Here is a 576,716-nt window from a genome sequence, read left to right as displayed (position 1 = left end):
CGGGGTGGTTCTTCTTCTGCAGGAGGTGGGGTTCTGGTGGCCTGTCGTTGTGTGGGGGCCTCCTGTCCACTAGCGCCAGCGGAGGTGGTAGGCTGTTCCTGGTCCATGCTAGTGACAGGGGCCCTTTGTGGTGCCACATGGTCCCGCAATGTGGTGACTATCTGGTTAAGGGCCACGACGATGGTCCCCATTGCGGAACTAATGTTTCTCAGTTCCTCTCTGAACCCCATGTACTGTTCCTCCTGCAGTACCTGGATCTCCTGGAACCTGGCCAGTACCGTAGCCATCGTCTCCTGGGAGTCGTGGTATGCTCCCATGATGGAGGAGAGGGCCTCTTGGAGAGTCGGTTCCCTGGGCCTGTCCCCCCCCTGTCGCACAGCAGCCCTCCCAGTTCCTCTGTTTCCCTGGGCCTCTGTCCCCTGGACCGTGTGCCCACTACCACTGCCCCCAGGTCCCTGTTGTTGATGGGGTGGTGGGTCAACCTGGGTGGCCTGTAGTGGTGGACACACCGCTGATTGACGTGTCCTGGAGACAGAGGCATGGGCCCGCTGGGTGGGAGCTGTGCTGGTGTTCCCAGAGGGGGTTAGGTCTGCTGCAGCCTGTGGCTGTCTGTGGGGAACCGACTGTCCCGAGGTCCCCGATGGGCCGGGCTGGTCACCTGGGTCCAGGGAGACAGAGCTGCTGTCATCACTGGGGGCCTCTTCTGGGGGTGGGATGGACATCTCTGGACCCTCCTGGGCGGTGTGGTGGCGTTCGGGTCCTGCAGGGGTATTAGAGTATGGTTATTGCTTCTGTGTGTGCCATTTCGTGTAATGGGTGGGTGGCCGTGTACCCCAGTGCTGGCATTCCCTTGTGGGGGCTTTTGTGACGGTGGCTTGTGGGGGAGATGGGTATGTGCAGTGGGTGTGCTTTGGTGATGGGTGTCCATGCTTTGGGGAGGCATGCAGGGCTAGGTTTTGGGATGGGTGGGTTGTGATGGTGAGCCATTTGCAAGGAGTTGGTGTGATGGGGGTGGGGGTGAGGGTGGGGGTATGATTTGGCATGCAGGTGGGGTGGGGGGAATGAAGTAGTGAAGATTTGACTTACCAGAGTCCATTCCTCCGCCTACTCCTGCGAGGCCCTCAGGATGCAGGATGTGCAAGACTTCCTCCTCCCATGCTGTGAATTCTGGGGGAGTAGGTGGGGGTCCGCCGCCAGTCCGCTGTACCGCGATGTTGTGCCTTGATACCATGGAACGCACCTTCCCCCGTAGGTCGTTCCACCGCTTCCTGATGTCGTCCCGATTTTGTGGATGCTGTCCCACAGCGTTGACCCTGTCCACTATTCTGCTCCATAGCTCCATCTTCCTGGCAATGGTGGTGTGCTGCACCTGTGCCCCGAAGAGCTGGGGCTCTACCCGAACTATTTCCTCCACCATGACCCTGAGTTCGGCGTCAGAGAACCTGGGGTGTCTTTGGGGTGCCATGGGGTGGTGTGGATGAGGTGAGGGGTGGTGTATGTGTTGTAGAGTGTGGTGAGTGTGGTGGTGTATGGTGTTTTGTGCGTGGAAATTGTGTGGGTGATGTTGTGATTTGCCTCTGTGTGATGGTCTACTCTATGCTGTGCTGTCTCTCTCTGTCCTTCAGTCGCAATTGTGGTCGTAAGGGTTTGTGGGTGATGTGGGTGTGTGTTTTATATTTAATTGGGTGTGTGGGAGTGGTGTGTGTATGTGTCTCAGGTGTGTGTATTTTGAATTGTCCAATGTGGTAGTGTTTTGTAAAGGTGTGTGTATTTTGACCGCGGCGGTGTGTACCGCCAATGGAATACCGCGGTTGAAAGACCGCTGCGGGAATTTGTGGGTCGGAATGGCGTGGGCGTATTTCTGTTGGCGTGACGGTGGAGGTTTGGTCATCGCCAGTTTTTCGCTGGCCGTTGCTGTGGCGGACTTTTGTTGATGTCGGGTTTTTGGCGGTTTGCCAGTTGCGGGTCAGAATGACCGTGGCGGTTTACCGCGGCGGTGTGATGGCGGTCTTCTGACCGGCGGTAAGCGCCTTTTACCGCTGAGGTCAGAATGACCACCTGAGTCTGCTTTGACTCCAAAGAGATGGGTGCTGTAGGAAAGTACCCTCTTTCTTGGCATGGTTACCCCAATTTTCTGCCTGTTGCCAGTATGTTTGACTATCCACTGGGTTCCTGCTCACCAGGACCCCAGTAGTTTTGCTCTCTCCTCTAAACTGTACCTTTTTCTTTCCACAATTGGCATACTGGTCCCCCCCATGTAAGTCCCTAGTATATGGTACTTAGGCACCCAGGGTATTGAGGTTCCAAGGGATCCCTTAGGGCTGCTGCAGTTATTCTGCCACCTATAGGGAGCCCATGCAAAGGGTTCTGCAAGCCTTCCATTGCAGCTTGCATGAAACACGTGCATGCACCCGTTTTCTTTACAGGACACTACATCAGGTCACTATAAGTCACCCCTAAGGTAGGCCTTCAGCCCAGAGGGCAGGGTGCAGGAAACTGTGTGTGTGGGCGCCCCTGCACTAGGAGAGATACCCCCACAAACTCCAGATCCATTTTCCTGGACTTTGTGAGTGTGGGGACACCATTTTAGGTGTGTACTGGACATAGGCCACTATCCTTGTCCAGCTACATAATGTTAACTCTGAACCTGGGCATGTTTTGTATCAAACATGTCGGAATCATACCCCAATACTGTTGCAAGTATGATTCCATGCACTCTGGGGGCTCCTTAGAGGACCCCCAGCACTGCTACTACCATTCTTTCAGGGTTTTCCGGGCAGCCCTGGTGCTGCGACCCCTCATACAGGTTTCTGCCCTCCTGCGGCTTGATCTGATCAAGCCCAGGAAGGCAGAACAAAGGATTTCCTTTTGGGGGAAGTAGGTAACACCCTCTCCCTTTGGAAAAAGGTGTGACTGGCTTGGGAAGGGTAGCCTTCCCAAGTCACTGGTTTGCTTTGAAGGGCACATTTGGTGCCCTGCATAAATCAGTCCACACTGGTTCAGGGACCCCCAGTCCATGCCCTCTCTCGAACCTGGACAATAGAAAGGGGAGTCACCACTCTCCTGTTGATCACCACCCACAGGGGTGGTGCCAAGAGCTTCTCCAGAGGGTCCCTCTGTTCTGCCATCTTGTTTCCAAGGTTGGCAGGGAACTCTGGGAGCATCTGAGTAGCCAGGCAGGCAGGTGACATCAGCGCCCCCTCCTGATATGTTCTTACCTATTTAGGTGACCAATCTCCCTTTCAGGGCTATTTATGGTCTCTCTCTTGGGTGGGTCCTCAGAGTCAGCTTGCAAGATTCATGCAGGGCTCCTCTGCAACCTTTGCTTTGACTTCTGGCTTCCGGAACTACGACTGGAACCTCCAAGACCCGGCAAGCTGCTTCCAAGAAGAAAGGACTCTTTAGCAATGTTTCCAGGGCTCCTGCCAGCTTTGCAACATTTCCCTTACCATGCATCCTCAGAAGACTGCAACTCTTTTGCCTGCACAAGAAGAAGACAGAACCTACCTTGGAGTGAAGGAGTCACTTCCCTGGAACCGCAGGCACTTACAACAAGTGATGACCGGCTGTGTGGATCCCCTCTCCTGTTGAGCTGTGTGGATCCTGCATCACGGGTGGTGATCCGGAGTAGTCCTCTTGGTCCTCTCTGCCAGCTATCCAACTTTGGTGGAAGTAAGCCTTTGTCTTTCCAAGCAGGACAGTACTACCCGTGCACCGCATCTCTAGCAGCTGCCAGGGCTTGTTTGCATCTCCTCCAAGGAATCTTCAGGCAACGGGTAGCTCCAGCACCCAGCACTCCATCCTACAGAGCACAGCCTCCTGCATGGATCACCTGCAGTGTGGGATCCTCTTTTGTAGTGCTGCATGGGCTTCTACTGCAACTCCTGTGTCCCTGTCCTGTGGGACTCCTGGGGTTGCTGCCACTAAGCTGCTTTGAAGGGCACATTTGGTGCCCTCCTTGCACAATCTGGTTTGCACCAGTTCAGGAATCCCCAGTTCCCGCTCTGGTGCAAAACTGCACAAAGGATAGGGGAGTGACCACCCCACTGTCCACTCCTTCCCTAGGGAGATGCACAGAGATCTGCCAGGAGGCCACATGATTCTGCCATCTTGGAAATAAGATGTGCTGAGGCCCCTGGGAGCATCTAACTGGTTAGGCCAGGTAGATGACATGCCTGACCCCCTCAGATAGGTGGATCACTGCAGAGAGTGGCCAACCCCCTTTTAGGGTTACTTACGTGCTCCCTCGGGGTGGGTCCTCAGAATCGTCAAGAAAGACTCTACATGGAACTCTCTGCAAGACATCTTCTGCTCCTGGCCTCTGGAACCGCTGCTGGTCTGCGTTGGAACCGAACCAGTCTGCTTCTGGTGGAAAGGCTCCCATTACAACATTGTTACTCCGGATCCTGCAACACCCACGGCTGTGTATCCTCCAGAGTCACAAGGGCTCTGTTTGCACCAGGAAGCACAAAGGAATCTCCCTTAGAGTGAAGAAGTCACTCCCCTGCAACCGCAGGCACGTCATGACAACGTCGACCGGCTGGTAGGGGCTGCTGTCCCACAGACATCTAACATCTCTGCAACATAGATGGTGAGTCTGCGCCCTCCTCTGGGTCCCGTTTGTCTTCTAACCAACTTGGGAGACTGTGGGCCTCTGCTCCTGCCACTGGACTGGAATCCCTGTGCACTGCGACTGTTGCACTTGCCAAGGATTGTTGACTCCTCCTCCGGGAGATGTTCAGGCTCCAAGAAGCCCCGGCCTCCAGCACCCTGCAATCCGCAAATCAGCCCCTGTTCTGCAACGCCTGTGACGTGGGACTTCTGTTTTGTTGTGCTGGTGAGGCCTCCTTGTGACACCCTGTGTCCATCACCTGTGAGCCACTCGCGGAGGCTCTATAGAATTCTGTTGGCCTGCCTGTGTGCTGAGGGCCAGCCTTGACTTCCCCTCTTTGGTGAGTCTCCTGGACCTTGCTGGTCCCTAAAACTTTGCAAACTCTTCTTCAGATCCTGTTTGCATTTGCCAGTGCTTGTTGGTAACCTGGCTGGTCACTAACCCTCCTGCAATCCAGCGACCATTGAGGGACAGCTCACAGGCGACTCCTGGGATCTTCTGCAACTTCTGGACCACACAGCTGGAGTTCTTCCACGAATTGCAGGAACTTCACCTTCAGGAGGGTGGGCATTGCCACCTGGGCACCTCCAAGGGTGCTGGACTCTATGTCCCCTTCCTTTTCAAGTTCTTCATGTTTGAATCTGTCCCTGGGTTCCACAGGCCGGATCCACGGTTCGTGACTGCAGCTGGACAATCCAATGCATCCAGGGACTTCATAGAGAGTCCCTTCTCCCCTCTGCATCCGGGTCCCTGGTGTAGGTACTCCTGCCTTGTGGGTATCCTGAGGTGGGGGCACTCTCCATCCATCCTCTGGTCTGTTGCTTTCCTCGGCGTCCACTGGGAAGGGTGCTGAATTCCACAAACTCAAACCACTTCTCTCAGCGTTAGCCTATGGGACAACTGGGTGGGTAACTACCTTGCACCAGAGGACACTGTGCCAATGGGAACAGTCCAGCCAGACCCAGAAGGGCAGTGCACGCTATATAAATGCTGCTGTTTTTGTGCATCTCTTCTTCATAAGGCTCTTCCGCTTGGGACACATGGTCTTAATGTATACTGGTGGGCTCCTCAAAGGACAGGTGATGATCTCAGATTGGCACATACTGTTGAAGTTTGTTTTTTTCTCAACATGCACAGTATTTCCATCCTTTCAATGTTCGGTTACATTCACCATTCATCATACATCTTGGCAACAAGCTGCTAACCTGCCTCCTCTTTCTGTGGAGGCCTGGTTCCATGTGTGCAGTCCAGAGCAGACTAGTTCCAGCTGAATATAGAGCTGAATCCTAGAGTGTAGGAGGACGCTCATGTAGACCATAATCACAAAAGTACTTCACACACTGAGGGGCCGCCCCCATTATACCGCTCCGCGGTCAGAAGACCGCGGAGGGTATTATGAGTTTTTCCCTGGGCTGGCGGGCGGTCTCCAAAAGACCGCCCGCCAGCCCAGGGAAAAACTTCCTTCCCACGAGGATGCCGGCTCGTAATCGAGCCGGCGGAGTGGGAAGGTGCGACGGGTGCAGTGGCACCCGTCGCGTATTTCAGTGTCTGCAAGGCAGACACTGAAATACTTTGCGGGGCCCTCTTACGGGGGCCCCTGCCGTGCCCATGCCATTGGCATGGGCACGGCAGGGGCCCCCAGGGGCCCCGCGACCCCCCCTACCGCCATCCTGTTCATGGTGGCTTTCCCGCCATGAACAGGATGGCGGTAGGGGGGGTCAGAATCCTCATGGATGAAGGATTCCCCCGAGCAGCGGTAAGTCTGCGGGAGCCCGCCGACTTGCCGCTTCTGACCGCGGCTGAACCGCCGCGGTCAGAATGCTCGTGGGAGCACCGCCAGCCTGTTGGCGGTGCTCCCGTGGTCGGTGGCCCTGGCGGCCACCGGCCGCCAGGGTCAGAATGACGCCCTGAATCTTGTTGCACTGTTATTGGTATAGAGATTCAAATATCTCAAAGGTATGCAGGAAACAAACAAGTATTTGCAATGCAATAGGTCTTGCATTTGCTAGAGTTAGAGCTATTGGTGTAGTAAATGACAATATTTTTTACCTATGTGTTTTGGTTTGGGGTGTGGTGGATGTATGAGGTGTGGAGAGGAATTATTTGGGTTGAACTAGAATTGTTAGTTGTGGAATTGTGTAGGGTGGAATTGTGTGGTGTGTAGTGTATTTGTGTAGTGGAATAATGTGGCATGGTGAATAGATAGGGGTGAGAGCTGTACAGAATGTATAAAAATTAAGAAAAAGAGGGATAGGTAGTTTGTACATGAAGTGGTGAATGAACTCCAGACAAAGGAGCAGAAAAAGTGTGTGTATGTGAGAGAGAGAGAATGAAGGGGAGAGCAGACCATAGATGCATAAAGAGGGAGCTTCTGCGTCCAAAATTTTAAAAGTAGTTCCTTTCTAGATCTAGCAATAGTATCAAATGTGTGGAAAGTTGGCAAACTGTTTATTCTAAACTTTTCCAAAAGCAGTCCAAGTCTCAATAAACAAGCTTCCCTCACAGAGACGGTACAATGCAAGCTTCCCTCACATGGAAGGTACAATGTAAGCTTCCTCCACAGAAAAGGTACAATGTAAGCTTCCCTCACATGGAAGGTACAATGCAAGCTTCCCTCTCAGAGAAGGTACAGTGCAAGCTTCCCTCCCACGGAATGAGCAATGCAAGCTTCTCTCACAGAGAAGATACAATGCAAGCTTCTCTCATACAGAGAAGGTACAATTTAAGCTTCTCTCACAGAGAAGGTACAATGCAAGCTTCTATCACAGAGAAGGTACAATGCAAGAGTCCCTCGCAGAGAAGGTACAATCCAAGCTTCCCTCACAGAGAATGTACCATGCAAGCTTCCCTCACACACAGCAGATACAGTACAGGCAGCAGTGCAAGTTTCCCTCGCACACAGCAGATACAGCACAGCAGCAGTGCAACATCCCCTCACACACAAGAGCAGATACAGCACAGCAGCAGTGCATCCTCCCCTCACACACAAGAGCAGATACAGCAGAGGCAACAGCAATGCAAGCTTCCCTCACACACAGAGCAGATACAGAAAAGGCAGCAGCAATGCAAGCTTCCCTCACACACAGAGCAGATACAGCAAAGGCAACAGCAGTGCAAGCTTCCCTCACACACAGCAGAGACAGGACAGGAATTGTGTGGAGTCGTGTAGTGGAAACGTGGCATGGTGTGCTGTGGAATTATATGGTTAGTAATTAAATGGTATTAGCAGTTGTGGAATCATGCAGAGTGATATTGTGTGTCGAGTGGCACATTGTGGAGTTAATTATGGTGTGTGCTGTAAAATTTTGTGGCATGATGTTGAACATTGTGGTGTGTTTTGGAGGTATGTGGTGCGTTGTGTTATTGTGTTGTGTAGTTGATATATGTAGGTTGTTGTGGAATTATGTGGTGTGTTTTAGAAATGCATGGAACTGTGTGACGTTGAGTGTAATTATGTTTGTTGGAATTATGTGTTATGGTGTGTAGTGCATTTAGGTGGATTGCTGGTATGTTGCACATAATGCATTTATATGGGGTGTTTCTATGCTGTGTTATTAGAGTGTAATTATGTGGAATGTAATTATGTGGCCGATTGGTATTATGTGGAGTGTAATTATGTTGTGTGGTGCAGAATTGTGTGGCATTCAATTGTGTGGTGTTGTGTGGAATTATGTGGGATGGTTTGGGTGGTATGATGTGGAGCAGTATTATTAGGTGTGGAATTATGTCGCATGTTATGAATTTGCATTTATTTTGTGGCGTGTAATGATGTGTTTTGGAATTGACTGGACTGAGGGATTGAAAGACTGCCCGAGCCATAAACCTGATGTGTCTAGGTCCAATAATTCTGCTGCAGCGCCACGGGAGGGGCATGCAAGGCTGCTCCGGCCTAGACCTACCAGGCCTTGGATTGGCCTCACCCACTTTCAAAGGCCGAGTACACAGCAGTTCAGTGTACAATGATTTCTTTTGAAAACGGCGCGTCTTACTATATTATGTAATGTGACATATGTTGTGGTTGCACAGCCACGTAAAATTTCACAAGGGAGTAAGTGATTACAGAAGTAAACACTTCTTAATAGGAGCTATATTTCTAGATCCTAAACATAATTTAATATAACGTAGAAACCACTTAATGTCCACGTTTTTGTTGCAAAGAAATGTTCAAAATGTAAATAAAATATTGTGATACATTTCCACAAACATTTTAAAGGAGGATTGAACATTGGTAAAAAAATAAATAAGCATTATTCCCCTACAGTTTTGCAAATTAATAAGTCAGGTGTAAAATGAAACCAAACTATGTAATAAAACAGGGCGTTTTTAACAGAAAGGTTAGTAAAGGAAAGATGCACTTTAAGAAATGATAAACATACGCAGCTCTTTGCGGATCCATAAATAGTTATTCCAATCCCAGCGAGCCGCTTGTACATATTTACAGCAGGGCATAAAGCGGGCGGAAGTGCCCGCGGCCTTGTGCTATTGGAGAGCCGGGGAAGCGGGCACACACCATGTAAATGGTTCCAGAGCTGTGAAGCTGGCTGGAGATGGGTCACTGCGCGAGCCACGCGTCAGCAGAAGGGCCGGACTCTTTGTACAATCTCCGCAAAACAGCTGTTAGCGTTGGAAAAGTTACATTCCAGTCACATAAATACGGCGCAGTCCACGCAGACTCTATGAACACAGTTAATTCCTGCCAGATAACAAGAGCACCTCTGAGGGCATCCATGAAAACAAATGGCAGAAAGGATGGGGAGATAGAGGGAGAGGAAGGAGAAACCAGTGAAGAATGATTATGGGGCGGGTACATCGGCACTAGAAAGAAGGGGTGGTGAGGGGGAAAAGGGTACGAGACGGGATAGGAGTGGAAGAAGCGAGAGGGGCCGGGTGAGAGGTGTTAGAGAGACGGAAAAGGGACACAAATGAGAAGAAGGAGCGAGGTGGGGAGAAGAGAGGGCGATAAGCTGGAAGGAGAGCATGAGGGGAAGGGAAATGTTTGGGGGAAGAAAAACAAGGGATGGAGGGGTGGGGAGGAAGAGAGTATGGGAGGCTTAGATAAAGAGATGGAGGAGAGGAGGTCAAGGGGAGGGGAAACAGAGGTAAGGATAAGCCATTGGAGGAGAGAGAACCATTGGAGGATAGAAGAAGGAAGACAGGTGAGAGACTGAAGGGGAAAGAGAGGGATGAAAGTGAGACAAGGCAGCCGGGGAGCAGCGCCACCAGGCTGGAGGGATTAGGGGAGATGCGCTCCAGTGATGGGAGACCAGACAGCTGTGAATGTCACAGCAGCAGATATCTCTGCTGCCATCAGGAGCGCCATCCAAGGCCCAGCGGGCAGAGACGTGAGGGCCGCGCCACCTCAGAGCTTACAGACCCGTCACCGAGACAGGGGGGTACAAGACCATACATTTCTGGGGGGAGGGGGGGACACGGACAGCCTTGGGGACTTCTCAATTGACCCTTTACAAATTGCCCATTGTTTGCGAAATGCAGACTCCGATAAATGTACACAATCATATAGTTTGAACGTGAAATAAGGAGACAGGAAGGCATGTTGTCACAGTTTTAAAGTATGTTTTATTGTTACTTACATTCACAAAGTATTTAAACCAAATGTGGAAAAAAAAAACATGTTGATTAACCTTGCATCTTCATGCACCAAGCAAATAAAGGTAGGAGGGAGAAAAGGAAGAACATACCGTTTGTGCCCGCACCGATCATGCCTATCACCTCATGCAAATCGAAACCGCACTAGAAATATCAAAAGCGATCAGGTACAATAATCGTAAACTGTGCTCTGAAACAGTAGTTCTTATAACACTTCTGCTCCTCTGTGCGATCTTGGGCAGGACCGCTCCACATCAGTCAAAACTGGGAGAATTTACACTGAAGAAGCTCTTGGTGTTACAGACTATTTAGTACATGGGATTCTGTGATCCCTTTATGAACAACAGTCATTAATTTCTATATAATCGGCTACTTCTGATGCATCAAGTCACCAGTTATAAAGAAAAGAGGTCAGAACTCCACTCAACTATTATAAGGTTATTTGAGTCCAGTTCTGACTCACAATGCATTCTGCCAGAGCCAGCAGCCAAGTTGAAAGGCAGGTCAGGTAATGGAACATAATGAAAGCAGCTGTTTAAAGCAACAAATGGAATGTTGCTTTTCTTTCTTCTGCTCTATTTCAATAGCTCACAGTCACAGAAGCATCGCACTAAGGGAGGGATTCCCAACCTTTTGAGGACCTCCACTGAATCACTACTGGAAGCCGGGGACCCTCAAGCAATTTGTGTGATTTAAATTTCAAACATAAAAACAGTAATTCACAAAAAACACACAAACAACTTCACACCAAATAAATACTCAAATTACTAAAGATCAAATTCTTTTATATGGGGAAAAAATATCCAAGAATCAAAAAAATGTAATGGGAAGGTTGGCACTGCATCTCAGGTGACTAACTTTTCAATGTTTGGTCTTATTTAGGAAAGCTGAATCTTCAGGTCAGATTCTACATTTCCCAAGCAATTTCTGTTTTTATTTTTTAGGTACGTAAGGTCTGAGAAGGCTTTTTCACTTAAATATGTGGTGGAGAAAGTAAATAAACCGTAAGGGCCTCTCATCTCTCCATAGCCTCTCTGTCACGTGTAATTCATTTGTTTAATAGCACCTCTCATACCAGTGTAGGGTGTCGGAGCCCTTTATAGGGGACTACAAGATGTAGAATTCACTTCACCCACAATGATAGGCATATTCTAAGAGAGTTTGTTGTGGAGAAGCACAAACTCGGGATTCAGAACATAACACAATGGTTATCTTTGACTTTAATAATAAGAATATATTTCTACACAAGCAAACCTTTATTAGCAGCATAACGAAAATGAGACTAGGGAAACAAAACATAACTTTCTGATTTGTGCCATGCAGTTTGCATGCAGCTCTTTGATGGTAGTTCATAACTCACTGTGCTAGATTACAATTGTAATTTATGACCTGCACACTAGGCACACAAAATACTGTTCCTTGCATGATACATGTTCTTTGCAGCAGGAATATTAACCACTGGGCTACCTTAGATGAGTCAAAACTGCCACTAGACAAAATCCCTACCTCTCTCCAGCAGGTACATTAATCACCAGAGTTATCCTGATGCTTTTATTTTTGCCCAAAAGCAGTGGCTGCTATGTAACTGTGGTGGTGGGGGGATGAAAACACTTCATCTGTGTATGGCGGCCGTCTCACCTGCGTCCTCTTCTCTTCCTGACTCCCGGACTTCCCTAAGTCAATCACAACACTGCTATCACCAGCATGACAGCGTCGTGATTGGCCTGAGCAGCCTGGTTCAGCGCTCGGACAGGGAGTGGAAGCCTGTGCATGTTCTCGACCCCGCTGTACAATACAGCCGGGTGGGGAAATGCTAAGGTCACATCTGTTTGGCCGGCCCAAAGATGGCCGGCTAAACCATCATGCGCACTTATGGTGCACATACCACTCTTCCTCCCTGTGACACAGCCCAGTCCACCCCACCCGAACCTGGCTCTGCACTGAAAAATAAAATGATAAAAAACTGCATTATTATCATTTTATTTTTCCTTTAATGCACTGCTCAGAGCAATGGGGTGACGCTCCTCCACCTAGGAGGAGGAGCTGCTGCTGCTGAAAGCGGCTGGATGCACAAGGAACTTTGCAGTGCTTTTAAAACTGCTGTACAAAGGAAGTAATAAATATAATAACATATGTGTTTTTAGAGGCCTCAGCTGGAGAAGTGCCTTTCTTCTGGCCCAGGCCTGCGGATTCCCGGGGAATGCGTCACAGACCCCTGGAGGCTTCAGACCACAGGTTGGGAACTGCTGCACCAAGGTTTTAAGTGGCTTGAGGGTAAGTTGATGGTGTGACCATGTATTATATGATCTATTGTACCCCTCGGTGTGGATGATAAGAATACTGCAAGTCATCTTGGAGTTCCATACTTTATAAACAAGCATTGGCAAAGCCAGCAGGTTTCACCTATGCAGAGCTATTGGCTTTGCCAGTGTGTTTTAACCATGTTGTAAACTAGCATGGCTGCTGTTCAGCTTGGCTGTAAATTGATGGCAAAGGAGAATGACGTGTCAGAGTGTTGCAATTGGTGTGGCACAGTGTGTCGAGGAGTGAGGAGAGTGGAGGAGTGGAGGAGTGGAGTAGAGTGGAGAGGCATAAAGAAGAGTGGAGTGGAGTGGTGTAGAGTGGAGTAACGTAATGTGGAGTGCCCTAGAGAGAGTTGAATAGGATATCACTGAGCATCGCACATTGTCGTATAGTGCTTCGGCCTGGAGTGTCGTGGAGTAGAGTGAAGTGGAATAAAATGTCATGGAGTGGCATAGAGTGGAGCAGTGTGTCATAGAAGGACGTGGAGTAAAGTGCCATGGAGTGGTGTAGAGGCAGTTATGTAGAGAGTCGCAGAGTGGAGTAAAGCGTTTGTATAGTGGCACAGAGTGGAGTAAAGCTTAATGGAGTAGAGTGTTGGAGTGGAGTACTGTGGAGTGTAATGTCTTATAGTGAAGTATCGTAGAATGGTCTAGAGTGAAGTGGTGCAGGGTAGATTGGTATAGAGTGCATTGGTTTTTAGTTACGTGGTGTAGAGTGCCATGTTTTAGAGTAGGGTGCACTACTTTAGTGGTGAAGAGTAGAGGGGCGCAGGGCGGAGTGGCACAGCATAGACTTCGGTGGTGCAGAGTGCTGTGACGGAGGGGGATGTGGTGCATGGTAGAGTGCAGTGGTGCAAGATACAGTGGCGTAGAGTGCAGTGATGCAGCTTAGAGTGGTGTAGTGTAGAGTGGTGTAGAGTGTAGTGGCATAGAGTGCATTGGTGCAGAGTGCAGTAGATTGGCACAGAGTTGAGCAGTGGCTAGTAGAGTGCAGTCGTGAAGAGTTCAGTGGCAAAGTGTGCAGTGTTGCAGAGTAGTGTTATAAAGTGCAGTGGTGTTGATTATAGTGGCACAGAGTGCATTTGCATGGAGTGCAGTCACAGAGAGGCAATACAGTACAGTGGAGCAGAGTAGAATAGAGTGGCGTAGTGTGCAGTGTTGCAGAGCAGAGGGTCACAGAGTGCAGTGGTGTAGAGTGATGTAGAGCAGTGGTGTAGAGTGCAGCAGTGCAGAGTAGAATTGAGTAGCATACAGTCCAGTGGCGTAGAGTAGAGTGCTGCAGTAAAGTACAGTGGTGTGTAGAAGAGTGGTGTAGAGTGCATTGACGTAGACTACAGTGGTGCAGAGTACAGTGGAGTGGCCTAGACTGGATTGGGGAGAGTGCATTGGCATAGAGTAGAGTGGTACACAGTAGAGAGGTGCAGAATGCAGTTGTGCAGAGTTGATTGCAGTGGCACGGAGCAGTGCAGAGTAGAATGGAGTGGAGTGGAGTGACATAAAGAGGAGTATTCATGGTGTGGTAGCACGCTGCCATTACAGGCAACACATCTTCAATTGAAATGACCATTATATATGCACAGACATACAGTTTTACTGAGAAAAGTATACAGCACACAAAGGTTAATGTGTGGAAATGTAATTACCTTGTGTATTGATTTGTTTCACTCATTTGGAAATACTTGTTTATCCCACACTTATATTGTTATGTACCTGCACATTTCATTTACAGACATTTAAAGTTTGTTATGCGGTGGAAAAAATAGCATCCTAAAGTCTTCCTCGACCACACCCCCAGTAGCCAGCATGATTGTCATATAAGTCCTCTCACTTTGAAGCCAGAGAAAGAAAGATAAACACCGAGCTCCACTGGAAGATAGCCTGTCATTTGACCTTAGTCTTTGAATGTACAGCAAGTGGTGTAAGGCTACAGTAAACAAGCCATGCTCTACGGGAGGGACGAACTCAAGCTGGACAGCTTAAATCAAATACAGCTAGCAAATAGAAACCAAGCAAATGTGAGTTACAAAGCCAAAGGTAAGCAGTGGGTGGAATACATTCACAGGGAACCTATCTAAATGTCCTATACATGTCCTTAGTAAACCAGACACCTTCGGCCTAATAAACTCAGCCTTCAGCCTTGTTCCAATATATTTTTATGGAACTCCTCTGTGACTTGCAATATCCCTATACAGCATGCAGGGGGTACTTTACGCCGCATATTAAGAACTGTGTACTGAAAGTTATAGCCTCATGCAAAGCTTGGTGAACCTGCACACTGAACCTCCATAGCCCCCTCTCCCAGACCTGTGCACTTTCCGACACCTTCTACATCACTTAGAGGGGCGCTGTGTGAAATGGAACATTCATGATGAGCCAATTATGATACATGTCAGAAGACTGACTAGGAGATCTTGCCCTCTGTAACACAGATTAAAATATATGCAGAATTACCACTTCCTTCAGTGAGACCCAGCAACATCTGAGGTCTGCTATGTATCTTTTTATTTCACATTACTGAAGTTGAGGATGTTGCACCATCGACCTCCTCTTGCCTAACCCACTCATCAAAGTAAGGATTCTATGCCCATGAAATACATGCTGCCACTACTCAGAGATCCGACAGACTAGATTACAATATATAATCTAACCACTGCAACAATCAAACTGTATCTTGGTATTTAGGGCCTTTTACACACGCTCTTATGGGCCACAACTGCACTCACTGTATTGTCCTGTAACACTATGAAATGTGTGCAGATTTATGCAAATGCATTGATACGAACACTGTATTTCTGATGCCTGGGTTGGTTATCACCAGAGCCACTGGAATTATGCCAATGTGCACTGCAGTGTTTTTTGCATAATTATGGATTTGCTGCATTTGCCACAAAATCCATCATCTGCTGCATAATCTGCAGATTTAAACAAAAACAGTTCAAAAGTTACTAAGAGTGCAGCAACACTTGTTGGTGCACAGTGCAGGGCCCCTTTGCAAAAGATAACTGGTAACCTTTCTTTTGCTTGTTGCTATATTTAGGTGTTAATCTGGTAACAATGAGGTGAAACCTAAGCCCAGAGAGTGTTAGCAAGTGTAAAAATGACAAAATAATGAAATACTATCACAAAATGTGTCATATTATGTTGCATACTTTGCCTCTTCTTGCTGCATGACTTAGTCAACCTGCCACATAATTTGGCCCTCCCCTGCTGAATAATTCTAGTGGCCCTGAATATCACCAATGTGCCCTCATGTAACGGTTATTCTTTATTTGCCATTTTTTTCTGTCTCTACTCATAAATCTAAAAATTAATTAAAAAGAATTATAATACACGAACAAGAAAGTTAAATACAGAAAAGATAATATACTTCAATATGCTTAAGTATGTAACAATAACAACAACATAACTAATGATGCTAGACAAACTGCCCAAAATGAAACGTGGCTTCTCCCTGTTAGGTACGCTGTAATCCAACCCTTCATTACTTAGATAAAAAACATTGGGCCCAATTCACAAAGGTAAACTTAAATGTTTGGTATAAGTTTAGACCAAACGTCTAAGTTTACGGTTTGTGGGAATTCACAAAGGGCATTTACAAGTAGTATCTTTATGTCTGCACTTGAAGAGGATCTCCATTCCGTGTAAATGTTAGAAAGATATACCCTTCTAGTAGCTAAATACTAAAAAAAAAAAAAAAAAAAGGTAAAATCTCACCTTCCCTGTTTCACTAAATGGTGTGCTCCTAGGCAGCTAACCAAGTTAGGCAGTATGCAAGTGACAAACAAGTTACTTACCTTCAGTAACACTTTTTCTGGTAGATACTATAGCTACCTGTGGATTCCTCACCTTATGACTTCTCCTAATGTGCCAGCATTCGATGGAAACATTCTTACCAGCTGTTCACGTCGATGAGGACGTCACAATTGCACGGCTCCGCACGCAACTCCGTCTGACGTCATTGCGGCAATAAGAAGTCCTCACCGGCGTGCTGATGTCAGTTTCACCATTTTTTATGTACCTTCGAGGCAAACAGGTGAATACTGACTTCACAAAAACAAAATATATATATATATATATATATATATATATATATATATATATATATATACACACATATATATATATATATATATATATATATATACCAATCCAAATACAAATATAAACCACAAGATCTTTTCATACAAAAAAAACACCAAAAACATATATACATATATAATAAAGAAGTCTTGATATGATCAGACAGGCAACGGGGAGGCGGGTGGGACTGTGAGGAATCCACAGGTAGCTACTGTATCCACCAGAAAAAGCGTTACCGAAGGTAAGTAATTTGTTCTCCTGATGGATACAACTACCTGTGGATTCCTCACCTTATGAATAGAGTCCCAAAGCAGTACTGCACTCGGAGGCGGGTGCCTGACTGGTCAAACCAAGAAATCCTGCAACACAGAACGTGCAAAATGGACGTCCCTCCTAACTTCCAAATCCAAGCAATAATGCTTCGCAAAAGTGTGGAGGGAAGCCCAAGTTGCTGCCTTACAAATATCCACAACTGGCACACCTCTAGCCGAGGCCAAATTGGCAGACGTAGCCCTGGTTGAATGGGCCCTAATACACTCAGGACGAACCTTCTTTGCCAGTGAATAACAAATTTGTATGCAAAGAATGACCCACCTGTAAAGGGTTCTCTTGTGTAAGGCTTTGCCCTTCATCTTGCCCATATATCCAACGAAGAGTTGATCATCAATACGAAAGAGTCTTTTGTCCTTTCAATGTAAAAACTCAAAGCCCTTCTTGGATCTAGGCAATGAAGTCTTTCCTCCTCCGTTGAAGGACAGGGAGGAGGGTAAAAGGAAGGCAGCGTTATAGATTGCCCCATATGAAAGGGAGTAACAACTGTAGGAAGTTGGCTCTGTATGTACTATTTCAAAGTAAGGAACAGTGTGCACAGAGTCCAAGGGTTCCCCTTAGAGGTAAGATAGTGGCAAAAAGAGATAATTCTAATGCTCTATTTTGTGGTAGTGTGGTCGAGCAGTAGGCTTATCAGAGGGTAGTGCTAAGCATTCGTTGTACACACACAGGCAATAAATGAGGAACACACACTCAGAGACAATTCCAGGCCAATAGGATTTTGTATAGAAAAATATATTTTCTTAGTTTATTTTAAGAACCACAGGTTCAAGATTTACAAACAATACTTTAAATGAAAGGTACTTCACTTAGGAACTTTAGGAACTTTGAATTAGCAAAATTGCATATACAGTTTTCACACAAATGGCATATAGATAGTTTAAAACTAGACACACTCCTTGACCCTCAGGTAGGTCGCTTCCCCGCCGCTGCAGCTCCACCTGCCCATGTCCCTGCCACCTCTGGTAAGTCGTAGGTGCTCCTTTGCGCTTTCTCCTGTCCTTCCCTTCTCTCTCTCCTCTCCACTTGGCTCCCCTCCTGTGATTTTTTCCCCTCTACACTCTGCCTCGCTGTAGGAAGTTGGCTCTGTATGTGCTATTTCAAAGTAAGGAATAGCATGCACAGAGTCCAAGGGTTCCCCTTATAGGTAAAATAGTGGTAAAAATAGATAATACTAATGCTCTATTTTGTGGTAGTGTGGTCGAGCAGTAGGCTTATCCAAGGAGTAGTGTTAAGCATTTGTTGTACATACACATAGACAATAAATGAGGTACACACACTCAGAGACAAATCCAGCCAATAGGTTTTTATATAGAAAAATATATTTTCTTAGTTTATTTTAAGAACCACAGGTTCAAATTCTACATGTAATATCTCATTCGAAAGGTATTGCAGGTAAGTACTTTAGGAACTTCAAATCATCAAAATTGCATGTATACTTTTCAAGTTATTCACAAATAGCTGTTTTAAAAGTGGACACAGTGCAATTTTCACAGTTCCTAGGGGAGGTAAGTATTTGTTAGGTTAACCAGGTAAGTAAGACACTTACAGGGCTTAGTTCTTGGTCCAAGGTAGCCCACCGTTGGGGGTTCAGAGCAACCCCAAAGTCACCACACCAGCAGCTCAGGGCCGGTCAGGTGCAGAGTTCAAAGTGGTGCCCAAAACACATAGGCTAGAATGGAGAGAAGGGGGTGCCCCGGTTCCGGTCTGCTTGCAGGTAAGTACCCGCGTCTTCGGAGGGCAGACCAGGGGGGTTTTGTAGGGCACCGGGGGGGACACCAGTCCACACAGAAATTTCACCCTCAGCAGCGCGGGGGCGGCCGGGTGCAGTGTAGGAACAGGCGTCGGGTTCGCAATGTTAGTCTATGAGAGATCTCGGGATCTCTTCAGCGCTGCAGGCAGGCAAGGGGGGGATTCCTCGGGGAAACCTCCACTTGGGCAAGGGCGAGGGACTCCTGGGGGTCACTTCTCCAGTGAAAGTCCGGTCCTTCAGGTCCTGGGGGCTGCGGGTGCAGGGTCTCTCCCAGGCGTCGGGACTTTAGGTTCAAAGAGTCGCGGTCAGGGGAAGCCTCGGGATTCCCTCTGCAGGCGGCGCTGTGGGGGCTCAGGGGGGACAGGTTTTGGTACTCACAGTATCAGAGTAGTCCTGGGGTCCCTCCTGAGGTGTTGGATCGCCACCAGCCGAGTCGGGGTCGCCGGGTGCAGTGTTGTAAGTCTCACGCTTCTTGCGGGGAGCTTGCAGGGTTCTTTAAAGCTGCTGGAAACAAAGTTGCAGCTTTTCTTGGAGCAGGTCCGCTGTCCTCGGGAGTTTCTTGTCTTTTCGAAGCAGGGGCAGTCCTCAGAGGATGTCGAGGTCGCTGGTCCCTTTGGAAGGCGTCGCTGGAGCAGGATCTTTGGAAGGCAGGAGACAGGCCGGTGAGTTTCTGGAGCCAAGGCAGTTGTCGTCTTCTGGTCTTCCTCTGCAGGGGTTTTCAGCTAGGCAGTCCTTCTTCTTGTAGTTGCAGGAATCTAATTTTCTAGGGTTCAGGGTAGCCCTTAAATACTAAATTTAAGGGCGTGTTTAGGTCTGGGGGGTTAGTAGCCAATGGCTACTAGCCCTGAGGGTGGGTACACCCTCTTTGTGCCTCCTCCCAAGGGGAGGGGGTCACAATCCTAACCCTATTGGGGGAATCCTCCATCTGCAAGATGGAGGATTTCTAAAAGTTAGAGTCACCTCAGCTCAGGACACCTTAGGGGCTGTCCTGACTGGCCAGTGACTCCTCCTTGTTTTTCTCATTATTTTCTCCGGCCTTGCCGCCAAAAGTGGGGCCTGGCCGGAGGGGGCGGGCAACTCCACTAGCTGGAGTGTCCTGCTGGGTTGGCACAAAGGAGGTGAGCCTTTGAGGCTCACCGCCAGGTGTGACAATTCCTGCCTGGGGGAGGTGTTAGCATCTCCACCCAGTGCAGGCTTTGTTACTGGCCTCAGAGTGACAAAGGCACTCTCCCCATGGGGCCAGCAACATGTCTCGGTTTGTGGCAGGCTGCTAAAACTAGTCAGCCTACACAGATAGTCGGTTAAGTTTCAGGGGGCACCTCTAAGGTGCCCTCTGGGGTGTATTTTACAATAAAATGTACACTGGCATCAGTGTGCATTTATTGTGCTGAGAAGTTTGATACCAAACTTCCCAGTTTTCAGTGTAGCCATTATGGTGCTGTGGAGTTCGTGTTTGACAAACTCCCAGACCATATACTCTTATGGCTACCCTGCACTTACAATGTCTAAGGTTTTGTTTAGACACTGTAGGGGTACCATGCTCATGCACTGGTACCCTCACCTATGGTATAGTGCACCCTGCCTTAGGGCTGTAAGGCCTGCTAGAGGGGTGTCTTACCTATACTGCATAGGCAGTGAGAGGCTGGCATGGCACCCTGAGGGGAGTGCCATGTCGACTTACTCGTTTTGTCCTCACTAGCACACACAAGCTGGCAAGCAGTGTGTCTGTGCTGAGTGAGAGGTCTCCAGGGTGGCATAAGACATGCTGCAGCCCTTAGAGACCTTCCTTGGCATCAGGGCCCTTGGTACTAGAAGTACCAGTTACAAGGGACTTATCTGGATGCCAGGGTCTACCAATTGTGGATACAAAAGTACAGGTTAGGGAAAGAACACTGGTGCTGGGGCCTGGTTAGCAGGCCTCAGCACACTTTCAATTGTAAACATAGCATCAGCAAAGGCAAAAAGTCAGGGGGCAACCATGCCAAGGAGGCATTTCCTTACACAACCCCCCCCCAAACGAAAGAGGATGAGACTAACCTTTCCCAAGAGAGTCTTCATTTTCTAAGTGGAAGAACCTGGAAAGGCCATCTGCATTGGCATGGGCAGTCCCAGGTCTGTGTTCCACTATAAAGTCCATTCCCTGTAGGGAGATGGACCACCTCAACAGTTTAGGATTTTCACCTTTCATTTGCATCAGCCATTTGAGAGGTCTGTGGTCAGTTTGAACTAGGAAGTGAGTCCCAAAGAGGTATGGTCTCAGCTTCTTCAGGGACCAAACCACAGCAAAGGCCTCCCTCTCAATGGCACTCCAACGCTGCTCCCTGGGGAGTAACCTCCTGCTAATGAAAGCAACAGGCTGGTCAAGGCCATCATCATTTGTTTGGGACAAAACTGCCCCTATCCCATGTTCAGAGGCATCAGTCTGCACAATGAACTGCTTAGAATAATCTGGAGCTTTTAGAACTGGTGCTGAGCACATTGCTTGTTTCAGGGTGTCAAAGGCCTGTTGGCATTCCACAGTCCAGTTCACTTTCTTGGGCATTTTCTTGGAGGTGAGTTCAGTGAGAGCTGTCACAATGGATCCATATCCCTTCACAAACCTCCTGTAATACCCAGTCAAGCCAAGGAATGCCCTGACTTGAGTCTGGGTTTTTGGAGCTACCCAGTCCAGAATAGTCTGGATCTTGGGTTGGAGTGGCTGAACTTGGCCTCCACCTACAAGGTGTCCCAAGTAAACCACAGTTCCCTGCCCTATCTGGCATTTGGATGCCTTGATAGAGAGGCCTGCAGATTGCAGAGCCTTCAAAACCTTCCTCAGGTGGACCAGGTGATCCTGCCAGGTGGAGCTGAAGACAGCAATATCATCAAGATAAGCTGTGCTAAAGGACTCCAAGCCAGCAAGGACTTGATTCACCAACCTTTGGAAGGTGGCAGGGGCATTCTTTAAACCAAAGGGCATCACAGTAAACTGATAATGCCCATCAGGTGTGGAGAATGCTGTCTTTTCTTTTGCTCCAGGTGCCATTTTTATTTGCCAGTACCCTGCTGTCAAGTCAAAGGTACTTAGAAATTTGGCAGCACCTAATTTGTCTATGAGCTCATCAGCTCTTGGAATTGGATGAGCATCTGTCTTGGTGACAGAATTGAGCCCTCTGTAGTCCACACAAAACCTCATCTCTTTCTTTCCATCTTTGGTGTGAGGTTTGGGGACTAAGACCACTGGGCTAGCCCAGGGGCTGTCAGAGCGCTCAATTACTCCCAATTCCAGCATCTTGTGGACTTCCACCTTGATGCTTTCCTTAACATGGTCAGACTGCCTAAAGATTTTGTTCTTGACAGGCATGCTGTCTCCTGTGTCCACATCATGGGTACACAGGTGGGTCTGACCAGGGGTTAAGGAGAAGAGTTCAGGAAACTGTTGTAGGACTCTCCTACAATCAGCTTGCTGTTGGCCAGAGAGGGTGTCTGAGTAGATCACTCCATCTACTGTGCCATCTTTTGGGTCTGATGACAGAAGATCAGGGAGAGGTTCACTCTCTGCCTCCTGATCCTCATCTGTTACCATCAACAGATTGACATCAGCCCTGTCATGGAAGAGCTTAAGGCGGTTCACATGGATCACCCTCTTGGGGCTCCTGCTTGTGCCCAGGTCCACCAGGTAGGTGACCTGACTCTTCCTTTCTAGTACTGGGTAAGGGCCACTCCATTTGTCCTGGAGTGCCCTGGGAGCCACAGGCTCCAGAACCCAGACTTTCTGCCCTGGTTGGAACTCAACCAGTGCAGCCTTTTGGTCATACCAAAACTTCTGGAGCTGTTGGCTGGCCTCAAGGTTTTTGGTTGCCTTTTCCATGTACTCTGCCATTCTAGAGCGAAGGCCAAGTACATAGTCCACTATGTCCTGTTTAGGCTCATGGAGAGGTCTCTCCCAGCCTTCTTTAACAAGGGCAAGTGGTCCCCTTACAGGATGACCAAACAGAAGTTCAAAGGGTGAGAATCCTACTCCCTTCTGTGGCACCTCCCTGTAAGCGAAAAGCAGACATGGCAGGAGGACATCCCATCTCCTTTTGAGTTTTTCTGGGAGCCCCATGATCATGCCCTTTAATGTCTTGTTGAATCTCTCAACTAAGCCATTAGTTTGTGGATGGTAAGGTGTAGTGAATTTATAAGTCACTCCACACTCATTCCACATGTGCTTTAGGTATGCTGACATGAAGTTGGTACCTCTGTCAGACACCACCTCCTTAGGGAAACCCACTCTGGTAAAGATACCAATGAGGGCCTTGGCTACTGCAGGGGCAGTAGTCGACCTAAGGGGAATAGCTTCAGGATACCTGGTAGCATGATCCACTACTACCAGGATATACATATTTCCTGAGGCTGTGGGAGGTTCTAGTGGACCAACTATGTCCACACCCACTCTTTCAAAGGGCACCCCCACCACTGGAAGTGGAATGAGGGGGGCCTTTGGATGCCCACCTGTCTTACCACTGGTGTAGGAAGTTGGCTCTGTATGTGCTATTTCAAAGTAAGGAATAGCATGCACAGAGTCCAAGGGTTCCCCTTAGAGGTAAAATAGTGGTAAAAAAGAGATAATACTAATGCTCTATTTTGTGGTAGTGTGGTCGAGCAGTAGGCTTATCCAAGGAGTAGTGTTAAGCATTTGTTGTACATACACATAGACAATAAATGAGGTACACACACTCAGAGACAAATCCAGCCAATAGGTTTTGTTATAGAAAAATATCTTTTCTTAGTTTATTTTAAGAACCACAGGTTCAAATTCTACATGTAATATCTCATTCGAAAGGTATTGCAGGTAAGTACTTTAGGAACTTCAAATCATAAAAATTGCATGTATACTTTACAAGTTATTGACAAATAGCTGTTTTAAAAGTGGACACAGTGCAATTTTCACAGTTCCTGGGGGAGGTAAGTTTTTGTTAGTTTTACCAGGTAAGTAAGACACTTACAGGGTTCAGTTCTTGGTCCAAGGTAGCCCACCGTTGGGGGTTCAGAGCAACCCCAAAGTCACCACACCAGCAGCTCAGGGCCGGTCAGGTGCAGAGTTCAAGGTGGTGCCCAAAACACATAGGCTAGAATGGAGAGAAGGGGGTGCCCCGGTTCCGGTCTGCTTGCAGGTAAGTACCCGCGTCTTCGGAGGGCAGACCAGGGGGGTTTTGTAGGGCACCGGGGGGGACACAAGCCCACACAGAAATTTCACCCTCAGCAGCGCGGGGGCGGCCGGGTGCAGTGTAGAAACAAGCGTCGGGTTCGCAATGTTAGTCTATGAGAGATCTCGGGATCTCTTCAGCGCTGCAGGCAGGCAAGGGGGGGGTTCCTCGGGGAAACCTCCACTTGGGTAAGGGAGAGGGACTCCTGGGGGTCACTTCTCCAGTGAAAGTCCGGTCCTTCAGGTCCTGGGGGCTGCGGGTGCAGGGTCTCTCCCAGGCGTCGGGACTTTAGGTTCAAAGAGTCGCGGTCAGGGGAAGCCTCGGGATTCCCTCTGCAGGCGGCGCTGTGGGGGTTCAGGGGGGACAGGTTTTGGTACTCACAGTATCAGAGTAGTCCTGGGGTCCCTCCTGAGGTGTTGGATCGCCACCAGCCGAGTCGGGGTCGCCGGGTGCAGTATTGCAAGTCTCACGCTTCTTGCGGGGAGCTTGCAGGGTTCTTTAAAGCTGCTGGAAACAAAGTTGCAGCTTTTCTTGGAGCAGGTCCGCTGTCCTCGGGAGTTTCTTGTCTTTTCGAAGCAGGGGCAGTCCTCAGAGGATGTCGAGGTCGCTGGTCCCTTTGGAAGGCGTCGCTGGAGCAGGATCTTTGGAAGGCAGGAGACAGGCCGGTGAGTTTCTGGAGCCAAGGCAGTTGTCGTCTTCTGGTCTTCCGCTGCAGGGGTTTTTCAGCTGGGCAGTCCTTCTTCTTGTAGTTGCAGGAATCTAATTTTCTAGGGTTCAGGGTAGCCCTTAAATACTAAATTTAAGGGCGTGTTTAGGTCTGGGGGGTTAGTAGCCAATGGCTACTAGCCCTGAGGGTGGGTACACCCTCTTTGTGCCTCCTCCCAAGGGGAGGGGGTCACAATCCTAACCCTATTGGGGGAATCCTCCATCTGCAAGATGGAGGATTTCTAAAAGTTAGAGTCACTTCAGCTCAGGACACCTTAGGGGCTGTCCTGACTGGTCAGTGACTCCTCCTTGTTTTTCTCATTATCTTCTCCGGCCTTGCCGCCAAAAGTGGGGCCTGGCCGGAGGGGGCGGGCAACTCCACTAGCTGGAGTGTCCTGCTGGGTTGGCACAAAGGAGGTGAGCCTTTGAGGCTCACCGCCAGGTGTGACAATTCCTGCCTGGGGGAGGTGTTAGCATCTCCACCCAGTGCAGGCTTTGTTACTGGCCTCAGAGTGACAAAGGCACTCTCCCCATGGGGCCAGCAACATGTCTCGGTTTGTGGCAGGCTGCTAAAACTAGTCAGCCTACACAGATAGTCGGTTAAGTTTCAGGGGGCACCTCTAAGGTGCCCTCTGTGGTGTATTTTACAATAAAATGTACACTGGCATCAGTGTGCATTTATTGTGCTGAGAAGTTTGATACCAAACTTCCCAGTTTTCAGTGTAGCCATTATGGTGCTGTGGAGTTCGTGCTTGACAAACTCCCAGACCATATACTCTTATGGCTACCCTGCACTTACAATGTCTAAGGTTTTGTTTAGACACTGTAGGGGTACCATGCTCATGCACTGGTACCCTCACCTATGGTATAGTGCACCCTGCCTTAGGGCTGTAAGGCCTGCTAGAGGGGTGTCTTACCTATACTGCATAGGCAGTGAGAGGCTGGCATGGCACCCTGAGGGGAGTGCCATGTCGACTTACTCGTTTTGTCCTCACTAGCACACACAAGCTGGCAAGCAGGGTGTCTGTGCTGAGTGAGAGGTCTCCAGGGTGGCATAAGACATGCTGCAGCCCTTAGAGACCTTCCTTGGCATCAGGGCCCTTGGTACTAGAAGTACCAGTTACAAGGGACTTATCTGAATGCCAGGGTGTGCCAATTGTGGATACAATGGTACATTTTAGGTGAAGGAACACTGGTGCTGGGGCCTGGTTAGCAGGGTCCCAGCACACTTCTCAGTCAAGTCAGCATCAGTATCAGGCAAAAAGTGGGGGGTAACTGCAACAGGGAGCCATTTCTTTACACAAGCCCCCCCCAGCCCACAGGCCAGGAGACTCAGCCAACGCTGGAAGAGTCTTCCTAGTCTGTCAGGCGAGGAAGAGTAGAGGAAATGGCTGGTTTGTTGCAGGGCCTACTCTGCCTTACATCCTCCTGTTCAGGTCATTCCCTCTGGGGAACTGACCCACTTCCACAGTGATAGGACCTAGTCTGAACTGCCTCTTGTCTGTGCTTTTTATGTCTTCACCCATTCTCTCTATTTTGAGGTCAGAGGTATCCACCTCTGCTAATCTTATCTTAGCCAGGGTCACCCCTAGCTTACCCAAAGAGGTTACCCAGAGCTGGAGTAACCCCACCATGACCAACAGGGTCAGGGGGCCTAACTTGTTATTTGGCATGGGGTCAGACCACCATGCCAAGGATAGTGCAGCCATAAAGGCTAACACCCAGCAGAGGCCACTGACAGCTGTCAGTGCCCAGAACCACACCTTTAGCTCTTCACCTAAAAGGGAAGGGGCTAAGTTACAGGCTTCTTTGGGTTCAGGTTGCCTGTCTGCTGTATTAGAGTGGGGGGTTACCACATCTTGTAGTAAACACCCTTCTTCCACTCTTTCTTCTGTTAGCTGAGGAGCCACCCACTCAGGTTTAACAGTTGCCTGACTAGCCAGGACTTCTTGTGGGTCAGGTTGGACTTTATCAGGGCCATTTTTGGAGTTCTCCCCTACTGGAGCAGAATCTCCTTGGCTTGCTGTAACCTTGGCTAAAGGTTGTCCACCCTTCCTACTCTGTTTTCTTTTCTTCTTCTTCTGGGGTCTGCTTGCATTTACTGCAGAGGCAGGACTTCCAGAATCCTTGGGAGAGGACTGGCCCTGGACCAGTTCTTCTCTTAGGCTCTGACTAACCTCTGGGTAGTCATTTCCAAGGAGACAATCAAGGGGGAGGTCTGTACTGACTACCACCCTTCTCCAGCTAAAAGTTCCACCCACTTCTATGGGCACAAGAGCCACAGGCCTATTAGTGACCCTGTCTGGGCTAACTCTTACTCTGGCCATCTCACCTGGGATGTACTGGTTTGAGAGTACCAGCCTGTCATGCACAATAGTGTGACTGGCACAAGTGTCTCTCAGGGCAGTGGTTGGGATTCCATTCACCAGTAGGTGGTGGAAGTGTCTACTTCCCTCTGGAATCTCCAACTCACCTGTTGGGCCCTGTTTCCAGTTGAAGGCTATGAAGACCTCCTCATCTGAGGAGTCATCTCCCATGGCTACACTGGTTACCCCTGGAATTTTGTTCTGGGGTTTGTTTTTGGGACAAGAAGTGTCCTTGGTGTGGTGCCCAGACTGTTTACAGTTGTGGCACCATGCCTTAGTGGCATCCCAGTTCTTACCCTGGTACCCACCTTTGTTTTGGGTTGTGTCTTGGGGCCCACCCACCTGTTCTGGTTTTTGGGGGCCTACAGAGGACTCTTTTTCTTTGTTTCTAGTGTCACCCACTTTCTCCTGGGGAGTTTTTGTAACCCCTTTCTTTTGGTCACCCCCAGTGGAAGTTTTGGTTACCCTAGTCTTGACCCAGTGGTCTGCCTTCTTTCCCAATTCTTGGGGAGAAATTGGACCTAGGTCTACCAGATACTGATGCAACTTTTCATTGAAGCAGTTACTTAAAATGTGTTCTTTCATAAACAAATTATAAAGCCCAACATAGTCACACACTTCATTTCCAGTTAACCAACCATCTAGTGTTTTTACTGAGTAGTCTACAAAATCAACCCAGGTCTGGCTCGAGGATTTTTGAGCCCCCCTGAATCTAATTCTATACTCCTCAGTGGAGAATCCAAAGCCCTCAATCAGGGTACCCTTCATGAGGTCATAAGATTCTGCATCTTTTCCAGAGAGTGTGAGGAGTCTATCCCTACACTTTCCAGTGAACATTTCCCAAAGGAGAGCACCCCAGTGAGATCTGTTCACTTTTCTGGTTACACAAGCCCTCTCAAAAGCTGTGAACCATTTGGTGATGTCATCACCATCTTCATATTTTGTTACAATCCCTTTGGGGATTTTTAGGATGTCAGGAGAATCTCTGACCCTATTTAAGTTGCTGCCACCATTGATGGGACCTAGGCCCATCTCTTTTCTTTCCCTTTCTATGGCTAGGAGCTGCTTTTCCAAAGCCAATCTTTTGGCCATCCTGGCTAACTGGATGTCCTCTTCACTGGGGTTATCCTCAGTGATTTCAGAGGTGTTGGTCTCTCCTGTGAGGGAACCAGCATCTCTGACTATTATTTTTGGAGTCAGGGTTTGAGGGACCCTGTTCTCCCTAGATAGGACTGGTAGGGGGGAATTTTCCTCCAAGTCACTATCTTCATCCTCTGTGTTGCCATCCTCAGAGGGGTTGGCCTTTGCAAACTCTGCCAACAGCTCCTGGAGCTGTAGTTTGGAAGGTCTGGGGCCCATTGTTATTTTCTTTATTTTACAGAGTGACCTTAGCTCCCTCATCTTAAGATGGAGGTACGGTGTGGTGTCGAGTTCCACCACAGTCACATCTGTGCTAGACATTTTGCTTCTAAAAGTTGGAATACTTTTTAAGAATCTAAAACTGGTTCTAGAATCTAATTCAAACTTTTACCAAACTTTTAAACTCTAAAAGAAATGCTAAACAGGATCTAACACAAGGCCCTAGCAGGTCTTTTTAAGAATTTAGAAAACTTTTCAAATTGCAAAAATCAATTTCTAATGACAATTTTGGAATTTGTCGTGTGATCAGGTATTGGCTGAGTAGTCCAGCAAATGCAAAGTCTTGTACCCCACCGCTGATCCACCAATGTAGGAAGTTGTCTCTGTATGTGCTATTTCAAAGTAAGGAATAGCATGCACAGAGTCCAAGGGTTCCCCTTAGAGGTAAAATAGTGGTAAAAAAGAGATAATACTAATGCTCTATTTTGTGGTAGTGTGGTCGAGCAGTAGGCTTATCCAAGGAGTAGTGTTAAGCATTTGTTGTACATACACATAGACAATAAATGAGGTACACACACTCAGAGACAAATCCAGCCAATAGGTTTTGTTATAGAAAAATATATTTTCTTAGTTTATTTTAAGAACCACAGGTTCAAATTCTACATGTAATATCTCATTCGAAAGGTATTGCAGGTAAGTACTTTAGGAACTTCAAATCATAAAAATTGCATGTATACTTTACAAGTTATTGACAAATAGCTGTTTTAAAAGTGGACACAGTGCAATTTTCACAGTTCCTGGGGGAGGTAAGTTTTTGTTAGTTTTACCAGGTAAGTAAGACACTTACAGGGTTCAGTTCTTGGTCCAAGGTAGCCCACCGTTGGGGGTTCAGAGCAACCCCAAAGTCACCACACCAGCAGCTCAGGGCCGGTCAGGTGCAGAGTTCAAGGTGGTGCCCAAAACACATAGGCTAGAATGGAGAGAAGGGGGTGCCCCGGTTCCGGTCTGCTTGCAGGTAAGTACCCGCGTCTTCGGAGGGCAGACCAGGGGGGTTTTGTAGGGCACCGGGGGGGACACAAGCCCACACAGAAATTTCACCCTCAGCAGCGCGGGGGCGGCCGGGTGCAGTGTAGAAACAAGCGTCGGGTTCGCAATGTTAGTCTATGAGAGATCTCGGGATCTCTTCAGCGCTGCAGGCAGGCAAGGGGGGGGTTCCTCGGGGAAACCTCCACTTGGGTAAGGGAGAGGGACTCCTGGGGGTCACTTCTCCAGTGAAAGTCCGGTCCTTCAGGTCCTGGGGGCTGCGGGTGCAGGGTCTCTCCCAGGCGTCGGGACTTTAGGTTCAAAGAGTCGCGGTCAGGGGAAGCCTCGGGATTCCCTCTGCAGGCGGCGCTGTGGGGGTTCAGGGGGGACAGGTTTTGGTACTCACAGTATCAGAGTAGTCCTGGGGTCCCTCCTGAGGTGTTGGATCGCCACCAGCCGAGTCGGGGTCGCCGGGTGCAGTATTGCAAGTCTCACGCTTCTTGCGGGGAGCTTGCAGGGTTCTTTAAAGCTGCTGGAAACAAAGTTGCAGCTTTTCTTGGAGCAGGTCCGCTGTCCTCGGGAGTTTCTTGTCTTTTCGAAGCAGGGGCAGTCCTCAGAGGATGTCGAGGTCGCTGGTCCCTTTGGAAGGCGTCGCTGGAGCAGGATCTTTGGAAGGCAGGAGACAGGCCGGTGAGTTTCTGGAGCCAAGGCAGTTGTCGTCTTCTGGTCTTCCGCTGCAGGGGTTTTTCAGCTGGGCAGTCCTTCTTCTTGTAGTTGCAGGAATCTAATTTTCTAGGGTTCAGGGTAGCCCTTAAATACTAAATTTAAGGGCTTGTTTAGGTCTGGGGGGTTAGTAGCCAATGGCTACTAGCCCTGAGGGTGGGTACACCCTCTTTGTGCCTCCTCCCAAGGGGAGGGGGTCACAATCCTAACCCTATTGGGGGAATCCTCCATCTGCAAGATGGAGGATTTCTAAAAGTTAGAGTCACTTCAGCTCAGGACACCTTAGGGGCTGTCCTGACTGGTCAGTGACTCCTCCTTGTTTTTCTCATTATCTTCTCCGGCCTTGCCGCCAAAAGTGGGGCCTGGCCGGAGGGGGCGGGCAACTCCACTAGCTGGAGTGTCCTGCTGGGTTGGCACAAAGGAGGTGAGCCTTTGAGGCTCACCGCCAGGTGTGACAATTCCTGCCTGGGGGAGGTGTTAGCATCTCCACCCAGTGCAGGCTTTGTTACTGGCCTCAGAGTGACAAAGGCACTCTCCCCATGGGGCCAGCAACATGTCTCGGTTTGTGGCAGGCTGCTAAAACTAGTCAGCCTACACAGATAGTCGGTTAAGTTTCAGGGGGCACCTCTAAGGTGCCCTCTGTGGTGTATTTTACAATAAAATGTACACTGGCATCAGTGTGCATTTATTGTGCTGAGAAGTTTGATACCAAACTTCCCAGTTTTCAGTGTAGCCATTATGGTGCTGTGGAGTTCGTGCTTGACAAACTCCCAGACCATATACTCTTATGGCTACCCTGCACTTACAATGTCTAAGGTTTTGTTTAGACACTGTAGGGGTACCATGCTCATGCACTGGTACCCTCACCTATGGTATAGTGCACCCTGCCTTAGGGCTGTAAGGCCTGCTAGAGGGGTGTCTTACCTATACTGCATAGGCAGTGAGAGGCTGGCATGGCACCCTGAGGGGAGTGCCATGTCGACTTACTCGTTTTGTCCTCACTAGCACACACAAGCTGGCAAGCAGGGTGTCTGTGCTGAGTGAGAGGTCTCCAGGGTGGCATAAGACATGCTGCAGCCCTTAGAGACCTTCCTTGGCATCAGGGCCCTTGGTACTAGAAGTACCAGTTACAAGGGACTTATCTGAATGCCAGGGTGTGCCAATTGTGGATACAATGGTACATTTTAGGTGAAGGAACACTGGTGCTGGGGCCTGGTTAGCAGGGTCCCAGCACACTTCTCAGTCAAGTCAGCATCAGTATCAGGCAAAAAGTGGGGGGTAACTGCAACAGGGAGCCATTTCTTTACAACTGGCTTGACAGGTGGGGCAGGAGAGGCAAAACTCCTTAACCATGTTGGACATATTGGGCCAGTAGAAGTGGTTGACTAACCTCTCCCACGTCTTGGTTTGTCCCAAATGTCCAGCAAGGGGAATGTCATGGGCCAATGTTAGGATGAACTCTCTGAACAGCTGAGGCACTACCACTCTCCTAGTGGCACCAGGTTTGGGGTCTCTGGCCTCAGTGTACAGGAGTCCATCTTCCCAATAGACCCTATGCGTTCCATTTTTCTTGCCTTTGGACTCTTCAGCAGCTTGCCGCCTAAGGCCTTCAAGAGAGGGACAGGTTTCTTGTCCCTTACACAGCTCCTCCCTTGAGGGTCCCCCTGGGCCTAAGAGCTCAACCTGATAAGGTTCAAGCTCCAAAGGCTCAGTTCCCTCAGAGGGCAGAACTTCTTCCTGAGAAGAGAGGTTCCCTTTCTTTTGCTGTGTTGCAGTTGGTTTCCCAACTGACTTTCCTGTTCTCTTGGTAGGCTGGGCCATTCTTCCAGACTCCAGCTCTACTTGTTCACCCTGTGCCTTGCACTGTGCTCTTGTTTTCACACACACCAGTTCAGGGATACCCAGCATTGCTGCATGGGTTTTTAGTTCTACCTCAGCCCATGCTGAGGACTCCAGGTCATTTCCAAGCAGACAGTCCACTGGGATATTTGAGGAGACCACCACCTGTTTCAGGCCATTGACCCCTCCCCATTCTAAAGTAACCATTGCCATGGGATGTACTTTTCTCTGATTGTCAGCGTTGGTGACTGTGTAAGTTTTTCCAGTCAGGTATTGGCCAGGGGAAACCAGTTTCTCTGTCACCATGGTGACACTGGCACCTGTATCCCTCAGGCCCTCTATTCTAGTCCCATTAATTAAGAGTTGCTGTCTGTATTTTTGCATGTTAGGCGGCCAGACAGCTAGTGTGGCTAAATCCACCCCACCCTCAGAAACTAGAGTAGCTTCAGTGTGGACCCTGATTTGCTCTGGGCACACTGTTGATCCCACTTGGAGACTAGCCATACCAGTGTTACCTGGATGGGAGTTTGGAGTGGAACCTTTCTTGGGACAGGCCTTGTCTCCAGTTTGGTGTCCATGCTGTTTACAGCTATGACACCAGGCCTTTTTGGGATCAAAGTTTTTACCCTTGTACCCATTGTTTTGTGAAGAGGCTCTGGGCCCACCCTCCTGTGCAGGTTTTTGGGGGCCTGTAGAAGACTCTTTACTATTTTTAGTTTTGGTTGTCTCATCACCCTTCCCCTGGGGAGTCTTTGTGACCCCTTTCTTTTGGTCACCCCCTGTTGAAGTCTTGGACACCCTTGTCTTGACCCAATGGTCCGCCTTCTTTCCCAATTCTTGGGGAGAAATTGGTCCTAGGTCTACCAGATGCTGATGCAGTTTATCATTGAAACAATTACTTAACAGGTGTTCTTTCACAAATAAATTGTACAACCCATCATAATTACTTACACCACTGCCTTGAATCCAACCATCTAGTGTTTTCACTGAGTAGTCTACAAAGTCAACCCAGGTCTGGCTCGAGGATTTTTGAGCCCCCCTGAATCTAATCCTATACTCCTCAGTGGAGAATCCAAAGCCCTCAATCAGGGTACCCTTCATGAGGTCATAAGATTCTGCATCTTGTCCAGAGAGTGTGAGGAGTCTATCCCTACACTTTCCTGTGAACATTTCCCAAAGGAGAGCACCCCAGTGAGATCTGTTCACTTTTCTGGTTACACAAGCCCTCTCAAAAGCTGTGAACCATTTGGTGATGTCATCACCATCTTCATATTTAGTTACAATCCCTTTAGGGATTTTCAACATGTCAGGAGAATCTCTGACCCTATTTATGTTGCTGCCACCATTGATGGGTCCTAGGCCCATCTCTTGTCTTTCCCTCTCTATGGCTAGGATCTGTCTTTCCAAAGCCAATCTTTTGGCCATCCTGGCTAACTGGATGTCCTCTTCACTGGGGCTATCCTCAGTGATTTCAGAGGTGTTGGTCTCTCCTGTGAGGGAACCAGCATCTCTGACTATTATTTTTGGAGTCGGGGTTTGAGGGACCCTGTTCTCCCTAGATAGGACTGGTAGGGGGGAATTTTCCTCCAAGTCACTATCCTCTTCCTCTGAGTTGCCACCCTCAGAGGGGTTGGCCTTTTCAAACTCTGCCAAAAGCTCCTGGAGCTGTATTTTGGTAGGTTTGGGGCCCATTGTTATTTTCTTTATTTTACAGAGTGACCTTAGCTCCCTCATCTTAAGATGGAGGTAAGGTGTGGTGTCGAGTTCCACCACAGTCACATCTGTGCTAGACATTTTGCTTCTAAAAGTTGGAATACTTTTTAAGAATCTACAACTGGTTCTAGAATCTAATTCAAACTTTTACAAACTTTTAAACTCTAAAAGAAATGCTAAACAGGATCTAACACAAGGCCCTAGCAGGTCTTTTAAGAATTTAGAAAACTTTTCAAATTGCAAAAATCAATTTCTAATGACAATTTTGGAATTTGTCGTGTGATCAGGTATTGGCTGAGTAGTCCAGCAAATGCAAAGTCTTGTACCCCACCGCTGATCCACCAATGTAGGAAGTTGGCTCTGTATGTGCTATTTCAAAGTAAGGAATAGCATGCACAGAGTCCAAGGGTTCCCCTTAGAGGTAAAATAGTGGTAAAAATAGATAATACTAATGCTCTATTTTGTGGTAGTGTGGTCGAGCAGTAGGCTTATCCAAGGAGTAGTGTTAAGCATTTGTTGTACATACACATAGACAATAAATGAGGTACACACACTCAGAGACAAATCCAGCCAATAGGTTTTTATATAGAAAAATATCTTTTCTTAGTTTATTTTAAGAACCACAGGTTCAAATTCTACATGTAATATCTCATTCGAAAGGTATTGCAGGTAAGTACTTTAGGAACTTCAAATCATCAAAATTGCATGTATACTTTTCAAGTTATTCACAAATAGCTGTTTTAAAAGTGGACACTTAGTGCAATTTTCACAGTTCCTAGGGGAGGTAAGTATTTGTTAGGTTAACCAGGTAAGTAAGACACTTACAGGGCTTAGTTCTTGGTCCAAGGTAGCCCACCGTTGGGGGTTCAGAGCAACCCCAAAGTCACCACACCAGCAGCTCAGGGCCGGTCAGGTGCAGAGTTCAAAGTGGTGCCCAAAACACATAGGCTAGAATGGAGAGAAGGGGGTGCCCCGGTTCCGGTCTGCTTGCAGGTAAGTACCCGCGTCTTCGGAGGGCAGACCAGGGGGGTTTTGTAGGGCACCGGGGGGGACACCAGTCCACACAGAAATTTCACCCTCAGCAGCGCGGGGGCGGCCGGGTGCAGTGTAGGAACAGGCGTCGGGTTCGCAATGTTAGTCTATGAGAGATCTCGGGATCTCTTCAGCGCTGCAGGCAGGCAAGGGGGGGATTCCTCAGGGAAACCTCCACTTGGGCAAGGGCGAGGGACTCCTGGGGGTCACTTCTCCAGTGAAAGTCCGGTCCTTCAGGTCCTGGGGGCTGCGGGTGCAGGGTCTCTCCCAGGCGTCGGGACTTTAGGTTCAAAGAGTCGCGGTCAGGGGAAGCCTCGGGATTCCCTCTGCAGGCGGCGCTGTGGGGGCTCAGGGGGGACAGGTTTTGGTACTCACAGTATCAGAGTAGTCCTGGGGTCCCTCCTGAGGTGTTGGATCGCCACCAGCCGAGTCGGGGTCGCCGGGTGCAGTGTTGTAAGTCTCACGCTTCTTGCGGGGAGCTTGCAGGGTTCTTTAAAGCTGCTGGAAACAAAGTTGCAGCTTTTCTTGGAGCAGGTCCGCTGTCCTCGGGAGTTTCTTGTCTTTTCGAAGCAGGGGCAGTCCTCAGAGGATGTCGAGGTCGCTGGTCCCTTTGGAAGGCGTCGCTGGAGCAGGATCTTTGGAAGGCAGGAGACAGGCCGGTGAGTTTCTGGAGCCAAGGCAGTTGTCGTCTTCTGGTCTTCCTCTGCAGGGGTTTTCAGCTAGGCAGTCCTTCTTCTTGTAGTTGCAGGAATCTAATTTTCTAGGGTTCAGGGTAGCCCTTAAATACTAAATTTAAGGGCGTGTTTAGGTCTGGGGGGTTAGTAGCCAATGGCTACTAGCCCTGAGGGTGGGTACACCCTCTTTGTGCCTCCTCCCAAGGGGAGGGGGTCACAATCCTAACCCTATTGGGGGAATCCTCCATCTGCAAGATGGAGGATTTCTAAAAGTTAGAGTCACCTCAGCTCAGGACACCTTAGGGGCTGTCCTGACTGGCCAGTGACTCCTCCTTGTTTTTCTCATTATTTTCTCCGGCCTTGCCGCCAAAAGTGGGGCCTGGCCGGAGGGGGCGGGCAACTCCACTAGCTGGAGTGTCCTGCTGGGTTGGCACAAAGGAGGTGAGCCTTTGAGGCTCACCGCCAGGTGTGACAATTCCTGCCTGGGGGAGGTGTTAGCATCTCCACCCAGTGCAGGCTTTGTTACTGGCCTCAGAGTGACAAAGGCACTCTCCCCATGGGGCCAGCAACATGTCTCGGTTTGTGGCAGGCTGCTAAAACTAGTCAGCCTACACAGATAGTCGGTTAAGTTTCAGGGGGCACCTCTAAGGTGCCCTCTGGGGTGTATTTTACAATAAAATGTACACTGGCATCAGTGTGCATTTATTGTGCTGAGAAGTTTGATACCAAACTTCCCAGTTTTCAGTGTAGCCATTATGGTGCTGTGGAGTTCGTGTTTGACAAACTCCCAGACCATATACTCTTATGGCTACCCTGCACTTACAATGTCTAAGGTTTTGTTTAGACACTGTAGGGGTACCATGCTCATGCACTGGTACCCTCACCTATGGTATAGTGCACCCTGCCTTAGGGCTGTAAGGCCTGCTAGAGGGGTGTCTTACCTATACTGCATAGGCAGTGAGAGGCTGGCATGGCACCCTGAGGGGAGTGCCATGTCGACTTACTCGTTTTGTCCTCACTAGCACACACAAGCTGGCAAGCAGTGTGTCTGTGCTGAGTGAGAGGTCTCCAGGGTGGCATAAGACATGCTGCAGCCCTTAGAGACCTTCCTTGGCATCAGGGCCCTTGGTACTAGAAGTACCAGTTACAAGGGACTTATCTGGATGCCAGGGTCTACCAATTGTGGATACAAAAGTACAGGTTAGGGAAAGAACACTGGTGCTGGGGCCTGGTTAGCAGGCCTCAGCACACTTTCAATTGTAAACATAGCATCAGCAAAGGCAAAAAGTCAGGGGGCAACCATGCCAAGGAGGCATTTCCTTACACTCGCGTATCTCGTCCTTTTCTCTCTCCCATTGAGCCTTCTCCTCCTGTTTATCTCGTCCTCTTCTCTCCTCCACCGCGCTTTCTCCTCCTGTGTATCTCGTCCTCTTCTCTCTTCCATTGAGCTTTCTCCTCCTGTGTATCTCGTCCTTTTCTCTCCTCCACCGCGCTTTCTCCTCCTGTGTATCTCGTCCCTTTCTCTCTTCCATTAAGCTTTCTCCTCCTCTGACTTTTCTATCTGTCTTGCCATCCTCGCCTTTTCTCCAGTGATTTTGTTCTGTTTCTCCCTTTTTCACTTTTCACTTCTGCACTTTTCACTGTTTCACTTTTCCTGCCTCCCCGCTTCCCGTTTTCCCGCCGCTGCCACCCGTGCGGCCCCACCCCCCTGCTCCCATTCGTCATCCTCCCTCCCGCCTTCCGCCCCCCAGCTGACCCCTCCTCCCCCCCCTCTTATGGCGGCTGCTGCACGGCTGCGCTCAGCGGGCGCGCCGCTGGCGCCAAAGGCAAGCCCGTCTGCGCCTGGACCGCACCCAGCACCAGAACCCCTGGCCCCCAGCGGTCCCAAAACCCCCAGCTCAGCTACGACGCCGCCTCCCTCCACGCACTCAACCCCGGACAAACTACCACCTGCTACCAAGCCAGCCCGAAACGCACCCATGGACCCTTCGCCTGTCACACATGCAAGCTTTCCTTCCACCGCGACTGCAATCTGTCCACCAGCCCACGCTCCAACAACCACCTCAAGTGCATCCTCATCAACGCACGCTCCGTCCACAAGCACGCCATTGAACTATGGGACCTCCTGGACTCCACCGCACCAGACGTCGCCTTCATCACTGAGACCTGGATGAACACCTCATCGGCCCCCGACATCGCCCTAGCCATCCCGGACAGATACAAGATCACCAGGAAAGACCGCACCAACCAAATTGGAGGAGGAATCGCCATCATCCACAAGAGCTCCACCAACGTCACTACTTCCACCGAAGACACCCTCCTCGCCGCAGAACATATGCACTTCCAGATCCACACCAACCCCAGGACCACCATCAGAGGAACCCTCGTCTACAGGCCCCCCGGCCCACGCGCCCCATTCAGCGAATCCATCACAGATTTCATCTCCCGCACGCCCTAGCCTCACCAGACTACATCCTCCTCGGAGACCTGAACTTCCACCTGGAGAAGAACAACGACCCCAACACCACCACCCTACTCGACAACCTCGGACTCAAGCAACTGGTGAACACCCCCACCCACATCGCCGGACACACGCTCGACCCCATCTTCTCCGCCAGCAACCACGTATCCTTCAGCCACTCCTCCGAGATACACTGGACTGACCACAGATGTGTCCACTTCACCTTCAGACGCAAGACCCACCACCTTCGCACACAACCTATCCCCCGCAGACCCTGGAACAAAATCTCCACAGAACAGCTACTCTCCACTCCCAACCATAACCGACCTGCCACCACCTCCGACGCCAACAACGCAGCCCTCAAACTCACACAGTGGATCACCAACTGCGCTGACAACCTCGCCCCCCCCAGACGTCTCCCAAGACAGACCAACATCAGGAAACCTCCTTGGTTCACAGACGCCCTCAAAGAATCCAAGAAAACCTGCCGTACCCTCGAAAAAACCTGGCGCAAAGAACACATCGCAGAAAATATGTCAGCCCTCAAAACCGCCACCCGCGAACACCACCAGCTGATCCGCTCCACCAAAAGAGCATCCTCCAAAGAAAGACTGGACAAGAACACTCACAACAGCAAAGAACTCTTCAACATCGTCAAAGAGCTCTCCAATCCCAAAGCCAGCTCCAACTCCATCACGCCCTCTCAAGAACTCTGCAACTCCCTCGCTACCTTCTTCCATCGAAAGATCACCGACCTGCACGACAGCTTCGGACCCACCGACCACCACGGAACTCGTAGCCCCAACCACCACCCTCAAAACCTGGACACCCATCAGCGCCGAAGAGACTCGAACAACCATGAACACCATCCACTCCGGCGCCCCCTCGGACCCGTGCCCACATTACATCTTCAACAAAGCCGACACCAGCATCGCCCCCTATCTCCAGAGCATCATCAACAGCTCGTTTGCATCTGCCACCTTCCCTGAGAGCTGGAAACACGCAGAAGTCAACGCTCTCCTAAAGAAACCTACGGCGGACCCCAACGACCTGAAGAACTTCCGCCCCATCTCGCTCCTCCCCTTCCCGGCCAAGGTCATCAAGAAGGCCGTCAACAAGCAACTGACCAACTTCCTCGAAGACAACAACCTGCTCGACCCCTCCCAGTCCGGCTTCAGGGCCAACCACAGCACAGAAACCGCCCTCATCGCAGTCACCGACGACATCCGAACACTACTAGACAACGGAGAAACAACCGCCCTCATCCTCCTCGACCTCTCGGCTGCCTTCGACACCGTCTGCCACCGCACCCTAATAACCCGCCTCCGCTCCACCGGTATCCAAGGACAGGCCCTGGACTGGATCATCTCTTTCCTCTCGGACCGATCCCAAAGAGTCTACCTCCCGCCCTACCGCTCGGAACCCACCGAAATCATCTGCGGCGTCCCACAAGGCTCCTCGCTCAGCCCTACTCTCTTCAATGTCTACATGAGCCCCCTCGCCGACATCGCTCGCAAACACAACATCAACATCATCTCCTACGCCGACGACACCCAGCTGATACTCTTCCTCACTAAAGACCCAGCCACCGCCAAAGCCAACCTGCAGGATGGAAGAAAGAAGTCGCAGAATGGATGAAACTCAGCCGCCTGAAACTGAACTCAGACAAGACGGAAGTCCTCATCCTCGGAAACGGCCTGGGACGACTCCTGGTGGCCCACGGCCCTGGGCACCGCACCAACCCCTTCAGACCACGCACGCAACCTCGGATTCATCATGGACCCCCTTCTCACCATGACCAAGCAAGTCAATGCTGTCTCGTCCTCTTGCTTCCACACACTTCGCATGCTCCGTAAGATCTTCCGCTGGATCCCCGCCGACACCAGAAAAACTGTAACCCACGCCCTCGTCACAAGTCGCCTGGACTACGGAAACACCCTATACTCAGGAACCACCGCAAAACTTCAGAAACGTCTTCAGCGCATACAAAACGTCTCTGAACGCCTCATCCTCAATGTACCCCGCCGCAGCCACATCTCCGCCCACCTGAAGCACCTGCACTGGCTACCCGTCAACAAAAGGATCACCTTCAGGCTCCTCACCCACGCACACAAAGCCCTACACAAGAAGGGCCCGAATACCTCAACAGTCGCCTCACCTTCTACACGCCCACCCGTCATCTTCGCTCTACCAGCCTCGCTCTTGCCACCGTCCCTCGCATCCGCCGAACCAACGCTGGAGGGAAATCCTTCTCCTACCTGGCAGCCAAGACGTGGAATTCCCTCCCTACCCACCTCAGGACTACCCAGGATCACTTCGCCTTCCGGAAGCATCTCAAGACCTGGCTCTTCGAGCAGCAGTGACCCCCCCCCAGCGCCTTGAGACCCTCACGGGTGAGTAGCGCGCTCTATAAATACCATGATTGATTGATTGATTGACACTGCAATTTTCAACAGTTCTGGGGGAGGTAAGTGTTTGTTAGATTTGCAGGTAAGTAAACCACCTACGGGTTCAAAATTGGGTCCAAGGTAGCCCACCGTTGGGGGTTCAGGGCAACCCCAAAGTTACCACACCAGCAGCTCAGGGCCGGTCAGGTGCAGAGGTCAAAGTGGTGCCCAAAACGCATAGGCTTCAATGGAGAAGGGGGTGCCCCGGTTCCAGTCTGCCAGCAGGTAAGTACCTGCGTCTTCGGAGGGCAGACCAGGGGGTTTTGTAGGGCACCGGGGGGGACACAAGTCAGCACAAAAAGTACACCCTCAGCGGCACAGGGGCAGCCGGGTGCAGTGTGCAAACAGGCGTCGGGTTTGCAATAGGTTTCAATGGGAGACCAAGGGGTCTCTTCAGCGATGCAAGCAGGCAAGGGGGCGCTCCTCAGGGTAGCCACCACCTGGGCAAGGGAGAGGGCCACCTGGGGGTCGCTCCTGCACTGGAGGTCGGATCCATCAGGTCCTGGGGGCTGCGGGTGCAGTGTCTTTACCAGGCGTCGGGTCTTTGAAGCAGGCAGTCGCGGTCCGGGGAGCCTTGGGATTCCCTCTGCAGGCGTCGCTGTGGGGGCTCAGGGGGTGCAACTCTGGCTACTCACGGTCTCGTAGTCGCCGGGGAGTTCTCCCTGTGGTGCTTGTTCTCCACAAGTTGAGCCGGGGGCGTCGGGTGCAGAGAGCAAAGTCTCACGCTTCCGGCGGGAAACGTGTGTTGTTTCAAAGTTGCTTCTTTGTTGCAAAGTTGCAGTCTTTGTGGAGCAGAGCCGCTGTCCTCAGGAGTTCTTGGTCCTTCTAGATGCAGGGTTTTCCTCTGAGGCTTTCGAGGTTGCTGGACCCTGTGGAACGCGTCGCTGGAGCAGTGTCTTTAGAAGTGGGGAGACAGGCCGGTAGAGCTGGGGCCAAAGCAGTTGGTGTCTCCGTCTTCTCTGCAGGTTTTTCAGCACAGCAGTCCTTCTTCGTCTTAGGTTGCAGGAATCTCTCTTGCTGTGTTCTGGGAGCCCCTAAATACTCGATTTAGGGGTGTGTTTAGGTCTGGGGGGTTAGTAGCCAATGGCTACTAGCCCTGAGGGTGGCTACACCCTCTTTGTGCCTCCTCCCTGAGGGGAGGGGGGCACATCCCTATCCCTATTGGGGGAATCCTCCATCTGCAAGATGGAGGATTTCTAAAAGTCAGAGTCACCTCAGCTCAGGACACCTTAGGGGCTGTCCTGACTGGCCAGTGACTCCTCCTTGTTTTTCTCATTATCTCCTCCGGCCTTGCCGCCAAAAGTGGGGCCGTGGCCGGAGGGGGCGGGCAACTCCACTAGCTGGAATGCCCTGGGGTGCTGTAACAAAGGGGGTGAGCCTTTGAGGCTCGCCGCCAGGTGTTACAGTTCCTGCAGGGGGAGGTGAGAAGCACCTCCACCCACTACAGGCTTTGTACTAGCCACAGAGTGACAAAGGCACTCTCCCCATATGGCCAGCAACATGTCTGGTGTGTGGCAGGCTGCTAAACTAGTCAGCCCACACTGGTAGTAGTCGGTTAAGGTTTCAGAGGGCACGTCTAAGGTGCCCTCTGGGGTGTATGTTACAATAAAATGTACACTGGCATCAGTGTGCATTTATTGTGCTGAGAAGTTTAATACCAAACTTCACAGTTTTCAGTGTAGCCATTATGGTGCTGTGGAGTTCGTGCATGACAGACTCCCAGACCATATACTCTTATGGCTACCCTGCACTTACAATGTCTAAGGTTTTGCTTAGACACTGTAGGGGCATAGTGCTCATGCAGTTATGCCCTCACCTATGGTATAGTGTACTCTGCCTTAGGGCTGTAAGGCCTGCTAGAGGGGTGGCTTATCTATACCTATAGGCAGTGTGAGATTGGCATGGCACCCTGAGGGGAGTGCCATGTCGACTTAGTCGTTTTATCCCCACTAGCACACACAAGCTGGCAAGCAGTGTGTCTGTGCTGAGTGAGGGGTCCCCAGGGTGGCATACGACATGCTGCAGCCCTTAGAGACCTTCCCTGGCATCAGGGCCCTTGGTACCAGAGGTACCAGTTACAAGGGACTTACCTGGATGCCAGGGTGTGCCAATTGTGGAAACAAAGGTACAGGTTAGGGAAAGAACACTGGTGCTGGGGCCTGGTTAGCAGGCCTCAGTACACTTTCAAATCATAACTTGGCATCAGCAAAGGCAAAAAGTCAGGGGGTAACCATGCCAAGGAGGCATTTCCTTACAACAACCTTAGGAAGGAAAGCCGCCCTGGTTCACAGCACCACCTTGTCAGGATGAAAGGAGGTAAAAGGGGGTTTCACACTAAGAGCCTGGAGCTCACTCACACGCCTAGCAGACGTGATGGCTGTAAGAAAAAACGTTTTCAAAACTAAAAATCTCAACAGGCAAGAATGCACAGGCTCAAATGGTGAACCCATTAAAAAAGTAAGAACTAAATTCAAATCCCACTGAGGCATGAGAAAATGGAGTAGGAGGAAAATTGTTAGTCAGGCCTCTCAAAAACCTAACAACTATAGGAGACTTAAATAAGGAAGGTTGATCGGGAAGGCACAGAAAGGCCGACAGCGCCGATTAATAACCCTTTACAGTCGCAACAGCACACCCCTTCTGTGCCAAGGAAAGGGCAAAAAGCTAAACATCAGACAAATGGGCCTTGAAGGGATCAATTTGCCTCTCTCCACACCAAGCTACAAATTTTGCCCATCTGTTGGCATACACAGATTTGGTGGAGTGTCACCTGGCCGATCAGACAACATCCACCACTTCTGGAGGGAGAGAAAAAAACTCAGATTGCCCCGTTCAATCCCCAAGCACGTAGGTGCAGGCTCTGGTGGTGGGAGTGTAGAACCTGCCCCTGCAACTGCAAGAGGAGGTCTGCCTTGTAAGGGAGACAGCGAGCAGGGCACAGTGGGAGTTGAAGAAGGTCTGAGTACCACACCCTTCTTGGCCAATGCGGAGCTATTAAAATAACTTGGGCTCGATCTTGATGAATCTTCCTCAGAACCCGAGGAATCAAGGGCTTGGGGGGAAACGCGTAAAGTAACTGGTGCACCAAGACATCTGAAAAGCGTCCCCTAATGCTTCTTGCACCGGTTACTGGAGGCCGCAGAACGACAGGCAGTGCGCGTTCCCCGAGTGGCAAACAGATCTATCTATGGAAACCCCCACATCCGGAAGATGTGAAGAACCAGGTCTGGATGGAGACGCCACTTGTGGTCAACTGAGAAATGCAGACTGAGACTGTCTGCACGTACGTTGAGAACTCCGGCCAGATGGTTTGCTGCTATGCAAATCCGATGGTGCTGTGCCCAGGAGCAGAGCCTCTCTGCAGAGAAGGTACAACCCTACTCCTCCCTGCTTGTTGATGTACCACATTGCGGTAGTGTTATCTGTCAAGACTTGAACTGACAGACCGCAAAGGGACGGGAGGAAGGGCTTGAGAGCCAGAAGTATTGCCCGTAATTCCAACAGATTGATGTGAAACATCTGTTCTACTGGAGACCAACGACGTTTGATCTCCAGGTCCCCAGATGAGCTCCCCACCCTAGAGTGGAAGCATCCATTTTGACCGTGGCCACCGGAGGTGGTAGACAAAACAGCCTTCCTTGGGAAAGGTTGCCGTCCACAGCCCACCATCGTAGATCCATTGCAGCGTCTCTGGAGATCGTTATCGACTCTTCGAGAACCCCTTTGTGTTGAAACAGATGCTTGCAGAGGCACCATTGGAGAGCCCGCATGTGCCAACGTGCATGAGTGACCAACAGAATGCAAGAAGCGAACAGACCGAGCAGATGTAGGATCTTGAGGACTGGGACAACCGCTCCATTTTGAAACATTGGAATCAACGCCTGAATGTCCTGATTCCGCTGAGGCCAAGGATAGGCCAAATTCAATGTGGTATCCAGTACTGCTCCTATGAACAGGAGGCGCTGAGAGGGCTCCAGGTGAGACTTGCGCACATTTACCGTAAAGCCCAGGTTATACAACAACCTCGTCGTCACTTGCAAGTGATGCAGAACAAGCTCTGGGGACTTGGCTTTTATCAGCCAATTGTCCAGGTAAGGGAATATAGATATTCCCTTCCTCCTGAGGTCCGCTGCAACCATGGTGATCACCTTCGTGAAGACCCAAGGTGCGGAAGTAAGACCAAAAGGAAGGACCACAAACTGGTAGTGTTGTGACCCTACCACGAACCGGAGATACTTCCTGTGCGACTTCAGAATGGGGATATGAAAATAAGCATCCTGCAAGTCGACAGACACAATCCAGTCTTCCTTTTTTTTTTTTTTTGGCCTCATATTTCTTGTAGTACTTCTATTACGGCCAGACCCGATATATGCTCTAATCCCCTATGGATCAGGCAAAAGGTCAGCCTCATCCAGAAGACTCATAACAAGGGCGGGCGGGTGGGAATGATTGTATGCCACCCTCTCCTTGAAAACAAATAATCATAGCACAATTTGCTCAAGAACTAGTGCTTGAAGAAAACCAATTCACTCAAGATTGCCATAATTCTTTAACATCCTTAGATCCAGTTCTGCAAAGATCTAATTGACAGATTTTCATTACAGCATCCACCCATTCCCACCAACTTGGGGGAGTATAAGAAATCCAATGCCTACAAACCTCCCGCCTTGCCAAAAGTATTAAGTAAAATAACAGATTCCTATGAGCACTTGAAAGATTTATCAGTTCTAAGGTGTCACCAAATAAAACTAAGGCTGGGGAGGCGACCAATGCAACCTGGATCACAGAAGATAAAGGGGGTGATTCTAACATTGGCGGGCGGCGGAGGGCGCCCGCCAATGTTCCCCCGACAAAATACCGCTCCGCGGTCACAAGACCGCTGAGGGTATTTTGAGATTTGCCCTGGGCTGGCGGGCGGCCGCCAAAAGGCCGCCCGCCAGCCCAGGGCAAATCTACCTTCCCACGGGGACGCCGGCTCCGAATGGAGCCGGCGTAGTGGGAAGGTGCGACGGGTGCAGTTGAACCCGTCGCGTATTTCAGTGTCTGCTTTGCAGACACTGAAATACTTTGCGGGGCCCTCTTAAGGGGGCCCCTGCAGTGCCCATGCCATTGGCATGGTCACTGCAGGGGCCCCGCGGCACCTCCTACCGCCATCCTGTTCCTGGCGGGAGACCCGCCAGGAACAGGATGGCAGTAGGGGGTGTCAGAATCCCCATGGAGGATTCCCCCGAGCAGCGGAAAGTCGGCGGGAGACCGCCGACTTTCCGTTTCTGACCGCGGCTGAACCACCGCGGTCAGAATGCTCGAGGGAGCACCGCCAGCCTGTTGGCGGTGCTCCCGTGGTCGGTGACCCTGGCGGTCACCGGCCGCCAGGGTCAGAATGACCCCCAAAGTCTCAAACACATCCCCCCAGAACTCTGAAATCTGAGAGCATAACATCAGCATATGAACATCGTCTGCCCCCACTAACCCACACTTTTTACAAGCTGCCCGGGCATTTTTATTAATTTTATTTCGCTTCTTTGGGGAATAATATGCTCTATGCAAAACAAATAGATGATTCTTTCTAAGAGCAGCAGCCTTGACCACTCTATAAAGACGCTGCCAGGAACCTGCCCATAGTGTATTAGTCTCCTCTTTACTCACCACCTCCTCCCATAGAGAGCCCAGAAAATGCTGCTCTTCACCTGAGCTATCCAAACACTCCAAGAATATTCTATAATAAACAGCAGCTTCTTTCTAACATGGCTGATTCTTATGTAGCAACTCCACTAACTCATTAGTCCCTTTTTCTGTTATTCTTAAAGATCCTACCCGTGCGCGTAGTTGATTGTATTTAAACATAGACAATGAACAGTGACTAGAGACAAAAGTTCCCCAAGGCTTCACCGCCCCATCCTGTAATACTTGTCCCCATTCCATGATACCTGCCTCCTTTAAGGGGCGAGCTAAGGCGTCTTTCAAACATTCCGGGGGAGTCCCAAATGGGAGCATGGGTGCTATAATACGATAGATCAGTGATTTTCCTTATTCTAGACCACAAAGAAGCCGCCGCTTTTATTAGTTTCAGCCTTACTTTTTTATAGAACCTTGGGTGGTCAAATTTATACAAGAAATTCCACTCCCCTATCCCTTCGCTCCGCAACATAGCCTTCTTCTGAGGGGGGACCTCCTCTGCTAATAATAGATCTTTGCATTCTTTAACTAGAATGCCCATACATATAACTGAATATCCGGGAGGGCAATCCCTCCCTTATTATACCCTCTACAAAGCTTCTTCCTGGCAATCCTGATTCCCTTATAAGCCCAAATAAAACTATCAATCTTCGATTGTGTATCCTGTATTCTTTTCTCCGCAAATTCCAGTGGGATCATATTAAAAAGAAAGGTGAGCTTCGGTAGAATAAATATTTTTACTAAGTTCGCTCTCCCGTATAGATTCAAAGGAAGATGTAACCAACTTAATTACAGTTTATCTATCTGATGGGTCAAAAATTTCAAATTTACCAACAACGTTTTCTCCAAATCCTGTGATATCTTAACTTCAAGATACTTTATCTCCTCTTTTATTAACTTATGACAAATATTCATGTTCCATGTCATGATCCCCATCTTTGACATATTAATTTGATACCCCGATACCTGGCCAAATTTTTGTGTTACCGCTTCCACTCTATCTAATGCTGCAGGAAGATCCGTAGTGTAGATTAGAATATCATCGGCATACATAGATATCTTCTTCTCCCATTCCATATAAGCAAAAGGTTTTATTAGAACATCCTTTCTAATCATGCAAGCAATCCAATCTATGTACACATCAAAGAGCAAAGGGGATAAAGGACAGCCCTGTCTAGTCCCACTGGTAATAGAGAACGGGGAGGTTAAACTCCCATTTATCAAAACTCTAGCCGATGGATTGGCGTAAATACTTTTTACAACTCCTAAGAACCTAGGCCCGAAATTCAGCTGTCCTAAAATATAATTTAAATAGCCCCAGTTCACCCGGTCAAACGCCTTAGTAGCATCAAGAGTAACAACCGCCAAAGGAAGACCTGATACTGATGCCATATCAATTGCCCCAATTAATTCATGAGATAATTGGACACATATACCTGTTTTTTAGGAACCCCTTTTGATCTTTGTGGATCAGGGGCGCGATCCCCTCCCCTAATCTGCTGGCGAGTATACTTGTAAATATTTTATAATCATTATTCAATAGGGAAATTGGTCTGTATGATTCACAGAGCGAAGCGTCTTTCCAAAGTTTTAATATGACAGTTATTATTGCTTCATTCCAAGACCCTGGCAATTGGGATTCTCCCCTCCAAATTCCATTAAAAAGATCTTCGAGCAGAGGAGATAAGATACTACTGAGTTTTACATAAAACTCTGCAGGTAAGCCATCGGGACCCGCTGCCTTCCTTTTTTTGCTTTTTGAAATAGCCGGTAGTAATTCTCCCTCCGAAAACTCCTCCTCCAGAAGAGATACCCCAACCTCATCCAGTTTCCCTGATATGAATTCTTCTACCTTTGGCATTGCCTCATCCACCACCTCTGGTAAATCTTCTTTATAAAACGCTTCAAAAAAACCCTAGAATGCTCTTTGGATAGCTAAAGAATCTGTTACAACCACCCCTGTGCCAGGGTCTCTTATCTCTGAAATCTGATTTCTAATAAGGTCGGATTTGGTTTTCCATGCCAATAATTTCCCCGCACATTCCCCGTACTCCAAATTAGAAAATGTACTTGCTTCCCATTTCTCCCTTACCCGCGTCTCTATCAACGCCAAAAGGGCTGCTCGCTTAGTAACCAATTCTAACATAATTGAATCTTCACTTCTCCCATCCAAATGAGCCTCAACCAATTTTTCCTCTAAACTCTCTAATTCTCTCTCAATATTCAAAATGCCTAATCTGTACTCCTTATTTCTTCGGGCAGAAATAGAGATCAAGACCCCCCTAATAAAAGCTTTGTATGAGTCCCACACCACCTGCGGTGCTGCAGAATTCAGATTTTCTTTAAAAAAACATCTGGTTCCCCTAGACAGGCATTGTACCACCTCTGTGTTACTTAATAGGGAGCGATCTAACGTCCACCTCTTTACCGACCGGGGTCCATCACCCTTCAAAGTTACCATAACTGCAGCATGGTCCGATAAATGGGCTGGGATATGTTGCGCCTCCACTACACATGACTTCAGAGTTTTAGCAAGTAAAATAAAATCTATCCTAGAGTGATGCCTAAACTTCTTATTATGAAAAGTAAAGCGGCACAAACGGCCATGTAGGTCTCTCCAAATATCTACCAGAGCATTCTGATCCATCATCACCTTAATATAGGCCAAAGATTTTTGGCAACCACAAGCCCTACTACCAGAGGACTTATCTAGCATATAATTTAACACCACATTAAAATTGCCTGCTATTATGATTGGATGCTAAGTTTCCAATAGTGCATTACATATTTCCTGTAAAGCAGTCGTATCATCTACATTGGGGCCATAATAGGATACTAAAGTATAAATAGCCCGGCTAATCTTACCGTCCACCATGACCCATCTACCTTTTGCATCTGACTTGATGGACATAATCAAAGCATTAGCAACTCTCTTGTATGCAATGTATTATTGGAACAGGCCACTTGACTAACCCAGGCCAAGGGTTTAAAGATCTCCTGTACTTCTGCAAATGTCAAATGAGACTCCTGAATCATTATAATTTGTGCCGGGGAGTCCTTAATATACTGCAAGATATAACTTCTCCATGGCTTTACTCTCAGCCTATTCACATTCCAAGAGAGAATCTGGAAATTACCTGCAGCCATCCCACTTATATGTTTTCCCAAATGTAGCAAGCATTCCATTAAACAGTGTTACGGATTGAGTTGTTTTACTAAGAGGACATTTTTCCCTATATCCCATCCACCCCACCCCTGGCAAACCCCCTCCCCCCACCCTCTCAATCCATTCCCTAGTGCCCTCCCTTACACTACCCTGGGGAACACCCCCCATTTCCTTGGCTTTCCAGCCATTTGGCGCTGCTAGACCCTCCACCGTATAAAATAAAAAAAAATTAAAAAAAGAGGGAGAGAGGAGAAAAACAAATATCCCAGCATATTTTAACTGTTCTTAAATTTCTCCAGTAGAGAGTCCGCTTCGTGGACGTCCCGTAAGTTATACATGCGATTTTCTCTCATCACTCTCAGAGTTGCTGGAAATTTTAACTGAACCGTCGCCACCAACTTCCTAAACTCCTCCAGCCTCTTGCCTAGCTCCCATTGTCGGTTGGAGGTCGTCCGCGATACATCAGATCTAATTTCAAAAGAGAAACCATTCGCATTCAATGTTCCGATTTTCAGCGCTCTAGAGAGGACTTTCTCCTTTATACTGTAGGTAAGAAAATTCACCAGAATCCTTCTTGGCTTTGCTGCATTTGGTAGTTTCCAAAACGGGTCCCTGTGGATCCTCTGTATATCTTGGGAGAGCAGATCTTCAGACCCATCCCACACTCAGCATTGACACAGGAGACCCACCACAAACACTTTAATATTATCTCCCTCAACCCGCTCCGGGACATTAATTATTTTGATGTTATTCCTCCTGGCGTTGTTTTCCCATACTTCCAGACGCTCAGCATTCTGATTTCCCGTAACCCTTAATGCTACAATATCATTAGTATGTTTCTCCACCGTGTCATTAAGTTGAACCACTTGATTTTCCAGAATCGGAGTTCGCTGTGCTAAAATATCCATCTTTGTCGCCGGAGCTTCACAAACCCCCTGAATCCCTTTCTGATTATTCTGTGATACCAGGAATCCCTGCCTAACTTCCTTAGATAAGGAGTGCAGCAAAGATTCTAGAGATGACTGATCATGCGTTGAATTCGACTCCAGTAGTGGGTCCTGCCGAGAGTCCAAAGGATCTCCTGTCATTCCCTCCATAGTACCGTTACTTTGTTGCAGGGCGGTGTCTTCTCCTATAGCCGGGGGGATCTGCCTGTGTTAGCATACCTGTGCCTAATATCCAACCCTCACTTAGAGAGGGTGCGGATAGGGAAGAAAGATTGACCCCGGGTGAATCTACTTGCTCCCCCTCCTCACATTCAGACCATAAGATTTTATTTGGTATTACACTTGGAGGAGTGGGGAGGGGAGATATATTAGCAGTGGCCATGATATTATCCAAGCTCTTGGTTTTAAAGTATGCCCTCAGTGAGGGGGTTATTTTCTGTTGAGGGAGAGGGGTGGGCTGTTTCCCCCCCCCTCAGTTCTCTTCCCTTGCATTGGGAGTGCTAACCCCCTTTCCACAGGCAAAACATCTATAGTGCTTTCAGGAGCGCTAACAATATCTTTACTAACCTGTCCTGGCAGTGTATAAGAAGAGCCCCCCTTCCTAAAACTGTTAGAAAATCCTCAGTCTCCACATGCCCTCCCCCCTCTCCCGGCACCTGGTCCATATGATCGTCCACATTACCTTCATGCAGATTCATGAGTCCAGATATTGAAGTGAGAGAGGGAGAGCCCCTTCTTCCTAAATGAGGCAATGGTGCCTTCCATGCAGCCAGATCTTCTTGTGCTGGCCCTGCCTGCCTTGCCTCCGGTCGCTCCCCTCAGAGCGACCCTGGATGTGAGAGCACGCACTCTCTGAACCTCGAGAGCTGCACGCTCCCAGTTACAGCTGTTTGCCTTTTCTGCTGTGCCTCCTGCTGCCCCTGTTGCTGGCGTTCTAACTCGTGCCGGGATCCGATCTCTCAGCCTGCAGGGGGCGGGGATACCGCTTTAGGTAAGAATGCGGGACTCCCGTCCCGTATTTCCTCTCTCGTCTCCTTCTCCTCTCTCCTGTCTTTCTCACACCGGCACCGGTGGGGGGTCAAGCAGCGCCGCGGCTGTTCGCTGACCTTCAGCCACCATGTTCCCCCGCCCGTCTTCCTTGTTCAACACCAGAAGCACCTGTGCTAGAGTCAGAATTTTGAATTTCTCCTGCTTGAGGAACCAATTCAAAATCCTCAGATCCAGGATAGGCCTCAATCGACCATCCTTCTTGGGAATCAGGAAATATCTCGAATAGCATCCCTGATCCCTTTCCTGCTCCGGAACCAACTCCACTCCACCCTTTAACAAAAGGGCTTGCATCTCCTGAACAAAACGAATGACGAGGAGGGATGGGAAGGGGAAACTCCCAAAAAGGAAGGGTATAACCTTTCTCCACAATATTTAGTACCCAAGAGTCCGATGTCACTAACTCCCATGCATGGAGAAAATGAAATACCCTCCCCCCTATGGGACAAGCATGATCCAAGATGGATAGAAAACTAGGGCTGCTTTCCTTGTTGGGTTCCCACAAAGGAAGAGGATGAGGCAGGATGCTTCTGGGCTGCTTTTCGTGTCTTAACCCTCCCCCGCCCTCTATAAGATCTATAGAGAGGGTTGGCAGGCTGTTGAGTGCTAGACTGTGGCCTTCCACAATAAGAGGACCACAACCAAACCCTCTAAACCTCCGAAAGGACCTAAAGGGTGTAGATGCTGACGACTGTAGTCTCAAGGATCTTGCAGTAGCCCTGCTGTGTTTAAAACGTTCCAAAGCAGAGTCGGCCTTGGAACCAATCAACTTTTCGCGAGCAAATTGAAGGACTAACAAAATTGTTTGAACATCCGTGGAAAAGCCAGAAGACCCAAGCCATGCATGCTTCCTGGTCACCACTGGTGTCCATTGCCCTGGCCACTGAATCCGCTTTATCCAGACCTGACTGGATAATCTGTTTGACCGCCGCTTGAGTGTCCAGAAGGAGCTTATGAAACTGTCCCTGCACATCCTGAGGCAAGCTCGGCACCACACCTCTTGCCCTGTCCATCAGGGCATGCACATACCTCCCCAGCACACAGGTAGCATTGACCGATTTCAGGGCCATACTCCATGAGGAGAAACTCTTCTTGGCTGCTAGCTCTATTCTCTTTGACTCCCTGTCCGATGGAGTAGCAGAAAACGAGCCAGGTGCAGATCGGGCAGAACAAGAAGCTTGGAACACCAAGCTCTCAGGAGTCTGATGTTGAGATAAAAATTGAGGATGTCCAGGAGCAACCCTGTACCTCCTAGCCACAGTCCTGGAAACCGCTGGAGTCATGACAGGCTTTCTCCAAATGTCTAAAATAGGCTCAGTAAGAGCATCATGAAAGGGAGTAGGGACTCCGCAGAAGTAGAGGAAGGATGCAACACCTTCATCAAGATGTTTGTCTTCACTTCCAAACCTGGTAACTGAAGTTCCAAAAATTCAGAAGTCTTCCTTACGACAGTGTGATAGGATGGTGCCTCCTCTGTAAATTCACCCGGGGATGAAAGATCCCACTCAGGGGAGGTATCCAGTCCACTTGCAGAGTCCAGACCCTGAAACTTCCCCATAGGCTCAGGAATCTCTCCTTCCTCTAACAACCGTTGCTGGTATTCCTGCTCCTCCAAGAGCCTCAAGGCTCTCCTCCTTGATCTCAATCTGGCCTCCAATCTCAGCATCAACGGAGTTAGCCGACGTCGATGACGCCAGCTTCAAGGCAGATGGACGTGGTGGAGGAGATGGTGGAGATACACTGAGGCCCGACCGGTATTGACTCCATCGGCACCATCATCTGAGGTGATGTCATTGGCGCTGAACCAGCACTCTCAGCCAGATAGAAGGACACAAACAGAGCCGGCTTGTACGGCGCCAGCGAACCCAAAGAGAACGCTAATGGACCCGTGGGACCAGCTGGTGCACCAGCAGGGGCCACAGCCTTGCTGAAAATGCTAAACATAGCATTAAAAAAAATCCACCGGATCCGCTCCCAGAGTCGGGAAGGCAGGAAACCTCTGCTCCTCTTGAGGCGCTTGGTTCGGATCCAAAACTTGTGCCACCGGCTGAGCCAACACGGGTGAAAAGTGAGTCAGAGGACTCACCGGGGACTCAACAACCTGAATCAGTGATGGTGCCAGAAAAGCCAGTGGACTCTGAGGCTGGGGAGCAATAGTTGGACTGACTTCCCACGCTTTACGATGTCGTCTTGGAGGGGACCGAGACCGATCTCTGGAAGAACGGTGTCAAGAATCGTGCCAGAGCCGCTTCTTGGCCTTAGATTATCGATGACCCTTGTGTCCCCTCTTAGCTTTTGCTAAGAAGAGCTTAGCTTCTCTTTCTTTTAAGGCCTTCGGGTTCATCCTCTGGCAAGACACGCACCCCTCCACGTCGTGGTCCGAACTTAGACACCACAAGCAGTCTTCAGGAGGGTCTATGACTGACATACGACTCCCGCACTCACGACAAGGCTTAAAACCTGATTTTTTTGGCAGAGACATTGTAACGAGTACAACAAGACACCTTCGAAACAGTAGCTGTTCGAAACCCAGGAAAAAAACGTTAGCATCGAAGGCGAGGAAAAAAGGGAACTGACGTCAGCGAGGACTTCTTATTGCCACAATGATGTCAGACGGAGTCGCGTGCGGAGCTGTGCAATTGTGACGTCCTCGTCGACGTGAAGAGCTGGGAAGAAAGTTTCCGTTGAATGCTGGCACACTGGGAGAATTCATAAACTGATTAATCCACAGGTAGTTGTATCCATCAGAAATCACAATGCACGACATCATGGAGTGTGACATTGCACTTGGTATCATAACCCATGACCTCACAGAAAGTGGCATCAGATCTTAACACCTCAAGACATATGTACAGCAGGTCTATCATGGGTACATTTGAGCGCATTACTATATTTAACAAATTAAATTTTGCTTTGGGGTTGTGCCAAAATGTTAGGCAACCTTGACACAAAATCTGGGCCTCAATTTATACATTTATTGTTCAGAGGCTGTGCCACAAAGAAAGTGGCATAAAGGAGAAATGTGGCAATAAATCAGTTCTGCTTGATTGGTGCAAAGTCTGCATTTTAAAATATCTTGTGGCGGTTAAGGCATCTGCTGAAGAGATCTTTGTGTGCTCAGTATATCTCAGGGAATAATAATAATTTGTATAATGTAAAGCGCTTGGACACCCTGCATAGGGTTAAGGAGTGCTATCAAAGACATAAAACAAAATAGAGGTATTTAAATTGTTATTTTGTGTAAATACTGGGGCAGACCAATATATCTGGCATTCTTCCAGTGCATCCCTATTTCTTATATGCAGGGACTGAACAAAGTGAAAACCATGTCTCTCTTGGATACCTGTGAAGTAATAGCAAGCTGTGTAATTTTGTTTCCTAAATAGCAGGTAGGTGTGAGGCTCCAGACAGCCTCCAGTTAGAATAATCAAACAAAAGGAAGCCTGATGGCCCCTTAATTTCAACCTTTGCCCTGGGCCAGCAGAAATTTAAAATCAGAAAGCCCTCTCCCATGCTGGCCAGAAAGAATGAAAGCACTTCTGAAAGTCTGTGCAGACGCTTCTGAAAATGTCAAAATACATCGGGTCGAATTCGCCCTATTTTACTGGGGCCCAAGCACTTAGGAGGGTAGACTCCTTTCTAGCCTGGAGTTTTCCTGGCTAGAAAGCCATCAGCAAACAGGGCCATTTTAAGTAGCGCTAAGTGAGAGGGGAAATTATTTTGTCCCCTTGTCCCCCCAACACTTCCTACGCCCATGGACCGAGACGCACAGAGGGGGTAAGTGACGGAGATAAAGAGGCAGAGGCCGACAGAGGCAAAGATACCCAGGCAGAGCCCAAATGTGAAAGTTTCAAAAGAGACAGGCAGAGACAGCAAGACTGTGAAAGAGGCAAAGCTAAGCAGATAGAGTCAGAAAGTGACAATATATGCAGAGATGGAGGCAAAGAGAAACAGAGGCAGGAAATGATTCACAGAGAAACGGAAGCGGAGACAGTCAAAGGCAGACAGGAACTGACAGACATGCATAGAAGACCCCACACAGCAACAGACAGTTGCAGAGGTGGAGGCCGAAAGAGATTGGCAGAGAGCGCCAGGCAGTGGTCGGAGAGGGTTTACAGATGCATAGACAGAGACAGGAAGTTACAGACTTGCAGGTACAGAGGTGGCAGACACCTAAAGAGTCATACAAAGAAAGAGACAGAGGCATGGAGACAGAGTTAGAAAGAGACAGACAACGACAGGAACTGACGTAGATGCAAAGACAGACAAAGACAGGCTTAGGCAAGGAGGGACAGAGACATCAGAAAAAGCCGGATATATAGAGAGCGCAAAATGGCCAGAAAAAGGAACAAGTAATTAAATAAATAAAAAATGGAGGTGGGCAAGCCATGCAGAACGAAAGAAAGGTGCGGCTGCCATATGTAAACATAAAGCCTGGCTTGCCGCGCAGCACTTATTAAAGAAACTGAAATGCCTCATGCACTCCATGAAAACATGGTACAACAGGTAGAAGGTGTGGCGCAACAACCAGAGCTGCCGACTTTGGAACCGAGGACCCAGGTTTGAGTCACAGTGTCAGCTCAACATCACTTAGAGGGTCATTATGAACACAGCGGTAAACACCGATGTGTCCATGCTGGCGGTCTTTCTATAGACCGACAGCCCCCTTGAGACCCCGCCGGCTGCATAAAGAACATTCTGCTGGGCCGGTGGGCGGAAACAGTGTCTCCGTTGCCGTGACCTGCGCGACAGGGCACTGCACGGGAGCCCCTGCACTGCCCATCCGAAGTGCGGGGGCGGTGCAAGGGCCCCCAGAGCACCCCTTCCGCCAGCCTTTCTCTGGCAGGGGAACCAACCAGGGAAAGGCTGGGAGAAACAGGGTAGATTATCCAGAGGACAGCGCTGCTTGCAGCGCTGCCCTATCGGATAATGTAATCCGCCATCGTCAGGCTGCCTGTGTTCATAATATGGCGGTTCAGACCACCATGCCGGTGGCGGTCCTTTCCACCGCCGGCATTGCGGTCTGAACCGCCAAGTACGTAATGACCCACTTAGGGGGTTATTACAACTTTGGAGGAGGTGTTAATCCGTCCCAAAAGTGACGGTAAAGTGACGGATATACCACCAGCCGTATTACGAGTTCCATAGGATATAATGGACTCGTAATACGGCTGGTGGTATATCCGTCACTTTACCGTCACTTTTGGGACGGATTAACACCTCCTCCAAAGTTGTAATAACCCCCTTAATCTCTCCATGGGTCCCAAAAAAATGAATGTCCTTCTGTAATGTAGCTGGTACTCATATGAAGCCTCCAAGACCTTCGCAAAAAAGTTAAAAGATGTAATTAACTAAACAAGTGACTAAATAAACAAACGATCCTCCGCCCTTGCTCTGCAGGCAGGCACACTCAGTAAAGAAAATCCAAGCCAAGCAGCTGAGAGAGGGCACAAAGAGCCCACAAAGACCAAATGTGACCAGACAAAAGCCCGATTTATGGCTTTCTTTACAGGTAAGTTAAACTGAGAGCAAGAATGCTCTGAGAAGCTCCCCTTAGCACGAGCAGGATACAAAGAAAAAATAAGTCCCCTAAATACCAGATAAACAGGAAAAAACGTAATCATACAGTAGTTGGTCCCTGCTCCCAAACAGAAAAAGGAGGGACTAACAGGCATGACTAACCACTATCAAGGAAGAATTTTTACATGACACTGAAACAAGTAAATTAAATCGCTTTAAGCCCATATACTTAAAATTATACCGGAGTCCGTATGCTTCGCTGGACCAAATAAGGGAATTGAACCCAGCTTCTCAGAGACCCATAAAGTAAGTGTAAGGAAAAGCCTCCTTGGCATGGTTACCCCCTGACTTTTTGCTTTTGCTGATGCTAAGTTATGTCTTGAAAGTGTGCTGGGACCCTGCTAACCAGGCCCCAGCACCAGTGTTCTTTCCCTAAACCGTAACTGTAACTGGTACCCCTGGTACCAAGGGCCCTGACGCCATGGAAGGTCTCTAAGGGCTGCAACATGTCTTATGCCACCCTGGGGACCCCTCACTCAGCACACGCACACTGACTCACAGCTTGTGTGTGCTGGTGGGGAGAAAATGACTAAGTCGACATGGCACTCCCCTCAGAGTGCCATGCCAACCTCACACTGCCTGTGGCATAGGTAAGTCACCCCTCTAGCAGGCCTTACAGACCTAAGGCAGGGTGCACTATACCACAGGTGAGGGCATAGGTGCATGAGCACTATGCCCCTACAGTGTCTAAGCAAAACCTTAGACATTGTAAGTGCAGGGTAGCCATAAAAGTATATGGTCTAGGAGTTTGTCAAACACGAACTCCACAGTTCCATAATGGCTACACTGAAAACTGGGAAGTTTGGTATCAAACTTCTCAGCACAATAAATGCACACTGATGCCAGTGTGCAATCTATTGTAAAATACACCCAGAGGGCATCTTAGAGATGCCCCCTGAAAACATACCCGACTTCCAGTGTAGGCTGACTAGTTTCTGCCAGCCTGCCACAACCAGACGAGTTGCTGGCCACATGGGGAGAGTGCCTTTGTCACTCTGTGGCCAGGAACAAAGCCTGTACTGGGTGGAGGTGCTTCTAACCTCCCCCTGCAGGAACTGTAACACCTGGCAGTGAGCCTCAAAGGCTCACCCCCTTTGTTACAGCGCCACAGGGCATCCCAGCTAGTGGAGATGCCCGCCCCTCCGGCCACTGCCCCCACTTTTGGCGGTAAGGCTGGAGGAGATAATTAGGAAAACAAGGAGGAGTCACCCACCAGTCAAGACAGCACCTAAGGTGTCCAGAGCTGAGGTGACCCTTACTTTTAGAAATCCTCCATATTGTGGATGGAGGATTCCCCCAATAGGATTAGGGATGTGCCCCCCTCCCCACAGGGAAGAGGCTCAAAGAGGGTGTAGCCACCCTCAAGGACAGTAGCCATTGGCTACTGCCCTCCCAGACCTAAACACACCCCTAAATTCAGTATTTAGGGGCTCTCCAGAACCTAGGAAAGTAGATTCCTGCAACCTTAACAAGAAGAAGGACTGCTGACCTGAAGCCCTACAGTGAAGACGGAGACGACAACTGCTTTGGCCCCAGCCCTACCGGCCTGTCTCTCAACTTCGAAGAAAACTGCAACAGTGACGCATCCAACAGGGACCAGCAACCTCTGAAGTCTCAGAGGACTGCCCTGCAACCAAGGACCAAGAAACTCCAGTGAACAGCGGCCCTGTTCAACAATCTGCAACTTTCTTGCAACAAAGAAACGACTTTGAAGACTTCACGTTTCCCGCCGGAAGCATGAGACTTTCCACTCTGCACCCGACGCCCCCGGCTCGACCTGCGGAAAACCAACACTACAGGGAGGACTCCCCGGTAAGTGCAAGCCCGTGAGTAGCCAGAGACAACCCCCCTGAACCCCCACAGCAACGCCTGCAGAGGAAATCCAGAGGCTCCCCTGACCGCGACTGCCTGTAACAAGGGACCCGACGCCTGGAACACTGCACCCGCAGCCCCCAGGACCTGAAGGAACCGAACTCCAGTGTAGGAGCGACCCCCAGGCGACCCTCTGCCTAGCCCAGGTGGTGGCTACCCCGAGGAGCCCCCCCCGAGCCTGCCTGCATCGTTGAAGAGACCCCCGGGTCTCCCCATTACTTCCTATCTGAAACCCGACGCCTGTTTGCACTCTGCACCCGGCTGTCCCTGTGCCTCTGAGGGTGTACTTTCTGTGCCTGCTTGTGTCGCCCCCGGTGCCCTACAAAAACCCCCCTGGTCTGCCCCCCGAGGACGCGGGTACTTACCTGCTGGCAGACTGGAACCGGGGCACCCCTATTTCCATTGAAGCCTTTTTGTTTTGGGCACCACTTTGACCTCTGCACCTGACCGGCCCTGAGCTGCTGGTGTGGTAACTTTGGGGTTGCCCTGAACCCCCAACGGTGGGCTACCTTGGACCCAACTTTGAACCCGGTAAGTGTTTTACTTACCTGTGAACTTAACCTTTACTTACCTCCCCCAGGAACTGTTGATTTTTGCAGTGTACACTTTTAAAATAGCTTATTGCCAGTTGTGAGGTTGGCATGGCACTCTGAGGAGAGTGCCATGTCGACTTAGTCATTTTCTGCTCACCAGCACACACAAGCTGGCACGCAGTGTGTCTGTTCTGAGTAAGGGGTCCCTAGGGTGGCATAAGACATGCTGCAGCCCTTAAAGACCTTCCTTGGCATCAGGGCCCTTGGTACCAGGGGTACTAGTTACAAGGGACTTACCTGGGTGCCATGGTTGTGCCAATTGTGGAGACAAAGGTACAGTTTATGGAAAGAACACTGGTGCTGGGGCCTGGTTAGCAGGCCTCAGCACACTATCAAATCATAACTTGGCATCAGCAAAGGCAAAAAGTCAGGGGGTAACCATGCCAAGGAGGCATTTCCTTACACAAGCCCCCCCCCCCAAACGAAAGAGGATGAGACTAATCTTTCCCAAGAGAGTCTTCAGTTTCTAAGTGGAAGAACCTGAAAAGGCCATCTGCATTGGCATGGGCAGTCCCAGGTCTGTGTTCTACTATAAAGTCCATTCCCTGTAGGGAGATGGACCACCTCAACAGTTTTGGATTTTCACCTTTAATTTGCATTAGCCATCTGAGAGGTCTGTGGTCAGTTTGAACTACAAAGTGAGTACCAAAGAGGTATGGTCCCAGCTTCTTCAGGGACCAAACCACAGCAAAGGCCTCCCTCTCTATGGCACTCCAACGCTGCTCCCTGGGGAGTAACCTCCTGCTAATGAAAGCAACAGGCTGGTCAAGGCCATCATCATTTGTTTGGGACAAAACTGCCCCTACCCCATGGTCAGAGGCATCAGTCTGCACAATGAACTGCTTGGAGTAATCTGGAGCTTTTAGAACTGGTGCTGTGCACATAGCTTGTTTCAGGGTGTCAAAGGCCTGTTGGCATTCTATAGTCCAGTTTACCTTCTTAGGCATTGTAAGGAAATGCCTCCTTGGCATGGTTGCCCCCTGACTTTTTGCCTTTGCTGATGCTATGTTTACAATTGAAAGTGTGCTGAGGCCTGCTAACCAGGCCCCACCACCAGTGTTCTTTCCCTAACCTGTACTTTTGTATCCACAATTGGCAGACCCTGGCATCCAGATAAGTCCCTTGTAACTGGTACTTCTAGTACCAAGGGCCCTGATGCCAAGGAAGGTCTCTAAGGGCTGCAGCATGTCTTATGCCACCCTGGAGACCTCTCACTCAGCACAGACACCCTGCTTGCCAGCTTGTGTGTGCTAGTGAGGACAAAACGAGTAAGTCGACATGGCACTCCCCTCAGGGTGCCATGCCAGCCTCTCACTGCCTATGCAGTATAGGTAAGACACCCCTCTAGCAGGCCTTACAGCCCTAAGGCAGGGTGCACTATACCATAGGTGAGGGTACCAGTGCATGAGCACTGTGCCCCTACAGTGTCTAAGCAAAACCTTAGACATTGTAAGTGCAGGGTAGCCATAAGAGTATATGGTCTGGGAGTCTGATTTACACGAACTCCACAGCACCATAATGGCTACACTGAAAACTGGGAAGTTTGGTATCAAACTTCTCAGCACAATAAATGCACACTGATGCCAGTGTACATTTTATTGCAAAATACACCCCAGAGGGCACCTTAGAGGTGCCCCTGAAACTTAACCGACTATCTGTGTAGGCTGACTAGTTCCAGCAGCCTGCCACACTAGAGACATGTTGCTGGCCCCATGGGGAGAGTGCCTTTGTCACTCTGAGGCCAGTAACAAAGCCTGCACTGGGTGGAGATGCTAACACCTCCCCCAAGGCAGGAGCTGTAACACCTGGCGGTGAGCCTCAAAGGCTCACCCCTTTGTCACAGCACCGCAGGACACTCCAGCTAGTGGAGTTGCCCGCCCCCTCCGGCCCCGGCCCCCACTTTTGGCGGCAAGGCCGGAGAAAATAATGAGAATAACAAGGAGGAGTCACTGGCCAGTCAGGACAGCCCCTAAGGTGTCCTGAGCTGAGGTGACTCTAACTTTTAGAAATCCTCCATCTTGCAGATGGAGGATTCCCCCAATAGGGTTAGGATTGTGACCCCCTCCCCTTGGGAGGAGACACAAAGAGGGTGTACCCACCCTCAGGGCTAGTAGCCATTGGCTACTAACCCCCCAGACCTAAACACGCCCTTAAATTTAGTATTTAAGGGCTACCCTGAACCCTAGAAAATTAGATTCCTGCAACAACAAGAAGAAGGACTGCCTAGCTGAAAACCCTTGCAGAGGAAGACCAGAAGACAACAACTGCCTTGGCTCCAGAAACTCACCGGCCTGTCTCCTGCCTTCCAAAGAACTCTGCTCCAGCGATGCCTTCCAAAGGGACCAGCGACCTCTGAATCCTCTGAGGACTGCCCTGCTTCGACGACGACAAGAAACTCCCGAGGACAGCGGACCTGCTCCAAAAAGACTGCAACTTTATCCAAAGGAGCAGCTTTAAAGAACCCTGCAATCTCCCCGCAAGAAGCGTGAGACTTGCAACACTGCACCCGGCGACCCCGACTCGGCTGGTGGAGAACCAACACCTCAGGGAGGACCCCCGGACTACTCTACGACTGTGAGTACCAAAACCTGTCCCCCCTGAGCCCCCACAGCGCCGCCTGCAGAGGGAATCCTGAGGCTTCCCCTGACCGCGACTCTCTGAAACCTAAGTCCCGACGCCTGGAAAAGACCCTGCACCCGCAGCCCCCAGGACCTGAAGGACCGGACTTTCACTGCAGAAGTGACCCCCAGGAGTCCCTCTCCCTTGCCCAAGTGGAGGTTTCCCCGAGGAAGCCCCCCCTTGCCTGCCTGCAAAGCTGAAGAGATCCCTTGATCTCTCATTGACTTCCATTGCGAACCCGACGCTTGTTCTAACACTGCACCCGGCCGCCCCCGCGCCGCTGAGGGTGAAATTTCTGTGTGGGCTTGTGTCCCCCCCGGTGCCCTACAAAACCCCCCTGGTCTGCCGTCCGAAGACGCGGGTACTTACCTGCAAGCAGACCGGAACCGGGGCACCCCCTTCTCTCCATTGAAGCCTATGCGTTTTGGGCACCACTTTGAACTCTGCACCTGACCGGCCCTGAGCTGCTGGTGTGGTAACTTTGGGGTTGCTCTGAACCCCCAACGGTGGGCTACCTTGGACCAAGAACTGAACCCTGTAAGTGTCTTACTTACCTGGTAAAACTAACAAAAACTTACCTCCCCCAGGAACTGTGAAAATTGCACTGTGTCCACTTTTAAAATAGCTATTTGTGAATAACTTGAAAAGTATACATGCAATTGAAATGATTCAAAGTTCCTAATGTACTTACCTGCAATACCTTTCAAACAAGATATTACATGTTAAATTTGAACCTGTGGTTCTTAAAATAAACTAAGAAAATATATTTTTCTATACAAAACCTATTGGCTGGATTTGTCTCTGAGTGTGTGTACCTCATTTATTGTCTATGTGTATGTACAACAAATGCTTAACACTACTCCTTGGATAAGCCTACTGCTCGACCACACTACCACAAAATAGAGCATTAGTATTATCTCTTTTTACCACTATTTTACCTCTAAGGGGAACCCTTGGACTCTGTGCATGCTATTCCTTACTTTGAAATAGCACATACAGAGCCAACTTCCTACATTGGTGGATCAGCGGTGGGGTACAAGACTTTGCATTTGCTGGACTACTCAGCCAATACCTGATCACACGACAAATTCCAAAATTGTCATTAGAAATTGATTTTTGCAATTTGAAAAGTTTTCTAAATTCTTTAAAGTCCCGCTAGGGCCTTGTGTTAGTCCCTGTTAGCATTTCTTTTAGAGTTTAAAAGTTTGTTAAAAGTTTGAATTAGATTCTAGAACCAGTTTTAGTTTCTTAAAAAGTATTCCAACTTTTAGAAGCATAATGTCTAGCACAGATGTGAATGTGGTGGAACTCGACACCACACCTTACCTCCATCTACAGATGAGAGAGCTAAGGTCACTCTGTAAACTAAAGAAAATAACAATGGGCTCCAAACCTACCAAAGTACAGCTCCAGGAGCTTTTGGCAGAGTTTGAAAAAGCCAACCCCTCTGAGGATGGCAACTCAGAGGATGAAGATAGTGACTTGGAGGGAAATTCCCCCCCTCCAGTCCTACTTAGGGAGAGCAGGGCTTCTCAAGCCCTGACTCCACAAATAATAGTCAGAGATGCAGGTTCCCTCACAGGAGGGACCAACAACTCTGAAATCACTGAGGATAACTCCAGTGAAGAGGACATCCAGTTAGCCAGGATGGCCAAAAGATTGGCTTTGGAAAGACAGATCCTAGCCATAGAAAGGGAAAGACAAGAGATGGGCCTAGGACCCATCAATGGTGGCAGCAACATAAATAGGGTCAGAGATTCTCCTGACATGTTGAAAATCCCTAAAGGGATTGTAACTAAATATGAAGATGGTGATGACATCACCAAATGGTTCACAGCTTTTGAGAGGGCTTGTGTAACCAGAAAAGTGAACAGATCTCACTGGGGTGCTCTCCTTTGGGAAATGTTCACAGGAAAGTGTAGGGATAGACTCCTCACACTCTCTGGAAAAGATGCAGAATCTTATGACCTCATGAAGGGTACCCTGATTGAGGGCTTTGGATTCTCCACTGAGGAGTATAGGATTAGATTCAGGGGGGCTCAAAAATCCTCGAGCCAGACCTGGGTTGACTTTGTAGACTACTCAGTAAAAACACTAGATGGTTGGATTCAAGGCAGTGGTGTAAGTAATTATGATGGGCTGTACAATTTATTTGTGAAGGAACACCTGTTAAGTAATTGTTTCAATGATAAACTGCATCAGCATCTGGTAGACCTAGGACCAATTTCTCCCCAAGAATTGGGAAAGAAGGCGGACCATTGGGTCAAGACAAGGGTGTCCAAAACTTCCACAGGGGGTGACCAAAAGAAAGGGGTCACAAAACCTCCCCAGGGGAAAGGTGGTGAGACAGCCAAAAATAAAAATAGTAAAGAGTCTTCTACAGGCCCCCAAAAACCTGCACAGGAGGGTGGGCCCAGAGCCTCTTCACAAAACAATCCTGGGTACAAGGGTAGAAACTTTGATCCCAAAAAGGCCTGGTGTCGAAACTGTAGTCAGTCTGGACACCAAACTGGAGACAAGGCCTGTCCCAAGAAAGGTTCCACTCCAAACTCCAATCCAGGTAAAACTGGAATGGCTAGTCTCCAAGTGGGATCAACAGTGTGCCCAGAGCAAATCATCAGGGTCCACACTGAAGCTACTCTAGTCTCTGAGGGTGGGGTGGATTTAGCCACACTAGCTGCCTGGCCGCCTAACATGCAAAAATACAGGCAGCAGCTCTTTAATAATGGGGCAAGTGTAGAGGGCCTGAGGGATACAGGTGCCAGTGTCACCATGGTGACAGAGAAACTGGTTTCCCCTGGCCAATACCTGACTGGAAAAACCTATACAGTCACCAATGCTGACAATCAGACTAAAGCACATCCCATGGCAATGGTAACTTTAGAATGGGGAGGGGTCAATGGCCTGAAACAGGTGGTGGTCTCCTCAAACATCCCAGTAGACTGTCTGCTTGGAAATGACCTGGAGTCCTCAGCATGGGCTGAGGTAGAACTAAAAACCCATGCAGCCATGCTGGGTATCCCTGAACTGGTGTGTGTAAAAACAAGAGCACAGTGCAAGGCACAGGGTGAAAAAGTAGAGCTGGAGTCTGGAAGAAAGGCCCAGCCTACCAAGAGAAAAGGAAAGTCAGTTGGGAAACCAACTGCAACACAGTCAGAAAAAGAGAACCCCTCTTCCCAGGAAGAAGTTCTGCCCTCTGAGGGAACTGAGCCTTTGGAGCTTGAACCTTATCAGGCTGAGCTCTTAGGCCCAGGGGGACCCTCAAGGGAGGAGCTGTGTAAGGGACAAGAAACCTGTCCCTCTCTTGAAGGCCTTAGGCAGCAAGCTGCTGAAGAGTCCAAGGGCAAGAAAAATGGAACACATAGGGTCTATTGGGAAGATGGACTCCTGTACACTGAGGCCAGAGACCCCAAACCTGGTGCCACTAGGAGAGTGGTAGTGCCTCAGTCGTTCAGAGAGTTTATTCTGACCTTAGCCCATGATATTCCCCTTGCTGGGCATTTGGGACAAACCAAGACGTGGGAGAGGTTAGTCAACCACTTCTACTGGCCCAATATGTCCCACAAGGTTGAGGAGTTTTGCCTCTCCTGCCCCACCTGTCAAGCCAGTGGTAAGACAGGTGGGCATCCAAAGGCCCCCCTCATTCCACTTCCAGTGGTGGGGGTCCCCTTTGAAAGAGTGGGTGTGGACATAGTTGGTCCACTAGAACCTCCCACAGCCTCAGGAAATATGTATATCCTAGTAGTAGTGGATCATGCTACTAGGTATCCTGAAGCTATTCTCCTTAGGTCAACTACTGCCCCTGCAGTAGCCAAGGCCCTCATTGGTATCTTTACCAGAGTGGGTTTCCCTAAGGAGGTGGTGTCTGACAGAGGTACCAACTTCATGTCAGCATACCTAAAACACATGTGGAATGAGTGTGGGGTGACTTACAAATTCACTACACCATACCATCCACAAACTAATGGCTTAGTTGAGAGATTCAACAAGACATTAAAAGGCATGATCATGGGGCTCCCAGAAAAGCTCAAAAGGAGATGGGATGTCCTCTTGCCATGTCTGCTTTTCGCTTACAGAGAGGTGCCACAGAAGGGAGTAGGATTCTCACCCTTTGAACTTCTGTTTGGTCACCCTGTAAGGGGACCACTTGCTCTTGTTAAAGAAGGCTGGGAGAGACCTCTTCATGAGCCTAAACAAGACATAGTGGACTATGTACTTGGCCTTCGCTCTAGAATGGCAGAGTACATGGAAAAGGCAAGCAAAAACCTTGAGGCCAGCCAACAGCTCCAGAAGTTTTGGTATGACCAAAAGGCTGCAATGGTTGAGTTCCAACCAGGGCAGAAAGTCTGGGTTCTGGAGCCTGTGGCTCCCAGGGCACTTCAGGACAAATGGAGTGGCCCTTACCCAGTGCTAGAAAGGAAGAGTCAGGTCACCTACCTGGTGGACCTGGGCACAAGCAGGAGCCCCAAGAGGGTGATCCATGTGAACCGCCTTAAGCTCTTCCATGACAGGGCTGATGTAAATCTGTTGATGGTAACAGATGAGGATCAGGAGGCAGAGAGTGAACCTCTCCCTGATCTTCTGTCATCAGACCCAAAAGATGGCCCAGTAGATGGAGTGATCTACTCAGACACCCTCTCTGGCCAACAGCAAGCTGATTGTAGGAGAGTCCTACAACAGTTTCCTGAACTCTTCTCCCTAACCCCTGGTCAGACACACCTGTGTACCCATGATGTGGACACAGGAGACAGCATGCCTGTCAAAAACAAAATTTTTAGACAGTCTGACCATGTTAAGGAAAGCATCAAGGTGGAAGTCCACAAGATGCTGGAATTGGGAGTAATTGAGCGCTCTGACAGCCCCTGGGCTAGCCCAGTGGTCTTAGTCCCCAAACCTCACACCAAAGATGGAAAGAAAGAGATGAGGTTTTGTGTGGACTACAGAGGGCTCAACTCTGTCACCAAGACAGACGCCCATCCAATTCCTAGAGCTGATGAGCTCATAGACAAATTAGGTGCTGCCAAATTCTTAAGTACCTTTGACTTGACAGCAGGGTACTGGCAAATAAAAATGGCACCTGGAGCAAAAGAGAAAACAGCATTCTCCACACCTGATGGGCATTATCAGTTTACTGTTATGCCCTTTGGTTTAAAGAATGCCCCTGCCACCTTCCAAAGGTTGGTGAATCAAGTCCTTGCTGGCTTGGAGTCCTTTAGCACAGCTTATCTTGATGATATTGCTGTCTTTAGCTCCACCTGGCAGGATCACCTGGTCCACCTGAAGAAGGTTTTGAAGGCTCTGCAATCTGCAGGCCTCTCTATCAAGGCATCCAAATGCCAGATAGGGCAGGGAACTGTGGTTTACTTGGGCCACCTTGTAGGTGGAGGCCAAGTTCAGCCACTCCAACCCAAGATCCAGACTATTCTGGACTGGGTAGCTCCAAAAACCCAGACCCAAGTCAGGGCATTCCTTGGCTTGACTGGGTACTACAGGAGGTTTGTGAAGGGATATGGATCCATTGTGACAGCCCTCACTGAACTCACCTCCAAGAAAATGCCCAAGAAAGTGAACTGGACTGTAGAATGCCAACAGGCCTTTGACACCCTGAAACAAGCAATGTGCTCAGCACCAGTTCTAAAAGCTCCAGATTATTCTAAGCAGTTCATTGTGCAGACAGATGCCTCTGAACATGGGATAGGGGCAGTTTTGTCCCAAACAAATGATGATGGCCTTGACCAGCCTGTTGCTTTCATTAGCAGGAGGTTACTCCCCAGGGAGCAGCGTTGGAGTGCCATTGAGAGGGAGGCCTTTGCTGTGGTTTGGTCCCTGAAGAAGCTGAGACCATACCTCTTTGGGACTCACTTCCTAGTTCAAACTGACCACAGACCTCTCAAGTGGCTGATGCAAATGAAAGGTGAAAATCCAAAACTGTTGAGGTGGTCCATCTCCCTACAGGGAATGGACTTTATAGTGGAACACAGACCTGGGACTGCCCATGCCAATGCAGATGGCCTTTCCAGGTTCTTCCACTTAGAAAATGAAGACTCTCTTGGGAAAGGTTAGTCTCATCCTCTTTCGTTTGGGGGGGGTTGTGTAAGGAAATGCCTCCTTGGCATGGTTGCCCCCTGACTTTTTGCCTTTGCTGATGCTATGTTTACAATTGAAAGTGTGCTGAGGCCTGCTAACCAGGCCCCAGCACCAGTGTTCTTTCCCTAACCTGTACTTTTGTATCCACAATTGGCAGACCCTGGCATCCAGATAAGTCCCTGATGCCAAGGAAGGTCTCTAAGGGCTGCAGCATGTCTTATGCCACCCTGGAGACCTCTCACTCAGCACAGACACCCTGCTTGCCAGCTTGTGTGTGCTAGTGAGGACAAACGAGTAAGTCGACATGGCACTCCCCTCAGGGTGCCATGCCAGCCTCTCACTGCCTATGCAGTATAGGTAAGACACCCCTCTAGCAGGCCTTACAGCCCTAAGGCAGGGTGCACTATACCATAGGTGAAGGTACCAGTGCATGAGCACTGTGCCCCTACAGTGTCTAAGCAAAACCTTAGACATTGTAAGTGCAGGGTAGCCATAAGAGTATATGGTCTGGGAGTCTGTTTTACACGAACTCCACAGCACCATAATGGCTACACTGAAAACTGGGAAGTTTGGTATCAAACTTCTCAGCACAATAAATGCACACTGATGCCAGTGTACATTTTATTGCAAAATACACCCCAGAGGGCACCTTAGAGGTGCCCCCTGAAACTTAACCGACTATCTGTGTAGGCTGACTAGTTCCAGCAGCCTGCCACACTAGAGACATGTTGCTGGCCCCATGGGGAGAGTGCCTTTGTCACTCTGAGGCCAGTAACAAAGCCTGCACTGGGTGGAGATGCTAACACCTCCCCCAGGCAGGAGCTGTAACACCTGGCGGTGAGCCTCAAAGGCTCACCCCTTTGTCACAGCACCGCAGGACACTCCAGCTAGTGGAGTTGCCCGCCCCCTCCGGCCCCCACTTTTGGCGGCAAGGCCGGAGAAAATAATGAGAATAACAAGGAGGAGTCACTGGCCAGTCAGGACAGCCCCTAAGGTGTCCTGAGCTGAGGTGACTCTAACTTTTAGAAATCCTCCATCTTGCAGATGGAGGATTCCCCCAATAGGGTTAGGATTGTGACCCCTCCCCTTGGGAGGAGACACAAAGAGGGTGTACCCACCCTCAGGGCTAGTAGCCATTGGCTACTAACCCCCCAGACCTAAACACGCCCTTAAATTTAGTATTTAAGGGCTACCCTGAAACCCTAGAAAATTAGATTCCTGCAACAACAACAAGAAGGACTGCCTAGCTGAAAACCCTTGCAGAGGAAGACCAGAAGACAACAACTGCCTTGGCTCCAGAAACTCACCGGCCTGTCTCCTGCCTTCCAAAGAACTCTGCTCCAGCGATGCCTTCCAAAGGGACCAGCGACCTCTGAATCCTCTGAGGACTGCCCTGCTTCGACGACGACAAGAAACTCCTGAGGACAGCGGACCTGCTCCAAAAAGACTGCAACTTTATCCAAAGGAGCAGCTTTAAAGAACCCTGCAATCTCCCCGCAAGAAGCGTGAGACTTGCAACACTGCACCCGGCGACCCCGACTCGGCTGGTGGAGAACCAACACCTCAGGGAGGACCCCCGGACTACTCTACGACTGTGAGTACCAAAACCTGTCCCCCCTGAGCCCCCACAGCGCCGCCTGCAGAGGGAATCCCGAGGCTTCCCCTGACCGCGACTCTCTGAAACCTAAGTCCCGACGCCAGGAAAAGACCCTGCACCCGCAGCCCCCAGGACCTGAAGGACCGGACTTTCACTGCAGAAGTGACCCCCAGGAGTCCCTCTCCCTTGCCCAAGTGGAGGTTTCCCCGAGGAAGCCCCCCCTTGCCTGCCTGCAGCGCTGAAGAGATCCCTTGATCTCTCATTGACTTCCATTGCGAACCTGACGCTTGTTCTAACACTGCACCCGGCCGCCCCCGCGCCGCTGAGGGTGAAATTTCTGTGTGGGCTTGTGTCCCCCCCGGTGCCCTACAAAACCCCCCTGGTCTGCCCTCTGAAGACGCGGGTACTTACCTGCAAGCAGACCGGAACCGGGGCACCCCCTTCTCTCCATTGAAGCCTATGCGTTTTGGGCACCACTTTGAACTCTGCACCTGACCGGCCCTGAGCTGCTGGTGTGGTAACTTTGGGGTTGCTCTGAACCCCCAACGGTGGGCTACCTTGGACCAAGAACTGAACCCTGTAAGTGTCTTACTTACCTGGTAAAACTAACAAAAACTTACCTCCCCCAGGAACTGTGAAAATTGCACTAAGTGTCCACTTTTAAAATAGCTATTTGTGAATAACTTGAAAAGTATACATGCAATTGAAATGATTCAAAGTTCCTAATGTACTTACCTGCAATACCTTTCAAACAAGATATTACATGTTAAATTTGAACCTGTGGTTCTTAAAATAAACTAAGAAAAGATATTTTTCTATATAAAACCTATAGGCTGGATTTGTCTCTGAGTGTGTGTACCTCATTTATTGTCTATGTGTATGTACAACAAATGCTTAACACTACTCCTTGGATAAGCCTACTGCTCGACCACACTACCACAAAATAGAGCATTAGTATTATCTCTTTTTACCACTATTTTACCTCTAAGGGGAACCCTTGGACTCTGTGCATGCTATTCCTTACTTTGAAATAGCACATACAGAGCCAACTTCCTACAGGCATTTTCTTGGAGTTACGTTCTGTGAGGGGTGTCACTATGGATCCATATCCCTTCACAAACCTCCCGTAATAGCCAGTCAAGCCAAGGAATGCCCTGACTTGAGTCTGGGTTTTTGGAGCTACCCAGTCCAGAATAGTCTGGATCTTGGGTTGGAGTGGCTGAACTTGGCCTCCACCTACAAGGTGTCCCAAGTAAACCACAGTTCCCTGCCCTATCTGACATTTGGATGCCTTGATAGAGAGGCCTGCTGCTTGCAGTGCCTGCAAATCCTTCCTTAGGTGGGCCAGGTGATCCTGCAAGCTGGAGCTAAAGACAGCAATATCATCAAGATAAGCTGCACTAAAGAACTCCAAGCCAGCAAGGACTTGATTCACCAACCTTTGGAAGGTGGCAGGGGCATTCTTTAAGCCAAAGGGCAATATATTGAAGTGATAGTGCCCATCAGGTGTGGAGAATGCTGTCTTTTCTTTTGCTCCTGGTGCCATTCTTATTTGCCAGTACCCTGCTGTTAAGTCAAAGGTACTCAAGTATTTGGCAGCACCTAGTTTGTCAATTAACTCATCTGCCCTTGGAATGGGATGGGCATCTGTCTTGGTGACAGAATTAAGTCCTCTGTAGTCCACACAAAACCTAATCTCTTTCTTACCATCTTTTGTGTGAGGTTTGGGGACTAAGACCACTGGGCTAGCCCAGGGGCTGTGAGAGTGCTCAATGACTCCCAATTCCAGCATCTTGGGGACTTCCACTTTGATGCTTTCCTTAACTTGGTCAGACTGTCTGAAAATGTTGTTTTTGACACGCATGTTCACATCATGGGTACACAGGTGTGTCTGACCAGGGGTTAGGGAAAAGAACTCAGCAAACTGTTGTAAGACTTTCCTACAGTCAGCTTGCTGTTGGCCAGAGAGGGTGTCTGAATAGATCACTCCATCTACTGAGCCATCTTTAGGGTCAGTGGAGAGGAGATCAGGGAGAGGTTCACTCTCAGCTTCCTGGTCTTCATCTGTAACCATTAACAGGTTTACATCTGCCCTGTCATGAAAGAGTTTGAGGCGGTTCACATGGATCACCCTTTTGGGGGTCCTGCTAATGCCTAGGTCTACCAGGTAGGTGACCTGACTTTTTCTCTAGCACTGGGTACGGGCCACTCCATCTGTCCTGAAGTGCACTGGGAGCCACAGGCTCCAGAACCCAGACTTTCTACCTTGGCTGAAACTCAACCATAGCAGCCTTTTGGTCATACCACATCTTCTGCAGTTGTTGGCTGACCTCAAGGTTTTTACTTGCCTTTTCCATGTACATAGTCCACTATATCTTGCTTAGGCTCATGGAGAGGTTTCTCCCAGTCTTCTTTAACAAGAGCTAGTGGTCCCCTTACAGGATGGCCAAACAGAAGTTCAAAGGGGGAAAACCCTACTCCCTTCTGAGGCACCTCTCTGTAGGCGAAAAACAGACATGGCTAGAGGACATCCCATCTCCTTTTGAGCTTTTCAGGGAGCCCCATGATCATGCCCTTCAATGTCTTGTTAAATCTTTCTACAAGACCATTGGTTTGTGGATGGTATGGTGTGGTGAATTTGTAAGTCACCCCACACTCATTCCACATGTGTTTCAGGTATGCTGACATGAAGTTGGTACCCCTGTCAGACACCACCTCCTTAGGAAATCCCACTCTGGTAAAGATACCAATGAGTGCTTTGGCTACTGCAGGGGTAGTAGTGGTCCTAAGGGGAATTGCTTCAGGGTACCTAGTGGCATGATCCACTACCACTAGGATATACTGGTTCCCTGAGGCTGTGGGAGGTTCAAGTGGACCCACTATGTCCACACACACTCTTTCAAAGGGGACCCCCACCACTGGAAGTGGAATTAGAGGGGCCTTTGGATGGCTACCTGTCTTACCAGTGGCTTGACAGGTGGCACAGGAGACACAAAACTCCTTCACTTTCTGGGACATGTTGGGCCAATAGAAATGGTTGACTAACCTCTCCCAAGTCTTGGTTTGTCCCAAATGCCCAGCAAGTGGAATATCATGGGCTAAGGTCAGAATGAACTTCCTAAACTCCCGAGGCACTACCACTCTCCTAGTGGCACCAGGTTTGGGATCTCTTGCCTCAGTGTAGAGGAGTCCATCTTCCCAATAGACCCTATGTCTTCCAGTGATTTTTCCATTGGCCTCTTCAGCAGCTTGCTGCCTAAGGCTTTCAAGAGAGGGACAGGTTTCTTGCCCCTTACACAACTGTTCCCTTGTGGGTCCCCCTGGGCCTAAGAGTTCAACCTGATAGGGTTCCAACTCCATGGGCTCAGTTCCCTCAGAGGGCAGACCTTCTTCCTGGGAAGAGAGGTTCTTTTTCTTTTGTTGTGTTGAAGCTGGTTCCCCAGTCTTCCTTCCTTTTCTCTTGGAGGGTTGGGCCATTATTCCAGGCTCCAACACCACTTTTTCACCCTGAGCCTTGCACTGTGCCCTTGTCTTGACACACACCAGTTCAGGGATACCCAGCATGGCTGTATGGGTTTTTAGTTCTACCTCAGCCCATGCTGAGGACTCCAGGTCGTTTCCAAGCAAACAGTCTACTGAGATATTTGAGGAGACTACCACCTGTTTCAGGCCAGTGACCCCTCCCCATTCTAAAGTTACCATAGCCATGGGATGTACTTTAGTCTGATTGTCCGCGTTGGTGACCGGATAAGTTTGTCCAGTCAGGTATTGTCCTGGGGAAACCAGTTAGTCTGCCACCATTGTGACACTGGCACCTGTATCCCTCAGGCCTTCTACACTAGTCCCATTAATTAAGAGCTGCTGCCTATATTTTTGCATATTAGGGGGCCAGGCAGCCAGTGTGGCTAAGTCCACCCCACCCTCAGAAACTAATGTAGTTTCAGTGTGAACCCTGATTTGCTCTGGGCACACTGTTGATCCCACCTGGAGACTGGCTATTCCAGTGGTAACTGGAATAATAGTTGAAGTGGAACCTTTCTTGAGACAGGCCTGGTCTTCAGTTTGGTGTCCCTGCTGATTACAGCTACGACACCAGGCCTTTTAAGGAACAAAGTTTTTACCCTTGTACCCAAAATTGGATTGTAAAGAGGCTTTGGACCCTCCCTCCTGAGCAGGTTTTTGGGGCCCTGTAGAAGACTCTTTATTGTTACCCTTGGATGTCTTAACACTCTTCCCCTGGGGAGTCTTTGTGATCCCTTTCTTTTGGTCACCCCCTGTGGAAGTCTTTGTCACCCTAGTCTTGACCCAATGGTCTGCTTTCTTTCCCAATTCTTGGGGAGACATTGGACCTAGGTCTACCAGATGCTGATGCAGTTTATCATTGAAACAATTACTTAAAAGGTGTTCTTTCATAAACAGATTGTACAGCCCATCATAACCATTTACACCACTGCCATTAATCCAACCATCCAGTGTTTTGACTGAGAAGTCAACAAAATCAACCCAGGTCTGGCTCTAGGCTTTTTGAGCCCCCCAAACCTAATCCTGTACTCATCAGTTGAGAATCCAAAGCCCTCAATCAGGGTAGCCTTCATGAGGTCATAGGATTCTGCATCTTTTCCAGAGAGTGTGAGGAGTCTATCCCTACACTTCCCAGTGAACATTTCCCAAAGGAGAGCACCCCAATGAGATTTGTTTACTTTTCCCGGTTGCACAAGCCCTCTCAAAAGCTGAGAACCATTTGGTGATGTCATCACCATCTTCATATTTAGTTACAATCCCTTTGGGGATCTTTAGCATGTCAGGTGTATCTCTGACCCTATTTAAATTGCTGCCACCATTGATGGGAGCTAAGTCCATCTCTTGTCTTTCCCTTTCTATGGCTTGGAGCTGTCTCTCCAAAGCCAGTCTTTTGGCCATCCTGGCTAGCAGGAGGTCATCTTCATTGAGACTGCTCTCAATGCTTCCAGAGCTGTTGGACTCTCCTGCGAGAGAAGCAACATCTCTGACTATCACTTCTGGAGTCAGGGTTGGAGAAACCCTGGGCTCCCTAACTAGGACTGGAGGTGGGAATTCCTCCACATCACTAGCTTCCCCCTCTGTGAGGACATAATCAGAGGGGTTGGTTTTAGCAAACTCTGCCAAAAGCTCCTGGAGCTGTACTTTGATAGGGTTTGAACCAGTTTTTATCTTTTTGATTTTGCAGAGAGTCCTTAACTCTGACATCCTAAGATGCAGGTAAGGGGTGAGGTTGAGCTCCACCACCATCTCTTCTGCAGCAGACATTATGGGGGTCATTCTGACCCTGGCGGTCGGTGACCGCCAGGGTCACCGACCACGGGAGCACCGCCAACAGGCTGGCGGTGCTCCGTCGAGCATTCTGACCGCGGCGGTTCAGCCGCGGTCAGAAACGGAAAGTCGGCGGTCTCCCGCCGACTTTACGCTGCTCGGGAGAATCCTCCATGGCGGCGGAGCGCGCTCCGCCGCCATGGGGATTCTGACACCCCCTACCGCCATCCTGTTCCTGGCGGGTCTCCCGCCAGGAACAGGATGGCGGTAGGGGGTGCCGCGGGGCCCCTGGGGGCCCCTGCAGTGCCCATGCCAATGGCATGGGCACTGCAGGGGCCCCCGTAAGAGGGCCCCACTGTGTATTTCAGTGTCTGCAATGCAGACACTGAAATACGCGACGGGTGCAAACTGCACACGTCGCACATACCCACTCCGCCGGCTCCATTCGGAGCCGGCTTCCTCGTGGGGAGGGGTTTCCCGCTGGGCTGGCGGGCGGCCTCCTGGCGGTCGCCCGCCCGCCAGCCCAGCGGGAAAGCCTGAACGTCCTCCGCGGCCAGGCGGGCGGCGACCGCCGCCCGTTGGCCTCGGAATCAGGCCCTATGTCTCTAAAAGTTGGGATACTTTTAATAATCTAAAACTATCTCTAGAACTTAATTAAAACTTTCACAAAAACTTTTAAACTCTAAAAGAAATGCTAACAGGGACTAACACAAGGCCCTAGCAGGACTTTTAAAAATTTAGAAAAATAGCTAAAATTTCAAAAATCAGTTCCTAATGACAATTTTTGGAATTTAGTCATGTGATCAGGTATTGGCTGAGTAGTCCAGCAAATGCAAAGTCTTGTACCCCACCGCTGATCCACCAATGTAGGAAGTTGGCTCTGTATATACTATTTCAAAGTAAGGAATAGTGTGCACAGAGTCCAAGGGTTCCACTTAGAGGTAAGATAGGGGCAAAAAGAGAATTCTAATGCTCTATTTTGTGGTAGTGTGGTCGAGCAGTAGGTTTATCAGAGGGTAGTGTTAAGCATTTGTTGTACACACACAGGCAATAAATGAGGAACACACACTCAAAGACAATTCCAGGCCAATAAGTTTTTATATAGAAACATATATTTTCTTAGTTTATTTTAAGAACCACAGGTTCAAGATTTACAAACTATACTTTAAATGAAAGGTATTTCACTCAGGTATCTTAGGAACTTTGAATAATCACAATAGCATGTACAGTTTTGGTAAAAATGGCAATAAGCTATTTTAAAAATAGACAGTGCAAAAATCAACAGTTCCTGGGGGAGGTAAGTAAATTTTAAGTTCACAGGTATGTAAAACACTTACAGGGTTCAAAGTTGGGTCCAAGGTAGCCCACCGTTGGGGGTTCAGGGCAACCCCAAGGTTACCACACCAGCAGCTCAGTGCCGGTCAGGTGCAGAGGTCAAAGTGGTGCCCAAAACACATAGGCTTCAATGGAAATAGGGTTCCAGTCTGCCAGCAGGTAAGTACCCGCAACTTCGGAGGGCAGACTAGGGGGGTTTTGTAGGGCACCGGAGGGGGACACAAGCAGGCACAGAAAGTACACCCTCAGCAGCACAGGGGCGGCCGGGTGCAGAGTGCCAACAGGCGTCAGGTTTGCAATAGGTTTCAATGGGGCGACCCGGGGGTCTCTTCAGCGATGCAGGCAGGCAAAGGGGGGGCTCCTCGGTGTAGCCACCACCTGGGCTAGGAAGAGGGCCACCTGGGGGTCGCTCCTGCACTGGAGTTCGGTTCCTTCAGGTCCTGGGGGCTGCGGGTGCAGTGTGGTTTCCAGGCGTTGGGTCCCTTGTTGCAGGCAGTCGCGGTCAGGGGGAGCCTCTGGATTCCCTCTGCAGGCGTCACTGTGGGGGCTCAAAGGGGTCAACTCTGGCTACTCACGGGCTCGCAGTCGCCGGGGAGTCCTCCCTGTAGAGTTAGTTTTCCGCAGGTCGAGCCTGGGGCGTCGGGTGCAGAGTGGAAAGTCTCACGCTTCCGGCGGGAAACGTGTGGTCTTTAAAAGTTGCTTCTTTGTTGCAAAGTTGCAATTTTGTTGAACAGGGTCGCTGTCCTCAGGAGCTTCTTGGTCCTTTAAGATGCAGGGTAGTCCTCTGAGGCTTCAGAGGTCGCTGGACCCTGGGGGACGAGTCGCGGTTGCAGTTTTTCTCGAAGTGGGGAGACAGGCCGGTAGGGCTGGGGCCAAAGCAGTTGGTGTCTCCGTCTTCTCTGCAGGGCTTCAGGTCAGCAGTCCTTCTTCGTCTTCAGGTTGCAGGAATCTATCTTCTTTGGTTCTGGGGGACCCTAAATACTCAATTTAGGGATGTGTTTAGGTCTGGGAGGTTAGTAGCCAATGGCTACTAGCCCTGAGGGTGGCTACACCCTCTTTGTGCCTCCTCCCTGTGGGGAGGGGGGGCACATCCCTAATCCTATTGGGGGAATCCTCCATCTGCAAGATGGAGGATTTCTAAAAGTCAGAGTCACCTCAGCTCAGGACACCTTAGGGATTGTCCTAACTGGCCAGTGACGACTCCTTGTTTTTCTCATTATCTCCTCCAGCCTTGCCGCCAAAAGTGGGGGCAGTGGCCGGAGGGGCGGGCATCTCCACTAGCTGGGATGCTCTGTGGCGATGTAACAAAGGGGTTGAGCCTTTGAGGCTCACCGCCAGGTGTTAAAGTTCCTGCAGGGGGAGGTGTGAAGCACCTCCACCCAGTACAGGATTTGTTACTGGCCACAGAGTGACAAAGGCACTCTCCCAATGTGGCCAGCAACATGTCTGGTGTGTGGCAGGCTGGTAAAACTAGTCAGCCCACACTGGAAGTTGGGTATGTTTTCAGGGGGCATCTCTAAGATGCCCTCTGGGTGTATTTTTACAATAAAGTGCACACTGGCATCAGTGTGCATTTATTGCGCTGAGAAGTTTGATACCAAACTTCACAGTTTTCAGTGTAGCCATTATGGCGCTGTGGAGTTCGTGTTGACAGACTCCCAGACCATATACTCTTATGGCTACCCTGCACTTACAATGTCTAAGGTTTTGCTTAGACAGTGTAGGGGCATAGCGCTCATGCACCTATGCCCTCACCTGTAGTATAGTGCACCCTACCTTAGGGCTGTAAGGCCTGCTCGAGGGGTGACTTACCTATGCCATAGGCAGTGTGAGGTTGGCATGGCACTCTGAGGGAGTGCAATGTCGACTTAGTCATTTTCTCCTCACCAGCACACACAAGCTGGCATAAGACATGCTGCAGCACTTAGAGACCTTCCCTGGCATCAGGGCCCTAGGTACCAGGGGTACCAGTTACAAGGGACTTACCTGGGTGCCAGGGTTGTGCCAATTGTGGAGACAAAGGTACAGTTTATGGAAAGAACACTGGTGCTGGGGCCTGGTTAGCAGGCCTCAGCACACTTTCAAATCATAACTTGGCATCAGCAAAGGCAAAAAGTCAGGGGGTAACCATGCCAAGGAGGCATTTCCTTACACATATACAAGAAATTACTACAACGGCTACAGGCTTCAGGGGAAGAGGGAGGGCGCATGTGAATCTGCAGCACTACATGCCACGAACAGATGTACACTGGGTAAGTGACATTTTCTGTTCAATGGCATGTGTAGCTGCAGATACATATGCTTTGCATAGACTGAAAAGCAGTCCCCTCCTAAAATAAGCGGTGACTAGCCTGTAGGAGCTGTTTGAAATGGTGTTTTAAGCACTGCTTGACCAACATTTGCTTGTTGGCGAGATAACACATCCACACAGCAGTGTTTATTAAATGTGTGTGGTGTGGAACACGTGGCTGCTTTACATATGTCTGCAATTGGTATATTTCCTAAGAATGCCATTGAAGCTCCTTTCTTTCTATTAGAATGTGCTTTAGGAGTTACTAATAGCTGCCTTTTGGCTTTAAGATAGCAAGGTTGAATACACTTTACTATCCATCTGGCCAAACCTTGTTTTGAAATAGGATTACCCTTATGAGGCTGTTAAAAAGCCACAAAAAGTTATTTAGATTTTCTGAAATATTTTGTTCTGTCTATGTAATACATGAGAGCTCTTTTGAGATCATGAGTATGGAGAGGTCTTTCAGCAGTTGAATCTGGCTGTGGAAAGAAGACTGGCAATTCCACTGACTGATTGATGTGAAATGGTGAAACAACTTTGGGTAGGAATTTTGGATTTCTCCTAAGTACTATTTTGTGTTTGTGAATTTGGAAGAAAGGTTCTTCTAAAGTGAATGCTTGAATTTCACTAACTTTCCTTAAGGAAGTCATTGCTACCAGGAAAGCAACTTTCCATGAGAGCAACTGAAGAGTGCAAGAATGCCTGGGTTCAAACGGTGGACCTATAAGCCTTGTGAGCACAATGTTGAGATTCCAGGCAGGAGCTGGTGGAGCTCTAGGTGGAATAACTATTTTAAGGCTTTCCATAAAAGCTTTTAGGACAGGAATTCTAAACAGAAAAGTATGCTATCTGTTTTGGAGGCAGGCTGATATTGCTGTTAAATGAATTTTAATAGATGAATAGGCAAGATTTGCTTTTTGTAAGTGAAGCAAATAACATACAATATCCTGTATTGATGCTTTAAATGGATCAATGTTTTTAGGTTGACGGTAATGTACAAAACATTTCCATTTAGCAAGGAATCTGCAAGTAGAAGTCTCTATTAGATTGGTGGTTTACCTGCTTCCTTTAGAATGCCCATACTCTCTGATGGGAGCTGTAGATATCCAAACTCTATGGCCGTAGGAGCCAAATTGCCAGGTTGAGCATACTGAGATTGGGATGCCCGATTTGACCTTTGTTTTGAGTCAATATGTCTGGTCTGTTTGGGAGCTTGTGATGTTGTACTACAGATAGATCCAATAGTGTTGTGTACCAGTGTTGACGTGCCCACATGGGAGCTATGAGTATCGTAGTTAGGGAAGTGTGATGTATCTGGTTTAACAGAAATGGAATTAGTGGGAGAGAGGGAACAGCGTAAGCAAATATCCTGACCAAATGATCCATAGAGCATTGCCCTTGGATCGAGGGTGTGGGTACCTGGAAGCAAAGGTTGGGCATTTTGCATTTTCGCTTGTTACGAAAAGGTCTATGTCTGGTGTTCCCCACATGTGAAAGTACTGTTGAATTACTTGTGAGTGAATCTCCCATTTGTGTATTTGTTGCTGTGTTCTGCTTAAGAGGTCCGCTAGTTGGTTGTGTATCCCTGGGATATACTCTGCTAGTAGGTGAATGTGATTGTGAATTGCCCACTTCCAAATTGTCTGTGCTCGAATGGACAATTGGGATGAGTGTGCCCCCACCTCCGTTTTTGCAGATAATACATTTTTGTCATGTTGTCTGTCCTTATTAGCACCATCTTGTGTGTGATTTGTGGCTGGAATGCTTTGTGTGCTAAGAACACTGATAGCAATTCCAAGTGGTTTATGTGGTAAGTCTGCTGGATTAAGTTCCATTCTCCCTGTGTAGTAAGATGGTTGAGATGGGCTCCCTAACCGGTCACTGATGCATCTGTGGTGATTATAGTCTGTGGCACAGGGTCCTGAAATGGCCGCCCTTTTGATAAGTTGTTGTGATTCCACCATTTCAGAGTTTTGTGAATCTGGCAGTTCAACAACACTAGATCGTGAAGTTGATCCTATGCCTGAGACCATTGTTGTGAAAGACAGTGTTGTAGGGGTCTTATGTTTAGATGTGAATTGGGCACTATTGATATGCACAATGCCATCATTCCCAATATTTTCATAATAAACCTTACTGTGTAAGTTTGATTGTATTGTATCTGAGATATGACACTGTGAAACACTTGAATTCTTTGTGGGCTTGGGTAAGCTAATGCGGAGTGTTCAGAATTGGTGCCAGATATGGGTGTATTTGCGCTGGCTGATGGTGAGATTGCTGGTAATTGATTGTGAACCCTAGACTGTGTAGGGTATCAATTGTGCAATATGTGTGTTGTTGACAGGTTTGAATGGTGCTGGCTTTTATGAGCCAATCATCCAGATAGGGAAAGACAAGTATATATTGTTTTACTGAGGTATGCTGCAACCACTGCTAGGCATTTGGTAAATACCCTTGGTGCTGTTGTTACTCCAAAGGGTAGCACTTTATGCTTGCCTGCTATTACAAACCTTGGGTATTTGCGATGTGCTGGATGTATGGGAATAAGGAAGTAAGCATCTTTTAGATCTAATGCAGTCATGTAGTCTTGTTTTTGTAGTAAAGGAATGACATCCTGAGGAGTGACCATGTGGAAATGCTCTGAGAGAATGTATTGACTGAGGAGTCTGAAATCAAGGATTAGTCTGAGACTGCCATCCTTCTTTGGTATGAGAAGTATAGAGAATATACTCCTGTCCCTTGTTGAGGTATAGGTACTACTTCTATTGCACCTTTGAGTAGAAGTGATTGCACCTCTTATTTTAGCAGACTGAGGTGTTCTAAAGAAAGCCTGTATGTGCGAGGGGTAATAGTTGGTGGAGTGGAGATGAGTTCTAGGCAATACCCATTGTGGATAATTGACAGTACCCATTGATCTGATGTAATGTTGTGCCATTGATGGTAGAAATGTTGCAGTCTTTCTCCCACAGGAGATGTGTGCTGTATGGTGATGCTGAGAAAGTCACTGTTTTGATGAGGTGGAGGCACCTCTTGTGGCAGTGGATTTCCCCCTACCTCTAAAATTGTGTCCTCTGGATTATTTGAAAGACCCTTTAGAGTAATTCTGTTGTCCCTGCTTTTGTTGGGACGTAGAGGCCTTTGATGTTTGGGGTTTAAAAACACTCTTAAGTGGGACCTGCGAAAAGTACCCCAAACAGGTGTTGCATAAAGGGCACCCATGGCCTTAGCTGTGTCCAAGTCCTTTTTTAATTTTTCGATGGTGGTATCCACCTCTGGTCCAAATAACTGCTGTTTGTTAAATGGCATATTAAGGACCGCTTGCTGTATCTCAGGTTTGAATCCTGAGGATTACAACCAAACATGCCTCCTGATTATTTGGCTAGTGTTTATACTCCTAGCTGCGGTGTTTGCTGCATCTAAGGTGGCTCTAATCTGGTTGTTGGAGATAGCCTGTCCTTCTGCCTGCTGTGCTCTTTTTTGGTGTTCCGGTGGTTCATACTGCAGGAACTCCTGCATCTCATCCCAATGGGCCCTATAGTACCTGGCTAAAAGAGCCTGGGAGTTGGCAATTCTCCTTTGATCTGCAACTTGAGTTGCCACTCTTTTGCTTGCTGCATCAAATTTCCGGCTTACCTTGTCGGTGGAGGAGCATCCCCGTTGGACTATTTGCCCTCTTTCTAGCTGCACTCACAACAATAGAATCAGGTGGCAATTGTTGAGTGATAAAGAGTGGATCTGATGGTGCAGCTTTATTTTTTTTGTCCACTCTTGTTGTCAGTACCATAGCCTTTACTGGCTCTTAAAGAACATAATTGCCATGTTTTAGCATGCCTGGAAGCATTGGTAAACATTGGTATTCTTTGTGCGTAGATTATAGCGTGTTAAATAAAAAATCACCCTCTATGGGATCTAAGTGCAGCTGCACATTGTTGTATGTCGCTGCTCTAGCAACAACCTGATTATAGGCTGTGGTGTCTTCAGGTGGAGATGGCCTAGTGGGATATAGATCAGGATCATTGAATGGGATAGGGTCTGGGTCATACAAATCCCATGGCTCCTCACTAGAAGTATTGTCACCCAGTTAATCCTTAAGTGAGGAGGCAGGGGACTGCATAGAAAACTGTAGGTGACAGTGGTGGGTGTGGAGTATCAGGTGGTGGAGAAGTGGGAAGCAAAGGAGAATGCGGTGGTGAAGGCTGATGTACTGCCTTTGGTTTCTCCTTGTGTTTGAAGATTTTGGCAGGTGAAGGCCCAGATTCCAAAGTCTCTTGGAAAGATAGTTTCCTTTTGGTTATAGAGGAGGAGAGGAAATAATCTTTCCAGTATCATTATGGATTTGGATCTTTCGTTGTTTATGGTCCATCACTTCAAGTATGGGCCTAATGTCTTTCTACAGATGGAGAATATTTCTTTCCCACAGTTTTGAGCTTCGAAAGCTTGGTGATCGACTGCTTTAATCGGGCCAAAAATGTAAACTCCGAAGCAGATGGAAGTTTTTCGGCTCTGAAGAGGAGCTTAGGTGCTTCAACTCCGACGTGGAAGACGAATGCTTTGGTTCTGAAGTGAAAGCCTCCGCTTTCCGACTTGATCTCGAAACAGGTGTGGCAGTCTGTTCGGTCGAATACATTTTGGTCTTTTTCTACGCCAAACCTGAGGGCCGATCATCGAGATGTACCTTTCGGGGCCAACCACGGCTGGCAAGCAGTGGTGGACCCAAGACCAATTGTGATTACTTTTTGGATGTTTTTTGTTGATGGGAAGGGGCTGGCGTACTCATGCACTGCATCGCACGAATCACTTGCTTATTGGAGTCACGGTTGGAATCAGAGTCTGCAATGGAAACTACAGTCTGCGCTTGTTCTTCACCGAAAATGTTGGGCGTTTGTTCGGTCGACTTGGATGCCATATCTAGCCTACACACTCTCCGATCCCGCAGAGTCTTCTTGGAGTGGAAGGATCGGCATGCCTCACAGGTTTCTTCCTTGTGATCGGGAGAAAGGAAGAGGTTGCACAACGAGTGTTGGTTGGTGTAGGGGAGCTTGGCGTGACACCAGGGGCAGAATCGAAACGGAGTCCGATCCACGAGCCTGTGACACAGTAGGCCTGAGAAGCACACAGTCGCCCGAAAGGGTGTTTAATAGATCACGACGGTGCAATCGGAACGCGTGTAGTTAGAAAAACACGTTAGAAAACGATGCAGACGTTTAAAGGAAAGATAGATAAGTTCAGATAGTACCAAACCGAGATCTACCAGAGCGAGAGGGAACAAGTCGGAACCCGACGGCGGAACGAAAACAATCTAACAAAGGACTCGATGCCCATGCGCACTATCACCGAGAGGAGGAGTCACTCGATCTCATGACTCGAAAAAAAGCTTCTTCAAAGAAATAAAACTTGCAACAGTCCGAGCCTAACACGAGATGGCGGACCTATGCAAAGCATGTGTATCTACAGCCACACATGCCATCAAACATAATTATACAACAGATGACAAATTAACCGTGTCTGGCTAATAAGAGACAGCCATTGTATTAGTCCAAGTTGTAATCCTGCATTTGATCAACATGGGGAATTATATTGCAGACATTGAAACTCAAAGTCCTGGACAAAAAAGCATAATAGAATGAGACCTTACTAAAAAGGAAGATGGGTTGTGTAGGAAGTTGGCTCTGTATGTGCTATTTCAAAGTAAGGAATAGCATGCACAGAGTCCAAGGGTTCCCCTTAGAGGTAAGATAGTGTCAAAAAGAGATAATACTAATGCTCTATTTTGTGGTAGTGTGGTCGAGCAGTAGGCTTATCAAAGGAGTAGTGTTAAGCATTTGTTGTACATACACACAGGCAATGAATGAGGAACACACACTCAGAGACAAATCCAGCCAATAGGTTTTGTTATAGAAAAATATCTTTTCTTAGTTTATTTTAAGAACCACAGGTTCAAATTTTACATGTAATATCTCATTTGAAAGGTATTGCAGGTAAGTACTCTAGGAACTTTGAATCATTACTTTAGCATGTATACTTTTTACATAAAACCCAATAAGCTGTTTTAAAAGTGGACACAGTGCAATTTTCACAGTTCCTGGGGGAGGTAAGTTTTTGTTAGTTTTGTCAGGTAAGTAAATCACTTACAAGTCTCAGGTTTGGGTCCAAGGTAGCCCACCGTTGGGGGTTCAGAGCAACCCCAAAGTTATCACACCAGCAGCTCAGGGCCGGTCAGGTGCAAAGGTCAAAGAGGTGCCCAAAACACATAGGCTTCAATGGAGAGAAGGGGGTGCCCCGGTTCCAGTCTGCCAGCAGGTAAGTACCCGCGTCTTCGGAGGGCAGACCAGGGGGGTTTTGTAGGGCACCGGGGGGGACACAAAGTAGCACAGAAAGTACACCCTCAGCAGCGCGGGGGCGGCCGGGTGCAGTGTGCAAACACGCGTCGGGTTTCCTTCAGGTTTCAATGGGAGACCAAGGGGTCTCTTCAGCGGTGCAGGCAGGCAAGGGGGGGCTCCTCGGGGTAGCCACCACCTGGGCAAGGGAGAGGGCCTCCTGGGGGTCACTCCTGCACAGAAGTTCCGTTTCTTTAGGGGCTGGGGGCTGCGGGTGCAGGGTCTTTCCCAGCCGTCGGGAAATGGAGTTCAGACAGTCGCGGTCAGGGGGAGCCTGGGGATTCCCTCTGCAGGCGTCGCTGTGGGGGCTCACGGGGGACAACTTTGGTTACTCACAGTCGTAGAGTCGCCGGAGGGTCCTCCCTGAGTTGGTTGTTCTCCACCAGTCGAGTCGGGGGCGCCGGGTGCAGTGTTGCAAGTCTCACGCTTCTTGCGGGGAGTTGCAGGGGTCTTTAAATCTGCTCCTTGTAACAAAGTTGCAGTTCTTTTGGAGCAGTGCCGCTGTCCTCGGGAGTTTCTTGTCTTTTTCGAAGCAGGGCAGTCCTCAGAGGATTCAGACGTCGCTGGTCCCTTGGAAAGCGTCGCTGGAGCAGGTTTCTTTGGAAGGCAGGAGACAGGCCGGTAAGTCTGGGGCCAAGGCAGTTGGTGTCTTCTGTTCTTCCTCTGCAGGGGTTTTTCAGCTCAGCAGTCCTTCTTCTTGTTAGTTGCAGGAATCTAAAGTTTTAGGTTCAGGGGAGCCCTTAAATACTAAATTTAAGGGCGTGTTTAGGTCTGGGGGGTTAGTAGCCAATGGCTACTAGCCCTGAGGGTGGGTACACCCTCTTTGTGCCTCCTCCCAAGGGGAGGGGGTCACATCCGTAATTCTATTGGGGGAATCCTCCATCTGCAAGATGGAGGATTTCTAAAAGTTAGAGTCACCTCAGCTCAGGACACCTTAGGGGCTGTCCTGACTGGCTAGTGACTCCTCCTTGTTGTTTTCTTTGTTTCCTCCAGCCTTGCCGCCAAAAGTGGGGGCCGTGGCCGGAGGGGGCGGGCAACTCCACTAAGCTGGAGTGTCCTGCGGTGCTGTGACAAAGGGGTGAGCCTTTGAGGCTCACCGCCAGGTGTTACAGCTCCTGCCTGGGGGAGGTGTTAGCATCTCCACCCAGTGCAGGCTTTGTTACTGGCCTCAGAGTGACAAAGGCACTCTCCCCATGGGGCCAGCAACATGTCTCTAGTGTGGCAGGCTGCTGGAACCAGTCAGCCTACACAGATAGTCGGTTAAGGTTTCAGGGGGCACCTCTAAGGTGCCCTCTGGGGTGTAGTTTACAATAAAATGTACACTGGCATCAGTGTGCATTTATTGTGCTGAGAAGTTTGATACCAAACTTCCCAGTTTTCAGTGTAGCCATTATGGTGTTGTGGAGTTCGTGTAAAACAGACTCCCAGACCATATACTCTTATGGCTACCCTGCACTTACAATGTCTAAGGTATTGCTTAGACACTGTAGGGGCACAGTGCTCATGCACTGGTGCCCTCACCTATGGTATAGTGCACCCTGCCTTAGGGCTGTAAGGCCTACTAGAGGGGTGACTTATCTATACCTGCATAGGCAGTGAGAGGCTGGCATGGCACCCTGAGGGGAGTGCCATGTCGACTTACTCGTTTTGTTCTCACCAGCACACACAAGCTGGCAAGCAGTGTGTCTGTGCTGAGTGAGGGGTCTCCAGGGTGGCATAAGACATGCTGCAGCCCTTAGAGACCTTCCCTGGCATCAGGGCCCTTGGTACCAGAGGTACCAGTTACAAGGGGCTTATCTGGATGCCAGGGTGTGCCAATTGTGGAATCAAAAGTACAGGTTAGGGAAAGAACACTGGTGCTGGGGCCTGGTTAGCAGGCCTCAGCACACTTTCAATTCAAAACATAGCATCAGCAAAGGCAAAAAGTCAGGGGGGAACCGTGCCAAGGAGGCATTTCCTTACACAACCCCCCCCCCAAACGAAAGAGGATGAGACTAACCTTTCCCAAGAGAGTCTTCATTTTCTAAGTGGAAGAACCTGGAAAGGCCATCTGCATTGGCATGGGCAGTCCCAGGTCTGTGTTCCACTATAAAGTCCATTCCCCGTAGGGAGATGGACCACCTCAACAGTTTAGGATTTTCACCTTTCATTTGCATCAGCCATCTGAGAGGTCTGTGGTCAGTCTGAACTAGGAAGTGAGTACCAAAGAGGTATGGTCTCAACTTCTTCAGGGACCAAACCACAGCAAAGGCCTCCCTCTCAATGGCACTCCAACACTGCTCCCTGGGGAGTAACCTCCTGCTAATGAAAGCAACAGGCTGGTCAAGGCCATCATCATTTGTTTGGGACAAAACTGCCCCTATCCCATGTTCAGAGGCATCTGTTTGCACAATGAATTGCTTGGAGTAATCTGGAGCTTTTAGAACTGGTGCTGTGCACATAGCTTGCTTCAGGGTGTCAAAGGCCTGTTGGCATTCTACAGTCCAGTTTACTTTCTTGGGCATTTTCTTGGAGGTGAGTTCTGTGAGGGCTGTCACAATGGATCCATATCCCTTCACAAACCTCCTATAGTACCCAGTCAAGCCAAGGAATGCCCTGACTTGAGTCTGGGTTTTTGGAGCTGCCCAGTCCAGAATAGTCTGGATCTTAGGCTGGAGTGGCTGAACTTGGCCTCCACCTACAAGGTGTCCCAAGTAAACCACAGTTCCCTGCCCTATCTGGCATTTGGATGCCTTGATAGAGAGGCCTGCAGATTGCAGAGCCTTCAAAACCTTCTTCAGGTGGACCAGGTGATCCTGCCAGGAGGAGCTGAAGACAGCAATATCATCAAGATAAGCTGCACTAAAGGATTCCAACCCAGCAAGGACTTGATTCACCAACCTTTGGAAGGTGGCAGGGGCATTCTTTAAACCAAAGGGCATAACAGTGAACTGATAATGCCCATCAGGTGTGGAGAATGCTGTCTTTTCTTTTGCTCCAGGGGCATTTTGATTTGCCAGTACCCTGCTGTTAAGTCAAAGGTACTTAAGAATTTGGCAGCCCCTAATTTGTCTATTAGCTCATCAGCTCTAGGAATGGGATGAGCATCTGTCTTGGTGACAGAGTTGAGACCTCTGTAGTCCACACAAAACCTCATCTCTCTCTTTCCTTCTTTGGTGTGAGGTTTGGGGACTAAGACCACTGGGCTAGCCCAGGGGCTGTCAGAGTACTCAATTACTCCCAATTCCAGCATCTTGTGGACTTCCACCTTGATGCTTTCCTTAACTTGGTCAGACTGTCTAAATATTTTGTTTTTGACAGGCATGCTGTCTCCTGTGTCCACATCATGGGTACACAGGTGTGTCTGACCAGGGGTTAGGGAAAAGAGTTCAGCAAACTGCTGCAGGACCTTCCTACAGTCAGACTGCTGTTGGCTAGAGAGGGTGTCTGAGTAGATCACTCCATCCACTGAGCCATCTTTAGGGTCTGATGAGAGGAGATCAGGGAGAGGTTCACTCTCAGCTTCCTGGTCCTCATCTGTTACCATCAACAGATTTACATCAGCCCTGTCATGGAAGAGCTTAAGGCGGTTCACATGGATCACCCTCTTGGGGCTCCTGCTTGTGCCCAGGTCCACCAGGTAGGTGACCTGACTCTTCCTCTCTAGTACTGGGTAAGGGCCACTCCATTTGTCCTGGAGTGCCCTGGGAGCCACAGGCTCCAGAACCCAGACTTTCTGCCCTGGTTGAAATTCAACCAGTGCAGCCTTTTGGTCATACCAAAACTTCTGGAGTTGTTGGCTGGCCTCAAGGTTTTTACTTGCCTTTTCCATGTACTCTGCCATCCTTGAGCGAAGGCCAAGTACATAGTCCACTATGTCTTGTTTAGGCTCATGAAGAGGTCTCTCCCAGCCTTCTTTAACAAGAGCAAGTGGTCCCCTTACAGGGTGGCCAAACAGAAGTTCAAAGGGTGAGAATCCTACTCCCTTCTGAGGCACCTCTCTGTAAGCGAAAAGCAGACATGGCAAGAGGACATCCCATCTCCTTTTGAGTTTTTCTGGGAGCCCCATGATCATGCCCTTTAATGTCTTGTTGAATCTCTCAACAAGGCCATTAGTTTGTGGATGATATGGTGTAGTGAATTTATAAGTCACCCCACACTCATTCCACATGTGTTTTAGGTATGCTGACATGAAGTTGGTACCTCTGTCAGACACCACCTCCTTAGGGAAGCCCACTCTGGTAAAGATACCAATGAGGGCCTTGGCTACTGCAGGGGCAGTAGTCGACCTAAGGGGAATAGCTTCAGGATACCTAGTAGCATGATCCACTACTACTAGGATGTACATATTTCCTGAGGCTGTGGGAGGTTCTAGTGGACCAACTATGTCCACACCCACTCTTTCAAAGGGGACCCCCACCACTGGAAGTGGAATGAGGGCGGCCTTTGGATGCCCACCTGTCTTACCACTGGCTTGACAGGTGGGGCAGGAGAGGCAAAACTCCTTATCCTTCTGGGACATATTGGGCCAGTAGAAGTGATTGACTAACCTCTCCCACGTCTTGGTTTGTCCCAAATGCCCAGCAGGGGGAATATCATGGGCTAAGGTCAGAATAAACTCTCTGAAACCCTGAGGCACTACCACTCTCCTAGTGGCACCAGGTTTGGGATCTCTTGCCTCAGTGTACAGGAGTCCATCTTCCCAATAGACCCTATGTGTTCCATTTTTCTTGCCATTGGACTCTTCAGCAGCTTGCTGCCTAAGGCCTTCAAGAGAGGGACAGGTTTCTTGTCCCTTACACAACTCTTCCCTTGAGGGTCCCCCTGGGCCCAAGAGCTCAACCTGATAAGGTTCCAGCTCCATAGGCTCAGTTCCCTCAGAGGGCAGAACTTCTTCCTGAGAAGAGAGGTTCTCTTTTTGGTGTTGTGTTGCAGCTGGTTTCCCAGCGGACTTTCCTTTTCTCTTGGTAGGCTGGGCCTTTCTTCCAGACTCCAGCTCTATTTTTTCACTCTGAGCCTTGCACTGTGCCCTTGTCTTGACACACACCAGTTCAGGGATACCCAGCATGGCTGCATGGGTTTTCAGTTCTACCTCAGCCCATGCTGAGGACTCCAGGTCATTTCCAAGCAAACAGTCTACTGGGATATTTGAGGAGACCACCACCTGTTTCAGGCCATTGACCCCTCCCCACTCTAAAGTTACCATAGCCATGGGATGTACTTTAGTCTGATTGTCAGCGTTGGTGACTGGATAAGTTTGTCCAGCCAGGTATTGGCCAGGGGAAACCCGTTTCTCTGTCACCATGGTGACACTGGCACCTGTATCCCTCAGGCCCTCTACACTTGTCCCATTAATTAAGAGCTGCTGCCTGTATTTTTGCATGTTAGGGGGCCAGGCAGCCAGTGTGGCTAAATCCACCCCACCCTCAGAGACTAATGTAGCTTCAGTGTGACACCTGATTTGCTCTGGGCACACTGTTGATCCCACTTGGAGACTGGCCATTCCAGTTTTAGCTGGATGGGAGTTAGAAGTGGTATCTTTCTTGGGACAGGCCTTGTCTCCAGTTTGGTGTCCAGACTGACTACAGCTACGACACCAGGCCTTTTTGGGATCAAAGTTTTTACCCTTGTACCCAGAATTGTTTTGTGAAGAGGCTCTGGGCCCACCCTCCTGTGCAGGTTTTTGGGGGCCTGTAGAAGACTCTTTACTATTTTTGTTTTTGGCTGTCTCACCACCTTTCCCCGGGGGAGGTTTTGTGACCCCTTTCTTTTGGTCACCCCCTGTGGAAGTTTTGGACACCCTAGTCTTGACCCAATGGTCCGCCTTCTTTCCCAATTCTTGGGGAGAAATTGGTCCTAGGTCTACCAGATGCTGATGCAGTTTATAATTGAAACAATTACTTAATAGGTGTTCTTTCACAAATAAATTGTACAGCCCATCATAATTACTTACACCACTGCCTTGAATCCAACCCTCTAGTGTTTTTACTGAGTAGTCTACAAAGTCAACCCAGGTCTGGCTCGAGGATTTTTGAGCCCCCCTGAATCTAATCCTATACTCCTCAGTGGAGAATCCAAAGCCCTCAATCAGGGTACCCTTCATGAGGTCATAAGATTCTGCATCTTTTCCAGAGAGTGTGAGGAGTCTATCCCTACACTTTCCTGTGAACATTTCCCAAAGGAGAGCACCCCAGTGAGATTTGTTCACTTTTCTGGTTACACAAGCCCTCTCAAAAGCTGTGAACCATTTGGTGATGTCATCACCATCTTCATATTTTGTTACAATCCCTTTGGGGATTTTCAACATGTCAGGAGAATCTCTGACCCTATTTATGTTGCTGCCACCATTGATGGGTCCTAGGCCCATCTCTTGTCTTTCCCTTTCTATGGCCAGGATCTGTCTTTCCAAAGCCAATCTTTTGGCCATCCTGGCTAACTGGATGTCCTCTTCACTGGAGTTATCCTCAGTGATTTCAGAGAAGTTGGTCCCTCCTGTGAGGGAACTAGCATCTCTGACTAGTATTTGTGGAGTCAGGGCTTGAGAGGCCCTGTCCTCCCTAGATAGGACTGGTAGGGGGGAATCTTCCTCCAAGTCACTATCCTCGTCCTCTGTGTTGCCATCCACAGAGGGGTTGGCTCTTTCATACTCTGCCAACAGCTCCTGGAGCTGTTGTTTGGTAGGTCTAGAGCCCATTGTTATTTTCTTGATTTTACAGAGTGACCTTAGCTCCCTCATCTTAAGATGGAGGTAAGGTGTGGTGTCGAGTTCCACCACATTCACATCTGTACTAGACATTATGCTTCTAAAAGTTGGAATACTTTTTAAGAATCTAAAACTAGTTCTAGGTTCTAATTCAAACTTTCACAAACTTTTAAACTCTAAAAGCAATGCTAACAGGGACTAACACAAGGCCCTAGCAGGACTTTAAAGAATTTAGAAAAATTTCAAATTGCAAAAATCAATTTCTAATGACAATTTTTGGAATTTGTCGTGTGATCAGGTATTGGCTGAGTAGTCCAGCAAATGCAAAGTCTTGTACCCCACCGCTGATCCACCAATGTAGGAAGTTGGCTCTGTATGTGCTATTTCAAAGTAAGGAATAGCATGCACAGAGTCCAAGGGCTCCCCTTAGAGGTAAGATAGTGGCAAAAAGAGATAATACTAATGCTCTATTTTGTGGTAGTGTGGTCGAGCAGTAGGCTTATCAAAGGAGTAGTGTTAAGCATTTGTTGTACATACACACAGGCAATAAATGAGGAACACACACTCAGAGTCAAATCCAGCCAATAGGTTTTGTTATAGAAAAATATATTTTCTTAGTTTATTTTAAGAACCACAGGTTCAAATTTTACATATAATATCTCATTTGAAAGGTATTGCAGGTAAGTACTCTAGGAACTTTGAATCATTACTTTAGCATGTATACTTTTTACATAAAACCCAATAAGCTGTTTTAAAAGTGGACACAGTGCAATTTTCACAGTTCCTGGGGGAGGTAAGTTTTTGTTAGTTTTGTCAGGTAAGTAAATCACTTACAAGTCTCAGGTTTGGGTCCAAGGTAGCCCACCGTTGGGGGGTTCAGAGCAACCCCAAAGTTATCACACCAGCAGCTCAGGGCCGGTCAGGTGCAAAGGTCAAAGAGGTGCCCAAAACACATAGGCTTCAATAGAGAGAAGGGGGTGCCCCGGTTCCAGTCTGCCAGCAGGTAAGTACCCGCGTCTTCGGAGGGCAGACCAGGGGGGTTTTGTAGGGCACCGGGGGACACACAAAGTAGCACAGAAAGTACACCCTCAGCAGCGCGGGGGCGGCCGGGTGCAGTGTGCAAACACGCGTCGGGTTTCCTTCAGGTTTCAATGGGAGACCAAGGGGTCTCTTCAGCGGTGCAGGCAGGCAAGGGGGGGGCTCCTCGGGGTAGCCACCACCTGGGCAAGGGAGAGGGCCTCCTGGGGGTCACTCCTGCACAGAAGTTCCGTTTCTTTAGGGGCTGGGGGCTGCGGGTGCAGGGTCTTTCCCAGCCGTCGGGAAATGGAGTTCAGACAGTCGCGGTCAGGGGGAGCCTGGGGATTCCCTCTGCAGGCGTCGCTGTGGGGGCTCAGGTGGGACAACTTTGGTTACTCACAGTCGTAGAGTCGCCGGAGGGACCTCCCTGAGTTGGTTGTTCTCCACCAGTCGAGTCGGGGTCGCCGGGTGCAGTGTTGCAAGTCTCACGCTTCTTGCGGGGAGTTGCAGGGGTCTTTAAATCTGCTCCTTGTAACAAAGTTGCAGTTCTTTTGGAGCAGTGCCGCTGTCCTCGGGAGTTTCTTGTCTTTTTCGAAGCAGGGCAGTCCTCAGAGGATTCAGAGGTCGCTGGTCCCTTGGAAAGCGTCGCTGGAGCAGGTTTCTTTGGAAGGCAGGAGACAGGCCGGTAAGTCTGGGGCCAAGGCAGTTGGTGTCTTCTGTTCTTCCTCTGCAGGGGTTTTTCAGCTCAGCAGTCCTTCTTCTTGTTAGTTGCAGGAATCTAAAGTTTTAGGTTCAGGGGAGCCCTTAAATACTAAATTTAAGGGCGTGTTTAGGTCTGGGGGGTTAGTAGCCAATGGCTACTAGCCCTGAGGGTGGGTACACCCTCTTTGTGCCTCCTCCCAAGGGGAGGGGGTCACATCCGTAATCCTATTGGGGGAATCCTCCATCTGCAAGATGGAGGATTTCTAAAAGTTAGAGTCACCTCAGCTCAGGACACCTTATGGGCTGTCCTGACTGGCTAGTGACTCCTCCTTGTTGTTTTCTTTGTTTCCTCCAGCCTTGCCGCCAAAAGTGGGGGCCGTGGCCGGAGGGGGCGGGCAACTCCACTAAGCTGGAGTGTCCTGCGGTGCTGTGACAAAGGGGTGAGCCTTTGAGGCTCACCGCCAGGTGTTACAGCTCCTGCCTGGGGGAGGTGTTAGCATCTCCACCCAGTGCAGGCTTTGTTACTGGCCTCAGAGTGACAAAGGCACTCTCCCCATGGGGCCAGCAACATGTCTCTAGTGTGGCAGGCTGCTGGAACCAGTCAGCCTACACAGATAGTCGGTTAAGGTTTCAGGGGGCACCTCTAAGGTGCCCTCTGGGGTGTAGTTTACAATAAAATGTACACTGGCATCAGTGTGCATTTATTGTGCTGAGAAGTTTGATACCAAACTTCCCAGTTTTCAGTGTAGCCATTATGGTGTTGTGGAGTTCGTGTAAAACAGACTCCCAGACCATATACTCTTATGGCTACCCTGCACTTACAATGTCTAAGGTATTGCTTAGACACTGTAGGGGCACAGTGCTCATGCACTGGTGCCCTCACCTATGGTATAGTGCACCCTGCCTTAGGGCTGTAAGGCCTACTAGAGGGGTGACTTATCTATACCTGCATAGGCAGTGAGAGGCTGGCATGGCACCCTGAGGGGAGTGCCATGTCGACTTACTCGTTTTGTTCTCACCAGCACACACAAGCTGGCAAGCAGTGTGTCTGTGCTGAGTGAGGGGTCTCCAGGGTGGCATAATACATGCTGCAGCCCTTAGAGACCTTCCCTGGCATCAGGGCCCTTGGTACCAGTTACAAGGGACTTATCTGGATGCCAGGGTGTGCCAATTGTGGAATCAAAAGTACAGGTTAGGGAAAGAACACTGGTGCTGGGGCCTGGTTAGCAGGCCTCAGCACACTTTCAATTCAAAACATAGCATCAGCAAAGGCAAAAAGTCAGGGGGTAGCCATGCCAAGGAGGCATTTCCTTACAGGTTGGTACACAAATTATCCACAATCTGTAAACCTCCTGTTGTGAAATGTATGTACAAGCGACAAACATTCATGTCTAAATTGCCTTTAAGATAAAACTGTGTGCAGTAAGTTGACATAACTTTACATAACAAGCCCAATCTTTGTGTTCCAAGACACTGATTATAATCATGTAAGAGACTCTGATTGTTCTTTTTATCAGGTCGTACAAACAGTCTTAGATATTCCTTATTCTAATCATTCTAAATCCATTGACAGATTATTGGCAACACTTTTTACAGTGAGATAAAATGTAGATTTGTGATGATGTACTGATAATTTATCAAAAATAATACTCCTTAAAGAAATCTAGCCACCTGTTTTTAAATAAGACGACGTACACATAGTTTTACCATATCCCGGATACACAATCCCAACCTTGTCTAGCTCTAAATTTACTGCTTCTACCAACATCTCTATCATCAGATAGTGCTTCCAAAGCAAACCTGGTTTAGGTTATTACAACCTGTTTACAGCAGGTAAAACCATACACAAAAATAACATGATTTTTGTGGTATAAAATTGCATCATTTTTTGTCTGCTCAAGGAGCTAAAGAATTGAAGCAGGCCGTTGTCAAAGAAAAATATTGAGCTTTACTGTCCTGAAATTTGGAAAATTTCTTTGCAGAATAGCCGCTTCAAATGAAAACGCTTAGGTATATGTAGTGTGGTATTGCATGCAGTGGTGGGTTTTTGACAGACCAACTGGAATGACAGCAACATATCTGATGCTACAAATTATGATCTTAGCTTTCATAATCTTCATTAAGAGCTACGAGTTTCCAGTATTTTTCTGAAAGTTATTTAACATGTCTGAAGACCCCCTGGGTTAAGATCCACTAAGGCAATGAGACCTGTATTCATTAGTAAATGTATCTTTCTTCTACTCAATCTCAGGGGAGGGGAGTCCAGAGGAGGTGGGACATTGGATATATATAATGTAAACTGCAGGGGAGTGAAGAAACAACTCTGTTTCAATCCACTGTCCACATATGTCTTTCTTGAGTATTTATTATAGGTGCTCAAAAGAACTATGACCCAAATATGAGTGCATTGGATAAACATAGCTAATAAAACAGGAGAAATATCCCAGTTAGACAATTTATACCATAATGTTACTTGATTTTCCTGATCAAATGTCAGAGAGAGATGGATAAATGCTACATATGATTTTTTTTGTAACCATAGTATTTTTGCTTAATTGTGTTAAATGCTAGAATATGATTAATCATCACTCTACCTAGGCAGAACTCCAATTGTTCAAAGGGAATTAAGTTATTATCTGCTACCCAATCTGCTAAGGCATCTCTGAGGTTGGTTGCAAACCATTACCCTGCCAAAAAAATGGGAAAGGAAAATGTTTGTAGTGCTGTATATTCACATGCTGTGTATAAGCTTGCCATCTAGTGTTGGGTTCGTAGTAGTAAAACTTGTTTTTATTCCAAGAAAGTTTTCGAGTCACGGATAGAGTGGCTCCTCCTCTCGGTAATACTCCGCATGGGCATCGAATCCTTTGTTAAGATTGTTTCTCCGCAGGCGGGAGAGTGAAGTACTGAAAAATAGATAGTAGGATAGAAAAGATGTCCATGCAATTTATATATGTACATTATTTATGTGTGTATATATAAGACTAAATTGCAACATCTACACAAGTCCGGGGAGGGCGCATGTGAATCTACAGCACTACATGCCACAAACAGATGTCTACTAGTAACTAACATTTTCTGTTTGATGGCATGTGCAGCTGTAGATACACATGCTGTAAAGCAGTCCCTCCATAAAGCGGTGGCAAGTGTGCAGGGGTTGCAATTGTTTGAAAAAGTGTTTTAAGAACAGCTTGTCCAACATTTGCTTGTTGTCTTGCATAGATGTCTACACAATAATGTTTAGTAAATGTGTGTGGTGTAGACCATGTTGCTGGTTTTCAAATGTCTGCTATAGGTATGTTACCCAAAAATGCCATAGATGCACCTTTTTCCTAGTGGAATGTGCTCAAGGTGGTACAGGTAATTGTCGCTTTAGTATAGCAAGTTTGAATGCATTTGACTATCCATCTTGCTATAGTTGTTTTAGATATAGGATCTCCTTTGTGTAGTAACGAGAAAGCCACAAAAAGTTGTTTTGTTTTCCTAAAATGTTTTGTTCTATCTCAATAGTACATAATAGCTCTTAACATTTAGAGTAAGTAGAGGTCTTTCAACATTTACAGTATGTAGAGCTCTTTTTGCTACAAAATCTGTTTTTGAGAAGTAAACTTGTAATTCTATTGTTTGACTAATATGAAATTGCAAAATTACTTTTTGAAGGAATTTTATTTGTTTTTAACACAATTTTTTCTTTATGAACTTGTAAGAAAGGTTCTTCTAAAGTCGATGCCTGAAGCTCGCTGACATGTTTAAGGGAGATGATAGCAATTAAAAACTCAACTTTCCATGAAAGGAACTGTAGGGGGCAAGAGTGAAGTGGCTCAAATGGTGGAGCCATGAGCCTTGTGAGTACAACATTAAGATTCCAAAATGGAGCTGGAGGAATCCTTGGTGGAATTATTCTTTTTAGTCCTTCCATAAATGCTTTTGTAACTAGAATTTTAAACAAAGAAATATGTAGTCTATTTTGAAGATATGCAAATGCTAAATGTAAATAAATAGATGTGGAAGCTAAATTTGCTTTTTGTAAGTGTAATAAATACTGTAGAATGTCTTGTACTGTTGGTTTGAGAGGGTAGTTTTTAGTTTGGGAGTAACAAACAAAAGGTTTCCATTTTGCCACATAGCTTTGTCTAGTTGTAGGTTTGCGTGCTTGTTTAAGGATATCTATACATTCCTGTGGTAATTGTAAGTATCCAAATTCTAGTACTTCAGGAACCATATCGCCAGGTTGAGTGATTTGGGATTTGGATGTCTTATCTCCCCCTGTTTTTGTGTCAGAGATCTGGTCTGTTGGGAAGTATTTGATGAGGAACAACTGAGAGTTCCAAAAGTGTTGTGTACCATGAAGTGTCGCGTACCATGGTTGACGTGCCCATGTAGGAGCCACTAAGATCGAGTTGAGGGAAGATTGTTCTATGTTTCGGTCTAGAAATGGTAAGAGTGGGAGAGGGGGAAAAGCATAAGCAAATATCCCTGACCAACTCATCCATAGAGCACTGACTTTGGACTGAGGGTGTGGGTACCTGGAGGCGAAGTTTGGGCATTTTATGTTTTGATATGCTGCAAACAGTTCTATTTGAAGTGCTCCCCACTTTTTGAAGTGCTGTTGAAGGTCTTGTGGGTGGAGTTGCCACTTGTGTGTTTGGTGATGCATCCTGCTTAGTAGGTCTGCTAAGTGGTTGTCTGTCCCCTGGAGATATTGTGCCAATATGTAAATGTGGTGACAAATCACCCATTTCCATATTGTTTGTGTGAGATGAGACAGTTGAGATTGTGTGCCCCCATTTTTGAAGATAGTACATGGCAGTCCCACGGTACATAGAAAGCAGTAGACAATTTTTTGTTTTTTTTACACTGCAGTCAATGGTAAAATACATTCACTTTCATAGCTTATTAGCTTCATTAGAAAAGACCCAAAGTCCAGCCAATCAGGCAAGACCACCCCTTAGAACCCTCAGCACAGAGGCTCAGTCTCTCAGATTTTCCAGCACGAGTGATGTTTAAGATAGAGAAAAAAGAGGTGAGCCTCCATGGGGAGGAGGGTGGGTTGCATGTAAATCTATGAAAGATGCCAATACTGGAGAACCACAGTTACAGGTAAGTAACTTATCTTCTTCTCAAGTATTGTGGTATCTTTCATAGATTGACATGCTTGAATCAGAATAATCAGCAGTACACACAAGATGGTAATATCTATCTTTATAAACAAATATCATATATGTATTTTCATAAATACACACACACACACACATATATAAATATCCAATGGAAATTAATCAGCAAACATCAGAATTCGAGGATGGAGGGTAAAGAAAATTGTTGGCTCTCTTTATGCAAATAAAATATGCAAAACTACTTGTCCTACCGCTGCGTTCATTCTATCAGCAGCATCTAGGCAGTAGTGTTGAGTAAAAGTGTGGCTGCGAGTCCACGTTGCCGCTCTTCAAATCTGTTGTAAAGGCACTCCTGCGAAGAGAGCTGCTGAAGTAGATACCGCTCTAGTGGAGTGCGCCTTGACATTTGCTGTTAGCGGTTTTCCTGCTAGCTAGTGACAAAATTGTATGGTGGTGGCGATCCACCAAGCTATAGATTGCTTGGTAACAGCATTTCCTTTAGTGAGTTGACCATAGCTAATGAACAATTGATCAGCTTTAAGAAAGCTGCTAGTCCTTTGGATGTAGAATTTGAGACACATTTTGATATATAAGGAATGCAGAGCCTGTTCTGCTGGAGGTCGAGGGTTTGGAAAGAAAGTCTTTAATATTACTGGTTCATTCAAATGAAAGTTCGAGGGAACTTTAGGAATACATTTAGGATTGGTCCTCAGAATGACCATATCGGATTTAAATTGAAGAAAAGGTGGTGAAATTGTGAATGCCTGTATGTCACTAACCCTCTTCGCGGAAGTAAACGCTAGAAGTGCAGTCTTCCAAGAGATATATTTCAAGTCAGCTTTGTGGAAAGGCTCAAAGGGATGCCAATTCAACTGCGACAGAACAATACTGAGATGCCAGGGAGGAGGAGGGAGTTGAATCGGAGGAAACATCCTGAATAATCCCTTTAGGAATTGTCTTATTATCCTAGAGGACCATAAAGATGGTAAAGCTGCAGTACGGCGGAATCGAGAGATGGCTGCCAGATGAACTTTGATAGATGAATGGTAGAGACCTGATTTCGCTAAATGCAAAAGATACCGAAGTATCTGCTCTGGAGAAGACTTTAGAGGATGAATACTGAATGTTTTACACCATATGCAAAATCTTTTCCACTTTAGTTTGTATGTCTTATTGGTAGACTGGGCTCTGGTGAGCACCTCTCAACAGTCTGGCAGAATATCTAGGTTGCCAAACTCATAGAATTCAAGAGCCTGGACAATAATCGAAAAGAAGTTGGGTTGGGATGACGGACCTGCCCTCGAGTCATCGTCAGCAAGTCTGTTATTGGTCCAATCGAATGTGAGGTTGTTCCGAGAAGAGCAGGAGCTCCGTGAACCAAAACTGGCGCAGCCATCTGGGTCCTATCAATAGTAATCGGCAAGGTTCTCTCTTCATCTTCTGAAGAAGCCTCAGGCTGAGCGGGGGGAAAGCGTAGGCATAAATCCCTGACCATTAGATTAAAAATGCATTCCCCTTCGACCCTTTCTGCGGTTGCCAGCTTGCGAAGTATTGGCATTTTTTCATTCTCTCTCGTCGCAAACAGGTCCAGTCTGGGCTTGCCCCAGCAAAGAAAGAGACGATCTAGAGTTGCTTGGTTGAGCTCCCATTTGTGGCAGGTCGTCGCTGTTCTGCTCAGTGCTTCTGCCAAAGTGTTGGATATTCCTGGGAGGTGTTCCGCTCTGATAGCTATAAGATGGTGAAGCGCCAAATGCCACAGCTCCTGCACCTGAAGAGACAGCGCCTGCGATCTTGTACCCTTTTGAGGTAATGCATGACTGTGGCGTTGTTGGTTCGGATCAAGACCGATCAGCCTCTGATTTTGGTGAGGAAGGCTTTGAGCGCCAGGAAAACTGCTTTTAATTCCAACATGTTGATGTGAAGTACTGATTCCTGTATGGACCATCTCCCTCTCACTGTTAGGTCCTCTAAGTGCGCGCCCCATCCCTCTAGAGACGCATCCATTGTCAGAATATGCACTGGCTTGTCCTTCAGAAAAGAGACCTTCCGAGATGAGAGGGGTGCTCTTCCACCATTCCAAGGCTTATCTCGTTGGTGTGGTTATTTGGACAATATCGTCGAAAGATCCGCTTATCTGCTTCCACTGATTGTATAATTGTTGTTGAAGTGTTATCATGTGAAGGCGACAGTTTGCTATCAACAGAATGCACGAGGAGAGCATCCCCAGAAAATATTTTTAAGTCCCGACTGTGGACCTTCTTGTGCTGAGACGGTCTGCTAGATTTCAAATTTTCTTCCGTTTGTCCTGAGAGGCAAAAGCTCTTGCTCGCTCTGTGTCCAAAACAACAACTAGAAAGGTGATGATGTTTGACGGTACTAGGTGAGACTTTGGTAGTTGACTGTTAGTCCTAACGTTTTGAAGAGGGACAGGCACTTTTCTGTGGTTCTGGTCACATTGGGTGCCGTTCGTGCCTTTATTAGCAAATCGTCCAAGTACGGAAACACCTGGATTCCCAACTGCCTGACGTGGGCTGCAACCAGAGCTAAGACCTTGGTGAAAACTCACGGGCTGATCTGAGGCCGAATGGTAACACTCTGAACTGCTAATGGGTGCCTGCCACCTTGAAGCATAAAAATTTCCTGTGACTGGGGTGGATACGGTTGTGGAAGTATGCGTCCTGGAGATCTAAGGACATCATGAAATCTCCTTGGTTGAGTATTCGTAGCACATCTTGGAGAGTGATCATACCAAATGACTGTTTTTTCAGAAATTTGTTCAAAGATCGAAGGTCTAAAATAGGTCGCCAGTCTCCTGTCTCTTTCCGTATGAGGAAGAAGCGGGAGTAGAAGCCTGTTCCCTTCTGAGACTGCGGTACGATCTCTATTGCTCCCTTGTCTATCAAGATGGCAATCTGTACTAGGAGCTCTTTTAGATTGGTAGGTGGGGGTCCTCGTGGTGGTAACTGCTGGAGGAGATTGGTGAAACTCCAGGGTATGCCCCTTGTTGACAATATTGAGGACCCATCTGTCTGATGTGATCTTGGGACCATTGGTGGGAGAATTTGGAAATTCGACATCGACATGTTTGCCAAATAGCAGTTCTTCGGCATAAGGCATGTCTAGGATCTTCAGTTGAACCTCTGGGCGAGAGGATGTAGCTTTCAGCAACCCCGACGTCTTAGTACTGCAGCCCTGGCTACCTGGCGGAAACCTGTAGATGACACATTGATAGCACAGTCTGTAATCTCAGCAGACATCTTCTCACCCTCTTGCAACATTTTACGAGCTTCGCCTCTAGTATCTTCAGGAAGGAGGTCGATGAATTGGGAGATGTTCCACCACATTTGACGGTCGTATCTTCCTAAGATTGCCAAGGAGTTAGCTGCTCTGACCATGGTGGCCGCCATAGTTGAAAACTTTTTCCCAATCAAATCCAATTGCCGTCCTTTACAGGACGGATTCCTTGATCTACGCTGGGCTGCTTGAGATATTACTGAGTCCAGCTTAGGGTGACCAACAGGCTGGTGAACTGTCTGGTGCTTTGTATTTCTTCTCCAGCCTTGGAAGCACCGCTGGAACCGAAGATGGGGTCTGCATGACTAAGGCCCTCTTCCCAGATAAAGTTCACAAACGGTATAGCATGAACAGATTTCCTACTGTCCTCCTTAAAATCGTAGAGGAAACAATAAGACTGTATGGACATGATGGGCAGTTGGAACCTCTTTGCTGCTCTTGCCACAACACTATGGAAACCACCAATGTCTTGTGGTGGAGAATCGACTGGTGGTGGTGTAGAAGGGGTTGGTGTCTGTGTTTGATATTTCATCCCATTCACTGAGAAGCGACTCCGTGTCCTGAATCTCGCCCTCCTCTGGTACGTCATCCGACGAGGGCGGATCCTTATCCTGGCCTGACGATGGAACTGGAATAGGTCATCAAAGTGATGGTTGATTGGGAGAGCTCAACAGCATTGGCGAATGCTGCACAGGAGTGATTGATCCCGGTGGAGGGAACCTAGAATAATAATTCTGCATCATATGTACGAGGTTGGAAATCAATGATACTGGCATCTGGATCGCTGGTTCCTGTTGTAACTCTTGAGCCCCTGGGTGTCTCTGTTCCCGCCATAAAGTATACCTGCTCGCTCTCTAACTCATCATCTTCATCTTCGCCTTTTATTCTCAGGTCTGAAGGGCTACGTGCGACCGGAAACAGACCATCATCCGAGTAGTTTTCTCCCTCGTCCTCATCATCAAAAAGATGTTGTGGAGGTGCCGGCGATACCTTACTAGGTTAAATATGAGAGGGCAGAAGAATCTGTTGACTGGATTTACGTCTTATTGCCAAAATTCTCAAGGCAAGAAGGAAGATTCTCCGGAATCTATAGCTGTGGGTGTAGAAGAATGATCAGTCAACGGTGCGGTCGTCGTTAGTGCTGTCGTCGACGCTGATCTTGTCGACAGTGGGGTAGACAACAGTTAAGGAGGTTTTCGTGTAGTCGTCGAAGCTGCTGTCAGTGGAACCGTTGTCTAGGATGTTCTATGTAGCTTACCCGTCGACGCTGTTGTCGACGGTGTGTGTGTCGTCGATAGAGATTTTAATTTCTTCTCTGTCGTTGATTTCTTTGTAATCTTTATCGCTTGGGTAGCTGAAGAGCCACACTTCAGACTCACCGACGTTATAGTTGATGAAGACAACAGTGACGAAGTTATGATCATGGGCGACGATGGAGCGGTGAATGTCGCCGTGGTCGTAGACGATGCAAAACCTACCATTGACAACGCGCTCGTCAACGATGTCAAGATCTTTGCTGTCGACTATAGCAGAGAGCTTGATGATCTCAAGTTTTTTCGATGAGGCAGCTGGCGAGGACGGCTCAGAGCGAACCTTGCCACTATGTTCCCTTTAAGTTGAGGGAAATTCATCAGTTTTTTCCTTGAAAGAATGTAGTTTCTTGGCTGCCTTACTGCTTTTAGGAGAAAAACTCTCCACAGATCTCTTCCTCGAGGACCCTGAGCTATCACTGTCCTCCTCATCAAAGAGAGATTCTCTGGTCTTACGTTTCTGAAGCCAAAGAAGGAGCCTGGCTTCTCCATCTCTGAGAGTCTCTCTGGGAAAGGTTCTACAAATCTTACAGTCCTTCACCTTATGTTCGGAGTGAAGACAGTAGATGCTGTCCTTGTGGGGGGTTCTCACAGTGAAGCTTTAGCTTACCACAGGTGCTGCAAGGTCGAAATAAACCTTTCTTTGCTGTAGACATGTTGAAGAAAGTACAGCTGACGATGTAGGAACAGAATATCTGGAAAAAATTCCTGAGAAATAATATAAACTGAGCAGAGTTCAGGAAGTCTCCCTTACACACGATGTGCGGTATAAAATTTGATAGACTCAGCCTCTGTGCTAAGGGTTCTAAGGGATGGTGTAAGGAAATGCCTCCATGGCATGGTTACCCCTTGACTTTTTGCCTTTGCTGATGCCAAGTTATGACTGAAAGTGTGCTGGGACCCTGATAAACAGGCGCCAGCACCAGTGTTCATTCCCTAAACTGTACCTTTGTCTCCACAATTGGCACAACCCTGGCACTCAGATAAGTCCCTTGTAAATGGTACCCCTCGTACCAAGGGCCCTGATGCCAGGGAAGGTCTCTAAGGGCTGCAGCATGTCTTATGCCACCCTGGGGACCCCTCACTCAGCACATGCACACTGCCTCACAGCTGGTGTGTGCTGGTGGGGAGAAAATGAATCCCCTCAGAGTGCCATGCCAACCTCCCACTGCCTGTGGCATAGGTAAGTCACCCATCTAGCAGGCCTCACAGCCCAAAGGCAGGGTCCACTAGACCACAGGCGAGGGCATATATGCATGAGCACTATGCCCCTACAGTGTCTAAGCAAAACCTTAGACATTGTAAGTGCAGGGTAGCCATAAGAGTATATGGTCTGGGAGTTTGTCAAACATGAACTCCACAGTTCCAAAATGGCTACACTGAAATCTGGGATGTTTGGTATCAAACTTCTCAGCACAATAAATGCACACTGATGCCAGTGTGGAATTTATTGTAAAATACACCCAGAGGGCATCTTAGAGATGCCCCCTGAAAACATACCCAACTTCCAGTGTGGGCTGACTAGTTTTACCAGCCTTACTTCTAGTGTTAGGCTGACCAGCTTCTGCCAGCCTGCCACAACCAGACGAGTTGCTGGCCACATGGGGAGAGTGCCTTTGTCACTCTGTGGCCAGGAACAAAGCATGTACTGGGTGGAGGTGCTACTCACCTCCCCCTGCAGGAAGTGTAACACCTGGCGGTAAGCCTCAAAGGCTCACTCCTTTTGTTACAGTGCCACAGGGCATCCAGCTAGTGGAGATGCCCGCCCCTCCGGCCACTGCCCCCACTTTTGGCAGCAAGGCTGGAGGAGATAATGAGAAAAACAAGGAGGAGTCACCCACCAGTCAGGACAGCCCTTAAGGTGTCCTGAGCTGAGGTGACCCCTGCCTTGAGAAATCCTCCATCTTGAGTTTGAAGGATTCCCCCAATAGGATTAAGGATGTGCCCCCCTCCCCTCAGGGACAAGGCACAAAGAGGGTGTAGCCACCCTCCAGGACAGTAGCCATTGGCTACTGCCCTCCCAGACCTAAACACACCCCTACATTTAGTATTTAGGGGCACCCCAGAACCCAGGAAATCAGATTCCTGCAACCTGAAGAAAGGAGGACTGCTGACCTACAAACCATGCAGAGAAGATGGAAGACAACAACTGCTTTGGCCCCAGCCCTACCGGTCTGTCTCCTGACTCGAAAACCTGCAACTAGCGATGCATCCGACAGGGACCAGCGACCTCTGAAGCCTCAGAGGACTGCCCTGGACCAAAAGAGCAAGAAACTCCTGTGAGCAGCGGCTCTGCTCAATTTCGACAACAACTTTGCAACTTTCTTGCAACTTCAAAGAACTTCACTCTTCCCACCTGAAGCGTGAGACTTCACCTCTGCACCCGATGCCCCCGGCTCGAGATCCAGAGAACAAACACCACAGGGAGGACTCCCAGGCGACTGCGACCTCATGAGTAGCCCGAGACGACCCCCCTGGACCCACACAGCGACGCATGCAGAGAGAATCCAGAGGCTCTCCCTGACCGCGACTGCCTGTAACAATGGACCCGATGCCTGGACCAAGCACTGCACCCACAGCCCCCAGGACCAGAAGGAACCCAACCTCAGTGCAGGAGCGACTACCAGGTGACCCTCTGCCTAGCCCAGTTGGTGGCTGGCCCGAGAGGCCATCCTGTGCCCTGCCTGCACCGGCAGAGTGACCCCCGGGTGCCTCCATTGTTTTCTATCACAAACCCTACGCCTGCTTTGCACACTGCACCCGGCCGCCCCTGTGCCGCTGAGGGTGTGTTTTCTGTGCCTATTTGTGTCCCCCCCAGTGCTCAACAAAACCCCCCTGGTCTGCCCCCCCTGAGGACGTGGGTACTTACCTGCTGGCAGACTGGAACCGGAGCACCCCTGTTCTCCATAGGCACCTATGTGTTTTGGGCTCCTCTGACTTCTGGACCTGACTGGCCCTGAGCTGCTGGTGTGGTAACTTTGGAGTTGCCTTGAACCCCCAACGGTAGGCTGCCTGTGCCCAGGAAATGAGACTTGTAAGTGTCTTACTTACCTCACAATCTAACCAATACTTACCTCCCCCAGGACCGGTTGATTTTGCACTGTCTACTTAGCTTATTGCCTTTTTAACCAAAACTGTGTATGAGTATTGCTCTAATTCAAAGTTCCTAACTTACCTGTGTGGAGTACATTGCATTTTAAGTATTTACTTCAAATCTTGAATCTTGTGGTTCTAAAATAAATTAAGAAAATATATTTTTCTAAATAAAAACTATTGGCCTGGAATTAAGTCTTGAGTGTGTGTTCCTCATTTATTGCCTGTGTGTGTAAACAAATGCTTAACACTACCCTCTGATAAGCCTACTGCTCAACCACACTACCACAAAATAGAGCATTAGAATTATCTAATTTTGCCACTATTTTACCTCTAAGGGGAACCCTTGGACTCTGTGCCCACTATCTCTCACTTTGAGATAGTATATACAGAGCCAACTTCCTACAGGTGGTCTCGCCTGATTGGCTGGACTTTGGGTCTTTTCTAATGAAGCTAATAAGCTATGAAAGAGACTGCAATGTATAAAAAAATAAAATGTCCATTGCTTTCTATGTACTGTGGGACTCCCACTTCGACGACGGGGAACGATTCAAGCATGTGAATCTATGAAAGATACCCCAATACTGGAGAATATTGCTTGCAGTTTCAGGTAATTGATTTGAAGAGACCGATGAGTACTGTCCCATATCCCCTGAATTGTTAGGTTGAGGAGATGAGCGACCCAGCAGTTTGAGGCATCTGTTGTGAGAGTGATGTGAGGCACAGGGTCTACAATGGACCGCCCTTTCATAAGGTTTGTGGTATTCCACCAATGTAGAGATAAGTCTGGCGGTCCAACAACACTAGATCATTCATTTGACCCTGTGCCTGAGACCACTGACGAGACATTGTTGAAGAGGACGCATACGAAGTCTGGCATGAGGCACTATAGCAATGCAAGATGCCATCATTCCCAACAGTTTCATTACAGTTCTTACTGTGTATGTTTGGTTCTGTTTTATTGTTGCAATTAATGTCTGAAAAGCTTGGACCCATTTTGGGTTGGGAAAGGTTATTCCTAATTGTGTATTGAGGATAGCTCCTGGTTAGGGTTGTATTTGGAGAGGTTGCAGGTGAGATTTGATGTAGTTTACGGTGAACCCTAAAGAGTGTGAGGAGACTAATTGTAGTTTGAGTACGTTTTTGACACTGTGCAAATGAATTGGCTTTGATAAGCCAATCGTCCAAATAAAGGAAAACATGGATTTGTTTTCTTCTGAGATGTGCTGCAACCACTGCAAGGCATTTTGTTAATACTCTGGGAGCAGCTGTGACACCGAATGGTAATACTTTGAATTGGTAATATTTTCCTGCCACTACAAATCATATGTATTTGCGGTGTGCAGGATGAATTGGAATGTGAAAGTAAACATCTTTTACAGGGAGTGCAGAATTATTAGACAAGTTGTATTTTTGAGGATTAATTTTATTATTGAACAACAACCATGTTCTCAATGAACCCAAAAAACTCATTAATATCAAAGCTGAATATTTTTGGAAGTAGTTTTTAGTTTGTTTTTAGTTTTAGCTATGTTAGGGGGATATCTGTGTGTGCAGGTGACTATTACTGTGCATAATTATTAGGCAACTTAACAAAAAAAAATATATACCCATTTCAATTATTTATTATTACCAGTGAAACCAATATAACATCTCAACATTCACAAATATACATTTCTGACATTCAAAAACAAAACAAAAACAAATCAGTGACCAATATAGCCACCTTTCTTTGCAAGGACACTCAAAAGCCTGCCATCCATGGATTCTGTCAGTGTTTTGATCTGTTCACCATCAACATTGCGTGCAGCAGCAACCACAGCCTCCCAGACACTGTTCAGAGAGGTGTACTGTTTTCCCTCCTTGTAAATCTCACATTTGATGATGGACCACAGGTTCTCAATGGGGTTCAGATCAGGTGAACAAGGAGGCCATGCCATTAGATTTCCTTCTTTTATACCCTTTCTTGCCAGCCACGCTGTGGAGTACTTGGACGCGTGTGATGGAGCATTGTCCTGCATGAAAACCATGTTTTTCTTGAAGGATGCAGACTTCTTCCTGTACCACTGCTTGAAGAAGGTGTCTTCCAGGAACTGGCAGTAGGACTGGGAGTTGAGCTTGACTCCATCCTCAACCCGAAAAGGCCCCACAAGCTCATCTTTGATGATACCAGCCCAAACCAGTACTCCACCTCCACCTTGCTGGCGTCTGAGTCGGACTGGAGCTCTCTGCCCTTTACCAATCCAGCCACGGGCCCATCCATCTGGCCCATCAAGACTCACTCTCATTTCATCAGTCCATAAAACCTTAGAAAAATCAGTCTTGAGATATTTCTTGGCCCAGTCTTGACGTTTCAGCTTGTGTGTCTTGTTCAGTGGTGGTCGTCTTTCAGCCTTTCTTACCTTGGCCATGTCTCGGAGTATTGCACACCTTGTGCTTTTGGGCACTCCAGTGATGTTGCAGCTCTGAAATATGGCCAAACTGGTGGCAAGTGGCATCGTGGCAGCTGCACGCTTGACTTTTCTCAGTTCATGGGCAGTTATTTTGCGCCTTGGTTTTTCCACACACTTCTTGCGACCCTGTTGACTATTTTGAATGAAACGCTTGATTGTTCGATGATCACGCTTCAGAAGCTTTGCAATTTTAAGAGTGCTGCATCCCTCTGCAAGATATCTCACTATTTTTGACTTTTCTGAGCCTGTCAAGTCCTTCTTTTGACCCATTTTGCCAAAGGAAAGGAAGTTGCCTAATAATTATGCACACCTGATATAGGGTGTTGATGTCATTAGACCACACCCCTTCTCATTACAGAGATGCACATCACCTAATATGCTTAATTGGTAGTAGGCTTTCGAGCCTATACAGCTTGGAGTAAGACAACATGCATAAAGAGGATGATGTGGTCAAAATACTCATTTGCCTAATAATTCTGCACTCCCTGTAGGTCTAACGCTGTCGAGAAGTCGCCTAGTTGTAATACAGAAATAACATCCTGAAGAGTGACCATATGAAAATGCTCTGATAGGATGTAGTGGTCGGAGATCTAATATTGATTTGATGGACCCGTCTTCTTTGGGGATTTGAAAATACAGGGAGTAAACTCTTGTTCCTTGGTATAGACCCTTTAAGGAGAAGGGAATGTACTTCCTCTCTGAGAAGAGTGAGATGATGTTGTGAGAGTCGGTGAATATGGGAGGGTATATTTGGTGGAGAGGAAATGAGCTCCAGACAATACCCATTTTGGATACTTTGAAGTACTTATTGATCTGTGGTAATAATTTGAGTCCATTGGAGATTTTTTAAAAACGTTGTCACCTTCCCCCTACAGGCGTGTGTGTGTTATTTTTGTTTCTGGTAAGTCTTTGTTTAGAGACAGATGAGGAGCCTCTAGATGTAGATGGTTTTCCTCTTCCCTTATTATTGTTTCCTCTATATGATCCTCTAAAGTAATCTCTGGTGTATTGAGAGGTGCGTTTAGTTTGATTTGTGAAACGTTCTTGAAATGATGATCTAAATCCTCTGCTAAACCCTGCGTGATGGAAATTACCCCTATGTGTGCTGGCTTTGAAGGCTCCCATAGCTTTGGCAGTTTAATTATCTTTATTTAACTTTTAAAGTATGGTATCCACTTGTGAACTAAATAAATGCTCTTTATCAAAAGGCATGTTTAAAACTACCTGCTGTACCTCCTGCTAAACCCTGAACATCTGGCACCTTATGATGACACTTGTGTTAATACTGCGTGCTGCTGTATCAGCAGCACCAAGCATACATCGAATGGAGCTGTAGGAAACTGTTTATCCCCCATTTACAATTTTTACCCCTCTTTTACGATGTTCTTCTGGTAGGTATTGTAAAGGTTCCTACATGGTGTGATAGGATTCAGATCATATTCATCCCAGGGGTCCTGTTCATGTAATATATCATCTATATCTTGAGACACACCAGGTGGTGAACTAGGTGGTGTGAACCCTGAATGAGGGGGGAGATGTTGGTGGAAGAATATGTTTTGGAGAAGTAGGTAAAGGTGGAGATGTTTGAGTATGAAAAGAAGTTTTTTCTTTGGTAGTCTTCTTTCACGGTGTAGAGGAATCAAGATTTTCTTGAAAAGTTAATTTCCTTTTTAAAGGTGGTGGAGGAGACGTTATAATCCACCCTGTTCCTTGTTGAATTTGAAGTTGGCGCTGTGATGTAGGCGTTGTTATACACTGCCCAGATTAATTGAAAGTCTTTTGTGAAGTTTTAGGTTCTGAAGGTTTTTGTGGATGGAAAATTTTCAGTGCCGAAACATTAGTTGACTGTTGTCTCTTTTTCGGTGCTGAAGCAGTTGGCACTGAAGCACCATGTAATTTCTGTTTTGTTGGTGCCGAAATGGAGGTATTGGAGGTCGACGCCAAAGATTTATCTTAGGCTTTTTTAGGTGCCAAGCTGGTATGTGGGGCATCCGAATAAGTTTCTTGGCTTTGACCATGGCTGGAAGGCGGTAGCGGACCAGTTACCTCTTTTGTGGTTGTTTTGTCCAATGGGAAAGGAGTCTTTTTACTTGGCAGGTTGTGCTGGTCGCAATGGTTGACTCTTGATGGCCGACTGCACATCAGAGTCCGAACCTTAAACGGAGAAGACCCCCTCCTGTTCCAATTCTTCTTGCACATGCTCGTCGCCGAAGATGTCCGGTGTATCATCCAGATGTCAAGAAGCCATTTCCATTCGACAAGCTCTTCAAGCTCTAAGCGTCTTCTTCGATCGACAAGAACGACATGCTTTGCAGGTCTGGTCGTTGAGGTCTGGTGAAAGACACAAATTACACACCTGATGATGGTTGGTGTGTGGAAACTTTGAATGGCATCGAGGGCAAAACTGGAATGGAGTACGTTCCTTTAGGGCTGCATTCTTTGATACCACGTGGAAGAGGTAGGCCCGAAGAAGGCCAGAGAGGGCCTTTCCGCTCCCCAAAGGATCAAGAAATTCAATTCAGAGTATGAAAAAGGAACCAAAAGTTACATTATTAAAGAACACGTGTTTGGAAACAATACCAACAATGAAAGTGAGAAGGAAAGAATACAGTTTTAGACTGTTTGGAGTCGAGAACTCTGAGCGAGAGGAACACACATCTGAACCCGACAGCGGAAAAAAAAAAAATAACAAAGGACTTGATGCCCATGCGCAGTAGTACCGAGAGGAGTTGTGACTTGATCACGTGACTTGAAAGCTTTCTTCGAACAAAAACAAGTTGTACTACCCCGAACCCAACACTAGATAGCGAGCTTATGCACAGCATGTGTATCTACAGCTACACATGCCATCGAACATAATTTGTTGCAAGTCTCAATTTTCCGTCTTATATATTTAAGCATTAAAAAAACCTCTCCAGGAGGATGAAATAGTTCAAGATTCAATGCAATATTTAAAGAACTAGTAAAGTATCTTAGCTCATTCAAATGGATTAGGTTGAGATGATCTTCCTTTTAGCGTGCTGTAAGTAACGGCATACCGGACCACATTCTCCAAGAAAACCTTGAGTAAATAAGTCTCCCTGTAGATGAGTATGGAGATGTGCTTGACTACTCTACGACCCACCAGGCGAATGACGGCAGGCTTGATGATACCCTGGATCTTGTCCTGCAGAATCTTTCTCTGCCTCTTGGTGCCTCGCTTGCCACAACCTTCCCGTCCTTTGGTGGGTCAGACATGGCCTTCTCTTGTGGAGATCCGAATTAAGACTCTGCAGTTGCAGGAATGAAAAAGCTCAATCTGCGTACAAGAGGTCCTTCACCGTCAGGTCAGAAAATAAATCCTGGTTTGGGAGGGCAAACCAACTTCAGGAAACAGTTGTCAAACAAAGGGCTTTTTAGGTCTCACATGCAAAAAGACCTCTTGCGGACAGGGCAAAAAAAATAAAAATACAGTGGGATTATAGCCAGCCAACCGTTTACCATTGGTTGGCTCTTTCATCACTTTCATTTGCTTGCCTCTTATTCATTGGCTTTCCTTCCTCTTCTTGTTTGTTTCTCCTCTGCCCTGGAGCATAGCTTTGTTTTCCATCCTTTTGATGGTATCCTTCAATTACTCACCTTTATGGAACAATTTTTTCCTTTTTCTTTTAGCACTCTGTGCGAGTGCGTGCATTTTCTTGCTCTCACCCTCGTTTGCTGCTTCACCACTGAAATTCTCATCACCATTGCTGTGTTGTGCCTCCCTTTCAACTTGTCTGTTGCTCATCTCGCCATTTCAGGTCTCGCGCTCTGTGTTGCTCCCTAGTTTACTCTTTGCCCCATTTGAGTTGCTCACTTTTTCCCCTGATTTCTTGATTTGCTTTTCATTGCTTTTTTTTTTGGTTTGTTTTTTTGCTTCCACTCCGCCCCTCACCCCCCCCCCAAAAAACAAGGCCCTTTATTGATCCAGCACCCACAGCTGCTGCCATTCGCTCCACCATTCCCTGTACCTGCCCCTCGTGCTTTTTTTTTTTTTTTTTTCTTTTTTTAAAGGGCTTTTCAGCTGTAATTTGCCTGGGCACACACTTTTGTTGTTAAAAAAAAAACGCATGGTGTACTTTCTATATTTTAATTTACAGTTCTGAGGTGAGCTCCTGCCAGCTTGGAACAATAAATAAAAACAGAAAAGGATATTCGCAGAGTGTCATGGCACATGTACGGACACCAACAGTAGGGCCCAGTGTGATGATACATACTTATGCATCATAGCGCTTTATTAAAATCTTTTTAGGGGGGTTTTGGCTGATGGTGTTCTGCATCTGTAATTCCTATTTGTTTTGCTGATGCCGAATGGCACTGGCAGCAAAAACATTTCCCAAGCCAAAAGGCCAGCAATGGCAAGACATATTGGCTTACCCAGCATTTGTTTATTGGGCTTCTAAGTTTCATGAAGTTAAAATTTTCTTTCAGAATCAATAAGGGAAGAACATAATGTTAAAAATATTTGAGGTCTGGCCAGTCGCCTGCTGGCGAATGTGCAGATATCTGCCCACCGTAAGTGAACCCCTCTAAACGTACAGAATGAATGACTGCTTACCCATGCTTGATATTAATTTCTTACCTCACAAACACCATTCATTTCAGAGGAAGTTACACATTGCCAGCTAACTCTTTGTGGTTGCTCAGCTCTGCAATGGATTCTGGAAAGCTCTGTGTTATATGGCTGCCTATTTGACATTTTCTTAAATACAGTGTGTAAAGAAATGGCTCCCTGTTGCAGTTACCCCCCACTTTTTGCCTGATACTGATGCTGACTTGACTGAGAAGTGTGCTGGGACCCTGCTAACCAGGCCCCAGCACCAGTGTTCTTTCACCTAAAATGTACCATTGTTTCCACAATTGGCACACCCTGGCATCCAGATAAGTCCCTTGTAACTGGTACCTCTGGTACCAAGGGCCCTGATGCCAGGGAAGGTCTCTAAGGGCTGTAGCATGTATTATGCCACCCTAGAGACCCCTCACTCAGCACAGACACACTGCTTACCAGCCTGTGTGTGCTGGTGAGAACAAAATGAGTAAGTCGACATGGCACTCCCCTCAGGGTGCCATGCCAGCCTCTCACTGCCTATGCAGTATAGGTAAGACACCCCTCTAGCAGGCCTTACAGCCCTAAGGCAGGGTGCACTATACCATAGGTGAGGGTACCAGTGCATGAGCACTGTGCCCCTACAGTGTCTAAGCAAAACCTTAGACATTGTAAGTGCAGGGTAGCCATAAGAGTATATGGTCTGGGAGTCTGTTTTACACGAACTCCACAGCACCATAATGGCTACACTGAAAACTGGGAAGTTTGGTATCAAACTTCTCAGCACAATAAATGCACACTGATGCCAGTGTACATTTTATTGTAAAATACACCACAGAGGGCACCTTAGAGGTGCCCCCTGAAACTTAACCGACTGTCTGTGTAGGCTGACTAGTTCCAGCAGCCTGCCACACCAGAGACATGTTGCTGGCCCCATGGGGAGAGTGCCTTTGTCACTCTGAGGCCAGTAACAAAGCCTGCACTGGGTGGAGATGCTAACACCTCCCCCAGGCAGGAGCTGTGACACCTGGCGGTGAGCCTCAAAGGCTCACCCCTTTGTCACAGCCCAGCAGGGCACTCCAGCTTAGTGGAGTTGCCCGCCCCCTCCGGCCACGGCCCCCACTTTTGGCGGCAAGGCTGGAGGGAACAAAGCAAGCAACAAGGAGGAGTCACTGGCCAGTCAGGACAGCCCCTAAGGTGTCCTGAGCTGAGGTGACTCTGACTTTTAGAAATCCTCCATCTTGCAGATGGAGGATTCCCCCAATAGGGTTAGGATTGTGACCCCCTCCCCTTGGGAGGAGGCACAAAGAGGGTGTACCCACCCTCAGGGCTAGTGGCCATTGGCTACTAACCCCCCAGACCTAAACACGCCCTTAAATTTAGTATTTAAGGGCTACCCTGAACCCTAGAAAATTAGATTCCTGCAACTACAAGAAGAAGGACTGCCTAGCTGAAAACCCCTGCAGAGGAAGACCAGAAGACGACAACTGCCTTGGCTCCAGAAACTCACCGGCCTGTCTCCTGCCTTCCAAAGATCCTGCTCCAGCGACGCCTTCCAAAGGGACCAGCGACCTCGACATCCTCTGAGGACTGCCCCTGCTTCGAAAAGACAAGAAACTCCCGAGGACAGCGGACCTGCTCCAAGAAAAGCTGCAACTTTGTTTCCAGCAGCTTTAAAGAACCCTGCAAGCTCCCCGCAAGAAGCGTGAGACTTGCAACACTGCACCCGGCGACCCCGACTCGGCTGGTGGCGATCCAACACCTCAGGGGGGACCCCAGGACTACTCTGATACTGTGAGTACCAAAACCTGTCCCCCCTGAGCCCCCACAGCGCCGCCTGCAGAGGGAATCCCGAGGCTTCCCCTGACCGCGACTCTTTGAACCTAAAGTCCCGACGCCTGGGAGAGACCCTGCACCCGCAGCCCCCAGGACCTGAAGGACCGGACTTTCACTGGAGAAGTGACCCCCAGGAGTCCCTCTCCCTTGCCCAAGTGGAGGTTTCCCCGAGGAATCCCCCCCTTGCCTGCCTGCAGCGCTGAAGAGATCCCGAGATCTCTCATAGACTAACATTGAAAACCCGACGCTTGTTTCTACACTGCACCCGGCCGCCCCCGCGCTGCTGAGGGTGAAATTTCTGTGTGGACTTGTGTCCCCCCCGGTGCCCTACAAAACCCCCCTGGTCTGCCCTCCGAAGACGCGGGTACTTACCTGCAAGCAGACCGGAACCGGGGCACCCCCTTCTCTCCATTCTAGCCTATGTGTTTTGGGCACCACTTTGAACTCTGCACCTGACCGGCCCTGAGCTGCTGGTGTGGTGACTTTGGGGTTGCTCTGAACCCCCAACAGTGGGCTACCTTGGACCAAGAACTGAACCCTGTAAGTGTCTTACTTACCTGGTAAAACTAACAAATACTTACCTCCCCTAGGAACTGTGAAAATTGCACTAAGTGTCCACTTTTAAAACAGCTATTTGTGAATAACTTGAAAAGTATACATGCAATTTTGATGATTTGAAGTTCCTAAAGTACTTACCTGCAATACCTTTCGAATGAGATATTACATGTAGAATTTGAACCTGTGGTTCTTAAAATAAACTAAGAAAAGATATTTTTCTATAACAAAACCTATTGGCTGGATTTGTCTCTGAGTGTGTGTATCTCATTTATTGTCTATGTGTATGTACAACAAATGCTTAACACTACTCCTTGGATAAGCCTACTGCTCGACCACACTACCACAAAATAGAGCATTAGTATTATCTATTTTTACCACTATTTTACCTCTAAGGGGAACCCTTGGACTCTGTGCATGCTATTCCTTACTTTGAAATAGCACATACAGAGCCAACTTCCTACATTGGTGGATCAGCGGTGGGGTACAAGACTTTGCATTTGCTGGACTACTCAGCCAATACCTGATCACACGACAAATTCCAAAATTGTCATTAGAAATTGATTTTTGCAATTTGAAAAGTTTTCTAAATTCTTAAAAGACCTGCTAGGGCCTTGTGTTAGATCCTGTTTAGCATTTCTTTTAGAGTTTAAAAGTTTGTAAAAGTTTGAATTAGATTCTAGAACCAGTTTTTAGTTTCTTAAAAAGTATTCCAACTTTTAGAAGCATAATGTCTAGCACAGATGTGAATGTGGTGGAACTCGACACCACACCTTACCTCCATCTTAAGATGAGGGAGCTAAGGTCACTCTGTAAAATAAAGAAAATAACAATGGGCCCCAAACCTACCAAAATACAGCTCCAGGAGCTTTTGGCAGAGTTTGAAAAGGCCAACCCCTCTGAGGGTGGCAACTCAGAGGAAGAGGATGGTGACTTGGAGGACAATTCCCCCCTACCAGTCCTATCTAGGGAGAACAGGGTCCCTCAAACCCTGACTCCAAAAATAATAGTCAGAGATGCTGGTTCCCTCACAGGAGAGACCAACACCTCTGAAATCACTGAGGATAGCCCCAGTGAAGAGGACATCCAGTTAGCCAGGATGGCCAAAAGATTGGCTTTGGAAAAGCAGCTCCTAGCCATAGAAAGGGAAAGAAAAGAGATGGGCCTAGGTCCCATCAATGGTGGCAGCAACTTAAATAGGGTCAGAGATTCTCCTGACATCCTAAAAATCCCCAAAGGGATTGTAACAAAATATGAAGATGGTGATGACATCACCAAATGGTTCACAGCTTTTGAGAGGGCTTGTGTAACCAGAAAAGTGAACAGATCTCACTGGGGTGCTCTCCTTTGGGAAATGTTCACTGGAAAGTGTAGGGATAGACTCCTCACACTCTCTGGAAAAGATGCAGAATCCTATGACCTCATGAAGGGTACCCTGATTGAGGGCTTTGGATTCTCCACTGAGGAGTATAGAATTAGATTCAGGGGGGCTCAAAAATCCTCGAGCCAGACCTGGGTTGATTTTGTAGACTACTCAGTCAAAACACTGGATGGTTGGTTAACTGGAAATGAAGTGTGTAACTATGTTGGGCTTTATAATTTGTTTATGAAAGAACACATTTTAAGTAACTGCTTCAATGAAAAGTTGCATCAGTATCTGGTAGACCTAGGTCCAATTTCTCCCCAAGAATTGGGAAAGAAGGCAGACCACTGGGTCAAGACTAGGGTAACCAAAACTTCCACTGGGGGTGACCAAAAGAAAGGGGTTACAAAAACTCCCCAGGAGAAAGTGGGTGACACTAGAAACAAAGAAAAAGAGTCCTCTGTAGGCCCCCAAAAACCAGAACAGGTGGGTGGGCCCCAAGACACAACCCAAAACAAAGGTGGGTACCAGGGTAAGAACTGGGATGCCACTAAGGCATGGTGCCACAACTGTAAACAGTCTGGGCACCACACCAAGGACACTTCTTGTCCCAAAAACAAACCCCAGAACAAAATTCCAGGGGTAACCAGTGTAGCCATGGGAGATGACTCCTCAGATGAGGAGGTCTTCATAGCCTTCAACTGGAAACAGGGCCCAACAGGTGAGTTGGAGATTCCAGAGGGAAGTAGACACTTCCACCACCTACTGGTGAATGGAATCCCAACCACTGCCCTGAGAGACACTTGTGCCAGTCACACTATTGTGCATGACAGGCTGGTGCTCTCAAACCAGTACATCCCAGGTGAGACTGCCAGGGTAAGAGTTAGCCTAGACAGGGTCACTAAGAGGCCTGTGGCTTTAGTACCCATAGAAGTGGGTGGCACTCTTAGCTGGAGAAGGGTAGTAGTCAGTACAGACCTCCCCCTTGATTGTCTCCTTGGAAATGACTACCCAGAGGTTAGTCAGAGCCCAAGAGAGGAACTGGTCCAGTGCCAGTCCTCTCCCAAGGATTCTGGAAGTCCTGCCTCTGCAGTAAATGCAAGTAGGCCCCAGAAGAAAAAGAAAAGGAAACAGAGTAGGAAAGGTGGACAACCTTTAGCCAAGGTTCCAGCAAGCCAAGGAGATTCTGCTCCAGTAGGGGAGAACTCCAAAAATGGCTCTGATAAAGTCCAACCTGACCCACAAGAAGTCCTGGCTAGTCAGGCAACTGTTAAGCCTGAGTGGGTGGCTCCTCAGCTAACAGAAGAAAGAGTGGAAGAAAGGTGTTTACTACAAGATGTGGTAACCCCCCACTCTAATACAGCAGACAGGCACCCTGAACCCAAAAAAGCCTGTAACTTAGCCCCTTCCCTTCTAGGTGAAGAGCTAAAGGTGTGGTTCTGGGCACTGACAGCTGTCAGTGGCCTCTGCTGGGTGTTAGCCTTTATGGCTGCACTATCCTTGGCCTGGTGGTCTGACCCCATGCCAAATAACAAGTTAGGCCCCCTGACCCTGTTGGTCATGGTGGGGTTACTCCAGCTCTGGGTAACCTCTTTGGGTAAGCTAGGGGTGACCCTGGCTAAGATAAGATTAGCAGAGGTGGATACCTCTGACCTCAAAATAGAGAGAATGGGTGAAGACATAAAAAGCACAGACAAGAGGCAGTTCAGACTAGGTCCTATCACTGTGGAAGTGGGTCAGTTCCCCAGAGGGAATGACCTGAACAGGAGGATGTAAGGCAGAGTAGGCCCTGCAACAAACCAGCCATTTCCTCTACTCTTCCTCGCCTGACAGACTAGGAAGACTCTTCCAGCGTTGGCTGAGTCTCCTGGCCTGTGGGCTGGGGGGGGCTTGTGTAAAGAAATGGCTCCCTGTTGCAGTTACCCCCCACTTTTTGCCTGATACTGATGCTGACTTGACTGAGAAGTGTGCTGGGACCCTGCTAACCAGGCCCCAGCACCAGTGTTCTTTCACCTAAAATGTACCATTGTTTCCACAATTGGCACACCCTGGCATCCAGATAAGTCCCTTGTAACTGGTACCTCTGGTACCAAGGGCCCTGATGCCAGGGAAGGTCTCTAAGGGCTGTAGCATGTATTATGCCACCCTAGAGACCCCTCACTCAGCACAGACACACTGCTTACCAGCCTGTGTGTGCTGGTGAGAACAAAATGAGTAAGTCGACATGGCACTCCCCTCAGGGTGCCATGCCAGCCTCTCACTGCCTATGCAGTATAGGTAAGACACCCCTCTAGCAGGCCTTACAGCCCTAAGGCAGGGTGCACTATACCATAGGTGAGGGTACCAGTGCATGAGCACTGTGCCCCTACAGTGTCTAAGCAAAACCTTAGACATTGTAAGTGCAGGGTAGCCATAAGAGTATATGGTCTGGGAGTCTGTTTTACACGAACTCCACAGCACCATAATGGCTACACTGAAAACTGGGAAGTTTGGTATCAAACTTCTCAGCACAATAAATGCACACTGATGCCAGTGTACATTTTATTGTAAAATACACCACAGAGGGCACCTTAGAGGTGCCCCCTGAAACTTAACCGACTGTCTGTGTAGGCTGACTAGTTCCAGCAGCCTGCCACACCAGAGACATGTTGCTGGCCCCATGGGGAGAGTGCCTTTGTCACTCTGAGGCCAGTAACAAAGCCTGCACTGGGTGGAGATGCTAACACCTCCCCCAGGCAGGAGCTGTGACACCTGGCGGTGAGCCTCAAAGGCTCACCCCTTTGTCACAGCCCAGCAGGGCACTCCAGCTTAGTGGAGTTGCCCGCCCCCTCCGGCCACGGCCCCCACTTTTGGCGGCAAGGCTGGAGGGAACAAAGCAAGCAACAAGGAGGAGTCACTGGCCAGTCAGGACAGCCCCTAAGGTGTCCTGAGCTGAGGTGACTCTGACTTTTAGAAATCCTCCATCTTGCAGATGGAGGATTCCCCCAATAGGGTTAGGATTGTGACCCCCTCCCCTTGGGAGGAGGCACAAAGAGGGTGTACCCACCCTCAGGGCTAGTGGCCATTGGCTACTAACCCCCCAGACCTAAACACGCCCTTAAATTTAGTATTTAAGGGCTACCCTGAACCCTAGAAAATTAGATTCCTGCAACTACAAGAAGAAGGACTGCCTAGCTGAAAACCCCTGCAGAGGAAGACCAGAAGACGACAACTGCCTTGGCTCCAGAAACTCACCGGCCTGTCTCCTGCCTTCCAAAGATCCTGCTCCAGCGACGCCTTCCAAAGGGACCAGCGACCTCGACATCCTCTGAGGACTGCCCCTGCTTCGAAAAGACAAGAAACTCCCGAGGACAGCGGACCTGCTCCAAGAAAAGCTGCAACTTTGTTTCCAGCAGCTTTAAAGAACCCTGCAAGCTCCCCGCAAGAAGCGTGAGACTTGCAACACTGCACCCGGCGACCCCGACTCGGCTGGTGGCGATCCAACACCTCAGGGGGGACCCCAGGACTACTCTGATACTGTGAGTACCAAAACCTGTCCCCCCTGAGCCCCCACAGCGCCGCCTGCAGAGGGAATCCCGAGGCTTCCCCTGACCGCGACTCTTTGAACCTAAAGTCCCGACGCCTGGGAGAGACCCTGCACCCGCAGCCCCCAGGACCTGAAGGACCGGACTTTCACTGGAGAAGTGACCCCCAGGAGTCCCTCTCCCTTGCCCAAGTGGAGGTTTCCCCGAGGAATCCCCCCCTTGCCTGCCTGCAGCGCTGAAGAGATCCCGAGATCTCTCATAGACTAACATTGAAAACCCGACGCTTGTTTCTACACTGCACCCGGCCGCCCCCGCGCTGCTGAGGGTGAAATTTCTGTGTGGACTTGTGTCCCCCCCGGTGCCCTACAAAACCCCCCTGGTCTGCCCTCCGAAGACGCGGGTACTTACCTGCAAGCAGACCGGAACCGGGGCACCCCCTTCTCTCCATTCTAGCCTATGTGTTTTGGGCACCACTTTGAACTCTGCACCTGACCGGCCCTGAGCTGCTGGTGTGGTGACTTTGGGGTTGCTCTGAACCCCCAACAGTGGGCTACCTTGGACCAAGAACTGAACCCTGTAAGTGTCTTACTTACCTGGTAAAACTAACAAATACTTACCTCCCCTAGGAACTGTGAAAATTGCACTAAGTGTCCACTTTTAAAACAGCTATTTGTGAATAACTTGAAAAGTATACATGCAATTTTGATGATTTGAAGTTCCTAAAGTACTTACCTGCAATACCTTTCGAATGAGATATTACATGTAGAATTTGAACCTGTGGTTCTTAAAATAAACTAAGAAAAGATATTTTTCTATAACAAAACCTATTGGCTGGATTTGTCTCTGAGTGTGTGTATCTCATTTATTGTCTATGTGTATGTACAACAAATGCTTAACACTACTCCTTGGATAAGCCTACTGCTCGACCACACTACCACAAAATAGAGCATTAGTATTATCTATTTTTACCACTATTTTACCTCTAAGGGGAACCCTTGGACTCTGTGCATGCTATTCCTTACTTTGAAATAGCACATACAGAGCCAACTTCCTACACAGTGGCTGCAATTACAGTTTGGTTGGACAAAAAACGTATTTTTTCTTAAACAATTATACCTGATATATGCTGAAACCATAGTGATAGTTTAACAGATGCAGTAGCACTCAATATATATTCTTGCCTGAAAAATTAGAAAAAAACTTAGATTTTGAAGCTTCCTGCACCAAAACGTACATGTCCCATAATTTCCCGGGACATTTTTTTTTTTACTAAAAGAGAAAAACGGGTTCAATGCTTAACGTACAACCAACAATTGTGATGTGCACTAAAAGAAGCTCACATATATACCAGAATTCACCTGCCAGCTGTAATGTGCCTAAGTGTCTTGATTTTCTCAACAGTTAGTAAAGTAATGGATTTGCAAATGCAAATTTGTTTTTCAGTTTTATTAAAACTGCATTGTCATACAACAGAACTGGTATCTTTCACTAGAATCAATAGTGACATGAAACAAACACAACACAAAGATACAAAACAAGTTGCATAAGCCAAAAATTTGTTTGAACCAAACTCTTTAACAGAGCTGAAAGAATATTCATAGTTTTCCATCAACAGTAGTCTTCATGGGGGGAATCTGTAACAGAACCAAAAAGAAAGTAATTGTTTTAAGAAAGGACATATATTATTTCATATTCTGCTTCAGTTTAGCTTGTGGCCTACAGCCATGCTGCTGTTACTAGATATCTCTGCTGACTTTAACAAAACTGAAAACAAAATGCTTTACGAATTTCCCCAAGATCTGCAGGAAAGATGTCCAACTCGTCACTGCGCTGAACAACATCCTGACGTCTAAGAGGTTAAGCATCAGGCCATGGGCAGCTAAGTTATCTCAATCAAACACATTCAGTGATCAAGCCTCTGCTGTTCAATATAAACCCCAAAATTCAACACGTCTTTAGACTTGTGAGGCCTGCTTGTCAAAATACTAAGTTTCTTTTTTGAATTATATTGTGGAAGGAGTTATTGACACCTGCTGACCGGTGCCAGTACCACAGAACAAAAACATTTCTGTGTATATAAAGTTGGGGGTACAGTGTTGATGTTTTTTTGGAGATGCTCTTCTGCTTAATGTCTAGTTCTCTAAAAACTGTACAAAACAGCAGCAAAGCTCTAGGGCTGTACTACACGCGACACTTTGCTCCTATTTAACTAACTGACTCACCTAAAGCTTTTCATTCTCTAGTTTTCGTTTGCACCAATAGTGGTATGCCATAAGGGGACTGTTTTCAAATGCATCAGCTTCACTCATAGATTATTTAAGGCGTGCTGTAGTCCCTATCAAGCTAGACAGAATTTCATCTAGGAAAGGGTGGTTCAAATCCCCGGTGGGCAGTTTACTTGCTCTCTAGAGTCTAAATTTATGGGAGCTTCATGACCCAGGAGATTTGAAATTTAACTCGGTTGTGAAATATTGGAGAGCTATGGTTCATGAGAAATTTGTTTTAGCCTTCTTCTGCTAAGGCTCTTCATTTTATTGCACAGGCTACTGTAGCCAGTGTACCTGGCCAGAGAGGACTTCATTCCACCAGGGGCTGGTAGACATCTCAGAGAGGGCTTTCAGGGTCCCAAGCTGCCATCACAAGGGAATGTGTCTTTCTAACATAAATTAAGGTGCACGGTATGTCCGTTGTGATTGAGAGCTAGAGTCAAGCCCATCTGGATCCAAGAGGCAGGCTCCTGGACAGGACCAATGTCAGACCATTTCCCTAGGACACAGTATCTGTGTACCTAGACACCCTGGAATGGCTAGAAGGCCTCACCCACCATTAGGTGGATTCAGTTGTATGTACCGTCTGAGGTGAGTCTGCCTCAATGACTGGGCATATATTTAAGACAAAATATTCAGTGTCTTCCTTTTCTCTTAGAAGCCAGTTTTATGTTTTTAAGTGGTGGCTCACTATCATCACAAGGAGCAGAAAGCTAAGACCTTATTCTGTTTCAGAACTTCGACTTTCTGATCAGTCGTGAACTGGCTAGAGGGCTGTTCCTGCCACCACACAACACCAGATTTTCCCTGAAAGTACACAGAATCTGGCTTTAGAGCTAGATCACATGAACTATACATAAAATCCTATTAACTGCACTTCCATGTACGCAAGATCACAACAGATGCAAAAGTTGCCAGAGTACAAAACAGTCTTGGATTTCATGAGAAGTATGCACACAATACTGAGATCCTGGCCAATGAAACTCAAGGGGTACACTTCTATTCCATTTGGTTGGTGATGTGACTGGTGTCTAAGCTTCCTGCAACTACACTGTTCTCTCGTGTTTCTGACATTCTCCTGGGTTTCGGGTCCTACAGAGGAAAGGAAAAACTATGTTCTCTATTATTTACAACCCTTTTCTTTCATTTGTTTGACTAAAACATATTAGTTCCGATATTCATTCTCTCAACTACTACTGGAGTAAGGGACGTCAGCTGGGACCTGCAAGCACTGTCATTCTTTGAGCTTTTAGGCTACCAGATGGATCACCACTGATGCCCTGTCACTGAAGCGGCTCCAATTCGATCGCCCCTACCTCACCCAGGGAAGCCATCGCCCATCCCCCAATGCTGGCCTTTCTGCCTTATGTACACCTTCCAAGCCATCACACAAAACCCGCACAGACGTGTGTCGCTGTCCATGTGAACTATCTGTGAGGTTCATCCTCTTTGACCATACATGAAAAAACCTGGCACATGACCTGCTCGGGCAGCTGAGAAAACGAGGAAGCTGGCGGCTATGTAGAGCTAATGGGCAACTATGTACCAAGTAAATGGTTCAATTTGCAAAGAATTTCTGATCGACAAAATATTTCTCAAATACTCCTAATATACAACATCTATTAGCAGGGGACGTACCCAACGAGTGCGATGAGGGGCACTCTGCACATCCTCACTTTCTAAAAGGACGAGCAGGCTGCCTCCGCGTTACGCTGGCTTTACTCTTTCCAGGTGACCCAGTTACACTTGCTTTACCCTTTCCAGGCGACGCAGCACTGCAGAATCAAAGAAACAGTTAGCCTTTTCCAAGTAGTGCAAATGTGCTTTTAGGCAACAAACATTCCAGCATTGACCAGTCAGTGACTACTATCAGACTGGCAGAAGCCTACTTGCCAAGTTGCAAATCATGCATGAGGAGGGCTATGAAACACAAAATATTATACATATGTTGTCACATTAAATTCTTAGTGAAACTTTGGTGACCTGCTAAAATGCAATCTTACTTAAAAGCATGGTCCACTTTATGGCACATCTACTGTACATGTGTTACAAAGAATGCCAAGCAGCATTTACCACTTAGGTGCACCAGAAATGTCTGAAGAGTGTTAACAGCAGAATATGTAGTGTTGATCAGCAACACCGAAAATCAGAGATTTATGCTGCAGTGAAACCCAAACATTTTGCGTGTGTTATTCAGCTATATCTAATACTTATTTAGCTACATAATACGAATGTCCTTAATACAAGGATAAATATTGTTTAAAAAAAACTATAGCTATATGTATGAGAATGTAAACATACCAGTGCTCACTATACCCAGGTATTCAGTATACATATTTAATTCACAACTATATTTATATATTAAAAACTGAATACACACATTATAGACACATAACAGATGTGTGTGTAATTTCTTCCTATATTGTCATTAAGGGGTTCAGGTAACATGAGGCCAGGTGGTTTATAAATGCCCCCTGAACCCAGACCTGGGTATAAAGGACTATGATACATGGGTAACTAGTTATGGATTTTTTACATTACATGATTTATTAATTGGTGTTACTACTCCTTAGAATGATTTGGAGCATCTGAGGATCTTCCACAGTTTCTTTTTAAGTATACGTCGCTTACCTGGGAGAGCAGGTGCATCTGTCTATGTTTTGAGGAATGTTTTTCTTTTGTCTTATGGAATAAAAATGTAGTAAGATTTAAAAGAATGTTTCCGTGAAACAAGGTGTAATTTTAAATGGAAAGCAGCATTGCAAGTAAGTAAGAACATGTATTCTGACACATGCTTTTTTTCAGTACACTGACATCATGGAGCAGGGTGACGAGCCTGAAGAATGGAAAATAAAGTGCAGTGTGGGACAGTGTTTGTACATACTCAGTGAAACGGTTCTTCTTTTGGAAGGTTTACTTAAGTACACTAGGAGGGTTCAGTAGCGAAGTGTGGCTCAATGGTTAGAGCGGCAGACCCTGATGCAGAAATCTGGCCCGGGACCAGGGTTCAATTCCCACCTCGGTGGGTCTTGGGCTCAATTTCCTCAGACCTGATAATTCTCACATCGGTGCCTAATCTAATTCATGGGTCCCACTCTGTAACTCTGGGCAATAGCTTGCTTAATCTCCACAACGGCCCCAACAGCGCTGGGATGCCTGGCATCACCTTGGAGGTTGCCCAGGAGTGGGCACCTCACAGGGAAAAGCCAGGAGGGGTTCCACAGCAGTATGCGTACAGCGCCTTGAGACCCTAACGGGAGAGTAGTGCGTTATACAAGTACGAAGTTTACAGTGGTACAGGCTTCCAACAAGTAAGTGTCTGCAAGAGAGGGTATCTCGAGTGATTAATGTTCTTAGAGAAGCACTGCAGAAGCCTTTTTGCCAGCAAAGAAGAAATGCCATGCTAACCATCTGTGTACCACGCAGAATGACCAGTAAATGAAGAAATATTTGTGCAACAGTTGTACGTGGTGTAAAATGCTATTTATTACCAATGTTGCGTGTGTGTGTGGGGAGGGTGGGGTGGGATGGAGAGGGGGTCCACGACTTACAAGAGACAGTCTTGAGTTGGTCATGATGCCCCTCACTGCCCTCAAAATGGTAATATTGTATTACTCCCTGCCATGGCGTTTATCTGTATATTTATGTATAAAAAACAAAACCAAAACCAGGATACAAGGGTTTAAATGTGTACTGAGGCAAAAACACATTGGAGAGCCCTTGCGTCTATTAGACAAGTTGTTTCCCTGTGTAAACGTGTTGCTACCTGCAATATGGGAGTCAGTAAACTGTTTTTCCCATGTTAATTATGCTACACTGCATTAAATATGCGTGTATTAGCACAGTTGCTCTAAATAACGTTTTACTGGGCTACATTTATTTTCACTAATATCTATGTCCCATTAGCATGTTACCTTTCAAACTTGGACAACTTCCAATTAAATTTAAACATGATATCTTTCAAAAAAGTACTGTTGTTTAACCACAGCAGAAATTTCACAGATTGTCACCTCTACTCACATACATACAATCAAACTATAGCATCTTTAAAAAAAATAAACAGAACCGTTACAAAAACTCTTTTCAATACATATTACCTGAATACACTTTCCTTTCACATTTAAGGTCATGCTTTCTGTATTTATTTTCATTTTGGCAATTCATAATCCATCTTCATCCATGATTTCTCCTATGGGCATGGATGCATAAATAACTCATGCCTATGGAAAGGCGTGTTACGGAGCGAGTTCACTGCACTTCTTCCAATCCAATGTCGCTGCTATCCGCATGGGCTGCCGCAGCAAACTGTGCAGGAGCCAGGAGATTTCACACACAAAACACTCCCACCAAAGACAAAAGCTTATGGTACATCTTAAAGGTAAACAACTTCACTCTCATAGTGTATTTTGGTGCTGATTTACAGCTACACAGCCTCATTGGGATTGCACATGTGCATACCTGTAAGATTGTATGTAGGCTGCAGTTTAGTTACCTTTCTTTAGAGACACAAAAGACGGCCACGAGCAGCATCCACCAGCGGAAAACAGACAACCCATAAATCGGAGCTGTAATTGCTAAAACTTGCCATTAATTTTAATCAAAGATTTCAACATCTACTCGTCCTCTTCAGTGCCAGACAGTACAAGAGGGCTTCAAGGATTTCTGTGGTTTTCTTTTTGCTGATACAGCGAAGATTGGTCTGCTACTAGTTGGAGACAAAAGCAGAAGTTCACATGGGTTTTCTTTGCCGCTGGCACCGCCACCCTGTAAATAAAGCAGAACTGGTCACCATCTGCTGGCACTTGAAGGCCCCCACTCCCTAAGGGTGAGTGGGGTCTTGGTTACCCGACTGCCTGAAAAAAAAAAAATCATACATGAGCACTGGATCTCCCCTAGTAAAATGGAAGTGTTCAGTCCTCTACCCCTCTGTCTTCTTCCGCCATCATGGACACTGGGTCTGCCTGGGGCTGTACTCACGATCCAAAATCTTAGTTATACAGACAGTACCTGTGTTGGAAATCAACCATGGTTTTTACTTCTGCTTCTCTGAAGGTAGACTTGAAGCTTGGAACTTTGCTTACCATTCATAACTGTTTGTAAAATGATTCCTCCCAAATTTTAAAAATGATCACCCCTGACACTCCAGAAGAGGCGCAGCGGTTGTGTCATCTGTTTCCAAGATGCTCACTACAGAATTTATTTTTCAGACTAAAGCAAAGTTTCTGAAGTTGTCTTATGGGAGGAATATTTTTCTAATTTCTGTAGAAGGAAAAAAATGAATAAGGAGAGAAACTTTAAATATCTTCATGTTTATTCTACGGATGCACTTCCGATGCACTGTGTAACGTGAAAAAGCAGGGTAACAAGCTCTTAACTCACGTGGCCCTTCGCTAGAAAAATGTGAACCTGGGCCTCCTTTTCTCCCACCTATCCTTCCCCTAGCAAGTCACAGCACCTAGATACACACCTTGGCTTAGGTTCCTCAGAAGTGGGTCTTCCACAAACTGTTTAGATCTCCTTCTCAAAGCAGAAAACCAAGTTCATGACAGATGAGCCAGGATCTTGCTTCTTTTGGGATGTCTTGCTTCTAGACTGGAAAGGAACTTCTCTAAGCCTTTTCTCGCATACCCGAGCCGATATGCAAATTGCATACTAGGTTAGGTGGCCCTGGCGGCAGCTTTCTGTCACAAGCCAGTATGCTTGATCATTGCAGAAGAATATAAATAAAGGCTCCTTTCTCTGTCAGAGGGACAACATGAGGCCCCTTTTCTCATCTTGGCTCCCAACAAATGCAATTGGTAGCTCATTTTATTGAAGACTTTATGTTTTCCATTATTCATCTCAGTCAATTCAGCCATCCTTCGTTCAACGGGGTGCTCCGTACTACAGAATATAAACACACACGGCACAGAGTCCGTTGCTGGGCTGAAACGATCAACTTCTGTGTTTGCTTTCTAGACAACAATTTACCTTTTGTGACTCACCTAAAGGTCTGCTATTCAGGAACACTCATCCAGTCTCTATGTAACAGCACCATGCAGCTGGAATAGAACATTTTGACTACAGAATGTGGTTGATAAGGAGCGTTTTGAAGACCCCCACCAAAAATTCCTCATTATTTCCAAGTGTTTGGAATTTAAATGTTCCACTTTTTGGCTTAGGCACTTAACCCAACTGTACTCCAGCCACCAAAGGCAAACCTGAAGACAAGGAAGGCCTTGGCAAAAACACTTCCTCCAGGAGAAAGTGTTCCTGCCATCTCATTTTTCTCAAGCCTCCAAAAAGGACACTCCTTACAATTCACCAATACTTTCTACACAAGGTTGACTGGTTTCCATAAAAAAACATTTTCCCCATTCTTCATTTCCAAATCATTACTTGGAAGCAGAGATTTCGGTTTGTGAGAGGTCTTTAAAAAGCCGACAGGCATTTTGTCAGATTTTTTTGCCTTCAACGCAAACAATCTTCAACGTTCTCGACTGCCCGCTGAAGTGTGTTGCATTCTGGAGTGTTAGGCAGTAAGTGTGATGACTTCCGCAGAGGAGCGTAGATGGATACAGTCAGACCATTAATGCGACAACCACATGCCCATAAACATTACCTGTACAGTAGCTGCAGAGGCTGATCACTCATGTTGGATGTCGGCTCCACCTAAACTTAAAAATAAAACCCCTGAAAAATGTGTTTGGTTAAATTTGAGGAAATATCACCTGCTGCTCTCCATCTAACTTTCAGCCGATACCTCACAAGTGAGACAAAAGGACTGAAGTATGGGGAGCAGTAGGGTGTACAGGGAATAAGAGAGTGGGAGTGGCCACACCTAGGCAATGGAATCCATTTTCCAAATTAGTTTTAATTTGTACAAAATATGCTGTGGTACACTGGCCAGCAGGCAGAATGTTTCTGAAGTCTTGGGAATGAGCTCTAAGAAACAGTCTCTGTAGAAAAAAAAACTTGTGCTAAATGAAAGACTCCTAAGGTCTTTACTGCTTGGAGGCCAGTTCACTTACACTTTGACAGGCTCCGCAGCGGTCTCTTCATCTGCATCACAGCTCCCTTCAGGGACGTCTGCTTCCTTGTTGGTCTGTTTCGTGCCAACTGGCACTGCCTGTTTCAACTGTTTCTGCAAAGTGGAAATACAAAAGTTAACATTCTTGTTTAATAGATGCCATCTTTGGGGGCTTCTCACCTTCACGTCCTCCATATGTTTGTACACACAATGATGATTCATAGTCTAGCAAGCAGAACATTATCCTAGCTTTATTTAGATCTAAAGGAATTCTTAATAAACAAACAAACAAAAAAAACAATGGTTTCTCATTTAAGATTTTTCAGGTTTGAAGGGCTAAAACGGTAACCAAGATAGGTAAGCTCGAGTTTCTGATTTTAGAACAACAGCATGCTAGCCCCATGTAAAAAAAAGAACTGACATTAACAGAGTGCTATATATCTACAGTCAACACTAGCAATAACACGCAGAAACCAACATAGACGCTCGAGAAATTATAACTGATTCAGAATCTCAACGAGGACCAAGATTAGCAGTTAAAACAATCCTACATTTCACAAACACCAAAATTAATGGCGATATGCACTAGAAACCTAGCCTCTTTACACAAATCTCAAATGATGCCCAACCCTAACTATGTGTAGAGTTTCCAAGGTGCTGGCATTCCCCTAATCCGAGAATGAGATTACTTGCGTCAAAATTCAAAAGTCCATATTAATCAAACCCTCCAAGGTGAAATAGAAAATAGACGAAGTGCAAATCCACATGGCATTTTACATCTAAATTTCCTCTGGCATGATTTGAATGATCCCTGTGAGTCGAACATGCTAGTCCATGATGATGAAACAAAGTTTTCTTTTATATCCATCAAATCTCTGCGTCTTCATTTAGTTCTAAGTCCACGTTTAGGCCAAGAATTCAGTCCGGCAAATAGTCCAATTAGTAAAGCTACAGCAGAGAGAGCACCATTAAATGCCGACTTACACATGAGTTTAGAAAGCAAGTCTTACATTTCTCTACTTATGTGCTCAGGATTTGTAATGCACAGCAGTCACAGGCATCATTTAGGGCCAGTGGTTAGATCACTGAAATATCAATCACTATTACAGGCAAGTCATTTTTGTTAACTGCCGACACAGTTGCTGCTGCAAATATAAGAGGTTTATCAGACCTGAATATGAAAAATGTGCATCTTTGGTTAAAGACCTTCTGAAGCTCACAAGTCGACAACAATAAATGATAGCACACGAAGCAGTCAATTGTTTTCCCCAAGGATTCACATTAAAGTCTGCCAAAAAGGGTAGCTTTTGTGCCTAGGTCCTACATCAAAAGGCGGAAGAAAAGTACTCTACAGTTTGTTTGCAGCAGCAATCACAGCAATGATTTCATTTTTACAAAAGCCACAGCTGTGGAATAATTAGCCGACGTAATACCTACAAAATATTAAATAAAAAACCAAATGCAAGAATCTCTCCTGGCGCCTAGGTAGGCAATGAAAAGAGCCCTTCGCTAAACATTCAGTGCCTGCTGTGGAGCTCCATGACGCACAATACACTCAGCAAGGTGACCAAGAGAAGGAGAAAAGAACGTCTGGGGCATAATCAGTTGTTTGTGCAATTGGAATATTTTCGAAGACCCGTACATGCCCCTCGCAGGGGAAACTACTGTGTCAATCTCATACAAAAGTAATAAGTGGCAAGAGAATAATCTCTTGTATTGAAGTTTTGAATTCCAAAATCAGGTTAGGCTCATATGAAAGCAGAATCAAGTAGGTTGCATGAGGCACAAAAAGGCAATTTTTTTATGCGATGTAAAACTTTACTTTGACAGGACTCTGAGTGAATTAATATTTATAAATCTGATGATACGATGTGCTGCAGGAATAGCACTGCTTTATGCAGCACAGATGGGTTACTGTACAAAGTGAGTAGATTAAGTCTGTTAACCACAGGAATCTTAAAGAAATGCGAATATGGAGAGAAAAATTCCCAGGCCAGTACCATAAGAAAAACTTACAAAATAATTCTATTGTAGTGATTGAGACTGAAATCATTGCTTGGCTTGAAAAGAAAATATCATACAGAAAATATCTCCAGTTCAATCAAGGCCCAAAACTTGTCAGGAGTGGCAGCAAGTTGCGTCGTCCTCCAGCACTCAATACAGACTCTTCCACAATCAATCCAATTAATCAATTGGAATCTTTCTTATATTCGTTCCTTTGTATTTGGATTTTATTTTTGTTTTTTAAGTTGAGCCTTTCAATTCCAATCTGATATGTTTAGGATGTCCAGGAAGCCTTCTTCACAATATTCACAAGTTGGTTCCGGATAAACCAATCAGTTTCTGCAACACAAGGTATTTAAATTGAAGCCTTGCGTTTGGTAATCATAATCTATTCTTATTAACGATTTACGAAGATCAGCGAGCTTGCAGGCATTACTCACAAATTCAGATAAAGGTGAAAGATCACCAATACTTAAACCAGTCAAGGAAAGTTGTTAAAAAAAAAAAAAAAAGCTAAAGATTGTAAATTTCAAAGTACTGCAAGTTCATCCGAATTCTCAGTCTGTGGCCTTTGCACAAGCCTAACATCAGACACATAGATCGTATGGTATTTGTGGAAAGTAGAAAACAGCAAGAAGAACTGCAGTCCTTACGAAGCTCATATGTTTGAATTCACTGGAGAGCACAGGTTGATCGTCGACTAAACTGGCACCGGGATATCCAGGTCAAAGGCTTGGAATGATGATCTTCTCATATCTCACCCTTGGTCAAACATTCTTCCACAAATATCAAGTAATCTCATCCAAATTCACTCTTCTGATGACAAGGTTGAAGCAAAGTCATCTACATTGTTTTTCGTTCCAATTCCTCACCAGGTAAGAAGACACTGTTTATGAAACCAAGCAGCAATGATGGACCTTCATGCAGGACCTGTACAGGAAGTGGTAGACTGCAGAATGGATCAATCTTTTTGTAGTAGGTGAACATCCATCACTAAATTACAAAATTCAGACAAGTAAATGGTAAGGCTGTGATGAAAACAAAGGTTTCACATATTTTGAGTCAGACAGGCAAGCAAGCAAGACACCAAAATTCCAATGAACATGAAATTTAATCTATTTCAGAATTAACTGTCACTGCCCGATAAGGATCTATGAAGTTTAATGTACATCAGACACGATTTAAAGACGAACTGCAATTGTAACTTGTTCTTTTTTTTCCACTTAACGTTTTAAAGAGTGAGCTCAAAAGCCTAGTTCCCAATGGCCAGAAACTAAAAGAAGGAAATGGGAGAGTGTCTAAGCGTTAGTTTTTTTTTTTAGATTATATTTTATCTGTAGCACAAACCAAACAAGCTTGTCTTAATATTGATTGTGACTTATGTTTCATGACCTTTGAACGCAGTTACGCTGGGCCCTTTTTCTAACTCATCTTGTAAAAGTAGGCATAAAGTTCACTTTGTGTGTCAATGGAGCCAGCAAAACAATTTACAAACTGATTGTACCTGCTTCCTGAGTTGATGTCCAGGAACATGTGGGCAACTTGTCCACAAGAACCAACAATACATTTCTCAACAGCTACACACAAGACCATAGTAGGAGCCAGTCACCGACTTCACAGAACATCAGGCCAGAGTCTCAAGGTTAGGGAGATGGGAGGAATGGATGAGGAAACCAGAACATAGTTCATAGTTACTCCCCCTGGCATTTTCACTATTGCCCCAAGTGCCCTGATGAGTCCTAACATATTTCACTGCATCCAGACTTAATGAGATACACTGTTTTAAGAGCACTTTTATGTATAGTGCAACACAGTGACATACTGAACAGCAGTTGGAAATTCAGACCAGCCACCTGTCATTGCAAGCAGGATCCGAGCAAAATGATAAAATATCCCTTGAACTATGATAACCATGTCTGGCATGTGAAGCGGCTCATCGGTTATACTAAGCACCACCTCTATATTATCAACCTACCCTGGCAAAGCTAGCAGAAAGACACTGGCCTCAAACAGGCACAATTATTATAAAGTAACATTCACTGACACAAAAGCTGAACTGTGACACAAATACATAACCTGGCACTATATCAAAACGTGATGCTGTTTATGCTGGATTGGGATTTACAATTAACTATTTGTTGTCTGGAATACAGTAAATGGGAGATTATTGTAGTGTATTCTGGCACAGATGTTTTGTTCTACTCTGCACCCAGTGTTTGTACTCGGAACACAGTTTTCTGATAAACGGTTCAAAAACAGGGAAATAGTGCTATGGGGACTGTCACACACTATACATCTTTGGGTTAATTTCATAAAATGCTCCTAGGGCATTTTCTAGAAACAATGGCTTTCTACAAAATTTCAATTTGGGAAAATCACTCAAAATTTAGCTGCATTTTGCCTTAACATTCTTGGGGGGGATTTCATCTGAACACCTCTTGGAAATCATTCATTTGAATATATTTGTTCAGTAATTTTCTAATAGCGACCCCAAACAATGAAATAAAAATTAAATCCGTGTTCTTGAGCTATACAATCCTTCATTCAACTTACTTATGAAGAGAGTGAAACGGCATTTACCATATATGTTAAGAGACACTTTTCCACAGTGGCAAAGCTTTCAGAGGGAGGATAGACAAGATATGCTGAAAAACATCCAACTGTTCGCTTAACAAATTATACATGTATTCAGTTTAAACAAGGGACTTGCCAATGCTCAAGAGTGCGGTGTGGAATATCTTAATTCAGCAACATTAGAATTAGAACAATTGTTTTCACACCTCTCACAAACTCCTTTTCTCATTTAACAAGTATGGGAATGTGAAAAGTGAATGTTCTACATAGAAAATAATAACTCCAGGTAAGCAGAGTCTAGATATAAATAAAACATTTCATTAATATATATAATAATAGTGGATTATTATAAGAATACCAACATACCTGTTGCTGCTTTTATGCACATCAACTCACTGAACACTGCAAACAAATGGAGGCAACTGCAGAAAGTTCCTTGTACTGATGTCAATTTAATAGTGTCCGCAGTTCTCCATTTGCAAAATCTCTTATTATTTTTATTCACCACCCACAGAAGGTAAAATCAGAGTAGGTAGTTCCATGCAGCTATAGATTACACGCCCAAGTGACTTTATCTACCATGAACGCTCCTTAGAACATTTGCATGGGCCCTTATGGTAAACTAATTGATCTACTCAATATCCTGCTTCTATTCCGAAGACTGAACTGGAGACTGTGTAGAGGAATCCATCAGGATGGTGACCATCAACTTTAGCTAATTCCCCAAATGGAAATAAAACTACTTTTAGTCAAAGATTAGTGCAACTGTGACATAAAACACACCAGTAACTCTGGACAAGAAAAAAGATTATGATGAAAAGTGGCAAGCATAATGGATAGAAGAAGACAGGGGAGAAGAAGAGAAAACACATTAGATGAAGATGTACTTTAGGCAAGAGGTACTGGGGCAGAGGCAAGGGTAGAGGTACTCAGGAAAGTTAGAGCAATTAGAGACTATGAGGATGTTTTAGGGTGCAGTCAGAAGAGAGAGGTTAGAGTATAAGCCATGATAGGTGTACAACTGGTGTCGAAGTGCAAAAGCAGATAGAAAGAGAACAACGTAAAATGGTATATGTAGACATACTAGGGTAGATAAACTACAGTGTAAATGGAGGTAGACAACTGGGTTACAGACAATCAGTTGCAGAAGCAGGGTGAGGAAGCAATTTGAGTGCAGAAAGACTGAAAAAGAGGGGGAGAAATAGAGAGGGGGTAAGTGAAAGTGTTCCTTCCCCAAAAATAGGATAAAAAGAAGGTGGACAGTGAGAGAAGAAAGGTGTACGGAGGCGATTCGCTTAAAAAAAAAAAGAAACACAGAAAAAGGCTGTTGGTAATTGTTTTTTTTTTATTTTTATTTTTTTAACATGAAAGATATTCAATATGTTGGATTTGCTATCCTAGAAATGCCATGCATTTGACAAAATGAGAGGAACTGAGTCCTGAAGAAAGTTTTCCCTCAACAGGTTCCTTGAAGTAAAATTGTCTTTAGAATCAGATTGAGTGTTACAAGCTGTTCTTCTTCGAAGAAGTCTTTCTTCGAGTCACGGGATCACATCCACACAGTGTTGTTTAGTGAATGTGTGCGGTATGGACCACATGGCTGCCTTGCATATATCTGCCATTGGTATATTTCCTAAGAATGCCATGGAGTCACCCTTTTTTCTAGTGAAATGTGCTTTTGGAGTTACTAATTGCTGCCTTTTTGCCTTGAGGTAGCAGGTTTGAATACATTTTACAATCCATCTAGCTAATCCTTGTTTTGAAAGGGGATTACCTTTATGGGGTTGTTGGAAAGCAACAAAAAGTTGCTAAGTTTTCCTGAACTCCTTTGTTCTGTCTACATAATACATTAGAGATCTTTTGAGATCAAGAGTGTGTAGAGATCTTTCAGCAGTAAAGTGTGGCTGTGGAAAGAAGACTCGCAATTCCACTGACTAATTAATGTGAAAGGGTGAAACCACTTTAGGCAAAAATTTTGGATTTGTTCTAAGTACTACTTTGTGTTTGTGTACCTGGAAGAAAGGATCTTCTAGAGTAAGTGCCTGAACTTCACTTACCCTTCTTACAGAAGTAATTGCTACCAAGAAAGTGACCTTCCATTTTAGAAACTGAAGAGTGCATGGGTTCAAACGGGGACCCATAAGGCTTGTGAGCACAATATTACGATTCCATGCAGGAGCTGGTGGAACTCTAGGTGGAATAATGCGTTTAAGCCCTTCCATAAATGACAGTAGAATACAAAACATTTCCATTTATTTGCGTAGCACTGTCTGGTTATTGGTTTACATGCTTGTTTTAGAACGTCCATACATTCTAATGGAAGCTGTAGGTATCCAATTTCTATGACCTCAGGAGCCAAATCGCCAAGTTGAGCACACTGGGATTGGGATGCCTGATTTGACCCCTGTTCTGAGTTAACAGGTCTGGTCTGTTTGGAAGCTTGTGATGTGGTACTACTGACAGATGTAGCAGTGTTGCGTACCAGTGTTGACGTGCCCATGTGGGAGCTATGAGTATCATGGTGAGGGAAGTGGGATGCATTTTGTTGACCAGAAATTGAATTAACCGGAGAGGGGGGAAAACGTAAGCAAGTATCCCTGACCAGTTGATCCATAGAGCATTGCCCTTGGACTGCGTGTATGGGTTTCTAGATGCAAAGTTTTGGCATTTTGCGTTTTTGCTTGCTGCAAAGAGGTCACATTTGAAAGTAATATTGAATTACTTGTGGGTGAATCTCCCATTCATGTATTTGTTGCTGCGTCCTGCTTAGAAGGGCCGCTAGCTGGTTGTGTATCCCTGGGATGTATTCCGCTAGCAGGTGAATGTGATTGTGAATTGGCCTTTTCCATATTGTTTAAGCTAGAAGGGATGATTGGGATGAGTGTGTCAAACCTCTCCCCCCCCCCCTGTTTTTGGAGATAATTCACTGTGTCATGTTGTCTGTCCATACTAACCTAGTCTTGTGTGTGATCTGTGGCTGGAATGCTTTGAGTGCTAAGAACACTGCCATCAATTCCAAGTGGTTTATGTGGTAAGTCTGCTGGATTGAGCCCCGTTCTCCCTGTATTGTAAGATTGTTGAGATGGGCTCCCCAACCTGTCATTGATACACCTGTGGTGATGATGGTCTGTGGCGCCGCGTCCTGAAATGGGCGCCCCTTTGATAAGTTGGTGTGATTCCACCATTGCAGAGAGTTGTAAGTCTGGCGGTCCAACATCACTAGATTGGGAAGTTGACACAGTACCTAAAACTGTGAAAGACACAGTTGCAGGGGTCTCATGTTTAGACGTGCATTGGACACTATTGATATGCAGGATGAGGTAATTCCCAAGAGTTTCATAATAAACCTTACTGTTTAAGTTTGATTGTATTCTAGCTGAGATACGAGACTGTGGAACGCTTGAATTCTTTGTGGGTTTGGGTAGGCTAATGTAGACCGTGTTCAAAATTGCTCCCAGATATGGTTGTATTTTTGCTGCCTGAAGGGGAGACTTCTGGTAACTGATTGTGAACCCTAGATTGTGTGGGGTATATATTTTGTTTTTGACAGGTTTGAATGTTGCTGGCTTTTATTAGCCAGTTATCCAGATAGGGAAAGACATGTATACACTGCCTCTGAGGTATTCTGGACTACTGCTAGGCATTTGGTACATACCCTTGGTGCTGTTGCTACTCCAAAGGGTAGCACTTTGCATTGGTAGTGCTTGCCTGCTATTACAAATCTTAAGTATTTGCGGTGTGCTGGATGTATGGGAATATGTAAGTAAGCATCTATTAGATCTAATGCTACCATTACAAGGGGATGACATCCTGTAGAGTGACCATATGGAAATGCTCTGAGAGAATGTACTGATTGAGAGGTCTGAAATTGATGACTGGTCAGAGTGCCATCCTTTTTTGTATGAGGAAGTACAGAGAATATACTCCTGTTCTTTGTTGATGGACGGGTACTACCGCTATTGCACCTTTGAGTAGAAGAGATTCTACTTCCTGTGTTTTAATAGAACCATGTGTTCCTAACAGAGCCTGTGTGAACTGGGGGGAATGTTTGGAAGAGTGGAGAGGAGCTCTAGACAATAACCATTGTGGATAATTGACAGTACCCATTGGTCTTATGTAATCTGTTGCCAATGATGGTGGAAATGTTGCAGTCTTCCTCCCACAGGAGGTGTGTGCTGTATGGGGATGCAGAGAAAGTCACTGCTTTGATGAGGTGGAGGCCCCTCTTGTGACAGTGGATTTGCCCCTACATCTGAAATTGTGTCCTCTGTAGGAACAGGAACCCCTGAAGGATCCCCTTGAATAATATTGTCCCTTTTTTAAATTTTTTTATTGGGATGTAGAGGCCTCTGATGTTTGGGGTTTAAAACCCCCTCTCAATTGGGGCTTACAGAAAGTGCCCCGTAAAGGTGTTGTGTAAAGAGCACCAATGCTCTTTGCTGTATCAGAGTCTTTTTTGCATTTTTCAATTGTGGTATCCACCTCAGGTCCAAATAGTTGTTGTTGAGTGGCATATTAAGGGCCACATGCTGTATTCCAGGTTTGAATCCTGGGGACCGTAACCAAGCATGCCTTCTGATCATAACGCTAGTGTTCATTCCTCTAGCTGCGGTGTCAGCTGTGTCTAGGGCAGATCTAATCGGATTGTTGGCAATAGGTTGTCCTTCTGCCACTACCCGTTGCACTCTTTTTGGTGTTCTGTAGGGAGATATTGAAGTAACTCCTGCATTCATCCCAATGGGCCCTGTCCTACCTGGCTAAGAGAGCCTGGAGTTGGCAATTCTCCACTGATTTGCAGCCCGAGTTGCCACTCTTTTGCCTGCTGCATCAAATGTGCAGCTTTCTTTATCAGGGGAGGAGCATCCCCTGTGGACTGACTATTTGCCATTTTCCTAGCTGCACTGACCACAACAGAATAAGGTGGCAATTGTTGTGATATAAAAAATTGGATGTGATGGTGCAGCTTTATATTTTTATCCACCCTAGGTGTTAGTACCCTAGCCAATCTTTAAAAATGTTATCAGCATGTTTAGCATGCTTAATAGTATAGGCAAACATAGATACTATTTATGTGTAGAGGATAGGGTGTTGAATAAGAAATCAGCTGCACATTATGGTATGTGGCTGCTCTAGAAATGACCTGATTATAGGCCAAGGTTCTGCAAAGTCGGTCCTTGAGACCCGGGTCCATGGCAGATTTTTAGCATATCCACATTTAGAAAAATGTAGATTTCTGAAACATCTTGTTTCTAAATGTGGATATGCTAAAAATCTGGCATGGACCCGGCTCTCCAGGGCTGACTTTGCAGAACCCTGTTATAGGCCATGGTGTCTTCAGGGGGAGATGGCCTTGTGGGATACAGGTCAGGGTCATTAGATGGCACTGGGTCAGAATAATACATATCCCATGGGTCTATATTATAAGAATTATCACCCATATAATCCCCGTGTGAAGAGACAGGAGACTGTCCTAAAAACTGTGTGGGTGAGGTTGGTGGAGTGTCAGGTGGTGGTGAAATAGGAAGGTAAGGCAAACGCGTGGGGAAGGATGATGCACTGTCTTTGGCTTCTCCATGTGCTTAAAAATGTTCGCCAGTGAAGGCCCAGATTCCAAACCTTCTTGGAATGACAGTTTCCTTTTACTTAAAGGAGGAGGAGAGGCAATAATTTTCCCTGTATCCTTTTGGATTTGAATGTTCCTCTGTTTATGGTCCATGACCTCAAGAATGGACCTAATGTCTGTTAACTCCTCTGAAGATGGAACATATTTGTTTCCCACCAATGTATGCTCTGAAAGCTTGATGATTGACTGCTTTAAACGGCCCGTAAATGTGGTCTCTGAAGCACATGGAAGTTTTTTCGGCTCCGAAGAGGAGCTTGGATGTTTTGGCTTCGAAATGGTATGTAGACGTTTCGGTTCCAAAGTGGAAGCTGCCAACTTACAACTCGATCCCGAAACAAGCGCAGCAGTCTGTTCGGTCGAATGCAGTTTAGCCTTTTTCAACACCGGACCAGAGGGTTGGTCATCGAGATATAATTTTAGGGTCCTACCATGGCTGGCAAGCAGTGGTGGACCCAAGGCCTTTTGTGCTGACTTTTTAAAATGTTTTTGGTGATGGGAAGGAGCTGGCGTACTCACGGACTTCGCTGCAGGAATAACTTGTCTGTCCCCATCTGAGTCACGGTTGGAACTGGAGTCTGTGATGGAGACTGCAGTCTGCACCTGTTCCTCACTGAAAATGTCAGGCGTTTGTTCTGTCAACTTCAATGCCATCTCTAGTTGTCGCGCTCTTCGATCCCGCAGTCTTCTTGGATAGGAAGGATTGGCAAACCTCACAGGTTTCCTCTGGAAAGAGGCAGAGGTTGCACACAGAGTGTTGGGTGGTGTAAAGGAACTTGGCGTGGCACTGAGGGCAGAATCGAAATGGAGTCCAATCCATGAGTCTGTGGAGGCCCAAGAAGGGTGCGGGCGCCCAAAAGGGCGTTTAATCGATCCCAACGCTAAAATCAGATCAAGTGTAGTTAGGAAAACCGTTTCGAAAACAATACTGATGGTTGAAGGAAAAGATAGAGAAGTTCAGATAGTACAGAACCAAGAGGTGTGTGCTCCCCCCCCCCCCCCCTTTGTGGAATGCATCCGTGGAGATGGTCACAGAAGGAGTTACTATCTTGAAAGGTCTGTTACAACCACTAGATCCTCCCGACTCCCTGTTGTTTGCTACCAATTGTTGGTTAGCCATTCTTGGAATGGCCGCATGTGTAGTGTTGCATGTGGTATTAGAGGGAAGCAAGATGCCATCATGCCCATCAGCTTCATGACTGTCCTCATTGTCAGAGATTGACCCTTCTGGTAAAAGCAAGTTTGCTCTGTGATTGCCTGTATTCTCTTTTGGACAGGGTACGCATGTGCTCTCCTCGCATCGTCTGGCTCCTAGGAAGATTGCTGTGGTGATTATTTTTTATGTTTTATACTTGTAGGAAGTTGGCTCTGTATGTGCTATTTCAAAGTAAGGAATAGCATGCACAGAGTCCAAGGGTTCCCCTTAGAGGTAAAATAGTGGTAAAAAGAGATAATACTAATGCTCTATTTTGTGGTAGTGTGGTCGAGCAGTAGGCTTATCCAAGGAGTAGTGTTAAGCATTTGTTGTACATACACAAAGACAATAAATGAGGTACACACACTCAGAGACAAATCCAGCCAATAGGTTTTGTTATAGAAAAATATCTTTTCTTAGTTTATTTTAAGAACCACAGGTTCAAATTTAACATGTAATATCTTGTTTGAAAGGTATTGCAGGTAAGTACATTAGGAACTTTGAATCATTTCAATTGCATGTATACTTTTCAAGTTATTGACAAATAGCTACTTTAAAAGTGGACACTTAGTGCAATTTTCACAGTTCCTGGGGGAGGTAAGTTTTTGTTAGTTTTACCAGGTAAGTAAGACACTTACAGGGTTCAGTTCTTGGTCCAAGGTAGCCCACCGTTGGGGGTTCAGAGCAACCCCAAAGTCACCACACCAGCAGCTCAGGGCCGGTCAGGTGCAGAGTTCAAAGTGGTGCCCAAAACGCATAGGCTAGAATGGAGAGAAGGGGGTGCCCCGGTTCCGGTCTGCTTGCAGGTAAGTACCCGCGTCTTCGGAGGGCAGGCCAGGGGGGTTTTGTAGGGCACCGGGGGGGACACAAGCCCACACAGAAATTTCACCCTCAGCAGCGCGGGGGCGGCCGGGTGCAGTGTAGAAACAAGCGTCGGGTTTGCAATGTTAGTCTATGAGAGATCAACGGATCTCTTCAGCGCTGCAGGCAGGCAAGGGGGGGCTTCCTCGGGGAAACCTCCACTTGGGCAAGGGAGAGGGACTCCTGGGGGTCACTTCTGCAGTGAAAGTCCGGTCCTTCAGGTCCTGGGGGCTGCGGGTGCAGGGTCTTTTCCAGGTGTCGGGACTTAGGTTTCAGAGAGTCGCGGTCAGGGGAAGCCTCGGGATTCCCTCTGCAGGCGGCGCTGTGGGGGCTCAGGGGGGACAGGTTTTGGTACTCACAGTCGTAGAGTAGTCCGGGGGTCCTCCCTGAGGTGTTGGTTCTCCACCAGCCGAGTCGGGGTCGCCGGGTGCAGTGTTGCAAGTCTCACGCTTCTTGCGGGGAGTTGCAGGGGTCTTTAAAGCTGCTCCTTGAAACAAAGTTGCAGTCTTTTTGGAGCAGGTCCGCTGTCCTCTGGAGTTTCTGGTCGTCGTCGAAGCAGGGCAGTCCTCAGAGGATTCAGAGGTCGCTGGTCCCTTTGGAAGGCGTCGCTGGAGCAGAGTTCTTTGGAAGGCAGGAGACAGGCCGGTGAGTTTCTGGAGCCAAGGCAGTTGTTGTCTTCTGGTCTTCCTCTGCAGGGGTTTTCAGCTGGGCAGTCCTTCTTCTTGTTGTCGCAGGAATCTAATTTTCTAGGGTTCAGGGTAGCCCTTAAATACTAAATTTAAGGGCGTGTTTAGGTCTGGGGGGTTAGTAGCCAATGGCTACTAGCCCTGAGGGTGGGTACACCCTCTTTGTGCCTCCTCCCAAGGGGAGGGGGTCACAATCCTAACCCTATTGGGGGAATCCTCCATCTGCAAGATGGAGGATTTCTAAAAGTTAGAGTCACCTCAGCTCAGGACACCTTAGGGGCTGTCCTGACTGGCCAGTGACTCCTCCTTGTTGCTTTCTTTGTTCCCTCCAGCCTTGCCGCCAAAAGTGGGGGCCGTGGCCGGAGGGGGCGGGCAACTCCAGCAAGCTGGAGTGCCCTGCTGGGCTGTGACAAAGGGGTGAGCCTTTGAGGCTCACCGCCAGGTGTCACAGCTCCTGCCTGGGGGAGGTGTTAGCATCTCCACCCAGTGCAGGCTTTGTTACTGGCCTCAGAGTGACAAAGTGTAGGAAGTTGGCTCTGTATGTGCTATTTCAAAGTAAGGAATAGCATGCACAGAGTCCAAGGGTTCCCCTTAGAGGTAAGATAGTGGCAAAAAGAGATAATACTAATGCTCTATTTTGTGGTAGTGTGGTCGAGCAGTAGGCTTATCCAAGGAGTAGTGTTAAGCATTTGTTGTACATACACATAGACAATAAATGAGGTACACACACTCAGAGACAAATCCAGCCAATAGGTTTTTATATAGAAAAATATATTTTCTTAGTTTATTTTAAGAACCACAGGTTCAAATTCTACATGTAATATCTCATTCGAAAGGTATTGCAGGTAAGTACTTTAGGAACTTCAAATCATAAGAATTGCATGTATACCTTACAAGTTATTGACAAATAGCTGTTTTAAAAGTGGACACAGTGCAATTTTCACAGTTCCTGGGGGAGGTAAGTTTTTGTTAGTTTTACCAGGTAAGTAAGACACTTACAGGGCTTAGTTCTTGGTCCAAGGTAGCCCACCGTTGGGGGTTCAGAGCAACCCCAAAGTCACCACACCAGCAGCTCAGGGCCGGTCAGGTGCAGAGTTCAAAGTGGTGCCCAAAACACATAGGCTAGAATGGAGAGAAGGGGGTGCCCCGGTTCCGGTCTGCTTGCAGGTAAGTACCCGCGTCTTCGGAGGGCAGACCAGGGGGGTTTTGTAGGGCACCGGGGGGGGGACACAAGCCCACACAGAAATTTCACCCTCAGCGGCGCGGGGGCGGCCGGGTGCAGTGTAGAAACAAGCGTCGGGTTCGCAATGTTAGTCTATGAGAGATCTCGGGATCTCCTCAGCGCTGCAGGCAGGCAAGGGGGGGATTCCTCGGGGAAACCTCCACTTGGGCAAGGGAGAGGGACTCCTGGGGGTCACTTCTCCAGTGAAAGTCCGGTCCTTCAGGTCCTGGGGGCTGCGGGTGCAGGGTCTCTCCCAGGCGTCGGGACTTTAGGTTCAAAGAGTCGCGGTCAGGGGAAGCCTCGGGATTCCCTCTGCAGGCGGCGCTGTGGGGGCTCAGGGGGGACAGGTTTTGGTACTCACAGTATCAGAGTAGTCCTGGGGTCCCTCCTGAGGTGTTGGATCGCCACCAGCCGAGTCGGGGTCGCCGGGTGCAGTGTTGCAAGTCTCACGCTTCTTGTGGGGAGCTTGCAGGGTTCTTTAAAGCTGCTGGAAACAAAGTTGCAGCTTTTCTTGGAGCAGGTCCGCTGTCCTCGGGAGTTTCTTGTCTTTTCGAAGCAGGGGCAGTCCTCAGAGGATGTCGAGGTCGCTGGTCCCTTTGGAAGGCGTCGCTGGAGCAGGATCTTTGGAAGGCAGGAGACAGGCCGGTGAGTTTCTGGAGCCAAGGCAGTTGTCGTCTTCTGGTCTTCCGCTGCAGGGGTTTTCAGCTGGGCAGTCCTTCTTCTTGTAGTTGCAGGAATCTAATTTTCTAGGGTTCAGGGTAGCCCTTAAATACTAAATTTAAGGGCGTGTTTAGGTCTGGGGGGTTAGTAGCCAATGGCTACTAGCCCTGAGGGTGGGTACACCCTCTTTGTGCCTCCTCCCAAGGGGAGGGGGTCACAATCCTAACCCTATTGGGGGAATCCTCCATCTGCAAGATGGAGGATTTCTAAAAGTTAGAGTCACTTCAGCTCAGGACACCTTAGGGGCTGTTCTGACTGCCCAGTGACTCCTCCTTGATTTTCTCATTATTTTATCCGGCCTTGCCGCCAAAAGTGGGGCCTGGCCGGAGGGGGCGGGCAACTCCACTAGCTGGAGTGTCCTGCTGGGTTGGCACAAAGGAGGTGAGCCTTTGAGGCTCACCGCCAGGTGTGACAATTCCTGCCTGGGAGAGGTGTTAGCATCTCCACCCAGTGCAGGCTTTGTTACTGGCCTCAGAGTGACAAAGGCACTCTCCCCATGGGGCCAGCAACATGTCTCGGTTTGTGGCAGGCTGCTAAAACTAGTCAGCCTACACAGATAGTCGGTTAAGTTTCAGGGGGCACCTCTAAGGTGCCCTCTGTGGTGTATTTTACAATAAAATGTACACTGGCATCAGTGTGCATTTATTGTGCTGAGAAGTTTGATACCAAACTTCCCAGTTTTCAGTGTAGCCATTATGGTGCTGTGGAGTTCGTGTTTGACAAACTCCCAGACCATATACTCTTATGGCTACCCTGCACTTACAATGTCTAAGGTTTTGTTTAGACACTGTAGGGGTACCATGCTCATGCACTGGTACCCTCACCTATGGTATAGTGCACCCTGCCTTAGGGCTGTAAGGCCTGCTAGAGGGGTGTCTTACCTATACTGCATAGGCAGTGAGAGGCTGGCATGGCACCCTGAGGGGAGTGCCATGTCGACTTACTCGTTTTGTTCTCACTAGCACACACAAGCTGGCAAGCAGTGTGTCTGTGCTGAGTGAGAGGTCTCCAGGGTGGCATAAGACATGCTGCAGCCCTTAGAGACCTTCCTTGGCATCAGGGCCCTTGGTACTAGAAGTACCAGTTACAAGGGACTTATCTGGATGCCAGGGTCTGCCAATTGTGGATACAAAAGTACAGGTTAGGGAAAGAACACTGGTGCTGGGGCCTGGTTAGCAGGCCTCAGCACACTTTCAATTGTAAACATAGCATCAGCAAAGGCAAAAAGTCAGGGGGCAACCATGCCAAGGAGGCATTTCCTTACACAAAGGCACTCTCCCCATGGGGCCAGCAACATGTCTCTAGTGTGGCAGGCTGCTGGAACTAGTCAGCCTACACAGACAGTCGGTTAAGTTTCAGGGGGCACCTCTAAGGTGCCCTCTGGGGTGTATTTTGCAATAAAATGTACACTGGCATCAGTGTGCATTTATTGTGCTGAGAAGTTTGATACCAAACTTCCCAGTTTTCAGTGTAGCCATTATGGTGCTGTGGAGTTCGTGTTTGACAGACTCCCAGACCATATACTCTTATGGCTACCCTGCACTTACAATGACTAAGGTTTTGCTTAGACACTGTAGGGGTACCATGCTCATGCACTGGTACCCTCACCTATGGTATAGTGCACCCTGCCTTAGGGCTGTAAGGCCTGCTAGAGGGGTGACTGACCTATACTTGCATAGGCAGTGAGAGGCTGGCATGGCACCCTGAGGGGAGTGCCATGTCGACTTACTCGTTTTGTTCTCACTAGCACACACAAGCTGGCAAGCAGTGTGTCTGTGCTGAGTGAGAGGTCTCCAGGGTGGCATAAGACATGCTGCAGCCCTTAGAGACCTTCCTTGGCATCAGGGCCCTTGGTACTAGAAGTACCAGTTACAAGGGACTTATCTGGATGCCAGGGTCTGCCAATTGTGGATACAAAAGTACAGGTTAGGGAAAGAACACTGGTGCTGGGGCCTGGTTAGCAGGCCTCAGCACACTTTCAATTGTAAACATAGCATCAGCAAAGGCAAAAAGTCAGGGGGCAACCATGCCAAGGAGGCATTTCCTTACAATACTGAATACAAGTTTTTGTTGAGTTGTGATAACTGTTTCGGTTTTGACAATTCTCCCTTGTATGTGCCCTTATAAGCCAGTCGTCCAGATAGGGATACACATGAACTTCCTTTCTTCTGAGAAATGCCATGACTGTCGCATGACATTTTGTGGAATTCGATATTGCTTTAGTGTGTGAAACTCCTACTTTCTTTGCAGGAGCACTGTCATTTCAGCCTCCAAATGACACCTCTTTTTCTGCACCTCTGTCTTTTTGACATCTTGTTCCGTCGAAGGTGGTCTTTTTTGCATATGTTCCCCCAATGGCTTTGGGGTCTGTTTCCCCAATGATTTCTGGGTCTCTTTCACAGAGTGGGGCCTCACCTGTTTCGGCGGCCGGTCCTCTTCGGTCTGGGATCCGTGGTAATCTTTTGCTTGTGGCTGGCCCTCGACTGTCATTTTCTTGGACGTCAGGCTGTCTTGTGGTATCTCTCGGGGACTTTCTTCTCCTAGCCTTTCGGTGACTTTTTTTTTTACCTTTTCGGGCCTCTTTTCTACACCTTCTTTTGGGACTGTTTTTTCTCTGCATCTCCCTCGGGGAGTTCGACGTCTGACCCTCCTTGAGTCGATTCTGCTCCTCTTGCTTGCTTTTCCTCATTGCTGGAAAGGCCTAACTCCTTAAGAGACCCGTGGTGCTACTCCCTCTGCTTTCACCGTGTTTATAGTGTCTTCAAGACAAATGCTGCACAGGCTTCGCAGCTCTCGTCTCTGATCTCTTGGGAGGCAGAGGTTGCAGACCTTTTGTGGGTCCCGCTGGACAAACTTATGGTGGCAGTTCGGGCAGAATTTAAAAGTTTTTTTTTCCATGACCCCTACCTTGCTTTATTCTCCTGCTCCGTGGATTTCTTCGGCGGCGTACTAAAATATGAGGGGCATGGTTGAACTAATGCTTTGTTATTTAATCATAAGAACAACAATGCTTTTTGTTACAAGTGGTATCAGGGCAACTGCTTTATTCGCTGCTGTTTGCAGCATTCAGCTGGTCCAAAATCCCTTGAAACATCCAAACTCAAGAAAGATGCAGATGCCTTACTTCTACCCAGCCCCGACCACCTGCAGTCTCTATGGATATTACTTACATGCCCTTCAGCAAGATTTTACTATTTTTAGTTCCAGTCTGTGGTTACAGAATTGAGTGGACTTTAACCAAGTGTTTCCAACAAGGATCAGTCTAACACAAAACTGCTAGGAGACCAACAGGGCCACTCACTCCCATGAGGTGCCAACAAAGAACAATTCCAGCACAAGACGCTACTTTTGCGCTTGATTATCACCCTGCGTACTAATAGAAAGGGGACTATCAATGCTAACAGTAGTTGCACCCATTTGCTGGGGCTTACCACCCCTTGAGCAAGGGCAATTACCACCATGCCTCTGCAGACAACACGGGAGGAGTGCAAACATCACTGCACGTTTAATCTGGTTAAGCCCTTAACAGCCAAGCATGCAACGGTTACGTCCTTGGCTGTGGCGCTGAGGCACCAAGGACATAACCGTTACGTCCTGGTACCAGCTCATGGGGGGAGCACTAGCGCTCCCCCCATGAGCCTCGCCTCAGCACCCCACTGCAGGGATTGTTCCCATTCCACCCCCTGTGGCGTCTGATGACATCAGCGCGTGACCTCATCAGAGGCCTGCCCCAGCGCTCAGCTTCCAGCGCGGATCGGAAGAGGAATGCTTTTGCATTTCTCCTTCGATCACTGGAGGGGCCGAGAAAGGCATGAAAGGAGAGGAAAGAAACCACTTAGGCAAAAGGGATCTTGGGGGTGGGGGGGGGGTGGGGGTGGGGAGGTTGGTGTGTGTGTGTGTTTGTTTGTGGGGGGGGCGGGGGGCAGCCCCTTGGGCAACGGTCGCTCCTCATGGGGCACATTACTGTTGGCCATCTGCCTATTTCTGGAAGGCCCACCAGAGATGATTGTTTTTTCCCCAAAATAAGAGGGTGGGGATATGGCCATACCCACACCCCAAAATAAATGGGGCCAAAGTTGTTCTGTCCACCAGTGGGCAGATGGGGCAATTACCCCCGATCCAAACCCAGGGGGGACAGAAAGTCTACTAGATGCCAGGGAATTAAAATATATATATATATATATATATATATATATATATATATATATATATATATATATATATATATATATATATATATATATATATATATATATATATATATATATATATATTGGGGTGGTGGCTACCAACCAGTATGGGCCTAATTATGCCCCCCACCCCAACTGAAGGGGATAACAGTCTTTCAGCTCTCTCCCGCACACTAAAACATCCTAACCCACGGCAAGCAAGAGGACATTTGATTATTTGGGGTTTTGGTTTTACATTTGTGCCATGAGAGCTTGGCTAACTCTCAAAATCGTCCCCCTTGGAATGGTAAGGGCTGCACTTTTTGGACTTTGGGGCGCTGCGATGTAGAAAAATCCACAAGACCTAGACACATCTGAAAAGTAAACATCTGGGTGAGTCCAGGGTGTTGTGCTTCACATGCAACCCGCACCATTTTCTTACCCACACTGCCCTGCAAACCTCCAACTTTGCGGGAAATCACACACTTTCCCCACATTTTTATGATGGAACCTTCTGGAATCTGCAGGAACCCATACAATTCCTACCACCCAGCATTGTCTCATCTATACCAATAAAAATCTGCTGCACTTGTCAGCATAAAAGTGTTCCCCCCCCAAACTGCCCTTTCGGACCCGCTTTGGTTCCCCCTCAATTTCAACATGTTTTTGGCTGTTCCCTGTCACAGGCACTTTGGCCCACCTACACAAGTGAGGTATCATTTTTACCGGGAGACTGAGGGGAACACTGGGTGGTAGGAAATTTGTCCCGGTGTGGTGATCCCACACAGAAATGTGGGAAAAATGTGATTTTTTTTAAAGCTAAATTTGAGGTTTGCTGAGGATTCTGGATAAGAAAACACTGGGGGAGTCACGCAAGTCACACCTCCCTGGACTCCCTCGGGTGTCTAGTTTTCAGAAATTTCTAGGTTTGGATAGTGTTTTGGAGCATTTCCTGTCGCGGGCGCTAGGCCTACCCACACAAGTGAGGTGCAATTTTTATCGGGAGACCAGGGGGAACGCTGGGTGGAAGAAAATTAGTGGCTCCTCTCAGATTCCAGAACTTCCGGTCACTGAAATGTGTGGAAAAGGTGTTTTTTCTGCCAAATTGTGAGGTTTGCAAAGGATTCTGGGTATCAGAGCCTGGCGAGAGCCCCACAAGTCACCCCATCCTGGATTGCCCTAGGTGTTTAGTTTTAAAAAATGTACAGGTATGGTAGGTTTCCATAGGTGCCAGCTGAGCTAGATGCCAAAATCTACATCTAGGCAATTTGCAAATATAGGGCTTTGCACTGTGCAAAAAAACATGTCTGATTTCAATGTAAAAATGTGATATGTCCATGTTGCTTTTCCTGTCGCAAGCATTAGGCCTACCCACGGAAGTGAGGTACCATTTGTATCGGGAGATATGGGGGAACCCAGAATAGCTGAACAAGTGTTATTGCCCCTTATCTTTCTCTCCATTTTTCCCTTCCAAATATAAGACTGTGTGTAAAAAAGAAGTCTATTTTAGAAATGCCCTGTAATTCACATGCTAGTATGGGAACCCTGTAATTAAGAGATGTGCAAATAACCACTGCTTCTCAGCACATTATCTTGTGCCCATCTTGGAAATACAAAGGTTTTCTTGATACCTGTAAAGAAATGGCTCCCTGTTGCAGTTACCCCCCACTTTTTGCCTGATGCTGACTTGACTGAGAAGTGTGCTGGGACCCTACTAACCAGGCCCCAGCACCAGTGTTCTTTCACCTAAAATGTACCATTGTCTCCACAATTGGCACAACCCTGGCACCCAGGTAAGTCCCTTGTAACTGGTACCCCTGGTACCAAGGGCCCTGATGCCAGGGAAGGTCTCTAAGGGCTGCAGCATGTCTTATGCCACCCTAGGGACCCCTCACTCAGCACAGACACACTGCTTGCCAGCTTGTGTGTGCTGGTGGGGAGAAAATGACTAAGTCGACATGGCACTCCCCTCAGGGTGCCATGCCAACCTCACACTGCCTGTGGCATAGGTAAGACACCCCTCTAGCAGGCCTTACAGCCCTAAGGCAGGGTGCACTATACCACAGGTGAGGGCATAGGTGCATGAGGACTATGCCCCTACAGTGTCTAAGCAAAACCTTAGACATTGTAAGTGCAGGGTAGCCATAAGAGAATATGGTCTGGGAGTTTGACAAACACGAACTCCACAGCTCCATAATGGCTACACTGAATATTGGGAAGTTTTGTATCAAACTTCTCAGAATAATAAACCCACACTGATGCCAGTGTTGGATTTATTAAAAAATGCACACAGAGGGCATCTTAGAGATGCCCCCTGTATTTTACCCAATTGTTCAGTGCAGGACTGACTGGTCTCTGCCAGCCTGCTGCTGAGACGAGTTTCTGACCCCATGCGGTGAGAGCCTTTGTGCTCTCTGAGGACAGAAACAAAGCCTGCTCTGGGTGGAGGTGCTTCACACCTCCCCCCTGCAGGAACTGTAACACCTAGCAGTGAGCTTCAAAGGCTCAAGCTTCGTGTTACAATGCCCCAGGGCACTCCAGCTAGTGGAGATGCCCGCCCCCTGGACCCAGCCCCCACTTTTGGCAGCAAGTCCAGGAAAGATAATGAGAAAAACAAGGAGGAGTCACTGGCCAGTTAGGACCGCCCCTAAGGTGTCCTGAGCTGAGGTGACTCTGACTTTTAGAAATCCTCCATCTTGTAGAAGGAGGATTCCCCCAATAGGAATAGGGATGTGCCCCCTCCCCTCAGGGAGGAGGTACAAAGAGGGTGTACCCACCCTCAAGGACAGTAGCCATTGGCTACTGCCCTCCCAGACCTAAACACACCCCTAAATTCAGTATTTAGGGGCTCCCCAGAACCTAGGAAACTAGATTCCTGCAATTTAAAGAAGAAGAGGACTGCTGAGCTGAAAAACCCCTGCAGAAGAAGAAGAAGAAGACACCAACTGCTTTGGCCCCAGTCTTACCGGCCTGTCTCCTGCCTTCAGAAGAAAACTGCTCCAGCGACGCTTTCCCCAGGACCAGCGACCTCTGAATCCTCAGAGGACTGCCCTGCTTCCAAAAGACCAAGAAACTCCAGAGAACAGCGGCCCTGTTCAACAAAGACTGCAACTTTGTTTCCAGAGGGGCAGATTTAAAGACCCCTGCAATCCCCGCAAGAAGCGTGAGACTTGCAACACTGCAAACGGCGACCCCGACTCGACTGGTGGGGAAACAACGCTACAGGGAGGACCCTCCGGCGACTCCAAGACTGTGAGTAACCAAAGTTGTCCCCTCTGAACCCCCACAGCGACGCCTGCAGAGGGAATCCCGAGGCTCCCCCTGACCGCGACTGCCTGACTCTGAAATCCCGACGCCTGGAAAAGACCCTGCACCCGCAGCCCCCAGGACCTGAAGGATCGGAACTCCAGTGCAGGATTGACCCCCAGGAGGCCCTCTCCCTTGCACAGGTGGTGGCTACCCCGAGGAGCCCCCCCCTTGCCTGCCTGCACCGCTGAAGAGACCCCTTGGTCTCTCATTGAAAACTATTGGAAACCTGACGCGTGTTTGCACACTGCACCCGGCCGCCCTCGCGCTGCTGTGGGTGTACTTTTTGTGCCGACTTGTGTCCCCCCCGGTGCCCTACAAAACCCCCCTGGTCTGTCCTCCGAAGGCGCGGGTACTTACCTGCTAGCAGACTGGAACCGGGGCACCCCCTTCTCCATTGAAGCCTATGTTTTTTGGGCACCTCTTTGACCTCTGCACCTGACCGGCCCTGAGCTGCTGGTGTGGTGATTTTGGGGTTGCTCTGAACCCCCAACGGTGGGCTACCTTGGACCCCAATTTGAACCCCGTAGGTGGTTTACTTACCTGCAAGAACAAACATTACTTTACCTCCCCCAGGAACTGTTGAAAATTGCACTAAGTGTCCACTTTTGAAATAGCTATATGTGTTTTATGTAAAAAGTATATATGCTATTGTGATTATTCGAAGTCCCTTAAGTACTTATCTGCAATACCTTTCAAATGAGATATTACATGTAGAATTTGAACCTGTGGTTCTTAAAATTAACTAAGAAAAGAGATTTTTCTATACAAAAACCTATTGGCCCGGAATTGTTTCTGAGTGTGTGTTCCTCATTTATTGCCTGAGTGTATGTACAACAAATGCTTAACACTACTCCTTTGATAAGCCTACTGCTTGACCACACCACCACAAAATAGAGCATTAGTATTATCTCTTTTTGCCACTATCTTACCTCTAAGGGGAACCCTTGGACTCTGTGCATGCTATTCCTTACTTCGAAATAGCACATACGGAGCCAACTTCCTACAATACCTATTTTTCACTTTTTATATTTCAGCAAATGATTTGCTGTATACCCAGTACAGAATGAAAACCCATTGCAAGGTGCAGCTCATTTACTGGTTCTGGGTACCTAGGGTTCTTGATGAACTCACAAGCCCTATATATCCCCGCAACCAGAAGAGTCCAGCAGACGTAACAGTATATTGCTTTCAAAAATCTGACATTGCAGTAGAAAGTTAGAGTAAAACATGGAGAAAAATGGCTGTGTTTTTTACCTCAATTTTAATTTTTTTTTTATTTCAGCTGTTATTTTCTGAAAGAAACCCTTGTAGGATCTACACAAATTACCCCTTGGTGAATTCAGAATTTTGTCTACTTTTCAGAAATGTTTAGCTTTCTGGGATCCAGCATTGGTTTCACACCCATTTCTGTCACTAACTGGAAGGAGGCTGAAAGCACAAAAAATAGTAAAAATTGGGTATGTCCCAGTAAAATGCCAAACTTGTGTTGAAAAATGGGGTTTTCTGATTCAAGTGTGCCTGTTCCTGAAAGCTGGGAAGGTGGTGATTTTAGTACCGCAAACCCTTTGTTGATGACATTTTCAGGGAAAAAACCACAAGCCTTCTTCTGCAGCCCTTTTTTCCCATTTGTTTTAAAAAACGAAATGTGTGCTGTAATTTGGCTAATTTCTTGGTCTCCTTCAGGGGAATCCACAAAGTTTGGGTACCACTAGAATCCCTAGGATGATGGAAAAAAAAGAAAGCAAATTTGGAGTGGGTAGCTTATGTGGACAAAAAGTTATGAGGGCCTAAGTGCGAACTTCACCAAACAGCCAAAAAAAGGCTTGGCATCTGAAGGGGAAAAGGCCTGGCAGCAAAGGGATTAAGTGCTAATCCATGGGTCTAAATCCGCTAAGTAATAAGTAGCTGCTTAAAAAAAAAAAAAAAAAGTCACCCGAGGTAAATTTTTTATCCACTGTCCATGGTCAAGAGGGCATAGCCAGAGTCTGGAGGCACAGCAGACAAACGTTCACTGTTGAAAATACATCTTCATGCACTAAATATTACTCTGATGTGAGGAAATGCACTGATGCCACACTTCTGTATATTTAGATTACTTCTTTTTTACACTAGGAAAATCATCAAATTGGAACAAGCTTTTTATCAACTGGTTAATAACATTGGTTAATAAGGAATGGTTTCTTACCTGTAACTCCAGTTCTCTCGTAGGGGTATTTCCCTGATAGTCATAAGCATTGAATAGTTCCGCGCGCCTGCGGGGACCCCGGAGCACTGATGTGAAGTATATTCTTAAGTGCAAACACCAGCCGTTTAAAGAAAAGGTCTGTCAAAAAACACTTAAGAATAACATTGTGCAGCCTATGTGAACAGCTACACAGGCCAAATTGTTGAAAAGAAAATCAATAGTAGTGTAAATTCATGTTCAAACACCTATTTATTCTAGAAATGTAATAACAAATACATTCTCATACTTTATTTACACCTCTGATGAGAATAAAACAATGCAGGGCAGTGTAGCAAATAGGCTGCCATTATACAGAATGTAAATAGAGCTGTGCCTTTAAGAAAAGTAAAGTCTTCCTGTTTCCCATCATGCACAGCAAAAGGCAGTTGCCTCAGTTCTTTTTTGGAGGCTATTACCGGACATGAAGAAAAAAACAAAACATTTGTTGGAGTACCAACCTCCATAATATTCATGTTCTATGTCAACTCCACCGGGGAGGAGGGAGGGTTGCTTATGACTATCATGGAAATACCCCTACGAGAGAACTGGAGTTACAGGTAAGAAACCATTCCTTCTCTCGTAGGGGATTTCCATGTATAGTCATAAGCATTGAATAGAGTAGCAAGCCCATCCCCATAACCGCGGTGGAGTCGATATAAGAATACTGAGAAAAACATGAATCATGCAAACAAATTCTTGAGCAAAGCCTGTCCAACCTGAGCATCTGCCCTAGCGTCTGTATCAAGGCAGTAATGCTTAGTAAAGGTATGGACCGACCTCCAAGTGGCAGCCTTGCATATTTCTGCCAAAGGGACATTTCTCATCAAGGCTACAGTAGCTGCTTTCCCTCTGGTCGAGTGGGCTTTTGGTCTACCACCAAGGGATTTGTTTGCTAACTGATAACATAACATTATACATGAAACAATCCACCTGGATAAAGATTGTTTAGATGTGCCCAAACCTGTTCTGATTGGGCCATAGTTAATAAAAAGCTGTTGTGATTTTCGTAAGCTTTTTGTCCTGTCCAAGTAAAATTTCAATACTCTCTTTACATCCAGAGAGTGCAGAGTTCTCTCAGCAGGAGTAGCTGGATTCTGAAAGAAAGTCGGTAATGAAATTGTTTGGTTCACATGGAAGTCGGAGACTACCTTAGGTAGAAATTTTGGATGAGTTCTCATTACCACTTTTGCAGAATGAAAAACCGTGTAGGGTTCCTGAGCGCAAAGGGCCTGGATTTTGCTGACCCTACGCGCTGAAGTGATTGCCACCAGAAAAGCAGCTTTCCATGTGAGATGCTGCAGCGATGCCTTGTGTATCGGCTCGAATGGCGGCAGCATCAGACGTGATAAGACAACGTTCAGTTCCCATGGAGGAGAAGGCTTTCTAATGGGAGGAAAAACCTTTTTTAAACCTTCTAGGAAATCCTTAATAATCTGAATCCGAAAAAAGGAAGTTTGTGAAGGACTCTTTCTGTATGCTGTTATCGCCGCCAAGTGAACTTTTATTGACGACAGTTGTAAGCCCGATTTTGCCAAACTTAACAAGTATGGTAAGATAGATTGTTCTCCACAAGAAACCGGGTCAATGTTGTTGTGTAAACACCAAATGCAGAATCTCTTCCACTTGCTTGCATAGGCTGATCGTGTGGAAGGGCGTTTTGCTTCCCTCAGAATTTCCATACAGTCCTGAGGTAAGTTCAAATGTCCATATTGCACTAGCTCAGGAGCCATGCTGCCAAACTCAACGATGAGGGGTTGGGATGAGATATCTGCCCTCTGAACTTCGTGAGAAGGTCCGGGCGATATGGTAGCCTGATGTGTGGTTTGAGTGACCGGTGAAGAAGGTCTGGGAACCACCACTGGCGTGGCCACTCCGGAGCAATTAGGATCATTTTGGTCTGAGCATTGGACAGCTTCTGGAGAACTGCCGGAATCAGGGGAAGCGGTGGAAAGGCGTAAAGAAATGCCCCTGACCAGCTTATCCATAGGGCATTCCCCAGTGTCCCTGGATGGTAATATCTGGAGGCGAAGTTTTGGCATTTTTTGTTTTCTGGGGTTGCGAATAGGTCTGTAGAAGGGGTACCCCAGAGTGCGAAAATGGAATGAACGACGTCGTCGTGTAGTACCCATTCGTGGTTCTCGCTTATTACCCGACTGAGGGCATCCGCTTGAACATTCTGGATGCCGGGCAGGTGAGTTGCCACTAGCGACAGGTTCCTGGCTAGAAGCCAATGCCAGATTGTCTGGGCCTCTCTGGATAAAATTCTGGACCTGGTGCCTCCTTGTTTGTTCACGTAGTACATAGTGGCCACGTTGTCTGTCTGAAGGAGAGTTTCCGTTCTCAGAGAGGGAAGGAAGGCTTTGAGCGCAAGGTGGACTGCGCGAAGTTCCAGCAGGTTGATGTGATAGAGACTCTCTCTCTGTGACCACTCGCCTTGGACTCGAAGATGTTCCATGTGCGCCCCCCATCCGAGCAGTGACGCATCTGTTACGATGGTTTGAGATGGAGGTCGTTGTTGGAACGGAATCCCCACCAAGAGATTGCTGGGCAAACACCACCACTTGAGGGATTGTAGGGTGTGAGGAGACAGCAGGACTTTGTTCTCCCAATCGTCCCTCAGTTGACACCACTGATCCTCTAGATTTTCCTGCAATGGTCTCATATGGAGACGAGCATTGGGAACCAGATGGATACAAGACGCCATCGAGCCCAGTAGAGAAGCTATTATTCTTGCAGTGGCTTGAGGTCTTTCCTGCAGTTGTTTGCACTTTTGGAGAATCGATAACCGTCGTTCCTCCGAAGGAAACACCTTTCCTAGCTTGGTATCTACAATGGCCCCTAAGTAATGCAACCTCTGAACAGGTGTTGCTGTTGATTTCAGAAGATTGACTTGAAGACCAAGTTTTTGTAGCAGTTGTAGAGTCCATTCGAAATGCTGCTGTGCCTCGAGATAGCTGGAGGCCTTTATGAGCCAATCGTCTAGATAGGGATAGACGAATATTCGCTGTTTCCTCAAGTGGGCGGCTACTACCGCCATGCATTTGGAAAAAGTTATTGGCGCTGATTTTAGGCCGAACGGTAGAACTGCAAATTGGTAATGGCGTTTTCCGACAGTGAACCTTAGGAATTTTCGATGTTTCTTGGTTACTGGGATATGGAAGTAAGCGTCGCAAAGATCTATCGCACATAGCCAGTCGCCCTGACGTAAATGTGGGTAAATTTGGTGTAAGGCTAACATCCTGAATTTTTCTTTGCGAATCCATTTGTTTGCTGTCCTCAGATCTAAGATGGGACGAAACTCTTGTTTGTCTTTTTTCTGTACAAGGAAATATCTCGAATAAATCCCCTTCCCATGTTGGCTGATGGGAACGGGTTCTATGGCTCTTTTTCGCAATAGGATATTGACCTCTAACTGCAGAGCTTCGAGATGGTGGTTGGCTGTTTTGGGTGGAACAGATGGTGGAGAACTGGTGAATCTGAGAGCGTAACCATGTCTCACAATATTCAATACCCAGGCGTCTGTTGTGATGCGTAGCCACTCGTCTAGATGATTTGAGATACTTCCCCCTACCGGAGTGGGTAACGGAGGAGGGGGAAGCAAAGATTCAGGGCCTAGACGTGGGAGCTTGTCGAGGTGTCTGGGTCTGAGGTGTTGAACGACCCCTTGTCGACCTTCTGGAGAAGCCCCTCTGATGCTGCTGCTGCTGCTGTTGCTGAGGGCGTGAAGACGACCAATGTGGAGCCGGATACCTGTGGGTGAACAGTCTTCTTTGATATGGGCGGAATCCCTTTCGCTGTTCTTTAGGTCGCTCTATGCCTACCGCTTTTAAGGTATCCAGCTCCGACTTCATTCTGGCCATCTCATCATCGGCATGAGAGCCGAATAAAGTGGAGCCTGAGAAAGGCAGGTTCTGTATCCTCTGCTGTGCTTCGGGTTTAAGCGATGTAAGCCGCAGCCATGCATGTCTCCTGAGCGCTATACCATGAGCATAGTTATGTGCGGATAGAGTTGAAGTATCTGCCGCAGCACTTATGATCTGGTTAGAAACCATTGCTCCCTCGCTCACGACCTCTAGGAAATCTTCCCTTTTGTCCCTAGGGAGATGCTCTGCGAACTGTAGTATAGAGTCCCAGAGGGATCGATCATATCTCCCTAATAAAGCAGTGGCACTGGCTGCTTTCATGGTGATAGATGCCGTCTAGCATACTTTTCTTCCTGCAGCATCGATCTTTCTGCTTTCTTTGTCTGGGGGAGCAGAGGAAGACGGTGACGTCGAATGCGATTTCTTCGCTGCCACTATAACTACCGAGTCTGGTACTGGGTCCGACCTCAAGAATAGAGGATCTTGCTCTGGTGGACGGTACTTTTTAATGAGTCTGGAAGGAGCAGACTTTGTTGTAGCCGGCGTGAGAAAAATGTCCATTGCTGGTTCAATAAGACCCGGAACCAGTGGAAGTAAAGGTCGTGAAGATGTCCTTTGATGCAAGGTCTCAAAGATTACTTTTGTCGATTGGGCTGGAGCTGCTAGCGGGATATTCAGCTTGGTTGCCCCTCTCACTAAGACCTCCTGAAATGTGTTGACATCATCTATGGGAGACACTCTTGGGGATGGTGAGTCTGATAAGGTTGGAGAGTAGTCTCGTGTGGACGATGAAGAATGTCCATGATGTGATTGACGACGGTGCCTTGAGGTAGATGTACGCCTCGAGGAATAACCAGAACGCCCTGCAGATCGCGTTGGAGTCCTCGGAACAGGTTCTGGAGGAGGCGCCGGAAGAGGAGCCGTAGGTGTTACCGGCGTCTGTGGTAAAGGCGACTGCCTTTGTGAGAGCTGTGGTGATGCTGGAAGTAGGATAAGCGAGGCCGAGGATTCTGAGGTTGTATAAACCCTTCTAGGCCTCTTAGATGGTCTTCTCGACGTCGAAGCACTCCTCGACGTCGAACTGCGGTGACGCCGAGTGCCTCTAGACGTCGACTCGTCTCGCCGCTGAGAACCTCTCGACGACGAACCTCGACGTCGGTGCAGTGACGGTGAACGCCTCCGACGGCGAACACTCTCTCTCGACGGCGATCTCCCTCGCCGTGTCGACGGCGAGCCCGACTCGGATCTCCTTGGCGTGGACTGTGTTCGCCGTGTCGACGGCGACCCAGATCCTCTCGACGTCGGGTGTCTTCGCCGCCTCGACGGCGAAATAGCTGTCGACGGCGAACGATGTATTTTTCTCGCCGGCGAAGCACTCCTCGACGGCGAACATGTTGGCGCCGTTCCCTGCTTCGACGTCGACGCTCTCGACGTCGTCGGAGATCTATGTCGTTTTTCAGCAGGTCTGGAAGGAGTCATGGAGGAAACAGGTTGAGCCCTGGTAGAAGTCTGACCTTCTCCTCGCTCTGTAGTGGAATGGCCACTTTTTCTCCTGTCCTCTTTCGCCTGGAGTCGGATCTTCTCTCTGTCACGAAGGGTTCTTCTAGAGAAGTGTAAAGAAATGGCTCCCTGTTGCAGTTACCCCCCACTTTTTGCCTGATACTGATGCTGACTTGACTGAGAAGTGTGCTGGGACCCTGCTAACCAGGCCCCAGCACCAGTGTTCTTTCACCTAAAATGTACCATTGTTTCCACGATTGGCACACCCTGGCATCCAGATAAGTCCCTTGTAACTGGTACCTCTGGTACCAAGGGCCCTGATGCCAGGGAAGGTCTCTAAGGGCTGTAGCATGTATTATGCCACCCTAGAGACCCCTCACTCAGCACAGACACACTGCTTACAAGCCTGTGTGTGCTGGTGAGAACAAAATGAGTAAGTCGACATGGCACTCCCCTCAGGGTGCCATGCCAGCCTCTCACTGCCTATGCAGTATAGGTAAGACACCCCTCTAGCAGGCCTTACAGCCCTAAGGCAGGGTGCACTATACCATAGGTGAGGGTACCAGTGCATGAGCACTGTACCCCTACAGTGTCTAAGCAAAACCTTAGACATTGTAAGTGCAGGGTAGCCATAAGAGTATATGGTCTGGGAGTCTGTTTTACACGAACTCCACAGCACCATAATGGCTACACTGAAAACTGGGAAGTTTGGTATCAAACTTCTCAGCACGATAAATGCACACTGATGCCAGTGTACATTTTATTGTAAAATACACCACAGAGGGCACCTTAGAGGTGCCCCCTGAAACTTAACCGACTGTCTGTGTAGGCTGACTAGTTCCAGCAGCCTGCCACACCAGAGACATGTTGCTGGCTCCATGGGGAGAGTGCCTTTGTCACTCTGAGGCCAGTAACAAAGCCTGCACTGGGTGGAGATGCTAACACCTCCCCCAGGCAGGAGCTGTGACACCTGGCGGTGAGCCTCAAAGGCTCACCCCTTTGTCACAGCCCAGCAGGGCACTCCAGCTTAGTGGAGTTGCCCGCCCCCTCCGGCCACGGCCCCCACTTTTGGCGGCAAGGCTGGAGGGAACAAAGAAAGCCACAAGGAGGAGTCACTGGCCAGTCAGGACAGCCCCTAAGGTGTCCTGAGCTGAGGTGACTCTGACTTTTAGAAATCCTCCATCTTGCAGATGGAGGATTCCCCCAATAGGGTTAGGATTGTGACCCCCTCCCCTTGGGAGGAGGCACAAAGAGGGTGTACCCACCCTCAGGGCTAGTAGCCATTGGCTACTAACCCCCCAGACCTAAACACGCCCTTAAATTTAGTATTTAAGGGCTACCCTGAACCCTAGAAAATCAGATTCCTGCAACTACAAGAAGAAGGACTGCCTAGCTGAAAACCCCTGCAGCGGAAGACCAGAAGACGACAACTGCCTTGGCTCCAGAAACTCACCGGCATGTCTCCTGCCTTCCAAAGATCCTGCTCCAGCGACGCCTTCCAAAGGGACCAGCGACCTCGACATCCTCTGAGGACTGCCCCTGCTTCGAAAAGACAAGAAACTCCCGAGGACAGCGGACCTGCTCCAAGAAAAGCTGCAACTTTGTTTCCAGCAAGCTTTAAAGATCCCTGCAAGCTCCCCGCAAGAAGCGTGAGACTTGCAACACTGCACCCGGCGACCCCGACTCGGCTGGTGGAGATCCAACACCTCAGGAGGGACCCCAGGACTACTCTGATACTGTGAGTACCAAAACCTGTCCCCCTGAGCCCCCACAGCGCCGCCTGCAGAGGGAATCCCGAGGCTTCCCCTGACCGCGACTCTTTGAATCCTAAGTCCCGACGCCTGGGAGAGACCCTGCACCCGCAGCCCCCAGGACCTGAAGGACCGGACTTTCACTGGAGAAGTGACCCCCAGGAGTCCCTCTCCCTTGCCCAAGTGGAGGTTCCCCCAAGGAACCCCCCCCTTGCCTGCCTGCAGCGCTGACGAGATCCCGAGATCTCTCATAGACTAACATTGCGAACCCGACGCTTGTTTCTACACTGCACCCGGCCGCCCCCGCGCCGCTGAGGGTGACATTTCTGTGTGGGCTTGTGTCCCCCCCGGTGCCCTACAAAACCCCCCTGGTCTGCCCTCCGAAGACGCGGGTACTTACCTGCAAGCAGACCGGAACCGGGGCACCCCCTTCTCTCCATTCTAGCCTATGTGTTTTGGGCACCACTTTGAACTCTGCATCTGACCGGCCCTGAGCTGCTGGTGTGGTGACTTTGGGGTTGCTCTGAACCCCCAACGGTGGGCTACCTTGGACCAAGAACTAAGCCCTGTAAGTGTCTTACTTACCTGGTTAACCTAACAAATACTTACCTCCCCTAGAAACTGTGAAAATTGCACTAAGTGTCCACTTTTAAAACAGCTATTTGTGAATAACTCGAAAAGTATACATGCAATTTTGATGATTTGAAGTTCCTAAAGTACTTACCTGCAATACCTTTCGAATGAGATATTACATGTAGAATTTGAACCTGTGGTTCTTAAAATAAACTAAGAAAAGATATTTTTCTACATAAAAACCTATTGGCTGGATTTGTCTCTGAGTGTGTGTACCTCATTTATTGTCTATGTGTATGTACAACAAATGCTTAACACTACTCCTTGGATAAGCCTACTGCTCGACCACACTACCACAAAATAGAGCATTAGTATTATCTATTTTTACCACTATTTTACCTCTAAGGGGAACCCTTGGACTCTGTGCATGCTATTCCTTACTTTGAAATAGCACATACAGAGCCAACTTCCTACAAGAAGGTTTTACAAATGTCACACGACTCCGGTTTGTGGCTGGATGGAAGACAAATTATACAGACCCTATGTGAATCTGTTTTAGCCTTCTTTCTTCCACAAGAAGGACATTTATCAAAAAGTGAAGGCATTTCTAACTAGAAAAACCTCAAAATTCTGTCAGAATTTAACAGAAATCAGTAGAAAATGATCACTCAAAGGTAAAAACGTCGAGTGAAAATGAAATTCAGAAGATATTTCAATGAATTTCTGTCACAAAAGCTTTTGTGAGGTAGAGCTCAATGCTTCAGGGTCCTGTCAGCAGGAGCCGGAAAAAAGAACTGAGGCAACTGCCTTTTGCTGTGCATGATGGGAAACAGGAAGACTTTACTTTTCTTAAAGGCACAGCTCTATTTACATTCTGTATAATGGCAGCCTATGGGCTACACTGCCCTGCATTGTTTTATTCTCATCAGAGGTGTAAATAAAGTATGAGAATGTATTTGTTATTACATTTCTAGAATAAATAGGTGTTTGAACATGAATTTACACTACTATTGATTTTCTTTTCAACAATTTGGCCTGTGTAGCTGTTCACATAGGCTGCACAATGTTATTCTTAAGTGTTTTTTGACAGACCTTTTCTTTAAACGGCTGGTGTTTGCACTTAAGAATATACTTCACATCAGTGCTCCGCGGTCCCCGCAGGCGCGCGGAACTATTCAATGCTTATGACTATCAGGGAAATACCCCTACGAGAGAACAGTAATTTTCTTCAAGTCTTGTGCTAAAATGCTCAACCCAAGTGTAACAGCTAGAGACAAGATGAGACACAAATCTATTTGAGCACCAGTCTTCTGCACCAATATGACTGCCACATTGATCTGGTGTTTGCTAAGGTAAGAACGGGTAAAGGTTTGGCAAACTGGTGCGTAGGTAACATGCCCATACTATCTTTAGTGTGTAGAATATATCTTGGGACAATGTTCACAGTACAGTGGAGAGAGTGGAGGCTGAAACCAGCAGTCTACACGTGGAAAGAACTGTTGAATGCAATAGGTTGCATCATTCTTTGCACACACCAGCAGGAGTATTCAAGTGCTAATGTGGGTAATTTATGTGCGAGGTCTGAGCAGAGTTACTTTTACAGCTATGTCTGGTTGCTAGCATACTGCATTGAAAAGCCAGTCAAATGTAGGGGGCAGATACTTGCCATGGGAGCTAGAGGAACCGTCTCAGTGCTCTGCACGCGATAGAACCTCCCTGGTGACTATTTGTGTTTTACGCTACAGCTCTTAGGAACGAGACTGCGCGTGCGTGTTGGACCATCAGGCAAGCCACATAGCGACTAGTACTTTAATCGCACAGTAACTATAGTAGAGTGAGTATTGATCTTCTCCCGCCAAGGATTAGAATAGACTAGTCTCTGTCAAGATCACAGCGACGTTCAGGTCCCTTGGTACTGATGCAAGCGAGATCATAATTTTACAGGTGCACTGAATTTTACCCCGAAATCTGACAAACCCGGTGACATAACGGGTCTGCCCGACAAGGAGAGCTGAGGGTTAGGTACCCCCATTCCTTTCTGTGCCGTGCCTGAACTCCGGCATCCGACAGAATGCTCACAGAATTGGAATCCCCATTATAATTCCATTCCACAACAAGCATAAATAAGAAACGCAAAAGAAAAGAGACAGCCTCGTCCTGACATCATCAAACATGATGTGTGGCTTGCCATCTTAAATTGGGAAAAAATACATAGTAATTGGAACTGTAGCGATTTTCCTTGCGCATCGGCAGCGCATAAGAAAATCAATGGAAATAGTTGAGTGTCTGCACGGCAGGGAGCAGAAACAGACACAGTCAGAAAACAGCCTCTAACTTTCGACCTTGCTCTTAGAATGCACAGCACATGAAACCAGAAAAAAACAGGATTTACAGCCTTATATACAGAAACAAAGTGGAGCAACTGAAAACATCCAGCGCTCTGAAAAAATGCTCTTAGACTAAGGAAAAAGTAGTCCCTAAGCAGATGCTACAGTGGCACAAGTGGAAGGGTACAAGTACTCGGGCTAGGCTCCAGGGGAGCGTACAACTGATTAAAAGGAGGGAAAAACAGGAAGGATTGATCACTAGCAAGCAAGGTTTTTTTTTAAGGACACTGAAACAAACCAATGAAAAAGCAGAGAGACCACAAAGAGGTATATAGTAAAGTATATACAAGAGGTCTCAAATACTTGATCTAAAGAAAAAGGGACCATTGTGGCAGAGAGGGGAGAAGAACATGAGGGAGAGAGCAACACAGCAATTGGGAGTTTGGCAGTGGGAAAACCACACAGGAGAGAGAGTAAACAGCACATGAGGGAGAGGGATATAGAGCGTGGGGTGAGGCGAGGGGTATTTGGCAGAGTAGAAGCACACCTGGGAAAGAGCTGGAAAACATATGCGCTCCAGTGGAATGCTTAGCCAATAAGAAAAACTTAGTTCCCTAAAAGCGAGCAGGGAAAGTTACAGTTCAGCCATTAAAAGAGATGGCAAGGAGGCTGTGCCCAGGGATATGAAAAATACAAGAAGATGCAGGCAAGCTATCGGACAAGAAACAAGCAATTGGGAGTGACAATAAAGCTAACCAATGGGTAAGCAGTGGAGAGGCTGCAAGATCACTAAGTTTTTGATAAGCACACCAAAGGTTTTTTCCTAATCAGACATGCAGCACTGACTGGTATGGGAGACCTAAAAAAGACTAATAAATTCAAATAAAGAAAATACTTTTTGTCTATCTCACCTTTCTTAGACCTTTTCGCCCACTTGGCTTTTCTTCAACAGCACTGCTTGACATCTCTTCCACATCACTGACCGTGACAGCGGCTAAAATGACACCAAAGTTAAAATCATACAGAACAATTAACAATAGTACAAACAAAAGCAATATGAAACAATATCAACACTCTGAGGTATGGAGGTACTCCACTACAGTGCTATACAATATTATGTCAATAGGATTAGGAAATACATGTTTAACAGAAGGCTGGTGAACGCATGAAACTTGTTTCCCAGATGCGTGGAGCAACATGCATAAAAAGATCGGGAAATACATAAGGGGAAAACAGCAAGCACTGGGAAAAGAAGAACTACCCTTAGTGAGCACGTAGGCAGCTCAGTTTTAGAAAGGGCGAGATCTGGGAAAGGTAAAAGGCAGCAGTGCCTTTAAATATGTAGTTAGGGCTACGCTTTGATCCACACCAAAAACTGAGCCGCCAAAGTGGAGCAGGAGTCCAGTGCAATCCAAAACAAAATTTAACAGATTAAATATAATCTGAGGGTAAAGACGTATCTAGTCAAAAACCTTCTGAAAAAAAATAAAGGTGGCAAAATAGGTAAAGGGTATGAGCCACATGTTCATGGAAAGAACAGAGAGACTGACTAACCGTGGTGCACTCCAACACCTTGGCTGCGTTAAAAGGACAGTGTAGATTTTTTCTTTATGCAAGGCTCTACTACTTTGGAAATAAAAATAGTTTATTCCACAATGCTGCCTAATTTGAATAGTCTATTACATTTTTTATTTTTTTTTAAGTGGCGCTTGTAAGGAAATGCCTTCCTTAGCATGATTACCCTCTGACTTTTTGCCTTTTGCGGATGCCAGTTATGATTGAAAGTGTGCTGGGACCCTGCTAACCAGGCCCCAGCACCAGTGTTCTTACCCTAAACTGTACCTTTGTCTCCACAATTGGCACAACCCTGGCACACAGTTAAGTCCCTTGTAACTGGTACCCCTGGTACCAAGGGCCCTGTTGCCAGGGAAGGTCTCTAAGGGCTGCAGCATCTCTTATGCCACCCTGGGGACCCCTCACTCAGCACATGCACACTGCCTCTCAGCTTGTGTGTGCTGGTGGGGAGAAAATGACTAAGTCGACATGGCACGCCCCTCAGAGTGCCATGCCAGCCTCACACTGCCTGTGGCATAGGTAAGTCACCCCTCTACCAGGCCTTACAGCCCTAAGGCAGGGTGCACTATACCACAGGTGAGGGCATAGGTGCATGAGCACTATGCCCCTACAGTGTCTAACAAAACCTTAGACATTGTAAGTGCAGGGTAGCCATAAAGAGTATATGGTCTTGGAGTTTGTCAAACACCAACTCCACAGTTCCATAATGGCTATACTGAAAACTGGGAAGTTTTATATCAAACTTCTCAGCACAATAAATGCACACTGATGCCAGTGTGGGATTTATTGTAAAATACACCCAGAGGGCATCTTAGAGATGCCCCCTGAATACCAGTCTAACTCCTAGTGTTAGGCTGACCAGTTTCTGCCAGCCTGCCACAACCAGACGAGTTGCTGGCCACATGGGGAGAGTGCCTTTGTCACTCTGTGGCCAGGAACAAAGCCTGTACTGGGTGGCGGTGCTTCACACCTCCCCCTGCAGGATCTGTAACACCTGGCGGTCAGCCTCAAAGGCTCATGCCTTTTGTTACAGCACCGCAGGGCATCCCAGCTAGTGGAGATGCCCGCCCCTCCGGCCACTGCCCCCACTTTTGGCAGCAAGGCTGGAGGAGATAATGAGGAAAACAAGGAGGAGCCATCCACCAGTCAGGACAGCCCCTAAGGGGCCTCATCCTATGTTCATCCCTGGTTAGTGTCTCCTGAAGAAGACAGGCTTTGCTGCTGCTACGCTCTAGGACAGACACGATTGTAGCTCGCTTGGTCAGGTTGTCTAAGCCCCTCACGTTGAAGCAGGTGAGTTGGACTTCCACAGCGTCAACACCTAAAGGAAGCAATGGGAGATAGTCTTGTGTTGAATGCACCTATGCGTAGCATATTAAGGGCTGGAAAGTGGCAGTACCGGAGCCCTGGTTAGTACGTGCTGTGTCATGCAGGTGTCGGACTTGGGAAAAGTAAAACTGATACCCCAAACAGAACAAACAAAATGCTATTAAGGGTCCATTAACATTGGAAAACAGCAGGCTGGACATGAGCCAGACCAGGAGACTAGGAGCAGCATCCTGGAGGTGAAAGAACAGCAACACTCCACTGCCGCATTCCAAGTCATCGGAACAAGGACCCCTTACAATTGCACTCAACAGGTGAACCGAGTGCCAGCAGCAGCACAAAGTTACGTGGAGCCATTACTTGTTTCAGATGCCAGTTTGTCTAGTACAGCTAGGCACTCCTGGGCGCGTTCTGTTAGGCAGGGCGAGAATGCCTCTGCAGTTTAGAAACTCTCTGCCAGTAGGGATGATGTAGAAGGGATCGTGGGGAAGAGATGGGTGCGGGTAGGACTTTTTCTGCAGACTCAGGTGATGGCGAACCTCAAACAGAGTTTCGAGTTGGTAAAGATGGCCCTCCCACCAAAAGATGAGCCTAAAAGTATTCCTCCAGCCATATGAGATCGCCTTGAAGCGCAAGAATTCAGTGATCATTTCACAGTCTCTGCGTCACTGTAGAATGCTTGCCGAAATGTCTTGTAAAAGCGAACGTTTATGTACTTTAAATTTGAGAGGGTGTAAGTCTCGCTTTCATAAGGATTTCTTCTTTGATCTTAAAGTCATGAACATGCACAAGGATATCTGGGAGTCTTGCATTGCCACCCCGGGGATGACCTGCTCGATGGACCCTGACAATCTGCAAGGCAGCCTCCTCTACACAACCAAGGATGGAATGGAACAGTGTGCCTGTAGATGTCTGTTGCGTCCACACCAACCTGCACCCTTCGCAAATGGATGTTACTGCGCCTGTATCTATTTTCCAGGTCCTCTGCATGCAAGCAAAGAGTGCTCTCTCTGCCTTTGGCTGCTGCCATGATAGGATGAGTCAAGAGGAGACCCGCTGGCACCAGCCAGGCCAAAAGGCTATTGCTTCCTCCGGCCCCTTGTTCTGGGTGGTGATAAGTTAGTGGCGGTCTCTGTAGGAACTTGGCTTTATAGATAGCAGATCAAAACGAGGTACACCGTGTAAGGAGTCCAGGCAAACCGCAATTGTCTGACAGAAGTAAAAATGGTAACCTAAATGTTCTTTTATGATAGGGTGGAAACTCAACACCAATTTATGAAAATAACAGACTCTTCATATAAAAAAAAAAAAGATAATAAGACCATCAGAATCGGGTAAGTATTTTTCGAGATATGAATTTGTATAGGTTTAAAAAGTTCACACACAGAGCAATTTCTGGAGGAGTAATGTTATCTACAGGGAAAACACATCCTTCATTCATGCACTTGTTAGCCACTTACATGACCAAAAGGTCACATAGGGAGGCACTGGGGTGTCCAGCCTGGGTTGCGTTGTGAAGACTCCTCACGATTGTTGGTTACTGCACAGAAGAGGCTTCAGGCTGTGACTGGGGGACAGGCTGGCCAAACCCAAGGTGGGGTTCAGTTTTGGAGGGTCTTAGGACCTCATTGGCACCGATGGTCCACTTTGACTCGGGCTGAGGGACTCTGGTGCAGTGGTGCTTTTAGGTGTTGGGTTTTCGCAGTCCGGAGCTCTCTTCTTGGGTGCCTGTAGGGTGAAGGGGAGTAGTTACGAGACTCCATGGGATATGCTGGTTGTTTCCTCGAAGTGCTGAGAGTCCTCCAAAGCTTCTGGAGGCATAGCAGGTGCAGGACGAGACGATTCTGGCTCAATTGTCGAGGACAGCAGGCAGGCCAGCAGGGTTGGGTCCCATTCAGTTGCTGCTCCTCAGATCTTGCTTTTCCCGGCTCTCTGTGTCTTTCTTCTTTTCTGGCATCAGGGTTGCCACCCAAATTCTGTACTTAGGGGTGTTACAAGGAGTCACAGGTAGTAGCCAATGGGCTACCTACCTTAACGGCAACTATCCCCTCTTTATATCCACTTCCTACGGGGAGTAGTCATAACCCTGACCCAGAGGACCTACTTTCATCAATAACCAAGAGTGTGGCATTTTCTTAGTCGAGTGCACTTCAGGTACCCCACCTTAGGGGTGGTACTAGCCTTAGGGTGAACACACCCCCTGACTAGCCAATTCTGGATTTTCCGCTGTCTTTGGGAAGCCAGAGTTGCATATGAAAGGAGGTGGAGGCCATAGAAGCCACCTCCTAGATATGCTGATTAGCAGTCATCCTGCTTGGAGGAGGTAGCCACACCTCCTGCTAGAGCAGGTTTTGTTTCCAGGCTCGGAGAGCGCAGGGTCTCACTTGCAGGGGTCAGAAACTCATCTGTGGTGGTAGGCTGGTCTGGACCAGTCAGCCAACACACTAATAGTTGGTAGGTTTTCTGGGGGTACCTCCAAGGTACCCTCTGTGTTCATGTATTAATAAATCCATCACTGGAATCAGTGTGGTTAATAAAAACCAGGTGTTTGTTACTAAACACCATAGGTTTCAGTGAAGCCATTATGTAGCTGGGGGAACTCGATCTGACCAATACCCAGTACCTTAAATGAATTCCCTGTTCACCTGTAATGTCAGTAATTGAACTGGCCAGCACAGGGGCATAACTGTTCATGCAGATGTCCTCACATGTAATAGAAAGCAGCCTGCCTGAGGGATGTAAGGCCTGCTGTAAGGGGGCATGGCATACACTGTGTGTGCCATGTTGTGTTTTCACTTCTTAGTGCACCTTGTCATGCAGTCTGCAGTGGCAGTCTGCATGAGCTTGGTGCTGCATCCCTTAGAGTGGCACAAGATATGCTGCAGCTCTCAGGGACCCGCGTAGTACCTGTGCCCTAGGTACCGGGTATCACCGACTAAAGACCTAAGAAGGTCCTAAAGGCCTTGCCAATTGGGAATCAATTGAACAGTTAGTTTGTTTTAGGGAAAGAACACTGGCACTAGGGATCTGGTTACCAGGAACCCGGTCTACTCCACCCAAAGTTGGATCAAATACCAGGCAAAAAGCAGGACTACTGCAACAAAAACCCAGGTTCCTACTGTCTCCTGCTCCACAGCGGCGTTGCTTAAGGAATGTGTGCAGAGGCAGTCTCCGAGAGGAAGAGGAATGGGCAGTCACTCTTAGGGCGCTTGGGCCACCAGCAATAAGAGTTGATGCTCGACCCTCCAAGTCCATCCACTGTAGCGCAGCAGCACTCCATGCTCCCAACCTCCACACATGGCCCTCTGCTCACTGTTCCGCAAAGTCCTGCAGAGGGTCCACAGCTCTGTCGCTGGCTTGCATCCCCACAGCGCAGAAGTAGAGAGGAGGGCAGGGCAGGTATCATCAAGTGCTGGCAGGGTCAGAACAGATATGCCCTAGGGCCACGCAGTCCTGCAATGTCCACCTCTGCAGGGTTGGTCTACAGGACACCAAGCACAGGCCAGCCCCGAAGAGGGACAACCACGTGGTGCCAAGTGGCCGCACCAGCCCCGGCATCCTGCTTAAATCAAAAGCACCCCTGCCATAGCAACTGTGTCAGGGAGCAGGCAGGGGGAGGTTGGTGGGTGGCTGGGGGGATATCAATCAAGCCCCCGTCAAGGCACAGAGGGTGGAAGAAGGCCTCCAGGCACTGAGGGAAGGACACTCCATCACAAGGCATCAGTGTGTCCGGGAGCCGCCCGGGAGCCTAGTCGAGCTGGAATTCGCTACTTGCCAAGCCTCCTAGTCCCCTTCAGCAGGAAACTCATCCACCACTGCACGGGCCTCAGCGTAGACGCTCAGGTGCCCGCAGGATATGGGCCAGCGTCAGTTATCCCCTCGTGTTTGCCATTTAGTCAGCTGGGCTAAGATTCATCAGGCCACTCGAAGTCACCCTGTTTGTGTTGATTAGTGAAACAAGGAAACGTAGGTAGAGAGGCATGCAGTACGGCTGCAAGAGATTAGGTGGGGGTGGTGCCTCTGTCCTCCACTTACGGCAGCTGCAAATTTACTGGGCAGAAGAGGTGCCCTTGGTGCTTCCTCCAAAGCAGTCATCTTGACCATGTCCCCTACAGTTTAGTTTAAAGCTGTGAATTTGTTTATAACATGAAAAATATAAATCTTCAATCGGAAGGCATAGACATTAACATTCTAACTTGGAGTAGAAAACATGGCTACTTGCCCGTTGCCTCCTCTTCAGCACACATCTTCGAAGCAGCAGGAGTAACAGCCCCAGGTCGACCTCTTTTCAGACGTGGAGATGGTTGTGTAGGAGGTGCACTTTGAGCTAACTCCTCAGAAGCTGTGCTCTCTGCTGGTTCAATCTCAGTTTCTTCTACAGCTTCCAAGGATACCACATCAGATACAGGTTCAAGACCTAGAACATTGGAACGTTAAAATACAGGATGAAAATGTGGATCCCAGCCATCAGAATAGTAGACATCCTGCATTCCAATGGTGTCAGACATGTAATGAAAATGTCACTTACCCAGTGTACATCTGTTCGTGGCATCAGTCGCTGTAGATTCGCATGTTTTGCATAGCTCGCCATCTGGTGTTGGGCCGGAGTGTTACAAGTTGTTTTTCTTCGAAGAAGTCTTTCGAGTCACGGGACCGAGTGACTCCTCCTTTTGTCTCCATTGCGCATGGGCGTCGACTCCATCTTCGATTGTTTTTCCCCGCAGAGGGTGAGGTAGGAGTTGAATTGTAGTAATAGTGCCCATGCAATGGAGTGACTAAGTATGTACCTATTTAAGGTTGAGATGATACATATACAAATAGTTGAAGGTAACTTCCAAACTGCTACAGGCTCCCGGGGAGGCGGGTGGGCACATGAGAATCTACAGCGACTGATGCCACGAACAGATGTACACTGGGTAAGTGACATTTTCAGTTCGATGGCATCTGTCGCTGTAGATACGCATGTTTTGCATAGACTAGTAAGCAGTTATCTCCCCAAAAGCGGTGGCTCAGCCTGTAGGAGTGGAAGTAGTTTGAAATAATGTTCTTAATACGGCTTGACCTACTGTGGCTTGTTGTGCGGATAACACGTCTACACAGTAGTGCTTGGTGAATGTGTGAGGCGTAGACCATGTGGCTGCCTTACATATTTCTTGCATTGGGATGTTTCCTAGAAAGGCCATGGTAGCACCTTTCTTTCTGGTTGAGTGTGCCCTTGGTGTAATGGGCAGCTGTCGTTTAGCTTTAAGGTAGCAGATTTGGATGCATTTAACTATCCATCTGGCTATACCTTGTTTTGATATTGGGTTTCCTGCATGAGGTTTTTGAAATGCAATAAATAGTTGTTTAGTCTTTCTGATGTTCTTTGTTCTGTCAATGTAATACATTAATGCTCTTTTGACATCTAATGTATGTAGTGCCCTTTCAGCTACGGTATCTGGCTGTGGAAAGAACACTGGAAGTTCCACTGTTTGATTTAGATGGAACGGTGAAATAACCTTTGGCAAAAATTTAGGATTAGTCCTTAGGACGACCTTATTCTTGTGTAGTTGTATAAAAGGTTCTTGTATTGTAAACGCCTGAATCTCGCTTACTCTTCTTAGGGAAGTAATGGCGATGAGAAATGCAACCTTCCAGGTTAGGAACTGTATTTCGCAGGAGTGCATGGGTTCAAAAGGTGGACCCATAAGTCTAGTTAGGACAACATTTAGGTTCCATGAAGGAACAGGTGGTGTTCTTGGTGGTATAATTCTCCTAAGGCCCTCCATGAATGCTTTAATGACTGGTATCTTATATAGGGAAGTTGAATAGGTAGTCTGCAGGTATGCAGATATTGCTGCAAGGTGTATTTTAATGGAAGAGAAAGCCAGGTTAGATTTTTGTAAGTGAAGCAAGTAACCCACTACATGTTCTGGAGTTGTGTGTAATGGTTGTATTTGATTAATATGGCAGTAGCAAACAAACCTCTTCCATTTACTTGCATAGCAGTGCCTGGTGGATGGCCTTCTGGCTTGCTTTATGACTTCCATACATTCTTGGGTAAGTTGTAAGTGCCCGAATTCTAGGATTTCAGGAGCCAGATTGCTAGATTCAGCGATGCTGGATCTGGGTGTCTGATCTTTTGGTTGTGTTGTGTCAACAGATCTGGCCTGTTGGGCAATTTGATGTAGGGTACTACTGATAGGTCTAGCAGCGTTGTGTACCAGGGTTGCCTTGCCCAAGTTGGTGCTATTAATATGAGTTTGAGTTTGTTTTGACTGAGTTTGTTTACCAGGTAAGAAAGGAGAGGGAGAGGAGGAAAAGCGTAAGCAAATATCCCTGACCAGTTCATCCATAGGGCATTGCCTTGGGACTGTTTGTGTGGGTATCTGGATGCGAAGTTTTGGCATTTTGCGTTCTCCTTCGTCGCAAACAAGTCTATTTGAGGTGTTCCCCAGAGTTTGAAATAGGTGTTCAGAATTTGGGGGTGAATTTCCCATTCGTGGACCTGTTGGTGATCTCGAGAGAGATTGTCTGCGAGTTGATTTTGGATCCCTGGTATAAATTGTGCTATTAGGCGAATTTGGTTGTGAATTGCCCAACGCCAAATTTTTTGTGCTAGCAGGCTTAACTGCGTGGAGTGCGTCCCCCCTTGCTTGTTTAGATAATACATTGTTGTCATGTTGTCTGTCTTGACGAGAATGTATTTGTGAACTATTATTGGTTGGAAAGCTTTTAGTGCTTGAAAAACTGCTAGAAGTTCTAGGTGATTTATATGCAGTTTTGTTTGATGAACGTTCCATTGTCCTTGTATGCTGTGTTGATCCAGGTGTGCTCCCCACCCTGTCATGGAAGCATCTGTTGTTATTACGTATTGTGGCACTGGGTCTTGGAAAGGCCGCCCTTTGTTTAAATTTATGTTGTTCCACCACAGAAGCGAGAGGTAAGTTTGGCGGTCTATTAACACCAGATCTAGAAGATGACCCTGTGCTTGAGACCACTGTGATGCTAGGCACTGTTGTAAGGGCCTCATGTGCAGTCTTGCGTTTGGGACAATGGCTATGCATGAAGACATCATGCCTAGGAGTTGTAATATCATCTTTGCTTGTATCTTTTGTGTTGGATACATGCGTTGTATGATGGTGTTGAAATTTTGAATTCTTTGGGGACTTGGAGTGGCTACTCCTTTTGTTGTGTCTATTATGGCTCCTAGGTATTGTTGTACCTTGCACGGCAGAATGTTGGATTTCGTGAAGTTGACGGTGAACCCTAGTTTGAAGAGGGTTTGTATGATCTGATTTGTGTGATTTGAGCACTCTATTAACGAATGGGCCTTGATTAGCCAGTCGTCTAGATATGGGAACACATGTATTTGCTGCCTTCTGATGTGTGCAGTGACTAATGCTAGAAATTTGGTAAAGACTCTTGGTGCGGTTGTTAATCCGAAAGGCAGTACCTTGAATTGGTAATGTATTCCTTTGAATACAAACCTAAGGTATTTCCTGTGCGATGGGTGTATTGGTATATGGAAATACGCGTCCTTGAGGTCTAAAGTTGTCATGTAGTCGTGTAGTTTTAGCAATGGTAATACTTCTTGTAGTGTGACCATGTGAAAGTGGTCTGATTTGATGAATGTGTTCACTATTCTGAGGTCTAGGATTGGTCTCAGCGTTTTGTCCTTCTTTGGTATCAGAAAGTACAGTGAGTAAACTCCTGTGTTTATTTGTGTCTTTGGCACTAATTCGATTGCATTCTTTTGCAATAGTGCCTGCACTTCTATCTCCAGGAGATTGGAATGATGTTTTGTCAAATTTTGTGCTTTTGGTGGTATGTTTGGAGGGAATTGTAGAAATTCTATGCAATAACCATGTTGGATAATTGCTAGAACCCAAGTGTCTGTAGTGATTTTCTCCCATGCTTTGTAATAATGACTTATTCTTCCCCCCACTGGTGTTGTGTGGAGGGGGTGAGTGACATGTGAGTCACTGCTTAGTAGTAGGGGTTTTGGGGCTTTGAAATTTTCCTCTATTCCTAGGGAATTGTCCTCCTCTATATTGTCCCCGAAAACCTCCTCTGTACTGTCCCTGGTAACTGGACGGTGTTGCCTGTGAGGTGCTGGCTTGTGTGCTCTGACCCCGAAACCCCCCTCTAAAGGGTGTTTTACGGAATGTGCTGTAATTCCCTCTGCTCTGCGGGGAGTAGAGTGCGCCCATGGCTTTAGCAGTGTCCGTGTCTTTTTTGAGTTTCTCAATCGCTGTGTCCACTTCTGGACCGAACAGTTCTTTTTCGTTAAAAGGCATATTGAGAACTGCTTGCTGAATCTCTGGTTTAAATCCAGATGTTCGGAGCCATGCATGCCTTCTGATAGTTACAGATGTATTAATTGTCCGTGCAGCTGTATCTGCAGCGTCCATGGAGGAGCGGATTTGTTTGTTGGAAATGGTCTGTCCCTCCTCAACCACTTGTTTTGCCCTATTTTGTAGGTCCTTGGGCAGATGGTCAATGAGATGTTGCATCTCATCCCAATGGGCTCTGTCATAGCGCGCAAGTAGTGCCTGGGAGTTAGCGATGCGCCACTGGTTTGCAGCTTGTGCTGCGACTCTCTTACCAGCTGCATCGAACTTGCGGCTTTCTTTATCTGGGGGTGGTGCATCTCCAGATGTGTGGGAGTTGGCCCTTTTCCTAGCTGCTCCTACAACGACAGAGTCTGGTGGCAGCTGTGTAGTGATAAAAGCCGGGTCTGTAGGAGGCGCCTTATACTTTTTTTCCACTCTTGGTGTGATTGCCCTACTTTTGACCGGCTCCTTAAAGATTTCTTTTGCGTGCCGGAGCATACCAGGGAGCATAGGCAGGCTTTGGTAGGAGCTGTGGGTGGAGGAGAGTGTGTTGAATAAAAAGTCATCCTCGACCTGTTCTGAGTGGAGGCTTACATTGTGAAATTGTGCTGCTCTAGCCACCACTTGAGAATACGCGGTGCTGTCCTCTGGTGGAGATGGCTTCGTAGGGTATGCCTCCGGACTGTTATCTGACACTGGGGCGTCGTATAAGTCCCATGCGTCTTGATCTTGGTCACCCTGGCTCATGGTGGTGTGAGCTGGGGAATGTGATGGAGTTTGTGCTGGTGAGACGTTAATCACAGGTGGAGGAGAGGGTGGTGGGGTAACTTTTTTCACCACTTTTGTTTGTGGTGTTTGTTCAGTTTGGAACTCCAACCTTCTCTTTCTTCTAATGGGGGGAAGGGTGCTTATTTTTCCTGTCCCCTGCTGTATGAAAATACGCTTTTGCGTATGGTCTACATCAGTTGAGTGTAGCTCTTCCTCAAACCTATGCTTTTGCATTTGGGAGGTTAGCGAGTGCTCTTCTGCATAAGAGCCTGAAACTGGGTCGGTTGCAGTTTGTTTTGGCACCGAAACCCTGTCTGCATCTTTTTTCGGCTCCGAGGTGACTTTTTTCTTTTTCGGGGCCGAAACCTCTCGCCGTCGATCTTCTTCGGTGCCGCTGTCTCGGCGTCGAGCCGTGTCTACACCGGTATCTCGGTGTCGATGCTTGTCTCCAGCACTTTCTCGGTCCCGAGAAGGCTGCGTGCCGGTGTCTCGACCGGAGTCGGACGATCTCGGCACTGTTTGGGCCTTTTTCGGTGCCGACGGTCGGTCACCGAATTTATGGGTCGAGCCATGGCCTGGTGGCAGTGGCGTCCCCTGGGCCTTGTTAATCTTCTTCTGAGTGGTTTTCGACGTCTTACTCACGGTTTGTGTATCGTCGAATCCTTCGGAGTCCGATTCTTGGATCGAAAAGGTTCCCTCCTCTTCTTGTTCCTCGAACTCCTGGTGGGCTGTCGGCTCGGACGCCATCTGAAGTCTTCTGGCTCGACGGTCTCGGAGTGTTTTTCGGGACCGGAACGCACGACAGGCCTCGCAGGTGTCTTCACTGTGCTCAGGTGACAGGCACAGGTTGCAGACCAAGTGTTGGTCTGTATAGGGGTATTTATTGTGGCATTTGGGACAGAAACGGAACGGGGTCCGTTCCATCGGCGTTCTTCTGCACGCGGTCGGGCCGACCAGGCCCCGACGGGGGATCGAAAAAATTACCCCGAAGGGCACCGGAGCTCTTCGATCTTAGACGCGGTGTTGAATCTAACTACGCCGATCCCGAACGCAACAATACCGACGAAAATCTTCCGAAATTAGCTATCTTTCCGTTCCGAAACTCGGAGCGACAGGAACACGTCCGAACCCGATGGCGGAAAAAAAACAATCGAAGATGGAGTCGACGCCCATGCGCAATGGAGACAAAAGGAGGAGTCACTCGGTCCCGTGACTCGAAAGACTTCTTCGAAGAAAAACAACTTGTAACACTCCGGCCCAACACCAGATGGCGAGCTATGCAAAACATGCGTATCTACAGCGACAGATGCCATCGAACATATGATTTTGAATGCTAACAACTCTACAGAATCTGTATGTCAGAATTTGAAGGGCTGAATGGTAATGTTTTGACAGGGATAACGTTTAATTAAGTATGTTTTGTAGTAGAAGTTCTTACAGTTGTGAAAAGCTGACAGTGCAATTTTCTGAAGCTGCAATGTTAACCTATGGAGGAAAAACATATATAGCAAGCAGGGACTCAGCAGTGACTTACAGGACCAGTCTTCCAGACTTAATTTGAGTATGGGGAAGGGTTCTAGGTCACACTTACAAGTCACATCAGGGGGCACTGGAACAGCCGGGTGCAACGATGCCCTTCAGCATCAGGTGTCACGTTGCAGTCAATGGAGATCGGTCCGGTCAGAAAGGCACTGTAGGAAGGGACTGGGAGGTCAGTTAGGGTGACCTACCAAGGGGGTTAAAGACTTGCGATACTGGGGGATGTGGGGACAACCTTCGGTCCTCTTGTCCTGGGGTCAGGGCGGCTGAGTCCAGGGGTCCTTAGACCCCCAGATTTGTGATACCAGAGTGTTTGCGGTAGAGGAGCCCTGCAGAAAGAGGCTACAGGTGTGGTCTGGGGGTCCAGTCAGACTGAACCAAGCAGGCTGGGATATGTAGGGGCACCCTTGATCCTCTTCTCCGTGGTCCGGGGCAACCGGGTGCAGAGGTGTCATGAGACACCGGGTCTTTGTCTCCAGGTCACTCACTGTAGAGGGGGGCCTGCACTAAGAGGCTGCAGGCGTTGTCAGGAAGGTCACAGTGGGGAGACCCAAGGTGGACTATGTCTCTGGAGAGTCTGGGAACCACGCTAGCACAGCTAGCCTGCTTTGAGTTGGGCTCTGCGGCAGGGGTGCTTGGTGCTTTCTGGTGTTGGGTTTTGGCAGTCCAGAACCTCTCAGTTCTTAAGTGCATGCAAGATGCAGAGAAGCAGCTCTGCTACGCCACAGGAGTTCCTGGTGCTGGGCCAAAGGCTGCAGTCCTATTGGGCTTTTGGAGGCATAAGCAGCTGCAGGACGAGGCGACTTTGTAGCAATTGTTGGAAGTCAGCAGGCAGGATAGCAGGGTTAGCACCAACCCAGTCACTGGTCTTTAGTACTTGCTTTTGAGTCTCTGGAGGGCCCTTCTTTCTTCAGGTCAGCAGGATCTGATTTTCTGGTGCCAGGGGCTCCCCTAAATACTGAATTTAGGAGCCTTAGGAGAGTCTAGGGTTGTAGTCAATGGGCTATTTATCCCTGGGATCACTAAGACCTCTATAAGGCCCCTTCCTGTGGGGACTGGACATAACTCTGTCCCAGAGTTCCTAGTTCTGCCATCACCAAGATGGTAGAATTTGAAATTTCATGTCCACATCAGGCAGCTCACTTTAGGGGTGGAACTGACCTGAGAGTGGACACATTTCTGACTACTAGTTTTCCCACCTGTCCAAGTGGCAAAAAGGTCCTGGGTCGGCATCTCCCTTCTGAGGTAAGCCAGATCTGTATACCAAGGGCGGCGGGCTCTTTGAAGCCCCCTGCCTTGGAATGCAGATTTGCAGGTCATCCTATTGGGAGAGGGATGTTAATACCACTTCCAGAGCAGCCTTTGTTCCCGACCGCCCGAGAGCAGAGGCTCTCACACTTGGGGGTCACAAACCTGTCTGTTGGAGGTAGGCTATTTAGAACTAGCCAGTCAGCACACAGGTAGATGGTAGGTTTTTCAGGGGCACCTCTAAGGTGCCCTCTAGGTGCATGTAATAATAAATGCATCACTGGAATCAATTGATATCGGATACCAAACATACCTAGGTTCAGTGAAGCCACCATGTAGCAGAGGAACTTCTATTGACCAGTGTCCAGCAAGTTCATTTCAAATGGCTTCCCCAATAACATACTATGGGGTTCATTATGACCCCGGCGGTCGGTGTAAATATGGAGGAAAGTACTGCCAACAGGCTGGCAGTACTTTTCTCCATATTAAAACATTGGCGGTTTGGCTAAAGCCAAACTGCCAATGTACCACACCGACCGCCACGGCGGTAACAACCGCCAGACTGGAGACTTCACTCTTCAGCCCGGCGACCTTCACTTGCCCGCCTGCAGGATTATGACCCTGCCTACCGCCATGGTTTTCTTGGCATCCTTACTGCCACGAAAACCATGGCGGTAGGCACTATCAGTGACTGGGAATTCCTTCCCTGTCACTGATAGGGGTCTTCCCCGCCCCCCTCCCCTGGTTCCCCCCCCACACCCTCCTTCCATTCCAGACCCTCCACCCCCCACATGCCCCTCCCTTCACACACTCACCCATTCCAAAATGCATCCACGCATGCATACATTCATTCACACACACCTGCACGCACTTACATACATACACACACACGCATTCGTAAAACTCAACATACATGCACTCACACATCAATACATGCACACACACACAACACACACCTGCATACACGCACAGATGCATGCACACACACACACACACACAATACCCCTCCCCTGTCATGCAGTAGTAGGGGGCATGGCACACAGGCAGTGTGCCATGCCGTGTTTTAACTTTTAGCTGTCCCAAGACACGCAGTCTACATGAACTAGGTGAGGGGTCCCTGAGGGAGGCACAATACATGTTGCAGCCCTTGGGAGCCCTCTGTGGTACCCACAACCTAGGTGCCAGGGGTACCATTTATTATGGACTTACACAGGTGCCAAAGGTATTGCCAATTAAGGAACAACTGTACAGTGTTAGGGAAAGAGATCTGGCACTGGAGACCTGGATAGCAGGAATCCAGTGCACTTTCAGTCAAAACTGCAGCATACACCAGACACAGGCAAAAAAACTGGGGGTGACCATATTAAAAAAAAAAAAAAAAAAAACGAGCACCCAGCACACCAGAGGACTTGTAGGTTTCAGAGGGCCACTTCTAAGGTCCAATATTGCCATCAGTGTGGATTTATTAAGATGAGGTGATACCAAACACCACTATTTTCCATGCAGCCATCATGTAGCTGGGTAACTCAGTGTCCAGTACATGCTTTAAGATAGCTGCCCGGTGACTTGCAATGTCTAGAAATAGAACTAGACATCACAGGACATATCTGCTCACATGTATTATAATTATGAGAAAGTGCCCTCTTTCTTGGCTGGCTACCCCCATTTTCTGCCTGTTGTCAGTGTCTGACTGTCTACTGGGATCCTGCTAACCAGGACTCTAATAGTTTTGGTATCTCCTCTAAATTGTACCTTTTTCTTACCACAACTGGCGTACTGGTCCCCCATGTAACTCCCTAGTATTTGGTACCTAGGTATCCAGGTCACTGGGGTTCCAGGGATCCTTATGGGCTGCAGCAGTTATCCTTCCACCCATGGGGAGCCCATGCAAAGGGTTCTGCAGACGTGCCAGTGCAGCCTGCATAAAACCAGGTCACTGTTTTTATGCAGGTCACCCCTAAAGTAGGCCCTCTTGCTCAGAGGGCAGGGTGCAGGTACCAGTATGTGCGGTGCCCCCACAAACTCTAGATCCATTTTCCTGGACTTTGAGTGGGACACCATTTTACACGTGTACTGGGACTATGTCCAACTACATATTGGTAACTCCAAACCTGAGCATGTTTGGTATCAAACGTCGGAATCATACCCCAATACTGTTGCAAGTATTGGAAGTATGATTCCATGCACTTTAGGGGTTTTCCAGGCAACTCAGCTGCTGCCACCCTTTACACAGGTTTCTGCCCTCCTGCTGCATGATCTGATCAAGCCCAGAAAGGTAGAACAAAAGTTTTCATTTGGGAGAGGGAGGTAACACCCTCTCCCTTTGGAAAGAAGTGGCTGGCTTGGGATGGGTAGCCTCCCCAAGCCACTGGTTTGCTGTGAAGAACACATTTGTTGCCTTCCGTGCAAAAACCAATCCACACCGGTTCAGGGACCCCTCCAGTCTCTGCTCTGGAGCAAAACTGGACAATGGAAAGGGGAGTGACCACTCCCCTGTCCATCACCACCCCAGGGGTGGTGCCCAGAAAGCCCTGGGATATGCCATCTTGTTTCAAAGGTTGGAAGGGAACTCTGGGAGCATCCGAGTGGCCAGGCCAGACAGATGACGTTGGAGCCCCCTCCTGATAGCTGCTTACCTGGTTAGGTGACCAATCCCCCTTTCAGGGCTATTTAGGGTGTCTCTCTTGGGTGGGTCCTCAGATTCGGTTTGCAAGATTCCAGCAGGACTCCTGTGCAACCCCTGCTTCGACTTCTGGCCTCCGGAACTGTGACTGGAACCTTCAGGACCCGACAAGATGCCTCTAAGAAGAAAGGACTCTTCTGCAACATTGTTTCCCAAGCTCCTGCCAGCTTTGCAACATTTCCCTCGCCGTGCATCCTCAGAAGATTGCTTCTTCTTCTTGTGCAGGTTGAAGAGTTGTAATCTCCCTTGGAGAGAAGGAGTCACTCCCCTGCAAACACAGGCACCTACAGCAAGCAACGACCGGCTACGTGGATCTCTCCTCATCTTGAACTACGGGGATCCTGCATCATGGGTGGTGGTCCAGAGTAGTCCTCTCTGCCAGCTGCAAAACTCTGGTGGAGGTAAGCCTTTGCCTTCCAACGCAGGACAGTATCTCTGTGCACCACATCTCTTGCACCTGCCAAGGGTTGTTTACATCTCCTCCAAGGGCTCTTCAGGAGAAATACAGCTCCAGCCCCCAGCACTCCTTCCCGCAAAGCCCAGCCTCCTGCATGGTTCTCCAGCGGCGTGGGATCTTCTTTTGTACTGCTGCGTGGGCCTTTTCTGCAACTCCTGTGTCCCCATCCTGTGGGTGCTGCCTCTGCTCCTGTGGACTCTCTGCGACGCTGAGTGTCCCATGTAACTCCCCCTCCTGGGTTGAGTCCTCCTGGGCCTTTCTGGGACCGGCAACACCACTTTTCCACTAACCACAAGTTTGCCTTTGCCAAGGCCTGTTGGTGGAATTCCTGCACCGACACCCATCTGCAATCTTCATTCCAGTGTGGGGCATCTTCTGCATCCATGAGGAACACTTCTCCGTCTCCAGGGCTGAAGTGCTGACCTGTTCGTCATCACTGTCGACCAACTCCAGCAAGTACAGCGGGGGTTTGGGGGTACTGTGTTACTTGCCTCTGTGGTTTTCTAGTACTCCCACCTCCCTTCTACACATTCTACTTACCTAGGTGGGGGTACCTTATTTGCATTCCATTTTTTTAGTATATGGTTTGTGCTCCTCCTAGGGTCACTATTGGTTATTGCTATTTGTACTATTGTTTAACCTTGTCAATGCCTATTTCTCCATCTCTGGTTACTAGTGTATATATTTAGTGTACTACTTACCTCCTACTGGTGGGTTATCCTTTTAGTATTTTGTGACGATTTGCTCCAAAAATAAAGTACCTATATTTTTGCATAATTGAGTGTTTTGTTTCATGTGTGTAAGTGCTGTGTGACTACAGTGGTATTGCATGAGCTTTGCATGTCTCCTAGAAAAGCCTTGGCTGCTCATCCACTGCTACCCCTAGAGAGCCTGGCTTCTAGACATCGCCTCCACTTCACTGAGAGGCGATAACTGTACCTTTTATAAGGTCCAAATACCATAGGTACCTGCCAGCTTCCTACCATAAAGTACCCTGCCTTAGAGCTCTTAAGGCCTTCTGCAGGGGTGACACACCAATAATGCATGCAGTGACTGTGGGATGGCACACAATGAGTGTGCCATGTCATGTTTTTGCTCAGGGCCTGCACCCTGACACACATTCTGCAATGGCAGGTTTTGTGCATATTTGCATGTGGGTCCCTTAAGGAGGCATAAGATATCCAGCACCCCTTAGGGACCCAGTTTATCCCCCATGCTCTAGCTGCCCGGGTACCATTTACTAGGGACTTACAGGGGTGGTAAAGTCCTTCGCCAATTGTAAATCAATCAGAAATTGGGGGGCTGAGGCTTGCAATCTATGGGAAGAAAAAGCAGCTGGTTTGTGTCTTGTGGGTATAAGGATGGGTGATATACACTAGGGCTGATGAGGGGAATATACACTTGGGCTGGTGATGTTTTTTTTTTTTTTTAGAAAGCTGGCCCTTTATGTGGTATGCAAATACCGTATAAATGGTCCAGGGGTTCCCCAATGAGTGGACAGGGGTTGCTATGGAATCCCAAAGTGCTCTATTTGGGGATAGTGTGGTCGAGCAGCCTTAAGCTTAACACAGAGGACTACAAGACATCTACAAATACACAAAACAGTCAGGAAATGAGACGCACAATTCAAAAAGGTGATCCACAATAAATTGTATATATACTAAGTATCTTTATATACGTTTAGGCACCAGAGAAAAATAATTCTCGATAGTATGTTTTTAAACAGGAATTCTTTTCACTTTACAAAGTGGACACAATGCAATTTCTGCATTCTGCAATGTTATCCTGAGGAAGGAAAAACAAGTTCTGCAAACATGTAGAGTACAGCGACTTACAAGATCAATCTCCAGAAGTAATTGTGAGTAGTGGGGCAAGGTCCAAGGCAGCACCAGCAGTCCACCACCAGTGCCACAGGGACGGCCGAGTGCAGGGTGCAAGACAGTGTTGGGTGCCCAACGCGTTTCAAAGGATATAAGTCACTGCGAAAAGAGGCTGCAGACTTTGGACAGGAGGGCAATCGAGCTGAACCAACAGGGGGGCTGAGGCCTCACGATGCTAGGGCATAGGTAAGCACCTTTGGTCCTCTTCTAAACAGTTAGAGGTGACCGGTGCAGAAGAATCCTAGGTTTTTTTTTTTTTAACCAGAGCAGTTGCGGTAGAGGATGGGGCTGCCTGCAGAGGCTGCAGGTGTTGGTGGGAAGTCCAGGAGGTGTGAAAAAAAAGGACTCAGACACTGGAGGGCTGGGGAACCTTGTTGGCACAGGTAGTCCACTTCAACTCGGGTCTGAGACAGCGGGTGCAGTGGTGAGTTCAGGTGTCGGGTTTTGGTGGTTCCAGAGGCTATAGAGTCCCTTCTTTTAGAGGTTGCTGGTGAACAGGAACGCTATTCACAGCAGGTTTTCAGTTTTTATTGAAGACAGGCAATCCTCCTGGGTTTCTGGAGTCACAGCTCCAGGACGAGTCGACTTTAGTGCAGATTTAATCGACGGAGGCAGATAGGTGGGCGGCGTTGGTAGTTAAGTCAGCTGCTTCTTTCTCCTCTTCTGCTTTCTCAGCTCCTTAGGGTCCTTGGCCTTCTTACGTCGTCATGATCTACTTCTCTGGTGGCTGGGGGTTCCCTAAATACTGGATTTAGTGGCATTCTGGGTGTGTAAGGTAGGAATCAATGGGCTACTGACCCTTTGGGTAACTAAGCCCCCTATATTACCACTTTCTGTGGGAAGTTGGCATATCCCTGTCCCAGAATTGCTAGGTCTGTCATGACAAAGATGGCTAACTCTGAAAGTTTGTGTCACATCGCAATAGCTCACCTTAGAGGTGGTACTAGCCTGGGAAGGGTCACACTCCTACCAGGACTAGCACATTTTCACACCTGTGCAGGTGCCAAGTGGGATCTGGACAGAGGGGGTGGCTTCCTCTCCTGTGAAGGGAGCCAGATTTGCACTTTAAAGGCAACAGCCCTTTGAGGATTGCTACCTTAAGGAAGCTAATCAGCAGGTCATCCTGTAGGAAAGAGTGTTATACCCTCTTCCCGCACAGGCTTTTGTGCTGGGCCTCCTGAGAGAAGGCTCTCGCCCTAAGGGACCAGACCGTGTCTCAGGTGCGAGGCTGGCAAAAACCAGTGAGCAGGCACACCAGAGGCTTGGAAGGTTTCAGGGGGCACCTCTAAGGTGCCCTATGGGTGCATCTATTGTTAAGTCCAACACTGGAATCGGTGTGGTTTCACTAACACAAGATGTTTGATACCAAACATCCCTATCTTCAGTGAAGCCATCATGTAGCTGTGGAACTTGTAATGACCAGTGTCCACACATTCATTTAAAATGGCTTCCCTCGTCACTTACAATGTCTGAGAAAAGACATAGTAGGGGCATATCTGCTCTTGCAGATATGTGCTCACATGTAAAATAATGCAGCCTGCCTTAGGGCTGTAAGGCCTGCTGCATGGGTGACAGGTATATATTGCATCCAGTGTTAGGGGACATGGCACACAGCCTGTGTGCCATGTCATGTTTTCACCTTTGCCTGCACCAAGACAAGCAGTCTGCAATGGCAGTGACATGTGCTTGGTGAGGGGTCCCTTAGGGTGGCACAATTTGTGCTGCTGCCCTGAGGGATCCTATCTAGCACCCCAAGCCCTATATAGCAGGGGTACCGCTTACAAGGGATTACAGAGGGTGCTATAGATTGGCCGATTGGAGAATCAAGTTACAGTTTAGGGAAAGATCTGGCAGTGGGAACCTGGTTAGTGGGAACCCAGTCCACTTTCGGCTGAAATCATATCAGATACCAGGCAAAAAACTTGGGGGGTGGGTAACCATGGCAAAAAGAGGTACTTTGTTACAGGGGTATACACTAGAGCTGATGATTTGGATCATGTGCTTGAGGCTGATCTTGGGGTAGAGTAACATAGGAAATTAGCATAAGGCAGGTGTACAAGTCTCAATAATGATTTTGTGGCTTCCTCGTCTTAAGGCTTGTTTCAGTGGGCCCGATTCCTGATCTACCTTGACTGCTGAAGCTGCCTAATGGGATGTCCTTGGGGATGAGAGGAGTGCATCGCATAAGTATGTCATGAAAAGAGTGCTCTCACTGGCCACTGGCTGCCACCATGACATGATGAGTCAAGAGGGGACCTGCAGGCGCCAGCCATGCCCAAAGGCTATTGCATCCCCAGGCCACTTATTCCAGGTGGTGATAAGTTAGTGGTGGTCTGTCTCTCCACTGTAGAGTTGCTTAAGGGGTGTTAGCAGAGGCTGTCCCCGAGGGGAAGGGTTGTCACTCTCAAGGTGCCTGGAGCCTCCCTCAATAAGGGTTGATACTGCACCCCATCAAGGCCATCCACCGTAGCACCCCAGCCCCCCACCCCCCATGCTCCCAGCCTTGAAACATGGCCCTCTGCTCACTGTTCGACAGAATCTCAGAGGGATGACAGCTCTGTCGCCGGCTGGTATCCACCACAGCGCAGAGGATTAGTGAGAAGGTAGGGGGCAGGTATCACCAAGCACGGGCAGTGTCAGACCAGCTATGCCCCATGGTCACGCTGTCCAGCCAGCCATATCCACATCTGCAGGGTCTGAGAAGTGGGTTAGAGGGCACCAAGATAAGGCCAACCCCGGAGAGAAGCAGCCATGTGGAGCGGGCCACTCTCGCCCCCACACCAACCCCAGCCATGCTCCAATCAAAAGCACCCACGTATTGGCAATTGTGAAGGTGAAAGTGCAAGGGCTGGCGGGGGGAAACGTTAAGCCAAGAGAGGCCCCCATCTAGGCACGCAGGGTGGAACCAGGCCTTCAGGCCCTGAGAGAAGTATACTCTCACAGAATGAACACATGTGTCTGGGGGCCTCCCAGGTGCCACTCCGAGATTCATTCCGCAAAAGGTAGGCCTCTACTAGTCAGGACTCCTAGTCTCCTTCAGCAGGGAGCTCGCCCACCGCTGTGTGGGCCTCAGCATAGACAGCCAGAGGACTGCAGGATATGGGCAAGCGTCAGTTACCCTCACATGTCTTCCATTTCATCTGCTGGGCTCTGATTTATCAGGCCGCTCTAAGTTATTCAGTATGCATCGATCAGACAGAGAAGGACAGGTAGGTAGAGCGGCATGCGGAACAGCAACAAGACACTCAGTGGGGGTGAGATTCTATACTCTGCTTAAGGAAGCTGTATATTTACCAGACGGCAAAGGTGCTCTTGGTGCGCCCTACAAGGCAGCTATCTTGAGCATGCCTCCTACAGTTTAGTTTACAACTGCATCTTGTGAATTTTCTTTTAACATGGAAAATATATATCTTTAATTGGAATGCAGGGACGTTAACATTCTAACTTGGAACAGAAAACGTGATTACTTGCCTGTTGCCTCTTCTTCAGCACACGTGTCTGATGGAGCTGGAGTAACAACTGCAGGGTGACCCCTTTTGAGACGTGGTGAAGATGATGTAGCAGGTGCACTTTGAGCTGCCTCCTCCAAAGCTGTGCTCTCTGTTGGTTCAATCTCAGTTTCTTTTACAGGTCCCAAGGATACCACATCAGTCGTAGGTTCAAGGCCTAGAACAATGGAAGGTTGAAACAGGATGAAAATATGGACCCAAGCCATCTGAATAGTAGACATCCTGCATGTCAATGGTGTCAGGCATGTAAACATGATTTTGAATGCTATCAACTACAGAATCTGTATTACACAACCTGAAGGCGACGAATCATAATGTTCCTACAGAGGTAACTTTTGATTAGGTACGTTTTGCAATAGAAATTCTTACAGTTTTGAAAAGTCAAAAGTGCAATTTGCTGAAGCTGCAATGTTAGCCTATGGATGAAAAACAAATACAGCAAACAGGGACTCAGCAGTGACTTAAGAGGACCAATCTTCCAGACATAAGGGGAGTATGGGGCAGGGTCCTAGGCCGCACCAAAAGGTCACCCAACGTGGCACTGAGGCGGCTGGGTACAGCGGTCCAGTTCAGCATCGGGTGCCCCGTTGAAGTCAATGGGGATTGGTCAGTTCAAAAAGCCACTGTATGTAGGGACTGGAGTGCTACACTGGGTGAATCACCAAGGAGGTTCAAGACTTGTGATGCTCAGGGACGTGGGGGACACCACTGGTCCTCTTCTCCTGGGGTCGGGTGTCGTTAGGCGTCAGGTTTCGGTCACTGGAGCAGTTGCAGTAGCGGGGGCCTGTAGAAGCAGGCTGCAGGCGTGGAGTGGGAGGTCCAGTCCAACCGAACCAACAAGTGGGCTCTGATCTCATGAGGCTGGGGGAATGAGGACACCCTTGGTCCACTTCTTCGTCCACGGTGGCCAGGTGCAGAGATGTCCAGAGGCGTCAGGCCTTTATCTCTAGGTCACTAGCGGCAGAGGGAGGCATGCACAAAGAGGCTGCATTTGTCATCGGGAAGGTCACAGTTGGAAGACCGAAGGTGGCCATCTCTGGAGAATTTAGAGGTCATGCTGGCACCGTTGACCTGCTTCCACTTTAGCTAGGGGGCAAGGGTGCAGTGGTACTTTCCATTGTCAGGTTTTGGTGGTCCGGAGTCCTCTCAGATTTAATTGGGTGCCTGCAAGATGCAGGGAATCAGCTCCACTGGAGTTCCAGGTGCTGGGGTGAAGGCTGGCAGTCCTCCTGGCTTTTGGAGGCACAAACTGCAGCAGGACAAGGTGAATTGGCACCATGACAGTCACTGGTCTTTAGTCCTTGTGTTTCTGAAGTGTCCTTGTTTTTTCAGATCAGCAGGATCTCATATTCTGGTGCCAGGGGCTCCCCTAAATACTGAATTGTGGGGTTTTAGGTGAGAGCAGGGTAGTAGCCAATGGGTTACTTAACCCTGGGTCACTACATCCCTATATGACCACTTCCTGTGGGAAGTGGGCATGGCCCTGCCCCAGAGTCCCTAGCTCTGCCATCATCAATATGGCAGACTTTGAAATTTCGTGTCCACATCAGGCAGCTCACATTAGGGGTGGAACTGACCTGAGAGTGGACACACTTTTCTTGTAGTAAGCTGGGTTCTGGTTGTAGTACCCCCACATTTTTGCATGGTGTCAGTATGTTTTGGACTGTAGTGCAATGAGATCCTTCTAACGAGGACCCCAGAGGCTGTGTGCTCTCCTCCAAATGTGGTTGCTTGATAATCTTTTACCCTCACAATTGGCATACTGGTGTACTCAAGTCCCAGTAAATGGTACTTAGGTACCCCGGGCATTGGTACACCAGGGGTCCCCCATGGGCTGCAGCCTATTCTGTGCCACCCAAGGGAGCCCATGCAAACAGCCTGCAGTCCTGCCATTGCAGCCTGCATGAAATGCTACATGCACCCTTTCACCACAGATATAAGGATTGCCTTGTATCCTGGTCACTGCACTTAGACATTGTAAGTCACCCCTCTGGTAGGCCCTTGAGCCCAAGGGCAGGGTGCTGGTCCCAAAGTGTGAGGTTACACTTGCATGAGCAGGGTACCCATACAAACCCCAGACTCCATTCCCTGGGCTTTGTAGGTGCAGGGAAGCCACCATAAGGTATGTAGTGGACACTTGTCAACACGAGTGGCCCAACTACATAATGGCTTCTCCAAACCTAGGCATGTTTGGTATCAAACATGTTTGAATCTTGCAACTACACCCATTCCAGTGCTAGCTGCATGATGCCGTGTACTCTGGGGGGTCCTTAGAGGGTCTGCCTGTGCAGCCTTACGCAGTCTAACTGCCAGCCCATGGACCACGCTGCTGCTGCCTCGAGATACTGTTCTGCCCTTCTGCTGGTGAGCCAGACTCAGGCAGAAGGCAGAACAAAGGATTTCCAGCAGGGGAGAGGTGTGACCACCTCCCACTGTGTATTAGGTGTCTAGGGGTGGGGTGGCCTCTGAGCCACCGGACTACGTTGAAGGGCACATTTGGTGCCCTCCTTGCATAATATGGTTTGCACCACTTCAGGAACCCCGGGTTCCCACTCTGGCATGAAACTGCACAAAGCACACCTCCCCTAGGGTGGTGCACAGAGCTCTGCCAGGTGGCCACTTGATTGTGCCATCTTGAAAACAAGACAGGCAGAGGGCCCTGGGACCTTCTGACTGGTTAGGCCAGGTAGATGACGTCCCTGACCCCCCTCTGATAAGTGGGTCACTTTAGCGAGTGACCAACCCCCTTTTAGGGTTACTCAAAGGGCTCCCTCATGAGTGGGTCCTCAGCTTCGTCAAGCAAGACTCTACAAGGAACGCTAAGTAAGACAACTTCTGTTCTTGTCCTCTGGAACCACTGCTGGTCTGCTTTGGAACCAATCATGTCTGCTTCTGGTGGGAAGGCTCCCATTCCAACATTGTTTCTCCAGATCCTGCAAGAATTCTGCAACATCCAAGGCTGTGCATCCTCCAGGGTCACAAGGACTCTGTTTGCGCCAGGATGCTCAAAGGAATCTCCCTTGGAGTGAAGGAGTCACTCCCCTGCATCCGCAAGCACCTCAAGACAATGTCGACCGCATGGTTGGGCCTGCTGTTCCACGGACATCGAAAGGCTCTGCTTCACAGGTGGTGGGTCTGTGGCTTCCTTTGGGTCCTGCTTGTCTTCTGAACAACTTGGGAGCCTGTGGACTCCTGCCACTGGACTGGAACCCCTGTGCACCGCGACAAGAAAACAAGTTACTTACCTGTAACTACGGTTATTCAGTATTGGTATCTTGCATAAATTCATATGCTTGAAACATTCCCGTCGTCGCAGTGGGAGTCCCACGGTATCCTAAAAAAGCAGTAAGTAAAATTTTCCATAGGCTATAGTGCTAGCAAACTCAACGATATAGCCTATCCAGGTCCTTTTGTTAAAAAAAAAAAAAAAAAAAAAAGGTCGACTTATGACCAATCAATCTGGCGCCAGCACCCTCTAGAATATTCCCAAAAGAGGCTCATTCCTTCAGATTTTCTAGCACTAGAGTGAAGAGTATGTACTGAAAAGGAAGGTGAGCCTCACAGGGGAGGAGGGTGGGTCGCACGTGAATTTATGAAAGATACCAATACTGGATAACTGTAGTTACAGGTTGTAGGAAGTTGGCTCTGTATGTGCTATTTCAAAGTAAGGAATAGCATGCACAGAGTCCAAGGGTTCCCCTTAGAGGTAAAATAGTGGTAAAAATAGATAATACTAATGCTCTATTTTGTGGTAGTGTGGTCGAGCAGTAGGCTTATCCAAGGAGTAGTGTTAAGCATTTGTTGTACATACACATAGACAATAAATGAGGTACACACACTCAGAGACAAATCCAGCCAATAGGTTTTGTTATAGAAAAATATATTTTCTTAGTTTATTTTAAGAACCACAGGTTCAAATTTAACATGTAATATCTTGTTTGAAAGGTATTGCAGGTAAGTACATTAGGAACTTTGAATCATTTCAATTGCATGTATACTTTTCAAGTTATTCACAAATAGCTATTTCAAAAGTGGACACTTAGTGCAATTTTCACAGTTCCTGGGGGAGGTAAGTTTTTGTTAGTTTTACCAGGTAAGTAAGACACTTACAGGGTTCAGTTCTTGGTCCAAGGTAGCCCACCGTTGGGGGTTCAGAGCAACCCCAAAGTTACCACACCAGCAGCTCAGGGCCGGTCAGGTGCAGAGTTCAAAGTGGTGCCCAAAACGCATAGGCTAGAATGGAGAGAAGGGGGTGCCCCGGTTCCGGTCTACTTGCAGGTAAGTACCCGCGTCTTCGGAGGGCAGACCAGGGGGGTTTTGTAGGGCACCGGGGGGGACACAAGCCCACACAGAAATTTCACCCTCAGCAGCGCGGGGGCGGCCGGGTGCAGTGCAGAAACAAGCGTCGGGTTCGCAATGTTAGTCTATGAGAGATCAACGGATCTCTTCAGCGCTGCAGGCAGGCAAGGGGGGGCTTCCTCGGGGAAACCTCCACTTGGGCAAGGGAGAGGGACTCCTGGGGGTCACTTCTCCAGTGAAAGTCCGGTCCTTCAGGTCCTGGGGGCTGCGGGTGCAGGGTCCTTTCCAGGCGTCGGGACTTAGGTTTCAGAGAGTCGCGGTCAGGGGAAGCCTCGGGATTCCCTCTGCAGGCGGCGCTGTGGGGGCTCAGGGGGGACAGGTTTTGGTACTCACAGTCGGAGAGTAGTCCGGGGGTCCTCCCTGAGGTGTTGGTTCTCCACCAGCCGAGTCGGGGTCGCCGGGTGCAGTGTTGCAAGTCTCACGCTTCTTGCGGGGAGATTGCAGGGTCTTTAAAGCTGCTCCTCGAAACAAAGTTGCAGTCTTTTTGGAGCAGGTCCGCTGTCCTCGGGAGTTTCTTGTCTTTTTCGAAGCAGGGCAGTCCTCAGAGGATTCAGAGGTCGCTGGTCCCTTGGAAGGCGTCGCTGGAGCAGAGTTCTTTGGAAGGCAGGAGACAGGCCGGTGAGTTTCTGGAGCCAAGGCAGTTGTCGTCTTCTGGTCTTCCTCTGCAGGGGTTTTCAGCTAGGCAGTCCTTCTTCTTGTAGTTTGCAGGAATCTAAATTCTTAGGTTCAGGGGAGCCCTTAAATACTAAATTTAAGGGCGTGTTTAGGTCTGGGGGGTTAGTAGCCAATGGCTACTAGCCCTGAGGGTGGGTACACCCTCTTTGTGCCTCCTCCCAAGGGGAGGGGGTCACATCCCTAATCCTATTGGGGGAATCCTCCATCTGCAAGATGGAGGATTTCTAAAAGTTAGAGTCACCTCAGCTCAGGACACCTTAGGGGCTGTCCTGACTGGCCAGTGACTCCTCCTTGTTGCTTTCTTTGTTCCCTCCAGCCTTGCCGCCAAAAGTGGGGGCCGTGGCCGGAGGGGGCGGGCAACTCCACTAAGCTGGAGTGCCCTGCTGGGCTGTGACAAAGGGGTGAGCCTTTGAGGCTCACCGCCAGGTGTTACAGCTCCTGCCTGGGGGAGGTGTTAGCATCTCCACCCAGTGCAGGCTTTGTTACTGGCCTCAGAGTGACAAAGGCACTCTCCCCATGGGGCCAGCAACATGTCTCTAGTGTGGCAGGCTGCTGGAACCAGTCAGCCTACACAGATAGTCGGTTAAGTTTCAGGGGGCACCTCTAAGGTGCCCTCTGTGGTGTATTTTACAATAAAATGTACACTGGCATCAGTGTTCATTTATTGTGCTGAGAAGTTTGATACCAAACTTCCCAGTTTTCAGTGTAGCCATTATGGTGCTGTGGAGTTCGTGTAAAACAGACTCCCAGACCATATACTCTTATGGCTACCCTGCACTTACAATGTCTAAGGTTTTGCTTAGACACTGTAGGGGTACAGTGCTCATGCACTGGTACCCTCACCTATGGTATAGTGCACCCTGCCTTAGGGCTGTAAGGCCTGCTAGAGGGGTGTCTTACCTATACTGCATAGGCAGTGAGAGGCTGGCATGGCACCCTGAGGGGAGTGCCATGTCGACTTACTCATTTTGTTCTCACTAGCACACACAAGCTGGTAAGCAGTGTGTCTGTGCTGAGTGAGGGGTCTCTAGGGTGGCATAATACATGCTGCAGCCCTTAGAGACCTTCCCTGGCATCAGGGCCCTTGGTACCAGAGGTACCAGTTACAAGGGACTTATCTGGATGCCAGGGTGTGCCAATTGTGGGATCAATGGTACATTTTAGGTGAAAGAACACTGGTGCTGGGGCCTGGTTAGCAGGGTCCCAGCACACTTCTCAGTCAAGTCAGCATCAGTATCAGGCAAAAAGTGGGGGGTAACTGCAACAGGGAGCCATTTCTTTACACAGGTAAAGTAACTTGTTTTTTTCTTATCCAGTATTGGATCTTTCATAAATTCACATGCTTGAATCTGAATAGCCAGCAGTACTCATAATACCTGTTATGCCCGCAGTGTTATATATATATATATATATACATATATACCGGTCGGTGCTTCTCAATGCCATTTCTATCCTTCACGCTCTTCTGTCTCGTAGAGTTTTCTTAGAGCGGAAGGATCTGCAGGCCTCGCAAGTATCCTCTTGATAGACAAAGGTTACAGACGAGATGTTGGTCTGTATAAGGGAACTTGGCGTGGCACCGAGGGTAGAAGTGAAATGGGGTCCGGTCCATGGGGCTTCGACAAGGATTTGGTCGGCCCGACCAGGCCTGAGTTGGGCGCGTGCGCCCCAAAGGGAGAGTAAAGAAGTTGGATCCGCCGGTACCGAAGTGTTGATGATAGATGATACACGATCAAAACAATACCGACGAATTAAAGAGTTTTCAGGATTTTTCTGACTCGAACTACTGGAGTGAAAAGAAACACGTCCGAACCCGATGGTGGAAAGAAAACAATCTAAGATGGAGTCGATGTCCATGCACAATGGAGCCGAAGAGGAGTCACCACTCGATCCTTTGACTCGAAAACACTTCTTCGACCTAAAACAACCTGTAACAATCCGAGCCCAACACTAGATGGCAGGACCTATGCATTTAGCATGTGTATCTGCAGCTAAACATGCCATTCAACATATACATACAGGCATTAGAAGCAATTGTATATCGAATTAAACATATACATTCAAAAAGGCTCTCTTTAATGAAATAGAGGACGCAGGACTGCCTGTCCTACGACTGAATCGGTTCTTTGTGTCGATTGCAAACAGTAATGCTGGAGATCGCGCGCCGGAGCAATTAAGATGGCCACGAGATAGCGACGCTCCTGAACCACTGAGGCCGTTTTTTCCCCCCTTGGGAGTGTTTATTCGATGACTGGCACATTTCTTCTTCTAAATGTGCAATGTGAATATGCAGGGAGCAGTTTGGTGAGTTTTTTAATCTAATAAACTTTGTTTTTTCAGAGAGTTTACTTCTTTAAACCTGCTGCTCCCTTTCTCATAGAAATGGCGCCACCATTTTGTGAGGACCTCTTTTATTCTTAAACATTTTGTTTTTTTCTCCTTGGCCACGCGCTCTATTACCCACTATTATTTTAATTAATGTGGGGATCTCTATTTTTTTTTTTTTTTTTTTTTTTTTAACATTTTGAGATGTGGACTCCGAAATCATTTTAGATTCTTCATTTTGGATTTTCTTCTATAATCTTTGACATTCGTCCTTTGAGGTGACCTAACCGACAGAGAGAGAACATCAATTAAAAATACTGTATTAAGTCTACACTGCATCGCCAAAATGGAGATTCTTCATACTTCAAAAGATATCTGTATCCTCTGTATCTAATTCCAACGGTCGCAAAGACTCCGGGGGTAACAAAAGAGCTAAAAAGTACCCATCCTCTCCAACTAAGTCACCATTGCCTCTTACATTGGAAGACATTATGGATGAACTAAAGTTAATAAAGCCTTTTGTTATGGAAACAAATATTGCATTCCAACGAATTGTGGCGAAATGGTCACGTCTGGATTCTTGACTTTCTCACGTGGAGCAGAGGATCAGCGACATAGAAGACACTACTATTAAAGTTGATAATCTGACTAACGAAGTCACACTACTTAAAAAAAACAGACAGAAGATTTGGAAAATAGTAATTGGCGCAATAATCTTCGCATTTACGGCATTCCGGAAGGCTCAGAAGGCCAGGAGTTGATAACATTTTTGTAAACTCATATTCCGAAGATTGTTGGTCTGAAGAATACCATGATCCTTAACATTCAGAGAGCCCATCTTATTGGTCCTTCTACATCTAAACCAAGAGGAATTATAGCCCTCTTTCTACAATACTCAGATTTAATGACAGTCTTAACCGCCGCCAAACAACGTAAACAAATGTTGTGGTCAGGCCAAAAGATTTTCTTTAGCCAGGATGGGGCCACGGCGACAGCCAAAAGAAGAAAATAAATGATGGATCTCTGACCAGCTTTAAGATCTATGAACGCTAGATCTGGCCTTGCTCATCCTTGTTTTTTTAAAGTTACCTTCAAGGACAGAATAACTACTTTTGAAAATCCCTCTGATTTGAAACAATTTATAAATACTCACAAAGGGGAGGCAATGGGACTCAGCAAGACTTGATTGGTTAATGTTGGATTATTTTTTCTTTACAGGTATTGAAAACACTGAAATGTCAAGCAAAGAAAATCCCCTTTCTGATTGTGTCTATATTCTTGTATAGCTCGTCATTATAGTGTTCTTTTCCTTGTTGGTAAGTCACATTGTCAGTTGTTTATACTGTAATGTATTTATTCTGTTTTAACGTCTCTTTTCCCTTTTGCTATATCATTATTTTAATTCCTCTGGGTGTTGTTGCTGATTGGCCTCTAATTTTCTTGCTCCTCCCTTGCAAAATATATTCTTCTTATCAGGATAATTATGACTGAAACCTTTTGGCTTTTCGTCATCTTGTTTTTCTTCTATCAATGGGGTGCTTTCGCCACATCTTTACTTCTCCATCTCTTTCGTCCTCTCTTCTCCTTTTGTCTTTCTTTCTTCTTTTATATATTTTTTTTACCTTACAATGCAAAGTTGGCATCCACAAGCAACCTCAACTGGATTTGTGTTCAGAATTGTCCCTTCCACCTTACTCTACGATTCACATGTTGTATTATCTTAGATTTTGTTAAGGGTCTGTTGTCTATATGTCTTCCCCTAGTTAAATGACCAGTCTTCGTATTATTTCATGGAATGTTAAGGGTTTACATAATCTGGTTAAGAAACAAAGAGTGCTCCAACATCTCTCTAAATTCAACTGTCAGGTTGCTCTTGTACAAGAAACACATCTTAAGAAGCAGGACTTTAAAAGTTTAAACAGAAATTGGGTTGGTCATGTTTTTGGTTCCTCTGCAGTTCATAACAAAAATGGGGTAATATTTTTGTTTCATAAATCTTTACATATACAAGTTATAGAAGAGTTTAAAGATGTTACAGGTAGATATATATTATTGACAGCTAAAATTCATGGGGTGCTGTACTCCATTTGCAATGTCTATGGTCCAACTGGAGTACAGCCTCAATTTTGGATTAATTTTTCTTCTTTATTATTATCTTGCAATTCTGACAGTCTTGTAGGAGGTGATTGCAATCAGCTTATGGATCCTTTTGTAAATAATCGTTCTCAAACTCGTTATATCCCTAATAAAATGCAAAAAGCATTTAATCAAGCAATCGCCTCTAGAGGTTTACGTGATATATGGGGAATTGGACATCCAGATGTATTAGAATTTATGTTTTATTCTGGAGTACATCACTCATTCTAGAATTGATTATATATTTACTACACAAAATATTTCACATACTGACACTGGGTCTATTCTTAGATCACGCCCCAGTAATTATTGATTTGAACTTTCCAGGCACTTCCTCATCTTCTAATCGCTGGAGATTTAATAAGGTCTTATTGCAAGACCATATATTTATTGAACAATTTACAATGTTTTCTAAAGAATTTCTAAGGTTTCGCTTAGACACTGTAGGGGCATAGTGCTCATGCACATATTCCCTCACCTGTGGTATAGTGCACCCTGCACTGGGGCTGTAAGGCCTGCTAGAGAGGTGACTTACCTATGCCACAAGCAGTGTGAGGTTGGCATGGCACCCTGAGGGGAGTGCCATGTCGACTTAGTTGTTTTCTCCCCACCAGCACACACAAGTTGGCAAGCAGTGTGTCTGTGCTGAGTGAGGGGTCCCTAGGGTGGCATAAGTCATGCTGCAGCCCTTAGAGACCTTACCTGGCATCAGGGCCCTTGGTACCAGGGGTACCAGTTACAAGGGACTCACCTGGGTGCCAGGGTTGTGCCAATTGTGGAAACAACGGTACATTTTAGGTGAAAGAACACTGGTGCTGGGGCCTGGTTAGCAGGGTCCCAGCACACTTCTCAGTCAAGTCAGCATCAGTATCAGGCAAAAAGTGGGGGGTAACTGCAACAGGGAGCCATTTCTTTACATCAGAGAAATCTTGTGAAAAGTGAGCCATTCCCAGAGAGATTGTGCTTCTCTTGAGTGGGGACAGAGATAGTGTTCCTCCCAGTTTGTTGACGTAGTACGGGCTTGTTGTGTTGTCTATACGGACCAACACTGAGGATCCTGAAATCTGTGGGAGGAACACTTTCCAAGTAAGAGATATCGCCTTTAACTCTAACAGATTTGTAAGCATTTTCGTCTTGCAAATGACCTCCCCAACCTTCCAGAGAAGCGGCTGTTGCAATAATGAAATCTGGCATTGGAGTTAGGAAGGTCAATCTCTGATAGATATGTCTGGTTTGGGACCACTACAGCAGGGTCTCCGCCATCCTTGGTGTAATATTGACTAAGTCCTTGAAGGATCCTTAAGACTGGGTCCATTGTAGTTGCAACGCCTCATGCAATGGTCTCATTTTTAGTCTTGCTAGGTGGACCAAGGTGATTGATGAGGAAATCATTCCTAGAAGCAACTTGAATGTTCGTACTGAAACTGACTTTGTTTTTGAGATCGTGGTAGCTATGGTGGCCAGCTTCTGTTGCTGTCCCATTAGAGAGCATTAGGAATGCTTCTTGTTGTAGAAAGTGAAAATGAAGTCAATGCGATTTCCCAGGAGGGTGGTTTCTGTACAGATTCTTGCGTATGGCCATAAGCCACTATATCCAGTACCCATTTGTCTGATGTTATATTTTCCCAATTTTCCTAATTCTGTCAATAATTGGAGATGTTCACCCACACAGGATGGAATTGTGGGAAACATGGAACTGTAGCCGGTGCCCGATGAGGATCATTGTTTACGGGGTTGATCCGGGTTTGTGAGGTCTGTTTTCTTCTTCCACCTTCTTACACCTTGTCTGATGTAGGTGGTTGTGGATGGCTGTCTGTAAGACTGTTGATAAGCTGGCCTGTACTATGACTGCTGGTACTGCCTATGGGATGAACCTCGAAACAACAAGAAACCTCTACTTCAGGCTCCCAGAAAGGGCTGCTTCTTGTACTGCAGGGTACCCAGAGAACAAGCAGTCTCCGTATCGGTCTTGAAGGCTAGTAAGGCGTCATATATGTGTTTGCCGAAAACAGTTCCCCCATCATAGGCCATGTCTAATATTCTAGACTGGACTTTGGGCCTGAAAGAGGTTGCTTTTAACTATCCCTGGCGGTGCAAAACCGCTGCTCCTGCTAGCTGTCGAAAGCCCGTGGAGGTTTTGTCTAGGGCGCAGTCGATTATCTCTGACAAAGTACGCTCTCCCTTCTGCAGTATCTTACGTGCCTCAGGCTGTTTGTCTTCCGGGATGAGCTCAATGAAAGCGTTCATATCAGACCACATTTGACGGTCATAGCAACCTAAAATAGCCAGGCTGTTTGCAGCACGCACAGTAATAGCTGCATGAATAAGAACCTCTTGCCAATGTTGTCCAGACGTCTGCCTTCCTTGTCTGGCGGGGTAGAAATAGGCGTCAATGGATTCTTAGAACGTCTTTGGGCAGCCTGAGATATGACAGAATCTGGTTTTGGATGCTCTGTCAAACAGGCTGGAGAGTCATGTGTAGCCTTGTATTTTCCATCTAGTTTCAGTGGGACTGGTGTAACTGTAACTGGATTCTCCATAATTTTAATAACTTCACTCCAGATAAAGTCTATGATGGGGATTGCCCTCACCGACTTTCTTGCCTGTTCTTTAAAATCATGGAGGAAGCATTCTGAATGAGAGACAGATGTTGGCAAATGAAAACGTGTAGCAGCTCTGTCCATTAAATTATGGAAACCTCTTATATCCTCCGGTGGAGAATCCAATGGATGAGGAGGTGGCACCGATGGTGTAGGAGCTAAATAGTCATCCCATTCATCATTACGATGTTGGGGAGTAAAAATCTCTCCTTCTTCCCTTTCATCCTCTGAGAAGGAAATGTCCTCTTTTGTGGGGGGATGCTATTGCTGATGTAGGTGTGAACCTGGGCGTTGCTGGAGGCAGAGGGACATTCCTTGGTGTAGCCAGAGAGGGTGGTAGTGGCGGGTGTGGCTCAGCTGCAGTTGTAAATCTCCTCTTATGATCTTGTAACATGGATTGCAAGTCCTGAATTAAGGAGGCAGGCATTTGTACAGTGTCTCTTGGCTGATGCAATGGCTCATAGTACCATCTTTGATGCAGATAATAAGACTGGTACTGGTGCTCGTACCCATCATCATCCTCTGGTTATTTGACATGTAACTGGTATGGGCTCTTTGCGTCACCAAACGGCCCTTCATCCTCCGACTCCTCTCAGTCTAGCAGGTGACTAGGCAGCAAGGTTGTTACCTTACTAGGTGATGTATCTGCGGGATATACGGCAGATCTAGATAGTGACGTAATCTTTACCTTGGCTTCATGGTCAGGAAATGTAGAAGGAATGGGGATCATGCGGTCTTGGCTGGTAGGAATTAGTGGTATAGTCGACTATGGTGTTGTTATTGATGGCGTAGACGATGGTCTTGTCAACGGTCTTGTCGCTGCTCTCTTCGATAGTGTCGTCGACGGTCTCTTGGACGATGGTGCATCAACAGTGCCCTCGTCAACGATGGTGTAGTCGATGGTGCCCTCTTCAACGATGGTGTAGTCGATGGTGCCCTCGTCAACGGCGTTCTCGTAGAGTGAAGTGAATCTGTTGCCGATGCCCTCGTCAACAAGTCTTTCACAGACAAAGTCTTTTCTGGAGGAGAACGGCTTCAATTATAAATGTCCCTTCTCACTGACTCGGACTGATGGAATTGGAGCTTTTAAAACAGACGTCGACGTTGTCTTAGTCGATGACTGTCTCGTCGACAAGACGGTGGAGACTGTAACTGTGGTAAGCGTGGTCATTGTCACTATCATCGACAATAGTGTCATCGTCGACTTGAATTTAAGTGGAACCTTTTTTTGAAGTCGATGGTTCGGAGGAAGGAACAGTGGCGGGATTCCTTCCTGCGACGAGGAAAGGATGGCTGGGAGGAAGTTGAACACTGTCTTTATGGTGCGTCTTGGAGGTGTTTTCTGCCTTCCTCAGATCAGCAGATCTAGACCTTTTATGAGGCCTCTCTGGATCACTCTCCTCACCTGAAGTACAGAATTTCGCCTGTAACCATATTAACAGTCTTCCTTCCTTGTCTCTCAGGGTCTTAGCTTTACTTACTGCTTTTTTTAGGATACTGTGGGACTCACACTTCGATGACGGGGATGATTTAAGCATTTGTTGGTGATCTGGCTAGTCACTGACCCTCCTGCAATCCGGCGACCGTTGAGGGACAGCTCGTAGGTGACTCTTGGGATCTTCTGCAGCTCCAGGACCCAGCACTTGGACCTCTTCCTCCACCAGCTTGCAGAGGGTGGGAGCATTGGCATCTGCACCACCTGGGCATCTTCAAGGGTCCTGGACCCTGTCCCCTTCCTTTTCAGGTGCTTCACATCTGGAACCTATCCCTGGGTTGCACTAGTCTGGTCCACAGGTCATGACAGCAGCTGGACAATCGGAGGCTTCCACCAACTTCAGAGAGAGTCCCTTATCCCCTCTGCATCTGGGTCCCTGGTGTAGGTACTTCTCTCTTCTAGTATCCTGGGGTGGGGGTGCTCTTCATCCATCCTCTGGTCTGTTGGTTTCCTTGGCGTTCACTGGGAAGGGTCCTAAACCCAACAAACTCCAACCACTACTCCCTGTGTTAGTCTATGGGATCACTGAGTAGGTAACTACCTTGCACCTCGTCACTAGGGACACTTACTGTACTTACTTCTGGTGTTTTCATCTACCCAACTACCACACTTACTTTGGTTGGGTTCACTATTTCGCGTTCCACCTACTTAGTATATGGTTTGACCCCCCCCCCAAACAGGGCCCTGTATATCTTATGCTATTTCTGTTGGTTATCTTGTGTATTTATTGCATGAAGATATCTCCAAAAGGGAGATAGACCAATTCTAGTTTAGTAGTAGTGCTGTAATGAAGAATCCTTTATTTTTGCAACACTTGTGTGGTTCTTTCTTGTGAGTGAGTTACTGTCTGACTAATGTGGTATTGCAAGTGCTTTACATTCCTCCTCGATACGTTTCAGCTGCCCCTAGAGAGCGTTTGCTATCTGGACACCTATTCACTACCACTAAGGGTTGCCTAGACTCAGTATAGGGTGTGTGGGAAAGTATCCTCTTTCTTGGCATGGTTACCCCCATTTTCTGCCGGTTGTCAGTGTGTTTGACTGTGTTCACTGGGATCCTGCTAACCAGGACCCTAATGATTATGCGCTCTCCTCCAAATGTGGCTGCTACTAACCTTTTCTACCCACAACTGGCATACTGGTGGCCCCATGCAAGTCCCTAGTATATGGTACCTCGATACCCAGGGCATAGAGGTTCCAAGGGATCCCTATGGGCTGCAGCAGGTATTCTGCCACCCATAGGGGTCCGTGCACAGGGTTCTGCAGGCCTGCCATCGCAGTCTGCGTGAACCAGGTGCATGCACCTGGTTTTACTACAGTTCACTGCACCAGGTCACTGTAAGTCACCCCTATGGTAGGCCCTCTCAGTGCAGAGGGCAGGGTGAAGGTACCTGTGTGTTAGGGCACCCCTGCACTAGCAGAGGTGCCCCCACAAACTCCAGCTCCATTTTACCGGAGTTCTGGAGTGCGGGGACACCATTTTATGTGTGTACCGGATATAGATCACTACCTATGTCCACGCCACATAATGGTAACTCCGAACCTGGGCATGTTTGGTATCAAACATGTAGGAGTCATACCCCAACACTGTTGCAAGTATGATACCAGGCACTATGGGGGCTCCTTACAGGACCCTCAGCATTGCTACCACCACTAGAGAGCCTGGCGTCTAGATATTGCCTACACTTCACTGAGAGGCGATACCTGGACCTGGTATAAGGTCCAAATACCATAGGTACCCGCCAGCTTCCTACAATAAAGTACCCTGCCTTAGAGCTCTTAAGGCCTTCTGCAGGGGTGACACACCAATAATGCATGCAGTGACTGTGGGATGGCACACGAGTGTGTGCCATGTCATGTTTTTGCTCAGGACCTGCCCCTGACACACATTCAGCAATGGCACGTTTTGTGCAATTTGCATGTGGGTCCCTTAAGGAGGCATAAGATATCCAGCACCCCTTAGGGACCCTGTTTAGTCCCAATGCCCTAGCTGCCCGGGTACCATTTACTAGGGACTTACAGGGGTGGTAAAGTCGTTCGCCAATTGTAAATCAATCAGAAATATTGTTTTAAGGAAGCAGCACCCGCACTGAGGTCTGACTAGCAGGCCTAGTGCACAGTCCCTGTCGAAAATCAGCATCTATTAATTCTAAAAGTGGACGAAAGGGAGGGGTGCATCTGCAAAGAAGCTCAGTTTCCTACACAAATGGGCTACTATCTCATGGTGGCTCACACAGACTTTTTTTCTCATGTTCTGCTGAACTCTGAATGATGCCCTCAGTAGCTTGAGTGTGGTGAAAGGAGAGAAGAGTTTCACGTCTGATATCAAAAGCTGAGACATCTGCATTTGGGAAAGGACATAATCAAGACTTTTAGTCTTGGGGAAAAGGTGTTGAGGAGGACAAACCTGGGCTCAGGAAATAGATGTTTGTGACATGGGGTGGGGGGTGGGCTGAGGCTTGCAAACTATGGGAAGAAAAAGCAGCTGGTTTATGTCTTGTGGGTATAAGGATGGGTGATATACACTAGGGCTGATGAGGGGGATATATACTTGGGCTGATGATGGGGGTTTTAGAAAGCTGGCCCTTTATGTGGTATGCAAATACCGTGTTCCCCAATGAGTGGACAGGGATTGCTATGGAATCCCAAAGTGCTCCATTTGGGGATAGTGTGGTGAAGCAGCCTTAAGCTTAACCCCGAGGACTGCAAGACACCTACAAATACACACAACAATCAGGAAATGAGACGCACAACTCAAAAAGGAGATCCACAATAAATTATAAATATACTAAGTGTCTTTATATATGTTTAGGCACCAGAGAAAAATCGTTCACAGAAGTATGTTTTTATATAGGAATTATTTTCACTTTACAAAGTGGACACAATGAAATTTCTGTGTTCTGCAATGTTATCCTAAGGAAGGAAAAACAAGTTCTGCAAACAGGTAGAGTACAGCGACTTACAAGACCAATCTCCAGAAGTAAAGGTGAGTAGTGGGAAAGATCCAAGGCAGCACCAGCAGTCCACCACCAGCTGCACGGGGACGGCCGGGTGCAGGGTGCAAAACAGCGTTGGGTACCCAATGTGTTTCAGAGGAGATCGGTCACAGTGAAAAGAGGCTGCAGACTCTAGACAGGAGGCTAGTCAAGCTGAAACAGGAAGACTGAGGCCTAATGATGCTAGGGCATGGGTAGGCACCTTTGGTCCTCTTCTAAACGGTCAGAGGTGACCGGTGCAGAAAGAATAGCTGTTTCCTGCCTTGTGTGTATAAGGATGGGTGATATACACTAGGGCTGATGAGGAGGATATACACCTGGGATGATGAAGGGCGTATAGAAAGCTGGCCCTTTATGTGGTATGTAACTACCATGTAAAGGATCCAGGGGTTCCCCAATGAGTGGGAAGGGCTTGCTATACAATCCCAAAGTGCTATCTTTAGGGTAGTGTAGACGAGCAGCTTAAAGGCTTAACACAGAGGACTGCAAGACATCTACAAATACACACAATAGTCCAGAAATGAGACACATGACTTGAAAAGGAGTTGTACATCAGTTTATAAAAATAGTAAGTATCTTTATATATGTTTAGGCATAAAAAAAAGTTCAGGTAATTAAGTTTTAATTTAGGAATTATTTTTACTTTCAAAAGTGGACACAGTGCAATTTCTGAGTTGTGCAATGTTATCCAATGAGGGGAAAAACAAGTCCTGCAAACAAGTAGAGTACAGCGACTTACAAGACCAACCTCAGGGAGTTTAGGTAAGTAGTGGGCAAATTCCAAGGCAGTACCAGCAATACAACCTCAGCAGCACGGGGCAGCCGAATGCAGAGTCCAAAGCAGCAGCGGGTGCCCAACGCGTTCCTATGGGGATTGGTCACTCTGAAAAGAGGCTGCAGGCTTTGGTCAGAAGGCCAGTCGGTCTGAACCAACAGCAGGGCTAATGCCTCACAATGCTCAGACATAGGTAGGCACCTTTGGTCCCCTTCTCCACAGCTCAGGGGCAACAGGTGCAAAGGTGTCCTAAGATGTCAGGTTTTCTTTACCAGAGCGGTTGCGGTAGAGGAGGGCTGCGTGCAGAGGCTGTAGACGTCGTTGGGAATTCCAGGAGGGGTGAAACAACAATGGACTCAGATTCTGGAGGGCTGGGCAACCATGTTGGCACAGGTGGTACACTTCAACTTGGGTCAGAGATGGGGGGTGCAGTGGTGACTTCAGCTGTTGGGTTTTTGGTGGTTTTGCAGCTCTGAGGGACCCTCTTCCTTTGGAGGTTGCTGGATAATAGGTCAGCTGTTCATGCAAGGTCTTGAGTCTTTATTGAAGGCAGGCAGTCCTCCCGGGTTTCTGCAGGCACAGCTGCAGAACGAGTTGAATTTAGTACAGATTTCAACAAGGGATGCAGATAGGCCAACAGGGTTGGTACCAGGTCAGCTGCTTCTTTTCTTCTCTTCTGCTTTCTCAGCTCTTCAGGGTCCTTGGTCTTCTTACGTCATCAGGATCTGTTTCTCTGGTGCTGGGGGCTCCCCCCTAAATACTGATTTTAGGGGCATAAAGAGTGTGTAGGGCAGGAGACAATAGGCTACTGAAACTTGGGGTCACTACCACCTATACCTGACCACTTCCTGTCCCAAAATCCCTACGTCTGCCATCGCAATGATGGCTAGCTCTGAAATTTCATGTCCAACTCGCAATAGTTCACCTTAGCGGTGATAATAGCCTTGGGGTGGCACACCTACCATGACTAGCTAATTTTCACACCTGTGCAGGTGCCAAGTGGGCTCTGGACAGAGTGGAGTGGCTTCCTCTCCTGTGAGGGGAGCCAGATTTGCATTTCAAAGGCAGCAGCCCTTTGAGGATTGCCACCTTAGGAAGGCTAATCAGCAGGTCATCCTGTAAGGAGAGTGTTATACCCTCACACCAGACAAGCTTTTGTTCTGTGCCTCCTGAGAGTAGAAGTATCTCACCCTAGGGGTCCAGAAAGGTTTCTTGAGTGGCAGAAACCTGTCAGCAAGCAAACCAGAGGCTGGCAAGGTTTCAGGGGGCACCTCTAAGGTGCCCTCTGGGTGCATGCATCAGCAAATTCAACACAGGCATCAGCTTGGGTTCACCAATACGAAATGCTTGAAACCAAACATCCTCGTCTTCAGTGAAGCCATCTTGTAGCTGAGGAACTTTTACTGACCAGCGTCCAAGCACATTTATTTAAAATAGTTTCCGCTTGCCACTTACTATATCTGAGACCTGACAAAGACATAGCAGAGGCATACATGCTCCTGCAGATATGTCCTCACATGCAATATAATGCACCCTGCCTTAGGGCTGTAAGGACTGCTGTAGGGGACTTTATATATACTGCATGCAGTGTTAGGGGACATGGCACACAGGCTGTATGCCATGACGTGTTTTCACCTTTGTCTGCGCCAAGACATGCAGCCTGCAATGGCAGCCTGTCATGTGCTTGATGAGGGGTCCCTTAGGGTGGCACAATTTGTTCTGCAGCCCGAGGGACCCTCTTTAGCACCTCAGCCCTAGGTACCATGTTACCATTTATTTGGAAATTACAGAGGGTGCTAAAGATTTGCCAATTGGGGAAACAAGTGAACATTTTAGAGAAAAAGATCTGGCACTGGTGACCTGGTTAACGGGAACCCAGTGCACCTTCAGTCGAAATCACATCAGCTACCAGGCAAAAACTGGTGGGGTAACCATGTCAAAAAGAGGAACTTTTCTTTACAGGGGTATTGTAGGAAGTTGGCTCTGTATGTGCTATTTCAAAGTAAGGAATAGCATGCACAGAGTCCAAGGGTTCCCCTTAGAGGTAAAATAGTGGTAAAAAGAGATAATACTAATGCTCTATTTTGTGGTAGTGTGGTCGAGCAGTAGGCTTATCCAAGGAGTAGTGTTAAGCATTTGTTGTACATACACATAGACAATAAATGAGGTACACACACTCAGAGACAAATCCAGCCAATAGGTTTTGTATAGAAAAATATCTTTTCTTAGTTTATTTTAAGAACCACAGGTTCAAATTTAACATGTAATATCTTGTTTGAAAGGTATTGCAGGTAAGTACATTAGGAACTTTGAATCATTTCAATTGCATGTATACTTTTCAAGTTATTGACAAATAGCTACTTTAAAAGTGGACACTTAGTGCAATTTTCACAGTTCCTGGGGGAGGTAAGTTTTTGTTAGTTTTACCAGGTAAGTAAGACACTTACAGGGTTCAGTTCTTGGTCCAAGGTAGCCCACCGTTGGGGGTTCAGAGCAACCCCAAAGTCACCACACCAGCAGCTCAGGGCCGGTCAGGTGTAGAGTTCCAAGTGGTGCCCAAAACGCATAGGCTAGAATGGAGAGAAGGGGGTGCCCCGGTTCCGGTCTGCTTGCAGGTAAGTACCCGCGTCTTCGGAGGGCAGACCAGGGGGGTTTTGTAGGGCACCGGGGGGGACACAAGCCCACACAGAAATTTCACCCTCAGCAGCGCGGGGGCGGCCGGGTGCAGTGTAGAACCAAGCGTCGGGTTTGCAATGTTAGTCTATGAGAGATCAAGGGATCTCTTCAGCGCTGCAGGCAGGCAAGGGGGGCTTCCTCGGGGAAACCTCCACTTGGGCAAGGGAGAGGGACTCCTGGGGGTCACTTCTCCAGTGAAAGTCCGGTCCTTCAGGTCCTGGGGGCTGCGGGTGCAGGGTCTTTTCCAGGCGTCGGGACTTAGGTTTCAGAGAGTCGCGGTCAGGGGAAGCCTCGGGATTCCCTCTGCAGGCGGCGCTGTGGGGGCTCAGGGGGGACAGGGTTTGGTACTCACAGTCGGAGAGTAGTCCGGGGGTCCTCCCTGAGGTGTTGGTTCTCCACCAGCCGAGTCGGGGTCGCCGGGTGCAGTGTTGCAAGTCTCACGCTTCTTGCGGGGAGTTGCAGGGGTCTTTAAAGCTGCTCCTTGAAACAAAGTTGCAGTCTTTTTGGAGCAGGTCCGCTGTCCTCGGGAGTTTCTGGTCGTCGTCGAAGCAGGGCAGTCCTCAGAGGATTCAGAGGTCGCTGGTCCCTTTGGAAGGCGTCGCTGGAGCAGAGTTCTTTGGAAGGCAGGAGACAGGCCGGTGAGTTTCTGGAGCCAAGGCAGTTGTTGTCTTCTGGTCTTCCTCTGCAGGGGTTTTCAGCTGGGCAGTCCTTCTTCTTGTTGTCGCAGGAATCTAATTTTCTAGGGTTCAGGGTAGCCCTTAAATACTAAATTTAAGGGCGTGTTTAGGTCTGGGGGGTTAGTAGCCAATGGCTACTAGCCCTGAGGGTGGGTACACCCTCTTTGTGCTTCCTCCCAAGGGGAGGGGGTCACAATCCTAAGCCTATTGGGGGAATCCTCCATCTGCAAGATGGAGGATTTCTAAAAGTTAGTCACCTCAGCTCAGGACACCTTAGGGGCTGTCCTGACTGGCCAGTGACTCCTCCTTGTTGCTTTCTTTGTTCCCTCCAGCCTTGCCGCCAAAAGTGGGGGCCGTGGCCGGAGGGGGCGGGCAACTCCACTAAGCTGGAGTGCCCTGCTGGGCTGTGACAAAGGGGTGAGCCTTTGAGGCTCACCGCCAGGTGTTACAGCTCCTGCCTGGGGGAGGTGTTAGCATCTCCACCCAGTGCAGGCTTTGTTACTGGCCTCAGAGTGACAAAGGCACTCTCCCCATGGGGCCAGCAACATGTCTCTAGTGTGGCAGGCTGCTGGAACTAGTCAGCCTACACAGACAGTCGGTTAAGTTTCAGGGGGCACCTCTAAGATGCCCTCTGGGGTGCATTTTGCAATAAAATGTACACTGGTATCAGTGTGCATTTATTGTGCTGAGAAGTTTGATACCAAACTTCCCAGTTTTCAGTGTAGCCATTATGGTGCTGTGGAGTTCGTGCAAAACAGACTACCAGACCACATACTCTTATGGCTACCCTGCACTTACAATGTCTAAGGTTTTGCTTAGACACTGTAGGGGTACAGTGCTCATGCACTGGTACCCTCACCTATGGTATAGTGCACCCTGCCTTAGGGCTGTAAGGCCTGCTAGAGGAGTGTCTTACCTATACTGCATAGGCAGTGAGAGGCTGGCATGGCACCCTGAGGGGAGTGCCATGTCGACTTACTCATTTTGTTCTCACTAGCACACACAGGCTTGTAAGCAGTGTGTCTGTGCTGAGTGAGGGGTCTCTAGGGTGGCATAATACATGCTGCAGCCCATAGAGACCTTCCCTGGCATCAGGGCCCTTGGTACCAGAGGTACCAGTTACAAGGGACTTATCTGGATACCAGGGTGTGCCAATTGTGGAATCAATGGTACATTTTAGGTGAAAGAACACTGGTGCTGGGGCCTGGTTAGCAGGGTCCCAGCACACTTCTCAGTCAAGTCAGCATCAGTATCAGGCAAAAAGTGGGGGGTAACTGCAACAGGGAGCCATTTCTTTACACAAGCCCCCCCCAGCCCACAGGCCAGGAGACTCAGCCAAAGCTGGGAGAGTCTTCCTAGTCTGTCAGGCGAGGAAGAGTAGAGGAAATAGGCTGGTTTGTTGCAGGGCCTACTCTGCCTTACATCCTCCTGTTCAGGTCATTCCCTCTGGGGAACTGACCCACTTCCACAGTGATAGGACCTAGTCTGAACTGCCTCTTGTCTGTGCTTTTTATGTCTTCACCCATTCTCTCTATTTTGGGTTTAGAGGTATCCACCTCTGCTAATCTTATCTTAGCCAGGGTCACCCCTAGCTTACCCAAAGAGGTTACCCAGAGCTGGAGTAACCCCACCATGACCAACAGGGTCAGGGGGCCTAACTTGTTATTTGGCATGGGGTCAGACCACCATGCCAAGGATAGTGCAGCCATAAAGGCTAACACCCAGCAGAGGCCACTGACAGCTGTCAGTGCCCAGAACCACACCTTTAGCTCTTCACCTACAAGGGAAGGGGCTAAGTTACAGGCTTCTTTGGGTTCAGGGTGCCTGTCTGCTGTATTAGAGTGGGGGGTTACCACATCTTGTAGTAAACACCCTTCTTCCACTCTTTCTTCTGTTAGCTGAGGAGCCACCCACTCAGGCTTAACAGTTGCCTGACTCGCCAGGACTTCTTGTGGGTCAGGTAGGACTTTATCAGAGCCACTTTTGGAGTTCTCCTCTACTGGAGCATTATCTCCTTGGCTTGCTGGAACCTTGGCTAAAGGTTGTCCACCTTTCCTACTCTGTTTCCTTTTCTTTTTCTTCTGGGGCCTACTTGCATTTACTGCAGAGGCAGGCACTCCAGAATCCTTGGGAGAGGACTGGCCCTGGACCAGTTCTTCTCTTAGGCTCTGACTAACCTCTGGGTAGTCATTTCCAAGGAGACAATCAAGGGGGAGGTCTGTACTGACTACCACCCTTCTCCAGCTAAAAGTTCCACCCACTTCTATGGGCACAAGAGCCACAGGCCTATTAGAGACCCTGTCTGGGCTAACTCTTACTCTGGCCATCTCACCTGGGATGTACTGGTTTGAGAGCACCAGCCTGTCATGCACAATAGTGTGACTGGCACAAGTGTCTCTCAGGGCAGTGGCTGGGATTCCATTCACCTGTAGGTGGTGGAAGTGTCTACTTCCCTCTGGAATCTCCAACTCACCTGTTGGGCCCTTTTTCCAGTTGAAGGCTATGAAGACCTCCTCATCTGAGGAGTCATCTCCAATGGCTACACTGGTTACCCCTGGGATTTTGCTAGGGGGTTTGTTTTTGGGACAAGAAGTGTCCTTGGTGTGGTGCCCTGTCTGTTTACAGTTATGGCACCATGCCTTAGTGGCATCCCAGCTCTTACCCTGGTATCCACCTTTGTTTTGGGTTGTGTCTCTGGGCCCACCCACCTGGTCTGGTTTTTGGGGGCCTACAGGGGACTCTTTTTCTTTGTTTCTAGTGTCACCCACTTTCTCCTGGGGAGGCTTTGTAACCCCTTTCTTTTGGTCACCCCCAGTGGAAGTTTTGGTTACCCTAGTCTTGACCCAATGGTCCGCCTTCTTTCCCAATTCTTGGGGAGAAATTGGTCCTAGGTCTACCAGATGCTGATGCAGTTTATCATTGAAACAATTACTTAACAGGTGTTCTTTCACAAATAAATTGTACAGCCCATCATAATTACTTACACCACTGCCTTGAATCCAACCATCTAGTGTTTTTACTGAGTAGTCTACAAAGTCAACCCAGGTCTGGCTCGAGGATTTTTGAGCCCCCCTGAATCTAATCCTATACTCCTCAGTGGAGAATCCAAAGCCCTCAATCAGGGTACCCTTCATGAGGTCATAAGATTCTGCATCTTGTCCAGAGAGTGTGAGGAGTCTATCCCTACACTTTCCTGTGAACATTTCCCAAAGGAGAGCACCCCAGTGAGATCTGTTCACTTTTCTGGTTACACAAGCCCTCTCAAAAGCTGTGAACCATTTGGTGATGTCATCACCATCTTCATATTTAGTTACAATCCCTTTAGGGATTTTCAACATGTCAGGAGAATCTCTGACCCTATTTATGTTGCTGCCACCATTGATGGGTCCTAGGCCCATCTCTTGTCTTTCCCTCTCTATGGCTAGGATCTGTCTTTCCAAAGCCAATCTTTTGGCCATCCTGGCTAACTGGATGTCCTCTTCACTGGAGTTATCCTCAGTGATTTCAGAGGTGTTGGTCTCTCCTGTGAGGGAACCAGCATCTCTGACTATTATTTTTGGAGTCAGGGTTTGAGAGACCCTGTTCTCCCTAGATAGGACTGGTAGGGGGGAATTTTCCTCCAAGTCACTATCCTCTTCCTCTGAGTTGCCACCCTCAGAGGGGTTGGCCTTTTCAAACTCTGCCAAAAGCTCCTGGAGCTGTATTTTGGTAGGTTTGGGGCCCATTGTTATTTTCTTTATTTTACAGAGTGACCTTAGCTCCCTCATCTTAAGATGGAGGTAAGGTGTGGTGTCGAGTTCCACCACAGTCACATCTGTGCTAGACATTTTGCTTCTAAAAGTTGGAATACTTTTTAAGAATCTACAACTGGTTCTAGAATCTAATTCAAACTTTTACAAACTTTTAAACTCTAAAAGAAATGCTAAACAGGATCTAACACAAGGCCCTAGCAGGTCTTTTAAGAATTTAGAAAACTTTTCAAATTGCAAAAATCAATTTCTAATGACAATTTTGGAATTTGTCGTGTGATCAGGTATTGGCTGAGTAGTCCAGCAAATGCAAAGTCTTGTACCCCACGGCTGATCCACCAATGTAGGAAGTTGGCTCTGTATGTGCTATTTCAAAGTAAGGAATAGCATGCACAGAGTCCAAGGGTTCCCCTTAGAGGTAAAATAGTGGTAAAAATAGATAATACTAATGCTCTATTTTGTGGTAGTGTGGTCGAGCAGTAGGCTTATCCAAGGAGTAGTGTTAAGCATTTGTTGTACATACACATAGACAATAAATGAGGTACACACACTCAGAGACAAATCCAGCCAATAGGTTTTGTTATAGAAAAATATATTTTCTTAGTTTATTTTAAGAACCACAGGTTCAAATTTAACATGTAATATCTTGTTTGAAAGGTATTGCAGGTAAGTACATTAGGAACTTTGAATCATTTCAATTGCATGTATACTTTTCAAGTTATTCACAAATAGCTATTTCAAAAGTGGACACTTAGTGCAATTTTCACAGTTCCTGGGGGAGGTAAGTTTTTGTTAGTTTTACCAGGTAAGTAAGACACTTACAGGGTTCAGTTCTTGGTCCAAGGTAGCCCACCGTTGGGGGTTCAGAGCAACCCCAAAGTTACCACACCAGCAGCTCAGGGCCGGTCAGGTGCAGAGTTCAAAGTAGTGCCCAAAACGCATAGGCTAGAATGGAGAGAAGGGGGTGCCCCGGTTCCGGTCTACTTGCAGGTAAGTACCCGCGTCTTCGGAGGGCAGACCAGGGGGGTTTTGTAGGGCACCGGGGGGGACACAAGCCCACACAGAAATTTCACCCTCAGCAGCGCGGGGGCGGCCGGGTGCAGTGCAGAAACAAGCGTCGGGTTCGCAATGTTAGTCTATGAGAGATCAACGGATCTCTTCAGCGCTGCAGGCAGGCAAGGGGGGGCTTCCTCGGGGAAACCTCCACCTGGGCAAGGGAGAGGGACTCCTGGGGGTCACTTCTCCAGTGAAAGTCCGGTCCTTCAGGTCCTGGGGGCTGCGGGTGCAGGGTCCTTTCCAGGCGTCGGGACTTAGGTTTCAGAGAGTCGCGGTCAGGGGAAGCCTCGGGATTCCCTCTGCAGGCGGCGCTGTGGGGGCTCAGGGGGGACAGGTTTTGGTACTCACAGTCGGAGAGTAGTCCGGGGGTCCTCCCTGAGGTGTTGGTTCTCCACCAGCCGAGTCGGGGTCGCCGGGTGCAGTGTTGCAAGTCTCACGCTTCTTGCGGGGAGATTGCAGGGTCTTTAAAGCTGCTCCTCGAAACAAAGTTGCAGTCTTTTTGGAGCAGGTCCGCTGTCCTCTGGAGTTTCTTGTCTTTTTCGAAGCAGGGCAGTCCTCAGAGGATTCAGAGGTCGCTGGTCCCTTGGAAGGCGTCGCTGGAGCAGAGTTCTTTGGAAGGCAGGAGACAGGCCGGTGAGTTTCTGGAGCCAAGGCAGTTGTCGTCTTCTGGTCTTCCTCTGCAGGGGTTTTCAGCTAGGCAGTCCTTCTTCTTGTAGTTTGCAGGAATCTAAATTCTTAGGTTCAGGGGAGCCCTTAAATACTAAATTTAAGGGCGTGTTTAGGTCTGGGGGGTTAGTAGCCAATGGCTACTAGCCCTGAGGGTGGGTACACCCTCTTTGTGCCTCCTCCCAAGGGGAGGGGGTCACATCCCTAATCCTATTGGGGGAATCCTCCATCTGCAAGATGGAGGATTTCTAAAAGTTAGAGTCACCTCAGCTCAGGACACCTTAGGGGCTGTCCTGACTGGCCAGTGACTCCTCCTTGTTGCTTTCTTTGTTCCCTCCAGCCTTGCCGCCAAAAGTGGGGGCCGTGGCCGGAGGGGGCGGGCAACTCCACTAAGCTGGAGTGCCCTGCTGGGCTGTGACAAAGGGGTGAGCCTTTGAGGCTCACCGCCAGGTGTTACAGCTCCTGCCTGGGGGAGGTGTTAGCATCTCCACCCAGTGCAGGCTTTGTTACTGGCCTCAGAGTGACAAAGGCACTCTCCCCATGGGGCCAGCAACATGTCTCTAGTGTGGCAGGCTGCTGGAACCAGTCAGCCTACACAGATAGTCGGTTAAGTTTCAGGGGGCACCTCTAAGGTGCCCTCTGTGGTGTATTTTACAATAAAATGTACACTGGCATCAGTGTGCATTTATTGTGCTGAGAAGTTTGATACCAAACTTCCCAGTTTTCAGTGTAGCCATTATGGTGCTGTGGAGTTCGTGTAAAACAGACTCCCAGACCATATACTCTTATGGCTACCCTGCACTTACAATGTCTAAGGTTTTGCTTAGACACTGTAGGGGTACAGTGCTCATGCACTGGTACCCTCACCTATGGTATAGTGCACCCTGCCTTAGGGCTGTAAGGCCTGCTAGAGGGGTGTCTTACCTATACTGCATAGGCAGTGAGAGGCTGGCATGGCACCCTGAGGGGAGTGCCATGTCGACTTACTCATTTTGTTCTCACTAGCACACACAAGCTGGTAAGCAGTGTGTCTGTGCTGAGTGAGGGGTCTCTAGGGTGGCATAATACATGCTGCAGCCCTTAGAGACCTTCCCTGGCATCAGGGCCCTTGGTACCAGAGGTACCAGTTACAAGGGACTTATCTGGATGCCAGGGTGTGCCAATTGTGGGATCAATGGTACATTTTAGGTGAAAGAACACTGGTGCTGGGGCCTGGTTAGCAGGGTCCCAGCACACTTCTCAGTCAAGTCAGCATCAGTATCAGGCAAAAAGTGGGGGGTAACTGCAACAGGGAGCCATTTCTTTACACAGGTAAAGTAACTTGTTTTTTTCTTATCCAGTATTGGATCTTTCATAAATTCACATGCTTGAATCTGAATAGCCAGCAGTACTCATAATACCTGTTATGCCCGCAGTGTTATATATATATATATACATATATACCGGTCGGTGCTTCTCAATGCCATTTCGATCCTTCACGCTCTTCTGTCTCGTAGAGTTTTCTTAGAGCGGAAGGATCTGCAGGCCTCGCAAGTATCCTCTTGATAGACAAAGGTTACAGACGAGATGTTGGTCTGTATAAGGGAACTTGGCGTGGCACCGAGGGTAGAAGTGAAATGGGGTCCGGTCCATGGGGCTTCGACAAGGATTTGGTCGGCCCGACCAGGCCTGAGTTGGGCGCGTGCGCCCCAAAGGGAGAGTAAAGAAGTTGGATCCGCCGGTACCGAAGTGTTGATGATAGATGATACACGATCAAAACAATACCGACGAATTAAAGAGTTTTCAGGATTTTTCTGACTCGAACTACTGGAGTGAAAAGAAACACGTCCGAACCCGATGGTGGAAAGAAAACAATCTAAGATGGAGTCGATGTCCATGCACAATGGAGCCGAAGAGGAGTCACCACTCGATCCTTTGACTCGAAAACACTTCTTCGACGGAAAACAACCTGTAACAATCCGAGCCCAACACTAGATGGCAGGACCTATGCATTTAGCATGTGTATCTGCAGCTAAACATGCCATTCAACATATACATACAGGCATTAGAAGCAATTGTATATCGAATTAAACATATACATTCAAAAAGGCTCTCTTTAATGAAATAGAGGACGCAGGACTGCCTGTCCTACGACTGAATCGGTTCTTTGTGTCGATTGCAAACAGTAATGCTGGAGATCGCGCGCCGGAGCAATTAAGATGGCCACGAGATAGCGACGCTCCTGAACCACTGAGGCCGTTTTTTCCCCCCTTGGGAGTGTTTATTCGATGACTGGCACATTTCTTCTTCTAAATGTGCAATGTGAATATGCAGGGAGCAGTTTGGTGAGTTTTTTAATCTAATAAACTTTGTTTTTTCAGAGAGTTTACTTCTTTAAACCTGCTGCTCCCTTTCTCATAGAAATGGCGCCACCATTTTGTGAGGACCTCTTTTATTCTTAAACATTTTGTTTTTTTCTCCTTGGCCACGCGCTCTATTACCCACTATTATTTTAATTAATGTGGGGATCTCTCTATTTTTTTTTTTTTTTTAACATTTTGAGATGTGGACTCCGAAATCATTTTAGATTCTTCATTTTGGATTTTCTTCTATAATCTTTGACATTCGTCCTTTGAGGTGACCTAACCGACAGAGAGAGAACATCAATTAAAAATACTGTATTAAGTCTACACTGCATCGCCAAAATGGAGATTCTTCATACTTCAAAAGATATCTGTATCCTCTGTATCTAATTCCAACGGTCGCAAAGACTCCGGGGGTAACAAAAGAGCTAAAAAGTACCCATCCTCTCCAACTAAGTCACCATTGCCTCTTACATTGGAAGACATTATGGATGAACTAAAGTTAATAAAGCCTTTTGTTATGGAAACAAATATTGCATTCCAACGAATTGTGGCGAAATGGTCACGTCTGGATTCTTGACTTTCTCACGTGGAGCAGAGGATCAGCGACATAGAAGACACTACTATTAAAGTTGATAATCTGACTAACGAAGTCACACTACTTAAAAAAACCAGACAGAAGATTTGGAAAATAGTAATTGGCGCAATAATCTTCGCATTTACGGCATTCCGGAAGGCTCAGAAGGCCAGGAGTTGATAACATTTTTGTAATCTCATATTCCGAAGATTGTTGGTCTGAAGAATACCATGATCCTTAACATTCAGAGAGCCCATCTTATTGGTCCTTCTACATCTAAACCAAGAGGAATTATAGCCCTCTTTCTACAATACTCAGATTTAATGACAGTCTTAACCGCCGCCAAACAACGTAAACAAATGTTGTGGTCAGGCCAAAAGATTTTCTTTAGCCAGGATGGGGCCACGGCGACAGCCAAAAGAAGAAAATAAATGATGGATCTCTGACCAGCTTTAAGATCTATGAACGCTAGATCTGGCCTTGCTCATCCTTGTTTTTTTAAAGTTACCTTCAAGGACAGAATAACTACTTTTGAAAATCCCTCTGATTTGAAACAATTTATAAATACTCACAAAGGGGAGGCAATGGGACTCAGCAAGACTTGATTGGTTAATGTTGGATTATTTTTTCTTTACAGGTATTGAAAACACTGAAATGTCAAGCAAAGAAAATCCCCTTTCTGATTGTGTCTATATTCTTGTATAGCTCGTCATTATAGTGTTCTTTTCCTTGTTGGTAAGTCACATTGTCAGTTGTTTATACTGTAATGTATTTATTCTGTTTTAACGTCTCTTTTCCCTTTTGCTATATCATTATTTTAATTCCTCTGGGTGTTGTTGCTGATTGGCCTCTAATTTTCTTGCTCCTCCCTTGCAAAATATATTCTTCTTATCAGGATAATTATGACTGAAACCTTTTGGCTTTTCGTCATCTTGTTTTTCTTCTATCAATGGGGTGCTTTCGCCACATCTTTACTTCTCCATCTCTTTCGTCCTCTCTTCTCCTTTTGTCTTTCTTTCTTCTTTTATATATTTTTTTTACCTTACAATGCAAAGTTGGCATCCACAAGCAACCTCAACTGGATTTGTGTTCAGAATTGTCCCTTCCACCTTACTCTACGATTCACATGTTGTATTATCTTAGATTTTGTTAAGGGTCTGTTGTCTATATGTCTTCCCCTAGTTAAATGACCAGTCTTCGTATTATTTCATGGAATGTTAAGGGTTTACATAATCTGGTTAAGAAACAAAGAGTGCTCCAACATCTCTCTAAATTCAACTGTCAGGTTGCTCTTGTACAAGAAACACATCTTAAGAAGCAGGACTTTAAAAGTTTAAACAGAAATTGGGTTGGTCATGTTTTTGGTTCCTCTGCAGTTCATAACAAAAATGGGGTAATATTTTTGTTTCATAAATCTTTACATATACAAGTTATAGAAGAGTTTAAAGATGTTACAGGTAGATATATATTATTGACAGCTAAAATTCATGGGGTGCTGTACTCCATTTGCAATGTCTATGGTCCAACTGGAGTACAGCCTCAATTTTGGATTAATTTTTCTTCGTTATTATTATCTTGCAATTCTGACAGTCTTGTAGGAGGTGATTGCAATCAGCTTATGGATCCTTTTGTAAATAATCGTTCTCAAACTCGTTATATCCCTAATAAAATGCAAAAAGCATTTAATCAAGCAATCGCCTCTAGAGGTTTACGTGATATATGGGGAATTGGACATCCAGATGTATTAGAATTTATGTTTTATTCTGGAGTACATCACTCATATTCTAGAATTGATTATATATTTACTACACAAAATATTTCACATACTGACACTGGGTCTATTCTTAGATCACGCCCCAGTAATTATTGATTTGAACTTTCCAGGCACTTCCTCATCTTCTAATCGCTGGAGATTTAATAAGGTCTTATTGCAAGACCATATATTTATTGAACAATTTACAATGTTTTCTAAAGAATTTCTAAGGTTTCGCTTAGACACTGTAGGGGCATAGTGCTCATGCACATATTCCCTCACCTGTGGTATAGTGCACCCTGCACTGGGGCTGTAAGGCCTGCTAGAGAGGTGACTTACCTATGCCACAAGCAGTGTGAGGTTGGCATGGCACCCTGAGGGGAGTGCCATGTCGACTTAGTTGTTTTCTCCCCACCAGCACACACAAGTTGGCAAGCAGTGTGTCTGTGCTGAGTGAGGGGTCCCTAGGGTGGCATAAGTCATGCTGCAGCCCTTAGAGACCTTACCTGGCATCAGGGCCCTTGGTACCAGGGGTACCAGTTACAAGGGACTCACCTGGGTGCCAGGGTTGTGCCAATTGTGGAAACAACGGTACATTTTAGGTGAAAGAACACTGGTGCTGGGGCCTGGTTAGCAGGGTCCCAGCACACTTCTCAGTCAAGTCAGCATCAGTATCAGGCAAAAAGTGGGGGGTAACTGCAACAGGGAGCCATTTCTTTACATCAGAGAAATCTTGTGAAAAGTGAGCCATTCCCAGAGAGATTGTGCTTCTCTTGAGTGGGGACAGAGATAGTGTTCCTCCCAGTTTGTTGACGTAGTACGGGCTTGTTGTGTTGTCTATACGGACCAACACTGAGGATCCTGAAATCTGTGGGAGGAACACTTTCCAAGTAAGAGATATCGCCTTTAACTCTAACAGATTTGTAAGCATTTTCGTCTTGCAAATGACCTCCCCAACCTTCCAGAGAAGCGGCTGTTGCAATAATGAAATCTGGCATTGGAGTTAGGAAGGTCAATCTCTGATAGATATGTCTGGTTTGGGACCACTACAGCAGGGTCTCCGCCATCCTTGGTGTAATATTGACTAAGTCCTTGAAGGATCCTTAAGACTGGGTCCATTGTAGTTGCAACGCCTCATGCAATGGTCTCATTTTTAGTCTTGCTAGGTGGACCAAGGTGATTGATGAGGAAATCATTCCTAGAAGCAACTTGAATGTTCGTACTGAAACTGACTTTGTTTTTGAGATCGTGGTAGCTATGGTGGCCAGCTTCTGTTGCTGTCCCATTAGAGAGCATTAGGAATGCTTCTTGTTGTAGAAAGTGAAAATGAAGTCAATGCGATTTCCCAGGAGGGTGGTTTCTGTACAGATTCTTGCGTATGGCCATAAGCCACTATATCCAGTACCCATTTGTCTGATGTTATATTTTCCCAATTTTCCTAATTCTGTCAATAATTGGAGATGTTCACCCACACGGGATGGAATTGTGGGAAACATGGAACTGTAGCCGGTGCCCGATGAGGATCATTGTTTACGGGGTTGATCCGGGTTTGTGAGGTCTGTTTTCTTCTTCCACCTTCTTACACCTTGTCTGATGTAGGTGGTTGTGGATGGCTGTCTGTAAGACTGTTGATAAGCTGGCCTGTACTATGACTGCTGGTACTGCCTATGGGATGAACCTCGAAACAACAAGAAACCTCTACTTCAGGCTCCCAGAAAGGGCTGCTTCTTGTACTGCAGGGTACCCAGAGAACAAGCAGTCTCCGTATCGGTCTTGAAGGCTAGTAAGGCGTCATATATGTGTTTGCCGAAAACAGTTCCCCCATCATAGGCCATGTCTAATATTCTAGACTGGACTTTGGGCCTGAAAGAGGTTGCTTTTAACTATCCCTGGCGGTGCAAAACCGCTGCTCCTGCTAGCTGTCGAAAGCCCGTGGAGGTTTTGTCTAGGGCGCAGTCGATTATCTCTGACAAAGTACGCTCTCCCTCCTGCAGTATCTTACGTGCCTCAGGCTGTTTGTCTTCCGGGATGAGCTCAATGAAAGCGTTCATATCAGACCACATTTGACGGTCATAGCAACCTAAAATAGCCAGGCTGTTTGCAGCACGCACAGTAATAGCTGCATGAATAAGAACCTCTTGCCAATGTTGTCCAGACGTCTGCCTTCCTTGTCTGGCGGGGTAGAAATAGGCGTCAATGGATTCTTAGAACGTCTTTGGGCAGCCTGAGATATGACAGAATCTGGTTTTGGATGCTCTGTCAAACAGGCTGGAGAGTCATGTGTAGCCTTGTATTTTCCATCTAGTTTCAGTGGGACTGGTGTAACTGTAACTGGATTCTCCATAATTTTAATAACTTCACTTCAGATAAAGTCTATGATGGGGATTGCCCTCACCGACTTTCTTGCCTGTTCTTTAAAATCATGGAGGAAGCATTCTGAATGAGAGACAGATGTTGGCAAATGAAAACGTGTAGCAGCTCTGTCCATTAAATTATGGAAACCTCTTATATTCTCCGGTGGAGAATCCAATGGATGAGGAGGTGGCACCGATGGTGTAGGAGCTAAATAGTCATCCCATTCATCATTACGATGTTGGGGAGTAAAAATCTCTCCTTCTTCCCTTTCATCCTCTGAGAAGGAAATGTCCTCTTTTGTGGGGGGATGCTATTGCTGATGTAGGTGTGAACCTGGGCGTTGCTGGAGGCAGAGGGACATTCCTTGGTGTAGCCAGAGAGGGTGGTAGTGGCGGGTGTGGCTCAGCTGCAGTTGTAAATCTCCTCTTATGATCTTGTAACATGGATTGCAAGTCCTGAATTAAGGAGGCAGGCATTTGTACAGTGTCTCTTGGCTGATGCAATGGCTCATAGTACCATCTTTGATGCAGATAATAAGACTGGTACTGGTGCTCGTACCCATCATCATCCTCTGGTTATTTGACATGTAACTGGTATGGGCTCTTTGCGTCACCAAACGGCCCTTCATCCTCCGACTCCTCTCAGTCTAGCAGGTGACTAGGCAGCAAGGTTGTTACCTTACTAGGTGATGTATCTGCGGGATATACGGCAGATCTAGATAGTGACGTAATCTTTACCTTGGCTTCATGGTCAGGAAATGTAGAAGGAATGGGGATCATGCGGTCTTGGCTGGTAGGAATTAGTGGTATAGTCGACTATGGTGTTGTTATTGATGGCGTAGACGATGGTCTTGTCAACGGTCTTGTCGCTGCTCTCTTCGATAGTGTCGTCGACGGTCTCTTGGACGATGGTGCATCAACAGTGCCCTCGTCAACGATGGTGTAGTCGATGGTGCCCTCTTCAACGATGGTGTAGTCGATGGTGCCCTCGTCAACGGCGTTCTCGTAGAGTGAAGTGAATCTGTTGCCGATGCCCTCGTCAACAAGTCTTTCACAGACAAAGTCTTTTCTGGAGGAGAACGGCTTCAATTATAAATGTCCCTTCTCACTGACTCGGACTGATGGAATTGGAGCTTTTAAAACAGACGTCGACGTTGTCTTAGTCGATGACTGTCTCGTCGACAAGACGGTGGAGACTAACTGTGGTAAGCGTGGTCATTGTGAACCTCCAAAAAACTATGATGCTGGCTCCTCATCTTCACTAAACAGTGTATCTACCAACATTAGTGATATAAGTTCTAATTCGAACATCTCTAGACAGGACAGGATAGAACAACAGGGCACTCCCTCTTTTTTAGCGGAGGTCCAACGAATAAGACAGGGACAATGGGAAGGAAGTCGACGCAGAGCAGAACCAGAAAAACCAGACGGGGGGGCAGAGGTAGAGCATACAGACTCAACGAAAGGAATGAGAACAAGGTCTTGGAACAGGGGGAAATAGGAGTACCCAACAGAGACTCCATCAATGTGATTAATCTCTCTAATCTGGTACTCACAACCGACGGTCTGTCACTTCTCAGTAAAGGATTAGGTTTTTGCCCAGGAGATTTTGGTGATTTCCAGAGAACTAAAATTGACTTTTTCAAGTTTATTCGACGTCTCAAACTGAGAAAGTTTTTTGCCAATCACCCTGACCGCACAGACACCAGCACCGTCTTTGTTGGTCATAATGACGACCAACTTTTGTCCATTATGGATGTACAAGATACGGCCACTCTCCTGTCTATTGCGGATAGTGAACAGGACCCTAACACTATAACACGTATTCTATCAGATCTGGATATCCCATCTGACTCACTCCCGAGTGGTTTGAGGAGGAAATCAGATTGGATACCGACATTAACTAAGGACAACTGTGTGGATACTTTCTTTAAATTGGTCTGGCATGATTTAAATAAATTAGAGTTACACAATAAATCTCGCCAACATGTTTGGCATCAAAACCTCACTCAGATAGAAATGCAGTACTTAAAATCTTTACAGAATAATGAGGAGATTACCATCAGAGAGGCAGACAAAGGAGGCAATATTGTGATTATGAACACCGCAGATTATGACCAAGAAATATATAGCCAACTCACAGATGCTTCCTGCTATGAAAAGATAGCATTTGACCCTATCCCTGCTCTCGCCAATAAAATTAATAAGCTTATACACGATGGTTTGGATCGATCACTGCTCAAAGAAGAGGAATACTTATACCTACGGGTACACAGACCCAGAAATCCCTGTATATACATATTACCTAAAATTCATAAAAATCCCACTTCCCCCCCAGGGAGACCTATTGTATCAGGGATTGGTGGACCAACTGAAAAACTGTCAGAATATGTTGACATTTTTTTACAAACTATTGTGGGGAACTTACCATCATATATTAGGGATACGAAACATATTCTTAGCATACTAACAGACGTTACCTGGGAGCCAGGTATGATTCTAGTTACACTTGATGTAACCTCCTTATATACTAGTATTATTCACGAACAAGGCAAAGAAGCGCTACGTCATTTTCTTTACAAGAGATCAGCAGGTCTATATGGCCATACACAAATGTTGATCGATATGGTTGACTTGATCTTAAACAACAATTTTTTCCTTTTTAAAAATGACTGGTACCGCCAAAAACGTGGTGTAGCCATGGGATCTAAATTTGCACCATCCTACGCTAATCTATTTATGGGATTTTTTGAACATAAAAAGATCTGGAGCACAGAAGGGAGTAAATGGGTCTCAGATATACTATATTGGGGTAGATACATCGATGACTGCCTTATGATCTGGACAGGTGACTTGCAAGAACTGGATAACTTCATAAACTATCTTAATAACAATGACTACAATATTCAATTCACTTCAGAACAAAGTGATTCCAGCATTTCGTTTTTGGACGTAGAACTTTTTATTTTTAACAACAAGATTGAGAGTAGACTTTACAGAAAAAGTACCTCTTGCAATTCTATCTTACATGCAAGGAGTGCACATCCAGTCCATCAAATCAACTCTATACCGTTTGGCGAAATGATAAGAGCCAGACGGAATTGTAGTCTAGATGAGGATTTTGACGCATGTATAGAAGACATGGCCATGAGATTTAAAGTACGGGGTTACTCCACCCGAGTGATTGATAGAGCCCGTACTAGAGCCAAGCGTGTAAAGAGGTCTGATACATTGGGTAAAAAATCTAGAACTAGAGACTCTACAATCCGCTGTGTCACCAGTTACACCAAAACTGCCAATCTGTTACGTAAATGTATGAATAGACATTGGTACATCCTAACAGCAGACCCTACTCTCAAAAGAGTGGTTCCGGATACCCCGGTGTTCACTTATAGAAGGGGCAGAACTCTCAAGAATTTTCTATGTTACAATTATCGCAATAAACCCAATCCAATTAATTGGCTTACTAGCCGTGGTAAAGGTTTCTTCAAATGTGGCCATTGTGGAATGTGTAGATGGACCAGGTCTGGGATCACCACATTCACAAGCTCTACTGGGGTACAATACAACATTGACTATAATATCACATGTGACACCAATTTTGTCATCTACATGATCATCTGTAAATGTGGGCTTTATTATATAGGTAGCACCATCAGACCTCTGCGAATTAGGGCGAGTGAACATTTCAGAGCCTTACGACATGAAGACGAGAGATACCCTATAGTAAGCCATATTCGGCATTGCCGCAAACAGAATGATATATGTAGTTTCGAATTTTTTGGCTTTGACCGTATCAATAAAGATCCTAGAGGAGGCAACAGAGAGTTAGCCCTCAGAAAAAGGGAATGCCAATGGATCTTAAAACTCAGAGCGGTAGAAGATGGACTGAATACAAATTTTGAAATGGAGTACTTTCTGGGTGAATAGGATACTGTTTAAAGTTGTACATATGTATTTATTCACTGCTCTGTAAATCATATTCCCCAATTTTGTTCTTTTTATGTTGATTTCCTCACTAACTTTCTTCTATGCTGAACTGTGTCCATATCTATTGGAAAATATGTTGTATCTTGCCCAACGGGGCACACTGTATATATGATGTTTCATCAATTTGTCTATGAACAATATGTAAACTTCTCTTTAGGGTCACACTATGGACTAACTTGGATGTATCATAGTAGATTATCAATAATACTGTTATATACTGACTACTAGTAACGTATTCTCTCAGAATTTGCACTTTTAGGTTATACACCTTGTGATTCTTGATTATTGTGTGTCCCTTACAACCAACGATTTTTGACATTTTATTCACTTGTTGTAATATCTTGTCTCTGATTTTCCCTCATCATTCTCGTGCCATATTAGGTAGTGGTTATTATATCAATACACTTTCTTTTCATTTCTGGGCTAGATATTGGGCTGAAGTCACTATCAGCCGCTCTTAAGGCAAGGCAAACCCGGAGTCTGCTTTAATTGTTTTTAGTGTGCTCCAACGTTAACGATGTCCCAAATAGATTAGTATTTGTTTAAGCAGGTAGTTTCTCTTCTTTTATATTGTTTATAGTTATTTGCTGGTGTTAATGACTAATGGTCGTATCTTTACTATTCTGCAAGTGTTAGATACTAATTTTGGGCTCAGAAATAGGTTTTACTTGTTCGCTTACATATAATTTATATATTTACTTTATATCAACTCCCTTTCAAGATGGCGCCTGTTCTTTTACCAGCGCGCTGACTGTAGTCCCTCTTCTATGTTATCATTATGAACGTGATCACAAACAAAAGCGCCGGTTCTCAGACGCTCGTTCTACGAGGATAGATCTCGGTCACAGGGAACGCCGTGCAATGATCTGACCACGGCTACGATGTTCCCATAAAGATACTAGCATATTTGATTAAGGTGAGCGTTCCTGAGGGGTGTTGTGTACTCAACTACTCGAGCATAACGTTGAGTAGTTTTTCTATTGAGTTGTTTCCTACTGTATTCGGAATGATGGCATTCGTTTCCTCTATTTCGTTTCCAGATTACATATTAGGATTCCTGCAGTATTATACTGGGATGTGATAATTAACTGCGTTCATCACACGAGGTCAGTGTTAGACCGGATTGGTTATTATTAGACGTGGTGGCACGAATAATTCTACTAGACATCATATTATTATTAGTCATCACAATAGTCACTCACACTTATTGCCTTTTTAGATTTCCTAGACCACGATAAGAGTACCGTTTAACACAGGCCGTACCTGACTTTAAGGTATGTCTCAACTCTGATGGGGTTCACAGTTCCGATATTATCATAGGTTTGGACACATTTTCGCGCAATATCAGATCGGGATATCTATTATTATAGGACTGGTACTTTATATCTATCTATGTTTATTTTGTTGATCTTCCTGATACTTTGATAATGTATATCTGTGGGATAATAGGTCTTTCTCTCTCTTTCCTTCTTTCTCTCACTCTATATATACATATGCTTTGTTCTACATTCCTTACATCTCTCATTCTGGTGACGTTCATATTTATTTATAACTCTTTTCACACATCATCACTTGGTGATATAATTCCTATATGGTTGAGTATTGACTAGTTATGAGAACTTGACTCAAGATGTTTGACCCTTTATAAATGGATTGCAGCATATTTTCTATTGTCCAAATTTTGGGAGATTAAGTCACATATAGCATGTTTTGACTTGCACAAATTTCATGATAACTTCTGCTCTTAACTTGTCTGTCTGAGATGACATGTACTTAGATACAAATGTGTTCTCAATTTTACAGCCCTGATGAAGTCCGTGAGAGGGATCTCTCATTGGACGAAACACGTGTTGGCTGTGGAGGCTAATTGTACATGATTTCAAGGACATTTCCCTATTATGATTGAACTACTTCAAGAAATAAATTTATCCTGAACCAGAGTCTGGCGTGATTGCCTTTCACACAGAGGATCTATTACATCACCATACTCTTAAAACTTTACTCTTGTGAGTGCTCTGACAGCTGTTTGTTATTACTGTCAGTTTCCTTTGAAACATTGGAGGAGTCAGGAAGATCCTCCTGTCATGAGCACCATGACATAAAAAATCTGTGAACTCGACTGCATGGACTTACTGTGAGCGCCCGTTACCTATGTCCTTCTTCCTAGCGGCTTTTTTCTAATCATCGTCGACTTGAATTTAAGTGGAACCTTTTTTTGAAGTCGATGGTTCGGAGGAAGGAACAGTGGCGGGATTCCTTCCTGCGACGAGGAAAGGATGGCTGGGAGGAAGTTGAACACTGTCTTTATGGTGCGTCTTGGAGGTGTTTTCTGCCTTCCTCAGGTCAGCAGATCTAGACCTTTTATGAGGCCTCTCTGGATCACTCTCCTCACTTGAAGTACAGAATTTCGCCTGTAACCATATTAACAGTCTTCCTTCCTTGTCTCTCAGGGTCTTAGCTTTACTTACTGCTTTTTTTAGGATACTGTGGGACTCACACTTCGATGACGGGGATGATTTAAGCATTTGTTGGTGATCTGGCTAGTCACTGACCCTCCTGCAATCCGGCGACCGTTGAGGGACAGCTCGTAGGTGACTCTTGGGATCTTCTGCAGCTCCAGGACCCCGCACTTGGACCTCTTCCTCCACCAGCTTGCAGAGGGTGGGAGCATTGCCATCTGCACCACCTGGGCATCTTCAAGGGTCCTGGACCCTGTCCCCTTCCTTTTCAGGTGCTTCACATCTGGAACCTATCCCTGGGTTGCACTAGTCTGGTCCACAGGTCATGACAGCAGCTGGACAATCGGAGGCTTCCACCAACTTCAGAGAGAGTCCCTTATCCCCTCTGCATCTGGGTCCCTGGTGTAGGTACTTCTCTCTTCTAGTATCCTGGGGTGGGGGTGCTCTTCATCCATCCTCTGGTCTGTTGGTTTCCTTGGCGTTCACTGGGAAGGGTCCTAAACCCAACAAACTCCAACCACTACTCCCTGTGTTAGTCTATGGGATCACTGAGTAGGTAACTACCTTGCACCTCGTCACTAGGGACACTTACTGTACTTACTTCTGGTGTTTTCATCTACCCAACTACCACACTTACTTTGGTTGGGTTCACTATTTCGCGTTCCACCTACTTAGTATATGGTTTGACCCCCCCCCAAACAGGGCCCTGTATATCTTATGCTATTTCTGTTGGTTATCTTGTGTATTTATTGCATGAAGATATCTCCAAAAGGGAGATAGACCAATTCTAGTTTAGTAGTAGTGCTGTAATGAAGAATCCTTTATTTTTGCAACACTTGTGTGGTTCTTTCTTGTGAGTGAGTTACTGTCTGACTAATGTGGTATTGCAAGTGCTTTACATTCCTCCTCGATACGTTTCAGCTGCCCCTAGAGAGCGTTTGCTATCTGGACACCTATTCACTACCACTAAGGGTTGCCTAGACTCAGTATAGGGTATGTGGGAAAGTATCCTCTTTCTTGGCATGGTTACCCCCATTTTCTGCCGGTTGTCAGTGTGTTTGACTGTGTTCACTGGGATCCTGCTAACCAGGACCCCAATGATTATGCTCTCTCCTCCAAATGTGGCTGCTACTATCCTTTTCTACCCACAACTGGCATACTGGTGGCCCCATGCAAGTCCCTAGTATATGGTACCTCGATACCCAGGGCATAGAGGTTCCAAGGGATCCCTATGGGCTGCAGCAGGTATTCTGCCACCCATAGGGGTCCGTGCACAGGGTTCTGCAGGCCTGCCATCGCAGTCTGCGTGAACCAGGTGCATGCACCTGGTTTTACTACAGTTCACTGCACCAGGTCACTGTAAGTCACCCCTATGGTAGGCCCTCTCAGTGCAGAGGGCAGGGTGAAGGTACCTGTGTGTTAGGGCACCCCTGCACTAGCAGAGGTGCCCCCACAAACTCCAGCTCCATTTTACCGGAGTTCTGGAGTGCGGGGACACCATTTTATGTGTGTACCGGATATAGATCACTACCTATGTCCACGCCACATAATGGTAACTCCGAACCTGGGCATGTTTGGTATCAAACATGTAGGAGTCATACCCCAACACTGTTGCAAGTATGATACCAGGCACTATGGGGGCTCCTTACAGGACCCTCAGCATTGCTACCACCACTAGAGAGCCTGGCGTCTAGATATTGCCTACACTTCACTGAGAGGCGATACCTGGACCTGGTATAAGGTCCAAAAACCATAGGTACCCGCCAGCTTCCTACAATAAAGTACCCTGCCTTAGAGCTCTTAAGGCCTTCTGCAGGGGTGACACACCAATAATGCATGCAGTGACTGTGGGATGGCACACGAGTGTGTGCCATGTCATGTTTTTGCTCAGGACCTGCCCCTGACACACATTCAGCAATGGCACGTTTTGTGCAATTTGCATGTGGGTCCCTTAAGGAGGCATAAGATATCCAGCACCCCTTAGGGACCCTGTTTAGTCCCAATGCCCTAGCTGCCCGGGTACCATTTACTAGGGACTTACAGGGGTGGTAAAGTCGTTCGCCAATTGTAAATCAATCAGAAATATTGTTTTAAGGAAGCAGCACCCGCACTGAGGTCTGACTAGCAGGCCTAGTGCACAGTCCCTGTCGAAAATCAGCATCTATTAATTCTAAAAGTGGACGAAAGGGAGGGGTGCATCTGCAAAGAAGCTCAGTTTCCTACACAAATGGGCTACTATCTCATGGTGGCTCACACAGACTTTTTTTCTCATGTTCTGCTGAACTCTGAATGATGCCCTCAGTAGCTTGAGTGTGGTGAAAGGAGAGAAGAGTTTCACGTCTGATATCAAAAGCTGAGACATCTGCATTTGGGAAAGGACATAATCAAGACTTTTAGTCTTGGGGAAAAGGTGTTGAGGAGGACAAACCTGGGCTCAGGAAATAGATGTTTGTGACATGGGGTGGGGGGTGGGCTGAGGCTTGCAAACTATGGGAAGAAAAAGCAGCTGGTTTATGTCTTGTGGGTATAAGGATGGGTGATATACACTAGGGCTGATGAGGGGGATATATACTTGGGCTGATGATGGGGGTTTTAGAAAGCTGGCCCTTTATGTGGTATGCAAATACCGTGTTCCCCAATGAGTGGACAGGGATTGCTATGGAATCCCAAAGTGCTCCATTTGGGGATAGTGTGGTGAAGCAGCCTTAAGCTTAACCCCGAGGACTGCAAGACACCTACAAATACACACAACAATCAGGAAATGAGACGCACAACTCAAAAAGGAGATCCACAATAAATTATAAATATACTAAGTGTCTTTATATATGTTTAGGCACCAGAGAAAAATCGTTCACAGAAGTATGTTTTTATATAGGAATTATTTTCACTTTACAAAGTGGACACAATGAAATTTCTGTGTTCTGCAATGTTATCCTAAGGAAGGAAAAACAAGTTCTGCAAACAGGTAGAGTACAGCGACTTACAAGACCAATCTCCAGAAGTAAAGGTGAGTAGTGGGAAAGATCCAAGGCAGCACCAGCAGTCCACCACCAGCTGCACGGGGACGGCCGGGTGCAGGGTGCAAAACAGCGTTGGGTACCCAATGTGTTTCAGAGGAGATCGGTCACAGTGAAAAGAGGCTGCAGACTCTAGACAGGAGGCTAGTCAAGCTGAAACAGGAAGACTGAGGCCTAATGATGCTAGGGCATGGGTAGGCACCTTTGGTCCTCTTCTAAACGGTCAGAGGTGACCGGTGCAGAAAGAATAGCTGTTTCCTGCCTTGTGTGTATAAGGATGGGTGATATACACTAGGGCTGATGAGGAGGATATACACCTGGGATGATGAAGGGCGTATAGAAAGCTGGCCCTTTATGTGGTATGTAACTACCATGTAAAGGATCCAGGGGTTCCCCAATGAGTGGGAAGGGCTTGCTATACAATCCCAAAGTGCTATCTTTAGGGTAGTGTAGACGAGCAGCTTAAAGGCTTAACACAGAGGACTGCAAGACATCTACAAATACACACAATAGTCCAGAAATGAGACACATGACTTGAAAAGGAGTTGTACATCAGTTTATAAAAATAGTAAGTATCTTTATATATGTTTAGGCATAAAAAAAAGTTCAGGTAATTAAGTTTTAATTTAGGAATTATTTTTACTTTCAAAAGTGGACACAGTGCAATTTCTGAGTTGTGCAATGTTATCCAATGAGGGGAAAAACAAGTCCTGCAAACAAGTAGAGTACAGCGACTTACAAGACCAACCTCAGGGAGTTTAGGTAAGTAGTGGGCAAATTCCAAGGCAGTACCAGCAATACAACCTCAGCAGCACGGGGCAGCCGAATGCAGAGTCCAAAGCAGCAGCGGGTGCCCAACGCGTTCCTATGGGGATTGGTCACTCTGAAAAGAGGCTGCAGGCTTTGGTCAGAAGGCCAGTCGGTCTGAACCAACAGCAGGGCTAATGCCTCACAATGCTCAGACATAGGTAGGCACCTTTGGTCCCCTTCTCCACAGCTCAGGGGCAACAGGTGCAAAGGTGTCCTAAGATGTCAGGTTTTCTTTACCAGAGCGGTTGCGGTAGAGGAGGGCTGCGTGCAGAGGCTGCAGACGTCGTTGGGAATTCCAGGAGGGGTGAAACAACAATGGACTCAGATTCTGGAGGGCTGGGCAACCATGTTGGCACAGGTGGTACACTTCAACTTGGGTCAGAGATGGGGGGTGCAGTGGTGACTTCAGCTGTTGGGTTTTTGGTGGTTTTGCAGCCCTGAGGGACCCTCTTCCTTTGGAGGTTGCTGGATAATAGGTCAGCTGTTCATGCAAGGTCTTGAGTCTTTATTGAAGGCAGGCAGTCCTCCCGGGTTTCTGCAGGCACAGCTGCAGAACGAGTTGAATTTAGTACAGATTTCAACAAGGGATGCAGATAGGCCAACAGGGTTGGTACCAGGTCAGCTGCTTCTTTTCTTCTCTTCTGCTTTCTCAGCTCTTCAGGGTCCTTGGTCTTCTTACGTCATCAGGATCTGTTTCTCTGGTGCTGGGGGCTCCCCCCTAAATACTGATTTTAGGGGCATAAAGAGTGTGTAGGGCAGGAGACAATAGGCTACTGAAACTTGGGGTCACTACCACCTATACCTGACCACTTCCTGTCCCAAAATCCCTACGTCTGCCATCGCAATGATGGCTAGCTCTGAAATTTCATGTCCAACTCGCAATAGTTCACCTTAGCGGTGATAATAGCCTTGGGGTGGCACACCTACCATGACTAGCTAATTTTCACACCTGTGCAGGTGCCAAGTGGGCTCTGGACAGAGTGGAGTGGCTTCCTCTCCTGTGAGGGGAGCCAGATTTGCATTTCAAAGGCAGCAGCCCTTTGAGGATTGCCACCTTAGGAAGGCTAATCAGCAGGTCATCCTGTAAGGAGAGTGTTATACCCTCATACCAGACAAGCTTTTGTTCTGTGCCTCCTGAGAGTAGAAGTATCTCACCCTAGGGGTCCAGAAAGGTTTCTTGAGTGGCAGAAACCTGTCAGCAAGCAAACCAGAGGCTGGCAAGGTTTCAGGGGGCACCTCTAAGGTGCCCTCTGGGTGCATGCATCAGCAAATTCAACACAGGCATCAGCTTGGGTTCACCAATACGAAATGCTTGAAACCAAACATCCTCGTCTTCAGTGAAGCCATCTTGTAGCTGAGGAACTTTTACTGACCAGCGTCCAAGCACATTTATTTAAAATAGTTTCCGCTTGCCACTTACTATATCTGAGACCTGACAAAGACATAGCAGAGGCATACATGCTCCTGCAGATATGTCCTCACATGCAATATAATGCACCCTGCCTTAGGGCTGTAAGGACTGCTGTAGGGGACTTTATATATACTGCATGCAGTGTTAGGGGACATGGCACACAGGCTGTATGCCATGACGTGTTTTCACCTTTGTCTGCGCCAAGACATGCAGCCTGCAATGGCAGCCTGTCATGTGCTTGATGAGGGGTCCCTTAGGGTGGCACAATTTGTTCTGCAGCCCGAGGGACCCTCTTTAGCACCTCAGCCCTAGGTACCATGTTACCATTTATTTGGAAATTACAGAGGGTGCTAAAGATTTGCCAATTGGGGAAACAAGTGAACATTTTAGAGAAAAAGATCTGGCACTGGTGACCTGGTTAACGGTAACCCAGTGCACCTTCAGTCGAAATCACATCAGCTACCAGGCAAAAACTGGTGGGGTAACCATGTCAAAAAGAGGAACTTTTCTTTACAGGGGTATTGTAGGAAGTTGGCTCTGTATGTGCTATTTCAAAGTAAGGAATAGCATGCACAGTCCCTTAGAGGTAAAATAGTGGTAAAAAGAGATAATACTAATGCTCTATTTTGTGGTAGTGTGGTCGAGCAGTAGGGTTATCCAAGGAGTAGTGTTAAGCATTTGTTGTACATAGACAATAAATGAGGTACACACACTCAGAGACAAATCCAGCCAATAGGTTTTGTATAGAAAAATATCTTTTCTTAGTTTATTTTAAGAACCACAGGTTCAAATTTAACATGTAATATCTTGTTTGAAAGGTATTGCAGGTAAGTACATTAGGAACTTTGAATCATTTCAATTGCATGTATACTTTTCAAGTTATTGACAAATAGCTACTTTAAAAGTGGACACTTAGTGCAATTTTCACAGTTCCTGGGGGAGGTAAGTTTTTGTTAGTTTTACCAGGTAAGTAAGACACTTACAGGGTTCAGTTCTTGGTCCAAGGTAACCCACCGTTGGGGGTTCAGAGCAACCCCAAAGTCACCACACCAGCAGCTCAGGGCCGGTCAGGTGTAGAGTTCCAAGTGGTGCCCAAAACGCATAGGCTAGAATGGAGAGAAGGGGGTGCCCCGGTTCCGGTCTGCTTGCAGGTAAGTACCCGCGTCTTCGGAGGGCAGACCAGGGGGGTTTTGTAGGGCACCGGGGGGGACACAAGCCCACACAGAAATTTCACCCTCAGCAGCGCGGGGGCGGCCGGGTGCAGTGTAGAACCAAGCGTCGGGTTTGCAATGTTAGTCTATGAGAGATCAAGGGATCTCTTCAGCGCTGCAGGCAGGCAAGGGGGGCTTCCTCGGGGAAACCTCCACTTGGGCAAGGGAGAGGGACTCCTGGGGGTCACTTCTCCAGTGAAAGTCCGGTCCTTCAGGTCCTGGGGGCTGCGGGTGCAGGGTCTTTTCCAGGCGTCGGGACTTAGGTTTCAGAGAGTCGCGGTCAGGGGAAGCCTCGGGATTCCCTCTGCAGGCGGCGCTGTGGGGGCTCAGGGGGGACAGGGTTTGGTACTCACAGTCGGAGAGTAGTCCGGGGGTCCTCCCTGAGGTGTTGGTTCTCCACCAGCCGAGTCGGGGTCGCCGGGTGCAGTGTTGCAAGTCTCACGCTTCTTGCGGGGAGTTGCAGGGGTCTTTAAAGCTGCTCCTTGAAACAAAGTTGCAGTCTTTTTGGAGCAGGTCCGCTGTCCTCGGGAGTTTCTGGTCGTCGTCGAAGCAGGGCAGTCCTCAGAGGATTCAGAGGTCGCTGGTCCCTTTGGAAGGCGTCGCTGGAGCAGAGTTCTTTGGAAGGCAGGAGACAGGCCGGTGAGTTTCTGGAGCCAAGGCAGTTGTTGTCTTCTGGTCTTCCTCTGCAGGGGTTTTCAGCTGGGCAGTCCTTCTTCTTGTTGTCGCAGGAATCTAATTTTCTAGGGTTCAGGGTAGCCCTTAAATACTAAATTTAAGGGCGTGTTTAGGTCTGGGGGGTTAGTAGCCAATGGCTACTAGCCCTGAGGGTGGGTACATCCTCTTTGTGCTTCCTCCCAAGGGGAGGGGGTCACAATCCTAACCCTATTGGGGGAATCCTCCATCTGCAAGATGGAGGATTTCTAAAAGTTAGAGTCACCTCAGCTCAGGACACCTTAGGGGCTGTCCTGACTGGCCAGTGACTCCTCCTTGTTGCTTTCTTTGTTCCCTCCAGCCTTGCCGCCAAAAGTGGGGGCCGTGGCCGGAGGGGGCGGGCAACTCCACTAAGCTGGAGTGCCCTGCTGGGCTGTGACAAAGGGGTGAGCCTTTGAGGCTCACCGCCAGGTGTTACAGCTCCTGCCTGGGGGAGGTGTTAGCATCTCCACCCAGTGCAGGCTTTGTTACTGGCCTCAGAGTGACAAAGGCACTCTCCCCATGGGGCCAGCAACATGTCTCTAGTGTGGCAGGCTGCTGGAACTAGTCAGCCTACACAGACAGTCGGTTAAGTTTCAGGGGGCACCTCTAAGGTGCCCTCTGGGGTGCATTTTGCAATAAAATGTACACTGGTATCAGTGTGCATTTATTGTGCTGAGAAGTTTGATACCAAACTTCCCAGTTTTCAGTGTAGCCATTATGGTGCTGTGGAGTTCGTGCAAAACAGACTCCCAGACCATATACTCTTATGGCTACCCTGCACTTACAATGTCTAAGGTTTTGCTTAGACACTGTAGGGGTACAGTGCTCATGCACTGGTACCCTCACCTATGGTATAGTGCACCCTGCCTTAGGGCTGTAAGGCCTGCTAGAGGGGTGTCTTACCTATACTGCATAGGCAGTGAGAGGCTGGCATGGCACCCTGAGGGGAGTGCCATGTCGACTTACTCATTTTGTTCTCACTAGCACACACAGGCTTGTAAGCAGTGTGTCTGTGCTGAGTGAGGGGTCTCTAGGGTGGCATAATACATGCTGCAGCCCTTAGAGACCTTCCCTGGCATCAGGGCCCTTGGTACCAGAGGTACCAGTTACAAGGGACTTATCTGGATGCCAGGGTGTGCCAATTGTGGAATCAATGGTACATTTTAGGTGAAAGAACACTGGTGCTGGGGCCTGGTTAGCAGGGTCCCAGCACACTTCTCAGTCAAGTCAGCATCAGTATCAGGCAAAAAGTGGGGGGTAACTGCAACAGGGAGCCATTTCTTTACAGGTATACACTAGGGCTGTTGATTCGGATCATGTGCTTGAGGCTAATCTTGGGGTAGAGTAACATAGGAAATTAGCAATATGCAGACTTACAAGTCTCAATATTGATTTTGTGGCTTCCAGTCTTAAGGCTTGTGTCACTGGTCCGGATATACCCGATCTGTTGAAGTTGTCTGGTGGGGTGTCTGCGTGCCTGGCACCTTGGGGGTGAGAGGAGTGGATCGCATGAGCATGTCACACAAAGTGTGCTCTCTCTATCTGGCCTTTGGCAGCCACCATGATAGGCTGAGTCAAGAGAAGACTCGCTGGTGCCAGCCAGGCCCAAAGGCTATTGCATCCTCTAGCCCCTTATTCTGGGTAGTGATAAGTTAGTGGCATTATCTCCTTCCACTGTAGAGTTGCTTAAGGTGTATTTATAGAGGCTATCTGCAAGGGGAAGGGGGAGGGCAGTCAGTCTCAGGGTGCCTGGGGCTATCCGCAATAAGGGTTGATACTGTGCCGCTCAGAGTCCATCCAGCGTAGAGATGCAGCCCCCATGCTCCACACGAGGCCCTCTGCTCATTGTACATCAGAATATCAAAGAGGGACTACACCTCTGATGCCAGCTGGGATCACCCACAGTGCAAAGGAGTAGTTGGAAGGGCAGGTATCACCAAGCAGAGGCAGGGTCAGGCCAGTTATGCCCCACCATTCAGCCAGCCATATCCATCTTTGCAGGGTCTGATGAGAGGTGGGCTGCAGGGTACCGAGCTCAGGCCATCCCCGGAGAGAAGCAGCCATGTGGAGCGGACCCCTCGTGCCCCCGCACCAGCCCCAGCACTGCTTCAATCAAAAGCACCCCAGCTTTAGCAATAGTGTTGGTGAGCAGGTTTGGAGAGTGGGTATGGGGGGTATTATTAAACCAAGAAAGGGCCCCGTCCAGGCACGCAGGGTGGATGCAGGCCTCCAGGCCCTGGAGAAGTATACTCCCACAGAAGGCAGCCGTGTGTCTGCGGGTCGGCCAGGATCCTCATCGAGCTTCAATCTGCCAGGTAGGCGAGCTATTTGTTAGGACTCGGTTTCCTTCAGCAGGGAGCTCGCCCACCACTGTATGGGCCCCATCGTAGATGGACAGGAGTCTGTAGGATATGGGCCAGCGTCAGTTATCCCCTTGTGTCTTCCATTTCCTCAGCTGGGATCCGATGATCAGGCCGCTCTAAGTCACCTGGTATGTGTCAGGCAGACAAGGACAGGTAGGTAGGTAGGTAGAGCAGCATGGGGTACGGCAGCATGCACTCACTCGGTGGGGGGTGAGGATTCTAAACTACACTAAAGGAAGGTGTACATTTACCGGACAGAAAAGGTGCTTCCGGTGCATCCTACAAAACTGGCATTTTGACCATGCCCCCTACAGTTTAGTTTAAAACTTTATCTTGTGAATTTTCTTTAAACAGAGAAAATATATATCTTCAATTGGAAGGCATATACGTTAACTTTTTAACTTGAAAGAGAAAACATGGCTACTTGCCTGTTGCCTCTTCTTCAGCACACAATGTCTTCGATGGAGCTGGAGTAACATCCACAGGTCGACCTCTTTTTAGAAGTGGAGAAGGTTGTGTAGGAGGTGCACTTTGAGCTGCCTCCTCCGAAGCTGTGCTCTCTGTTGGTTCAATCTCACTTTCTTCTACAGGTTCAAAGGACACCACGTCAGTCATAGGTTCAAGGCCTAGAACAATGAATGTTGAAACACAGGATGGAAATATGGACAGGCATCAGAATAGTAGACATCCTGCACGTCAATGGTGTGAGACATGTAAACATGATTTTGAACACTATCAACTCTACAGAATCTGTATTTCAGAACCTGAAGGCGATGAATAGTAATGTTCCTACAGGGATAACTTTTGATTAAGTACGTTTTGCAATAGAAATTTTTACAGTTTTGAAAAGTCGACAGTGTAATGTTCTGAAGCTACAACGTTAACCTATGAAGGAAAAATATATTTGGTAAACAGGGATTCAGCAGTTACTTGGAGGACCAATCTTCCAGACTTAAGGTGAGGACATGGAAGGGTCCTACGCCACACCAATAGGTCACTTTTGGTGGCACTGGGGCAGCCGGTGCAGTTCAGCATCGGGTGCACTGCTGAAGTCAATGGGGATTGGTCCGGTCAAAGTCACTCTATGTAGGGACTGGGGGCCTGTCCCAGTGAACCACTAGGGGGGTTCAAGACTCGCGATGCTCGGGGACGTGGGGACACCTATGGTCCTCTTTTCCTGGGACCAGGGTGGCCAGGTTCAAGGGTGTCCCTAGGCGTTAGATTTTTGTCACAGGAGCAACTGCGGTAGAGGGGGGCTGTATAAAGAGGCTGCAGACGTGGACTGGGGATCCAGTCCGACTGACCCAACAAGTGGGCTTAGGTCTCATGAGGCTGGGGGACGTAGGGGCATCTTTGGTCCTCTTCTCCTTGGTCCGGGGATGGTGGGTGACAGAAGTCTCCTGTGGTGTCGGGTCATGGTCTTCAGGTCACTTGCGTAGAGAGAGGCCAGCACAAAGAGCCCAAAGGCATGGACTGGGGGTCCAGTCCGACCGAATCAACAAGCGGGCTCAGGTCTCATGAGGCTGGGGGATGTAGGGACACTATTGGTCCTCTTCTTCTTGCTCCACATCGGCCAGGTGCAGAGGTGTCCAGAGGCATCAGGTCTTTGTCTCCGGTTCACTGGTAGAAGAGGGGGGACCTGTACAAAGAGGCTGCAGCCGTCATTGGGAAACCGAAGTTAGGCTTTGTCTCTAGGCGGTCTAGGGACCACACTGGCACCACTGGCCTGTTTCCATTTGGACTGGGGGCGGGGGTGCTTTCCGGTGTTGGCAGTCCGAAGTCCTCTCAGTTTTAATTAGGTGCCTGCAAGATGCAGGGAATCAGCTCCGCTACTCCACTGGAGTGCCAGGTGCTGGGGTGAAGGCTGGCAGTCCTCCCGGGATTTTGGAGGGACAAGCAGCTGCAGGACAAGGTGATTTTGCCACAACTGTTGAAATCAGGTGTCAGGGTTGGAGATGAGTCAGCCATTGGCCTCCAGTCCTTGCATTTGTATCTGTGGAGTGTCCTCGTTTCTTCAGATCAGCAGGATCTGATTTTCAGGTGCCAGGTGTTCCCCTAAATACTGAATTGTGGGGCCTTGGGGAATGTAGGGTGGTAGCCAAGGGGCTACTTACCCCCTGGGGTCACTACATCTCTATATGACAACTTCCTGTGGGAAGTGGGTATAGCCCTGACTCACAGTTCCTAGTTCTGCCATCATCAAGATGGCAGACTTTGAAATTTGGTGTCCACATCAGGCAACTCACCTTATGGTTGAAACTGACCTCAGAGTGAACAAGCCTTTCTGACTACTCATTTTCTCGCCTGTACAGGTGCCAAATGGGTCCTGGGTCAGTGAGGTCAGCAGATATCTTCTAAAGGAAGCCAGATCTGCATACCAAAGGTGGTGGGGTTTTTGAAGCCCAATGCCTTGAAAAGCATACTGGCAGGTCATCCTGTTGGGAGGGGTATGTTAGCACCCCTGCCAGAGCAGACTTTGTCCTGACTGTAGGAAGCTGGCCAGGTGTGTGGTGAGCACCTATGGTGTTATCACCTTATACAAGGTCCAGGTATGTATGTATGTATGTATTTATAAAGCGCATTCCGGCCCGAGGGCATCGAAGCGCTAATTATGGTTAGGCTGTACCCTCTCTAAAGAGAGAGTCCCGGTCCAGACTATCGAGGGAACAGCCAGGTCTTAACCAGTTTCCTAAAGGTAAGGTAATTGTGCTCTTTCCTAAGTTCCAGCGGGAGTGAATTCCAAATCTTTGTGGCCGCGATAGCAAAGGCTTTATCTCCCCACTTCACCTTCTTGGTGCGGGGGACTTGAATTTGAAAGGTGCTGGCAGACCGCAACCGTCGTTTGGGTCGATGCCACTGTAATTTGGCACTAAAGGCATTCCCTTTTAGTGAGGTGTAGTCAGTGTTTAGGACGGCAGGATCTCTAGAGGTAGCTGTGGATGAGCAGCCAAGACTTATCCAGGAGACATGCAAAGCTCTTGCAATACCACTGTAGTCACACAGCACTTACACACATGAAAGAACCACACAGTGTTACAAAAATAAAGGTACTTCATTATGGCCACAAATTCCAAAAGACTGTATAGGCAATACCCCCACTGGAGGTAAGAAAACACATTATGTACACATTAGTAGTCAGTGATTAGCATAAAAGGCAATTGAAAACAGTGAAAACAATCCACCAAGCCATAAACTAAGTAGAATGTGAAAGTCGGGCCCCCACCCAAGGAAGTGGAATCGGTAGAGGGGAGCTGGAGGAACTAGGAACCCCAAGAGGCAAGTAATAGAGTGCCCCCAGCGACCAGGAGAAAAGAGGTAAGTATCTGGTTCTCCCCAAACCCACCAAAAGTACTTCAGAAGAGGATTTTGCGAGACCCTGACAAAACTGCAAGAAACCAAAGGTGGGTCCTGGTAGTGGAAGATCTGTAAAAGAATGGGACCAAGTTCAGTGTACGTTGGAGTGGCCGGTTGTGCCAAGAGCCACTACCCACCCGTCTGTGGGTGCAGGACCAGGTCAATGGTGTACAAACACGGTCAGCAGTGCAGCACTGGAGCATAAAGTGATGCATCGATGTCCCACATAGGAAGGAGAGTTGCAGTCGGTCAGTGGTGTAGAAAAACCACCAACAAGCCTTGACAAAGGCAAGAGTCATGGATGAAGAAATGCAGAGCTGCCAGGGTCCAGAAAGGTCCAGTGGGACCCAATCCATGGAGGGGAGTTCAAGGTGACCGTCAGCAGTGAGGAGAGTTGCGGGAAGAGGAGGCAGCCGCCACAGACAACCCACAGGCAGCAAGCACAGCAGTCGCATTGAGGCTACAGAGCACACCTAGAAAGGAGTCCCACATCGTTGGAGAAGCACATAGTGTAAGTTGCAGGGACGTGTGCTGGGGTTATACGGAGCCTGAAGATCCCTTAGAGGAGATGCCAATACGCCTTGGTAGCTGCAAGAGACGATGTGCACAGGGCTGCTGTCCTGATTGGAGAGGCAAGGGCTTACCATCTCCCAAGTTGGAGAGGTGGTAGAGAGGACAAAGGGGGCCACTCCAGACCACCACCTGTGATGCAGGATCCACACAGCTATGGAGGAGAGGAGATCCACGCAGCCGGTCATTTTTGCAGTTGGTGCCCTCAGATGCAGAGGAGTGACTCCTTCACTCTAAGGGAGATCCCTTCTTGCGCAGACTGAAGACTAGTCGCCCTCAGAGGATGCACAGCCAAGGGAATTTTGTAGTTGCTGGAAGGAGCCGGAGAAGCAATGTTGCAGAGCAGAGTCATCGCTGTAGTGTAGATTTTCGATTTCTGGAGGGTCTAGTTGCAGTTCCAGTGGCCAGAAGGTGAAGTAAACAATACAGGGGAGCCCTGCTGGAATCTTGCATGTCGAATCTGAGGACCCACCCAAGAGGGAGACCCTAAATAGCCCAGGAGGCCTATTGGTCACCTAGTAGGGTGACAACCTATCTGAAGAGGGCTATGATGTAATCTGCCTATCCTGGCCACTCGGTTGCTACCAGAGGCATCTGCCTATCTTGGATTCAAGATGGCAGAATCAAGTGGCCACCTGGAAGAGCTCTGCGCACCACCCCTGGGGTGGTGATGGACAGGGGAGTGGTTACTCCCCTTTCCATACTCCAGTTTTGCGCCTGAGCAGGGCCTGGGGGTCCATGGACCGGTGAAAAACGGTTTATGCAAGGAGGGCACAAGGAGGCTACCCCTCCCAAGCCATGTAACACCGATTTCCAACTTATATTGAGTTGGTGCAGTGACCTGTAGTGAAAGGGTGCATGCACCCTTTCTCACAGGCTGCAGTGAAAGGCCTGCAGACACATTTTGCATGGGCTCCCCAGGGTAGCATAATACATGTTGCAGCCTATGGGGAACCCTTGGTGCCCCAATGCCCTGAGTACCTATGTAGCATATACTAGGGACTTACATAGGGCACCAATTGTGGGGTGTACGAAGTCAGGAACAATTAAATTTAGAGGGAGAGAGTACAGTCACTAGGGTCCTGGTTAGCAGGATCTCAGTGAACATAGTCAAAACATAGTGACATCAGGCACAAAGTTGGGGTAACCATGCCAAAAAGAGGGTACTGTCCTACACTGACCACCTAGAGCCGAGGTTCTCGCCCTTAAGGGTCAGAAACCTGTCTGATGTTAGCAGGCTAGTTAGAACTAGTCAGCCAGCACAGAGGTAGATATTAGGTTTTTCAGGGGACATCTCTAAGGTGCTGTAGGAAGTTGGCTCTGTATGCACTATTTCAAAGTAAGGAATAGTATGCACAGAGTCCAAGGGTTCCCCTTAGAGGTAAGATAGTGGCAAAAAGATATAATTCTAATGCGCTATTTTGTGGTAGTGTGGTCGAGCAGTAGGCTTATCAGAGGGTAGTGTTAAGCATTTGTTGTACACACAGAAGCAATAAATGAGGAACACACACTCGGAGACAATTCCAGGCCAATAGGTTTTTGTATAGAAAAATATATTTTCTTAGTTTATTTTAAGAACCACAGGTTCAAGATTTACAAGTAATACTTCAAATGAAAGGTATTTCATTTGGGAACTTTGAATTAGCAAAATAGTATATACAGTTTTCACATAAATGACATATAGCTTTTTTTAAACTAGACACTTAGTGCAATTTTCAACAGTTCCCGGGGGAAGTAAGTGTTTGTTAGTTTTTGCAGGTAAGTAAACCACCTACGGGGTTCAAGTTTGGGTCCAAGGTAGCCCACCGTGGGGTTTCAGAGCAACCCCAAAGTTACCACAACAGCAGCACAGGGCCGGTCAGGTGCAGAGGTCAAAGTGGTGCCCAAAACGCATAGGCTTCAATGGAGAAGGGGGTGCCCCGGTTCCAGTCTGCCAGCAGGTAAGTACCCGCGTCTTCGGAGGGCAGACCAGGGGGGTTTTGTAGGGCACCGGGGGGGGGACACAAGTCCACACAGAAAGTACACCCTCAGCGGCACGGGGCAGCCGGGTGCAGTGTGCAAACAAGCGTTGGGTTTGTAATAGAAATCAATGGGAGACCATGGGGTCTCTTCAGCGATGCAGGCAGGCAAGGAGGGGTTCTTCGCGGTAGCCACCACCTGGGCAAGGGAGAGGGCCTCCTGGGGGTCACTCCTGCACTGGAGTTCGGATCCTTCAGGTCCTGGGGGCTGCGGGTGCAGTGTCCCTACCAGGCGTCGGGTTCTTAGGAGCAGGCAGTCGCGGTCAGGGGGAGCCTCGGGATTCCCTCTGCAGGCGTCGCTGTGGGGACTCGGGGGTGGGGGGGCAACTCTGGCTACTCACAGTCTCCGGGGAGTCCTCCCTGAAGTGATTGTTCTCCACAAGTCGAGCCGGGGGCGTCGGGTGCAGAGTAGCAAGTCTCACGCTTCCGGCGGGAAACGCAAGTTGTTGCAAAGTTGCTTCTTTGTTTCAAAGTTGCAGTCTTTGGTGAACAGAGCCGCTGTCCTCTGGAGATCTTGGTCCTTCTAAATGCAGGGCAGCCCTCTCAGGATTCAGAGGTCGCTGGTCCCTGTGGAAAGCGTCGCTGGGGCAGTGTCTTTTAGAAGTGGGGAGACAGGCCGGTACCATAGGTGAGGGCACCAGTGCATGAGCACTGTGCCCCTACAGTGTCTAAGCAAAACCTTAGACATTGTAAGTGCAGGGTAGCCATAAGAGTATATGGTCTGGGAGTCTGTCAAACACGAACTCCACAGCACCATAATGGCTACACTGAAAACTGGGAAGTTTGGTATCAAACTTCTCAGCACAATAAATGCACACTGATGCCAGTGTACATTTTATTGTAACATACACCCCAGAGGGCACCTTAGAGGTGCCCCCTGAAACCTTAACCAACTACCCGTGTAGGCTGACTGGTTTTAGCAGCCTGCCTCACTCGAGACATGTTGCTGGCCACATGGGGAGAGTGCCTTTATCACTCTGTGGCTAGTAACAAAGCCTGTACTGGGTGGAGATGCTTATCACCTCCCCCTTGCAGGAGCTGTAACACCTGGCGGTGAGCCTCAAAGGCTCACCTCCTTTGTTACAGCACCACAGGGCACTCCAGCTAGTGGAGTTGCCCGCCCCCTCCGGCCACGGCCCCACTTTTGGTGGCAAGGCCGGAGGAGATAATGAGAATAACAAGGAGGAGTCACTGGCCAGTCAGGACAGCCCCCAAGGTGTCCTGAGCTGAGGTGACTGACTTTTAGAAATCCTTCATCTTGCAGATGGGGGATTCCCCCAATAGGGATAGGAATGTGACCCCCTCCCCTTGGGAGGAGGCACAAAGAGGGTGTACCCACCCTCAAGGCTAGTAGCCATTGGCTACTAACCCCCCAGACCTAAACACACCCTTAAATTTAGTAGTTAAGGGCTCCCCTGAACCTAGGAACTCAGATTCCTGCAACCTAAGAAGAGGACTGCTGAGCTGAAAAACCCTGCAGAGAAGACGGAGACACCAACTGCTTTGGCCCCAGCTCTACCGGCCTGTCTCCCCCCCTTCTAAAGACACTGCTCCAGCGACGCTTTCCCCAGGACCAGCAACCTCTGAATCCTCAGAGGACTGCCCTGCTCTAGAAGGACCAAGAAACTCCAGAGGACAGCGGCTCTGTTCAACCAAGACTGCAACTTTGTTTCCAAAGAAGCAACTTCAAGACAACTGCGTTTCCCACCGGAAGCGTGAGACTTGCTACTCTGCACCCGACGCCCCCGGCTCGACTTGTGGAGAAACAACACTTCAGGGAGGACTCCCCGGCGACTGCGAGACCGTGAGTAGCCAGAGTTGCACCCCCTGAGCCCCCACAGCGACGCCTGCAGAGGGAATCCCGAGGCTCCCCCTGACCGCGACTGCCTGACTCCCAGATCCCGACGCCTGGAAAAGACTCTGCACCCGCAGCCCCCAGGACCTGAAAGATCGAAACTCCAGTGCAGGAGTGACCCCCAGGAGGCCCTCTCCCTTGCCTGCATCGCTGAAGAGACCCCTTGGTCTCCCATTGATTTACATTGGAAACCCGACGTGTGTTTGCACACTGCACCCGGCCGCCCCGTGCTGCTGAGGGTGTACTTTCTGTGCTAACTTGTGTCCCCCCCGGTACCCTACAAAACCCCCCTGGTCTGCCCTCTGAAGACGCGGGTACTTACCTGCTGGCAGACTGGAACCGGGGCACCCCCTTCTCCATTGAAGCCTATGCGTTTTGGGCACCACTTTGAACTCTGCACCTGACCGGCCCTGAGCTGCTGGTGTGGTAACTTTGGGGTTGCTCTGAACCCCCAACGGTGAGCTACCTTGGACCCAAACTTGAACCCCGTAGGTGGTTTACTTACCTGCAAAAACTAACAAACTCTTACTCCCCCTAGGAACTGTGAAAATTGCACTGTCTAGTTTTAAAATAGCTATATGTGATTTATTTGAAAAGTATATATGCTATTGTGATTATTCAAAGTTCCTAAAGTACCTACCTGCAATACCTTTCATTTGAAGTATTACATGTAAAATCTGAACCTGTGGTTCTTAAAATAAACTAAGAAAATATATTTTTCTATCCAAAAACCTAGTGGCCTGGAATTGTCTTTGAGTGTGTGTTCCTAATTTATTTATTGTGTGTACAACACATGCTTAACACTACTCCTTTGATAAGCCTACTGCTCGACCACACTACCACAAAATAGAGCATTAGTATTATCTCTTTTTGCCACTATCTTACCTCTAAGGGGAACCCTTGGACTCTGTGCATACTATTCCTTACTTTGAAATAGTGCATACAGAGCCAACATCCTACAAGGGGTGACTCATCTATACCTGTAGGCAGTGTGAGGTTGGCATGGCACCCTGAGGGGAGTGCCATGTCGACTTAGTCTTTTTATCCCCACTAGCACACACAAGCTGACAAGCAGTGTGTCTGTGCTGAGTGAGGGGTCCCCAGGGAGGCATAAGATATGCTGCAGCCCTTAGAGACCTTCCCTGGCATCAGGGCCCTTGGTACCAGGGGTACCAGTTACAAGGGACTTGCCTGGATGCCAGGGTGTGCCAATTGTGCAAACAAAAGTACAGGTTAGGGAAAGAACACTGGTGCTGGGGCCTGGTTAGCAGGCCTCAGCACACTTTCAAATCAAAACTTAGCATCAGCAAAGGAAAAACGTCAGGGGTAACCATGCCAAGGAGGCATTTCCTTACAGGGGTGTAAGAAAACACTCAGTTGTACAAAGACAAGGATACTTTATTTTTTTAACACAATACCACAAAATACTAGAAGGGCAACCCTAGAATAGAAGGTAGGTAATACACTAAATATGTACACTAGCAATGAGAAACAGGCATAGAAAAAGTTTAGAAAACAGTGCAGATAGCAATAACCAATAGTGACCTGTAAGGGGGGGGGGGAAGGGGGAGGAGGCACATATACTTAAAAAATGGAATGTGAAAACTGGACTCCCACCTAGGTAGGTGGAATGTGTAGAGGGGAGCTAGGAGTACCAGGAAACCACAGAGGTATCACAGTACTCCCCAGCGACAAAGAAAGCAGGAGTAAATCACTGGATTCTCCCAAAACCACCCAGAAGGAAGAAAAGAAGAAAAAGACACAAAAAAAGGCTGCAAGAAACCAGCAGTGGATTCCTGGAGAAGAAGATCTGTGGAGAGAGGGGACCAAGTCCAAAAGTGTCAATGGAGTCCAGGAGGAGTAGGAGCTACTACCCACCCAGCTGTACGTGCAGGAGTTGGTCGACAGTGAGGAAGAACAAGTTAGCACTGCAGCCCTGGAGCCGGAGAAGAGTTCCTGAGGGATGCAGAAGATGCCCTACGCTGGAGTGAAGATTGCAGATGGATGTCGGTGCAGGAATTCCACTAACAAGCCTTGGCAAAGACAAGTTTGCGGTTAGTGAAAAAGTGGAGCTGCCAGGGACCAGCAAGGCCCAGGAGGACTCAACCCAGAATGAAGAGTCACAGAGGACCCTCAACGTCACAGAGTGTCCACAGGAGCATAGGCAGCACCCACAGGAGTCCCACAGGACGGGGACACAGAAGTTGCATAAGGAGCCAACGCAGCACTAACGAAAGGGATCCAAAGCCACAGAAGAACAATGCAGAGGGCTGAGCGTCGCAGGAAAGAGTGTTGGGAACCAGAGCTGCACATCGCCTAAAGATCCCTTGGAGGAGATGCCAACAAGCCTTGGCAGCTGCAAGAGACGTGGTACACGGGGGTACTGTCCTGCATGGGAAGGCAAGGGCTTACCTCCACCAAAGTTGGACAGATGGCAGAGAGGACACGTTGCCTTCTGCTCACTGTTAGTCAGAATCTCTGAGGGACCACAGCTCTGTTGCCGGCTGGCATCACCCACAGCGCAAAGGATCAGCAAGAAGGGAAGGGGGCAGGTATCACCAAGCACGGGCAGGATCAGGCAAGCTATGCCCCACGATCACGCTGTCCAGCCAGGGTCAAATGAGAAGTGGGCTGTCCAGCCAGGGTCAGATGAGAGGTGGGCTGCAAGGCACCGAGCTCAGGCTATCCCTGGAGAGAAGCAGCCATGTGGAGCGGGGCACTCGTGACCCTGCAATAGCTCAAGCCCTGCTCCAATCAAAAGCACCCATGTATTAGCAATTGTGTATGTGAGCGGGCGGGGGAGCGTTGTTAAGCCAAGAGAGGCCCCTATCCAGGCATGAAGGGTGGAAGCAGGCCTCCAAACCCTGAGAGAAGTATACTCCCACAGAATGCAGACATGTGTCTGGGGGCCGCCCTGGAGCCTCGTCGAGCTTCATGCCCCTTAAGGCAGGCCTCTACTTGTCAGGACTCCTAGTCTTCTTCAGCAGGTAGCTCGCTGTGTGGGCCTCAGCATCGACGGCTAGAGGCCTCCAGGATATAGGCCAGCACCAGATTTCCCCTCATGTCTTCCATTTCCTCAGCAGGGCTCCGATTCATCAGGCCACCGCTCCAAGTTACCAGGTATGCGATCAGGCAGACAAGAACAGATAGGTAGAGCGGCGTGCGGAACCAGACGGCAAAGGTGCTTTTGGTGCGTCCTACAAGGTAGCCACCTTGACCTACATTTTAGTGTACAACCGTATCTTGTGAATTTGCATTTAACATGAAAAATGTGTCTCTTTTATTGTAAGGCACAGACATTAAAATTCTAACTTGGAATAGAAAACGTGGCTACTTGCCAGTTGCCTCTTCTTCAGCACACAATGTCTTTGATGAAGCTGGAGTAACAACCGCAGGTCGACCTCTTTTGCGACGTGGAGAAGATGATGTAGGAGTTACACTTTGAGCTGCCTCCTCCAAAGCTGTGCTCTCTGTTGGTTCAATCTCAGTTTCTTCTACAGGTTCCAAGGATACCACATCAGTCATAGGTTCAAGGCCTAGAATAATGGAAGGTTTAAACAAGATGAAAATATGGACCCCAACCATTAGAACAGTAGACATCATGCAGGTCAATGGTGTCAGACATGTACACATGGTTTTGAATGCCATCCACTAAAGAAACTGTATTTCAGAACCAGAAAGTTATGAATAGTAATGTCCCTGCAGGGGTAACTTGATTAAGTATGTTTTGCAACAGAAATTATTACAGTTTTGAAAAGTTATCAGTGCAATTTTCTGAAGCTGCAATGTTGACCTATGGATGAAAAACATATACAGCAACTCAGCAGTGACTTAGAGGACCAATCTTCCAGACAAGGTGAGTCTGGGGTAAGGGCCTAGGCCACACCAACAGGTCACCTAACGTTTCACTGAGGCGGCCGGGTACAGAGGTGCAATTCAGCATCAGGTGCCCCGTCCTTTCAAAAAGCCACTGTAGGTAGGGACTGGAGTGCCACTCTGGGTGCATTACCAAGGGGGTTCAAGACTTGCGATGCTCGGGACGTGGAGACAGCTTCCGTCCTTCTCCTGAGGCTGGGTGTCCTTAGGTCCTTAGGCGTCAGGTTTCTGTCACTGGAGCAGTTGCAGTAGAGGGGGCCTGTAGAAGGAGGCTGCAGGTGTGGAGCAGGGGGTCCAGTCCAACCGAACCAACAAGTGGGCTCAGATCTCATGAGGCTGGGGGGGATGTGAGGACACCCTTGGTCCACTTCTTCTTGGTCCACAGTGGCCGAGTGCAGAGATGTCCTGTCTTTGTCTCCAGATCACTAGCGGCAGATGGAGGCCTGCACAAAGAGGCTGCAGGTGTTGTCAGGAAGGTCATAGTGGGAAGACCAAAGGTGGCCTTCGTCTCTGGAGAGCTTAGGGTCCATGCTAGCACTGTTGGCCTCCTTTCATTTTGGCTCGGGGGCAGGGGTGCAGTAGTGCTTTCCGGTGTTGGGTTTTGGCGGTCCGGAGTCAACTCCGTTTTAATTAAGTGCCTGCATGATGTAGGAAATCAACTCCGCTACTACACTGGAGTTGCTGGTGCTGGGGTGAAGGCTGGCATTCCTCCTGGGCTTTTGGAGGCACAAGTAGCAGCAGGACAAGGCGAATGTATTGCATCTGAAGTCAGTGGCAGGCTGTCAGGGTTGAAGCCCCCTGCCTTGGACTGCATAATCGCAGGTCACCCTGCTGGGAGGGGTGTTAGCACCCCTGCCGGAGCAGTCTTGGTTCCTGACCACCCGAAAGCAGAGAATATCACCTTTGGAGAGTCAAAAACGTGTCCGTTGGTGGCAGGCTAGTTAGAACTGGTCAGCCGGCATGCAGGTGGATGGCAGGTTTTTCAGGGGGCAACTCCAAGTTGCCCTCTACGCGCATTTAGTAATAAATCATTCACTGGAATCAGTGAGGGTTTATTAATGAGATATTTGATACCAAACATCCAGTGAAGCCATCATTTAGCTGGTAAACTCGTATTGACCAGTGTCCAGCACATGTATTTAAAATGGCTTCCTCGATCACATACTATGTCTAAGAATCTACAAAGACATAGCATGGGCATGTCTGCTCTTGCATTTGTTCACACAAGTAATGTAATGCACCCTGCATTAGGGCTGTGAGGCCGGCTGTAGGGGGGACATACATATATGTCATGCAGTGGTAGGGGGCATGCCACACAGGCAGTGTGCCATGTGTTTTCACTTTTAGCTGCACCAAGACGCGCAGTCTGCTTGAGGAGTCCCTGTGGGTGGCAGAATACATGCTGCTGCCCTTGGTGACCCTCTTTGGTACCCATGCCCTAGGTACCAGGGGTACCGTTTACTAGTGACTTACAGGGGTGCCAAACGTATTGCCAATTGGGGAACAACTTGTAGGAAGTTGGCTCTGTATGTGCTATTTCAAAGTAAGGAATAGCATGCACAGAGTCCAAGGGTTCCCCTTAGAGGTAAGATAGTGGCAAAAAGAGATAATACTAATGCTCTATTTTGTGGTAGTGTGGTCGAGCAGTAGGCTTATCCAAGGAGTAGTGTTAAGCATTTGTTGTACATACACATAGACAATAAATGAGGTACACACACTCAGAGACAAATCCAGCCAATAGGTTTTGTTATAGAAAAATATCTTTTCTTGGTTTATTTTAAGAACCACAGGTTCAAATTCTACATGTAATATCTCATTCGAAAGGTATTGCAGGTAAGTACTTTAGGAACTTCAAATCATAAAAATTGCATGTATACTTTACAAGTTATTGACAAATAGCGGTTTTAAAAGTGGACACAGTGCAATTTTCACAGTTCCTGGGGGAGGTAAGTTTTTGTTAGTTTTACCAGGTAAGTAAGACACTTACAGGGTTCAGTTCTTGGTCCAAGGTAGACCACCGTTGGGGGTTCAGAGCAACCCCAAAGTCACCACACCAGCAGCTCAGGGCCTGTCAGGTGCAGAGTTCAAAGTGGTGCCCAAAACACATAGGCTAGAATGGAGAGAAGGGGGTGCTCCGGTTCCGGTCTGCTTGCAGGTAAGTACCCGCGTCTTCGGAGGGCAGACCAGAGGGGTTTTGTAGGGCACCGGGGGGGACACAAGCCCACACAGAAATTTCACCCTCAGCAGCGCGGGGGCGGCCGGGTGCAGTGTAGAAACAAGCGTCGGGTTTGTAATGGAAGTCAATGGGAGATCTAGGGATCTCTTCAGCGCTGCAGGCAGGCAAGGGGGGGGTTCCTCGGGGAAACCTCCACTTGATCAAGGGAGAGGGACTCCTGGGGGTCACTCCTCCAGTGAAAGTCCGGTCCTTCAGGTCCTGGGGGCTGCGGGTGCAGGGTCTCTCCCAGGTGTCGGGACTTAGGATTCAAAGAGTCGCGGTCAGGGGAAGCCTCGGGATTCCCTCTGCAGGCGGCGCTGTGGGGGCTCAGGGGGGACAGGTTTTTGTACTCACAGTCTTAGAGTAGTCCTGGGGTCCCTCCTGAGGTGTTGGATCGCCACCAGCCGAGTCGGGGTCGCCGGGTGCAGTGTTGCAAGTCTCACGCTTCTTGCGGGGAGCTTGCAGGGTTCTTTCAAAGCTGCTGGAAACAAAGTTGCAGCTTTTCTTGGAGCAGGTCCGCTGTCCTCGGGAGTTTCTTGTCTTTTCGAAGCCGGGGCAGTCCTCAGAGGATGTCGAGGTCGCTGGTCCCTTTGGAAGGCGTCGCTGGAGCAGGATCTCTGGAAGGCAGGAGACAGGCCGGTGAGTTTCTGGAGCCAAGGCAGTTGTCGTCTTCTGGTCTTCCTCTGCAGGGGTTTTCAGCTAGGCAGTCCTTCTTCTTGTAGTTGCAGGAATCTAATTTTCTAGGGTTCAGGGTAGCCCTTAAATACTAAATTTAAGGGCGTGTTTAGGTCTGGGGGGTTAGTAGCCAATGGCTACTAGCCCTGAGGGTGGGTACACCCTCTTTGTGCCTCCTCCCAAGGGGAGGGGGTCACAATCCTAACCCTATTGGGGGAATCCTCCATCTGCAAGATGGAGGATTTCTAAAAGTCAGAGTCACCTCAGCTCAGGACACCTTAGGGGCTGTCCTGACTGGCCAGTGACGACTCCTTGTTGCTTTCTTTGTTCCCTCCAGCCTTGCCGCCAAAAGTGGGGGCCGTGGCCGGAGGGGGCGGGCAACTCCACGAAGCTGGAGTGCCCTGCTGGGCTGTGACAAAGGGGTGAGCCTTTGAGGCTCACCGCCAGGTGTTACAGCTCCTGCCTGGGGGAGGTGTTAGCATCTCCACCCAGTGCAGGCTTTGTTACTGGCCTCAGAGTGACAAAGGCACTCTCCCCATGGGGCCAGCAACATGTCTCTGGTGTGGCAGGCTGCTGGAACTAGTCAGCCTACACAGACAGTCGGTTAAGTTTCAGGGGGCACCTCTAAGGTGCCCTCTGTGGTGTATTTTACAATAAAATGTACACTGGCATCAGTGTGCATTTATTGTGCTGAGAAGTTTGATACCAAACTTCCCAGTTTTCAGTGTAGCCATTATGGTGCTGTGGAGTTCGTGTTTGACAGACTCCCAGACCATATACTCTTATGGCTACCCTGCACTTACAATGTCTAAGGTTTGGTTTAGACACTGTAGGGGTACCATGCTCATGCACTGGTACCCTCACCTATGGTATAGTGCACCCTGCCTTAGGGCTGTAAGGCCTGCTAGAGGGGTGTCTTACCTATACTGCATAGGCAGTGAGAGGCTGGCATGGCACCCTGAGGGGAGTGCCATGTCGACTTACTCGTTTTGTCCTCACTAGCACACACAAGCTGGCAAGCAGTGTGTCTGTGCTGAGTGAGAGGTCTCCAGGGTGGCATAAGACATGCTGCAGCCCTTAGAGACCTTCCTTGGCATCAGGGCCCTTGGTACTAGAAGTACCAGTTACAAGGGACTTATCTGGATGCCAGGGTCTGCCAATTGTGGATACAAAAGTACAGGTTAGGGAAAGAACACTGGTGCTGGGGCCTGGTTAGCAGGCCTCAGCACACTTTCAATTGTAAACATAGCATCAGCAAAGGCAAAAAGTCAGGGGGCAACCATGCCAAGGAGGCATTTCCTTACACAACCCCCCCCCAAACGAAAGAGGATGAGACTAACCTTTCCCAAGAGAGTCTTCATTTTCTAAGTGGAAGAACCTGGAAAGGCCATCTGCATTGGCATGGGCAGTCCCAGGTCTGTGTTCCACTATAAAGTCCATTCCCTGTAGGGAGATGGACCACCTCAACAGTTTAGGATTTTCACCTTTCATTTGCATCAGCCATTTGAGAGGTCTGTGGTCAGTTTGAACTAGGAAGTGAGTCCCAAAGAGGTATGGTCTCAGCTTCTTCAGGGACCAAACCACAGCAAAGGCCTCCCTCTCAATGGCACTCCAACGCTGCTCCCTGGGGAGTAACCTCCTGCTAATGAAAGCAACAGGCTGGTCAAGGCCATCATCATTTGTTTGGGACAAAACTGCCCCTATCCCATGTTCAGAGGCATCAGTCTGCACAATGAACTGCTTAGAATAATCTGGAGCTTTTAGAACTGGTGCTGAGCACATTGCTTGTTTCAGGGTGTCAAAGGCCTGTTGGCATTCCACAGTCCAGTTCACTTTCTTGGGCATTTTCTTGGAGGTGAGTTCAGTGAGGGCTGTCACAATGGATCCATATCCCTTCACAAACCTCCTGTAATACCCAGTCAAGCCAAGGAATGCCCTGACTTGAGTCTGGGTTTTTGGAGCTACCCAGTCCAGAATAGTCTGGATCTTGGGTTGGAGTGGCTGAACTTGGCCTCCACCTACAAGGTGGCCCAAGTAAACCACAGTTCCCTGCCCTATCTGGCATTTGGATGCCTTGATAGAGAGGCCTGCAGATTGCAGAGCCTTCAAAACCTTCTTTAGGTGGACCAGGTGATCCTGCCAGGTGGAGCTAAAGACAGCAATATCATCAAGATAAGCTGTGCTAAAGGACTCCAAGCCAGCAAGGACTTGATTCACCAACCTTTGGAAGGTGGCAGGGGCATTCTTTAAACCAAAGGGCATAACAGTAAACTGATAATGCCCATCAGGTGTGGAGAATGCTGTCTTTTCTTTTGCTCCAGGTGCCATTTTTATTTGCCAGTATCCTGCTGTCAAGTCAAAGGTACTTAGAAATTTGGCAGCACCTAATTTATCAATGAGCTCATCAGCTCTTGGAATTGGATGGGCATCTGTTTTGGTGACAGAATTGAGCCCTCTGTAGTCCACACAAAACCTCATCTCTTTCTTTCCATCTTTGGTGTGAGGTTTGGGGACTAAGACCACTAGGCTAGCCCAGGGGCTGTCAGAGCGCTCAATTACTCCCAATTCCAGCATCTTGTGGACTTCCACCTTGATGCTTTCTTTAACATGGTCAGATTGTCTAAAGATTTTGTTCTTGACAGGCATGCTGTCTCCTGTGTCCACATCATGGGTACACAGGTGTGTCTGACCAGGGGTTAAGGAGAAGAGTTCAGGAAACTGTTGTAGGACTCTCCTACAATCAGCTTGCTGTTGGCCAGAGAGGGTGTCTGAGTAGATCACTCCATCTACTGTGCCATCTTTTGGGTCTGATGACAGAAGATCAGGGAGAGGTTCACTCTCTGCCTCCTGATCCTCATCTGTTACCATCAACAGATTCACATCAGCCCTGTCATGGAAGAGCTTAAGGCGGTTCACATGGATCACCCTCTTGGGGCTCCTGCTTGTGCCCAGGTCCACCAGGTAGGTGACCTGACTCTTCCTTTCTAGTACTGGGTAAGGGCCACTCCATTTGTCCTGGAGTGCCCTGGGAGCCACAGGCTCCAGAACCCAGACTTTCTGCCCTGGTTGGAACTCAACCAGTGCAGCCTTTTGGTCATACCAAAACTTCTGGAGCTGTTGGCTGGCCTCAAGGTTTTTGGTTGCCTTTTCCATGTACTCTGCCATTCTAGAGCGAAGGCCAAGTACATAGTCCACTATGTCCTGTTTAGGCTCATGGAGAGGTCTCTCCCAGCCTTCTTTAACAAGGGCAAGTGGTCCCCTTACAGGATGACCAAACAGAAGTTCAAAGGGTGAGAATCCTACTCCCTTCTGTGGCACCTCTCTGTAAGCGAAAAGCAGGCATGGCAAGAGGACATCCCATCTCCTTTTGAGTTTTTCTGGGAGCCCCATGATCATGCCCTTTAATGTCTTGTTGAATCTCTCAACTAAGCCATTAGTTTGTGGATGGTATGGTGTAGTGAATTTATAAGTCACCCCACACTCATTCCACATGTGCTTTAGGTATGCTGACATGAAGTTGGTACCTCTGTCAGACACCACCTCCTTAGGGAAACCCACTCTGGTAAAGATACCAATGAGGGCCTTGGCTACTGCAGGGGCAGTAGTCGACCTAAGGGGAATAGCTTCAGGATACCTGGTAGCATGATCCACTACTACCAGGATATACATATTTCCTGAGGCTGTGGGAGGTTCCAGTGGACCAACTATGTCCACACCCACTCTTTCAAAGGGAACCCCCACCACTGGAAGTGGAATGAGGGGGGCCTTTGGATGTCCACCTGTCTTACCACTGGCTTGACAGGTGGGGCAGGAGAGGCAAAACTCCTTAACCATGTTGGACATATTGGGCCAGTAGAAGTGGTTGACTAACCTCTCCCACGTCTTGGTTTGTCCCAAATGTCCAGCAAGGGGAATGTCATGGGCCAATGTTAGGATGAACTTCCTGAACAGCTGAGGCACTACCACTCTCCTAGTGGCACCAGGTTTGGGGTCTCTGGCCTCAGTGTACAGGAGTCCATCTTCCCAATAGACCCTATGCGTTCCATTTTTCTTGCCTTTGGACTCTTCAGCAGCTTGCTGCCTAAGGCCTTCAAGAGAGGGACAGGTTTCTTGTCCCTTACACAGCTCCTCCCTTGAGGGTCCCCCTGGGCCCAAGAGCTCAACCTGATAAGGTTCAAGCTCCACAGGCTCAGTTCCCTCAGAGGGCAGAACTTCTTCCTGAGAAGAGAGGTTCCCTTTCTTTTGCTGTGTTGTAGTTGGTTTCCCAACTGACTTTCCTGTTCTCTTGGTAGGCTGGGCCATTCTTCCAGACTCCAGCTCTACTTGTTCACCCTGTGCCTTGCACTGTGCTCTTGTTTTCACACACACCAGTTCAGGGATACCCAGCATTGCTGCATGGGTTTTTAGTTCTACCTCAGCCCATGCTGAGGACTCCAGGTCATTTCCAAGCAGACAGTCCACTGGGATATTTGAGGAGACCACCACCTGTTTCAGGCCATTGACCCCTCCCCATTCTAAAGTAACCATTGCCATGGGATGTACTTTTCTCTGATTGTCAGCGTTGGTGACTGTGTAAGTTTTTCCAGTCAGGTATTGGCCAGGGGAAACCAGTTTCTCTGTCACCATGGTGACACTGGCACCTGTATCCCTCAGGCCCTCTATTCTAGTCCCATTAATTAAGAGTTGCTGTCTGTATTTTTGCATGTTAGGCGGCCAGACAGCTAGTGTGGCTAAATCCACCCCACCCTCAGAAACTAGAATAGCTTCAGTGTGGACCCTGATTTGCTCTGGGCACACTGTTGATCCCACTTGGAGACTAGCCATACCAGTGTTACCTGGATGGGAGTTTGGAGTGGAACCTTTCTTGGGACAGGCCTTGTCTCCAGTTTGGTGTCCATGCTGTTTACAGCTATGACACCAGGCCTTTTTGGGATCAAAGTTTTTACCCTTGTACCCATTGTTTTGTGAAGAGGCTCTGGGCCCACCCTCCTGTGCAGGTTTTTGGGGGCCTGTAGAAGACTCTTTACTATTTTTAGTTTTGGTTGTCTCATCACCCTTCCCCTGGGGAGTCTTTGTGACCCCTTTCTTTTGGTCACCCCCTGTTGAAGTCTTGGACACCCTTGTCTTGACCCAATGGTCCGCCTTCTTTCCCAATTCTTGGGGAGAAATTGGTCCTAGGTCTACCAGATGCTGATGCAGTTTATCATTGAAACAATTACTTAACAGGTGTTCTTTCACAAATAAATTGTACAGCCCATCATAATTACTTACACCACTGCCTTGAATCCAACCATCTAGTGTTTTCACTGAGTAGTCAACAAAGTCAACCCAGGTCTGGCTCGAGGATTTTTGAGCCCCCCTGAACCTAATCCTGTACTCCTCAGTGGAGAATCCAAAGCCCTCAATCAGGGTACCCTTCATGAGGTCATAAGATTCTGCATCTTTTCCAGAGAGTGTGAGGAGTCTATCCCTACACTTTCCAGTGAACATTTCCCAAAGGAGAGCACCCCAGTGAGATCTGTTCACTTTTCTGGTTACACAAGCCCTCTCAAAAGCTGTGAACCACTTGGTGATGTCATCACCATCTTCAAATTTTGTCACAATCCCTTTGGGGATTTTTAACATGTCAGGAGAATCTCTGACCCTATTTATATTGCTGCCACCATTGATGGGTCCTAGGCCCATCTCTTGTCTTTCCCTTTCTATGGCTAGGAGCTGTCTCTCTAAAGCCAATCTTTTGGCCATCCTGGCTAACAGGAGGTCATCTTCACTGAGAGCATCCTCAGTGATTTCAGAAATGTGGGACCCTCCTGTGAGGGACTCACTATTTCTGACTAACACAGTTGGAGACAGGACTTGAGGGGTCCTGTTCTCCCTATTTAGGACTGGAGGAGGGACATTGGCCTCCAAGTCACTAATTTCTTCCTCTGTGAGGTCATCATCAGAGGGGTTGGCTTTTTCAAACTCTGCCAACAGCTCCTGGAGCTGAATTTTGGTAGGTCTGGAGCCAATGGTTATTTTTTTGATATTACAGAGAGACCTTAGCTCCCTCATCTTAAGATGGAGGTAAGGTGTGGTGTCGAGTTCCACCACATTCATCTCTGTATCAGACATTATTTTGCTAAAAGTTGGAAGACTTTTTAAAGAATCTAAAACTGTTTCTAGAATCTAATTTCAAACCTTTAACAAACTTTTAAACTCTAAAAGACAATGCTAAACAGGGACTTAACACACAAGGCCCTAGCAGGACTTTTAAGAATTTGGAAAAATTTCAAATTGCAAAAATGAATTTCTAATGACAATTTTGGAATTTGTCGTGTGATCAGGTATTGGCTGAGTAGTCCAGCAAATGCAAAGTCTTGTACCCCACCGCTGATCCACCAATGTAGGAAGTTGGCTCTGTATGTGCTATTTCAAAGTAAGGAATAGCATGCACAGAGTCCAAGGGTTCCCCTTAGAGGTAAGATAGTGGCAAAAAGAGATAATACTAATGCTCTATTTTGTGGTAGTGTGGTCGAGCAGTAGGCTTATCCAAGGAGTAGTGTTAAGCATTTGTTGTACATACACATAGACAATAAATGAGGTACACACACTCAGAGACAAATCCAGCCAATAGGTTTTGTTATAGAAAAATATATTTTCTTGGTTTATTTTAAGAACCACAGGTTCAAATTCTACATGTAATATCTCATTCGAAAGGTATTGCAGGTAAGTACTTTAGGAACTTCAAATCATAAAAATTGCATGTATACTTTACAAGTTATTGACAAATAGCGGTTTTAAAAGTGGACACTTAGTGCAATTTTCACAGTTCCTGGGGGAGGTAAGTTTTTGTTAGTTTTACCAGGTAAGTAAGACACTTACAGGGTTCAGTTCTTGGTCCAAGGTAGCCCACCGTTGGGGGTTCAGAGCAACCCCAAAGTCACCACACCAGCAGCTCAGGGCCGGTCAGGTGCAGAGTTCAAAGTGGTGCCCAAAACACATAGGCTAGAATGGAGAGAAGGGGGTGCCCCGGTTCCGGTCTGCTTGCAGGTAAGTACCCGCGTCTTCGGAGGGCAGACCAGAGGGGTTTTGTAGGGCACCGGGGGGGACACAAGCCCACACAGAAATTTCACCCTCAGCAGCGCGGGGGCGGCCGGGTGCAGTGTAGAAACAAGCGTCGGGTTTGTAATGGAAGTCAATGGGAGATCTAGGGATCTCTTCAGCGCTGCAGGCAGGCAAGGGGGGGGTTCCTCGGGGAAACCTCCACTTGATCAAGGGAGAGGGACTCCTGGGGGTCACTCCTCCAGTGAAAGTCCGGTCCTTCAGGTCCTGGGGGCTGCGGGTGCAGGGTCTCTCCCAGGTGTCGGGACTTAGGATTCAAAGAGTCGCGGTCAGGGGAAGCCTCGGGATTCCCTCTGCAGGCGGCGCTGTGGGGGCTCAGGGGGGACAGGTTTTTGTACTCACAGTCTTAGAGTAGTCCTGGGGTCCCTCCTGAGGTGTTGGATCGCCACCAGCCGAGTCGGGGTCGCCGGGTGCAGTGTTGCAAGTCTCACGCTTCTTGCGGGGAGCTTGCAGGGTTCTTTCAAAGCTGCTGGAAACAAAGTTGCAGCTTTTCTTGGAGCAGGTCCGCTGTCCTCAGGAGTTTCTTGTCTTTTCGAAGCCGGGGCAGTCCTCAGAGGATGTCGAGGTCGCTGGTCCCTTTGGAAGGCGTCGCTGGAGCAGGATCTTTGGAAGGCAGGAGACAGGCCGGTGAGTTTCTGGAGCCAAGGCAGTTGTCGTCTTCTGGTCTTCCTCTGCAGGGGTTTTCAGCTAGGCAGTCCTTCTTCTTGTAGTTGCAGGAATCTAATTTTCTAGGGTTCAGGGTAGCCCTTAAATACTAAATTTAAGGGCGTGTTTAGGTCTGGGGGGTTAGTAGCCAATGGCTACTAGCCCTGAGGGTGGGTACACCCTCTTTGTGCCTCCTCCCAAGGGGAGGGGGTCACAATCCTAACCCTATTGGGGGAATCCTCCATCTGCAAGATGGAGGATTTCTAAAAGTCAGAGTCACCTCAGCTCAGGACACCTTAGGGGCTGTCCTGACTGGCCAGTGACTCCTCCTTGTTGCTTTCTTTGTTCCCTCCAGCCTTGCCGCCAAAAGTAGGGGCCGTGGCCGGAGGGGGCGGGCAACTCCACTAAGCTGGAGTGCCCTGCTGGGCTGTGACAAAGGGGTGAGCCTTTGAGGCTTTGAGGCTCACCGCCAGGTGTTACAGCTCCTGCCTGGGGGAGGTGTTAGCATCTCCACCCAGTGCAGGCTTTGTTACTGGCCTCAGAGTGACAAAGGCACTCTCCCCATGGGGCCAGCAACATGTCTCTGGTGTGGCAGGCTGCTGGAACTAGTCAGCCTACACAGACAGTCGGTTAAGTTTCAGGGGGCACCTCTAAGGTGCCCTCTGTGGTGTATTTTACAATAAAATGTACACTGGCATCAGTGTGCATTTATTGTGCTGAGAAGTTTGATACCAAACTTCCCAGTTTTCAGTGTAGCCATTATGGTGCTGTGGAGTTCGTGTTTGACAGACTCCCAGACCATATACTCTTATGGCTACCCTGCACTTACAATGTCTAAGGTTTGGTTTAGACACTGTAGGGGTACCATGCTCATGCACTGGTACCCTCACCTATGGTATAGTGCACCCTGCCTTAGGGCTGTAAGGCCTGCTAGAGGGGTGTCTTACCTATACTGCATAGGCAGTGAGAGGCTGGCATGGCACCCTGAGGGGAGTGCTATGTCGACTTACTCGTTTTGTCCTCACTAGCACACACAAGCTGGCAAGCAGTGTGTCTGTGCTGAGTGAGAGGTCTCCAGGGTGGCATAAGACATGCTGCAGCCCTTAGAGACCTTCCTTGGCATCAGGGCCCTTGGTACTAGAAGTACCAGTTACAAGGGACTTATCTGGATGCCAGGGTCTGCCAATTGTGGATACAAAAGTACAGGTTAGGGAAAGAACACTGGTGCTGGGGCCTGGTTAGCAGGCCTCAGCACACTTTCAATTGTAAACATAGCATCAGCAAAGGCAAAAAGTCAGGGGGCAACCATGCCAAGGAGGCATTTCCTTACACAACTGTACAGTGTTAGGAACAAGGTCTGGCACTGGAGACCTGGACAACAGAAATCCAGTGCACTTTCAGTCAAAACTGCATCATATAGCAGGCAAAAATGTGGGGGTGACCATGTCATAGAAGGGGCACTTTCCTACCAGTCAGCCAGCACACCAGAGGGCTAGTAGGTTTCAATGAGGGGGGTGGGGGTGGGGGGGGGGGGGGGGTTGGGGCACCTCTAAGGTGTCCTCTGGGTGCATATCATAATAAATCCAATACAGGCATCAGTATGGATTTATTAAGGTGAGGTGTTTGATATCAAACACCACTATTTTCCATACAGCCATCATGTAGCTGGGTTACCCATACTGACCAGTTTTCAGTACATGCTTTAGGATGGCTGCCTGGTTACTTGCAATGTCTAGAAATAAAACTAGACATCATAGGGGCATATCTGCTCTTGCATATATGTCCTCATATGTATCAAAATACACCCTGCCTTAGGACTCTTAAGGCGCGCTGTACGGGTAACTTACATATAACATATGCAGTGACTTTGGCATGGCACACAATGAGTGTGCCATGTCATGTCTTCACTCAGGGCCTGCACCCTAACAGTCTGCGATGGCAGGTTGAGTGCAATTTGTATGTGGGTCCCCTTATGGTGGCGTAAGATGTGCTGCACCCATTAGGGACCCACTTTAGTCTTGATGCCGTAGGTGCCTGGGGTACCATTTACTTGGGACTTACAGGGATGGTAAAAGTCCTTTACCAATTGTAAATCAATCCAATATCTTTATTTTAAGGAAGCAGCACCAGCACTGAGGTATGATTAACAGTGATTAGAGTGGAAAATGGAGGGGGCATCTGCAAAGAACCACAGTTTCCTACACAAGTGAACTGCTATCTCATGGTGGCCCACACAGATTTTGTACTACTGTTCTGCCAAACTCTGAATGATGCTGTCCGCAGTTATGAGTGTGGGGGAAGGAGAGAAGAGTCAGAGATGATCTCAAAAGCTGAGAGATCTGCATTTGGAAAAGGACTTAATCAAGTGTAGGAAAGTGGGCTCTTTCTTCACTTACCCCTATTTTCTAACTGTTGTCAATGCGCTTGACTGTGTTCACTGGGATTCTGCTAATTAGAACCCCATTGATTATGCTCTCTCCTCTAAATTTGGTTGCTACTAAATTTTCCTTCCCACAATTGGCATACTGGTCCCTCCATATAAGTCCCTTGTATATGGTACTAAGTAACCAGGGCATTGGTGTTCCCTGGGGATCCCTATGGGCTGCAGCAGTTATTCTGCCACCCATAGGCGGCCCATGCAAAGGGTTCTGCAGGCCTGCAATCGTAGTCTGCGTGAAACGGGTGCGCACACCCGGTTTCGCTACAGGTCACTGCACCAGGTCCCTGTAAGTCACCCCTATGGTAGGCTCTCTCAGCCGAGAGGGCAGAGTGCAGTTACCTGTGTGTGAGGGCACCCCTGCACTAGCAGAGGCACCCCCACGAACTCCAGCTCCAACTTACTGGACTTTGAGTGCAGGGACGCTATTTTTTATCTGTACTGGATCTAGGTTAGTACCTATGTCCAGCTACATAATGGTAACCTCGAACCTGGGGATGTTTGCTATCAAACATGTCGGAATCATACCCCAATACTGTTGAAAGTATTGGAAGTATGATTGCATGCACTTTGGGGACTCTTCAAAGGACCCACAGCATTGCTACCACCAGTCTTCCAGGGTTTTCCGAGCAGCCCAGCTGCTGCCACCCCTCAGACAGGTTTGTGCCCTCCTGCTGCTTGATCTGATCCAGCCCAGGAAGGCAGAACAAAGGATTTCCTTTGGGAGAGGGAGGTAACACCCTCTCCCTTTGGAAAAGGTGTGACAGACTTGGGAGGGGTAGCCTCCCCAAACCACTGGTTTGCTTTGAAGGGCACATTTGGTGTCCTCCGTGCATATACCAGTCCACACCAGTTCAGGGACCCCCAGTACCTATTCTGGCGCGAAACTGCACAATGGAAAGGGGAGTGACCACTCCCCTGCCCATCACCACCCCCGGGGTGGTGCCCCGAGCTCCTCCAGAGGGTCCCTGGGTTCGGTCATGTTGTTCCTAAGGCTGGCAGGGAACTCTGGGAGCATCTGAGTGGCCAAGCCAGGCAGGTGACGTCAGAGCCCCCTCCTGATAGCTGCTTACCTGGTTAGGTGACAAATCCCTCTATCAGGGCTATTTAGGGTCGCTCTCGAGTGGGTCCTTAGATTTGGCTTGCAAGATACCAGCAGAACTCCGACGAAAACCTCACTTCGACTTCTGGCCTCCGGAACTGCGATTGGAACCACCAGGAGCCGACAAGCTGCTTCCAAGAAGAAAGGACTTTTCAGCAACATTGTTTCCAGGGCTCCTGACAGTGTTACAACAATTTCCCCGGCCATGCATTCTCAGAAGACTGCAACTTTTTAGCCTGCACAAGAAGAAGGAATCTCCCTTGGAGTCACTCCCCAGCAACCGCAGGCACCTACGACAAGCGAATACCGGCTCCGTAGATTCCTGAGCTGCATGGATCCTGCATCACAGGTGGTGGTCCTCTCTGCCAGCTGTCCAACTTTGGTGGAGGTAAGACTTTGCCTTGCCACGCAGGACAGTACCCCGTACACTGCATCTCTTGCAGCTGCCAAGGATTGTTTGCGTCTCCTCCAAGGGATCTTTAGGCTCCGTGTAGCTCCAGCCCCCAGCACTACATCCTACAAAGCACAGCCTCCTGTGTGGTTCCCCTGCGGCATGGGATCCACTTTTGTAGTGCTGAGTGGGCTCTTTCTGCGACTCCTGTGTACCCATCCTGTGGGACTCCTGTGGGTGCTGCCTCTGCTCCTGTAGACTTTCCTGGGTTGAGTCCTCCTGGACCTTGCTGGTCCCCGGCAGCACCTCTTTCCCATTAACCGCAAGTTTCCCTTTGCCAAGGCTTGTTGGTGGAAATCCTGCACTGACACCCATCAGCGATCTTCCTTCCGGCGTGGGACATCTTCTGCATCCACCAGGAACTCTTTTCCGGCTCCAGGGCTGCAGTGCTGACATGTTCTTCAGTACCGTCGACCAACTACTGCATACACAGCTGCATAGGTAGTAATTCCTACTCCCCTCTGGACAGCACTGGGACTACAGGACTTAGTCCCTTCTACCCACAGGTCTTCTTTCTTCAGGAATCCACTGATGGTTTTCTTGCAGTCTTCTCTGGGTGTCTTATTTTTCTTCTTTTCCTCCTTTTGGGTGGTTTGGGGAAAATCCAGTGTTTTACTCCTGCATTCCTGATCGTTGGGGGGGTACTGTGTTACATACCTTTGTGGTTCACTAGTACTCCCAGCTCCCCTCTATACATTTAACTTACATAGGTGGGGGCACCTTGCTCTCATTCCATTTTTTTAAATATATGGTTTGTGCTCCCCCCAGTGTCACTATTGGTTTTTACTGACTGCACTGTTTTCTAACCTTTTCTATGACTATTTCCAATTACTAGTGTATATATATATATAGGGCCTCATTACAACCTTGGCGGGATGGGCCGCCAATGAGGCCGCAATCCCGCCAGCTGCATTACATCCCCGTAGGGCCGGCGGGCGGAATGAAAATGTCACTTACCCAGTGTACATCTGTTCGTGGCATCAGTCGCTGAGATTCACATGGTCTGCATTAGCTCGCCATCTGGTGTTGGGTCGGAGTGTTACAAGTTGTTTTTCTTCGAAGAAGTGTTTTCGAGTCACTGGACCGAGTGGCTCCTCCTTCTGTGCTCATTGCGCATGGGCGTCGACTCCATCTTCGATTGTTTTCCCCGCAGAGGGTGAGGTAGGAGTTGTACTATAGTAATAGTGCCCGCGCAATGAAATGTGTAAGTATGTACCTATTAAAGGTTTAAATAATATATATACAAATGTACAAAATTGAAGGTAACTTCTGAACTGCTACAGGCTTCCGGGGAGGTGGGTGGGCCCATGTGAATCTCAGCGACTGATGCCACGAACAGATGTACACTGGGTAAGTGACATTTTCAGTTCGATGGCATCTGTCGCTGTAGATACACATGGTCTGCATAGACTAGTAAGCAGTTATTTCCCCATAAGCGGTGGATTAGCCTGTAGGAGTAGAAGTTGTCTGAAATAGAGTTCTTAATACAGCTTGACCTACTGCGGCTTGTTGTGCGGATAGCACATCTATACAGTAGTGTTTGGTGAATGTGTGAGGCGTAGACCATGTGGCTGCCTTACATATTTCATGCATTGGGATGTTTCCTAAAAAGGCCATTGAAGCACCTTTTTTCCTGGTTGAATGTGCCCTGGGAGTAATGGGCAGTTGTCTTTTTGCTTTAAGGTAGCAGATTTGGATGCATTTAACAATCCATCTGGCTATACCTTGTTTTGATATTGGGTTACCTGCATGAGGTTTTTGGAATGCAATAAATAGCTGTTTAGTCTTTCTGATGTTCTTTGTTCTGTCAATGTAGTACATTAATGCTCTTTTGACATCTAATGTATGTAGTGCTCTTTCAGCCACAGAATCTGGCTGTGGGAAAAAAACAGGTAGTTCTACCGTTTGATTTAGATGGAACGGTGAAATAACTTTTGGTAAAAATTTTGGATTAGGTCGTAGGACGACCTTATTTTTATGTATTTGTATAAAAGGTTCCTGTGTTGTGAACGCTTGAATTTCACTTACTCTTCTCAGAGATGTAATGGCGAGGAGAAAGGCAACTTTCCAGGTTAGGAATTGTATTCCGCAAGAGTGCATGGGTTCGAAAGGTGGGCCCATGAGTCTTGTTAGGACCACGTTTAGGTTCCATGAAGGAACAGGTGGTGTTCTTGGTGGTATAATTCTTTTAAGACCTTCTATGAATGCTTTGATGACTGGTATCCTATACAAGGACGTTGAATAGGTAGTCTGCAGGTATGCAGATATTGCTGCAAGGTGTATTTTAATAGAAGAGAAGGCTAGCCTTGCTTTTTGTAAATGGAGCAAGTAATTTATTATATGTTTTGGAGTTGCGTCTAGTGGTTGTATCTGATTATGATGGCAGTAACAAACAAATCTTTTCCACTTACTTGCGTAGCAGTGTCTAGTGGATGGCCTTCTGGCCTGCTTTATGACCTCCATACCCTCTTGGCTAAGTTGTAAGTGTCCGAATTCTAGGATTTCAGGAGCCAGATTGCTAGATTCAGCGATGCTGGATCTGGGTGTCTGATCTGTTGGTTGTGTTGCGTTAACAGATCTGGTTTGTTCGGCAGTTTGATGTGGGGTACTACAGAAAGATCTAGCAGTGTTGTGTACCAGGGTTGTCTTGCCCACGTTGGTGCTATTAAAATGAGTTTGAGTTTGTTTTGACTCAATTTGTTCACTAGATAAGGGAGGAGAGGGAGAGGAGGAAAAGCGTAAGCAAATATTCCTGACCAGTTCATCCATAGGGCATTGCCTTGGGATTGCTTGTGTGGGTATCTGGACGCGAAGTTTTGGCATTTTGCGTTCTCTTTTGTTGCAAATAAGTCTATCTGAGGTGTTCCCCAGAGTGTGAAGTAGGTGTTCAGAATTTGTGGGTGGATTTCCCATTCGTGGACTTGTTGGTGATCTCGAGAGAGATTGTCTGCCAGTTGATTCTGGATCCCTGGAATAAACTGTGCTATGAGGCGAATTTGATGGTGGATTGCCCACTTCCATATGTTTTGAGCTAATAAGCTTAACTGCTTAACTGTGTTCCTTCTTGTTTGTTTAGATAATACATCGTTGTCATGTTGTCTGTTTTGACAAGGATGTATTTGTGGGTTATGATTGGTTGGAAAGCTTTTAGTGCTTGAAAAACTGCTAATAATTCTAGATGATTTATATGCAGTTTTGTTTGATGTATGTTCCATTGTCCTCTTATGGTGTGTTGATTGAGATGTGCTCCCCCACCCTGTCATGGAAGCATCTGTTGTTATTACGTACTGTGGCACTGGGTCTTGGAAAGGCCGCCCTTTGTTTAAATTTATACTGTTCCACCATAGAAGCGAGAGGTAAGTTTGGCGGTCTATTAACACCAGATCTAGAAGGTGACCCTGTGCTTGAGACCACTGTGAGGCTAGGCATTGTTGTAAGGGCCTCATGTGCAGTCTTGCGTTTGGGACAATGGCTATGCATGAGGACATCATGCCTAGGAGCTGTAGTATTGTTCTTGCTTGTATTGTTTGATTTGGAGACATGTGTTGAATGACTCTGTTGAAATTGTGAATTCTTTGTGGAGTTGGCGTTGCTACTCCTTTTGTCGTGTCTATTATGGCTCCTAGATATTGCTGTACTTTGCTTGGCTGAATGTTGGATTTTGCAAAGTTGACGGTGAACCCTAGTTTGTAGAGGGTTTGTATGACTTGATTTGTGTGGTTTGAGCATTGTGTGAGCGAACTGGTTTTGGATTAGCCAGTCGTCTAGATACGGGAATACATGTATTTGCTGCCTTCTGATGTGTGCAGCGACTACTGCTAGGCATTTTGTGAATACCCTTGGAGCGGTTGTTAAACCGAAAGGCAATACTTTGAATTGGTAATGTATTCCTTTGAATACAAACCTTAGATATTTTCTGTGTGATTGATGTATTGGTATATGGAAATATGCGTCTTTGAGGTCTAGGGTTGTCATGTAGTTGTGTTTTTTGAGAAATGGTAACACTTCTTGTAGTGTGACCATGTGAAAGTGGTCTGATTTGATGAATGTGTTTACTACTCTGAGGTCCAGAATTGGTCTCAGTGTTTTGTCCTTTTTTGGTATCAAGAAGTACAGTGAATAAACTCCTGTGTTTATTTGTGTGCTTGGTACTAATTCTATTGCATTTTTTTGCAGTAGTGCTTGAACTTCTATCTCTAGAAGCTGTGAATGGTGTTTTGATAAATTTTGTGATTTTGGTGGTATGTCTGGAGGGAATTGCAGGAATTCTATGCAATAACCATGTTGGATAATTGCTAGGACCCATGTGTCTGTAGTTATTTCCTCCCATGCTTCGTAATATTGACCTATCCTTCCCCCCACTGGTGTTGTGTGGGGGGGGTGAGTGACGTGTGAGTCACTGCTTGTTGGTAGTGGTTTTGGGGCTTTGAAATCTTCCTCTATTCCTAGGGAATTGCCCTCCTCTATACTGGCCCCGAAAGCCTCCCCTGTACTGTCCCTGGTAGGTGGACGGTGCGGACTGTGAGGTACTGGCTTGTGTGGCCTGACCCCGAAACCCTCCTCTAAAAGGTGTTTTGCGGAAGGTGGTATAAGATCCTCTGCTCTGCGGGGAGTAGAGTGCGCCCATGGCCTTGGCAGTGTCAGTGTCCTTTTTGAGCTTTTCTATGGCTGTGTCGACCTCCGGACCGAACAGCATTTTTTCGTTTACTGGCATGTTAAGTACTGCCTGCTGAATTTCCGGCTTGAATCCAGACGTTCTGAGCCATGCGTGCCTACGGATGGTAACCGACGTATTAATGGTCCTTGCGGCTGTGTCTGCTGCATCCATAGAGGAGCGTATTTGATTGTTGGAAATGTTTTGACCTTCTTCAACAACCTGTTTTGCTCTTTTTTGTAGATCTTTTGGGAGATGTTCAATGAGATGCTGCATCTCATCCCAGTGGGCTCTGTCGTATCGCGCTAGCAGCGCTTGTGAGTTTGCGATGCGCCACTGGTTTGCTGCCTGGACAGCGACCCTCTTCCCGGCTGCATCAAACTTTCTGCTTTCTTTATCTGGGGGAGGTGCATCCCCAGAAGTGTGTGAATTTGCCCGTTTTCTGGCAGCCCCTACCACCACAGAATCTGGTGGCAGCTGAGAGGTGATGAATACAGGGTCCGTAGGAGGCGCCTTATATTTTTTGTCCACTCTAGGCGTTACTGCCCTGCTTTTGACTGGCTCTTTGAAGATCTCCTTTGCATGGCGAAGCATGCCTGGGAGCATAGGCAGGCTTTGGTAGGAGCTGTGGGTGGAGGAGAGGGTGTTAAATATAAAGTCATCCTCTACTTGTTCAGAGTGTAGTTCCACATTATGGAACTGAGCTGCTCTAGCCACCACTTGTGAATAGGCTGTGCTGTCCTCAGGTGGTGATGGCCTAGTTGGGTATGTGTCTGGGCTGTTATCAGACACTGGTGCATCGTACAAGTCCCACGCGTCTTGATCTTGGTCGTCGTGGCTCATGGCGGTGTGAGCTGGCGAATGTGACGGGGTGTAAGTTGGTGAAGCCGGAGTTACAGGTGGAGGCGAGGGAGGAGGTGTTACCGTCTTTGCTGTTTGTTGCTGAGGAGCCTCTCGTGCTACAAACTGAAGTGTTCTCTTTCTTTTGACAGGTGGAAGGGTACTGATCTTCCCTGTCCCCTGCTGAATAAAGATACGCTTCTGCGTGTGATCCACTTCAGTGGATTGCAGTTCCTGTTCGAATCTGTGTCTTTTCATTTGTGAAGACATAGAAAGTTCTTCAGTATAGGAGCCTGAAACTGGGTCTGTTGGTGCTTTTTTCGGCTCCGAAAACCCTGTTGTTTGTTTTTTCGGCTCCGAGGTAACCTTCCTCTTCTTTTGTGCCGAAAAATCTTGGCCTCTATGATCTTCGGCGCCACTGTCTTGGCGTCGATCCGTGTCGACACCGAACTCTCGGTGTCGATGCTTCTCTTTAGCACTCTCTCGGTCCCGAGGAGGCTGCGTGCCGGTGTCTCGACCGGAGTCGGACGATCTCGACACTGAATGGGCCTTTTTCGGTGCCGATTGTTGGTCACCGTGAATTTGGGTTGAGCCATGGCCGGTTGGCAGTGGCGTCCCCTGGGCCTTTTTGCCTTTTTTAATTTCTGATCTCGACGTCTTACTCACTGTTTTTGGATGGTCGAGTTCGTCGGAGTCAGAAGAGGAACAGGAGGAATCCTTTTCCATCCAGGATTCAGTCTCGAACTGTCGATGCTCTTTTGGCGTGGACGCCATCTGCAGTCTTCTCGCTCGACGGTCGCGCAGAGTTTTTCGGGACCGGAACGCCCGACAGGCCTCACAGGATTCTTCGCTGTGCTCGGGTGACAGGCACAGGTTACAGACCGAGTGTTGGTCCGTATAAGGATATTTGTTGTGGCATTCAGGGCAGAATCGAAACGGGGTCCGTTCCATCGGCGTTGTTCTCCACGCGGTCGGGCCGACTAGGCCCCGACGGTGTGCTGAAATCTAGCCCGAAGGGCACCGAAGCGCTTCGATGTTCAATGCGTTGTCGTATGTGTTTATCTCGAACCGGATCGCAACGATACCGTCGAAAATCTTCCGTTTTCAGCTATCTTTCCGTTCCGAAACTCGGAGCGACAGGAACACGTCCGAACCCGATGGCGGAAAGAAAACAATCGAAGATGGAGTCGACGCCCATGCGCAATGAGCACAGAAGGAGGAGCCACTCGGTCCAGTGACTCGAAAACACTTCTTCGAAGAAAAACAACTTGTAACACTCCGACCCAACACCAGATGGCGAGCTAATGCAGACCATGTGTATCTACAGCGACAGATGCCATCGAACACAGAGTTTCTGTCCGCCGGCCCAGCGAGGACGTCGGCTGTAACATGGGAGCCGGCTCTTAGTGGAGGTGGCGGTGTTGCGGCCGTGCGACGGGTGCAGCTGCACCTGTCGTGCTTTTCACTGTCCGCTGTGCAGACAGTGAAAAGCAGGGTGGGGCTGTGCCTGGGGGCCCCTGCACTGCCCATGCCAAGTGCATGGGCAGTGTAGGGGACCCCAGGGGCCCCACAACTCCCCTTCCCACCAGCCTTCCCATGGCGGTCTCTATAGCCATGGACAGGCTGGCGGGAAGGGGAGTCGTAATCCCTTGGGCAGCGCTGCAAGCAGCGCTGCCCTGGCGGATTAAAACCGCCGGGACAACGATGGCGGGAAACCGCCGGTGCGACCGCGGCGCTACCGCCGCGGTCGTAATACGCCAGATTGTACCGCCAGCCTGTTGGCGGTACAATCGCCAAAACAGCCTTGGCGGTCTTTGACCGCCAGGGTTGTAATGAGGCCCTTAGTGTATTACTTACCCCCGAAGGGTGGGTCACCTGTCTTGTATTTTGTGGTGATTTTTGCCAAAAATAAAGTATCTTTATTTTTGTAAAACTGAGTGTTTTCTTTCAAGCGAGTAAGTGCTGTGTGACTACAGTGGTATTGCATGAGCTTTACATGTCTCCTAGATAAGCCTTGGCTGCTCATACACAGCTACATCTTGAGAGAATGGCTTCAAGACACTGCCTACACTTCACTAAGAGGGGATACCCGGGCCTGGTGTAAGTACCATAAGTACCCACCACACACCAGACCAGCTTCTTACATCAAGACTTTTAGTCTCTGGGAAGAAAGTGCTGAGGAGGATGGAGGATAAACCTGTCCCCAGGGAATAGATGCTTGCGATATGGGGTGGAGGGGGCTGAGGCTCATGAACTGTGGGAAGGAAGAGGGGCGGTTTTGTGCCTTGTGGGTATAATGATTGGTGGGGTATACAATAGGGTGATGATGGAGGTATACACTAGGGCTAATGATTCAGATAATGTGCTTAAGGCTAATATCTTGGTAGAGTAACAGAGGAAATTAGGAAGATGCAGGTTTACAAGTGTCCATACTGATGTTGTGGCTTCCAGTCTTTAGGCTTGTGTCACTGGGCCTGTTTCCTCATCCATCTTGACCATTGAAGCTACCTGTTGGGGTGTCTGCATGCCTGGTGCCAACTCTTTGGGGTGAGGAGTGGATCACCTGAGCATGTCACAAAAAGAGTGCTGTCTCTGGTCTTTGGCTGCCACCATGATAGGATGAGTCAAGAGGAGACCCGCTGGGGCCAGCCAGCCACAAAGGCTATTGCGTCCTCCAACTGTAGAGTTGTTTAAGGGGTGTATGCAGAGGCCATCTCTGAGGGGAAGGGGGAGGGCCGTCACTCTCAGGGCACCTAGGTCCACCCACAATAAGGGTTGATGCTGCATCCCTCCAAGTCTATCCACTCTACTGCTGCAGATGCCCCACGCTCCCAAACTTCACACGTGGCCCTCTGCTCACTGTTTGTGAGTCTCTCGCAGAGGGACCACAGCACAGTTGTCGGCTGAAATCCCCACAGCCCAGAGAAGTCATGAGAAGGGCAGGTATCACTAAGTGTGGGGAGGGTCAGGCCAGCTATGCCCCACAGCCACGCCGTCCAACCATGTTCACTTCTGTAGGGTACAATGAGAGGTGGGCTGCAGGGCACCAAGCTCAGGGCAACCCAGAGAGGAGCAGCAACGTGGCTCAGGCAACCTGCGTCCTAGCACCAGCCCCAGCCTGGCACCCTGCTCCAATCAAAAGCACTCCCTTGCAGTACAAATTGTGTCAGCGATAGAGAAGGGGGGGGGGGATACATAGGGCAGCCAAGAAGGGCACCCATCCAGGTGCACAGGGTGGAAGCAGTATATTTCCAAAGAAGGCAGCTGTGGGTTGCCCGGGACGCTTGAATCCGCAGCAGGTAGCCTGCCTCTTGTCAGGCCTCCTAGTCTCCTTCAGCAGGGAGCTCGCCCTCCGCTGCGTGGGCCTCAGCGCAGACGGACAGGAGCCTGCGGGATATGGGCCAGCATCAGTTATCCCCTCATGTTTTCCATTTCCTCAGCCAGTCTCTGATTCATCAGGCTGCTCCAAGTCACCCAGTATGCAATCAGACTGACAAGGACCGGTAGGTACAGCCACATGCGGTATGGCAGCAAGGCACTCAGTGGGGGTGAGGATTCTATCCTCGCTTAAGGAAGCTGTTTATTTACCGGACGGCAAAGTTGCTTTTGGTATGTCGTACAAGGCAGTTTAATTGAAAAGCTGTATCTAGTGAATTTGTTTTTAACATGGAAAATATACATCTTGAATTGGAAGGCACAGCATTAACATTCTAACTTGTAATAGAAAATGTGGCTACTTGCCTGTTGCTGGTTCTTCAGCACACAACCTCTTGGATGGAGCAGGAGTGACAACCTCAGGTCGACCTCTTTTTCGACGTGGAGAAGGTTGTGTAGGAGGTGCACTTTGAGCTGCCTCCTCAGAAGCTGTGGTCTCTGCTGGTTCAATCTCAGTTTCTTCCACAGGTTCCAAGGATACCACGTCAGTCATAGGTTCAAGGTCTGGAATGTTGGAGGATTGAAAGACAGGATAAAAATATGGATCACAGGAATCACACTGGTAGACCTCCTGCATGTCTGTGATGTCAGGCATGTAAACATGATTTGTAAGGCTATCAACTTACTCTAAAGAATCTGTATTTCAGAACCTGAAGGGCTGAAACACAATGTTCCTACAGGGGTAACTTGATTTTATGGTGATGTGTTACAACTCCTATGACCTTGTTTACAGAATGGAGAACATCCTGGGAAAAAACATCTGCTATAGGGGGGGGGGGGGCGGGGGGGGGGGGGGGGGGGGGGAAAGTTAAGGAGTTTCAATCGAGGTGGAAAGATGTTTCAAATTTCCAATTTTGCAGCCAATGAGCTGAAACGCCTATTTATTGCCTAAATGTTGATAAGGCATGCAAATCTGGGTGAAGCAGAGGAACGCACTCTTAGATGAAGCTAAGTAAATTAAGTGATTAAAGTAAGCCGTGATCGCAATAGGGGGTGGCAGAGGTCTGGTTCGGTTGTTAACAAGGGAGCACACAAGTGGATGCCTGCTATGGCCACTGGAGGAGTGCAGAGTGCGTGCTCAATCAGAGCGTATGAATGCTCACCCAAGAAAGGCCCAGTCCAGGCACACAGGTGGAAGTCGGCCTCCAGGCCCAGACAGAAGTACACTCCCACAGAAAGCAGCCATGTGCCCGAGGGCCGCCCAGGAGCCTCATCGAGCTTCAATATGTGGAGGGTAGCCAACTACTTTTCAGGTCTCCTAGCCCCCTTCACCAGGGAGCTCACCCACCTCTGCGTGGGTCTCAGCATACACAGACAGGGGCCTACTGGATATGGGCCGATGTCAGTTATCCCCTTGTGTCTGCCATTTCCTCAGCTGGGGACCATTCATTAGACCGGCCCAAGTAGCCCGGTCTGCGTTGATAAACGAGACAAGGACCAGTAGGTAGAGTGGCATGCTGTATGGCAGTAAGGCACTCTGTGAGGGTTGGGCCTCTGCCCACCACTTAAGGCAGCTGTATATTTACTGGGCAGCAGAGGTGCTCTCGGTGGGTCATCTTGACCATGCCCTCCTTCAGTTTAGTTTAAAGCTGTATCTTGTGAATTTGTTTTTAAACATGGATGATATACACATTTATTAATTTAAGGCAAAGATGTTAACATGCTAGCTTGGAATAGAAAACATGGCTACTTGCCTGTTGGCGCTTCTTCAGCACACAACCTTTTCGATGGAGCAGGAGTAACAACCACAGGTCGGCCTCTTTTTCGAACTGTAGATGGTTGTGTAGGATGTGTAGTTTGAGCTGCCTCCTCAGAAGCTGTGCTCTCTGCTGGTTCAGTCTCTGTTTCTTCTACAGATTCTGAGGATACCATGTCAGCCATAGGTTCAAGGCCTACAACAATGGAAGGTTTTAACACAAGATGAATATATGGACCCCCAATCATCAGAAGGTTGCACATCTTGCATGTCAGTGGTGTCAGACATGTAAACATGATTTTTAAAGCTATCAACTCTACAGAATCTGTATTTCAGAACCTGAAGGGCTACATCATTATGTTCCTACAGGGTAACTTGATTTTGTGGTGCTGTGTTACAAATCACACAATCCTGCTTATAAGAACACCCTGGGAGAACATTCTGGGAAAAAGCATCTGCTATAGGGTAGATAGGATCAGGCTTCTGCTCCTTGGGGAAATGATTTAAGGAGTTTCAATCGTGGTGGAAAGATGTTTCAAATTTTGCAGTATTTGCAGTATTGACCACAGTATATTCCTGTGGTCAATAGGGGTAAAAGACTAACTACTTGTGCTTATCATGGGAAACAGGGGGTAGAAGCATTTTATTCTGAGATTGAGACTTATGGGTCATTTACTCCTGGTGGCTAGCCAGTGAATCCTCACAGCGTCACCTCCCCTAACCCGCTGGACAATCACCCACTGTATTTAGAGGGCTGCCAGGGCGGCAGAGCATTTTTGCCAAAAAATGCATCAGACGATATAGCAGATACACTTTTGGGAAAACCATAATGCCAAATGGGCTGCCATCTCATTGTGGCCCTCACAGATGCTTTTTCTCCTGTTCTGCCAAACTCCGATGATGCTCTCAGTAGCTTGTGTGTGGTGGAAGAAGAGAAGAGTTTGAGTCCTGATCTCAAAAGTGGAGACATCCGCATTTGGGAAAGGACATAATCAAGACTTTTAGTCTTGGGAAAAAGGTGTTGAGGAAGATGGAGGATAAACCTGGGCCCAGGGAATAGATACTTGTAACATTGGGGTGGGGAGGGAGGAAAGGGCGGGGGGGGGGGGGAACTGAGGTTTGTGAATTATGGAAAGAAAGAGCAGTCGTTCCATGCTGTGTGAGTAGAACGATGATGGGAGGCGGGGGTGGACTACACTAGGGTTGATGATGGGGTATAAAGTAGGGCTGATCATGTGCTTGAGGGAAATCTCGGTAGAATAACCGAGGAAACTGGGGAGATGCAGGTTTACAAGCCTCCATATTGATGTTGTGGCTTTCAACCAAGAGGATGGAGGAGTTCAGGTGCAAGAGTTTAAAGTACATTGCAGAGATTCTTAAGAACATGGGGGTAGAAGGTTTGAGGGTTCTAATCCTACATTTCCGACTTACCATCATGGCAAACAGGGTGTTGAGGCTGGACGACTTCTGGCTGATCCTTTGGTTCCTCTGGTGGAGTGAGCTGAGATTTTTCAACAAGTGGTTGAGAATTTTGAAGATCCAATAGGACAACAGGCTGAAGCTCAACTTTATGTTGTGTTGTTGGTGGTAAGGGATCTTCAGAATCAGACTGATCATCTTCAGAGCAACAGGTGACCAGAAGCTCAGTCTCGTCGGGCTGATGTTGTTGAGGCCCAAGGCGATGTGACCCAGAGTCCTGATGCTCAGAAGACTGGTTAACAGGTTTTTGTGGTTTAGAGCCCTGAGGCTCAGGCTCTTTTGGCTTACTGCTCCGTGGCAACGGCCCTTGCATGTCAAAGCCTTTGGGCTCAGAAGCCTTGGGCTCTGGTTCTTCAGGTTCAGAGTCCTGGGATTCAGCTGCCAAAGGTTCCGAATCATGGTGGTTAGTTTTCTGAGAGCCAGAGTCCTCAGAATCAGAATCAAGAATCTCAATAATGTCAGATTTACCAACTTTATTAACTGGAGGCTTTATACTCAAGGCTCCTGGATCCTGATGTTTTGAAGGTTGTGGTTTAGCATCTTGACTGGCAGCTTTGTGTGGGTGGCTAGAGTGAACAGAAACGTAGGATACTCCACTGCTTTCACAGAACGCGGTGAGTTTCATATGATAGAATTTATAAGCTGGGCTTTCCTTTTCATTCAAAAACCTATGAAGCAAATAAGGTAAAGTAGTTTAGCTTAAAAAAAAACTTTCACATAGCTCTACTCCGTCGATTTAAAATTGCAAGTGAGGTGACATGAGAAGAGAGAATAAATTATTCTAAAGCAGCTATCTCTGATGTGAGAAAAATATATATATGGTTAAGCAAAGCATTTGGGTAGAAGCTGAAGACACACTGCAACAAGGCTGCAGAATCAGACACATTAGGGTGAGTCAAAGAGTAGTCAATCACAATTCTGCTTAGGGATCAGGAAATCTTCAAATCTCACTGCGGTCTGTGGTGGCATAGTACCACATATTCTAGCACAGCCTAGGTGTCAAAGTTTATAATACTGTTGGATCCAGAGAGGGAGGCACCATGCAGTGAAGCATTTGTGAGTGCAAAGACTGGCTGTCTGGCAAGCTTTCTCAGAGTGGAAATTAAACTGATCACAGAGCTCAACTGTGGTCCTTTCCATTTGGATCATGTCAAGTCGAATGTGGACGAATGAGGATCAACTCTATCTATGGTGTTGTTAGTTATGGATCACAGCTCAAAGAGTTCGATCAGCTATAATATTGTCCACCCCACTACTATGATGACAGCACTATCTAGGCACCCCAAAAGCTCAGACAAAAGAACCCTACCCATCCACTTTCGAGCTAAAAAAACTAAATATATATATAAAAAAATAAAAAAAAGACACAAAGAACAATCTAATGGTTCTCAATGCCAAACATACAGCCTGCACCCCAAACAACCAAACCTGGTCAATGCTTTCTAGTCAACTGCCACTCCCAACCTCAAGGCCAGCAGCCTAAAAGACACCATAAACTCACAATTCACACCAAATTGCCAGAAAAGATCTGTGGAGCTCCAGTTGACTCCACGTCTTCAGTCAAATGAGCCGAAACACACTAATTCAGTTCTAAAATGGTTCAGAACCAGACACTGATGATGCGGCCCAGAAACCTTAATTCATTCAAAGAGCCGTCAGTCAATCCAAACATTTACAGGTAACTGTAAGACCGCTGTTAGAAATGGGGTTTCTGGTTGGCTAGGGTATGCACCTCAGCCAGGCAGAACTTACCCACTCTAGTCAGGGCAAGGGAGTTACACGTCCAAGAGAACCCCTGCTCACCCCCTTGGTAGCTTGGCACGAGCAGTCAGGCTTAACCCAGAGGCAATGTGTAAAGCGTTTGCACAACACACAAAACACACGTGACGCAATATCCCCACCACAAAGGAAACACAACACCAGATTATATGAAAATATACTCTATTGTACACAAGGCAATTATCAGACCAAACATCACATATCAGTACTGTAGGAAGTTGGCTCTGTATGTGCTATTTCAAAGTAAGGAATAGCATGCACAGAGTCCCAAGGGTTCCCCTTAGAGGTAAAATAGTGGTAAAAATAGATAATACTAATGCTCTATTTTGTGGTAGTGTGGTCGAGCAGTAGGCTTATCCAAGGAGTAGTGTTAAGCATTTGTTGTACATACACATAGACAATAAATGAGGTACACACACTCAGAGACAAATCCAGCCAATAGGTTTTTGTATAAAAAAATATCTTTTCTTAGTTTATTTTAAGAACCACAGGTTCAAATTTAACATGTAATATCTTGTTCGAAAGGTATTGCAGGTAAGTACTTTAGGAACTTCAAATCATAAAAATTGCATGTATACTTTTCCAGTTATTGACAAATAGCGGTTTTAAAAGTGGACACTTAGTGCAATTTTCACAGTTCCTGGGGGAGGTAAGTTTTTGTTAGTTTTACCAGGTAAGTAGGACACTTACAGGGTTCAGTTCTTGGTCCAAGGTAGCCCACCGTTGGGGGTTCAGAGCAACCCCAAAGTCACCACACCAGCAGCTCAGGGCCGGTCAGGTGCAGAGTTCAAAGTGGTGCCCAAAACACATAGGCTAGAATGGAGAGAAGGGGGTGCCCCGGTTCCGGTCTGCTTGCAGGTAAGTACCCGCGTCTTCGGAGGGCAGACCAGAGGGGTTTTGTAGGGCACCGGGGGGGACACAAGCCCACACAGAAATTTCACCCTCAGCAGCGCGGGGGCGGCCGGGTGCAGTGTAGAAAACCAGCGTCGGGTTCGCAATGTTAGTCTATGAGAGATCTCGGGATCTCTTCAGCGCTGCAGGCAGGCAAGGGGGGGATTCCTCGGGGAAACCTCCACTTGGGCAAGGGAGAGGGACTCCTGGGGGTCACTTCTCCAGTGAAGGTCCGGTCCTTCAGGTCCTGGGGGCTGCGGGTGCAGGGTCTCTCCCAGGCGTCGGGACTTTAGGTTCAAAGAGTCGCGGTCAGGGGAAGCCTCGGGATTCCCTCTGCAGGCGGCGCTGTGGGGGCTCAGGGGGGACAGGTTTTGGTACTCACAGTATCAGAGTAGTCCTGGGGTCCCTCCTGAGGTGTCGGGTCTCCACCAGCCGAGTCAGGGTCGCCGGGTGCAGTGTTGCAAGTCTCACGCTTCTTGCGGGGAGCTTGCAGGGTTCTTTAAAGCTGCTGGAAACAAAGTTGCAGCCTTTCTTGGAGCAGGTCCGCTGTCCTCGGGAGTTTCTTGTCTTTTCGAAGCAGGGGCAGTCCTCAGAGGATGTCGAGGTCGCTGGTCCCTTTGGAAGGCGTCGCTGGAGCAGGATCTTTGGAAGGCAGGAGACAGGCCGGTGAGTTTCTAGAGCCAAGGCAGTTGTCGTCTTCTGGTCTTCCGCTGCAGGGGTTTTCAGCTGGGCAGTCCTTCTTCTTGTAGTTGCAGGAATCTAATTTTCTAGGGTTCAGGGTAGCCCTTAAATACTAAATTTAAGGGCGTGTTTAGGTCTGGGGGGTTAGTAGCCAATGGCTACTAGCCCTGAGGGTGGGTACACCCTCTTTGTGCCTCCTCCCAAGGGGAGGGGGTCACAATCCTAACCCTATTGGGGGAATCCTCCATCTGCAAGATGGAGGATTTCTAAAAGTTAGAGTCACCTCAGCTCAGGACACCTTAGGGGCTGTCCTGACTGGCCAGTGACTCCTCCTTGTTATTCTCATTATTTTCTCCGGCCTTGCCGCCAAAAGTGGGGCCTGGCCGGAGGGGGCGGGCAACTCCACTAGCTGGAGTGTCCTGCTGGGTTGGCACAAAGGAGGTGAGCCTTTGAGGCTCACCGCCAGGTGTGACAATTCCTGCCTGGGAGAGGTGTTAGCATCTCCACCCAGTGCAGGCTTTGTTACTGGCCTCAGAGTGACAAAGGCACTCTCCCCATGGGGCCAGCAACATGTCTCGGTTTGTGGCAGGCTGCTAAAACTAGTCAGCCTACACAGATAGTCGGTTAAGTTTCAGGGGGCACCTCTAAGGTGCCCTCTGTGGTGTATTTTACAATAAAATGTACACTGGCATCAGTGTGCATTTATTGTGCTGAGAAGTTTGATACCAAACTTCCCAGTTTTCAGTGTAGCCATTATGGTGCTGTGGAGTTCGTGTTTGACAGACTCCCAGACCATATACTCTTATGGCTACCCTGCACTTACAATGTCTAAGGTTTTATTTAGACACTGTAGGGGTACCATGCTCATGCACTGGTACCCTCACCTATGGTATAGTGCACCCTGCCTTAGGGCTGTAAGGCCTGCTAGAGGGGTGTCTTACCTATACTGCATAGGCAGTGAGAGGCTGGCATGGCACCCTGAGGGGAGTGCTATGTCGACTTACTCGTTTTGTCCTCACTAGCACACACAAGCTGGCAAGCAGTGTGTCTGTGCTGAGTGAGAGGTCTCCAGGGTGGCATAAGACATGCTGCAGCCCTTAGAGACCTTCCTTGGCATCAGGGCCCTTGGTACTAGAAGTACCAGTTACAAGGGACTTATCTGGATGCCAGGGTCTGCCAATTGTGGATACAAAAGTACAGGTTAGGGAAAGAACACTGGTGCTGGGGCCTGGTTAGCAGGCCTCAGCACACTTTCAATTGTAAACATAGCATCAGCAAAGGCAAAAAGTCAGGGGGCAACCATGCCAAGGAGGCATTTCCTTACAAGTACTGTAGGAAGTTGGCTCTGTATGCACTATTTCAAAGTGAGGAATAGTATGCACAGAGTCCAAGGGTTCCCCTAAGAGGTAAGATAGTGGCAAAAAGAGATAATACTAATGCTCTATTTTGTGGTAGTGTGGTCGAGCAGTAGGCTTATCAAAGGAGTAGTGTTAAGCATTTGTTGTACATACACACAGGCAATAAATGAGGAACACACACTCAGAGACAATTCCAAGCCAATAGGTTTTTGTATAGAAAAATATCTTTTCTTAGTTTATTTTAAGAACCACAGGTTCAAATTCTACATGTAATATCTCATTTGAAAGGTATTGCAGGTAAGTACTTTAGGAACTTTGAATAATCACAATAGCATATATACTTTTGGAATAAAACATAACTATTTTAAAACTAGACACTTAGTGCAATTTTCAACAGTTCCTAGGGGAGGTAAGTTAATGTTAGTTCTTGCAGGTAAGTAAACCACCTACGGGGTTCAAATTGGGGTCCAAGGTAGCCCACCGTTGGGGGTTCAGAGCAATCCCAAAGTTACCACACCAGCAGCTTAGGGCCGGTCAGGTGCAGAGTTCAAAGTGGTGCCCAAAACGCATAGGCTTCAATGGAGAAGGGGGTGCCCCGGTTCCAGTCTGCCAGCAGGTAAGTACCCGCGTCTTCGGAGGGCAGACCCGGGGGGTTTGGGGGGGGGGGGGGGGGGGGGGACGGGGGGGGACACAAGTCCGCACAAAAAGTACACCCTCAGCAACACGGGGCGGCTGGGTGCAGTGTGCCAACACACGTCGGGTTTGTAATAGGAATCAATGGGAGACCAAGGGGTCTCTTCAGCGATGCAGGCAGGCAGGCAAGGGGGGGCTCCTCGGGGTAGCCACCACATGGGCATGGGAGAGAGCCCCCTGGGGTCACTCCTGCACTGGAGTTCTGATCCTTCAGGTCCTGGGGGCTGCGGGTGCAGGGTCTTTTCCAGGCGTTGGGATTTTGGGTTCAGACAGTCGCGGTCAGGGGGAGCCTCGGGATTCCCTCTGCAGGCGTCGCTGTGGGGGCTCAGGGGGGACAACTTTGGTTACTCACAGTCTTGGAGTTGCCGGGGGGGTCCTCCCTGTAGCGTTGGTTCTCCACCAGTTGAGTCGGGGTCGCCGGGTGCAGTGTTGCAAGTCTCACGCTTCTGGCGGGAATTGGGGGGGTCTTTAAAGTTGCTCCTCTGGAAACAAAGTTGCAGTCTTTGTTGAACAGGGCCGCTGTTCTCTGGAGTTTCTTGGTCTTTTGAGAGCAGGGCAGTCCTCTGAGGGTTCAGAGGTCGCTGGTCCTGGGGAAAGCGTCGCTGGAGCAGTTTTCTTCCAAAGGGGGTGGGGGGGGGGGGGGGGGGGGGGGGGGGAGACAGGCCGGTAGGGCTGGGGCCAAAGCAGTTGGTGTCTCCGTCTTCTCTGCAGGGTTTTTCAGCTCAGCAGTCCTCTTCTTCTTAAGTTGCAGGAATCTAGTTTCCTAGGTTCTGGGGAGCCCTTAAATACTAAATTTAAGGGGGTGTTTAGGTCTGGGAGGGCAGTAGCCAATGGCTACTGTCCTTGAGGGTGGCTACACCCTCTTTGTGCCTCCTCCCTGAGGGGAGGGGGGCACATCCCTAATCCTATTGGGGGAATCCTCCATCTGCAAGATGGAGGATTTCTAAAAGTCAGTCACCTCAGCTCAGGACACCTTAGGGGCTGTCCTGACTGGCCAGTGACTCCTCCTTGTTTTTCTCATTATCTCTCCTGGACTTGCCGCCAAAAGTGGGGGCTGTGTCCAGGGGGCGGGCATCTCCACTAGCTGGAGTGCCCTGGGGCATTGTAACACGAAGCTTGAGCCTTTGAAGCTCACTGCTAGGTGTTACAGTTCCTGCAGGGGGGAGGTGAGAAGCACCTCCACCCAGAGCAGGCTTTGTTTCTGTCCTCAGAGAGCACAAAGGCTCTCACCGCATGGGGTCAGAAACTCGTCTCTCAGCAGCAGGCTGGCACAGACCAGTCAGTCCCGCACTGAACAATTGGGTAAAATACAGAGGGCATCTCTATGATGCCCTCTGTGTGCATTTTTTAATAAATCCAACACTGGCATCAGTGTGGGTTTATTATTCTGAGAAGTTTGGTACCAAACTTCCCAGTATTCAGTGTAGCCATTATGGAGCTGTGGAGTTCGTTTTTGACAGACTCCCAGACCATATACTGTTATGGCTACCCTGCACTTACAATGTCTAAGGTTTTGCTTAGACACTGTAGGGGCATAGTGCTCATGCACATATGCCCACACCTGTGGTACAGTGCACCCTGCCTTAGGGCTGTAAGGCCTGCTAGAGGGGTGACTTACCTATGCCACAAGCAGTGTGAGGTTGGCATGGCACCCTGAGGGGAGTGCCATGTCGACTTAGTCATTTTTTCCCCACCAGCACACACAAGCTGGTAAGCAGTGTGTCTGTGATGAGTGAGGGGTCCCTAGGGTGGCATAAGACATGCTGCAGCCCTTAGAGACCTTCCCTGGCATCAGGGCCCTTGGTACCAGGGGTACCAGTTACAAGGGACTTACCTGGGTGCCAGGGTTGTGCCAATTGTGGAGACAATGGTACATTTTAGGTGAAAGAACACTGGTGCTGGGGCCTGGTTAGCAGGGTCCCAGCACACTTCTCAGTCAAGTCATGAATGCAAACAGAATACAGTATGGACGATGTGTGGCTTCCATTGGATTTAGAAAAGCTCCATCCTCAATATTATAAATAAATAAATAGTGGATTTTGTGATTTAGATTTGTTAGCAAAGTAAATAAAATGTGTTATAATTTCTGTATGTGTGATAATGAAAATGTCACTTACCCAGTGTACATCTGTTCGTGGCATCAGTCGCTGAGATTCACATGGTCTGCATAGCTCGCCATCTGGTGTTGGGTCGGAGTGTTACAAGTTGTTTTTCTTCGAAGAAGTGTTTTCGAGTCACTGGACCGAGTGACTCCTCCTTCTGTGCTCATTGCGCATGGGCGTCGACTCCATCTTCGATTGTTTTCCCCGCAGAGGGTGAGGTAGGAGTTGTACTATAGTAATAGTGCCCGCGCAATGAAATGTGTAAGTATGTACCTATTAAAGGTTTAAATAATATATATACAAATGTACAAAATTGAAGGTAACTTCTGAACTGCTACAGGCTTCCGGGGAGGTGGGTGGCCCATGTGAATCTCAGCGACTGATGCCACGAACAGATGTACACTGGGTAAGTGACATTTTTAGTTCGATGGCATCTGTCGCTGTAGATACACATGGTCTGCATAGACTAGTAAGCAGTTATTTCCCCATAAGCGGTGGTTTAGCCTGTAGGAGTAGAAGTTGTCTGAAATAGAGTTCTTAATACAGCTTGACCTACTGCAGCTTGTTGTGCGGATAGCACATCTATACAGTAGTGTTTGGTGAATGTGTGAGGCGTAGACCATGTGGCTGCCTTACATATTTCATGCATTGGGATGTTTCCTAAAAAGGCCATTGAAGCACCTTTTTTCCTTGTTGAATGTGCCCTGGGAGTAATGGGCAGTTGTCTTTTTGCTTTAAGGTAGCAGATTTGGATGCATTTAACAATCCATCTGGCTATACCTTGTTTTGATATTGGGTTACCTGCATGAGGTTTTTGGAATGCAATAAATAGCTGTTTAGTCTTTCTGATGTTCTTTGTTCTGTCAATGTAGTACATTAATGCTCTTTTGACATCTAATGTATGTAGTGCTCTTTCAGCCACAGAATCTGGCTGTGGGAAAAAAACTGGTAGTTCTACCGTTTGATTTAGATGGAACGGTGAAATAACTTTTGGTAAAAATTTTGGATTAGGTCGTAGGACGACCTTATTTTTATGTATTTGTATAAAAGGTTCCTGTGTTGTGAACGCTTGAATTTCACTTACTCTTCTCAGAGATGTAATGGCGATGAGAAAGGCAACTTTCCAGGTTAGGAATTGTATTCCGCAAGAGTGCATGGGTTCGAAAGGTGGGCCCATGAGTCTTGTTAGGACCACGTTTAGGTTCCATGAAGGAACAGGTGGTGTTCTTGGTGGTATAATTCTTTTAAGACCTTCTATGAATGCTTTGATGACTGGTATCCTATACAAGGAAGTTGAATAGGTAGTCTGCAGGTATGCAGATATTGCTGCAAGGTGTATTTTAATAGAAGAGAAGGCTAGCTTTGCTTTTTGTAAATGGAGCAAGTAATTTACTATATGTTTTGGAGTTGCGTCTAGTGGTTGTATCTGATTATGATGGCAGTAACAAACAAATCTTTTCCACTTACTTGCGTAGCAGTGTCTAGTGGATGGCCTTCTGGCCTGCTTTATGACCTCCATACACTCTTGGCTAAGTTGTAAGTGTCCGAATTCTAGGATTTCAGGAGCCAGATTGCTAGATTCAGCGATGCTGGATCTGGGTGTCTGATCTGTTGGTTGTGTTGCGTTAACAGATCTGGTTTGTTCGGCAGTTTGATGTGGGGTACTACAGAAAGATCTAGCAGTGTTGTGTACCAGGGTTGTCTTGCCCACGTTGGTGCTATTAAAATGAGTTTGAGTTTGTTTTGACTCAATTTGTTTACTAGATAAGGGAGGAGAGGGAGAGGAGGAAAAGCGTAAGCAAATATTCCTGACCAGTTCATCCATAGGGCATTGCCTTGGGATTGCTTGTGTGGGTATCTGGATGCGAAGTTTTGGCATTTTGCGTTCTCTTTTGTTGCAAATAAGTCCATTTGAGGTGTTCCCCAGAGTGTGAAGTAGGTGTTCAGAATTTGTGGGTGGATTTCCCATTCGTGGACTTGCTGGTGATCTCGAGAGAGATTGTCTGCCAGTTGATTCTGGATCCCTGGAATAAACTGTGCTATGAGGCGAATTTGATGGTGGATTGCCCACTTCCATATGTTTTGAGCTAATAAGCTTAACTGCGTTGAATGTGTTCCTCCTTGTTTGTTTAGATAATACATCGTTGTCATGTTGTCTGTTTTGACAAGGATGTATTTGTGGGTTATGATTGGTTGGAAAGCTTTTAGTGCTTGAAAAACTGCTAATAATTCTAGATGATTTATATGCAGTTTTGTTTGATGTATGTTCCATTGTCCTCTTATGTTGTGTTGATTGAGATGTGCTCCCCACCCTGTCATGGAAGCATCTGTTGTTATTACGTACTGTGGCACTGGGTCTTGGAAAGGCCGCCCTTTGTTTAAATTTATACTGTTCCACCATAGAAGCGAGAGGTAAGTTTGGCGGTCTATTAACACCAGATCTAGAAGGTGACCCTGTGCTTGAGACCACTGTGAGGCTAGGCACTGTTGTAAGGGCCTCATGTGCAGTCTTGCGTTTGGGACAATGGCTATGCATGAGGACATCATGCCTAGGAGCTGTAGTATTGTTCTTGCTTGTATTGTTTGATTTGGAGACATGTGTTGAATGACTCTGTTGAAATTGTGAATTCTTTGTGGAGTTGGCGTTGCTACTCCTTTTGTCGTGTCTATTATGGCTCCTAGATATTGCTGTACTTTGCTTGGCTGAATGTTGGATTTTGCAAAGTTGACGGTGAACCCTAGTTTGTAGAGGGTTTGTATGACTTGATTTGTGTGGTTTGAGCATTGTGTGAGCGAATTGGTTTTGATTAGCCAGTCGTCTAGATACGGGAATACATGTATTTGCTGCCTTCTGATGTGTGCAGCGACTACTGCTAGGCATTTTGTGAATACCCTTGGAGCGGTTGTTAAACCGAAAGGCAATACTTTGAATTGGTAATGTATTCCTTTGAATACCAACCTTAGATATTTTCTGTGTGATTGATGTATTGGTATATGGAAATATGCGTCTTTGAGGTCTAGGGTTGTCATGTAGTTGTGTTTTTTGAGCAATGGTAACACTTCTTGAAGTGTGACCATGTGAAAGTGGTCTGATTTGATGAATGTGTTTACTACTCTGAGGTCTAGAATTGGTCTCAGTGTTTTGTCCTATTTTGGTATCAAGAAGTACAGTGAATAAACTCCTGTGTTTATTTGTGTGCTTGGTACTAATTCTATTGCATTTTTTTGCAGTAGTGCTTGAACTTCTATCTCTAGAAGCTGTGAATGGTGTTTTGATAAATTTTGTGATTTTGGTGGTATGTCTGGAGGGAATTGCAGGAATTCTATGCAATAACCATGTTGGATAATTGCTAGGACCCATGTGTCTGTAGTTATTTCCTCCCATGCTTCGTAATATTGACCTATCCTTCCCCCCCACTGGTGTTGTGTGGGGGGGGTGAGTGACGTGTGAGTCACTGCTTGTTGGTAGTGGTTTTGGGGCTTTGAAATCTTCCTCTATTCCTAGGGAATTGCCCTCCTCTATACTGGCCCCGAAATCCTCCCCTGTACTGTCCCTGGTAGGTGGACGGTGCGGACTGTGAGGTACTGGCTTGTGTAGCCTGACCCCGAAACCCTCCTCTAAAAGGTGTTTTGCGGAAGGTGGTATAAGATCTTCTGCTCTGCGGGGAGTAGAGTGCGCCCATGGCCTTGGCAGTGTCAGTGTCCTTTTTGAGCTTTTCTATGGCTGTGTCGACCTCCGGACCGAACAGAAGTTTTTCGTTTACTGGCATGTTAAGTACTGCCTGCTGAATTTCTGGCTTGAATCCAGACGTTCTGAGCCATGCGTGCCTACGGATGGTAACCGACGTATTAATGGTCCTTGCGGCTGTGTCTGCTGCATCCATAGAGGAGCGTATTTGATTGTTGGAAATGTTTTGACCCTCTTCAACAACCTGTTTTGCTCTTTTTTGTAGATCTTTTGGGAGATGTTCAATGAGATGCTGCATCTCATCCCAGTGGGCTCTGTCGTATCGCGCTAGCAGCGCTTGTGAGTTCGCGATGCGCCACTGGTTTGCTGCCTGGACAGCGACCCTCTTCCCGGCTGCATCGAACTTTCTGCTTTCTTTATCTGGGGGAGGTGTGTAGGAAGTTGGCTCTGTATGTGCTATTTCAAAGTAAGGAATAGCATGCACAGAGTCCAAGGGTTCCCCTTAGAGGTAAAATAGTGGTAAAAATAGATAATACTAATGCTCTATTTTGTGGTAGTGTGGTCGAGCAGTAGGCTTATCCAAGGAGTAGTGTTAAGCATTTGTTGTACATACACATAGACAATAAATGAGGTACACACACTCAGAGACAAATCCAGCCAATAGGTTTTGTTATAGAAAAATATCTTTTCTTAGTTTATTTTACGAACCACAGGTTCAAATTCTACATGTAATATCTCATTCGAAAGGTATTGCAGGTAAGTACTTTAGGAACTTCAAATCATCAAAATTGCATGTATACTTTTCAAGTTATTCACAAATAGCTGTTTTAAAAGTGGACACTTAGTGCAATTTTCACAGTTCCTAGGGGAGGTAAGTATTTGTTAGGTTAACCAGGTAAGTAAGACACTTACAGGGCTTAGTTCTTGGTCCAAGGTAGCCCACCGTTGGGGGTTCAGAGCAACCCCAAAGTCACCACACCAGCAGCTCAGGGCCGGTCAGGTGCAGAGTTCAAAGTGGTGCCCAAAACGCATAGGCTAGAATGGAGAGAAGGGGGTGCCCCGGTTCCGGTCTGCTTGCAGGTAAGTACCCGCGTCTTCGGAGGGCAGACCAGGGGGGTTTTGAAGGGCACCGGGGGGGACACAAGCCCACACAGAAATTTCACCCTCAGCGGCGCGGGGGCGGCCGGGTGCAGTGTAGAAACAAGCGTCGGGTTCGCAATGTTAGTCTATGAGAGATCTCGGGATCTCTTCAGCGCTGTAGGCAGGCAAGGGGGGGATTCCTCGGGGAAACCTCCACTTGGACAAGGGAGAGGGACTCCTGGGGGTCACTTCTCCAGTGAAAGTCCGGTCCTTCAGGTCCTGGGGGCTGCGGGTGCAGGGTCTCTCCCAGGCGTCGGGACTTTAGGTTCAAAGAGTCGCGGTCAGGGGAAGCCTCGGGATTCCCTCTGCAGGCGGCGCTGTGGGGGCTCAGGGGGGACAGGTTTTGGTACTCACAGTATCAGAGTAGTCCTGGGGTCCCTCCTGAGGTGTCGGATCTCCACCAGCTGAGTCGGGGTCGCCGGGTGCAGTGTTGCAAGTCTCACGCTTCTTGCGGGGAGCTTGCAGGGTTCTTTAAAGCTGCTGGAAACAAAGTTGCAGCTTTTCTTGGAGCAGGTCCGCTGTCCTCGGGAGTTTCTTGTCTTTTCGAAGCAGGGGCAGTCCTCAGAGGATGTCGAGGTCGCTGGTCCCTTTGGAAGGCGTCGCTGGAGCAGGATCTTTGGAAGGCAGGAGACAGGCCGGTGAGTTTCTGGAGCCAAGGCAGTTGTCGTCTTCTGGTCTTCCGCTGCAGGGGTTTTCAGCTGGGCAGTCCTTCTTCTTGTAGTTGCAGGAATCTAATCTTCTAGGGTTCAGGGTAGCCCTTAAATACTAAATTTAAGGGCGTGTTTAGGTCTGGGGGGTTAGTAGCCAATGGCTACTAGCCCTGAGGGTGGGTACACCCTCTTTGTGCCTCCTCCCAAGGGGAGGGGGTCACAATCCTAACCCTATTGGGGGAATCCTCCATCTGCAAGATGGAGGATTTCTAAAAGTTAGAGTCACTTCAGCTCAGGACACCTTAGGGGCTGTCCTGACTGGCCAGTGACTCCTCCTTGTTGCTTTCTTTGTTCCCTCCAGCCTTGCCGCCAAAAGTGGGGGCCGTGGCCGGAGGGGGCGGGCAACTCCACTAAGCTGGAGTGCCCTGCGGGGCTGTGACAAAGGGGTGAGCCTTTGAGGCTCACCGCCAGGTGTTACAGCTCCTGCCTGGGGGAGGTGTTAGCATCTCCACCCAGTGCAGGCTTTGTTACTGGCCTCAGAGTGACAAAGGCACTCTCCCCATGGGGCCAGCAACATGTCTCTAGTGTGGCAGGCTGCTAAAACCAGTCAGCCTACACGGGTAGTTGGTTAAGGTTTCAGGGGGCACCTCTAAGGTGCCCTCTGGGGTGTATGTTACAATAAAATGTACACTGGCATCAGTGTGCATTTATTGTGCTGAGAAGTTTGATACCAAACTTCCCAGTTTTCAGTGTAGCCATTATGGTGCTGTGGAGTTCGTGTTTGACAGACTCCCAGACCATATACTCTTATGGCTACCCTGCACTTACAATGTCTAAGGTTTTGTTTAGACACTGTAGGGGTACCATGCTCATGCACTGGTACCCTCACCTATGGTATAGTGCACCCTGCCTTAGGGCTGTAAGGCCTGCTAGAGGGGTGTCTTACCTATACTGCATAGGCAGTGAGAGGCTGGCATGGCACCCTGAGGGGAGTGCCATGTCGACTTACTCGTTTTGTCCTCACTAGCACACACAAGCTGGCAAGCAGTGTGTCTGTGCTGAGTGAGAGGTCTCCAGGGTGGCATAAGACATGCTGCAGCCCTTAGAGACCTTCCTTGGCATCAGGGCCCTTGGTACTAGAAGTACCAGTTACAAGGGACTTATCTGGATGCCAGGGTCTGCCAATTGTGGATACAAAAGTACAGGTTAGGGAAAGAACACTGGTGCTGGGGCCTGGTTAGCAGGCCTCAGCACACTTTCAATTGTAAACATAGCATCAGCAAAGGCAAAAAGTCAGGGGGCAACCATGCCAAGGAGGCATTTCCTTACAAGGTGCATCCCCAGAAGTGTGTGAATTTGCCCGTTTTCTGGCAGCCCCTACCACCACAGAATCTGGTGGCAGCTGAGAGGTGATGAATACAGGGTCCGTAGGAGGCGCCTTATACTTTTTGTCCACTCTAGGCGTTACTGCCCTACTTTTAACTGGCTCCTTGAAGATCTCCTTTGCATGGCGTAGCATGCCTGGGAGCATAGGCCGGCTTTGGTAGGAGCTGTGGGTGGAGGAGAGGGTGTTAAATAAAAAGTCATCCTCTACTTGTTCAGAGTGTAGTTCCACATTATGGAACTGAGCTGCTCTAGCCACCACTTGTGAATAGGCTGTGCTGTCCTCAGGTGGTGATGGCCTAGTTGGGTATGTGTCTGGGCTGTTATCAGACACTGGTGCATCGTACAAGTCCCACGCGTCTTGATCTTGGTCGTCGTGGCTCATGGCGGTGTGAGCTGGCGAATGTGACAGGGTGTAAGTTGGCGAAGCCGGAGTTACAGGTGGAGGCGAGGGAGGAGGTGTTACCGTCTTTGCGGTTTGTTGCTGAGGAGCCTCTCTTGCTACAAACTGAAGTGTTCTCTTTCTTTTGACAGGTGGAAGGGTACTGATCTTCCCTGTCCCCTGCTGAATAAAGATATGCTTTTGCGTGTGATCCACTTCAGTGGATTGCAGTTCCTGTTCGAATCTGTGTCTTTTCATTTGTGAAGACATAGAAAGTTCTTCAGTATAGGAGGCTGAAATTGGGTCTGTTGGTGCTTTTTTCGGCTCCGAAAACCCTGTTGTTTGTTTTTTCGGCTCCGAGGTAACCTTCCTCTTCTTTTGTGCCGAAAAATCTTGGCCTCTATGGTCTTCGGCGCCACTGTCTAGGCGTCGATCCGTGTCGACACCGAACTCTCGGTGTCGATGCTTCTCTTTAGCACTCTCTCGGTCCCGAGGAGGCTGCGTGCCGGTGTCTCGACCGGAGTCGGACGATCTCGACACTGAATGGGCCTTTTTCGGTGCCGATTGTTGGTCACCGTGAATTTGGGTTGAACCATGGCCGGTTGGCAGTGGCGTCCCCTGGGCCTTTTTTAATTTCTGATCTCGACGTCTTACTCACAGTTTTTGTATTGTCGAGTTCGTCGGAGTCTGAATCCTGGATGGAAAAGGATTCCTCCTGTTCCTCTTCTGTCTCGAACTGTCGATGCTCCTTTGGCGTGGACGCCATCTGCAGTCTTCTCGCTCGACGGTCGCGCAGAGTTTTTCGGGACCGGAACGCCCGACAGGCCTCACAGGATTCTTCGCTGTGCTCGGGTGACAGGCACAGGTTACAGACCGAGTGTTGGTCCGTATAGGGATATTTGTTGTGGCATTCAGGGCAGAATCGAAACGGGGTCCGTTCCATCGGCGTTGTTCTCCACGCGGTCGGGCCGACTAGGCCCCGACGGTGTGCCGAAATCTACCCCGAAGGGCACCGAAGCGCTTCGATGTTCAATGCGTTGTCGTATGTGTTTATCTCGAACCGGATCGCAACAATACCGTCGAAAATCTTCCGTTTTCAGCTATCTTTCCGTTCCGAAACTCGGAGCGACAGGAACACGTCCGAACCCGATGGCGGAAAGAAAACAATCGAAGATGGAGTCGACGCCCATGCGCAATGAGCACAGAAGGAGGAGTGTAAGGAAATGCCTCCTTGGCATGGTTGCCCCCTGACTTTTTGCCTTTGCTGATGCTATGTTTACAATTGAAAGTGTGCTGAGGCCTGCTAACCAGGCCCCAGCACCAGTGTTCTTTCCCTAACCTGTACTTTTGTATCCACAATTGGCAGACCCTGGCATCCAGATAAGTCCCTTGTAACTGGTACTTCTAGTACCAAGGGCCCTGATGCCAAGGAAGGTCTCTAAGGGCTGCAGCATGTCTTATGCCACCCTGGAGACCTCTCACTCAGCACAGACACCCTGCTTGCCAGCTTGTGTGTGCTAGTGAGGACAAAACGAGTAAGTCGACATGGCACTCCCCTCAGGGTGCCATGCCAGCCTCTCACTGCCTATGCAGTATAGGTAAGACACCCCTCTAGCAGGCCTTACAGCCCTAAGGCAGGGTGCACTATACCATAGGTGAGGGTACCAGTGCATGAGCATGGTACCCCTACAGTGTCTAAACAAAACCTTAGACATTGTAAGTGCAGGGTAGCCATAAGAGTATATGGTCTGGGAGTCTGTCAAACACGAACTCCACAGCACCATAATGGCTACACTGAAAACTGGGAAGTTTGGTATCAAACTTCTCAGCACAATAAATGCACACTGATGCCAGTGTACATTTTATTGTAAAATACACCACAGAGGGCACCTTAGAGGTGCCCCCTGAACCTTAACCGACTATCTGTGTAGGCTGACTAGTTTTAGCAGCCTGCCACAAACCGAGACATGTTGCTGGCCCCATGGAGAGAGTGCCTTTGTCACTCTGAGGCCAGTAACAAAGCCTGCACTGGGTGGAGATGCTAACACCTCCCCCAGGCAGGAATTGTCACACCTGGCGGTGAGCCTCAAAGGCTCACCTCCTTTGTGCCAACCCAGCAGGACACTCCAGCTAGTGGAGTTGCCCGCCCCCTCCGGCCAGGCCCCACTTTTGGCGGCAAGGCCGGAGAAGATAATGAGAAAAACAAGGAGGAGTCACTGACCAGTCAGGACAGCCCCTAAGGTGTCCTGAGCTGAAGTGACTCTAACTTTTAGAAATCCTCCATCTTGCAGATGGAGGATTCCCCCAATAGGGTTAGGATTGTGACCCCCTCCCCTTGGGAGGAGGCACAAAGAGGGTGTACCCACCCTCAGGGCTAGTAGCCATTGGCTACTAACCCCCCAGACCTAAACACGCCCTTAAATTTAGTATTTAAGGGCTACCCTGAACCCTAGAAAATTAGATTCCTGCAACTACAAGAAGAAGGACTGCCTAGCTGAAAACCCCTGCAGAGGAAGACCAGAAGACGACAACTGCCTTGGCTCCAGAAACTCACCGGCCTGTCTCCTGCCTTCCAAAGATCCTGCTCCAGCGACGCCTTCCAAAGGGACCAGCGACCTCGACATCCTCTGAGGACTGCCCCTGCTTCGAAAAGACAAGAAACTCCCGAGGACAGCGGACCTGCTCCAAGAAAGGCTGCAACTTTGTTTCCAGCAGCCTTGAAAGAACCCTGCAAGCTCCCCGCAAGAAGCGTGAGACTTGCAACACTGCACCCGGCGACCCCGACTCGGCTGGTGGCGATCCAACACCTCAGGAGGGACCCCAGGACTACTCTGATACTGTGAGTACCAAAACCTGTCCCCCCTGAGCCCCCACAGCGCCGCCTGCAGAGGGAATCCCGAGGCTTCCCCTGACCGCGACTCTTTGAATCTAAAGTCCCGACGCCTGGGAAAGACCCTGCACCCGCAGCCCCCAGGACCTAAAGGACCGGACTTTCACTGGAGACGTGACCCCCAGGAGTCCCTCTCCCTTACCCAAGTGGAGGTTTCCCCGTGGAATCCCCCCCTTGCCTGCCTGCAGCGCTGAAGAGATCCCGAGATCTCTCATAGACTAACATTGCGAACCCGACGCCTGTTCCTACACTGCACCCGGCCGCCCCCGCGCTGCTGAGGGTGAAATTTCTGTATGGACTCGTGTCCCCCCCGGTGCCCTACAAAACCCCCCTGGTCTGCCCTCCGAAGACGCGGGTACTTACCTGCAAGCAGACCGGAACCGGGGCACCCCCTTCTCTCCATTCTAGCCTATGTGTTTTGGGCACCACTTTGAACTCTGCACCTGACCGGCCCTGAGCTGCTGGTGTGGTGACTTTGGGGTTGCTCTGAACCCCCAACGGTGGGTTACCTTGGACCAAGAACTGAACCCTGTAAGTGTCTTACTTACCTGGTAAAACTAACAAAAACTTACCTCCCCCAGGAACTGTGAAAATTGCACTAAGTGTCCACTTTTAAAACAGCTATTTGTGAATAACTTGAAAAGTATACATGCAATTTTGATGATTTGAAGTTCCTAAAGTACTTACCTGCAATACCTTTCGAATGAGATATTACATGTAGAATTTGAACCTGTGGTTCTTAAAATAAACTAAGAAAAGATATTTTTCTATACAAAAACCTATTGGCTGGATTTGTCTCTGAGTGTGTGTACCTCATTTATTGTCTATGTGTATGTACAACAAATGCTTAACACTACTCCTTGGATAAGCCTACTGCTCGACCACACTACCACAAAATAGAGCATTAGTATTATCTCTTTTTGCCACTATCTTACCTCTAAGGGGAACCCTTGGACTCTGTGCATGCTATTCCTTACTTTGAAATAGCACATACAGAGCCAACTTCCTACATTGGTGGATCAGCGGTGGGGTACAAGACTTTGCATTTGCTGGACTACTCAGCCAATACCTGATCACACGACAAATTCCAAAATTGTCATTAGAAATTCATTTTTGCAATTTGAAATTTTTCTAAATTCATAAAAGTCCTGCTAGGGCCTTGTGTGTTAAGTCCCTGTTTAGCATTGTCTTTTAGAGTTTAAAAGTTTGTTAAAAGTTTGAAATTAGATTCTAGAAACAGTTTTAGATTCTTTAAAAAGTATTCCAACTCTTAGCAGAATAATGTCTGATACAGAGATGCAGGTGGTGGAACTCGACACCACACCTTACCTCCATCTTAAGATGAGGGAGCTAAGGTCTCTCTGTAATATAAAGAAAATAACCATTGGCTCCAGACCTACCAAAATTCAGCTCCAGGAGCTGTTGGCAGAGTTTGAAAAAGCCAACCCCTCTGATGATGACATCACAGAGGAAGAAATTAGTGACTTGGAGGCCAATGTCCCTCCTCCAGTCCTAAATAGGGAGAACAGGACCCCTCAAGTCCTGTCTCCAACTGTGTTAGTCAGAAATAGTGAGTCCCTCACAGGAGGGTCCCACATTTCTGAAATCACTGAGGATGCTCTCAGTGAAGATGACCTCCTGTTAGCCAGGATGGCCAAAAGATTGGCTTTAGAGAGACAGCTCCTAGCCATAGAAAGGGAAAGACAAGAGATGGGCCTAGGACCCATCAATGGTGGCAGCAATATAAATAGGGTCAGAGATTCTCCTGACATGTTAAAAATCCCCAAAGGGATTGTGAACAAATTTGAAGATGGTGATGACATCACCAAGTGGTTCACAGCTTTTGAGAGTGCTTGTGTAACCAGAAAAGTGAACAGATCTCACTGGGGTGCTCTCCTTTGGGAAATGTTCACTGGAAAGTGTAGGGATAGACTCCTCACACTCTCTGGAAAAGATGCAGAATCTTATGACCTCATGAAGGGTACCCTGATTGAGGGCTTTGGATTCTCCACTGAGGAGTACAGGATTAGGTTCAGGGGGGCTCAAAAATCCTCGAGCCAGACCTGGGTTGACTTTGTTGACTACTCAGTGAAAACACTAGATGGTTGGATTCAAGGCAGTGGTGTAAGTAATTATGATGGGCTGTACAATTTATTTGTGAAAGAACACCTGTTAAGTAATTGTTTCAATGATAAACTGCATCAGCATCTGGTAGACCTAGGACCAATTTCTCCCCAAGAATTGGGAAAGAAGGCGGACCATTGGGTCAAGACAAGGGTGTCCAAGACTTCAACAGGGGGTGACCAAAAGAAAGGGGTCACAAAGACTCCCCAGGGGAAGGGTGATGAGACAACCAAAACTAAAAATAGTAAAGAGTCTTCTACAGGCCCCCAAAAACCTGCACAGGAGGGTGGGCCCAGAGCCTCTTCACAAAACAATGGGTACAAGGGTAAAAACTTTGATCCCAAAAAGGCCTGGTGTCATAGCTGTAAACAGCATGGACACCAAACTGGAGACAAGGCCTGTCCCAAGAAAGGTTCCACTCCAAACTCCCATCCAGGTAACACTGGTATGGCTAGTCTCCAAGTGGGATCAACAGTGTGCCCAGAGCAAATCAGGGTCCACACTGAAGCTACTCTAGTTTCTGAGGGTGGGGTGGATTTAGCCACACTAGCTGTCTGGCCGCCTAACATGCAAAAATACAGACAGCAACTCTTAATTAATGGGACTAGAATAGAGGGCCTGAGGGATACAGGTGCCAGTGTCACCATGGTGACAGAGAAACTGGTTTCCCCTGGCCAATACCTGACTGGAAAAACTTACACAGTCACCAACGCTGACAATCAGAGAAAAGTACATCCCATGGCAATGGTTACTTTAGAATGGGGAGGGGTCAATGGCCTGAAACAGGTGGTGGTCTCCTCAAATATCCCAGTGGACTGTCTGCTTGGAAATGACCTGGAGTCCTCAGCATGGGCTGAGGTAGAACTAAAAACCCATGCAGCAATGCTGGGTATCCCTGAACTGGTGTGTGTGAAAACAAGAGCACAGTGCAAGGCACAGGGTGAACAAGTAGAGCTGGAGTCTGGAAGAATGGCCCAGCCTACCAAGAGAACAGGAAAGTCAGTTGGGAAACCAACTGCAACACAGCAAAAGAAAGGGAACCTCTCTTCTCAGGAAGAAGTTCTGCCCTCTGAGGGAACTGAGCCTTTGGAGCTTGAACCTTATCAGGTTGAGCTCTTAGGCCCAGGGGGACCCTCAAGGGAGGAGCTGTGTAAGGGACAAGAAACCTGTCCCTCTCTTGAAGGCCTTAGGCAGCAAGCTGCTGAAGAGTCCAAAGGCAAGAAAAATGGAACGCATAGGGTCTATTGGGAAGATGGACTCCTGTACACTGAGGCCAGAGACCCCAAACCTGGTGCCACTAGGAGAGTGGTAGTGCCTCAGCTGTTCAGGAAGTTCATCCTAACATTGGCCCATGACATTCCCCTTGCTGGACATTTGGGACAAACCAAGACGTGGGAGAGGTTAGTCAACCACTTCTACTGGCCCAATATGTCCAACATGGTTAAGGAGTTTTGCCTCTCCTGCCCCACCTGTCAAGCCAGTGGTAAGACAGGTGGGCATCCAAAGGCCCCCCTCATTCCACTTCCAGTGGTGGGGGTGCCCTTTGAAAGAGTGGGTGTGGACATAGTTGGTCCACTAGAACCTCCCACAGCCTCAGGAAATATGTATATCCTGGTAGTAGTGGATCATGCTACCAGGTATCCTGAAGCTATTCCCCTTAGGTCGACTACTGCCCCTGCAGTAGCCAAGGCCCTCATTGGTATCTTTACCAGAGTGGGTTTCCCTAAGGAGGTGGTGTCTGACAGAGGTACCAACTTCATGTCAGCATACCTAAAGCACATGTGGAATGAGTGTGGAGTAACTTATAAATTCACTACACCATACCATCCACAAACTAATGGCTTGGTTGAGAGATTCAACAAGACATTAAAAGGCATGATCATGGGGCTCCCAGAAAAGCTCAAAAGGAGATGGGATGTCCTCTTGCCATGTCTGCTTTTCGCTTACAGAGAGGTGCCACAGAAGGGAGTAGGATTCTCACCCTTTGAACTTCTGTTTGGTCATCCTGTAAGGGGACCACTTGCCCTTGTTAAAGAAGGCTGGGAGAGACCTCTCCATGAGCCTAAACAGGACATAGTGGACTATGTACTTGGCCTTCGCTCTAGAATGGCAGAGTACATGGAAAAGGCAACCAAAAACCTTGAGGCCAGCCAACAGCTCCAGAAGTTTTGGTATGACCAAAAGGCTGCACTGGTTGAGTTCCAACCAGGGCAGAAAGTCTGGGTTCTGGAGCCTGTGGCTCCCAGGGCACTCCAGGACAAATGGAGTGGCCCTTACCCAGTACTAGAAAGGAAGAGTCAGGTCACCTACCTGGTGGACCTGGGCACAAGCAGGAGCCCCAAGAGGGTGATCCATGTAAACCGCCTTAAGCTCTTCCACGACAGGGCGGATGTCAATCTGTTGATGGTAACAGATGAGGATCAGGAGGCAGAGAGTGAACCTCTCCCTGATCTTCTGTCATCAGACCCAAAAGATGGCACAGTAGATGGAGTGATCTACTCAGACACCCTCTCTGGCCAACAGCAAGCTGATTGTAGGAGAGTCCTACAACAGTTTCCTGAACTCTTCTCCTTAACCCCTGGTCAGACACACCTGTGTACCCATGATGTGGACACAGGAGACAGCATGCCTGTCAAGAACAAAATCTTTAGACAATCTGACCATGTTAAAGAAAGCATCAAGGTGGAAGTCCACAAGATGCTGGAATTGGGAGTAATTGAGCGCTCTGACAGCCCCTGGGCTAGCCCAGTGGTCTTAGTCCCCAAACCTCACACCAGAGATGGAAAGAAAGAGATGAGGTTTTGTGTGGACTACAGAGGGCTCAATTCTGTCACCAAGACAGATGCCCATCCAATTCCAAGAGCTGATGAGCTCATTGATAAATTAGGTGCTGCCAAATTTCTAAGTACCTTTGACTTGACAGCAGGGTACTGGCAAATAAAAATGGCACCTGGAGCAAAAGAAAAGACAGCATTCTCCACACCTGATGGGCATTATCAGTTTACTGTTATGCCCTTTGGTTTAAAGAATGCCCCTGCCACCTTCCAAAGGTTGGTGAATCAAGTCCTTGCTGGCTTGGAGTCCTTTAGCACAGCTTATCTTGATGATATTGCTGTCTTTAGCTCCACCTGGCAGGATCACCTGGTCCACCTGAGGAAGGTTTTGAAGGCTCTGCAATCTGCAGGCCTCTCTATCAAGGCATCCAAATGCCAGATAGGGCAGGGAACTGTGGTTTACTTGGGACACCTTGTAGGTGGAGGCCAAGTTCAGCCACTCCAACCCAAGATCCAGACTATTCTGGACTGGGTAGCTCCAAAAACCCAGACTCAAGTCAGGGCATTCCTTGGCTTGACTGGGTATTACAGGAGGTTTGTGAAGGGATATGGATCCATTGTGACAGCCCTCACTGAACTCACCTCCAAGAAAATGCCCAAGAAAGTGAACTGGACTGTGGAATGCCAACAGGCCTTTGACACCCTGAAACAGGCAATGTGCTCAGCACCAGTTCTAAAAGCTCCAGATTATTCTAAGCAGTTCATTGTGCAGACTGATGCCTCTGAACATGGGATAGGGGCAGTTTTGTCCCAAACAAATGATGATGGCCTTGACCAGCCTGTTGCTTTCATTAGCAGGAGGTTACTCCCCAGGGAGCAGCGTTGGAGTGCCATTGAGAGGGAGGCCTTTGCTGTGGTTTGGTCCCTGAAGAAGCTGAGACCATACCTCTTTGGGACTCACTTCCTAGTTCAAACTAACCACAGACCTCTCAAATGGCTGATGCAAATGAAAGGTGAAAATCCTAAACTGTTGAGGTGGTCCATCTCCCTACAGGGAATGGACTTTATAGTGGAACACAGACCTGGGACTGCCCATGCCAATGCAGATGGCCTTTCCAGGTTCTTCCACTTAGAAAATGAAGACTCTCTTGGGAAAGGTTAGTCTCATCCTCTTTCGTTTGGGGGGGGGTTGTGTAAGGAAATGCCTCCTTGGCATGGTTGCCCCCTGACTTTTTGCCTTTGCTGATGCTATGTTTACAATTGAAAGTGTGCTGAGGCCTGCTAACCAGGCCCCAGCACCAGTGTTCTTTCCCTAACCTGTACTTTTGTATCCACAATTGGCAGACCCTGGCATCCAGATAAGTCCCTTGTAACTGGTACTTCTAGTACCAAGGGCCCTGATGCCAAGGAAGGTCTCTAAGGGCTGCAGCATGTCTTATGCCACCCTGGAGACCTCTCACTCAGCACAGACACCCTGCTTGCCAGCTTGTGTGTGCTAGTGAGGACAAAACGAGTAAGTCGACATGGCACTCCCCTCAGGGTGCCATGCCAGCCTCTCACTGCCTATGCAGTATAGGTAAGACACCCCTCTAGCAGGCCTTACAGCCCTAAGGCAGGGTGCACTATACCATAGGTGAGGGTACCAGTGCATGAGCATGGTACCCCTACAGTGTCTAAACAAAACCTTAGACATTGTAAGTGCAGGGTAGCCATAAGAGTATATGGTCTGGGAGTCTGTCAAACACGAACTCCACAGCACCATAATGGCTACACTGAAAACTGGGAAGTTTGGTATCAAACTTCTCAGCACAATAAATGCACACTGATGCCAGTGTACATTTTATTGTAAAATACACCACAGAGGGCACCTTAGAGGTGCCCCCTGAACCTTAACCGACTATCTGTGTAGGCTGACTAGTTTTAGCAGCCTGCCACAAACCGAGACATGTTGCTGGCCCCATGGAGAGAGTGCCTTTGTCACTCTGAGGCCAGTAACAAAGCCTGCACTGGGTGGAGATGCTAACACCTCCCCCAGGCAGGAATTGTCACACCTGGCGGTGAGCCTCAAAGGCTCACCTCCTTTGTGCCAACCCAGCAGGACACTCCAGCTAGTGGAGTTGCCCGCCCCCTCCGGCCAGGCCCCACTTTTGGCGGCAAGGCCGGAGAAGATAATGAGAAAAACAAGGAGGAGTCACTGACCAGTCAGGACAGCCCCTAAGGTGTCCTGAGCTGAAGTGACTCTAACTTTTAGAAATCCTCCATCTTGCAGATGGAGGATTCCCCCAATAGGGTTAGGATTGTGACCCCCTCCCCTTGGGAGGAGGCACAAAGAGGGTGTACCCACCCTCAGGGCTAGTAGCCATTGGCTACTAACCCCCCAGACCTAAACACGCCCTTAAATTTAGTATTTAAGGGCTACCCTGAACCCTAGAAAATTAGAAAATTAGATTCCTGCAACTACAAGAAGAAGGACTGCCTAGCTGAAAACCCCTGCAGAGGAAGACCAGAAGACGACAACTGCCTTGGCTCCAGAAACTCACCGGCCTGTCTCCTGCCTTCCAAAGATCCTGCTCCAGCGACGCCTTCCAAAGGGACCAGCGACCTCGACATCCTCTGAGGACTGCCCCTGCTTCGAAAAGACAAGAAACTCCCGAGGACAGCGGACCTGCTCCAAGAAAGGCTGCAACTTTGTTTCCAGCAGCCTTGAAAGAACCCTGCAAGCTCCCCGCAAGAAGCGTGAGACTTGCAACACTGCACCCGGCGACCCCGACTCGGCTGGTGGCGATCCAACACCTCAGGAGGGACCCCAGGACTACTCTGATACTGTGAGTACCAAAACCTGTCCCCCCTGAGCCCCCACAGCGCCGCCTGCAGAGGGAATCCCGAGGCTTCCCCTGACCGCGACTCTTTGAATCTAAAGTCCCGACGCCTGGGAAAGACCCTGCACCCGCAGCCCCCAGGACCTAAAGGACCGGACTTTCACTGGAGACGTGACCCCCAGGAGTCCCTCTCCCTTACCCAAGTGGAGGTTTCCCCGTGGAATCCCCCCCTTGCCTGCCTGCAGCGCTGAAGAGATCCCGAGATCTCTCATAGACTAACATTGCGAACCCGACGCCTGTTCCTACACTGCACCCGGCCGCCCCCGCGCTGCTGAGGGTGAAATTTCTGTATGGACTCGTGTCCCCCCCGGTGCCCTACAAAACCCCCCTGGTCTGCCCTCCGAAGACGCGGGTACTTACCTGCAAGCAGACCGGAACCGGGGCACCCCCTTCTCTCCATTCTAGCCTATGTGTTTTGGGCACCACTTTGAACTCTGCACCTGACCGGCCCTGAGCTGCTGGTGTGGTGACTTTGGGGTTGCTCTGAACCCCCAACGGTGGGTTACCTTGGACCAAGAACTGAACCCTGTAAGTGTCTTACTTACCTGGTAAAACTAACAAAAACTTACCTCCCCCAGGAACTGTGAAAATTGCACTAAGTGTCCACTTTTAAAACAGCTATTTGTGAATAACTTGAAAAGTATACATGCAATTTTGATGATTTGAAGTTCCTAAAGTACTTACCTGCAATACCTTTCGAATGAGATATTACATGTAGAATTTGAACCTGTGGTTCTTAAAATAAACTAAGAAAAGATATTTTTCTATACAAAAACCTATTGGCTGGATTTGTCTCTGAGTGTGTGTACCTCATTTATTGTCTATGTGTATGTACAACAAATGCTTAACACTACTCCTTGGATAAGCCTACTGCTCGACCACACTACCACAAAATAGAGCATTAGTATTATCTCTTTTTGCCACTATCTTACCTCTAAGGGGAACCCTTGGACTCTGTGCATGCTATTCCTTACTTTGAAATAGCACATACAGAGCCAACTTCCTACAAGGAGTCACTCGGTCCAGTGACTCGAAAACACTTCTTCGAAGAAAAACAACTTGTAACACTCCGACCCAACACCAGATGGCGAGCTATGCAGACCATGTGTATCTACAGCGACAGATGCCATCGAACATGCTTGTTTCTGTATTTTTTTGTGCGTACGGTTTTGAATCTCAAATCATAAACAATGTTTAAGCCAGGGACAGGTTGGGGAGGGGTCGACAGATTCCAATAGTGATTATGTGGGGGGTGCCCAGGTTACAGTAATAATAAAGTGAGGGTCCACAGAAGTCAAAAGGTTGGAATGAAGCTAGCACATAAAAAAGTACTGCTGATGTTTTAGAATATATCCGTATTAGTACAAATGAAGCGCTATTTTTGTAATTCCTAATTGTGGTTCAAACAAATATTTCAATGCACTCAAAATATCAATACACTAGGGGGCGACTTTTGTACAATCGTTTGTGTGCAGTAGGAATGAAAATGTCACTTACCCAGTGTACATCTGTTCGTGGCATTAGTCGCTGCAGATTCACATGTGTGGCACAGTCCGCTGCCTGGTGTTGGGCTCGGAGTATTACAAGTTGTTTTTCTTCGAAGAAGTCTTTTTGGTCACGGGACCGAAGGACTCCTCCCTCCTCGGCTCCATTGCGCATGGGCGTCGACTCCATCTTAGATTGTTTTCCCCGCAGAGGGTGAGGATGGAGTTGTTTGGTATAAATAGTGCCCATGCAATGGAGTGAATATGTATGTACGTTAAGAGTTTCTAATAATTATTTACAAATGTTCAGATGTTTAAGATTTATGATCTACTTCTAAACGGCTACAGGCTTCCCGGGGAGGTGGGAGGGTACATGTGAATCTGCAGCGACTAATGCCACGAACAGATGTACACTGGGTAAGTGACATTTTCAGTTCAATGGCATATGTTGCTGCAGATACACATGTGTGGCATAGACTATAAAGCAGTTACCTCCCCTAAAAGCGGTGGTTTAGCCTGTAGGAGTTGAAGTAGTTTGGAATAATGTTCTTAGTACAGCTTGGCCCACTGTAGCTTGTTGTGCATTTAGTACGTCTACACAGTAGTGTTTAGTAAACGTATGAGGCGTAGACCAGGTTGCAGCCTTACATATTTCGCTCATAGGAATGTTTCCTAGAAAGGCCATTGTAGCACCTTTCTTTCTGGTTGAGTGTGCCTTTGGTGTAATAGGCAATTCTCTTTTGGCTTTAAGATAGCATGTTTGAATGCATCTGACTATCCATCTAGCAATGCCTTGTTTAGAGATTGGATTTCCTATGTGTGGTTTTTGAAAAGCTATGAACAGTTGTTTTGTTTTCCTGATTAGCTTTGTTCTGTCAATGTAATACATTAGTGCTCTTTTGATGTCTAATGTATGTAGTGCCCTTTCAGCCACAGAATTTGGTTGTGGGAAGAACACTGGCAATTCTACTGTTTGATTTAAATGGAATGGTGAGATTACTTTTGGCAGAAATTTTGGATTTGTTCTTAGAACTATTTTATTGTTGTGTATTTGAATAAATGGTTCTTGTATGGTAAATGCCTGTATTTCACTTACTCTTCTGAGGGATGTGATTGCAATGAGAAATGCGACCTTCCAGGTTAGATATTGCATTTCACAGGAATGCATGGGTTCGAAAGGTGGACCCATGAGTCTTGTTAAGACGATGTTAAGATTCCATGAAGGAACTGGTGGTGTTCTTGGTGGTATAATTCTTTTTAGCCCTTCCATGAATGCTTTAATAACTGGTATTCTAAATAGAGACGATGAATGAGTAGTTTGTAGGTAAGCAGATATTGCTGCGAGGTGTATTTTTATAGATGAAAAAGCGAGATTTGCTTTTTGCAAATGTAGTAAGTATCCTACTATGTCTTTAGTAGAGGCATGTAATGGTTGTATTTGATTGGAATGGCAGTAGTAAACAAATCTTTTCCACTTAGATGCATAGCAGTGTCTAGTGGAAGGTTTTCTAGCTTGTTTTATGACCTCCATGCATTCTTGTGTGAGGTCTAAGTGTCCAAATTCTAGGATTTCAGGAGCCAAATTGCCAGATTCAATGATGCTGGGTTTGGATGCCTGATCTGTTGTTTGTGTTGTGTTAACAGATCTGGCCTGTTGGGTAGTTTGACATGCGGTACTAGTGAAAGGTCTAGTAGAGTTGTATACCAAGGTTGTCTTGCCCATGTGGGTGCTATCAGTATGAGTTTGAGTTGGTTTTGACTCAACTTGTTTACTAGATATGGAAGGAGAGGGAGAGGGGGAAAAGCGTACGCAAATATCCCTGACCAACTCATCCATAGAGCATTGCCTTGTGATTCGCGGTGTGGGTACCTGGATGCGAAGTTTTGGCATTTTGAGTTTTCTTTTGTTGCGAACAAATCTATTTGGGGTGTTCCCCAAATTTGAAAGTACTTGTTCAGAACTTGGGGGTGAATTTCCCATTCGTGGACTTGTTGGTGGTCTCGCGAAAGGTTGTCTGCTAGTTGGTTTTGTATTCCTGGAATAAATTGTGCTATTAGGCGAATGTTGTTGTGAATCGCCCACTGCCAAATTTTCTGTGTTAGGAGGCACAATTGTGTTGAGTGTGTTCCTCCTTGTTTGTTTAAATAATACATTGTTGTCATGTTGTCTGTTTTGACAAGAATGTATTTGTGTGTTATTATGGGTTGGAAGGCTCTTAACGCTAGAAATACTGCTAACAGTTCTAGGTAATTGATATGAAATTTTGTTTCGTGTATATCCCATTGTCCTTGAATGCTGTGGTGATTGAGGTGTGCTCCCCAGCCTGTCATGGAAGCATCTGTTGTTATAACGTATTGAGGCACTGGGTCCTGAAATGTCCGCCCTTTGTTTAAATTTTTGCTGTTCCACCATAGAAGCGAGAGGTATGTTTGGCGGTCTACCAACACCAGATTTTGAAGTTGACCCTGTGCCTGTGACCATTGTGATGCTAGACACTGTTGTAAGGGTCGCATGTGTAGTCTTGCGTTTGGGACAATGGCTATGCATGATGACATCATGCCTAGAAGTTTTAGCACAAATTTTGCTTGTATCTTTTGGTTTGGAAACATAGCACTTATTACCTTGTGGAATGCCTGCACTCTTTGTGGACTTGGAGTGGCAATTCCTTTTGATGTGTTGATGGTTGCTCCTAGATATTGTTGTGTTTGACACGGTTCTAGGTGTGATTTTGTATAGTTGATGGAAAACCCCAGTTTGTGAAGGGTTTGTATGACAAATGTGGTGTCGTTTGCGCATTTGTTTACTGTGTTGGTCTTGATTAGCCAATCGTCTAGGTAAGGGAACACATTTATCTGTTGTCTCCTGATGTGTGCTGCTACTACTGCTAGACATTTTGTGAACACTCTTGGTGCGGTTGTTATTCCGAAAGGCAACACCTTGAATTGGTAATGTATTCCTTTGAATACGAACCGTAGGTACTTTCTGTGAGAAGGGTGTATTGGTATATGAAAGTACGCATCCTTTAGGTCTAATGTGGTCATGTAATCTTGCTGTTTGAGCAGTGGAATGATGTCTTGTAGTGTGACCATGTGAAAATGGTCCGATATGATGTAGGTATTTAGTGTCCTGAGATCTAATATTGGTCTTAATGTTTTGTCTTTTTTTGGAATTAGAAAGTACAGGGAGTAAACTCCTGTGTTTTTTTGTTGTACTGGTACTAACTCTATTGCATCCTTTTGCAGTAGTGCTTGAACTTCTAGTTCTAAAAGTTCTAAATGTTGTGGTGACATTTTGCGTGTTTTGGGGGGGATGTTTGGTGGGAAGTTGTGGAATTCTATGCAATAGCCATGTTGTATTATTGCTAATACCCAATTGTCTGTTGTAATCTGTTGCCAAGATTGGTAGAATTGGCTTAGTCTTCCCCCCACTGGTGTTGAGTGAAGGGGTTGCGTGACTTGAAAGTCACTGTTTAGGTGGAGGTGTTTTTGGAGTCTGGAATCTTCCCCTACTCCTTGGGAATTGACCCCCCCGATATCCCCTGAAACCTCCCCTTTGGAAGGAACCCTGATATGGTGTGGTTCTTGTTTGTTGGCTGGTGGTGTCTGTGGGTTGGCCACGAAACCCCCCTCTAAATGGAGTTTTTCTGAAAGAGCCTCTGCTCTGCGGGGAGTAGAGTGCGCCCATGGCCTTGGCCGTGTCTGTGTCCTTTTTAAGTTTTTCAATGGCTGTATCCACTTCAGAGCCAAAAAGTTGTTTCTCGTTGAAGGGCATATTAAGGACAGCCTGCTGGATTTCAGGTTTGAAGCCTGAAGTGCGTAGCCAAGCGTGTCTCCTTATGGTGACAGCAGTGTTGACTGTTCTTGCTGCAGTATCGGCTGCGTCTAGTGAAGAGCGGATTTGATTGTTTGAGATCGTTTGTCCCTCTTCCACTATTTGCTGCGCCCTTTTTTGGTATTCCTGGGGAAGATGGTCTACGAGAAGTTGCATCTCGTCCCAGTGTGCGCGGTCATATCTGGCCAACAGCGCTTGTGAATTTGCGATGCGCCACTGGTTGGCTGCCTGTGATGCTACTCTTTTCCCTGCCGCATCAAATTTTCGGCTTTCTTTGTCCGGAGGTGGGGCGTCGCCAGATGTATGTGAATTTGCTCTCTTGCGAGCTGCCCCTACTACCACGGAGTCAGGTGGTAACTGCGAAGTAATAAACACTGGGTCTGTGGGTGGTGGTTTGTATTTCTTATCCACCCTTGGGGTGATGGCTCTTGATTTTACTGGCTCTTCAAAAATTTGTTTTGCGTGCCGTAACATCCCTGGTAGCATTGGGAGACATTGGTATTGGCTGTGTGTAGCCGAGAGGGTGTTAAATAAAAAATCATCCTCTATAGGATCGGAATGCAGTTGGACATTGTGGAATTCTGCTGCCCTAGCCACCAGTTGCGAGTATGAGGTACTGTCCTCTGGCGGTGACGGCTTTGTGGGGTATGACTCGGGATCATTGTCCGGCACTGGGGTGTCATACAGGTCCCAAGCGTCTTGATCCTGATCGTCATGACTTATGGTAGTTTGCGCTGGTGAGTGCATTTGTGGCGGTGTTTGTGGCGGCGATGCCTGTGGTGGAGAGGGCGGAGGCGTGACTTTTTTAACCACTTTGGCTTGTGGTTGTGCGTCATCCTTTGGAAGTCCGATCCTTCTTTTCCTCATGATTGGGGGAAGGGTTGATATCTTCCCTGTGTCTTGCTGGATGTACAGTCTCTTTTGTGTGTAGTCCGATTCTACACTTTGGAGCTCTTGTCCAAATCTGTGCATTTGGCCACTTATTCCTTGTTCCTCTGAGTAGGATGAAGGTGTGGTATTTTTCGGCGCCGAGAGAGAATCTTTTTTCGGTTTCGGCACCGACAGAACTTTTGTTCCTTTCGGCATGGATTCTCGGTGCCGATGTTTTTCGGTGCCGGTATCTTGTTTTTGTCTCTCGGAGCCGCTTTCTCGGCTCCGAGGTTGCTCCATGGCGGTCCCTCGACCGGAGTCGGGTATATTCGCTATGGGCGTGCCCTTTTTCGGCACCTTCGACGGGTCGCCTGTTTTATGGGTTGAGCCATGGCCTGTTGGCAGTGGCGTCCCCTGGGCTTTCGGTTTGTCGATGGATTTACTTTTCGACGTCTTACTCACAGTTTGTTGCTGTTGTTCGACGTCGGAGTCTCCGGATTCTGATTCCGGAACAGAGAATGTTTCCTCTTCCTCGTCGAAACGTTGTTTTGTCGACGTGGACGCCATTTGTTGACGCCTGGCTCTTCGGTCCCGGAGTGTTTTTCTGGACCGGAAGGCTCGACAGGCTTCACAGGTATCCTCCTTGTGCTCGGGGGACAAGCACAAGTTACAGACCAAGTGCTGATCTGAATAAGGATACTTACTGTGACATTTTGGGCAGAAACGAAACGGGGTCCGTTCCATCGGCGTCGATGTCGCACGCGGTCGGGCCGACCAGGCCCCGATGGGGGATCGAAACTACCCCAAAGTCTTCCGATGATCGGTGTCGATGTACCTAACTATTCCGATACCGAACGGAACAATACCGACGCTTTCTTCCGAGATTCTGACTAACTTTCCGAACCGAAACACGGAGCGAAAAGGAATACGTCCGAACCCGACAGCGGAAAAAAACAATCTAAGATGGAGTCGACGCCCATGCGCAATGGAGCCGAGGAGGGAGGAGTCCTTCGGTCCCGTGACCAAAAAGACTTCTTCGAAGAAAAACAACTTGTAATACTCCGAGCCCAACACCAGGCAGCGGACTGTGCCACACATGTGTATCTGCAGCAACATATGCCATCGAACAAAATGTTACTTACCCAGTAGGCATCTGTTTGTTGTATGTAGTGCTGTAGATTCACATTCTCTGCATATCTCCTGCCATCTAGTGTCTGGCTCAGAGTGTTACAAGTGGTTTTTCTTCATCATTTCAGAGTTACTAGATCGAGTGGTGACTCCTTCTCTGTGATACTGTGCATGGGCATAGAGTCCTTTGTTAGACTGTTCTCCCGCAAGCGGGTGAGTATGTATAAAGAAAGTATAGAAAGATGGCCATGTAAATCTATGTACAAATATATACATATGTAAGGCAACTGGAACAGCTACAGGCATCTGGGGAGGAGGGAGGCACATGTGAATCTACAGTACTACATGCCACAAACAGATGTCTACTGGGTAAGTAACATTTTCCATTTGACTGCATGTGTGGCTGTACATACACATGCTCTGCATAGACTGTAAGGGTCCAACTCCATAGGCTCAGTTCCCTCAGAGGGCAGAACTTCTTCCTGAGAAGAGAGGTTCTCTTTTTGTTGTTGTGTTGCCTGATGCTAGGGAAGGTCTCTAAGGGCTGCAGCATATCTTATGCCACCCTGGGGACCCCTCACTCAGCACAGACTGTGTGTGCTGGTGAGTACAAAACGAGTAAGTCGACATGGCACTCCCCTCAGGGTGCCATGCCAACCTCACACTGCCTATGCAGTATAGATAAGTCACCCCTTGTAAGGAAATGCCTCCTTGGCATAGTTACCCCTTGACTTTTTGCCTTTGCTGATGCTATGTTTTGAATTGAAAGTGTGCGGAGGCCTGCTAACCAGGCCCCAGCACCAGTGTTCTTTCCCTAACCTGTACTTTTCGTTTCACAATTGGCACAGCCTGGCATCCAGGTAAGTCCCTTGTAACTGGTAACTGGTACCCCTGGTACCAAGGGCCCTGATGCCAGGGAAGGTCTCTAAGGGCTGCAGCATATCTTATGCCACCCCGGGGACCCCTCACTCAGCACAGACACACTGCTTGCCAGCTTGTGTGTTCTGGTGAGGACAAAACGAGTAAGTCGACATGGCACTCCCCTCAGGGTGCCATGCCAACCTCACACTGCCTATGCAGTATAGATAAGTCACCCCTCTAGCAGGCCTTACAGCCCTAAGGCAGGGTGCACTATACCATAGGTGAGGGCACCAGTGCATGAGCACTGTGCCCCTACAGTGTCTAAGCTAAACCTTAGACATTGTAAGTGCAGGGTAGCCATAAGAGTATATGGTCTGGGAGTCTGTCAAACACGAACTCCACAGCACCATAATGGCTACACTGAAAACTGGGAAGTTTGGTATCAAACTTCTCAGCACAATAAATGCACACTGATGCCAGTGTACATTTTATTGTGAAATACACCCCAGAGGGCACCTTAGAGGTGCCCCCTGAAAACTTAACCAACTACCTGTGTAGGCTGACTGGTTTTAGCAGCCTGCCACACTCGAGACATGTTGCTGGCCACATGGGGAGAGTGCCTTTGTCACTCTGTGGCTAGTAACAAAGCCTGCACTGGGTGGAGATGCTATCACCTCCCCCAGGCAGGAGCTGTAACACCTGGCGGTGACCCTCAAAGGCTCACCCCCTTTGTTCCAGCACCACAGGGCATTCCAGCTAGTGGAGTTGCCCGCCCCCTCCGGCCACGGCCCCACTTTTGGCGGCAAGGCCGGAGGAGATAATGAGAAAAACAAGGAGAAGTCACTGGCCAGTCAGGACAGCCCCTAAGGTGTCCTGAGCTGAGGTGACTAACTTTTAGAAATCCTCCATCTTGCAGATGGAGAATCCCCCCAATAGGGATAGGAATGAGACCCACTCCCCTTGGGAGGAGGCACAAAGAGGGTGTACCCATCCTCAGGGCTAGTAGCCATTGGCTACTGCCCTCCCTGACCTAAACACACCCCTAAATCCTGTATTTAGGGGCTCCCCTGAACCTAGGAAATCAGATTCCTGCAACTTACGAAGAAGAGGACTGCTGAGCTGAAAAACCCCTGCAGAGAAGACAGAGACACCAACTGCTTTGGCCCCAGCCCTACCGGCCTGTCTCCCTCCTTCAGACGAAAACTGCTCCAGCGACGCTTTCCCCAGGACCAGCGACCTCTGAATCCTCAGAGGACTGCCCTGCTTCCAAAAGACCAAGAAACTCCTGAGAACAGCGGCCATGTTCAACAAAGACTGCAACTTTGTTTCCAGAGGAGCAGATTTAAAGACCCCTGCAATCCCTGCAAGAAGCGTCAGACTTGCAACACTGCACCCGGCGACCCCGACTCGACTGGTGGAGAATCAACACATCGGGGAGGACCCTCCGGCGACTCAGAGACTGTGAGTAACCAAAGTTGTCCCCCCTGAGCCCCCACAGCGACGCCTGCACAGGGAATCCCCAGGCTCCCCCTGACCGCGACTGCCTGACTCTAAAATCCCGACGGCTGGAAAAGACCCTGCACCCGCAGCCCCCAGCACCTGAAGGATTGGAACTTCAGTGCAGGAGTGACCCCCAGGAGGCCCTCTCCCTTGCCCAGGTGGTGGCTACCCCGAGGAGCCCCCCCCTTGCTTGCCTGCATCGCTGAAGAGACCCCCTTGGTCTCTGTAAAGGAATGGCTCCCTGTTGCAGTTACCCCCCACTTTTTGCCTGATACTGATGCTGACTTGACTGAGAAGAGTGCTGGGACCCTGCTAACCAGGCCCCAGCACCAGTGTTCCTTCACCTAAAATGTACCATTGTATCCACAATTGGCACACCCTGGCATTCAGATAAGTCCCTTGTAACTGGTACTTCTAGTACCAAGGGCCCTGATGCCAAGGAAGGTCTCTAAGGGCTGCAGCATGTCTTATGCCACCCTAGAGACCCCTCACTCAGCACAGACACACTGCTTACAAGCCTGTGTGTGCTAGTGAGAACAAAATGAGTAAGTCGACATGGCACTCCCCTCAGGGTGCCATGCCAGCCTCTCACTGCCTATGCAGTATAGGTAAGACACCCCTCTAGCAGGCCTTACAGCCCTAAGGCAGGGTGCACTATACCATAGGTGAGGGTACCAGTGCATGAGCATGGTACCCCTACAGTGTCTAAACAAAACCTTAGACATTGTAAGTGCAGGGTAGCCATAAGAGTATATGGTCTGGGAGTCTGTCAAACACGAACTCCACAGCACCATAATGGCTACACTGAAAACTGGGAAGTTTGGTATCAAACTTCTCAGCACAATAAATGCACACTGATGCCAGTGTACATTTTATTGCAAAACACACCCCAGAGGGCACCTTAGAGGTGCCCCCTGAAACTTAACCGACTGTCTGTGTAGGCTGACTAGTTCCAGCAGCCCGCCACACCAGAGACATGATGCTGACCCCATGGGGAGAGTGCCTTTGTCACTCTGAGGCCAGTGACAAAGCCTGCACTGGGTGGAGATGCTAACACCTCCCCCAGGCAGGAGCTGTGACACCTGGCGGTGAGCCTCAAAGGCTCACCCCTTTGTCACAGCCCAGCAGGGCACTCCAGCTTAGTGGAGTTGCCCGCCCCCTCCGGCCACGGCCCCCACTTTTGGCGGCAAGGCTGGAGGGAACAAAGAAAGCTACAAGGAGGAGTCACTGGCCAGTCAGGACAGCCCCTAAGGTGTCCTGAGCTGAGGTGACTCTGACTTTTAGAAATCCTCCATCTTGCAGATGGAGGATTCCCCCAATAGGGTTAGGATTGTGACCCCCTCCCCTTGGGAGGAGGCACAAAGAGGGTGTACCCACCCTCAGGGCTAGTAGCCATTGGCTACTAACCCCCCAGACCTAAACACGCCCTTAAATTTAGTATTTAAGGGCTACCCTGAACCCTAGAAAATTAGATTCCTGCAACTACAAGAAGAAGGACTGCCTAGCTGAAAACCCCTGCAGAGGAAGACCAGAAGACGACAACTGCCTTGGCTCCAGAAACTCACCGGCCTGTCTCCTGCCTTCCAAAGATCCTGCTCCAGCGACGCCTTCCAAAGGGACCAGCGACCTCGACATCCTCTGAGGACTGCCCCGGCTTCGAAAAGACAAGAAACTCCCGAGGACAGCGGACCTGCTCCAAGAAAAGCTGCAACTTTGTTTCCAGCAGCTTTAAAGAACCCTGCAAGCTCCCCGCAAGAAGCGTGAGACTTGCAACACTGCACCCGGCGACCCCGACTCGGCTGGTGGCGATCCAACACCTCAGGAGGGACCCCAGGACGACTCTAAGACTGTGAGTACAAAAACCTGTCCCCCCTGAGCCCCCACAGCGCCGCCTGCAGAGGGAATCCCGAGGCTTCCCCTGACCGCGACTCTTTGAATCCTAAGTCCCGACACCTGGGAGAGACCCTGCACCCGCAGCCCCCAGGACCTGAAGGACCGGACTTTCACTGGAGGAGTGACCCCCAGGAGTCCCTCTCCCTTGATCAAGTGGAGGTTTCCCCGAGGAACCCCCCCCTTGCCTGCCTGCAGCGCTGAAGAGATCCCTAGATCTCCCATTGACTTCCATTACAAACCCGACGCTTGTTTCTACACTGCACCCGGCCGCCCCCGCGCTGCTGAGGGTGAAATTTCTGTGTGGGCTTGTGTCCCCCCCGGTGCCCTACAAAACCCCCCTGGTCTGCCCTCCGAAGACGCGGGTACTTACCTGCAAGCAGACCGGAACCGGGGCACCCCCTTCTCTCCATTCTAGCCTATGCGTTTTGGGCACCACTTTGAACTCTGCACCTGACCGGCCCTGAGCTGCTGGTGTGGTGACTTTGGGGTTGCTCTGAACCCCCAACGGTGGGCTACCTTGGACCAAGAACTAAGCCCTGTAAGTGTCTTACTTACCTGGTTAACCTAACAAATACTTACCTCCCCTAGGAACTGTGAAAATTGCACTAAGTGTCCACTTTTAAAACAGCTATTTGTGAATAACTTGAAAAGTATACATGCAATTTTGATGATTTGAAGTTCCTAAAGTACTTACCTGCAATACCTTTCGAATGAGATATTACATGTAAAATTTGAACCTGTGGTTCTTAAAATAAACTAAGAAAAAATATTTTTCTATACAAAAACCTATTGGCTGGATTTGTCTCTGAGTGTGTGTACCTCATTTATTGTCTATGTGTATGTACAACAAATGCTTAACACTACTCCTTGGATAAGCCTACTGCTCGACCACACTACCACAAAATAGAGCATTGGTATTATCTCTTTTTGCCACTATCTTACCTCTAAGGGGAACCCTTGGACTCTGTGCATGCTATTCCTTACTTTGAAATAGCACATACAGAGCCAACTTCCTACAGTCTCCCATTGGAAACCCAACGCTTGTTTCTACACTGCACCCGGCCGCCCCCGCGCTGCTGTGGGTGTACTTTTTGTGTGGACTTGTGTCCCCCACGGTGCCCTACAAAACCCCCCTGGTCTGCCCTCCGAAGACGCAGGTACTTACCTGCTGGCAGACTGGAACCGGGGCACCCCCTTCTCTCCATTGAAGCCTATGCGGTTTGGGCACCACTTTGAACTCTGCACCTGACCGGCCCTGAGCTGCTGGTGTGGTGACTTTGGGGTTGCTCTGAACCCCCAACGGTGGGCTACCTTGGACCCCAATCTTAACCCCGTAGGTGGTGTACTTACCTGCAAAACCTAACAATACTTTACCTCCCCCAGGAACTGTGAAAATTGCACTAAGTGTCCACTTTTAAAACAGCTATTTGTGTTTTATGTGAAAAGTATATATGCTACTGTAATTATTCAAAGTTCCTAAAGTACTTACCTGCAATACCTATCAAATGAGATATTACATGTAGAATTTGAACCTGTGGTTCTTAAAATAAACTAAGAAAATATATTTTTCGATAACAAAACCTATTGGCTGGATTTGTCTCTGAGTGTGTGTTCCTCATTTATTGCCTGTGTGTGTGTACAACAAATGCTTAACACTACTCCTTTGATAAGCCTACTGCTCGACCACACTACCACAAAATAGAGCATTAGTATTATCTCTTTTTGCCACTATCTTACCTCTAAGGGGAACCCTTGGACTCTGTGCATGCTATTCCTTACTTTGAAATAGCACATACAGAGCCAACTTCCTACAGTATATTTATGTGGTACTTTTCTGATTCATTGTAGGAGGGTCTCATTTGAGAGACTGGAGGACTATTGTAAGTGCTGAGCTCTCTTTATGATTGAAAAATTGCGGGCCTGGAGAAAATTTGTTATATAGCTGAGTTCATTTATGTAGGTTGGTGGTACTTCTGAGTTGAATATTTTGGAGTATTACATATTATTAGGATATTGTGACGGAGTGTTATATATGTCTATGTGTTTGCAGTGACCTTGTGACACTTATTGGACCTAAATCATCATCAAATAGGTATTTAAAAATCTCTTTAGAGACTCATGGTAGTATGGGTCTTTACTATCTATAACACTGTTTCTCGGTTACAAAACTTAATATTAGGGATTATGAATATTTTTTTTCCTTTATATTGGGTCATCTTTTTCTTCCTGTTTTCTTTATTTCACTTATTATTTCGTTGTTGGGTTATTTTTTTGATGGCATATGGACATACACATTTCTTGGTGATAGTTCTAGTATGTGGCATGTTTCTTTGGACACGTTTTGTTGGTTTCTAACATTGGGTATATATTTGTACAGTTGGGTACCCGCTTATTTGAAAACTGTATGTTTATTGTGATTGATGAAATATTCTTATACATAACATAATTATAAATTATCACTTCTTGTTTGTCTAATCAGCCTTGAGGAAGTCTGCATCAGGACGAAACATGTGACGGCTGAAAGCATGAATGCTCTTGGATGAACTGGGCTGAAAGCATGAATGCTCTTGGATGAGCTGACCTAAAACTGACCTTGGACTCAATTGTCTTTTTGTCTGAATTTTACAGCCACAAGCATGATTGTTCTTGGATGAACTCATTTTGGACTCAACTGCTTACTTTGGTACTTGATATTTGACATATGTGGTTTAGGAATTTGATATGGCGTCTTTGGTTTAAACAGGTTTGTTTTTAACGTTGGGAATGATTTGTTCACAAGGGAGGTAATTTGTATTAGAACTGTTTTCTGCATATTAAAGTTTATTTTTTCTTACTGAATATGTGCCACATACTTGTCATAGTGATAAGGATAGGCTACTAAAGTGAAAGCCTTTAGGCCTTTTTTCATTGCAGGAGCTTATATGTATAGCTGTTTTGATGTACCGGGGGCTCCCATCTTGACGACGGGGAAGGATTCAAGCATGTGAATCTATGAAAGATTCCAATACTGGAGTAAATGTAATTCTTTCTTATATTCCACTTTGATGGTCATCGGGGAAGCAGGGAGTAGAACACCACATATCATGCCTGCGTCGTTCTGTTTGGGTCAGAGATGGAGCAAGGGTACTGAAATGAGTAGGAGTATGAGTGGTAGGATTAGGAAGGCAATAACTGTGCCATGGTTGGGGGATCCATTTTAAGTCCAGGAAAGAAGATACTATAATGAGTAAACGAAAGTGGGGCTTTTGCTCATGTTTGAAAAACACATCAGAGTATGCAATTGTTGAGGCATGCAATAATCACAATAAATGCATATGTACATTCACTATGTAATGCCAAGAATTTGAGGGGTGAAAGAATCAGTGTACAAACAGGACAGTGATGTGAACAGATATGAGTGAATATGATTAACAGATATATAATCATGGGAGAATAATTAAATTACAAAATGCCCAATGTAGGAAGTTGGCTCTGTATGTGCTATTTCAAAGTAAGGAATAGCATGCACAGAGTCCAAGGGTTCCCCTTAGAGGTAAAATAGTGGTAAAAATAGATAATACTAATGCTCTATTTTGTGGTAGTGTGGTCGAGCAGTAGGCTTATCCAAGGAGTAGTGTTAAGCATTTGTTGTACATACACATAGACAATAAATGAGGTACACACACTCAGAGACAAATCCAGCCAATAGGTTTTTGTATAGAAAAATATCTTTTCTTAGTTTATTTTAAGAACCACAGGTTCAAATTCTACCTGTAATAGCTCATTCGAAAGGTATTGCAGGTAAGTACTTTAGGAACTTCAAATCATCAAAATTGCATGTATACTTTTCAAGTTATTGACAAATAGCTGTTTTAAAAGTGGACACTTAGTGCAATTTTCACAGTTCCTGGGGGAGGTAAGTTTTTGTTAGTTTTACCAGGTAAGTAGGACACTTACAGGGTTCAGTTCTTGGTCCAAGGTAGCCCACCGTTGGGGGTTCAGAGCAACCCCAAAGTCACCACACCAGCAGCTCAGGGCCGGTCAGGTGCAGAGTTCAAAGTGGTGCCCAAAACACATAGGCTAGAATGGAGAGAAGGGGGTGCCCCGGTTCCGGTCTGCTTGCAGGTAAGTACCCGCGTCTTCGGAGGGCAGACCAGGGGGGTTTTGTAGGGCACCGGGGGGGACACAAGTCCACACAGAAATTTCACCCTCAGCAGCGCGGGGGCGGCCGGGTGCAGTGTAGAAACAAGCGTCGGGTTTGTAATGGAAGTCAATGGGAGATCTCGGGATCTCTTCAGCGCTGCAGGCAGGCAAGGGGGGAATTCCTCGGGGAAACCTCCACTTGGGCAAGGGAGAGGGACTCCTGGGGGTCGCTTCTCCAGTGAAAGTCCGGTCCTTCAGGTCCTGGGGGCTGCGGGTGCAGGGTCTCTCCCAGGCGTCGGGACTTTAGGTTCAAAGAGTCGCGGTCAGGGGAAGCCTCGGGATTCCCTCTGCAGGCGGCGCTGTGGGGGCTCAGGGGGGACAGGTTTTGGTACTCACAGTATCAGAGTAGTCCTGGGGTCCCTCCTGAGGCGTCGGATCTCCACCAGTCGAGTCGGGGTCGCCGGGTGCAGTGTTGCAAGTCTCACGCTTCTTGCGGGGAGCTTGCAGGGTTCTTTAAAGCTGCTGGAAACAAAGTTGCAGCTTTTCTTGGAGCAGGTCCGCTGTCCTCGGGAGTTTCTTGTCTTTTCGAAGTAGGGGCAGTCCTCAGAGGATGTCGAGGTCGCTGGTCCCTTCGGAAGGCGTCGCTGGAGCAGGATCTTTGGAAGGCAGGAGACAGGCCGGTGAGTTTCTGGAGCCAAGGCAGTTGTCGTCTTCTGGTCTTCCTCTGCAGGGGTTTTCAGCTAGGCAGTCCTTCTTCTTGTAGTTGCAGGAATCTAATTTTCTAGGGTTCAGGGTAGCCCTTAAATACTAAATTTAAGGGCGTGTTTAGGTCTGGGGGGTTAGTAGCCAATGGCTACTAGCCCTGAGGGTGGGTACACCCTCTTTGTGCCTCCTCCCAAGGGGAGGGGGACACAATCCTAACCCTATTGGGGGAATCCTCCATCTGCAAGATGGAGGATTTCTAAAAGTTAGAGTCACCTCAGCTCAGGACACCTTAGGGGCTGTCCTGACTGGCCAGTGACTCCTCCTTGTTATTCTCATTATTTTCTCCGGCCTTGCCGCCAAAAGTGGGGCCGGGCCGGAGGGGGCGGGCAACTCCACTAGCTGGAGTGTCCTGCTGGGTTGGCACAAAGGAGGTGAGCCTTTGAGGCTCACCGCCAGGTGTGACAATTCCTGCCTGGGAGAGGTGTTAGCATCTCCACCCAGTGCAGGCTTTGTTACTGGCCTCAGAGTGACAAAGGCACTCTCCCCATGGGGCCAGCAACATGTCTCGGTTTGTGGCAGGCTGCTAAAACTAGTCAGCCTACACAGATAGTCGGTTAAGTTTCAGGGGGCACCTCTAAGGTGCCCTCTGTGGTGTATTTTACAATAAAATGTACACTGGCATCAGTGTGCATTTATTGTGCTGAGAAGTTTGATACCAAACTTCCCAGTTTTCAGTGTAGCCATTATGGTGCTGTGGAGTTCGTGTTTGACAGACTCCCAGACCATATACTCTTATGGCTACCCTGCACTTACAATGTCTAAGGTTTTGTTTAGACACTGTAGGGGTACCATGCTCATGCACTGGTACCCTCACCTATGGTATAGTGCACCCTGCCTTAGGGCTGTAAGGCCTGCTAGAGGGGTGTCTTACCTATACTGCATAGGCAGTGAGAGGCTGGCATGGCACCCTGAGGGGAGTGCCATGTCGACTTACTCGTTTTGTCCTCCCTAGCACACACAAGCTGGCAAGCAGTGTGTCTGTGCTGAGTGAGAGGTCTCCAGGGTGGCATAAGACATGCTGCATCCCATAGAGACCTTCCTTGGCATCAGGGCCCTTGGTACTAGAAGTACCAGTTACAAGGGACTTATCTGGATGCCAGGGTCTGCCAATTGTGGATACAAAAGTACAGGTTAGGGAAAGAACACTGGTGCTGGGGCCTGGTTAGCAGGCCTCAGCACACTTTCAATTGTAAACATAGCATCAGCAAAGGCAAAAAGTCAGGGGGCAACCATGCCAAGGAGGCATTTCCTTACACCCAAGCTCATGTCTCTATATGTGAACAATGGAATTTCTCAAGACAGACTGCCTGTCTGCCCAGAAACAAAGAAATTAATTTCCAAAATGGGCTCCCATCAATGAAAACGTACTCAATTTCAGAACCTTTCATCCCACCTGAAGCAGTCCATATCTATGCAGTCACTGCTGTCCTAACAGTCTGGAGGTTTGGTAGTTTACGTGTGGGAAGGGCTGATGGCAACACAAATGCCTGCAGCTGATTCAATACTCAGTTCAACATTTTGTCTTCACCATGAGTAGGAAGCACCCTTAAGGCTACCAAAGAGTGCTCTGAATAGACTTTGAAACCAGGGCACTTAACTTCCACTGGTGTAATGCATGATTCGTTAAGTACAACAAGAGAGGTCTAGGTGAACAGTCTGTCAAGCATATTATATGTGAAAACACCATTTAAAAAAAAAAAAGATGCCTGCTGTGCAGAAATACATAAAAACATCATGGCTGAAAGAGAAACCTCATTAGCTAAATGTCTGCTGCCGATGAGCAGTGTGCAGTTACAACGTAGTACAAACCTTTAAGTGAGGTGCCACAGGGGACGCAGGGAGGTGAATTGAGGCCAAGATCTTGCCTGCGGGCCCTGCCCTTGTGGACTGAAACATTTAGAAGTTCAATAAACTGTCTCTAATTCACTCATCCTCAACAAATAATTTATCTGAACCTGGCTACCTTGTTACCTTGATGCATCTGTATCCAGCACAAAATCCCAAAGCATTACGTTACATAAAATAGCCGCTGAACACAAAATGCACAGGTTGAAGGATAATGGGACTTGAGCATCTCATTAGATATGAAATGACTCTTAAATGGTCTAGATTACATACCAGAATTCTGGATTTTCAGAAAGAATGCCCAAATCAAACCCGCCATCAATTTCTGGTCCAACTTCAACAAGAAAGCGGGCCAGATTTTCTGCAGTTTCTTTAGTGCTGGCATCAACTGAAAATTAAACAACAATTTATTTGTAGGTTATGTCAGATGGCTTAAAAATGTATTTCTATCAGTGTGAACTGTAATGGTAATTACAGGCCATGCATGCTGAAAAAGCATAATTCAGTGTCTACCAAATTGTAGGCTGATGCTTTGAACTATTCGCATCATGCCTTGTAGTCAAAGGTCAAAATTTAAGACTTTAAAAGAATACATGAAAGGTGTGTGTTAACATTATTTTGACTAAGAGCACAACCATGTCATATACGTAAATGTGATCAAAGACTAAAAATACCAGATTTGCCTCTTCACGCTGAGAGCTACTCAACATGTGTGTTCAATCACGCTCTCTCTCTCTTTATCTCTATCTCAATCCATCCCTCTCATAACCACACTCTGAACAGAGGAACCACGGTGGAGGGTAAATATGTGCACGACTGTTTGCACATTAGGCTTCTGGAACATAAGGCTTCAAAGATAACTACAGTCCTACTTTTGAACAGCAAAAGTCCTTCCCTTTAGAACCTTTATACTCTCACTGGGTCTGGTCACTTCTTTCTTCTGCCAGGTTAGGTTTAAAATGCTCTACGGAAACAACTTCATATTGCCATCTCACTCAGCCATACTTCATACACACTCCAGAATTGGTTTATACACCAAACGGGATTATGAAACACAGCACCACAGGAGGCATCATTCTCAGAGTGGCAGAACTTTCAAAGTTCTTTGTGGACCTCTCCAGAGTTTAGAAAACCTAAACTGGGTGTACTGGTGACGTTGTTGCATAGAAGACATCATTCACATTAATGCCATTTTTTTTGCTCTTACTTGAGAGATCTCAGCCCAGTTACTCTAGGCATCAACAAGTCGAATACATGGATGAGTCCACAAAGATGGCATTAAAGTGAAGCTTTCTAATACACTGCTGTAAGGAAATGCCTCCTTGGCATGGTTGCCCCCTGACTTTTTGCCTTTGCTGATGCTATGTTTACAATTGAAAGTGTGCTGAGGCCTGCTAACCAGGCCCCAGCACCAGTGTTCTTTCCCTAACCTGTACTTTTGTATCCACAATTGGCAGACCCTGGCATCCAGATAAGTCCCTTGTAACTGGTACTTCTAGTACAAAGGGCCCTGATGCCAAGGAAGGTCTCTAAGGGCTGCAGCATGTCTTATGCCACCCTGGAGACCTCTCACTCAGCACAGACACACTGCTTGCCAGCTTGTGTGTGCTAGTGAGGACAAAACGAGTAAGTCGACATGGCACTCCCCTCAGGGTGCCATGCCAGCCTCTCACTGCCTATGCAGTATAGGTAAGACACCCCTCTAGCAGGCCTTACAGCCCTAAGGCAGGGTGCACTATACCATAGGTGAGGGTACCAGTGCATGAGCATGGTACCCCTACAGTGTCTAAACAAAACCTTAGACATTGTAAGTGCAGGGTAGCCATAAGAGTATATGGTCTGGGAGTCTGTCAAACACGAACTCCACAGCACCATAATGGCTACACTGAAAACTGGGAAGTTTGGTATCAAACTTCTCAGCACAATAAATGCACACTGATCCCAGTGTACATTTTATTGTAAAATACACCACAGAGGGCACCTTAGAGGTGCCCCCTGAAACTTAACCGACTATCTGTGTAGGCTGACTAGTTTTAGCAGCCTGCCACAAACCGAGACATGTTGCTGGCCCCATGGGGAGAGTGCCTTTGTCACTCTGAGGCCAGTAACAAAGCCTGCACTGGGTGGAGATGCTAACACCTCTCCCAGGCAGGAATTGTCACACCTGGCGGTGAGCCTCAAAGGCTCACCTCCTTTGTGCCAACCCAGCAGGACACTCCAGCTAGTGGAGTTGCCCGCCCCCTCCGGCCAGGCCCCACTTTTGGCGGCAAGGCCGGAGAAAATAATGAGAATAACAAGGAGGAGTCACTGGCCAGTCAGGACAGCCCCTAAGGTGTCCTGAGCTGAGGTGACTCTAACTTTTAGAAATCCTCCATCTTGCAGATGGAGGATTCCCCCAATAGGGTTAGGATTGTGACCCCCTCCCCTTGGGAGGAGGCACAAAGAGGGTGTACCCACCCTCAGGGCTAGTAGCCATTGGCTACTAACCCCCCAGACCTAAACACGCCCTTAAATTTAGTATTTAAGGGCTACCCTGAACCCTAGAAAATTAGATTCCTGCAACTACAAGAAGAAGGACTGCCTAGCTGAAAACCCCTGCAGAGGAAGACCAGAAGACGACTACTGCCTTGGCTCCAGAAACTCACCGGCCTGTCTCCTGCCTTCCAAAGATCCTGCTCCAGCGACGCCTTCCAAAGGGACCAGCGACCTCGACATCCTCTGAGGACTGCCCCTGCTTCGAAAAGACAAGAAACTCCCGAGGACAGCGGACCTGCTCCAAGAAAGGCTGCAACTTTGTTTCCAGCAGCCTTGAAAGAACCCTGCAAGCTCCCCGCAAGAAGCGTGAGACTTGCAACACTGCACCCGGCGACCCCGACTCGGCTGGTGGCGATCCAACACCTCAGGAGGGACCCCAGGACTACTCTAAGACTGTGAGTACAAAAACCTGTCCCCCCTGAGCCCCCACAGCGCCGCCTGCAGAGGGAATCCCGAGGCTTCCCCTGACCGCGACTCTTTGAATCCTAAGTCCCGACACCTGGGAGAGACCCTGCACCCGCAGCCCCCAGGACCTGAAGGACCGGACTTTCACTGGAGGAGTGACCCCCAGGAGTCCCTCTCCCTTGCCCAAGTGGAGGTTTCCCCGAGGAACCCCCCCCTTGCCTGCCTGCAGCGCTGAAGAGATCCCTAGATCTCCCATTTACTTCCATTACAAACCCGACGCTTGTTTCTACACTGCACCCGGCCGCCCCCGCGCTGCTGAGGGTGAAATTTCTGTGTGGACTTGTGTCCCCCCCGGTGCCCTACAAAACCCCCCTGGTCTGCCCTCCGAAGACGCGGGTACTTACCTGCAAGCAGACCGGAACCGGGGCACCCCCTTCTCTCCATTCTAGCCTATGTGTTTTGGGCACCACTTTGAACTCTGCACCTGACCGGCCCTGAGCTGCTGGTGTGGTGACTTTGGGGTTGCTCTGAACCCCCAACGGTGGGCTACCTTGGACCAAGAACTGAACCCTGTAAGTGTCTTACTTACCTGGTAAAACTAACAAATACTTACCTCCCCTAGGAACTGTGAAAATTGCACTAAGTGTCCACTTTTAAAACAGCTATTTGTGAATAACTTGAAAAGTATACATGCAATTTTGATGATTTGAAGTTCCTAAAGTACTTACCTGCAATACCTTTCGAATGAGCTATTACATGTAGAATTTGAACCTGTGGTTCTTAAAATAAACTAAGAAAAGATATTTTTCTATATAAAAACCTATTGGCTGGATTTGTCTCTGAGTGTGTGTACCTCATTTATTGTCTATGCGTATGTACAACAAATGCTTAACACTACTCCTTGGATAAGCCTACTGCTCGACCACACTACCACAAAATAGAGCATTAGTATTATCTCTTTTTACCACTATTTTACCTCTAAGGGGAACCCTTGGACTCTGTGCATGCTATTCCTTACTTTGAAATAGCACATACAGAGCCAACTTCCTACAACTGCTCAGAACAATATTACACAGACAATCAGCTAAGATGGCTCTAGTTGAGCAGAGCTGTTTCTGCTTTCCTGACTTGACTACTGTCCATGTTTAAAAACTGCCTTACTTTCCTCTCTTTAAGGAGAGTCCCTTCCCTGATGCTTGTTCATCTCTGCTTTGCACATCCTTCCTGTGCACTTCTCCATGCCGGATCCAGTGAAGCTACCTGTGGGGGTTCCCTCTCGCTCACAAACGTATTTGCTTACAACCATTCTCAAAAAGGATTTTTCACTATTTCTCTGACATTGCTACAGGGGATACAGAGTAGAAGCAGTGCATTCGGGTTGCAATAGGGCACTTGGGATGTCTAAAGCGGGGGGCTGGGGCTCAATTACCAGGCACATACACTTGCATTGTAGCATAAGGGCATTTTACTCATTATTCATCCTGTCTTGTTTCAGCTCACTTGGTATCACTGCTGTATCCCTACCATGGTGGGGGTCGTGGGTGGACTCCTCACTTTAAGTGTGATATACTGGCAATCAGTGGTCTCTTAGAAGGTCAGCGAGGTGCCTCTTTGGAATCACTCCTGAAGGTACATCAGTCTCCACCTGACAAAACTAGACAGTATTCTTCTAGAAAATAAGAAAATATATCACTTACGTTCTGGGAACTGCGGTTGCAATGATGTTGGCTTCTCTGGTGCTCCAGAAGTAGTTAATTGAGGCTTTTCTGCCCCTACACTCTGATTTTCAGACTTCTTTGCCTCTACAGCGAGGACCTCCGGTTTCTCAGCCTCTCCAGCAGGTGCTGGTCTGCTGATGGACTGTTCAACACAGGGCACGGTTTGCTCTTTAACCAACTGATTTTGGGAGTGTTGCACAACATAAACTGGACGTTCTTGCACTAAATGATCTAGGCCTGTCTGCATGCCTACTGTTGCAGTTTCCTTCTGTACAAGGATTTGGCCATGGGCAAGTTTTTGCTTTACTTCTGCAAGTTCCTTTGCAAGGGCCACAGCTCTCATTGACTCGTTTGAAAATTCTCCAGGTGACGTTTGGCATGAATCCCCCTGGACCATTGCATCCTTAATAGATTTTTTCAATTTTTGAAGCTCTGACAGTTTTAATCTGTAATACTGGTATTCCACACTACTTTCATCAAATAAATACCTGCAAAAGTACACAAGAAAATATATCAGTGCAAGGACAAATAAAAGAATCTGCAAAGATATACTGACACACACTTTTGTGAAACCTTTATTTGGATCACTAGAGACTCAGAAAAAGTGAAAACCCAGATTAATTTCAAACATGATTAAAAGTTTAGACAACAAGTATAAATGGCAACACATCTGAGCAGGAATGTATGAATTCAGAACACACCTCCCCAAGAAGAGGTTTTTTTTTTCCTCAAACAAACGTGTGCACCAAACTTGAACTCTTCAGATCTTCCATATTCCCTCACTCTTGCGGTCCTAGATCCCTGGGAGCCTCAAAGAACAGCATAAACAACGGGTGTCTCTGTAAACAGACATGAATTGGATATGTGCCCAGGGATCGAACAGCTGCTCTACAGCCATTAGGTCTCCAATAGGCATCTGAAACATCAAAGATGACTTGGGCCCAATAAGGATGGTGTTCAGAGAACCCACAAACTAAGGCAGTCGGAGTGAGTACCTAAAACAGTCAGCCAACCTCTGTAGAGCACCAAGGCTGGGTGGAGTACTGTCACCTCTGGTACAGAGAAGGCAACAAAACTTAACCCATCTTAACCTATGGTATCAGTACACACATGCAGAGAACCAGTATATATAATACGCATACTAACAACAAAAGCATTTGGTAGCAGATATTTCATAGGTTTAGGTTAACAATGCTGCACTCAAGCACTAAGATGCCTATGACACTTATTAGGGCTGTGATTCCAAGAACATGGCTGTTAAGTTGGTAACATCTTTCCTGCTTGTATGTAGTCTCAATTTCCATATCCATATGTTATTCATAACAACAATGCCCTAGTGATTGTGTCTCAGCAGGTTTTGGTTACACTGAAGAGAGAATCACTGGAGTCATATGCAAAGCAGGACCAAATTAATAACCTGGTCTTAGGCAGTTGATGGCACTGAAAAGGCAACTGATGCCCACTCAATTTATGCACTACAGAATACATTTTGGTGAAGTAATCTGAGTGGCAATTGTTTTTATTCACAGTGTATTAACTGGTTAGTAAACCCTAAATTGCTGGTGTTAGGCTTCCACTAAAGAGCCTTGGATCAAATTTATCCTGCATACCGAAAAGTCATCAGGATTCATTATATTTCTAAAGGAAGAAATTGCAAAGTCACTCTTAGAACAAAAAAACATGATAGACCATAGACAGTTTCAATTAACTCATTTGTTCCCAAAAACATAAGAAAACAGTCATACAACACTGTAGAAGTCAGAGTCCTAGACAGTAGTTTCTCAGGCCAGGTAAACTACAGTAAGGAGAAGGTAATATCCATCTGTGACAACATTGTCCAGGAATCTTGGACAATGTGTTTAAATGCAGCAGACCCTTGGATTCAACTACCCAAGACCTATGAAATAATGGCAACCTACAGAGATGGCATCATCCCATCTCAACTCATAACTCTTTATGAGTGACCTCAATTTCATCAATACCATACCAACATGGAGTCCCTCAACACTCAACATGCACAATAACACTCTTCAAAGTCTGCATAAAGTGCTGCAAGACCTACGAGCCATCCAAAGGGAGTTTTTAACAAACATACATCTCTTCTTCAAAATCTAATAAATTCTATCAACTGAAAAACCACCTTGTCATCATCAAACACTGTATAAATGCAAAACGGTAGTACCTCAGCAGTGGCACGAGTACTGCTGGTATTCCCAAAGTAGCAGCACATATAGAGCTAAGCAAAGACATCTGCCTACACCACCAGAGGTCGGGTTAGAGATTTTCCCTACAGGAAGCAGTTTTCATCTCGATGGCGGGGAAATAATTTGATTCTAAATTAAAAAACACACCTGGCTTATTAATAGAGGATTTGAGATGGGATCAAAAGCATAACGAATTCTGAAGGCAGATACTCCATGCATACTAACAGATGACATAATTAAAGAAAGTAAATATCACATTACACTTCACAACAAGATGCAAAACTTGCCATACATATATGAGAAGATCTGTTTAAAAAGACGATGACCGAAATGTCGCACACTTCAGCTTGTCAAACGCCAGAGGTAGCACCCACCCACTGTGCTTTAACTCCCTGATTTAACATACCAAAATTCTGGTTTCTCTCCTTGATAGTCCTTCACTCTCCAGTTTTTAAAATTGTACGCCAACAGAGAGCGAATCACATTCACCACTTTGGGGTCAACAGGCTTTTTACCTAAAAAGTAAAGAAAAGAATCACCATTATATGAGGGTAGCAGCTTGCTTGCATGCAAACAAGCCTCCTACTGCTGTGCATCGTACCACATTTTCAAAAGAATCAATGGTAGCAAGGGGCTTGTGTGGGTGAGGAGTCGGCGTTTCCCCTCAGATGGTTCCACGTATTTCAAATTCAATTTTGTTACACATTTGGCTACCTACAAAATTCAAGTTTGAGTGTTATATTATCTTTGAACTTTCCACTTATGTGGCCACTGTATTTTAGGTTCTTCTGTAAGGTGTGGTAATGCCCATGTATAGTGTAGTAATGTGCCAAATAATACACAAACCAAAGGAAATGAATCCAGTATTGAGTAGGATCTGCTGAGCAGGAAACCCGCCCCACCCAACTGCAAGAAGAAATGTGTAGGGCGTACAGCAAATAGATCAGATTAAACACATGTCACTGGATGAATCAGCAGATCTCCTGGGAGCTTTACTTTGCAAAGGCAAAATACCAATTAATAAGTGAGGAACGGACGGACAAAAAAACAGGGGACACTGAAATTAAAAAATACATGTGATGTCTTGTGACAAGGTCTTTTATGGCAAAGGAAGCCATTATTCATGTCTCAAGGGTGCAGCAAAGTGAAGAGGAATGTGATGCAACATTGTGGTTGGTTAACTGCCAGCTGCAGAAGACGGGCGCCTGTGCCAATAACAGGATGTAAATTGTGCTTGATAAACTTCATTGAAGTGAACAGATTCATCATCACCTGGGATTCCCGAACCAATCCTAGCAGGAGGAGTACATGCTGGGCAAAATTACACAAAATGCTGCGAGACAAAAACATGATCCAGTGGTTTAAGGTGCACTATAAGCACGAGCATGTATAGACTAATCATTATACAGAGATGACAAAAGGGCAAATATAGCTGCTATCAGAGAATACAGACAAGCTCAGCTCAAACAACTCTTCTGTGGTGTACCAGCAAAAGGTTAACACTCAGACAAAGCACATGGAGCCATTAGAGACTGACAGAAAGAGAACAGCTATATTGCAGTTTCCTCATTCAGATGCATTGAAGGCATTAGATGGGCTCAGGCTGGGCTTGACCCGTGAAACACAGAACCATGACTTAGTGTCTTTGAAGAACTATGCAGACGCTGACAACTCTAGACGGGAAGCAGCAGGGTACTGGCTGAGCCCTTCTTACAAATGACCCATTCCCACCATCATGAAGTGTCCCGTGCATATCTTGAAGATGCAAACTACTGACATATGCTTGAGTCATGAGATGTCATGGGCGTGGAAACAAAGCGAGGGCAATGGGATGCTGTTGTATGAAAGGGTTCTCAAGAGTCAAGAAACCGAAATGAGGGATTGAAATGGTAGGTATATAGATGACAGTTGAGACCCTGAAAGCACCAGCTTCCCCACTGTCCTGCCCAGGAAAATGTTAAGCTGAAATAAGTCTCCATTTCGAAGTGCAAAGTAGAACTTGGACAGCCGATGACTCAAGATAAGAACAAGAAGCATTGGCATAGACAAACGTGGACGGCCCATCCGTCGGATCTGGGTATGCGAGAAATGTGCACAAATATGCGTCCAGCTGAGTGGATCTGTCAGGTGGGTTTGCTAGAATGGGATCCTGCTGTTGAGGCAGGCTTGACACTTGGTATGTAAGGCTTAGATGGAGTGCTTAACCCAAAATAAAAAAAACAGTTCATGAAAAGCAGACAGTGGAGTCACAGAAGCCAGATGATCGTGATGATTAAGAGGCTATGCTCTATGGAAAGGAAAAAAAACCTGCCAAGCTAGGTACGAGCAAGAAGAAGGCAAGAGAGAATGACAGGAACGCCAACCAATGGTAAGCAATGGGTGGGCTTCAAGTCTCCATATGTTCCCGGTAAGCTCACGATATGTCTTGCAAAAGGCAGTGCATACAATGTCTAGTAGAAAAAAACTGTGGCTGTTGAGGACTGGCTGTAGGAAGTTAGGTTTTGTCTGCAGTACCTCCCACCCTCCTGACCCCACTTTTTGTCTGTTTTTTATGCAACTCTGACTGAAGTGGACTGGGTTCCTGCTAACCAGGTTCCCAGTGCCAGTGTTCCTCCCCCAAAACAAGGCACCTAGTCACTTGATCCCCAAGTCGGAGGCCCTTTAGCACCTCTGTAAGTCCCTAGTAAATGGTACGTCGGGCAGCTAGGGCCTAGGTACTAAAGAGGGTGCCTAAGAGCTACAGCATAACTTGTGCCACTCTAAGGGACCCACCTCATGCAGACTGCCACTGCAGGCTGTGTGACAAGGTACTCCAAAAAGTGAAAAACACAACAAGGCACACGCTAGTGTGCCATGGCCCCTAACACTGCCTGTAATATTTCTAAGTCACCCCTACTGCAGGCCTTACAGCCCTAAGGCATGACAAATTATATTACAGGTGAGGGCATATGTGCATGAGCAAATATGCCCCTGCTATGTCTTTGTCGATTCTTAGATATAGTAAATGAACAAGGAAGTCATTATGCATTTGCTGGACACTAGTCAATATGTTTTCCCCAGCTACATGATGGCTTCACTGAAACTAGGGATGTTTGGTATCAAACATCTTGTACTAATAAACCCTCACTGATTGTGTGATGGCTTTATTATACATGCAAACAGGGGATACCTTAGAGGTGCCCCATGAAAACCTACCAACTTCTGGTAGGCAAACTGACTAGTTCTAGCCTGCCTGCCACCAACAGACGAAAATCTGACCCCCAAGAATAAAAGCCTTTGCTCTCCGGAGGTCAGAAACTGTGCTCTGGCAGGGGTGTTACACACCCCTTCCAACAGGATGTCCTGCAAATCTGCATTCCAAGGCAGGAAGCTTCAAAGGAGGTCACAGCCTTTGGTATGCAGATCAGGATCTCCCGAGTGGTAAATGCCAACCCCTCTGCCCCAGGGCCCATTTGGACCCTGGACAGGCGAGAAAATTAGCTATGGAAGAGGCGTGTTGAACTTGGGGATGGTCACACCCCTAGAGTGACCAGCCTGAACTGAACACAGCCTTAGGAATTCTGCCATTTTGTGTGTAGTGAAATCAGGAACTCTGGGACAGGGTGATGCCCACTCTCCAAACGAAGTGGTCATCTAAGGTGTGTAGTGAGCCCATTGGCTATTACACTTCACTCCCCTTAACACCCCCTAAACTGAGTATTTAGAGGACCCACAATACCAGGAAAACAGATCTTCACTGGACACAAAAGAGGGAGTGGACAAGAAGCCTGCTGAACCAGAGAACCAAGGAGTACGATGGACTTGGCACCAACCCTGTTAGCCTGCCTGCTGCACCAAACCCTCGAGGAGCAACTGACCTGTCATGTTGCTGCAGCCTCCAAGAAACTAGGAGAGCTGCCAGTGCTTCGCAAAATCGCCACGTACTCCCTTGAAGCACAGGAGTTTCTTCCCTATATCTGCAGGCAACCCAAGAAAGAACTGTGAGGACCGAGGCTGACAAAAACTCGACGGCAAACAGCACCAGCGCACACAAGCCTCCTAGCTCGAGGTGAAGTGGGCCAATGGTGTCAGCATGGTTCCCAGGCTCAAGAGACGAAGCCCACCTTGAGCTTGCCCACAGTGGACATCCCCCACAGCATCTGCAGTCAGCCTGTGTCTGCAGACCCCCTCACCTCCATACCACAACTGCCTCCAGTGACAGAGACTCGATGGTCAATTGCAGCTCTGCACCCGGATGTGCCCTGCGCAGGAGTCCCCATGTCCCTGAGATTTGTGAGACCAGAGCCCACTCGTTGGTTCAGTCGGACTGGATCCCCAGTCCATACCTGCAGCCTGACTCTGTGGGCACCTCTCTACCACGACTGCCTTGGTGACAGAAAATACGATGGGCCAAACCACTTCTACACCCAGATGCCCAGGACCAAGGAGAACAAGACCACTGGTGTCACCAAGTCCCCAAGCATCGCAAGACTTGAACCTCCTTAGTGGTTCGCTCTGACTGGGCTCTCAGTCTACCCCTGCAGCAACTTTGATCCCCATAGACTTACACAGAGCACCCAACGTTGAACTGCACCACTGCACCAGGCCACCCTTGTGCCTCCGCGGTAACCTGTAACCTGTTGGTGTGGCCTTGGACCTTGCCTCATACTTACCCTAAGTCAGTGAGATTAGTCCCATAAGTCGCTATACTATACCTGTAAGCAGTGCTTGTTCTTCCTCCATCGGATAACATTGCCACATCAGAAAAATGCAGTCAACTTTTGCAAATCTAAAAATTCATAACTCGAAAAGTGCTCACCTGATTTCAGTGATCTTGGTATCTACATTTTTAGAAACATGTTATTTTTATAAATTGGTGTCAGATTTCTTTATTGAGCATGTGTGCCTTATATGCTTAGCCCACACTACAACAAGAGAGAGAAATTGGGATATCATTTGTGCCTCTGTGTTATCTTTGTGGTTTGCATGGGCTTACTGCGCGATGTACCTCTTTTTGGCCCACTACAGAAAGAGCTAGCTTCCTACACCAACCAACAGCTAGGAGATCCTGTGGCTTATCCAATACATCTGGAGAGTCCTGGCTTTAGACTGAAACATCGTGTATGATGTGTCAAGTGAGGAGAGTGAGGATGGTCCGGGAAGGAAGCCACTGCTAAATTAAAGCCATCTAAACGTTTTGAAATGCAAGGCAAACACCTAATAGATAAGCCCCAACTCGCTCTTCAAACTTCTCAGGAAAGGAAACACTCATTGGTCAATAGTCGTTATTTTAGTCTCAGCTATATTTTTTAAGAAGAAGGAACAAAATAGATTTTTGGGTAATGTAAAAATTGTCTGCAGCAGTCTTTTATATATCTACAAATACAAGAAGAAGTAGGAGAAGACAACACACTAGGGGACAGTAAGGCATCACAGAGACACACTGATGATTAGGTTTGGAAAAAGAGTGGTGTTGAAGAAGAATAGAGCTGGTGGTGTGGAAAGGAGTAAAGATTATTAAATAAAGCGAGCTGAAAGGTGATGGGGTATGCAATGTAAAGCAAAAGAAGGGGAGAACAGAGAGAATCCTAATACAATTGACCAATAAAGACAATTTTGTAAAATAAAAGGCCTTCAATGGATTGGATTAGACTACTTGAGAATGTCATGCATTTGAAAAAAGTTAGTTGAAGCCTGTCTTTGGAGATCATTCCTCGATAATGGGTTGGATTAGAATACTTGGAATGTCATACATTTGAAAACAATTCATCGAAGCAGGTCTTCGGAGACCGTTTCTAGAGAACAGGTTCCTGCCAGTTTGTAACACTTCAGGAACACATGAAAGGTTAAAGACACTGTTTCACATTCAGCCCCGATGACTTCATTTTTGCTTTGCTTTCTACTTTGGTGAAGTGTTGCCTATGGTTTGGTAGTGGGCCTCCCCTGTTTGTTGGCCTAAACTTTACAAGAACAAGTGCTCGGCCTCACTTACCTATCATCGCAACAGTAGGTGTTTTCACTGAGGGCTCTACCGCTTCCTTTTTTTTAGACTTTTTGTCAAGGTTATCTGCTTTCTTTCGGCTTCGATTTCGGCTTCTGCTTCTGCTTCGATTTCGCCTAGAAGTTCGATCTCTGCTTCTGCTCTTGTGCTTGCGATCCTTGCGACGACGTTCTTCAGAACTTGATGACTTTGATGATGCAGAGCGCCTTTTGCGTCTGTCCAGGTCATTTCGATAGCTACTTCTGTAACGGGGACTGCGGGATCGCCGGCGATGTGACAAAAGAGAAGTTTTAGTATCCCTCCCTAAAGACCTTGGTCGAGAACGAGACAGTGGTCGCGATCGAGATCGGCTGGTCGAACTATGTTTTCTCCTGGTAGGCTTTGTGGGATCTGTGCATAAACAGAAAAGAAACAAAATCGAAATAAACAGTCACAGTAGCTATCGCTTTTTTAAAACACAGCATATGAGGCCCAAACTACAAATCATCTTCAACCGGGCACCTACAAAATCTCAGAAATTCTTGAAAGTAGTGAAGGAAAAAGGAGGATACACAAAGGCAAAGGCATGCTAATACACAAAACATACTAAGCAGGCGTTGCTTTCAATCTAGGGATAATTTAAGAAACCATAGACCGTAAGACCACGTGAACCAATTCATTTTATTTACATATGTGGTTTGTAATACAAAAAAAACTGAATCATCTCAATGCACTGACCATTCATATTGCCGAGGACGTTTTAAGTAAATCATTCCACTACAGAGCAATTACTCATCTAGAATTCTACACCAGTTTAAGGACATCAGCTCAATTCATGCTGTCACATTTACAAGTGATCTTGACTAAGGAATACATCATTACCAGGCTTTGGGATTCCGAGGAGGGCCATCTTCGCCAAACTCTCCTCAGTCACTTCGTAACTTCCCACCATTTCTTGCATTATCGTCTCATACATCACATGCGCTAATCCTGCTTTCGCTATTTCTACAAAAGAATTGGGATATTAAGATACAATTTTACTTAATATAGTGAAATTTAAACATTTTTAATTTCCTCAACATACAATTAATGAACTGCAAAATGTTGTGATGAAACAGCCCCCACCAACCTCATACATAGGCCACCACATACCCAAAGAAATCACGCAATAGAATGCAAAAAGTCTCAAACTCACCCTCACATAGCCTCTAACACAGGCTCCTTGAACGAGTAGCTTGTGAGCAACTAGTAGCTCTCCAGCTACCTGCAAGTAGCTCCCCCAGATGCAGCCAAACCTACTAAATTAGAACCTTTTGCTTGGCTGAATTGAGGTATATATTCCAAAATGGAGTATTTAAGACAAAAAAAATTGGGTCTTTTCAGAACTCAAAAGCTGATATTTGAAGAAAAATGGCTAGATTTCCAAAATCTATTCAAAGCTGATTTTGAGCGATAAATCATATGGCGATACTTATTACTATTACTTTCGCGCTCAGAACAGTGCAGCCGTGGCTGTTATGAATTACCTATGAAGAGGCATTCCAATTTGAGAATGCCTGATGCACTGAGGTGATCGCTGCTAGTAATCTTGTATATGGTGGCCACTAAGGTCATCTTGTCTGGTGTAGTCACTATGACAACACTAATAATATTAGAAGCAGTGATTTTCATTTAACATAAGTAGCTTTTATTACACGAGAGGTCAGAGACCTCTGCTTTAACACATCCATGTAGGCTTCAACGCATCATATAGCTTTCAATGTACTCTGACACAGCCTACCATTGCCCTCACCAGACGATCACCAGACGATCAAAGTGCCTCAAATAGACCTCTACTTAGCCTTCAACAAAAGACTTGCACTACCTCACACAGAACCTCATAGGCTCCAAGTGACACTAATATAGCCTCCACTGGACCCTTATGGCTTTATGAGGTGCTTGCATGCCTCCATCATCTTCCTGCATGGCTCACAAGAGATGGTGCCTAAACACCCCTCTGTTTTCATATGATTTTCACCCCTCCCTGCAAATGACACTCAAACATCCCAAAACTAACTGTATGTAGTTAACTAAAGACTTTTGATCCAGCCCCTTCAAAAGGCCTTTACCTGGTCCCCTGACAGACATTTACCAAGCTCCCTCCTTCGACAAGCGCTTAACCAGCTCCCTCCACCGACAAGCGCTTAACCAGCTCCCTCCACCGACAAGCGCTTAACCAGCTCCCTCCACCGACAAGCGCTTAACCAGCTCCCTCCACCGACAAGCGCTTAACCAGCTCCCTCCACCGACAAGCGCTTAACCAGCTCCCTCCACCGACAAGCGCTTAACCAGCTCCCTCCACCGACAAGCGCTTAACCAGCTCCCTCCTCCGACAAGCGCTTAACCAGCTCCCTCCTCCGACAAGCGTCTGCCCAGCTCCCTCCTCCGACTAGCGTCTGCCCAGCTCCCTCCTCCGACTAGCGTCTGCCCAGCTCCCTCCTCCGACTAGCGTCTGCCCAGCTCCCTCCTCCGACTAGCGTCTGCCCAGCTCCCTCCTCCGACTAGCGTCTGCCCAGCTCCCTCCTCCGACTAGCGTCTGCCCAGCACCCTCCTCCGACTAGCGTCTGCCCAGCTCCCCCGACAAGCGTCTAGCCAGCTCCCTCCACCGACAAGCGCTTAACCAGCTCCCTCCACCGACAAGCGCTTAACCAGCTCCCTCCACCGACAAGCGCTTAACCAGCTCCCTCCACCGACAAGCGCTTAACCAGCTCCCTCCACCGACAAGCGCTTAACCAGCTCCCTCCACCGACAAGCGCTTAACCAGCTCCCTCCACCGACAAGCGTCTAGCCAGCGCCCTCCTCCGACAAGCGTCTAGCCAGCGCCCTCCTCCGACAAGCGTCTAGCCAGCGCCCTCCTCCGACAAGCGTCTAGCCAGCGCCCTCCTCCGACAAGCGCTTAACCAGCTCCCTCCACCGACAAGCGCTTAACCAGCTCCCTCCACCGACAAGCGCTTAACCAGCTCCCTCCACCGACAAGCGCTTAACCAGCTCCCTCCACCGACAAGCGCTTAACCAGCTCCCTCCACCGACAAGCGTCTAGCCAGCGCCCTCCTCCGACAAGCGTCTAGCCAGCGCCCTCCTCCGACAAGCGTCTAGCCAGCGCCCTCCTCCGACAAGCGTCTAGCCAGCGCCCTCCTCCGACAAGCGTCTAGCCAGCGCCCTCCTCCGACAAGCGTCTAGCCAGCGCCCTCCTCCGACAAGCGTCTAGCCAGCTCCCTCCTCCGACAAGCGTATAGCCAGCTCCCTCCTCCGACAAGCGTATAGCCAGCTCCCTCCACCGACAAGCGCTTAACCAGCTCCCTCCTCCGACAAGCGTCTAGCCAGCTCCCTCCTCCGACAAGCGTCTAGCCAGCTCCCTCCACCGACAAGCGCTTAACCAGCTCCCTCCACCGACAAGCGCTTAACCAGCTCCCTCCACCGACAAGCGCTTAACCAGCTCCCTCCACCGACAAGCGCTTAACCAGCTCCCTCCACCGACAAGCGCTTACCCAGCTCCCTCCACCGACAAGCGCTTACCCAGCTCCCTCCACCGACAAGCGCTTACCCAGCTCCCTCCTCCGACAAGTGCTTACCTCCGACAAGCGTCTGCCCAGCTCCCTCCTCCGACAAGCGTCTGCCCAGCTCCCTCCTCCAAGCGTCTGCCCAGCTCCCTCCTCCAAGCGTCTGCCCAGCTCCCTCCTCCAAGCGTCTGCCCAGCTCCCTCCGACAAGCGTCTGCCCAGCTCCCTCCTCCGACAAGCGTCTGCCCAGCTCCCTCCTCCGACAAGCGTCTGCCCAGCTCCCTCCTCCGACAAGCGTCTGCCCAGCTCCCTCCTCCGACAAGCGTCTGCCCAGCTCCCTCCTCCGACAAGCGTCTGCCCAGCTCCCCCCTCCGACAAGCGTCTAGCCAGCTCCCTCCTCCGACAAGCGTCTAGCCAGCTCCCTCCTCCGACAAGCGTCTAGCCAGCTCCCTCCTCCGACAAGCGTCTAGCCAGCTCCCTCCTCCGACAAGCGTCTAGCCAGCTCCCTCCTCCGACAAGCGTCTAGCCAGCTCCCTCCTCCGACAAGCGTCTAGCCAGCTCCCTCCTCCGACAAGCGTCTAGCCAGCTCCCTCCTCCGACAAGCGTCTAGCCAGCTCCCTCCTCCGACAAGCGTCTAGCCAGCTCCCTCCTCCGACAAGCGTCTAGCCAGCTCCCTCCTCCGACAAGCGTCTAGCCAGCTCCCTCCTCCGACAAGCGTCTAGCCAGCTCCCTCCTCCGACAAGCGTCTAGCCAGCTCCCTCCGACAAGCGTTTACTCAGCTCCCTCCCCCGACAAGCCTTTACCCAGCCCCCAACACAGGCATTCAACTAGGCCCGGAGGTCATTTACTGAGCCACCAAATTACATTTAACCACCCCAACGGGTACTTATCCGTTCCCAGTTAACATTTACCTGTGTCCAACAATTACCTAGAACCTCTCCCCCACACTTGTTTCCTTTGTGCCCAACATTCTAACAATAACAAAACACAAACTTTTACTTAGCCCAACATACTTTAACATGGTTCCCAAAGTCCCCCAGAAGGGTTCACCTAGCCTCACGCAGATCCTTTGATAGATCTATGACCATGTCAGTTGAATGGGCAGTGCTTTTCTAGAAAATCTAAACTCACACCTAACATCATCTGTGCAATTTTTTCTACATTCTCAGTTAATGTCAATTTTTGGGTCTGGTGCAGCCAACACATTTCTTCAATACATGCAGAGTGGGCTTCACATCAGTTCCTTTCAGTGAACACCCTTCAGCCACAGGCTAAAGAATTATGATCATAATGCATCACAGATCAGTCCAGAGTAGGACTGTCTCACCACCATTCTACTGGCAAATGTATCCTTCCTGTACCTATGCGGTGCATCCACTGGTATGCATTATAGGACTCTCTCACATTTGAAAAGTATGCTCAATCATCACATTTTCTGTTATATTCAATTATTTTTTTCATATATAATCTTTAGTGACTTTTCTTTTACATTTCCTTCACTGCAAAACACATTACTTCACATCAAATTCAACCATTGGACTGCCAATAAGATCCAGCAAGCCCAACAGCCACTGCTCAAGTATGCAATATAAAACTGAAAATGGAAGAAAGACTGATTTGCTTTGCTAATGCTCAGAACTTACTGAAGTTTAAATTGTAATTGATCAAACAAAAATCCAAGGGTGCTCCTCATCATGGAAAAGATTAAGTTGAGTTTAAAGTTCCCTTTCAAGGGTTAGGTACATTTTGAAATTCTCAAGCTCAATTCAGCAGACAGCAGGAATGTGTTGTCTCAATGCTTTCCACAATGGAAAGCACTGGTGAAACTGATATTACAAGGTGCATTTTCTTTCTAATGCATAACCACCATCAGCCAGGTTCAAGGCAGCCTGTTGTGTCCACCAGGCAATCACAACCTCCCTCCAGGAGTTGGCTGATTACATGATCTTCATTTTTTCCACTATGGATTCTCACAAAGGTGTGCAAAAATGGCACTGCAGATAACCCCCGCCCCTGGGCACATAATGAGAGGATTCAACTATTAAGAGTACAAAAGGCACAAACTCAACCTGAGTTGTGTCTTTTATTTGGACTCAAAGCATAAGCATATGAAATAATTTACAAAGATCAAAAGATGGTAAGTATGAACCAGAAATCACATGAAGAACTAAAGCAAGATAGTGGGAACAGAGAGCAGCGAAATTGAGACGAGGAACTTCCATACAGGTTTACAGACGCAAGAGCTGTTGGCACATACTTCCACAAAGTAAAAGTAGGTTTTCACAATGCTATGGTTATCAATAGAAGAGTCCAGAGCACTGTTAGAATACTTATTCCTTAGTAAAAACCATTAAGCTTTATTTGATTAACTTGAAAGGAGAACAGAATTAAAACAATTATTTTTTTCTCACATTTCTATGTTAGAAGAGCTCAGTCACCAGAGCAGGGAATACATTTGAAAATCTGGGGCCTCCAAGCACTAAGACCGAGACCCTGTACAACTCCACCAATCCCTATTAATTATTGTAGAATAGGCACTTACATTTACTGTGACAGTGTAATACATACACCTTCCCTCATCAAGTCGTATTTTTTGGGAACATATTTGGAGATCGTCTACAAAAACGTCTTACAGCAAGCTGGAGCACCGTGTGAATTCTCAGTAGGCTGGTGTTAATTTTCCTGTCTTATTTTTTATTTTATTTTTTGTAAGGACGTCAAACTGAAGGAAGTTGGCAGTGAAGTATAGGAGGTGAGGTCGGGTAGGCAATGCTGGTCACCTGCAGGGCCACTTTGAATCTCTTTTTGGAATATACTATTAAGAGAGCTGCTGGCTGTCTTTATTGTTTGTAATCTTCTGCTTTTACATGGGCATGGCTTGGATGGTGTATAGATCCACATTAGTTAGAACTAGGGCACGTTTTAGCTAAACACATTCAAGGAGGGAAATAGACTTCCTACATGGTAGACTCCAAAGAATAGAGAAACCAACTTACAGTTAAAGATCTGTAGGATTCCTGCGCTAGCTCCAGGCAGTCTAAAGGACAGTCTGTCTGGGCATCAGCAGCAGTAGATAGACACCTGAAACCATGACACAAGGGATGGTAGCAGAGTGCATGCCGAACACTTTTCTCTCTCACTCACAACCAAACAGCAAGACTGGCAGGCAGAACAAACCCAGACGATTGGTTAACGATCCATCTGCCTTCTCGCCTTTTAAGGAAAGACTGTTCAAATAATCAGCATTACTGCACCAGATTCCATTTATATTGTACAACTTGGCAAGAAAATAATGTTGGTGTTTTCTCGTGGCTTTTGTGAAGTTTCTGGTGGATGTACACAGATCCTACAACCAGTGGAAGATTTAACATGCAGAGTATTTTCAGGCAAGAATTGTAAGCTTTCAGGTTTGTAGTACATATTTTGAATATCTTACAAATACCATACGTTTGATGGATTTCTCCCTATTCTGTAAAACACATTATTTCTGTCTGGATACCATGGACAAGTAATCCCTTCCTCTGTAACGTATTAAAATTTAATTACGTACATTTTTGTTTTCTGCTTTCCTGAGAAAATTTAAAGGCTCGACTGAGCACTACCACATTTAACATAATGCTTTGATTATCTAAAAGAAAGCGGCTGGCATATCACTTTCAGGAAAATCTTTATCTGATACCAGTTGAGGCAAATCTTCATCGGATCTAGGCACTACGAATCACTACTTCCCATAACCAGCCTATGCACAGCTGTGTCAGAGCCCTTAGCTACTTATACAGTGCACAAGCAAAGAGATTTGCAAGGGTAGCCACAATTCTCTTTTGCTATTGACCCATGCATGCATTTCTCTACCCTTTTCATGAGCCAATCAATTGGACCGACATGTCAGATGGTACAAAACGGATGCTGTGCAGTGACAATAGAAACACTATAAACACAGGGCATACCATTGCTCCCCAATTTGCCCACTTTCCTGTTTAAACACAACGTCCCAGAGTTTAAGCAAGTAAGGAAGAAAGACACCAGATGGGAGCCACATGTCAGACAAACATGTCTGCAATCATTTCTTTGATAAACAAAGAAGAAAGACTGCTGATGACACGGTGCAGCTACACCGCATATTTCCTGGCTTGGTACAAGTTAAAAATGAATAATTTGTAAAGCACTTCTGCTACCCAAGTGGGTATTCAAGCACTGATGAAATGCCAGGATGCACATATGATCTAGATGGTTTTAAAATTACAGATTTTAAGTGCCCATCTGATAATTGTTGCAAAACCGACTGATATAAGATGTTCCAATATTTAGAGACCAAAAAGGAAACTAACAGCCACCAATTTGGGCCCATCTGAAGTGGGAGTACAGGCTAAATTGGAGATGGAAATCTCAGTTATCAGATCAAGCAGTCAAATAAGGCTGGATGTAATTGGAATGTAACTAGGACCTTTATTGGACATGACCTGAAATGTCAATATCAAAGTGCCTTGAGGATGGAACGCTTTTGTACAGGAAACAAGTGGAGCTCCTGAAAGTGAGAAAAGACAGACTGCTGGTGAGGAAGATTAGGAACAAGATGTGCAGATTAATTTTGGACTACATGATCCCACTTCAGCAGGTAATTTGGAAGCTCCATGTAGAAAGAGATGATGTAGTATAACTGATATTTAATTAAGGCATTGACAACCTTCTTTAGAGACGATAACAGTTGGAGAGGAAGGACTTTAGGTGCTTTGAGCAAAGTAAAGCATGTGGCTGTAATTGTGGCAATCTGGGAAGTAAACAAGAGATTATGTTCAAATCTTATACCTAGATTCCCCACCATGGATTAGTGTGAAAGGGGCTGGCCCAGGTTTGTCAGCCACCAGCTAAGTGACTTAAAGGAAAGTTCGTTGCCAAAAATGTACCTACATTCATCATATACATTTACCTGTAGAACAAGGAAAGCAAACACACCAGTGACACTTGCTACATCATTTGTTGACATATAGCAACATTTCCTGTTTAGATGCAGGAATCAGAGAGATATAAACAACAGCTACAATGCACGAATTAACACCCACAAAAAGCAGTTATCAATCAATATTTGCGAATGGCTTTCCACTACACGGTAACACGTTACTCCCTTTTTAGTAACTTTTGATCCATTTCAGCTAGAAACAAGCATTTGCTGTTAAAATCCGAAGATTATGCAGCAGATGGTTATGTGGCAAATGCAGCACATTCATAATTATGTGTAAAATGCTGTGGCAGCAGAACTGGATAATTCCAGTGGCCCTGAAAATACCTCATAGCACAACTCATTCCAAACATTTCCCAAAGGAAGCAGCCTGGCCCAAACTGCTGCCCCTCTCACTCGACACCAGCATCCCTGGGTGTGCTTTGGCCTCAACGGATCTAATCAGTGAATTTGGGCATCTTGACCATAGGTCCTTTGCTCACTGTGTCTCAGTAATCAAGAAAGATCTCACAGACCTAGTCAGTGAGGCCAAAACTCACTGTGAGGGCCCTTTGCTCTTAGCATCCCTTAATACATCAGAAACATGCAATTAAACACATTTTTTCCATTCATTCATCTGAAGCGTGTCAGATCCTTGCAGTCAGTTGAGGATAAACTGACACAATCCACAAAAACAAAGTGACTGCTGTCTTAAAAATACATGGATTTTCATCTCATTCATTTTCTCTAAGTAGCAGTTTTTAATCTTACTTGGTGCAGGGCTGGCAGATGTTCGGTGGTCAGTGTGTCCAGAAGACGATGTGACTTGAACATGGTCCTTGCCCTTCAACTCTGTGCGACTGTTAAAAGGTTGGCTCAAACTCTTGGCAAAGGCAAGTTGCGGAGGGTCTGCTTGCTTTATCGATGTTACCTGTTTAGTTACCGCCATGCTCAAAGTCAATGGGGATTGACCTTTACTTTCACCAGAGAGACCAACCTGATGAACATTGGTGTCTTTTATGGAAGAGGCGCCTTTACTGCCATCCAATCTCAAAGCGACTGGGAAACTGTTGGGGGCTTGTCCCATATTCCCAGGAGGAATAACTGAGCGTTTAACATGGGTGACTTGCATGGAAGAAGCCCCTTTATTACTGTTGTTTATGCTTAAGGGCAAAGGATATATTGTGGAGGGTTGTCCCTTACTCACAACAGGAAAGCCAGATTGCTGAATATGGGTATCTTGTGTGGAAGAGGCCACTTTTCTGCTATCCATACTCCAAGAAGGTGAATACATGTAGGGTGGTTGTCCCTTACTGATGACAGGAAAGCCCAATTGCGGGTGGGCAGCATGCGTTATGGAAGGTGTGTCTTGTTTTGAATCCAGGCGCCAGGGGGGAGGGCGGCCGCCGATTTGCTTGCTGCTTTCAGTGGGGCTGGAGATTTGGTCCTTTTTCAGAGAAGGAAATCCCAACTGTGGATTGACAGGAAGCTTTTGGGAAGGAGCACCTTGTTTAGACACCACATGCCAGGGCGCAGGGGAGCTGATGGAGGCTTGTTTGCTACTTTCAGTGAGGTTACCCAATTGTGCCCTATTAGAATACCCTAGAAAAATGACATCATTTTTGGCATCCTTGGCTGGTGCTAATGGTTGGCTGTTGGAGGACTGTTCATTACTCTTCACAGGGATGCCAGACCGTTGACTGTCAATACGCAATGCAAGGGAAGTAGGGCCTTCATTTGGACGAACTATGCCACTGTTTGAATCAGAAAGACGCTGTTCTTTACCCAGAAAATCTGACTTGCAAAACTGGAGCTGGGGTCCTGATAGACCTGTTGGTAAAAGAAAAGAGGATGAGGCTTGAGAATAAAGAAACAATTATTAAGAAAGCATTGTGTGAAAAGGGTGAACAATCAATGTCTGGGAGTAAGCGATCTGAAGGACTTACACAGAGCTCTTTGTCCGGCACAAATGTTACAATCAATAACACAGAGCAGAGGCTCACAATGTAGGCCATACCAAATAAAAGAGCGAGTTACTTTTCTCAACAGTGAAAAATAGGTGTTCCCTGCTATGAGCATAGATGTTCATCAACTTTCTGCCAATGCTGGACTGGACCACCAGGATACTATGGGATTTCCCAGTAGCTTGGATACTACTCAGAGGACTATAAGAGTTGGCAAGAGTTGCCTTTCAGCCCTGAAAACAACTGTGTGGAGTTCTAAATGTAATCTGCACATCACTGATTATAGTTATTGTGGGATCGTTCTGCAAGTTATTATTCCTGCTCTAAAAAAAGCTGTATAGCCTGGTTCGCAAAATACTGTGAGTGGAGGAATTGCAGCGTTTTTCCTGGGTTCCTCGTAAGGGCTCTATATCCCCACCTGCTCTGTGAGCCTGTGTGTGCCGAATGGTCCCAGAGCTTTGAGGAGATTTGAGGAGACAAGAACTGAGATGTTTGCGCACCCTCCAACACGCTTTTAGAAAACCCGGGAGTCGCAGAGAGCTAAATCTTTGAATTCTCAACCTACTCCCATAGTGGCCTTACTGCAAGACTCATGCACACCCTACCCGTCATCTGTTGAGTTGGTCTTGCTTAGCAGTGCAAGTGGGACTGAGGTTCGGCTGCAAGAGAAAGCCATTTACCCATTTTCCAATATTAAATTAGTGCTATTGCTCGGTGAATTGTGACAAAAGACATTTACTTTACTGTCGCCTCTGGCCCGTTTCAACATGTCACATGGAGAACTGCTCCATAAATCCAGGGTTGAGGCAGCTGGTCCACCTGGGCCACAAACTGAGAGACAGCGATCAATGGGGCTTTCAGAGACACCAGGTCCACCAGATCGTTTACAGCTATTGCCTGGGGAGTTAACAGACAATATGGTGGTCATATTGGACCTATGAACTAAAACTAGAAAATGTATTAGAGAAAAAAGTAAAGAACCAAATGAAAAGCATGTTTAACCCAGACATCCTGAATTCCATAAGCTATGCGAATACTGCAAATACTGCATCTAGGGAGCATAAGGAGGGTGAAGAGGGTGTGGCAGCATCGATAGATGCCAGAAATTTGCTTCCTTGATAGTGTGCTTTCCTTTTTTACTATGTTTGACTTCCCTATTTGCTTCCCTTACCCTCTTTCAGTCCTTGTTGGGTTTTTCATTATGTGTGTTTTGGTATTCAGAGAACCCAATACTTAATAAAATTTACTCTGCCGTGATCCTGTCACATATAATGAGAGGATGGGGTTCTAACTGTTGTTTGTGGAAAGTGTGTGCTTGTAATGCTTCTATGTGCTTCATGGTAACAAAGGAGGCTTAGAACCCATAAAACTGTGGACACACACACTTACTTTTTGTGGAGATCGATGTGTACTGTGCAGGTGTGTGTCGTGCATCCTCGAGTCCCGGTGAAAAGCTCACTGGGGTAATGTACCTACTAAACAGGAGTAGACACAGCGTCTCATAATTAGTGGATAGATCAGTCGCTAGTGGGTTAGGATTTACATGTAACATGTGAATAACATGTTCCAATCCTCGTGGAATATAACCCACCCCACAATCAAAGTTCTATGGTTAAGAAGGCACTTTTTTTTTTTTTACACATTTCAACATTACCTTTTAAAATTCATCAGTTAGATCAAAGGCCAGCCCTACCTGCTGTCTTCCAGCCTGAACGGGCCACTCATCTGATTCAGCATACAGGGATCTTTGTCTTACACCCACCACTTGAAAGCATCCAGTGCCACTTCACAGGTGAACACATGTAATTGTGCTGCTTCCTATACTGCACAGGAGTAGATGAATACATTAGCTGTAACTGCACAGCAGGCTGCACTCGACTGTGCGGCACAGGACCACAGAGAGTCTCCGGAAGGGCAGGAGTTGGTGCCTACAGGTCAGTGGGGAGTGCTGGTGGCTCTGGACACGTCCTGAGGACATTGCTTTACATTATAGGACGTTACAAATACTTACTTGGGGAATTGTAGCATTAACGCAATACATAATGGGACACAGCACAGTAACAGGTCCTTGAGAATACAAGTGGCCCAAGCATGGCGCTTAACAGATTGAGTCTTTGTGTACACTGTGACTGTGTATTGTCCTGTTAATTGAGGGACATTCGAACACCTGCAGAAACATTAATAGTTTGTTTTGTTATTTTTTATGTTAGTTTTACGGACACTGGCATGCAGATAGTTTATTGTGTACTGGGGCACTCCAGATACTGGTCTGGTGTTGCTGTTTAAGATGCATTACAAATTTTGTGCAAAAAAAAAAAAAAAAATAAGAAGTACACCGTGCAGAGTCCAGTGGATACCCATTTAGTTTGGGGAGGCAAAAGCAGATAAAACTAACGCTCTATTTTGTGGCAGGGTGGGCAAAGAGTTAGGCTTACCAAAGGGGCCTGCTAAGCATTTGTTGTACCCGCAGAAGCAATAAATGACACACTCAAAGAATAAATCAAGACGAATTTAGATATATAACACTTCTTTTTATATATACTTTGAAACCAGGACTTCGTTACAAAGTAAGCATGTTTTAAGCATAACTATGTTTCAGTTGCAAAATTGGATACAGTGCAATTTTTTTAAAGTTCTTTAATGTTAACATCTAGAAGGAAAATACAGACAGCAAACAGGTACTTTATGACGACTTACAAGACCAATCTCAGAGACTTAAGGTAAGTCCAGGGCAAGGATCAAGACCACACCAACCGGTCATTCCGGGCATCACCTATGCAGCTGAGTGCAGAGCTGTAGTAGGGCGTCGGGTGCCCAATGAATTTCAATGGGGATTGTGGAAATAGGCTGCAGGCACTGGCTAGGAAGCCAGTCGGGGAAAACCAACTGATATAGGTAACACACATGGGATGCTCAGTGACATAGGTGTGTAGTCTTCAGCCTGCACAAGAAGTAAGAAGGAATCTCACTTGGAGTGAAGGAGTCACTCCCCTGCATCCGCAGGCACCAACTGCAACAATGACAGGCTGCATTGATCCTCTCTCCTCCGGAACTGCGTGGATCCTGCTTCACAGGTGGTGGTCTGGAGTGGTCCCCTTGGTCCTCTTTAACAACTGTCCAACTTGGGAGACGGTAAGCCCTGGTCTCTCTTTGCAGTACGGTACCCCTGTGCAACGTGACTCTTGCAGCTACCAATGCTTGTTTGTTCGTCCTCCAAAGGATCTTCAGGCTCAGTGTAGCCCGGGCCTCCAGCCCTCTTCACTTCAAGGCATAGTCTCCTGCCTGCTGCTCTAGCGACATGGGACTCTTCAGGTGTGCTGAGTGGGCCTCACTGCGACTCTTGTGCCTGCTTCCTGTGGGTCGCCTGTGGGGGCTGCCTCCTCTTCCTGTCACTCTCCCAGCTGCTGAGACTCACCTCGGACTCCTCTCCTTGGGTAGAGTCACCTGGGCCTTGCTGGTCCTCTTCAGCACTGCAAAACCTTCTTCTCCGACTCTTACATTTGCCAAGGCTTGTTGGTAGTTTTCTAGCACCACTGACCGACTGCATCACGACCGCCAACATGGGACATCACTTCTGGAACTCCTCTTCTGCTCCTGTGCTGCACTGATGACTTTCTAACTCCACCATCGACCTGGTCCTGCATCCACAGAAGGGTGGGTAGGGGCTCTTGCCACAGCCAGACACTCCAACTCGAAGTGGACTTAGTCCACTTATTTTGCAGGTCCTCTTTTCTCAGGATCCACCTCACTGCCTATGCAGTATAGATAAGTCACCCCTCTAGCAGGCCTTACAGCCCTAAGGCAGGGTGCACTATACCATAGGTGAGGGCACCAGTGCATGAGCACTGTGCCCCTACAGTGTCTAAGCAAAACCTTAGACATTGTAAGTGCAGGGTAGCCATAAGAGTATATGGTCTGGGAGTCTGTCATACACGAACTCCACAGCACCATAATGGCTACACTGAAAACTGGGAAGTTTGGTATCAAACTTCTCAGCACAATAAATGCAAACTGATGCCAGTGTACATTTTACTGTAACATACACCCCAGAGGGCACCTTAGAGGTGCCCCCTGAAACCGTAACCAACTATCCGTGTAGGCTGACTGGTTATAGCAGCCTGCCACACTTGAGACATGTTGCTGGCCACATGGGGAGAGTGCCTTTGTCACTCTGTGGCTAGTAACAAAGCCTGTACTGGGTGGAGATGCTTATCACCTCCCCCTTGCAGGAGCTGTAACACCTGGCGGTGAGCCTCAAAGGCTCAGCCCCTTTGTTACAGCACCACAGGGCATTCCAGCTAGTGGAGATGCCTGCCCCCTCCGGCCACGGCCCCACTTTTGGCGGCAAGGCCGGAGGAGATAATGAGAAAAACAAGGAGGAGTCACTGGCCAGTCAGGACAGCCCCTAAGGCAACCTGAGCTAAAGTGACTCTGACTTTTAGGAATCCTCCATCTTGCAGATGGAGGATCCCCCCAAAAGGGATAGGAATGTGACCCCCTCCCCTTGGGAGGAGGCACAAAGAGGGTGTAGCCACCCTCAGGGCTAGTAGCCATTGGCTACTGCCCTTCCTGACCTAAACACACCCCTAAATTCTGTATTTAGGGGCTCCCCTGAACCTAGGAACTCAGATTCCTGCAACCTAAGAAGAAGAGGACTGCTGAGCTGAAAAACCCTGCAGAGAAGACGGAGACACCAACTGCTTTGGCCCCAGCTCTACCGGCCTGTCTCCCTCCTTCGGAAGAAAACTGCTCCAGCGACGCTTTCCCCAGGACTAGCGACCTCTGAATCCTCAGAGGACTGCCCTGCTTCCAAGAGACCAAGAAACTCCCGAGAACAGCGGCCCTGTTCAACAAAGACTGCAACTTTGTATCCAGAGGAGCAGATTTAAAGACCCCTGCAATCCCCGCAAGAAGCGTGAGACTTGCAACACTGCACCCGGCGACCCCGACTCGACTGGTGAAGAAACAACGCTACAGGGAGGACCCTCCGGCGACTCCAAGACTGTGAGTAACCAAAGTTGTCCCCCCTGAGCCCCCACAGCGACGCCTGCAGAGGGAATCCCGAGGCTCCCCCTGACCGCGACTGCCTGCTTCAAAGACCCGACACCTGGTAAAGGCACTGCATCCGCAGCCCCCAGGACCTGAAGGATCGGAACTCCAGTGCAGGAGTGACCCCCAGGAGGCCCTCTCCCTTGCCCAGGTGGTACACTTTCCAAAGGAGAGAGCACCAGTGCTGTTTGTTAAGCTCTCTGGAAACACAGGCCCTCTCTATGGTTGTGAACCACTTGGTGATATCATCACCATCCTCATATTTGGGGACAATCCCTTTGGGGATTTTAGGATCAGAGTGCCCTACTCTGTCCCTACTTAAAGTTGCTGCCACCATTCATGGGTGCTAAACCCAATTCTGCGCTTTCACTTTCTGTGGCCAGTATCCTGTCCTGCAGGACAATTCTTCGAGCCATTCTTTCTAAAAGAATCTCTTTTTCAGAGAGTTATTATTTGGATCTTGAGGGACCTGAGCCACCCTCAGTAAAGAGAGGTGCTCTAGACAACTTGGGTTGTCTACTAGGTGCAGGTTCCTCTGTTTCAAGTGGTGGAGGGTCCGGCTCCTCCTCACTCAATCTGTCCTGATCATCAGGCTCAGTGGTCCAATCAGTAGGATGGGCCTGCTCATACTCTGCCAACAGCTTCTGGAGCTTTTCAGTGAAAGGGTTTACACCAGTTTTGATTTTGTACCCTTTGCAGAGGGTCTTTAACTGCTTATAAGCAAGCTGGAGGTAAGGGGTAAAGGTTGAGCTCCTTATCCATACCCTCTGAGGCACTCACTTATTTTACTAAAAGTTAAGACCTTTTTGGAGCTAAAAAAAGAAAGTACAGGGTTTAGAGTAAGCAACATTTTTTAAATACATTAACACTACAGGGACATAACCAGGGCCCTAACGGTTACTTTTAAGATTTGGAAAAATAACCAATTCAAAAATGAAATTTATCTAAAGGCAATTTTGGGATTTATTCATGTAGTCACTAATTGACCAAGTGGTATCAGCTAAGTTGCAGACCCCATCGCTGTTCAAACAATGTAGGAAGCTGGCTCTCTATATGGTGCACTAAAACGAAGTACACAGTGCAGACAGTCCAGTGGATCCCTAATTGGTTTGCAGAGGCAAAAGCAGATAGAACTAATAATCTATTTTGTGGTAGTGTTGCTGAGCAGTTCAGCTTATCAGAGTGCTAAACATTTGTTGTACTCAGAGAGGCAATAAACGAGACACATACTCAAAGAATAAATCTGAGACAAATGTAGAAAAATAATACTTTTTATATATACTTTGAAACAAAGAACTTCGTTACAAAGTAAGCACACTTTTAAGCATACATACTTTTAACCTGCAAAAATGGATACAGTGCAATTTTTGAGTTCTTAAATGTTAACCTATGGGGGAAAAACAAACAGCTATTTTATGATGACTTACAAGACCAATCTCAGAGACTTCAGATAAGTACTGGGCAAGGATCAGGCCCACACCAACAGGTCACGCAGGGAGGTCTAGGGTGGCTGGGTGCAGAGTTGTAGTACGGCGTTGGGTGCCCAACGCATTTCAATGGAGATTGGTCTCAGTGAAAATAGGCTGCAGGCTCTGGCTAGGAAGCCGGTCAGGGAAAACCAACATGTAGGTAACAAACGTGGGGTGCACGGGGTCGTAGGTGCACCTTTCGTCCTCTTCTCAAAGGCCCAGTGGAGACAGATACAGGGGTATTCTTTGGCATCAAGTTCCTATATCCAGGAGCACTCGCTGTTGAGGGGTACTGTGGTCTGAGGCTGCAGGCGTCATCGTGAAGCCCAGGAGGGGTGAATCCCCAGTGGATACAATCTCAGAACAGCTGGGGGATGTCCACTTCAGATCGGGCCGTAGGCGATGGGTGGAGTGGTTGCTTTAGGTATCGGGTTTCTCTCACCACCAAGGCTGCAGGAGAGGGGGCCTGGGTGCAGAGGCTGGAGGCAACTTGGGGGAGTCCAGGAGGGGTGAAACCATAGTGGACTCACACTCTGGGGAGCTGGGGAACCTTGCTGGCACTGGAGCTCCACTCCCACACGGGTCAGTGACTGCAGGTGTAGTGATGGCTTCAGGTGTCCGGCCCGTGCGGTTCCGGATCCGGATCCTGCAGAGTCCTTTTTTCGTAATTGATTGGGGAGCAGGTCCACTGCTCACTGGAGTCTTGAGTCTTTGTAGAAGGCAGGCAGTCCTCCTGGGCTTCAGGTGCAGGGCAAGCCATCTTTTGGTGCAGAGTCCGTTGAGGGCTGCAGACAGACCAGTGGAGTTGGTACTAAGCAAGCTGCTTCTTTTCTCCTTTTCTGTGTGTGTGGCCCTTCTTTGTCCTTGGTATTCTTAGGTTGTCAGGATCTGAGTTCTTGGGTTCAAGGGTGCCACCTAAGTACTCAATTTATGGGCGTTACACGGGGCGCCAGGTGGCAGCCAATGGGTTGCCCCCCTTTAGGGTTACTACACCCTCTTTATGACCACTTCCGTTGGCAAGTGGGCATAACCCAGACCCTATAGGTCCAATCCCACCCAAAACAAGATGGAGGAATTTAAAAAGTGGTGTCCACTTTAGCTCGTCCATCTTAGGGGTGGGACTGACATGAAGTGGGTTTACCTCCAAAACGGACTAATTTTTCAACCGGTCTTGCTGCCAAGAAGTGGGGTCGGGACAGGGGGGTTGGTGAACACTGTCATTTGGAGAGACCTGGGTCGAATTCCAAAGGTGGCTAAGCCTTTCAAGCTTCCCACCCTGGAACGCCCACCCTGCCTGGAAGCAGTGTCAATATCCCCCGCCCAGTGCAGGCTTTTGTCTCTAGCCACCGAGAGTGCTGGCTCTCACCTTAGGGTGTCAGAAACATGGCTAAGGTGGGTGAACTAGTCAGAACGAGTCAGTTAACACATTAGTAGTTGGTAGGTTTGCAGGGGGCACCTCTAAGGTTCAGTCTGGGTGCATCTTGTGGAAGGGGGTGTTATAACCTCTGCCCAGACAGGGTTTTGTTCTGGGGCTCCTGGGAGCTGAAGGCTCTGACCCTATTGGCCCAGAACCACGTCTTGGGTGGCAGGCTGGCAGAAACTGCTCAGCGAGCACAGCAGAGGCTGGAAGGATGTCAGGGTGCACCTCTAAGGTGCCCTTTGGCTGCATGTATTGGTAAATCCAACACTGGCATCAGGGTGAGTTCACCAATACGAAATGTTTGATACCAAACATCCCTATCTTCAGTTAAGTCATCATGTAGCTTGGGAACTCAGTGACCAGCATCCAGCACATGCTTTTAAAATGGTCACTAACTATATCTGAGAATTAACAAAGACATAGCAGGGGCATATCTCACTTTTGCCTGCACCAAGACACACAGCCTGCAATGGCAGCCCTTAGGGACGCTCTTTAGTACCCCAGGCCCTACATACCAGGGGTACCATTTACTATGGACTTACAGAGGGTGCTGGAGGTTTTCCCAATTGAGGAAAACGACTGTAGTTTTGGGGAAAGAGATCTGGCACTGGGGACCTGGTTAGCAGGAACCCAGTGCACTTCCAGTCAAAATTAGATCAGATACCAGGAAACAAAGTGGTGGCCGAACCATGCCAAAAAGGGTGCTTTCCTACATTAATGTTTTTCACACAGGTATTAAAGAGTTTAGGCTTGGCAATTACATACAGATACATTATGGGTGATGGATGGTCTAGGAAAGTTACTGTTTTTGGCATCATTACCACCACTTTTTGCCTGTTGTCAGCGTGCTTGGACTGTTCTCACTGGGATCCTGCTAACCAGGGCGCCAGTGATTGTGCTCTCTCCTCTAAATTTGGTTGCCTTGGTACCCTTTACACCCCATAACTGGCACACTGGTGTACTCCTGTAAGTCACTAGTATATGGTACTAAGGAACCCCAGGCACTGGTACAACAGGGAACCCCCCATGGGCGGCAGCATGTATTATGCCACCCTTGGGAATCCATGAAAACTATGTCTGCAGGCCTGCCGCTTGCAGCCTGCGTGAAAAGGTGCATGCACCCTTTCACTGCTGGTCACTGCACCTGGTCACTGTAAGTCACCCCTATGGTAGGCACTGCCAGCCCTAAGGACAGAGTGCAGGTCCTTGTGTGTGTGGGCATCCCTGCAAGAGCAGAGGTGCCCCAACGAACTCCAGTTCTAATTCCCTGGACTTAGTAAGCAAAGGGAAGCCATTTTAGCTATGTACTGACCATAGGTCACTACCTACGGTCCAGCTACATACTCCAATTATAGCATGGTTGGTATCGAACATGTCAGAATCATACCCAAATACTGATGACCGTATTGGTGGCATGATTCCATGCACTTCAGGGGCTCCTTAGAGGACACCCCCCCAGTATTGTTCCTACCAGTCTTCCAGGGTCTGCGAGCAGCCCACGCTGCTGCAGGCCCTCAGACAGGATTCTGCCCTACTGGTGCTTGACAAGCTCAAGCAGGGGAAGGCAGAACAAAGGATTTCCTGTGGGAGAGGGGTGCAACCTCCTCTCCCTTGGAAACAGGTGTTAGAAGGCTTGGGATGGGTAGCCTCCCCACGCCACCGGCTTGCTTTGAAGGGCACATTTCGTGCCATCCTTGCATAAGCTGGTGTGCAAAGCCCAGAAACCCATGGTCCCTGGTCTGGCACAAATATACACAGAGGAAAGGGGAGTGACCACTGCCCTGCCCATCACCACCCCAGGGGTGGTACCCAATGCTTCTCCAGATGGCCACTTGAATCTGCCATCTTGAAAGCAAGATAAGCAGAGGCCCCTGGGAGAATCTGAGTGGTCAGGTTGGACAGGTGATGTCAGTGACCCCTTCTGATAGGTGCTCACCTTGCAAAGAGACAAAGACATCTTTTGGGCTACTTAGGGATTCCCTTCCAGGTGGGTCTCCATTTTCGTCATGCAAGACTCCACCAGGACTCCTCTGCAATGACCTCTTCTGCTCCTGGCCACCGGAACCACTGCTGGACTTCACAAGAACCGAACAAGAGTGCAACACTGAGGTGACCTCGCTCTGCAACGTTGTTTCTTCGGCTCCTGTCAGCACTTTGCAACATTTCCATGTTTGTGTATCCTCTGGGGTCAGAAATACTTCACCTGCACCAAAGAAGTAAGCAGGAATCTCCCTAGGAGTGAATGAGTCACTCCCCGGGATCTGCAGGCAACCTAAGGCAACAACGCCCATCCGCTGTCCTCTGAATCTGCAAAGATTCTCCAACAAAGGTGGTGGTGCTGAGAGGTCCTCCGGGTCCTCTTTGCCTTCTGTCCAACTTGAGAGACTTTGCCTCTTCCTCCAGGATGGAATCCTTGTGCACCGCGACTCTTGCAGCAACCAAGTCTTGTTGACTCCTGCTCTGAGGGATCTTCAAGCTCCAATTAGCCCGGCCCCCAGCACTCTACCTCTGCAAGGGCCATCTCCTCTCTGCTGCTCTAGCTCCGTGGGACTCCTTTTCAGGTGTGCTACCTGGGCTCCTGGACTCCGAAGCTGGCCTTCACCCATCACCGTTGTCCCGGATCACCACCTGGTTAAGGGTGGGCATTGCCTCCTGCCCTGCCTGGACACCTGCATGGACTGGACTCTGTTCCCTTCTTTCACAGGTCCTTTTCGTCTAGAATCCACTGTTTGGTTCCTCCGGTTTGGTCCTGTTCCTGCATTACTCAAATTCTAACTTCCTATGTTAGGCTATGGATCGACCAGTTAAGTTAACTCTGCTCTCCTGGTCACTGGGGGATCTTCTAGATACTCACTTCTTGGGGTTCAATACTCTCCCAAGCCCTTGGCTAACTACTCCATATCCTCTAGTGGGGGACCCGTTCTCGCATTCCACTATTTTAGTATATGATTTGGCCTTCCTATAGGGCCCTTGTAATTTCTAATGTTTTCACGCCAATTCCAAGTACATACCTGTGTATATTTTGGGTATACTTACTTCCAGAGAGGGGGATTGCCTATAGTATTCTAGTTCAGTGTTACTATAATAAGGTACCTTTATTTTTGCAGCACTGTTTAGTTCCTTTCATGTGTGATAAGTTTCTGTGTGACTACTGTGATACTGCAAGTGCTTCATACTCTTCCTAGATAAGCCACAGCTACCACTAGAGAGCCCTGGCTTCCTAGACACTTTAACACTTACTAGTAAGGGTTGCCTGGACCTTGTTTACGATGCAAACACCAGAGGTGCCCACCACACACCAGGCCAGCCTCCTATAGCTGGTTATGCTGCTTTACTTTGTGGAACACCGTGGATACTGGCCTGCAATGGAGTTTCACATCCTGGGCAATTATGAATACTGGCCATGGGACAATGCTATACAAATTGGAAGATGGTCTTAGGACAATGATTTCATAATGGGACAATGCTGGCCTGAATGATGTGATTTACATACTGAGGACAGTGAACGTTTATCAAACTCTAGTGCTTTCCGTACTGGGTATCTTTGGAAATTGACCTTCCTACAGTGCTTTACATACTGTGGCCATACCAGCCTGGCTATGTATAGTCAAGTGTTTAAGGACCCTTTGAGGTATGGTGAAAAAGAGTTCTTTTTACATAAAAATGCACAGTGTCGATGAGGACTTCTGTTGAAAGGCATCTCAAGCTCTTTAGTTACTGGGGAGAAACATTTGCTCTACTTTAAAAGTTATTCTCGGGTGATCTGTCCCTTAATTCTCACTATAAATTTGGAAAACTTCCTTTGAATTCATTTAATTTTATTATTTAGTATTCAGTTGTGCATTGGGTGGTGTACTCAATTTGTCAACAATCATATGAATGATCAAAATATATGCACTGATTCTTAAACTATTGTCTTGCATTTTATCAACAATTGATGTGACTACATGAACAAACAGAGCTAAACGGATTAGAGCAATTGAATTATTTTCCTGAAAGTGTTACCAATAAGCTGCCTAGCCAAAAGATGCTAAACAAAAATTGCTATAGGCCATTCACAGTAGAACCATGAGAAATGACAATTGTGTACATTGAATAAACTATTAAGGATCACAGTTTTAAGTTTCTTCCTCATAGGGATTATAGATACCACAGTTTTCTACAGTCTTCAGCATAATTAAAGTAACTGATTAAAAAAATCACCAATTAACCAATGAATCATGCTTGTTGTGAAACATTCAATGTTTAGATTTGAGGACCAAATATCGAGTTCAGGGCTCTAAATTCTGAGTCCCGGACCTCATACAAGCCCCCTCTCAATATCCATACCTCGGATTAGGACAACAACTGAAAAAACATGACTTGTCTACAAAACTGTTGTAAAAGCTCAACAACTAGAATATAATCTCAGAAGGCAATAGAACAAAAACCTGTTAAGACTAGTTTTCTTTTAGAAATTCACATCAAATTTACCCCAAAAAATCTATGCAGAGAAATACAATCCAAGAGTTAAATTACAGCTAAATGCAGGAATTCCTACTCCGGGAAAGTAATTTACAGCATTGTCTACTAAGGGGCTTTTGCTCTTCTACTCTATTTTTTTTTTTGTCATTGAGGACCCTTTTCATCACTACTAATTCTATTTCAGGTTAGTTATTTAAAATGTGTTAGGGTACAAAATTCTCCCTTGCCTTTCAACATACCCATCAAGCATGCCCCTGTACTCCGCAAGCAAAAAAAAAAAAAAAAAACCCACCACAAATCTGTCTTGTTTCAGTGCAATTAGCTGAACATTTGAGTAACAATACCTCGCAGGTCTGAAGCAGCCATTGTTCGCCATTTTTTCTTCCCACTCACATCCAACATCAAGTCATTGAAAATGTCATCTGGTACACTGTCCATTTTTCACCTATTTAAAAAACAAAAGCACAAAGCTAAATTACTAAAAATGTTACAGTATTAATATTTTTCATACCATCATTTAAGAATCAAAGGACAAAGAATCCTCCCTAAACCTTTATCTTTGGAGAACTCATGGTGACTTCAGGGCTACTGACCAAGTATCACTTCATGTAAGTGAGTTCAATAATAACAGGTCAGCAAGCCCACAGCTACACAAAACTGAAGAATGAACTACTCGAACCACTAGACGAGAAGGAATAAGTGATTAGAAACATCAAGAAATGAAACAAACCCCCATACACTAGAAAAAGGAAGCACCAGAACAGGGGAACCGGGGATCCAGTATAAGACAGATAACCAATACAGTTGTACCACAATCAAAAACAACCTTAACACGCTTAATCCACCAAGCATCACACAAAGTGTTCACAAAGCAACATATTGATGCTCTAAAAAGCACACACGCAGATGTTATTTTGTGACAGAAGGCCTCAATCTGACATCCCCTGATCACTTAGTTTTTTTCAGGATTCCAGCTCTGGAATACGAGTGTAGTGAAGAGTGATTTGGAGATTTGCACATATCCAGATTCTATGCATATCACACTAGGTCACAGTTTACCAAGTACTTCAGATTTAAATCTGCTGCCAAGCATCCTTGATCCTGGCTCCATCACACTCAGAGGAATGGCACTAGCCATTCAGAATCCTGGGAAGCACACTAAAAGCAACACAGGTAGAACACAGTCTGTGTGTCTGTCACTTACTGATAGATGAAGACAGCAGTGACTTTATATCTTTGGGTAGGTGAGATGATTGATCACAAATGGCAATTCATTGACAGACACTGAAGCCACTGATGCACATCCAAGTGAAAGATAACTGGCTCCTATGAAAAACTCAGCAAGAAATCAGGAACATGGATACCTTTACTTCTAGTTTATCATTGGTCTTTTTCAGATTTCTACAGTTCTAGTTTGGCATCTTCTGCTACCCTACTTGTTCTTATATGGTCCTGCTTTTATTCAACATTCTGAAGTAGCACCCACTTTCCTCTTTCAAAGATGCTGGCAGGGGCTCTGTGCAGAACAGGCCCCTCTCAAATCGTTTGGGTGTCTTGTTCCCCATCTGCAGAGGTCCCTTCTCTTTCCATACAAGACTTTTTACCTCCTGGTGGGGAAGTCTTCCGGTGGTGAGAGGATGCTCATGGCATGCTGCCAGTGGGTTATGAGTAACTGCCCTGCTTGGACTCCCTAATACCTGCTCTGACTTCTCCTTAGGGTTCAGAGACACACAATTCTATAGTCTTTCCAAAAAAGAAAACATCACCTTACACAGCTTGAGAAAAATCTTGGGTGGGTTCACCTAAGAGAAAGCATATTCCAGGAGTTGCCCACCTGTAACAAGACAAGACGTCTCCTCATATAGGCAGGGTGTGCTCCACCACATTCTCCAACCAAGTCAGGTTTTGCGGGGGCTTGAGTAGTAGACTGAAGTGTCTCCGGTACAAGGGAATTTACTTCCCTTATAAAAAGCTAGTTTCAACTCCAAATGGAGTCACTGCTTTTCCCGATTTATGGGAGTCTAGTGGTGAATCCATTTTTGTTTCCCCCGGGACACAGGAGTCAGCTTAGCCTCTGGCTTGCAGGTCTGTGCCCCGTCACCTAGTGACCTTTTACCCATTTAGCATGCTCTGTTTTATTCCATTTATTTTATAATTTCTTTTAGCTTTTTTCATTCCTTACATTTTATAACAAATGTTTTAATTTTCATTATCAGTGCCATTCTGAGAAAGCGTCATTATCGCCATCGCTATCAGTGATACACATTGGTATTGTCATCATGTCCCTTTTTCACTTAGGTGGGATGGGATCATCATGTGCATTTGTTAGGGATTCTTTATGCATTTGCCGACACTAGTCTGCCACATTATCAGTTTTTTTAGGAACATACGTGTGTCACGGATCCAACATGATCTGTGTAAATACACCTCACACAGACAAGGTCATTAGAAGGGTTTCTTCCCGATGCCATCTATGCTGCACGTCACCCTGCTGCAGAACTTAGGCTTTGTGTCACCACAGAGTCTGACCTGAAGACCCCATTCCAAGGCAACGAGGTTTGGGGGGCTCTTCCATGGAAATGTTGCTGGCAGATTAGGTTTATCATACCTAGCTCTTGTTAAAGTAGAGATTAGGGTTTCTTGGTTAGAAATGTTGTATTATGTTTATTGTAAGAAGGTGGGGGGGGGGGGAGGGAGTTATATTCACAACTCTCATCTTTACGATTTTGCTTTTATTATCACTCATCCTAATCATTGGAATACATGCATTTCATCGTACACTGCAGTCTTTTCAATAAACTTAATGAAAATTCTCCTGCATCTCCTTTGTTGCCTGTGTGTATAAGACTTGTTACTAACCAGAGAAAAGGGTAACTTCCGTTCCAGCACGATTTTCCTGAGAGGTCTAATCTAGAGTCCATGCATTAGCTGCCAGAAATCACCTTTACTTTCTGGATTTTGGTGAGGTTCTGCTTGTCAGCTGGGAGGGTTGGGCCAACAGTTGTGACTTGTTGTAGAAGTGACTCAGTCGCCTACAAACTACAGGGCTGTCACACCTAAACCAGCAGTCTCACTTAGAAGCGTGAGTCCAACTACGACATGGTGCCACCAACGATTGGGTTTTGGCACTAATTTACGGATATCCTGATTATCTCTGTCTCACAAACAGTAGAAACCATTATATGAAGACATCCGTGGTCTTAGGGATAAATCCTCCTCAACTAATTAGGTTGTTCAAGCTTGAACCCTTAAAAGGATTTTCCCGCCATTTGGTTCCCCTTCTCTGTATCCATTATTCAACATGGCTAACACCATAAACATGCCAGAAAATGTCAGACACACATTAATACAACATCTAGGAACCCATGGCTTAACAGATGATGGCAGGGATGTCACATTTATAGGGGAAGCTCGTGAAGCTTACGAAACAGAAAAATTCTACTCCTGGGTCACTTTTCCAGAAGAAGACAATACAACACATACATTTCAAACATCTAGAAGAGCGGAACGTACAACAGTACCAAGCTTACCGGTATTTAGAGATACCACTTACTTATCAAGAGCATCAAAACTAGTTTAAAGGTGCCCTACCGCATGTAATACAACCCCTGAGATTAGGTTCCTTAAGAAATGACGAAACAGAATTCTCACAATGGGCTTTCTGTTCGGAATGGTTCCCTCAGGGGACGGACTGCACCACATGGGGTACAGTCTGCGCTTCAATGCACACTACCACGAATGGCACTCAGACACTTGCCAACTTACTGAAAATGTTAAAGCAAATTCAAGATGAGCACCGGGCTGCTCCAGCCCTACATTTGGGGAGGAAACTGATGTGTAACTTAGACACAGTCTCCTCAATAATATTCTGTAACATTAAAGGGGAAGCGGTAGCGCTGGCTATACGCCAGCAGCTCTGGGACATTTCACAATTGGAACAGGAACGCCAACTACCGAAAATTATTTCTGAAACATATACTAGTACAGGATGGGACAGTTTGGGAGTCAAGGCGAAGAAGCCTGAAATTCAGAATATCACCCCTAAGGACAGTACTAAACAAGCACAAGAGGGTTCTAAAAAAACACTTGGGTAAACAAAACAACAGAAAAAGAAGTCAGAGAGCAGACTCTCTGCATCCGGAGTACTAAGGAGATATAATCTCATAAATAGAGAAACTTGAAAGGCTCCTTCCTGACAAATATACTGATACACGTCCCTCTCATTCCTTTCAGGACATGCCAGAAAGACGGAGTGAGCTGGTCAGTGCAACACACAGACTACGTGAAATAGAAGAAAGACTCACAGAGTTTCTCAAACAAGAAAGAGGACATTTCCCCACAACAAATGCCACAATTCAAAAAGAAGAAGGTGGCAGCAATTTTAATAAAACATGCAAGCAAACTTGTCTATGTAGCCAGATTCTGAAAGATAATCTGGATGAGACGGCAACTAATGACTTTTTTGTAGTCAAGACTGAGGACGGGTGTGCTTTCCCACCCAACAGGGTCATATAGGAGTCTTAGATTCCAGACACTTCCAACTATACACGCACATACGAAATACAAAATGCACACAGCGCCGCACTGATTAACATCATGCATAAAAAATACAAAATAATCTTGGATATTTCCAACGTTTTTTTCTGCCAAAATCTAGCGCATGAAAGTCAGGACCTGACTGCATTCTCATTTGGCTCACAACAACGTTTTTGCTGTTTTCCCCAGGGCTATAAGAACAACCCAGCCTATGTAGCATCAATATTGCATGATATTGATCCTGAGACATTGTCCTATGTGGATGACACCTATCTCACAGATGACAACCTCAACATTCTTCTTGCCAGGGTCGATCGGATCGTTTTAGGATTTGACACCTTGGGCTGCAAATTCAATTTTAAGAATTAAGAGCCCGGCCCCTCACTTTCTAGACAAATGCGCTCAACTTCAACCACCAAATACCATTAAGAAACAGCAGTCACTACTTGGGTTTCTTTAACTTTGGCAGAGCTTCCACTCCAGATTATGCACCAAGCATAAAACCACTCAATGATTTAATTCGCCCAGGTTTCTAACGCAGACACTGGACAGTTGAACACACACATCCATAGAGAACTGCAGCAAGACATGCTAGAAGCAAAACACTTACACGTGTGACAACAAAACAAATGTGGTCATCATAATAGTTGCTGGTGCCATCGGGTTCACCTATGTCAACTTTAGTGAGGGGACATGGTGCCCATAGCACACAGATTACATTTGTACTCAAATGCAGAACAACGCTTTGCACTCGCAGAAAATATTCCGACTGCTGTACAGATAGCTGGCAATCAGTGGAGTAACACATATGGAGCCCCCTCTCCTGACTCACGAAGGGCAGGTGCTGTGCTGAGGGGGAGAAGGGCGGCACTGAATGAGGGGGGCTGCAGGGCCTTTGTTACACCACTTGTGGCAATGTGTGCTTTTAGAGCCCAAAAACAGTTTTTCTTTTTGTCAGTGTTTGTTACAATGGTGAAGGCCTGGCAGCTCCCACAACTATAAATTGTTACAAAAGCCATGTCAAAAAGAGAGACACACATTGATGAAACCAAGACTCACCAAAAAAAAAAAAAAAAAAAAAAAAAAAAATGAAATCTGATCGGTTGACTTTGCCAGTGCTTGTTTATTTTCATGCTTCCCATAACCTTGTTGAAAATGGTTACACTGATTTTCCATTAGGAATATTTTTGTGAAATACTAACATGCATCAACACATTTTACTAAATGACGCTTCAAAGAAATAGCACCTAAAATTTCATAGGGTCCATTCACAGTCGTTCTCCACGAGACTGGGGTTGATTCGCGAGGCCACTTATGAGCCATTGCTTATGAACTACTTGGCTCCAACGACATCTGGCACTATGGATTGTGCTGCCTATGAGGGTGATCCTGAATCTGAAGCTTCTGCTCCATGGATCCTTCTCCCAATACTTTGAACAATCTAACATCTGAGGATGTGGAGTCCTTCCTGGATGCACTCCCATAGGATGACTTCAGAGACCTTCTACATGATCATACCTATTGTTGAATGAATTTGACCACTGGCTTTAAAAAAAAGTGTAAAATACGATACCAAACTAACAATGATTTGGCTCGTATTTGCTCTGCCTTGCTTGACATTGTATCGCTTTTGTATGTTTTTAGCTTAGTTGTTAATTAGATTTTAGAGGAGTATTTTTAGTTCTGTAATCACACACCCTCGCTCTTTAAGTTAGCACCCTTTTTTTCGACAATGGGGAGAGTGTGGGGGATCCATTTTAGTTTCCCCCTGGGACACAGAAGTCAGCTTAACCTCTGGTCTGCAGGCCTGTGCTCCCATCACCTAGTGACCCTTTACCCATTTAGTGTTCTGAAATTTATTCTATTTATTTTAGCTTTTTCCATTCCTTCAGTTTTATAAGAAATGTTTTGATTTTCATTATCCGTTCCATTCTGAGAAGGCGTCATTATCAGCGACAATATCAGTGATACACGCAGGTATTGTCATCATGCCCCTTTCTCACCTGTGATAGGACCATCATGCGCACTTGGGAGGAATGGTTTATGCCATTGCTGGCACACGCCTGCCACATTATCAGTGGTTTACGAACACACCTGCGTCAGGGAACGTACATGATCTGTATAAATACACCTAACACGGACAAGGTCATTACAGTGATTCCTTCCAGATGCCATATATGCTGCAAGTCACTCTGCGGCAAATCTCAGCCTTTGTGTCACCACAGAGTCTGACCTAGAGACCTCATTTTAGGGTAACGAGGGTTGGGGGCACTTCTCATAGGCATGGTACTGGCAGATTAGGTTTATCATACCTAGCATGTTAGGGTAGATGTAGGAAGCTGGCCTGATGTGTGGTGGGTACCTAAGGTACTTACACCTTTTACTAGGAAAGGTATCCCCTATTAGGGTAGTGTAAGCAGAGTCTAGAAGCAAGGCTCTCTAGAGGTAGCTGTGGATGAGCAGCAAAGGCTTACCTAGAAGACATGCAAAGTTCATGCAATACCACCGTAGTCACACAGCACTTACACACATGGAAGAAAACACTCAGTGTTACGAAAATAAAGGTTATTATAGTAACACAATACCAAAACACCAGATAGGCGATACTCCAATAGGGGGTAAGTAAACACAACAAATATGTACACTAATAATGAGTAATAGGGATAAAAAGTGACAGAAAACCGTGCAATAGCAAATAGGCAATAGTGACCCTAGGAGGAGCCCAAACCATATACTAAAACAATGGAACGCAAATACAGGACCCCCACCTAGGTAAGTGGTATGTGTAAAAGAGAGCTGGGGGGGGGGGGGAAGGGGGGGACTAGGAAACCCCAAAAGGAAAGTACCACAGTGCCCCCCAGCGACCAGGAAGAAAGAAGTAAGTTACAGGATTTACTCAAAACCACCCAAAAGGAAGAAAATGAAGATAATGCAACACCCAGACAAGACTGCAAGAAACCCGCGGTGGATTCCTGAAGAGGAAGACCTATGGAAGAAGGGAACCAAGTCCAGAAGTCACAGAAGAGTCCAGTGGAGGCAGGAGCCACTACCCACCCGGCTGTGGCTGCAAGAGTTGGTCGACGGCAGGATGAAGACGGTCAGCAATGCAGGCCTTGAGTCAGTGAAGAGTTCCTGGAGGATGCAGTCAATGCAAGAGACGCGGTACACAGGGGTTCCGTCCTGCGTGGGAAGGCAAGGCTTACCTCCACCAAAGTTGTACAGCTGGCAGAAAGGACCAAGAGGACTACACAGGACCACCACCCGTGATGCAGGATCCACACAGCTCGGGATGAGAGGAGATCCACACAGCCGGGCGTTGTTGCAGTTGGTGCCTGCGGGAGCAGGGGAGGGACTCCTTCACTGCAAGGGAGATTTCTTCTTCCTTCTCATGCAGACTGAAGACTTGCAGACCTCAGAGGATGCACAGCCAGGAAAATATTGCAGAAGCAGGAAGGAGCCATGGAAACAATGTTGCAAGCAGAGACTTCGTTGTGGATGCAGATTGTCGGTTCCTTAAGTGTCCTGTGGCAGTTGCAGTGACTAGAGGCCGAAGCAGAGGAGTCCTGCAGGCCGAATCTGAGGACCCACTCAAGAGAGAGACCCTAAATAGTCCTGAAAGGGGGATTGGTCACCTTGCCTGGTGACCACCTATCAGGAGGGGGCTCTGATGTCACCTGCCTGACCTGGCCACTCAGAAGCTCCCAGAGGCCCCTGCTCACCTTGAATTCAAGATGATTCAAGATGGCTGGGGTGGTAATGGACAGAGGAGTAGTCACTCCCCTTTCCATTGTCCAGTTTCGCGCCAGAACAGGGACTGGGGGTCCCTGAACAGGTATAGACTGGTTTATGCACAAAGGGCACCAAATGTGTCCTTCAAAGCTTATCAGTGGCTTGGGGAGGCTACCCCTCCCAGGCCATGTAACATCTATTTCCAAAGGGACAAGGTGTTACCACCCCTCTTCCAAAGGAAATCCTTTCTTTTGCCTGTCTGGGCTTGAGCTGTTCAAGCAAAAGGAGGGCAGAAACCTGTCTGAGGGGAGACAGCAACTTGGGCTGCCCAGAAAACCCCAGAAGGCTGGTAGGAGCAATACTGGGGGTCCTCTAAGTAGCCCCCAGAGTGCATGGAATCATATTTTTAAGACTGGCAACAGTATTGGGATATGATTCCAACATGTTTGATACCAAACATGCATGGGTTCAGAGTTACCATTATCTAGCTGGACATAGGTAGTGATCTATGTGCAGTACACACATAAAATGACATCCCTGCACTCACGAAGTACAGGAAAATGAAGCTGGTGTTCATTAGGGACACCTCTGCTAGTGCAGGGGTGCCCTCACACACAGGTACGTGCACCCAGCCCTCTGGGCTAGGAAGGCCTACCATAGAGGTGGCTTACAGTGGTCGGGTGCAGTGACCTGTAATGAAAAAGGTGGATGCCCTTGCAGGCTGCACTGGCAGGCCTGCAGATACACTTTGCACGTGCTCCCTATGGGTGGCATGATACATGCTGCAGTCAGTGGGGATTCCCCAATGCCCCGGGCACCATTTACTAGGGACTTACACAGGGCACCAGTATGCCAAGTGTGGGGTGTATGTGGTTCTAGTCACCAAGTTTAAAGGGAGAAAGAGAATGCTCACTGAGTCATAGTTAACAGGATCCCAGTGAACATAGTCAAACTGACAAAATGGGGGTAACAATGTCAAGAGAGAGAGTACTTTCCTACAGTAGAGATTAGGGTTTCCTGGTTAGGAATTTTGTTTATTGTAAGATGGTGGGGGTTTTAATATTCACAATTCTCATCTTCACGATTTTGCTTTTATTATCACTCACCGTCCTAATCATTGCAATACATGCATTTTATTGCACATTGCAGTCTTTTCAATAAACCTATTGAAAACTCTCCTGCATCTACTTCCTTGCCTGTGTGTGTGTATGAGACTTGTTGCTAACAAGAGGAAAGGTTAACTTCCGTTCCACCACGACTTCCCTGAGAGGTCTAATCTAGAGTCCATGCAGAAGGCTGCCACAAATCACCTTTACTTTTTGTGTTTTGGTGAGATACTGCTTGTGAGCCAGGAGAGTTGGGCCAACAGTTGCGACTTGTTGTAGGAGTGACTCAGTTGCCTAAAAACAGAAGTCTTGTCACCCCTAAACCAGCAGTCTCGCTTAGGAGCAAAAGCCCAACTACAGCAGGCTAGAATACTGGACTAGGGTCCATGTAGAACGTACTAGTGAATTCTTGCTAGTCAGAGCCTAAAATCAGGTAAGTCCCTAGTAACTGGTACCAAGGGCCCTGATGCCAGGGAAGGTCTCTAAGGGCTGCAGCATGTCTTATGCCACCCTGGGGACCCCTCACTCAGCACAGACACACTGCTTGCCAGCTTGTGTGTGCTGGTGGGGAGAAAATGACTAAGTCGACATGGCACTCCCCTCAGAGAGCCATGCCAACCTCACACTGCCTGTGGCATAGGTATGTCCCTCCTCTAGCAGGCCTTACAGCCCTAAGGCAGGGTGCACTATACCACAGGTGAGGGCATATGTGCATGAGCATTATGCCCCTACAGTGTCTAAGCAAAACATTAGACATTGTAAGTGCAGGGTAGCCATAAGAGTATATGGTATGGGAGTCTGTCATGCACGAACTCCACAGCACCATAATGGCTACACTGAAAACTGGGAAGTTTGGTATCAAACTTCTCAGCACAATAAATGCACACTGATGCCAGTGTGCACTTTATTGTGAAATACACCCAGAGGGCATCTTAGAGATGAAAACATACCCGACTTCCAGTGTGGGCAGACTAGTTTGTTGCTGGCCACATGGGGAGAGTGCCTTTGTCACTCTGTGGCCAGGAACAAAGCCTGTACTGGGTGGAGGTGCTTCTCACCTCCCCCTGCAGGAACTGTAACACCTGGCGGTGAGCCTCAAAGGCTCACCCCCTTTGTTACAGCGCCACAGGGCATCCCAGTTAGTGGAGATGCCCGCCCCTCCGGCAACTGCCCCCACTTTTGGTGGCAAGACTGGAGGAGATAATGAGGAAAACAAGGAGGAGTTACTCCCCAGTCAGGACAGCCCCTAAGGTGTCCTGAGCTGAGGTGACTCTTACTTTTAGAAATCCTCCATCTTGTAGAAGGAGGATACCCCCACAATAGGATTAGGGATGTGCCCCCCTCCCAACAGGGAGGAGGCACAAAGAGGGTGTAGCCACCCTCAAGGACAGTAGCCATTGGCTACTGCCCTCCCAGACCTAAGAACACCCCTAAATTCAGTATTTAGGGGCTCCCAAAACCGAGGAAGATAGATTTCTGCAACCTAAAGAAGAAGGACTGCTGACCTGAAGCCCTGCAGTGAAGACGGAGACGACGACTGATTTGGCCCCAGCCCCATTGGCTTGTCTCCCTACTTTGACGAAAACTGCAACAGCGACGCATCCAATAGGGACCAGCGACCTCTGAAGCCTCAGAGGACTGCCCTGCATCTAAAGGACCAAGAAGCTCCAGAGAACAGCGGCCCTGTTCAAGAAACTGCAACTTTCTGCAACAAAGAAGCAACTTTAAAGACCCCACGTTTCCCGTCGGAAGCGTGAGACTTTCCACTCTGCACCTGACGCCCCCGGGTCGACCTGCGGAAAACCAACACCACAGGGAGGACTGCCCGGCGACTGCGAGCCCGTGAGTTGAGCCCCCACAGTGACACCTGCAGAGGAAATCCAGAGGTCCCCCTGACCGTGACTGCCTGTAACAAGGAGCGACCCCCAGGTGACCCTCTGCCTAGCCCAGGTGGTGGCTACCCAGAGGAGCCCCCCACTGTGCCTGCTTGCATCGCTGAAGAGACCCCCGGGTCTCCTCATTGATTCCTATCTGAAACCCGACGCCTGTTTGCACTCTGCACCCAGCCGCCCTGTGCCGCTGAGGGTGTACTTTCTGTGCCTGCTTGTGTCCCCCCCCGGTGCCCTACAAAACCCCCCTGGTCTGCCCTCTGAGGACACGAGTACTTACCTGCTGGCAGACTGGAACCGGGGCACCCTGTTTCCATTGAAGCCTATGTGTTTTGGGCACCGCTTTGACCTCTGCACCTGACCGGGCCGAGCTGCTGGTGTGGTAACTTTGGGGTTGCCTTGAACCCCCACGGTGGACTACTTTGGACCCAGCTTTGAACCCTGTAAGTGTTTTACTTATCAGTGAACTTAACAAATACTTACCTCCCCCAGGAACTGTTGATTTTTGCACTGTGTCCACTTTTAAAATAGCTTATTGCCATTTTTGTCAAAACTGCACATGCGATTGTGATTATTCAAAGTTCCTAGAATACATGAGTGAAATACCTTTCATTTGAAATATTACTTGTAAATCTTGAACCTGTGGTTCTTAAAATAAACTAAGAAAATATATTTTTCTATATAAAAACCTATTGGCCTGGAGTAAGTCTTTGAGTGTGTGTTCCTCATTTATTGCCTGTGTGTGTACAACAAATGCCTAACACTACCCTCTGATAAGCCTACTGCTCGACCACACTACCATAAAATAGAGCATTAGAATTATCTCTTTTTGCCACTATCTTACCTCTAAGGGGAACCCTTGGACTCTGTGCACACTATTTCTTACTTTTAAATAGTATATACAGAGCCAACCTCCTACAGGATAGATCTATAAAAGTTGAAGATTTTTTTGTTATTGTATGTGGTGAACTATAGGACGCGGTTCCAACACAGGGGCGTTTTGCTTGGAGTATTTCACTGAAGGTTCGTGGGTAGTAGTCCAATCAGTTGACTAATTAAGGTCAGCAAAGGCTTAATCCAAACTGCTAATCATGCACTCGAAAAGTTTTCATGTTAGACTTGGTTTTTAAGGCAGGTTACATTTAGTTCCATATTTATAGTTCAAAAAGACATACTCACCTACTGTCATCTATATTTTCTTGTATGTAGACCATCCAGTTGATTTTGCTGCAAGATGGTCACAGAAAATGTGTACAAATCATGCTTTTTCGTGTGTTCTCAAACAAGTTTTTAAGACCTATATTGCTTTGGATTTCTGGTCTGAGAGAGGCCGACAGTAAGCTATCACTGCAAGTGTTTTCCCATTAATCTTGATAACTCAAAGTGATATGTTTGCAACATACGTTCAGCCAACGTAAAGTGTGCAACAACTGCACAAGTGACACAAAAGTAGATTCTCTATGTAGGCCGTAGTGAGATGTCTGCAATCCACATGGGGGACTTAAACAGAGGAAATATGCAATATGTTGGCTTAGACCTCCGCGTTGAAATGTCAAAATGAAACATTAAATAGTAAAACTGACGCTGGGTGACTCAGCCGTGAGGTGCCAAAGGCTGGCAGCATAATACTCAGATTTACAAACTGAACATGATGAAAACGTATCTGGCTGCGGTGCTTTCAATACTGGGCCATAGTGAAAAGTGACCTGGTTGCAATACTTTAAATATTAAGGCAACTCCTGCCTGACGTTATATGGTTGAGTACTTACGCGGGTTATTTATGCCTCCTGAGATATACATACCATATTCACCCGTTAGGAGGAAAACCATGAGATAAAGGTGTCATGTTCTCAGTGAAACTGCCAGCAACTAGTGAGGCTGCTCAGTTTCAAAAGCAGTTTGCTTTACAAACCTGGCTAGATACAATATTCTTGACATATTGGGTTGCAAAAATGAAAATAAGACTTTATTGAATGTACATTTCAAAACATATATCAAAAGAACCTCTTTTAGAAATGTTGCTCCTTGACTAATTTTCCCCAGACAGGTCTAGTCAATCAGTTGGTTTGTGCATACCTGCGGGAATTAGGTTCTTTCTTACTACTACCAGACCATAAAAAGCCAGAGAAGATATGAAAAGCTAGCATAATTAAAAGCTCTCTCAAAAACTATACACTTCCTCAGCCCAGACCCGACAGCCCTCTTGCACAAGCAGAGTGGCACTGATCACACCTTGAAGTGACAGAATGGCAGCACACACCTTTCAGGGGAAGGGAACTTTCATCCAAGACCTTCATAAAAATCTTAGAAAACTGGCTTATGAGGCTTGTGGGGTGGACAAATTCATTAAAGGAAAGAGATACTGCTAAACCTAGGTGGGGTTTGTGTGAGGTTTTACTTTATTACCTCCCCAACCTCTAACAGGTCACCCCTATTAAGTAACGGTCCCATCACAATGAATTAAAGAGTAGTGGAAAAGAAGGCCCCTGAATGGAGGAACCACTTGGGTAAGTACTGTGGAGCGAGTGTATTCATCTTCAACTTGAATCCCTCACACTTATCAGCTATTCTCATACTTAGAGAAACCTGGTCCTTCCGGCGATAAACTGCCTAAAGAGAATCCAGGGTGCTTTTCTAAGACAAACCAGTAAAGTAAATTGTAACTGGGCCTATGGTTGGAGCTCTGAATGGAAGTGGGGAGAAGTCATCCTCCCAGTTCAAACCATTCCCTGTAAAATGGGCATTGGTGTTTGGGGGATGTAGAGAACCTGATCTGGAGTCAGAGAATTTCTGCAAAATTGGGTATTTGTTTTCATTAGAGACTTTTTAAACCAGCCCTTTCACTGCTGCATGTGAGTGGACACTATTTTCTAAGGAAAACACTTCTTTAATTGATAAGTCAAACTCTGGCAGAGAGACACTAAAATGTGAGGACACATGATTAGTACAAAACAGTTTACACAGCCAGTCTCTAGAACAGGCCAGAGCGCCACGTCAACTGTTTGCAGATATGTATGAGGCAATGCTAGCACGTGACCCAGGCCACATGGCGGCGAAGGTCTGTATAGGGTAATTTGCTCCCCAGTTCAAAAAAAAAAAATCTATAGGCCTTTTTGTACAACCAACAAAACATTTCCTCAAGAAACCCTTGTGTGGGCTTCTCTGCACTACTGCCATTTCCACTTAAGCAACCCTTCCCTCTGTAACAAAACAGAGGGGAGAAAAAAAAAAAAAAAGAAATGTAGACTAACAGGAAAGCAAACTTACAAGAAGATTCCCAGCAGTAATATGGAGAGTTCAAAAGCTGATGCAGGAAGAAAGGGTATAAATAACAGACTCATAAATCTTAGGGGTGACCAGGAAGCACAAACACTATGTGCTGATTTTCCTCATGCTGACAACAAAACACCCTAATCGCTCAAGATACCACTAGGAATGCCCATCACCAGCACGCAACCATTCTGGTTTTTAGTGCTGTAGTACTGAAATTAGCCGTTTTACAGTGAGAGGAGAGGTGGAGTATGTAAGAGTCTATAGAAAGGTGTTCGAGAGATCAAAGTAGTTAATTGAGTCAAAGGAGAGCTAGATGAAGGAGAATTTAGTACGGTTGTTGGGGAGATCTATCATAGTCGTAAACTGAGGTTTGGGGCGAACCAGGAGAGGTAGAAGAGGGAAGAGTTATTTTGGAGTTCATAGGAGTAGAAAGGGTTTGGGATGAGTCAGAAAGTGGAGATAGAGGATAGATTGATTGAGGTATAGTGTGATGTTCAGACAGATCAAGACAGTAAAGGTTTTTTTTTTCTTGTACAGTAGGATTAGAGTACTAAATATATAGATACATGATTACATAAATAAGGGACTAAAAGTGTAAGGAATATCATATATTGAGATTCAAAGTTGCATCATATGAACACAGGCTTTCAAGAGTTACAGTATTTGAAGTTAATTTATTTGTGCACTTTTATAACAGTATTTTATCTTTCCTCAAAATTTCACTAGGGAAATGCTTGTAGATAAATAGTTAAGACAATATTTACCTATTGTGATAGATAAAATAAAAACAGACACATAAGCATCTAATCAAGCAACTTATATAAAAACTATGCAATGACCTATGAACATGTGAAGCGTAGAATACATATATACACATACATACACATTTAATTTAAGTGAATTATAGATTTGTTAAACAGGGCTAAAGAGCATGTATATATTTTAAGATAATATAGTTATACATATCTGTACAAAGAAATACACATATTTAGATATACACATAATCAAATTAGAACATGTTCATGTATAGGGAACGATGCAGTTCATTGCTGTTTGAGTAGGAAAGAGCAGACTCTTGAGTAGTCTTCTGAGGATAAGAGTTATCTGTGGATTTTATATTTGGGGGTAATGAATTCCTTAGTTGGGCGGTTTGAACAGAGAAAGGTGTCCCTCCTATTGTATTTTTCTTGTACTGAGGTGTTTTGAGGCAGGGTGTCAATCTGGAGCCCAGGTTTCCTTGTTAAATGTATTTGGTGATTTTATTCCTGATGAAAAGCGATCCTGTTCCATGTAGTGCTTTGTGGGTGATACAGAGCAGCTTGAAAGTGGAGCATCTGGCAACCAGTAACCAAAGTAGGGCCCTCGAGATATGGAAGATGTGGGCTAGTGGCTTTACGTGGAGGAGTAGTCTGGCAGCCAAGTTCAGAATGTGTTGTATTTGTTTCATAGTAGATAAAGGTTTTCCACAGTAGAGACCATTGGCATAATCCAGTTAAGATAGTACAAGAGATAATATCCTGCACCTTGTGTGGAAATCTGAGGTGGGGGGGCGGGGGATGCGCTGCAGAGTTTTCAAAGTAAAGCTTGATCTTGCTAGTTTGTTCACTTGAGCATTCGTTGTTAACTTGGAGTTCATGGTAATTCCAAGGTTTCTTACTTCCTTAGATAGTTTAGGAGGTGGCCCCAGATTGTCAGGCCAGGAACAACGGGCTCTTAATTTTTCCATTTGCACATGTAAGTATTTCTGTTTTGGAAGCATTCAGTTTGAGATGGCTTGGGGTCATCCACTGAACAACTGCTCTGAGGTAACTGAAGATTTTTGAGTTTGCATGGTCTTTGGGACATTCCAGTTTAAGGAGTATGTGTGTGTCACCTGCATAGTTGTAGCATGTGAGCTGAAATTCATTGATCATTGTTGGTAATGACATCATGAAGATGTTGAAAAGCATGGGTGAGAAAATTGAGCCTTGAGGGAACCCTGCTTTTGTGAAGTAGGGTTTGGATGGGAAAAGGGGAGTATGGATGACATTAGTTTTGTTTTGAAGGTAGGATGTGATCCAGTCGAGAGCTGGCCCTTTATGCCGGCTTTGCAGAGTCTGTATTAGATTGTCATGGTCACTATGTCAAAGGCAGCTGAGAGGTCCAGGAGAAGTAGTGCAGCAATTCTACTGTGGTCTATTGTATTTTTAAAATCATTCCAGAAGACAATGAGGGCAGATTCAGTGCCTATTACTGGGTGAAATCCAGTTTTGTAGTCTGAAACTATGGAGTTATCTTCAATGAATTGTGACATTGGGGTGAAAGCTGCTCCTTCTATCAGTTTGCCCAGGAAAGGATCATTTGTAAATCGGTCTGTAGTTGTCGGGGTCCTGTGGGTCTAGGTTTGTTTACTTTATTAATGGGCTTTTGTATGCCTTTTTAAGACCTTCAGGAAAGATTCCTATAGTTCAAAAGAAGATTAATGATTCTTCTTACTTGTATGGCAACAGAGGTAGGTAAAAGAATATTTCTGAAGATGAATGGCAAGGTTGTCTGTTTCCTGAGATTTATTGCTTGTTTGAATAAAATAGCTATTCCACCTCCTTTTTGCCTGTACTGTTTTGTGTGATTGTTGGGAAGCCTGGGGGAACGACTTCATGCAACACTGGGGCCATGTCATCTCCCAACCATGACTCAGTTATGAAGAGTAAATCAGGTTGCGTGTCAGTGAGTAAATCTTAGATGTGGTTCTTAGAGAGTGATCAAGCATTTATGAGTAGGCAGTTTAGAGACTGTGTATTGGTGGTGGGGTCATTTTGTTTTGTAGAGGAGTTATCAGTATATTTTGAATTTGTAGCAGGTGTATCATTGGTGTTGATATTAACTGTATGAGGGACAAAACTGTGTTTTTTTATACTGTCTTCCTCGTCCAGCAGGCATTTTGTTGGATCTGCTTGTGTGTTGGAGGTGGAGATGGTGGTTGTGAGGGGAGAAGGTGAATTGTGTTGTTTGTGCACAATAGTCTTGTGTGATACACATGGAGATGTGAAATTGTGAAAACTGACATGTTGTATATTTTGTCTGCATCTGTTTAAGGTGAAAGTAGTATGGGTTGGGGTGGTGGTGGAGCATGTAGATCATATTGTGAGGCTCTAAATTGTGCAATGGATGGGAGGCAGGTGAATGAATCTTGCTGTGTTTATGGTAGCTGTTGAAGAATGTGAATGAGTAAAGATGATTTTGGAATTGCATTATTTGGGTAGTCAGGAGGGTGGTAGTGGGTGTGATGGAAAGTATTTTGAAAGTGTTTGTGATGTGCTTGTGTGTGAGTGTTTAGTTTTTGTGCAGTAGTAGGGCAATAGGGATGTAGTGTTTTTAGGATGAGCGCGCAAACTCTTTCCAACTTGTTGTTATCTATCTGTGGGCTTTAATCTACACCCATCACTTTCACTCATTCGTGGGCTTGCCTTTCAAAAATCCTTTGTCGTTGGTAAATGCTTAACGTTTGTCCTGCCTTGGGGCGGTTCTGTTACCGCCTTGCAGACTGCCCCGTAATATGGATTATTATTGCATGATCATCTATATACTCCACCGTGGACAAACCATTTTTCTTCTTCTTTTGTCTCTCCCCTTCATGCTGCTTGGCAGCCATGGCGCTTAAAGCGTGACCAGGAGCAACAGCGTCAAATCGATGAGCGGTACTGAAGCGCTGGTCACATTGTTCACAGTTACCTTAATCAGAGTAATTTCTTGTGGCTCTCCCCTTAAAACACTTGAAATTGGTAAATTCTTTACATAAAACAGAAGTCCTCAAAGTGAAAGCTGCTCTCCTGGCCCAGCAAGAGAGGTGATACTACAATATTCACTGCACTCAGGAAACTCTGTCCATAATGCTTTGCAGGGCATTACTTTGACAAAACAGCTGTCTTAGCACTGGGTGCTAAACAAAATAGTCTCCGCACCTCTACAGTGGAGATCTTACTCACCACAGTGCCATTAAGCATGCTACTTCCTTGAGGCATACCCCCCTAGTCACTAGGAAAGTATATATGCAACCTGGGTTGATTATTTTATTTTTTTTAATCGCCAGCTTATTCTCTGTACTCATGTCAACATGGCAACCTCAAGTCGCCACAGGTTTTGTGAAAGAAAAAAAAAAGCCCTTACTCTGCTTCTTAAACAGCAGTACCATTGCTGATCCATGCAAGTGATCACGGAAATCCCTTAAACTCTGACAAATCATCAGAGCTGAAAGCGCTGCTGTGCATCCCATCTCCAAATGCAATGCACTAGCAACATATATGTAACATGGAATTTCTGGTGCTAGCTATGTGTTTTGTATTCTACCATGATGTAACCTAACAGTGACTTTCTAATGCTGGGTATTTTCTGAAAGGGTTATGTACCTCCTTCCGTGCAACGGCAAAAGCATGTCACAGATTCGGAGGGTCCTCATGTTGGTCTTGGCTACCAACTAGAGATGCTCAAACTAAAAATCATGTTACCTGATCCACAAAACACTACTGTTCAAGAGCCACTCTAACCCCCCAGTGATTGTACAGTATTAGCCGACCAGACGTCCAAGGTCAGCATTCCTTAATGTACTGTTCCTCCATGAAATGGAGTAAGAGTTACATAAGGGGAAATCAAGAGGCCATTGGAAATTCAGGGCAGCCTTGAAACCACATCTATTTGCACTGAAGCAGCTGGAAATATATACCGCTGGTCCTCACTATTACCTTACTAGTCACAAGCGTTGGTAGTCTCCAATTAAAAGTATGCAACTCAACAGTGCTGGTACACTCGTTTCAAATGAAAAAAAAATGCAGGTACTCTCAACCTGACCATAAAAGTTAATTTAAAACCATCCCCCATCCGAATGCTAATTACTGGTAGATTTAGAAAATAAATAAACAAAAAGACAGCAAGGTGTAACTAAAGCTTCTCGCAACACATAGATGGGATGGTCACTTCACACCATGTCGCCAGGGACAACGCTTCCGTTAGACGCCTTTGACGTTGTAAGTATACACAAATGCTGCAAAACATGCTTTGCCAGCAACTTGTGTGAAAGTGAAATTTCTAGGTGATGGCATAACTCAAGCAGCAAAGTAATGATATCACAGCTGGAGACTGGTTCAACCAGAAAATGTAATTTGTGCATGGCACTTTCTGCTTGAACTAAACCCCCAAAAGGAAAAAAAGACACAAAGTTGTATAATGTGCAATTTTGCAAGTGTTGTTACTGACTGTAACATCCCGGGCGCTGAAAGCTTGGTTTTCTTCCATATACCTAGTACATTAATTCACCTGACAGTAGCCAGTAGAATCTGGAATTCCTTACCAAAGCACGACTACCTCTCAGGCTATCTTTGAATCGGAACTGAAAAGCCTTCCTTCTGAAAGATATTTTAGTTAATCTCTTTATTTTTTTCCACACATAGTTGGCTTAGTTTCGCCACTATGGGCAACGTGGCGATTGCTTCCCTGTCTCGATTTCATTAGACACTTTCCTGCACCTGGCACTCGTCCACATCATGGTACTCATATTTTAAATAATTCACTTTCTCAAACTGTAGTCCGTGGACACCGGGGACTCCGTAATGCCTACTCTGTGGGTCCTTGACTGCTTACAACATAAAAATACTGGAAGTTTATATAAAGTATATAACGTTCTTTTATGAACCTGTTTTTATATGTATATTCTTATTGTATGTAGTTTTATAGTCATCTGTAATAATAACCGAAGTGTGAGTGTGTGTATATATATATATATATATATATATATATATATATATATATACACACACATATACATACATACATACACACACACACACACAAAAAAGCAAAATATAAGATTATAAATATTAAACAATCCTGTACTCGTAACGGATTTTGAAACGTGAGGCTAAAATTTAAATTGCTATCCTTAGCATAATTTGTGGTAGAAGCGCAAGCACAGTCGACTTTCACAAGGCAGCACCCGTTGCACTTGTTAAACACAAGGCACCTCACAGTGGTTTTGTAAGCTTGCTGACTTACCTTCACCAACTTCTGGGGCGAGGATGTGCTTGGAAACAGAGGCTGACAGGTCATTATTTTTCCTTTTTCTGTATCTCCAGACAATCGACTTGCTGCCATTTTCATTGTTCTAGTACAAAACGCCTTCTGGTGTCCAATGAGTGTTAAAGTTAACCCATTAGCAGTGAGATACTGGCATTTGCATCTGATGGGCTACCTCTACCTTCTAACCCACTAGATAACTTGGGTATGTTTGCAAGAAAAAAAAAAAAACGACAGAAAGCCAGGAACTGCATTTTATTTTGGTTTTTCACAACTCTGTGCTTTGGCATCGTGACATAGGATACAATAGTGCACTTTTCTTTCGACCAACCTCAAGTCGCATTGTGAGGCATGTAGTTTGCTGTTAACAGTTTTGTCATAGGCTCAAAATCCGAGCATGCAAAGTGTTTTGGCTGAATGGCCAGAACTGAATGTATGTGTTATGGATGACAGGAAGCCACTACTCAGCTAAGTTATAAAATGTTACAGTCATCTACTCCATTTAAAAAAAACTGCATATTTCATACATAAAACCTAAAGTTTCACTCACTTACTCACATTGTATGTTAAAACATGCACTAGCAATGTGAACTGTTTGTTCATAAGAATAATGAAAAGTGCTATACGTAGCTCCACCACACACAATAAAGGTATAGCACGGAAACCAGCAGTTCAACCTTCCTCATCATGAATAAGTTAGGAATAGGTGGCAGTTGCACAAGGAATATCCCAAGAGTACCTCACACATATGAGGTGCAACACACCTCTCTTCGTAGAACACGTACACCTTGGACAGAAACAGGTAACGCTAGGGTAGCATCAGCAAAGGTTTCTCCAATCACAGAAGAGGGAAAGCAGGGCAGCATCAAAGCAAGTTCCCGCTCTCATGAATCCAATAGGTGCAATCTTCAATTTCTTTCAGAACAGATCCTGAAGAATTGACTTGTACTATCATTCAACTCCCACAGAACATGAACAGTTAAGGCATGAGCGACATGGTTGGTTACAGATGGCGCTTAAGTCACTGAGATGTGTAGGGGCATAAATTAGTGAACAGGCAAGTTCAAACACCATTCTTGTTTAGGTAATATCCTAAATTCACATCTGGAAAATCCTGCTGCTGTCACTTGGAGATCTGGTGCCCGTGTAGAATGGTTAGTTTTCCTATGTATAGAGAAGTAACCATCAACTAGTAAGTCACTGTTATTTAAAGCAACGTGGACACAGCCTAAGTAACTATGCTTTAGACAGGCAGAAAGGTACCAAGCTGTTTGCAAAGGTTTTCAATACACATGCACATAGCATAGTGGAAACACGGGCTCGGTGCTGCACCTTTTCAAAATGTGGGGGGCTACCAGTGAGTGTAAGTACAGTAAACATAATCTAGTATGAACAATTGGTGGCTTTAACTGAGGCACTGATATGGGTGGGAAAAAAAAAAGCATAGATAAACAGCAAAAAAGGCAAAGTTGGAGTCGGCTCAACATCCTGTGATACTAGGGAAATCACTTGATCTCCCTGTGTCGACAAAAAAAATGTGTGTCCTTGAGTAATGTAACTGCTGATCATGTAAGATCTGGAAACACGCGGAAGTCAACGCTCTCCTGAAGAAACCCACGGCGGAACCCACCGACCTGAATAACTTCCGCCCCATCTCGCTCCTCCCCTTCCCGGCCAAAGTCATCAAGAAGGCCGTCAACAAACAACTGACCAACTTCCTCGAAGACAACAACCTGCTCGACCCCTCCCAATCCGGATTTCGGGCCAACCACAGCACGGAAACTGCCCTCATCGCAGTCACCGATGACATCCGAACCCTGCTGGACAACGGAGAAACAGACGCCCTCATCCTCCTCGACCTCTCGGCTGCCTTCGACACCGTCTGCCACCGCACCCTAATAACCCGCCTCCGCTCCACCGGTATCCAAGGACAGGCCCTGGACTGGATCACCTCTTTTCTCTCTGACCGCTCCCAAAGAGTCTACCTCCTGCCTTTCCGTTCGGATCCCACCGAGATCATCTGTGGCGTCCCACAGGGCTCCTCGCTCAGCCCCACTCTCTTTAATGTCTACACGAGCCCCCTCGCCGACATTGCACGCAAACACAACATCATCTCCTACGTCGACGACACCCAGCTGATACTCTCCCTCACCAAAGACCCAGCCACCGCCAAAACCAACCTGCAGGATGGAATGAAAGACGTTGCAGAATGGATGAAACTCAGCCGACTGAAGCTGAACTCAGACAAGACGGAAGTCCTCATCCTCGGAAACTCCCTGTCCGCCTGGGACGATTCCTGGTGGCCCACGGCCCTAGGCACCGACCCCATCAGACCACGCACGCAACCTCTGATTCATCCTGGATCCCCTTCTCACCATGACCAAGCAAGTCAACGCCGTCACGTCGTCTTGCTTCCTCACTCTCCGCATGCTCCGAAAGATCTTCCGCTGGATCCCCGCCGACACCAGAAAAACTGTGACCCACGCCCTCGTCACAAGCCGCCTGGACTACGGAAACACCCTATACGCAGGAATCACCGCAAAACTTCAGAAAAATCTTCAGCGAATACAAAACGCCTCTGCATGCCTCATCCTCGACATACCCCGCCACAGCCACATCTTCGCCCACCTGAGACACCTACACTGGCTACCCGTCAACAAAAGGATCACCTTCAGGTTCCTCACCCACGCACACAAAGCCCTCCACAACAAGGGCCCCGAATACCTCAATCGTCACCTCAGTTTCTACACACCTACCCGTCAACTTCGATCCACCAGCCTCGCTCTCGCCGCCGTCCCTCGCATCCGCCGTACCACTGCAGGTGGGAAATCCTTCTCCTACCTGGCAGCCAAGACGTGGAATTCCCTCCCCGCCCACCTCAGGACCACCTCGCCTTCCGGAGGCAGCTCAAGACCTGGCTCTTTGAGCAGCAGTGATCCCCACCCTCCCCCAAGTGCCTTGAGACCCTCACGGGTGAGTAGCGCGCTGTATAAATATGATTGATTGATTGATTGTAAAGAGCTCCAATACATTTGGGTCGAGCTGCGCTATATAACATTTTAAAACATAATAAAAGAGATATGTTCGAGCCTACCACGTTGCTTCACCTATTAGAAATAAAACCATGTTTTAAAAAGCTCAAAAATTCTCAATAAAATAGAAATTATTATGCTTGTATATTTTTTTTGCTTGTGAATTAAATAAAATATTACGTAATTCGTGTATTTGTTCAATTAATACTGCTGTAGTTCTGTGTATTGTTTTTAGATTCAAATAGTAGAAATTCGTAAGACTGGGGTCCCCGGTATCCAGTACCGATTCAGTGAGGGTCCCCAGAAGGCAAAAGGTTAAGAACAGCCGCTGGTATTTACACCTTACTTTAGCGTCTACTGAAATACCCTCAACATACATGTGTAATGAGATTTATGTACCGTGTGTAGTGATTGACTTTCTTAACACATTTGTGTAATGTCCCTGGAATATAAAAACCACAAAAAAAAGTAAAATAAATATTATACGTAGAGATGTGTAGGGCTGTCAGTGGCTGCTGGCCTGGGAGGTTTTGTTTACACGATCGTGATCGACGAAGCACGCACCTCACAATGCGTGTAACAAACAATACTCTCATGCCGGGACGCGCCCCTTACCTCTCGAAGCCACAAATAAAACCCCTTCAGGAATCGCACTCCATCTGCTCCGGCACCGACTCCAACCGACTGCCCCGGTAAAGGAGGCCAAGGCACTTCATGAGCGACGGTGCGGACAGCCAATGGGAGAGTGCGCTCAATATGATTGGCAGGCTAAGGGGCGGAGCCAAGAGAGCAGGTAGGCTAAAATGTCTGGCGTAGAACGCTGCGATTGGTTAGAAGCATATAATTCGACCCGGAAAAGCCCCGCTTCCCAACCCGGAAGTCTATGTTCTCCACACAAGCCCAGTAAGATGGCACTCGGACCCGGAAGTGATGGGCCAGACTCTAAGGGCACCAGTAGCCGAGACAGTCCGTTGACCGGTACAGCTGTGGGAGAGTGGTCGAAGGAGAATCGGGCGTGAACAGTGCCTGCTCTAGCAGTGACCAAAGGGTGGCAGGCCACATCGTGTAAACAAAGGGGGCGCGGTACTGCTTTCCTTTCTGGTGCATTCTGGGAGATGTAGTCCTGCGTTACTTCATATCGCACTTGCGATTTGTAAAAGGAAGGCACAGCACCGGAGCATCGCGTTATGGGGGATGTAGCGTTGTCTGCCAGTTTTGGGCACACCCTGGGGTGAAGGTGCAAAGGGAGATTTACCTGCTGTAGGAAGAGGCCACTGGCCTTCAGAGGTAGTTCAGGGTAGGCCTAACAGCGGCTTGTGGGGTGGCACTCAAAGTAGGGTCCTGGGGCGCTGCAGGAGGTGGCGATGCCGCAACGTACCAAGACCTCTTAAATGTTTGAGGCAATGCATCAAGTCAAAGGCAAGAACAGAATTGCCCTATGTGAGCAAGAGACTGCAGTCAGTTGTATGTTTCTTGAAGAAGGTGCATTTCCGAGGTGAGAGAAAGCTGTGTATTACGAGGATGAAAGTATCAGCTGTGACAAAACTGGACAGGTAACCAAATTCTATTTCAGAACCGGAGGCACTGATTACGCTTATCTTACTTTACTGCGAATCTTAAGCAATCACATTACAATAAAGAAAAAACTACATTACGCATGTGACCATGTCACCCATAGCACATGCCCCATTCAAATTAGAGCAGCCCTTATAAGAACAAAAGAGTCCATTTTGTGTCCTCTTTTTTTGCTGTTTCACAGTCAGTGAAGTGCCTTATTACGATTATCATATTGATTATATGTTTGTGCGCACTTAATGGCTCGCTTGACAAGCGCCGCTAATGTAAATGTGACATGCGCTGGGCTGCTGCACCCCACAGCATTTGTGAGTGAATTATTAAGTGTTACTTGAATTTTCCTTTAGAGGGGTAGAGCTACAGGCTCTATTTGGTGGAGTGGGAGGACAATGCGTCTGTCTCCCTAACGGCTGCAGTCCTATTTCTAGCCCTGCAAGGCTTGGAGCACTTGCGTGCATGCTCAGTACAGCCATGCTTCATTTGAGCATGGCAGCAACTTCTGATGGGATAAAGCGGTTGTGACTTCCTGCTGAGCGTACTTTGTAAACGAGTGAAATTAGCAGCATTTTAGTCTGCTACTGGCCACAAAGCCTGCTCAGTATCAAACTCCCCATACAACAGGGGGCATCAGAGTGTGCCCAGGGTTGTATAAATTGCATAGGCTCTGCCTAGGGTGCTGCAGGCAGCTCCCTCCACACGCCAAACAAGTATTTGCAATCCAGTGGGTCTCACATTTGCTCAAGTTCGAGCTATTAGTATTGTAAGCTCCTAACTGGATTTTTCTTGCCCCATAAATTAGAAATGAAAAGTAAAACAGTTTCACATAAGCTACCCAATTCAAAGTGCCATGCCATGAGTGTGAAGGAGACACACAAAAGTCTATCATATCGGCAATGGCTGAAGCCACCCCGCCACTGTACCATTCCGACCGCCATGGCGGTAGCAGCCGCCGGGTTGGAGATAAACATCTCCAGCCTGGCGGCCGCCATTGTGCCACCGGCGGGATTATGACCCTGCCTACCGCCATAGAACGCCACGAAAACCATGGCGGTAGGCCCTATCAGTGACAGGGGCTTCCTTCCCTGTCACTGATAGAAGGCACCCACTCCACCATACCTTTCCAAACACGCCCCACCCCTCCTACATCCACGCCCACCCATTCACACACACACATTCACACATACATACACGCATGCATTCATCCATTCACACACACATCCGCGCACACTTCAAAGCAGACACACATTCCAATTTCCATACATACACGCACTCTCACTTCCATACATTCACGCACGCAATCAGCGCTAAACACACAGCCGCATTCATGCACACACACACACATACATGCACACCCCTCCACACACAACACCCCCCATGCCCTCCACTGTCAGAGACCCAACTTACCTGGATCCAGGGGGTCCTCCTGCAGGAGACAGGGCGGTGCTACTGCCAGCAGCGCCCGTCAGCAGAAAACCGCCAGGCCGTATTATTTGTCATAATACGTCTGGTGGCAATCTACTGACGTGGCGCTGCTGTTGGTAGCAGTGCCACCTTATCACCATCTGCCAGTATGGCCACAGCCGGATAATATGGCAGACAGATGGTAGCTGCGGCGACGGTCTTTTGGTGGCAGTCGCCACGGCGGTAGGCAGTTTTGACTGCCAATGTTATGATGAGGGCCCAAGTCTGAATTAGTTGCGCCTGCTGATGTCTTGCATCCCCCCTGATTGTAGCTTGCACCCACCCTGATTGAGGCAACGTATTGACGGATTTATTACAAATTTGGGGCACCATGGCACAGTACAAAGCCTTTAAGGACTATCAAGAGACGCTCAGCCCTCGTAGCTCGTGAGCTACTAGTAGCTCTCAAGCTACCCATAAGTAGCTCTCCTCTGTGTAGCCCAGCCTATAAAAACTGAAATGTTTATATTTAAATCAACCATGTAAACTTGTCTGATGTGGTCAGTATTCAAATTCTAATAATATTCACAGCTCTGGATGATTTTCATCAACATAAGTAGCTTTTGCTACAAAAAAGGTTGGAGACCCCTGTGGGTGCCTTGGACAATAGTGTCCAGAGGTCACTCAATAAAGCCCTGGCCAAGGCTCTGGGTCCTTTTACGCAACACTTTAAGACTTTTTCCCATCAAAAAGGTTGGCTTCCTCCTCTCAAGCCTTCAGAGGACTTGCAAATCCCTCAGAGCAAGCCTTCTAAAGGGAAAGCTAAGGCCAACATGGGGCCTCACACTGAGGCCTTTAAAAAAGCTGTAGGTGACAGTCAAGGATGACCATGGCTACAGCGTCCCACAAACCCAGAAGTTAGATGATTTACTTGACTCACACGAGTTGACTGACTCAGACTCCTCATCCGCAAACCATAGTGACAGTGATCAGGGCAACAGCCTGGAGCACAGCAAAGGAAAATGATCCAACCACTCCCTGGAGACCCACCCGAAAACCCCTAAGGTAAAATTCAACCCTGGGGAGATCATACATTCGTGATCCTCTAGTTGGACCTCTCCGCAGGAGGTGGCGGAGTACATCCAGGAGCACACAAGACAAAGCTTCAATAAAGAAGTGCGCGCCAGGCTTTGTGTCTAATGTCCCAGGCCTGATCTAGCTGGGAAGGTAACAGAGACCCCAGAAGTGAACCTACAGTGGTGACCTTCCCAAAGAAATGGGTTAAAGACCCGAAGAAGGGCCTTGATAGAGCCTATTGCTCGTTCCAGGACAAACTCCTGGACATCTCAGAGTCCCTTATGAAAATTTTGGAGCTGGCCTTTCAGGCCAAAGAAACCAACTCCCCAATAGACCAGACTTTCTTATGGGGTAGGCGCAGTGGGCAGTCTGCCAACTAGGAAATGCCAAGGTGCGATTGCTACTGAGCATCGTCCCTCCCTCTTGATGAATCGACCCACAGCTCAATGTTCTGACATCCTCAGAAGTGGGGTCAGTAGCGCAGGGACTCCTATTTGCGGCTCCCTTTATTAAGGACTTAGCCAAATTCTCAGCAACATTCAGCTACATGGACGAAGCCCAGCTGCCCTTAAAAAAGGTGTTCCGCAGAACTTTTTTTCCCGCAGGGCTGATGACTGCAGGGCAGATCGTCAGGCCGTGTTTTTTTCCATCAAGGCCCCTATCAAGATTTGTCCTAGGAAAGTACCCTCTTTTTTTGGCATGGTTACCCCCACTTTTTGCCTGCTGTCAGTGTGCTTTGACTGTGCTCACTGGGATCCTGCTAACCAGGACCCCAGTGACTGTGCTCTCTCCCACTCAATTCGGTTGCATAGGACTTAGCACACCTCACAATTAGCATACAGATGCCCCCATGTAAGACCCTAGTATTTGGTACCTAGGTACCCAGGGTATTGGGGCACCAGGGGAGCCCCAGGGGCTGCAGCATGTATTAAGCCACCCCTGGGAGCCCATGTAAGATGTGTCTGCAGAACTGCCTTTGCAGCCTGCGTGAAAAGGTGCATGTACCCTTTCACTACAGGTCACTGCACCAGGTCACTGTAAGTCACTCCTATGGCAGACCCTCCTAGCGCAGAGGGCAAGGTGCAAGTACCTGGGTGTGAGGGCACCCCTGCATGAACAGAGTTGCCCCTACAAACTCTAGCTCAATTTTCCTGTTTTTCACAAGTGCGAGGAAGCCATTTTACCTGTGTATTGGAAACAGGTCACTGCCTATATCCAGCTACAATATGGTAACTCAGCACCTGGGCATGTTTCATATCACATGTCGGAATCATACCCCAGTACCGTTGCCAGTATTGGTTGCATGAGTCCATTTACTCTGGGGGCTCCTTAGAGGACCCCCAGCATTGCTCCTACCAGTCTTCTGGGGTTTTCCGGGCAGCCTGCGCTGTTGCCACCCCATAGACAGGTTTCTGATCTCCTGCTCCTTGACCAGCTTGGGCAGAGAAAGGAAGAACAAAGGATTTCTTTTGGGAGAGGGAGGCAACATCCTCTCCCTTTGGGAAAAGGTGTTAAATGGCTTGGGAGCAGTAGCCTCCCCAAGCCACCAGTATGCTTTGAAGGGCACATTTGGTGCCCTCCTTGCATAAACCGGTTTGCACCAGTCCAGGGACCTCCGGTCTCTGCTCTGGCACGAAAATGGACAATGGAAAGGGGAGTGACCACTTCCCTGTCCATCACCACCGCAAGGGAGGTGCCCAGAGCTCTTCCAGGTGGCCACTTGCTTCTGCCATCTTTAATCCAAGGTGAGCAGAGGCCCCTGGGAGCATCTGAGTGGCCAGGTCAGGCGGGTGACATCACAGCCCCCTCCTGATAGGTGGTCACCCTGCTAGGTGACCATTCTACTTTCCTGGGTTATATAGGGTCTTCATCCAGGCTGGGTCTTCAGATTCGATGTGCAAGATTCCAGCAGATCTTCTCTGAATCGTTTACTTCGTCTTCTGGACTCCAGGACTGCAACTGGACCCTCCAGGAACAGACAATCTGCAACTCCAGCGATGACTCTGCTTTGCAGCTTTGTTTTTCCAGCTCCTTTCAGCAACTGCAACAATTCCATGGCTGTGCATTCTCCGAGGGCGGCGAGTCTTCAGCCTGCACAAGAAGCAAGAAGGAATCTCCCTTAGTGAAGACATCACTCTCCTGCATCTGGAGGCACCAACTGTAACAATGTCTGGCTGCATGGATCTTCTCTCCTGCAAAACTGCATGGATCCTGCAACACAGTTGGTGGTCTGGAGTGGTCCCCCCCCAGTCCTCTATACCAGCTGTCCAACTTGGGATATGGTAAGCCCTTGCCTCTCCTTGCAGGATAGTACCCCTGTGCACCGTGACTCTTGCAGCTACAGGTGGCCTGTTGGCTCTTCTTCCAAGGGATCTTAAGGCTCTGTGTAGCTCAGCCTCCAGCACTCTCCCCTGCAAAACACAATCTACTGCCTACTGCTCCAGCGACGTGAGACGCCTCTTCAGGTGTGCTGAGTGGTCCTCACTGTGACTCCTGTGCCTGCTGCCTGTGAGTTGCTTGTGGGGGCTGCATCCTCATCTTTTGACTCTCTGCACTGCTGAGGGTCACCTAGGACTCCCCTTCAAGGATTGAGGTTCCCTGGACCGTGCTGGTTTCCGGCAGCTCTGCAACTCTTGATCTGAAACTGTTGTCTTTGCCAAGGCTTGTTGGTGGTTTTCCAACACCAGTGACTGACTGCAAATCTTCTTCCATTGTGGGACATCATTTGCATCATGTCTGGAACTCCTCTCCTGCTCTAGTGCTGCACAGCTGCCTCCTTGTCTTGACCGTCGACCTGGTCCAGTATCTCCAGAAGGGTGGGTAATGGCTCCTGCCCTAACCGGACACTCCAACTCAAACTGGACTTGGTCCCCTTCTCTTCTGTCAGGATCCACCTTCTGTGTCTTCCAGTCTTGCACAGTCCTTTTCGAAGGTTTACATGTGGGTTTGGGGAAAAACCTCTTCTCTCCTGGTCGCTGGGCGGAACTCTGGTACTTACCTTTTGAAGTTCCTAGTTCCTCCAGCTCACCTCTACAGATTCCACTGCGTTGGGTGGGGGACCCCCTTTCATATTCCACTTACTTAGTATATGGCCATTGCTTTCTATGTCCATTCCTGATTACTAAGGTGTATATAATAGTGTGTTGAGAGTATTGCCTATACAGTATTTTAGTATTTGTGTCACTAAAATAAAGTACTTTCATTTTTGTAACACTGATTCTTTCATGTGTGTAAGCGCTGAGGGACTATAAGTGGTTTGCATAAGCTTTGCATGTCTTCTAGATACGTCTACCTAGAGAGCCTGGCTTCCTACCTGGAGCTGGTATAAGGTAATAACACCATAGGTGCTCACCACACACCAGGCCAGCTTCCTACAGGTAGCACTCCCTGATAAATGGTGTGGAGTCTGAGGCCTACAGGGACATAGGTGCAATTGTCACCATAGTGACTGAAAAACTGGTGTCTCCTGAGCAACACCTACTTGGTCACACGTACCCAGTGACTGAAGCTCATAATAACACTTTGTGGCACCCCATGGCAGTTACTGTTTTCAGCCGGCGGCAGGGGGTACTGGCCCTAAAAAGGTTGTATTGTCCTCTGATCTACCTGTAGAATGAAAGGGGTGGGGCCAAGGAGGTGACAGGCAGTGAGGGGAGTGCACCGAGCACTCTCCTCAGAACGCATGTGTGTTTAGCCAGGAGCCTCAGGCTGGCCAAACACACACACGCAGTAGGTTCTCTCCAGCCCAGCACTGCGTTGCCAGGTTGGATAGAGCCTGCACAGGCTCCCAATCAATCCTGACACTGCTCTGAGCAGCGTCAGGATTGGCCACAGGGCAGGCTGGGAGCCTGTGCCTCCCTGCAGCGACGACGCAGGATAGAGGAGCGGCGCAGCAACCAAGGAGGTAATTTTTCTTTTTTTAATTAAATGTTAATCTGCCCGCACGTTTACAGGTCAGCAAGCCATGACTGGTGTAACTTACAAGTTCACCACCCCTACCACCCTCAAACAGATGGCTTAGTTGAGTGGTTTGATAAAACTCTCATGGGCATGATAATGGAACTCTCAGAAAAACTCATAAGGAGGTGGGATGTCCTGTTACCATGTCTCCTCTTCGCTTATAAGGAGGTTCCTCACAAGGGAGTGGGTTACAGCCCTTTTGAACGTCTGTTTGGGCACTCTGTTAGGGGTCCCCCTACTTTTGTTAGAGAAAGCTAGGAGCAACCGCTCAAGCCTCCCAAACAAGACATTGTGGACTGTGTACTTGGCCTCAGATCAGGGATAGCTGACTACACGAAGAAGGCCACTAAATCTTTCAGGCCAACCAAGAGTTGCAGAAACAATGGCATGAGCAGAAGGCTATATTGACTGTATACCAGCCAGGGCAGAAAGTGTGGGTCCTGAAGCCTGTGGCTCCCAGGGCACTCCAAGAAAAGTAGAGTGGTCCCCACACTATTGTGGAGAGAAAGGGTGAGGCCACCTACTTGTTTGACCTAGGCACTCCTAGAAGCCCCCACAGGGTGCTTCATGTAAACCACCTGAAACCCTACTATGACAGGTCTGACATGACCCTGCTCATGACAACCGTTAAAGGACAAGAAGAGGAGAGTGACCCTCTCCCTGACCTCATCTCCCACAACACAACAGATGGCTCAGTAGACAGGTTTGTACTTGCAGACGTCGGAGTCACAAAAAGATGACTGCAGAAACCTCCTGGGACAGTTCTCTGAACTGTTCCCCCTGACACCTGGCCAGACCACATGGTGTGAACACACCATAGACACAGGTGACAGCTTGCCTGTTAAAGCAAAAGTTACAGGCAGGCTGATCATGTCAGGGAATGCATCAAGTCTGAAGCTCAGAAGATGTTAGACCTAGGAGTCATTGAGTCCTCAAACATCCCTTGGGATAATCCTGTAGTGCTTGTCCCAAAAACCCTACTCACAGAATGGCAAAAGGGAACTGAGGATTTCTGTATACTACAGAGGTCTCAACACTGTTACAAAACAGATGCTCATCCTATCCCTAGGGCAGATGCTCTTATAGATACACTGGCATCTGCCAAGTATCCGAGCACCTTTGATCAGACTGCTGGCTATTGGCAGATCAAGTTATCAGAGGATGCTAAAGCAAAAACAGCATTTTCCACCCCTAGTGGGCACTGTCATTTCACTGTGATGCTCTTTGGGTTGACAAATGCACGTGCCACATTCCAGAGGCTAGTGACTAAAGTTCTCAAAGGGTCGGAAAGCTTCAGTGCAGCTTATATTGATGACATAGCTGTCTTTAGCTCCACCTGGGAGGATCACCTGGTCCACCTAGGAAATATTTTGGAGGCTATGCAAAGGGCAGTCCTCACTATCAAGGCCTCTAAGGGCCATATAGAGCAGGGGAAAGTGGTATATCTGGGCCACCTAGTAGGTGGAGGCCAGATGCAACCACTCCAGGGCAAAATCCAGACTATTCTGGATTTGACTACCCCTACTACACAAACCCACGTCAGAACCTTCCTAGGCCTGACAGGGTATTATAGGAGGTTCATTAAGTACTATAGCTCCATTGTAGCCCTTCTAAATAACCTCATCTCTAAAAGAATGCCGAAGAAGTTTTTGTGGACAGCTAGCTGCCAAAACGCTTTTGATGACCTTAAACATGCCATGTGCTCTTCTCCTATATTAAGAAGCCCTGAGTACTTTAAGCAATTCATTGTGAAGACAGATGCTTCTGAGGTAGGGATTGGGGCAGTACTGTCACAATTAAATACAGAGGGCCAGGATCAACATGTAACTTTTATAAACAGAAGGTTGACCCCCAGGGAAAAGCGTTGGTCAACCATAGAAAGGGAGGCCTTTTCAGTGGTGTGGGCTTTGAAGAAGCTGAGGCCATACTTGTTTGGCACACACTTCCTTGGTCAAACTGACCAGAAACCCCTTTTATGGTAAAAATAAATAAAAGGTTAAATTCTCAAACTTTTGAGGTGGTCCGTATCCCTACGTGGAATAGACTATACAGTGGAACATAGACCTGGGAGTAAGCACTCCAATGTAGATGGATTCTCCAGATATTTCCACTTAGACAATGAAGACTCATCTGGACATGGTTAGCCTCATTGTCATTCGTTTTGGGGGAGGGGGGGTATGTAGGAAAGTACCTCCTTTTTTCGAATGGTTACCCCCACTTTTTTCCTGCTGTCAATGCGTTTTTGACTGTGTTCACTGTGATCCTGCTGACCATGACCCCAGTGACTGTGCTCTCCCCCTCTAAATTGGTTGTCCCGGACTTTCTCCACCCCACAATTGGCCTAATGGTGCCCCCATGTAAGTCTCTAGTATATGTTACTTAGGTACCCAAGGCATTGGGGAACCAGGGGTTCCCCATGGGCTGCAGCATGTATTATGCCACCCATGGGAGCCCATACACAATGTGTCTGCAGGCCTGCCTTTGCAGCCTGCGTGAAAAGGTGCATGCACCCTTTCACTACAGGTCACTGAACCAGGACACTGTAAGTCGCCCCTATAGCAGGCCCTCCTAGCCCAGAGGACAGGGTGCAAGTGCCTATGTGTGAGGGCATGAGCAGAGGTGCCCCCACGGACTCCAGCTCCATTTTCCAGAAATTCATGATTGCAGGGAAGCCATTTTACCGGTGTACTGGACATAGCTTACTACCTATGCCCAGCTACTTAATGGTAACTCCAAACCTAGGCATGTTTGGTATCAAACATGTTGGAATCATACCCTAATACTGTTGCCAGTATTGGTTGTATGATTCCAGTCAATCTGGGGGCTCCTTAGAGGACCACCAGCATTGCTCCTACAAGTCTTCTGGGTTTTCTGGACAGTCCGCCCTTCTGTGACCACACAGACAGGTTTCTGCCCTCCTGCTGCTTGACCAGTTCGGTCAGAGGAAGGCAAAAGAAAAGATTTCCTTCTGAGAGGGAAGCAACACCCTTTCTCTTTGGAAATAGCTGTTACATGGCTTGGGAGGGGTAGCCTCCCCAAGCCATCAGTATGCTTTGAAGGGCACATTTGGTGCCCTCCTTGCATAAACTGGTTTGCACCAGTCTACGGATCCCGGGTCCCTGCTCTCGCACGAAAATGGAAAGGGGAGTGACCACTCCCCTACCCATCACTACCCCAGGGGTGGTGCCCAGAGCTCTCCTCCAGGTGGCCACTTGATTCTGCCATCTTGAATCAAAGGTGAGCTGGGGCCCCTGGGAGCATTTGAGTGGCCAGTTCAGGCAGGTGACGTCACAGCCCCCTCCTGATAGGTGGTCACCCTGCTAGGTGACCAATCCCCCTTTCTGGGCTAGGTTCCAGCAGGACTCCTCTTCATTGTTTACTTCATCTTCTGGACACCGGGACTGTATCTTCTGGCCCTTTAGGAACCCACAAGCTGCAACTCCAGTGACAACTCTGATTTACAACATTGTTTTTCCGGCTCCTTCCTGCAACTGCAACACTTCCCTAGCTGTGCATCCTCTGAGGGTGACAAGTGCTCAGCCTTCAAAGAAGTAAGAAGGAATCTCCCTTTGAGTGAAGGAGTCACTCCCCTGCATCTGCAGGCACTAACTGCAACAACGCCCGGCTGCATGGATCTTCTCTCCTGCAAAACTGTGTGGATCCTGCAACATGGGTGGTGGTCTGGAGTGCCCCCATCCTCTCTACCAGCTGTCCAACTTGGGAGACGATAAGCCCTTGCCTCTCTTTGCAGGACAGTACCCGTGTGCACCGCAACTCTTGCAGCTACCAAGGCTTGTAGGCTCTTCTTCCAAGGGATCTTCAGGCTCTGTGTAGCCCCAGCCTCCAGCACTCTTCCCTGCAAATCACAGTCTCCTGCCTGTTGCTCCAGCGACGTGAGACTCCTCTTCAGGTGTGCTGAGTGGGCCTCACTGCGACTCCTGTGCTTGCTGCCTGTGGGGGCTGCATCCTCGTCTTCTGACTCTCCTCACTGCTGAGGGTCACCTGGAACTCCCCTCCTTGGGTTGAGTCCCCCTGGGCCTTTATGGTCCCTGGTAGCTCTGCAACACTTCATCTGTGATTTTTACCTTTGCGTAGGCTTGTTGGTGGTTTTTCAACACCACTGACAGACTGCAACTCTTCCTCCATCATGGGACATCATCTGCATCACTTCTGTAACTCTTCTCCAGCTCCAGTGCTGCACAGCTGACTCCTCGTCTTTACCGTCAACCTGGTACTGCATCTCCAGAAGGATGGGTAATGGCGCCTGCCCTAACCAGACACTCAAACTCAACTTGGTCCCCTTCTCTTTCAGGTCCCCTTCCATCAGGATCCACCTTTGGTTTCTTCCAGTCTTGCTTGGGTCTTGCAGAGTCCCTTTTCCAAAGTTTACCTGTGGGTTTGGGGAAAAACCAGGTACTTACCTCTTCTCTGCTGGTCACTGGGAGGCACTCTGGTACTTACCTTTTGGGGCTCCTAGTTCCTCCAGCTCCCCTCTACAGATTCCACGTCCTTGGGTGGGGAACTGCCTTTCGCATTCCATCTACTTAGTATATGGTTTGGTCTCCCCTTAGGGTCGCCATTGTTTTCTGATATTTTACTTTTTGCTATTGCTTTCTATGCTAATCCCTGACTTCTAATGTGTATATAATAGTGTGTTTACTCACCTCCTAGTGGAGTATTGCCTGTACAGTATCTTAGTAATTGTTTTACCATAGTAAAGTACCTTTATTTTTGTAACACTGTGTGGTTCTTTCATGTGTGTAAGTGCTGTGTGACTGTAGTGGTATGGCATAAGCTTTGCATGTCTCCTAAATAAGTCTTGGCTGATCATCCACAACTACCTCTAGAGAGCCCTGGCTTACTAGGCACCTCACTAGTAGGAGATACCTGGACCTGGCATAAGGTGATAACATCGTAGGTGCTCACCACACACCAGGCCAGCTTCCTAGACCATGAACACCAGGTAGAGGCAATACGAATCAGCTGACAGCATCTTCTACCTCACACATTCTCGTGGAGGACTTTAAACAATTTCAGAAGGTGTATAGCAGAGGTCTGCAAGAAGCCTCCCATGACTCCAATCACTCAGGTGAGAATTAGTCCTTATTCAAAGGTAATTTTAGGGGGCAGGACAAGGCGGTTTCTGCAAAATTAACAGCTTCTGACCCAGAACCCCTGGGGTCTCAAGGCTGTCTAGGGCTACATAATGGAGTTTTATCGTTCTCCCTCTCAAATGGAACTATATTTTTCCCTGCAATAGGTCATCCCGAAAGAAATTCAATCGCTTTAGCACAAAGAGGCTATTTGTCTTTCAGCCCAAAGGATTCATATATCCTCATCGCCGTTTTCTGCAATTCGCTTGTCTCGGACGTTGCTTCGAGTTCAGGATCCTTCCCTTTGGCCTCTGGTCAACGCCATTGTGCTTCACCAAGTTAATTAGACCCTTAGTAGAGTCTCTTTGTGCCAGACGAGTGAGGTGATCATCTACCTTGAAGACCTGACTCTGTTTGCCCAAGGCCCGCAATTGGTGAGTCTTCACTGGTCCTGGACAAGTCAGCTACTCCAAGATCTGGGACTTCTCATCTATCATCCGAAATCGTGCCTGATCCCTTCGCAATCTATGAAATTCTTGGGGTTTCAGATAGATTCAGCTCACCTCCAGTTGACTCCTCTGGCCCAAAAGATGCTGAATATAAAAAAGCAATTGAGGGTGGCATTAAACAAACAGACAATCTCATTGAGATCTCTGGCACAAATTGTGGGCCTCCTGGCTTCATCCCTCCTGGCCCTTTTTCCGGGTCCCCTTCATTACAGGGCAATTCTAATGCTTAAGATATTGCATTTTCAGAAGGGTCTGGCCTATTTGGATCAAATTCTCCTGTTAGAGGCCAGGGCAGAAATTACATGGTGGCTCAACCACATGGATGACTGGAATGGCAAGGCAATATTCTGCAGCTCCCTAGATGTTGTTCTGCAGTCAGACGCCAGCAGATGGGGATGGGGAATCCGGTGTGGGACGGAGATGGAACTTCATCCCCACATAAACTGCCCAGAGCTCCTGGCGTGCTCTTTCACGACCAAGAGTCTTTCCCCAAATCAGACAGATTGTTGCATTTTACTGAAGATGAACATCATCTCAGTAGTCCAGTATGTCAACAAGTTGGGCAGTACGAGATTGCAGCTGTTAGCAGAGATTGCCAAGGACTTTTGGCATTTCTGCCTTCTACACCAGATCTCAATCATAGCAGAATACCTGCCTGGAGAGGAACTCAGTAGCGGATTGGCACTCCGCTTTCTCTGGGACTTCAGCAATTGGAAACTCCACCCAAACATTTTCTCCTATCTCAATCACAAGTGGGGTTATTGTTCAGTAAACCTTTTGGCGTTGCCTCTGAACCGGCAGATTCCATTATTTTTCAGTTGGAGGCCTGATCCCGAGGTGACAGTGAAAGATGCCTACTAAAGGATAGGTCCTTCTATCTGGGGTATGCTTTCCCCCGTTCAGTCTGATCCAGAGACTGCAGGCTCAAGTACATAATCAAAAGCAGAAATTGTGTTAGTGACTCCGTTCTGGAGAGCACAGCCCTGGTTCCCGATGAGTCTAGAGTTGTTGTGCGATATTCCAAGTTTGACAAAATCGGTCACTGGACCCGGTGGGGGTCGCTCATCTGTTGATCCATGTAGGAAGTTGGCTCTGTATGTGCTATTTCAAAGTAAGGAATAGCATGCACAGAGTCCAAGGGTTCCCCTTAGAGGTAAAATAGTGGTAAAAATAGATAATACTAATGCTCTATTTTGTGGTAGTGTGGTCGAGCAGTAGGCTTATCCAAGGAGTAGTGTTAAGCATTTGTTGTACATACACATAGACAATAAATGAGGTACACACACTCAGAGACAAATCCAGCCAATAGGTTTTTGTATAGAAAAATATCTTTTCTTAGTTTATTTTAAGAACCACAGGTTCAAATTTAACATGTAATATCTTGTTCGAAAGGTATTGCAGGTAAGTACTTTAGGAACTTCAAATCATAAAAATTGCATGTATACTTTTCCAGTTATTGACAAATAGCGGTTTTAAAAGTGGACACTTAGTGCGATTTTCACAGTTCCTGGGGGAGGTAAGTTTTTGTTAGTTTTACCAGGTAAGTAGGACACTTACAGGGTTCAGTTCTTGGTCCAAGGTAGCCCACCGTTGGGGGTTCAGAGCAACCCCAAAGTCACCACACCAGCAGCTCAGGGCCGGTCAGGTGCAGAGTTCAAAGTGGTGCCCAAAACACATAGGCTAGAATGGAGAGAAGGGGGTGCCCCGGTTCCGGTCTGCTTGCAGGTAAGTACCCGCGTCTTCGGAGGGCAGACCAGAGGGGTTTTGTAGGGCACCGGGGGGGACACAAGCCCACACAGAAATTTCACCCTCAGCAGCGCGGGGGCGGCCGGGTGCAGTGTAGAAAACCAGCGTCGGGTTCGCAATGTTAGTCTATGAGAGATCTCGGGATCTCTTCAGCGCTGCAGGCAGGCAAGGGGGGGATTCCTCGGGGAAACCTCCACTTGGGCAAGGGAGAGGGACTCCTGGGGGTCACTTCTCCAGTGAAGGTCCGGTCCTTCAGGTCCTGGGGGCTGCGGGTGCAGGGTCTCTCCCAGGCGTCGGGACTTTAGGTTCAAAGAGTCGCGGTCAGGGGAAGCCTCGGGATTCCCTCTGCAGGCGGCGCTGTGGGGGCTCAGGGGGGACAGGTTTTGGTACTCACAGTATCAGAGTAGTCCTGGGGTCCCTCCTGAGGTGTCGGGTCTCCACCAGCCGAGTCAGGGTCGCCGGGTGCAGTGTTGCAAGTCTCACGCTTCTTGCGGGGAGCTTGCAGGGTTCTTTAAAGCTGCTGGAAACAAAGTTGCAGCCTTTCTTGGAGCAGGTCCGCTGTCCTCGGGAGTTTCTTGTCTTTTCGAAGCAGGGGCAGTCCTCCGAGGATGTCGAGGTCGCTGGTCCCTTTGGAAGGCGTCGCTGGAGCAGGATCTTTGGAAGGCAGGAGACAGGCCGGTGAGTTTCTGGAGCCAAGGCAGTTGTCGTCTTCTGGTCTTCCGCTGCAGGGGTTTTCAGCTGGGCAGTCCTTCTTCTTGTAGTTGCAGGAATCTAATTTTCTAGGGTTCAGGGTAGCCCTTAAATACTAAATTTAAGGGCGTGTTTAGGTCTGGGGGGTTAGTAGCCAATGGCTACTAGCCCTGAGGGTGGGTACACCCTCTTTGTGCCTCCTCCCAAGGGGAGGGGGTCACAATCCTAACCCTATTGGGGGAATCCTCCATCTGCAAGATGGAGGATTTCTAAAAGTTAGAGTCACCTCAGCTCAGGACACCTTAGGGGCTGTCCTGACTGGCCAGTGACTCCTCCTTGTTATTCTCATTATTTTCTCCGGCCTTGCCGCCAAAAGTGGGGCCTGGCCGGAGGGGGCGGGCAACTCCACTAGCTGGAGTGTCCTGCTGGGTTGGCACAAAGGAGGTGAGCCTTTGAGGCTCACCGCCAGGTGTGACAATTCCTGCCTGGGAGAGGTGTTAGCATCTCCACCCAGTGCAGGCTTTGTTACTGGCCTCAGAGTGACAAAGGCACTCTCCCCATGGGGCCAGCAACATGTCTCGGTTTGTGGCAGGCTGCTAAAACTAGTCAGCCTACACAGATAGTCGGTTAAGTTTCAGGGGGCACCTCTAAGGTGCCCTCTGTGGTGTATTTTACAATAAAATGTACACTGGCATCAGTGTGCATTTATTGTGCTGAGAAGTTTGATACCAAACTTCCCAGTTTTCAGTGTAGCCATTATGGTGCTGTGGAGTTCGTGTTTGACAGACTCCCAGACCATATACTCTTATGGCTACCCTGCACTTACAATGTCTAAGGTTTTATTTAGACACTGTAGGGGTACCATGCTCATGCACTGGTACCCTCACCTATGGTATAGTGCACCCTGCCTTAGGGCTGTAAGGCCTGCTAGAGGGGTGTCTTACCTATACTGCATAGGCAGTGAGAGGCTGGCATGGCACCCTGAGGGGAGTGCTATGTCGACTTACTCGTTTTGTCCTCACTAGCACACACAAGCTGGCAAGCAGTGTGTCTGTGCTGAGTGAGAGGTCTCCAGGGTGGCATAAGACATGCTGCAGCCCTTAGAGACCTTCCTTGGCATCAGGGCCCTTGGTACTAGAAGTACCAGTTACAAGGGACTTATCTGGATGCCAGGGTCTGCCAATTGTGGATACAAAAGTACAGGTTAGGGAAAGAACACTGGTGCTGGGGCCTGGTTAGCAGGCCTCAGCACACTTTCAATTGTAAACATAGCATCAGCAAAGGCAAAAAGTCAGGGGGCAACCATGCCAAGGAGGCATTTCCTTACACAACCCCCCCCCAAACGAAAGAGGATGAGACTAACCTTTCCCAAGAGAGTCTTCATTTTCTAAGTGGAAGAACCTGGAAAGGCCATCTGCATTGGCATGGGCAGTCCCAGGTCTGTGTTCCACTATAAAGTCCATTCCCTGTAGGGAGATGGACCACCTCAACAGTTTAGGATTTTCACCTTTCATTTGCATCAGCCATTTGAGAGGTCTGTGGTCAGTTTGAACTAGGAAGTGAGTCCCAAAGAGGTATGGTCTCAGCTTCTTCAGGGACCAAACCACAGCAAAGGCCTCCCTCTCAATGGCACTCCAACGCTGCTCCCTGGGGAGTAACCTCCTGCTAATGAAAGCAACAGGCTGGTCAAGGCCATCATCATTTGTTTGGGACAAAACTGCCCCTATCCCATGTTCAGAGGCATCAGTCTGCACAATGAACTGCTTAGAATAATCTGGAGCTTTTAGAACTGGTGCTGAGCACATTGCCTGTTTCAGGGTGTCAAAGGCCTGTTGGCATTCCACAGTCCAGTTTACTTTCTTGGGCATTTTCTTGGAGGTGAGTTCAGTGAGGGCTGTCACAATGGATCCATATCCCTTCACAAACCTCCTGTAATACCCAGTCAAGCCAAGGAATGCCCTGACTTGAGTCTGGGTTTTTGGAGCTACCCAGTCCAGAATAGTCTGGATCTTGGGTTGGAGTGGCTGAACTTGGCCTCCACCTACAAGGTGTCCCAAGTAAACCACAGTTCCCTGCCCTATCTGGCATTTGGATGCCTTGATAGAGAGGCCTGCAGATTGCAGAGCCTTCAAAACCTTCCTCAGGTGGACCAGGTGATCCTGCCAGGTGGAGCTAAAGACAGCAATATCATCAAGATAAGCTGTGCTAAAGGACTCCAAGCCAGCAAGGACTTGATTCACCAACCTTTGGAAGGTGGCAGGGGCATTCTTTAAACCAAAGGGCATAACAGTAAACTGATAATGCCCATCAGGTGTGGAGAATGCTGTCTTTTCTTTGGCTCCAGGTGCCATTTTTATTTGCCAGTACCCTGCTGTCAAGTCAAAGGTACTTAGAAATTTGGCAGCACCTAATTTATCAATGAGCTCATCAGCTCTTGGAATTGGATGGGCATCTGTCTTGGTGACAGAATTGAGCCCTCTGTAGTCCACACAAAACCTCATCTCTTTCTTTCCATCTTTGGTGTGAGGTTTGGGGACTAAGACCACTGGGCTAGCCCAGGGGCTGTCAGAGCGCTCAATTACTCCCAATTCCAGCATCTTGTGGACTTCCACCTTGATGCTTTCCTTAACATGGTCAGACTGTCTAAAGATTTTGTTCTTGACAGGCATGCTGTCTCCTGTGTCCACATCATGGGTACACAGGTGTGTCTGACCAGGGGTTAAGGAGAAGAGTTCAGGAAACTGTTGTAGGACTCTCCTACAATCAGCTTGCTGTTGGCCAGAGAGGGTGTCTGAGTAGATCACTCCATCTACTGTACCATCTTTTGGGTCTGATGACAGAAGATCAGGGAGAGGTTCACTCTCTGCCTCCTGATCCTCATCTGTTACCATCAACAGATTGACATCAGCCCTGTCGTGGAAGAGCTTAAGGCGGTTTACATGGATCACCCTCTTGGGGCTCCTGCTTGTGCCCAGGTCCACCAAGTAGGTGACCTGACTCTTCCTCTCTAGTACTGGGTAAGGGCCACTCCATTTGTCCTGGAGTGCCCTGGGAGCCACAGGCTCCAGAACCCAGACTTTCTGCCCTGGTTGGAACTCAACCAGTGCAGCCTTTTGGTCATACCAAAACTTCTGGAGCTGTTGGCTGGCCTCAAGGTTTTTGGTTGCCTTTTCCATGTACTCTGCCATTCTAGAGCGAAGGCCAAGTACATAGTCCACTATGTCCTGTTTAGGCTCATGGAGAGGTCTCTCCCAGCCTTCTTTAACAAGGGCAAGTGGTCCCCTTACAGGATGACCAAACAGAAGTTCAAAGGGTGAGAATCCTACTCCCTTCTGTGGCACCTCCCTGTAAGCGAAAAGCAGACATGGCAAGAGGACATCCCATCTCCTTTTGAGCTTTTCTGGGAGCCCCATGATCATGCCTTTTAATGTCTTGTTGAATCTCTCAACCAAGCCATTAGTTTGTGGATGGTATGGTGTAGTGAATTTATAAGTCACTCCACACTCATTCCACATGTGCTTTAGGTATGCTGACATGAAGTTGGTACCTCTGTCAGACACCACCTCCTTAGGGAAACCCACTCTGGTAAAGATACCAATGAGGGCCTTGGCTACTGCAGGGGCAGTAGTCGACCTAAGGGGAATAGCTTCAGGATACCTGGTAGCATGATCCACTACTACCAGGATATACATATTTCCTGAGGCTGTGGGAGGTTCCAGTGGACCAACTATGTCCACACCCACTCTTTCAAAGGGAACCCCCACCACTGGAAGTGGAATGAGGGGGGCCTTTGGATGCCCACCTGTCTTACCACTGGCTTGACAGGTGGGGCAGGAGAGGCAAAACTCCTTAACCATGTTGGACATATTGGGCCAGTAGAAGTGGTTGACTAACCTCTCCCACGTCTTGGTTTGTCCCAAATGTCCAGCAAGGGGAATGTCATGGGCCAATGTTAGGATGAACCCTCTGAACAGCTGAGGCACTACCACTCTCCTAGTGGCACCAGGTTTGGGGTCTCTGGCCTCAGTGTACAGGAGTCCATCTTCCCAATAGACCCTATGCGTTCCATTTTTCTTGCCTTTGGACTCTTCAGCAGCTTGCTGCCTAAGGCCTTCAAGAGAGGGACAGGTTTCTTGTCCCTTACACAGCTCCTCCCTGGAGGGTCCCCCTGGGCCTAAGAGCTCAACCTGGTAAGGTTCAAGCTCCAAAGGCTCAGTTCCCTCAGAGGGCAGAACTTCTTCCTGAGAAGAGAGGTTCCCTTTCTTTTGCTGTGTTGCAGTTGGTTTCCCAACTGACTTTCCTGTTCTCTTGGTAGGCTGGGCCATTTTTCCAGACTCCAGCTCTACTTTTTCACCCTGTGCCTTGCATTGTGCTCTTGTTTTCACACACACCAGTTCAGGGATACCCAGCATTGCTGCATGGGTTTTTAGTTCTACCTCAGCCCATGCTGAGGACTCCAGGTCATTTCCAAGCAGACAGTCCACTGGGATATTTGAGGAGACCACCACCTGTTTCAGGCCATTGACCCCTCCCCATTCTAAAGTAACCATTGCCATGGGATGTACTTTTCTCTGATTGTCAGCGTTGGTGACTGTGTAAGTTTTTCCAGTCAGGTATTGGCCAGGGGAAACCAGTTTCTCTGTCACCATGGTGACACTGGCACCTGTATCCCTCAGGCCCTCTATTCTAGTCCCATTAATTAAGAGTTGCTGTCTGTATTTTTGCATGTTAGGCGGCCAGACAGCTAGCGTGGCTAAATCCACCCCACCCTCAGAAACTAGAGTAGCTTCAGTGTGGACCCTGATTTGCTCTGGGCACACTGTTGATCCCACTTGGAGACTAGCCATACCAGTGTTACCTGGATGGGAGTTTGGAGTGGAACCTTTCTTGGGACAGGCCTTGTCTCCAGTTTGGTGTCCATGCTGTTTACAGCCATGACACCAGGCCTTTTTGGGATCAAAGTTTTTACCCTTGTACCCATTGTTTTGTGAAGAGGCTCTGGGCCCACCCTCCTGTGCAGGTTTTTGGGGGCCTGTAGAAGACTCTTTACTATTTTTAGTTTTGGTTGTCTCATCACCCTTCCCCTGGGGAGTCTTTGTGACCCCTTTCTTTTGGTCACCCCCTGTTGAAGTCTTGGACACCCTTGTCTTGACCCAATGGTCCGCCTTCTTTCCCAATTCTTGGGGAGAAATTGGTCCTAGGTCTACCAGATGCTGATGCAGTTTATCATTGAAACAATTACTTAACAGGTGTTCTTTCACAAATAAATTGTACAGCCCATCATAATTACTTACACCACTGCCTTGAATCCAACCATCTAGTGTTTTCACTGAGTAGTCAACAAAGTCAACCCAGGTCTGGCTCGAGGATTTTTGAGCCCCCCTGAACCTAATCCTGTACTCCTCAGTGGAGAATCCAAAGCCCTCAATCAGGGTACCCTTCATGAGGTCATAAGATTCTGCATCTTGTCCAGAGAGTGTGAGGAGTCTATCCCTACACTTTCCTGTGAACATTTCCCAAAGGAGAGCACCCCAGTGAGATCTGTTCACTTTTCTGGTTACACAAGCCCTCTCAAAAGCTGTGAACCATTTGGTGATGTCATCACCATCTTCATATTTAGTTACAATCCCTTTAGGGATTTTCAACATGTCAGGAGAATCTCTGACCCTATTTATGTTGCTGCCACCATTGATGGGTCCTAGGCCCATCTCTTGTCTTTCCCTCTCTATGGCTAGGATCTGTCTTTCCAAAGCCAATCTTTTGGCCATCCTGGCTAACTGGATGTCCTCTTCACTGGGGTTATCCTCAGTGATTTCAGAGGTGTTGGTCTCTCCTGTGAGGGAACCAGCATCTCTGACTATTATTTTTGGAGTCAGGGTTTGAGGGACCCTGTTCTCCCTAGATAGGACTGGTAGGGGGGAATTGTCCTCCAAGTCACTATCCTCTTCCTCTGAGTTGCCACCCTCAGAGGGGTTGGCCTTTTCAAACTCTGCCAAAAGCTCCTGGAGCTGTATTTTGGTAGGTTTGGGGCCAATGGTTATTTTTTTGATATTACAGAGAGACCTTAGCTCACTCATCTTAAGATGGAGGTAAGGTGTGGTGTCGAGTTCCACCACATTCATCTCTGTATCAGACATTATTTTGCTAAAAGTTGGAAGACTTTTTAAAGAATCTAAAACTGTTTCTAGAATCTAATTCAAACTTTTTCAAACTTTTAAACTCTAAAGAAAATGCTAAACAGGATCTAACACAAGGCCCTAGCAGGTCTTTTAAGAATTTAGAAAACTTTTCAAATTGCAAAAATGAATTTCTAATGACAATTTTGGAATTTGTCGTGTGATCAGGTATTGGCTGAGTAGTCCAGCAAATGCAAAGTCTTGTACCCCACCGCTGATCCACCAATGTAGGAAGTTGGCTCTGTATGTGCTATTTCAAAGTAAGGAATAGCATGCACAGAGTCCAAGGGTTCCCCTTAGAGGTAAAATAGTGGTAAAAATAGATAATACTAATGCTCTATTTTGTGGTAGTGTGGTCGAGCAGTAGGCTTATCCAAGGAGTAGTGTTAAGCATTTGTTGTACATACACATAGACAATAAATGAGGTACACACACTCAGAGACAAATCCAGCCAATAGGTTTTTGTATAGAAAAATATCTTTTCTTAGTTTATTTTAAGAACCACAGGTTCAAATTTAACATGTAATATCTTGTTCGAAAGGTATTGCAGGTAAGTACTTTAGGAACTTCAAATCATAAAAATTGCATGTATACTTTTCCAGTTATTGACAAATAGCGGTTTTAAAAGTGGACACTTAGTGCGATTTTCACAGTTCCTGGGGGAGGTAAGTTTTTGTTAGTTTTACCAGGTAAGTAGGACACTTACAGGGTTCAGTTCTTGGTCCAAGGTAGCCCACCGTTGGGGGTTCAGAGCAACCCCAAAGTCACCACACCAGCAGCTCAGGGCCGGTCAGGTGCAGAGTTCAAAGTGGTGCCCAAAACACATAGGCTAGAATGGAGAGAAGGGGGTGCCCCGGTTCCGGTCTGCTTGCAGGTAAGTACCCGCGTCTTCGGAGGGCAGACCAGAGGGGTTTTGTAGGGCACCGGGGGGGACACAAGCCCACACAGAAATTTCACCCTCAGCAGCGCGGGGGCGGCCGGGTGCAGTGTAGAAAACCAGCGTCGGGTTCGCAATGTTAGTCTATGAGAGATCTCGGGATCTCTTCAGCGCTGCAGGCAGGCAAGGGGGGGATTCCTCGGGGAAACCTCCACTTGGGCAAGGGAGAGGGACTCCTGGGGGTCACTTCTCCAGTGAAGGTCCGGTCCTTCAGGTCCTGGGGGCTGCGGGTGCAGGGTCTCTCCCAGGCGTCGGGACTTTAGGTTCAAAGAGTCGCGGTCAGGGGAAGCCTCGGGATTCCCTCTGCAGGCGGCGCTGTGGGGGCTCAGGGGGGACAGGTTTTGGTACTCACAGTATCAGAGTAGTCCTGGGGTCCCTCCTGAGGTGTCGGGTCTCCACCAGCCGAGTCAGGGTCGCCGGGTGCAGTGTTGCAAGTCTCACGCTTCTTGCGGGGAGCTTGCAGGGTTCTTTAAAGCTGCTGGAAACAAAGTTGCAGCCTTTCTTGGAGCAGGTCCGCTGTCCTCGGGAGTTTCTTGTCTTTTCGAAGCAGGGGCAGTCCTCCGAGGATGTCGAGGTCGCTGGTCCCTTTGGAAGGCGTCGCTGGAGCAGGATCTTTGGAAGGCAGGAGACAGGCCGGTGAGTTTCTGGAGCCAAGGCAGTTGTCGTCTTCTGGTCTTCCGCTGCAGGGGTTTTCAGCTGGGCAGTCCTTCTTCTTGTAGTTGCAGGAATCTAATTTTCTAGGGTTCAGGGTAGCCCTTAAATACTAAATTTAAGGGCGTGTTTAGGTCTGGGGGGTTAGTAGCCAATGGCTACTAGCCCTGAGGGTGGGTACACCCTCTTTGTGCCTCCTCCCAAGGGGAGGGGGTCACAATCCTAACCCTATTGGGGGAATCCTCCATCTGCAAGATGGAGGATTTCTAAAAGTTAGAGTCACCTCAGCTCAGGACACCTTAGGGGCTGTCCTGACTGGCCAGTGACTCCTCCTTGTTATTCTCATTATTTTCTCCGGCCTTGCCGCCAAAAGTGGGGCCTGGCCGGAGGGGGCGGGCAACTCCACTAGCTGGAGTGTCCTGCTGGGTTGGCACAAAGGAGGTGAGCCTTTGAGGCTCACCGCCAGGTGTGACAATTCCTGCCTGGGAGAGGTGTTAGCATCTCCACCCAGTGCAGGCTTTGTTACTGGCCTCAGAGTGACAAAGGCACTCTCCCCATGGGGCCAGCAACATGTCTCGGTTTGTGGCAGGCTGCTAAAACTAGTCAGCCTACACAGATAGTCGGTTAAGTTTCAGGGGGCACCTCTAAGGTGCCCTCTGTGGTGTATTTTACAATAAAATGTACACTGGCATCAGTGTGCATTTATTGTGCTGAGAAGTTTGATACCAAACTTCCCAGTTTTCAGTGTAGCCATTATGGTGCTGTGGAGTTCGTGTTTGACAGACTCCCAGACCATATACTCTTATGGCTACCCTGCACTTACAATGTCTAAGGTTTTATTTAGACACTGTAGGGGTACCATGCTCATGCACTGGTACCCTCACCTATGGTATAGTGCACCCTGCCTTAGGGCTGTAAGGCCTGCTAGAGGGGTGTCTTACCTATACTGCATAGGCAGTGAGAGGCTGGCATGGCACCCTGAGGGGAGTGCTATGTCGACTTACTCGTTTTGTCCTCACTAGCACACACAAGCTGGCAAGCAGTGTGTCTGTGCTGAGTGAGAGGTCTCCAGGGTGGCATAAGACATGCTGCAGCCCTTAGAGACCTTCCTTGGCATCAGGGCCCTTGGTACTAGAAGTACCAGTTACAAGGGACTTATCTGGATGCCAGGGTCTGCCAATTGTGGATACAAAAGTACAGGTTAGGGAAAGAACACTGGTGCTGGGGCCTGGTTAGCAGGCCTCAGCACACTTTCAATTGTAAACATAGCATCAGCAAAGGCAAAAAGTCAGGGGGCAACCATGCCAAGGAGGCATTTCCTTACAATCCAATTAGACAACTTTATCTAGTAGCCTTGAGGGTTTCTGGAGTCGATGGCAAATGCAACGTATTTATCTGCAGGCTTCCTTCTTCATCAAACAGGCATGGGGGTCTGGCTCCCACAAACATTGTGTTTCAGCATGGCACTGATGGGTGCATTGTAACGGAACTCAGATCCCTTTAGAGCAGATGGCAATTTGGTGATCAATTTCCTTTCTTCTTTGGCGGCCTCAGGCCTGGCTTATAGGTCCATTAATAATTATAGGTCAGCCCTCTCTGTGGGACATCTTCCTATTGCAGGGAAACTAGAGGGAGAACACCTCATTGTGTGTTAACTAATCAGGAGCATACACTGTGTAAACCCCCTCAATCCAGATATTCTTTCCTTTGGGATGTTAATGTTTTTATGGTTCCTAGCAAAAATAGCCAGAGAATGACTCTCTCTCCTGCAAACAACTATCAGTCAACCTAACTATGTTGTTCTGCTTCATATAGTTTAAAAGGGTTTCTGACATCCGGGCCCTTGATCTTTCTGGCAGGGTTTTCTTCCCCCGATGGAGTTTCCTTCTCCATTTCTAGACAGACTAAATCTAATACTAGAACAATATTGTATCCTTCTTTTCCTTCTAACGCTAAATTATGTGTGGTCACAAGTGAATTTAGGGAAGATCCTGGGGAACAAGTACTCATTGCTCTAAAGAAACCATTTAAACCTGCTGCAGCTGCCACTCTGGCTAGATGGGTGCGATGGTTATTGACCGAAGCCGGGACTGATGTTTCCATTTTTGGAGCTCATTTGGCCAGAGGGGCTACGGCTTCAAAGTCCTTTATGTCGGGCTCGAGATTAGAGGATATTTTGAGAGCGGCAGACTGGTCATCTGAATCGACATTCCCATTGTGGATGTAGCTTCAGTGGTGGGTGCACAGGTTTAAACAAGCATAAACAGAACCTCCGGTCCTGACATAGAATACAAATTTCCTAGCTTAAGTGATAAGAATTTTCAATTCTATTAAGGACAAGGGGGAGAGGTTAACCCACCCTGATATCCATTTACTGTATCTTCGTAAGGTCTAAGTATGTACATATTATTACTTTGTCAGTGCAATATTGGGTTCCCGACGTATGTGAAATTAAGATGCTGAGATTCTAGTTATTGTTTCCATTCAATACAGATTATTTACCTGAATATGGATATTATGGCTTCTTTTTCTGGCTTTACAGGTAAAGGGAGTTGAGGTGGCCAATTTCGCATGAGATGTTCTTGACCTAGTCAGCTGCTAGATTGTTAAAAACAGACTTCTTGGAAGTTCCTCTACATCACCTTTGTTGGATTCCTGAAGATTCTGTTTTTTTTCTGGTTGACTTTAGCTATTTTGTTATTTTTTCCTTTAATAGTTCCCATCATTGTTCTGCAAAGAAAGAGGACACAAAATGGACTGTTCTTTTCTCATAAGGAATACTGTAATGTGATTGGGGCATGTGACATATTGTTACATGGATAATATAGTTTTTTCTTTATTGTATTGTGATTGGCTGCTGAACATTTAAAGTAAACAAAGAGAAGCATAATCCCCTCCTCCGTGTCTTGAATAGAATTGAAAATTCTTATTGTGTATGGTTGAAATGTTTTTATTGTAAAGTGCCACCTGACCACTACCATACAATGTGTTCCGTGCAGAACCTGAGGGCTGGGCGCAGCCCCAGGGTATAAATAAGGGCTACAGTGATCGCTCGTGGTCACATAGCGTCACCCTCACCTAGTGTCTAGTTTGTCTGTATGCTACACAGCAGTATTACTGATCAGAGGCCTTTCCTGCAGGGAGATTACCAACACCACATTGGTGATGAGGCCAGTCTCACACACTCGTGTAAGTGGGGAGAAGTGAGCGCCTACCTTGCATCAGACTAGCATGCAACACAGCTCCCCTGCACTGCAAGGCCCATTTGTAGAAGGTGCAACTAGCCTAGTTTGTCTGTCTCCACCCTGAGGTACAGATTCAAGGCCTCAAGTAAAGAAGGGGGACGCACAGAGCAATCTGATACTGATTTCTGTTGGCAGATACAGAGGGCAAGACATGGGGGTCTCAATCAGGAGCGGTTAATCAAGTTACAGGGCCTCACAACCCGAAGAGAGAAAACTTGCAAGGAAATGCCTCCTTGGCATGGTTACCCCCTGACGTTTTGCCGTTGCTGATGCCAAGTTATGATTTGAAAGTGTGCTGAGGCCTGCTAACCAGGCCCCAGCACCAGTGTTCTTTCCCTAAAACTGTACCTTTGTCTCCACAATTGGCACACCCTGGCATCCAGGTAAGTCCCTTGTAACTGGTACCCCTGGTACCAAGGGCCCTGATGCCAGGGAAGGTCTCTGAGGGCTGTAGCATGTCTTATGCCACCCTGGGGACCCCTCACTCAGCACATGCACACTGCTTGCCAGCTTGTGTGTGCTAGTGGGGAGAAAATGACTAAGTAGACATGGCACTCACCTCAGGGTGCCATGCCAACCTCACACTGCCTATGGCATAGATAAGTCACCCCTCTAGCAGGCCTTACAGCCCTAAGGCAGGGTGCACTATACCACAGGTGAGGGCATAGGTGCATGAGCACTATGCCCCTACAGTGTCTAAGCAAAACCTTAGACATTGTAAGTGCAGGGTAGCCATAAGAGTATATGGTCTGGGAGTCTGTCAAACACGAACTCCACAGCACCATAAGGACTGCACTGAAAACTGGGAAGTTTGGTATCGAACTTCTCAGCACAATAAATGCACACTGATGCCAGTGTACATTTTGTGAAATACACCCAGAGGGCATCTTAGAGATGACCCCTGAAAACATACCCGACTTCCAGTGTGGGCTGACTAGTTTTGCCAGCCTGCTACACACCAGACATGTTGCTGGCCACATGGGGAGAGTGCCTTTGTCAATCTGTGGCTAGTAACAAAGCCTGTACTGGGTGGAGGTGCTTCTCACCTCCCCCTGCAGGAACTGTAACACCTCGCAGTGAGCCTCAAAGGCTCACCCCCTTTGTTACAGCGCCACAGGGCATCCCAGCTAGTGGAGATGCCCGCCCCCTCCGGCCAAGGCCCCACTTTTGGCGGCAAGGCCGGAGGAGATAATGAGAAAAACAAGGAGGAGTCACTGGCCAGTCAGGACAACCCCTAAGGTGTCTCGAGCTGAGGTGAGTCTGACTTTTCGAAATCCTCCATCTTGCAGATGGAGGATTCCCCCAATAGGATTAGGGATGTGCCTCCCACCCCTCAGGGAGGAGGCACAAAGAGGGTGTATCCACCCTCAGGGCTAGTAGCCATTGGCTACTAACCTCCCAGACCTAAACACACCCCTAAATTGAGTATTTAGGGGCCCCCAGAACCAAGCAAGAAAGATTCCTGCAACCTGAAGACGAAGAAGGACTGCTGACCTGAAGACGAAGAAGGACTGCTGACCTGAAGCCCTGCAGAGAAGACGGAGACACCAACTGCTTTGGCCCCAGCCCTACCGGCCTGTCTCCCCACTTCAAGAAAAACTGAAACAGCGACGCGTCCCCCAGGGTCCAGCGACCTCTGAAGCCTCAGAGGACTACCCTGCATCTAAAAGGACCAAGAACTCCAGAGGACAGCGGCCCTGTTCCAAAGAAACTGCAACTTTGCAACAAAGAAGCAACTTTTCAAGACCACACGTTTCCCGCCGGAAGCATGAGACTTTCCACTCTGCACCCGACGCCCCCAGCTCGACCTGCGGAGAACCAACACTACAGTGAGGACTCCCCAGCGATTGTGACCCTGTGAGTAGCCAGAGTTGACCCCCCTGAGCCCCCACAGCGACGCCTGCAGAGGGAATCCAGAGGCTCCCCCAGACCACGACTCCCTGCTTCAAAGAACCCGATGCCTGGTAAACACACTGCACCCGCAGCCCCTAGGACCTGAAGGATCCGACCTCCAGTGCAGGAGCGACCCCCGGGAGGCCCTCTCCCTAGCCCAGGTGGTGGCTACCCTGAGGAGGCCCCCCCCCCTTGCCTGCATTGCTGAAGAGACCCCTGGGTCCACAAATGAAACCTATTGCAAACCCGACACCTGTTTGCACTCTGCACCCGGCCGCCCCTGTGCCGCTGAGGGTGTACTTTTTGGCTGACTTGTGTCCCCCCCGGTGCCCTACAAAACCCCCCTGGTCTGCCCTCTGAAGTCGCAGGTACTTACCTGCTGGCAGACTAGAACCGGGGCACCCCTTCTCCATTAAAGCCTATGCATTTTGGGCACCACTTTGACCTCTGCACCTGACCGGCCCTGAGCTGCTGGTGTGGTAACTTTGGGGTTGCCCTGAACCCCCAACGGTGGGCTACCTTGGACCCAACTTTGAACCCTGTAAGTGCTTTACTTACCTGTGAAACTAACAGATACTTACCTCCCCCAGGAACTGTTGAATTTTGCAGTGTCCAATTTAAAAATAGCTTATTGCCAGTTTTGCCGAAACTGTACATGCTATTGTGTTGATTCAAAGTTCCTAAGATACCTGAGTGAAATACCTTTCATTTAAAGTATTGTTTGTAAATCTTGAACCTGTGGTTCTTAAAATAAACTAAGAAAATATATTTTTCTATATAAAAACCTATTGGCCTGGAATTGTCTGAGTGTGTTCCTCATTTATTGCCTGTGTGTGTACAAGAAATGCTTAACACTACGCTCTGATAAGCCTACTGCTCGACCACACTACCACAAAATAGAGCATTCAAATTATCTCTTTTTGCCACTGTCTTACCTCTAAGGGGAACCCTTGGACTCTGTGCATACTATTTCTTACTTTGAAATAGTATATACAGAGCCAACTTCCTACAGGGATCGTAGAGGTCCCAAGGGTCTGCATCGTCTTGAGACTGCACAGGGTGTGGGGGTGACCATGCAGTGGTAGTAGGTGACACTGTCCTTTGTGGTGAATGTGGAGGAGAAAGTTCTGGTGAAAAATGGCGAGTTGGCGATTTTTCCCTGGCCACTTTAGCTCTTGGCTGTTCAGTCTCTGATTGTTCTTGAAAGGCCAGTTTTCTTTTAAATTTGAGAGGAGGGGCAGTTTGGATCTTTCCAGTATCCTTATGGATCTGTATCCTTGTACGCGTTTGGTCAAACTCCTTCAGTTGAAGTTCCTCCTCAAATCTGTGCTTCTCTTTGAGCTGCTTAGAGAGCCCATGTTCTTCTGTGAACGAGGATTTTTTCCGCTCCGAAGCCTGTTTTCTCGGCACCGAAATGCCCATGCTCATGGAAGGCCCTGGCTCCGAAAGGCTCTTTCGAGGCTTTGTCAACTCAGTGTCAAGTTTTTTCGATGTCGGGTTCTCGGCTCCAGTCTGAAGAATTTGGCACGATTTTGGCCTTTTTCGGTGCCGAAGGTGTAACTTGGTCACCGCTTGATTTTTTATGGGTCGAGCCATGACCTTCAGTGGCGTCCCCGAGGCCTTATGCTTTTTAGGTTGACTGTGGGCTTGGGTCGGGGCAGGCGTACTCACATGTTGGCTTGCTGTAGGTGGTCGGTCTCAGTCGGAGTCATCTGATTCCGATCCTTGGATGGAGATAGCCATCTCTTGTTCTTCAACGTCGAGATGTTCCGAGCTTTTTGACGCCATCTGCATCCATCTCGCCCTCCAATCCCTCAAGGTTTTCTTTGATCGAAAGGACTTGCAGGCCTCACAAGTATCTTTCCTGTGCTCCGGTGACAGACACAGATTACAGACCCGATGCTGGTCTGTGTAGGGATACTTAGCGTGGCACTTCGGGCAGAAACGGATCCGGTCCATTACGCTTCGACGACGTCTATGGTCGGGCCGACCAGGCCTCGGCTGGGCGCGGAAGCCCCGAAGGGCCACCAAAGCTGTGTCTCGTCGGTGTCGATACAAGATGTTTCCCGATCACAAACAATACCAACGCTTTTCGAGGATTTTTAGTCTTTTTCCGATTCGAATAACGGAGCGAAGAGGATCACGTCCGAACCCAATGGCAGAAAGAAAAACAATCTAAGGTGGAGTCGATGCCCATGCGCAATGGAGCCGAAAGGGAGGAGTCACTCGGTCCCATGACTCGAAAATACTTCTTCGAAGAAAAACAACTTGTAACACTCCGAGCCCAACACTAGATGGCAGGAACAGTGCACAGCATGTGTATCTGCAGCTACACATGCCATCGAACATATATATACATACACACACACACATACACATACATATATGGAAAATGTCACTTACCCAGTGTACATCTGTTCGAAGCATGAGACGCTGCAGATTCACATGCTTTGCACATCCCATCTAGTGTTGGGCTCGGAGTGTTACAAGTTGTTTTTCTTCGAAGAAGTCTTTTCGAGTCACGAGATCGAAGGACTCCTCCCCTTTCGGCTCCATTGCGCATGGGCGTCGACTCCATCTTAGATTGTTTTCCCCGCAGAGGGTGAGGTAGGAGTTGTGTATTATAGTAATAGTGCCCATGCAATGGAGTAAATATGTATGTACATAATGTGGTTTAAAGCGATATATTTACAAATTTACAAGTGTTGAAGATCAACTTCAAACGGCTACAGGCTCCTGGGGAGGCGGGTGGGCGCATGTGAATCTGCAGCGTCTCATGCCACGAACAGATGTACACTGGGTAAGTGACATTTTCCGTTCGATGGCATGTGTAGCTGCAGATACACATGCTTTGCATAGACTAGTAAGCAGTTATTTCCCCAAAAGCGGTGGTTCAGCCTGTAGGAGTTGAAGTTGTTTGAAACAAAGTTCTTAGTACTACTTGTCCTACTGTGGCTTGTTGTGCTGTTAACACATCCACGCAGTAGTGCTTGGTAAACGTATGAGGCGTAGACCATGTGGCTGCCTTACATATTTCAGTCATTGGAATGTTTCCTAGAACGGCCATGGTAGCACCTTTCTTTCTAGTCGAGTGTGCCTTTGGTGTTATAGGCAGTTCTCTTTTTGCTTTGAGATAACAGGTTTGAATGCATTTAACTATCCATCTGGCAATGCCTTGTTTGGATATTGGATTCCCTGTGTGAGGTTTTTGGAAAGCAACGAGCAATTGTTTTGTTCTGTCAATGTAGTACATTAAAGCTCTTTTGATGTCTAATGTATGTAGTGCTCTTTCAGCTACAGAATCTGGTTCTGGAAAGAACACTGGTAGTTCTACTGTTTGATTCAAGTGGAACGGTGATATGACTTTTGGTAAGAACTTAGGATTTGTTCGTAAAACTACTTTATGCTTGTGTATCTGAATAAAGGGTTCTTGTATGGTAAATGCTTGTATCTCACTTACTCTTCTTAGAGATGTGATGGCAATTAGAAATGCTACTTTCCATGTTAATGTAAGGAAATGCGTCCTTGGCATGGTTGCCCCCTGACTTTTTGCCTTTGCTGATGCTATGTTTACAATTGAAAGTGTGCTGAGGCCTGCTAACCAGGCCCCAGCACCAGTGTTCTTTCCCTAACCTGTACTTTTGTATCCACAATTGGCAGACCCTGGCATCCAGATAAGTCCCTTGTAACTGGTACTTCTAGTACCAAGGGCCCTGATGCCAAGGAAGGTCTCTAAGGGCTGCAGCATGTCTTATGCCACCCTGGAGACCTCTCACTCAGCACAGACACACTGCTTGCCAGCTTGTGTGTGCTAGTGAGGACAAAACGAGTAAGTCGACATGGCACTCCCCTCAGGGTGCCATGCCAGCCTCTCACTGCCTATGCAGTATAGGTAAGACACCCCTCTAGCAGGCCTTACAGCCCTAAGGCAGGGTGCACTATACCATAGGTGAGGGTACCAGTGCATGAGCATGGTACCCCTACAGTGTCTAAACAAAACCTTAGACATTGTAAGTGCAGGGTAGCCATAAGAGTATATGGTCTGGGAGTTTGTCAAACACGAACTCCACAGCACCATAATGGCTACACTGAAAACTGGGAAGTTTGGTATCAAACTTCTCAGCACAATAAATGCACACTGATGCCAGTGTACATTTTATTGTAAGATACACCCCAGAGGGCACCTTAGAGGTGCCCCCTGAAACTTAACCGACTATCTGTGTAGGCTGACTAGTTTTAGCAGCCTGCCACAAACCGAGACATGTTGCTGGCCCCATGGGGAGAGTGCCTTTGTCACTCTGAGGCCAGTAACAAAGCCTGCACTGGGTGGAGATGCTAACACCTCCCCCAGGCAGGAATTGTCACACCTGGCGGTGAGCCTCAAAGGCTCACCCCCTTTGTGCCAACCCAGCAGGACACTCCAGCTAGTGGAGTTGCCCGCCCCCTCCGGCCAGGCCCCACTTTTGGCGGCAAGGCCGGAGAAAATAATGAGAAAAACAAGGAGGAGTCACTGGCCAGTCAGGACAGCCCCTAAGGTGCCCTGAGCTGAAGTGACTCTAACTTTTAGAAATCCTCCATCTTGCAGATGGAGGATTCCCCCAATAGGGTTAGGATTGTGACCCCCTCCCCTTGGGAGGAGGCACAAAGAGGGTGTACCCACCCTCAGGGCTAGTAGCCATTGGCTACTAACCCCCCAGACCTAAACACGCCCTTAAATTTAGTATTTAAGGGCTACCCTGAACCCTAGAAAATTAGATTCCTGCAACAACAAGAAGAAGGACTGCCTAGCTGAAAACCCCTGCAGCGGAAGACCAGAAGACGACAACTGCCTTGGCTCCAGAAACTCACCGGCCTGTCTCCTGCCTTCCAAAGATCCTGCTCCAGCGACGCCTTCCAAAGGGACCAGCGACCTCGACATCCTCTGAGGACTGCCCCTGCTTCGAAAAGACAAGAAACTCCCGAGGACAGCGGACCTGCTCCAAGAAAGGCTGCAACGTTGTTTCCAGCAGCCTTGAAAGAACCCTGCAAGCTCCCCGCAAGAAGCGTGAGACTTGCACCACTGCACCCGGCGACCCCGACTCGGCTGGTGGAGATCCAACACCTCAGGAGGGACCCCAGGACTACTCTGATACTGTGAGTACCAAAACCTGTCCCCCCTGAGCCCCCACAGCGCCGCCTGCAGAGGGAACCCCGAGGCTTCCCCTGACCGCGACTCTTTGAATCCAAAGTCCCGACGCCTGGGAGAGACCCTGCACCCGCAGCCCCCAGGACCTGAAGGACCGGACTTTCACTGGAGAAGTGACCCCCAGGAGTCCCTCTCCCTTGCCCAAGTGGAGGTTTCCCAGAGGAACCCCCCCCTTGCCTGCCTGCAGCGCTGAAGAGATCCCGAGATCCCTCATAGACTAACATTGCGAACCCGACGCCTGTTTCTACACTGCACCCGGCCGCCCCCGCGCTGCTGAGGGTGAAATTTCTGTGTGGGCTTGTGTCCCCCCCGGTGCCCTACAAAACCCCTCTGGTCTGCCCTCCGAAGACGCGGGTACTTACCTGCAAGCAGACCGGAACCGGGGCACCCCCTTCTCTCCATTCTAGCCTATGTGTTTTGGGCACCACTTTGAACTCTGCACCTGACCGGCCCTGAGCTGCTGGTGTGGTGACTTTGGGGTTGCTCTGAACCCCCAACGGTGGGCTACCTTGGACCAAGAACTGAACCCTGTAAGTGTCTTACTTACCTGGTAAAACTAACAAAAACTTACCTCCCCTAGGAACTGTGAAAATTGCACTAAGTGTCCACTTTTAAAACAGCTATTTGTCAATAACTTGTAAAGTATACATGCAATTTTTATGATTTAAAGTTCCTAAAGTACTTACCTGCAATACCTTTCAAATGAGATATTACATGTAGAATTTGAACCTGTGGTTCTTTAAATAAACTAAGAAAAGATATTTTTCTATATAAAAACCTATTGGCTGGATTTGTCTCTGAGTGTGTGTACCTCATTTATTGTCTATGTGTATGTACAACAAATGCTTAAACACTACTCATTGGATAAGCCTACTGCTCGACCACACTACCACAAAATAGAGCATTAGTATTATCTATTTTTACCACTATTTTACCTCTAAGGGGAACCCTTGGACTCTGTGCATGCTATTCCTTACTTTGAAATAGCACATACAGAGCCAACTTCCTACATTGGTGGATCAGCGGTGGGGTACAAGACTTTGCATTTGCTGGACTACTCAGCCAATACCTGATCACTCGACAAATTCCAAAATTGTCATTAGAAATTGATTTTTGCAATTTGAAAAGTTTTCTAAATTCTTAAAAGACCTGCTAGGGCCTTGTGTTAGATCCTGTTTAGCATTTCTTTTAGAGTTTAAAAGTTTGTAAAAGTTTGAATTAGATTCTAGAACCAGTTGTAGATTCTTAAAAAGTATTCCAACTTTTAGAAGCAAAATGTCTAGCACAGATGTGACTGTGGTGGAACTCGACACCACACCTTACCTCCATCTTAAGATGAGGGAGCTAAGGTCACTCTGTAAAATAAAGAAAATAACAATGGGCCCCAAACCTACCAAAATACAGCTCCAGGAGCTTCTGGCAGAGTTTGAAAAGGCCAACCCCTCTGAGGGTGGCAACTCAGAGGAAGAGGATAGTGACTTGGAGGAAAATTCCCCCCTACCAGTCCTATCTAGGGAGAACAGGGTCCCTCAAACCCTGACTCCTAAAATAATAGTCAGAGATGCTGGTTCCCTCACAGGAGAGACCAACACCTCTGAAATCACTGAGGATAGCCCCAGTGAAGAGGACATCCAGTTAGCCAGGATGGCCAAAAGATTGGCTTTGGAAAGACAGATCCTAGCCATAGAGAGGGAAAGACAAGAGATGGGCCTAGGACCCATCAATGGTGGCAGCAACATAAATAGGGTCAGAGATTCTCCTGACATGTTGAAAATCCCTAAAGGGATTGTAACTAAATATGAAGATGGTGATGACATCACCAAATGGTTCACAGCTTTTGAGAGGGCTTGTGTAACCAGAAAAGTGAACAGATCTCACTGGGGTGCTCTCCTTTGGGAAATGTTCACAGGAAAGTGTAGGGATAGACTCCTCACACTCTCTGGACAAGATGCAGAATCTTATGACCTCATGAAGGGTACCCTGATTGAGGGCTTTGGATTCTCCACTGAGGTTTATAGGATTAGATTCAGGGGGGCTCAAAAATCCTCGAGCCAGACCTGGGTTGACTTTGTAGACTACTCAGTGAAAACACTAGATGGTTGGATTCAAGGCAGTGGTGTAAGTAATTATGATGGGCTGTACAATTTATTTGTGAAAGAACACCTGTTAAGTAATTGTTTCAATGATAAACTGCATCAGCATCTGGTAGACCTAGGACCAATTTCTCCCCAAGAATTGGGAAAGAAGGCGGACCATTGGGTCAAGACAAGGGTGTCCAAGACTTCAACAGGGGGTGACCAAAAGAAAGGGGTCACAAAGACTCCCCAGGGGAAGGGTGATGAGACAACCAAAACTAAAAATAGTAAAGAGTCTTCTACAGGCCCCCAAAAACCTGCACAGGAGGGTGGGCCCAGAGCCTCTTCACAAAACAATGGGTACAAGGGTAAAAACTTTGATCCCAAAAAGGCCTGGTGTTATAGCTGTAAGCAGCATGGACACCAAACTGGAGACAAGGCCTGTCCCAAGAAAGGTTCCACTCCAAACTCCCATCCAGGTAACACTGGTATGGCTAGTCTCCAAGTGGGATCAACAGTGTGCCCAGAGCAAATCAGGGTCCACACTGAAGCTACTCTAGTTTCTGAGGGTGGGGTGGATTTAGCCACACTAGCTGTCTGGCCGCCTAACATGCAAAAATACAGACAGCAACTCTTAATTAATGGGACTAGAATAGAGGGCCTGAGGGATACAGGTGCCAGTGTCACCATGGTGACAGAGAAACTGGTTTCCCCTGGCCAATACCTGACTGGAAAAACTTACACAGTCACCAACGCTGACAATCAGAGAAAAGTACATCCCATGGCAATGGTTACTTTAGAATGGGGAGGGGTCAATGGCCTGAAACAGGTGGTGGTCTCCTCAAATATCCCAGTGGACTGTCTGCTTGGAAATGACCTGGAGTCCTCAGCATGGGCTGAGGTAGAACTAAAAACCCATGCAGCAATGCTGGGTATCCCTGAACTGGTGTGTGTGAAAACAAGAGCACAGTGCAAGGCACAGGGTGAACAAGTAGAGCTGGAGTCTGGAAGAATGGCCCAGCCTACCAAGAGAACAGGAAAGTCAGTTGGGAAACCAACTGCAACACAGCAAAAAAAAGGGAACCTCTCTTCTCAGGAAGAAGTTCTGCCCTCTGAGGGAACTGAGCCTTTGGAGCTTGAACCTTACCAGGTTGAGCTCTTAGGCCCAGGGGGACCCTCAAGGGAGGAGCTGTGTAAGGGACAAGAAACCTGTCCCTCTCTTGAAGGCCTTAGGCAGCAAGCTGCTGAAGAGTCCAAAGGCAAGAAAAATGGAACACATAGGGTCTATTGGGAAGATGGACTCCTGTACACTGAGGCCAGAGACCCCAAACCTGGTGCCACTAGGAGAGTGGTAGTGCCTCAGCTGTTCAGGAAGTTCATCCTAACATTGGCCCATGACATTCCCCTTGCTGGACATTTGGGACAAACCAAGACGTGGGAGAGGTTAGTCAACCACTTCTACTGGCCCAATATGTCCAACATGGTTAAGGAGTTTTGCCTCTCCTGCCCCACCTGTCAAGCCAGTGGTAAGACAGGTGGGCATCCAAAGGCCCCCCTCATTCCACTTCCAGTGGTGGGGGTTCCCTTTGAAAGAGTGGGTGTGGACATAGTTGGTCCACTAGAACCTCCCACAGCCTCAGGAAATATGTATATCCTGGTAGTAGTGGATCATGCTACCAGGTATCCTGAAGCTATTCCCCTTAGGTCGACTACTGCCCCTGCAGTAGCCAAGGCCCTCATTGGTATCTTTACCAGAGTGGATTTCCCTAAGGAGGTGGTGTCTGACAGAGGTACCAACTTCATGTCAGCATACCTAAAGCACATGTGGAATGAGTGTGGGGTGACTTATAAATTCACTACACCATACCATCCACAAACTAATGGCTTGGTTGAGAGATTCAACAAGACATTAAAAGGCATGATCATGGGGCTCCCAGAAAAACTCAAAAGGAGATGGGATGTCCTCTTGCCATGTCTGCTTTTCGCTTACAGAGAGGTGCCACAGAAGGGAGTAGGATTCTCACCCTTTGAACTTCTGTTTGGTCATCCTGTAAGGGGACCACTTGCTCTTGTTAAGGAAGGCTGGGAGAGACCTCTCCATGAGCCTAAACAAGACATAGTGGACTATGTACTTGGCCTTCGCTCTAGAATGGCAGAGTACATGGAAAAGGCAACCAAAAACCTTGAGGCCAGCCAACAGCTCCAGAAGTTTTGGTATGACCAAAAGGCTGCACTGGTTGAGTTCCAACCAGGGCAGAAAGTCTGGGTTCTGGAGCCTGTGGCTCCTAGGGCACTCCAGGACAAATGGAGTGGCCCTTACCCAGTACTAGAAAGGAAGAGTCAGGTCACCTACCTGGTGGACCTGGGCACAAGCAGGAGCCCCAAGAGGGTGATCCATGTGAACCGCCTTAAGCTCTTCCATGACAGGGCTGATGTAAATCTGTTAATGGTAACAGATGAGGATCAGGAGGCAGAGAGTGAACCTCTCCCTGATCTTCTGTCATCAGACCCAAAAGATGGCACAGTAGATGGAGTGATCTACTCAGACACCCTCTCTGGCCAACAGCAAGCTGATTGTAGGAGAGTCCTACAACAGTTTCCTGAACTCTTCTCCTTAACCCCTGGTCAGACACACCTGTGTACCCATGATGTGGACACAGGAGACAGCATGCCTGTCAAAAACAAAATCTTTAGACAGTCTGACCATGTTAAGGAAAGCATCAAGGTGGAAGTCCACAAGATGCTGGAATTGGGAGTCATTGAGCGCTCTGACAGCCCCTGGGCTAGCCCAGTGGTCTTAGTCCCCAAACCTCACACCAAAGATGGAAAGAAAGAGATGAGGTTTTGTGTGGACTACAGAGGGCTCAATTCTGTCACCAAGACAGATGCTCATCCAATTCCAAGAGCCGATGAGCTCATAGACAAATTAGGTGCTGCCAAATTCCTAAGTACCTTTGACTTGACAGCAGGGTACTGGCAAATAAAAATGGCACCTGGAGCAAAAGAGAAAACAGCATTCTCCACACCTGATGGGCATTATCAGTTTACTGTTATGCCCTTTGGTTTAAAGAATGCCCCTGCCACCTTCCAAAGGTTGGTGAATCAAGTCCTTGCTGGCTTGGAGTCCTTTAGCACAGCTTATCTTGATGATATTGCTGTCTTTAGCTCCACCTGGCAGGATCACCTGGTCCACCTGAAGAAGGTTTTGAAGGCTCTGCAATCTGCAGGCCTCTCTATCAAGGCATCCAAATGCCAGATAGGGCAGGGAACTGTGGTTTACTTGGGCCACCTTGTAGGTGGAGGCCAAGTTCAGCCACTCCAACCCAAGATCCAGACTATTCTGGACTGGGTAGCTCCAAAAACCCAGACTCAAGTCAGGGCATTCCTTGGCTTGACTGGGTATTACAGGAGGTTTGTGAAGGGATATGGATCCATTGTGACAGCCCTCACTGAACTCACCTCCAAGAAGATGCCCAAGAAAGTGAACTGGACTGTGGAATGCCAACAGGCCTTTGACACCCTGAAACAGGCAATGTGCTCAGCACCAGTTCTCAAAGCTCCAGATTATTCTAAGCAGTTCATTGTGCAGACTGATGCCTCTGAACATGGGATAGGGGCAGTTTTGTCCCAAACCAATGATGATGGCCTTGACCAGCCTGTTGCTTTCATTAGCAGGAGGTTACTCCCCAGGGAGCAGCGTTGGAGTGCCATTGAGAGGGAGGCCTTTGCTGTGGTTTGGTCCCTGAAGAAGCTGAGACCATACCTCTTTGGGACTCACTTCCTAGTTCAAACTGACCACAGACCTCTCAAATGGCTGATGCAAATGAAAGGTGAAAATCCTAAACTGTTGAGGTGGTCCATCTCCCTACAGGGAATGGACTTTATAGTGGAACACAGACCTGGGACTGCCCATGCCAATACAGATGGCCTTTCCAGGTTCTTCCACTTAGAAAATGAAGACTCTCTTGGGAAAGGTTAGTCTCATCCTCTTTCGTTTGGGGGGGGGGTTGTGTAAGGAAATGCCTCCTTGGCATGGTTGCCCCCTGACTTTTTGCCTTTGCTGATGCTATGTTTACAATTGAAAGTGTGCTGAGGCCTGCTAACCAGGCCCCAGCACCAGTGTTCTTTCCCTAACCTGTACTTTTGTATCCACAATTGGCAGACCCTGGCATCCAGATAAGTCCCTTGTAACTGGTACTTCTAGTACCAAGGGCCCTGATGCCAAGGAAGGTCTCTAAGGGCTGCAGCATGTCTTATGCCACCCTGGAGACCTCTCACTCAGCACAGACACACTGCTTGCCAGCTTGTGTGTGCTAGTGAGGACAAAACGAGTAAGTCGACATGGCACTCCCCTCAGGGTGCCATGCCAGCCTCTCACTGCCTATGCAGTATAGGTAAGACACCCCTCTAGCAGGCCTTACAGCCCTAAGGCAGGGTGCACTATACCATAGGTGAGGGTACCAGTGCATGAGCATGGTACCCCTACAGTGTCTAAACAAAACCTTAGACATTGTAAGTGCAGGGTAGCCATAAGAGTATATGGTCTGGGAGTTTGTCAAACACGAACTCCACAGCACCATAATGGCTACACTGAAAACTGGGAAGTTTGGTATCAAACTTCTCAGCACAATAAATGCACACTGATGCCAGTGTACATTTTATTGTAAGATACACCCCAGAGGGCACCTTAGAGGTGCCCCCTGAAACTTAACCGACTATCTGTGTAGGCTGACTAGTTTTAGCAGCCTGCCACAAACCGAGACATGTTGCTGGCCCCATGGGGAGAGTGCCTTTGTCACTCTGAGGCCAGTAACAAAGCCTGCACTGGGTGGAGATGCTAACACCTCCCCCAGGCAGGAATTGTCACACCTGGCGGTGAGCCTCAAAGGCTCACCTCCTTTGTGCCAACCCAGCAGGACACTCCAGCTAGTGGAGTTGCCCGCCCCCTCCGGCCAGGCCCCACTTTTGGCGGCAAGGCCGGAGAAAATAATGAGAAAAACAAGGAGGAGTCACTGGCCAGTCAGGACAGCCCCTAAGGTGCCCTGAGCTGAAGTGACTCTAACTTTTAGAAATCCTCCATCTTGCAGATGGAGGATTCCCCCAATAGGGTTAGGATTGTGACCCCCTCCCCTTGGGAGGAGGCACAAAGAGGGTGTACCCACCCTCAGGGCTAGTAGCCATTGGCTACTAACCCCCCAGACCTAAACACGCCCTTAAATTTAGTATTTAAGGGCTACCCTGAACCCTAGAAAATTAGATTCCTGCAACAACAAGAAGAAGGACTGCCTAGCTGAAAACCCCTGCAGCGGAAGACCAGAAGACGACAACTGCCTTGGCTCCAGAAACTCACCGGCCTGTCTCCTGCCTTCCAAAGATCCTGCTCCAGCGACGCCTTCCAAAGGGACCAGCGACCTCGACATCCTCGGAGGACTGCCCCTGCTTCGAAAAGACAAGAAACTCCCGAGGACAGCGGACCTGCTCCAAGAAAGGCTGCAACGTTGTTTCCAGCAGCCTTGAAAGAACCCTGCAAGCTCCCCGCAAGAAGCGTGAGACTTGCACCACTGCACCCGGCGACCCCGACTCGGCTGGTGGAGATCCAACACCTCAGGAGGGACCCCAGGACTACTCTGATACTGTGAGTACCAAAACCTGTCCCCCCTGAGCCCCCACAGCGCCGCCTGCAGAGGGAACCCCGAGGCTTCCCCTGACCGCGACTCTTTGAATCCAAAGTCCCGACGCCTGGGAGAGACCCTGCACCCGCAGCCCCCAGGACCTGAAGGACCGGACTTTCACTGGAGAAGTGACCCCCAGGAGTCCCTCTCCCTTGCCCAAGTGGAGGTTTCCCCGAGGAACCCCCCCCTTGCCTGCCTGCAGCGCTGAAGAGATCCCGAGATCCCTCATAGACTAACATTGCGAACCCGACGCCTGTTTCTACACTGCACCCGGCCGCCCCCGCGCTGCTGAGGGTGAAATTTCTGTGTGGGCTTGTGTCCCCCCCGGTGCCCTACAAAACCCCTCTGGTCTGCCCTCCGAAGACGCGGGTACTTACCTGCAAGCAGACCGGAACCGGGGCACCCCCTTCTCTCCATTCTAGCCTATGTGTTTTGGGCACCACTTTGAACTCTGCACCTGACCGGCCCTGAGCTGCTGGTGTGGTGACTTTGGGGTTGCTCTGAACCCCCAACGGTGGGCTACCTTGGACCAAGAACTGAACCCTGTAAGTGTCTTACTTACCTGGTAAAACTAACAAAAACTTACCTCCCCTAGGAACTGTGAAAATTGCACTAAGTGTCCACTTTTAAAACAGCTATTTGTCAATAACTTGTAAAGTATACATGCAATTTTTATGATTTAAAGTTCCTAAAGTACTTACCTGCAATACCTTTCAAATGAGATATTACATGTAGAATTTGAACCTGTGGTTCTTAAAATAAACTAAGAAAAGATATTTTTCTATAACAAAACCTATTGGCTGGATTTGTCTCTGAGTGTGTGTACCTCATTTATTGTCTATGTGTATGTACAACAAATGCTTAACACTACTCCTTGGATAAGCCTACTGCTCGACCACACTACCACAAAATAGAGCATTAGTATTATCTATTTTTACCACTATTTTACCTCTAAGGGGAACCCTTGGACTCTGTGCATGCTATTCCTTACTTTGAAATAGCACATACAGAGCCAACTTCCTACAGTTAAGTATTGTATCTCACATGAGTGCATGGGTTCAAACGGTGGACCCATGAGCCCTGTTAAGACAATGTTAAGGTTCCACAAAGGAACTGGTGGCGTCCTTGGTGGGATAATTCTTTTTAGACCCTCCATAAAAGCCTTTATGACTGGGATCCTAAAAAGTGATGTTGAGTGCGTAGTTTGCAGATAAGCTGAAATTGCGGTGAGATGTTTTTTGATGGATGACAAAGCTAGCTTTGACTTTTGTAAGTGCAGTAAGTAGCTTACGATGTCTTTAGCAGATGCGTGTAAGGGTTGAATTTGATTACTATGGCAGTAATAAACAAATTGTTTCCATTTATTTGCATAGCAATGTCTTGTTGTAGGTTTTCTAGCTTGTTTTATGACCTCCATACATTCATGTGTAAGGTCTAGATGTCCGAATTCTAAGACTTCAGGAGCCAAATTGCTAGATTCAGTGATGCTGGATTTGGGTGTCTGATCTGTTGTTTGTGTTGAGTTAACAGATCTGGTCTGTTTGGCAGTTTGACATGAGGTACTACTGAAAGGTCTAGTAGTGTTGTGTACCAAGGTTGTCTTGCCCAAGTTGGTGCTATTAGTATGAGTTTGAGTTTGTTTTGACTCAATTTGTTTACTAGACATGGAAGGAGTGGGAGAGGGGGGAAAAGCGTATGCAAATATCCCTGACCAACTCATCCATAACGCATTGCCCTGAGACTGATCCTGTGGGTACCTGGATGCGGAGTTTTGGCATTTTGCATTTTCTTTTGTTGAAAATAGATCTATTTGTGGTGTTCCCCAACTTTGGAAGTAAGTGTTTAGTATTTGGGGGTGAATCTCCCATTCGTGGATCTGTTGGTGATCCCGAGAGAGATTGTCTGCTAATTGATTCTGAATCCCTGGAATAAACTGCGCTATTAAGCGAATGTGGTTGTGAATCGCCCAATGCCATATTCTCTGTGCCAGGAGACACAACTGTGTCGAGTGTGTTCCTCCCTGTTTGTTCAGATAATACATTGGTGTCATGTTGTCTGTTTTGACAAGAATGTTTGTGGCTTATTGTAGGTTGAAATGCTTAGTTCTAAGTGATTTATATGAAACTGTCTCTGCTGAGTGTCCCATTGTCCTTGGATGCTGTGTTGGTTGAGGTGTGATCCCCACCCTATCATGGAGGCATCTGTCGTTATTACGTATTGAGGCACTGGGTCTTGGAAAGGCCGCCCTTGGTTTAAATTTATATTGTTCCACCATTGAAGCGAGATGTATGTTTGGCGGTCTATCAACACTAGATCTTGATGTTGACCCTGTGCTTGTGACCATTGTGATGCTAGGCACTGTTGTAAGGGCCGCATGTGCAACCTTGCGTTTGGGACAATGGCTATGCATGAGGACATCATGCCTAGTAGTTTCATCACCATCTTCACTTGTATCTTTTGTTTTGGGTACATGGCCTGTATTACCTTGTGAAATGCTTGTACCCTTTGTGGACTTGGAGTGGCAATCCCTTTTGTTGTGTTGATTGTCACCCCTAAATATTGCTGTGTTTGACACGGCTGAAGGTGTGACTTGTAGTTGAGTGAGAAACCTAGTTTGTGGAGGGTTTCTATGACATACTTTGTGTTTTGTGAACACCGTTCTTGCGTGTTGGTTTTGATTAACCAATCGTCTAGGTACGGGAACACATGTATTTGCTGTCTTCTGATACGAGCAGCCACTACTGCCAAGCATTTTGTAAAAACTCTTGGCGCAGTTGTTATCCCGAATGGCAACACTTTAAATTGGTAATGTACCCCTTGGAATACAAACCTTAAGTACTTTCTGTGTGAAGGATGTATCGGTATATGGAAATATGCATCCTTTAGGTCTAGTGTTGTCATGTAGTCTTGTTGTTTGAGCAATGGGATTACGTCCTGCAGTGTCACCATGTGAAAGTGATCTGATTTGATGTAGATATTTAATGTTCTGAGATCTAATATAGGTCTTAGAGTTTTGTCTTTTTTGGGTATGAGAAAGTACAGCGAGTAAACTCCTGTTCCTTTCTGATGAATTGGTACTAGTTCTATTGCATCTTTTTGTAACAACGCCTGGACCTCCAGTTGTAGAAGATCCATGTGTTGTTTTGACATATTGTGTGTTTTCGTGGGACATTTGGAGGGAATTTTAGAAATTCTATGCAATAACCATGCTGGATAATTGCTAGGACCCAAGTGTCTGTTGTTATTTCCTCCCATTGTTTGTAGAACTTGGTTAGTCTCCCCCCCACTGGTGTTATGTGTTGGGGATTTGTGACGTCTAAGTCACTGCTTGTTTTGTGGAGTTTTGAGACTCTGGTACTTCCCTCTACCTTTTGGGAATTGTCCCCCTCTATATTGTCCCCAAAAACTTCCCCGCTGATATTGACTCTGATAAGTGGGCCTTGTTTGTGAGGTTGTGGGTTCCGTGCTTTGTCCTCGAAACCCCCCTCTAAACTGTGATTTACGAAATGTGCCTCTGCTCTGTGGGGAGTAGAGTGCACCCATGGCTTTGGCCGTATAAGTTTTTTGATAGCAGTGTCCACCTCCGGCCCAAACAACTGCTGTCCGTTAAATGGCATATTCCGCACGGCTTGTTGTATTTCCGGCTTGAATCCTGATGTACGCAGCCATGCATGTCTCCGTATTGTCACTGCTGTGTTTACAGTCCTAGCAGCTGTATCTGCCGCATCCATTGCTGACCGTATCTGATTGTTCGAGATACTCTGTCCTTCTTCCACCACTTGCTGTGCTCTTTTTTGGAACTCCTTGGGCAAACGTTCTATAAAGTGTTGCATTTCGTCCCAATGAGCCCTATCATATCTGGCCAACAAAGCCTGTGAGTTGGCAATATGCCACTGGTTTGCTGCCTGTGCCGCCACTCTTTTCCCTGCCGCGTCGAACTTACGACTCTCTTTGTCTGGAGGTGGTGCATCTCCTAAAGTGTGTGAGTTCGCTCTCTTGCGAGCTGCCCCTACTACCACTGAGTCCGGTGTTAACTGTTGTGTGATGTACACGGGGTCTGTTGGTGGCGGTTTATATTTTTTCTCCACCCTTGGAGTAATGGCCCTTCCTTTCACAAGCTCCTCAAATACTTGTTTGGAGTGTTTTAGCATTCCAGGTAGCATGGGGAGGCTCTGGTACTGGCTGTGTGTGGACGACAGTGTATTAAATAGAAAGTCATCTTCAATTGGCCCAGCATGCATGCTGACATTATTAAACGCCGCTGCCCTTGACACCACCTGTGCGTAGGCTGTACTATCTTCTGGTGGTGACGGTCTAGCTGGATAACAGTCGGGACTGTTATCTGACACTGGCGCATCATAAAGATCCCACGCGTCAGGATCATCCTGACTCATCCCTGTATGAGTTGGGGATTGCATCATTGGTGGAGTGGCTACCGGTGATGGTTGTGGAGAGCGTTGTGGAGATGGTGGCAGGGTTACTTGTTTAGCCACCTTTGCCTGTGACTGCTTGTCTTTCTCTTGGAAGGCAAGTTTTTGTTTCATTCGAATCGGAGGGAGAGTACTGATCTTCCCTGTTTCTTTTTGGATGTGGAGCCTTCTTTGGGTGTAGTCTGGCTCCATTGTCTCTAGTTCCAAATCTATGTGTTTGCATTTGTGAGGACAGGCCTTGTTCCTCTGTGTAGGAACTTGATTTTGGTTCCGAGGCCGGATGTTTCGGTATCGAAACCTTTTCGGCTGCCTTTTTCGGTTCCGCCGACACTTTTTTGCTCTTCGGCGTACTGATTTCTCGGTGCTGACTTGATTCGGTGCCGAGATTGCTCTGACCCGGTGTCTCGGGGTCGAGTCTGCTCTGACCGTGTCTCTGGGTCGAGTGTGCTCTGTGCCGATATCTCGACCGGAGTCGGATGACTTCGACACATGCATGCCCTTTTTCGGTGCCGATGCTCAGTCACCTATTTTTCGGGTTAAGCCATGGCCTGTTGGCGGTGGCGTCCCCTGGGCTTTACTGGTCTCTACGTGAGTCTTGTGTATCGACGTCTTACTCACGGTTTTCGGCGTCTGTTCAGGATCGACCTCGTCCGAGTCTGAATCCTCGATGGAGAAGGTTTCCTCTTCTTCCTCCATGTGTTTTTGTCCTGTTGGCACCGACGCCATCTGTAGTCTTCTTGCTCTTCGGTCCCTTAAGGTCTTTCTGGACTGAAATACTCGACAGGCCTCACAAGTATCCTCTTTGTGTTCTGGCGACAAACACAAATTACAGACCAAATGCTGATCTGTATAGGGATACTTGTTGTGACATTCGGGGCAGAAGCGGAATGGGGTCCGTTCCATTAGCCTTGAAGACGCACGTGGTCGGGCCGACCAGGCCCCGCCGGGGAATCGAAAACCCTGAAGGGCCGCCGGAGCCCTTCCAAATTCGGTGTAGATCTGTTGTAACTAACCCGATACCGAACGCAAACAATACCGTCAAATTTTCGGAGTTGTTCACTAACTTTCCGAACCGAAGCGCGGAGCGAAAAGGAACACGTCCGAACCCGATGGTGGAAAGAAAACAATCTAAGATGGAGTCGACGCCCATGCGCAATGGAGCCGAAAGGGGAGGAGTCCCTCGATCTCGTGACTCGAAAAGACTTCTTCGAAGAAAAACAACTTGTAACACTCCGAGCCCAACACTAGATGGCGGGATGTGCAAAGCATGTGTATCTGCAGCTACACATGCCATTTAAAATATATATATACATACATACATATGCGCACACACACACACTTAACCGTGAGTAAATATACATTTGTTAAATAGGCTTAAAGTGAATGTGTATAGTTTTTTTTATTTATTATGACATAGGTATCTTTACTATTTCCTAAAGAACTATGCATATCTATAATATACACAGATTATAAATATTTATCAACACAGGCATATACAGTCTATTGCTGTTTGGATACAGTGGTTATGAAGGAAAGAGCCAACTCTTGAGTAGTTTTCTGAAGGCAAGATATTCATCAGTGGATCTTACATTTGGAGGTAATTAATTCCATAGTTTGGCTGGTTGGACAGAGAAGGATGTACCACCTTATTGTCTTTTTCATGTATGGTGGTGTTCTAAAGCAGGGTGCCAATCTTGAGCGGAGGTTTCTTTGTTGAATGTATTTGGTTAGTTTGTTTCTGATAAAAAAGTCCAGTTCCATGTATAGCTTTGTGGGTGTTACAAAGCAGCCTGAAGGTGGATCTTCTGGGAACAGGTAACCAGTGTAGTGCTCTCAAGGCAGGGGAGATGTGGGCTTGTGGGTTTACATGTAATAGTAGCCTGGTTGCGGAGTTCTAAATATGTTGTCGTTTTTTCAGAATAGAAAGAAAGGATCCATGGTAGAGGCCATAGGCATGATCCAGTTTGGATAGTACAACAGAGATAGTAGCCTGTACCTTGTGTGGAAATCCGAGGTGGGGGAAGATGCGTTGCAGACTCTTCAAGGTGATGAAGCTTGATTGTGCTAATTTGTCCACTTGGGCATTCATTGTTAACTTGGAGTCCATGGTGTAAGGAAATGCCTCCTTGGCATGGTTACCCCCTGACTTTTTGCCTTTGCTGATGCTATGTTTTGATTTGAAAGTGTGCTGAGGCCTGCTAACCAGGCCCCAGCACCAGTGTTCTTTCCCTAACCTGTACTTTTGTTTACACAATTGGCACACCCTGGCATCCAGGTAAGTCCCTTGTAACTGGTACCCCTGGTACCAAGGGCCCTGATGCCAGGGAAGGTCTCTAAGGGCTGCAGTATATCTTATGCCACCCTGGGGACCCCTCACTCAGCACAGACACACTGCTTGCCAGCTTGTGTGTGCTGGTGAGGACAAAACGAGTAAGTCGACATGGCACTCCCCTCAGGGTGCCATGCCAACCTCACACTGCCTATGCAGTATAGATAAGTCACCCCTCTAGCAGGCCTTACAGCCCTAAGGCAGGGTGCACTATACCATAGGTGAGGGCACCAGTGCATGAGCACTGGGCCCCTGCAGTGTCTAAGCAAAACCTTAGACATTGTAAGTGCAGGGTAGCCATAAGAGTATATGGTCTGGGAGTCTGTCAAACACGAACTCCACAGCACCATAATGGCTACACTGAAAACTGGGAAGTTTGGTATCAAACTTCTCAGCACAATAAATGCACACTGATGCCAGTGTACATTTTATTGTAAAATACACCCCAGAGGGCACCTTAGAGGTGCCCCCTGAAACCTTAACCAACTACCTGTGTAGGCTGACTGGTTTTAGCAGCCTGCCACACTCGAGACATGTTGCTGGCCACATGGGGAGAGTGCCTTTGTCACTCTGTGGCTAGTAACAAAGCCTGCACTGGGTGGAGATGCTATCACCTCCCCCAGGCAGGAGCTGTAACACCTGGCGGTGAGCCTCAAAGGCTCACCCCCTTTGTTCCAGCACCACAGGGCATTCCAGCTAGTGGAGTTGCCCGCCCCCTCCGGCCAGGGCCCCGCTTTTGGCGGCAAAGCCGGAGGAGATAATGAGAAAAACAAGGAGGAGTCACTGGCCAGTCAGGATAGCCCCTAAGGCAACCTGAGCTGAAGTGACTCTGACTTTTAGGAATCCTCCATCTTGCAGATGGAGGATCCCCCCAATAGGGATAGGAATGTGACCACCTCCCCTGGGGAGGAGACACAAAGAAGGTGTACCCACCCTCAGGGCTAGTAGCCATTGGCTACTAACCCCCCAGACCTAAACACGCCCATAAATTTAGTATTTAAGGGCTCCCCAGAACCTAGGAACTCAGATTCCTGCAACCTAAGAAGAAGAGGACTGCTAAGCTGAAAAACCCTGCAGAGAAGACGGAGACACCAACTGCTTTGGCCCCAGCTCTACCGGCCTGTCTCCCCACTTCTAAAGACACTGCTCCAGCGACGCTTTCCCCAGGGACCAGCGACCTCTGAATCCTCAGAGAACTGCCCTGCTCTAGAAGGACCAAGAAACTCCTGAGGACAGCGGCCCTGTTCACCCAAGACTGCAACTTTGTTTCCAAAGGAGCAACTTTAAAACAACTGCATTTACCGCCGGAAGCGCGAGACTTGCTACTCTGCACCCGACGCCCCCGGCTCGACTTGTGGAGAAACAACACTTCAGGGAGGACTCCCCGGCGACTACGAGACTGTGAGTAACCAGAGTTGCCACCCGCCCCCGAGGCCTCACAGCGACGCCTGCAGAGGGAATCCCGAGGCTCCCCTGACCGCGACTGCCTGACTCCCAGATCCCGATGCCTGGTAAAGACTCTGCACCCGCAGCCCCCAGGACCTGAAAGATCGGAACTCCAGTGCAGGAGTGACCCCTAGGAGGACCTCTCCCTTGCCCAGGTGGTGGCTACCCTGAGGAGCCCCCCTCCCCTTGCCTGCATCGCTGAAGAGACCCCTTGGTCTCCCATTGATTTACATTGGAAACCCGACGTGTGTTTGCACACTGCACCCGGCCGCCCCGTGCTGCTGAGGGTGTACTTTCTGTGCTAACTTGTGTCCCCCCCGGTGCCCTACAAAACCCCCCTGGTCTGCCCTCTGAAGTCGCAGGTACTTACCTGCTGGCAGACTAGAACCGGGGCACCCCTTCTCCATTAAAGCCTATGCATTTTGGGCACCACTTTGACCTCTGCACCTGACCGGCCCTGAGCTGCTGGTGTGGTAACTTTGGGGTTGCTCTGAACCCCCAACGGTGGGCTACCTTGGACCCAAACCTGAACCCCATAGGTGGTTTACTTACCTACAAGAACTAACAATTACTTACCTCCCGTAGGAACTGTGAAAATTGCACTGTGTCTAGTTTTAAAATAGCTATATCTGTTTTATTTGAAAAGTATATGCGCTATTGTGATTATTCATAGTTCCTAAAGTACTTACCTGCAATACCTTTCATGCAAAGTATTACATGTAGAATTTGAACCTGTGGTTCTTAAAATAAACTAAGAAAATATATTTTTCTATACAAAAACCTATTGGCCTGGAATTGTCTCTGAGTGTGTGTTCCTCATTTATTGCCTGTGTGTATGTACAACAAATGCTTAACACTACTCCTTTGATAAGCCTACTGCTCGACCACACTACCACAAAATAGAGCGTTAGTATTATCTCTTTTTGCCACTATCTTACCTCTAAGGGGAACTCTTGGACTCTGTGCATACTATTCCTTACTTTGAAATAGTGCATACAGAGCCAACTTCCTACCCATGGTAATGCCAAGGTTTTTAATATCCTTGGATACTTGAGGAGGCGGTCCGAGATTGTCACGCCACGCGCACAAGTGGGTCATAATTTTTCAAGTCACCACATGAGTATTTCCATTTTGGAAGCATTTAGTTTGAGATGGCTCCAAGTCATCCACTGATCAACGGCTCCAAGGGAGCTGACGATTTGTGAGTTTTCAATGTATTTGGGGAATTCCGATTTAAGTAATATTTGTGTGTCATTTGCATAGTTGTAGTATGCGAGTTGAATATCATCACTGATCAGTTCTGGTAATGACATCATGTAGATGTTGAAAAGCAAAGGTGAGATGATTGATCCTTGGGGGACTCCTGCTTTTGTGAGGTAGGGTTTGGACGAGAAAGGGCAGGGGGATGGGGGGGGGGGGGGGGGGGACAATTGATAATATTCTGTTTTGAAGGTAGGATGTAATCCAGTTGAGAGCAGTCCCTTCTATGCCGGCTTTGTGGAGTCTTTGAATTAGGGTGTCATGGTCAACAGTATCAAAGGCAGCCGAGAAGCCCAAGAGAAGTAGTGCAGGAAATTCATTGCGGTCGACTGTGTTCATCCCAGATTGCTATGAATGCCGATTCAGTGCCTCTTCCTGGGTGGAATCCAGTTTGGTAGTCTGAAAGTATGGAATTGTCTTCAGTGAATTGTGACATCTGGGCGAATGCTGCTCTTTCTATCAGTTTGCCCAGGAAAGGTCCATTTGTGATTGGTCTGTAGTTGTTGGGGTCCTGCGGGTCTAGGTTTGATTTCTTTAACAATGGACGTATGTATGCCTTTTTCAGGTCTTTAGGAAAAGTTCCTGTAGTTACAGTTAAATAGTTGTTGATGATTCTTCTTACAGGTGTGGCAGCAGAGGTAGATAAAAGAAGGTTCTCGAAGATGTGTGGTGGACAAGGGTCAGAATGGCAACCAGAAGGCCTGCTTGCTTTGACCAAATCCATAAATTCACCTTGTGATATCTGTTTAAAGGAGTGCAGAGGCTGGGTTTGTTTATTCTTGAAGGGGATTTTAGGAAAGTTGTTGGTGCTGATGGCTTTTTCTGTTTTAAATAGGAGTCCAATGTGTCTGCCTTGGTTGTGTAATGAGTTGCCAGTTTGCTTTTGAAATCTTGAGTAGTAGGACGACTTCCTTCCATGCATTTAGGTTTCTGAAATTCATTGAGAATTCTATAAAATTCTTTGGTTGCAGATTTAGCATTTAGAATTGTGTCTCAGTAGTACCTTTTTTAGCATCTTTGATTGATTTGTATATTTTGTTAAGTTTGTGTAGCTGAAGTTTGCCTTGAATGTTGTTTGTTTTGAGACAGGTCGGTTGCGACCTTCTGATTTGTTGCTTTATCTTTTTAAGTTCTGTGTTTCTCAAAGGTGTTGGTTTTCTTTTGTCTTGTTTGGTTTTTATGAGTGGTATTAGGATATCGAAAGCTTCCTGTAGCCACTCAAAGTTTTGAAACATAATTAATTGTATCTAGATCTGTTTTGACTGTTAGTTGTGTTTCTAAGTCTTTAAAATTGAGTTTGCTCCATGGTCGAAAGAAGCATGTATGTAAGTTGCTATGGGGTATGTTGATTTGTGGTATTTTATGTTGGACAGTTATCAAGTGGTGGTCTGACCATGTGATTGGTGTGATGCTATGAACATTAACTAGTTCAGGCTTAGCAAAAATTACATTTAGGATGTGTCCAGCGATGTGTGTGGGATTGTATACAATCTGATGTAGGTTCACTGCGACTAGGCCAGTGGTGATGGTTTTTGGATGGGGCATATTGAGTTTGTCAAACCAAATGTTTAGGTCCCGAAGAATGCATAGGTTTGAGTATAATGTTATAAGGCTTAAGACTGTATCTATAAAAGTGTCTGGGAAAGCTGAGTTGTTAGGGGGAGGTCTGTAAAGGAGGAGAAAGTTACAGGAGGAAGCTGGAGTAGGGTTGCATGTGGTGAGGAGGGCCCCACAACCTTGTATGGAAATGTTGGATGTTTTACTGAGATTTATTGCTTGTTTGTATATAATCAATAGTCCCCCTCCTCTCTTGCCAATACGGTTTTGTGTGATGGTTTGGTAGTTCCAGAGAAAAGGCTTCATGTAATACTGGGGCCAGGTCATCTCCCAACCATGATTCCGTTATGAATAGTAAGTCAGGTTGTGTGTCCATGAGCAGGTCGTAGATGTGGTGTATGTTTTTTAAGAGTGATCGAGCATTTAGGAGCAGGCAGTTTAGAAAATGTGTGTTTGTGACAGTGTTGTGTAGATATATGTACATGTGCATTAGTAGAGGCACGTCCTTGGGAAGGCCCCCAGCTCCCAGATCAGACCCTTGCAATTATTCAATAGCTGCTCAGAGCAGACCAAGGGACTGCCAGGTGCAATACATCAGGCTTAGGAAGGTTTTCATTAGATTCAGAGAGATTCACGCTGCTCTCTTCCTCCAGCCTTCCGTCCCTTCTGGAGCTCCTGCCAGTCCCCCTCTCTTTTTAGATTTCACTTGCGCGCTGCTTGCAAAATCAATTGTTAAGAAACAAGCATTCGCAAAGTCAACAGGTTTCACAACTGTTTTTTTTTTTAGTTTGCATTCTATCTTACTATGTAATTGCATTATATATATTAGAAAAAGGTTATAATAATGTTTGTTTGATAAACATAAATTCAACATACATCACAACATAAGCAACTACGAATGGTTTATCAAATTTATAAGACATTATTATAACCTTTTTGTAATATTTATAATCTAATTAGATAGTAAGATAGAATGCAAAAGAAAAAAACTAAGGCAAACCCTATTGGCTTTGCCAATGCTTGTTTAAGCATTGCCTTCTGTCAAATTTAAGGCCGCTCTTGCTGCATGTTAATTTATTTAGCAAGCCCTTTGACTAGTTATGTTGTTGCCGCTTTTGACGCGTTACTCTTACGGTCAGGGTTAATCCTGATGATCAGTTAATTTGGTGACCTTCCTGACACTTCAATGATACACATTTCCTGTCATCTGTTTATACGTACATGTGAAATGCTGTGTCTGACTCTTTTTATTTGCTCTATGGCTTTAAACTAAGCAAATAAAACATATTTGATTTAATCACTCAAGATACAGATAGGGTTTTTGTTAAATCATTTTAGCTTTATTAAAACTGTGCTTTTCCATAAAATAAAGCAAGCTTCTTCCACTAGAGGGAATTCTAGGATGATTATTAATGTACAGCAAACACAAAAATCGAAGCAAGTGCTTGAACTGAAAAGTTGATTATTCACATCAATATATACAAGACTGAAGGCCGACCAATATTTTTCACCACATGTAGTCTTCATGGAAGAGATCCTGCAACAAAAAAAACATGAAAAGGCTAGTAACTATTTTTTTGGAGTAACATTTACATATTTCACAGCATACGGTTTCATGGTATCTGAGGGCTCCTTCAATGATCTGTATGTGAGTGTGAGCACAGACCCAACAGGTGCCGCCATATCAATGCTGTTATAACAACTTGTGACTGGACCACATCACAGATCCTAAGAAGTGCACTATGCTGGCTTTATTCCACTCAAGTAATTAGGTAACCAAATGACAACATGCCCCTATATCATATGAAGTGCTTGACCCCTCCCCCTGCCCACATTCCACAGCCATTCACTCTTGCTTCAGAAGGTGCTGGCTCCCACCAATGGTGGGCCTCTTAAAAGAGTTTCAGCACAGTCTTTCAAGGCTACCTTCTTAAACAGCTATTAGAGATCTGACTTCATTTTTAGGTTGAGTGTAAGCGTAGGACCTCTTGTATACTTTTAAGTATACTTCTTCTGTGGCCTTCCAGCTATGTCATTTGTTTGTTTCAGTGTCATTTAAAAATCCTTGCTTGCTAGTGGTCAGTCATGCCTTTGTGTCCCTCCTTCTTCAGTGTGGGGGCAGGGACCAACTACTGTACAATTTCGCTTTATCCTATTTATCTGTAATGTAGGGGACTTATGTTTTTTTTTTTTTTTAACGTTGTTTATTGCTCCTTTCCAGGGAAGCTTTCCTTTTCATTTGCAGAGCATTCTTCCTCTCAGCTTTGCTGTAAACAAGGCTATAAATCAGGCTGTCTTGGTCACATTTGTTGTTTGTCGGCTCTCTGCACCCCCTCTCAGCTGCCTGGCTCATACCCTTCCTTGGCTTGTATTTTCTTTACCAAGTGTGCCTGCCTGTTTGCTGAGCACAAGGGAAGAGGATCGCTTGTAAATGCTCATACCCTAGGCACTTAGCTCTACCAGGGCTCCACAATCCTTAGAGACAGTGCCCACTTCTGACCCATACTGGAATCCCACTCGCAGCACCATCAGTCCACTTCAGTACATACACTCCAGGCCCTCAGCCGTGCCAGTGCCAGGAACCCCACACGCGCGGTCTGCCAAAGCACCTCAGTTCTTGCAGTCAGTACACTCTGCCGCTCCAGTACTGGGACCTCGGGCGCAGCTCCATCAGTGCACCTCAGTTCTACCCAGCAAGGTCACTTCCTTTCCTATACTGGGACCCTGCTCACAAACAGTTCCATTACAGCAGCTCAAGTCTAATATTTAGTCCCACTGCCAAGCCAATACTGGACCCAAAAGAGCAAAACACAGCTCAGACAATGGGCACCTCAAGTCTCGCATCCGATGCCACTGTTGATGGGAACTCACAGCTCTGCCAGAATCCATCAATTCTAACATTCAGTGCACATTTCTTCTCAGTACACACACACACACACGCCGTTCAGGACTCCTCGCTTCTGTGGTTCAGAGGCAATGCCACTCACATACTGGGCCCCACTCGCAGCTTCATCAGGGCACCTTCAGGCTAACACTCCGCACCACTGGCACACCAATATTAGGTGCACACACACACACACACACACAGCTCCATTAACATACCTCACTTCTGACCCTGTGTGCCCGTTACAATTCCAGGACTGTAGCCCACATAAAATTCTGCCAGTGCACCTCAACCCTAACCTGCAGCGCCCCATTAGTCCAATACCAGGTTTCTCATTCCTCGCCCGCTGTCTTTTTGTTATTCAAGCACTGGGCTGGGACACAGCTCTGTTCATACCCTCAAGCATGATCCGAATCACCTCAATATTGCTGTATTAGAGTTCACATAGAGCTCTGCTAATGCACCTCCTTCTGTTCTGCCGCACCCCTGGTGTTCCGCACTCTGACTGCTGTTTGAGGACGCGGGTGAGCCAATTAAATCTATTCTTAGCTGCCATCTTTATTTGGGAGGGTCTGTTTCCACCTCACACTCCATTCTTTCTTTTACTCTGTTCACTCTAAATATTTCTTTTTCCCCCTTTTTACTCTTTCCAGCACTCAAATTCACATGTTGACAGTTTCGCTCTTACAACTGTTTATTTTTACTCATCTACTTTTTTTAAATATTTCCCTCTTGCTACCTCTTCTTTCAAACACGCACAAACGTGGTTATTTCTTTTTGTTTCATTCCTCTCTTTTTTCTTCAACAGGTGTTCATGCTTTCACTATTTATTTCTCTTGCCTTCATTCTTTTTTAAACTTTATTTGCTCTTTTCTTTTAGGTATGCATCCTTTCACTTAAAAAAAAAAAAATCTTTCTTCCTTCTTCTGGTGTTTTTCTTATCTTTATCTGTCAAATCACATTTTACTTTAAATCCCTCTTTTTCCCCATCTGTATGTGGAAGCCACAAGTTACTTGTCGGGACCTAAAGTGTCAAAGTAATTTTCCCATTCTGTCTCTGTGGGAAATGTGTCAGTACATACATGCCCTGGTTCTTTCACTGATTGTTTCTCTCACCATCTCTGTTTTTTTATCTAATGTTCATTTTTCTCTTTCTTTTCACACTTTATAATTTTTTCCTCTATCTTTCGTTCGCTAGCTTCCTTCCCTTTTTTCTTTGGTCTCACACGTTTGCTCTATTTCTTCTCTTAGTTGTGTTTTCACTTTCTAGTACTTTCTTTCCCTTCTTTCTTTGCGATCTCTTCTCTTTCCTCCTTTTGTCTGTTGAATTCCCTTCGCTTCCCTTTTTCTGCCCTAGCCGCGTGCTCTCTTGAGGCTTAGCTATCAATGGAGTAACAGGTGCAGAGACCTATGGACCTTACTAAACTCCAATTACTCCTGTATTATCCTACCAAAATTGAGGTCAACCATTTTCCTTTCTTACTCCAGGGCCCATGATACCGTTACTACGCCACTTGTCATCTCCATCTTTACTCCCGGCTCCCTTTTTCCTGTCACCCTCCAATCTGTCCCAAATTATATTTTTGTTAAGCTGTTTTGAGCATTACTTGCTAATGCCAAAAGTTTATTTCTGATAAAGGTTTATATGATAATTGTATAGGTTTTAAGATAGAGGAAGAAGGTAAATGGAACTGCTTTAGCTAAAGGCTGAGCCACTGGAATTATATGGCAGGACAAGACCAAATTTACAATGCCAATAGCTCTCATTCAAGAAAATGCAAGACCAACTGCATTGCAAATGCTTTTTTTTTGTTGTTTTTTTTTTTGCATGGGCACGACTTAACCATCACTCAATTTCATTTTGTTTTAGCAGCTAGCTCTGGCTAAGGTGGTGCAGTTCAAGACCCTTCACCTCCATTAATGCAGAGGACATGGCGTTCACATCCTCTGGACTACCTCCTGAGTACGAAGGACATGAACACCTCATCTTGCATGGTTGAGGAGAAACTTCCAGTTTTTGCACCGTAGACATCTACCAGTTGTTGTTGGGTTGGGGGCTTGTGTGGAAGCACTTCCGCCCCTGCTCCTTTCCTGCACATTATCAACAGCAGCAGCACGTACAACATCAATGACGCTCCATGGATGCTTCCTTAGCACAATGGTAAGTCTTGCGTTGAATGTCTGTTGCTGTATTTCACCCATAAGCCCCGAACTCCCCCAATGAGCATTGCGAGTTGAAAGAGTCTACCCTTTCCAACAATGCTTTAGCAGGAATCAAACAGCAGACATAGGGATTTTTTTTTTTTTTAGGGGATCGATCTCCTGGCTTAGGGAATCAACCCCCAACACCCTTTGGTTGGTCTTTATAATTTAGGTATACCACACCCCAAAACACTTTAACAGAGAAGACAAGTAAACCACATCATAGATGCAGAGTTTGGAAAGAGGTCAGAGAGCCAACAGAAAGGAAAGTTATGAGAAATTGGCTGAAGTAGAGCAGTCAGTTTAAGAGTGAGTAGGTGACTATAAAAATGGCCATGCAGGAATACAAAGCTTCCAGGGCATAGTCTTAGACTTGCCTATGCTACATTTGAAATTGTTCCATCTAAGCTTGAGAATCTTTCTAATACGTCTCATCCAAATAACTACCATAATCTATTTAGCTTTTCTTCCTAAACTAAATTTAAGCCACTGTATCTTCACTGACTCCATGAATAGATATACATTGGCCATATCTGTGACTTCTTGCCACTTGCATCCTCCATCAAAACAGGTTCCCTGCCTGGCTACATGTTCATTATAGTCAATGCACTGCACGTTAATGGTAGTCAAGTCAAATACCATGTTTTCACAGAGTAACCTGACAGGCAAACCCCAAGTTCTTTAGTCTTTCTAGAAATGCTTTTTAGGAACTTCTGAAAGTCTGTCCCAGGAATTTTACCACAGTTGTCCAATAGGTCAACAAGACATCTTCAGACACTCGTAACTTACTACCAGGCAGCAGAAGGAACTGGATTTAGGACAGTGAGTATGCTAACTGCAGAAGAAAGACAAGTCCTCCTGAGTTTAAACCAGCTGCCATGACAAGGAGATTGTTATGGTTCACCTGGCACTTGAATAATATTAGTCAGGCTCCTGTTCAGACAGAGGCATGAACAGAGGGTCAGAATTTAGCCTAGACTTGTAGGGTAATGTCATGAACAGGTCACTAGTGAAATAGTGGCATCTCCTTGTGCAAGTCTTCTGGTGCCTGCTAACTTTTTTGACTGGCGTTTTGAACAGTAATGGGGATGCCTATCGGTCCCTGCTGACCAGGACTGGAGAGTCTCCGTCCTAATTATTTTTTTTGTTGCCTTTTTCACCCTCAAGCAGTGATTCTGGGGCCCTCAACTAACCTCAAGCCTCCCTTGGTACATCAACGTCTAGCTGCATATCGAGCTCACTCGGCAGACTTCTTGAAAATGAAAAACGTCAATGAAGCAACAAACAGTCACAACTAGCTAATCTAAGGATTTACAAGGGCCATCCATACACATCTGCTTCTCATGTCTGGGTACTCTTCCAGTAACGCTCCTTTCTCACTGCAGTCAGTGACTTTGTTAAAATGTGGCCATGACGTCATCAAAAGTGGGGAAAAAATATAACAGTGAGACAGACAAATAATCCAGGCGATCAAAACATTTCCTCAATTGAAACAAAACGGCTGGCAATAAAAAAAATAAAAAAAAAATACAGCACAATGTGAAAAAAATATAAGCAAACCCAGAAGTAGTTGTCGGGAAGGAAAGGGCGAAGACTAAAATTAAACTTGAAGATTTACTTTATAAAGTGTTTAGAAGACACCCCTCCTGAAGGCTTGGTCATAGTCCAAAAACTCACTATAACTGTGGTAGACGATCAAGACACCTGTATGGTGTCAGATAATTATTTGAAGTTGGGTTTATGGAGTTCAGAGAATAACTGGTCGATTTCTGAATATTCTTTTTTGGTATATAGCACAATAAAATATTGGTATTGTTCTGCACAGCAAAAAAGTAATCAAATAAAATACATGTTTTTAAAGTACGTGTGTAGCGCACCCTAATCCAGAGGGCAATTTGACACTTCACATGCCAAGAAGAAAATAAAACAGCAGTAATTGATAAAAGTTAGAGTACAGTAACAAAACAAAACGTGGGTGGAAAAAGAGCAAACCAGACCCCTCTCGTAAACTATTGCTCCTCCTCAAACACAAAGATGGTGATAAATAGCCTATGCACTGCTGTAGAAAACCACTGAACTGTCGCACTGGTATTTTTGAAAGCTAGGGTGCCCTTTAAGAGAAGCTAATGAGAATAGTACATTAAACACAGGGCCACTAGGATTATGTTATTGTGTGTCTGTGGTGTTTTTCCCGCATAATTGTGGATTTATAGCATTTGCCACATGATCCATCATCTGCAGATTTTAACAAAAAAATACTTTGTTCCCAGCACACACGGTTCAAAAGTTACAAAAAAACGCAGCAGTACATATTGCTGCACAGTAAAAGGCCCTTTGGAAAGGTTGACTTTCTGTATTGCTGTATTTGGGTGTTAAACTGGTACTAACGAGGTGCACCCAATGCCCACACAGTGTTAAGAAGTGTAAAAAGTACAAAATAATGAAGTAATGCTATCAGAAAATGTGCCACATTACGCTATATTATTTGCCTGTTATTGGCGCATAATTTACTCAACCATGCCACATAATTTGGCCATCCCCTGACTCATAATTCCAGGGTCCCAGAATAAAGGTTTGGAGTTCATTCCACCAAGGCCAAAGTGCTTCCATGTGGAAACAGCTACTGGCCAACATATAAATTGTTGAAAGTGGAAATAATATACGGTCACAGTAAACTATTAATCACAGAACCCGTTAGTTTCATGCAAGGTGGTGGAACGTACCTAATACGTCGCGATAAATGGCTTTCCTATACGTCATCACTTCTCAGCAGGATTCGATCTCCTGACAGTCACTATCAAGTTATCCATTCCGAAGGGTCTGGATCTGTGGGGTTAGGGGAATGGTTACATCATAATCGACAAGGAAGATGCATATTGACCAAGCTGCAAATGTTTCTCGGGATGCCCACAAATTACACCATGCAGTACACAGGTATTACATTCACTTTTACCCTGGAGAATTACATGTTAGAACACACAGTTGAAACAAAGATACAGGAATAAGTCTGTTGTAGACAACAGGATAAAGTTATATTGTGCTTTCATTTGATTAAGAATTAGTGAGAGGTTTTCGTCAGTCCAATGGAAAACGTAACATGCTTAATTTCATTTATGAGTAAAAATAAAATGGCAGTCTACTATGAGGAAAAAAGTGATTGAATTTTTCATGAAGAAAAACACAATAACAACGTACTTACCAGAACCCTAATTCACACGGTTGACAATCGTAGATCCCAACGCTGTGCATTACCTTTCTACCTAGCATTGGGCTGGGAGTGGAATCTTATTTCTGGACTAAAAAGTACAGGGGATCCACACTGTGATTTGAAGAGCGAGTAGTGTCTACTTGGAATTACTAATTTAGCTTCCAACATTACCCATAAGCACTTTGCTCAAGTACCCAATTACATGTATATTGTTGGGGTCTTCACATAGCGTAGACCTGGCAGCAGGATACATACAAAGAAACTAGAGATATGTGCCAGATGTGCAAAGCTCAAAGGATCAGCTACAGTTCCAGTATTGAGAAGAACCCATGTTAGAAAAAGAGGTCCAGTGTGACACGCTTATGCTCAGTGGACACTTCAGCATGAATGCCTTGTGTTTATATCAACAAGTATTATGGCAAGAATCCACAGCAATTCAAGAGCAAAACTCTAGATGGAGGACAAAAATCGCTGACAATGATTATGACAATACAGCTTGTCGCTTCTTGGCCTCCTGCGAAATCTTGTTCCACCATCACTACAACACTAACGTACCTCTAGACAACAAAATGTAAACATCTCTGCAGTAACCCCACTGACAGGTCATCTCCCGACTAATCATTAGTCACAAATGTAATGAGTTTCAACAAAGGAAGGTACATCTTGATGAACTACAACAGTTAATGATCCATCTGTCAATTTCAGTGAGGAAGCAAGTACTACTTGAAGATCTGATCCAGGATTTGGAAACCAAATATTGTGAAAAAAAAACAGTTGTCTGTTAATCTGTATTTGTTTGCTGTAGAAAATTAGCCAACTGATGTATCAGCATTTTTAAAAAGCAAATATGTACTTCAAAGAAGCAGATGAGAACTTAAAAAAAAAAAAAAACAATACACATACAGTGGTAACTCGAGTTGTGAAAATCAGGAGTAGATCTCCTTAGGTATCTGCTGCTGTGCAAAGAAGTCAGCAGAAAATGGAACAATGTCCATATCATAGGAAAAAACTTTTGCACAGTTCAAGACTACAGCTACAAAAGCGGTAGGGGGGCTCTGAGAGGCGTTTAAGGAGAAGTAAGTGTTGGGGCAGTACAAAATGCCAACAACTGCAACTAATCCTCTTAAATGGCGTTATAAGAAGGATATCTGATCCTTGCTAAGGGAGCAGGTGATGCACAAGGACCGGCCATCTATCACTATCTACTGTGGAAAAACAAACAAACAAAAAAAAACTATTTGCATTCCAAAGGTGACTAGGGTGCACTACCTGGAAATTATAATGCCCGGGAAACAGCAGAAGTGTGGTATCAAGCATTACATAAAAAAAAAAACAATGCATTAGTCTCAATTAAATTGACTGATAATGTTTTGAAAAGTAACCAGAAAGGACAAAAACATTGTTCTGAAAAACAGCAATTTAAAGGCATCAAAATCCGAAGACAGATAGAAAAAGCCTGTAGGACGATACCACTAGGAGCTGAAACCATGCGTCACTTCAAGCTCTCCAAGTTGGATAAGCACTGTCCTGCCAGAAGATAATTTTGCTTTGCTTCCCATGCCAGGGAGCGGTAAAATGTTTTTAGGTAAATCAGTAGAAAGAATCCAGATATTGGTCACCATCCTCACAATTTCAGGACACTCCAGGGTGGATGACTTTGGTAAGGCATTGTAAAGTCCAAAAGTCTTGGTACGGTAATAGACTCAATCCGATGGCTAGACATCACTCTAAAGAAAATGTATGTCTTCAGCTAAATTGTCCTATTATTTATTTATTGAGTACATTTATATAATTCAGCAAGACCCAAAGGTATTTTGGCACTTTAAGAGCAGTACAACCTTGCATAAACAGAGCTGACCTATAGTGCAGAATTGCCACACCAGAACAGGAGGGAATGCAGGATTTAATGGCCATTTTATCAGACAGCCGGAGAGCCAGTTTCAGAAACCAGTTAAGAACCGGTTGGGTCAAGCAGGCATTGTGAAATTTCTTGAAGTTAGATCGCTATGGAGCTTTTCTGATGTCAATAAGTAAAGTGTTCTTTGCTGAGTGAGCGGCACCTGTGAAAGACTACTTGTGGGCAGCCATTGTATTGAATCTGTGGACCTCCAGATATATTTTCTGCGTTTGAGAGCTCTCCAGACACTAGAGATAGTGACTGTTGAGGAAGATTGTTATGGAGAACGGATTATTGAACTATATCAATGCTTCCAAACCCCCCCCCCCCCCCCCCCCTTCAAACAGAACTCAAGAAGATGAGTTTCAATCAGGGTTAGAGATCCGGTTGTAAAGCTGCATATCGTCTGCATAAGGCTGACATGATAGAGGGAAGTCTGTAATGAGATCAGAGATGGACCAAGTACATGGTACAGCAGAGGGTGGGGATGATGTCTGCACTGTGGCAGAAAGCAGGAGAAGGCAACTTGCCTAGAGATAAAGGAACCGAGCTTGACACACTGCAATACACCGCCTACGAAGGAACTGCCCGACTTCACAGCAAGAAGGGTGGGATGCGATGCAATGTCGGAGGCCACTTGACAGATCAAACATCACCAACATGACACGGAGTCTTCTCATCAAATAATCTAGGTGTGTCGACCCAAGACAGTAATACTCGTCCCTTGAGTATGAAAACAGAAGGGAGTGGAGAAGACAGTTGTGGTTGAAGAACAGGTTGGAGCTGCACTACAACAAGCTTCTCTAGACATTTAGCCACTACAAGTTCAGTAGAGGTGATGGCAAAACCAAATAAGGCGCCTAAAGGCAGACCAGGTTTTTTCAACTAATGAACAATTAGTTGTCTAATAATGATGCGGTCAGCCTGTCGGTCAATAATTGGAGTTAAAGAGCATTTCATGCCCCCTCACTGACAGACCAGTGAGCTGGTGAGGTTAAATATACCGAGCAGATCTTCCACAGCTTTGAGAAGCCAATCAGAGTTGGAAAGCGGGTATATTAACCTGGTTAGATGGTAGAGGTGATGCATTTAGCAACAATCATGGCAAAGTTAAATTTTGTCATTTTGAAACAATATTTCAAGTTAAACACTGCAACGTCTACTGGAACAGAAACATTATATAGCTCACTGTTTTAAGTATGCCATGATACTTATTTAGAACCAAGAATCAGGTAAACTGATTAGAGGAGAACAGAGAATGTCTTTCTATATGGTAAAATGTTCGTTAATAAAGTGATTTACAACTGACACTTTGGTCAGATAACAGGAAATAGCAGCAAATATATATGTATGTATGTATGTATTCCACAGCTCTCATCTAGCCCAGTGGCCAGGCAAGAGGAAGGACTTTGTTTACTAACCTCTCTCTTAAAGAACAATTTCGCATTCTGCGGAGATCAACTGAATCCCTAGTTGTGTATTTCAAACTTTGACTTAGAGGCGTAGAATGGCTACGCAAGATGTGGTGTATAACTGACCAGGATTGGAAAATGAAATCCAGATGGGTAGCAAAACTGCTGAGGAAGTGATGGGTTGGAGATAGGTTAAAAAAAAAAAAAAAGAAAAAAAAGTGAACTTTCAAAATGCCCCCCAAATTAAAGGCAATGACACTGTAGGTGATGCTTAAAGCTGCCATAAACCTGAACGTGTAGAAGGCCAACTCGAAGGATCCAAAAGAGTTTAGCAAATACGTGGAGTGAACCAGTTTTTGGAGAGGAAGAGAACAAAAACCTATTATTGTGAATAGTTTTCCAGCCATTGGCAATCACCAAGTTTGGGGGAGATCAGATAATGATTGGAAATGAAAATGTCACTTACCCAGTGTACATCTGTTCGTGGCATCAGTCGCAGTAGATTCACATGTTTTGCAATAGCTCGCCATCTGGTGTTGGGCCGGAGTGTTACAAGTTGTTTTTCTTCGAAGAAGTCTTTCGAGTCACGGGACCGAGTGACTCCTCCTTTTGTCTCCATTGCGCATGGGCGTCGACTCCATCTTCGATTGTTTTTCCTCGCAGAGGGTGAGGTAGGAGTTGAATTGTAGTAATAGTGCCCATGCAATGGAGTGACTAAGTATGCACCTATTTAAGGTTGAGATGATACATATATAAATAGTTGAAGGTAACTTCCAAACTGCTACAGGCTCCCGGGGAGGCGGGTGGGCACATGCGAATCTACTGCGACTGATGCCACGAACAGATGTACACTGGGTAAGTGACATTTTCAGTTCGATGGCATCTGTCGCTGTAGATACGCATGTTTTGCATAGACTAGTAAGCAGTTATCTCCCCAAAAGCGGTGGATCAGCCTGTAGGAGTGGAAGTAGTCTGAAATAATGTTCTTAATACGGCTTGACCTACTGTGGCTTGTTGTGCGGATAACACGTCTACACAGTAGTGCTTGGTGAATGTGTGAGGCGTAGACCATGTGGCTGCCTTACATATTTCTTGCATTGGGATGTTTCCTAGAAAGGCCATGGTAGCACCTTTCTTTCTGGTTGAGTGTGCCCTTGGTGTAATGGGCAGCTGTCGTTTAGCTTTAAGGTAGCAGATTTGGATGCATTTAACTATCCATCTGGCTATACCTTGTTTTGATATTGGGTTTCCTGCATGAGGTTTTTGAAATGCAATAAATAGTTGTTTAGTCTTTCTGATGTTCTTTGTTCTGTCAATGTAATACATCAATGCTCTTTTGACATCTAATGTATGTAGTGCCCTTTCAGCTACGGTATCTGGCTGTGGAAAGAACACTGGAAGTTCCACTGTTTGATTTAGATGGAACGGTGAAATAACCTTTGGCAAAAATTTAGGATTGGTCCTTAGGACGACCTTATTCTTGTGTAGTTGTATAAAAGGTTCCTGTATTGTAAACGCCTGAATCTCGCTTACTCTTCTTAGGGAAGTAATGGCGATGAGAAATGCCACCTTCCAGGTTAGGAACTGTATTTCGCAGGAGTGCATGGGTTCAAAAGGTGGACCCATAAGTCTAGTTAGGACAACATTTAGGTTCCATGAAGGAACAGGTGGTGTTCTTGGTGGTATAATTCTCCTAAGGCCCTCCATGAATGCTTTAATGACAGGTATCTTATATAGGGAAGTTGAATAGGTAGTCTGCAGGTATGCAGATATTGCTGCAAGGTGTATTTTAATGGAAGAGAAAGCCAGGTTAGATTTTTGTAAGTGAAGCAAGTAACCCACTACATGTTCTGGAGTTGTGTGTAATGGTTGTATTTGATTAATATGGCAGTAGCAAACAAACCTCTTCCATTTACTTGCATAGCAGTGCCTGGTGAATGGCCTTCTGGCTTGTTTTATGACTTCCATACATTCTTGGGTAAGTTGTAAGTGCCCGAATTCTAGGATTTCAGGAGCCAGATTGCTAGATTCAGCGATGCTGGATCTGGGTGTCTGATCTTTTGGTTGTGTTGTGTCAACAGATCTGGCCTGTTGGGCAATTTGATGCAGGGTACTACTGATAGGTCTAGCAGCGTTGTGTATCAGGGTTGCCTTGCCCAAGTTGGTGCTATTAATATGAGTTTGAGTTTGTTTTGACTGAGTTTGTTTACCAGGTAAGGAAGGAGAGGGAGAGGAGGAAAAGCGTAAGCAAATATCCCTGACCAGTTCATCCATAGGGCATTGCCTTGGGACTGTTTGTGTGGGTATCTGGATGCGAAGTTTTGGCATTTTGCGTTCTCCTTTGTCGCAAACAAGTCTATCTGAGGTGTTCCCCAGAGTTTGAAATAAGTGTTCAGAATTTGGGGGTGAATTTCCCATTCGTGGACCTGTTGGTGATCTCGAGAGAGATTGTCTGCGAGTTGATTTTGGATCCCTGGTATAAATTGTGCTATTAGGCGAATTTGGTTGTGAATTGCCCAACGCCAAATCTTTTGTGCTAGCAGGCTTAACTGCGCGGAGTGCGTCCCCCCTTGCTTGTTTAGATAATACATTGTTGTCATGTTGTCTGTTTTGACGAGAATGTATTTGTGAACTATTATTGGTTGGAAAGCTTTTAGTGCTTGAAAAACTGCTAGAAGTTCTAGGTGATTTATATGCAGTTTTGTTTGATGTACGTTCCATTGTCCTTGTATGCTGTGTTGATCGAGGTGTGCTCCCCACCCGGTCATGGAAGCATCTGTTGTTATTACGTATTGTGGCACTGGGTCTTGGAAAGGCCGCCCTTTGTTTAAATTTATGTTGTTCCACCACAGAAGCGAGAGGTAAGTTTGGCGGTCTATTAACACCAGATCTAGAAGGTGACCCTGTGCTTGTGACCATTGTGATGCTAGGCACTGTTGTAAGGGCCTCATGTGCAGTCTTGCGTTTGGGACAATGGCTATGCATGAAGACATCATGCCTAGGAGTTGTAGTACCATCTTTGCTTGTATCCTTTGTGTTGGATACATGCGTTGTATGATGGTGCTGAAATTTTGAATTCTTTGTGGACTTGGAGTGGCTACTCCTTTTGATGTGTCTATTATGGCTCCCAGGTATTGTTGTACCTTGCGCGGCAGAATTTTGGATTTTGTGAAATTGACGGTGAACCCTAGTTTGAAGAGGGTTTGTATGATATGATTTGTGTGATTTGAGCACTCTATTAACGAATGGGCCTTGATTAGCCAGTCGTCTAGATATGGGAACACATGTATTTGCTGCCTTCTTATGTGTGCAGCGACCACCGCTAGACATTTGGTAAAGACTCTTGGTGCGGTTGTTAATCCGAAAGGCAGTACCTTGAATTGGTAATGTATTCCCTTGAATACAAACCTTAGGTATTTCCTGTGTGTAGGAAGTTGGCTCTGTATGTGCTATTTCAAAGTAAGGAATAGCATGCACAGAGTCCAAGGGTTCCCCTTAGAGGTAAAATAGTGGTAAAAATAGATAATACTAATGCTCTATTTTGTGGTAGTGTGGTCGAGCAGTAGGCTTATCCAAGGAGTAGTGTTAAGCATTTGTTGTACATACACAGACAATAAATGAGGTACACACACTCAAAGACAAATCCAGCCAATAGGTTTTGTATAGAAAAATATCTTTTCTTAGTTTATTTTAAGAACCACAGGTTCAAATTTAACATGTAATATCTTGTTTGAAAGGTATTGCAGGTAAGTACATTAGGAACTTTGAATCATTTCAATTGCATGTATACTTTTCAAGTTATTCACAAATAGCTACTTTAAAAGTGGACACTTAGTGCAATTTTCACAGTTCCTGGGGGAGGTAAGTTTTTGTTAGTTTTACCAGGTAAGTAAGACACTTACAGGGTTCAGTTCTTGGTCCAAGGTAGCCCACCGTTGGGGGTTCAGAGCAACCCCAAAATTACCACACCAGCAGCTCAGGGCCGGTCAGGTGCAGAGTTCAAAGTGGTGCCCAAAACGCATAGGCTTCAATGGAGAGAAGGGGGTGCCCCGGTTCCGGTCTGCTTGCAGGTAAGTACCCGCGTCTTCGGAGGGCAGACCAGGGGGGTTTTGTAGGGCACCGGGGGGGACACAAGCCCACACAGAAATTTGACCCTCAGCGGCGCGGGGGCGGCCGGGTGCAGTGTTAGAACAAGCGTCGGGTTCGCAATGGAAGTCAATGAGAGATCAAGGGATCTCTTCAGCGCTGCAGGCAGGCAAGGGGGGGCTTCCTCGGGGAAACCTCCACTTGGGCAAGGGAGAGGGACTCCTGGGGGTCACTTCTGCAGTGAAAGTCCGGTCCTTCAGGTCCTGGGGGCTGCGGGTGCAGGGTCTTTTCCAGGCGTCGGGACTTAGGTTTCAGAGAGTCGCGGTCAGGGGAAGCCTCGGGATTCCCTCTGCAGGCGGCGCTGTGGGGGCTCAGGGGGGACAGGTTTTGGTACTCACAGTCGTAGAGTAGTCCGGGGGTCCTCCCTGAGGTGTTGGTTCTCCACCAGCCGAGTCGGGGTCGCCGGGTGCAGTGTTGCAAGTCTCACGCTTCTTGCGGGGAGATTGCAGGGGTCTTTAAAGCTGCTCCTTTGGATAAAGTTGCAGTCTTTTTGGAGCAGGTCCGCTGTCCTCGGGAGTTTCTTGTCGTCGTCGAAGCAGGGCAGTCCTCAGAGGATTCAGAGGTCGCTGGTCCCTTTGGAAGGCGTCGCTGGAGCAGAGTTCTTTGGAAGGCAGGAGACAGGCCGGTGAGTTTCTGGAGCCAAGGCAGTTGTTGTCTTCTGGTCTTCCTCTGCAGGGGTTTTCAGCTAGGCAGTCCTTCTTCTTCTTGTTGCAGGAATCTAATTTTCTAGGGTTCAGGGTAGCCCTTAAATACTAAATTTAAGGGCGTGCTTAGGTCTGGGGGGTTAGTAGCCAATGGCTACTAGCCCTGAGGGTGGGTACACCCTCTTTGTGCCTCCTCCCAAGGGGAGGGGGTCACAATCCTAACCCTATTGGGGGAATCCTCCATCTGCAAGATGGAGGATTTCTAAAAGTTAGAGTCACCTCAGCTCAGGACACCTTAGGGGCTGTCCTGACTGGCCAGTGACTCCTCCTTGTTGCTTTCTTTGTTCCCTCCAGCCTTGCCGCCAAAAGTGGGGGCCGTGGCCGGAGGGGGCGGGCAACTCCACTAAGCTGGAGTGCCCTGCTGTGCTGTGACAAAGGGGTGAGCCTTTGAGGCTCACCGCCAGGTGTTACAGCTCCTGCCTGGGGGAGGTGTTCGCATCTCCACCCAGTGCAGGCTTTGTTACTGGCCTCAGAGTGACAAAGGCACTCTCCCCATGGGGCCAGCAACATGTCTCTAGTGTGGCAGGCTGCTGGAACTAGTCAGCCTACACAGACAGTCGGTTAAGTTTCAGGGGGCACCTCTAAGGTGCCCTCTGGGGTGTATTTTGCAATAAAATGTACACTGGCATCAGTGTGCATTTATTGTGCTGAGAAGTTTGATACCAAACTTCCCAGTTTTCAGTGTAGCCATTATGGTGCTGTGGAGTTCGTGTTTGACAAACTCCCAGACCATATACTCTTATGGCTACCCTGCACTTACAATGTCTAAGGTTTTGTTTAGACACTGTAGGGGTACCATGCTCATGCACTGGTACCCTCACCTATGGTATAGTGCACCCTGCCTTAGGGCTGTAAGGCCTGCTAGAGGGGTGACTGACCTATACTTGCATAGGCAGTGAGAGGCTGGCATGGCACCCTGAGGGGAGTGCCATGTCGACTTACTCGTTTTGTTCTCACTAGCACACACAAGCTGGCAAGCAGTGTGTCTGTGCTGAGTGAGGGGTCTCTAGGGTGGCATAATACATGCTGTAGCCCTTAGAGACCTTCCCTGGCATCAGGGCCCTTGGTACCAGAGGTACCAGTTACAAGGGACTTATCTGGATGCCAGGGTGTGCCAATTGTGGAAACAATGGTACATTTTAGGTGAAAGAACACTGGTGCTGGGGCCTGGTTAGCAGGGTCCCAGCACACTTCTCAGTCAAGTCAGCATCAGTATCAGGCAAAAAGTGGGGGGTAACTGCAACAGGGAGCCATTTCTTTACACAGTGCGATGGGTGTATTGGTATATGGAAATAAGCATCCTTGAGGTCTAAAGTTGCCATGTAGTCGTGTAGTTTTAGCAATGGCAATACTTCTTGTAGTGTGACCATGTGAAAGTGGTCTGATTTGATGAAAGTGTTCACTACTCTGAGGTCTAGGATTGGTCTCAGCGTTTTGTCCTTCTTTGGTATCAGAAAGTACAGTGAGTAAACTCCTGTGTTTATTTGTGTGTTTGGCACTAATTCGATTGCATTCTTTTGCAATAGTGCCTGCACTTCTATCTCCAGGAGATTGGAATGGTGTGTTGTCAAATTTTGTGCTTTTGGCGGTATGTTTGGAGGGAATTGTAGAAATTCTATGCAATAACCATGTTGGATAATTGCTAGAACCCAAGTGTCTGTAGTGATTTCCTCCCATGCTTTGTAATAATGACTTATTCTTCCCCCCACTGGTGTAGTGTGGAGGGGGTGAGTGACATGTGAGTCACTGTTTAGTAGTAGGGGTTTTGGGGCTCTGAAATCTTCCTCTATTCCTAGGGAATTGCCCTCCTCTATATTGTCCCCGAAAACCTCCTCTATACTGTCCCTGGTAACTGGACGGTGTTGCTTGTGAGGTGCTGGCTTGTGTGCTCTGACCCCGAAACCCCCCTCGAAAGGGTGTTTTACGGAATGTGCTGTAATTGCCTCTGCTCTGCGGGGAGTAGAGTGCGCCCATGGCTTTGGCAGTGTCTGTATCTTTTTTGAGTTTCTCAATCGCTGTGTCCACTTCTGGACCGAACAGTTCTTTTTCGTTAAAAGGCATATTGAGAACTGCTTGTTGAATCTCTGGTTTAAATCCAGACGTTCGGAGCCATGCATGCCTTCTGATAGTTACAGATGTATTAATTGTCCGTGCAGCTGTATCTGCAGCGTCCATGGAGGAGCGGATCTGGTTGTTGGAAATGGTCTGTCCCTCCTCAACCACTTGTTTTGCCCTATTTTGTAAGTCCTTGGGCAGATGTTCAATGAGATGTTGCATCTCGTCCCAGTGGGCTCTGTCATAGCGCGCAAGTAGTGCCTGGGAGTTGGCGATGCGCCACTGGTTTGCAGCTTGTGCTGCGACTCTCTTACCAGCTGCATCGAACTTGCGGCTTTCTTTATCTGGGGGTGGTGCATCTCCAGATGTGTGGGAGTTGGCCCTTTTCCTAGCTGCTCCTACAACGACAGAGTCTGGTGGCAGCTGTGTAGTGATGAAAACCGGGTCTGTAGGAGGCGCCTTATACTTTTTTTCCACCCTTGGTGTGATAGCCCTACTTTTGACCGGCTCCTTAAAGATGTCTTTTGCGTGCCGGAGCATACCAGGGAGCATAGGCAGGCTTTGGTATGAGCTGTGGGTGGAGGAGACTGTGTTGAATAAAAAATCATTCTCGACCTGTTCTGAGTGGAGGCTTACGTTGTGAAATTGTGCTGCTCTAGCCACCACTTGAGAATACGCGGTGCTGTCCTCTGGTGGAGATGGCTTCGTAGGGTATGCCTCCGGACTGTTATCTGACACTGGGGCGTCGTATAGGTCCCATGCGTCTTGATCTTGGTCACCCTGGCTTATGGTGGTGTGAGCTGGGGAGTGTGATGGAGTTTGTGCTGGCGAGACGTTAATCACGGGCGGAGGAGAGGGTGGTGGGGTAACTCTTTTCACCACTTTTGGTTGTGGTGTCTGTTCAGTTTGGAACTCCAACCTTCTCTTTTTTCTAATGGGGGGGAAGGGTGCTTATTTTTCCTGTCTCCTGCTGTATGAAAATACGCTTTTGCGTATGGTCTACATCAGTTGATTGTAGCTCTTCCTCAAACCTATGCTTTTGCATTTGGGAGGTTAGCGAGTGCTCTTCTGTATAAGAGCCTGAAGCTGGGTCGCTTGCAGTTTGTTTCGGCACCGAAACCCTGTCTGTGTGTTTTTTCGGCTCAGAGGTGACTTTTTTCTTTTTCGGGGCCGAAACCTCTCGGCGTCGATCTTCTTCGGTGCCGCTGTCTCGGCGTCGAGCCGTGTCCACACCGGCATCTCGGTGTCGAGGCTTGTCTCCAGCACTTTCTCGGTCCCGAGAAGGCTGCGTGCCGGTGTCTCGACCGGAGTCGGACGATCTCGGCACTGTTTGGGCCTTTTTCGGTGCCGACGGTCGGTCACCGAATTTATGGGTGGAGCCATGGCCTGATGGCAGTGGCGTCCCCTGGGCCTTGTAAATCTTCCTCTGTGTGGTTTTCGACGTCTTACTCACGGTTTGTGTATCGTCGAATCCTTCGGAGTCCGATTCTTGGATCTAGAAGGTACCTTCCTCTTCTTGTTCCTCGAACTCTCGGTGGGCTGTCGGCGCGGACGCCATCTGAAGTCTTCTGGCTCGACGGTCTCGGAGTGTTTTTCGGGACCGGAACGCACGACAGGCCTCGCAGGTGTCTTCACTGTGCTCAGGTGACAGGCACAGGTTACAGACCAAGTGTTGGTCTGTATAGGGGTATTTATTGTGGCATTTGGGGCAGAAACGGAACGGGGTCCGTTCCATCGGCGTTCTTCAGCACGCGGTCGGGCCGACCAGGCCCCGACGGGGGATCGAAAAGCTACCCCGAAGGGCACCGGAGCTCTTCGATCTTCGATGCGGTGTTGAATCTAACTACGCCGATCCCGAATGCAACAATACCGACGAAAATCTTCCGAAATTAGCTATCTTTCCGTTCCGAAACTCGGAGCGACAGGAACACGTCCGAACCCGATGGCGGAAAAAAAAACAATCGAAGATGGAGTCGACGCCCATGCGCAATGGAGACAAAAGGAGGAGTCACTCGGTCCAGTGACTCGAAAGACTTCTTCGAAGAAAAACAACTTGTAACACTCCGGCCCAACACCAGATGGCGAGCTATTGCAAAACATGCGTATCTACAGCGGCAGATGCCATCGAACATTACAAAGGAAATACATTTCCCTGAAAAGCTGGTCATTACTTGTAATATGAGGTAGCTTCTCTACAGAAATCCTTGCTTGTAACGATCTGCTTCAAACATATCCACACAGCCCGAAACTAACCTGATCCTGTAGTATCGTCCATATTCCAGAGACACCTTTTCAAATAATCTAGAGATTTTTCAATGACAGATCCGCGTCTAGATGCACTGTGTGGGCCTGTTTTTGTTATTGTCCATTGATAAGTATTTAAGAGACTGCAGTGAGTTTGGAGTTGGACTTACATGAAAAGGTTCTCCAGTGGTCACACAAGAAGTCAGAGTGCAAAGCAAAATGAAAATGTCACTTACCCAGTGTACATCTGTTCGTGGCATCAGTCGCTGGAGATTCACATGTTCTGCATAGCTCGCCATCTGGTGTTGGGTCGGAGTGTTACAAGTTGTTTTTCTTCGAAGAAGTCTTTCGAGTCACGGGACCGAGTGACTCCTCCTTTTGTCTCCATTGCGCATGGGCGTCGACTCCATCTTCGATTGTTTTCCCCGCAGAGGGTGAGGTAGGAGTTGTGTTGTAGTAATAGTGCCCATGCAATGGAGTGACTAAGTATGTACCTATTTAAGGCTAAAATAATATATATACAAATATACAAAGTTGAAGCTAACTTCCGAATTGCTACAGGCTCCCGGGGAGGTGGGTGGGCACATGTGAATCTCCAGCGACTGATGCCACGAACAGATGTACACTGGGTAAGTGACATTTTCAGTTCGATGGCATCTGTCGCTGTAGATACACATGTTCTGCATAGACTAGTAAGCAGTTATCTCCCCAAAAGCGGTGGTTCAGCCTGTAGGAATGGAAGTGGTTTGAAATAACGTTCTTAACACGGCTTGACCTACTGTGGCTTGCTGTGCGGATAGCACGTCTACACAGTAGTGCTTGGTGAACGTGTGTGGCGTAGACCATGTGGCTGCCTTACATATTTCTTGCATTGGGATGTTTCCTAGAAAGGCCATGGTAGCACCTTTTTTTCTGGTTGAGTGTGCCCTTGGTGTAATGGGCAGTTGTCGTTTTGCTTTAAGGTAGCAGATTTGGATGCATTTAACTATCCATCTGGCTATACCTTGTTTTGATATTGGGTTTCCTGCATGAGGTTTTTGGAATGCAATAAATAGTTGTTTAGTCTTTCTGATGTTTTTCGTTCTGTCAATGTAGTACATTAATGCTCTTTTGACATCTAATGTATGTAGTGCCCTCTCAGCTACGGAATCTGGCTGTGGGAAGAACACTGGTAGTTCCACTGTTTGATTTAGGTGGAACGGTGAAATAACCTTTGGTAAAAATTTAGGATTAGTCCTTAGGACGACTTTATTTTTGTGTAGTTGTATAAAAGGTTCTTGTATTGTAAACGCCTGAATTTCGCTTACTCTTCTTAGAGATGTAATGGCGATGAGAAATGCAACCTTCCAGGTTAGGAACTGTATTTCGCAAGAGTGCATGGGTTCAAAAGGTGGACCCATGAGTCTTGTTAAGACAACATTTAAGTTCCATGAAGGAACAGGTGGTGTTCTTGGTGGTATAATTCTTTTAAGCCCTTCCATGAATGCTTTAATGACTGGTATCCTATATAGGGAAGTTGAATAGGTAGTCTGCAGGTATGCAGATATTGCCGCAAGGTGTATTTTAATGGAAGAGAAGGCTAGGCTAGATTTCTGTAAGTGAAGCAAGTAACCCTCTACATCCTTTGGAGTTGCGTGTATAGGTTGGATCTGATTATGATGGCAGTAGCAGACAAACCTCTTCCATTTACTTGCATAGCAGTGCCTAGTGGACGGCCTTCTGGCTTGCTTTATGACTTCCATACATTCTTGGGTAAGTTGTAAGTGTCCGAATTCTAGGATTTCAGGAGCCAGATTGCTAGATTCAGCGATGCTGGATCTGGGTGTCTGATCTGTCGGTTGTGTTGTGTTAACAGATCCAGCCTGTTGGGCAATTTGATGTGGGGTACTACTGATAGGTCTAGCAGTGTTGTGTACCAGGGTTGCCTTGCCCAAGTTGGTGCTATTAAAATGAGTTTGAGTTTGTTTTGACTCAATTTGTTTACCAGATAAGGAAGGAGAGGGAGAGGAGGAAAAGCGTAGGCAAATATCCCTGACCAGTTCATCCATAGGGCATTGCCTTGGGACTGCCTGTGTGGGTATCTGGATGCGAAGTTTTGGCATTTTGCGTTCTCTCTTGTTGCAAACAAGTCTATTTGAGGTGTTCCCCAGAGTCTGAAGTAAGTGTTTAGAACTTGGGGGTGAATTTCCCATTCGTGGACTTGTTGGTGATCGAGAGAGATTGTCTGCAAGTTGATTCTGGATCCCTGGAATAAACTGCGCTATTAGGAGTATGTGGTTGTGAATTGCCCATCGCCATATTTTCTGTGCTAGAAGACTCAACTGCGTTGAGTGTGTCCCCCCCTGTTTGTTTAGATAATACATAGTTGTCATGTTGTCTGTTTTGACAAGAATGTATTTGTGAGTTATAATTGGTTGGAAAGCCCGCAATGCGTGAAAAACTGCTAGCATTTCTAGGTGATTTATATGCAGTTTTGTTTGATGTACGTTCCATTGTCCTTGTATGCTGTGTTGATCGAGGTGTGCTCCCCACCCTGTCATGGAAGCATCTGTTGTTATTACGTATTGTGGCACTGGGTCTTGGAATGGCCGCCCTTTGTTTAAATTTATACTGTTCCACCATAGAAGCGAGAGGTAAGTTTGGCGGTCTATCAACACCAGATCTAGAAGGTGACCCTGTGCTTGTGACCATTGTGATGCTAGGCACTGTTGTAAGGGCCTCATGTGTAGTCTTGCGTTCGGGACAATGGCTATGCATGAAGACATCATGCCTAGGAGTTGTAATATCATCTTTGCTTGTATTGTTTGTGTTGGATACATGCGTTGTATGATCTTGTTGAAATTTTGAATTCTTTGTGGACTTGGAGTGGCTACTCCTTTTGTTGTGTCTATTATGGCTCCCAGGTATTGTTGTACTTTGCACGGCAAAATGTTGGATTTTGCAAAGTTGACGGTGAAACCTAGTTTGTAGAGGGTTTGTATGATTTGATTTGTGTGTTGTAAGCACTTTGTTAGTGAATTGGTTTTGATTAGCCAATCGTCTAGATACGGGAATACATGTATTTGCTGCCTTCTGATGTGTGCAGCCACTACTGCTAGACATTTTGTAAAGACTCTTGGTGCGGTTGTTAAACCAAAAGGCAATACTTTGAATTGGTAATGTATTCCTTTGAATACGAACCGTAGGTATTTTCTGTGAGATGGATGTATTGGTATATGGAAATACGCGTCTTTGAGGTCTAAGGTTGTCATGTAGTCCTGTAGTTTTAGCAATGGTAACACCTCTTGTAGCGTGACCATGTGCAAGTGGTCTGATTTGATGTAGGTGTTTAGTATTCTGAGGTCTAGGATTGGTCTCAGTGTTTTGTCCTTTTTTGGTATTAAGAAGTACAGTGAATAGACTCCTGTGTTTGTTTGTGTGTTTGGTACTAATTCGATTGCATTCTTTTGCAATAGTGCTTGAACTTCTATTTCCAGAAGGTCGGAATGTTGTTTTGACAATTTCTGTGCTTTTGGTGGTATGTTTGGAGGGAATTGTAGGAATTCTATGCAATAACCATGTTGGATAATTGCTAAGACCCAAGTGTCTGTAGTTATTTCCTCCCATGCTTTGTAATAATGACCTATTCTTCCCCCCACTGGTGTTGTGTGGAGGGGGTGAGTGACATCTGAGTCACTGCTTGGTTGTAGGGGTTTTGGGGCTCTGAAATTTTCCTCTATTCCTAGGGAATTGCCCTCCTCTGTATTGGCCCCGAAAGCCTCCCCTGTACTGTCCCTGGTAGCTGGACGGTGTTGCCTGCGAGGTGCTGGCTTGTGTGGCCTGACCCCGAAACCCCCCTCTAAAGGGTGTCTTGCGGAAGGTGCTGTAGGTTCCTCTGCTCTGCGGGGAGTAGAGTGCGCCCATGGCTTTAGCAGTGTCAGTGTCTTTTTTAAGTTTTTCGATTGCCGTGTCCACTTCTGGTCCGAACAGTTGTTTTTTGTTGAATGGCATATTGAGCACTGCCTGCTGTATCTCTGGTTTGAACCCAGACGTTCTTAGCCATGCGTGCCTTCTAATGGTCACAGATGTATTAATTGTTCTTGCAGCTGTGTCTGCTGCGTCCATAGAAGATCGTATCTGGTTATTTGATATGTTCTGTCCTTCCTCAACCACCTGCTTTGCCCTTTTTTGAAGTTCCTTGGGTAGATGCTCGATGAGGTGTTGCATCTCATCCCAATGGGCTCTGTAATAGCGCGCAAGTAGTGCTTGAGAGTTAGCGATGCGCCACTGGTTTGCAGCTTGTACTGCGACTCTTTTCCCAGCTGCATCGAACTTGCGGCTCTCTTTATCTGGGGGTGGTGCGTCCCCAGATGTGTGGGAGTTGGCTCTCTTCCGAGCTGCTCCCACTACGACGGAATCTGGTGGCAGCTGTGTGGTGATGAAAACAGGGTCTGTAGGAGGTGCTTTATATTTCTTGTCCACCCTTGGCGTTATTGCCCTACTTTTGACCGGCTCCTTGAAGATTTCCTTTGCGTGCCGAAGCATACCTGGCAGCATAGGCAGGCTTTGGTAGGAGCTGTGGGTGGAGGAGAGGGTGTTGAATAAAAAGTCATCCTCGACTTGTTCTGAGTGGAGGTTTACGTTGTGGAATTGTGCTGCTCTAGCCACCACTTGAGAATATGCTGTGCTGTCTTCAGGTGGTGATGGCTTTGTTGGATATGCCTCTGGACTGTTGTCCGACACTGGGGCGTCATATAAGTCCCAAGCGTCTTGATCCTGGTCACCTTGGCTCATGGTGGTGTGAGCCGGGGAATGTGACGGAGTTTGCGTCGGTGAGACGTTAATTACAGGTGGAGGAGAGGGTTGCGGAGTCACCTTTTTCACCATCTTTGTTTGTGGCGCCTGGTCTGATTGAAACTCCAGTCTCCTTTTTCTCCTAATAGGGGGAAGGGTACTTATTTTTCCTGTTCCCTGCTGTATGAAAATACGTTTTTGCGTATGGTCCACTTCGGTGGATTGCAGCTCTTCCTCAAACCTATGCTTTCGCATCTGAGAGGACAGTGATTGCTCCTCTGTATAAGAGCCTGGACCTGGCTCGGTTACGGGTTGTTTCGGCACCGAAACCCTGCCTGTATCTTTTTTCGGCTCCGAGGTGGCTTTTTTCTTTTTTAGAGTCGAAACCTCTCGGCGTCGATCTTCGTCGGTGCCGCTGTCTCGGCGTCGAGCCGTTTCTACACCGCTATCTCGGTGTCGTTGCTTCTCTCCAGCACTTTCTCGATCCCAAGAAGGCTGCGTGCCGGTGTCTCGACCGGAGTCGGACGATCTCGGCACTGTTTGGGCCTTTTTCGGTGCCGATGGTCGGTCACCGAACTTATGGGTGGAGCCATGGCCTGGTGGCGTCCCCTGGGCCTTGTCACTTTTCTTATGTGTTGTTTTCGACGTCTTACTCACGGTTCTTTGATCGTCGAATTCCTCGGAGTCCGATTCGTGGATCGAAAAGGTTTCTTCTTACTCTTGTTCCTCGAACTCTCGGTGCGCTGTCGGCGTGGACGCCATCTGAAGTCTCCTGGCTCGACGGTCACGGAGTGTCTTTCGGGACCGGAACGCGCGACAGGCTTCGCAAGTCTCCTCACTGTGCTCAGGTGACAGGCACAGGTTACAGACCAAATGTTGGTCTGTATACGGGTATTTGTTGTGGCATTTGGGACAAAAACGGAACGGGGTCCGTTCCATCGGCGGTGTTGGACACGCGGTCGGGCCGACCAGGCCCCGACGGGGGATCGAAAAGTACCCCGAAGGGCACTGGAGCGCGTCGATCTTCGATGCGGTGTTGAATCTAACTACGCCGATCCCGAACGCAACAATACCGACGAAAATCTTCCGAAATCTACTAACTTTCCGTTCCGAAACTCGGAACGACAGGAACACGTCCGAACCCGATGGCGGAAAGAAAACAATCGAAGATGGAGTCGACGCCCATGCGCAATGGAGACAAAAGGAGGAGTCACTCGGTCCCGTGACTCGAAAGACTTCTTCGAAGAAAAACAACTTGTAACACTCCGACCCAACACCCGATGGCGAGCTATGCAGAACATGTGTATCTACAGCGACAGATGCCATCGAACATATATTTATTTCAGCTTGGCCAGTGTTTTGACTCAAGCTCACAATGTCTTCTGGCACCTTGCATGATATTTGATGATCAACTATGCTTTAATGAAATCAATTAAACCATACTCCAACAGTAATGAGAAACCAACAATGTTGAGGGCAACAATGGCACGAAATAAGGTGACGAAGTAAGTTAATTGCCGAAGCAGTCCTAAATCCAAATGCTAAAAGTGCCATTAAATAATGTCATACTTTCTAAGGTGGCTACTAGAAGCCAGTTGGCATGGCTTGACAGACCGTGGCACTAAACCCAGTTGACAGGGCTTAACAAAGCCAGAAGGTGTTCCTGTGCAAAAAGAAGAATTATTTAACAGAAAAGGTCTTACCCATTGTTGCTGCCACAGCTTTATTTCACATCAGGTGTGCGGGGTGAGCAGACTGTTCAAATCTTGAAACACCATTGTCACTTCACAAGTAAAGTAGGGCAAATTTCTGCTTAGAACTTACCCAAGGTAAGCACGCCGCCACTGGAGTATTATGGGGTGCCTTAACTATCTGCACTGCAAGTTGCATGGGATGACCTGATTGAGAACGGTAAGCAACAATAGCAGAGGACATTCCTCAGAAAAAGGAAGAATCCTTCAAAGTGTACATTATTGTCTTCAGCTACAAAAAATAATGTGCTGTTTATTTCTGAGCCTGTGGAGGGAACCAACAGTGCTTGCAACAGTAACCACCATGGTTACTGTCAAGACGAATGGACAAAGGGAATTAAGCCCATCTGTCCTTAAAAACTTACCCAATCAGTAAACAGTGGTGAGTCTGGGATGTCCTTGGACTCATTTGTCCCATCTTAATCTGTTCACCTACCAAAGCCTAAAACAGCATCTCCATACGAAACGCAGAAAATTAAGTCCAAGATGGAAAGAAAATGGCCCATTGAAAGGTAAATATGTTCCGCATCATCGAAGAGAAATTTGGGGAAAAGTCAAATTAGCAAAACGTGTAGAACTTCCAATCCAATTAAAGAGCCAGGACTTTTTTGGGTGAAAACTGATGATGTGGTAAAATGGTGGCAGGCAGGATCCACAGGAGATCACATAGACAAGAACCTTACATTCCAGTTGATTGTTTTTATACAGAGCAGAAGCTGGACCAGATGGACTTTGAGAGTCTCCATTGTTGTAAACGTCTTTAAATGAAGTGTTAAGTTCTCACTCCATATATGCAGGCTGTATCTGATTGAAAACGCTTATGAGTTTGGCTCGTGTACTTTTCCGTTCCTAAAAAAAGATTGACTGAACTTTGCAAAACAGATAACAGGAATTTTTTTGTAATTGTTTTTCTTTTTACTGTTATTCTTTTTTAAAGAGTAGAACTTTTTCAATAAATGTTTCTAAATTCCGGTTGATCTGGAGCAGCTAGGGAGGTTTTCTTGACTTTGATTATCATTTACATAAAATCCAATAACTGAGGACCTTGCCTGGCCTACCACTTCCCCATTGGGATTCAAGAATGACTGAAAAATAAAGAACTTTCTTTGACTGACAATTTCTGCAAAACAGTAAAGGAAGGCCAAACGTTAATGGAACATGTAAACTGGTATCTGCAGTTATTTGCTACCTGGCATTTTATTGCTCTAGGAAAAAGAGCTGAAGTTCCTTCCAGGTCCTCAAAAAAGCTTGCTCTTAATCATCTAGGAGACAACACATGAACCAGGAGTTTCTTGTGGCAGAAAAAGACAAGGACCATTGGCATTCGCAACAGTCCGAACAGAAGCACAGCTAGGTACCAGAAATGTGAATACCATGACCTTTTTATAAAGTTAATAAGAAGGGATTCCTGACTCACACAGCCAATTCAGGAAAGTTGACATCACTTAGTTTGTCATAAGTGGTTCGTAGCGGTCCAACTTACACAATTTTTAATCCTTTTGATTTGGTCCTGTATTTAAATGTGATAATCTGCTCCTTAAAAGCAACTCCTGCTGACATGCCTTACCCACCAAGAATGGCTGAGGTACACAGCCACCTGCAAACTCTGTGTTCACGACTAAAACAATTTCAAAAACAGATTTAGCACAGACTCGTCAGATGGATGGTACGACAGTAATAAAAAACACGAAATGTTTGCTCCCTATATGAAACTTCACAGTTTTATCTTGTTGCTGTTCATCTGCTAGCTCATCGCTGGAAGGAGTACCCTATGTTTCACATCCTCTTCCTGTTGAAGGTAATGATACCAGGCAATGACACCTTTAATACTACCAACGAAATGGGTACAAAGGAAGTACAGTACGCTCTCAATCAAACCCAGACAGATACCTTCTTGAGGCTAGAGCATGAGAACAAACATTCGCATTAGATGCACTACAAGCCTCTTCTGGTGCCATCTCTTAATTATTTTTGCATCAGCTGTTTCTGAAGACACTGCGGTCACCTACTATCCTTGACAGATAAGAATATGGAATTGCCCAATGTATCCTTCATTGTTAAGCCAACCTTATTCGTCTTTAGATAAGCAGGCTACAGGTCTAAAAACATATAAAGAAGAGTCCTGCTCAATAAAATACAAACACATTTAAACAACAAACACTGCCCTCAGGCTTGTCATGGCTTGCCTCTGGATCCCAACTTGTTTTTGCTTATCGAAGTACTTCAAGAGTACGCCTAATCTAAAGTACCCAAATGATAATGTACTTTGCTCTGCCAAATCCACTGCGTCACATGGTAGTACAGTGCTTTACTTGTTACTCAAAAGCCCAAAGGGAACCAAATTTAACATGTAATATCTTGTTTGAAAGGTATTGCAGGTAAGTACATTAGGAACTTTGAATCATTTCAATTGCATGTATACTTTTCAAGTTATTCACAAATAGCTACTTTAAAAGTGGACACTTAGTGCAATTTTCACAGTTCCTGGGGGAGGTAAGTTTTTGTTAGTTTTACCAGGTAAGTAAGACACTTACAGGGTTCAGTTCTTGGTCCAAGGTAGCCCACCGTTGGGGGTTCAGAGCAACCCCAAAGTCACCACACCAGCAGCTCAGGGCCGGTCAGGTGCAGAGTTCAAATTGGTGCCCAAAACGCATAGGCTAGAATGGAGAGAAGGGGGTGCCCCGGTTCCGGTCTGCTTGCAGGTAAGTACCCGCGTCTTCGGAGGGCAGACCAGGGGGGTTTTGTAGGGCACCGGGGGGGACACAAGCCCACACAGAAATTTCACCCTCAGCAGCGCGGGGGCGGCCGGGTGCAGTGTAGAAACAAGCGTCGGGTTTGCAATGTTAGTCTATGAGAGATCAACGGATCTCTTCAGCGCTGCAGGCAGGCAAGGGGGGGCTTCCTCGGGGAAACTTCCACTTGGGCAAGGGAGAGGGACTCCTGGGGGTCACTTCTGCAGTGAAAGTCCGGTCCTTCAGGTCCTGGGGGCTGCGGGTGCAGGGTCTTTTCCAGGCGTCGGGACTTAGGTTTCAGAGAGTCGCGGTCAGGGGAAGCCTCGGGATTCCCTCTGCAGGCGGCGCTGTGGGGGCTCAGGGGGGACAGGTTTTGGTACTCACAGTCGGAGAGTAGTCCGGGGGTCCTCCCTGAGGTGTTGGTTCTCCACCAGCCGAGTCGGGGTCGCCGGGTGCAGTGTTGCAAGTCTCACGCTTCTTGCGGGGAGTTGCAGGGTTCTTTAAAGCTGCTTCTTGAAACAAAGTTGCAGTCTTTTTGGAGCAGGTCTGCTGTCCTCGGGAGTTTCTTGTCGTCGTCGAAGCAGGGCAGTCCTCAGAGGATTCAGAGGTCGCTGGTCCCTTTGGAAGGCGTTGCTGGAGCAGAGTTCTTTGGAAGGCAGGAGACAGGCCGGTGAGTTTCTGGAGCCAAGGCAGTTGTTGTCTTCTGGTCTTCCTCTGCAGGGGTTTTCAGCTGGGCAGTCCTTCTTCTTGTTGTCGCAGGAAATCTAATTTTCTAGGGTTCAGGGTAGCCCTTAAATACTAAATTTAAGGGCGTGTTTAGGTCTGGGGGGTTAGTAGCCAATGGCTACTAGCCCTGAGGGTGGGTACACCCTCTTTGTGCCTCCTCCCAAGGGGAGGGGGTCACAATCCTAACCCTATTGGGGGAATCCTCCATCTGCAAGATGGAGGATTTCTAAAAGTTAGAGTCACCTCAGCTCAGGACACCTTAGGGGCTGTCCTGACTGGCCAGTGACTCCTCCTTGTTATTCTCATTATTTTCTCCGGCCTTGCCGCCAAAAGTGGGGGCCGGGCCGGAGGGGGCGGGCAACTCCACTAGCTGGAGTGTCCTGCGGTGCTGTGACAAAGGGGTGAGCCTTTGAGGCTCACCGCCAGGTGTTACAGCTCCTGCCTGGGGGAGGTGTTAGCATCTCCACCCAGTGCAGGCTTTGTTACTGGCCTCAGAGTGACAAAGGCACTCTCCCCATGGGGCCAGCAACATGTCTCTAGTGTGGCAGGCTGCTGGAACTAGTCAGCCTACACAGATAGTCGGTTAAGTTTCAGGGGGCACCTCTAAGGTGCCCTCTGGGGTGTATTTTGCAATAAAATGTACACTGGCATCAGTGTGCATTTATTGTGCTGAGAAGTTTGATACCAAACTTCCCAGTTTTCAGTGTAGCCATTATGGTGCTGTGGAGTTCGTGTAAAACAGACTCCCAGACCATATACTCTTATGGCTACCCTGCACTTACAATGTCTAAGGTTTTGCTTAGACACTGTAGGGGTACAGTGCTCATGCACTGGTACCCTCACCTATGGTATAGTGCACCCTGCCTTAGGGCTGTAAGGCCTGCTAGAGGGGTGTCTTACCTATACTGCATAGGCAGTGAGAGGCTGGCATGGCACCCTGAGGGGAGTGCCATGTCGACTTACTCGTTTTGTTCTCACTAGCACACACAAGCTGGCAAGCAGGGTGTCTGTGCTGAGTGAGAGGTCTCCAGGGTGGCATAAGACATGCTGCAGCCCTTAGAGACCTTCCTTGGCATCAGGGCCCTTGGTACTAGAAGTACCAGTTACAAGGGACTTATCTGGATGCCAGGGTCTGCCAATTGTGGATACAAAAGTACAGGTTAGGGAAAGAACACTGGTGCTGGGGCCTGGTTAGCAGGCCTCAGCACACTTTCAATTGTAAACATAGCATCAGCAAAGGCAAAAAGTCAGGGGGCAACCATGCCAAGGAGGCATTTCCTTACAGTAATCAAACTACTGCATAAATGGAATTAAGTCAACAAGAAGTCTGTCAGCAAAAAAGATCATCATCTAGATGAAGCATGGTGAGATGGTGCTTTGCAATCAGAAGCGACAGCATTAATAAGAAAAAGTACAATTCTAACAATTGTATTACAAACCAAGAATATCGCATGCGGTCAGGCAGATTGCACTGATCAGTCTGCACACATCAGCTCAAGTCAATTACAGATTTATACCTGGCTACGGAAACAGAAGTCTCAGTTGATCAACAGTAAAATAAATTCTTGAGTTGAGAATATGGGCACAAACAGCAAAATCTAATAAACTCCATCATGGCAGCTAATCCCCATATGAAGGGATCCCAGAAAATGGCCTCCCCAGACATCAAAGATTACAGGAAAAATAGTTTTAAAAGGTGCACAGTCTGAGGGTCAGTGCAGGAAGCTGGCCCTTTATGTGGTATGTGAATACCGTGTAAAGGCTCCAGGGGTTTCCCAGTGAGTGGACAGGGCTTGCTATGCAATCCCAAAGTGCTCTATTTAGGGGCAGTGTGGTCCCTGCGGAAAGTGGTTGCAGGCTTTGGCTAGGAGGCCAGTCAAACCAACAGCGGGGCTCAGGCCTCACGATGCTGGGCCATAGGTAGGCACCTTTGGTTCAGGGGCTACAGGTGCTGAGATGTTCTTAGGTGTCGGGTTGTTCTGACCAAAGCGGTTGCGGTAGAGGGGGCTGCATGCAGAGGGGAACCTTGTTTGCACAGGTGGTCAACTTCAACTCGGGTCGAAAACAGTGGGTACAATGGTTACGTCAAGTGTCGGGTTTTGGCGGTTCCAGAGGCTTCAGAGTCCCTTATTTGGAGGTTTTTGGAGAACAGGGCTGCAGTTCACAGGAAGTCTTGAGTCGTTTTCGAAGGCAGATAGACCTTCCAGGTTTCGTCTTTGGTGCAGATTTCAACAAGGGATACAGACAGTCCTGCGGTGTTGGTAACAGGTCAGCTGCCTATTTTCTCCCCTTCTGCTGTTGCAGCTCTTCAGTGTCCTTGATCTCCTTAGGCTGTCAGGATCTGATTCTCTGGTGCCAGGGGCTTCCCTAAATACGGGGCGTTAGGGGGTGTGTACGGTAGTAGCCAAAGGGCTACTGATGCTTGGGGTCACTACGCCCCTTATATGACCAATTCATGTGGGAAGTGGGAATAACCCTGTCCCAGAATTCTTAAGTATGCCATCACAAAAATGGTTACTTCTGCAAACGGTGCACACATCGCAGTAGCTCACCTTAGGGATGGTACTCGCCTGGGGGTGGCATGCCTACCGGTCTTGCTAATTTTCCCATCTGTCCAGGTGCCGGATGCGGTCAGGGTGGACTCGGGGGGTGCAAATATTTGCATTTCAAAGGTGGAAGCCCTAGGAAGTCTAATTAGCAGGTCATCCAGTGGGAGGGGGTGTTAAACTCTTTTCAAGGGTCCTCTTGGGAGCCGAGGGCTCTCACCCTAGGGGTCCAGAACTGTGTCCTGTGAGGCAGGCTGACAAACTGGTCATCAAGCACACCAGAGGCTGGCAGGGTTTAAGTGGGCACCTCTAAGGTGCCCTCTGGGTGCATGTATTGGTAAATCCAACACTAGCATCAGTGTGGGTTCACCAATATGAGATCTCGGATACCAAGCAGCCCTACCTTCAGTAAAGCCATCATGTAGCTGAGGAACTCATACTGACCACTGTCCACCACATGCATTTAAAATAGCTTCCCTGGTCACTTACTATGTCTTAGAATCGACAAAGACGTAGCAGGGGCATATCTGCTCATGCAGATATGCCCTACATGTAATATAATGCACCATGCCTTACGGCTGTAAGGCCTGCTATAGGGACGACCTACATATTTTGTATGTAGTGTTAGGAGACATCATGTTGTGTTTTCAATTTTGTCTGCCCCAAGACACGCAGTCTACAATGACAGCCTGTTGTGAGGGGCCTCTGGGGGTGGCACAGTCCTTAGGGACTTTCCTTAGTGCTCCAGGCACTTGGTATCATTTAATAGGGACTTACAGAGAATGCTAAATGTTTTGCCAATTGGGTAAACAACCGTGCAGTTTTGGGAAAGAAATCTGGCACTAGGGACCTGGTTAGCAGGAACCCAGTGCACTTTCAGTTGAAATCATATCAGATACCAGGCAAAAAGTGGGGGGTAACCATGTCAAAAAGAGGTACTTTCCTACAATGAGAATGCAGATGTGGGGATGTACATTGAACTCATTCCCTTACAAGCGTTATATAGGGTGTCTTTCTCCAAAACATATTTGAATAGGTAGCAAGGAGCTAGATTCGTAATATACAATCACTTTACTCATAAGGGCAACCTGGCTGCAATGAACTATTTCACTGACATCCATCAGTAGACATAGATGAAGTCCTGCTGTGAGAGACGTAAACCAGGCTTCTGTGCCAAAAGGTGCATATAGCATGTGAACGTTTTAAAGGTACTGTAGATTCTATTGGTTAGAAGGCCTTTGAAATATTAGGTGCAGTGTGTATCTTTTCTTTACATTAAGGTTCTCAGTGATCACTCAGACTTTGTATGATTCTGAAACATAAAAGATCAAAACAAGTGTAAAGAAACATAGATATACTTCCCTTTCACTGAGAGACATTCATGAGCATACATTCATCCTCAGTTTGTCTTGTAACTTGCATTCCAGGACTTCAGGCGCACATTTCAGGGACAGAGGCGGGTGTCCATAATTTTACTGTCACAAATGTGTTTAACTGAAGTCAGATGCTTTGAATTCAACATGAGCAGTGCAGTCTCCAGGTCCAATACAAAATATTCTTCTTTGATCTTTTTTCCTGTGAACATGAGTAGAACCTAATGTATAGGGTGGATGACACATGTAATACGTAACGTATATGATATGTGCACTCCAGGATAGACAAGACTCAGAGGTCTGCAAAAACGACGCCACACTTTCATGCTGCATTACTTGAACTGATGATCTGACCGCCATAAAGAGTGACAAATTCCAGCTCTTGCTTCCTTGTATTCCAAGGTGAGACACTGCACAAGTTGAGCTCCTTTGTCCTCTGTATAGAAGTGTTCACTTACCCATTGTATATATTTGTTACCTGGAAGTTCAAATCATTTCATATTATGTGAACTCCTCATTCTTTCGAAGATGAAAACAGGCTGCATAACTGTAATCCATGTCATCAATGTCAAAAGGCATGTCTGGCTGAAAGGGATCACATAAGTGGTTGCTATGATTTACAACAGAAAGAGCTTGGGGATGCACACTCCAGAGAGCTGTTCTTCCCTCCTGTCTGACTGTTCCCAGCTGTTGCAAAACAACCGAACATCATGAAGGCTAAGTCCTTCCTTGAACTTTCAAGTGAAGTACATGTAAAATTAGAGTCAATACTGATGAGGCAGGGAGACGCTATGTCTTTCGTACCAGACATTTTGTGGCATATTGGACAGGTAAACAAAAATAAAACAGGCAAGCCTGAAATAAAGAAAACATCCCAAAATCTACAAACCTCTGTGACATCTGGGAAAACAGAGTGTTTTTTAAGCAGTTTGCATAGTCTTAGTGTTGTATTCAGGATCTGGCGACAATATGCCCACTCTCACTTGATAATTTAAGACTTTGGCAGCATAAGTATGCAGATTTCTGAATCCCCCCGTTGAATGACATTCATCAAGCTGGGTGTCTGCAAGAAGAGACCACTCTGCAGAAGATACGGTCATTAGTCAATGGAGTGGTCTCTCTCTGTCAATTATGGGGAGTGTTGTGTTCATCAAAATGTCTATTCTTCCTCTTATTCTTTTCCTAATCGCTACTATTTTGATTAAAGTGCTGCAGGCTTTTGAGTCAGTGGATCTGGAAATTCGCCAATTTCTGTGGCAAGGGAAGAAGCCAAAAATACAAGCCTTGCAGTTGAATCTCAAGGGGCGTGGGGTTGTGATACCCGATCTTAAAACTTATTACTAGGTATTGTTGTGATACTGGCTGACCACAATCTTCTCGCCTGTCTCAGCACAGTGCGAACTTCTATTTAAATTTGATATTGCAAGAATCCAAGATTGAGTTGTCCCCTTTTTTGAAGTTTTCTAAGCTGCCCAAGAAAACTCAATTTAAATTACTTCGTGTAATTCTCAAGGATTTGTATGAGTTATGAGATTCCCAGGTTTCATCCCTGGTTGAAACTAGTGGAATGTATTCCGTTGGGTTTACATTTAAGCTTGTCAATGAGCAAACGTTGTTCGGACCCGGGTTTCCATGGGCTGCAGGATTGTTTTTCCATGAGACACTGTTCTTCTTGGCCTCAACTGGTGAGCCGTCGCTCTGACATATATCCTTCTCTTTTTTTTCCAGCTAGGTTCAAATTAAGAAGTTTTGTGCAGGGTATAGGGAAGGTGAGAAACCAATAGCGGATAAAATTGGTTGATCCTATTTTATCTCTGTGATGCAGGATATCGGTAACTGGTACAGGGAATTGTGGGCAGCTAAGAGTGACTCTGGAGCAGAGACACCATCAGCGGATAGCAAATGCCACAGGTTGTCATGTAAACTCCAAGCAATGGCAATTTTATAATCAGATTAGCTGTAAGGTTGTCAGAGCGGCCGATCTGAGGGGAATCGCATTATACAGTATGTGGATGATATATCATACCCCAGCAAAGCATCATGGCATGTACGAAGGTCTTGCCACTATGTTTTAGGTGTAGCCAGGGCACAGGAGACTGACTACACGTGATCTTTACATGCCCCCCCAAGTGAAAGAGTTTTTGGAGGATATTGTAGATGACTCTAGTTCCCGATATCCAGATTGTGTTATCTGGCTGGACAAAGGCTACTTTGGGGTTGACTATCAGACAACAGCAGCTAGTCTTCATTGCAGCCTTAGTGGCCAGATCGTTGGTTTTAGCCAATTGGAGGTCGACCAAAATTCCATCAACTGCTGCAGACTGGCAAACAAAAGTGAGTGCAATTCAGGGAAACACTCTATGCCAAGAGACTGGGATCAATGATTAGTTTTAAAAGAATTTGGCAAGACTGGCATAAATAATTAGTTGGCTGAGTGAAGGAGAACGGGTGGTGCGGGCAGTCGCTATACAGCTCAGAATGAGGTTGGTCCACTGGGACTTTAGAAGTACTGTATTTGATCCTTTTTTTTTCTTTTTTTCTATGAGGTATATTTCGAGATAGATAATAAATTGTCATGTTTTCTACTTTCTGTTTGAACATATTTATGTATATTTATGTATCATGGCTACATTGCGGGAAAAAATGAGAGAACTGCAAGGACTGTAACTATTAATAGACACTAATTGTCTTTTGTTAAGAAGCTCTGTTACTTACGTGCTACAAGGATCCCTGACCACCCTTCCTTCAAAAGCAAGGTTGTGCACCTCTTGGCCGCCCCTCTCTTGAGAAATTTTTTCCATATCTGGCCATTTCGTGATGATAGGTGCTGCCTGTGTCGGCTGTTTCTGCAAAGATGAAAACAAAAATGAATGTTAAGGTTGCTTATTTGGTAACGGGCTTCTCCCCACAGACGGAGGAGCACCAGTCCTTTTTACAATGACGACAAGGTTATTAGAGCAATTTAGCAGTCAACTACCTCCTAATTTCACACAATCTGAAGAATACTGTAAAATTACTAAAAATAAGTACAAAGATTTATTTTCAATATGGAAGGCGCCGAACTGCAACAAGAGGAACATAATGGGGAATGACCGGATGCAAACATGATTTAAATGGAAAATACCAGCAACAGAACTCAGACTTGGTGGTGGACATCAACAGATGAGCAGAGCTACCATCAAGGAGCAGAAATGGCTTCTCAGGATGTTGCAACCAAAAAAGTCAGGTACGAAGCCTCACAATTAGCAAATGAACTACATTTCCAGGACCAAAAAGAGTGTGGGAGAAGGTAAACAAATATGCTGTGAAAGCCTAATGTTTTCCAAACATGTGGGGAGATATTGTGCATTAAGAATATTTATTAGAAGTAGGTCAAAAAGTACCTATTAGGCTACATTGAAGAAGCTAGTGCAAAGATGTTTGAAATTCACACCAATGAACTTCTGTTTTTTTTGTTTTTTTTTGTTTTTTTTTAACTTATGCAGACTATTTGCCTTTTGAGCTATAACTCCACAAGAAGTGCCTTGTATGCAGTAAGTCTTCACAGAAATGACGAGTATGGCAGACTGTAAAGGGATATGCGACTGTGAATAAAAAAACAAAAGGGTGTACCTGTCCTATTTGATATTCTCTTTACCTTAAGTAGATTCAACAACAGAAGTAAATACTCAGCTAAGGAGAGTACCCGAAACATACAGAAAGAAGCACGCAGAAATTGGCAATAATGGCAGCTGTAAGTCAGTCAAGTAACTAACATCGAGACAAGGTTATCAGAGGAACAGCAACAAACAAGTGTGGGAAGTTGGACTTAAATCATTGTATGGGGATATAGTAACACAAGTGTTTTCAAAGCAATATTAACCCAGGACAATTTTTAAAAGGGTGATTTGTAAGGCTGAAAAAGAATGTCTACAATAAATAAGAAGTTTGTTTAACCAAATAAGAGAAACTGGCTTCAGAGAAAGTCTATGATCTGCTCTTTTCCATTGTATAAAGTTTAAGGATGTCGACAAATGGTGACCAATAGCCTTAAAATGCTTGGAAATAAAAAGATCAACTTAACTCTCAAATTATGGAAAAGGATTATAAATATGAGAAGCAGGAAAATGTGGCTAGCGAGGTAATTCTAGGTTTCAGAAAACTTCTCCTTTGCTGAACACGAAAGTGACAACAGTTTCAGTCAGATTGGATAGTCGTAGGAAAACTTTATCGTTCTGTAATAACTGCCCTCTGCTATTAAGTGCCTACTAGGATGTGCAATTCTACTGCTAGTTATACAAAAAGTAAACCCAAGAGCAGGAGTTATTCACTTAAGGAAGGTGCCAACAAGGCAAGACTATAAACTCTAAAATGTGGAGAGCTCTCTACAGAAATGTAACATACATTAATAGGGATCAAAATGTTCACGCATTTCCGTCAACCTGAGACTCGCGTCCACAATATCCTTACGATAACATTCAAATAAAGGATGCCACAATCAGTCTGAAAAAACAAATTATGAAAACTTGAAAAACTTATTAGAGAAGGATGTAGGAGTGGGTAAATAAATCTCAATTCTTATACTTTAAAATGGATGGCTCCTCTCAAGACACGATAGATGGAAGCATCACTTTCTTTAATATACTAATGAAAATCTCTCACCAAGCACCGAAGACTTAATGGTTTCTTTATTCAAATAACCCGATTACATGTGTTGATCGGAAAGAGTGCCATCCAGATGATAAGTACAGTAAAAATTATTTTAATAAGTCATGAAGTTTAAAGAACATTCAGAGAGCCAGAGGCATACTTCTGTACACCATAACTAATCAAAGGGCAAAAAACGGGTTTACATGCGCTCTTCTACTACACGTGAAGCTGGGAAGAAAGGGATGGGAAGCAAATTACTGGAGAGTAAGTGCGCATTTACATGAAGAACTTATCCAGCAAGGACATCATGACCGCAATTATCAACAGGTATAGGCAGTCTTTTACAGAACACAAGCCTTAATCTCTTGCTCGCAAACCATCTGAAAATGAAAACAGGGTTCCCAGATAACATTGTAAGACATATACAAGTTAAGCATTAAAAGTGAATATTAAAATCCAGACAAACAATTGCCTAAGAAACTGCTATCATTTGTCAAACAAGGCTTACACCTAAATAAAGAACAATGTTTTAGTGTGAACTAAACAAAGCTATACAAGTTTACACCTTTCCTTTTTGATTTCAGGGTTTTTTAATGAAGACACAATAAGCCAATCAAAGCACCTCAAGGTATATCAAAACCTGCATTCAAGATACTTACCATGAAGCAGATGCACCCTCTATCCATTTAACATCAAATCACCGAAAACAGCAAAGAATGCTGCGAGGCAGCCAACTGGCCATCACTATGCAATGTTTGAAATATGTATCACTTTGTTATTTGTGCCTCATTTAATGCTGCTTTTAGTAACAGTATGGGGGTAACCATTCTTCTTTCCCCTCTGATAATGCAACAGGCTCAACGTTGCAGAATCATGTGTGTAACACAAGTCAGCAGAAATGCGAATGTTTCTGTATTGTATATCAATTCCTGTATGGTATTTAAAAAACAAAATATACCACTTCAGCAAAAGAAAATGAAGAGGAAGGTGACATTCAAAAATCAATTGAATGGTGTTCCCATATTATCATTGCATTTTATACATCACACATTCATTAACAAGTCCCCCCACCCACCAACAAATATTAAACCTTAACAATTAACAAGTCTTGCCTGATGTCTGCACCGCTCAGAGAAATGCTGTACTGGTGAAACCAGAGCTATCCTGTCTGGTGTACCACAGTTTACTGGAAGCTGGCTATCTATATAGTGTACCAATATATGGGGACACTATGCAGATACTCCAGGGAGATCTTTATTGGCTGACAGAGGGTAAGGATAACCCTAAAAGCTCTCTTTTTGTGGTAGTGTGGGCGAGCAGTTAGGCTTATCAGAGGATAGTATTAAGCATTTATTGCACACACAGAGGCAGTAAGGGAGACTTACACCCAATAAAGAAATAGGACACTAATTTATATATATAAAAAATAAAAAAAAGCACAGATTCTAATATATATATTTTTTTAATCACCAAGAACCTTCTTACTGGGTACTTTTTTATATTAGTTTTTTTAAGGTTTAGCAGTTTTGAAGTCTACAGCAAATACACTTTCGTGGACTTTAATGTGGTAGTCTTATCCTATGGGAAAAGAAACAGATACTGTATATGGGTACGTGGTAACAGCTTACAGGACTGTACTTCTGGTCCAAGGCAGCACCAACAGGTCACCTCATTCGGCTCTGGGGCATCTTGGTGCAGAGGTGCTTTTCAGCATTGGGTGCCCTAATGTTGTCCTATGAGAAAGAAACTTACTGCATATGGCTATTTGGCAAAGACTTGTGAGACTGTTATTCTGGAGTTAAGGTAAGTATGGGGGAAGGTCCAAAGCAGCATCAATAGGTCACTTCATGAGGCTCTGGGCCGTCCAGGTGCAGAGATGCTTTACAGCACTGGGTGTCCCATTCCCTCTAATTGGAAACAGTCCTTGGGAAAAGAGACTGCAAGGAGGGGACTGGGTGACCAGTCCGGCTAAGCCCAAAGAAGGGCTCAAGTCTTGAGGGTCTTAGGCATGCAGACACACTGTCTGTCCACAGCAACTTGGGCAGGGGGGTGGGGCATGTGCAGTGATGCTTTGTCCAGTGGGATTGCGTTGAGATGATTCCTCACCGTTCTTGGTTCCTGCACAGAAGAGGCAGCAGGCGGAGTCACAGGGACCAATCTGTCCAAACCCAAAGTGGGATTAGGCTTTGGAGGGTATCAGGACCTTGTTGGCACTGTTGGCCCACTTCGACTCGGGATAGGGGGCTCAGGTGCTTTTTGGTGTCGGGTTTTCCACAGTCCGGGGCTCTCACAGTTCTTCCACAGTGCCTGAAGGGTGCAGGGGAGTAGGTTGGCTTCTCCGCAGAAGATGCTGGTGGCTCCTTGAAGTGCTGACAGTCCTCCCAGGCTTTTGGAGGCAGAGCAACTGCAGGATATATCGACTTTGGTGCAATTGCTGGGGGCAGCAGGCAGACCGGCGGAGTTGGGTCAGTTCCTGCTACTCAGTTATTGCTTTTTGTGGCTCTTCAGTGTCCTCCTTCTTTGGTCCAACAAATCTGAGTTCCTGGTGCCGGGGGACATACTAAATACTGTGTTTAGCGGTATTAAGGGGAGTAGCCAATGGGCTACTTACCCTTAGGGTCACTACAACCCTTCCATGACTACTACCTGTGGGAAGTGGACATAACCCAGGCCCACAGTGCTTAATTCCACCACACACAAGATGGTTGAATTCCTATTTTGGAGTTCACTTTAGGTAGCCTACCCTAGGGCTGTGACTAGCCTGGAAGATTAACATGTCTTATGATTATATAATGGCCCAATGGACCTCAGTGCAGGGGGTTTCCTTTCTCAGGTCTGGGGAAGCTGGGGTTGCATATCAAAGGCGGCATGAACTTTGAAGTCTCTGGCTGTGGTATGCAGGTTTACTAGTCATCATGCTGGCGGAGGTGATAACACCTCCTGCCAGAGCAGGCATTGTTTCTGGCCTCAGAGCACGGCTTTCACCTCTTGGGGAGGGGGTGAGGGGAACGACAGAGACTTGTCTGTGGTAGCAGGCTGGTGGTTACCAGTCAGCCAGCATATTAGAGGACTAGTAGGCTAGTAGGTTTTCAGGAGGCACCCTTTAAGATGCTCTCTGGGTGCATGCCTTATTAAATCCTATACTGGCATAAGTATTGATTTATTAAGAACCGGTGTTTGATACCAGACACAATTTTTTTTGTGCAGCCATCATGTAGCTGGTTCACTCGTGTACAAGCTCTAAGATGGGTGCTCGGTCACTTGTAATATCTAGTAATAGGACTAGACATCACAAGGGCATACATGCCATCACAGGCATTAGAATGCACTCTGCCTTAGGGCTCTTAAAGCCTGCTGTAGTGGTGACTTACATATAATGCATACAGTGACTTTGGCATGAGACACAATAGATGTGCAATGGTGTGTTTTCACTCGACATCTTCAAAGAAGTCCAGTTTCTTACATATTTCACCATTCCTGTTTGCCCTTAAAAAGAGATTCTAACTTCATCAAGAAATGAATTTTGTGGAGCTCATAAAATTGTATGTCTCCTAAATATACATTATCCAGTGTGGGCTAACCTGACAGTCCAACTGTTTAAAAGGGGTCTACCAGTCTAAAAGATACTCCCATAAGAAATGTTATGGGTTAAGTGTCAATGCACCAAAACCTATTCATAATTTGGCTATACCCTTAAAAATGTTATTACTGCATGCAGTGGAGCAGGATGCTCTAATCCTGTGCAACAAAAAAGTGGGCACATTTTGTGTGGCAGTAAGACCATGAAACCCTGGCATCAGGCCCGCTGCATGAAGTGATGCCATCTCCAAAGAAGCTCTTCTGGATGCCCAGTTGAGCTCAGGACTAACTACCAGACTTAAATGAAAATGTGGTGTTTCTTTTGAACCCAGCTTTCCAGGACTGAACCACTTCTCATGATGCTCCTCCAAGCACCACAGCTCAGCTGCCCGCACCGGCTTCACTCATTCACTTACATTAGCGACTTCAAGGCTGCCATCTGCCACTGCTTCTCAGAATAGTTTTCTTGCAATTCTGGGTTAGATAAAGCACTCCGAAGCATGGTCTTCATGTACCCAATGTATACACACAACACAAATATCAACAACATTAATAAACCAATTATTAAATATAGAGCACATTTAACACACAATACCCCCTGTTAAGGACCTGTACTGCTTCAATTGTAGCTGTCAAATTTGAACGTGTTGCACTACAGAACATTCTGTATTCACAGCACACCACACCCCCACCCTTTACTTGCCAGAGAGATCACTAGAGGTATTGGAAATCAAGTCCCAGCCGCATGAAGGTCAGGGGTCAATGTGCAGGGTTAGAGCTGTGAGTGAGGAGTGCAGTTAATGCGTAGGCCAAGCTAACCAATCCATAAAAAATATTTATCTAGGCGACTCCAAAAGGAACAAATGAATAAACTCTTCCTCGAAATGCAACGTGCCTGCAGTTCTTTCAGGAATGTAAATTCTATTAGCTGGACACCCTGCTGTTCAGAAAGAAAAAAAGAAAAACTTAATCCCACTATTCTTTTCGTAAAGGACTGAGCTTGTGACCTTGTGCAAGAAAACAATTTCTTTCACTTCACTAGCAGTCGTTGCTAGCTTCTAAAAACACTTGCTATTTATCACAAACTACAGTTTAATTCAAGGCACCTCCTTTTTCTGGACCCTAAACCCCAACAAAGATTTAGGTACTGATTTAGATCAGACAAGCTGAGTTGGGCGCGGACCAGAAAATACCATCACGGTGATGGGCTTCCGCCTGCCATAGTCAGATGTTATAGTTCTTCAGACGGTTTCACTGACAGCTGTGGGACTCTATAGATTTTGTACAATGGCAAGGGCTATGGAAGAGAAGTAAGTGGCACACACAAAATGTCCCCTAGCCACAGGTGTAGCCTCACACTACACAAGCATGCAATTACCAGTTGCCATTTCAACACAACCAAACCCAACCCGTACAGGACGTGCATCCAAGACACAACATACACACATCATTCACACTACACACACACACACAACACAACTACACACACACACACACAACAGCGCCCCCCCACCTCAACCAGCCACTTGCATCACATACACTTACTGACACAGACACACACACACACACAAACAGGTTCAGGTCCCCTCGCAATGTACACACATAGACACGGTTGCCAGGTGTGAATGTACCATCAATTTTATGCATGTCAAAGTGATAAAAATGACTGTGATATGTATAGGTCTCTAGTGGTCCCCACCTCCCGTGCACTGTCCTCCCAACGAACCTGGCAAAGTGGTATCCCTACCTTGCCCTTGAGTTCGTTTGGGATTATGAAGGGGGGCTGGTGTTTTCACCCCCTTCCACCCCGCAATCTGCCAACTAAGGAGTGGAGGTCACATCAATACAAAGTGGTGACAATGCTCATATGCCTGCACATCCAAAATTAACTAAACGTAATGGGGTTAGGTATTCACATAGAAGGATTTGTTTATCCCTGAATTAAATGGTGCAGGTGTAATCCAGGCACAGAATCACCCTATAACCAGGGGTGAAGAGAATATCTGATCTGGAAAACTGTGTTGGAAAAAAATATGGCGAGGCCCTGATAAGTCTGAAAATAAAAAAGCATAAGTTACTCGAATAATCGAGCTGATGAGCAAGACAGGTCCCAAATGAAATCAAATAATGGGGGGGGGGGGGGGGGGGGGACAAGTAGATCTTCTTACCGTAATCTCGCATTGTAGTTTTGTCCAGTAAATTCCAGCAAAAACACCAAAAACAATGTGTCTATTTCTATGCATCGCCCCAAGTCCCATAAAAACTAAATAAGGACCAGCAGATAGAAGCAAAGGACAGAGACATGAGGTAGCCATGTACAGTAGATCGCAAACCACCGCAGTGGTGTTATGAGCAGCTTCAATAAGAATAAATATACTTGAGTCAAACATTGTCACAAATAAAATAGTATATTGTGTTGACAAAAGAGAGTGGGTACTGACAATCAATAATGATTGGTACACAGTGTGAAAGTAGAGTCCCTGACAGTATTCTAAAGAAATAGCAAGTCAGATAATTGGGGAGGAAGATGGTGGCCATATTGAAATGGTAAATCAATGTGGAGTAAACTAACCATAAAGGTAATTAATTGGATAGCAACGACGTTGAATTAAAAAGGGAAATATAATTACACAAATGTATATTTCTCATGTGTCATTATTAGAAAATTCCTTAAAAATGTGCGGGACAATGTTATGTCAAGAAGGGCCCGTAGGTCTTATGTAGAAAGGGTAATAGTAGAGAGAGCCCAACTAGAACATGCAACACCTTGTGGATCTATGGATGTTGATAGTCTAAAGTCATAGCCGAATTCTAGGTAACAGGTAAAAAGACGCTGTGGCTGACTCATGCTGTAGTACGCAATAAACAGTACAGAAGAAGCACCATACCTTGAAAGAAATGGTGCATTGTGCCAGTGATACGACAAATATAAGATGAGTGAATAATGTTAACTGGTACATAGAAAATGATAGGGAGGTATTCATAGTGGTTAGTCGAATAAGAAAACATGCAGTTCTTTGTCAATATTGAGGCTGATTTCCACCGTCCTTAAATGAATGATCCATCTACATAGTTGCCTAAGTGCCAAAACCCTATTACTACCCCGTTGTAATGGTTATACAGTATCAATACCACGGAATTTAATATTAAGCATATCACATTGACGATGTAATGTATTATAATGTACAGCCAAGGAATTATCATTATTACTAATGGTACTTGTGTGTGTGGTGGTCGGACTGCCACTTTTTTGTTGGGGGTAAGGCACATCTAAATCTGCACGGCTGGAAGGCTGGCAGCGGTCCCACCCACGCACCCCTTTTGGCTTCCCCGGGAAAGCTGGCAGTGGTCCCACCATGCATCCCCTTTTCCCTTTCCTGCCATCGACGCAGGTGAGGTTTCTTGGAGGAGACGGCGGTTCAAATGCGGTCTTTTGTCTAGGGGACCACCAACATCTAAATGCGGCGGGCAGACCGTTGCAGCAGCAGGCGGGTCTCCGGTAGAAAAGTCGACTGCCAACATCTAGATAAGGCCCTTAATTTGGCTCTGGTGGCATCCCACCTGCCAACCGAAGGCTAATAACCAAGGAATTGCAAGGTGAGAGCTCAGGCTGCCAGCTGACAGTCTAGGTCAGGATGTTCCTAGAGGAGGTGTACTGTGGAATATGTCAAGTATTTAAGAATTATTTCAGATAGCAGGTGGTCTCAAATTAACCTGGCCAGGATAAAGGTCACTGCACTCAAAAGTGCAGAATCAAATCCAGATCACTTGTGACACAGGAAACCACATCTGGACATTGGGCATTCATTCTTGTGCATTTGGTTTATGAAGAGGTGACTTGACTGTTACAAGTGCCTTACCTGAACTAATGAGGCTTTGCAACTGTTTACATGTGATTGAATGACAGAGCCAACAATTCCCATTCAAATGAAACAGACAAAAGTAAATGTGGATAAACATGGCCGGCACTAGCCACAATATTGGCACTGAACTGATCAACTCACCTTCTTTATATCCAGTCGGACAGTTAGATTTTCAATCTCCATTTTGCCGTGCACTGCAAGTAACAATTTAAGCAAGTTATAATGAGATAAAAAGAAGGAACTATAATAATCAACAGCTTTTCAGTTTGCTCCACCAGTGTGAAATACTGTGGACTCGCGCAGTCCTTTTTTTGATGACTTGGCATTTTATAAAGAAAGTTAGTGAAATAAGGAAAACGTTACTTACCCAGTAGACATCTGTTTGTCGCATGCAGTGCTGCAGATTTACATGCTTTGAGTAAGTCCACGATCGAGTGCTGGGCTCAGAGTGTTACAAGTTGTTCTTGTTCGAAGACTCTTTTCAAGTCATGAGATCGAGTGACTCCTCCTCTCGGTGACACTGCGCATGGGCATCGAGTCCTTTGTTAGACTGTTTTCCCCGCAGACGGGTGCGGTAAGGCATACATACATATAGTCTAGAAAAAAGGATGTCCATGCAGTGTATACACATATGTACAATCTTTATCAGATAATTCTACTACAAAGACAACAGGCTCCTGGGGGGGTGACTTTACAGCATTACATGCCATGAACAGATGTCAACTGGGTAAGTAACATTTCCGTTCGATAGCATATGAAACTGTAGATACACATGCTTTGCACAGACTGTAAATCAGTCCCCTCCCGGCAAGCGGTGGCTAGCCTGCAGGAGTTGGGGTAGTTTGAAAATGTTCTGAGCACTCCCTGGCCAACATGTGCCTGTTGGCAAGCTAAAGCAGCTACACAATAGAGCTTAGTGAATGTGTGTGGTGTAGAGCAAGTAGCAGCTTTACAAATATCTGCTATTGGAATGTTTCCTAAAAAATAAAAAAGCCATAGAAGCACCTTTTTCCCTGTAGAATGTGCTCTAAGAGCTGTAGTTCATTATCTTTTAGCTTTAAGGTAACAAGTATGGCTACACTTAACTGTCCATCTAGCTTTCCCAGTTTTTGAAATTTCATTACCTTTGTGAGGCATTGGAAAGCTACAAAAAGCGGTTTAGATTTTCTAAAACTTTTAGTCCTGTCAATGTAATACATAACAGCTCTTTTAACATCTACAGTGTGCACAGCTCTTTCTGCAACTTAGTCTGGTTGTGGGGGGAAAAACAGGTAACTCATCTGTTTGGTTAATATGAAATGGTGAAACTACTTCGGAAGAAATTTAGGGTTTGTCCTAAGGACTACTCTATCTTTATGTACTTGGAAAAAGGGTTCTTCTAAAGTGAAAGCTTGTCTTCACTTACACGTCTTAGTGAAGTGATAGCCACTAAAAAGGCAACTTTCCATGAAAGAAACTGCAATGAGCAAGAGTGCATGGGGTCGAAGGGTGGACCCAAGAGTCTAGTAAGAACAACATTAAGGTTCCATTCTGGAGCTGGAGGGATCCTTCGTGGAATAATTATTTTAAGACCTTCCATAAAGTCTTTGATTACTGGAATTCTGAACCATGTGGCCTGTTTTGGAGGTAAGCAGCTATAGCTGCTAAATTAAGTCTAATGGATGAATATGCCAAATGTGTTTTAAAAAAATGTAGCAGATAAACAATGTCTTGCACTGATGCTTATAGTGGGGCAATGTGTTTAGGTTCACAATAACAGACAAAACGTTTCCATTTTGCGGCTTTTTTGTGGTAGGTTTCTGTGTCTCTCTAATGATGTCCATACATCCCAAAGGAGTTTTAAATGCCCAATCTCTATGACTTCAGGAGTCATATCGCAAAACTGAGTGTTTTGGGGCCTGGAAGTATGATTTGACCTCTGTTTTGAGTCAGAAGGTCTGGTCTGTTGGGAAGTTTCTGGTGGGGCACTACAGACAGAACCAATAGTGTTGTGTACCAAGACTGACGTACCCATGTTAAGGCTACAAGGATCATAAAGAGTGAAGTTTGTTTCAGTTTGCAAACCAGAAATAGAATGAGTGGGAGAGGTGGAAAAGTGTAAGCAAATATCCCTGACCAATTCATCCACAGAGCATTGCCCTTGGACTGATGTGTGGGAATCTGGATGCAAAGTTTTGGCATTTTGAATTTTCTACGGTGGTAAAGAGAGATCCATTTCTGGTGTTCCCAACAGGTGGAAGTATTAGTGAAGTACTTGTGGGTGAAGTTCCCATTTGTAGACTTGTTGCTGCATCCTGCTTCAGAGGTCTGAAAACAGATTGTCCACTCCTAGGAGATATTCTGCCAGTAGCTGAATGTGATTGTGAATTACCCATTTCCAAATGGTCTGAGCAAGAAAGGACAATTGCCACAAACTGTCCCTCCAGCCCTGTTTCTGCAGATAATACATGGGTGTCATGTTGTCTGAATAGACTAGAACCACTTTGCGAGAGAGTTGCAGAAAAAAATACCCATAGCGCTAGAAAGACTGCTATTAACTCCAAGTAGTTGATGGAATGAGTCTGTTGAATGGGATCCCATCTGCCTTGTATTGTAAGGTTGTTGAGGTGAGCTCCCCAGCTTATCTGTGATGCATCTGTAATGAGAGTAATCTGAGGCACAGGGTTTTCAAAGGGCCGCCCTTTGAATAAATTGATGGGATTCCACCATTGCATAGAGCTGCGAGTCTTGCTGTCCACCAACACTAGGGGCCATATGTATGAACATATTGTCCCATAGACATACAATAGGTAAAACCCTTTGATACATCTGGCTCTAGATCCTAAAGATGACCCTGTGACTGGGACCACTGACAGGACAGACACTGCTGTAATGGACACGTGTAGTCTAGGATGAGGAGCGATGGCAATGCATGAAGCCATCATCCCTAATACCTGCATCGCTGGTCTCACTGTGTAAGTGTGGTTCTCCTGTAACTGAGACAGAAGAGTTTGAATGGCTTGAATGCGAGCTGGATTTGGATATGCTAACCTTGTGTGAGTATTGGGAATTGCTCCTAGATAAGGTTGTATTTGTCAGGGCTGGAGATGAGATTTGAGAAAATTGTTTGAAGGTTTACTGTGTATGCTTCTGACAATGGTGGATGGTTGGCTTTGATGAGCCAATTGTCCAAGTATGGGAAGAAGTGAATATGTTGTCTTCCGAAGAATGCAGCCACTACCACTAAATATTTTGTGAATACCCTGGAAGTGGTTGTTACCCCGAATGGTAGAACCTTGAATTGATAATATTTTCCTGCAATGACAAACCTGGGGTATTTGCGATGAGCTGGATGTATGGGAATGTGAAAATAAGCATCTTTTAGATCTAATGCTGTCATGTAACCTCCCTGTTGTAATTGGGGAATACCATCTTGCAGAGTGACCATATGAAAATGCTCTGAATGGATGTATAGGCTAAGAGGTCTGAGACACAGAATTAGTCTAAATGACCCGTTTTTCTTTTTTAAAAGGATGTATAGGATATACTTGTAACCCTTGTTGAGACAGGGGAACTTGTTCTATTGCCCCCGTTGAGAGGAAGGGATTGTACCTCTTCTTTCAAGAGAATGAGATGATCGTGTGAAGGTTTGTGAACACGAGGGGGAATATTTGGTGGAGTGCAAATAAGTACTAGACAATAACTACGTTGGATAATTCATAGACCCTATTGATCTGTGGTGATAGTGGACTATTGGGGATAGAAATTTGCTAGTCTTTCTCTTACTGGAGAGGTGTGCGCTGGAGGGATTTGTAAGCAGTCATTGTCTTGTATTTGAAGCAAAACCTCTACAGGTCCTACCTGTGCTTCTATTTGCGCTCCTGTAAGAGCCTCTGAAGGAACCTCTGTTATAAAAATGTGTACCTTGTTTGGTTTGGGAGGTGGAAGGCTCTGTAGATAATGTCTTGAAACCTTCCCTAAATTGAGGCCTACGAAACCTACCCCTACTTGTTGTAGTTAGTAAGGGCCCCCATAGCTTTAGCTGTTTCTGAATCTCTTTTCACCTTGTCGATGGTGGTATCAACCTCTGGGCCAAACAAATGTTCTTTATCAAAACCGCCTGTTGTATTTCTGGCTTGAAGCTTGAGCACCTCAGCCAAGCATGCCTTCTTATAATAATACTGGTGTTTACACCACGTGCTGCTCTATTGGCTGCGTCAATGGCATATCTAATTGAATTATTTGAGATGGCCTGCCCTTCGGAGACTATTTCCTGACTTCTTTTTTGAGGTTCCTGTGGAAGGTACTGGATCAGTTCCTCTTTCTCGTCCCAGTGGGCCCTATCATACCTTGCCAGGAGGGCCTGAGAATTTGCAATTGTCCAAAGATTACCAGCTTGTGTAGCTACTCTTTTGCTTGCTGCATCCAATTTTTTGCTCTCCTTATCGGGAGGAGGAGTATCTCCTGTGGACTATTAGCATTCTTGTGTGCTGCACTCACCAATCAGGAGATGGTTGTGATTTAATAAATATTGGATTGGAGGGTGCTGCTTTGTGCTAATTGTCGATCCTTGGAGTAATAACCCTTGCCCTAACTGGTTCTTTTAAAATCTCTGTGGCATGTCTAAGCATACCTCGCAGCATTGGTAAGAACTGACTCTTTACGAGTGTTGGTTAATGTATCAAAGAGGAAATCCTTATTGATAGGGTCAGTGTGCATATGATCATTATGGTATGCTGCTGCCCTTGCAAAAACCTGATTTTACGATGTTACATCCTCAAGGGGTGGAGGCCTTGCTGGATATAACCTGGGTCATTAGAGAGTACAGGATCTGGATCATATAAATCCCATCGATCTACATCCTATGGAACATAACCTATATAATTTCTATGAGGCGATGATGATCCTTGTGGAGAAAATTGTGGATGTATGAAAGATGTAGGAGACTGTGGTGGTAGATGAGTAGGAGGAAGTACAGGAGTGTGAAAAGAGTGAGGTGGAGAAGAATGAGGTTAATCTGAAGCCTTGTCTTTGTCCTTAGAGACTTTTTTTTAGGAGGAGGAGCAGTGTCCAATTGTAAGGAAATGCCTCCTTGGCATGGTTACCCCCTGACTTTTTGCCTTTGCTGATGCTATGTTTTGGTTTGAAAGTGTGCTGAGGCCTGCTAACCAGGCCCCAGCACCAGTGTTCTTTCCCTAACCTGTACTTTTGTTTACACAATTGGCACCCCCCTGGCATCCAGGTAAGTCCCTTGTAACTGGTACCCCTGGTATCAAGGGCACTGATGCCAGGGAAGGTCTCTAAGGGCTGCAGCATAACTTATGCCACCCTGGGGACCCCTCACTCTGCACAGACACACTGCTTGCCAGCTTGTGTGTGCTGGTGAGGACAAAACAAGTAAGTCGACATGGCACTCCCCTCAGGGTGCCATGCCAACCTCACACTGCCTATGCAGTATAGATAAGTCACCCCTCTAGCAGGCCTTACAGCCCTAAGGCAGGGTGCACTATACCATAGGTGAGGGCACCAGTGCATGAGCACTGTGCCCCTACAGTGTCTAAGCAAAACCTTAGACATTGTAAGTGCAGGGTAGCCATAAGAATATATGGTCTGGGAGTCTGTCAAACACGAACTCCACAGCACCATAATGGCTACACTGAAAACTGGGAAGTTTGGTATCAAACTTCTCAGTACAATAAATGCACACTGATGCCAGTGTACATTTTATTGTAAAATACACCCCAGAGGGCTCCTTAGAGGTGCCCCCTGAAACCTTAACCAACTACCTGTGTAGGCTGACTGGTTTTAGCAGCCTGCCACACTCGAGACATGTTGCTGGCCACATGGGGAGAGTGCCTTTGTCACTCTGTGGCTAGTAACAAAGCCTGCACTGGGTGGAGATGCTTATCACCTCCCCCTTGCAGGAGCTGTAACACCTGGCGGTGAGCCTCCAAGGCTCACCCCCCTTGGTTCCAGCACCACAGGGCATTCTAGCTAGTGGAGTTGCCCGCCCCCTCCGGCCACGGCCCCACTTTTGGCGGCAAGGCCAGAGGAGATAATGAGAAAAACAAGGAGGAGTCACTGACCAGTCAGGACAGCCCCTAAGGCAACCTGAGCTGAAGTGACTCTGACTTTTAGGAATCCTCCATCTTGCAGATGGAGGATCCCCCCAATAGGGATAGGAATGTGACCCCCCCTCCCCTTGGGAGGAGGCACAAAGAGGGTGTAGCCATCCTCAGGGCTAGTAGCCATTGGCAACTGCCCTCCCTGACCTAAACACACCCCTAAATTCAGTATTTAGGGGCTCCCCAGAACCTAGGAAAATAGATTCCTGCAACCTAAGAAGAGGACTGCTGAGCTGAAAAACCTTGCAGAGAAGACGGAGACACCAACTGCTTTGGCCCCAGCTCTACCGGCCTGTCTCCCCCCTTCGGAAGAAAACTGCTCCAGCGATGCTTTCCCCAGGACCAGCGACCTCTGAATCCTCAGAGGACTGTCCTGCTCTAAAAAGGACCAAGAAACTCCCGAGAACAGCGGCCCTGTTCACCCAAGACTGCAACTTTGTAGGAAGTTGGCTCTGTATGTGCTATTTCAAAGTAAGGAATAGCATGCACAGAGTCCAAGGGTTCCCCTTAGAGGTAAAATAGTGGTAAAAATAGGTAATACTAATGCTCTATTTTGTGGTAGTGTGGTCGAGCAGTAGGCTTATCCAAGGAGTAGTGTTAAGCATTTGTTGTACATACACATAGACAATAAATGAGGTACACACACTCAGAGACAAATCCAGCCAATAGGTTTTTATATAGAAAAATATATTTTCTTAGTTTATTTTAAGAACCACAGGTTCAAATTCTACATGTAATATCTCATTCGAAAGGTATTGCAGGTAAGTACTTTAGGAACTTCAAATCATCAAAATTGCATGTATACTTTTCAAGTTATTCACAAATAGCTGTTTTAAAAGTGGACACTTAGTGCAATTTTCACAGTTCCTAGGGGAGGTAAGTATTTGTTAGGTTAACCAGGTAAGTAAGACACTTACGGGGCTTAGTTCTTGGTCCAAGGTAGCCCACCGTTGGGGGTTCAGAGCAACCCCAAAGTCACCACACCAGCAGCTCAGGGCCGGTCAGGTGCAGAGTTCAAAGTGGTGCCCAAAACACATAGGCTAGAATGGAGAGAAGGGGGTGCCCCGGTTCCGGTCTGCTTGCAGGTAAGTACCCGCGTCTTCGGAGGGCAGACCAGAGGGGTTTTGTAGGGCACCGGGGGGGACACAAGTCCACACAGAAATTTCACCCTCAGCAGCGCGGGGGCGGCCGGGTGCAGTGTAGAAACAAGCGTCGGGTTTTCAATGTTAGTCTATGAGAGATCTCGGGATCTCTTCAGCGCTGCAAGCAGGCAAGGGGGGGATTCCTCGGGGAAACCTCCACTTGGGCAAGGGAGAGGGACTCCTGGGGGTCACTTCTCCAGTGAAAGTCCGGTCCTTCAGGTCCTGGGGGCTGCGGGTGCAGGGTCTCTCCCAGGCGTCGGGACTTTAGGTTCAAAGAGTCGCGGTCAGGGGAAGCCTCGGGATTCCCTCTGCAGGCGGCGCTGTGGGGGCTCAGGGGGGACAGGTTTTGGTACTCACAGTAGCAGAGTAGTCCTGGGGTCCCTCCTGAGGTGTTGGATCGCCACCAGCCGAGTCGGGGTCGCCGGGTGCAGTGTTGCAAGTCTCACGCTTCTTGCGGGGAGCTTGCAGGGTTCTTTAAAGTTGCTGGAAGCAAAGTTGCAGCTTTTCTTGGAGCAGGTCCGCTGTCCTCGGGAGTTTCTTGCCTTTTCGAAGCAGGGGCAGTCCTCAGAGGATGTCGAGGTCGCTGGTCCCTTTGGAAGGCGTCGCTGGAGCAGGATCTTTGGAAGGCAGGAGACAGGCCGGTGAGTTTCTGGAGCCAAGGCAGTTGTCGTCTTCTGGTCTTCCGCTGCAGGGGTTTTCAGCTGGGCAGTCCTTCTTCTTGTAGTTGCAGGAATCTAATTTTCTAGGGTTCAGGGTAGCCCTTAAATACTAAATTTAAGGGCGTGTTTAGGCCTGGGGGGTTAGTAGCCAATGGCTACTAGCCCTGAGGGTGGGTACACCCTCTTTGTGCCTCCTCCCAAGGGGAGGGGGTCACAATCCTAACCCTATTGGGGGAATCCTCCATCTGCAAGATGGAGGATTTCTAAAAGTTAGAGTCACCTCAGCTCAGGATACCTTAGGGGCTGTCCTGACTGGCCAGTGACTCCTCCTTGTTATTCTCATTATTTTCTCCGGCCTTGCCGCCAAAAGTGGGGGCCGGGCCGGAGGGGGCGGGCAACTCCACTAGCTGGAGTGTCCTGCTGGGTTGGCACAAAGGAGGTGAGCCTTTGAGGCTCACCGCCAGGTGTGACAATTCCTGCCTGGGGGAGGTGTTAGCATCTCCACCCAGTGCAGGCTTTGTTACTGGCCTCAGAGTGACAAAGGCACTCTCCCCATGGGGCCAGCAACATGTCTCGGTTTGTGGCAGGCTGCTAAAACTAGTCAGCCTACACAGATAGTCGGTTAAGTTTCAGGGGGTACCTCTAAGGTGCCCTCTGTGGTGTATTTTACAATAAAATGTACACTGGCATCAGTGTGCATTTATTGTGCTGAGAAGTTTGATACCAAACTTCCCAGTTTTCAGTGTAGCCATTATGGTGCTGTGGAGTTCGTGTTTGACAGACTCCCAGACCATATACTCTTATGGCTACCCTGCACTTACAATGTCTAAGGTTTTGTTTAGACACTGTAGGGGTACCATGCTCATGCACTGGTACCCTCACCTATGGTATAGTGCACCCTGCCTTAGGGCTGTAAGGCCTGCTAGAGGGGTGTCTTACCTATACTGCATAGGCAGTGAGAGGCTGGCATGGCACCCTGAGGGGAGTGCCATGTCGACTTACTCGTTTTGTCCTCACTAGCACACACAAGCTGGCAAGCAGTGTGTCTGTGCTGAGTGAGAGGTCTCCAGGGTGGCATAAGACATGCTGCAGCCCTTAGAGACCTTCCTTGGCATCAGGGCCCTTGGTACTAGAAGTACCAGTTACAAGGGACTTATCTGGATGCCAGGGTCTGCCAATTGTGGATACAAAAGTACAGGTTAGGGAAAGAACACTGGTGCTGGGGCCTGGTTAGCAGGCCTCAGCACACTTTCAATTGTAAACATAGCATCAGCAAAGGCAAAAAGTCAGGGGGCAACCATGCCAAGGAGGCATTTCCTTACACAAACCCCCCCCAAACGAAAGAGGATGAGACTAACCTTTCCCAAGAGAGTCTTCATTTTCTAAGTGGAAGAACCTGGAAAGGCCATCTGCATTGGCATGGGCAGTCCCAGGTCTGTGTTCCACTATAAAGTCCATTCCCTGTAGGGAGATGGACCACCTCAACAGTTTAGGATTTTCACCTTTCATTTGCATCAGCCATTTGAGAGGTCTGTGGTCAGTTTGAACTAGGAAGTGAGTCCCAAAGAGGTATGGTCTCAGCTTCTTCAGGGACCAAACCACAGCAAAGGCCTCCCTCTCAATGGCACTCCAACGCTGCTCCCTGGGGAGTAACCTCCTGCTAATGAAAGCAACAGGCTGGTCAAGGCCATCATCATTTGTTTGGGACAAAACTGCCCCTATCCCATGTTCAGAGGCATCAGTCTGCACAATGAACTGCTTAGAATAATCTGGAGCTTTGAGAACTGGTGCTGAGCACATTGCCTGTTTCAGGGTGTCAAAGGCCTGTTGGCATTCCACAGTCCAGTTTACTTTCTTGGGCATTTTCTTGGAGGTGAGTTCAGTGAGGGCTGTCACAATGGATCCATATCCCTTCACAAACCTCCTGTAATACCCAGTCAAGCCAAGGAATGCCCTGACTTGAGTCTGGGTTTTTGGAGCTACCCAGTCCAGAATAGTCTGGATCTTGGGTTGGAGTGGCTGAACTTGGCCTCCACCTACAAGGTGTCCCAAGTAAACCACAGTTCCCTGCCCTATCTGGCATTTGGATGCCTTGATAGAGAGGCCTGCAGATTGCAGAGCCTTCAAAACCTTCCTCAGGTGGACCAGGTGATCCTGCCAGGTGGAGCTAAAGACAGCAATATCATCAAGATAAGCTGTGCTAAAGGACTCCAAGCCAGCAAGGACTTGATTCACCAACCTTTGGAAGGTGGCAGGGGCATTCTTTAAACCAAAGGGCATAACAGTAAACTGATAATGCCCATCAGGTGTGGAGAATGCTGTCTTTTCTTTTGCTCCAGGTGCCATTTTTATTTGCCAGTACCCTGCTGTCAAGTCAAAGGTACTTAGAAATTTGGCAGCACCTAATTTATCAATGAGCTCATCAGCTCTTGGAATTGGATGGGCATCTGTCTTGGTGACAGAATTGAGCCCTCTGTAGTCCACACAAAACCTCATCTCTTTCTTTCCATCTTTGGTGTGAGGTTTGGGGACTAAGACCACTGGGCTAGCCCAGGGGCTGTCAGAGCGCTCAATTACTCCCAATTCCAGCATCTTGTGGACTTCCACCTTGATGCTTTCTTTAACATGGTCAGATTGTCTAAAGATTTTGTTCTTGACAGGCATGCTGTCTCCTGTGTCCACATCATGGGTACACAGGTGTGTCTGACCAGGGGTTAAGGAGAAGAGTTCAGGAAACTGTTGTAGGACTCTCCTACAATCAGCTTGCTGTTGGCCCGAGAGGGTGTCTGAGTAGATCACTCCATCTACTGTACCATCTTTTGGGTCTGATGACAGAAGATCAGGGAGAGGTTCACTCTCTGCCTCCTGATCCTCATCTGTTACCATCAACAGATTGACATCAGCCCTGTCGTGGAAGAGCTTAAGGCGGTTTACATGGATCACCCTCTTGGGGCTCCTGCTTGTGCCCAGGTCCACCAAGTAGGTGACCTGACTCTTCCTCTCTAGTACTGGGTAAGGGCCACTCCATTTGTCCTGGAGTGCCCTGGGAGCCACAGGCTCCAGAACCCAGACTTTCTGCCCTGGTTGGAACTCAACCAGTGCAGCCTTTTGGTCATACCAAAACTTCTGGAGCTGTTGGCTGGCCTCAAGGTTTTTGGTTGCCTTTTCCATGTACTCTGCCATTCTAGAGCGAAGGCCAAGTACATAGTCCACTATGTCTTGTTTTGGCTCATGGAGAGGTCTCTCCCAGCCTTCTTTAACAAGAGCAAGTGGTCCCCTTACAGGATGACCAAACAGAAGTTCAAAGGGTGAGAATCCTACTCCCTTCTGTGGCACCTCTCTGTAAGCGAAAAGCAGACATGGCAAGAGGACATCCCATCTCCTTTTGAGCTTTTCTGGGAGCCCCATGATCATGCCTTTTAATGTCTTGTTGAATCTCTCAACCAAGCCATTAGTTTGTGGATGGTATGGTGTAGTGAATTTATAAGTCACTCCACACTCATTCCACATGTGCTTTAGGTATGCTGACATGAAGTTGGTACCTCTGTCAGACACCACCTCCTTAGGGAAACCCACTCTGGTAAAGATACCAATGAGGGCCTTGGCTACTGCAGGGGCAGTAGTCGACCTAAGGGGAATAGCTTCAGGATACCTGGTAGCATGATCCACTACTACCAGGATATACATATTTCCTGAGGCTGTGGGAGGTTCTAGTGGACCAACTATGTCCACACCCACTCTTTCAAAGGGAACCCCCACCACTGGAAGTGGAATGAGGGGGGCCTTTGGATGCCCACCTGTCTTACCACTGGCTTGACAGGTGGGGCAGGAGAGGCAAAACTCCTTAACCATGTTGGACATATTGGGCCAGTAGAAGTGGTTGACTAACCTCTCCCACGTCTTGGTTTGTCCCAAATGTCCAGCAAGGGGAATGTCATGGGCCAATGTTAGGATGAACTTCCTGAACAGCTGAGGCACTACCACTCTCCTAGTGGCACCAGGTTTGGGGTCTCTGGCCTCAGTGTACAGGAGTCCATCTTCCCAATAGACCCTATGCGTTCCATTTTTCTTGCCTTTGGACTCTTCAGCAGCTTGCTGCCTAAGGCCTTCAAGAGAGGGACAGGTTTCTTGTCCCTTACACAGCTCCTCCCTTGAGGGTCCCCCTGGGCCTAAGAGCTCAACCTGATAAGGTTCAAGCTCCAAAGGCTCAGTTCCCTCAGAGGGCAGAACTTCTTCCTGAGAAGAGAGGTTCCTTTTCTTTTGCTGTGTTGCAGTTGGTTTCCCAACTGACTTTCCTGTTCTCTTGGTAGGCTGGGCCATTCTTCCAGACTCCAGCTCTACTTGTTCACCCTGTGCCTTGCACTGTGCTCTTGTTTTCACACACACCAGTTCAGGGATGCCCAGCATTGCTGCATGGGTTTTTAGTTCTACCTCAGCCCATGCTGAGGACTCCAGGTCATTTCCAAGCAGACAGTCCACTGGGATATTTGAGGAGACCACCACCTGTTTCAGGCCATTGACCCCTCCCCATTCTAAAGTAACCATTGCCATGGGATGTACTTTTCTCTGATTGTCAGCGTTGGTGACTGTGTAAGTTTTTCCAGTCAGGTATTGGCCAGGGGAAACCAGTTTCTCTGTCACCATGGTGACACTGGCACCTGTATCCCTCAGGCCCTCTATTCTAGTCCCATTAATTAAGAGTTGCTGTCTGTATTTTTGCATGTTAGGCGGCCAGACAGCTAGTGTGGCTAAATCCACCCCACCCTCAGAAACTAGAGTAGCTTCAGTGTGGACCCTGATTTGCTCTGGGCACACTGTTGATCCCACTTGGAGACTAGCCATACCAGTGTTACCTGGATGGGAGTTTGGAGTGGAACCTTTCTTGGGACAGGCCTTGTCTCCAGTTTGGTGTCCATGCTGTTTACAGCTATGACACCAGGCCTTTTTGGGATCAAAGTTTTTACCCTTGTACCCATTGTTTTGTGAAGAGGCTCTGGGCCCACCCTCCTGTGCAGGTTTTTGGGGGCCTGTAGAAGGCTCTTTACTATTTTTAGTTTTGGTTGTCTCATCACCCTTCCCCTGGGGAGTCTTTGTGACCCCTTTCTTTTGGTCACCCCCTGTTGAAGTCTTGGACACCCTTGTCTTGACCCAATGGTCCGCCTTCTTTCCCAATTCTTGGGGAGAAATTGGTCCTAGGTCTACCAGATGCTGATGCAGTTTATCATTGAAACAATTACTTAACAGGTGTTCTTTCACAAATAAATTGTACAGCCCATCATAATTACTTACACCACTGCCTTGAATCCAACCATCTAGTGTTTTCACTGAGTAGTCAACAAAGTCAACCCAGGTCTGGCTCGAGGATTTTTGAGCCCCCCTGAACCTAATCCTGTACTCCTCAGTGGAGAATCCAAAGCCCTCAATCAGGGTACCCTTCATGAGGTCATAAGATTCTGCATCTTTTCCAGAGAGTGTGAGGAGTCTATCCCTACACTTTCCAGTGAACATTTCCCAAAGGAGAGCACCCCAGTGAGATCTGTTCACTTTTCTGGTTACACAAGCCCTCTCAAAAGCTGTGAACCACTTGGTGATGTCATCACCATCTTCAAATTTTGTCACAATCCCTTTGGGGATTTTTAACATGTCAGGAGAATCTCTGACCCTATTTATATTGCTGCCACCATTGATGGGTCCTAGGCCCATCTCTTGTCTTTCCCTTTCTATGGCTAGGATCTGTCTTTCCAAAGCCAATCTTTTGGCCATCCTGGCTAACTGGATGTCCTCTTCACTGGGGCTATCCTCAGTGATTTCAGAGGTGTTGGTCTCTCCTGTGAGGGAACCAGCATCTCTGACTATTATTTTTGGAGTCAGGGTTTGAGGGACCCTGTTCTCCCTAGATAGGATTGGTAGGGGGGAATTTTCCTCCAAGTCACTATCCTCTTCCTCTGAGTTGCCACCCTCAGAGGGGTTGGCCTTTTCAAACTCTGCCAAAAGCTCCTGGAGCTGTATTTTGGTAGGTTTGGGGCCCATTGTTATTTTCTTTATTTTACAGAGTGACCTTAGCTCCCTCATCTTAAGATGGAGGTAAGGTGTGGTGTCGAGTTCCACCACAGTCACATCTGTGCTAGACATTTTGCTTCTAAAAGTTGGAATACTTTTTAAGAATCTACAACTGGTTCTAGAATCTAATTCAAACTTTTAAACTCTAAAAGAAATGCTAAACAGGATCTAACACAAGGCCCTAGCAGGTCTTTTAAGAATTTAGAAAACTTTTCAAATTGCAAAAATCAATTTCTAATGACAATTTTGGAATTTGTCGTGTGATCAGGTATTGGCTGAGTAGTCCAGCAAATGCAAAGTCTTGTACCCCACCGCTGATCCACCAATGTAGGAAGTTGGCTCTGTATGTGCTATTTCAAAGTAAGGAATAGCATGCACAGAGTCCAAGGGTTCCCCTTAGAGGTAAAATAGTGGTAAAAATAGGTTATACTAATGCTCTATTTTGTGGTAGTGTGGTCGAGCAGTAGGCTTATCCAAGGAGTAGTGTTAAGCATTTGTTGTACATACACATAGACAATAAATGAGGTACACACACTCAGAGACAAATCCAGCCAATAGGTTTTTATATAGAAAAATATCTTTTCTTAGTTTATTTTAAGAACCACAGGTTCAAATTCTACATGTAATATCTCATTCGAAAGGTATTGCAGGTAAGTACTTTAGGAACTTCAAATCATCAAAATTGCATGTATACTTTTCAAGTTATTCACAAATAGCGGTTTTAAAAGTGGACACTTAGTGCAATTTTCACAGTTCCTACGGGAGGTAAGTATTTGTTAGGTTAACCAGGTAAGTAAGACACTTACGGGGCTTAGTTCTTGGTCCAAGGTAGCCCACCGTTGGGGGTTCAGAGCAACCCCAAAGTCACCACACCAGCAGCTCAGGGCCGGTCAGGTGCAGAGTTCAAAGTGGTGCCCAAAACACATAGGCTAGAATGGAGAGAAGGGGGTGCCCCGGTTCCGGTCTGCTTGCAGGTAAGTACCCGCGTCTTCGGAGGGCAGACCAGGGGGGTTTTGTAGGGCACCGGGGGGGACACAAGTCCACACAGAAATTTCACCCTCAGCAGCGCGGGGGCGGCCGGTGCAGTGTAGAAACAAGCGTCGGGTTTTCAATGTTAGTCTATGAGAGATCTCGGGATCTCTTCAGCGCTGCAAGCAGGCAAGGGGGGGATTCCTCGGGGAAACCTCCACTTGGGCAAGGGAGAGGGACTCCTGGGGGTCACTTCTCCAGTGAAAGTCCGGTCCTTCAGGTCCTGGGGGCTGCGGGTGCAGGGTCTCTCCCAGGCGTCGGGACTTTAGGTTCAAAGAGTCGCGGTCAGGGGAAGCCTCGGGATTCCCTCTGCAGGCGGCGCTGTGGGGGCTCAGGGGGGACAGGTTTTGGTACTCACAGTAGCAGAGTAGTCCTGGGGTCCCTCCTGAGGTGTTGGATCGCCACCAGCCGAGTCGGGGTCGCCGGGTGCAGTGTTGCAAGTCTCACGCTTCTTGCGGGGAGCTTGCAGGGTTCTTTAAAGTTGCTGGAAGCAAAGTTGCAGCTTTTCTTGGAGCAGGTCCGCTGTCCTCGGGAGTTTCTTGTCTTTTCGAAGCAGGGGCAGTCCTCAGAGGATGTCGAGGTCGCTGGTCCCTTTGGAAGGCGTCGCTGGAGCAGGATCTTTGGAAGGCAGGAGACAGGCCGGTGAGTTTCTGGAGCCAAGGCAGTTGTCGTCTTCTGGTCTTCCGCTGCAGGGGTTTTCAGCTGGGCAGTCCTTCTTCTTGTAGTTGCAGGAATCTAATTTTCTAGGGTTCAGGGTAGCCCTTAAATACTAAATTTAAGGGCGTGTTTAGGCCTGGGGGGTTAGTAGCCAATGGCTACTAGCCCTGAGGGTGGGTACACCCTCTTTGTGCCTCCTCCCAAGGGGAGGGGGTCACAATCCTAACCCTATTGGGGGAATCCTCCATCTGCAAGATGGAGGATTTCTAAAAGTTAGAGTCACCTCAGCTCAGGACACCTTAGGGGCTGTCCTGACTGGCCAGTGACTCCTCCTTGTTATTCTCATTATTTTCTCCGGCCTTGCCGCCAAAAGTGGGGGCCGGGCCGGAGGGGGCGGGCAACTCCACTAGCTGGAGTGTCCTGCTGGGTTGGCACAAAGGAGGTGAGCCTTTGAGGCTCACCGCCAGGTGTGACAATTCCTGCCTGGGGGAGGTGTTAGCATCTCCACCCAGTGCAGGCTTTGTTACTGGCCTCAGAGTGACAAAGGCACTCTCCCCATGGGGCCAGCAACATGTCTCGGTTTGTGGCAGGCTGCTAAAACTAGTCAGCCTACACAGATAGTCGGTTAAGTTTCAGGGGGTACCTCTAAGGTGCCCTCTGTGGTGTATTTTACAATAAAATGTACACTGGCATCAGTGTGCATTTATTGTGCTGAGAAGTTTGATACCAAACTTCCCAGTTTTCAGTGTAGCCATTATGGTGCTGTGGAGTTCGTGTTTGACAGACTCCCAGACCATATACTCTTATGGCTACCCTGCACTTACAATGTCTAAGGTTTTGTTTAGACACTGTAGGGGTACCATGCTCATGCACTGGTACCCTCACCTATGGTATAGTGCACCCTGCCTTAGGGCTGTAAGGCCTGCTAGAGGGGTGTCTTACCTATACTGCATAGGCAGTGAGAGGCTGGCATGGCACCCTGAGGGGAGTGCCATGTCGACTTACTCGTTTTGTCCTCACTAGCACACACAAGCTGGCAAGCAGTGTGTCTGTGCTGAGTGAGAGGTCTCCAGGGTGGCATAAGACATGCTGCAGCCCTTAGAGACCTTCCTTGGCATCAGGGCCCTTGGTACTAGAAGTACCAGTTACAAGGGACTTATCTGGATGCCAGGGTCTGCCAATTGTGGATACAAAAGTACAGGTTAGGGAAAGAACACTGGTGCTGGGGCCTGGTTAGCAGGCCTCAGCACACTTTCAATTGTAAACATAGCATCAGCAAAGGCAAAAAGTCAGGGGGCAACCATGCCAAGGAGGCATTTCCTTACAAACTTTGTTTCCAAAGAAGCAACTTAAAGACAACTGCATTTCCCGCCAGAAGCGTGAGACTTGCAACTCTGCACCCGACGTCCCCGGCTCGACTTGTGGAGAAACACCACTTCAGGGAGGACTCCCCGGCGACTCCGAGACTCTGAGTAACCAAAGTTGTCCCCCCTGAGCCCCCACAGCGACACCTGCAGAGGGAATCCCGAGGCTCCCCCTGACCGCGACTGCCTGACTCCCAGATCCCGACGCCTGGAAAAGACCCTGCACCCGCAGCCCCCAGGACCTGCAAGATCGGAACTCCAGTGCAGGAGTGACCCCCAGGAGGCCCTCTCCCTTGCCCAGGTGGTGGCTACCCCGAGGAGCCCCCCCCCCCCCTGCCTGCATCGCTGAAGAGACCCCTTGGTCTCCCATTGAAACCTATTACAAACCCGACGTGTGTTTGCACACTGCACCCGGCCGCCCCCGTGCTGCTGAGGGTGTACTTTCTGTGCTAACTTGTGTCCCCCCCGGTGCCCTACAAAACCCCACTGGTCTGCCCTCCGAAGACACAGGTACTTACCTGCTGGCAGACTGGAACCGGGGCACCCCCTTCTCCATTGAAGCCTATGTGTTTTGGGCACCACTTTGACCTCTGCACCTGACTGGCCCTGAGCTGCTGGTGTGGTAACTTTGGGGTTGCTCCTAACCCCCAACGGTGGGCTACTTTGGACCCAAACTTGAACCCCGTAGGTGGTTTACTTACCTGCAAGAACTAACAATTACTTACTTCCCCTAGGAACTGTGAAAATTGCACTGTCTAGTTTTAAAATAGCTATATGTGTTTTATTTGAAAAGTATATATGCTATTGTGATTATTCAAAGTTCCTAAAGTACTTACCTGCAATACCTTTCATGCAAAGTATTACATGTAGAATTTGAACCTGTGGTTCTTAAAATAAACTAAGAAAATATATTTTTCTATACAAAAACCTATTGGCCTGGAATTGTCTCTGAGTGTGTGTTCCTCATTTATTGCCTGTGTTTATGTACAACAAATGCTTAACACTACTCCTTTGATAAGCCTACTTCTCGACCACGCTACCACAAAATAGAGCATTATTATCTCTTTTTGCCACTATCTTACTTCTAACCGGAACCCTTGCACTCTGTGCATACTATTCCTTACTTTGAAATAGTGCATACAGAGCCAACTTCCTACACCAATGATTCTTGAAAGGGAAGTGTCCTTTCAATTGGGACGGGGGAGAAGCAATTATTTTCCACTTTCCCTTTTGTATATGGACCTGGTGCTGACTAGCGTCCACTACTTCTAAAATTGCCTCTACTGTTGTAAGCCCTTGTGATGAAATAATGGAGTCTTTGGAAGTCTTTTTCCTTGGGTCTGAAGTTTTCGGAACTGAAGCCTTTTGTCAAAGCAAAGGTGTCAGCTCGGAAGCTGATGTTGAAAGCTGCTTTTTCAGAGCTTAGGTGCTGGATTCGAAAGCTCGACTCGATCCTGAGATCGGATGGGATGCTGCTCAGCCCTTGATCGGTGCCGAAGACATCTTGGTTTTGGCAATTTTCAGTGCCAAGCTGGAGGGCGGGCATTTAAATGTAATTTTCGGATCCGACCATGGCCTGAAGGCAGTGGTGGACTGATGACCACCTTTGTGTGTGAAGATGGGGCTGGTGTACTCACATATTGTGCTGCTGGAAGGGACTGGCTTTCGATATCAGAATCAATGTCTGACTCGGAGTCTCGAATTGAGAGGGCTGTCTGATGTCCTATTTCCTCTTGAGCATGGAGGAGTCACTCGATCTCATGACTCGAAAAGATTCTTTGAACAAAAACAACTTACAACACTCCGCGCCCAACACTTGATGGTGTACTTATGCAAAGCACATGTATCTAGAGCCATGCATGCCATTGAACATATATGCTAAAAAATTAATTAATAAATGTTCAACAAGAAAGAATACAAGGAACTTCTTTTAGGGAAAATGTGCTGGAGACAACAAGCATAGCAAATGCATCTGAGAAGCACACATGATTAACAGCACAGGAATCATCTAGCTACAGCAGGAGGCTAATTACCATATTCAGTTTCAACATAAATGGAGTAAATGGATGCTTCTGTCCTTAGAACTGCAGTCAAAACGCACTTTCAGTGCATAATCCTTCAAAAATATCCCCACCAAGATTATCATGTTACTCCCTGTCTACAGCACTGTTAGAAATGGGGTCTCTAGTTGGCAAATGGCTTGCACCCTGTCCAAGTAAGGACCTTCACTTCAGTCAGGATAAGAAAGATACCCGCTCAGATAAACCCTGCTCACCCCCGTGGTAGCTTGGCACAAGCAGTCAGGCTTATCTCCGAAGCATTGTGTAAAGCACTTGCCCATAACACACAGTAATAAATGAAATCACTACAAAAGGACACCACACCAGTTTTAGAAAAATAGCCAATATTTATCTATATAAAACAAGACCAAAAATCAAACATCCAACATACAGTAATAAAAATATGAATTCTGCAAGATTTACTCAAAAATACAGTTCTTTGAAGTCGATAGCTCCACCTGGGGCTATCATGGCGTTGTGATCAAGAAAACCAGCAGTTCAGACCAGCCGCTGCGTTGCAGGGAGAGCCGCAAACAGTACCTTTGGAATTGGGGCTGCGGGACGGTGCTTCGTGTACCTCATGGGCAGTGTCCACAGGCCACGGTGCAGGCAGCAGTGGCGGTGTCAGGAGCATCGTCGTCAGGTATGCCCAGGCTGCAGTGTGAGCAGGCGATGCAGGCCAGCACTGTCATTGACGGCGTCACAATGGTTTTTCGCCTTGAACAGCACAAAACACACAGTTCCCAGTGCTGTAAGAGGAGGAAACTGAAGTCTTTGATATCCATGAGACTTCCAACAGGAGGCAAGCTCTACTCCAAGCCCTTGAAGAACTTTCTCAAGCAGGACACACAACAAAGTTCATCCATTGCACTCTTTTCAGGCAGAAGCAGCAACTGCAAGCCAGTCCGGTAAAACAACATAGCAAAACCGTACTCCTCCTCCAGCTCTTCTCCTGGGCAGAGGTTCCTCTTGATTCCAGAAAGATTCTAAAAAGTCTGTGGTTTTGGGTCTACTATTTATACCCATTTCTGCCTCTGAAGTTGGCAAACTTCAAAGCAAAGTCTCACGTGTTTGCAAGATCCTTCCTTGTCCAGTCCAGGCCCCAGACACCCACCAGGGGGTTGGAGACTTCATTGTGTGAGGGAAGGCACAGCCATTTCAGGTCTGAGTGACCACTCCTCCCCTCCCTCTCAGCACACATGGTTCATCAGGATATGCAGGTTACATCCCAGCTCCTTTTGTGTCGCTGTCTAGAGGAGAAGTGTAAACAGCCCAACTGTGAAACTGACCCAGATGAGGAATCCACAAACAGGCAGAGTCACAGAATGGTTGAAGCCAGAAAATGCCTACTTTCTAAAAGTGAAATTTTCAAACTCACAATCCAAAAACCAACTTCACTAAAATATGTATTTTTAAATTGTGAGTTCAGAGACCCTAAACTCCATATTTCTATCTGCAAGCAAAGGGAATTTGTGCTTTAAAGTGAATTAAAGGCAGCCCCCATGTTAACCTACGAGTGAGATAGGCCTTACAACAGTGAAAACCGAATGTGGCCGTATTTCACTGTTAGGACATGTAAAACACCCCCCAGTACATGTCCTATATTTTAATTACACTGCAACCTGTCCATGGGGCTACCCAGGGCCTTCTTTAGGGGTGCCTTACAGGTACCAAAGGGGAAGGTTTGGTCCTGGCAAGTGGGTACATTTGCCAGGTCAAATCTGCAGTTAAAAACTGCACACACAGACACTGCAGTGGCAGGTCTGATCCATGTTTACAGGGCTACTAATGTGGGTGGCACAACCAGTGCTGCAGGCCCACTAGTAGCCTTTGATTTACAGGCCCTGGGCACCTCTAGTGCACTTTACTAGGGACTTACCAGTAAAAATCAAATATGCCAACCAGGAATAAACTAATCAACAATACAATTTACAGAGAGAGCATGTGCACTTGAGCACTGATTAGCAGTGGTAAAGTGCCCAGAGTCCTAAAGCCAACAAAAACTAGTCAGAAAAATTAGGAGGGAGGCAAAAAGATGGAGGATGACCCTGCAAAAAGGGCCAGGTGCAACAAGCACCCAAAATGCATTTAGCTGATACATAAAGGCCTGGAACTGGAAATTGTCTCTGTAATGACATGGAGTGAGGTGCTCACAAAATCCTCAACCTTTTAAGTAAATCCCTTTTTGCATCAAGCACCATTTGTAGCACAAATTAAAACATAAAGTTGGCTGTACCCATGAATTCATTTATTATGCTTCAGTCAGGACTACTGATTTTGTAATTGCATAGAACTATATTTTACAGTATATATTTAAACTCAAAAGTCTGAAAAACTGAGTATGTCCTGTGAAGATGTGAATCAGCAACCTTTTCTTTGTACAAAGTGCTCGGAAGGAGTGTTCAACTAAATGAGCCCTCTTGCCTTCTAATGACTAGTTCATCTCTGTGGTCGCTTTGAAATGACTACAGTGAAATAAGTGAGCAGTAAGAGACCTTGCATCGCAATTCACCCAGTAAAGGAAGTACATAAAGAAAACAGTGCGCACACAAAAGTTCAGACTACAATACTGGGTGTATGATCCACCAGCTTGTAAAAAGTGACTGAGGTTGTGAGTCCAAGTAGGTACAGGTGGTACAACAGTCAAGATGGTCATAGGAACTGCAATGTGCTGTTACATCCCCACTTTTGGCCATCAGTTATCAAGCACAGCGCTGTGGCCAGAACAATGACTGCAGCAGACTTGCCTCTGTGTATTACATGATATCAGCTTTTTTCACCTGGTCACCCGCCATATCATGCAGTGCAAGGAAATATGAGCTAGATTACAAAAGGGATTTCCAGTTCCTTTGAGGGCTCTTTGCACAACTTATGTCCATGGGGATTGTTTAGCAACCTTCTTAAGACATTCAAGCTTTTGTTTCTTTCTTTCTTTCAGGAGGGTAGGGAGTCTTGGCACAAAGCCACACCTCTTTTCATGACCTCCTCTAAACACACCAAATGGCTCTCGTTCTCGCCCTTATCCAGGCCCGGTCACTCCAAGGCCCTTCTACTACCTCTCACACAGTAAAAATGGTATTAAAGTAGGCAGGCTTAAAACAGAACACCAGCAATCACCATCATGACTGCCATTGGTGCAACAGCGAGCCTCCGCTTTACAGTGAAACAAACGATGTCACTTATAAAGACGGAACTACATCCTTGGATTTCGCAATACAGCAGCTGCATACATTTGTCTGGTATCTGGACTTGTCACAGTACTTCTGAATTAATATGAAAGATTTTAGCAGGCTTATTTAATCTGCCTGAACTACTGCATGGCATCCACATGAAGGTTGAATTGCAGAGCTGTGCAAATGTAATTTATGTGTGTTTTATCTTTGATCCGCCAGGGTAAGCTAGATGGGACAGTGTGCTTTTCACAAGTTTTACAACTAATCAAATTTTCATTTAACAATTACCATCTGGACTTATTTTACATTCAGGTATTTTACATATATTTTTTACTCTCTGCACTTCTTCTAATGCTAGCTTTATTCTTGCACTGACTACCACAAATGTGAGCAACTTGGTGACTGTTTATCTAGCGCAGATTCATTTTTAAACTGACTTTCATTTGCAATAAGGAGCACACAGTCCATCATATGCCTAAGAAAGTGCAGAGGATCGAGTCCTTCACATCCACAACAATTTTTTCTTCACAGAAGCAGTGCACAGGCTCTCGGTGAGTACTCCATCACAGATTTGCTACTTTCCACCAGTAACAAATTGGTTTACATAGCATGGGTAACTACCTAACTCAAGAAATAATCACAGCCTTCATCAGGGTGAAAGTCTAAAACCACTAAATAAATCCAAGCTCAATCCGCTGGTACCAATGGCCCAGAGCAGACAGATTTAACTTAGGGAAATGGGTAAAGTATTTAAGCAGTATCAAAACAGTAATATAAAAACAGTTATCCCAAAATGAATTAGTAAAATAGAGTACATTGTAATAAAATTATACAGAAATTACCAACTTTCAGTAGGAGGGACTGCATCCATGATTTTTCAAAGGTTTAAGTAGAAATAGCGCCCTAAAGAACAAAGTGCCAATGATAGCCCATGATCGAGGTAGACTGGGACCTAGGCACAATTTGAGGCTAGCAACAATAGAACACAGGTCAGATATACCAACAGGGTTCCTCCTGGTCCAAGACTGTACCTTCTGACTTAGTACTTTAAGTACCAATCCACCACAGCAATACATTTATAAAGCTCCAGAAGACCCCTGGGAAGGCACTTAGAGACTACTGGAGTCAGGCAGAGGAAAACAGCAGGGTCCAGTCAAGGTGGAGTTTCCACTGGTCAGCTGGTGGTTGAAGAATCTCTTATAATTTGCTGCATCCCTGTAGGTTTACCAGGTCAGTCTTATAACCCCTAAAGTCCCCTTTTTTGTTCTGGGTACAAGAAAAGACCGGTCAATTTCTGCAGGGCTCTTATCAGGTCACAGGCAGCAGGTTCAGTCCTCTTCCAAGTCTTCCAGAGGTCCAGGACAGTTCTGAAGTGTGTTCCTGCAAAATCCACATTTATGCCTGGAACAAGCTAGTTGATGGAAATTACTCCTGGCCATGTCCGAACCAACAGGGTAAACATTCCCGGGGTCAACTGTACCCACATAGGACATTTTCAAGATTGGGAAAGTCTTTGGCCACATCACTTGAGCTCTGAGGGCATGGGTGAAGTAATACAATACTATTGCTTCTCACATCTAACACTGACATCCAGTTAGTCTGAGGCAGCCTCTATATCACCAATAAACCGAAAGACAAAAGTCTTGTAGAACAAAAGTAAGGTTTTCCACCAACCAGACAGTTCATACACAAATATTGTTTATGGCATTCGATTTCCCTTCCTTTTAAGTGCACCTCCAGTGTTATATGTAAACTCAGAGGGCTTGTGAAGCAGAATTTGACACGCTACTGTCAAAAAGGATGTGCTCAGCCCCCCCCCTTCCATATTTCCCGGAGATACGGAGGAGTCACCTATACCCATTCAGGCCAGCCTATTATTTTCTCATGGGAAGCATTTAAAACCTTTTTTACATGCTAATTAATAGCCGACAGAAAATGCGCATTTAAACTCCAAGAACCTCAGGCAGGGAAAAATTACTTTCCAAAAGTTGCTTTTCCTTAATATTTATTGCAATTCTGACTTCACCATTGAACTAGATTTTTAAAAATAGCTGTTATTTATTTCCCAAGCTAGTCCCATTGACAAGATACATTTTAGTGGATAGCACAAGAGGTGATGCAGAGCAGAAGAGGCACATATGAGGAGGAGAAATAAGAAGGTAGCAGAGGACCTCCTATCATGGGGAGCAATGATGCAGGAGCTGGCAGCACTTGAGGAGGATGACCCTCTTTAGATGTATAAGGGCGATAGAAATATGGAGGGAGACAGGTTTGCTGGGGGTGGCTGCATACATATTACACTGACTGAATGGCCAGTGGCTATCGGCAAGCTGGAGACAATGTGGATGGGCCTATTGTTAAACCTTCAAAGACTATGCTAAAGAAAAACAACTAACATATTCGGCAAGCACCCCGTTACGCAAGTACCACAGGGTCAGGAGATGGGAGGTTTTACCATTTCCATTGAATCAGTTAGAAGTGTGTTTGAAACTACTGGTATGCTATCACTTGATTGCTTTACGGAGATGCTCTGCTTACAATGCAACTCTGTAACTGCTCCTCGTGACATCATTGCACAAGTGTAATGGCAGCACTGAACTGCCTCTGGCTTTTTTTCCCGATACTGTGAAAAAGTATTAGGATAAAAATGCCAATAAGGAAACATTAAAAAAAAAAAAAAAAAAAAAAAAAAAAAAAGAAGAAGAAGTGATGTAGACTACTGGTGGCATTCAACTTCCAGGCCCTTGGCGCACCTTGTACCATACACTAGCGACTTATAGGTAAGTTAAATATATCAGCTAGGAATATTCCAATTTGACCATGCCTAAATGGGAGAACAAGCACTTTACTTTCTAGTGAGCAGGTGTAAAGTGCTGAGTCCTAAATCCAGGGGAAATATAGGGATCAGCAAAATGCACACAAAAAATAAAAAATACAGGCTGGCCACTCAGAAAAGGCAGATTTCCTACACCGCCCCATCTGTAAAACATGGCATGAATGAAAGCTGGAGTGAACAGTTGCTCACTTCTATACTTGTAGGAAACATCACTCTAGCTTGTGCTGCAGAATAATGAAGTATGACAACACTAGTTGGCGAACACCCTACGGGATATTAGAAAACTTTGTCACTCAAACAGCCTCCACAGTCAATTCACACAAAATGAACAAAGAATTTAACAGTCAGCTCTATTTGAATGTAACCATAAGAATACTTGCCTTTTGCCTCATCATCCGAGCACAACTTCTTGGACGACACACTGGCAGCCTTCGGAGACCTGGCTCTTTTTCGACGATGAGGGGATTTTGTTGGAGATGCACTACGTTTTCTTCGTTTGGCTTTCTTGCGAGAAGACTTCTTTGATGACTTACTATCCTTTTCTTCTTGAATTTCAGGGGACGACAACTGACGCACCCGTTTACTTCGTTTGTGTTTGGCAGATTTAACCAGGGAACTTCGAGGTTTAAACTCTGGAAGAACAGGGCCAAGGCCTTCAGAATCTGAATCATCAGAATACTCATTCTTGCTAAGCTTGGAAGAGTAGGTTTCTGAGGGAACCAGCTTAAAACCCTTATGGCCCTCAAGGGTGGAATCCGAATGTTGAGGTGTTGATAGCTTTTGAACTGGTAGTGCACTATTTTGAGCCTTTAAATCTTCAATTAAGCAGTCTTTGCGTTCCTTATCTTGTGAAAGAGGCTTCTGGCCTTGGGCTGGATAAGCTTCAGAATCTTTTCCTTGGGGTACAGTTGTTTGAGGCTTTCGATTGAGAAAGACAGAGGTTTCAGTCTTCTCGTTTTTGGAGAGAGGATTTTGAGGCTTCGAAGGTTCAATCAGAGCTGCTTCAGGCTTTTGGGTTTGAAGGACTGGAGTTTCAGGCATCTCTTTTTGTGATACTAAGGACTGTCTCTTCCTATCTTGGAGGAGAGACCTCTGAATTTTGAAGAGGGGAGCATGAGGCTTTCGATCTTGCGGGAGAGACGTTTCAGATTTCCAAGCTCGCTTTGGAAGGGGATCAGACTCTCTATTTTCCCCAACAATGGTTTCAGACTTCTGGTTTTGGGACTGTGATATTTGAGACTTCTGTTCTATGGGGAAAAGTGGTTGAGATTTCTCATACTTCGGAGGAAGTGGTGTTTGAGGCTTCCAATCCTGGGGTAGAGAGAGGCGTGATATTTGCCTTTGAAGAACAGGAGTCTGACTCTTTAGATTTTGCGGGGAAGTGGGATGACGCTTTAAATTCTGAAGTGAAGGCATTTGGGGTTTTGTATTCTGTGACTGCGGGGTGTGAGACTTACGATCTTGGGCAAGAAGTGAAGGGTGCTTATGAATATTGGGAAAAGGAGTTTGACTCTTAGGATTTTGAGGACGAGAAGGTTGATTCAAATCTTGGGATTCAGGGGTGTGGGGCTCCTCTTGTATGGAGACAGAAGTTTGAGGTTTGGGATTCTGGGTTTCAGAGGTTTGAGGCTTCCCATCTTGGGGCAGGTGAGCTTGGTCTTGGGACAGATGATGTTTTAGCTTTTGGTCTTGACCTAAAGTAGTTTTAAACTTCTGAGTATCCGGGGTTTGAGGGGGCATGAGTTTCCTCACGGAAATGTGAAGGTTCCAATCTTGAGGGAGTAGGTTTGAAGCCTTTGGGTTTTGTGACAGAGAAGTAGGAGGCTTTTGATTTGGTAGCAGAAGCGTGGGAGGCTTCTGATCTTTATATAAAGTCTTAGCTGGGGGTGGCTTCGAATCTTGGTCAACAGACTGTTCAGGAGTCTGCTCTTGGGGTAGCTGAAGTTGAGGTTCCTGGTCATTAGGTAGAGGGAGCTTGGGCTTCTGGTCTGGGGGTAAAGCATGTTGCGGTGTCTGGCCTTGCACAAGCGACAGTTGGGGCTTCTGGTCCTGGGATTGAGGGATTTGATGCGTTGGATCTTGGACAATAGACACTTGAGGCTTTTGATCCTGAGGGAGAGGGAGTTGGGGCATCTGGTTTTCAGGTTGAAGAATTTGGGACTTTGGTTCTTGGACAAGAGACAACTGAGGCTTTTCATTTTGCGGGAGAGGGAGTTGTGGTTTCTGGTCTTGGGGAGAGGGGGTTTGGGCTGTTTGGTCCAGTGACTGAGCTTTTAGATCTTGTGGGAAATGGGGAAGATTTTGATCTTGGAGACGAGAAAGTGGGGGTTTCTGATCAGGGAGTGGAGTGGGTAGATGCTGGAGGTCTTGAGATTTCCAATCATGCGACGGAGGGAAATCATGCTTCTGATTTTGCAGGAAACTAAATTGAGGGTTCATGCCTTGTTGAAGAGTTGGCCTGGGGTTTGGATCTTGAAGAATAGAGGCTTGGGGTGTCTGATTTGGAAAATAAAGTGACTGAGACTTTAGATCTTGGGGGTTACGGACCTGAGGTGAAGGGGGCAGAGGTATCCTTTCAAGAGGTAGAGGGAACGAAGGTGCCAGACCTTGGTGAAGGGAGCCCTTAGGCCTCTGATCTTGGGGTGAAGGCACCTGACCCTGAAATAGGCGGGGTGCTGATGTCTGAATGGGGGGTGGAGGGAGCTGAGGCTTCCAATCTTGGGGAACGGGAAGCGGAAGTTTCTGCCCTTGGTGAAGTACTTGGGGAATGGGAGGCAGAGGTATCTGACCTCGGGGTAAAGAGAGTTGAGGGATCTGCACGTGGTGTGCAGGAGGCAAAAAGGTTTGAACGCTGGGTGGAGGGACTTGAGGATTATAATATCTTGGAAGAGCCTGGTTATGCATTCGATCCTGGGGTTGAAACATCCAATTCTGGGATGGCTGGGGTTGAGGATTAGGATATCTAGGATAAGGTGTTTGGACATGAGGTAGTGGGGGTTCAGGCCTCACACTCTGGGGGAGACAACTTTGAGGATTCTGATTTACAGGAAAGAAGAGTTGAGGCCTCTGCTCTTGGGGATGAGGAGGTTTAGACTGCTGATCTTCTGGGTGCTGAACCAGATATTGGGGTTGAGGCTTCTGGTGTGCTGGATGTGTGGTCCCTGGCTCCTGCTCTCTGAAATGAGAGGGAGGTGCAATCAGATTTTGGAATGGAGGTGGAGGAAACCTTTGATCCTGAAAAGTATTCGTCTGCTCTTGAGGTTCGGTTCTTCGATCTTGTGGCAGAGATATTTCTCGTCTTTGATCCGAGGGTAAAAGGCACTGAGACTTCTCATCTTGGGGAATCGGCTCCTTATCCCTAGAGAGAGAGGTCTGAGACCTCTGATCTTGAGGCTGAGGTGCCAAATCTTTGGCTTGTGGGGTTTCAGGCTCATCTTTAGACAGGAGTTGTGACTGAGATGTCTCCTCTTGACCTTTGTAAAGGTTGTCTTCAGGCTCAACTTGGGATAATCGGTTTCCTGACTCCTTATTTTGGGAAAGAGGTGTTTCAGATGTCTGTTTTTGGGATAAAGGAGTTTGAAACTCCTGACCCTTGGATAATGTGGTTTCAGGGGCCTGATCCTGGGATAACAGTTTGTCTGACTCCTGATTCATAGCCTTCAGGGGTTCAGACATGTGATCTGGAGAGTGAAGACTCGCTTCTTTTGATGGAGTCTTCTGTCCTTGGGTTACAAGAATTTCCGACTCTCTATCTTGGGGCAGAAGTGACTGATATTTTTCATCTTGTGGAAGAGGGGGTTCAGGCTTGTGATCTTTGCTTACAGAACTTTGGGTCACAGGAGGGGGAGACTTGGGATTTTGGAGCCGAGGCTTCCAATCTTCAAATGTAGAAGCTTGCGACCTCTCATCTTGTGGATAATGGGATTTCAGTGTACCATCTTGTAGTAGGAAAGATCGATACATGCGTCTTTTGTGTTTTGGAGTCGGGTGTGAATGGTCTTCTCCATCCGAATGACTACTGTCAGAAAAATAGGAAACAAGAGACCCTGAAATATGAGATATGACCTTTTGGCGTTCAACGTGTTCACAATCAGGATCATAGATTTTTGGACCCAATGCCTTGCGTTCTGGTTGATTTGGTTCTTGGCGTTTCAGGTTTTTAGATTCGGAGTCTTGAGGGCCAGCGTCTGCCTGGTTGCTAGATGCATGGGGATCATAAGTTAAGCCACTTGCGTGGCGGAATTCTGTCAGCTTCATATAGTAGAATTTATATGCTGGACTTTGTTTTTCATTCAAAAACCTGAAAAGCAAACAAGATAAAAATCCTTGAACTTGGGTAAAATAGTGCACGGACACCATCTGCTGATAGTACGGGGGAAGATACTCGGGTATGTCTTGGTTCAAAGAGAAAACAGGATTGCCATCTCCACACCTCTAAAACGCAAATGTTAACTACAAGCCACAGACTATATAGCCCTCGAAAGGCTGCAACCTACAATATCTCAACAAGGGCACAGTTAAGAAATTCTGGAAATATGACGGGAATAAATATTAAATACATTAAATTTTGTTCTTAGCTACAATGTGGTAAACAATAAACAAGTCAAAACAGAATGAACACTGAATATCTTATGTCTGATGGGAAATGGGAAGACCCCTTTCATTGCATTATAGCATGGTGTTAAAAAAAAAATCCATCCATCTTATTGTAACCAGATGCCCGCCCCTTCAATACTGCTCACTGTGCATACTTGAGCCTAGGTATAGTGGTGGTGTTGCATTTGGGCAGGCAAAGCTGCACTGTAAGCAAACTATTCCAAAGGGAAAGTTCTCACGTGCCTTAAAATGGAGCACCTGGAAGTGGAAAACTGGCAGTAGAAAGCTTTCCAAATATGCTTTTCGTGTAGGTAATAGCTGTAAAAAAAAAAAAAAAACAGCTAGGAGAAGGAGTCCAATTATGTTCGGTGGAAGAGGTAAGGTTGTAAAAGGAGTTCAATAATTAGTACACATCTATGCTTGAGGTTGGGAGGGGAGTCAAAAGAGAAGCTGAGACATAAAAATGTTGTTCCGAATAGTGAAGTAATGCAGAGTAACGTATGCATACCTTTCATAATTTAAACTGCACTGTGGTAGGGTGTTTAAATGCAAATAAATGTTCATTGAACATCTCCTATAAGTTGATCACTGATGAAAGATCGACTTTCTGAATACAGACTAACCTTTAAGATTGGCATTTTAAAAGCAGGGACTAATTTACTCATACCTCTCACAAAAATCACACTTTTTATGGTGCAGACTGAATAATTCACCCTGTGGCTGCAGAAATCCCCAATCTTGCAGTCCAAGTGGTGGAACTTTTACAAGGAGGTGCGAGTTCCACAGATGGACTGGGATCAGAGCAAGACAGATGTGGGGCAATGGATCCCCAAAATCACCTCTAGGCTAGCTCTTAATCACACGACTCACTATACAGAAATAATTCAGAAGCAGGGGCATTACTTTAGGTATACGACAGAAGACAGAAGAAAGAAAAACAAAAAAAAAAGGGTGCTCAGAGAGTACATTACACAACTACCTTATCTCTCGTCTCACAACACCTTGATGTGCTGTAATATTGAAGGTGATTACGAGATGTTTGCTGCCTTTACATGGTTGATCATGCTATTCCTATCTTTTGTGTACAACAAATAGCTGGTATGGGATCAGCGCTTGAGTGGTTAATTTCATTCCTCTCGGGTGCCACCAGTCGGTTCCCTACTGCTATAACACTCAAAAGAATGGACTCTGCAGCCCGTCAAGGGTCTCCACAGTCCTCTTCAATATTTTTATCCAACCCACAGGAGGCTTAATTTGCAGCATTGGCTACGAGGTTCTGCTCAATGCGGATGATACCTAGATGCTTCTTAAGCTAGATCACGCTTAAGGACCTTAAGAACGGACTGACTGATGGCGTGACCAAGCCTGCAGTGGAGTCGATTGTGTAGTCCAGAGCTCCGCTTGTCATTGCCCAATAAGAGGGGACATTATCCTGAAGCAGGCTCCCCCCAAGCCGTGAACAGTTATTCATTCTAGGCGACCGTGAAAGGGACCTCCGAGCTGGTGGCCTGGATGGGTAGGCATGAGCGCACAGGTGCCAACAGGGCCACACATGGGCAGTCATAGGCACATGGACTGAGCGGCCGCGCCGCGTGCCGCTCCGCAATCCGAAGGTTCGGCTTGGGACGCGGTGCGCGGCTGCAGGACGGCCCGCGCCTTGCAAATGTGCTGAGGCCCCAAATTGGGCATGGGGCCTAGTTTTCTTTTCAGTGCGGCGCTTCCCCAGTAGATCCTCCTCCCTGCACTCACCTCTTTTCTTTCTTCTTTTCTTTCCTGTCGCCCTTGTTTCCAGCTTATTTTTACTTATTATCTTTCCCATTTTTCTTTCTCTTTTCCCAGCATGCTTCCTTTTTCCTTGCATGCACTGGTTCTCTATTCACTATGGTATTTTTTCTATGGCATTCTAACACTGGATCCCAATTCAAGATGGCACCTTTTTACTTCCTGTCGGTCACTTCCTGTTCCTGGGGGATATAAAGGTGTGTGATTCTTGTTTTTTGCGCTGCAACACTTCCTGTTTGTGGTGATCTTCGCTCCCGTTTCTCTGCATCTGCTAATGAAACTCTGATTTTGTTCCAGCTTTTTCCTGGTCATTTTTTCCCTTTGTTTTGATTTTCTTTTACTCTTGTTTGTTTCAGGAGTTCCCTCTTGTTGAGGATTTTTCCCCTTTTGGGGTTTTCTTCCCTCTGGGACTCCTTCTGGAGGGCACGGACTGCGTATGGCGTTCCCTCCATCAGCAGCACCGTGGCTACCAGAAAGGGTCACCCCTATTTGGGCCAAGGCACAACTTACAAGAACCAGAAGCCTGACACACTTCCTGTGGGTCACAGACTACGAGTAGGTTGTGACATGAACAGAGCGGCGGCGGCACAACAGAGAGAACCTCCCTTCTCCCAGACCGGGGAGCGCTGGACTGCAGGCAGGGGCAGGACGGAGCCTTGGCGGTTCACTGGCCCAACAAAATCCCTGCCCGGCGACACAGAGGATTGAATGACCCGATGCGGAGGAGTTTCGGCGGCTGCCATTTTACTGGTGCGGGCCAGCGGACGCCGCTGGACCAGCCTGTGCCCTTGGCTGGGCAAAGGTACTGTGCTCTCATTCACTCCTCTGTAGCGAGGAACAGCGCCCAGGGTTGTCCTCCTTCCCTCCGGCCGCCCCTCTCCTGGGCTGCCTAGGGGTACGTGGGGCACAGGCGTGGCAGTAGCTGGTGCTCCCATTCTGGGCTGGACCCAGGTGCAGAACCTGACAACAGCACATAGAAGGGGGCCGGGGCCCCCCGGGGGTGGGAAGGGATGTGATGGGGCCCCAGCCTACCAGGGTAGTGGATGACCATGAGGACACCTCCCCCCAACCCCCCCTGGTGAGGAACAGCGAGTCTTCCTAACCCCCTCCACCCCGCAACACCTGGGACACTATGACCAAGAGACTGATATTGGTGCAGGAGTAACGCTGGCCTGGCAACAGCGGTGAAAGCTTCCCCTTACACCCCCCTTTCTGAACTATCTAGTGGCGCGCGGGGGCACAGACATGACAGGCACAATTGGGGTCAGACCAGACAGCAGAACTCGACGGTGGAACCCTGAAGGTGAACTGGGAGCACCCCACCATCCCGCCCCGGGGTGACAATGTGATGGGGTCCATTCCATTGGGGGTAGTGGAGGACCACAGGGGCCTGATACTGAATCCATAAAGAACTATGGGGGGGTTGACCTGACTGCCTTCCTGACCGGCAGGTTTCACTGATTTGCCTGTCCAGGCCCACACAGGTATAGCACTAGTGGATGGCCATGGGGAAACAAGGTGGCAAGGAGATGCCTGCGGAGTGTGGCCCTCAGGGCCCCTTACGAGAAGCTGGAGACGAGACTGCAGCTGTGGCACAGCAGACAACAGTGATTCTAGAGGCAATCAAAGATACCAAAACAGCTCTAGAGATACAGACTGCTGCGCTTTCGGGCGAGGTAAGCCTTCTGCAGGCGGATCATAAAAAAATAACGGATTGAGTCAAAGACACATAAGATAAGCTGGAAACCACGGTCTTACAAGTGAAGGATCTCCTTCAAAAGATGGCCATCCTGGATAAAGACCTGAAGATGATGGCTGGTAAGCTGGAAGACACTGAAAGCAGGTCCCAGAGGCTTAAGATATGCCTGATGGGGGGTCCGAGAAAAGATGAAGGGCCTGTCACTGGACTTACATATCGAGACCTGGCTGGGTGATGTTGTGCTGGTGGGGGACACCATTTACGTTCTTCTCAGTAGAATGGGCCCATGGGATCCCGGCAACCCATCTGCTGCAAGGAGCTCCTCTGAGGCCTGTAATAGTGAGGCTAATGAACTTCTGCGATTGAGATATGCTCCATCAGATGGCACGGAAGAGGGGCCCTTGGAAGATGTAGGGACAGGAAATGAACATACCCGGACTACACAAACCTAGCCCAAAAGCAAAGGGGAGCCTTCCTCCCAGTGAAAAGGGCTTTGCGACAACTAAAACGAAAATACGCATTGATGTACCTAGAAAAACTCTGAATCAAACACATGGGGAAGACACACTTCCTAACATCGCTGCAGGAGGCGTGGGACCTGCTTGAAACGCAAGGACTTCAACACAAAAACCTGCAGAGAGAAGACAGTAGCAAATGTTGGACAAGGTAAACAAAGAAACTAAGGGCGTCTAGACCTCAAAAGTGGTCCGTCGCCACCAAAACACAGGAACAAATCAGGGCTGCACAGGTGACGACTCTCCGAGATCTCAAATTGAAGAATGGGATCCCAACAAGCACCGGTTGGAGGAAGCTCACCCCTGACGTGAGCAATAGTGGTACAGAAGACTCTGGGTCCGAGCGGGGGTCAGATGAGGAACAGTTACCAAAAGGTGACCCCCATGACGGAGGACCTGCTGGGCTGAGAGGCAGAGGAACTCTGCATGAACTGGTTTAGGCCTATCTCGGCTTGCGGCCTGACCGCATTACTCCCGCCAAAGGACATGGCAGATGAACTTGATGGCATGTACCTGGGAGGACCTTTTAACAATGATGGCCTCTTGTCATACCTCCCAGATGTTTATCACATGTAGGGATATTCTCCCCTCTGGGTTTGGGGTTGATACATGCTGTTATTTAGCGATTTGGGGAGAATATTACAGTATTCCCCTACTACTGATTAATGTATAGCTACCCTGAGACTACAGGGTGAGGTGCTCCAAAAGATAGGTGCAGTAGTCATGGAAGCCCCACATGCACATACACAAGTAGGAGGAGATATTAATCTAGTCATATTCGGGGTTGGACAAAACTAGTAAAACGATGAAAGGGCACCCTACCACAGACCAACTGGAAGAATTCACACATGCAATGGGCCTTTGTTATGTGTGGCACACTCTACATTAACAGGAAAGAGGCTACTCATACTATTCCACTGCCTATAATGTCCACTCAAGAACAGATCATCTTTTTACCACTGCAGACATGCTACCTAGAATTACGGACGCAATCTACTTTGCACAGGGAGTCAGCGACCATGCCCCGCTTTGGGTCACCAGGTCCTTGGGGATCCAACCACTGTGTTGGAGGTGGAACTGGAGGATGGAAACCTGGCAGCACCAGGAACATAAAAGTTGTGGAAGATTTAGGGAAAGCATCTCAGCAATATTTCACCAAAAATACAGCATCAGTGCAGAGTCCGGTGACCCTATGGGAAGCCTCTAAAGCCACCATAAGAGGAGTAGCCCTGTCGGGGAGGTGGGGGACAGGAAAGAGAGGCAGAAGAGACTACTCACCCTGGAAAGTGAAGTAGTGCTATAAAGAGGGTGACGGTGCAGAAAAGGGAGGAATACAACGTTGTAGACAGAGAAGTAAAACACCAACATCTTTTGAAAAGTAAATGTCTCTATGAGGCTGGCACTAAGAAAGGCAATATATTAGCTAGGATAGATAAAAACAAACAAAAAAAAACAAAAAAAACGAAGAGACTCATTTATTGGAGAATTGAGGACAACCACGTGGGAAACAGTTAAGAATTCCAAAAGTGTAGTGGAGGAATTGGCTACCAAACTGGCAGGGTTCTATAAATTCTGTATCAAAATCCCAGAGGAGGAAATAAGAATGATCCATTGCTGATTGTCGTATGGCATGGCTATCCCCCATAAAAAGCCAGAGGATGATATCACGGAGGAAGTACTGACGTCGGACGTTGGGGTAACTGCAGGCAGGGAAAATCCCGGGACCCAATGAGTTCCCAGGGGAGTTTTTCAGAAAGCTCAATAAATTAACAATATCACACATGAATGCAGCTTTATTACAGGCCTCTGAAACCAGGGAACAGCCTAGGGACATGCGATTAGCCATGATTATTTTGATCCCCTAACTGGGCAAACCCAGAGACTGTAGTGACTCCTATCGCCTGATCTCATTGTTAAATGTTGATATCAAAATCCTGGCTAAAGTGCTGACGACCAGACTTAGGAAAGTAATGAGGACTTTGGTCCATCCAGACCAGTGTGGATTCATACCCAGCCACTCCATGGCACTGAATCTCCAGAGGCTTCATAATAACCTGGCTCTGATAAATTTAGAGGAAGGGAGAGCAATAGTCTCCCTTCGATTCTGTGGTATGGCGGTATGTTTGAGGTCCTGGGAAAAATTGTCTTCGGCCCTAAGGTCAGAAGGTGGATCAGAATCCTATATGACAACCCTGCACAAAAGTGAAGGCAAACGGATACCTCTCAAGAGAATGTAGATTATATAGGGGGACCAGACAGGGCTGCCATCTGTCGCCGATGCTATTCGCGCTGGTGATAGAGGGACTGTCCAACTGGATTAGAATATGGGGATGGCCAATTAGCAGAGGCAGAGAGGAAAGCATCTCTGTATGCCGATGATATCCTGTTATAGTTGACACAGGTACCCTCGATCGGACACCTGGGAGTTCGGTGAAGTCTCGGGGTTTGGGATCAACTGGGACAAGTCCTTGCCGTTCCTGGTGGGCACATGGTCACCAAGCCAAACACTGGCACTACCTCTGAGGATCGAGTTAGACAGGTTCAAATATTTAGGGATTTGGATCACTAGACAATCCACCCACTACAACAATGCCAACCTATTCCCCTACTAAAAAGCTTTGAGAAGGATATTAAACATTTGCAGTCCTTCCCAGTCTCGTTGATGGGGAGGGCTGCGGTATTCAAGATGGTAGCTCTCCCCCATTTCCTCTATGTCCTCAAGAATTATTTCCCACACCCTATTCCAGACTTGTTCTTCACTAGAGTTGAAACCCTAGTCCGCACACATATTTGGTCAGGTGGGCAGTCCAGAGTGGTCCTTCGCACATTGCAAATGTCAAAAAATGAGGGGGTGGGGGGAAATCGCCCTCCCAAACATTCAGAAATAATATGAAGCGGCACAAGTGAGTATAGTCAATCACTGGTCCTTTGCCTCCTGGGAGGACCTGGTATTTCCGGTGGACAGTGAATCCATGAACAGCAACAGCTACCTACTCTGGCTCTATGGTGGAAAACTGAGACCCGCATTCAGCCTGGCAACAGTGACGGTCATTCAGACATGCTTGCAAGAGAAATGAGGTGGGTCCACCGTTTGACCCAGAAAACACCTATCTGGGAGGGCACATGGTTGCCCAAGATGACTGCTCTGTGTGGGTTTCGGGGCTGGGGTATCATCTCTGCCTGAGGTGTGGGACGCTGACAGGGTGGTGCCATTCTTACATCTACAAAAAGAATACCAAATGTCAGATATACAGTGGTTGCCTTGGAGTGGAGAGGGGAACAGGAGGAAGCAGAATGGGTGGAGGCGCTTATGTTCCCAGCGGAGGTAGCCATTCCTGCATCGCTCAAACAAATACAATTTAATGTATTGCACCGTGTGTGTTACACAAGATCCTTACTGTACAAAATGGGGAGGGCAACACATGTAGATTGCTTGTGGAGATGTGGGGACACAGGCACGTTCTATCACACACTATGGTGCTGTCCTAAAATTGAAGGATTTTGGAGGGAGGTTCGACAAGCCTTGGAGTCATGCCGGTCTTTCTTCTTGGGTGAGACCTCAGCTCCTTCCAGATCTGTTAAAACGCACAGAAATAATCCAGTTCAAAGTGTTTTGCACAGGAGAAGAGGTATATCAGACCTTTTACAACATTAGCTCCAAGCAGACTTAGTGGTATAAGATACTACACTGTGGCCTGATCTTAGATCACATTCCAAAATGCGGTCAAGAATGTTTTAAACAACAAATCTTTAAGTGTTCTGGTTCACTGTCTCCTTTTGTTCTTCGCTGTCTTATTGTCATGATGCCCACTGGAAAAAGCCCACTTAATAAATTAATAAATGAATTAATCATTTAAGATAGTGCATTTGACAACTGTCCACAAATGTACACGGTGTCACCAGAAAGATGCTGCTGGATTGTTCTGTGCATCGAGGGGACATAGCCCACTGTCAGAAAGTACACAACAGGATTTTCAGGTTACAGAAGAAAAGCAGCAACTAAGATGTTAAAGATTCTGCAATTTTTAAACAACTTATGCTTCAATCATATGTCTTGTTTGGTCCTGTCAAAAAGACCAGTAGGTAGAGCATCATCTCCAGCCTGGCATGAAAAATTGAGGTATGGTCTATTTTTGTGCTAAAATGAAGAATTATCCCACAGCATAGCAGCCCACCTGTTACTGAAGAGCCTGCTTTTAGCCATTATACTGCTGGCTGGGGCAGAGTTGTGGCCTACTGTTGAAGGGCTGCACCCATAAAATATTTTCAACATATTGCCAACATTTTCATTTTAAGTTACTCCATAGTGGCACAGGGAATGTTGTTCACTGCCTAACATGTATAACCGTGCTGGAATTTTTAGGACCATACACACTGAGGTGCCCGAAGAGTTTGTGCTGGTCAGCCAAGCAAACTGCAAGCTCCAGCCTCAGCATTCCCTGAGTAGTTGACAGCAGAGTGATTTCAAATTGGTATTAAAAAATAATTAAAATAAGAGGAATCCTTTGTTTACCGGACTCTGTCCAAGAAGAAGTCTTTCCCTCCAAGATCACCCTTCCCACAACCTTCTCTTTCCTATTATCAGGCTCACATACATGGGACTAGAAGGAATTTCAATCTGATGTGCGGTAAACCCTCTACACTGAAATATTTCCAAAGGTCTCCCTGAACTCCAGTTCCCATGATTTTTTTTTAAATTAAGAAAGCGATCACATACATGAAGCTACAAACAGCAACAGGTGAGAGCAAAACAAAAAATGGAGGAACATAAAACATCTTAAAGGCCTCACAATATCTTTAAAAAAAAAAAAAAACAGATCACCTTCATTACTTACCAAAATTCAGGGTTATTGGAAAGAACGTCCAAATTAAACTCAGACAGTTCAGGCCCCATCTCAACGAGAAACCGGGCCAGATTTTCAGCTGTTTCTTTAGTACCAACATCAACTATTAAAAAAAAAAAAAAAAAAAGGAGTTACAACCCAACCACCCAAAATCAGAGACAAATACACTAACAGTCCATTTGTGTATGATGTTCTTGCAGTCTTTAAAATGTTCAAATTAATTTGAGTTTTTGTTAGAATTTGTGTTGCATAAAAAGGTTTTCATTAACCAACTATTTTCCTGTGCAAGATATGTGCTGAACATATACATATTCACACACACACACACACACACACACACACACACATACACTTTAACATATTGTCTTTGAAAGTTTTGGCCCATACATGCACTGACAGTTTACAGTCGATTACGGCCAACTGCTGAATCCACACACCACAATTCTATGCACCACATAAAAGGCTTGTGCTGGTCTGCTGCTCCAGTAAGGGGGGGCTATGTTGTTCTGTTCTTACCCTGCAAGATAAAGCCACAGACCTGCAGAATATTTAAGGAGGAAGGAAGCATTTCAGGTTTTAGACCATCAGATTTCTATTTGACAACTGCCAACCACTTTGACCAACCTGGACTCAAGGGTAAGGATCTGGGTTGAACCATGGACCATAAATCTAATGTGGTGGAACACCTTATCCAGAAGCGGTCTGTAGGAAGCTAGCCTATGGTGTTATCACCTTATACCAGGTCCAGGTATCCCCTATTGGTGAGGTGTAGGCGGTGCCTAGAAGCCAGGCTTTCTAAAGGTAGCTGTGGATGAGCAGCCAAGGCTTATCTAGGAGACGTGCAAAGCTTATGCAATACCACTACAGTCACACAGCACTTACACACATGAAAGAACCACACCGTATTACCAAAATAAAGGTACTTTATTATAGCAACACAATCACTAAAATACTGTATAGGTAATTACCCCAACTGGAGGTAAGTAAACACACTATTACATATACATTAGCAATCAGGAAATAGCATGGAAAGCAATAGGCATTGGTAATAGCGAATAGTGAGGGCCAAACCATATACTAAAAAAGTGGAATGTGAAAGGCAGTCCCTCACCCAAGGAAGTGGAATCAGTAGAAGGAAGTTGCAGGAACTACGAACCCCAAGAGGTGAGAACAAGAGTGACCTCCAGCGACCAGGAGAACAGAAGTAAGTACCTGGTTTTCCCCAAAACTAACAGGTGGACTTTGGAAGAGGATTGTACAAGTCCCAGACAAGACACAAAAAACCCAAAAGGTGGAACCTGACAGAAGAGGACCTGCAAAGGGAGGGGACCAAGTCCAGTTCGAGTTGCAATGTACAGTTGTGGCAGGAGCCACTACCAACCCTTCTGTGGATGCAGGACGAGGTCAACGGCGGACGAAGGAGGTCAGCAGTGCAACACAGGAGAAGAGGCGTTCTATAAGTGATGCAAATGATGTCCCACATCGGTGGTCGTGATGCAGTTAGTCAGTGGTGCTCAAAAACCACCAACAACCCTTGGCAAATGCACGAGTCAGAGAAGAAGGTTTTGCAAGGCTGAAGAGGACCAACAAGGTCCAGGGGACTTGACCCAAGGAGGGGAGTCTCGTGTTTGACCCTCAGCATCTGGGAGAGTCACAAAAAGAGGAGGTAGCTTCAACAGGCGGCTCACAGGCAGCAGGCACAGGAGTTGCAGTAAGGCCCACTCAGCACACCTGAAGAGGAGTCCCACGTTGCTGGCACAGCAGGCAGGAGACTGTGCTTTGCAAGTAAAGTGCTGGAGGCCGTGGCTACATGGAGCCTGAAGATCTCTTTGGGGAGGAACAAACAAGACTTGGTAGTGGCAAGAGTCGCAGTGCACAAGGGCAGCCGGTAGAGAGGAACAAGGGGACTACTCCAGACCACCACCTGTAATGCAGGATCCACGTACCTCTAGAGGAGAGAAGATCCACACAGCCGGTCGTCATTGCAGTTGGTGCCTGCGGATGCAGGGAAGTGACTTCTTCACTCCAAGGGAGATTTCCTTTTTACTTGTGCAGGCTGAAGACTCGTCGCCCTCAGAGGATGCACTGCCGGGAAAATGTTGCAGTTGCTGGAAGGAGCCTGAGAAACCATGTTGCAGAGCGGAGTTGTCGCTGAAGTTACAGATTGTCAGTTCCTGGAGGTACAGTTGCGGTCTCAGTGGCCAGAAGATGAAGTAAACAATGCAGAGGAGTCCTGCTAGAATCTGGCACGTCAAATCTGAAGACCCACCTGGGAGGGAGACCATAAATAGCCCAGGAAAGGGGATTGGCCAACTAGCAGGGTGACCACCTATCAGGAGGGGACTGTTACATCACCTGCCTGACCTGGCCACTCAGATGCTCCCAGGGGCCTCTGCCCACCTTTGATTCAAGATGGCAGAATCAAGTCGCCACTTGGAGGAGCTCTGGGCACCACCCCTGGGGTGGTGATGGGCAGGGGAGTGGTCACCCCTAGAACCATTGTACAGTTTCACACCAGAGCAGGGATCGGTGGGTCCCTAGACTGGTGCAAACCAAGGAGGGCACCAAATGTGCCCTTCAAAGCATACCGGTGGCTTGAGGAAGCTACCTTTCTCAAGCCATGAAACACCTATTTCCATGGGAGAGGATGTTACCTCCCTCTCACACAGGAAATTCTTTGTTCTGCCTTTCTCTGCCCCAACTGGTCAAGCAGCAGGAGAGCAGAAACCTGTCTGAGGGGTGGCAGCAGCACGGATTGTCTGGAAAGACCAAGACGACTAGCAGGAGCAAGGTTGGGGCTCCTCCAAGGAGCCCCCAGAGTGCATGGAATCATACAACCAATACTGGCAATAGTATTGGGGTATGATTCGAACATATTTGATACCAAACATGACCAAGTTCGGAGGTACCATTATGTAAATGGACGTAGGTTGTGACCTATGTCCAGTACATGGGTAGAATGGCGTCCCCGCACTCACGAAGTCAAGTGTAATGTAATGGAGCTGGAGTTCGCAGGGGCACCTCTGCTCATGCAGAGGTGCCCTCACACACAGGTAACTGTACCCTGCCCTCTGGGCTGGGAGGGGCTACCATAGGGGTGACTTACAGTGACCTGGTGCAGTGACCTTTAGTGCATGCACCTTTTCACGCAGGCTGCAATGACAGGCCTGCAGACACATTTTGCAAGGGCTCCCATGGGTGGCACAGTACATGCTGCAACCCAAGGAAAACCCCTGTTGCCCCAATGTCCTGGGTACCTAAGTACCATATACTAGAGACTTATATGGGGGCACCAGTATGCCCATTGTGGGTTGTGCTAGGTTCTAAGAAATCAAATTTAGTGGGAGAGAGCATAGTCACTGGGGTCCTGATTAGCAGGACCCTAGTGAACACAGTCAAAACACACTGACAGCAGGCAAAAAGTGGGGGTAACCATGGGAAAACGAAAGTACTTTCACACTGTCCCCTATATACCATACCAAAGATCCTTTGAAAAAACCATCAGCTCTCCAGCACTGCTGTTGTATCTGAGTGACCCATAGCTCCTGCTTATGCTCGAGAGAGAGAGAGAGAGAGAGAGAGAGAGAGAGAGAGAGAGAGAGAGAGAGAGAGAGAGAGAGAGAGAGAGAGAGAGAATATACTGTTTGTTATTTTTGTCTTAAAAAAACACTATAAATGTTGGGGGGGAAAAAAACATAAAAGTGCAGGGCCTCCTGAACAAAATACAGCATACTAAAACCAGTAATACCATATGTAAAAGTCATGCATGTATTAAAGGAAGGTGCATGATCACTTACGAATAAGACAGGCAGAGGCAAACAGGCAGCTGAATATACAGACTACTAGGGGATGTGCACACCTATTTGAGATCAACTTAAAGCTGTCACTTTGGTGGGTGACATGATAAAGGGCGCAGGTATACCCAGCTCAGGTGCAGGAAGAAATTTCTGGGGAAGATGCATCTTTAATAACTACAGATCTCCAGTGAGGGATAAAGTGGAAGGTGAGCTCGTAAGAGGTTGCCCTCTCTGCATTAAGGGATGCACCTCAATGTGGGCACAGTAAGCCCCCATTTCAACTGGAAGAATTCATGAATGACTCTCCCACTTTGTGGTCAGGACCTGTGACGTGTTGTTGACCTGCAGCCTTGCAGAATTTGGAGCCGCAACCCAACTGTTTAAGAGCTGTGAATATGTAATTCCATTCAGTGTTATTGAACACCATTCTGTCATCCAAAGAAAGTACCACAGCTTGATCAGAGTGATCGCTACAGGTGATGTGCAGCACCCCATACAGGCATTTCAAGTTGATAGAGAGGCAATGGGGCCAAGGAGCTATCCAGCGATTCTCTATAGGCAAGGACAGGAACGTGGATTGTCGACTCTCTCGCAGACGGTGGTCAGTATGTTAAGGGATGTCACTAATTCTTGAACTGGGACGGGAGGCAAACAGAGCAGACCCCCTCTCACCCACTACCCCCACCGTGGGACACTGATCTGTTGAAAGGTAAGGAACGTAGGGCTTTCCAAGATGGGTTGTGACTGGAATACATCACCTAGGTGACTTGTGGAGAGCGTCATCACTGGTGGCATTAGACAAAACTATGGACTGGCAACAATAGAGTAGTTTAGGTACATTCAGATGGGACAAGCCCGTGGTAGGGGCAGCACCGCCGGAGGGTCACCAGCTCTTTGGTCCTATGATGGAAAAGGCCACCTCCCTGCCATACAAAAAGCTAATTAATAATTCTCCCAAGATTTTATGGCCATTGAGGGACTAGTGGCAGGTGGATGTTGGTGAAGTGGAGGACGATGACTGGGAAAAGGCGTTGCATGTACCAATGTAGGGGTACACTATACAGATAGTACAGGCGACCCATACTGGTAGACAAAGGCTTAAACTAATAACCCTGAATGATCTCCTTTGTGGTAGTATGGGCGAGCAGTTTAGGCCAGCTAGAAGGTAGTGCTAAGCATTTGTTGAACAGAGTTAATAAATGAGGCACACACTTAAGAACAAACTACATACTAATTTTAGAACAAGCATTTGAACACAATGTGTCTCGAGTTAGAGCTGTTAACATTGTAAATTACTAACTGGACTTTTCTTGCCACTTAAATTGAAAATGAAGATTAAAACAGTTGATATAAGAGAGCCGATTCAAAGCGCCATGGCTGCCATGAGTGCAAAGGAGAGACACAAAAGGAAAAAGAAGTTTGCTCGCAGTCAAACCTATCGCCAATCGTACAATTATCCATGTAACAGGGTCGATGTCCAAGGTGGTAACCAAACCACCCCAGGGAGGGACAAACGTAAAGCATTTGCAGAGGATAAAGAATTTTTGAAAAGCAAGCACCCGAACGAGTGAAAGTAATTGGCGTGCAGTGGATGTGGTTAAAAGCCCACAGATAGATTACAACAGATCAAAGCTCTTGCACACGCGACTTAAAATACAACACTTTTATATTATTTTTCGATAAAAGAAAATCTTCAAAGTAAGGTAAGCACTGTTGCAGACTTATTGTTCACAGTGAGTTGAGTAAAATACAACCATGCACTTTTACGCATGTAGGAAGTTGGCTCTGTATGCACTATTTCAAAGTAAGGAATAGTATGCACAGAGTCGAAGGGTTCCCCTTAGAGGTAAGACAGTGGCAAAAAGAGATAATACTAATGCTCTATTTTGTGGTAGTGTGGTCGAGCAGTAGGCTTATCAAAGGAGTAGTGTTAAGCATTTGTTGTACATACACAAGCAATAAATGAGGAACACACACTCAAAGACAGTTCCAGGCCAATAGGTTTTTGTATAGAAAAATATATTTTCTTAGTTTATTTTAAGAACCACAGGTTAAAATTTTACATGTAATACTTTAAATGAAAGGTATTGCAGGTAAGTACTTTAGGAACTTTGAATAATCAAAATAGCATATATACTTTTCAAATAAAACACATATAGCTATTTTAAAACTAGACAGTGCAATTTTCAACAGTTCCTGGGGGGAGTAAGAGTTAGTTAGTTTTTGCAGGTAAGTAAACCACCTACGGGGTTCAAGTTTGGGTCCAAGGTAGCCCACCGTTGGGGGTTCAGAGCAACCCCAAAGTTACCACACCAGCAGCTCAGGGCCGGTCAGGTGCAGAGGTTAAAGAGGTGCCCAAAACACATAGGCTTCAATGGAGAAGGGGGTGCCCCGGTTCCAGTCTGGCAGCAGGTAAGTACCCGCGTCTTCGGAGGGCAGACCAGGGGGGTTTTGTAGGGCACCGGGGGGGGGGGGGGGGGAAGGGGCACAAGTTAGCACAGAAAGTACACCCTCAGCAGCACAGGGGCGGCCGGGTGCAGTGTGCAAACACACGTCGGGTTTCCAATGTAAATCAATGGGAGACCAAGGGGTCTCTTCAGCGATGCAAGCAGGCACGGAGGGGGGGATCCTCGGGGTAGCCACCACCTGGGCAAGGGAGAGGGCCTCCTGGGTGTCACTCCTGCACTGGAGTTCCAATCTTTCAGGTCCTGGGGGCTGCGGGTGCAGTGTCTTTACCAGGCGTCGGGATCTGGGAACCAGGCAGTCGCGGTCAGGGGGAGCCTCGGGATTCACTCTGCAGGCGTCGCTGTGGGGGCTCAGGGGGGGGGAACTCTGGTTACTTACAGTCTCGTAGTCACCGGGGAGTCCTCCCTGAAGTGTTTGTTCTCCACAAGTCGAGCCGGGGGCGTCGGGTGCAGAGTAGCAAGTCTCACGCTTCCGGCGGGAAACGCAGTTTGTCTTGAAGTTGCTTCTTTGGAAACAAAGTTGCAGTCTTTGGTGAACAGGGCCACTGTTCTCAGGAGTTTCTTGGTCCTTCTAGAGCAGGGCAGTCCTCTGAGGATTCAGAGGTCGAAGGTCCCTGGGGAGAGCGTCGCTGGAGCAGTTTCTTCAGAAGGGGGGGAAGACAGGCCGGTAGAACTGGGGCCAAAGCAGTTCGTGTCTCCGTCTTCTCTGCAGGGTTTTTCAGCTTAGCAGTACTCTTCTTAGGTTGCAGGAATCGGAGTTCCTAGGTTCAGTGGAGCCCCTAAATACAGGATTTAGGGGTGTGTTTAGGTCAGGGAGGGCAGTAGCTAATGGCTACTAGCCCCGAGGGTGGCTACACCCTCTTTGTGCCTCTTCCCAAATGGAAGGGGTCACATTCCTATCCCTATTGGGGGGATCCTCCATCTGAAAGATGGAGGATTCCTAAAAGTCAGAGTCACTTCAGCTCAGGTTGCCTTAGGGGCTGTCCTGACTGGTCAGTGACGACTCCTTGTTTTTCTCATGATCTCCTCCGGCCTTGCCGCCAAAAGTGGGGCCGTGGCCGGAGGGGGCGGGCAACTCCACTAGCTGGAATGCCCTGTGGTGCTGTAACAAAGGGGGTGAGCCTTTGAGGCTCACCGCCAGGTGTTACAGCTCCTGCACGGGGGAGGTGATAAGCATCTCCACCCAGTACAGGCTTTGTTACGAGCCACAGAGTGACAAAGGCACTCTCCCCATGTGGCCAGCAACATGTCTCAAGTGTGACAGGCTGCTAAAACCAGTCAGCCTACACGGGTAGTTGGTTAAGGTTTCAGGGGGCACCTCTAAGGTGCCCTCTGGGGTGTATGTTACAATAAAATGCACACTGGCATCAGTGTGCATTTATTGTGCTGAGAAGTTTGATACCAAACTTCCCAGTTTTCAGTGTAGCCATTATGGTGCTGTGGAGTTCGTGTTTGACAGACTCCCAGACCATATACTCTTATGGCTACCCTGCACTTAAAATGTCTAAGGTTTTGCTTAGACACTGTAGGGGCACAGTACTCATGCACTGGTGCCCTCACCTATGGTATAGTGCACCCTGCCTTAGGGCTGTAAGGCCTGCTAGAGGGGTGACTTATCTATACTGCATAGGCAGTATGAGGTTGGCATGGCACCCTGAGGGGAGTGCCATGTCGACTTACTCGTTTTGCCCTCACCAGCACACACAAGCTGGCAAACAGTGTGTCTGTGCTGAGTGAGGGGTCCCTAGGGTGGCATAAGATATGCTGCAGCCCTTAGAGACCTTCCCTGGCATCAGGGCCCTTGGTACCAGGGGTACCAGTTACAAGGGACTTACCTGGGTGCAAGGGTGTGCCAATTGTGTAAACAAAAGTACAGGTTAGGGAAAGAACACTGGTACTGGGGCCTGGTTAGCAGGCCTCAGCACACTTTCAATTCAAAACATAGCATCAGCAATGGCAAAAAGTCAGCGGGTAACCATGCCAAGGAGGCATTTCCTTACAACGCAGTAATGACTTTCAATGGGTAATGTATATGTACTGCAAAGGGGTAGTTGCAGGAGTATCTCAGGGTCCCCTTTAGGTCGTAGGGTGCTTATGGGGCAAGGTCACAAGAAACATGAACAGCTCAGTTTTACCTGCCCTGGGGAGTCCAGATGCAGAGATGCTAGATGTGTCGGGTGCCTTGTGCAATGCATGGATGGCAAAGAGGAGGGCTACCTGGAAACATGCTGCAGAGGGGGACTGGAGGACAAGTTCGAGAGCTCCCCAAGCTATCAGTGAAGGATGGCTCCAGTGGGTCCTGGCGTCTTTCACTTGCTAGGGTGACAGATGTGTCTTGGGACGCTGCTGCTTCGGTGGACCCGGTTGTCAGCAGATCAGTGAGCCGGACGCTGAGGCTGGTGCCTGCAAGCTGCAGAGAAGGGCTTCCTTCACCTCAAGGGAGATGCTGACAGCTTGGCGAAGTGCTGGGGGCCCTCCGAGGCTTTTGGAGGATACACAACTGCACAGAGTTGGGTCGTCACAATTGTCGGGATAGGAGCAGGTAGGCAGGCAGGGTTTAGCGGCAAAGGTCCATCAGCAGTCTGCAGTTCTCACTTCTTCTGTTCATATTTGCCCTCTTCTTTCTTCACACAGTTAACTCTGAAGTCCTGGTTGTCGGAGGGGCACATAAGTACCAAATTTAGGGGTGTTACGGGAAGTGTAGAGTAGTAGCCAATGGGCTACTTACCCCTGGGGTGACTACACCGTTTATATGACCACTTCCTGTGAGGAGTGAGCATAACTTTGTCCCAGAAATCCCAATTCCACCAGTAACAAGATGGTGGAACCCTTCCTTTGTGGAGAACATCAAGCAGCCCACACCAGGGGTGTGGCTAGCCTGGTAGTGCAACACACCTCCTGCATAACTAATTTTTCGCCCATCCTGGAGCTAAATAGGCCTCATGGCATGGAGTGGCATCTCCCACATACTGGGAGAAGCTGGGTTTGCACTTGGAAGACAGCACGAGGTGCTTGATGAAAAACACTATAGGTTTTAGTGAAGACATTATGTGCTGCGTTACTCATATTGACCAATTCACAGAACATACCTTAAGATGGCTTCCCTGTTCACTTGCAATATCTAGTAATCAAACTAGACATCATGGGGCATATCTGCTCATGCAGAGATGCCCTCACATAAAATATGATGCACCTGCCTTAGGGCTCAAAGGCCTGCTATAGAGACGACTTACATATGTTGTTTCTAGTGACTTGGCATGCAGACAATCAGTGTGTCATGTCACGTTTTCACACATACAATTGTTATACTCTTTCCTTTATTCTGTATTAGTCAAGTGCTAGTGGTCCTATCATAGTTGTAATATTCATTCTTTTCTGTGTTAGTAGGGCGCCAGTGGGCCTTCCAGACTCTTATACTCATTCCTGTATTCTGTTTTAGTAAGACATATGGTTGCTCGTTTTGCCATTGGAGACCATCACTGCAAGGTCCTTCAGATGTACTGATGGTACTCCAACAATAAATTTACAAAGCTGAAAATAACAACAAGAGCTTTCATACTGACTCTTTCAAAAAAACACAAACACTGTATCCATTTTACAAACACACTGTGCAATTAATGCAACAAGGATCTAACCTTACTTGGAGACACTCATAAGCCTGAATTTACCTATAAGATGAAGCAAATATAAAATTACCTACCTTCTGAGAACTGAGGACAAGTGTCAGAGGTAAATGCTTTAGCCTTCTCTGCATCTGAATCAAGGCACTGCTTAGGAGTGGAGTGTTCAACGCGCTTGATCAAGTCCTCCACCTGAGACATGTTGAGGTCTGTTTGTGTACCTGCTGTGGACCTCTGAAACCTTCTCTTCTTTGAGATGGCTAAGTCTCTAAACAGTTTTTTCTTCAATGCAGACGTTTTCCTTGCCAGTATCATAGCTCTCACAGACTCATCTGCCATATCTTGGGGCGACTTATAGTAATCATCAGCCTGGACCTTAGCGTCCATTGTGGCTCGTTTTAATTTTTGCATTTCCAACATCTTGAACCTATAGTATTTATATTCTGCACTTGTTTCATCAAACAAAAACCTGCAATAAAACAAAGGGAAATAACAGGTGAAACAGTTAAATTACTGGAATAATAAAGAGAAACACTTGCATTCTTAGCCTGTAGCCCCTAACTTCTGAGCTGTTGAAGTGCTTGGGTACGGTTGCTTATTTTAAAAAACAAAAAAATATATCTCGTACCCATTTTATTCACATTTTTCCATTTTCCAAAAATGTTATGCAAATTTTCTGACAGCAACCTGTCCCCCCATTTCGTTAACCATCTCACCCTCCTAACTAATCCCAATCAAGAACACCTCAATGCATTATGTTAGAGCTTGGGGCACATGATGTATCTGCTCTCCCCTTAACCAGCTGTTATTCACCCCACTCCCTGCTCTTGGTTCAACACTCAATGCACTAAAAATTCACCTTGAATGTATGGACAATGCAAACATACTGGTGCGAAACTGGTCCTTTACTGGCATCGTTAAAGGTACGAAGCTTGTTAGAGTCAATATCCATGAAGTTATTCACCACTCTCACGTGTTAGTCTTAGGCTTTCAATTTTTTTTTTTTTGTAGGCACCATCTACTTATCTCCGATAAGTCTAGGGTGCAGGCACAGAAGATACTCACCCATCTGAGTCTTCAAATCCCTCATAACTAATGCTACCTAAACACCAAATACTCGTCACACACCTCAAATTCCATAATCATTGAGCCTCTATCCAAGTTTATTCTGTGGGTGCACACAAACACAAGCAATTGGGCACTACTGAATCACAATTCAAAGCTTAATGTTCCTTTTCACAGTTAGATTCAACTGAAATGTAACCTCTTTTTGAATAGATGTCCATAAATTAATGGATTCCAGTTTTTGGTGACAAGTGATTTCTGCTGGTAAAATCACCAGAGAAAAATCTACTGTTTCGGGAGATGCGGCTCCAGAGAATTGGATACATGGAGATTACCAAACAATCAAACGGGGAAGGTAGACGTATGGAAGGAGTTTACTCAGCTTCCACAGTGTAATGTTTTTAATCAAATCAGGGTGAATCATACTAGTGTATGAAACTAAGGTACCTAAGGTGTTATCCCGAAACCCTCAACCAGTAATTACTGCTATGGCATCTTATTGGGTGGCGTTATTACTGGTTTTCGCACCTAGGCACTCGCTTCTCCAGGTGAGAGCCGACGCCATTTGGGAGAGTTCTAGTGGGATCTGTATATTGAAAATTAAAATTGCCTCCTATATCTGAACTGTGATTTATAATGTGGTTAAAAAGTAAAGAGGTAATATTAAAAAGGTGACATTATTCGAACGGGTAAGCTGTCGGCTGATTCACGCTCGAGCTGAGATATAGGAGGCGATTTTAATTTTCACTGTACAGATCCCACTAGCACTTTCCCAGATGGAGTCACCTGGAGAGGCAAGTAGCCAGATGTGAAACCCAATGATGATGCCACCCAATAAAATGCCATTGTGGTGATCACTTACACCACCAGTGGTAATCACTGATTAAGGGCTTCAGGAGAACCCCTTAGGGACCCTAGTTTCATACACCAGTATGGTTCACACTCCTTTGTTCAAATACACGGAGAATACATCTCCAAGTTCTGGTCTTCTCACCAAAGATCCATGTGTGGCCTTTCAGGATCAGAGAGCCAGTAGTAGGACATCTCTTACACTATGATGCATTTGACTTTGATTGAGACCTAAACAGCTTAGACACAGCTGGAGCCAGTTCTCAATGCCCTTGAGGATGAATACATCAATGTAAACTGTCTCATCATCAAGTGTTTTGAAATACAAAGAGAGCATTAATTTAGGAGTCTCGGGTAAACTCCCTTCCAATTCCTGGGGCAGAAGAGTGGACCAGCCTGGGTGGTTCAAATCAAAATAAAAGTCCATATATTTTTGGGCTGATCACACCTTGTGGGTCAAAGCAAACTAATACTCTCAACTTTCTTACCATGAAAGAAAATATTTCATATAGAGAAGGCCTGGAAAGGATATTGTTAAAAAGAAAATGAGTGTACCCTTTGTTTACAGAGTACGAGAGGAGATAAGAGCAATGAAATCATGCTGAAACACGAATACAGCAAGCCAGACTCAACCAAGCAATAACAAAGACTGCTGTAGCCAACCAAAACAATATTGCTCAAACTCCCCTTTAGGAATTCTGACTCACTCACCAAAATTGTGGCTTGCCATCATCAGTGCCATTTAACCTCCAGTTTTTAACATTGTACTCCAGCAGATGGTCAATTGCTTGTATGGTCACAGGATCAGCAGTTCTTTCACCTGATGGCACAGATTAACAACTCTGAATAGGATGCTTGCTCACAGTAATGTTAGTAATCAGTCAGAGTGAACTTGGTTTGTAGGAAACACTGGCCAATTGTTAGAAATAGGAGCCTCTAGCTGGCAGTGGCTTGCGCCCTGTCGAAGTAGGGACCCTTCTTTCTCGTCAGGATAAGGGTGTTACACACCTAAAATAACCCTTGTTCATCCCCTTGGTAGCTTGGCATGAGCAGACGGGCTAATCTCAGAGGCAATATGCAAAGGGTTTGCACATAACACAGTAATAGAGTGAAAACACTACAAATTGACACCACACCCATTTTGGAAAAATAGCCAATATTTATCTGTGTAAAACAAGACCAAAATGGTATAAATCCAACATACAGTAATAAAGATACACATTTGTAAGAATCAGCTTAAACTACAGTTGCTTGGAGCAAATCGCTCTACCTGGGACTACCACGGTGTTGCGAACAACAAATTCAACAGTTCAGGCCGACGGAGGTGGTAGGCCAGCTACGGTGTCGGGAAGCCCTGTAGGAGGCTGACTCAGTTTATGGTATACACCCATGTATAGCACCCTACATTAACTCTAGGCACCCCTTAGTGATAGTGAATCGGTATCCAGATAGCAGAAGCGCTCTAGGGGTAGCTGAGGCGAGCACATACAGCTCATTTAGGAGGAATGCAAAGCACTTGCAATACCACAGTAGTCAGACAGTAACTCACTCATAAGAAAGAACCACACACGTGTTGTAAAAATAAAGGCTACTTTATAACAGCACTACTACTGAACTGAACACACATAAAACAACCATCAGAAATAGCATATGCATATATAGGGCCCAAGGGGAGGGTCCAACCATATTCTAAAAAGGTGGAATGTGAAAGTGGGACTCCTGCCAAGGTAAGTGTGGTGGTTAGCCAGGGCCTGTGGGGAGTTAGGAACACAAACGGTAAATACAGTAGGTGTAGGAAGTTGGCTCTGTATATACTATTTCAAAGTAAGAAATAGTGTGCACAGAGTTCAAGGGTTCCCCTTAGATGTAAGATAGTGGCAAAAAGAGATAATTCTAATGCTCTATGTTGTGGTAGTGTGGTTGAGCAGTAGGCTTATCAGAGGGTAGTGTTAAGCATTTGTTGTAAACACACAGGCAATAAATTTGGAACACACACTCAAAGGCTTACTCCAGGCCAATAGGTTTTTATATAGAAAAATATATTTTCTTAGTTTATTTTAAGATCCACAGATTCAAGATTTTCAAGTAAAACTTCAAATGAAATGTATTTCACTCAGGTATTCTAGGAACTTTGAATAATCACAATAGCATGTACAGTTTTGACAAAAATGGCAATAAGCTATTTTAAGTGGACACAGTGCAAAAATCAACAGTTCCTGGGGGAGGTAAGTATTTGTTAAGTTCACAGGTAAGTAAAACACTTACAGGGTTCAAAGTTGGGTCCAAGGTAGCCCACCGTTGAGGGTTCAAGGCAACCCCAAAGTTACCACACCAGCAGCTCAGGGCCAGTCAGGTGCAGAGGTCAAAGTGGTGCGCAAAGCACACAGGCTTCAATGGAAACAGGGGTGCCCCGGTTCCAGTCTGCCAGCAGGTAAGTACCCGCGTCCTCGGAGGGCAGACTAGGGGGGTTTTGTAGGACACCGGGGGGGGGACACAAGCAGGCACAGAAAGTACACCCTCAGTGGCACAGGGGCGGCCGGGTGCAGAGTGCACACAGGCGTCGGGTTTCAGATAGGAATCAATGGGGAGACCCGGGGGTCTCTTCAACGATGCAGGCAGGCACAGGGGGGGGCTCCTCGGGGTAGCCACCACCTGGGCTAGGCAGAGGGTCGCTCTTGCACTGGAGTTCGGTTCCTTCAGGTCCTGGGGGCTGCGGGTGCAGTGCTGGTTTCGGGCGTCGGGTTCCTTGTTACAGGCAGTCGCCGTCAGGGGGAGCCTCTGGATTTCCTCTGAAGGTGTCGCTGTGGGGGCCCAGGGGGGGTCAACTCTGGCTACTCACGGGCTCGCAGTCACCGGGGAGACCTCCCTGTAGTGTTAGTTTTCTGCAGGTCGAGCCGGGGGCGTCGGGTGCAGAGTGGAAAGTCTCACGCTTCCGGCGGGAAACGTGTGGTCTTTAAATGTTGCTTCTTTGTTGCAGAAAGTTGCAATTCCTTGAACAGGGCCGCTGTTCTCGGAAGCTTCTTGGTCCTTTAGATGCAGGGTAGTCCTCTGAGGCTTCAGAGGTCGCTGGACCCTGTTGGATGCGTCGCTGTTGCAGTTTCCTTTGAAGTAGGGAGAAAGGCCGGTGAGGCTGGGGCCAAATCAGTTGTCGTCTCCGTCTTCACTGCAGGGCTTCAGGTCAGCAGTCCCTCTTCTTCTTTAGGTTGCAGGAATCTAGTTTCCTAGGTTCTGGGGAGCCTCTAAGGGCTGCAGCATGTCTTATGCCACCCTAGGGACCCCTCACTCAGCACAGACACACTGCTTGCCAGCTTGTGTGTGCTGGTGGGGAGAAAATGACTAAGTCGACATGGCACTCCCATCAGGGTGCCATGCCAACCTCACACTGCCTGTGGCATAGGTAAGTCACCCCTCTAGCAGGCCTTACAGCCCTAAGGCAGGGTGCACTATACCACAGGTGAGGGCATAGGTGCATGAGCACTATGCCCCTACAGTGTCTAAGCAAAACCTTAGACATTGTAAGTGCAGGGTAGCCATAAGAGTATATGGTCTGGGAGTCTGTCAAAAACGAACCCCACAGCTCTGTAATGGCTACACTGAATACTGGGAAGTTTGGTACCAAACTTCTCAGAATAATAAACCCACACTGATGACAGTGTTGGATCTATTAAAAAATGCACACAGAGGGCATCTTAGAGATGCCCCCTGTATTTTACCCAATTGTTCAGTGCAGGACTGACTGGTCTGTGCCAGCCTGCTGCTGAGAGACGAGTTTCTGACCCCATGTGTTGAGGACAGAAACAAAAGCCTGCTCTGGGTGGAGGTGCTTCACACCTCCCCCCTGCAGGAACTGTAACACCTAGCAGTGAGCTTCAAAGGCTCACGCTTCGTGTTACAATGCCCCAGGGCACTCCAGCTAGTGGAGATGTCCGCCCCCTGGACACAGCCCCCACTTTTGGCGGCAAGTCCAGGAGAGATAATGAGAAAAACAAGGAGGGGTCACTGGCCAGTCAAGACAGCCCATAAGGTGTCCTGAGCTGAGGTGACTCTGACTTTTAGAAATCCTCCATCTTGCAGATGGAGGATTCCCCCAATAGGATTAGGGATGTGCCCCCCTCCCCTCAGGAAGGAGGCACAAAGAGGGTGTAGCCGCCCTCAAGGACAGTAGCCATTGGCTACTGCCCTCCCAGACCTAAACACACCCCTAAATTCAGTATTTAGGGGCTCCCCAGAACCTAGGAAACTAGATTCCTGCAACCTAAGAAGAAGAGGACTGCTAAGCTGAAAAACCCTGCAGAGAAGACGGAGACACCAACTGCTTTGGCCCCAGCTCTACCGACCTGTCTCCCCACTTCTAAAGACACTGCTCCAGCGACGCTTTCCCCAGGACCAGCGACCTCTGAATCCTCAGAGGACTGCCCTGCTCTAGAAGGACCAAGAAACTCCAGAGGACAGCAGCTCTGTTCACCCAAGACTGCAACTTTGTTTCAAAGAAGCAACTTCAAGACAACTGCGTTTCCCGCCAGAAGCGTGAGACTTGCTACTCTGCACCCGACGCCCCTGGCTCGACTTGTGGAGAAACAACACTTCAGGGAGGACTCCCTGGCGACTACGAGACTGAGTAGCCAGAGTTGCCCCCCCTGAGCCCCCACAGCGACGCCTGCAGAGGGAATCCCGAGGCTCCCCCTGACCGCGACTGCCTGCTTCCCAGATCCCGATGCCTGGAAAAGACTCTGCACCCGCAGCCCCCAAGATCGGAACTCCAGTGCAGGAGTGACCCCCAGGAGGCCCTCTCCCTTGCCCAGGTGGGTGCTACCCCGAGGAGCCCCCCCCTTGCCTGCATCGCTGAAGAGACCCCTTGGTCTCCCATTGATTTCAGCGACAAACCCAACGCGTGTTTGCACACTGCACCCGGCCGCCCCCGCGCTGCTGAGGGTGTACTTTCTGTGCTTACTTGTGTCCCCCCCGTGCCCTACAAAACCCCCCTGGTCTGCCCTCCGAAGACGCGGGTACTTACCTGCTGGCAGACTGGAACCGGGGCACCCCCTTCTCCATTGAAGCCTATGCGTTTTGGGCACCACTTTGAACTCTGCACCTGACCGGCCCTGAGCTGCTGGTGTGGTAACTTTGGGGTTGCTCTGAACCCCCAAAGTGGGCTACCTTGGACCCAAACTTGAACCCCATAGGTGGTTTACTTACCTGCAAGAAGTAACAAACTCTTACTCCCCCTAGGAACAGTGAAAATTGCACTGTGTCTAGTTTTAAAATAGCTATATGTGAAAAGTATATATGCTATTGTGATTATCCAAAGTTCCTAAAATACCTACCTGCAATACTTTTCATTTAAAGTATTACATGTAAAATGTGAACCTGTGGTTCTTAAAATAAAACTAAGAAAATATATTTTTCGATACAAAAACCTATTGGCCTGGAATTGTCTCTGAGTGTGTGTTCCTCATTTATTGCTTGTGTGTGTACAATAAATGCTTAACACTACTCCTTTGATAAGCCTACTGCTCGACCGCACTACCACAAAATAGAGCATTAGTATCTCTTTTTGCCACTATCTTACCTCTAAGGGGAACCCTTGGACTCTGTGCATACTATTCCTTACTTTGAAATAGTGCATACAGAGCCAACTCCCTACAGGACATCATTGCTAAATTGCTTAAATATCTCGACAGAGACTGCATCCTTGGAGCAAGGCGGGAGCAGACGGTCCCCCGCTTTGTCAATAACTCAATAGCAATCAACACAGACTATATGACGCAGGTTCTGGAACAACATAAAACATTCACAGGAATCAATCAAAAATTAAGTTAATTGAAAATCCAGTACAGGCGGTTGTATCCAGAGAGGCTGAAAGTAAAATTTCAGGACAAAGCACACTTCTTTGATGATCGGGGAGAGGTGTGGGAGTGGCTTGAGCTCAGACGGCTCTGCGACCCTGGAAGGCAGGGTTAGCAAAAGAAAAAACTGGGGTGCCCGACCTGGGGGGGGGGGGGGGGGGGACGTTCATTGACGAGCAGAGGAAATCCAAAGGTTTCTCCCCTGGGTTCACAGACAGTTTCAATAAGAGAAGATGGCATTATGAAGCTTGCAGCCATGTCACTTCAGGCAGCGGTGGAAGGGCAGATCTGATTTACTTGGGAGATATGACACATGCAATGTATGAAGGCTGGCTAGGAGCTTTGTTTGTTTGCTGGTTGGAAGAGAAAAGCCAGTCCCCTTTGGACTGGCTGGGTAGCGGTGCACGTTCTGGCACACGCATTGGGTGGGCATTAGTAGCTTTATGGTTAATCTATTCTTGCCCATGGGTGGGGTTGGTTTTATGGTTTTATGGTTTAAAATGTACTGTTGATCAGCAGTTCATGAAGAAGGAGGCAAAACAGATGGAAGTGCTACGAGTGTCAACACACATCTTGACTACGGGGAGGAGTGATTACTGAGTTTAACCTAGAATGTTAAGGGTTTTGGCACATTTACAAAACGCTACACAATATTTTCCTTCCTGAAAAGACACAAAATTGACATTGCAAGAACTGTTGACGCAAGACCTTGACCTGCCACCACTGTGTCTAGGCAACCTCAATTGTGTGTTAGATCCCAACCTGAATTGGTGGGGACCAGGCACTCCCTATACTCTGGGGTGCCACTAGAGGTCACACACACTAAGACTGACCCCAAGAGGCGATATACCGTCCTAGAGGGCGAATTGGATGGACGCCCTACAACCTTCATCTCGCTCTATGCCCCAAATGCCACTGCTTACAGATTAACTGTTACACAATGTTCTGCCCCCTTGTTACTGGGGTGGAGGCTTTAATTGCGTCTCCGACCTTAACTTAGATCACTCTCGCCCACCGATACAGGATGCACTTGCTACCATGTAAGACCACATTAGCTCATATTTTGAAGTCAATGAAAGTACGCCAGCTTGCATTGAATGAGACACATTTAAAACAGTTCTCCACAAAAATACACTTAAATCAGTATATGGCTCCTGTAGGAAGTTGGCTCTGTATGTGCTATTTCAAAGTAAGGAATAGCATGCACAGAGTCCAAGGGTTCCCCTTAGAGGTAAAATAGTGGTAAAAATAGATAATACTAATGCTCTATTTTGTGGTAGTGTGGTCGAGCAGTAGGCTTATCCAAGGAGTAGTGTTAAGCATTTGTTGTACATACACATAGACAATAAATGAGGTACACACACTCAGAGACAAATCCAGCCAATAGGTTTTTGTATAGAAAAATATCTTTTCTTAGTTTATTTTAAGAACCACAGGTTCAAATTCTACATGTAATATCTCATTCGAAAGGTATTGCAGGTAAGTACTTTAGGAACTTCAAATCATCAAAATTGCATGTATACTTTTCAAGTTATTCACAAATAGCTGTTTTAAAAGTGGACACTTAGTGCAATTTTCACAGTTCCTAGGGGAGGTAAGTATTTGTTAGGTTAACCAGGTAAGTAAGACACTTACAGGGCTTAGTTCTTGGTCCAAGGTAGCCCACCGTTGGGGGTTCAGAGCAACCCCAAAGTCACCACACCAGCAGCTCAGGGCCGGTCAGGTGCAGAGTTCAAAGTGGTGCCCAAAACACATAGGCTAGAATGGAGAGAAGGGGGTGCCCCGGTTCCGGTCTGCTTGCAGGTAAGTACCCGCGTCTTCGGAGGGCAGACCAGGGGGGTTTTGTAGGGCACCGGGGGGGACACAAGCCCACACAGAAATTTCACCCTCAGCGGCGCGGGGGCGGCCGGGTGCAGTGTAGAAACAAGCGTCGGGTTCGCAATGTTAGTCTATGAGAGATCTCGGGATCTCTTCAGCGCTGCAGGCAGGCAAGGGGGGGGTTCCTCGGGGAAACCTCCACTTGGGCAAGGGAGAGGGACTCCTGGGGGTCACTTCTCCAGTGAAAGTCCGGTCCTTCAGGTCCTGGGGGCTGCGGGTGCAGGGTCTCTCCCAGGTGTCGGGACTTAGGATTCAAAGAGTCGCGGTCAGGGGAAGCCTCGGGATTTCCCTCTGCAGGCGGCGCTGTGGGGGCTCAGGGGGGACAGGTTTTTGTACTCACAGTCTTAGAGTAGTCCTGGGGTCCCTCCTGAGGTGTTGGATCGCCACCAGCCGAGTCGGGGTCGCCGGGTGCAGTGTTGCAAGTCTCACGCTTCTTGCGGGGAGCTTGCAGGGTTCTTTAAAGCTGCTGGAAACAAAGTTGCAGCTTTTCTTGGAGCAGGTCCGCTGTCCTCGGGAGTTTCTTGTCTTTTCGAAGCAGGGGCAGTCCTCAGAGGATGTCGAGGTCGCTGGTCCCTTTGGAAGGCGTCGCTGGAGCAGGATCTTTGGAAGGCAGGAGACAGGCCGGTGAGTTTCTGGAGCCAAGGCAGTTGTCGTCTTCCTCTGCAGGGGTTTTCAGCTAGGCAGTCCTTCTTCTTGTAGTTGCAGGAATCTAATTTTCTAGGGTTCAGGGTAGCCCTTAAATACTAAATTTAAGGGCGTGTTTAGGTCTGGGGGGTTAGTAGCCAATGGCTACTAGCCCTGAGGGTGGGTACACCCTCTTTGTGCCTCCTCCCAAGGGGAGGGGGTCACAATCCTAACCCTATTGGGGGAATCCTCCATCTGCAAGATGGAGGATTTCTAAAAGTTAGAGTCACTTCAGCTCAGGACACCTTAGGGGCTGTCCTGACTGGCCAGTGACTCCTCCTTGTTGCTTTCTTTGTTCCCTCCAGCCTTGCCGCCAAAAGTGGGGGCCGTGGCCGGAGGGGGCGGGCAACTCCACTAAGCTGGAGTGCCCTGCTGGGCTGTGACAAAGGGGTGAGCCTTTGAGGCTCACCGCCAGGTGTCACAGCTCCTGCCTGGGGGAGGTGTTAGCATCTCCACCCAGTGCAGGCTTTGTTACTGGCCTCAGAGTGACAAAGGCACTCTCCCCATGGGGCCAGCAACATGTCTCTGGTGTGGCAGGCTGCTGGAACTAGTCAGCCTACACAGACAGTCGGTTAAGTTTCAGGGGGCACCTCTAAGGTGCCCTCTGTGGTGTATTTTACAATAAAATGTACACTGGCATCAGTGTGCATTTATTGTGCTGAGAAGTTTGATACCAAACTTCCCAGTTTTCAGTGTAGCCATTATGGTGCTGTGGAGTTCGTGTTTGACAGACTCCCAGACCATATACTCTTATGGCTACCCTGCACTTACAATGTCTAAGGTTTTGTTTAGACACTGTAGGGGTACCATGCTCATGCACTGGTACCCTCACCTATGGTATAGTGCACCCTGCCTTAGGGCTGTAAGGCCTGCTAGAGGGGTGGCTTATCTATACTGCATAGGCAGTGAGAGGCTGGCATGGCACCCTGAGGGGAGTGCCATGTCGACTTACTCGTTTTGTCCTCACTAGCACACACAAGCTGGCAAGCAGTGTGTCTGTGCTGAGTGAGAGGTCTCCAGGGTGGCATAAGACATGCTGCAGCCCTTAGAGACCTTCCTTGGCATCAGGGCCCTTGGTACTAGAAGTACCAGTTACAAGGGACTTATCTGGATGCCAGGGTCTGCCAATTGTGGATACAAAAGTACAGGTTAGGGAAAGAACACTGGTGCTGGGGCCTGGTTAGCAGGCCTCAGCACACTTTCAATTGTAAACATAGCATCAGCAAAGGCAAAAAGTCAGGGGGCAACCATGCCAAGGAGGCATTTCCTTACACAACCCCCCCCCCAAACGAAAGAGGATGAGACTAACCTTTCCCAAGAGAGTCTTCATTTTCTAAGTGGAAGAACCTGGAAAGGCCATCTGCATTGGCATGGGCAGTCCCAGGTCTGTGTTCCACTATAAAGTCCATTCCCTGTAGGGAGATGGACCACCTCAACAGTTTAGGATTTTCACCTTTCATTTGCATCAGCCATTTGAGAGGTCTGTGGTCAGTTTGAACTAGGAAGTGAGTCCCAAAGAGGTATGGTCTCAGCTTCTTCAGGGACCAAACCACAGCAAAGGCCTCCCTCTCAATGGCACTCCAACGCTGCTCCCTGGGGAGTAACCTCCTGCTAATGAAAGCAACAGGCTGGTCAAGGCCATCATCATTTGTTTGGGACAAAACTGCCCCTATCCCATGTTCAGAGGCATCAGTCTGCACAATGAACTGCTTAGAATAATCTGGAGCTTTTAGAACTGGTGCTGAGCACATTGCTTGTTTCAGGGTGTCAAAGGCCTGTTGGCATTCCACAGTCCAGTTCACTTTCTTGGGCATTTTCTTGGAGGTGAGTTCAGTGAGGGCTGTCACAATGGATCCATATCCCTTCACAAACCTCCTGTAATACCCAGTCAAGCCAAGGAATGCCCTGACTTGAGTCTGGGTTTTTGGAGCTACCCAGTCCAGAATAGTCTGGATCTTGGGTTGGAGTGGCTGAACTTGGCCTCCACCTACAAGGTGGCCCAAGTAAACCACAGTTCCCTGCCCTATCTGGCATTTGGATGCCTTGATAGAGAGGCCTGCAGATTGCAGAGCCTTCAAAACCTTCTTCAGGTGGACCAGGTGATCCTGCCAGGTGGAGCTAAAGACAGCAATATCATCAAGATAAGCTGTGCTAAAGGACTCCAAGCCAGCAAGGACTTGATTCACCAACCTTTGGAAGGTGGCAGGGGCATTCTTTAAACCAAAGGGCATAACAGTAAACTGATAATGCCCATCAGGTGTGGAGAATGCTGTTTTCTCTTTTGCTCCAGGTGCCATTTTTATTTGCCAGTACCCTGCTGTCAAGTCAAAGGTACTTAAGAATTTGGCAGCACCTAATTTATCTATGAGCTCATCAGCTCTTGGAATTGGATGAGCATCTGTCTTGGTGACAGAATTGAGCCCTCTGTAGTCCACACAAAACCTCATCTCTTTCTTTCCATCTTTGGTGTGAGGTTTGGGGACTAAGACCACTGGGCTAGCCCAGGGGCTGTCAGAGCGCTCAATCACTCCCAATTCCAGCATCTTGTGGACTTCCACCTTGATGCTTTCCTTAACATGGTCAGACTGTCTAAAGATTTTGTTCTTGACAGGCATGCTGTCTCCTGTGTCCACATCATGGGTACACAGGTGTGTCTGACCAGGGGTTAAGGAGAAGAGTTCAGGAAACTGTTGTAGGACTCTCCTACAATCAGCTTGCTGTTGGCCAGAGAGGGTGTCTGAGTAGATCACTCCATCTACTGTACCATCTTTTGGGTCTGATGACAGAAGATCAGGGAGAGGTTCACTCTCTGCCTCCTGATCCTTATCTGTTACCATCAACAGATTGACATCAGCCCTGTCATGGAAGAGCTTAAGGCGGTTCACATGGATCACCCTCTTGGGGCTCCTGCTTGTGCCCAGGTCCACCAGGTAGGTGACCTGACTCTTCCTTTCTAGTACTGGGTAAGGGCCACTCCATTTGTCCTGGAGTGCCCTGGGAGCCACAGGCTCCAGAACCCAGACTTTCTGCCCTGGTTGGAACTCAACCAGTGCAGCCTTTTGGTCATACCAAAACTTCTGGAGCTGTTGGCTGGCCTCAAGGTTTTTGGTTGCCTTTTCCATGTACTCTGCCATTCTAGAGCGAAGGCCAAGTACATAGTCCACTATGTCCTGTTTAGGCTCATGGAGAGGTCTCTCCCAGCCTTCTTTAACAAGGGCAAGTGGTCCCCTTACAGGATGACCAAACAGAAGTTCAAAGGGTGAGAATCCTACTCCCTTCTGTGGCACCTCTCTGTAAGCGAAAAGCAGACATGGCAAGAGGACATCCCATCTCCTTTTGAGTTTTTCTGGGAGCCCCATGATCATGCCTTTTAATGTCTTGTTGAATCTCTCAACCAAGCCATTAGTTTGTGGATGGTATGGTGTAGTGAATTTATAAGTCACTCCACACTCATTCCACATGTGCTTTAGGTATGCTGACATGAAGTTGGTACCTCTGTCAGACACCACCTCCTTAGGGAAACCCACTCTGGTAAAGATACCAATGAGGGCCTTGGCTACTGCAGGGGCAGTAGTCGAACTAAGGGGAATAGCTTCAGGATACCTGGTAGCATGATCCACTACTACCAGGATATACATATTTCCTGAGGCTGTGGGAGGTTCTAGTGGACCAACTATGTCCACACCCACTCTCTCAAAGGGAACCCCCACCACTGGAAGTGGAATGAGGGGGGCCTTTGGATGCCCACCTGTCTTACCACTGGCTTGACAGGTGGGGCAGGAGAGGCAAAACTCCTTAACCATGTTGGACATATTGGGCCAGTAGAAGTGGTTGACTAACCTCTCCCACGTCTTGGTTTGTCCCAAATGTCCAGCAAGGGGAATGTCATGGGCCAATGTTAGGATGAACTTCCTGAACAGCTGAGGCACTACCACTCTCCTAGTGGCACCAGGTTTGGGGTCTCTGGCCTCAGTGTACAGGAGTCCATCTTCCCAATAGACCCTATGTGTTCCATTTTTCTTGCCTTTGGACTCTTCAGCAGATTGCTGCCTAAGGCCTTCAAGAGAGGGACAGGTTTCTTGTCCCTTACACAGCTCCTCCCTTGAGGGTCCCCCTGGGCCCAAGAGCTCAACCTGATAAGGTTCAAGCTCCAAAGGCTCAGTTCCCTCAGAGGGCAGAACTTCTTCCTGAGAAGAGAGGTTCCCTTTCTTTTGCTGTGTTGCAGTTCGTTTCCCAACTGACTTTCCTGTTCTCTTGGTAGGCTGGGCCATTTTTCCAGACTCCAGCTCTACTTTTTCACCCTGTGCCTTGCATTGTGCTCTTGTTTTCACACACACCAGTTCAGGGATACCCAGCATTGCTGCATGGGTTTTTAGTTCTACCTCAGCCCATGCTGAGGACTCCAGGTCATTTCCAAGCAGACAGTCCACTGGGATATTTGAGGAGACCACCACCTGTTTCAGGCCATTGACCCCTCCCCATTCTAAAGTAACCATTGCCATGGGATGTACTTTTCTCTGATTGTCAGCGTTGGTGACTGTGTACGTTTTTCCAGTCAGGTATTGGCCAGGGGAAACCAGTTTCTCTGTCACCATGGTGACACTGTGTAGGAAGTTGGCTCTGTATGTGCTATTTCAAAGTAAGGAATAGCATGCACAGAGTCCAAGGGTTCCCCTTAGAGGTAAAATAGTGGTAAAAATAGATAATACTAATGCTCTATTTTGTGGTAGTGTGGTCGAGCAGTAGGCTTATCCAAGGAGTAGTGTTAAGCATTTGTTGTACATACACATAGACAATAAATGAGGTACACACACTCAGAGACAAATCCAGCCAATAGGTTTTTATATAGAAAAATATCTTTTCTTAGTTTATTTTAAGAACCACAGGTTCAAATTCTACATGGAATATCTCATTCGAAAGGTATTGCAGGTAAGTACTTTAGGAACTTCAAATCATCAAAATTGCATGTATACTTTTCAAGTTATTGACAAATAGCTGTTTTAAAAGTGGACACTTAGTGCAATTTTCACAGTTCCTGGGGGAGGTAAGTTTTTGTTAGTTTTACCAGGTAAGTAGGACACTTACAGGGTTCAGTTCTTGGTCCAAGGTAGCCCACCGTTGGGGGTTCAGAGCAACCCCAAAGTCACCACACCAGCAGCTCAGGGCCGGTCAGGTGCAGAGTTCAAAGTGGTGCCCAAAACACATAGGCTAGAATGGAGAGAAGGGGGTGCCCCGGTTCCGGTCTGCTTGCAGGTAAGTACCCGCGTCTTCGGAGGGCAGACCAGGGGGGTTTTGTAGGGCACCGGGGGGGACACAGGTCCACACAGAAATTTCACCCTCAGCGGCGCGGGGGCGGCCGGGTGCAGTGTAGAAACAAGCGTCGGGTTCGCAATGTTAGTCTATGAGAGATCTCGGGATCTCTTCAGCGCTGCAGGCAGGCAAGGGGGGGATTCCCTCTGCAGGCGGCGCTGTGGGGGCTCAGGGGGGACAGGTTTTGGTACTCACAGTATCAGAGTAGTCCTGGGGTCCCTCCTGAGGTGTTGGATCGCCACCAGCCGAGTCGGGGTCGCCGGGTGCAGTGTTGCAAGTCTCACGCTTCTTGCGGGGAGCTTGCAGGGTTCTTTAAAAGCCGCTGGAAACAAAGTTGCAGCTTTTCTTGGAGCAGGTCCGCTGTCCTCGGGAGTTTCTTGTCTTTTCGAAGCAGGGGCAGTCCTCAGAGGATGTCGAGGTCGCTGGTCCCTTCGGAAGGCGTCGCTGGAGCAGGATCTTTGGAAGGCAGGAGACAGGCCGGTGAGTTTCTGGAGCCAAGGCAGTTGTCGTCTTCTGGTCTTCCGCTGCAGGGGTTTTTCAGCTGGGCAGTCCTTCTTCTTGTTGCAGGAATCTGATTTTCTAGGGTTCAGGGTAGCCCTTAAATACTAAATTTAAGGGCGTGTTTAGGTCTGGGGGGTTAGTAGCCAATGGCTACTAGCCCTGAGGGTGGGTACACCCTCTTTGTGCCTCCTCCCAAGGGGAGGGGGTCACAATCCTAACCCTATTGGGGGAATCCTCCATCTGCAAGATGGAGGATTTCTAAAAGTTAGAGTCACCTCAGCTCAGGACACCTTAGGGGTTGTCCTGACTGGCCAGTGACTCCTCCTTGTTATTCTCATTATTTTCTCCGGCCTTGCCGCCAAAAGTGGGGCCTGGCCGGAGGGGGCGGGCAACTCCACTAGCTGGAGTGTCCTGCTGGGTTGGCACAAAGGAGGTGAGCCTTTGAGGCTCACCGCCAGGTGTGACAATTCCTGCCTGGGAGAGGTGTAAGCATCTCCACCCAGTGCAGGCTTTGTTACTGGCCTCAGAGTGACAAAGGCACTCTCCCCATGGGGCCAGCAACATGTCTCGGTTTGTGGCAGGCTGCTAAAACTAGTCAGCCTACACAGATAGTCGGTTAAGTTTCAGGGGGCACCTCTAAGGTGCCCTCTGTGGTGTTTTTTACAATAAAATGTACACTGGCATCAGTGTGCATTTATTGTGCTGAGAAGTTTGATACCAAACTTCCCAGTTTTCAGTGTAGCCATTATGGTGCTGTGGAGTTCGTGTTTGACAGACTCCCAGACCATATACTCTTATGGCTACCCTGCACTTACAATGTCTAAGGTTTTATTTAGACACTGTAGGGGTACCATGCTCATGCACTGGTACCCTCACCTATGGTATAGTGCACCCTGCCTTAGGGCTGTAAGGCCTGCTAGAGGGGTGTCTTACCTATACTGCATAGGCAGTGAGAGGCTGGCATGGCACCCTGAGGGGAGTGCCATGTCGACTTACTCGTTTTGTCCTCACTAGCACACACAAGCTGGCAAGCAGTGTGTCTGTGCTGAGTGAGAGGTCTCCAGGGTGGCATAAGACATGCTGCAGCCCTTAGAGACCTTCCTTGGCATCAGGGCCCTTGGTACTAGAAGTACCAGTTACAAGGGACTTATCTGGATGCCAGGGTCTGCCAATTGTGGATACAAAAGTACAGGTTAGGGAAAGAACACTGGTGCTGGGGCCTGGTTAGCAGGCCTCAGCACACTTTCAATTGTAAACATAGCATCAGCAAAGGCAAAAAGTCAGGGGGCAACCATGCCAAGGAGGCATTTCCTTACACAACCCCCCCCCAAACGAAAGAGGATGAGACTAACCTTTCCCAAGAGAGTCTTCATTTTCTAAGTGGAAGAACCTGGAAAGGCCATCTGCATTGGCATGGGCAGTCCCAGGTCTGTGTTCCACTATAAAGTCCATTCCCTGTAGGGAGATGGACCACCTCAACAGTTTAGGATTTTCACCTTTCATTTGCATCAGCCATTTGAGAGGTCTGTGGTCAGTTTGAACTAGGAAGTGAGTCCCAAAGAGGTATGGTCTCAGCTTCTTCAGGGACCAGACCACAGCAAAGGCCTCCCTCTCAATGGCACTCCAACGCTGCTCCCTGGGGAGTAACCTCCTGCTAATGAAAGCAACAGGCTGGTCAAGGCCATCATCATTTGTTTGGGACAAAACTGCCCCTATCCCATGTTCAGAGGCATCAGTCTGCACAATGAACTGCTTAGAATAATCTGGAGCTTTGAGAACTGGTGCTGAGCACATTGCTTGTTTCAGGGTGTCAAAGGCCTGTTGGCAGTCCACAGTCCAGTTCACTTTCTTGGGCATTTTCTTGGAGGTGAGCTCAGTGAGGGCTGTCACAATGGATCCATATCCCTTCACAAACCTCCTGTAGTACCCAGTCAAGCCAAGGAATGCCCTGACTTGAGTCTGGGTTTTTGGAGCTACCCAGTCCAGAATAGTCTGGATCTTGGGTTGGAGTGGCTGAACTTGGCCTCCACCTACAAGGTGTCCCAAGTAAACCACAGTTCCCTGCCCTATCTGGCATTTGGATGCCTTGATAGAGAGGCCTGCAGATTGCAGAGCCTTCAAAACCTTCCTCAGGTGGACCAGGTGATCCTGCCAGGTGGAGCTAAAGACAGCAATATCATCAAGATAAGCTGTGCTAAAGGACTCCAAGCCAGCAAGGACTTGATTCACCAACCTTTGGAAGGTGGCAGGGGCATTCTTTAAACCAAAGGGCATAACAGTAAACTGATAATGCCCATCAGGTGTGGAGAATGCTGTCTTTTCTTTTGCTCCAGGTGCCATTTTTATTTGCCAGTACCCTGCTGTCAAGTCAAAGGTACTTAGAAATTTGGCAGCACCTAATTTATCAATGAGCTCATCAGCTCTTGGAATTGGATGAGCATCTGTCTTGGTGACAGAATTGAGCCCTCTGTAGTCCACACAAAACCTCATCTCTTTCTTTCCATCTGTGGTGTGAGGTTTGGGGACCAAGACCACTGGGCTAGCCCAGGGGCTGTCAGAGCGCTCAATGACTCCCAATTCCAGCATCTTGTGGACTTCCACCTTGATGCTTTCCTTAACATGGTCAGACTGTCTAAAGATTTTGTTCTTGACAGGCATGCTGTCTCCTGTGTCCACATCATGGGTACACAGGTGTGTCTGTCCAGGGGTTAAGGAGAAGAGTTCAGGAAACTGTTGTAGGACTCTCCTACAATCAGCTTGCTGTTGGCCAGAGAGGGTGTCTGAGTAGATCACTCCATCTACTGTACCATCTTTTGGGTCTGATGACAGAAGGTCAGGGAGAGGTTCACTCTCTGCCTCCTGATCCTCATCTGTTACCATCAACAGATTGACATCAGCCCTGTCGTGGAAGAGCTTAAGGCGGTTTACATGGATCACCCTTTTGGGGCTCCTGCTTGTGCCCAGGTCCACCAAGTAGGTGACCTGACTCTTCCTCTCTAGTACTGGGTAAGGGCCACTCCATTTGTCCTGGAGTGCCCTGGGAGCCACAGGCTCCAGAACCCAGACTTTCTGCCCTGGTTGGAACTCAACCAGTGCAGCCTTTTGGTCATACCAAAACTTCTGGAGCTGTTGGCTGGCCTCAAGGTTTTTGGTTGCCTTTTCCATGTACTCTGCCATTCTAGAGCGAAGGCCAAGTACATAGTCCACTATGTCCTGTTTAGGCTCATGGAGAGGTCTCTCCCAGCCTTCTTTAACAAGGGCAAGTGGTCCCCTTACAGGATGACCAAACAGAAGTTCAAAGGGTGAGAACCCTACTCCCTTCTGTGGTACCTCCCTGTAAGCGAAAAGCAGACATGGCAGGAGGACATCCCATCTCCTTTTGAGTTTTTCTGGGAGCCCCATGATCATGCCTTTTAATGTCTTGTTGAATCTCTCAACTAAGCCATTAGTTTGTGGATGGTAAGGTGTAGTGAATTTATAAGTCACTCCACACTCATTCCACATGTGCTTTAGGTATGCTGACATGAAGTTGGTACCTCTGTCAGACACCACCTCCTTAGGGAAACCCACTCTGGTAAAGATACCAATGAGGGCCTTGGCTACTGCAGGGGCAGTAGTTGACCTAAGGGGAATAGCTTCAGGATACCTGGTAGCATGATCCACTACTACCAGGATATACATATTTCCTGAGGCTGTGGGAGGTTCCAGTGGACCAACTATGTCCACACCCACTCTTTCAAAGGGAACCCCCACCACTGGAAGTGGAATGAGGGGGGCCTTTGGATGCCCACCTGTCTTACCACTGGCTTGACAGGTGGGGCAGGAGAGGCAAAACTCCTTAACCATGTTGGACATATTGGGCCAGTAGAAGTGGTTGACTAACCTCTCCCACGTCTTGGTTTGTCCCAAATGTCCAGCAAGGGGAATGTCATGGGCCAATGTTAGGATGAATTCTCTGAACAGCTGAGGCACTACCACTCTCCTAGTGGCACCAGGTTTGGGGTCTCTGGCCTCAGTGTACAGGAGTCCATCTTCCCAATAGACCCTATGTGTTCCATTTTTCTTGCCCTTGGACTCTTCAGCAGCTTGCTGCCTAAGGCCTTCAAGAGAGGGACAGGTTTCTTGTCCCTTACACAGCTCCTCCCTTGAGGGTCCCCCTGGGCCTAAGAGCTCAACCTGATAAGGTTCAAGCCCCAAAGGCTCAGTTCCCTCAGAGGGCAGAACTTCTTCCTGAGAAGAGAGGTTCCCTTTCTTTTGCTGTGTTGCAGTTGGTTTCCCAACTGACTTTCCTGTTCTCTTGGTAGGCTGGGCCATTTTTCCAGACTCCAGCTCTACTTTTTCACCCTGTGCCTTGCACTGTGCTCTTGTTTTCACACACACCAGTTCAGGGATACCCAGCATTGCTGCATGGGTTTTTAGCTCTACCTCAGCCCATGCTGAGGACTCCAGGTCATTTCCAAGCAGACAGTCCACTGGGATATTTGAGGAGACCACCACCTGTTTCAGGCCATTGACCCCTCCCCATTCTAAAGTAACCATTGCCATGGGATGTACTTTTCTCTGATTGTCAGCGTTGGTGACTGTGTAAGTTTTTCCAGTCAGGTATTGGCCAGGGGAAACCAGTTTCTCTGTCACCATGGTGACACTGGCACCTGTATCCCTCAGGCCCTCTATTCTAGTCCCATTAATTAAGAGTTGCTGTCTGTATTTTTGCATGTTAGGCGGCCAGACAGCTAGTGTGGCTAAATCCACCCCACCCTCAGAAACTAGAGTAGCTTCAGTGTGAACCCTGATTTGCTCTGGGCACACTGTTGATCCCACTTGGAGACTAGCCATACCAGTGTTACCTGGATGGGAGTTTGGAGTGGAACCTTTCTTGGGACAGGCCTTGTCTCCAGTTTGGTGTCCATGCTGTTTACAGCTATGACACCAGGCCTTTTTGGGATCAAAGTTTTTACCCTTGTACCCATTGTTTTGTGAAGAGGCTCTGGGCCCACCCTCCTGTGCAGGTTTTTGGGGGCCTGTAGAAGACTCTTTACTATTTTTAGTTTTGGTTGTCTCATCACCCTTCTGCTGGGGAGTCTTTGTGACCCCTTTCTTTTGGTCACCCCCTGTTGAAGTCTTGGACACCCTTGTCTTGACCCAATGGTCCGCCTTCTTTCCCAACTCTTGGGGAGAAATTGGTCCTAGGTCTACCAGATGCTGATGCAGTTTATCATTGAAACAATTACTTAACAGGTGTTCCTTCACAAATAAATTGTACAGCCCATCATAATTACTTACACCACTGCCTTGAATCCAACCATCTAGTGTTTTCACTGAGTAGTCAACAAAGTCAACCCAGGTCTGGCTCGAGGATTTTTGAGCCCCCCTGAACCTAATCCTGTACTCCTCAGTGGAGAATCCAAAGCCCTCAATCAGGGTACCTTTCATGAGGTCATAAGATTCTGCATCTTGTCCAGAGAGTGTGAGGAGTCTATCCCTACACTTTCCTGTGAACATTTCCCAAAGGAGAGCACCCCAGTGAGATCTGTTCACTTTTCTGGTTACACAAGCCCTCTCAAAAGCTGTGAACCATTTGGTGATGTCATCACCATCTTCATATTTAGTTACAATCCCTTTGGGGATTTTCAACATGTCAGGAGAATCTCTGACCCTATTTATGTTGCTGCCACCATTGATGGGTCCTAGGCCCATCTCTTGTCTTTCCCTCTCTATGGCTAGGATCTGTCTTTCCAAAGCCAATCTTTTGGCCATCCTGGCTAACTGGATGTCCTCTTCACTGGAGTTATCCTCAGTGATTTCAGAGTTGTTGGTCCCTCCTGTGAGGGAACCAGCATCTCTGACTATTATTTGTGGAGTCAGGGCTTGAGAAGCCCTGCTCTCCCTAAGTAGGACTGGAGGGGGGGAATTTCCCTCCAAGTCACTATCTTCATCCTCTGAGTTGCCATCCTCAGAGGGGTTGGCCTTTTCAAACTCTGCCAAAAGCTCCTGGAGCTGTACTTTGGTAGGTTTGGGGCCCATTGCTATTTTCTTTAGTTTACAGAGTGACCTTAGCTCTCTCATCTGTAGATGGAGGTAAGGTGTGGTGTCGAGTTCCACCACATTCACATCTGTGCTAGACATTATGCTTCTAAAAGTTGGAATACTTTTTAAGAAACTAAAACTGGTTCTAGAATCTAATTCAAACTTTTAACAAACTTTTAAACTCTAAAAGAAATGCTAAACAGGATCTAACACAAGGCCCTAGCAGGTCTTTTAAGAATTTAGAAAACTTTTCAAATTGCAAAAATCAATTTCTAATGACAATTTTGGAATTTGTCGTGTGATCAGGTATTGGCTGAGTAGTCCAGCAAATGCAAAGTCTTGTACCCCACCGCTGATCCACCAATGTAGGAAGTTGGCTCTGTATGTGCTATTTCAAAGTAAGGAATAGCATGCACAGAGTCCAAGGGTTCCCCTTAGAGGTAAAATAGTGGTAAAAATAGATAATACTAATGCTCTATTTTGTGGTAGTGTGGTCGAGCAGTAGGCTTATCCAAGGAGTAGTGTTAAGCATTTGTTGTACATACACATAGACAATAAATGAGGTACACACACTCAGAGACAAATCCAGCCAATAGGTTTTTATATAGAAAAATATCTTTTCTTAGTTTATTTTAAGAACCACAGGTTCAAATTCTACATGGAATATCTCATTCGAAAGGTATTGCAGGTAAGTACTTTAGGAACTTCAAATCATCAAAATTGCATGTATACTTTTCAAGTTATTGACAAATAGCTGTTTTAAAAGTGGACACTTAGTGCAATTTTCACAGTTCCTGGGGGAGGTAAGTTTTTGTTAGTTTTACCAGGTAAGTAGGACACTTACAGGGTTCAGTTCTTGGTCCAAGGTAGCCCACCGTTGGGGGTTCAGAGCAACCCCAAAGTCACCACACCAGCAGCTCAGGGCCGGTCAGGTGCAGAGTTCAAAGTGGTGCCCAAAACACATAGGCTAGAATGGAGAGAAGGGGGTGCCCCGGTTCCGGTCTGCTTGCAGGTAAGTACCCGCGTCTTCGGAGGGCAGACCAGGGGGGTTTTGTAGGGCACCGGGGGGGACACAGGTCCACACAGAAATTTCACCCTCAGCGGCGCGGGGGCGGCCGGGTGCAGTGTAGAAACAAGCGTCGGGTTCGCAATGTTAGTCTATGAGAGATCTCGGGATCTCTTCAGCGCTGCAGGCAGGCAAGGGGGGGATTCCCTCTGCAGGCGGCGCTGTGGGGGCTCAGGGGGGACAGGTTTTGGTACTCACAGTATCAGAGTAGTCCTGGGGTCCCTCCTGAGGTGTTGGATCGCCACCAGCCGAGTCGGGGTCGCCGGGTGCAGTGTTGCAAGTCTCACGCTTCTTGCGGGGAGCTTGCAGGGTTCTTTAAAAGCCGCTGGAAACAAAGTTGCAGCTTTTCTTGGAGCAGGTCCGCTGTCCTCGGGAGTTTCTTGTCTTTTCGAAGCAGGGGCAGTCCTCAGAGGATGTCGAGGTCGCTGGTCCCTTCGGAAGGCGTCGCTGGAGCAGGATCTTTGGAAGGCAGGAGACAGGCCGGTGAGTTTCTGGAGCCAAGGCAGTTGTCGTCTTCTGGTCTTCCGCTGCAGGGGTTTTTCAGCTGGGCAGTCCTTCTTCTTGTTGCAGGAATCTGATTTTCTAGGGTTCAGGGTAGCCCTTAAATACTAAATTTAAGGGCGTGTTTAGGTCTGGGGGGTTAGTAGCCAATGGCTACTAGCCCTGAGGGTGGGTACACCCTCTTTGTGCCTCCTCCCAAGGGGAGGGGGTCACAATCCTAACCCTATTGGGGGAATCCTCCATCTGCAAGATGGAGGATTTCTAAAAGTTAGAGTCACCTCAGCTCAGGACACCTTAGGGGTTGTCCTGACTGGCCAGTGACTCCTCCTTGTTATTCTCATTATTTTCTCCGGCCTTGCCGCCAAAAGTGGGGCCTGGCCGGAGGGGGCGGGCAACTCCACTAGCTGGAGTGTCCTGCTGGGTTGGCACAAAGGAGGTGAGCCTTTGAGGCTCACCGCCAGGTGTGACAATTCCTGCCTGGGAGAGGTGTAAGCATCTCCACCCAGTGCAGGCTTTGTTACTGGCCTCAGAGTGACAAAGGCACTCTCCCCATGGGGCCAGCAACATGTCTCGGTTTGTGGCAGGCTGCTAAAACTAGTCAGCCTACACAGATAGTCGGTTAAGTTTCAGGGGGCACCTCTAAGGTGCCCTCTGTGGTGTTTTTTACAATAAAATGTACACTGGCATCAGTGTGCATTTATTGTGCTGAGAAGTTTGATACCAAACTTCCCAGTTTTCAGTGTAGCCATTATGGTGCTGTGGAGTTCGTGTTTGACAGACTCCCAGACCATATACTCTTATGGCTACCCTGCACTTACAATGTCTAAGGTTTTATTTAGACACTGTAGGGGTACCATGCTCATGCACTGGTACCCTCACCTATGGTATAGTGCACCCTGCCTTAGGGCTGTAAGGCCTGCTAGAGGGGTGTCTTACCTATACTGCATAGGCAGTGAGAGGCTGGCATGGCACCCTGAGGGGAGTGCCATGTCGACTTACTCGTTTTGTCCTCACTAGCACACACAAGCTGGCAAGCAGTGTGTCTGTGCTGAGTGAGAGGTCTCCAGGGTGGCATAAGACATGCTGCAGCCCTTAGAGACCTTCCTTGGCATCAGGGCCCTTGGTACTAGAAGTACCAGTTACAAGGGACTTATCTGGATGCCAGGGTCTGCCAATTGTGGATACAAAAGTACAGGTTAGGGAAAGAACACTGGTGCTGGGGCCTGGTTAGCAGGCCTCAGCACACTTTCAATTGTAAACATAGCATCAGCAAAGGCAAAAAGTCAGGGGGCAACCATGCCAAGGAGGCATTTCCTTACACACTGGCACCTGTATCCCTCAGGCCCTCTATTCTAGTCCCATTAATTAAGAGTTGCTGTCTGTATTTTTGCATGTTAGGTGGCCAGACAGCTAGTGTGGCTAAATCCACCCCACCCTCAGAAACTAGAGTAGCTTCAGTGTGGACCCTGATTTGCTCTGGGCACACTGTTGATCCCACTTGGAGACTAGCCATACCAGTGTTACCTGGATGGGAGTTTGGAGTGGAACCTTTCTTGGGACAGGCCTTGTCTCCAGTTTGGTGTCCATGCTGTTTACAGCTATGACACCAGGCCTTTTTGGGATCAAAGTTTTTACCCTTGTACCCATTGTTTTGTGAAGAGGCTCTGGGCCCACCCTCCTGTGCAGGTTTTTGGGGGCCTGTAGAAGACTCTTTACTATTTTTAGTTTTGGTTGTCTCATCACCCTTCCCCTGGGGAGTCTTTGTGACCCCTTTCTTTTGGTCACCCCCTGTTGAAGTCTTGGACACCCTTGTCTTGACCCAATGGTCCGCCTTCTTTCCCAATTCTTGGGGAGAAATTGGTCCTAGGTCTACCAGATGCTGATGCAGTTTATCATTGAAACAATTACTTAACAGGTGTTCTTTCACAAATAAATTGTACAGCCCATCATAATTACTTACACCACTGCCTTGAATCCAACCATCTAGTGTTTTCACTGAGTAGTCAACAAAGTCAACCCAGGTCTGGCTCGAGGATTTTTGAGCCCCCCTGAACCTAATCCTGTACTCCTCAGTGGAGAATCCAAAGCCCTCAATCAGGGTACCCTTCATGAGGTCATAAGATTCTGCATCTTTTCCAGAGAGTGTGAGGAGTCTATCCCTACACTTTCCAGTGAACATTTCCCAAAGGAGAGCACCCCAGTGAGATCTGTTCACTTTTCTGGTTACACAAGCCCTCTCAAAAGCTGTGAACCACTTGGTGATGTCATCACCATCTTCAAATTTTGTCACAATCCCTTTGGGGATTTTTAACATGTCAGGAGAATCTCTGACCCTATTTATATTGCTGCCACCATTGATGGGTCCTAGGCCCATCTCTTGTCTTTCCCTTTCTATGGCTAGGAGCTGTCTCTCTAAAGCCAATCTTTTGGCCATCCTGGCTAACAGGAGGTCATCTTCACTGAGAGCATCCTCAGTGATTTCAGAAATGGGGGACCCTCCTGTGAGGGACTCACTATTTCTGACTAACACAGTTGGAGACAGGACTTGAGGGGTCCTGTTCTCCCTATTTAGGACTGGAGGAGGGACATTGGCCTCCAAGTCACTAATCTCTTCCTCTGTGAGGTCATCATCAGAGGGGTTGGCTTTTTCAAACTCTGCCAACAGCTCCTGGAGCTGAATTTTGGTAGGTCTGGAGCCAATGGTTATTTTTTTGATGTTACAGAGAGACCTTAGCTCCCTCATCTTAAGATGGAGGTAAGGTGTGGTGTCGAGTTCCACCACATTCATCTCTGTATCAGACATTATTTTGCTAAGAGTTGGAAGACTTTTTAAAGAATCTAAAACTGTTTCTAGAATCTAATTTCAAACTTTTAACAAACTTTTAAACTCTAAAAGACAATGCTAAACAGGGACTTAACACACAAGGCCCTAGCAGGACTTTTAAGAATTTAGAAAAATTTCAAATTGCAAAAATGAATTTCTAATGACAATTTTGGAATTTGTCGTGTGATCAGGTATTGGCTGAGTAGTCCAGCAAATGCAAAGTCTTGTACCCCACCGCTGATCCACCAATGTAGGAAGTTGGCTCTGTATGTGCTATTTCAAAGTAAGGAATAGCATGCACAGAGTCCAAGGGTGCCCCTTAGAGGTAAAATAGTGGTAAAAATAGATAATACTAATGCTCTATTTTGTGGTAGTGTGGTCGAGCAGTAGGCTTATCCAAGGAGTAGTGTTAAGCATTTGTTGTACATACACATAGACAATAAATGAGGTACACACACTCCGAGACAAATCCAGCCAATAGGTTTTTGTATAGAAAAATATATTTTCTTAGTTTATTTTAAGAACCACAGGTTCAAATTCTACATGTAATATCTCATTCGAAAGGTATTGCAGGTAAGTACTTTAGGAACTTCAAATCATCAAAATTGCATGTATACTTTTCAAGTTATTCACAAATAGCTGTTTTAAAAGTGGACACTTAGTGCAATTTTCACAGTTCCTAGGGGAGGTAAGTATTTGTTAGGTTAACCAGGTAAGTAAGACACTTACAGGGCTTAGTTCTTGGTCCAAGGTAGCCCACCGTTGGGGGTTCAGAGCAACCCCAAAGTCACCACACCAGCAGCTCAGGGCCGGTCAGGTGCAGAGTTCAAAGTGGTGCCCAAAACACATAGGCTAGAATGGAGAGAAGGGGGTGCCCCGGTTCCGGTCTGCTTGCAGGTAAGTACCCGCGTCTTCGGAGGGCAGACCAGGGGGGTTTTGTAGGGCACCGGGGGGGACACAAGCCCACACAGAAATTTCACCCTCAGCGGCGCGGGGGCGGCCGGGTGCAGTGTAGAAACAAGCGTCGGGTTTGCAATGTTAGTCTATGAGAGATCTCGGGATCTCTTCAGCGCTGCAGGCAGGCAAGGGGGGGGTTCCTCGGGGAAACCTCCACTTGGGCAAGGGAGAGGGACTCCTGGGGGTCACTTCTCCAGTGAAAGTCCGGTCCTTCAGGTCCTGGGGGCTGCGGGTGCAGGGTCTCTCCCACGTGTCGGGACTTAGGATTCAAAGAGTCGCGGTCAGGGGAAGCCTCGGGATTTCCCTCTGCAGGCGGCGCTGTGGGGGCTCAGGGGGGGACAGGTTTTTGTACTCACAGTCTTAGAGTAGTCCTGGGGTCCCTCCTGAGGTGTTGGATCGCCACCAGCCGAGTCGGGGTTGCCGGGTGCAGTGTTGCAAGTCTCACGCTTCTTGCGGGGAGCTTGCAGGGTTCTTTAAAGCTGCTGGAAACAAAGTTGCAGCTTTTCTTGGAGCAGGTCCGCTGTCCTCGGGAGTTTCTTGTCTTTTCGAAGCAGGGGCAGTCCTCAGAGGATGTCGAGGTCGCTGGTCCCTTTGGAAGGCGTCGCTGGAGCAGGATCTTTGGAAGGCAGGAGACAGGCCGGTGAGTTTCTGGAGCCAAGGCAGTTGTCGTCTTCTGGTCTTCCTCTGCAGGGGTTTTCAGCTAGGCAGTCCTTCTTCTTGTAGTTGCAGGAATCTAATTTTCTAGGGTTCAGGGTAGCCCTTAAATACTAAATTTAAGGGCGTGTTTAGGTCTGGGGGGTTAGTAGCCAATGGCTACTAGCCCTGAGGGTGGGTACACCCTCTTTGTGCCTCCTCCCAAGGGGGGGGGTCACAATCCTAACCCTATTGGGGGAATCCTCCATCTGCAAGATGGAGGATTTCTAAAAGTTAGAGTCACTTCAGCTCAGGACACCTTAGGGGCTGTCCTGACTGGCCAGTGACTCCTCCTTGTTGCTTTCTTTGTTCCCTCCAGCCTTGCCGCCAAAAGTGGGGGCCGTGGCCGGAGGGGGCGGGCAACTCCACTAAGCTGGAGTGCCCTGCTGGGCTGTGACAAAGGGGTGAGCCTTTGAGGCTCACCGCCAGGTGTCACAGCTCCTGCCTGGGGGAGGTGTTAGCATCTCCACCCAGTGCAGGCTTTGTTACTGGCCTCAGAGTGACAAAGGCACTCTCCCCATGGGGCCAGCAACATGTCTCTGGTGTGGCAGGCTGCTGGAACTAGTCAGCCTACACAGACAGTCGGTTAAGTTTCAGGGGGCACCTCTAAGGTGCCCTCTGTGGTGTATTTTACAATAAAATGTACACTGGCATCAGTGTGCATTTATTGTGCTGAGAAGTTTGATACCAAACTTCCCAGTTTTCAGTGTAGCCATTATGGTGCTGTGGAGTTCGTGTTTGACAGACTCCCAGACCATATACTCTTATGGCTACCCTGCACTTACAATGTCTAAGGTTTTGTTTAGACACTGTAGGGGTACCATGCTCATGCACTGGTACCCTCACCTATGGTATAGTGCACCCTGCCTTAGGGCTGTAAGGCCTGCTAGAGGGGTGGCTTATCTATACTGCATAGGCAGTGAGAGGCTGGCATGGCACCCTGAGGGGAGTGCCATGTCGACTTACTCGTTTTGTCCTCACTAGCACACACAAGCTGGCAAGCAGTGTGTCTGTGCTGAGTGAGAGGTCTCCAGGGTGGCATAAGACATGCTGCAGCCCTTAGAGACCTTCCTTGGCATCAGGGCCCTTGGTACTAGAAGTACCAGTTACAAGGGACTTATCTGGATGCCAGGGTCTGCCAATTGTGGATACAAAAGTACAGGTTAGGGAAAGAACACTGGTGCTGGGGCCTGGTTAGCAGGCCTCAGCACACTTTCAATTGTAAACATAGCATCAGCAAAGACAAAAAGTCAGGGGGCAACCATGCCAAGGAGGCATTTCCTTACAGCTCCAAAGTAGCGCTGCAAAACAAACTTATCAAACTGGAAACTGACATTCAAAAGTATGAGCAGTTGCTTCCTACAGCCCGTGCTGTCGCTGCACCACTTGCACAATCTAAACTCGAACACCAGGCAACCCTACAGGCGTTAGGCACACTAGATTATAGGTAATATTTGTCGCGAAAACATGTGGAAGGTGATAAAGCGGGAAGGTTGCCAGCCTGGCTCCTTTGCTCGATCTTCCCTAGGGTCCCAATAACAGCTCTTTCTGATGGGATGGGTCTCTTACAAAAATACTCAGGGCGCCATCAATGACACCTTCTGTTCCTACTACGCCAATTCCTATGCCTCCCCACAGCTGGCAGACCTAGCACTGATCGGTTCATTCTTAGAATGAATACGCCTTCCTAGGTTACAGGCCTCACCGCTGGCAGAACTGGAGGCACCCATATCATAGGACGAAATTAATGAAGAAGTTAAACAGATGGCACGGGGTAAAATATGGCCCCTTTGACACTGTACGAGGCACTCACCAGGGCTGCCTGTTATCTCAAATACTCTCTGCGTTGGTCATGGAACCTCTTGCATGCACGCTCCGGATGCGGGCTGCCAACTGGGGCAGTCAGGCAGATCAAAATGGCACATAATTTTCCTCTACGTGGATGGTGCTTTGATGTATCTCAGGGCCATGCCACTATACTCCCTGGTCTTTTGGAGCTCTTGCAGCAGTTTGGTGACATATCAGGGCTTCAGGTGAATTGGAACAAATTCCAATTATTTCCCCTGACCTCTCTGACAGAGGCGCAACAGCAAGCTTTGCCAAGGGCCCCTCTTCCCTAGCCTTGCACATCTATAAAGTACCTAGGGATACTATTCATCATTCTAATAAAGACCTAGTGGACAGCAACATATGCAAGGCTCTAGATGGGATGAGAGCCTCCCTCCCATTCTGGTTATTTCTGCTGCTCTCACCGACAGGCCAGATAGCCATTTCTAAGATGCTGATACTGCCCAGTTTGTTATATTTCTTTTTCGCCATTCCCGTCTGACATCACGTAACCTGTTCTACTGCTTATTGGGTTTCACTCAGCAGCCCATAAACCCATTAGCAAGTTCATAGACACTGCGTTGCTCCTAGCGAAACGCAGGATTTCCATGTGCCAGAAAGCAGCACACCATTCCCCCATTGGGAGGGGGCTGGCAGACTTAAGTTCTGATATACTGGCATACTGATATAGTGGCATATTGGGACGAGGTGCTAGAGTTTCTTTCGGAGGTTACAATCTCCCCGCTCCAAAGGGACAGTCTCTGCTGCTTATTGAGTGTCACTACCCGTTCAGCAGCCTGTAAACCTATAAACAGATCACAGACTTGGCGTTACTAGTTAACCGCAGGATTGCCATGTGACAGAAAGCAGCATACCCTCCTCCCAATCAGCGGTGGCAAGCAGGCTTCAGATCTGACATACTGGCAGAACAACAGGTGTCACACAGTGGCAGAGGCGTAGAAGAGCACAGGCTTTAAACCAGCACACTCATAACTTGGGTAGGACAATGCCATGGCCATCATGCCTGCACTAACTGTACACTGTATGGGAGACAACACTGCCAGACCCCCTTAAACAAATGGTTACATGTAAGCCCCACCTCCCCACCTAGGGGCAGGAGTTAACATGCCTCGGATATGTTGTTTTTATGTTGATACCAGTTATGTTTGAATGTGTGAGGCTGGTTACAAAGGCAATATACAGAATGTGATCTATAACATAAATGTGGATATCACAAATGATTTTTCTTTTTCTTGTTATACTGCAGATTGTGATGTTCATTCTTATATGCATTGGCACCTGTGAATGCACCCTCACATATGCTTCCAATGTGCATTTCTTCTATCTTCAAGATACACTGCCTGAAATTGCCGATGTTCCAATATTATAAACTAATTAAAAAAATAGCCGTGATATGACGCCCACAAGGGACGGTACGAAACCTCAAATGAAGGAGGCTCTTTTTTGGGCAATACAAAACCTGGAGGTCCAGGACATCTGGAGACTGAAACACCACACACAGAAGGCATATAGGTGTCATTCAATAACACACAACCAACTGCACCGAATTGTGCTTTGCATGTTCCCCTGCCCAGAGAATGTCAAGGGTATTCACTCGGCACGATTCTTACATGACATCTCCCCTGTTAGTTGTAGGATTGTGGGGTGGTGGGTGACCGGGGGTGGGAACCTGGCGAATGACTGTAGAAGTTTTGGGAAACCCAGAAGTGCGTGAGGCTTTATCCAATGCACTCAAGGGTTACATGGAGTCGAACTGGGGTACCACAACATACAGATCCACTGAATGGAAGACCCTTAAAGGATTGTTGAGGGGCCTCATGCTTGGGCTTAACTTACAGGGTATGCAAACAACTGCAGTTTGAACTCCTTAGGGAAGAGGCGGAACTTGTACTAACACAGACGGTCAGCCCTAACCGCCCGATGTACAGGACAGGAAATATCTGATCCGTCAGTGAATTATAGACATTTGGGACAGGCTAGACAAGCACACCTTATGACAATACTAACAGCGGTTACACCAGCAGGGAGACAAATCTGTCAAACTCGGTCTGGATTTTGCACAGGGAGATTGTGCCTTCAATGGTAACGGGGAAAGGTGTATTTTTTTTCAAGTCCAACTCCCTCCTACTATGTGGCAGGAAGAAATGCTGCTACAGGCGAAGGTGGAGGCGCTCAGGAGTCGTCGAAGACTCCTTTGGGTGAGCCTGGCCTCCAGACGCACTGGGCAGAGGTCAACAGCCCACAGGGCAGCGCAGAGCAACAGGGCAGCAATTCATCAGAACAGTCAGCACAGTGCAAGGGTAATTATGAAACAGCAGTCTGTACCCTGTACTCCTGGCAGGGTCTCTTCTGAGTCCAGTAGTGATCTACTGACTGGGTCCAGAGGCCCCTCATTTAATCAAAAATGTGCCTTTGATGTGGGGGGTGACTAACAAAGAGTTCTTGTGAAGTGCGCAGGTCTCCCCTTTCAAGCCAGTCTGGGCTCCAGACAGCCAGTGGAAGGTAATCAGCCCTCTTGTGTGAACCCCAGCCCTTACCCTTTGAGATTTAAGTGTGAGAAACTCCCCACCCCTTCTCCATGAAGGCCCATCAGCGTGCAGATTAATGCAGATATGGCTGAGTATCCTGTGCTGTGGATGTCTGAAGGGAATGCACAAGTCTAACTGTCAGCCTACGCAAGCCAGACGTGTACTGGAGGGAGGCTGTAGGCTTCCAGGGCAGTGAGTGCCCGGTAATAAATCCAAACTTACCGGAAAAGAGGATTTATTATTACAATTCCAATGGTACTAAACATGATCCAGCCAATTCTCTCAGATGAAGAAATACAACTTAAACATATTATAAAGAATTCCTAATGCTGGCCTATGAGAGTGGTAGGCCTCACAGTAATGAGAAAGCACTTGAGGGTTTTTTCATTACCAGGACAAGGAAACAGAAAGGTACATGCCCTGCCTTTCTCTAGGGCCTACTTTAGGGGTGGCTTAGATGTAAGCAAAAGAGGAGGGTAAGGCTTGGCAAGGGGTTTCAAAAGCCAAGTCGGAGTGACAGTGGAACTGTATATTCAGGCTCTGCAGTTGCAGGCCTGAGACATGTTTATAGGGGTACTTAGTTGGTGGGACAATCCGTGCTGCAGGCCCACTGGTGCAAAAACAGCAGATGATGGATGGAATGCAGACCAAATCAAACATTCACCCTCCGTCACAGATCTGGGTTTAATCCATCAGTTTTTTTCCTTGCCATTTCAATTTGGACACAGCCATATGCAAATCAGTCTTGTACAATGCAAACATTCACCCTCAGACAAAAAAAAGTTCACCCACACGAAGTATATTGGCAATGATGCAATTATCCATGTAACAGTGGCAGTCTGCAAGGCATGACAAAACCACCACAAGGCAGGACAAACGTAAAGCATTCACCAACCACATCAAGGATTTTTGCAAGGCAAGCCTAACAACAAATGAAAGTGATGGGCATGAGGTGCGCATGGTTAAAGTCCACAGATAGAAAACAACACGTCGAAAAAAAAAAAGGAAAAAAAACAGCCTAAAAAGATATTACTGCAAAAAGGAATACCTGATAAATCCTGTTGGAGACATCTGATTTTGAGGTTTCTCCAAAGACATTAAAATAAAACTGTTGATAAATGGATCTTGAAAGGGAGCTCAGTTCTTAGCACTTAAATAAGAACAAACTATCTACACTCTTGCAACAATGGATGCAGGGAAAATGACACCCATAGGTGAATGGCAGAACCCAAGTTGCGCACCGAGATAAAATTACACTTTCTTATTAATGTAGAAAGCGCAGGTGTTGTGTAGAGGTTTATGCGCGACTAGGTCATTACACAGAACAATAACAGAGATATTTAAAGAGATATCACTGGAGAGAAATATTACCGCAAATAATTATTATTTCAGTCTACTATAATGACACATAATGAAGTGCAATAAAAATTATTTCAAATGAAAAGGAAACAATGTAGCATTTTCCCTCTAACACGTTCACATTTCTCTGGCTACTTCACTTTGCAGAAGTTTCTCCGTAAATGTACGTGTCTCTTTAGATATTTGGAAGGATGAAAATCAGGGGATGGTGGATCCAACTGTCATTTAAGACAGAGAATTAGGCTTGAGCAGAGAAGTTTTCACATCCCCTGTGGTGACAAGATTGTGTTTTTGTGCTCCCTTAGTTATTGGCACCCACTTAAAGATATTGCACTGTAATTAACGACAGAGCCAGAAGGAGAAAGTGGAGAGAATTGGACGGGAGGAGCCTCGTGTCATTTAATCTTTATGTTTATTGTCAGTCAAATCCAGAGATAAAGACAGTGCCCCCCAATCTACCTTTCATTCTCTGCTGACAGCGGGACTTACTTTTTCTAGCTGGTTCACAAGGTGGCAAGCTGAAACTCCTTCACCCACAAACACAAATATATAGCAACACTGTGTATGTATATATATATATATATATATATATATATATATATATATATATATATATATATATATATAGGTTGTTCATTCTTGTCCAGTCAAGGGGCTATCCATCACTCCATTATCAATAGCTATGTTCAGTATGGAAGAGCTGACTGTTTCTAATCTGTATTAGTCAATACATCTGTAGAGGTTACTTTCAGGATACAGTTACCCGGTACGGCCACGCAACCAGACTGTGCAGGTTGCTTGCATGTTATATCGAAGCCCTGACCCTAGGGTCCGTCAGTTCCAAAAAGGCTAACACATAAGATCTGAATAAAAGAGCAGATATACCAGAAGTCAAATCATCTACTAAATAAATTATGAAAACAGAAGCTAGCGGTTTAGAAGTTGTTTATCAAAACGTAGTTACCTTTCTCTTCTTGCATTTTAGCTTGGAGAACTTGCTGCTGCTTTTGTTCTGGAGTTAGCATGTCAAATGTGAGCTTAACTGGATGGCCACTTTTGTCCAGCCAGTTTCTCAGCTTAGTCATGTATTCTTTTCCAAACAAGTAGGAGTCCTCTAAATTTGGGTAGTCGGAAGGCTTCGGAGTTGCATCTATGAGGTCAACAGCCTCCAGGATTCTGTCTTGTCGGAAAGATGACGTTAAGGAGTAAGACATGCCAATGAGCACCAAGGTCTTCCGACAGAGAGATATGATCTTCTCAAGGGCAGTGAAGAGCTGGGAACGGGTATCATTCCCTTCCTTTAGGTTGAGCTCATATTCATTGCATGCCAAGAACATGGGATGTGCACACTTCAGGAGACTGATTTGAAGTGTCAGCAAATGCTGGTCAAGGGGATTTATAACCTCACCAAAGGTTTCCTTGCTCCCCACAGCCCCTTTTTCTACTACCAAATTCAAAAAATCTGGATCTAAATGAGGTGCGGAAAAAGCAGAATGTCTCAAATTCCTGACATATCGGAAACAATGCGATCTGTGTTCCTGCTTGAGTGAACATTTGAAAGATGTCAACATCTTTGAAAAAGCTTCTGTAGTAAGCTGGCAGTCAGAAAAATGCTCGTTTGTGAACTCATTCCTAGTGACAGCATGGAACCCAGCCCACCGGATTAGATGAACGCCGAGTTTGGACAAGGCATCAGTTTCAGCCAGAATTGCTTTCATTTGGTTTTCCTCTTTATCTTTTCTGGGGGGCTGCTGATAGGCACTCGACCCTGATCCGCCTTGTCTACCTCTCTCTTTACGATCTCTCTCTTGACGATCTCGGACAGATCCCGATGACCGCCTGGCATCTTTAGTCTGAACCTGCGACATTGTGTTACTCCAAGTTTTCTTCTGAGGTGGTGTGGCGCCATCTTTATTTTGCGTCTTGTCATCATGTCTTCCGGAATAACTGCGCCAGGGGCTGCGTTCACGGGGCCGACCACGTCGGCAGTCGTCAGAACTGGAGTCTGATGAACGAGAGCAACTATAGCCTCTGCCCCGGTCCTTGCTGTAGCGATTTCTACTTCGATAGGGACTCTTGGACCGTTGTCGGCTAGAAGAACGAGAACGATCCACATCTCTGCCAACATCTCTCCCTACAGACCTTGGTTGAGAACTGGATTGGTTCGCTTCATCAAACGTCACACTCTGTGTTTTAGAAGCACCTGTTTACAAACATGAAGAAAAAAAAGAATTCAGCAACAATTATGGAAGCAGAATCATGAAATCACATTATTTTCCTAGAACCCAAAGTAAAACAGTGCTATGCTTCATACCCCTAGCATTGTACGGTCGTCTTTACAAGTTTTCTAATGGTTTGATGTTTATGTATGAAGTTGGCTCTGCATATATTATACCAAAATTAGGTATAGTGTCAACAGAGTCCAGTGGATCCCCAGAAGCTTTAAGAGGCTAAGGTAGATAATACTAATGCTCTCTTTTGTGGTAGTGTGGTCGAGCAGTCAGGCTTATCCGGAGGGTACTGTAAAGCATTTGTTGTGTACACACAGTCAAGAAATGAGGCACACACTCAATGACTTACTCCAGACCAATGTTTTTATATAGCAAAAATATATTTTGTTACTTTATTTCTAGAACCAAAAGGATCTTTGTTGCAGGTAAAAAAAAGTTTTAAGAATGAAGCACTTTCAAGAATCAAATGCACTTTGTTTAGAATTCACAGGTAAAACAGTTTACAGGTGAGTAAAACTATTCAATTTAAAAAATAGACAGTGGAAATTCTCGTAGTAAGCAATGCAGTCCTAGGGGAGGAAAAGTAACAACACAGTTTGCAGGTAAGTGCGCAACTCACGATCCCAGTCTTCGGGGGTTAAGGTGTCCACTGGGCAAAGTTTAGGAAGACACCAAGGGTGCACCGCCAGAAACACGGGGACGGCCAGGTGCAGAGGTCAACGTTGGTGTTGGGCACCCAATGGAATCCTATGGAGACAGAGGGCACTCAGAAAGAAGCAGCTTGCAGGTAACTACATTCAACTTCAGGGCATATATCTGGGGGTTGGATCGAGAGGGGGGGGGGGGGGGGAGGGAGAGTTCAGGCGTTGTGTGAGGGGTCACCACAGGGCAGCACCTAAACACACACCCTCAGCTGCGCAGGGGCGGCTGGGTGCAGGGTGAAAAGCATTGGCGCCCAATTTTTTTTCAATGTGGGAAGCTCAGGGTTCATAAAGATGCTGCAGGCGTGTCCATGGAGTCAACTGAAGAAAACCAACTGCTCGACAGGTAAGTGGAGAGCCCACAGGATGTTGCTGGACCAACTGTTGTATTCCAAGGCCAGGGGTGCAGGGTTACCTTTAGGTGTCAGGAAATCTTCACCAGATTAAGTCGCAATAAGGGTCCTCTGGATTTAGGCTGTTGGCATCCTCATGTTGGTCATGAGGGGTCAATCCAGGGTGGACTTGAGGTCCGAATTGCCTGAGGATTGTCTCTGGTCAGATGAGCCAGGTGCAGAGTGGGCAGGACTCGCAGATCAGGGGCAGTTCTGGAGTCCTCCTCTGGAAATATTGGCCCTTGGGTAGACAGAAAGTCCTCTGGGTTTTGTAGAGGTCATTGGTTTTGCAGGACGAGTCATCTTCTTGTAGCAGGAGTCTTGAAGCAGCAGACAGGCCGGTAGGACTGGGGCCAAGTCACTTGTAATCTGAAGTCTGCTCTGTTGGTGCAGCTCTTCAGTCTTTCTTCTTCACTAAAAGAAGTGCGCTGGGGCAGTGTAACCAGAGGCAGGAGTCTTTGAGGCTCGCTGCCAAGTGTTGCAGCTCCTGCAAGGGGGAGGGGGGGGGGGGGGGGGTGAAGAATCACCTCCACCCAGAGCAGGCTTTGTCCCTGACCCCAGAGAGCACAAAGTAGTGATATGTTAGCAGGGTTGAGATTCCTTTTGCTCTTGGTTTTTAGGGTTGGGTTTGTGACTGGTTGGCAGGATTAGGGGTATGATTTGTGAATAGGGTTGGGTCTCCCATTGGTTGTGAGATTTAGGGTTACAAATCTGACTGGTTATGGTTAGGTCTAGGTTTCTGTTGGCCAGTAGGGCTATTTAAGCTTAGGGCTCCGGGCATCTAAGCCCGGGTTTCGAGGCTAAGGGTGGAGAGGACAAGGGCATTTGCCTGTTTGGGCCTGGTCGGGACTGGTAGGGCCAAGGGCCAGAAATGCTGCCCAATTTGCCATTTACTCAAAATGGCCTTACTCCCTACACATCCATCACCATGCAAACACATTATCAGCAAAGACATACAACTCCTGCATCACAAACTGATCTCCTACAGATTGCAATGTCTCATCAACCAGAACAAGAGCCCATATACCACACCTATACACATATTCACCACAACAACAACAGTAAAACACCTTCATTATCACAGCAAACACAACTCGGTCCGTTCACACTAACACAACCTGCCATCGCTCACACAACACAAAACCACATTATACATTACTTTCAGCCATCCAGGTACACACTCTCTGCTCATACAAACCAACAGAACTATCCTCTATTTGCTCCACAAAGACCCCCTTTTATCAAGAAAATACCTAAAGCCAGCCTTCCAACACACCATCAACAAACACCCTTCCCCTCTCTTCGCCAATTACACACAACCATACAATCCTCACACTCCACCACACATTACCTCTTCCAGTCATCACAACTAACACAAACTCCCCTGACATACCTACATCCCCTCTTACACACCTTATACACTCATCTCCAAAACACAACACCCCTTGTAATACTCTAATACCACTCACCAGCACTAACTCACATACAAATCCTTCACAGAAAACCACTACATCAATATCCCCTCTCACTATTCCACAAAAACAATACAGACCACACACACATCAATCAGCACATCAAAATAACACAAACTTTCATAATGCTTTCCGACACACCCACTCCTACCATCATGACTACACAAAAAATGCAAATCCTGACCTATCTTTACCCCTACTTTCTCACACTTCACAAACATCTACCACAAGCACCCCAACACAACTACAGTCATTCACCCGCCTCTCATCCATTGCACAATTTATAGCCTTAGATTATGATCCACATGCTCCTCCACCGCCACTAACCCATACTCCTTCCACACTAAACAGAGGCAAACAAAATAAAACAACACGCTACTCTTAACAACTTCGCATCCCCTTGTCCATTACATATTAAGGCAACCCTATTAAAAAAATAAAAAATAAAAATAAAAAAAAGTACACTCTTCATGTCTCTCTCAGCCACCAAGTCCACCACCAACACACACAGACCCAACAAAATGCCCCCTAAGCCTGATGGAAGAGGAACACTATATTGAAAAACAGGACTATTGTGGTCCTCACACAGTTATCACAACACACCTGCTACAAACTCAAAATATACTGCTCACTCTTCTCCTAAACAAAACACCACCACTAACAAACTTTTTCTAAACTGCCAGCTTATAAATGCTAAATCACTCTTTAAAAAAAAAAAAAAGCACCACATCTACGACTTGCTCACAGACACACACCCTGACTTACTATTCATAACAGAATCATGTTTGGGAGATGACATGGCCCCAGTGTTGCATGAAGCCTTTCCTCTGAGCTATCAAACCATCACACAAAACCGTATAGGCAAGAGAGGAGGTGGACTAGCAATAATATCCAAACAAGCAATAAATCTCAGTAAAACAGACAACATCTCCATACAAGGTTGTGAAGCCCTCTTCACCACATACCACTCTACTCCAACTTCCTCCTGTAACTTTCTCCTCCTTTACAGACCTCCACCTAACAACTCAACATTCCCAGATGCTTTTCTAGACACAATCTCAAACCTTATTACATTATGCTCAAACCTATGCGTTATTGGGGACCTAAACATTTGGTTTGACAAAACCCAATATGCCCCATCCAAAAAGCTATCACAACTGCCCTAGTCGCATTGAACCTACATCAGATTGTACACAATCCCACACACATAGCGGGACACATCCTAGATGTCATTTTTGCAAAGCCTGAACTAGTTACCGTTCATGGCATCACGCCATCACATGGTCAGACTACCACTGGATAACTTTCCAACATAAAACACCACAAATCAACACAACCCACAACTACTTACATACATGCACCTATCGATCATGGAGCAAACTCAATTTTGATGAGTTAGAAACACAACTAACAGCCAACACAGATCTAGATATAAAGTTTTGGAAAATAATTAATTGTGAGTGGCTACAGGAAGCTTTGACAGCCTAATACCACTCAGAAAAACTTGGAGAAACACAGAACCTAAAAAGATAAAGCAACAAATCAGAAGGTTGTAGCGGACCTGGATCAAAACAAACATAGAAGACAAACTGCAGCTACACTAAATTAACAGAATATACAAATCATCAACCAAAAAAGCGGAAAAAACGTAAATGCACGGAAGGAAGTCATCCCACTACTTAAGATATCAAAAACAAACTGGCAACTCATTACACAACCAAGGCAGACACATTGGACTCCTATTTAAAGCAGAGAAAAACCATCAGCGCCAATCCCTTTCCTAAAATCCACTCTAAGAATAAACCAACCCAGCCTCTACAGTCCTTCAAACAAATATCACAAAATGAACTTATGGATATGATCAAAGCAAGCAGGCCTTTCAGTTGCCTTTCTGACCCTTGTCCACCACACATCTTCAAGTACATTATTTTATCTACCTCTGCTGCCACACGTGTAAGAAGAATCATCAACAACTCTTTAACTGAAACTACAGGAACTTTACCTGAAGACCTGAAAAAGGCATACATAAGTCCATTATTAAAGAAATCAAACCTAGACCCGCAGGACCCCAACAACTACAGACCATTCACAAATTGACCTTTCCTGGGCAAACTGATAGAAAGAGCAGCATTCGCCCAGATGTCAAAACTCACTGAAGACAATTCCATACTTTCAGACCACCAAACTGGATTCCGCCCAGGAAGAGGCACTGAATCGGCAATCATAGCAATCTGGGATGATCTTAAACACAGTCGACCTCAATGGAGTTGCTGCACTACTTCTCTTGGACCTCTCGGCTGCCTTTGATACAGTTGACCATGAAACCCTAATTCAAAGACTCCACGAAGCCGGCATAGAAGGGACTGCTCTCGACTGGATTACATCCTACCTTCAAAACAGAACTAATATTATTTATTCTAACCCCTTCTCATCCAAACCCTATCTCACAAAAGCAGGGGTCCCCCAAAGATCAATCATCTCACCCTTGCTTTTCACCATCTACATGATGATATTACCAGAACTGATCAATGATTTTCAACTCACATGCTACAACTATGCAGATGACACACAAATACTACTTAAATTGGAATGCCCCAAAGACATTGAAAACTCACAAGTTTGAACAGCTTTAACATCTGGACACAAATATTACTTCACTGCAGACAATACCCTTTCCTGCTCCATATTGTGGTACTGTAAATTGGCAGCCAAAGGGTTTGTGCTGCAGGGGTTGGGCCTACTTGTCAAAATGACAAATGAATCCTGAAAACGTGCTTAGTATGATCATCGGGACATACTGTGGCCCCTTCCCAACACAGTTTTGGGAGTCAATATTGTGATCCTGGGTGAGATCCTGCTTAGATGGCAGCATGCGATGATCTAAAACGTCTTGGAGGCTTTGGTTGTTAAATACAGGATGATCATAACATGCTAAATTCTTTAGGACAGAGCTACCCAAACTTTTTAGAACCACAACCCTATCTTTAATAATGTACATGTGCAAACATCAATCCATATGTTAAAAAAATAAACAACAATATGTCAGAAGTTATAGCCTGACATTGGACTTCTGTCTTTTAAGCACAGTAAATGTGAAAGGATAACTAAATGCATCTTTAGTATCTCGCAACCTGCATTTTGGGGAATAATGTTTTAAGAAGCACTCTGTAGTTAGGTACTGATGTATAATTCTTGACACAGGTCAATCGTAAGAAAGATCAGCCCAAGTTAACTTACAACTGGCCCAGTTGATCCTCTGTGGGAACATTCACCTTATGCACAACTTTGTTCACAAAGGGACACAGCACAAAAAGTGTTTTCTGTCTGGAGAATCCAAAGCTATTTATTCTGACAGGCTCAATGTTTGTCCAGACATACTGCTCATAAAAAAGCAGCAAGGCTGTGTTATGGTTTTCAATCAGAAGACTGAGGTCGAAGCGTAGTCACCTTTACTTGACTGCAAGGAGGCAGACCGCAACCATTCAAAACTGAGGATTTTATACGTATAGATACCTAGACCTCTAGAGTCAAACAATCGGCAGGCAGTCATATTTAATGTAGTTATTTAGTCTGAAACATAAGAGCCACAATATGAAATCTCACATAAAATGTCTATAATTTTACTAATAAAGCCCAAGAAAATATTTTAATTCTGGACATCTAAAATTCAGCATATATTAATTTAATAATTTAATCCACTCAATTTCTTCTAACAGCATAAAATTTTCTTCATGTTAACTATGACTTAGTAAAGATTTACGTTACCGGGCGCTGGTACTCCTGGAACAGTTAACATTGTCAAACTTTCGCCAGGTACTTCGGATACTTCATAACTTCCGACCATTTCCTTCATTATGGCATCAAACAGCTCCTGCTTGATCCCTCCTTGCGCCATTTTCCCTGCATCAAAAAAAGTAATTGTAAGATGATTTACAGTAGAGCTTGTAAAGAGGGTTAGGGTTCTTGACAGTTAGGCAAGACACCATTTTCGCCATTAAGAAAAAAGTAGTATATCAGCAACGTGCCTGCCTCAAGAAGATTTTTTCCCCCAAATAGAGGCGATCCATCACCGTAAAAAAAAAAAAAAAAAAAATGTGCCAGTAGATTTATGAAAGGCCAGCAATAATATGGCTCAGACAAAAGATTGCACTGCCAGTTTCAACTCATGTATCAATCTCACAATGAGCCTTCGTGAACCTGTATGGTTGAGCTTGCTAGATAGCTTGAGCCACTCAAAAGTTGTTTGGACCTAAACAAAAAAAATAAAAATAAAAAATTAGCCAGGCGATACTTCCCAAACAAAGCCTTAAAGAGGTGTTTAGGGAGGATGGTTCACAAGGAGGGCAACAAGTTCCCTTTGCCCTTCTCATCCTCCAGTTCTTCCCGGCAAATTCTCACTCAGAAGGTTTTGCATGGATTTGTTCAATGTATTCTTTTTTTCCTGAGGCATTGAGGTCTTTAAAAATTTGCATTTCTAAATTGCTCAAATGAGGTGTGTAAACTGTTAACTTTTTGTGACTGCGATCTGAGATCACACACAGCCTCGTGCCCATCACTGTGTGTACTGACTAGCCACCGAGGCACAGGCAACAATGGCCATATCAACCCAATTAAAAAGTAAAAAAAGAACAAATCAGCCTTTTAGAAAAGAGGGGTGGAAAGTGAGGACTGCAGGAGCAAAAACAATCAGATAACAGACAAATAATGAATAGCTAAAGAGAAGTGTTTGATGAGGACACTACTAAAACAATTTAACATTTAAAAGTTAAAGCATTCTACTGCAAACCAGTAGATGTAAAATTGCCTGATGAAGACGGTCTTAAATAACAGGTAGCTCCAGGGCATATAAGATATTCAGCCAACGAAATTACATAGGATCGTTCATTCGCAAGTAAGATTCTTAAAGAGAGAGCAGAGCTAAAGGAACTGGTAATGGGGAGGAAAAGGAAAAAAAATAAGATATTTTAAGAAAAATATGATGTAGGAGCAATATGGATTACAAAAACAGGATCAGTAACAAGGAAGGGTAAAAGAGAGGGGTGTCTCCTTGCAAGTACACCAACGGTTGTGTTCTCAACAGGAGATGATTCAGCATCTACAAAATATATCTGTGAAGAAATCATACCTGTTGATTTTTCTTAAGATAGATTTCCAGATCATGGAAAGAAGGCATGACTGCGCAAAATTAGAGGATTATTGTCCCTAATTACAAGTTAAGATCTGCTCCTTAAAAAAATATATATAATACGTATAACTGAATTACCATTCAACCACTGACTCTTACGCTGTCCCACTTGGAAATGTTCCAGATAACTTGGAAACAAAAGGTGAGAAATTAACCAAAACCTTGTGAGGAGTTACACAGAAAAGGGTGGAAAAGATATAACAGTGCCAGAAGTAAAAAGTTCAGGAGAATGAGGGTGAACATAATAAGAAATAATTGGACCTTATTGAGGAGATCATTTCCATACTGGAACGATCGATCACCTCTGCCTGATATGGCTACAGCTTTAGAGGCTGTACAAGTTGAAATGCAAACATCTGAAAAGGGGTAGAAGAAACTGGCGCTCTTGGCACAAGCAAAGTGTTACCAAAAATATAGGAAAAATCAAAAGAAAGATGAAGAAATAATTACTATTTAACAAGGAGTTAAATATAACAAGCATGTGGATATAGAAAGAGAAAGTACGAGTACAAAAATTAAAAAGTCCATTAAAGTTTCATGCAGGAGATGATGAAACTAAAATCGGAGTTCACGAACTTGTGAAAAACATTTTATGCAAACAAACTTATGAAAGACTTTGATTTTTTTTTAATTCAAAGTGAACAACCTTTAAAACTTCTGATGTCGATTGCTCCTAAGGAGGTTTTGAACTCTTTAAACAATGTAATAAAAGGCATCAAATATCAGAGGAAATGTTTGGTAAGAAATGAGTGGAACATTTCTGGTCTGCCCCTGAAGAGTACACTGAAAAGAGACCAGAAAAAGAAGTAAGCACACAGAAAACACTAACAGATCTAAAGATACCAACACCGATCTTTGAGAGAAAGAACAAATAGTACAAATTACTGGGAGCCAAAATAACATGATACGTTTCAAAGCTAATAACAAGTGGAAGTCTGGACACCTATAAACCTATAGAAGACAAGACTTTCTAGGATGGCCACCGAGTTTTACCTTTATAACCTGTAACCTGTGAAAATAACATCTTATGACATTTGTGAGGGACTTCCTTGTGGTACAACCTCCTCATGGTGCACTTCAACTGGCTGCTTTTATCAGAGAGCAGTGTCTAACATTTGCGTCAATTGTTTCTCATTTCCAGTGTCAGCTCTCTCCGTGTTATCTACCCTGCTACTTTTCCCTTCTCTCTCCAATCCTGGTTGCTGTCTCGAGTCAAGGTGTTCCCAGTAAAAGACTCAGGTTTTCTAGCTCATCTTGTCTTGGGAAGAATTGGAATACAAATGTGTTTGAAAGAAAAATGAATGGGGCCTGTTTGAACTACAAAAACAGATAGAATGTGTGGGTCCAAAAAAGTTCAAACATTGTGTCTAAATCAACTACGCTATAATGTAATTCTTAATAATTTGATGAATTAAGTTATGGCCATGACAACATATAATTTTACAACTGGCAAAACAGTTACTGATTTCTGAAGTTTCAACAATTAAGGAGAATAAAAAAAAACATATGTCAAGATGCTGAGGACACTCTTGTGAGGAAAAAATGTAAACAGATATTTGAGATGTTCGTAATTAAAACGACGACACAAATGTAACCAATATTGACGGATGTTAAGGTAGAAGGAGAGCAAATTAACTTAAACATTTTGAACTGCAGCGATTAATGACTTATGGATGAAAAACATAGAAAAAATGGTAGTTGAAGAGTCATGGATAAGGAGGAGATCTTCAGACATCCCACCAGCTGGAAAAAAAACGAGTCGATGAGCTTGCTAATTAATCTAAATCTGATGGGCATGCCTTAAAAAATAAATAAATAAATATACTGAATGTACATTAAGAGAAAGACCATCAAGCAAAGTTCAATTGGAACACCTTGGATAAGATCCTTTAAATCATATGACAGAGAAGGCAGGAATTGGATGTCTGCTGTTACAATAAAAAAAAAAAAAAGATCCCTGTGTGTCATTTCTTGAAGTTCTCAGATGTACAATAATGAAGCACTCAACTATAACATAAAGGAAGTATTGTAATTCTAATATAAAAGAAATAAGATTGGTATCACCCAGGAGATTTCAGAAAGCTCTTGTAGGTGAAGGAGATCAAATACTTGCAAGGCTTCACTTGAAAGGCCTGGTGCAGTGAAGGAGTAAGGTGCTTAAATATCAACTGGTTCAGGAAGAAGTTATCGAGAAATGGTTTTCTGTTATATGTTTTGGCTACAAAATAGGGTGAACAAAAAAGAAAAAAAAATGATCATTGTACACCATTTAGGTAACGTTAGCTTTAGAATTCGATTTAGAAGAGAGGTCAATTTTCTGGACAAAGATATAGGTCTGTGGACTCTGAAAAAGATACTGTTGTTAAAGGAATTACACACTGTTTCTGGACTTATATATCTAACTAAAAAGAACTAAAATAAACATTATGACTATTAATGAAATAACAGAGAACTGTGTCCTAGTCCCGCACTTATGTAATACATATTGCAACTACTGTGCAAATATTAACCAAAGCAAGAACTTTACTACACAGGTTTCACCACAGTATTATTAAAAGTATATTCTGGGAAGGTAGATCAATTTTCTTTAATTTCATGCTGGTAGATTTCCAGTATTCGTTAATCATGTTTAGCAAGAGCTACCAACAAAATCACCTGGAAACTAGAAAGGTACACACTGAAGTAATATTCACAAAAACGAAATGAATGAAAACGTGTATATGGAGAATGGATACATCCCTCTGATCGTTGTTTTCTGATTACTGATCATTAATTGTTAATGTTTTATATCAGATCGCACACATCATATGGACACATGGTATAAAGCCATGTTAGAATGGCTGCTGTGGCATGGTATGATGTGTACATCAAAAATGGATCGCAGTCCTTTAGAGATTCAAAAATAAGTTATCTCAGCCTGCAAAGATCACTGGACACAGCATTTTGTAAGCAGAAAAATATAGATACACAAATACGTCACTCTAGATGAAGCTCTCCACTGGATTCAATATACCATATGTATGCTTGAGAACACAATATGCCTGATGTGGCCTATAGAAGTAGTACCAATTCTCTAGATGGGGCAGTGAGAAATGAGATCAGTATTCCAGAAGGGGTTTTAGGGACGTGACAAGAGTAATACTAACCTTGAAATCAGATACCAACACTCTAGATAAAGTCGCAGATCTAAATACGATCTGAAGACGAACCCTCTGAACTGCCCTCAATACTCCAGACCTGGAGACGGTACCCCAGAACTGGAATATAGAATAGGACGTAAAATGCCAAATATGGTCTCTAAAAATAAGAGCCACATTGCAGATTCTGTAATGTGAAGTTAACACAACCACAACAAAGTTTCCTTAACTTGGAGGTACTTTGGATGATGCCTCCCGAGATGAACGTAACAACACTCACACGCATATTCTTTGCGCAGAGAACAGGTACCTGCTGAGCATCATCACACCAGAAGAGGTACCATCTGAGCATCAGCGGTAAAAACGTCTCTTACACGGGAACTTTTGCCAACAGTCGTATCTCTCGAACCCGGAGCAGTTATCACAAAGGAATCAGCAGTGGAAGCTAACAGTTATCTAAGAGGCAGGATTTTTTCTTTGAACTCTATGAACTGTAGTACTGTTTTATCCTGGAATAAACAATACTATAAGTCCCAGAGTTCAACGAAAAACCTCAGCTGGATTAGTACAGACCTGGAAAAAACATGTCAGGGCTGAGTTACCTATAAAACACCAGCAATGCAAGCTTCCCTCACACGCAGATAAGTCCACAGAGGCACTGCAAGCTTCCCTCACACGCAGATCAATCCTCACAGAGGTACTGCAGTGCAAGCTTCCCTCGCATGCAGATCAATCCTCACAGAGGTACTGCAGTGCAAGCTTCCCTCGCATGCAGATCAATCCTCACAGAGGCACTGCAGTGCAAGCTTCCCTTGCATGAAGATCAATCCTCACAGAGGCACTGCAGTGCAAGCTTCCCTCGCATGAAGATCAATCCTCACAGAGGCACTTCAGGCTTCCCTCACACGCAGATCAGAACCCATGGAGGTACTGCGGTGCAAGCTTGTCTCTCATGCAGATGCGTACCCACAGTGACACTGCAGTGAAAGCTTCCCTCACAAGCAGATCAGTCCTCACAGCGACACTGCAGTGCAAGCTTCCCTCACATGCAAAATAGTTATTGCCACACAAGCACCGCAAACGCAAGTTTCCCTGACACGCAGATCAGTCCCCACAGAGGCACAGCAGTGCAAGTTTCCCTCACACGCAGAATAGTTAGTACCACAAAGGCACAGCAGTGCAAGTTTCCCCTCACACGCAGACATTAGTACCACAGGCCCTGCAAGCTTCCCTCACACACAGAAGTGGTACCAGCCGCGTAAACACCCCCGACCTCGTTCACAAAAAAGGTCCACCTCAGGCAGGAGCTCCCGCACGCACCGGGCAGCGCAAGCCTCCCCCTGCGGCGGCCCTCCAGCAGGGGCCGCCCTCGGCGTCTCACTCACCGCGGCCCCGGCGGGGGCTGTCGTGGAAGGCCCAGTCCTGGGAGCTCCCTCCCTCTGCAGGACCGAGTACGTCTTAGACCCCAGAGTGGAGCCGCGGTCCTGAGGAACCTGGGGCGCAGGAAGTGACGTTTTGCAGTGCAGAGGTCGCGGAAGCGCAAGAAGTGACGCGCGGGTGACGTCGGCACAGGCGGATTGGCTCGTGCAGCACACTGCGGGTTACGTCACACGCTCCGTTGCTTGGAAAGACCACGGAACGGGATGTCACCGTTCATTGGTGGGGGCCGTCGCCTGCTGAGACCTCGAGGACCACAGGGCCCCGCCCACCCGACTCCCATTAGAAGAGTAACCCCTGGCAACGGCGCGCCGTCATCAGTAGCATGCTATCCCCTGTGTTAGCCAAAGGAAAAAAAAATCAAATTAAAAAAAAACCTCCCTGGTAATTGTCTCACAGAGGATAGCTTCATGCTTTACGGTGATTAGTCTGCCAGCAGCACGGTGGCGATCATGTATTTGTTTTTTTTTTAACAAATTAATACAAATTAATTGAATTGCTATATATATTTAAAACTGGCAGTTTAATGGAATAGCTATGAACAAAATAGTTTCATTTTGTGAGGGCCGGAAATATTTTTTTCCCCGGCAGAGTTAAAAAGCTTGAACGTTAGTAGTTGTTTTAAAGAGCCCTCAGGACTGTCTTACAGGGACGGCCCTAGGCAGCAAGCGAGGAAGTTTGCAGGGAAAGGTGTTCAGTGTCACAGCAGCTAGCATTAGGCCCTAAAGAATTTGAGGCTCAGCAGTGTGTTGTTAACAGCACTAACTGGTGTTAAATGCGCTGCCCCACGGGGCTGCGGCAAATTCTATGACAGGACCGGAGGCTCAGATTATGCTTCTCTTTCTTTACTACTCAAAATACAGCAGCCAGTCAAAAAACAGTAAACATTAACTACACATCCCATCATGCTTAGTACCAAAATGTCCACCAGTCACTACCCAACAGGGGTTATTAATGCATCAGACAGGAAGACATCTTCCTGCCTTCCTCTTTCTTTGCTACTCGTGCAGACAAGATAAGTGTTGATTCGGTCTTTGGATTTTCGTCACTGTGATTTTGCTAATGTAAATGGCCTGCGTACTAATGCTTTGAGGTTTCTCAGTGCGCGCCCTGGCTTAGTATGTTTTTCCGTCTTTGTGCGAACGCTGGATCAATCGTGGCTGCTTTATGTGGCAAGTCTTCAACTCCTCGGCGTGAGGTGAGTCTCAGCCCAGTCCAGCGACTGCGGGCAGAGACGCAGCCAACCAGCGAGGTTCTGTCAGTGGGTAGGTGGTGACTCGCCTCCCCTCTGACTCCGTTCATTGGTCTTTGCGACCACAGACAGCCCGGAGCCTTTCCCTAATCAGGCCCGGCCTGAGAGCAAAGAACTACATGTTTCACCAATTGGGCTACATGTAGTCCTTTCGGTGTTTCTCCTCCTTCGAAGCGTTTCAGTGACGCTTCACATCGCATGCATATTTTGATATTCCAAATGCGTGGTGAAGACGCCTATGCTCAGGCTGCATCAGTGGAGCAGGCCCTATCATCAGAGCGGAGTGCACGCTTGTGAAAGTTACTTTTCTTCATTGTGGCTCTCATGACGCCCTCATAACAATTTGCGGGCTGCGATAATTCATTACAAAGTTTGCAGCTGAGGAGCCGCAATAATTGTTGTCTCATTACCCTAGGGGTGGTTCCCCCGAGTTCTCCAGCTATTTGCCTGCCTCGGATTGTGTTTTTTCAAACACCCTACATATTGTATCAGGATGACCGACTGGATGCCCTTTGAGGAGGAGGAATATGGGCAGTGTGGGGAAGGCTCACAGTATCATCTTATGAAAGATGCCCTGCCTGAGGCGATCAATACTTCAGTCAAGCAGTCCATTTGCAGGGCACTGGAGGATTCTGTTCCTCAAAAGATCAGTCAAGCCTTAAGGGGCACACATAAGCCAATTACGCAGCAACTAGAGCTGTTTGCGATACGTCAATGTTGTGTCCCAGCATAAGATCCTGAAACGGGAGGGACTCTCCCACCAATCATGCAAGGTGAAACTCAAAAATCTGCCTGGCCTCATGCGGAGGCCATGGTTGCCTTAGCCCAGGGCCCCATGGATGATCACCAGTATTGCTCAGAACCTTCAACCTCCAAGCAGGCCTTTACTGCCACTCAGGACTCTTCAGCCTCAGACCAGTCTGACTCTGATTCGCCTGGTTCACACCAGACTGAGCCTAAGCGCAAAAAGGTGAAAGATCCTCTCCGAAGTGTCCAGAGTCTTCCCGGTCACCCACCAATCCTTT

At 47.2% G+C, this 576,716-nt stretch overlaps 2 protein-coding genes across 8 annotated transcripts; both read right to left on the bottom strand.

The window, feature by feature from the left end:
• Positions 1 to 121,617: 121,617 nt before the first annotated feature.
• Positions 121,618 to 378,646, bottom strand: LOC138268212 (treacle protein-like). 6 transcript variants are annotated; one of them, XM_069217656.1, is made up of 19 exons: positions 378,531 to 378,646; positions 354,650 to 354,750; positions 340,711 to 341,769; positions 332,348 to 332,470; positions 331,478 to 331,876; positions 325,913 to 326,021; positions 323,282 to 323,790; positions 318,918 to 319,032; positions 274,883 to 275,598; positions 273,450 to 273,647; positions 272,062 to 272,259; positions 247,660 to 247,857; positions 236,953 to 237,150; positions 187,323 to 187,517; positions 171,184 to 171,378; positions 164,972 to 165,054; positions 129,464 to 129,576; positions 124,092 to 124,228; positions 121,618 to 121,820 (listed from the first exon to the last, which is right to left on the bottom strand). In XM_069217656.1, the coding sequence occupies exons 2-18, from the start codon at positions 354,741 to 354,743 to the stop codon at positions 124,126 to 124,128; spliced, it is 4,605 nt and encodes a 1,534-aa protein (XP_069073757.1). In that variant the 5' UTR covers positions 354,744 to 354,750; positions 378,531 to 378,646; the 3' UTR covers positions 121,618 to 121,820; positions 124,092 to 124,125. The 6 variants fall into 6 exon arrangements, with proteins under 6 accessions (XP_069073757.1, XP_069073758.1, XP_069073759.1 ...); XM_069217657.1 differs by having other exon boundaries at positions 236,953 to 237,108; XM_069217658.1 differs by lacking the exon at positions 187,323 to 187,517.
• Positions 378,647 to 432,140: 53,494 nt separating this feature from the next.
• On the bottom strand, positions 432,141 to 574,526 carry LOC138268622 (mediator of DNA damage checkpoint protein 1-like). 2 transcript variants are annotated; one of them, XM_069218457.1, is made up of 11 exons: positions 574,388 to 574,526; positions 568,446 to 568,580; positions 560,849 to 562,087; positions 528,574 to 528,682; positions 526,029 to 526,417; positions 516,058 to 516,169; positions 503,011 to 506,930; positions 477,688 to 477,740; positions 468,191 to 468,321; positions 438,632 to 438,734; positions 432,141 to 432,359 (listed from the first exon to the last, which is right to left on the bottom strand). In XM_069218457.1, the coding sequence occupies exons 2-10, from the start codon at positions 568,573 to 568,575 to the stop codon at positions 438,668 to 438,670; spliced, it is 6,150 nt and encodes a 2,049-aa protein (XP_069074558.1). In that variant the 5' UTR covers positions 568,576 to 568,580; positions 574,388 to 574,526; the 3' UTR covers positions 432,141 to 432,359; positions 438,632 to 438,667. The 2 variants fall into 2 exon arrangements, 1 of the variants encoding a protein (XP_069074558.1); XR_011200038.1 differs by lacking the exons at positions 432,141 to 432,359; positions 438,632 to 438,734 and adding an exon at positions 470,764 to 471,033.
• Between the last annotated feature and the right edge of the window lie 2,190 nt (positions 574,527 to 576,716).

Source organism: Pleurodeles waltl, chromosome 12 (genome assembly GCF_031143425.1).
Source record: "Pleurodeles waltl isolate 20211129_DDA chromosome 12, aPleWal1.hap1.20221129, whole genome shotgun sequence".
NCBI classification, from domain to species: Eukaryota; Metazoa; Chordata; class Amphibia; order Caudata; family Salamandridae; genus Pleurodeles; species Pleurodeles waltl.
Note: the sequence above shows the minus strand (reverse complement) of the source record. Positions and strands in the feature narration are given on the sequence as shown.

Excerpts from the sequence above, each read along its gene's own strand:
- LOC138268212 (XM_069217656.1), bottom strand. The coding sequence starts at position 354,743 with ATGGACAGTGTACCAGATGACATTTTCAATGACTTGATGTTGGATGTG. Across the intron at positions 273,648-274,882 it reads ACACCCTGTTTGCCATGATG|GCCTTGAACCTATGGCTGAC; the intron begins GTAAGTCGGAAA and ends CCATTGTTGTAG. Across the intron at positions 187,518-236,952 it reads TGCTGAAGAAGAGGCAACAG|GCCTTGAACCTACGACTGAT; the intron begins GCAAGTAGCCAT and ends CCATTGTTCTAG.
- LOC138268622 (XM_069218457.1), bottom strand. The coding sequence starts at position 568,575 with ATGGCGCAAGGAGGGATCAAGCAGGAGCTGTTTGATGCCATAATGAAG. Across the intron at positions 562,088-568,445 it reads TCCAGGAGTACCAGCGCCCG|GTGCTTCTAAAACACAGAGT; the intron begins GTAACGTAAATC and ends GTTTGTAAACAG. Across the intron at positions 468,322-477,687 it reads TCCGACTGGATATAAAGAAG|AAACAGCCGACACAGGCAGC; the intron begins GTGAGTTGATCA and ends TCATCTTTGCAG.